The sequence below is a fragment of the Saimiri boliviensis genome, chromosome 4 (assembly GCF_048565385.1).
Source record: "Saimiri boliviensis isolate mSaiBol1 chromosome 4, mSaiBol1.pri, whole genome shotgun sequence".
In the NCBI taxonomy this organism is placed as follows: Eukaryota; Metazoa; Chordata; class Mammalia; order Primates; family Cebidae; genus Saimiri; species Saimiri boliviensis.
The window spans coordinates 39,742,795-40,319,510 of NC_133452.1; the positions used below are offsets into that span (position 1 = coordinate 39,742,795).

The following is a 576,716-nucleotide window of genomic DNA, read 5'->3' on the forward strand; positions in this document are numbered from 1 at the left end:
CAGATTTTTTAATGATCGTCATTCTAACTGGCATGAGATGGTATCTCAATGTAGTTTTAATTTGCATTTCTCTAATGACCAGTGATGATGAGCATTTTTTCATATGTTTGTTGGCCTCATTAACATCTTCTTTTGAAAAGTGTCTGTTCATATCCTTCTCCCACTTTTGAATGGGTTTGTTTTTTTCTTGTAAATCTGTTTTAGCTCTTTGTAGATTCTAGATATTAGCCCTTTGTCAGATGAGTAGACTGCAAAAATTTTTTCCCATTCTATTCGTTGCTGATTCACTGTATGATTGTTTCTTTTGCTGTACAGAAGCTCTGGAGTTTATTAGAACCCACTTGTATATTTTGGCTTTTGTTGTGAATGCTTTTGATGTTTTAGTCATGAAGTCCTTGCCTATGCCTATGTCCTGAATGGCATTGCCTAGGTTTTTTTCTAGGGTTTTTATGGTGTTAGGTCTTATGTTTAAGTCTTTAATCCATCTGGAGTTAATTTTAGTGTAAGGTTTCAAGAAGGGGTCCAGTTTCTGTTTTCTGCACATGGCTAGCCAGTTTTCCCAACACCATTTATTAAACAGGGAATCCTTTCCCCCATTGCTTGTTTTTGTCAGGTTTGTCAAGGATCAGAAGGTTGTAAATGTGTGGTGTTGCCTTCGAGGCCTCTGTTCTGTTCAATTGGTCTATATCTCTGTTTTGGTACCAGTACAATGCTGTTTTGATTACTGTAGTCTTGTAGTATAGTTTGAATTCAGGTAGCATGCTGCCTCCAGCTTTGTTCTTTTTGCTAGACTTGTCTTGACTATGCAGGCTATCTTTTGGTTCCATATGAAGTTTAAGGTGTTTTTTTCCAGTTCTGTGAAGAGGGTCATAGGTAGCTTGATGGGGATATTGTTGAATTTATATTACTTTGGGCAGTATGGCCATTTTCATGATGCTGATTCTTCCTAACCATGAGTATAGAATGTTTTTCCATCTGCTTCTGTCTTCTTATATTTACTTGGGCAGTGGTTTGTAGTTCTCCTTGAAGAGATCTTTTACATCCTTTGTTAATTGTATTCCTAGGTATTTTATTCTCTTTTTAGCAATTGTGAATGGCAATTCGTTCTTGATTTGGCTCTCTTTAGTCTGTTATTGGTGTATAGGAATGCTTGTGATTTCTGCACATTGATTTTCTATCCTGAGACTTTGCTGAAGTTGCTTATCAGTTTCAGGAGATTTGGGGCTGAGACGATGGGGTCTTCTAAATATACAATCATGTCATATGCAAATAGAGACAATTTGACTTCCTCCTTTCCTAACTGAATACCCTTTATTTCTTTTACTTGCCTGATTGCTCTGGCTAGAACTTCCAATACTATATTGAATAGGAGTGGTGAGAGAGGGCATCCTTGTCTAGTGCCAGATTTCAAAGGGAATGCTTCTAGTTTTTGCCCAATCAGTATGATATTGGTTGTGGGTTTGTTGTAAATAGCTTTTATTATTTTGAGATATGTTCTGTTGATACCGGGTTTATTGAGAGTTTTTAGCATAAAGGGCTGTTGAATTTTGTCAAAGGCCTTCTCTGCATCTATTGAGATAATCATGTGGTTTTTGTCTTTGGTTCTGTTTATGTGGTGAATTACATTTATAGACTTGCATATGTTGAACCAGCCTTGCATTCCTGAGATGAAGCCCACTTGATCATGACAGATAAGTTTTTTGATGTGCTGTTATAATCGATTTGCCAGTATTATGTTGAAGATTTTTGCATCTATGTTCATCATGGATATTAGCCTGAATTTTTCTTTTTTTGTTGAGTCTCTGCCAGTTTTGGTATCAGGATGATGTTGGCCTCATAAAATGATTTGGGAAGGATTCCATCTTTTTGGGTTTGGAACTGTTTCAGAAGGAGTGGTATCAGCTCCTCTCTGTGTGTCTGGTAGAAATTGGCTGTGAACCCATCTGGACCTGGGCTTTTTTTGGTTGGTGGGCTATTAATTGCTGCCTCAACTTCAGCTCTTGTTATTGGTCTATTCAGGGTTTCAAATTCTTCCTGGTTTAGGCTTGGGAGGATGCAAGTGTCCAGGAATTTATCCATTTCTTCCAGGCTTACTGGTTTATGTGCATAGAGTTATTTGTAGTAATCTCTGATGGTAGTTTGTATTTCTGCAGAATTGGTGGTGATATCCCCTTTATCATTTTTTATTGCATCTATGTGATTCTTCTGTCTTTTCTTTTTTATTAATCTGGCTAGCAGTCTGTTTATTTTGTTGATCTTTTCAAAAACCAGCTCTTGGATTTATTGATTTTTTGAAGGGTTTTCTGTGTCTCTGTCTCCTTGAGTTCTACTCTGATCTTAGTTATTTCTTGTCTTCTGCTAGGTTTTGAGTTTTTTTTTTTTTTTTTTTTTCTTGCTCCTCTAGCTCTTTCCATTTTGATGATAGGGTGTTGATTTTAGATCTTTCCTTGCTTCTCATATGGACATTTATTGCTATAAATTTTCCTCTAGACACTGCTTTAAATGTGTCCCAGAGATTCTGGTATGTTGTGTCTTCATTCTCATTGGTTTTGAAGAACATGTTTATTTCTGCCTTCATTTCATTGTTTGTCCAGTCAACATTCAAGAGTCAGTTGTTCAGTTTCCATGAAATTGTGAAAGTTAGTTTCTTAATCCTGAGTTCTAATTTGATTGCACTGTGGTCTGAGAGACTGTTTATTATGATTTCCATTCTTTTGCATTTGCTGAGGAATGATTTACTTCCAATTATGTGGTCAATTTTAGAGCAAGTGCGATGTGATGCTGAGAAGAATGTATATTTCCTGAATTTGAGGTGGAGAGTTCTATAGATGTCTATTAGGTTTGCTTGATCCTGGTCTGAGTTCAAGATCTGGATATCCTTGTTAATTTTCTGTCTCATTGATCTGTCTAATATTGACAGTAGAGTATTAAAAACTCCCACTATTATTGTGTGGGAGTCTAAGTCTCTTCGTAGGTCATTAAGAACTTGCTTTATGTATCTGGGTGCTCCTGTATTGGGTGCATATATATTTAAGATCTTTAGCTTTTCTTGTTGCATTGATCCTTTTATCATTATGTAATGTCCTCCTTTGCCTCTTTTGATCTTTATTGGTTTAAAGTCTATTTTATCAGAGACTAGGATTGCAACTCCTGCTTTTTTTTTTTTTTTTCTCTCCATTTGTTTTGTAAGTCTTCCTCCATCCCTTTATTTTGAGCCTATGTGTTCTTGCATGTGAGATGGGTTTCCTGGATATAGCACACCAATGGGTTTTGACTTTTTATCCAATTTTCCAATTTTGATGGGGCATTTAGCCCATTTACATTTAAAGTTAATATTGTTATGTATAAATTTGATCCTGCCATTTTGATACTAGCTGGTTGTTTTGCCCATTAGTTGATACAGTTTCTTCATTGTGTCGATGCTCTTTACCATTTGGTACATTTTTGGAGTGGCTGGTACTGGTTGTTCCTTTTTACGTTTAGTGCTTCTTTTAGGAGCTCTTGTAAGGTAGGCCTGGTGGTGATGAAATCTCTCAGCAATTGCTTGTTCATAAAGGATTTTATTTCTCCTTCACTTATGAAGCTTAATTCAGCTGGATATGAAATTCTACGTTGAAAGTTCTTTTTTTTTTAAAGATGTTCAATATTGGCCTCCACTCTCTTCTGGCTTGTAGGGTTTCTGCTGAGAGATCCGCTGTGAGTCTGATGGGTTTCCCTTTGTGGGTGACCCCACCTTTCTCTGTGGCTGCCCTTAGCATTTTTTTCCTCCATTTCAACCCTAGTGAATCTGATTCTTATGTGCCTTGAGGTTAAGGCACATAAAATATTGAGGAATTCCTCACTTTTTGAGGAATATCTTTGTGGTGTTCTCTATATATCCTGGACTTGAATGGTGGCCTGCCTTGCTAGGTTGAGGAAGTTCTCATGGATAATATCCTGAAGAGTGTTTTCCAGCTTGGATTCATTCTCTCCACCATATTCAGATACATCTATCAAATGTAGACTAGGTCTTTTCACATTATCCCATATTTCTTGGAGGCTTTGTTCATTTCTTTTTACTCTTTTATCTCTAATATTGCCTTCTTGTTTTATTTCATTGAGTTGATCTTCAATCTCTGATTTCCTATCTTCCACTTGGTCAATTTGGCTATTGAAACTTGTATATGCTTCACAAAGTTCTTGTGTTGTGTTTTCAGCTCCATCAGGTCATTTATATTCTTCTCTAAGCTGTTTATTCTCATTAGCATTTTATCAAACCTTTTTTCAAGGTTCTGAGTTTCTTTGCATTGGTTTAGAACATGTTCTTTTAGCTCAGAGAAATTTGTTATTACCCACCTTCTGAAGCTTGTTTCTGTCAATTCATCAGACTCATTCTTTGTTCCCTTGCTAGTGATGAGTTGTAATCCCTTGGAGGAGGAGAGGCGTTCTAGTTTTGGGTGTTTTCATCCTTTTTGTGCTGGTTTCTTCTCATCTTTGTGGTTTTATCTACCTGCGGTCTTTGTGCTTGGTGACTTTCAGATGGAGTCTCTAAGTGGACATCCTTTTTGTTGATGATGAAGTTATTTCTTTCTGTTTTTTAGTCTTCCTTCTAACAGTCAGGCCCCTCTGCTGTAGGACTGCTGGAGGTCCACTCCAGGCCTTGGTTGCCTGGGGATCACCTGTGGCAGCTGCAGAACAGTAAGTTTCCACCAGTTTCTTCTTCTGTTATCTTTGTCCCAGAAGAATACCCACCAGATGTCAGTCTGAGCTCTCCTTTGTGAGGTGTCTCTTTGGATATACGGGGGTCAGAGAGCTGATTGAGGACAGTCTGATCCTTATAGGACCTCAAGTGCTGAGCTGTGAGCTCCATTGTTTCATTCAGAGCTGCTGGGCAGGTACATTTAAGACTGATGCTGTGGAACTCATAACTGCCTTTTTTCCCAGGTGTTCTGTCCTGGGAAGTTGGGGCTTTATTTATAAGTTCCTGACATGCTGCTGCCTTTTTTACAGAGATGCCCTGCCCCACTACGAGGTAGCATAGTCACAGTCTGCCAGCAGAGGCATTCCTGAGCTGTCATGGGCTCTGCCCAGCTGCTGTGTGAACTTCCTTGTGGTTTTGTTTATAGAGGTATAGTTAGAACTGCCTCGGTAATGGCAGTCTGCCTCAGTAACGGCAGACTGCCTCAGTAATGGCGGACTGCCTCAGTAGTGGCAGACTGCCTCGGTAATGGAGAATGCCCTTCTCCCCACAGAGCTGGATCATCCCGGGTCCAGCTGCGCTTGCTGAGAAACTCTCAATCCAGAGCATTTCAGATTGCTGGTTTTTTGGGATTGGGACCCGCTGAGCCAGATCACCTGGCTCCCTGTTTCAGCCCCCTTTTTTTCAGTTGAATGGATGGCTCTGTCTCCCAGGCATTCCAGCTGCCAGTTGAAAGGGCTGCCCAGATTTGTGTGAGTTTTTGTGTGGAGACCTGCTGTGCTGGCTGAAACAGCCATGCTGGAAACTCGTGGCATTTTTCTGCCTGGGAATCTCCTGGTCTGTGAGCAGTAATAACTCATTTGGAAATGTGGTGATCACTTACCCTCTGCATTGTTCTCACTGGGAACCGCACTCCAGAGCTGTTCCTATTCAGCCATCTTGGATCCACCTCTAAAGTCAGTTTTGAGAAGTAAGCATTAAATAAGACACATAGCATCGTTCTCTTTAGGATGTAAAATGTAAAAAAAGCAAACAGTTAGAAGACATTCTTATATATCCTGTAGTAGAGAAAGTTACAGAGTTCTATGGGAATGTGAAGTAAGAAAGGTTGTTGCATATTAGGAATCAGGTGAGGTATTCTGGAGGAGATGGCATGTATGTTGATAAGTGTAGATAGAATAGGAGAGATGGGATTCCCTGCAGTGAGAAAAAAAATCAACAAGTTTGGAAAAAAGTGTGAGGTTTCCCGAAAAAAGTGTGAGGGAGCAGGAAGAGGTGAATTGAGGATTATCATTTTAAAAATTGTTTAAAAATATTAACATTCTTTTACAAATTCATTTCTGCACACAAAGGTGCTTCATGATGTTACTTACCAGCCCATATTTATGAGCCTGCAAGCACTTCCCTGAAACATCTAAGCAAGAACTCAAGAATTTGTTTTGCTTTTCCTTAGCAGTCTTTGCCTAGAATCCATCTCCACTGGCTCTGAAGTCTTGCCTAGGTAATAACTGCCACTGTGAACTCTGAATTTGAAAATGCTGGGAACTCTTGTTCATTAGTGCAGTCAGTGCTAGTGTTTCAACCATATACCAGGCAAATACCAAGAAACTATGACTTCTCTCAAATCACACTGATGATATAGGATAATCAACAATACATTTTATCTATAACAATGGACTTTCCAGTTTAATTCTCATTTCAATGTTTTCAAATTTTAATCAGTTAATATTTACTTTTGATTCCAAGCATATAAATTGTGTATGTCTATATAGACTCACCACTCAGCTCTGTTGTATTCCTATGAACACAGATTATGACATTGATAAGATATGTATAAAGCTGTAATACAAACCTTACTTTCTTAAAAAAAGTATAAGCTTATATTAATTGTACAACATATATCAAAATTATAAATGCTAATTTTTGACTAGCATTTCTACTTTTGTCCTACAGATCTTACTACATGTTAGAAATGATACAGATACAAAGTTATTCAATGTAACAGTGCCTGTATAAACAAAATAATTTTAACAAATCATCAGCATGACATTGATATAAAAAACTACATACATTCTTGCAAAGAGATAATATGTAGCGATAAAAAGAATAAGGAATCTCTGTATGTCCTGATATGGGTCAATTCTGAAGACACGTTGTTAAGTTAGGAAAGCAAAGTGGAGCAAGAGTAAATGCAGTGTGTTTTGTATAAGAAAAGAATACATAAAGGATATGGGCCTGGTGCGGTGGCTCATGCCTGTAATCCCAACACTTCGGGAGGCCTAGATGGGTGGATCACTTGAGGTCAGGAGTTTGAGACAAGCCTGGCCAACATGGCCGAAATCCCATCTCTACTAAAAATTCAAAAATTAGCCAGGCATGGTGGTGTATGCCTATAATCCCAGCTACTTAGGAGGCTGAGGCAAAAGAATCACTTATTCCCTGCAGGTGGAAGTTGCAGTGAGCTGAGATCACAACATTGCACTCAAACCTGGGTGACAGAGTGAGACTCCATCTCAAATATATATATATATATATATATATATATATATATATATACACATATATATATATATATATTTGTATGTATTTATATATATATACACACATATATATATTTGTATGTATTTGTATACACACACACACACACATATATACACATAAAGGATATGGATATAGCATGGATATGAAGAAAGTTAATACATGCGTAGACAAATGATTCTTGGTCTCAGGACCAGTTTACACCACAATGGGGAATTCAAGTAACTTTTGTTACTTGGGTTATATCTACCAATGTTTACCACATAAGAAGTTAAAACAGGCTGCATGTGGTGGCTCACACCTGTAATCCTAATACTTTGGGAGGCCAAAGTCGGAGGGTCACTTGAGCCCAGGAGTTTGAGACCAGCCTGGGCAACATAGGGAGACTCTGTCTCTAGAAATAATTTTAAAAAATTAGCCAGGCATGGTGGCATGTGCCTATGGTCCCAGTTACTCAGAAGGCTGAGGTGGAAGGACTGTTTCAACCCAGGAGGTTGAGGCTGCAGTGAGTCGTGGTCATGCCACTGCACTTCTTCAGCCTAGACAACAGAGTGAGACCCTGCCTCAAAAAAAAAAAAAAAAAAAAAAAAAAAAAAAAAAAAGAGACGTTAAAAGTGAGAAAAAAAATTAGATACTTATTTCAGAATGGCAATGATAAACCCATTACATGTTAACACAAATAATATGTTTTTATAAAAAAAAAACTGCGTTTTCCAAAATAAAAAGTTGAGTGTTATGTTGTTATATTTTTGCAAAGTACTTGAATGTCTGCCCTAATAGAATACATCTGGATGCTTATACCTGCTTCTGCATTCAAGTTCTTGTGCTATGTTGTCCTGGTTGAAGTATACAAAGTAAGACTCATGCAGATATGAGGCTGGGAAACAAAGAGGCATTTTGAAAGCCTTTTCAGATAATTGTAGATATTCTTTGATATTACACAAAACTTGATAACTAGTAGTTTCTCAAAGGTTAGTTATAGTATCTGAAATACTATCAAATACTTATTCATACTCTGTTACATTAAAATCTTTTGTTCCCTTTCATTTTGAGTGGTGCTTTTACCCATGCATGATTTTCCAAAGATCATGCAATAGTCATCTGGAAAACATTGATCCACTGAGTTATATGTCTTCCTTCCACCTCAGCCTTCTGAGCAGCTGGGACCATAGGCACATGTCACCATGCCTGGTTTATTTTTAAAAATCAATAAATTAATAATTTATTAATTAATAAAATATTAACACATTTTATTCTACAATATCAAAAAAATTGCATTTGTTTTTTCACCATCATTATGACAGAAAGTTTTTAAGTATTGAGAAGCTGTTGAGCTTAAGGTGGTAGATAAAAGCTTTCTAAAATTCTAATTTTTACTTAAAAGCTCATATTTTATCATTTGCAATTCACATTATCATTCATTTTTTTCTTCCAAGTAACAGGTTTATTTTATTCACTTTTGAAAAAATATTTGCCAAACAGTCTCTAACTAACCATGTTTGCTTGTCATTCTTTCAAGTAAACATGGCGCTCCATGAATTACTTGGCTATTTGAGTTTACAATTCAATCACACAGTGCTTTTCCTTAAGATGACCACAGTACCTTCGGTATGCAGCAGAAGCACTTCCTACGGACTTCACCTTGCATCAGACAGAATATTCAGAAGATAGAGACTCAAGAGTCAAGACTTAATAAAATTATTAGCTTTTCCTGTACCATCAAGGATATTCTTAAATGAAATTTGAATGTTTTCATCAGTTAAGTTACTGATACAAGAATAAAATTAGTTCTGGTACAGTTTCATGCCACTCTCTTGATAGATGTCAAGGTGCCAGTGGTTTTTTGTTTGTTTGTTTTCCAATAAGAAAGAAATCAGTGCATCACTTGTGCAAATGCCAACACTGACAATGGCAATGAGTGTCGTCTTATCATTGTGAAAATAGTTTTGATTTCATGAACCACTTCAAAGCATCTTAGGGACCCTAGAAGTTTACAGATCACACTTTGAGAACCATTCACATAAAACGTTTCTATAGCAATAAAATAGAAACTGGTAACATTATTTGCCTTCAATGAAGAGCCCTGGGTAATAGGAGGACAGGAGTGGAGAAAGATATTTCTCTATGCTTTTTACTTTTTGAATTCGAACCAAGGGAATGCATTAGTCATTTCAAAATTAATTTTTAAATGATTTTAAAGAGCATAAGAAACTTGAATGGTAGACCAAGAAAAGTGAAGAGGCAACATATATTTATACATGAATAACATTCAGCATGGCTGCAGAGTTACAAAGTGGCTGGCTGGTGCCATACTCCGATGACTTTGGAATCATGGCTCACAGGATGCTTGGCCTAGAGACATTCGTTAGGCTCACACACAAACTCCCTGTTAGCACAGTTCAGGCGTGGACAGTAAACAAGGGGCTTGCAATAAATCACACCACCATTTGATAATAATCAAACTCAGAGAGGAAAACCGGAAAACTCTATGTGACTGCGAACAATTAAGGACATCCAATAATCCCTGATTACCATTGACTTTTCTCCCTCAGTTAGTTCCATCTCCATTTCCAAGCAATAAATTTGCACAACAAAGGTAAGTACTTAGCCCCTAGAAGGAGCTGCCCTTTTCCATAAACTGTCATGCTTTCCTGCATCCTTATCTTGGTCTACCTGAACTCACCTTGCCCTTCTCTCATCTAAAGCACCATTCATAAACTCAGTTACTCACAGGTTCCCAGCAGATAATAGCAACGAATAAAGCAGGCCAAGAAAAAGAAGCGATTGGCCCTCCATGTGGCTTACATATTTCTGCTTATGCTAGGGGTAGACTGCAGAAAATATGTCACATTCCTCCTCATTCTCTCATAAGAAAAACAGAAAGTTCAGGTGTGATAAGAAATGGGACCTGACATCTGGCCTCTGAGTCGGAAGGATAAGAACACCTGGTGGGGATGCTGGCAAGCTGGAGAGCACAGGCCGGTGTCAAGAGGCCATCGCTGCTCGGCTCTCCTTAAAACCTCTGGATCTGGTGTTGCCATTGGAAATGTGCACTCAGTGTGATTGTTATAGCTTTCATTTTACAAGAAAAGATGGAAATCTGGATTTCTATGGGACATTTTCTAACTTTTAAAAATCAGCAACTAGGAAAAAAAATCTTCTAAAGACTATGAAGTCTTTGTCTGCAGGCAAACACACTCTTGGTCAAAGAAAATGTGCCTGGGGGCTGATTTCAGACCATAGGAATATAGCTTGACATCTCTGATCTATATTAACTTTCTAATATCTTGGTGAATACCAGCTGAGCCCAAAGAGAATTTCAAGGCAGCTGACCTGTTTCTCTCCACTAGGACAGCTTATTCCAGTCAAGGCTAGCTTCCCAGTGAGGGAAAAAGAGATATCGGCAAATAAAGGTTTCTTGGCTGTACACTGAATTAAAGACGCTCAGCTCACTGGGATAGGTGCACACTTGAAGGCTGCAGGCAAACTTGAAAACTGTTCACATCAGAGGAGGTGGGCTCTGTTTTGTTATCGGTCACTAGTAAGAGACAGGAACTCAGATAATCACACAGACACCCTGCTCTGTAAGGCACAATATCAGCCCAGCACAAATGATATTCCAGTGCCAAAACTTGGTGATCTTTCAGGCTCAGTCGGATTTAGGGAAGGTAATCCAAGGGAAGCCAACCAATGCCTATATGCATAGCCCGTGAGCTGTATTCAGGGCTGCCTTCTGGTGGCCCCCAGTGGAAGAAGGCTACCTAACCAACCCTGCCACATCTATTTCTTGGCATCAGCTGCATACCCACAAATGCTGTGTTTCTTCAAGCATGCTCGGCTATTGTGGTCCACTAAAAATATTTATGGCATGTGTAAACATACATAATAATCCTGCACAAACTGCACATGTACCCCAGAAGTTAAAGTATAATAGTTAAAAAAATTTGTAAATAAAAAATAAAGTTAAAACAAACAAACAGAAAAAAAATTTTAAATGGTCCTCGAGAATTTCTGGTGACTCTGCCTTTAGTTAACATCCAAAATGCAAACTCCTGTATCACATGCAGATAGGCCTGATACATCTGGGAAACAATTACTTCAAGCCCTCTTGAGCCCCAAGCCCTCTGAGATAACAACACCACATATTTTACCATTGGCTTCTCCCCTTTTTCTTTTGAAGATACAGCACCATTTTGGTGGAAGTAGATGCCCTTAGCAAAATGACTTGCATAATCTTTGTATGGGAGGTCCAAACGCTTCTTCATTCATCATAGAAATATTTTACTTCCATACACTACCAGCCACTTCATCTACTCTAAAAGGATTTTATTCAGTCCTTTCAATCCATTTATCTACCTATAGTAAATAAGCCAGATAGAAGAAATGCAAAACAAACAGCTCATTTTCCCAATAATACACCTGGTCCACCACACTTGCTATGTACAGAACTCATTACAAATCTCCACTAACAGCATTCTCCTCTATAGAAAAAAAAATCTGTTCATGTAACCTGTTTGCATTACCATCTTTTTAGAGACTATTGAGTGCATGGAATCCCTTCAAGCTACCCAAGAGGAGTTACAGAACTGGCTTGTTCATGACAAGGACGCAAAACCAAAAATATTGGACCTAGAAGACAAAGTCAGAATTGAAAGGACCATCTGTCATTCTTCTCCAGGCACATTTATTCTCTCTAGCTTTTCAAAGTTGTTAGAAGACTATTTCTCAGGACTGCCAAAGTTGTGAGAGCAATCGCTGAACTTCAAATGGTCGTGAAATAATTAGATGAGAACTGCTCAGCCCTAAGATACATCTGGTTTGCTTACTCAACTCGAAAGTATAAAAATAAAAATAAATTAGTCCAATATCTAGGCAGAAAAACAAATCTCCTACAGAAAAAAAAAAAAAAAGATTGGCCTGACACTTTTCTCCATAGCAATATTTAATGCCAGAAACGATGGTGAAATGCAAAAAGTATTATAAAGTAAAGAAAGTAGGAACAAAGAACATTTTCTCAGGCCTACTATATGTTAGTAAACATGAACATACTTAAGCGAGAAAGACCTCAGGGAATAGAACACACTGAGCTCTTCTCGCAAAGAAAAATAAATCTGATGACAAAATCCATTTGGTTAGAAAATGAATCAAAATTAGAAATTGAGGAATAAGTAAGTAGTGGCAGAGCAACACATGGTGAGCAATTAATCCATTTCCATATAAACAGCTACTAGAAAATACCCAGCTTACTGGGTATATAAATACAGTAAGTCTTGACAGCAGACAAATAAAACAACTTGAAAACATGGCCAAGTTGGGAGGCAGATGACAAGAAGCATGAGTGCGAAAGTTGTCATCTTTCATAGCAATGAATCAATTGATATGGTCTGGAAACAAAGCACTTAGTTGAAACAAGTAACAGCTTTGACCTCTTTTTCAAAAAAATAACTCTTTTAAGTTGTTTTAAATTTTTCGAATTTTAAAATATTTATTTATTTATGTATGTATTATTTTAGAGACAGGCTGTTTCTCCATTGCCCAGGCTACAGTACAGTGGCATAATCATGGCTTTCTGCAACCTCAAACTGCTAGACTCAAACTATCCTTCCGCCTCAGCCTCCCGAGCAGCTGGGACTGCAGGTGTGCACCACCATACCTGGATAATTTTTTTTTTAATTATTTTTTGAAGAGACTGGGTCTCACTGTGTTGCTCCAGATGGTCTCAAACGCCTGGCCTCAAGCCGTCCTCTCAGCTTGGCCTTCCAAAGTCGAGTAATTATGTGGGGTAAGCCTCTACACCCTACCGTTTAATTTTTAAAAAGAAGAAATTACATGTTTTGTGGTGAAAAAATGTATTTGAAGTCTAGCAATTCTTTTCATTTTTCTTCTATTAAATAAAATTAAAATTGTCATTTTTCAAATGAGATTATTTTACAAACGTTTATCCGGCCATCCAGGCATCCAGTTGTCTTTCTCATGTACTTTCCATGTGAATAACGGTGATTACCAGAGGGATTGTTTAGTGGCAGTTCAGATGCTTCCATTTGTACACATGCATGGAAAGAGGGTTAGAATAAACTTCTTATATAGTGTTGTCTATTTCTCGGTGGTAGGATTTGTAATTATTTAAACTTTCTTCACATTTTTCAATATTGCTTAAAAATTTCCAAGCATCCACTCTTTTAACAAAAATGATGCCTTTTATAAATAAAAGCAAATAAATCAAATTTAATTTATATTTTTCAAGTCTTTCTCACACAGCATTGAGGAAATAAAATATTTAAGTAAATGAATGACTTAACCTTGAACACTCTGCCATGTACAAGGTGTTCATCTAGAACCTATGCCTGCCTTCAGCCTTTTGCTTCAATTCCGTTTCCCCAGCTACACACTCGACTCTGCAATCCCAAACTTGAGCCCCATCCTTGTCCTCTCCCTCCCCAGTATTTGACACCTGATTTCCCGCTATGGACTCCACTCACTCTCCAAGTGTCCTGGAGGAATCCATGCTGCAGTTTTAGTTGCCTCAAGACAACAGTGCCTCCTCCCTTCTTTGAGTCTGAATTCATCCTATGTAGCAAGCGTTTATTCCACTCAGAGAACCCTAGGGTTTGTTCACAATTGTAGTCTGTGACCTACTAGAAATTATTTATTCTGATTTTCTGTTGGAGTATCAAGATTTTAATAAATTTTACCATTTTCATAATGCTATATGTAATACTGTATAAAATTAGAAACAACTTTTTTAAAATTGGCTATCCAGCATCCAAACCCCTGCCTTTGTTTGAGGGAATTCTCCAAGGTATGGACCTTTGTTTCACCTGTCCTTGGATACTGACAAGTTGAGAAGTCTGTAACACACACACACACACACACACACACACACACACACACACCCATCTCACATACATTCAGACCTAGACATGCCCAGTCACTTGAACCAGTTTAAGATTAGAATCTAGAGTGAGTGAGTGAGGCAGAGAAATAGGATGAGTGGAAAATTCATTTTGGTGGCAGCAGCCGTAGCAATAGTCACTAGATGCAGCGCCATCGGCACTGTGCGTGTCCTGCGCTGGTGGAGACAGGTGGGTGAGCTGTAGCCTCTATTGTTCAGCCGTGGCTATGATTCTAGCTGCTTAGCCTTCCTTTGTTCCTGCCTGTTTTCAAAGCCTCGCAATTTTAGTCTTCCTGGTATTTCTGTTGGCTACCGAATAACGTTTCAATAAATTCCTTTTCTGTTTCAAACTGCTTGCATTGGTGTCTATTGCTTACAATGAAAAACCTTGATTGATCCAGTGCTTGCACTCTGTGTATATATATTTTAAATTATTGGCTTAGGACCTCCAACCTTAAATTCAAATTCTGATATTTGTCTGTATTGCTAATTCTGCCTAATCTTTGGACAACCTATTTATCTGTTTTTCTGTTTGTTTCTTTAACTATGGATCTCATTTTTGTTTTCTAGTAATTCATTCATATTGCATTCAATGTTGTGCTGCTACATAAGGACAAAGAGAAAAATGGCCCTCTGTCTGCCATTGAAGAGTTCAAATTTGAGTTGGGGAGGATTGGCCGGGCACAGTGGCTCACACCCGTAATCCCAGGACTTTGGGAGGCCCAGGCGGGCATATCATTTGAGGTCAGGAGTTCGAGACCAGTCTGACCAATATAGTGAGACCACCCCCTCCACCCCCACTCCCCACCGACTCTACTAAAAATACAAAAATTAGCCCAGCGTGGTGGTGCACGTCTGTAGTCTCAGATACTCGGGAGGTTGAGGCAGGATAATTACTTGATCCTGGGAGGCAGAGGTTGCAGTGAGCCGAAATCACACTACTACACTCCAGCCTGGGCGACAGAGGCTCTGTCAAAAAAAAATTCTAGTTGGGGGAGGTGGGTGGTTTAAACAAGAAAATAACAAGGTGGTAATCTTGAAATCGGAGTGGGCCCCAGGCATTACAGAAGCAGAAAAGAAGAGTGCAGAGGAATGGTGCCTCAGGAGTCAGGAAACCCCATTCCGTGAGGGCACTTGGAGGGATGAGTAGAGATGAACACAGGGAATCCCTGGGGGAAACACTGAGGCAGTGCAGTGTGATTAGGAAGGCTCTCTGAAGTTGGCTTTCTGAAGTGACAAGTGCAACGGGCATGTTTGAAGCCTGAGTCCCCAATCTTGTGTGATCAGAAGAATCACTTGGGGCTTGTAAGGGTTTAGCTATCTAGCGCTCCTCCTCCAAGGTATCTGATTCAGTAGGACTGAACCGAGGCCCCAGGTGACACGCACAGAAAGGTAACTGTCTCAAGGAATGAGGCCAGAGGCAAAACTCATGAAGGGCTTTGCGTGCTAAGAAGTTTGAATTTTATCACAAAAGCAAGAACCTATTGAAGAATTTTAAGAAGAGTAGTGACAAAATCAGATCAGCATTTTAGAAAGTTCATTCAAGCAGCATTAAGAGTTAAAGAAGGAAATTGGCTATGGAAGACCAGTTAGTTATTTGAAGTACAATACTCTGGTTGAGAGGTAATACGTGCTTGAACTAAAGCTGTAATCTGTAAAACAGAATAGACAGATGGAATTACCACCAGATTTGGTAACTTTCTGTAGAGTTAAGAGGGGAAGAGTCTAAAATGACAGCTAGCTTTGGGGTTTGCATACTTTGTGGATGTTTGATGTTATCTGGATGAGAAAGAGAAGAGAAAAACAATACAAAAACAAAATGATGGTTTCAATTTGGGGTATGTTGAATTTTAGGTGTGTGTGGGAAGACCACCAGTCAAATGTCTTTTGAGATCTTATACACAGGAGTCTGGAGCTAAGAGCACGCATCTGCAGAGAAGCAACAGACTGATTGTTTTCCAGATATAGGTGAAAGTTGTGTCGGAGCCATTCAAAGAGCTGGAAAGAAGGCCACAGTGTCCCAGCCAGAAAGGTCCACTCCAAGTCGAATACATGGTGATCCATCCCAATATCCATTCACCCAGAGACTTATGAAAAGTGAAGATTCCTGGGCCATACTGACTGAGGTCTAAGGTAGGACCCAGATATCTGTATTTAAAGAAGCTTGAAACTCCCTAAGTGATTTTGTTGAGTAATTGGGTTTCAGAACTCTTGTAGAGGATGACAGTTCCTGACTATGCTGCAGATTGGAATCACCTGCTGCACATTGACTTTTAAAAAGCCCAATGTCTCAAGCCCTAAACCATACCAATTAAATCTGCATGTCTGGGGTGGTCAGGTGTTAGCTGCTCTTAATGAACCCCAAGTGATTCCACTGTGAAATAAAATTTGGGAACCACTGATGTCGATTACCGTTAGCTAGATTAGGCCAAGTGAAGTGTTTACACACAGCAGCTGAAGGTCATGTAGTCAAATGCCTAGGCGTGGTTATAGTCAAGGAGCAAGGCCAGATCAGAGCTAAAGAGGCAGCACCAAGCATCGGACCTACCGTGAAGAGGAGGTAAATAAAGCTGACCCATGCGACCTACATAAAAGTAATTTCGGAACCAACATTCTACGAGTACTATAAGATTAATGGTGTTCTGGATAGAAACAGGGAAATAAGTAAAAAGATCCAGGTTCTGTTATTTCTGTAAATGGATAGCTGAACAATGCTAAGTAAATTTATTTGCGATTGTACTGGAAGCAAATAGGGGGGAATTAAAGAATGCTGAGCAAACCCTGGGGTACAGGGTCTTTTAAGAGGCATTAAAGGAAGAGATACCATTATATTTAGGAGAAATGGAAAGGCACATTGGAGACGTCAGAGGAAAACAGAAAGGTAGATATTGCAGAAGTTAATGTCAGAGAGAATTTCAAGGATGGAATAATCAGTGGTGTCCAATGCTGCAGGGAGAAGTGATAGAACTAAAAGATGCTCATGGAACATATCCCTTCATTTATGTCAAACAAACAAACAAACAAAACAAAACGGGAGGATAGGATGCCTTTTCTCCTGCATCCTACCTGATAGCCACTATCTTAACCTCACAAAATTGGTGCATTACTGAGGGATGGAGAAGTACCATTGGAACTACATAGCCCATTAGCATCATCTTTTCTTAAAGCAATGTTGCACAGAAATGATCACCTTTCTAACAGAAACATCCCGAAGACAGGTCTCTAAAATAAAAGGAAAGAAATACTCCAAACACTGTGAAACCAAGAAAAACAAAAGAAAAGGAATAAAATGCTGGCTGGCTATGAGCTCTGATTAAAAGGAGTCAAACGCTTTAGTTTAGAGAGGTAGAGGCTGAGGGCTGTGATTGAAGCATCCAATTAGTCATCAAGTATTCTCTATTCTACCTCTGCAACGTAGCTCATTTCCATCCACTTTATGCCATTCTCGCTCGCACTGGCTTTGTCCGTTCTCTAGTGAACAACTCCGTTACGAGTCTCTGGGCTTTAGAAGCTGTTCCATCCTACCACGCCTCACACTGGCTGGGCTCCTGCAGCTCTTTCCTCTTAGAATGTACTTTCTGCATCCCATCCCCTGTGCAACAAATCAAGAAAGGACAGATGGGCCCTGAGTCAGATTTTCTGGGTTTGTGTTCCCTGCCCTGCCATCTGCCTGTCGTGTGACCACAAGCAAATAACATAAGCCCTCTGTGCATTATTTTTACCCCTGCAAAAAGGGCAATGACAGTGCTTACCTGATAGGCACGATATGAGAGTGAAACGAGCTATATGTGGAAGGTGTATGAAGAGCAGTGGGATATTAAGCAATTCATCTCACTTAGATTGTTTTCTCATTTATAAAATGCCTACAAAAATCATATCCACCTTACACTGTTATGGAGGTTAAATGAGAAAATGCACCTGAACGAAATCAGCCTCGTGCCTAGAACATAGTAAACATCAACAGATAGCGGCAGATGTAACTATTAGTTCCCAAGTAAAACAGCATCTATGAATGCTTTCCTATTCCCAATTTAAATAAATCACTTCTTACCCCATATTCTGCTCTTCGTTTTAGTTTTAGTATGGCCATTATTTCTGACTTTTTAGAAATTTTTAATTTTTTTTTTGAGATGGTGTTTTGCTCTTGTTGCCCAGGCTGGAGTGCAATGGCGTGATCTCAGCTCACTGCAACCTCTGCCTCCCTGGTTCAAACAATTCTCCTGCCTCAGCCTCCCAAGTAGCTGGGACTACAGGTGCCCAACACCACACCTGGCTAATATTTGTATTTTTAGTAGAGACAGGATTTTACTATGTTGGCCAGGCTGGACTCGAACTCCTGACCTCGTGATCTGCCCGCCTCAGCCTCCCAAAGCGCTGGGATTACAGGTGTGAGCTATCATGCCTGGCCTAATTTTTAATTTTTTTAGAGACAGGGTCTTACTCTGTCACTCAGGCTGGAGTGCAGTGATGAAATCACAGCTTACTGCAGCCTTGCACTCCTGGGCATAAGCAATCCACAGCCTCCTGAGTAGCTAGGACTACAGGTGCGAGCACATCATGCCCAGGTAATTGTTAAAAAACATTTCTAGAGACATGGTCTAGTAATGTTATCCAGGTTAGTCTCCAACTCATTGCCTCAAGCAATCCTCCTGCCTCCACCTCCTAAAGCTTTTTTTTTCTTTTTATTGTTAATTATTTACATCTGCATCCTCCCCTCTAGATCTCCAGATGATTAGACTGAGGACAGAGAACCATATTTTGTTAATAGATGCTTATACAGTATAAAACCATGCCATGACTTTATTTATTTATTTATTTATTTATTTATTTATTCATTTATTTATTTTGAGATGGAGTCTCACACTGTTGCCTGGGCTGGAGTGCAATGGTGCTATCTCAGCTTACTGCAACCTCTGCCTTCTGGATTCAAGCAATTCTCCTGCCTCAGCCTCCCAAGTAGTTGGGATTACCACAACACCCAGCTAAATTTCTGTATTTTTAGTAGAGATGGGGTTTCACAATTTTGACAGGCCGATCTCTAACTCCTGACCTCATGATCCACTCGCCTTGGCCTCCCAAAGTGCTGGGATTACAGGCATGAGCCACCACACCCGGCCTATATTGTTAATATTAATGATGCTCAGTATAGATGCAATGAGAATATGGGAAAACTCTGTAGGTTTCAGCGCAAACTGGAACAATCTTTTGGAAGAAAACATGGCAACCAGACTTTCCAAACAGGAGACTGGTTAAATACATTAGGGTGTATGGATATGATAGAATAGTATAGAATATTACCTATGCCAAACAATGGATATATGTATATATGGTAGTATTGAAAGATTTCTAAAGTGTATCATAAGAGTCATAAAAGATATATAACAATGTAAATTGCTTCCTTTTGTGTAAATTTAAAGATAGATATGATAGGTATAACTTTATGCATATTTTGCTTTTTTAAATTGGAAAGCAGGATAAGTAAGTGTGTACTTGGGTCGTAGCTCAAAGGAAGAAGAGAATGAGACCTTTCACTTTCTGTTTTGTAACTTTCTACACTGCCTACATTTTATCACTGTATTCATGCGTTATTACTCCTTTTTTACATGTTGACAAGAAAGGAGATTAGGGCAAATGCTTTTTTCGTTGTTTTATTCTTTGTACCTCAGTATATTTCTTTCAAGCATTGCAAACATTTCCCCATATTAAATGCTTTCCAAAAGCATATTTTAGTAATCCTGTAGCATTCTACCATGTAACACATATCATGATTTATTAATCCCTTTTGTTAAGTATTTACATTTGCGATGTTTTGGCAGTTACAATACTAAAATGAGTATTTGATGATATATTGAGATAAGTTCTGGAAGTGGAATTGCTGAGGCAGTAGTAAAATGTTGCCATTGATAACCCTTCTAAGAACAGCAGGTCTTAGGGTACTCTCCTGGGTACCTCTGAGGGCTTGGTATCAACTCTGGAATTAGAAGCTTGAAAGAGCTAAAATGCTCCGTGCAACACAGAAGAATTTTGAATCCCTAGAGGCAATGGTGGGGGAAAATAAGGCGGGGAGATAAGATGTAAGAATGTGCGGGTCAGGGAGGCAGGATGCTGTCCCCTCCCTGTGAGTGGATTTCTGTAGGAGGCTTGTGAAGAAGCTGAATTGCTATACAGAGAAACAAAAACAGCATACAGCCTGAGGCCAATTACACCAGGGAGCAGACACCTGGGAACTAACAGGAACCATGGGAAACCTGGGAACTAACAGGAACCATGGGGAGGACTTGAGAGTTCACCAATCAGGGAGCTGGGTGTGGAGCTGAGTGTAACTGACTTGCTTTTTCTCAGGCCAGACTTTCCACCTCTCTTTACCTCACATACTCCTCCTCTGAGGACCTCTGTGTTACTAGCTGATAAAATCTTGTGATCTGTATTACCAAATTGCCTTTCGGGAGACAGGATATGTACACGTTTATGCTTTCACCAGCAGTGGAGAAACAGGCGTGACGCACTCCACCATCACCAATAGCGGGTATTGAAGTTTTTAAGTCTTTAGCAATTTAATGGAAACAATTTTTTCTTGTGGTTTACTCATATATGATTTTATGTTTTAGAAAGGTTGACAATTTTTCATCTTTATCTCATTTCCTGGAGAAAATAGAAGCCATCAAACAGGACCCTATTTATCAAAACACACTTACATAGCAGACACCACCTGTATGGTACTTGGTATGTGCGGGACATGGTTTAAGTGCTCTTATAAATATTAACTCATTTGAAAATTAACGTAAGGAATCTATAACATAGGTAATACTTTCCCTTCATTTTATAGGTGAAGAACTTGAAGTCCAGAAAAGAGCGTAACTTATCCATACTCACGGTAAGTGGAAGGAGTTGGATTCCAGCCTGGTGCTAGCTCCTAAACTCTGACATGCTACCTCTTCTTTCTTTCTCCATCCTCAACAACTTACCTTCATCATGTCCCCATTGCTTTTAGGCCCTTTCAAATGTCAAAGGCCAATCCTTCTGTTCTCCTTTGATAGCCAGACGCTCCTGCCTTCGAAGAGCCCTCTCCATCCATTCTCTTCCACTCTCTTGTTCATCTTCAACCTCCCTTCAGCCCTAATATCACCCGCCTTAAGCAAAAAATAAAAATGAAACACTCGCAGTAAAAAGGAAACAACAGCAAGAACAAACTTGTCAAACCTATATTTCCTTCCCACGACTACAGCTTTCCTCTGTATTACTATCTGCGCAGAATCCAGGTTTTCACCCTCCATTCCTTCTCAACCTACTCCAACCTTGTCTCTGCTTCATCCAGCCCCCTAAATTTCATTTGCCAAGTGCATCGATTACTTTAGTATTTTCAAATCCAAGGGATTTTTAAAATTTAATTAGATACAGTGGACCATTCCCTCTTTTGATATGCTTGATAGGCTGCACTCTTAGGGTTTTTATTCTATGCTCCCTGTAGCATCTAGTGTTCTTTGTTAGCTCCTCTTCCTATGCCTAACCTCTAAACCTGAATTTTCATGAAAACTTAGTCCTTTGGTCTCTTTCCTTCTCCTTGTACTCTCTCAAGTTAACCATATTCAGTCTCATGGTTTTAGAAACTATTATCTAACTGGTGATGCCTCCCTAATTTATTTTACATGCCAGTTCCACTGGGATGTGTCTCAGGCATCTCAAATTTAACCTTCCAATGTGGAATTCTTTATTTTCCTACCAGATCAGGAATTTTCTTTCCTACTCCCTATACCTAATACATTCCATGATATCAGGGGTGAAGTCTGTGTTGATGCCTAGAACCCTGCATAGTGACTTATATAATACTGAAGTGGTGCTGATCGGTAAGAGTTTAATGAGTGAATGAATGAACTGAAACTTTTTATTTGAGAAGATAATTCACAATTATCTTTATAGATCTACATTATAAATCTATAAAGAATTATCTTTATAAATCTGCATTATTAACCAATTATAGACCTGTAGGTTTATAATTGGTTAATAATGCACACTCAAAATTGGTAAAAGAAAGAATATATGTAGTGAATGACTTTGAACGTTAGAAAGGGAATTCAACATTTTTTTAGTATATAAGGTTTTAGAATTGTAAGGAACCGTAGTTCAGCTCTCTTGTTTTATAGATACAGAAATTATTGTTAGGTAACTTACTTGTCCACTATGACATTAGTCTTGTTAGAGCTGGCATAGAACTCTGGTGTCTTGTTACAAGATAGTATATTATATATAGATTCATTATACTTATTTTGTGTGTGTGTATGTCTGTATATGTGTGTATTTATGTGTGTGTGTGTATATATATATATATATATATATATATATATATATATATATATGTTTATACAATGAATTCATACAAGGATTATCTGTATCACTAACTGAAAACATCTTAGTTATCTCCTACATACTCCCCAACAGTATCCCAGAGCCTAGAAAAGTACTTGAGGCAGTGGATGGTCAGTAAATATTGTTGACTGAGTGACCTGCATACTTTAAAAACTTAGTAACAACTAAAATAAACCCTAAGCATCTTTCTTTATTAAACATAGTCACCTATTTTCTAAACAACAACAGTGAAACCCAAGATGTATGGTATGAGAAGTATGAATGAGATAAGAGGGTCAATGAGACATTTGGAATTGAGCTTGTGTTTTAAAATCTGGGATCTGTAGTTCTTCTAAAAAGAGGGCCAACTATTTCTCCCAAATTTTCTTGCTATGCCAGGTATTTTATAAACTTTGTTTATAAAATACAATTATGTATATAATTATGTATATAATACAATTATGTATATTAGATACAGTGAATATGGTTAACTTGAGAGAGTACAATGAGAAGGAAAGAGACCAAAGGACTAAGTTTTCATGAAAATTCAGGTTTAGAGGTTAGGCATAGGAAGAGGAGCTAACAAAGAACACCAGATGCTACAGGGAGCATAGAATAAAAACCCTAAGAGTGTAGCCTATCAAGCATATCAAAAGAGGGAATGGTCCACTGTATCTAATGAAATTATATGTATATATGTATATGATTTATAAACTTTGTTTATAAAATACAATTATAAACTTTGTTTATAAAATACAATTCTTCTTCCAATATGGCCCAGGGAAGCCAAAAGACAATTCTTCTTCCCAATATGGCCAAGACAATTCTTGTTCCAAGACAATTCTTCCAATATGGCCCAGGGAAGCCAAAAGATTAGACACCCCAGCTCTGGCTTATTTTTTCATGTTTAAATCTACTTCACTGAGGATGATTTACATAAAACAAAATGCATCCATCTTAAGTTTATAGTTTAATGAATTTTGACAAATATACAAACCTGTGTAGTCACCATCCCAATCAAGAAACATAACATTTCTATCACACAAAAAGTTCCATCACCTCTTTCTGGCTCCAGGCAACCACTGATATGCTTTCTGTCACTTTAAATTAGTTTTGCTTATTCTAAAATTCCATATAAATGCAATCATGTGGCAATTTTTTGGTGCGTGTTTAGCTTTTTTATTTACTCAGCATAATGTTTTTGAGAATCATGTACCTGAAAATATCAGGAGTTCACTCCTTTTTATCATTTGGTAGTATTATAGTTAACATGCCGTATATGTTTTTATCCATTCACCTATTTTCAAACATTTGGGTTAGCTCAAGGTTTGGGGTAATATGAATAAAGCTGCTATGATCACGTTCATGTGTAATCTTTGTGTAGGCATTTGCTTTCATTTCTCGTATTTAAATATCTAAGGGTAGAACTGGTGTATCATATAGTAGCTATCTATTTAATTTTACAAAAAAAATTGTCAAATCATTATTCAGGGTGGTTTTCTTTTTTTTTTTTGGAGTTGGAATTTTGCTCTTGTTGCCCAGGCTGGAGTGCAATGGCATGATCTCAGCTCACTGCAACCTCTGCCTCCTGGGTTCAAGCAATTCTCCTGTCTCAATCTCCTGAGTAGCTGGGATTATACCCACCACCAAGCCCAGCTAATTTTTGTATTTTTAGTAAAGATGAATTTCACCATGTTGGTCAGGCTAGTCTCCAACTCCTGACCTCAAGTGATCTACCTCCTTGCCTCCCAAAGCGGTGGGATTATAGGCATGAGACACCACACCCAGCTGGTTGTATTATTTTTACAAGAGCATTCCAGTTGCTTGATATCTTTCTCAGTGTTTGATACTGAGACATCCTTGATAACTTTAGACATTCTAGTGTATGGATGTGTGATTGTACTTCATTGTAGTCTCAATTTGCATTTTCCTAGTGACTAATGACATTGAGCATTTTTATTTGTTTATTTGACATCTGCATATCTTTATTCCTAGTAGTCTTACATTACATGAAGATGCCATGAGTTTTGTATGTTGAAGTTCTGATTTTAGGCACATACCATCTATTTCTTCCTAACCAGTTATCCCTTTTTTCATTAGGAACTATCCTTCTTTATTTCTGGTAATAAACTTTGTCTTTTTTTTTTTTTTTTTTTTTTTGGAGATGGAGTCTCACTCTGTCACCCAGACTGGAGTGCAGTGGCGTGATTTTGGTTCACTGCAACCTCTGCCTCCTGGGTTCAAGCAAGTCTCCTGCCTCAGCCTTCTGAGGAGCTGGAAATACAGGCGCATGCTGCCATGCCTGGCTAATTTTTTGTATTTTAGTAAAGATGGAGTTTCACCATGTTGACCAGGCTGGTCTTGAATTCCTGAGCTCAGGCAATCTACTCACCTCAGCCTCTCAAAGTGCTAGGATTACAGGCATGAGCCACCATGCCTGGCCTAAACATTGTCTTAAAGACTACTTATCTGTTAATATAAGCATCTTGGCCTTCTTTTACTTACTCTTTGAACAGTATATTGTTTTCATCTATTTACTTTTATGCTAATTACATTTTTTACTTAAAATGTATCCCTGATAGGCAGTATATGTGAGGGGACTTCAGAAAGTTCATGGGAAAATGGAAGTAAAAGATAAACATAGAAATATAAATTTTATTTTTCAATATAAGCTCCGTCAAGTTCAAGACACGTCTGTAAGTAATGATACCAGCTATTTGCTCCGTTCTTATAAAGCTGAGAGTTCTGGGAATGTAACCATTATCAGTGCAGTATTAACTGAAAAAAATTGGTTCTTTTTACAAATTTTTTTAAGTTTAGGATACAAAAAGAAGTCAGAAAGAGCCCATTGGGACTATATGATGGATGCTTAATGATTTCCCATAGGAATTTTTTCAAAATTGGCCTTGCTTGATGAGAGGAATGATGAGAAGTATTGCTGTGGTGGAAAAGAACTCTCTAGTCAAGACTTTGAGTGTTTTTCTACTAAAACTTTGGCTAACTTTCTCAAAGCACTCTCATATAAGCTGATGTTATCATTCTTTGGCCCTCCAGAAAGCCAACAAGCAAAATGCCTTGAACTCCCCAAAACTGTTGCCATGACCTTTGCTCTTGACTGGCTCACTTTTGCTTTGACTGGACCATGTCCACCTCTTGGTAACCATTGCTCTGATTGTGCCTTGTCTTCAGGATCGTACTTGTCAAGCCACCTTTCATCTCCTGTTACAAATCTTCAAAGAAATGCTCAAGATCTTGGTCCCACTTGTTTAAAATTTTCATTGAAAGCTCTGTTCTTGTCTGCAACTGGTCTGGGCACAACAGTTTTGGCACCCAAAGAGTGGAAAGTTTTCTCAACTTCAATTTTTCAGTCAGAATTGTGTAAGCTGAACAAATTGCAATGTCTATGATATTGACTATTCCTTGTGCTGTTAACTGTTGGTTTGATTCAGTTAGGGCACAAACAGTATTAACTTCTTCCTTGCAAACTGATGTGAGTGGTCTGCCACTGAGGGCTTCATCTTTGATACTGTTATGTCCTTTCTTAAAATAAGTTATTCCTTTGTAAACTGTTGATTTATTTAGAGCATTGTCCCCATAAACTTTTCATAAAGCCTTACTGGTTTCACCATTCTTCTACCCAAGCTTCACCAAAAAGTTGAAGTTTGATCTTGCGTCAATTTTACAGAATTCATGTTGCTCTGTTAGGAGCTAATTTCAAACTGATGCCTTATCCTTCTTAGTGCCTCAAACTAGATATTATTCAGATTTTATAACAAATTAGTGAGTTTACTTTGGTGTAAAACATTTTTGAAATTTATGCATAGTTTTTTGATCATATGCATTTTACATGAATTTTTGAAAATCCTTGTAATTGGGGCTGTTCTGTCCAATTTGATAATTTCTGTCTTTTAATTGAGATGTTTAGGCCCCAGTTAACATTTAATACAATTATTGATATGGTTGAATTTAGTAAATCAGTTTATTACTTGTTTTTTGTTTTTCTATCCTCTTTTTTTTGTACTTCTCTTATCTCTTTCATATCTAATTTTGGATTATAGTATTTCAATATTTCTTAGTATTTCATTTTAATGTACCTACTATAGACTTCCAAGATATATTTTTTTGGTATATTTTTAGTGGTCGATCTAGGGATTTATACACACACATTCTTAAAGTATACTGTTCATTACACTTTAATTTAATATTGTAGTAGCTATTGCATGTACATTATAAAAAACCTTCCAAGAATATAGATGGCTTTCCTTCCCCCTGTCATCCTTTATTTTGTAGATGTCATATGTATTATATCTATATACATTGAAAACAACATGTAACAATATTGTAATTTTTACTTTAAAAAGTTAGATATATTTTAAAACACCCAGGAGGAAAAAATAGATGTTTATATTCATTCAGATATTTATCATTTCTGATGCTTACTATTTGATCCTGAAATCCCAGTTTCCCTCTAGAATCATTTGCTTCAGCCTGGAAGGCAATTTCCTTTAGCATGTTTTATAATGCTGGGCTGTTGGCAACATATTCTTTTAGTTTTCCTCTATATGAAAGTCTTTATCTTGTTTTAAATCCTGAAGCATATTTTGTCTGTCTATAGAATTCTGGATTGATTTTTTTTTTTCTTTCAGCACTTTAAAGATATTGCTCTATGTCGTCTGGCCTCCATGGTTTCTGATGATAAATCTGCAGTCATTAAAATCATTGCTACTCTGTGTGAATGTGCTGTTTTAAAAATGACTACTTTTAAGATCTTAAAAAAATCTTTGATCATTTAGCAGTTTGATTATAATGTGTCTAGGCATAGTTTTCTTTGAATTTATCCTATCTGGAGTTCTTTGAGCTTCTTGAAACTGCTAATTTATGTCTTTCAGAAAATTCAGGACTTTAAGAATTATTATTGCTTCAACTTTTTTCCTGTTTCCATCTTTTTCATACTTCTTGGAAATACTTTATAATTACATGTACATTAGACCTTTTGATATTTTCCCATGTCTCCCTGAGGTTCTAGCTTTTTATTTTTGTCCTCTCCATTTTTCAGATAGGAAAATTTCTACTGATGTAGTTTAAAGTTCATCAACATTTTTTTTTTTTGGCAGAATCTTGCTCTGTCACGCCAGCCTGCAGTGCAATGGCATGATCTTGGCTCACTGTAATCTCTGCCTACTGGGTTCAAGCAGTTCTCTGCCTCAGCCTCCTAAGTAGCTGGGATTATAGGCACCCCCCCCACACATGCAGCTAATTTTTATATTTTTAGTAGGGACGGGGTTTCACCATGTTGGCCAGGCTGGTCTTGAACTTCTGACCTTGTGATCCACCTGCCTCAGCCTCCCAAAGTGCTGGGATTACAGGCATGAGCTACCACACCTGGCCTTTACTAACTTTTTTCCCCTGTCATTTATATTCTGCTATTAAACCCATCCAGTGAAATCTTATTTCTGTTATTGTATGGTATAATTCTAAAACCTTCTATTTTTTAAATATAATATGTATTCTGATGAGATTTCCTTTACTTTGTTCATTTCAGGCATGTTTATCTTTACCTTCGTGAAAGTTATAATAGCTACTGTAAAGTCTTTGTCGAAAAACTCTACTTCTTATTAATCTCAGAATTAGCATCTGTTGATTGCCTTTTCCTCTTCAAATCAGTGATATTTTTCTAGCACTTTTTGTGACAAGCAATTTTGGATTGAATCCTGGACATTGACACTCTTATGATGTATAGAGTTTGGGTTCTGTTATAATCATCCAGAGAATTTGATGTTTTTGTTTTAGGGGGCAATTAACGTAGGCAGGTTCAGACGATGATCTCTTCTTGCCTTCTCTGAGTGGTGGTTCCAATCTCAATTTCTTTCTTTGAGCTTTTGTTATTTTGCGTCTCCATGCATATGTGGTTCCAGTGATTGGCAGAGTTTGCGTTCATCAACAGACGTAGGTGATGAAAATTTCTGTTGATCTAGCTTAAAGTTCGCTAACTTTTTACACAAGAAGGCAAGAAGAGGTTACCATCCCTTTGTCATTATGTTATCATTCTGTTCATCAACAGAAGTAGGTGATGAACACAAACTCTGCCAATGCCTAGAGCCGCATATGCATGGAACTCACTCAAAATAGGAGAAACTCTAGTAAGTTGAGATTGGACTACCACTCAAAGAAGGCAAGAAGAGGTTATCATCTGATGCTACCTAGGTTAACTGCCTACTAAAACAAAAATATCAATATTCTCCAGAGGATTATAACAGAACCCCAAATCGATACATCATAAAAGTCCAGTGTCCAGGATTCAATCCAAAATTGCTTGCCATAAAAAGCACTGGAAAAATATGATCAAAAGCACTGGAAAACTCAAAAATATGAGTTAATTTTTTATATGGTATGAGATAAGTATCTATTGAGTTTTACTTTTGCTTAGTTTTTAATTTCTAGAAACTCCATTTGGTCCTTTTTTGAATCTTCAGTATCACTTATTAGACTTTTCTCTTCTTTACAGATATCATCAAGCTTGCTTTATTTCTTTAAACACAGTGAGCACTGTTGTTTTGTATTTTGTGTCTGATATTTCTAATATCTGACATCTTCATGCATCTGTCTCTGTTATTTGTTGTGTCTGTTGGGTCACAGTTACAGTTTCATTTCCTCATTTGCCTCTTTATTATATATTGTGTGTCGGACATGGGTTTGTGAAATAATCTAAGACCTGTAATGAAGGTAACTTCTTCCAAAGATGATTTACATTTTCTTCTCTCAGACACATGGGGGCACTGCCCAACTAAGACTATATTAAAATAATTCAAGTAATTTGAACTTGGGCTTTAATTCTGCTTCAGTTTTGCTTTAACTTCTGTGTCACCCTCGCCTTCATGGTATAGCCCATTGGAGTTACCTAACTTATTGCAGGGAGCACTGCTGTGTTGAATGAGTTTACGATTTTTATTTCCTTTCCTCTCATCCTATGAGTTGTCAAAGGTTCTACCTTTCATAGGCCAGAAAATGTTCTATGAGTCAAGGCTCTTTTGTGTAAATGGCACTATCTGGGTTCGTATTTTCTTTCAGCTTGGGCCTAAAGTTGTTTTTCTCATTATCTTCTTTGCATTTAGGATGACTTTTTTTTTTTTTTTTTTTTTTTTTTTTTTTTTTTTTTGGTATTTTTCTTTGGGCTCTGTGGTTATTTCCTTCAGTAGTTGGTCTAAATTGATCTGAATAGCCCAGTCTGCAAAGCTATTGACAAGTTTGATTCTTCGTCCTCTACCCCTACCCATGGTGAATCACTTACCTAAAAACATTTGTTGAAAAACGTGTCACATGTATGTTTTACTCAATAAATGTATTGGTCTGTTCCTGGCCTATTTTTCTGTTCCATTCATTTCTCATTCACTATAATTAACGGTTAGATACCACCACAAGCAGGCTGCCTATCCTCATTTCCTTTGTTGGCCTCTGTAACTAATAGCCTTGACTTTCAAATGGTGGCCTAGAACATGCTCATGTATTGCTCATGAGGATGTAAAATAATGCAAGCTTTATGGCAAAAAAATTAGTGACATTTAAAAAAACCTACATATGCATTTATCCTCTAATATAGAAATACTGCCTGTAGAAATTTATCTTGAAGTTACGCCACAAAAAATAAATTTATACATAAGCGTTATTTATTACAGCATCTATAGTTGCAAACTATAGAAACAAACTAAATGCCTAGGAAATTGGTTAAATAAACTTTATGCATTTACAAAGTATTGTGAAGCTGTAAAAAAGAGTGAGGAAGATGTATATGAACCTATGAAGATTTCTGTGAAACGTAGTTAAATGAAAAATATAAAGTGCAAAAGTTTGTATAATATACTGTGTTTGTATAAGAAACAAGAATGCACATATGTATCTGCTTAATTTTGCAAAAAAAAAAAAAACACAGGAAGAATAAACCATAAACTTATAAAATTAGTTTCCTTTAGAGATTGGTGGGAACAGGGTAAACCATTTAGTATTTTATTTGGCACAAGGCTGGCCTGGAAGCCAGGAGAACCGTTCCAGGGTACACCTGGGGCCCCAACCTACTGTGCAAATCCCAGCAAACCCCATCCCCTCTCTGGCCTTCAGCTTCCTCTCTTGAATGGAGGCTGGGGAGGGGGAATGTACTGGGGGGACCAGTTGGCCTGTGAAGCTCTCTCCCTCCGGTTCCAGGCCTGTGGTGGTCCCCATTGTCTTAGGGGAAGACTTTTCCAAAAAAAAATTTAGTATTTTAAATATTCAAAATGTAAAATTAAATATAAAAAGACAAAAAGCAAACCATTAACATAAGTAAGCCAAATGTGTATTATTAAAACAATAAAATAATCACACAGAAATAACATAATTCAAGTAACTTTGAACACAGTACTCTGTATACCTTCAATAGGATATAGTCCAAGGAAAAAGAACTGTAAATAATTCTTGAATTTACTCAATATGTAGTTGTTGCTGTTAGTGGCAGTAGTGTGGTAATTCTAAAACTATATTGTTGGTATTTATAGGATAAAGAAAATGAGTAAATATCTTCATTTTATTGGGAACCAGGGCCCTTATTGTAGGAGAACAGAGGTATAAAATATGACACTGGGAAAGGAGAGGAACACACAGTCCCAAGATATTTTTTCCACCGATTACTTATTAATTACATAGGGGGAAATAATAACTTTATATAGAGAACCTGACTGAAACCACTTTAATTAAGGGTTCAAAGTCAACATCACCGGTATTAGGACAAACTGACATCATGTGCTTATAATACAAGGCACTGAAAAGAACACAAGATCATTTCTATAATATTTCTGCCAAAAATGCATGGCCTGCATCTAATAATAATGAAATATCAGACATACTGAAATTGAAGAATAGTGTACAAAATAACTGCCTCTATCCTTCAAAAATGTCAATGTCATGAAGTGCAAAGAAGCTGAGAAACTCTTCCAGATTAAAGGAAACTAAAGAGCCATGATAAGTGAATGCAAATTCATAATCTATCATAGATCCTAGATAAGGGGGAAATTGAGACAATTTAAATATTGATTGTATATTACATATTAAAACTTATTATTGTTAAATTTCCTCTACTTTATAAATGAACTGTACTATGATCATAGAAGTTCTTAAGTTATATACACTGAAATATTTGGGGGTAAAGGGGCAATAATGTCTGCATCTTATTCTTAAGTTGTTCTAAAAAGAATATATGTATGTATATATTCATATATGTCTACATGTATATATATTCATGTATGAAGAGAATGTATATGCTAAAGGAATTATGAAACAATGTTCACAATTGGTGAATCTGAGGTTTCTAAAATGTAGGCCATAGGAATCTGAAAGAGTCTAACATGATAATCAGATTTGGGCTTAGAATCTTTATGAAGAAAACACCTTCCTGCTTCAAGGCACTTTGTGCAGTCCACTTTCCAGATAGTGACCAGTTAAAGCCTAGAGAAGCCAGGCCTCTGGCTGGTATATCAGAGCACAATGCAGATAACGCCTGAGGAGACTGGTCAAAGGAGGCTCAGGATCAGGAAAAACCACATTAAAACTTCCAGGATATACAATTTCAAACTTATCGAACAGGTAACGTTAAAGATCTTCTAATTCAAAGGACTGATAAAATGAAAACTCTCATACACTGCTGGTATAAAAAATAGTAGGTTGGTATCATCATTTCAGAGATTAATTTGGTTACATCAGTCTGAGTCCAAACAGGATACAGAAACCATACCGTTTTTTTAACAGAGAAAGTTCAACAAAAAGAATGATTAATTCCAACAGAACACTATAGTAACAAGGGCTCAGTCATAAGAAAAGGCAGAAATAACAGATATAAGCAGTAGCCACTATCTTTATGGTTTAGATAGAAGCCCATGGAAGAGCTCCCTCTCTTCAAGGCTGCTGAGATCCACCATGTTGGAGAGGGCATGGCATGGCCAACCAGATAATTCACTGATGCCATATCAGTACAACTTGCTATAAATCTCCCAATGAGTGGAGGCTGCTGAGAAAACCTGTTCACAGGGAGATATCTCCCCAGAGGCACTTTGCAGCAAACTCACCTAAAGGGTATTTCAGGGGCAGCTGCCGGCTGCTGTGCACTGCATAAGCCTAATGCTGCAAAAGATGCACATGAGGCAGAAGCCAAATGCTGGAGGAGCTGTGCCTGCTTCAGGAGCTTTGTGCTGGGGAAGCTGTCACAGTGTAGGGGCTTTTTAGGCTGGCACACCAGCACCAGCAAGCAAAACCCTTTCCTTCTGCAGTACTTCTCCATTGCCCTCAACTGCAATAGCTTCACATTGTACCAGCCGACAAAGGAAAAATATTTAAAAGGCCCAGATGCATTTTCATTGAGCTGGCAAAAAGTACAAATTAAGACTTAAATTCTAATAAATAAACTGGCGTAGATTATACCTAGGAAGGTTTCAGATGTGTATGCCGTATTATTGGGAGACAATTTTCTACAAAGGAATGATCTTAATGCCTCCTGGGTCTAGGTAGCAAGAACTGTTGGACACTGTCTTTTGGGCACCACCTTGGGAGAAACTGGCATCATAAAACCTTACGTCACTTTATCTGAGAGCCAGATTCTTTGGAGAGTATATGTGATTGACCTAGCTCGGGTTATATGCCTACACTTTGGTCAGGATATCATAATTCATGGCCCCACTGTGACTTCAGGAAATGGTAACCATGGTAGTTTCCCTGCACCATCTCCCTCCAAAGTGAAGGTTTATTTATGGGACAGTGAAATTGATTTTGGGCATAGGAAACTAACAGATTCTTTCTGAAGCGGGGGCTGGCAAACTAGTGTCCCTGGGCCAAATCTGGCTTGACATGTTTTTCTGTGTGATTTGTGAGCTAAGAATGATTTCTACATTTTTATTTTATTTCATTTTTATTTTCATTTGAGACAGAGTCTTGCTCTGTTGCCCAGGCTGGAGTGCAGTGGCACGATCTTGGCTCACTGCAACCTCCACCTCCTGGAGGTGGGGCCTCTTGGAGGTGTTCAAACAATTCTCCTGCCTCAGCCTCCTGAGTAGCTGGGGTTGTTGGCACTCGCCACCATGCAGGGCTAATTTTTGTATTTTCAGTAGAGATGGGGTTTCGCTATGTTGGCCAGGCTGTTCTTGAACACCTGACCTCAAATGACCTGCCTGCCTCAGCCTTCCAAAGTGCTGAGAATACAGGCATGAACCACCACACCTGGCTGATTTTGACATTTTTAAATGACTGAGAAAAAATGAAATCGAAGTTTTATTTTGTGACATGTAAAAAATCATAGGAAATTCAAATTCTATTGCTCACAAATAAAAGTTGATTGAAGCATAAGTACACTTCTTTATTGTCTATGGCCTTGTGATTTCATACTACAATGGCAGTGGAGTAGAGTTATGACAGAGATTGTGTGGTCCCTGTGATGGTTAATATTAAGTGTCAACTTGATTGGATTGAAGGATGCTTGGATAACAGGAATAGTATTGTTTCTGGGTGTGTCTGTGAGGGAGTTGCCAGGGAGATTAACACTCGAGTCAGTGACTGGGAGAGGATGATCCACCCTCAATCTGGGTGGGCACCATCCAATCAACTGTCAGTGCTGCTAGAGCAAAGCAGGTGGAAGAAGGTGGAATAAGCTGGCTTGCCGAGTCTTCCGGCTTTCATCTTTCCCCCATGCTTGATGCTTTCTTCCCCTGAACATCAGACTCCAGGTTCCTTGGCCTTTGGACTCTTGAACTTAATACCAGTTATTTTCTGTCAGGCTTTTGACCACAGACTGAAGGCTGCACAATTGGCTTCCCTACTTTTGAGGGTTTTGGACTCAGACTAGATTCCCTGCTCCTCAGCTTGTCGAAGGCTTATCCTGGTACTTCACCCTGTGATCATGTGAGTTAATTGTCCCCAATAAACTCCTTTTCATATATGTAACTATCCTACCAGTTCTGTCCTTCTGGAGAACCCTGACTAATACAATCTCCAAAGTCTACAATATTTACAATCTGACCCTTTATAGCAGGGGTCCCCAACCATCAGGCCACAGACCAGTACCTGCTGGGAGCCCTGCTGCACAGCAGAAGGTGAGTGGTGAGCAAGTGAGCGAGGCTGAGCTCTGCCTCCTGTCAGATAAGCAGTGGCATTAGATTCTCATAGGAGCATGAACCCTGTGGTGAACTGTGCATGTGAAGGATCTAGGTTGGGGATACTCCTCATGAGAATCTAATGATAAATGAACATTCTCATAAGAAGTATGAATCATCCCGAAACCATCCCCCCCACAACTATCTGTAGAAAAACTGTCTTCCATGAGATAGGTCCCTGGTGCCAAAAAGACGGGGGAGCACTGCTTTACAGATTAATGTCCAGATTTCTCTCTCCTTGTTCTAGAGTCTTTCTATACCAGGTGTAGTGTGCAGGCGAGCAGGCAGGAAGCAGGGTCCCACTCCAGATCCACTGAATCTACACTTGCACAGCATTCCCAGGTGGTTCATTTGCACAGGGAAGTTAGAGAGGCACTGCTTTACAGGTGGTAGGTTTGAATCCTGGGAGCAGCCCATTTGGTTACTGTTTGTTACCATTTTTGACCTGGCAATAGTGTGAGGCAGGTCAAAATGTGTTACGATTTACTGCCATTGCTAATCAGGTCCTTTCTATTTTCAAAGTTCACACATAAGTTAAATCTCCCTTAGACGATAGAGGTTTGTTGTAAGAATATAAAGGAAGGGAAGAAGGAGAAAAGGCAGGAAGGAAGAAAGGGATGGAAGAACAGAGAGAGGAAGGTCAAGATACTATGTCATCTGGCCTCCTTCCTGAGGATTTTTGGAGGCATCGATTTCAGTTGAAGCTCCAGCAGTAGCCCTAGTGGTCCCAGAAGCTGTAGTGATTCAAAAGCTGCTGTAGATTGACATGATGCTTAAGCCTCAGCTACTCCATCACTCTCTCATCTCTGGGTTTCTGCTTACTTAAGGTTTCTACAATCTCCTACTCCTGACCACCAGTAGGGGTCCCACAGGTGTCCAGGTATTTTTGGCAATAAAACAGAATCAAATATCAAGATTCAGTGTATATTGCACACACACAAAAATAAGATACGTATAGTTTCTTGGATTTTTTGGTGTGTGTGTGTGTGCGCGCGCACGTGTGTGTGTGTGTGTGTGTGTGTGTGTATACGTATTCTGGGTTATAATATAAAATGTGTATACTTTTATATTATGACTATACAGGCTCGGTTCCAAGCCACTACAATAAAGTGAGTGACACAAATTTTTGTTTATTCAGTGCATATGAAAATTATATTTATAATAGTTTATTAAGTGTGCAATAGCATTATGGCTAAAAAAGTATATATCTTAATTTAAAAAAATAATTGCTAAAAAATGCTAACGATAATCTGAGCCTGTGGTGAGTCATAATCGTTTTGTGGTGGAGGGTCTTGCCTCCATGCTGATGGCTGCTGACTGATCAAGGTGGTGGTTGCTGAAAGTTGGGACACTGCAGCAATTTTGAAAAATAAGACATCAGTGAAGTTTGCTGCACTGACCGACTCTTCCTTTCGCAAAAGATTTCTGTGTAGCATCCCCCCACAAATGCCATTTAATAGCATTTTACCTACAGGAGAACTTCTTTCAAAATTAGAGTCAATTCAATTCCCTCAAATACTGCTTTATTCACTAAGTTTTTGCAATATTCTTTTTCTTTCTTTCTTTCTTTTTTTTTTTTTTTTTTTTTGAGACAGAGTTTTACTCTTGTCACCCAGGCTGGAGTACAATGGCACAATCTTGGCTCACTATAACCTCTGCCTCCTGGGTTCAAGCAATTCTCCTGCTTCAGCCGCCTGAATAGCTGGGATTATAAGTGCCTGCCACCATGACTGGCTAATTTTTATATTTTTAGTAGAGATGGGCTAAAAACATTTTGTATTATTAGTAGATACTAGCCATGTTGGCCAGGCTAGTCTCAAACTCCTAACCTCAGGTGATCTACCCGTCTCGGCCTCCCAAAGTGCTGGAATTACAGATGTGAGCCACTGCACCAAGCCAATTTTTGTAATATTCTTTGTTGTGATTTCAACATAGTTTATGTGTCTTCACCAGATTAGATTTCATCTCAAGAAATCAAATCTTTCTTTGTTCATCCATAAGAAGCAACTCCTCATCTTTTAAAGTTTTATCGGATTGCAGCAATTCATTCACATCTTCAGGCCTTACTTTTAATTCTGGTTCTCTTGCTATTTCCACTCCATCTGCAGTTACTTCCTGCACTGAAGTCTCAACCCCTTCAAAGTCATCTATGAGCATTGGAATCAACTTCCAAACTCTTGTTAAGGTTGATATTTTGACCTCTTCCTAAATCACGAACATTCTCAATGGCATCTAAAATGTGCGTTGACTTCTCTTCTCTAACTATGAAAGTCCTAGAAGGCATCTTCTTCCAATTTAAAGCTGAACTACATTGAAACAGTTTCGTGTAGCCATCTTCATCGACAATCTGAGCTTGATCATCTGGAGAACTTGCTGCAGCTTCTACATCAGTACTTGTGCCTTCATCTTATATTTTTATATTATAGACATGACTTTTTTCCTTAAACCTCATGAACTGACCTCTGCTAGCTTCCAACTTACCTTCTGCAGCTTCCTCACACCTCTCAGCCTTCACAGAATGGAAGAGAATGTGGCCTTTGCTGTGGATTAGGCTTTGGCTTAACGGAATGTTATGGCTGAGTTGATCTTCTATCCAGACTACTCAAATGTTCTCCATATCAACAATTGGGATGTTTTGCTTTTCTTTTTTTATTATTCATGTGTTCACTGGAGTAGCACTTTTAATTTCCTTCAAGAACTTTTTCTTTGCTTTCACTACTTAGCTGTTTGGTGCAAGAGGCCTAGCTTTCAGCCTGTCTTGGCTTTTGACATGCCTTCCTCACTAAGCTTAATCATTTTTAGCTTTTGATTTAATGTTAAAGATGTATGATTCTTCCTTTTAATCAAATACATCAAAGCCATGGTAGAGTTATTAATTGGCCTAATTTCAATATTATTGTTTCTGAAGGAATAGAGAGGATTGAAGAGAGGGAGAGAGACAGGGGAGCAGCTGGTCAGCAGAGCAGTCAAAACATGCATAATATTTATGAAGTTCATTGCCTTATACAGGGGTGGTTTGTGGCTCCTGAAAACAATGACAATAGAACATCAAAGATGACTGATCATAGATCATCATAAAAGACATAATAATAATGAACAAGTTCGAAATAGTATGAGAATTACCAAAATGTGACACAGAGACACACAGCAAGCACATGCTATTGGAAAAAATGATGACAATGGACTTGCTCAACACAGGGTTGCCACACATCTTCAATTTGTAAAGAGTGCAGTATCTGTGGAGTGCAATTAATGTAAAGGACAATATCTGTGAATAATAATAAAATAATGTATGCCTGTGGCCAGGCAGGGTGGTTTACTTCTGTAATCCTAGCATTTTGGGAGGCCGAGGCAGGCAGATCACCAGAGGTCCGGAGTTCGAGACCAGCCTGATCATCATGGAGAAACCCCATCTCTACCAAAAATACAAAATTAGCCAGGCTGGTGGTGCACGCCTGTTATCCTACCTACTTGGGAGGCTGAGGCAGGAGAATTGCTTGAACCCGGGAAGTGGAGGTTGAGGAGAGCTGAGATTGCACCTGTGCCATGGCACTCCAGCCTGGGCAACAAGGGCAAAACTCTGTCTCAAACAAACAGACAGACAAACAAAGTATGCCTATAGTTAGAATAATTTGAAAATGTTAAGAGACCATCAAGACTAAATCCATAATGCTCTGTCTTATCACACAGACTTTCTAGATTATCCCTCTTTATCTCTGGGATTCGTATCTGCATATGACTCTCTAATTTTGCCCGGTTTTCCACCCCTCCCAGCCCAGCTACTCATTTTGCCTGCTGACACTCATTGCCTGTCTCGGTAAAATACTCTGTGTCTTTGATTTCTTCTCTAAACCTTTTTTCTCTCAGTGTAGCTAGACTCTCCCTTGAGGGCTCTACTCCCCTCATGATCCTTGAAAGTGATGATTGCTATTCTCCTGCATCCTACAGACCATTTGGTCTTGGGATACAGAAGAATGACAGTCATCACTTGTAAGTTTTTATCCACTCTTCCCATTGCCATTCTTAGAAAAAACTCCTCTTCTTCCTTAAAATAACGAAAACATGGAAACATCGGCTGGGCGTGGTGACTCACACCTGTAATACCAGCACTTTGGGAGGCCAAGGTGGGTGTATCACTTGAGGTCAGAAGTTCGAGACAGACCAACATGGTGAAACCCCATCTCTACTAAAAATACAAAAAAATTAGCTGGGTGTGGGCACCTGTAATTCCAGCTGCTTAGGAGGCTGAGGCACGAGAATCACTTGAACCAGGGAGGCGGAGGTTGCAGTGAGCCGAGACCACACCACTGTACTCCAGCCTGGGTGACAGAGTGAGACTCTGTCTCAAAAAACAAACAAAGAAAAAATCAGAAATAGCTTATTTTGGGGTAAACAAATGTCATCCTCTTCAGGGCTACCATGCAGTGATATGGAGGCAGAGCAGAAGGCTGTGTGGATGCTGGCTGTGACCAGAAGAAGGATTCCATTTTCTGATTTGCACAGAGGCATAAACCATTTTCCAAGCCAAGTTTGAGCAAGGCTGCATTCATCCAGAGGGTGATTTTCTACTCTCTGTTAAGGTGCTCACTGTAGAAAGAAGGAATTAGCTTAATAAGAATATACCACCTTCTTATGGTAGCCATCTACAATACTCTCCTTATTCATGGGAGGTTTTATCTCCAACTTATTACCTTTCTCTCCACCACTACCTTGGTCTTAATTCTTGGTGGCATAGATATCAATATAGGGACCAATTACCCATAAAGTTACCACTTCCAAAATATCAATTTTGCTGTTATGATAAGATCACTGAGTGGTTAAGTTGACAAACTGCAAAATCTCAATTTCAGGCATCTTACTGCTAAATTCTTCCCTTCTACCTTGTCAGATCATATTCCTATTACAGCGATTTCAGTAATTCTTCAAGCCCACCATGATTTCCCTTCAGCATTCTCACCTTGGATGAAACCCAACCCCTAGGTATGTCTAATTTTCTGCCTCTTCTCTTTTTATACCCCTGTTGCCAAAAGTAGCTAGAGAAAAATGAATGACTATACAGACTTTTGGGACTCTATAATTATGTGCAAAAGTCCTCACATAAGCCCCCAGTATGACTTGGCACTGCTATGTCAAGGACTGAATGGTCTGAGATTTTCCCATATATGTAAGCTAACAAGTTACCTAACAGAGTTTCATGAATACTGGCAGAAGACACAAGACTCCTGGGTCAGAGACGAATAACTATATTATTCGTTGCACCGAAAGCAACATGAGCATCAGCATATTTACCATCCTTTCTCACTCTTCCATGTCCCTGACAAATGAGCCCCAATGGATCCTTGCTGATGTCATGAGCTGTGTTCAGAAGAAGAATCCTGAGCCTAGGGGCTCACATATTTTATGATGGGCAGAGAGCAAGCCTCCTCTTTGTTCCAGAGGGAGACAGGATCTCTATCTGCCAAGGCTGTTTGTTATACCAACATCTTTTAAGAGGTACTTGGAAATGAACACAGCTCACAAGATATGCAAAACCCTGAGAGGCCCGTGGAGAATTGTCTCCTAATATTACTTGAATCTGGACCATAATCACAAACGTTTTAAAGCTGCTATACAAGTTTTCCACTTGTCCATTGAATCTCCTTGCTTTTTGTCCACTCTTAGGTTTTTCTCTTTCCAATATTTTATCTCTATTGGGTTGCCCACATCATCATCAATCGACACTTAGATTCTGGAATAATTTTCATTATTAAAAAAATGCAGAAAGGAGAAAACTCTTCACATCTTCCCCCGAGCATCTGACCCGTTTCTCTTTCCCCATGAAAAAGTCACCTACACTATCTATTTCCTTAGTCTCATCATCTTCTCCTTCCATTTTCTTTTGAATCTACTCCGGTCTGGTTGTGTATCCACTTTTCTGCTAAAAAGGGTTCTTATCAATTCCATAAGTGACCTTTATGTTGCTTAGTCCAATGCTCAATGCCTAAGTCCCATCTTAATTGGCCTGTCAGCAACATTTGACACTGCATTAGCCTTACCTTCTTAAAACACTTTATTCATTTTGCTTCTTGATTTCTCCCCAGTTCACTGGCTGTTTCCATCTTTTCACTCTCCTTTACCCACTCCCATGATGATCTCATCCTGTCTGATAACTTTCAATACTATCCATATTCTGAAGACTACTAAATGTATTTCTACTGCCTCAGCTTCTGCCCTGACCAGAGTCTTATATTGACTGTGTAGTCACCTTTTCCTCTTAGGTGATTAAACTTAGTACTAATTCCCTTCCAGACACTCTCTTCAAGGCCTTATTTTTCCAGAGTCATACCTTTCTCAATGAAGAGCACCACCATTTAATAAGGTGTACAGACCAAAAACCTTGGAGCCATCTCTGATTCTTCCTTTTTCTCATATCTGCATATATGACCCATCCATAAATCCTATAGATTTTACCTCCAAAATGTATGCAAAATGCAATCATCACCTCCACCATTAATATTCTAGTACATGCTGCCATCAAGTCTTCCATGGAGTATTGCAGTAGCCTCCTACCTTGCTGCCTACTCTGTCCTTCTTGCAGTTTTTAGTGTTTAAAAGTCCCCAGTGACTTTCCATCAAACTGAGATTAAAATCCACGGTCCTTGCCATAGTCTCCCCGGTCTTCCATAACATGTATGTACCTCCACCACTACCTCTCGGACTACAACTAATATCAGTCTCCCCGTCGTTCACTGTGCTCCAGCCACAGGAAATTCTTTTCTCTTCCTCAGACATTTCATACATTCTCTCTCTCCAGAACGTCTGCCTTTGCAGTTCTATGTGAAAAAGCCCTCCCCTAGACATCTCTATCGTTCACTTTCTCACTTCTTTCAGATTCCTGCTTAAATCTCTTTTTAGTAGGAAGGTGTTTCTTGAACACCTTCAGCATAATCTGCCCATTACTCTCTATCTACTTACCTGCTTTATTTTCTTTATGGCACTTAGCATGGACATTACACAGCTACTGAATTTTATGAGTTCTGAGCTGCTATCAGTTGAAACATGTGTCATTATTTTATACATTGATCAAGAAAGAGAAACTTTGATGAAATTGACATCATCTTTCTTATCACTTTTTTATTTTATACTCATTGAAAGAACTCTTTTGGACTTATTTAGACGTGGTTTTTAAAAAATCATATATCTTTCCTTTAAAAAGGGAAATGTAAATAAAATAAATCAACTTAGTTATACCTAAAACATCTTTACATTCAGGTTAATCTTCTGATTCATTCTTCAACTCATACTTGTCAATGTTTGAGCTTTTCCACACAGTATCTCACTAATAAAATGCAATACAGCTTCATCCACTTGTGAGTATCTTTTTTTCTTAGTATTGATAAAGCAAGAAATATAGACTTGTAGTTATTCCTCAAATGGTAAGATTTGCTATTCTAATGTTAAATTTATGTTCCATTGCTCTAGTTCTGAGCCTGGCTAGTCTACATTTTCTTTTTCAGCCACATAAGAATACTATCATTTGAAGCCATTTTAAGCAGTATTTAAATTCCAGCAATGCACATAATTTAATTGTGTTTATAGTTATAAACAGTTATATGTAAGTTCACATAGGAAAATGACTGTATGCTTGTAAGATGCCAATGACTGTAAGATGCCATCCCTTTTCTGGAAATCTAAAAATATGAAAAGATGTGTGTCTTCGAATTAATTAAAAATAGTACGTGTTTATTGTTTTATCTCCCACAAGAATGTATGTAAGCACTAGGAGGGCAGAATATGAGTTTGTTTTCTGTATTAGCTATTTGTCATCTTCTAGAAGAGTATTTGGAAAATAGTTAAGACTTACGTTCGTTGAATAAATAAGTGGATGAATTTTGGCCTGCATTAATAATAGTTGACTCTCTAGTACTTCATACTTGAAATCCTATTCAAAGGATCTAGTTGGCTTAGTGGGTCACCATCCAGGATATCGTGCCCCTGCTGGGGAGAAATACAGCTCCAGGCACCTCACAGACTACTGACTAGATGCCTAGTTATTTACACAAAATGGCCATCTGCAACATTAGCACCTACTTCAGAACCTTGCCTGTGGTAACCATGGCTTCTGGAAAGCCTTGAAAAAGACAGACAAACTCAGCCCTCAGAAATCTGTGAGATTTTATTACAACCATGAAGCCTTTAAAGGGGACCATGGACAAGGCAAACACGCCAAGGTCTCAAAAAAAAAAAAAAGAGACAACAAATGCTGGAGAGGATGTGGAGAAATAGGAACACTTTTACACTGTTAGTGGGGGTGTAAATTAGTTCAACCATTGTGGAAGACAGTGTGGCGATTCCTCAAGGACCTAGAAATAGAAGTTTCATTTGACCCAGCAATCCCATTACTGGGGATATATCCAAAGGATTATAAATCGTTCAACTATAAGGACACATGCACATGAATGTTCATTGCAGCACAGTTTACAATAGCAAAGACCTGGAACCAACCCAAATGCCCATCGATGATGGCTGGACAGGGAAAATGTGGCACATATACACCATAGAATATTACACAGCCATCAAAAACGATGAGTTCATGTCCTTTATAGGAACACGGATGAACCTAGAAGCTATCATTCTCAGCAAACTGACACAGGAGCAGAAAATCAAACACTGCATGTTCTCACTCATAGGCAGGTGTTGAACAATGAGAACACATGGACATAGGGAGGGGAGCACTACACACTGGGGTCTGATGGGTGGAAATAGGGCAGGGACAGCTGGGGGTGGGGAGTTGGGGAGGGATGGCATGGGGAGAAATGCCAAATACAGGTGAGGGGGAGGAAGGCAGCAAACCACACTGCCACGTGTGTACCTATGCAACAATCTTGCATGTTCTTCACATGAACCCCAAAACCTAAAATGCAATAAAAAAAAGTCAAAAAAAAAAAAAAGGAAAATTTAGGAATAAGAGCTGTGGCTTATAAAGTCCTTACCTTTGAATAAAAACAACCTTCAGTTCCAAACACCAAAAACAAAACAAAACAAAACAAAACAAAACAAAAACCCTGAAAAACAAAAACAAAAACAAAAAAACATACAGAGGAACTGGAAGGAAACTTGCCTGGTCTGCCTAATAACCATTTGTGTTTTTCATTTAAACCCTATGACAACTTTCTGAGATTTAAAAAAAAATTCCTTTCAATATTTTAGAGATAAAAAAATTAAATCAAGAAAATCAACAGGTCTCTTATTCAATGCAACACAATGAAAGATTTTAATGGAGATGTGCATTTCCACTTCACTACGCACCTCCCAGGTGCTAAGTGCTGGACTCAGGGATTTAATGGTGAATAAACACAACCATAGGTCCTAAGCTCATTGAATTCGAAGACAAGGAATTTTATCCCACACACTCAGGGTGCAACAAATGTCATCATTCTTTGAATCTACTTAATTTTACTCCCACCATCGATCCTACTAGGCTTAGTCTCTGTGATGTATCTTTTTCCTGACTACACATATTCATGCCCTAATTAATATAAAGATTTCTGGGTCTTGGTGACACCAATGCACATGAAAATCCCTTTTAGTCATTAGGTCATATTGGTTTTTGTTCAAAATATTCATTATTCCTGTTTATATAGTTCCATTCTCTTTAAAAGTTCTACTCTTATCATGGATGAAGTAGGCATCTTTACCTAAACCAGAAACCCATGCCTGAAATCCCTCCTCCCAAGGCACACCCGGCAAACTGTGTCTCCAGACTTTTACCTGCTTTGAGAAAACTGCCAGGGTCCCATAGGCCCCTCGATCCTCCACAATTTATAGAATTCCCTGCCCTTACTGTTAGCCTCTCAAAATCACTCTCCTACTATGCTATAGCCTCACCATAAAATTTATTCAGTGGGTGTTACTCAAAAATTATTGACCTCAGGCATCTTTTGCCAAAATCTTTCATGGAGCAAGTAAAAAGCCTGGCTACCTGCATGAAATAGATTAAGAGAAGAATACAGAAGAACAAACAAATTATTACATCAGTATATAATTCTGCCAGTCTCCCCTGTCCAAGTATCTCTTAACAGAGTGGGGTCTAAGACAGTGTTTAAAATTGGGTTCTTCACATTCTCGTGCTCAAAGCAGCACCTGGCTGGAGACTAATGACTTGACTTGATTCCTAGCTGCTCAAATACGAGGGCTCGCTGCCCATTGCTTTACTTTCTTCTGGGACATGGGTATCCCCAGGCCCAGAGGTAAGAAAGTCAAAGGAGGAAGGCCAAGGGTACAAGGGCTACCTTCCATTTCCTATAATTCTCACATATTAAATCAAGTTTCCTACAATCTGTACTAAGGCAGAAAAGGAAATATATTTTAGTTTGAGTTTGTTTATATGTTGCCTAATTTCAAAAGGAATTTAAGGCAGCTAAGGAATTTAAGGAAGATATTTAATAACCAACAGTAAAACAAAAAGGGGTTTCTGCTTAACCTGAAAATTCAATTTAGCAGAGTAGTTTATTCAAAATTTTCCAATTAAGCAAGATTTAATTATGCTTTATGTTTGTATTTACTAATACAACATTGTGTTCTGACTCATACAGTGGAGTGAGTTCTTGAATGAGTTGTCTAACAAGGGAGAAGTTTCTGTTGTTCTGCTTTGCAGTGAGATGATTAGCATTCTCCTGTTACTTGCCTAAATTGATAGTCATTTACTAAGCCATAAAAACTATGGAGGAGTGGCGGGGGGCAGGCAATAATGGTCACCCATGATTTAAAATATATTACCTGGGTCAATCATTTTTAAAGCAAAATAAACAAAATATGTTTTACTTAACATGGTGAGAATTTGTGTTAACAAGTTAAAAGGATTTTTAAGTCCGAGTTTCAGTTGAGGTAACAAAGGCCAACAACAAAATAATGGTTTCCCAAAACTGATGTTTTAAGAAGTGCTTGATCACCACTACAAAAACAGGATACTTAAACCCCTACCCATTTCCCTTTCAAAGGCATAAATTTAATGAGGTTAAAGGTGCAGATTGAGAGAGGGGATTTCTTCGGAGTGTGTTGTTGGAATACTTCAGGGTTTTCCCATCACACCTTGTAAGGGGAGGCGTTGGTGATGGTCAGTTCTCCCTCACCTGAAGCCAAGCTAGAGGGGGGCTTCAAGGCAAATACTCGGAGAGCTTGACCTATGCTTTCTTAAGTTGGGGAGCATGAAGACTGGCGGAGAAGTTATAGCTAGAGCAGACCAAGATGGCAGAGCAAAGGAGTCGGAAAGGTCTGCTCTGTGAGTGCACTGCTTGTTCAGCAAGGGTGGCAGGGATGCGTAGTGGTTCTTGAACATAGACTTAAGCCACATGGGAAGAATCTGGCTTCGAGCCCTCTTGAATCAGGTTCAAGAGCACTGCCTTGAAGGGAATTCCAGTGGTGTGCAGGGACAAAGGGATAAAGTACATGTAGCCAGCTGATTAGAGGCATTGCTTATATCTAGAGGACTGCAGAGGCAGGTGTCCAGTGAGGAGCATCTTTACGGAATCCAGTAAATCATCCCATCAGAGGAAGAATCAGCACTGGGAATCCACCCCAAGCATGGGAACCAGGGCCTGATGACATCACTAGTGGTCCAGCAGGCTCCACTCTGTCCCTTACATCTTCTACTTCTCGTCATTCCCAGCATGCAACTTAGTAAGGGTAAAGGAAAGGCGAAGCAAGGCAGGAGATTGGAAGCCTCTGTAACCCGCTGGGCCCAGGCTGGGGCCGGGGAGAAGCTCTAACTTTAAATGAAGCTTGGAACGGTATTACATTGAACTGCATTTTGTTTACTAAAATGGGTTTCTCTGGTGACGAAAAATGACTGGAGCATTTTGATCCACGCATTTTGACAGCAAAAGCCAAGAACTAGTTTGAAGAGGAAGAGGAATAGCCTTGTTTTCTGCTCCCACCCAGTGGAGTTCTGCTTAGACAGATCGTAGAATTATCAATGTCTACTGCAGTCGAGACTTAATATGAATCATGCAGAGTCCTAATAGTCAAGACATACTGAGAGTGAACTTTGCAGGCTAGCAGGAAAATATGTTCTAATCCCACTCTTCTTTTCATTCATACCAGGAATCTGACATTATCTCCCTCAAACAATGTCCAGTAGCCTGGAAAGACAATGTAACTGCATAATTACTTTCCTTTGTTCTTTTTTCCAGTAAATTGTTTTAGGGTAGCTAGGCTTCTTCCTACATGTGTTTCAGTCCTTTGTGGTCCTCAGTTGCATATATTCTGCCAACAACAACCTAAAGTTTAGATAAATTTTCTTTTTTAAAAATAGACTTTATTTTTTAGAGAAATTTTAGGTTCATACCCAAATCAAAACAAAGTACAGAGAATTCTCATATACTCTATGTTAATTATATATGTAATATATGCCTGTAAAATAGAGGAAAATTTAGCATTTTAAGCATTTTAGGGGTGCAGTGTAGTGGCACTAATTACATTCACCCTGTTGTGCAACTATTATCATCATCCACTTCTAGAATTTCTTTATAATCCCAAGCTGAGACTGAACTCATTAAACAATAACTCCCATTCCTCTCTCCCCAGTCCCTGGTACTACTATTCTACTTCCTGTCCCTAGGAATTTAATTATTATAGGTACTTCATATAAGTGGGATCATACAATATTTGTACTTTTATGACTGGTTTGTTTCATTTAACATAGTATTTTCAAGGTTCATCCATGTTGTAATTGTTAGAATTTCCTTCTGTTTCAAGGCTGAATAATATTCCATTGGGTGTATATGCCCCATTTTGTTTATCTATTCATATGCTGGTGGACACTTGGGTTTTTTTACTTTTTGGCTACTGTAAAAATTTGTGTCAGTAGAATTGATAGTCTTCCACTGACTACTTCCCCTAAAATAAAACCTTCTATAGCACTTTCATTCCTCATTACCCCTATTACTGGCTTTGTTTCTCTTCATAATACTTATCCCACATGATACTTATTTGTTCTTTACTCAGAGTCTGTTTTCTTAGTTCATCCAGAGAACAAAATCTAAAGCTTTACTTTGTCTGAAAAATCCATGCATCAAAGGACCTAAAACCCAATTGTACATATGAATCATCGGAGGAGTTTTCAAAAAGATATCCATGACTGGACCTCACCCCAGACCAATTAAATGATCCTCTACCTAGGTGGAGCTCCAAGGGTGGAACTAATGTGTGCCAGGGTTGAGCATACCTTGCATTCTTGTTCTGTAGCTACTTCTCTATATGCAGCTACTTCTCTGCCCTCACCTTCACCACTTTCTGCCTTGCTTATCTGCTCTAACCCTCCTGGTTCCTTGCAGTTCCCTCTTCAGGGTCATGCAGTTTGCTGCTACCTCCATTTTAAAGTTTTGTCTTCAAAATCCATATCGCTCCCCACCCTCTCTTCTTCCAGGACCCTGCTAAAAGCAGCTCTCCCTGACTCTCCAAAATTAAGCAGCATGACAGATCCCACTTGCCTATTTCCCTTACCTTGCTTATCTGCCTTCATGGGACTTTTCATGCCTCCAAGTAGCCATTGTTTTATTTTCTGTTTCTCCCCTTTAGATGGCAAGTGTCAGTAGAGCAAGGTTTTTGTTCTTGGGGTTTTTCTAGTCACTAAAATAGTGCCTGGTAAAAAGCAGATGCTCAACAGATACGTGTTAAGTGAGGGACTGACTCTGGAATCTTCAGAAGGAGACCATTAAACACAATTGGAAGAAGTCTGGGATGGGAGATGTACAGAAATTAATGGCATAATACTGTACACAGTGGGACTTCAGAAAGAAGTCAATGATTCCAAAATGACAGACATCGAACGTTGCCCTTTATTCTTCATGGTGTGTAAAGGAGTCATTTGCTGCTTTTCCAGGACAGAAAGATTCTGCTCTGCCTCACACCACCTGATGCTCTCCAGATCCAACAGCCTGCTCTGCATGGGTGCTGAGGGAACCCAAAACCATGATCAGGCAAACAGCTCACCTAAGGCTACATTTACTGTTGAGAGGCAAATTAGTAGTGCAGAAATTCCATAGGGAAAGATGTCAGATCACAGAGCAAAATACCAAGAGGTAGAATTAATAAGGGAAAAGAGAAGAGCAGGATGGATCTAGGAGACCCAACGAGGGATTAATTCAACATGTGTAGCTCCTTCTGGAACTCCAGAGGAGGCAAATTGGAAGGAAAAAATTAAATCATAAGAGGAAATTCCCCTGAGTAGCAAGAGACTTGAGGATACAAATTAATAGAGCTCACCAAATTTTACAAAATGTTACTTTAAAAAGAGACACACAAACTTTCCCTTCTGGCAATGTTGGAATTAAAAGGACTAGATTTACCCTCCCACATTAAATAACTAGAAAATTTGTCAACGTGTGTGCAGCAATGATCAGTACTGAGAAAAATGAATCAGATTAGGTGAGTTCTGTGAATGTCCCCACTTACTGCCCAGCTAGACTTTGGGTATTACTGAAATTCTTTTTTTTTTTTTTTTTTTTTTTGAGATGGAGTTTTGCTTTTGTTGCCCAGGGTGGAGTGCCATGGTGCCATCTCAGCTCACTGCAACCTCCGCCTCCTGGGTTCAAGCAATTCTCCTGCCTCAGCCTCCTGAGTAGCTGGGATTACAGGCATGCACCACCACACTCTGCTAATTTTGCATTTTTAGTAGAGATAGGGTTTAGTAGAGACGGAGTTTTTCCATGTTGGTCAGGCTGGCCTAGAACTCCCGACTTCAGGTGATCTGCCTGCCTCGTTCTCCCAAAGTGCTGGGATTACAGGCGTGAGCCACCATACCCAGCCTGAAATTCTTGAAGTTTAAGAATCAAAACTACGACACAGAAAGAACAGAATATGCAGGAGAGTGAAGAAGCAAAAACATTGTTAATTCTCAGGTATGGGGAGGGGAGACATGAACAAATAAAATATACAGAATTCAATATAGTTGTTTTTATATTATGATATTATAATAGGTAAGAAAAGATTCAACTGCAGATTTAACCACAAGCAGAATTTAAAAGAGAGAAGAAATTTCAAATTACCAAATTTGAAAAAAGCAATCAAGAAAAAATTGCATAAACAGAAGAAATAATAATGGGAAAAAACACAGCAACAGGATAATAAAATATATAAAAAAAAACATATAACATAATGGAAGGAATAAGATAGAGTATATCAGTTCTCACTACATTTTTTTAGCGTGGCCACACTACAAAATGATTTTAAAATGACACTTATCTAAAACAAAGTAACAAAGAATCATTGAAAATGAGTACGTGAGTAAAGATATGTAGGTTGAGTATCCTCTATCCAAGATGCTTAGGACAAGAAGTGTTTTGGATTTCCTACTTTTTCAGATTTTAGAATATTTACATATATATAATGAGATATCTTGGGAACAATAATCAATTATAAACACAGAATTTGTTTATGTTTCATGTACACCTTATATACATAGCCTGAAGATAATTTATACAATATTTTAAGTAAGTCTGTGCAAACAAAGTTCAGGTACATTGAACCATCAGAAAGGGAAGATGTGACTATCTCAGCCATGCATGTGGATCATCTGTGGTCATCTGGCATCACCATCACTTCTGACTCTGAATGTATATGCTACCAATAAGCAATCGTTTTCTTACATTTATCCACAGACAAGTACTTAACACTAAAAAATATGACATACCATTAACATAGTGAAAAACTAAAGTGTTCAGGGTAACTAAGCAGCATGAAATAAATGTTTCAGCTGTTAAACAACAGTAACAACAAACTATGGCAGGCTCTCAGTCTCCAATTAAAATGCTGTGTTTTGATTAAAAGGTTGCTGTGCATTGTATTCTTCTTACTTTTTAGGTGAGAATAAACATCAGAGGCAGGTAAGAGCCCAGGAAGTGGGTCTTCTGGGCATGAGGAGGCATTTTGCAGGATGGCTTTATAAAATGTCTCCTCCAGAGTCATCTGCCTCATTAATAACAGTTTTTGTTTTGGAAGCCTCTTTGATTTTATGAACTGACATAATGTCCTGTTCCATATGAATGCATGCTTCTCCAGTCCTTCAGTAAGTTCACCACACATTTTCACCATGTCACCTATAGGCACTTTTTCTGCAGTGTTAACAATGTCATCTACATTGTTGTATGCCTGCATTTTGACTGCAGCTCATCACGTGAGATCAGGTGTGAAATTTTCCACTTTAGCGTCATGTTGGCATTCAGAAAGTTTCAGATGTTGGAGAATTTCGTATTTTGAATTCCCAGATTAGCGATGTTTAACCTGTGCCAGCAAAATAGACAAATAGAAAGCAGCTATGGGCTGGGCATGGTGGCTCACACCTGTAATCCCAGCACTTTGGGAGGCTGAGATGAGTGGATCACTCGAGGTCAAGAGTTGGAGACCAGATGGGCCAACATGGTGAAACCCCCAACTCTACTAAAAATACAAAGATTAGATGGGCACAGTGGTATGTGCCTGTAATCCCAGCTACTTAGGAGACTGAGGCAGGAGAATCACTTGAACCTGAGAGGTGGAGGTTGCAGTGAGCCAATATCACGCCACAGCACTCCAGTCTGGGTGATAGAGCAAGACCCTGTCTCAAGGAAAAAAAAAAAAATGCAGGTGTGAAAATACCAATGAGCAACAAGGCCAAAACTACTAAACAGAATTTAAAATATCAATGAGCAACAAGGCCAAAAACATCAAACAGAACCAAGAGAGGCATTGTTTAATGGTGAGAGACGCAGTTTACTTACACTCAAGAAAGTCTTCTTCCATAGATTATGCATAAAATTTTATGCACAAAATAGCATAGTCATCTAATATGTATAAAGTTTCTATAAATGCAGCTAGATTTTTTTTAATATGGTGAAAGAATTTAATATACTTTTTCTAGAATTTGATAGATCAAGCAGATAAATAAGAAGAACATAGATGATTTTAACAGTACAATCTACAAGGTGTATAAAACTATGTCTTTCATCAGAGAAAATATATTCTCTGTTTAAATCCATGGAACATTAGAAGAATCAATCATGTTCTTGGCCACAAAGAAAGCATTAAATCAATTTTAAAAAGTAGAGATTTTACAGGCCACGTTATCTGATAATAATTCAACATAAAAAGATATAATCATCAAAAAATTTAATTCCTTGGAAATGAAAATGGGAGGTTTTATTTTTAAAATCCCAAATCAAAGAGAAAATCATAACCAAAGGAAATAAGTGATCTAAAAAGGAAAGAAAATGGGAACGGTTAAGACCAAAACCAATGGAACACGTTAAAGCTGGAAGAAGTTTTGTAAACTTCGTAGCTTTTACTACAAATTTTAAAAAATTAAAAATAAGTTTGAAAGTCATTTGACTTATATAAGAAACAACAAAATAGACTGAACACAAGCAGGAGGATAAAAATTCCATGGAAGCAGGAACTTTCTTTTGCTTATCGACACAAATATTCACTTACTTGGAATAGTACAAAGACCAATAGACAAACGTTAGGTAAGCCAGATAAGGGTAAAAAAGAAAAATATACGAAATTAAGAATGACAAAGAAGATGTAATTTGAGATAGGGATACAATGAAAATGATTATGCATATATACAATTCTGTTATGGGATCTTGGGGTGTCACTCCGCCATCCAGAAAATGTGGCCAGTGCACCGTAGCCCGAGTTTTGCTCTGTCCTGGTGGGCTCATTCCGCCAACTCGGCCTGGTAGGCTGTGCTTGGCTGCTGCTACCGGCCTGGATCCCACACCTGCCAAGTGCGAGCCAGGCTCGGAGCGGTGAGGCAGTATGTGAGCGAGTGTGGGGTACCGCCACTGTGCACAGCCAGGCACGCCAGCTGCGCTGGGGTGGGCAGCTCCAGGTGCCGGCCTGGGCACCCGCTCCCTCGGAGCCTGCAGCTGGACCAGACATACCATAAAGCAGCTTCCACGGCTGACACTGGGGAATGTGATTGCGGCGCCCAGAAGCCTGGAGACACCAGGAACTGCAGAGCCCTAAAGAGGGCGTCCCAGTCCTAGCTTGGGGAGCTCCTAGGTCTGGGTTCCCCGAAGGGCCGCAGCTCTTCCCTCCTTCTGTCTTCTCTCCTTGACACCCGCAACGTGGCAGGCAAGGGGAGTGTCTCAGCCTTGCTTGTGTTACAGCTGTTTTAGCTCTGCGGAATGGATCCCAAATTCTTGCCCTGCATCCGGGAAGAATGAGGTACACAGACAGTCGGAGGGTAAGCAAGACAAAGAGGAACTTCACTGAGCAATAGAACAGCTCAGAGGATACCCGCTCCTCTCCATAGCCAAGGGGTCCCCACTAGTGTTCAGCTCTCAGCAGAGCGGGTAGCTCCTCTCTGCTAGGCAGGTCCCCCCAGTGAGTAACCAGCTCTCAGCAGAGAGGGTTCCTCTCTAAATCTGGTCGTTCTGTCAACTCCTCAGTCTCAGCAGAGAGGAGACTGGGGTGGGCAGCTCTTCTCTGCAGCTGGTCCTCCCCTTGCCTTCTCGAGTCTGGCTGAGTCTAGGACGTTCATAGGCCACAGAGGGGAGGAAGTGTGCACCGATTGGTCCAGGAGCATCCATGGGCCGGCCCAAAAAGGGCACCACAAGTTCCCACTCTGGTGCATGGGACCAGCAGCCCCGCCTCCAGCCTTCGGGTCCTCCTTTGTTTGAAGATAGGGCTTCACCCTTCTGCCCCGTCTGCTTCCTGCTGTTGCTCATGGTGCCCAGGCTGTTTGTGCCAAGGGGCGCCTGTAGAGCAGCGTCAAGTTGCCTTCAACACCCAGGTGGCCTCCCTCCTGTGTTCATTTGATGCCCGAAGTCTGGTGGGGGCCGAGGTGGCTGGGGGCTGTGATGTCAGTGCTGCTCCGAGTGTGCACACAGCCGACCAGGTTGTGACGGCACCTGGGCTTGGCCTCAGTTTTGCTCCATGATCTGAATGGCCAGTGACAGTGGGGAGAGGCCAGGCAGCAGGACCAGATACCTCTGAGCCTGCAGGGGCAACAGGGTACCTCCCCGGGCCCCCGAGAGTGCAGAGATGCCTGGGTCTGCAGCCACAACCTGAGTGGCTACAGCCGGGCCCGGAGGGGGCTCCTGCCTTCTCATGGCTCCCACCAGCTGCATGAAGTGTGGCACTGCCCTGGGCCCAGCTTAGCCTCAGGGCCCCTCTCTGCCCTCCCCTCTGTACCCGACCGCACTGCTCTGCTGCCGGTGGACGACTTGGCAGCTCCCAGGGTGGCAGCCCTGGCCAACCTTGCACAAACAAACCCGATTCTCCCGGGGTGGGCCCCTCGAGCCCAGCCTGCGTCTTCAGCCAGGTGCTTGCGGGCTCCTGGGAGGCAGTGAGGAGTGAAGTTGAAGCTGCAGCCGGAGGTTCTGGGCCTGGAAGCGGGTCCTGCCCAGCCATGTGAAGGTGAGGGTGGTGCAGTCGGCTGCCTTGGGGATGCGGGGCACAGGGGACCCACCGCCACCATGGCTGCTCCTGCAGTCATTCCTGCTGCCACCACTCTCGCCTTCTCCCTGCAGCTGGCATGATGGCAGCCGCTGGTCTGGGTGGCCCACCACTGTCATCAATTATATGGCAATGAATTTAAAATCTAGAGGAACCAGATAATTTCCCGGCAAAATATAAATGCTATGGTAGAGAGATGCTATTTCATTTCCTCACTGTTTCTTCTTATGGGCACCGAGATTTCTCAGTGTTTGGCTAAGACCATGAGAAAGGGATCTGGTCAAAGGCGTGAGAATACAAGTGATAATACAAGCCACTTCCAGGACCTGGGACCTAAACATAACCACCTGCTCATCCCTTTAGTCCTTTTTAATGATGATTTTGGAATATTCCAGATAGCACAGCTATAAGTTGAAGGATGGCTCTCTGACCCATCTCAGACTGTGATGTGACCAGAAATAAATTTGTATCATGTTAAGCTTCTGAGATTGTATGTTTTGTTACTTCAGCTTAGCATAACTCATCCGGACTTAGGCATCTACAGCATTTGACCACAAAGAAACAGAAATTTGACTAAAAACAAACAAACAAACAAAATCTGTGTAAGCATTTGGAAAAGTGACAAAACTCAGACATTTAAAAAGCATCAGGCTCATGTTGATTTTAAACTGATAGTAATGTTGGAAGAATAGATAATACTTATTTTAATGATGCCAACTCATAGGGCAGGGGGAAGGAAATATCCTCAGCTAATTTTGTAAAACAAATATAACCTTAATACCAACATCCAATACAGCTAGTAGAGCAAGAACAAAAGCTATATAGGCCACATTTACTCACAGATACAGATGCAAATTTTCTAAATAAATTATTAACAAATAGAACAGCAGTACATCAAAAGAATGCTACACAAGCAGGTAGGTGGTTCCAGGAATGTGTGAATGGTTCAAAACTAGGAAATCTTTCAGTCTAATGACTACCTCAATAAACCAAGGAGAAGAGCCATGAATATATCATAGATACCAAAACTGTTTCAATAAAAATTATCCTAATACTAAATGTAAAGTAGAAAACAAAGGAAATTACTGAAATATGATAAAGGCCATTCACCCAATCAAACATTATCATCATATTAATAATGAATTATGAATGCTGATGGAAAACAATGGGAACAATGTAGGAATAATCTTAATCAAAAGGCTGGTTCTTCCATAATCAACAGATATTCTAAAAGCTCAAAATCTTAACTAAAAACAATTTTTTTTAATGTGGTACTCCTCTAGACAAAGACTGTGAGTACTTTATATATGCTAAATATAGCACTTTGACAAGTTATTAGTATCCCTTTCAAATTGTCTTTGTCAAATTTTCTAACTCAGAATGTCCATCTTTCCCTTCTCCTCCCCTTGATACCTTAATGCGTTTACCATATATCCCATGAAACTACTATTGCATCAGACTTGGCTCCCTGATACAGGCAAATGCATCATTTTCATATTTCAACTTCACTGAGAAATACAAAACAATTTAATATGTTAATAGCTAAAATAAAGACAGAGCCACTTCCAGGTATGTGAGGGACTGAAAAGACTGGCATAAATAGAAATAATATAAGAAAATTCTTTTTTTTTATTGTTATTGATAGTTCCACCTGTTGGATCTCTTATATGAATATTTTACTTGTTATTATTTATTTAGTTTTTAGAGTCAGGGTCTCACTCTGTCACACAGGCTGGAGTGCAGTGGTGTAACCATAGCTCACTACAACCTCAAACTCTTGAGTTCAAGCAGACCTTCTTACTTGGCCCCCTAAATCCCTGGGATAATGAGCATGAACCACCATACCCAGTCCTTATGAATATATTTAAATCAGTGGTCTCCATGATCATTTTTTGTGAATTCTACTAAAAGATGAAGAAAATTTTGTGAGCCAAACACAGCTTGTGCAACAGAAGTTATTTATTATGCATTCATATTCCCAGATGAGTCAAAGATATTTAGTTATGGACCTATAAACATTTAGTTATGGACCTATAAACATTTTCACAGAATTATAAAATAGCATAGAATATTTGACCTAAAAGGGAATGGAGATAGCATATTCAATATTTTCCTAATAACAGTTGTAAGAAACATCAATTATGCTTTCTCATTCTTCAGAGTAAAATGTCTTAGAGTAATCCCCAGGACTTCACTCAGCCAGAAACCTGGGACTTTCACCATAGTGATCATAGAACATTCACCATAAGCTTCTTCAGGAATGCTCCATCAGATCTGGATCTCAGTGGTGGAGATATTTAATCTTAAACTGATACCATCACAACCCACACACAAATGAGAAAAATTCAAATCACCTATAATAAGAACAAATAATATTCTGATTTATTTTCTTTGGTCATTTTCTGGACAAATATACATATATGTGCAATCTGAGTTTTTTCAAGTCATCCTCATCTGGAGTTAAGCACAGGGTCACTTCGATAGTGTCACCTCTGTTTTACTGGCTTGTGAAAATGCAGGACCTGAGTCCCCTGGAAAATCTTGCCCTGCTCCCAACATGTTTCTGTGGTTTCTAGAGAGTCATGTACAGGTGCCCAGTCACTAGCCCAGGTGGATCCCACATGCAGGCCCCTGACTGTCTTTTGCAATCAAGAACGGCCCTGACATACTGAAGCGTTCAAGGTTCCAAGCTGGGTGCAGGCCAAGAGAAAGGCAGCAAAGAAAGCCCTCCTTCACATCTGTGTTACATTCCGCTATGGCACACTGAAGCACACTACTGCTCCGATGTGTTGCAAGGCTTTTGGTTAAGCAGCAATTCCTGCCTTTGCATACAGCCCTCTGTCCAAGACCAGCTCCTATCCTAGATCTGAGACGCTGAGCCTGGGCAGGCTCAGGATTCAGACACCTCTGGACTCAGAATTAGCGTAGTCTCTCATCCCAGGGCCTAGTCTTACAGTCACACTGTTTTCCACAACTCCCTTTTTACTTTGAATGAGTTATTTTCTAGGAGATCCCTTCATTCCCCCAAGCAAACTGAGAAAAGCCCGGAAGGCCACCTACCAGTTATTCAGGCCTGCCCAGACTTGCTTACGTCTCAGAAGGCAGGACACAGTCTCAAACTGAGACAGCCCCACCACCACACTCACACCCAGATGCTGTTTATTGTTTACAAAGATGGAATCATGCTATACGCAGTCTTTATCTTGCTTTTTGCAATTTAATAAAGTCAAGCATGTTTTCCATGTCATTAGAAACTTGACTTTTTAATTCCAACATAGAATTCTGTTTTATGAACATACCATCATACATTTAACTGCATTCTATTGTTAGACAGGGAAGTTTTCAATTTTCCTGCAAAACATAATTGCAATGAACAAACTTGAATACAAATCTTGTGTTTCTCTCTGGTTATTTCTACGGAATAACCATCTAGGAATGGAATTACTTTGCCTTGATTTGTACATCAAGTTGCCTTCCAGAATGTTAGAAAATAATTTTTATTTCCAGCAGTGTTATACACTATGTATCTAATTCACTATGCCTTAGCCAGCATTGATTATTATAACGTTTTAATCGTTTCCAATTTGCTGAAACAACAACAACAACAACAACAGGGAATCTTATCTAAATTTGTATTCCTTTTAGCTAAAACAAGTTTAAATATTTTTCCTAATAGCTAGGTTTATTTTTTCTTTTATTAAAAGAAGCATGTTTTTAGGCCAGGCACAGTGGCTCACGCCTGTAATCCCAGCACTTTGGGAGGTCAAGGCGGACCAATCCCTTGAGGTCAGGAGTTAGAGACCTGCCTGGCCAACAGGTGAAACCCCATCTCTATTAAAAACACAAAAAATTAGATGGGTGTGGTGGCACATTGTCTGTGATCCCAGCTGCTTGGGAAGCTGAGGCATGAGAATTGCTTGAACCCGGGAGGCTGAGGTTGCAGTGGGTCAAGATCGTGCCGTTGCACTGCAGCCTGGGTGACAGAGTGAGAGTCTGTCTCCAAGAAAAAAAAAAAACACTACAAATATGTTTTTCTATTTTCGAAAAACGTTTGGAGACAGAATAGCTTTTAAATATTATATAATATAAAGGAATAAAAAAGATGCACAAAATAAAACAAAAAATAATACAACAACCACCACTTAATGTTTTTCCCAGTGTAAGAAATAAAAAAATTGGCAGTAGACTTGATGTCCCTAAGGATCCCTCCTTGATCACATTCCTCTCCTCTCCCCCATGACAGGTGGGCTGTATACATACACACATACACACACACACACACACACACACACACACACACACACACTCACACAGAACACACTGCATGCATTCATGTATCTATGAAAACATATTGAATTGTTTATTCATCATTCTAAACAGTATCATGCTTTTCGTATTCTTCCTGTTATGGAATATTTTGAACACTACACAAAAGTTGACAGAATAAGGAGCCCATCATGCATTTTTTTTTTTTTTTTTTTTTTTGAGACGGAGTCTTGCTCTGTCACCAGGCTGGAGTGCTGTGGCATGATCTCGGCTCACTGCTACCTCTGCCTCATAGGTTCAAGCGATTATCCTGCCTTAGCCTCCTGAGTAGCTGGGATTAGGTGCATGCCACCATGCCCAGCTAATTTTTGTATTTTTGATAAAGATGAGGTTTCACCATATTGGTTAGGCTGGTCTCAAACTCCTGACCTTGTGATCCACTCGCCTCAGCCTCCCAAGTGCTGGGATCACAGGCGTGAGCCACCGTGCCTGGCCCGTCATGTATATTTAACAATTATCAACTCATGGCCAATCTTCCTTCAGTTTTACCTCTAACCCAACCCCATACGTGGAAACAAATCCCAGATATCATACCATTTCATCTGTAAATGTCTCCAAATGTATCTTTAAAAATTAAGGATACTTTTAAACACATCTACAGCACCATGATCATACTTAAAAAATTAACAATAATTCTTGTTGTCAGCAGGTAACATGTTAAAATTTCTAGTTGTCTTATACCTCTAATTTTTTTTTGGTAGTTTGTTTCTTGGGATCAATACCCAAACGAGGTCCACACATTGTGATTGGCTTCATATTTTTTATTTATATTTAGAATGGTATTTTCATCCTTTTTATTAGTTTAAGAATTGTTTGTATAGTATATATATATATATATATATATGTATTTATACATAATATTTATGTATTTATATATAATTTAATAAATATGTATTTATATATAATATGTATATACATATATATATTTCCCTGCTACAAGTTAAAAATAGTATTGTAGTATTTGCTCTTATATATATTTTTATTCATTTATTTATTTATTTATTTATTTTTATTGCATTTTAGGTTTTGGGGTACATGTGAAGAACATGCAAGATTGTTGCATAGGTACACACATGGCAGTGTGGTTTGCTGCCTTCCTTCCCCTCACCTGTATCTGTCATTTCTCCCCATGCTATCTCTTCCCATCTCCCCACCCCCCGTCCCTTCCCCATTTCCCCCCAACGGACCCCAGTGTGTAGTGCTTCCCCTCCCTGTGTCCATGTGTTCTTATTGTTCGACACCCGCCTATGAGTGAGAATATGCGGTGTTTGATTTTCTGCTTTTGTGTCAGTTTGCTGAGAATGATGGTTTCCAGGTTCATCCATGTCCCTACAAAGGACACGAACTCATCGTTTTTGATGGCTTCATAATATTACATGATGTATATGTACCACATTTTCCCTATCCAGTCTATCACTGATGGGCATTTGGGTTGGTTCCAGGTCTTTGCTATTGTAAACAGTGCTGCAATGAACATTCATGTGCATGTGTCCTTAGAGTAGAACGATTTATAATCCTTTGGATATATCCCCAGTAATGGGATTGTTGGATCAAATGGGATTTCTATTTTTAGGTCCTTGAGGAATTGCCACACTGTCTTCCACAATGGTTGAATTAATTTACACTCCCACCAACAGTGTAAAAGTGTTCCTATTTCTCCATATCCTCTCCAGTATCTGTTGTCTCCAGATTTTTTAATGATCACCATTCTAACTGGTGTGAGATGGTATCTCAATGTGGTTTTGATTTGCATTTCTCTAATGACCAGTGATGATGAGCATTTTTTCATATGTTTGCTGGCCTCCTGTATGTCTTCTTTTGTAAAGTGTCTGTTCATATCCTTTGTCCATTTTTGAATGGGCTTGTTTGTTTTTTTCTTGTAAATCTGTTTTAGTTCTTTGTGAATTCTGGATATCAGCCCCTTGTCAGATGGGTAGACTGCAAAAATTTTTTCCCATTCTGTTGGTTGCTGATTCACTCTATTGACTGTTTCTTTTGCCGTGCAGAAGCTGTGAAGTTTGATTAGGTCCCATTTGTCTATTTTGGCTTTTGTTGCCATTGTTTTTGGCGTTTTGGTCATGAAGTCCTTGCCTATGCCTATGTCCTGAATGGTTTTGCCTAGATTTTCTTCTAGGGTTTTTATGGTGTTAGGTCTTATGTTTAAGTCTTTAATCCATCTGGAGTTAATTATTTTAAAAATTTTGATAACTCAATTTTCCCTTTTGAGATGTTTCTTGAGATGTAAGAAATTAAAAAACTAAGTAGAGTTGATGTCCCCAAGAACTCCTGCTTGATCACATTACCCTCCGGTCCCCGATGAGAAGTAAGCTTTACACATTCACACACACACACACACACACACACACACACAAACACTTATTCATACATTAATGTATTTATTTAAACATATTGTTTTGAGTTGTGTATTCATTGCCCTAAATGGAAAGACCTTTCTTATCCCAATATCAGATATTCATCTATGCTTTATATTAATGCTTAGTTTTACTTTTGCATTTAACTCGTTAAATATCTAGAACTTAAAATCATGTGTTAGGAATTAGTGCTCCAACAGAATTGTTTCCTAAATCGCTTATTTGCAGGGACACCTTCAGTTTTCAGATGAGGAAACTAAGTCTCAGAGACATTCTTTTACACAGCCAAAGAAAGCCTAGAATTTAAATCTTCTACATCTTAAGCCAAGCTTATTACTTTTATCTCCTGTCTGTTTTCTTTCCAAACCATAAAGAAGTGTTTGTGAGTCTAGATGATCATCTGAAGAATTTTTGAAGCTGCAGTGATCTCAAAAACCACTTGTTGAGGGTGAATCTCAAATACTCCTGCCTGAAAGCAAAGACATTTTTAGAATAAGCATACAGTTTTCTATCCACAGGAAACCAAAGGAATATTACTATGTTCTAGATCAGTGTTCATAACAGAGCCAAATATAATACACACCCTTTTTTCTTATAAACTCTATTTTAGTCATCAGTAAAACAGAACAAAAGTCTCTCAAAAATCTGGTTAATAATAACTACAATAGACTCTGCTTCTTCACAGTTTCTCTTTCCATGTTTCAGTTACCCAAGGCCAACCATGATCTGAAAATAGGTGAGTACAGTACAATGAGATATTTTGAGATAGAGAGAGCCACCACATTCACGTAACTTTAATTACAGTTGTATTAGTCTCTTCTCAAGTGGCTCATAAAGACATACCTGAGACTGGGTAACTTATAAAGGAAACAGATTTAATTGACTCACAGATCCATATGGCTGGGGAGGCCTCACAATTATGGCAAAAGGCAAAGGAGGAGCAAAGGCATGTCTTACATGGCAGCAGGCAAGAGAGCTTGTGCAGGAGAACTCCCCTTTATAAACCCATCAGATCTTGTGAGACTTATCACAAGAACAACATGGGATGACATGCCGCCATGTTTCAATTACCTCCTACAGGGTCCTTCCCACAATGCATGGGAATTATGGGAGCTACAATTCAAGATGAGATTTGGGTGGGGACCCAGACAAACCATGTCAACAGTATATTGCTACAATTGTTTTATTTTACCATTATTGTTGTTAATCTCTTACTGTGCCTAATTTATAAATTAAACTTTATCACGGGTATGACTAGTAAAAATCATAGTATACATAGAGTTCAGTATTATCCACAGTTTCAGCATCCATTGGAACATTGGATCTTGGTATATTTCCCCCTGAATAAGCAGGGACTACCGTAACCCTAATTCAGTGCTTACAATGTGCCAAGTATCATTCTTCACACTTTACATGCATTCATTCACCAAAGCCTCTTAGCAACCCTGTGATGTAACTTTTTTTGTTTTAAATCTCCAATTTTATGCATGAGGACACTGAGGCCCAGAGGAAAAGTAACTTACAGTCTGTTTATAAATAGATTGCAATCAGTAGAGCTGGGATTTGAGTTTTGGTGGCCCGGTTTTAGTTTGTACAATGTACTTTTTATAATGCAATGTGTGGCCACAAGGCAATGGTCACAGGTGCTAATCTGGCAGAAATAGATTCTGGGGAAATCTTGAGACCTCGACTCCTAGAAGATGTATTTCATAGTACCTTGCCAAGGGGACATATTCTGATTTCAAACTCTATGTCCTCATGCCTGATGATCTAGACACATATGCCACTCTCTTAGAATTAAATATAAAAAGATTCAAGGACATCATATGACAATCTCTATAGAAAGAAGACCTCTAAAGAAACCAACCAGAATATAGAAACCGTTAGCTACAAAGTAGATGAATAATGAGAGCAAAAGTGAGGGAAAGGGAGAAGCCAGCGAGAGCTAGTGACACATAAAGCTGACAGTTTTATTATGACCCTAAGGGGCAAAGCTTATTATAGGCAATGAACTATATTGGTTTACGGTTTGAATTTTATTTCGATCAAAAGCAGATATTTTCTCAAGCAATCCTCAGCCACAGCCTTCTTGGCTGTAAAACCAAATGGCTGGCTACTCATATACTGTTGAATGGCTGAGTATGTTTAGACAACTGAGTACAACTGGAAAAAAGTCACAAGTCAGCCTTTTTTGCTCCTGTATCAGCAGAAGAAATAAGCTTATATAATGAGCCCATAAGATCGATAGGAAGAACCCAAGTTATAATACCGCAGCCAGAAGCCCCATTTTGCATCATTCCTCTACTGAACTGGTAAACTTAAGAAATGAAAACAAAAAAAGAGAGGATTACTTATCAAAAGAAGGGATAAAGCAGTTATACTTCGTGTAATATTTTTTAGAACCTTCTAATCATAGCTGCCAGGTGGTGCCCACTGAATTTCAAGCTTGGACTAAGTTGCATATTTCAAAAGGGTCCCTCTTCCCTCCAAAGCCTGTGGCTGAATAATGTGGGGAGGCTCTGGCTGCCAATAGCCACAGAAGCAGTGATCCATTTAAGCATCAGTTTCCAACCTGCCATTTCCTACGAAGTAGCAAAGCAGTTTCAACACTGGTTCCTCCATGAACTTGGAGAAATAGGCAGTCGCTTATAGACTAACGTAAGGTGAAGGGGTGGGCAATGGAAGGGACAGGGTATCAGATAGCATCTCATTCTTCTTAAGTGAGTGTTCCAGGAATCTTGAGGAAGCCACTTAACTCCTCTGGGTCTTCACTCCTTACATTCAAAGCAGGATAGTTTAATGAAAATTAGTTCATGTCTATTCTCACTGATGTAGAATAATCAAAGGAATAAAAGCAAATTTCCTAGCATATAACATCAAAATTTTGTGCTCTGGGTTTGTTGCCCAAAGAGAAATAAACAGATTTATGTGTATTTTAAAATCCTTCTGGTATATATCCCCACTCAGGTCTTTGTTGGGAGGTAGTTGGTTCTGCCTAAGATGTCAGAATTGAGGTGGGTGGAAAAGGATAGATTCTAATGCTTGAATATGAAGATGTTGGTTGGGGCAGGACTCAACCCTGAGGTACGACTGGATTCCCAGAGGCTGAGAAAGTAGAAGAGGAGTGAGACCCCAAAGTGACACAGACTAGTACTCTGCCATCACATGGCCTCAGGATGTAGCAGGACCTCTGACAAGGCAGCATGTGGAGTTCTGGGACTGAACTCTAAGGACTGCTGCTTTGAGGACCTAAGAAAGCATCACAGGGGCAAGGACTTACCAGCTAGGGTGAGGCTGTCTAGAGCAGCAGAATGGGTCCAACTTTGAATGCAACACATGGCCAACGAACGAACAGCTCTAAAGGGAATGTATTAATCAGGATTCTCCAAAGAAGCAGAACCAATGCAGATTTATTTATTTTAAAGAATTAGCTCATATGAATGTGGGGGTCTGTGTAAGGTTGAAATTTATAGAGCAGGCCCACTGCCTGGAAATGTATGCAAGAGATGGTATTGTAATCTTGAATCTGCAACCTGCAGGCTGGAAATTCAGTCAGGATTTCTATGTTGCAGTCTCAAAGCAAAATTGCTTCTTTTTTGGGAAACCTCAGCTTTTGCTCTAAGGGCTTCAATTAGATGAGGCCTCCCCATATTCTAGAGGGTAATCTGCTATATTCACTCTACTGATTTAAGTGCTAAAAATATCTTCCCAGCAACATCTAGACTGGTACTTGGTTGAACAACTGGACACCATAGCCTAGCCTAAGTGATAAATTAAACATCCCAGGGACATTGGTAGCGGGCCAGAAGACCATTCCCAGAGTTCTCTAGAGTGTGCATGACCCTGGATTTTTACAGGGCTCAAGGAAAGGCCCACCTTTCCAAATGAGGAAGAACAGATTTTCACCAATCATAAGAGGTGAAGGTCTAGCAAGATTTGATTTGACTCGGAAAAGTTCAGAAACCTTATTTTTTCTTATGTTCAAGGGTCATGGAGCAAATGCACACCACTGTACATATAAAATCAGACTAAAAGATCTTTGAAGTAATTTCAATGTGTAACGTTCCATGATTTCATGGTGCGATGCTGCTCTGACAAGCCTGATCTGCGATATTGTGGCAGGTTGCTCTGTTTTCTGTAGAAGTATTTTCCAGTTAAACTGGAATTACATATCCTATCTTTTAAAATAGTTGTTCATTTTTTTCATGTACAACCGTTCTAAATAGAAACTGGTGAATGCCAATTTAAAAATTTTATTGGCAACTCTTTACTTAATATAAGATATATTTAATTTGATCTGTACCTGCAACCTGAAAACATTCCAGATTCCATAGAAATTACCGTATATAACAATTAACCTTTTATTCGTAACATAAGGGTTTTCAGGAACAAGCTAGGGCCTTACTTATATTATAAGAAATGTTTTTATAAATAATTCTATGGTAATAATCACCTTCATATTAATCTGTAGAAGAAAAATTAAAGCACAAACTTCCAACACAAAATAATTATGTCCGGAGTTTACCAGAAAGTAAAAAACAAAAATTACAATAAAAGCAAACAAAAATATTTTTGCTAAGTCCAGCCAGCATTCACATTAGACATATAAGCAGCATAATCACTGGCAAGAAAAATACCATCTATTTACCTGTGGTAAGATGTTGGTGAACAAATGGACTATATCAAAGTGTATTTTAGAAAGGTCCTCTGAGATCACCGCAATTTAGCCATTAGGTTCACAGATCCATGATTATTATGTTGCTCTAACAAAATAGAAAAGGGCCATTTTACTCTTCTCTGGAAAGAAACAGTCTTATTCTAGGAAACCAGTGGCTTTCCAATTCACTGTTCTCCCTAACTCAGGGGTTAAATTTTTAAAACAACAAACAAATGAGCCTTATACACTCATAGTCTCATACCCACACCCACCCACCCACACACCCACACAGATTCTAACCACCATCTTTTCCTTTGCAAAGGCATTAAAGGCCAGAAATGCTAATAAAGTTTACAACATAATCAGAGAGGAGATATGAGCTTCAGTTTATTACTCTAGTAAGGGACACAATAGCAGAGGAAGAAGGGAAGGAACTAGTCAAGCTGATGTCCTGAAGTGCTAATGTAGGAGGTGATGTTTATGTTAGTTCTTCAGCATAATGATAATTTCTGCCATTGTCAGCTAAAGTCAAGATTCTTTTCACTTGTCTTTGCCTAAGTGATGATTGGAAGAAAGGAATTAATAAAGCAAATAGCCCAATGAAGTCAGTGGAAAGAGCACTTGAGGAGGAGTGAGTCCTGGCTCTTGTCCTGTCACTAGCTAAACTTGCACTAAACCCTCCAGAGACCGTGTCAGTAATTTTCTGCATTTTTTTTTTCCAGGAGTTACAAAGACTTTTATTTTTTAAAGGACCCTGTCTCAGGTACATCACAAATTAATGGAGGAAAACAGAAATGTTTCCTGGACTTGCCCCAGAAACACCAACCAACTATAACCAAGAAAACAAGTATGATAAGTTCTGAAACAACTTAGAAGCACAAAAGAAGTACATATATTGTGTGAGTAATCCTGGAGGCAAAAATATATAAATTCTTTTCTTATCTTTAAAAATAGTTTGGTTATTGTCATTGTCCATTTTTCTGCATTTTTGGTTTGTGCGTGAAATAATCGATCCACTTCTCTATGTAACCAATATTTATGGAATGCTTAGTGTGTTTGAGGCAATGTTGTGCACTGGAGATGCAACTGGCACACGAGAGGGAAACAGTCCTTGTTGTCACAGCGGCTTAACCATTACACAGGTTTAACTGCTAAGAAAGGAGGTACACAGTGAAATGAGAACACAACAAGGGTTCCTAATTCAGGCCTCATTTTGATCATCAAGTTATTTACTTACTTGGACTATCCTCTTTAGTTCTGTGTAAGCAAACTTTTAAAAAGACAGGCTAAAAGCGGTGGAAGAGTGCACATGTATACACCCTTCCTCACTTCCAAACCCCTAAGGAAATGGCAGAAATGGTTTTATTTATTTGTTTCTCAAGAATAAATCTATATCAGTCCTAGAAAATCAGAACGAATGCCCAGAAAATAACATTTTCTGGGAAGATAAATAAAAACCAAATGAAATCAGGTTGATGAAGAAACGAGGTTAGAGAAAACCTCAGGCTAAAACACGGGTAAGAGAAAATTTTACAGTGTTGAAGGAATTTCAGTGATTATCCAAGCTCAGAGTCAACACATTCTTGAAATAGCTAGGCCAGTTGGGCACCTTATTTCTTTCTCCCTTTCTACTTAGACTGAGTGGCAGGGATTAGCAGTGTTTGCTGCTGGATAAAATCAGAAAACCCTCTCCGGAGGGTGAATAATCTGCCATGGGGAGGCTGAAGTCCCCTCAGAGAATTATCCTGCCCTGGAGAAGCTGAGCAGAGCTGGGCATGACTCCCCTGGAATCCACCACAGATACAAAGAGAGAAAAAAGGGGAACATGTGATCAGTAATGGCAGTGGGCCACACCCCCGATTAAAGCCCTCTTGATTTTGGTGTCTGGATGGGGTAGGTCACCAGCCTTCCTGACTTCTTCCTGCTCAGAATGACACTTGGCAGTCAGCATGCCCTGCTGACTTCACATAGCACACAATTAGGTCTTGCTTTGGAGAAAGGACTGCATGGGGAAGAAAAGCAATGCATTTCAGAGGAGACCTTATCCAGGTGGATAAGGTCAGCAAATCTTTTGTCATGTCCAATTAAGAAAAAAGTAAAGAACAACAACAACAAAAAAAGTTAAAAGACAAAATTACCAGCATAAGAAATGAGTAAGGAAGACTATTGAAAAACTAGATAAAAGGGAAGGATTTCTAAAAAATACAAATGACTGTGTTAGACTGAAGCAGAAGTAGAAAACCTGAATAGATCAATAACCATGAAAGAGCCTGGAAGATAGCCAAAGATCAATCTCAGAAAGGCACCAATCCCAGATGGTTTTATAGGTGAGTGTTCCAAACTGTGGGATTTTTTGCCATAGGAAATTGAAAAGACATCCACAAAAGACACCCTGTGGAACTTAACTGGAAGATATTTAAGCTCATCCAGAAGAAAAACATGTAAGAATTTCAGGAAAAGTGAAAAAAAAAAAAAAAAAAAAAGAACAACCACATATTAAAACAAATATAAAGTTATGATAGCTAAAACAGTATAGCATTGTCATAAGAGTAGAGATGGATAAGTAGAAAATAAGATCTGGAAGCAGATCGTTTATAGATGAGAATTTAATTTATAAGAAAGGTATATTTTCAAATTGCTGGGTAAATATTAGTCACTTGAATAAATAAGACAATTGGCTATTTATTTAGAGTAAAATAGCTTCCGATTTACTATACAAACACAAATAATTCTATATGGTTTTAAAACTGGACATTTAGAAAATATATCAACTTATTTAAAAATTAGAGAATATATTATAAACTTGATGTGGTAAAAAATTTCCTAAACATTACAGAACATCTAGAAACCGTAGGAAAAATACTAACAGTGTTGACTGCTTAACCAATTAAAACTTCATATGATAAAACAACATAAACAAAGTTAAAGCTGGGAAATATTTGCAAAATATATGATAGATCAACAAATTATTCCTACAAATTGATTTTTAAAAAATAGAGTAAAAACTTCAAGGGAAAAAATGACATATTAATATATGAATAGACAATTCAAAGAAGAAAAAATATACATGACCAATGAATATATAAAGAAATGCCCATTCTCACTAATGATCAGGAAACACAAATTAGAAAGTTCAGCTATATATTTTTAACCCCTTAGACTGGCAAAAATTAAAAAGGATTGCTGATATATAAGGCTGGAAAAGTTGGGTGGAAATGTGCACTTTCATACACTATTGGCAGAAATGAAAGGTTTACAGCCTTTTCTGGAGTATCCTTTTGTAATATTTTTGTTTCTTTGATGTAGAAAAATATCCTCATATGGCCATGGGGAAACATGTACAAATAGTTTCATCATCACAATATTTTTAATAGTGAAAAATGGAAATGATAAATATCCACCAATGAAGGAATGGTTCAATTATGACACATCTATGACATGGACTGCTTTGCAGAACTTGATAAGCTGTTTACAGATACTGACATGAAACAATCTTCAACACAGATCTGTAAATTTCTAATAAGCAAAGTTCTACTTAATCTCTACACTGTGATCTCAATTAAGTCAAAAGAAAAAAAATACCCAATTGTGTATTTTTATATGGATGTATGTATTTAAATACATAGAAAAAATCCAAAATACATATCAAACTGTTAATGGCAATTTGGGAAAAGCAAGTTGAATTCTTGTAGAAGGAGGATGTTGAAAGAGGATTTTGCTTTTTCCTCTGGACATGTATTTTAAGTAATTTTTTAATGCAATGTATTGTTAAATAATGAATACATATCTATAAATTAATTCAAGTTCCAGAACAATATATATAAACCACAGTTCTAATAAGGTAAAAAATGATAGTCCAGGAGTTGTGTGAAAGAGAACTTTGACTTTTTCACCCCTTTTATCTGTATTACTAGATTTTAACAATTAAGTGCATTCAAGTGTTACTGTATACCTCTAGAAATTAATTCATTAAAAGGATATAACTCTAATATAGATAACGTTTTAAGCATCAAAACAAAAATTGCAGAACACACCTACCCTAAGATCCCCCAAAGAAAAATTTGGTCTGGACGTTTACACACAGGATACGAGGAAAATGTATTCATCTGCTATTAATATAACTCTAAAAAAGAAAAAAAATAGTAAAAGGAAAATCATACTTTGAATGAATTCAGAACCTACTGTTCAGCCACATGATCGCAGCAGACAAATTCAGGAGCGTCATATTGTCCCCTGCCCTCAGTCATCAGTGGGAAATCAGAGCACCGAGGCTTTTACAAGACGACTCAGCTCCCTGGTCACAACTGATGGGCACGAAATCGGGCACCTGAATCAAGCTGAGACAATTACCTGGTGAACCCGAGCAAGGGAGAATTCATTCGTGCATGTGCCGGGCCTGAATCTGCCCGCGGGTCTCAGCGCTGTGGGCCGCCGTCCTCCCTCGCCCTGAGGACCCGGGAGCAGAGAAGGCGCTCTCCAGGCAGTGGGGCAGCCACAACCTCAAGGGACAGAGAGCGGCTGCATGAGACTTCTGGGAGAAAAAAAGGGCCTCCCATGTGCCAAAATCTTTCCATTCCTCGTTTCCACAGTTCCTGGTCCCCAACTGCATTTCTCCTCATAGGCTGGGGCCTTCTTCAGCTTAGAATAAATTCATCTTCCTTGCTGCTAGTTGCAATCAAAAGGCAAAGTCAGCATCTCCATGGCTGACCATAAGGCTACATTCCAGCAAATTGGGTCTGTCAGATTTTACGGTCGCTGTGCCATTAAACGGACCGTGATAGGACAGTTATAATCTGTGTGTGTCTGCTGTTTGACACTATTACAAAGTTAAAATTATGGAAATTGGATGTATTTAATAACAAAAAATGTCTATGTGTTGGGCGTTTTCTCTCCCTAAATTCTCTTTCACAAGTTAGTTGTTTTAGGATTGTGTTCCTACAGCAGTTCTCAATTGCTCTATTTTAGACATAGGAAATGTGTACTGAGGGCTAGTCTAAAACATCCTTAGTCAATTTTGAATACTTATAGAGATCTCCTGATAAAATCATTTTTTAAAAAAAAGGACATAAAGAAATTGAACACTATTTTAGTCATTATTTTGGGGGGTCATGGATTATGACTTCCCAACTCCAAGTTTTAGATTTACTGTGGACAAGGCTAAAAACCAAAAAGGACTGAAGCAGGAAGTATACGGTTGCATTGCATAGACCATCACGAATCTACCATCTACAAAGCAAATTTTAAAATAATCGATATGGGAAGAAGTAACAAATGAAGGCAACAAAACTAAATTGATATTCTGCTCCAAATTTTGTTTTTAAAACTTATAAATAGAACAACATACAAAAATGATTAAAACAAAGATGAGTGGTTCTCATCTCAGGCTTAATTCTTCTTTTGCTATATTTTTACTATTTGTTTTACAGAAGACATTTGTACTTTTATAATCAGAGATTGGTTATAAAAAATTAATGCAAAATGTAAAAATATGATTTCTAAGGAGATTTCTGCATCCCTTATCAATAGAATTAATGTGTAACTTTCATACAACTACAAGCATGTTTTTATTTATGAGTTATGATTTAAATATTGAAAGTTATCTGTTTTATATTCTGTTAGATGTCTTGTTGCCATGGGAACATTCAGGTTAATAGTAATGTTACTGAAAAAGAATCTGTACTTAATCCACATGTAAGATTCATTTTTAAAGAAGATTGACATAGTATTTCAAATATTTCAGCACACTTTTCGATTCTTTAGAACACAAAGTATTATTATTAAAATTGAATAATTATTGGTATTTTATTTTCCAAAAGCTATAGCATGCCAAGTGAATGTTTAATGCTTAAGCGGTCAGCGATTTTTTGTGTGTTGCCATTTCCAGCGTAGCTGTGTGTTTCAAAATAAACCAAGTAGTTTCCCTGTATTTAATTCTGATTCAGGTGATTTCAAAAATAAAGAGAAAAAAATAATTTTTCTGAATTATTTAACTCAAATCAATGTGATTTGGAAATTAATTAGAAAACTATTTGAGGGAAAAGCATATTGTTTTAGGAAGCAGATGTATTTGGCTGTTGTTGAGTGGAAGGAAAAAAGATTGCACCGTGTGCTAGATTGACTATGCCCTCTTCTACACGATGGGGCAACATGTTAAGGCATACAGTAGGTGCTCAGTAAAGGTTGGATAGTGAGCAAACTGAAACGCCTGTAGGCTGTGGCCATCGTCCCATTCAGTTTCTCATTCCCATCTCTGTGTTCATTGTCCTTTCTGCCTGGAATACCTTCTTCCTCCCTGTTGTCCCTTCTTCAAGGCACCATCTATCCAATCCCCGGGCCATGTCCCCTCCCACAGGAGGAATTCTCCTGGTGTTTTCTTCCTGTTAAAGCTTCTGCTTACCTTTTCCCTGACACTCAGTTGGTGTGATCATTTTATTTTATTAATATTATTTTTAACTTTTAAGTTCAGGGGTACATATGCAGGATTGTGCAGGTTTGTTACATAGGTAAACATGTATCATGGGGGTTTGTTGTACAGGTTATTTTGTGATATGATAATTTTAAAACTGGTATTTTCAAGCCTCAAGAGACTGTGGATACATAGGAGAATCCATTATGAGATTCCTGTCCCATTATGCCCAGAGATGTCTACAGAGCATCTCACACGGGCTCCAGGTACCTGACATTTTGATGGAGCTGTTTTGACAGTCATTTTGATGCCACTATTTTGAGGCAGCCACTAAGATGCAGCTGTTTTGACTTCAGAGACTTTGAAACAGTCACTTTGGCACAGTATTTCTCAAGGCAGGGACGTTTTGATGAGACGTTTGAATACAGTCTTATCCCAATTTTTTAAAAATTTCTTTTAACAATTTGTATTACTAGATAACAGGGAAAATGAACTATTTTGCCCTACTTTTGGGAAAAACTCATATTGTATTTTGTACCTTGACTGATAGAGTGGTAGTCTAAGAGGGAAGTGGGTTAGAGAACTACGCTGGAGCCTTTGGCGGAAGCACAGTCACGGAATCAGCTTACCACACTCACTCATCTCTGAAAAGACCATCAATCATTCCAAGGACTACATCTGCTTATGTCTGAGGGTTCACTTGCATCTTCAATGAAACACCTCTAAGTTTTCTCATCTGTCCCTTAAAGACACTGAGAAGGAGACTATTCGGTTCACCTGATCCCTTGGTCTTAAATCTGGATTGCATAGTACGGCTCAACTAAATTTCTCTCTCCCCACAATAATATTCTTAAACTATGATTATGATTTTGAAACTTTATTTTTAAATAAAGCACTATTATTTTCTTAGAAGTTAACCAAATTCTATCAAATTATGAGGGATTTTTATTTTCAGTTTATGAAAGTAATACAAACTCACAAACATTTAAACCATGCTCAATGAAGTGAAAAACATAAATCTCTTATAATCATGATGTGCCTAGAAAGCAGAGAAAGGTTCAGGGATGTCATATGCACTGCTTGGGAAAACAAATCAACGACTAACAAAACAATGATTACACATTTTTGACAAGGCCACCAGAGCATCCCCTGCACTGGAATAACCTTTAAGCTGCATCAACACATCCAGCATCATGAACAGTTCCCATAGAGTATCTTCTAGGTTATACTTCTTTTCTTGATCCACTCCATCCATACCCTGATTCTTCCCAACATCTTTCCCTCTTTGTCATCATCCTCGGGCTTCTGAAGTTTCCAGAGAATGTCTCAGGGCCACCATTGTTCCAAGTGAGAATGGCATCCATGCTGAGATGTGTACATTTCAGGGCCTCTGTCCCCAACACTTGCAAGGAGGAAGGCTAGCTTCACTCTCCCAGACTCTAGGTCACTTATTGCCACTTGACAGATCTCAGAAGCCCTGTGTGCACCCCACACTTCCCTCTTCACTGATTCTACTTGTCTCATGAAGCCCTGTCTGCCTACTACTCCTCTCTCCTTAAAGCTTAAGTAGTGCAGATCGTTATTACAGCAGGAGGAAGTCTGTGGGACATGCTGCCCAGGTTTACATCCTGGCTGTGACACTTGAGGATGCATGGTCTTAGTGAAATTACATAAACTCTCTGTGCTTTTGTTTCCTTATCTGTAAAATGGAAATGAGAGTCCCATTGCCTACTCCAGGCAACACAGAATCTGTCTCAGTGCATCGAGTGTTGTGATGAGCTGTTGTGAAGAATGAACTGTTAATGAAGAACATACAAAGTCTTTAGATCAGCATCCAGATTTGGGCAAACGCTTGACAAATGTTAATTTTTATTTAAAAAGAGAAGAAAGAAAAAAAAAAAACACTAGTGCCCAGAGACAAGACTGCAGGTCATCTCAGTTCTTGCCTACTCCATTTGTTGGATGCTTGTGCACAATCCTTTATCCTTGCAGTTATCTCATAGAAACTTAAATAACCAGACTTCAGGTCATATCCAAGTCTCATGCTCTCTTTCACTCGGGTACGACCATCCTAGTACGTTATTCAGTTTCTTTTTCCTTCTTCCCTGTGAATTGCTGAGGTTGTTAATCTCTCTTTCCTACCCATGTTTTCTCAGGACCAGGACGGCAAAAGACACACAGATTTTTAATGAGTAGATGAATGAATGAACGGTGGGTGATGGTGGTGTTTATGTTGAAACCATGAGTGCTGTCTCAAAATACTTTCATTCAAGACGGCTTGGTTCCTGAATTATATTTAAATGAATTTCATTTTATGAAATTGTACTGAATCTAGAGTAAAATTAAAATAGAACATACAAGAGAATCTTCTTTTAAGTGGGAAATTGGAAGTAAAAATATAAGGAAGATAAAGAAGAAAACGGCACACGTTTTCCCCAGAAAGACTGAACACCAAATGAATAACTTCTCCTTCTAGTGTTTTGTTTCAGCATCATTATCCTACCATTTAGAGGATATGATGACTTATGGTCTTAAAATGAAGCGGTATATCATTAAAGCCTTATTTTCATGAAGATATTTTCTTCTAATTAAATTCAATACCATCCGGGGGAAGAATAGCTTATTCAACACAATACATAGAAACGCTTTTCCATGTCATAAGGAGCTCAGATAAAGGGTTCATGTTTTACTGTGAATCAAGGAAAAACACATTCTGGTTTTACAGGCTTCTTTTGGGCAAGCATTTTGTCTTAAATGAGCAGTTTGGGCTTTATTTCTCCAGTGAAGAAGACACCTAAAACTGTGATTAATTTACAATGGCTCAGATAAGAGAGTATCAGAGAGATGAAATCAGTTTCACCAAAAAAAGTGATAGTGACCACAATTTCTTTAACTACTGTCACTGAAGCCTTCTTAAGTAAAAAGGAGCAGATAAAGTATGACAAAACCTTATCAAAACAAAACCAATAACAAAAAACCTGAGATGCGTTTAAATGATTGATGGTGAACTTTACCATGTTCCAGGGAGCTCTGCAAATTATTCAGCAAACCTTTAGGAAACCTCTGGAATGTATCAAGCATTGCGCTAAGCTCTGGAAATGTAAAGATGAAGCCAACACACAGGTGCTGCTTTCAAGTGAATCAAAGTCTAATAATTTTGGCACATTTCTTCTAGAAATGTGCTCCAATAAGAAGCCTAAAGGGAAACACCTGTATGCATATGTACACACAGCTCTGTTTATTCACTTAGGGACACATATTTGCTGGCTGCTGATTTAGTGAAAAGGAATGTAGCTAGGAAAAGTGCGTAAATAATTTATATATTTTTCTCCAGAAAGCTTTCATCCTGGATTCATATTTGAGAGTGACAAACTTCACCATTAGTGGAGTAGTGGTGTTAGCAGTAGCAATAATCTAAAGAAGAGTTAACAAGAGTAAAAGAAGTCTTGTTGACTATTCTTAAAAATGTCAAAGTTCTATTTAAAACAAGCTCAGTTTTAGGACAATCAAGACATGGAAGGAAAACATTTATGTAAATACATACAGAGGAAGGATCCAAAGTCAACAAAAGTCACTCCTTGTGCCCACATCTTGGTTGGTTTCTAATACCATTCTCCAATGAAATGAACCAGAGCATGGATAAATGGCTGATTCTAAGGCTGGGGCAGGAAACACACAAGACAAGCATCTTATAGGATCAGGAAGTAAAGAAGTGCTTCAAAACCAAAACAATGGGAGTGTGTCAAAGGAAAAGGAGAAGGCAGCCTGAAGGAGCTCCCAGTGGCCAGAACTAGAGCAATTTGAGCATCAAGATAGTGTAGTAATGGATTGTAATCCAAAGTATAAAATAAATATTCATGAGTTCTTCTGATATAAATAACTGACTAAATAAACAAAGGTGGAAAAAAGAAATACACAGAATTCTAGGTAACTGATGTTCATAGTTTCTGCTTCAGGAAGTGAGGATAGCCCTCTGCCTACCTCTTAAGCGTGGGTTTTGCATAGTGACTTCCTTCCAAAGATTATTACATGCAAAGTGGGAAAAAGAATAACTTTCCAATGGAGAAACCCGGAAAACATGACGTTGGCCAGATGATCAAGGTTAACAGATGATCATGGTTATTAACAGTAACAGGTCATGTTGAGGAGGAACAGTCCACGAAACACCTGACTAATACTCTTCAAAACTGCCAAAGCCTTCGAAAATAAGGAAAATCAGAGAAATTGTCACAGCGAAGAGGAGCACAATGAGACATGATGTCTAAATGTACGATGGCATCCTGGAACAGAAAAATAACAGATGAAAATTAAGCAAATCTGAATAGAGTATAAATTCTAATTAATAATAATGTATCAATGTTTGTTATTTAGTTATGACAAATGAGCCGTGGTAATGTTATATGCTAACATAGAAAACTGGGCACAGGGTACATGGAAATTCATTTCTTTGCAAATTTTTTGTGAATATAAAACTCTACTAAAATTAAGAATTAACTCAAAAACTTATATCAAATATCTAAAAACAGTAAGAGTTGATAGTTATTTTCAATAAATGACAATAGGTACATAAATGTTAAAGAAATAAAATTGATACTCCACTTTGATTCTACTTACTAGCGCACTACTAGATTGTGTAATGTGCTACAGTTTAGTGTATTTCCCAAATATTTTGAAGCCTAAACAGTAATATAATACTAATGATAAAAGTTCTTGAGGTACTTCACCCATCTCTGTGCTTACTCCACTCACTTAAGTAATTTCAGGGATTTTAGACATTTTGAAAAGTTTTTTTTTAACCATATGGCTATTAAAAGATGTTGCTATTGTTGTTTAAAATATACTTTCTGGATATAAATAATTCTATTATAACATTTTCCCCATTTTTAAATGTGGTTGGTTGTTACTGTGTGGTACAGAAACAATATAAGATTTCAAAGCTTCCCAGTCTACAGTGTAGTCACATTTTATACAAAGTTCAAATAGTGAAAAGTAAACATATTAATAAAGTCTCAATGTCTACATCAAAGTTTAAATAATCTTAATTCCTCAGATTAAACATTGATGAATCATGTTTAAAAGCTGACGGATCCAATACATTTTAAACTGTTTACACTATTACCACGTGGTGGCGCCATATCAGCTGGTGAATGTAAAGCCTTGGCAAACCTTGGATTCCTCCTAAATTACCTTGAGGAAATCTTTGACCTCGTCAGAAAGGCAGTCTATGTTCTGACTCTGTCCTCCATTTCACAGGAGAGATAACTAAAGCCCACAGACTTAAATTATCCCCCCACTTCCACACAGTCTGTTACTGAGCCGGGAATAGAATGTACTTCCTATTACTTGGCTCTGTTCTCTCTTTCTGTCTCTGTCGCTATTTCTCTATGAGTGTGTATAGATACATACACCATATATATCATATAAATATTATAAATATATATTATATATACTTATATACTATACATTTCTGTAATATGTAAGTATATATTACCTCATAGATAAGATATGAATAATATAAATAAATATTATAAATATGTAATATATGATATATAGTTACCTCTAATATAAAAATATATTTATGTAATGATACACAAAATTATAAAATATACATAAATAAATATATACACAAAACTGTAATACACAATATGCATAAATATATAAACAGGTAAATATACACTTATATGTTTAATTTCCACAACAACAAATTTTATGCAGTAAAATGTACCCCTTAATGTCACTTTAAAGTTCATGCATACAAATATCCAAAGTATATTTATAAAATCGTGATTAAGTACAATTTTTCTTCTCTAGGTTTCGGTAAGTTTCTATGCTGTGATTTTTGCTTAGCAAAATTTTTGTTGATGCAACAAAATTTAGTTGGCGTTAGAAGAATGAATTAAAATTAAACAGATTAACTTGGAGACATTTTACCAAAGTATTGTTAAGTGAAAATATAAAAAGCAAAAAAAAAAAATTGTATTAGCATAATTGCATGTTTGTGAACCAAATAATGATAAAATTAAAATATCCTGTACAGTATGTACATAAATGTACAAGTCTGGATAGAAGCATCTGAATGCATGAAAGTACGGAATAATTGATGTAAAGTTTATAATTTGAGTTTTCTTTGTAGGTGGAACAGGGAACTCGCATGAGGGGAAAAGTAGGAGAGAATAAGGAGAAAACCACATAAAAAGTGGAAAAGCATTGCACACATACAAAATGCCTATATATGATCACATGTATATAAAGTTATATTTATGTAAATATATGTGTAAAATACGTAAATTCAAATAGTTGGTTTTAAAGGTACTATAAATAAGGACACAAGGAAAACAAAAATCTAGAAAACCTATTGATGGTAAAAAATGGTAGTTAAGGTAGCCGGTACCTAATCTCCTAAAATAAAAACGTTTCTATGAAGCAATTAAAAATAAGACAAAAAACAATAACCCAATAGAAAAAATGAGCTAACACCACAGCAGACAGTTCACATAAAAGAAAAACACAAATGGCTCTTACACCTCTGTGGCAAAGTTTATACTTTATCATAACCAAGCATATGAAAACTAAAAGCTGTATGAAATTTTGTTTCAAATGTATCCTACTGGCAAAAAATTAATATGTTCCAAAGCCAAGTTTGGCAAAACTATGAAGCAAGAGGACTCGTCTATACTGCTGATAAGAGCGTACGTTGGAACAATTACGTTTGAAAGCAACTTGGCAATACGTGGTAAAGCTGAAGGATCCAAACCCTGTGACCCGGCAGGTCCCAGCAGAGTCTGCTCATACGTCGATGAAGAGATGTTTGCAATGATGTTCATAGTAGCATTGTCAGAAAGAGCAAAAATTGGAAACAGTCTAAATGGATCATCAATAGTAGAATAAACAAATGGTTAAGTATTCATTCAATGGATTACTGGGCAGTAGAAAATGAATGAATCTGAGCTGCATACATATCATGAATGAATTATCACAAAGTAATGTAGAGGACACAACACACACTGCAGGATGGATGCTTGCAATATGACGCTATATGAAATTTGAAAACATGCCAAATACATGCACACACATATACACACATATATGTAATTTGGGAGTAAATAAATGTGTTGTATAATCTACATAAATACCTGAGAAAGGTAAATGTTAAATTCAAGGTAGCAAATACTTCTGAAATAAAAAAGATAGAGAAATATAACTAAGGAACGGTACACAGTGGTTTTCATCTGACTGGTAATGCAGATATTTTTGGCCAAATAGTACATCTTATGTTATTTATTTTATGTTTAAGATATATTTATTACACTTATAATTATAATGCTATATTAATTATACTCATATTTTTGTTACTATTATTTTATGGTATTTTTAAAAGATACTCAATTCCCTCATAAGAGTAGTCCTTCTGGAAATGACAACAAGGAACTATTTTTCACCAATCAGAATGCTAAAGATAAACATTGTAATAAGAAACTGTTCTGGTGAAAGTTCAGGGGCACAGGCCCTTTCAGTGCTCGTTGGGAGAGTACATTTGTAGGACTTTTAACTACGGGATGATTTGGCAATGTTTATCAAAATTAAATGCACATTTATACCATTTTACCTAACTCACTTAAAACATTTTTTTCTTTAGATAGACTCCAGCAAAAACACAAAGGTTCATATACAAAGCTGTTTATTACAATGTTGTCCGTGATAGCAAGTGATTAACAAACAACCTTTGGAAGGGGGAGGTGCATTAAATGTGCTTCATCCGTGCAGGGATGTTATACAAGACATTTAAAAAAATATGGTACCCACTCGATAAACTGATATGAAATAGTGCCTAGGGTAAATATTAAAAAAAAAAAAGAGTGAGGTGAACATATGCTGGGTAGTCTACTTTTCAGTAACGTGAGTTACTTGTGCAATTAGAACTGAGGCTTGAGTAGCAGAGGCCTCAGATAAATTTTTTAAGAAATATTTCCATTAATGTGTTTTCAATCTTGTTTCAATCTTGTATCTCATGTGTGCATTACCATTAGATAAAGTTCAAATGAAGCAAATAAATAAAAGAATAAATAAAAAGATTTAAAATGTTGTGTCCTTTGTAGGGATATGGATGAACCTGGAAACCATCATTCTCAGCAAACTGACACAAGAGCAGAAAATCAAACACCGCATGTTCTCACTCATAGGCGGGTGTTGAACAATGGGAACACATGGACACAGGGAGGGGAGCACTACACACTGGGGTCCGTTGGGGGGAAACAGGGGAGGGACAGTGCGGGTTGGGGAGTTGGGGAGAAATAGCATGGGGAGAAATGCCAGATATAGGTGAAGGGGAGGAAGGCAGCAAATCAAACTGCCACGTGTGTACCTATATAACAATCTTGCATGTTCTTCACATGTACCCCAAAACCTAAAATGCCAAAAAAAATGAAAAATGAAAATAAAAACAAGAGATGCTACTTCTACATTCAATTTCCAAGATAGCCGTGGCAGTTTAACCTTAGTATTTTAATGAAGTCACATTACTTGCTTTATATTCAAGGCCTAAGGCTTCAATTAATTTAAGGGTAATCTATTGAGCAAAGGAGGAAAGTCTCATTAAGAAGTAGCATTTGTTGGGAGGTCCTAGGCCCAGAGGAGGGGCTTTCTTACCAAGACAACACCCTTCCAGTGCCTTCTCAGAAGGGAATTCGGGACCGTGATGATAAACTTCTATAATTTAGGTGAGGTCTTACTATTAGAATTTTAAAATCAATTAATTAAGCTATATACCTGCTTGTCCTAAAAAGATTTCAAACCAACTAACAAATGAGAACAAAATACAACATAATTCAATGAATTAAAGACAAGTGAAAAAATGAGGCAAATATTCATTATTTTTTATTTCTCCTTGTAGCCCTTGTTAATGTTTGTTTTACATATTTTGAGGCCATGTAAATATTATAGGTACATACGAATTTAGAATTGTTAAACATTCCCAGTGAATTGAAGCTTTCTTGTTATTAATTCTACTACTGCCTTTTAGCTTAAAGTCTATTATCATTCCTAGTACAGTCTGAATATTCCTAATCTAAAATGCTCCAAAATCTTAAAGGTTTTGAGCACTGACATTGACACCACAAGCAGAAAATCCCACACCTGACCTCATGTGATGGGTCACAGTCAATGCAGTGAAAACTTGGTTTCGCACACACAGTTATTAACAACATTGTACAAAACCATCTTCAGGCTATGTGTTAAGGTGTGTATGAAATGTAAATAAATTCTGCCTTTAGCTTTGGGTCTCATCCCCATGATATCTCATTATGTGTATATAAATATTCCCAAATCTAAGAAAGTCTGAAATTTGAAACACTTCTGGTCGCAAGCATTTTAGATAAGGGATAATCAACCTGTAGTAGAGTTACACCAATTTTCTTTTTCTTTAATTTGTATGATTTTTCCCCATTCTTTCAACTTTTCTGTTTTGTTATGTCTAGTAAATGTCATGTGGTTGCTGCTTTTAAAAATATACATTGCATTTACATAGTATGTTGTTATTGTTTCTTAATCCATTCTGGAAGTCTGAATTTTTTTTAACATTCAGTATATCACCTTTATTTAATTATTTATATTTGTATTTACTTTTACCATCTTACTGTATGCATTTGATTTGCTCACCTGTTTTACATTTTTTTCTCTTGTTTATTGAACTCCTAGGATAAACCCCTCTCGGTTATAGATATTATCCTTTGCATATACTTTGATTTACTTACATTTTTTAAAGAATTTGTGTTTATGTCTGTGAAGAATATTGGTCTGTAATTTTTTCCATTCTCTTTAATATCCCCCATCCCTCCCTCTTTTCTTCCTCTTTCCCTCCGCCGTCCTTCTTCCCTTCCCTTCCCTCCCCTCCCCTTCCTCCCTCCTTTCTTTTTCCCTCTTTCTTTCTCTTTTTCCTTTCCCCCCTCCTTCCCCACGTCTCCCTTCTTCTTTCCCAGCCTCCCTTCCTTCCCTTCTTCCTCCCTCCCTCCCTCTCTTCCTTTCCTCTTCCTCCCTCTCTTCTTCCCTCCCTCCATCCTGTTTTCGTCCCTTCCTCCTTCCCTCCCTACCTCTCTTCCTTTTCTTCTCCATCCCTCCCTTCCTTCCTTCCTTCCTCCCTCTCTCCCTCCTTCCCTTCCCTCCCCTTTCCTTGCCCTCCTTCTTTCCTCTCTTTGTTTCCTTTCTTTCTCGCTTTCTTTTTTTTTAAAAAAAAAAAAAAGAAAGAAAAAAGAAACAGAGAAAGAAAGAAAAATAATAAAAAAAGAATGAAGGAGAAGAAAGAGGAAGAGGAAGAGGGAGAGAAAACGGAAGTGTTGCTTTATTGCCCAGGCTAGAATGCAGTCTAAAAATGGATATTGAAAACCTCTTTTATACCAATAATTATGGTTAATAATGGAGACAGGAAAAATGAGGGAAGAAAATAACAAACAAGCAGCCAACCAATATTTCATTTAAACCTGTAAATATGTGTGACGTGGTGCTAATAAGAGTGTATATTTTGTGTATTTAAAGTGGAGAGTTCTATAAATGTTTATTACATTTACTTGCTCCAGATCTGAGTTCAAGTCCTGGATATCCTTGTTAATTTTCTGTCTCATTGATCTGTCTAATATTGATGTTGAAGTCTGCCACTATTACTGTGTAGGAGTCTAAGTCTCTTTAAAGGTCTTATGTATCTGAGTGGTCCTGTGTTGGGTTTGTATATATTTAAGATCATTAGCTCTTCTTGTTGCATTGATCCTTTTACCGTTATGTAATGTCCTTCTTTGCCTCTTTTGATCTTTGTTGCTTTAAAGTCTATTTTATCAGAGGTGAGAATTGCAACTCCTGCTTTTTATATATTTATTTATTTTTGCTCCCCATTTGGTTGGTAAATTTTTCTTCATCCCTTTGTTTTGAGTCTTTGTGTATCCTTGCATGTGAGATGGGTCTGGATGCAGCATACTGATGGGTTTTGGCTGCGTCTTTTGATTGGGGGATTTAGTTGATTTAAATTTAGGATTAATAATAATATATGTGAGTTTAATACTGCCATTTGATGCTAGCTGGCTGTTTTGCCCATTAGTTGATGTAAATTCTCATTATGTTGATGCTCTTTACCTTTTGGTATACTTTTGGAAAGCCTGATACTGGTTGTTCCTTTCCATGTGTAGTACTTCTTTCAGAAGCTCTTGTAAAGCAGGCCTGGTGCTGATGAAACCTCTGAGTGCTTGCTTGTTCACAAAATATTTTATTTTTCCTTCACTTATGAAGCTTAGTTTGGCTGGATATGAAATTCTGGGTTGAAAGTTCTTTTCTTTAAGGATGTTGAATATTGGCCCCCACTCTCTTCTGGCTTGTAGGGTTTCTGCTGAGAGATCTGCTGTGAGTCTGATAGTCTTCCTTTTGTGGGTAACCTGACCTTTCTCTCTGGCTGCCCTTAGTATTTTCTCCTTCATTTCAACCCTAGTGAATCTGACGATTATGTGCCTTGAGGTTGGTCTTCTTGAGGAATATCTTTGTGGTGTTCTCTGTATTACCTGGAGTTGAATATTGTCCTGCCTTGCTAGGTTGGGAAAGTTTTCCTGAATAATATCATGAAGAGTATTTTCCAGCTTGGATTCATTCTCTTTGTCACATTCAGGTACACCTATCAAACGTAAATTAGGTCTTTTCACATAGTCCCATATTTCTTGGAGACTTTGTTCATTCCTTTTTATCCTTTTTTCTCTAATCTTGTCTTCTTGTTTTATTTCATTAAATTGGTCTTCAACCTCTGATATCCTTTCTTCTGCTTGATCAATTCAGTATTAAAACTTGTGTATACTTCACAAAGTTCTCGTGTTGTGTTTTTCAGCTCCATTAATTCACTTATATTCCTCTCTAAACTGTCTATTCTCGTTAGCATTTCATCAAACCTTTTTTCAAAGTTCTTAGTTTCTTTGCATTGGGTTAGAACAAGTTCTTTTAACTCACAGAAGTTTCTTATCCACCTTTTGAAGCCTGCTTCTGTTAATGGAACACACTCATTCTCCACCAGGCCTTGTTCCGTTGCTGATGAGGAACTGTGATCCTGTGTAGAGGGAAAGGCGTTCTGATTTTGGGTATTCTCAGCTTTTTTAGGCTGGTTTCTTCCCTTCGTTATAAATTTATCCATCTGTTGTCTTTGTAATTACCATCTTTCTAATTGGGTTTCTGAGTAGAAGTCCAACTTGTTGATTCCCAGCACCGGAATCTGAGCAACCCACTGCGCCAGCTAAAACAGCGGTATTAAGATCGATGGTGCTTTTCTGACTCTGCAGCAAGAACCACAGCACCAAGGTACTGGTAAAACCACCACGCTGGCACACAAGAGTTGCACTGGCAACCCTAGGGGCTCCTCTGCTGGGAATCTCCTGGTCTGTGAGCAACAAAAATTTGCCTGAGAGTGTGGCGTCCTCTCGTTCTCTGTGCTTTCACTGGGAGCTACAATCCCGAGCTGCTAGTGATCATCCATCGTGGATCTCTCTCCCGCTGATGTTCTTTGTTCTTTCTTTTTTTTAGACAAAGCCTTGCTCTGTCACTTAAGCAGGAGTGCAGTGACACTGTAGCCTCAACCTCTGGGGCTCAGGTGATCTTCCCACCTCAGCCTCAAAAGTAGCTGGGACTACAGGCTCATGCCATCATGTCTGTCCTATTTTTGTATTTTTTGTAGAGATGGATTTCACTATGTTGCCCAGGCTAGTCTGGGCTCAAGAGATCTACCCACCTCGGTCTCCCAAAATGCTAGGATTACAGGCATGAGCCACCAGGCCTGGCCTCTTTTTTCTCTTTTGAACATAATTGTCAGATTTTACTATCACTCTTTTGGTAGCCTTGTATAACAAGTTGGGAAGTATTCTCTCTTCCTCTGTTTTCTTAAATAGTTTATGTAAGAGTGTTGTTACTTCTTCTTTAAACATTTGATAGGATTTGCCAGTAAAACTACCTGGCCTTTGTGAGAAAATTTCTGATAAGTAATTAACTCAGATTTACGTTTATAATTATAATACTATATTTGTTACTGTATTCATGTTGTCTGTAACTATTATTTCAAAGTATTTTTGAAAGATTCTATTTCAAATGGTATCAGTTTGGGTAACCTTTTTATTTTCATCAAGAAATTTGTCAATTCCTTTTGAATTGTTGAATTTCTTGGTGTAATGTTGTTTATAATATTCCCTTATCACCCTTAATGTCTGTAGGATCTAGAGTAATGATATCACCTCTTTTACTCTCAATACTAACACTTTCTCTTTTTTTTTTCCTTCAACAGTTTGGCTACATGCAGATTTATCAATTTCATTTGTCTTTTTAAACAACCAAATTTTATTGGTATTAATTTTCTCTATTGTTTGTCTGTTTTCTGTTCCATTGATTTTGGCTTTCTATTATTTCCTTAAGAAAGTACTTTTAATCGATCTCTCTTTATACTTAAAGTACGTCTCTTTTGGCCTGAGGAAGCTAAAAAAAAATTACAGTAAAAATAAATGAATAAATAAATTACATCTCTTATAGGCCATATATAGTTGAGTCTTGCATTTTTAATTCATTCTTACAATTTTCATGCTTTATTAGGTATATTTAGTCCATTTAAGTTTAAAGTAGGCCAGATATGGTGACTCACACTTGTAATCCTAGCACTTTAGGAAGCCTAGGCAGGATGATCATCTGAGGCCAGGAATTCAAGACCAGCCTGGGCATTACAGTGAGAGCCCACCTCTACAAAAGTTTACAAATTAGCAGGCATGGTGGCACATGCCTGTAATCCCAGCTAAAAAAAACAAAACAAAACAAAACAAAAACCCTCAATGTGATTAATGCTTGGGAAAAATTCGCCATTTTATTATTATTTTTTATTCCTTCTTTTCTTTCTTCTTTGGGATAATTAAATGCTTTTCATCATTCAATTTTAAATTATTTATAGGCTTTTTAGCTCTCTTTGCTTTTAAATAAAAAATACATAGATTACCATTTATCTTCTAACACACCCTTGAAGTTTCTGTGTAGTTCTGGATACTGCGCTAGAGATCCGAGGTCATGACTGATGAAAGTATTGGGCTTGAGACTTGCCTGCTGAGGCAGGTGTATTGCTCAAGCAAAAGCTTCTAACCCATATTTTCTTCAGGGGCCAAGTTAAGAGACTCCTGGGTTCTAGAAGGAGGTGCTGAATGTAGAGAGTAGTTTGCTGCTGTCTCCTGAAGTGGCCCTTCAATTCCATGTGGTACTATATTACCTCTAAGCTCCCCAGGGGCACAATTTTCCTGGATGTGTTACCTTTGAAGACCCCAGATATTCATCCATATAGGATGATAAGACATCAACTTTGTGGTATTGACAGTCTAGCAGTTGGTGATTTGAAACCCATGTGGAAGAGTAGGCTGCTATATGCTCATTATGAATGAGTTGACATGAAGTGAAAAACTGCTATAGACTCTGCTGGTCCTAAGGTTGAGTGTCTACTCATTATCTTAATACAAAGGTAATTTTTTTTTCTGGCTCCTTTTCTGAAAAGACTTCTTAATACGTGGTACTCCCAGTTGGCATCCTGGGCACGTATAGCATGGTTTGAGAGACTCCCTATGTGGTATTTGGGCAACATTGATGATGGTAAACCAAAGTGAACTGACTTCCATGACATTCTCAAGGATGGATGTTGTGCTGAGCAGGGTTTAATATAAGATGAAAATGTGAAAAGCCATTTACTTATAGAAAAGGCAGTCCTGTATACTTTTCTATACCAGTTTTGAAGGGTATCGTCTTGTGTGATGATGTTTTCTAGTAGCAAGCACCAGTAGATCGTTTCTAAGATGATCATCAAGAGCTTGGAATAGCTTTGAAGTTGAGATTGTTAGATGAAGAATGTCCTTGGTGACCTGAAGTGTATCACAACTGGGTTTATCAGTAAATCAAATCATGAGCCCAACAGCTCAATAAGAAACCTACACATGTCTAGGCAAGAAGAAAAGTAGAAGGATAGATCAGGGTAATCCTCATTCTCTTCTCATTACTAGAGGTTAAGACATTGCTTGGCAGCAAGTTCTGGGCACCACTATATCTCAGCCTAAACATAACTTAAGAAAGGACCACCCCTTTGAACTTTGTCTCTTACCCAGTGATAGTCTGGTGAAATATGGAAGTTTGGGTATCAGGATCCTGCTCCACAGTCCCATATCCTCTTCTGGCTCCTAGAGCTAGCATGGAAATAAGAGTGATCTGAACTAAAGTGAATCAAGATTTGTACCTGGATCAACATATGATAGCCTAGTCAAGATAACAAAGCTGAATGCTAGCCAGAGAAATTGAACCCATCATGAAAACACAGTGATTAAACTCAGATGTGAAAAGAATGAAGTAAGGATAAAATTGGAGGATTAAGTGGCAAGATTGCTCTCCAACAATGTCACATGTGGAATGAGAAAAAGGATGAGTGCTGGGTTGAATATTAGCAGCTTAGAACCAAGACTTTGAATGACAAATGTTTGGGGGCTCCCTTCTTGTGTGGACTTTAGCACATTTGTAGCAAAGGAGGAGCAGTGAAGTGGGATGGGGCCACCAAACCGATTTACTGGAACCACACAGGAATGAGTAACTGCCCTTACCACATCACTGAAAATGGATTTCAAGGTAGCCAGTAATATCTTAATCCTTCTTTAAGAGTCAGCTTAAATTTCATCTTACTGAAGACACTTTGTTTTGTTTTCTTCCATTCAAGTGGCTTCTTCCCCTCTCTAGTAAAGAGTCTATTTGTGTCTCAATATCTATTCTCTTCTCTTTCTTACTATATTACGTTGAATTTTTCCCTTCGTCACCCTGGCACTAAGTTAAAGGGTTACATTACCTGATTGCCCAGTAGCTGTGTGTGGCCATGTTATTAAGTTTTGGCCTATGAGAATAATTAAGCAGAAGTAGAAGTTATCTCTTTAGAAGGAAGTGGCTCTCATTTCTTCTCACTTCCTCCTTCACGCTGTTTGGAAGGCAGGTGTATTAGCTAGAGTGCAGCACCCATCTCGGATCTTAAAATGACCCTGAAAATGGAACCCATGCATGGCAGAGATACCAGATAGGAGTCTGCATCCTTGACATCAGTGTTATGCCATAGTAGCTGGAGGGGCCCACCTTTTGACTTATTTTACATAAAATAGAAATAAAACTCCATCTTATGTAAGCTGGTATCTTTGAAGTATTTGACACAGCCCAGTTGATGCCTTTTATGTCTCCCTCTGAACTCCCGTAGGAAATTTGGTTGGCTTAGTGCATCAAGGTACAGTCGTCACCCTTTATCCATGGTTTCACTTTCTGTGGTTTCAGTTATCCGTGGTCAACCATGGTCAAAAATATTTAATGGAAAATTCTAGAAATAATTCATCGGTTTTAAGCTGCCTGGTTTTCTAAGTAGCATGATGAAATCTCGCCGAGTCCTGCCTCATCCCATCCGGCACATGAATCATCCTTTCGTACAGCATTCCATAGTGTAGATGCTGCCTGCCCATCAGTCACTTAGTAGCCGTCTGGATAGTCAAATCAACTGTTTTGCTATCACAGGGCTTGTGTTCAAGACACATTTATCTAACTTCATAATGGCCTCAAAGCATGAGAATAGTGATGCTGGCAATTGAGGTATGACAAAGAGAAGCCATCAAGGCCTTCCTTTAAGTAAAAAGATCAAAGTCCTTGACTTAATAAGGAAAGAAAAAAATATTGTATGCTAAGTTTGCATGCCACAGATTTGTCCTTACCATAAATTTGGATGTATGGTAAGGACAAATTCTCTATTTGTGAAATTGTGACGAAGGAAAAAGACGTTTGTTTTAGTTTCATTTTGCATCTAAGACTGCAAAAGTTGTGACCACAGTGTGTTATAAGTGTTTAATTATGATGGAAAAGGCATTAAATATGTGGGTGGAAGACATAATTGCAACATGTTCTGATTGACAGCAACGTGTTGTGCCAGAAAGCCCTGAGTCCGTAGAAAGACTTCAGCAAGGGATCTCCAGAAACGAGTGACTTCAGCCATTTAGTGCAAGTGAGGGATGATTAAACAGACTCCAAATATGTTTGGACTGAAAAATGTAAAAATTACTGGGAAGGCTGAGTCAGTTGGTGAGGAAACTATTGTCATGTGAATATAGTACGGTAAGATATTTTGGGAGAGACTGCCTTCACATAACTTTTATTACGGTATATAGTTATAAATATTCTATTTAGTATTAGTTATTGTTGTTAATCTCTTGCTGTGCCTGATTTGTAAATCAAACTTATCTGGGCACAGTGGTACATGCATGTGGTCCCAGTGACTCGGGAGGCTAAGACTGGAGGATCACTTGAACCCAGAGTTGGAGGCCAGCCTGGGCAACATAGGAATACTTTGTCTCTAAAATAAATAAACAAATAAACCTTATCATAAGTATGCATATATAGGAAAAAGCAGTATATAGAGGGTGCTGTACTATCTGTGTTTCAGGAATCCTCTGGGCGTCTTGGAAGGTAGCCCCTGCAGATAAGCAAGGACCACTGTACTTAACTCAACGCAGACATATTGTTTTTAGTATTCTCATCTCCCACTAGCTCGTGAGTTCCAAGGAAGGCAAAATTAGAAGTTATGCATTTTTATATTTATGGTGCATACATAACATAGTGGCTGGCAGATAGTGATATTTAGTAAATGTTTGTTTAATGACTGGATGAATGCTAATCTGGTAGCAGTATGCAACATAGGTGGGCAGAGACGCTGGCTGTGGCCAAGTATGCAGTTTTCACCAAAATATATTTCCTTTTCCTCTTGGGCACAAAACTAGCCTGCATTTCCCAGCCTCTTTTACAGTTAGGGGGAGCCACATGACTGAGATCCTGCCAATAGAGTGTGGCAGAATCTGTGCATGCCACCTCCAGGCTCTGGCCCTGAAAACCTCCTGCACAATTGTCCACATACTTTCTCATTTCTCACGTGTCAGTCAGAGGCAGAGGATACAGTGGGGGACTCTGAGGCTTCAGGAGGGTGGGGCCACAGATATATAATGTCTCTGACCTTGCAGGACTAGACAGACAATTTAGGACTTTGTCCTACCCCAGCTCAGACCTTGTATTTAACTAGGATGTAATTGTGAAATAAAGCTTTACCATGCTACGCTTCTAAGATTCAGGAGCTTTTTTCCAAAACAGCTAGCATATTCTGCCTCCAGCAGGATGATGGAAGACTACCACAGAAATCTGGATATGAAAAAAAAAAAAATTCTAGACTCAGAAGGAAACCCTGGAAATAAAAACATGAGAAAAAAGTCAGGAGTTTGAAACCAGCTTGGCCAACATGGTGAAACCCTGTGTCTACTAAAAATACAAAACATTAGCTGGGCGTGGTGGTACATGCCTGTAATCCCATCTACTTGGGAGGCTGAGACAGGAGAATCACTTTAACCTGGGAGGCAAAGGTTGCAGTGAGCGCAGATCAGGCCACTGCACTCCAGCCTGGGGGACAGAGCAAGACTGTCTCAAAAAAATAAAAAAGAAGTAGCAAGATGTGTTTGGTGGGATGTGAGAAGTTACACAAGAAGAGAAGTCTAATAAACAAGGTTGTTATTAGGATCAAATAAAAGTGCACAAAAGAATGAAATGCAAGATGGTGTTCAAATTTCAATTAGAAAAAGGAGAGCAGTACAGGGAGAAGGAAGACTCCATGACAGCCACGGCAGCCCTGACATCACAGTGTCACCCATCTGTTCTGCCTTTTCTGGTAGCACCTTTGGGTGACTAAATGCCTGAAGGGGAATTTTATTGGGTAGATATAAACTTTCCTATAAAGGTCTTTTCCTGGTTTTGTTTAATTTATATTATGGAAAAACAAAAAGTACCATGACTTACGTTTCGTAATTTATGTCACTGCATCCCATGTTTTTTATTTAAGCACTCTCCCAACACATACTAAGCTATTTGCTTCCCTGGAGCACCAAACCATTATGTGTCGATGTTACAGGGACACATTCTGATGAATGTGTGCAGAGAGGCTCTGTGACATGGGAAGCATGTATCTCCCCAGTCTCTCAACTCCATGATTATGCTTGTTGTCACCCCCAAACGCTTCTCTAGGACTCAAGTAATTGCTGGATTATTATGTCTCCTTTCCCTTTTCCAAAACCTAGGACCACAACAAGGTTTGGGACTCATCTATCCTAAGATAGAAATGATTATTAACAGTTTAAATATGTCTCTTTCTAAGAATATTTGTACATTAATAAGAATTATAGCTTTAGGATAACGAAGATGAAGATTTAGAAATACATGCATTAGGAAACAGAAAATATGGTAGAAATACTAAGTATATCTAAAAGCCGATTATTTGAAAACAAGGAAAGAAAACAATAAAATGGAGATGCATTCACGGATCCAACCATCATAAAAAGGGTGTGGTTTGCCAATTAGGAATGAAGATAGGAAAGTAACCTAAATACAGAATGAATTCAAATAATAATAAAGGATTATTTTAAACAATGATATGATAAATAATTTGGTAACCTCTGTGAGGTAGATAAAGCAAATCACAGAAGTAGAAAATATAAATAAAAATAGCAAAAATTCACAAAGAGCAAGTTTATCCCCACTGTCCTCCCTAAAAATGCACAGGGCCCAGGCATTTCACCGGTGATTTTCTGAAACGTAAAAGAACAGAGACTTACAATGCTAATTAAACTGTTCCAAAACATAAATGAATAGAAAAGTTATTTCCAAGAAACTAGAACAATACCAAGACTAAAACCTGAGAAAGATATTATAAAACCAGAAAACAACAAATCCATTTCACTATGAGAATTGACTTTTTAAATTACAGAAAATGAGCCAGTAAAATTGATCCTATCTTAAAAGAATAATATAATATATTTTGACTAGATAAGGCTCATATCAGAAATGCAAGAAAGTTTCATTACTAGGAAATCTAATAATGTATTTGACTACATTAATAAAACAAAGGAGAAAAATAGTATACTCTTATTTTCAGATGTTTAAAAGATAGTTGATAAAATGCCAAACATTTACTTGTGATAAAAGTTCTTAATAAAATCAGATTAGATACATTAAAACATATTTACTTGATAACATAATTTAGTGAAGTTACTGAGCTATATTCTTTCTATACACAAACAGTAGCCAGTTTAAAAATGTAATAGCAACAGAAAGATAGAATACCTGAAAATAAACTTCAGAAATGTGAAAATGCTACAAAGGCAGGTTTAAAATGCTACTAAAGGACAAAAAAGGCATTAACTAAGCACAAGGTATGTTACAAATATTCAATTATGCCAACAGTAATCTGTATTTTTTCACAATCTCAACAATATAACAGTAGAACTTTATAACTAAACACATTTGTAAACATCACATTAAAAAATAAGCATATGGCTGGGTATGATGGCTTATGCCTGTAATCCCAACACTTTCAGAGGCCCAAGTTGGCAGATCGCTTGAGCCCAGGAGTTTGAGACCAGCCTGGGCAACATGGCAAAATCCCATCTCTACAAAAAATACAAAAAATTAGCCAGGCATGTGGCATACACCTGTAATACCAGCTACGTGGGAGGCTGAAGCAGGAGGATCACCTGAGCCTGGGAGGTCAAGGCTGTAGTGAGCCAAGATCATGCTACTGCACTACAGCCTGGGTGATAGAGTGAGACCCTGTCTCAAAAACAAAACAAAAAATAGGCATATGAGAATATTCAGGAAGATTCTGTGAGAAAAATGCAGCCATGAGGGATGATTCACTCTATCATTTGTGATAATTAAAATAGTGTTGTAATGGTACATGTACATACAAATAGACTAGTGAGATACAAGAGTGGGCTTATACACAGAATCTCCAAATAAAGTTTCGTAAATAATACAGGTGAAATTTCACATCATTGGAGAAAAATAGAATGCTTAATAAATAATTCTTGAATAATTGCATAGTCGAAAAAAAGTTGAATTTTCACCTCATCTTTCACCAGAATAAATTCCAGATGGATCAAACATTTAAAGATTAAAACGAAACTATAATTATTATTAGAAGAAAATGGACAGCTTTTTTATGTATGCTCAGAGAAGGGAAAATGTTTCTTTCAATATATGTTAAAAATCGGCATGTCCAAAGTTCTTCAGCCAAATCCAAAGATATATACAATCTGGTGGTAATATTTATGTTTTGCTGTATACTGAATGTTAATAGCTTCAAATATAAAAATTGCTACAAACAAATGTTTATAAAGATCATTAATGCAGTAGAAAAAGGATACAAACAGTCCAAAAATAAAAAGGAAGTGCAACTATTAAGCATTTGAAAATATGTTCAATATCACTATAAGAAAAATGCCAGTTAAAATGAAAGTGATGTGGATCTCATCATATTTCACCTTTATTCTGTCAAATATCAACAGATTTGGCAAAAAATTGTTTTGGCAAGGGTATGGGGGAAACTGGCGCTCGCCCCTACCCCTTGGTGTACATTCACTGGAAGTTAATTGGCATCGACTAAAACAAAAAATGCGCATGCTCTTTGGCACATCATTTTCATTATGAGCGATTAATTTCATAAGTATAATATGCGCATGTGGACAGCAACATAGGTACAAAGACACACACTGCAGCACTGTTACCAACACTGCACATCTTGTTACCAACAAGATGAAAACAACCAAATAGTTTAAGAAGGTGAGCTGTTAAGTAAACTGTGATAGCACAGTAAAGTGGATATATTGCTACAATTTGTGTACAAAAAGCTTAATTCATGTATGCACATTGCATACATGATCACATATTCATAGAATGTCTCTGGAAGTAGAAGAGTTTTTTTTTTTTGTCATCCTATGTCAAATCACACACAGAAACCGTCACCTTTCCCTTAGTTCTGAGGAGTTAGAATTAGAAATAAGACTAGTAAGGCTTGTGCAAATAGGGATGGGGGAGAAATGGCAGCTAGGAAATGGCTTTGGGAACTTTGGAGATCTATACCTGAGTTAGTTGTCATTCTTATCGTGATTACTTTTTGATAAAACATCTAATGGCGATTTTTATACAAATTTTTAAAAGCCGGGTCCAGTCTTTCTCATGTAACTCTAGTCCATTGTGTTTGTAAGTGCTGCTTGAAGTTTCTTCTTCAGAACACATTAAGAAAGCAGCAAAACCAGTCAGCAGTATATTCAGAAAGGGAAGAAGATGTGAGGAATGTGAAATCATGTCAGGTGAGAAATGGTGGAAGAAACTGGCCCTTATTCTGTATGATTTCAGAGGGAACAACTCACATCAATGAGTGTAGTTACAGGAAGCAAAATTTGACTTACTTTAAGGAAGACATTTCCAGTGATGAGAACAATTTGGAAACTTACTGGGCTCTTTTATTGCGATTTTAGTGTTCCTTCTCTAGAATTGCTCAATCAGACCACATTACTGCAAGAAATAACCATGTACACTTGAAGTATCATCTGCCCACAGTATGTCTGTATCTTTTAAAAAGACTTTAAAAATAAAGTCTGCTTCCTGCCCAAAGTTTCTTATTCCATTACCTCGTCATCTAGATCAAGGTATCTAGAATTATAACAGTTCCACAATGAAGGAAATGTTTATCTCTTGTGAATTTAATTTACTCCTTTGACGTAAGAGATGCCTGGATAATGCTATTATGAAACACTATAAATTCAAGAATGGGATCAGCACTTTTGCCATTTTTGTGCTATAACCAAAAATTTAAAGTTAATGGGCATTATTTATCTGAAGTTATTTTAGCAGTGAGAGGGCTTCTGGTTAATCACATTTGAAATTTATTTAACAGGTAACATTTTCAGCAACTGTTTAGCTGCATTTGAAAAGCAAAGAATGAGCTGAAGATGCACATGTGTAATTTAATAATGTTTCAGGAACTTTCTGTATCCATTTATGAGAAAACCTAGAAGATCTCCACATGATTCTCTAAAAATCAATATCAGAATACACCATATCCCACAAAACTGGTTTTCCCATGTACTTTCGTCATTTTGGCTAATGTCATCACTTTGCTTCTAGATTCCTAGGCTCAGATTCTCAACTTCCTTCTAGCCAGTTGTCAAGCTGACAATGAACCACAATTGAAAGGATATATTTGGAGGCATCTGACCCTTCTCCCAACCCATCACAACCTCTGAAGAAAGGAGCAGACCTTGGCCACTATGTTGTGTATCTTGCAGCTTGCACTGTTCCCGTATTCCACCCTGTCACCGACCTCAGCTAATTAGAGAGATGTGGTCCACTCCATCAAGGAGAGCCCATCCACAGATTGGCTGGTGATCTGGGGATAAAAGACCGTCTGAACCAAGCGAGTGTTGCTTGAAGAAATCTTAGAACTAGAAACCTGAAAGACTATTGCCAAGTAGCCAAAGAAGTTGAAGCTGAGGTCTCGTATAATAGAGTTGGGATTGTTGATCGCTGGATCAAACAAAGCCACATGCAAATGGAAGAGATGGGCTGAAATTTTTTGAACAAACATAGGAAGATGGTCCAGAGGCTATGGAGAAGGGAGCCGACCTGCAGAGAGATGCAGAGATGAGCAATGAGGCATTTCCTCAGAGCCATGTGGGACATGTCCCAGTTTGGTTTTCAACTACAATATGAGTCTTAGTGGCATTTTTCCTAGTTAAAGAAGTTGATGTATCTATATCCCCAGAATTAAAATATACTACACAAGTAAAATGTGCGTACCAACTAATGTCAGTTACAGCACAGAGCTTTCTAAGTATGGCCAAATCTTCAAATGGTACTGAGAAATACTATTTGGCATATTGGTGCATGATAATCACATTTTTTTCAAACCATATGTAACTGTCAGTAAATAAGAGCAAAGTAGATTCCCAAGAATATGATCTAATCAACGAGCAAAAGATAAATTCCAGATCCCTCCTCAAAACTTTGCAGAGAAGTGCTTTCTTTTGCTGATTCCAGAACTTGCATTTTGCATTTTGCATGCCAACAGACCCCATTCTTTTGTGGCCAGCAGTCAGGATAGTGAGTTCTTTGACCATAAAAATATCTGCAAATTTGTATCATTTAATAGTTATTACTTAGATGCTCTTTACAAAGCATTGAGTTAAATTGTATCATTTAATAGTTATTACTTAGATACTCTACAAAACATTGGGTTAAATCCTGTGCATTATATGAAACATTGAAGACATCTGTGTGCCACAAAAATGTGGAATCTAACTGGGCAAACAAAATAGAGATATCTGAAAAGATTGCAATATAGTGTAACTGTATTGTTGTAGTTGTCTGTTGTTGTGTAATAAAACCATCTGTCATATAAATGAGCCCAAGGGTAACCCCTGTATCTTGGCCCACATGGCTATTAACTCAAAACCCATACGCTCTAAATCCAGACTTTTACACATCCAGTTGTTATAAATATAGTGCAAAGAAGCATACTTTAGGCCATTTAGACCCTGCCTACATTGCAGACTTCATAAACTGCACCCAATATCTGCTAAGCATGCGTAAGACAAACTTCGGGGCTATAAGTGGCTGCCATGGCCTTCTGAGGTCTCCGTCCCACAGTGCTGCTGAGTAGCAGCATTTAGACATGTTAGCCTGCTCTCTGATCCCCTTGCCCTCCAGAAGTTCTTGTGACCTCTTCCCCTTCTGGTGATGATGGCATCTCACTGCTGTCTCTGGGAGGTCTTCTGCTGTGAGGGACCTCCCTTCAGTTGCAGCCTGAGAGTAAAGTTGATTCCAAAGAATATCACCTAAACCACAGAGCAAAAGATATATTCCAGAACCCTTCTCAAAACTTTGCAGAGAAGTGCTTTCTTTGGCTGATCCAGAGTATTTGCATTTTGCCTGCCGACAGACCCCATTCCAAGGAAAGTTCGTTATGCTACTGCCCCTCATAGTCTTGTTTTTCCCACAATATGCCTGAAATCCCTTTATATTGGATACACCTGAATTTCTTGAACTCCCTGTAACACCTTAAAAGCTAATGGCTCAGAACAGCCACAGCACTATTTATTTGGGTCAGTTTGGAATTCAGACAGAGTGAGGTGGGGATGGCTGGTCTCCGTACTGCTTGGAAACCAAATGGAGAAGCTCGACCTGAGGTCCCGTCCAAGACGGCTTCCTCATTCACATCACATCACCTTGATGTCCTTCGCCTCTCTCTCTCTCCATAGGGTATTTCATCCTCCAAGGCCTTGCCATGTAACTTGTACACTTCTTAACTACACGACAGCCTGACGATTGTTGGCCTTGTTACACGGTGGAGCTTCTCTAAAGCAAGCATTCCAAGAAGTCGGAGAGGAAGCTATGAGGCTTCTTAGCAGCCTCAGAAGTCCCAGAATGATATTTACGCAGCTTTCTGTTGGCCAAGCAAGTCACAAAAGACAACTCCGACTCAGAAGAAGGGAACTTAGACTCTACCTCTCAGGGGAAAAAGTAGGAAAGAATTTGCAGGTATCTTTAACCTTACCGTAATGATGATTTATTTATTTATTTATGTACAGTGGGTAAGGAAAACAAGAATTATTTCTACTCCATCCCAGGGGTCAGCAGACCACAGCCTGTGGGCCAAATCTAGCCCACTGCCTGTTTTTGTAAATAAAGTTTTGTTGGAACATGGTCATGCCTGTTTGCTTACACATTGTCTGTGGCTGTATCTGTGTTGCAGCCACTGAGTTAAGTCGTCTCACTGTATGACTCGTACAGAATAAGATATTTACTATCTGGTCCTTTATAGGATATGATTGCTAACCCTTGTTAAACATGTGGTTATGTTCTGCTAATGCTTGATTTGAATTGCTTTCCTTAAAAAATTTAAATTGTCTTTTAAAAGTACATTCAGCTATAGAAACTCCTTAGAAAAATTCAGCTTACAGACCTGCAACTTACACACTGCCACAGACACACAACAAAGCTAACCTCTGGGGCAGTAGAGTGTCACTTCTTCCTGTCACCCACAGATGGCATCCACAGTTGTGCCATTTATTTATTTGTTTGTTTATTTATTTATTTCCAGACAAGATCTGGCACTTACAGCCAGGCAGGAATGCAGTGGCATGATCATAGCTCACTGCAGCCTTGAAATTCTGGGGCTTAAGTGATTTTTCCCACCTCGGCCTCCCCAGTAGCTAGGACTACAGGCACATGCCACCATGCCCAGCTAGTTTAATTTTTTTTTTTTTTTTTTTTTTTTTTTTTACCAGTCTCCCTGTGTTGCTCAGGCTGGTTTTGAACTCCTGGCCTGGAGTGTTCCTCCCTCCTTGTCCTCCCAAAGCACTGAGTGGTCAAGAATAAAATGAACAAGCCAGGTGTGGTGGCTAGTGCCTGTAATCTCAGTGTTTTCAAATAGTACTTACCTATCAAGACCAGTAAGTATAAAAAACGAATGTTAAAAGGTGTTAAGTAATAAAAGGCAGAGTATAATTATGACAAAAAGAAAAGATAATTCAAAAAGTGGAAATGGTATAACAGTGTGTTTTTTATTTGAGTATGTGGGGTAAATAATTAGAAGAATAGATTCTGAGGGACTAAAAGTGAATCATGCAAAAGTGAAATGGACAATAATCATCAGGAAAAATATCAAAATGACACAATGAAAACACACATATAAAGCCAAAAGGGCAATCTCAGAGCCTTGTACGCCTTAGATCCTGATGTTTACTTAAGAGATAATTTTCAGGGTTTGAAGACTTGAAGGCCAAATCCTCAGTAAATGGACAGTCTTGGAACTTTTGATGAAAAATGTATTTCCATAGGTTCAAGGCCCCACTGATCTGCACAAAATCAAAGTGAGAAGAGTGGGAATACAATAAAAATAAAAATAAATATACAAACCTACATTTGCAGAGATGAACAAGGAAGAATGTTTTCCACCTTAGCTGACTTTCAAAGGTAGACAAAACTGTTTTTTTGTTTTTTTTTGTTTTTTTTTTTTTTAAATAGAAAAATATGTTTGACAGTGTGCACAAGATTGAGGAAAAAAGAACGCCTAGTTTCAAACTGCAAAGAACCAACTGACTCTCGTTTGCCAAAAATCTTTCCACAACTAAAAAGCTTTTTAAAACCAACTTGATCTTAAATATTTTAAAAACGTATTCGCTGAACGTTAAGTTCTATAGTTAAAAGAAACAAGGAAATAAATAGAGAAGCAAATCAGCACCCACACTCAAATGCATGCTATATTACTTTTTAACACAGTGGCTTCTACGAACACATTAACTTTTGTTGCAAACATTGGGAAAACTTTTGATGTAATTTTTGATTCATTGTGATTGAAAGCTTAGCTATTAAAAAACCTTTTATTAACGGCATCTACTTATTTTTTATAAATGGATTTTTTTTCGGTTCTATGTAACCAGAATATAATATGGAAATATATTTGAAAGCTGTACTTTCAACCATAACACTCGATTCTCTTTCTTTTTGTGTGCATCAAAATAACCTCATGGTTTTTATTGACTGACTTTATCATAAGTTCTAATAAAACACTACTGTCATCTGTTTTATACATAGGGATTCCATGTAGGTATTCTTTGGGGGAAGAAAATGATCTACTGCCTAAAAGCTCAAAAATTATGACAATAAATAAGAGAAACTATCGGAGATTTCTAGGCAGGAAAGTTACATAATGAAAGTGGTGTTTTAGGAACATATTAATCTGGCTTTTTGTCAGATAGATTGCCCAGAGACCAGTTAGAAAGATACCGTGAACAGCGTCCTGTGAAAATAACCATTATAATACAATAGAAAATGGAACTAAGACCTATTATATCTGTTGGAAATCATGAGAGGCATAAAACAAAGTGGTTGAAAAATTATGTTTACATACAAAATAGATATATTGAAAGGCTTTTTAACCTTCAAGCTCTATGATTTTCTCTATTTTGTCTTCAAATAAAAAATGTAAAAAAGGAAGAAATGACACTGCAGAGAGTGTTGAAAGCGATCTCTAATATAGGAAAAAGCACCTAGAAAATTGTTACCCTACTTTATTTAAACTGCCTCTGGTTGGTTTAACAGCATTGACTAGATACAAGAATTCTTTCCACTGAACTTTTGGCAATGAAAGTCTCCCTCCAGTCCCATCTTTAACCTTGAAATATTTTTTCTTGAGTTTACAAAATTATTTTTCAAAGATTATAAATGTTCTTTTCTGGAAAATTATAGAAATATATATAAGCAAGCAAAAAATAAAGTTACTTGAAATTCTACAACCTAGATAGAATAGCTTGAAAGGCTATACATTTTTAATGTATAGTTCCAATATTATTCTATACAAACAGCTACCAATAAACAAACAAGGTTTCAAATGAAACAGGATTATACTATACATTCAGTTAGATGTTTTAGAAATGTGTCCATTACATATTATTAGTTAGATATTTAGTAACCATTGAATAATTATTTAATAAATATCAATGGCCAGCAGTCTAATGTACAATTTTAAGGATACTATCTTGAAATTTAAATCTAATTAAAATTACGGTTATGAGATATGCGTGACCTCCAAAACATAATAAATTTCATCTGTATCCAGTCATATGTTTTGAGGCAAAGTATTTACAAACACCAGCATTGGCTGGGCCCCATTATAACCAGAATTTAGTATCCCAAAGGTCCATCTGAACATTTTATCATATTGGGTCCATATGAACATCTCAACATGTTGGAACAAACCAGACTCCAGAGTACAACTATTTTATTCTATCCAGGTCATCACAAGTCCAATATTTCCAGTTGATGCTATCAGTAAGACACAATTTTGCTCCCTTAAATTGGTGTTTTCTCCCATCCTTCTCCCTCCTCAGCAAGAATCATTAAAACTTTCTCTCATTTTTCATTACTCTGCCTTCCTGATACTTTTACCACCCGAGGATATTGAACCCTTAGTGATTCAATGACTGGCTCAAAGGACATAATCAGTTACAGGAAGGTCTAGGGCTTGACTCCTTGCTACTTCATTTTTCTCCTGGCTTGAATACAAGGGCTCTTGCCACCATTCCTATTGCCTTATATCAAAAGGTCTGATATATACATCCTGGAAGCCATCATTGACACGGTTCCACTTACAGCAGTGACTTTGTGACACAAGACTTGAGGATAGTGTGTGGCAGACACAGATTGTGTGAAAAACCACAATCATAACCACAAAATGTCTTTCACTGTACTCAAAATTGCATGATATCTCTATGAATTGAAGTCAGACTTTTTAGCCAACACCGTTGTTTTTTTTTAAACATAAGATTGACAACAATGAAAAAGTTGAACAAAATTCTGTTTCTGAGGTTATGGGGTAATAGATACTCTCATACATTGCTGGTGATGGAACACAATGACACAACCACCATAAAGGACATTTTGGCAATATTTTTAATAGTTACAAATATATTTACCCTTTGACACAGCAGTCTCACTTCTGGGAATGCATCTTACGCATACATCTGCACACATCAAAATGATTTATGTCTAAGGTTATTCACTGTGGCATTGTGCATGAAGTCAAAAGATTGGAAACAACCCGAGTGTCTATCAGCAGAGAGGTTAATTGAATTATGGTGCATGCACACAGTGGAATATTAGGTAGCTGTAAAAAACAATGAGGAAGCATAAGATGTCCTGATAAAGAAAGACCTCAGGGAAATATTGTTAAAGGTAAAACTCAAGGTGTAAAGTATTTGATAATCTCCATTTTATACAAGAAGTAATATAAGCAATTAATACAAGCAGTTAACCATGGAGGGAGTAGGAACGAGACAGACGATGCAAGGTAGGAAGGAGCCTTCTCAGTGTCTACTTTGTTCAACTTTTTAGAAAAGTTTTTAAAAAATCATTAGAATGTTGCCTATTAAAACAAAACTAAATAAATGTTTAGAAGACATCTATTTAGTTTCATTGTTCTGGGTAAATAACAAGCCAGGAAACCAGGGCCCTAAATGCCTTCTGGTTTAATAATTTTGAATGAGAACATTAAGTTAACTTCTTAGATGAGCCCTCTTGCTGCAAGAAAAAGATTAAGAAAAATATTCAATCAATAATTTCACTTGATAGTCACCTCGTAGTTTGCTGCCTTATGGCATTAAGATATCTAGGAGTATCCTAAGTAACATTGGTTCTGTAGATTTTTCTCACTTTTCCAACTCTGCCTTTTCTGACGAGTGATAGGGCATCAGCACCTCCCTATTCCAGGTATATCTATGTTGTATATGAGAGGAAAATGGAAAAACTACACTCTGATATAGACAATCATTTGTTTTAATAAATAACACAAAAAAATAGCAGGAAAGTGACATGATTAATCTGAGTGCAGAGAATTGTCAAATAAGTTTTTATTTTTTTAAAAAAGCTTGTGTATGCAGCAGAGTCAAATAATAATTTGATTAGAATTGAGGGCCCAATTGAGTAAAACAGACATAATTCATTCACTTGATAGGATAATTTTCAAAGCTTCACTTTACATGTGATTACATAGGCACATTTTGCCCATCAAAAATCAGGCTTTCCTGGCCGGGTGCACTGGCTCAAGCCTGTAATCCCAGCACTTTGAGAGGCTGAGGTGGGTGGATCACTTAAGGACAGGAATTCAAGACCAGCCTGGCCAACATGGTGACACCTCACCTCTAGTAAAAATACAAAAATTAGCCAGGTGTGGTGGTGGGGACCTGCAATCCCAGCTACTTGGGAGGCTGAGGCAGGAGAATCACGTGATCTAGAGAGGTGGAGATTCAAGTGAGCCGAGATTGCATCACTGCACTCCAGCCTGAGCAACAGAGCAAAACTCCATCTCAAAAAAAAAAAAAAAAAAAAAAAAAATTGGGACTTTCTTAGTAGGATTATGAATTCTGCTTCAACATAAGATTATTATAATAAAGTTGAAGCAGGAGAACACAAAGCTCTAAGGCTGAAGAGAAATTTTGCATTAATGTTCTGTTATCAGAGTTGTATATCACTATTACACATATTATTATTTTTAAAAATGAAGTGAACACTGGCTATGTGATTTTAGAAAGGACATTTAACCACCTCTGAGCTCCAGTTTCTTTACCTGTTCATAGGGATGATAATAATATCTTGTTCCTAGGGTGCTGTAAGGAATAGATGAGTTAATGTATTTGAAAGCATGCTTAACACCATGCCTGATATCAAGTGCTCATTAAGTGGTGGCTAATATTTTGAACTTTTTGAATATCATCATTCTTAGAAGAATTTATTAGTTTTACTATACATAGTCATGTTCTGAGAAATGTGTCCTTAGGTAATTTTGCCATTGTGTGAACATCATGGAGTGCACTCTCATAAACCTAGATAGTGTAGCCTATTATACATCTAGTCTATATGGTAGATGTAGCCTATTTCCCCTAGGCAACAAACCGGTACATTATGTTACTGTACTAAATACTATAGGCAACTGTAACATAATGGTAAGTATTTGTGCATGTAAACATAGAAAAGATACAATAAAAATACAGTGTTATAATCTTATGAGACAACCATTGTATATACAGTCATTGACTAAAACATGATTTTGCAGTGCATGACTATACACACACACACACATCCCTATATAACATTTATGATATAAATTCTAATAACAAGAATGCTTATGATACGCTACTTGTAAAATTGGGATATGAAATCCAATGAATATTGTGATTTAACAACAAGAAATATGTAAGTTAAGATAATAGTGGAAGTATTGGAATAGTAAAACTATTAGTGATTATTCTTTTCTTTTTTTCTATCTTCCAAATGTTTTTGAAAAAATTTTCTAACTTTATAATAACAATAAGGATAATATAATAAACTTGGCAAGGGAGAATAAATGAAAATAAATTGTGAAAAAGAATAAACTACCTTGATTGAGGTTATATTTGAGGGTCCACCCCAAATTCAACTTCACTCCCAACTCACAAATGCTCTCTATATATTACTGCAGCCGAGAGTAAACTCTTCTGGCTTGGGTATGTAAAAAGTGCTTTGAGGGACAGAGAGAAAACTGCATCAGAAGAAGAAAGAAAATATATAATTGAGAGAAAGGGAGAAATGTTAATTTTTAGCACAGCTCAGACACGGCTAGTTGCCTTCGCAAGTTCTTCTTTTCTTCTGTAATAACGGAACCCCAATTTTGTCATGATCGTTATGAGCTCTGTTAAAAATACCTTCCCAGAGTCCCTTGCAACTAGGGCTGGCCATGGAACGCAGTTCTGACCAATGAATATAATCAGAAATCTCTGGGGAAACTCAGCCCTTTCGGCTTTCTGCCCCTTTCCCCTTCCTCTTGCCAGAAATGGAGGTAATTGCCTGGTCTGCGGCAGTCATGTTACAATTGTGCTTATGAACGTTACAAGGTAAGCTCGGCAGGACTTAAAGCGTGAGTCTGGGTTGGCTCATCAAGCAGCTGCACCTTCCTGGACCAGTCTTGTTAGGTGGGAAAACCGAGCTTTCCATGTGAAAGCTAGCATGAGAATATTTTGCTTTTTGCATGCAGTCAAATCCTAACTGATACATACCAAATTCTGGTTATGCCTAAAGCTAATTGGAGGGAAAGACACTGTCTTTGAACTTTGAATTGATATGGATAGGGTCGGAGTTCAGAAGAACTGAAACAGGCCATACAAACTCCATTTACTCATCATACATCCATATAGCTCTAGCCTGATTAAGCAGTGTGGGCTCTGTTCTGCCACCCAGAGCCTGTGTACTGGTGATTTTGTGTGTGTGTGTGTGTGTGTGTGTGTGTGTGTGTGTGTGTGTGTGTGTTTTAATGTGGAAAAGTAAACAGTAAAAAGTCTCATATGTGGCATGCCTTCTGATATTGTTTGAGTCTGTGTGCCCCCCCCAAATCTCATCTCAAATTATAATCCCCATGTATAAGGAAAGGGATCTGGTGGGAGGTTATTGGATCATGAGGGCAGTTTCTCCCATGCTCTTCTTGTGATAGTGAGTGAATTATCACAAGATCTGAGACCTAATGGTTTAAAAGCATGGCACGTCCCCCCTCGCTCTCTCCCTCTCCTGCCGCTATGGAAGACATGCCTTGCTTTCCATTCACTTCTGCTATGATTGTAAGTTTCCTGAGGCCTTCCAGCCATGCAGAACTGTGAGTCAATTAAACCTCTTTTATTTATAAGTGACCCAGTCTCAGGTAGTTCTTTAGAGCAGTGCAAAAACAGACTAATACACGTTCTTTCACACCCTGAGTCTGTGTCTAAATACAGTCCTTGAATTACGTGTACGAATGCTAATCAGCAGCAACTTGGATTGCTTTGGGCAGAGGATGTGGTACTACGGTGAAATACAGGAAGTAACCCAGCGTCAGTGATTTCTACCAAGAGAGGGAAGCAATTCCAAGGAGAATTCTACCTGGAAGGTGTCTTCTTTGCCCCTCAAAATTCAGCCTGGCCTATAAAACTCTGCCCATCACCACAGCAGAACAGATGCAGCACAAAGAAACCCCAGAAATGAGAAGTCATTTCTGAATATGAGGTAAGTATAATCTGCCTGTCACAGTGTGGGCATCGTTCTGTTTGAGCAGAGTTAGTGTTAGTGTTGGTGTGTACCTGTTGTTAGCACATCCATGGCAAGTGAGACAGTCAGGACGTAGACCCTGGTGTATCTGACTGCCATGATCTCACTGTTATACAGCACGGCCTTATTTTCAAATTGTTGACTGCCTTAAGGGTGAACTTCAAGCAGTTGTAGAGTAAGAGATTAAGAATTCTCAGCACTGAGGGGAAGGGAGGGATGAAGGGGGAAGAATAATATAAATGTATTTATTACCACTGAACTGTACACTTAAAAATGGTTAAGATGGGCTGGACCTGGTGGCTCATGTTTGTAATCCCAGCACTTTGGGAGGCCAAGGTTGGTGGATCACAAGTTCAGGAGATCATGACCATCCTGGCTAACATGATGAAACCCCATCTCGACTAAAAATGCAAAAAACTTAGCCAGGTGGTGTGGCACGCCCCTGTAGTCCCAGCTACTACTCGGGAGGCTTGAACCCAGGCTGCGGAGGTTGCAGTGAGCTGAGATCATGCCACTGCACTCCAGCCTGGGCAACAGAGTGAGACTTTGTCTCAAAAAAAACATGGTAAAGATGGTAAATTATATATGTACATTTTACTTCAATAAAAATAAATTTAATAAAAGAGAAAAAAATAATTCTCAGCATAACAAGAAATGGCTCCAACACAGATCTATGGTCTGTGCAACTCTTCCCTTCAGCGCAGCAGAGCAGATAGAGCAGGAGACTAGCCCAATGTGATGAACAGAAAGTTGAGTGGATCGTGGCGGACCAGAGCCTGCATTCGGAGACTCTCATGTAGGGCAGAGCTGCCCCATCTCCCCATTCTTTTCACAAGCACATGTTCTCCGAGTTTGGTCAAGTCACTATTGCTTAGAGAGAGAGAAAAGTATTGGGATGACAAGCACAATCCTTTGCATGGAAACAAACTAAAATGCACTGACAGCTCACTGGAGACGCATCTTCTGATATGGCAATGGTGGAGCCTCACCGCATTTGCCAGTCAGGGTCCTGGCAGGTAACATGTGACACAATCAAACTGAGTAATTTGTAGAGTTCAATGTAGGGACTGTATGCAAAGGTGTGTACACGGTTTGGGAAAAACAACATGTAATGGAACAACTAGCAGCGGGAGCTTTCCGTACCTCAGGTCTGAAGGGACAAGGGTCGAGAGGACAGTGTTGGTATAAGAATGAACTTCCTGACAGGAGCTAAGAAACAGGATAAAGGCATTTAGTTTGAGACAAGCTGGCAACTAAATAAGGAGAATAAATATCCTGAGTTGACTTTTCTTTCCCCCTCTAATTTCCTGCTGGCATTTCTTTTTAGCTGAAGTTTACTGAAAACCGTTGGCTAATTGACTTCATAGGTCAAGTCTAGATGGCTTAGCTTCCTGGTGCACAAAAGATGGTGAAGAAAGGTGGGGAGTGGATCTGGAAGGGCAGGCGGAAGACATCCACATATTCCAAATGGTTCCAATGGAGAGACATTTAATTAGAGGCCACTTTCGGAGGTTTGGTCAGAGCGAAGAGGCCTGAGAAAAATGTCAGAGCACACAGGAACTAGCAGCATCAGGAATTACCACCCCAAGAACTGAAGGAGCGAGTGGTAGTAATGCCGTTACTGGAACCTGGAGAATTGTAGTCATGGGGAAGGGGAGGGAGAGACGCTTATTTCAGGAAATTCAGCCTTGGTGAGGGAATTGGTCATGAAGCAACCAGGAAATAGGGAAGAATACTGTCATCTCTCCTGTTCTTCAGTCTTCTGGCCAGTTCCCCCTACTTAATCCAACCAGAAATCATCCAGGAAGGAACTGGAGTGTCGAAGTCTACAGGGACCAGCTTCCTAAGACAGCAATGCCAGGAGGGGTGGACGCTGCATCTGAGGGAGAAAAACTGCACAACAATTTAACGTGTAAATTATTACCTCTCTTATAGCTCTCTGTTTTCCTTTGGGAATTATTCATTCATTTGTTTTGGACAAATATTCACTGAGTACCTATTATGTGCCAGCCACTCTTCTTACTTTGGAGATAGAACATAAAAAGGACAGACAAGTTATTCGGTTTCAGAAAGTTTATTATATACTGAGATGGAGGAAGAAAATAAACAAATACTCTCCCATGTATATATGAAAGATAATTTTAGATGGCGGTAAGTGCAATAAAGGAAATAAAACACGATGGTTCAATTGAACGGGGAGGTGGGAGGACATAGCTCTAAAGAGGTGCCATTTGAGCTGAGACTAGATGAGAAGGGTGGAGCCAGCCATGCAAGGATCCAGCGGAGGCAAAGCATTCCAGGCAGAACAAAGGGCAAAGAGAGGGAAGTAAGTTTGATATGTTCAAGGATCAGAGTAAGGGGCACCTAAGCTGGAGCATAAAGGTAGAACATGGGGTTGGTGCAGGGCCCAGATCAAGGCATGCCCAGTAGGCCATGTATGTAAATGTAGGGAGGACTACTGGAAGGCTTACTGCAGTGTGGAGACCTGCTCTGACTCCCCTTCCAAAAGATCACTCTGACTGCTGTGTGGATACAGGGTCAGGCATTGGAGCAGGAGAAGAACTGCAGCAAGAATAGAAGCAAAGGGACACACACCAGGAGGCTTATTGCAGTGGTCAGGGGAAGAGTGATGGCAGCTGAGATGGTCGATGGAAGTGGTAGCATGTAACTGTATTTGGATGTAGTTTGCAAGGATGGACATCAGGACATACTGACAGACTGAACATGGAGCTCAAAGAAAGGTAGTACATTCGAATTATTCTTAAGCTTTCGGTTTCAGCAGATGGGTGTATGGTTTTACCATTTACTGAGCTGGGAGACGAATCAGTTCTCATTTAGAAACATCTACGCAGACACACAAAGACACACTATAACATCCATGGCCGGAAAGACATGAGTGGCCAAAGGATGTTATTTCACTCTTTGAAACTAACGGGTAACCTACTAGGGGATATTATAACCTACTGGGTGATATTATACTAGCCAGGCTGTGCCCCTCCCATCAAACCGTTAAAAATGTTTTCTACATCCACTCTTTTCATTTCCTTTGCCTATACTCACTTGATGCTTCCACCCATAACAATTGGCCAGTACTGTTCTTGCTAACATCTATATGTCATTAATGCAGAGAATACAAATTAATCTTAGGGTTTTGGATTACTGCGCCAGCTGAAGTGAGGATTGCTACTACATGACAGGGGTGAGGAGGAATATGTCTGGAATACAAAAGATTCTCTAGTGGTATTTTGTAGCACTCCCTTGTCCGGAGATTAAATCAATGGAAAACCATGTTAACACAATACAGGAAAGATTGCTAATGGCCCACACCCTTTATGAATGAAGGTTTGAGTCCCCCCACCCTGACCGTCAGAGGTTCTTGCTGAGGGTGAAGGGGATGGGGAACAGGTGCTGAAAGAAGGTAGTTATAAATACCAGCTTCAACTGTGTGACCAGTTACAAAAACAAGAACTATGATAATGTAAAGTGTTTCCTCCTTATTTAATTTTTTTCTTCCTTTCCACCATTCCTGCACTCTCTAAAATAATGTATAAATAGCATTAATCTTATGTCTCAGTATTAAATTATAGGATGTCAAAGGGAGAGTGTGACTAGAAGCAAAACGAATATCACTCAAAGATGGAGAAAGGGACTTGGCATTCTCTTTCGGGAAAAGAGTCTTTCTCAGTTAGTTCAGACTGCCACAACAATGTAATATAACTGCGTGGCTTGTGAGAAAAACAGAAATTTATTTCTCACAGTTCTTGAGTCTAGGTTAATGAGATCAGGGTGCAAGCCTGGTTGGGGTCTGGTGAGAACTGTCTTCTGGACTGCAGACTGTTGACTTCTTGAAGTGGAGAGAGGGCAAGACAGCTCTCTGGATTCTCTTTCATATGGGCTCTAATCCCATTCACAAGGCTTTCATCCTCATGACCTTCCAAAAACCCACCTCCTAATATCATTGAGAGTTAGAATTTTAATATATAAATTTTGAGGTGGCACAGACATTGTCAATTGCAGAGTCCACGTGTTTTGATGTTGCATGGGGAATATTTTCATCAGGTTAGGCCAAAGCATGATTTTGTTATTGTCTTTATTCAGAAGATAAGTACAATCAAAAGAGTCATGTATGGATGGAAAGCTGGCAAAGAGTACACTGTACTTGCTTTGTACATTTTTAAGCTTAGTTAAGATGGAGCTACATTTCTCAGAATTCTCGTTCCTGCATGGTTCTGAATTGACATTGCCCATAAGAGAAATTTGCATGAGATTGGGAAGGTAGAAGTGAAGCTACAGGCATCTTGTACCACTCTGAAGGTCTGTAGTGAGCACCTGGCACTGTAGCAGGTCACACACACTGTCACTGCTCTGCTAGCCCACCTTGTTGGTATGAGATAACACCTAGACCCTCCCGCTCCTGCTGAATCGCCTCCTTCAGTTTCCATAAGTCCTGGCCAAGTGCATGTGCAGCTCCATGGGGAAAGGGGATAGCTTCTCTTGCAGGTTTCCTACAGCAGTGAGGTTGCTGGCGGTGAGAACCAGACTCCTTTGCCCTCATCACGTGCACCCTTCTTTTCCTTACTGTTTGGCTGGCTGACCTAAAACAATTTTAGTCTTGTTACTAGAAACAGAGGCAACAGCCTTCATAGATTGCTCCACCAGCTTCTACAACTGCATTCCACCTGATCTCCACAATAAATCCCACATTCGGTTTTTCCTTATAGCAGTTCTGCTTGTCTGGTTAAACCCAAAGCCATACTTCCTAGATGTCCAGGCATTTGTTTTTAATCCAAAAACAATCTAAGATCATGCAATATATTTCGTTTTCACAGCATTTGTTTTCATCCAGAAACAATCTAAGGTCATGCAATATATTTAGTTTTCACATATTTTTCATTTCCTCAGACTAGAGAAGTTCTCCAGTCCCCTCTACAATCTTTTTTGTTTCTTTCATGACATTGACAATTTTTTTTTAAATCCTGGGCCATTGTTTTGTAAATCTTCAACTTGAATATGTTATTGTTTTCCCATGATCCAATATTGGTTAAGGGTTTTGGCAGGGGTTCTGTGAGAGCTTTCATTTCTCGTTCAGCGCTCACCTCCAGATAGTCTTGATTTCACTTTGTTTCATTATTGCTAATGTTAGATTTGATCTCTTTGTTAAGGTGATAGCTGAAAGATTTCACCTTTGAGAAGGTAATTTTTTTCTTTAAAATTAATGAGTAACCTACTGGGTGATATAAAATTGTATGCACATCCTGCTCCCCAGTAATCTCTTACCTAGTGATTTGAGCATTCATTGATGATCAATTACTACTATGGAAGTTGCAAAAGAGTGACTAAAAATTTCATCATACCTTTAACATTTATTAGTTGGCATTCTTTTGTAGAGGACTTTCCATTCTCCCTCTTTCCTTTTTAATGCTTTTGCTATCAGTGTGAACTCATAAATTTTGTTTTTTAATGCCATGCATATAATGCTGTTATCTCATTTTTCATTCTGATGCTCGCATTGTCAAAACTTCAACCAATGAGTGCTCCTTTAAAGCAGCAACTATATTCAATAACATTCTATGAAACTTTCCTAGGAATCTCTTAAATATATTTTAATATATTCCAAATACTCCTAATTTTATGTTATTAAAATGGTATCATTTAATTTTACTTTAATATGTTTATTGCTATATATAGTAATATAACACAAAATTTTGTGTATTTATTTGGTATTCAACTTTGCTACATTGTCTTATTAATTTTAATAATTTCTATTTAGATTATTTAAAAGTTTCTGTTTACTCAGCCATATCGTCAGCAATTATGGCAGTGGTGCTACTTTTTTCTCCAAAACTTATATGTTTCATTTTATTCTTGCCTAGGTGTACTGGCTTAGATCTCCAATTAAAAAAAAATGAATATAAGTGGTGCTAACAGGCATTCTTATATTATTCCCAAAATTAAATAGAAACATATTAACATTTCATCATTAAGAATGTTTGCTGTAGGCTTTGGCTGATAGCCTCTATTGGATTGATGGATTTCACTTTAATTATTAGCTTTTTGAGACAGTATTAAAAAAAATTGTAGATGCTGAATTTTTATTCTACTGAAATGACCATGTAATTTTTATCCTTCAATTGTTTTTTTGTGATAGGCTATATAAATGTTGACTTGTTTGTGAGCTGTTGTCCTTTTGAAGATTGTTGTAACTATATTCATGAGTGGAATTATCTTTAATTTTCCTTTCTGTTAGTGTACTTGTCAGGTTTTTGTATGAAGGTTAGGTTAACCTACTAAATTGATTTGAGAAATTCTCTCTTTTTCATATGTAAAAAAATATGTCCAGCCTGGTTGTTCATGCTTGTAATCCCATCACTTTGGGAAGCTGAAGTGTGAGGGTCCCTTGAGGTTAGGTGTCTGAGACATGCCTGGGCAACATAGTGAGACCCCATCTCTAAAAAAAAAAAAATTAGTCAGGCATAGTGGCACATGCCTGTAGTTCTATCAATTCAGGAGGCTGAGATGAGAGGATTGCTGGAGCCCCAGAATTCAAGGCTGTGTGAGCTGTGATTGCACCACTTCACTTCAGCCTGGATGACAGAGGGAGACTGTGTCTCTTAAAAACAAAAACAAAAGCAGAAACAAACCCCCAAAAAACTGTAACACTAGCACGATTTCTTTGTTGAGCATTGAATAGAACTCAAAGTTGAAGTCAACTGGATGTGGAGACTTTTTTTTTATTATTGTGGAAAGGTCTTTACTAATTCAAATTATTTAAATATTGAAGAATTAAGTTTTCTTCTCCAGTCAATTTTGGGAAAATGCATTTTCCCCCAGGAATTTGTCCAAAATTTCAAATATATTGGCATAAAATTGTTTCTATTTTATTAACTTGTTATTGCTTTTTGTAATGTCTCTTCATTCCTGATAATATCAATTACTTCTTAGTTCTCATTCTACCTTTTCACACACACACACACACACACACACACACGCACACACACATTTAGTAGTACTAAAATTCTGTCAATTTAATTAAACTTTTAGAAGAACAAAATTTTTGTTAAATTGTTCCTGTTCTTAATTATTGTTTTGAATAATAGACTTTGAGGCTGTAACATGTGCAGTAACTGTAATATGTGCAATATAACAATAAAATTGTTATACTGTCCTGGTAAGTGAAACCTCTTAATCAATATACAGCAATTCCTTTTTTTGTCTTAGTAATGCATTTTACCTAAGAATTTACAGTCTAAGTATTTTCATGTTTTTTTTTTTGCTTTCCCTCATTTTCAATCTTTTGTATACACATATTTGAGTTATGTTATTACAAATATCATGCAATTGTATTTTTTATTCTTTCTGACAATATTTGTTCTTTGGTTCATTTAGTCTTCTTATATTTAATGTAACTACAGCAGAAATATTTTGTGTAAATTTAGCAACATATCTAATACTTTCTCTTTTTCCCACCCATTCTATTTACTTTTTCTTTTTCACTGGTTGATTGTGTATGTGTGTCATTGTTTCTAATTACCTGTTTTGAAATTTATCTACTTTTTCCTCTTTTTTTAGTGGTTAACCTAGAAATTTTAAACTGTGTACTTAATATAAACAAAATTCCAAAGTAATCACTACTTTTACTTTTTACAAGATCCTTAGAGCATTTTTAACTCAACTTATCCCCCTGATTCATATATTATAGTTGTTATTTACTTTTTACTTTTATTTTTAAAAAATTTCTACTGTTATTACTGCTATTTTATACTGTTAATGTTCATGTGGATATACTCAAAATTTAACTTGTTCTTCACTCTTCATTCTTTTTACCTTCTAGTCCCATTTTCCTTCTGCCTGAAGTGCATTCTTTTAAATTTTCTTTAGTGAATATCTACTGGTTGCAAGCTTACTCTATAATTGTCTGAAAATAACCTTATCTTGAGTTTGTTTTAAAAATATGTTTTCACTAGGTTAGAAGTCACTTCCTCTCTCAGTATGTTGAAAATACCCTTCACTGTTTTTCAGCTTCTGTTATCGCTGCTGAAAACCAGTCTGCTGTTGCTCTTCTGCTCTATCTGTATTGGGTTCAGTGGTGTTCTCCCAAATTCATATCCATCCGGAGCCTCAAAATGTGACCCTATTTGGAAATAGCATCTTTTCAGATGTAGTTAATTAAAGATCTCAAGACAAAATCACCCTGGATTCGGGGTGAGTCTTGAACTAATGACTTTTTCCTTATAAGAAGGGGAGAGGACAGACAGAGATGCCTGGGGGAGGATGCCACATAAAGCAGGAGGCAGATATTTGAGAAATGCAGTTGTAAGCTACGGAATGCCCAGTATTGCCAGCAACCAATAGAAGCTAGGAGAGAGCATGACATAGAGTCCCCCTCATTGCCTCCAGAAAGAACAAACCCTGACAACTCCATGATTTCAGACTTCTGGCCTTTAGAAATGTAAGAAAAAAAATGTTTGTTATTTAAGCAACATAGTTTGTGGTAATTGTTACAGTAACCCCGGAAGCTAATACTGATTTTGTTACTGGGAAGCAAGGTGCTGCTATAACAGATACCTAAACACTTACTAAAATACTGTAAATAAGTATCTAAAAATAAAGAGTGGCTTTAGAATTGGTTAATGGGTGGAGACTGGAAGAATTTTAAGCTGCTTAATAGAAAAAATAAAGGTAGCCTGCTTTGAAGAGGCCATTGGTAGAAATATGAATGTTAGAGATGCTTCTGATGAGGTCTTAGAAGAAAACGAGGAAATGTTTCTGGAAACTAGAGGAAAAGTAGTGCTTTCTATAAAGTGCAGAAAACATGGCTGGATTGTGTTCTATGGCTAGGTAGAAAACAGAATTTATAAGTGATGAATTTGGATATTTAGCTGAGGAGTTTTCCCAGCAAAGTGTGGAAAGTGCAGCCTGAGTTTTTATTGTTGCTTACTGTAAAATGTGACAGGAAAGAGATAAATTGAGGAAAGAACTGTTAAGCCAAAAGGAACCAGAACATTGTTCTGGAACATTCTCAGTCTATCTATATTTCAAAAAATGCTGAAGCATGTGCTAAATAGAGCACCAAAGGTGTGGCTGGCAACCTTTTGCTGGAGAGATTAGGCTTATGTCTCATAGATCCAGCCAACCATTTCAACAGAAATCAGAAATAGAGATGAGGTTATCCAGGCAGGATCGGTGGAGAATGCTCATGTCTCAAGAAGATGTGGACCTCCTTGAGATATATAAGTGACCAACAGGGTTTTTGATAATGGTATAGCAGCAAAAACAATGCCAGCTTAGACTGAGAAAAACAGAGACTCAATAACATGAAGGAAAGCTGTTGGATTTCTGAGTCCGCACATACAAAATAAGCTGATAGAACTGCTGAGCTACAAACATCTGCTACTCTTTAAGAAAAAAAGAATGACTCCAAAAGCAGAGCTGTGGTTGCAGAGACAGACGAAAGAAGTGGGCCCTGAGACCTCTGCAGATCCAGAGAGTGGATTGATCCACAGAGGTTTACTTTTGGGCTTTGAAGACAAATTGTTTTCCCTCCTGGAAGCTTGCTCCAAACCAGTGACCCCATTTTTTTTTCACTTTCTCTCTTTTAGGATGGTAATCTTTATCCTATGCCTGTCTCATCATTGAATTTGGAAAGCAAATAATTTGTTTTCTAGTTTATAAATGCACAGACTGAGACGAATTTTGTCCCAGGATGGATCATACCCAGCAGAACACCATGTGAAGTCAAAAGCAGAAATTGGAAGGATGTATCTACAACCTATTTATCTCAGGATTTTTTTTTAATCTTAGACTTCTCACATCCATAACTATAAGAGAGTAAGTTTCTGTTGTTTCAGCACACCTGGTTTGTGGTCATTTGTTATAGCAGCTCTAGGAAATGAAAACGTTATCTTTTATTTTGCTGATTGCAAGTTCTTTGTTTTTCATGTTCCACAGCTTCACTCTGATATCTCTGACTGTGAACTTATTTTGATTTACCCTGCTTAGAATTCGTTTGGTTTCTTGGATCTCTTGGGGTTCCTATTTTCTATGTGGTTTTGGCCTGAAAGCTCCTATTCACTTTTAATTCTTCATTGCTTTAAATATATTTAAAAAATTATTTTCTAGAAGTTTTTATTTCTTTTAGGACTGCTGCAATTAACCCAGCCTACCTTTATTAGAGAAAGAAGTCTCTGCCAGAATTTCTTGTAATAACCAAATCAAATCATGGCAGTATTTGCTTAATACTCTCTATGGCTACTTATTATACTTCTGATCAAATCCAACTCATACACCCGACCCTGGTGATCATGCCTGGATAAAACTCTTCACTCACCTTCTCCTAGAGCTTCTCCCTTGAAAGCTCTGCTCCTTGTCAGGCTCCTGCAATGCCTGCAGTGTTGTTGCAAAGATTGTTCCCACTGTAGGGAGCAACTTCTCTCCTCTCTGTTATTATTTTTGCAGCTAAATCCCAGTCATATTTCATTTTTAATGTTAGGATTCTAAGAGATGCAAAAGACTCTTAAAGAAATTAAGAATGACTTTGAAAGTTAATATTTCAGGAAAAAAAAGAATTTTTCTCTCTAATCCTTCACAACACACTATGCAAACAATTGTTTCACTTTATTCAGTGTAGTTCATTTCTGTACCTATTTATTGAGCACCTCTATATATCAAGTATTGTGGAGGAACTGAGGGGAGTGGGGGTTCAAAAATGAGTATGACATGACCCTTTCACCTGAAGGACTTTGTAGTTTGGTGAAGAAGACAGATAGTAAGAACATAATTTTAATGTATTCTTGTTAGATAAAGGTCTGCAGAGAGAATTATGGATGCCCAGAAGAGGGAAACTTTGCCAAGCCTGAGATTTTATAAAATGCTTTCTGAGTACCTTTCGACCAGGTCCTGTACAGTTCAAAATCCCTAGAGTCTAGAAAAGAATTTTCTCTGATTAAACTGGGTACCAGGAAAGGCAATTTTAGAACTAAAGATGGTTCTGTCTTTTGACAAGAACATAATTATTTGTATTACTTAATTCAGCCAAGAGCTTTCTTTTTACATGTAATAACTAAGAAGAGTTGTCCAATTGTCTTAAAGAGTAACACGTAAGATAATATTATTAGGCCTATTGACTGGGAAGTGGATTGTGATAAACTTGTACAGCAAAAGCCCTTTCACACCAGAATAGAATTATTCTCCTGACAGTAGAGCAGTACCTTCAAATTGGGGTTTATGTACACCTGAGAGCACCTGGAACCTTTCCAAGGCCTACATAGGACCACGATTTTAAGGAAGTCGATTTCCAGATCTTCAACCGTCATATGTATACTCTGAGAAAACGGCTAGAATTGTCTTCTGTGCTTTCCTCATTTCCATATCTCCATTTACAATTCCTCTTCTCAAACTTTATAAAAGAAAAGTGAACGACTCACTTTTCCAGAAGTAAATTTTACTTTATCATATTCTTCTTGTTTGAAAAACTTCTGAGGCATCAATAAACGGGCGGTGGTGGAGGAGACGTTCCAAGTATTGGTCACAGTATTGAGAAAGTGAATAACGCAAATAATTGGTTCACACATTTTTTTGTTGTTGTTGAGAGTTTCACTTGGTTCACACATTTTTTTGTTGTTGTTGAGAGTTTCACTTATCAATTATTTTCATCAAAATCTGTTGAAGATCTAATAGAGTTCTTAACCAATAGATTATTAGAAACTAATTTTTGATGATAAATCACTATGTAATTTTTGTTATATGTCTCAAAAGAAGTTCAAACAATTCAGTAACAGAGCTACAGCAAACTTCATTCAGTTCTGTCTACTTATTTAGGTCAACTGTGTTTTTCAGGGCATATATTTGTAAAAACAAAAAATTAAAATGCCATTTTAAATTTTAGTAATGAGCAATAACCATACACAGATACAGCACCATTTATTTCATTAAAAATGCATTTCCAATAAATGTTATTTAACACATATTTATCAAAGTTTTAATAAATATTTTGATCAATTGTACACTAACAATAATGATAACTCATCCAGATTGATATTATTTAACACTTAGAGCCTTATGTTTACACAATTTTATAATTTCAAATACTATACTGAAAGCACTACAGATATAAAAGACTTTCAAGCATAAAAATATCTCATAAATATATAGGTAAAATTCTCATGAAGGACTGGATTAGAAGTATGTGTAGAAAGAGCCAAGGAAAAGCTTGTTTATATATTTGCCTTTCCATATATAGATAAGAATTGTTATGGTAACAAAATATTTGATTGGATATAATTTAAAAACTGAAGTTATTGCCTTATTTTTAAATGCTGGTGTTTTAAACATATGGATATGACATACTCTCCATTTTTACTTTTGCTATTTTATTTTATTTTTAGACAAGTCTCAGTCTGTTGCCCAGGCTAGAATGCAGTGGTGTGAACACAGAGCACTACAGCCTCAACCTCCTTGGCTCAAGCAATCCTCTCTTCTCAGCCTCCCAAGTAGCTGGGTCCACAGGTGCACATCCAGCTAATTTAAAAAAAAAAAATTTATAGATGTGGGAGTGTCTCCCTATATTGTCCACACTGATCTAGAACTCCCAGGCTCAAGTGATCCTCCAGTCTTGGCCTCCCAAAGTGCTGGGATTACAGGCATGAGCCACCATGTCTGACAAGAACCAAGGCACTTAAAACAATGGCCTGTTTCTAACTGTGAGTAAGGAACTAAGGTTTATATCTTTTGGTTCTACCCAAATTCCTCTGCCTGTGCTTACATGCTTACAGGCTGATCCCTAGACTCTGATAGTTGTCAAATTTTTTATGATAAAATCATCTTTTCTTTTCTCATACTGGAAATTAAGTTGTAAATTGAGCTTATTTAGACCAGGTAGCCAATAAATATTTGAATGCTGTAACCAAGGCAACTAACGAGCCAGCCAATTGACCAGTCAATCAATTATAGATGAATACAGATTTCCAGAAACATTTTATTTCTGTCATCAAAGTGCACACAATACAGCATGGCAACAGTATTTACAATTCAAAGAAGTGACGTCTAGAAGTCATTATTTGAGTTTGAAATGCAGACAGCAATATTTAGTACAATACACACTTCAACCAATAAGCATGTACAACATATATGTATGTATGATATATAAACATATGTATATGCACATATAACTCTGTGTGTGTGTGTGTGTGTGTGTGTGTGTGTGTGTGTGTGTACACACAGGTTTAAACTGCACAGGTCCACTTATATGCAAATTTTTGTCCTTGAAAGTAACATAAAGTGCGCCTGTCTCTCTTGCCTCCCCTCTCACCTCCTCCACCTCTTCCTCCTCTGCCGGACCTGAGACAGCAAGACTGACCCCTCCTTTTCCTCCTCCTTCTCAGCCTACTCAACATGAAGATCACAAAGACGAAGATCTTTATGATGATCCGCTTACAATTAATGAACAGCAAATATATTTCCTCTTCTTTACAATTTTCTTAATAACATTTCTCTAGCTCACTTTGCTGTATGAATATTGTATATAATACATATGATATGCAAAATATATGTTAATGGACTTTATCTTGTTGTTAAGGCTTCTGGTCAAGAGTAGGCTGCTTGTGGTTAAGTTTTTTGGAGAGTCAAAAGTTATATGAGGGTGTTCAACTGCAGGGACATCAGTGCTCCTTGCCTCCAAGTTGTTCAAGGGTCAACTATATATCTTTATTAAGCTAGTTATCCTCTCTAAGGCTGGCTTCAGGATATCGTTAGCCACTGGTCCTGTAACTCATATCTCAGATGATCTGCTTACTGGGTAACAATCTCCAATAGAGGAAGGACCTTACACAACGAAGGAGACCAGCCAGTCAAACCTGGTGTAGAAATCTGTTTCTAACACTTGCTTGCTGAAACATTCAACAAGGAGCAGTTAACTCATCTGAGTCAGCAGATATAGAGCAGTTTATGTGTTCTTGAAATCACATGATGAGTTTTACATGGACTCACACTACATGGACTCAAAGATGCCTACTAATTGTCTGCAGCAGAACCTTGTTACAACACAATGTCTTAAAGTTAGTTTGCCAATGATAATCCAAAAGTGCTGAATCTAGAATTTATTTCCTTCATTAAGAAATAATTTGAACCTCACTGTAATTTTACAGAGTGAATTATTGAATTTGCCTTCTGAAAATAGAAATTTTGAATATACAGCATCATTTGCTTCATTTTGGACAAAAATTTAAAATGAACATCCTGAGATTGCTAAAATTGCCTTAAAATCTTTTGTTTCATTCCCATTAACATAGCTTTGTGAGACTTGCTGCTTTCCTATCAGTTGTTAAAGTAGGCCTGACATGGTGGCTCATGCCTACAATTCTAGCATTTTGTGAAGTTGAGGATGGAACATCCGGTGAAGCCAGGAGTTCAAGACCAGCCGAGGCAGCAAAGTGAGAAAGTTAGACCCCTGTCTCTCCAAAACAAAAACAAACAAACAAACAAACAAAAAAACAGTGAGATATGGTGGCACACGCCTGTGGTCTCAGCCACAAGAGGCCAGAGGATAACTTGATCCCAGGAGTTTGAGACCAGCCTGGGCAACATAGTGAGACCTCCGAGAACCCCAATACTACAAAAAAAATAGAATATTACTGAGGCATGGTGGCGCATGACTGCAGTCCCAACCACCTGGGGACTGAGGTGGACCACTTGAGCCCAGGAGGTCAAAGCTGCAGTGAGCCATGATTACATCATAGCACTCCAGTCTGGGTTACAGAGTGGGACCCAGTCTCAAAAAAAAAAAGAAGAAATTAAAGCAGGTTAGATATGTTAACAAGTAAGAAGCAGGTTTTTTTGGTCACATTAAAAGCAATGTAGTTTAATGAACGTAAATCATGTTTAAGTTGGAAAGTTGCTTTTCATTCATATTTTTGTTTAGTTACAATTATGAAATGAAAAAAAGTTACTGGCAAAACAGTGATTTTCTTTTCTTTCTTTTTTTTTAATTTTATTTTATTTTATTGCATTTTAGGTTTTGGGGTACATGTGATGAACATGCAAGATTGTTGCATAGGTACACACTTGGCAGTGTGGTTTGCTGTCTTCCGTCCCCTCACCTGTATCTGTCATTTCTCCCCATGCTATCTCTTCCCACCTCCCCACCCCCCGTCCCTCCCCCATTTCCCCCCAACGGACCCCAGTGTGTAGTGCTCCCCTCCCTGTGTCTATGTGTTCTCATTGTTCAACACCCACTTATGAGTGAGAATATACGGTGTTTGATTTTCTGCTCTTGTGTCAGTTTGCTGAGAATGATGGTTTCCAGGTTCATCCATGTCCCTACAAAGGATATGAACTCATCGTTTTTGATGGCTGCATAATATTCCATGGTGTATATGTACCACATTTTTCCTATCCAGTCTATCATCGTTGGGCATTTGGGTTGGTTCCAGGTCTTTGCTATTGTAAACAGTGCTGCAATGAACATTCGTGTGCATGTGTCCTTGTAGTAGAATGATTTATAATCCTTTGGATATATACCCAGTAATGGGATTGCTGGGTCAAATGGGATTTCTATTTTTAGGTCCTTGAGGAATCGCCACACTGTCTTCCACAATGGTTGAATTAATTTACATTCCCACCAACAGTGTAAAAGTGTTCCTATTCCTCCACATCCTCTCCAGCATCTGCTGTTTCCCGATTTTTTAATGATCGCCATTCTAATTGGTGTGAGATGGTATCTCAATGTGGTTTTGATTTGCATTTCTCTGATGACCAGTGATGATGAGTATTTTTTCATATGTTTGTTGGCCTCCTGTATGTCTTCTTTTGTAAAGTATCTGTTCATATCCTTCGCCCATTTTTGAATAGGCTTGTTTGTTTTTTTCTTGTAGATCTGCTTTAGTTCTTTGTAAATTCTGGATATCAGCCCCTTGTCAGATGGATAGGCTGCAAAAATTTTTTCCCATTCTGTTGGTTGCCGATTCACTCTACTGACTGTTTCTTTTGCCGTGCAGAAGCTGTGGAGTTTGATTAGGTCCCATTTGTCTATTTTGGCTTTTGTTGCCATTGCTTTTGGCGATTTGGTCATGAAGTCCTTGCCTACACCTATGTCCTGAATGGTTGGCAAAACAGTGATTTTCTATATTAGCTGTCTACATGCATATTTTCACTGAATAGTGTAGACAGTTCTTGTAGTTTTTTTTTCATTGTTAATATTATGTTTGTTCCAATGGTATTAATTAAAATATAATTTTATGTCTATGGAATCTAATAATAAAAATATGGAATTATATCTTGTATGTCTTTTAAGATTTGTTCATTTAATTTATTTTTAATAACTTAATTTTATTTGCATTTTCCAAAACTATTAGTTCATGACTGATTCAGAGCAAAAAACATGCCCCAAAAACCTGAAAGTTAGCCACACTGAACCAGGCACTGAAAGTCTCACTGAACTAGGAAACCTTCTGAGTCTCTGTTTTCCGTTCTATGAAACAAGAATGTCAATATTTTATAAAGATATTATATATTTAAATAAAATCAGTGAGTAACACATTCCTGGTCTCTGTTAGTCATTCAATACATGTAATCTTTTATAGCATACACATTTAGGCCATTTTAATAATAACATCTAGCCTTTATAATGCTATGTTCTATTCTACATTCTTTCTGTGTTAACTCACTCAATCCTCCAAGTCTTGTGAGATGAATAATACTATTGGATTCATTTGACAGATGAATAAACTGAGGGCCATACTCAGTTTTCACTAAGTAATTCTGTGATAAGAAACAATTTCAAAATTCCAATAGCTTCTAACAATAAATACTTATTTTTCACACATATTATTTTGGTGACTGCACATCACTTTCCTTAGCTCTTCTCTGTGGATGGTCTCATTCCAGGCCCCAGGCTGAAGGAGTAGCCAGCTCCTCTAGGGGACACATCATTTTCTTGGAAGAGGGTAAAAGCAAGAGAGATGGTGGAAACCCACTGCAACTCTTGAAGCTGCTTGCTAGATATAGTATACATGTTTACTCATATACCACTGGCCAGAGCACACTCATGGCCAAGCCCAAGGTCAATGGAACAAAGATGTATCATCCCCTTACAAGAAGAGGAAATGATTATTTAGGAGCAATCATAGTCTGTCACAGTTACACTGTCTTTTTTGTTCCTTTTGTTCTGCTGTAACAGAATACTTGAGATGGGGTAATCTCTACAATACAGAGATTTATTTCTGAAAGTTCTGGAAATAGAAAGTTCAAGGTCAAGGGGCCCATATCTGGTGACAATTGTCTTGCTGAGTCATCCTATGACGGAAGGCAGAAGGGAAAGAGAGTATGTGCATGAGAGAAAACTGGAGGGTAGGGGAGAAGGGACTGAACTTATTATTTTAGCAGGATTCTACTCTTGCAACAATGGTGTTAATCCATTCATAACTGCAGAGTCCTTGTGATGTAATCACTTAATTTTTTTAAATTAAAAAAAATTTTTTTTGAGACAGAGTTTTACTGTCGCCCAGTCTGGAGTGCAGCGGCATGATATTGGCTCACTGCAACCTCCACCTCCCCAGTTGAAGCAATTCTCCTGCCTCAGCCTCCAGAGTAGCTGGGATTACAAACATGTGCCACCATGCCTGGCTAATTTTTTAATTTTTTAATTTTTGTAGAGATGAAGTTTCATCATGTTGCCGAGGCTAGTCTCGAGCTCCTAAAAGCAAATGATCCCACTTCCTCGGCCTCCCAAAGTGCTGGGATTACAGGTGTGAACCATCACACCCAGCCCTAATCACTTCTTAAAGGTCCCACCTCTCAAGGTTGTTGCTTCCAATACATAAACTTTGGGGGACATATTTAAACCATAGCACACAGCTTGTGAGAAATTATGCAAATATTCAAACCTGGCAGTCTAGCAGTGAAGTTGGCTCTATTCACATAGCATCATCTTCCCTATTCCCAAGGGGGATTTATCAAACAGAGAAAGAAAAATCCTAGCGGTGCTTTCTCTCTTCTACATCCAACATGGTATAAAAATTGATGACTACATAGAATCCATGAAGCCATTCAAGAAGCCCAAGGACAAGAAGTTCAAGGTCCGTCAGGGCTATAGAATTTCATCATCAGTGTATTTTCAACCATAAAGAGATACCTAACTTGGAGAGCATGGATGAGATAATTAATAAATGTCCATGTTCCAGTTCCAAATAATGACAAACGTTAGAATTTAAGGTCAATATCTGCTATTCTCATTTTGTCTTTTTTAAAAAAATGTGACTTAAGACAGAAGAAAGCTTAACTTTTCAAAAAGTGCATTCGTCGCTGTACTGGTTAGGCTTATTTCCAAGTGGTGATATTATTAACAATATGCAGAAGATACTGCATTAACCATCTATTTTGCACTGTCTAGTTTAATATGCATATATGATACAGTGTATTTATAATTTTCTCTTTTGTTTAAGTCTATGTGTAGATTGTTTGCCACCTAGTGGCAGTTGTTTTCAACTCAAACATTAATATTCATGACCAATTCTAATTAGTTTGACAATGTGCTTTTTTTTTTTAAGGAAAGATTCCAAAGTCATAAAATGTTTAAAAGTGTTGACAATGACATTATTCTGTTCTAGCAAACTTTAAAAGTACCTTGTAAATTTGGTTCGTATTTAATCCTTGACAATGACAAATGAGACAGTGTATTCAGAAGTCATTTCCTGTTGCAAGAAGAATGTAGAGAATGATAAAATGAACATTTCAATTTTTAGCAAATAATACTAGGATGTTCTTTGGATGTCGTAGCTTTTGGTTTCGCATTCGCCATTGCTTGGCAAAATAGACACACACAGCTACTAAATTCATTGACTTATCTCATGCATATTTTGACCTATGTAACTTAAAAGAGTTAGTTAGTAGTGATGTTTTAATTGTGAACATTTTATTAAAAGTTATCTAGTCAATCTCATAAGAGCCTGGGCAGCAGGGCTGAAATTAATTCCCACAAATAATGTAAAAACAATATTCCACAGTTTACAAAAACATAAAATCTGAAACTTCTTTAAGTATTTGAATATATTAGTAGGAGATTTGACTATAGGATAGGAGGAAGGAGACATGGAATCAGAACGTAGATATAAAAGGGAACAACTGAAGGAATGAATTAATGACTAAGCTAACAGGATGGGGCTTAGAGGCCTGGCACGGTGGCTCACACCTGTAACCCCAGCACTTTGGGAGGCAGAGGCAGGTGGGTCACCTGAGGTCACGAGTTCAGAAAGGGGCTTAGAAGCTACTGTGTTTTGAACTGAGATCTCACTGATAATGAAGATCAACTCAATCTCTAAATGTGAGGTCCAAATAATCATGAGGGTGTTTCACATGTAGGCATCACATTTACAGGTAGTTTTTCAAAAGCAAAATTTTCTCTTTTAAGCAAAAGAGATATTTCTCTCAAGTACAGGAGATACTTATTTTAGCTGGACGATTTTGGTTTTGAGATCACTATAAACAGCCTGAGGTTATTTATTATTTCGAGTTCACCAGGTCTTGAGATTTTGAATATACGGTTATTAAATGGACAAAGTTTTGAACTGGAAGGTAACTGTCTGATACAAACACTTGGTAGAAACACAATAAAAGAGAACAGAGATTTAACAACAACAAAAAAAACCCAGAAATATTTAAGGAGAGAAATAGCTGGCCCACTTGGTTTTTGGGTCAGCATTTCTCAAATTTTGTCCATTTCTCCTCTCACAAAAAACAAACAAACAAACAAACAAACAAAAAAACAATGCTGGGCCTTACTCCATAGAAAAAGATGGTGTTGTAAGAATGCCATCTACTCTCTCCATTTTGCAGACTCACAGAGAGCATGAGCACATTAAAGCCTCAGAGATAGCTTGCATTAAAGAAATAAACCTGCTTGACTTCACCAAACTTCGTGTTTCTTAGATGTATTAGATCAAGTGATCTTTGTTCCTGTAAAAGCCATTAACACCCTGAGTCTTGCAAACTCAGCCTTCCATGGCCATTTTGCAAAAGACTGGTTTAGGTAGAAGTCTTTGTGATGCCTGTAACTTACACAAATTTCCTTGAAAATACACATACACACACAAAATAGTAAAAATCACGTATTCTTGAGGAATGGAACCAGTAGGATATACCTTATAGAGAAAACGAGACAATAGAAAGCAATTTACTGTGAGAGATTGGCTCACGTGATAATGGAGGCTGAGAAATCCCAGAACCTGCGGTCTGCAGGCCAGCGGTATACTGCCAGTCCAAACCCAACAGCCCAAGAACCAGGCAAGCAGAGCCAGTGTCCCAGTCTGAGTCTAGAACTGGGGTTGGGATGTTGAGCAGGCGATGGTATAACTCCTGGTCTAAGTCGGAGGATCAGGAGCACAGATGTCTCAAATATGTATTCTTATAGAAAAATTTTAGACCATAGATATTTTTAAGTAACATGTTTTATTTGAGAAACGAGATCATAGCACACCTCCTAAGCTGTACCTCTTCTTTTTCATTCAATAATAGACTTTAGACTTCCCTCTTGGTCAGTATAGTCATATCATTTAACTTGTGCTTTTTTTTTTTTTTTTTTAACTAGTCACAGAACATTCCAAAGTATGGATGAACATGAGCTCTCATGGTAGGTTAAGAAGCAGGATTGAGGAACAGGACACAACCAGCCCACGCCGACAGCCCATTGGAGGAGGGACCCAGGAGAATGTGGCAACAGGTGAAGGAGCCTGTGGCCCTGGGCAGTGTGAGGGGGTCAAGAATCCCTTTTAAACATGAGAGGAATGAGGCTGAGGCAGGAGATAAAATGAGCAACCATGGAAGTTACGAATAGACCAGGCAGGAAAATGACATGTATCCAGGAGCAAAACAACATTCAGTACAATTTTTGAATGTTTGCCCTATACTGGGCACTAGAATAACTACTTTACTAAGTAGTTTTAAAAATTGTCACTTAAAAAAAAATCTTATGAGAGAGATATTATTATTTCCATTACACCCATGAGGAGATCAAGGATTAGGAAATTCAAGCACACTAGCAGAGATGAGAAGGCTAGCGAACATCAGGGCCACCTGTCTGATTTAAAAAGTCAAGCCTCACTTACCACTGCAGCTCACGGTTTGGGGTACACACTAGGTGAGAGAGCCTGTGCTGACTCGTATGTAGGGCTCTAGTGTTACCACATGACTCAGGACAAGCGGTTTACCCAAGATGACCAATATTTTTCATAGCACAGGAGGTAGGGAAGGTGTCAATGGCAAGGTGGGAAAAATGGCTCAATGCCCTGCTCTTTTCCTGAATTTAGATGTTTTCTCATTTCTTTCCTTCTAAAGCCAGCTGATGAATATCCCCAAATCACGTGGCTTGAAATCCTTTAAGCTTACATTCTCCTGGTGCCTTCCTTACGTTTTCTACCCAGCTTTCTCAGACAATCATCACTGGCTGTCTCTACTCACTAATTTCCCTCCTCCAGCCTCCTCCATGTCCAAGTCAGCCTCACTGGCTCCACCACCCAAACTGAGCTTCTCATTCCATCGTGAGCTCCCGGAGAGCAGAAATGTGATCTCCTATCTGCACGTGCAGTGCCTTGTGTTGCTCTGCCTGGCACAGTCACTGGCACCAGAACAGGAGCTGAGACACGTTTATTGAATGGAGGATGAGACATTTGGCCACAATTAAGAAAGAAGAGAAGACAGGTGTGTAAGATTCATTTTCTTGGTTTCCGTGGGAATGGCGTGAATTTTTTGTCTTTCTGTGAGAAAGACAAAATAATGTGAGTGGACATGATGTTAAGATGATTCACCAGGAAAGTAGCTAGAAGGTGTGTGGCTCACTTTACAAAGGGAAAGAAAAGGAATTGAATTTGCCTATTTCCAAATGTTTTACTCAATTTTCCCTGTCAATCATTCAGATATAAAGTAAGAGTCCAACCATCTCTTCTTTCGGTATACATACACACACATATATATCATCATATATATATATATATATATATATATACACACATATAATTTTTTGATATGTGTAATATCTGTATAAATATCTATATAGTGTATACACGTGTAAGAAGCTTAGTCATCTGTGCCTAAAAATCCAGCTATCATTGGGATATACACTTATAGGCGTTGACATATCATGCTTTTATTTTATGAAACACTTCATCATAAATTAGTTCCTTCCATTCTGAGGAAAGATTTGAAGAACAAAAAGTTCTCACAATAGAGATGTTGGTGAGTCACTCCCACTTCGGTGACTCATGCCATTTTGGTTTTATAACCAGTTAGTAATATGATAATAGTCATTCTTGCATTCCATGTGCCCCTACAGACCTCTAAAGATCACATAGACAGTGTGCAGCAGCAGATAGAGGTCTTAGAATTTTAGTTCCAGCTCCACTGCTTCTGAAGTGCGTGTACTGGGGTAAACGTTAAGCTTTCATCTCTCTCTGTGTAAAGTATCTACCTTAGACAGCTACTTTGAGGATTAAAGGAGGTAAGCAACCGAAAAAGCTAGCTCATATTATGTTCTCAGAAATGTTCAGTGTATTTTTATCCTCTGGCTTCTTCTCCCAATAGCAATAAAAGTGTCAGGCAATAGGCACAACAGACATGAACATTCACTTAAGTTATATTTATATATTTTAGCCTATTTTTATCGATTAGCAAAGGAAGCTAAGATTACTTGCCTGCCTAGATGATAAGTGTTTAAGGCAAGACTTGAATTCATGGGTTTTTGTTTTGTTTTGTTTTGTTTTGTTTTGTTTTGTTTTGTTTTGTTTTGTTTTGTTTGGTCAAAAGTGTTGTGTTCTATCTCCTGTAACTTTCAGCTTTCCCTTGCGGGGAGAGGCAAGGGAAGGATGAATGTGAGAAGCGTGGAACTGAATATTTTGAACACTCACTTCTCACCATCTTTCTAGGGCAGATCATATTGCGTAGGTGATAAACGTGAGGCACAGAAAAGTCAATTAAACTTGCCCAAGGTAATAGCAAAGCCAGAAACCAGGACTGGGCAAAACTGGAAAACCAGGATTTTATATTCCAGGGGTCTCTGTGGTCTGTTGTAATTATTGTGATTTGTTCGACAGGCTATGGCTTGCATGCTGCAGCGATTTGCAACAGTAAAAGGATGATATATTGAAGGCCTATTTGTGCCAGCATCCAAATATTTCAATTCAGCCAACATCTATCCAGTCTAATCTGCAAATGCTACATTTAAATGTTTCTTCCATCCTCAATGATTCCCTTGCTCATCTTACTAATAAGTGAAAATCTACTATTCAATCTTTGGATTAATGGTTTGCTTCTGGTTAAAATGCATAGTGTTTTTTTCCCAATCAGTATCAGTATCAATCTTCCCCTATATCAGTAATATGTATCTTAAAGTGAATTAGCTTGCCAGGTCCTTGCCTCCTACATTTTTATAACCATGAGGAGGAATGGCATGCAGCAGCAAAAAATTGTGCAGGCTGACCTCACAGGATACTGGCTTGCTTGTCTGCTCCACTTGGCCCATTTAGTTCTATTCAGAAAAGGCTGTAGTGTATGTGCATAGTAGAACATTATGCAGTTATTAAAATCATATTTTTGAAGAAAATTTAGTAGAATGGGAAAACACCCCCAATAAATTATTCACTAAAAATAATAGGGCTGGGCATTGTGGCATGCATCTGTAGTCCCAGGTACTTGAGTGAGGCAGGAGATCACTTGATTCCATGAGTCCAAGACCAACCTGGGCAATATAATGAGACTCCATCTCAAATAATAATAATAATAATAGAAATAAAAGTTATACTTACTACATGACTTTAATTTTTTTAATATGGATATGTTTGTGAGAGAGACAGACAGATACACACACACATACACACACACACACACACACACACACACACGAGACGGTATTTTGGTCAAGTCAGAGACGAGATGATGTAAGCCCAGCGACTTCCAGCATGAAACTTACCACACTGCAGAGGTCACCTGTGAGCTCAGGGTGAAACAGTCTCTCACACCTGCCATAAAATCTTCCAGGAGCTGTTGCTGCTGCTGCTGTGTCTCCTTCCATTTCCCAATGAAATAAAAATAAAAGAACTTCAAAAGATGCCAAAGGGTGTCTTTTGAATAAAAGGGCCCTAAGAACATCTAACTCCTAGCCATATCCTAGAGGTAAACTCAACATTTCTCACTGTGGCTTACAGAAATGTTTTATTTTTATGTAAGTATGTATCTCACCTCTATCATTTCTTTTCCGTATATGGATATACTCTTCTGCACTAGGTTACTTTCTACTTCATGTACTTTAAATGACTTTCCATATGAGTATTTATTATATTTCACCAAAACATATATAGAGCTTTCTATGTGCTAGGCCCTTGTCTAAGTACCTTGCAAATATCATATCATTTTATCTTCATAGCAGCTCATGAGTAGGTCCTATTCTTGTGTCCATTTCATAGACAAGCAAAATGAAACATATGGATATTATGGTACTTGCTATAAATGGTGGGGCAGAGTTTCAAACCCAGGTATCATTCCAGAGGCTGCACTGAGCCTTCAGAATCTACACATTAAGCTGAGCTGCTGGTTTGCATACATAGTATATATAAATCTTGGTGGATAAATAGATGTCATCTATCTTAACAGCTGAGTGATATTCCCTTGTATGAATGGCCACAGCCTATCAACCTAATCTCCTACTTATAAAACAGATTTTCATTTTTTTTTATAATTACAAAAATTATTACTATAGATCTTATTGCATCTATCTATCTCTGTGTAAATTTGCAGTATAGCTTCAGGATAAAGGCTTAGCGGTGGAGTTGCAAAATAAAAATCACATAAACATTTGGTAAATAATGCCAAATTATTTCACAAAAGTTTGCACCAATTTTTCTCTTATTAGCAGCCTATAAAAGTGCTTATTTCTTTCACACCCAAAAGCTTTTTGCTTGCCAACTTATCAACAGGGGAGGGAGAAAGCTGATATTAGTCTCTCATTATTTCTATTTTCATTTTTAAAATTAAGAGTGAGATTGGGCATACTTTTATATGTTTATATATTTATGTTTATATATATTATAAATTTATAAGACCAATTATATTTTGTCTTCTAAGAATGCCCTTTGATGCTTTTAATCCTTTGCCAATTTCTCCAGTAAGTTAAAAAATTGATTACCAAGTGCTTTTTGCTTTTTAGGGATATTAGCTTTTGTCTATCATATGTCATGCATATCCATTTTCCCAGCTGGAGGAAGTCTGTATCAGCCAAGTGAACATTGTGAGGTGGTATTTTCAGAAATGGCAATTCATGTAAGTATTTCTCTCCTCTGTCCCTTCCTCCTTTCCTCCCTCCTTCCCTCCATCTCTCCCTTCCTCTCTTCCTTTCTTCCTTTTTTTCTTTTCTTTCCTTCTTGTGATGAAGTCTCTGTCACCCAGGCTAGTGCAATCATAGGTCACTACAACCCTGAACTCCTGGGCTCAAGCTATCCTCCTATCAGCCTCCTGAGTAGCTGGGATTATGGGTACATGCCACCATGCCCATGTGGCCATTTATTAAAAGTTCTCTCAGTAAAAAACAAGGTAATAATAAACCCCAGTTAAGACAATTTCATGGGCCAATGAAACAACATGGCCCCAGTACATAGCTTTTGGATGATCACACATGATTAGAATCAGAACATATAGTGAAATGGAGACATTGTTTTCCTTTAGAGAAACCAGCTTAATTAACATTTTGCAACCCTTTCACAGTAATGCTTGCATCTTTCTACTCTTATTGAGATATTGGCTTAAACCATACATTTTACATACGGATATGGATTATCTTGAGAACAAAGATCATATTTTCTCATTTCTTTTCTATACTCACATGTGATGCATTTGGAAATTTAAATTGCACTAACTGGTTTGATCCAGTGCCACAAACATATTCCTTTTCATCTTTAGCTGTCAATACATGAATTTCAAATGCAATTTATTTTTATATTTAGTTTGGACAAAATTAGTTATATACTTCAAATTACAAAAGGCTTTATGAGAAAACATTAAAGTTAAGATCCTTTTATTGCATGGAATTCAGAAACGCTTTATGTCAAAAATTGGGGTTGAGATGCTCCTTTAACTTATGTCTTCCAATCACTTTGCATATTTGGAAAACACTTCAAATTGATGAGGTGCTATCTTCATCAGAATGTTTGATGTTAAAATCCAGTTATTGCTCTGATTTCCCTGCATTGTATGTTTTAAATTTGAAACTTAAAATGTATCCTAAGCTTACTTAGGTATGATGAAAAGGTAATTAAAGATACATAAAATAATGCCCCTTTTATATTAGTGCTAAATAAGGCAATAATAATAAATTTCAACTACTTCAGTAACGTGTCTCAAAAATGAGAATTTAAATATACATGTATATCTTAAATCTAGTCTTCCCTAACAAAGTTTGGTCTGGAAGGATTGATTTTTTTTCCCCCAAGAGTTGTCAGATTTCTTTTTCTTGTTTATTTAAATTCAGAAAAGACTATAACTTCCTAAAATATCACAAATTAGGGATATTGACAGATTTATCTTTTATCTCTGGTATAATCATATAGATCTCTTTTGCGTCTACTTTAGTGCTTGCCACTCTTTCATCAACTCAAATAAAGGAGTCTTTTTATCCCTTGTATTGTTTTAACATATTTCCTCTTGACATGAAAGACTATTTCATTGTCAAATTATCATAACCTGTGCAGGGCCATATCTGCATTTATGTTGATATCTTATTTAATTTTACTTTTGTCACATGGGAACTGAAGTAATTTAAGAGGTAATATTAAATTTTTGATACTAATAATTTTTTTACATTAATAAAAATTCTTTTTATACTAAAGCCTTGCTTATTATTCCAATTTCCCTCTGGAAACAGCTGAAGGACCTTCTTAGGGTGAATCATGTTGTACTGAGGATTTTCTGCTTTTCTGATAATTACCCTCCCTTGGCAGACCAAGACAGAGCCACACAATGCCAAATTTCAACACTGTCATTGATTGTGTAGTCAAAATTTTTATTTAACAGAATGACTGATGTGATTCAAAATAATTTTTTAAAAAGGAAATGTACAAATTTTAGGATCTCATAAAATTTGAAGCATATTTTGAAAGCCAATTGAATATAATCATAACAATATTAGCAACTCTGTCAGTGTTTTTGTGAAAGCAGGTCTGAAACAAGAAGATAAAGATAAAATTAAGGGCTTTCTAAGTACAAAAAAGTTCTTTAGAAAATTAAGCAAATTTCACCATGAGAATAAAACAAATCATTATTGCCAGTGAAGTTACTAAGCTAAATAGTGCTCAAATAGATTCAAGGAAAGCATTAATCCCACAGTTTCCTAGATTAGAGGAATTGAAGGATCCCATATAATACATTGCTATTGCACTTACAATGAGTGTTATACTATTGGCAGCTAACATTTAGTGGGTACTTAACATATGTCGGGCAAAAACTGAGTTATCACATGAACTCTCAGAGGTAGTTGCTATTATTATTCATGTTTTGCAGATGAGGGGACTGATACATACAGAGAGGTTAAGCAAATCTCCCAAAGTTATGTGATTATTAAGTGATAAGTAGTGTGATTTGAACCTATAATCAGGCTACAGAGTCAAATATCTTAACCACTATATCAACTCAACTGGGTCGTATTTATATTTTAATAGCAGCATTTGCTTATCATCAACATAAGTGATTACCTGACAAATGAAGTAACTGCAGATCAGAAAATTTAAAGAAATGATCTCAAATCATTCAGTTACTAGGAAAGCCAAGAATGAATCCTGGTTTCTCTGTCCAATGTGCCCCTCCAAACTGCTGCCTCCCAGCTATATGATATGTTAAGAAAACCAGAAAGTAAATTTGAAAATAGAATCTGTGGCAAAATGACCACAGAATAATGAAACACGACCAAAGTGATTTAATCATTTCAATTTACATTGCCTGTCTAGGTGCCCCTGCCTACTTCCACTTGAAGTTTTCTATTCATTGTGACATTTTAAGAAGCCTTAATAAATTGATCTGACTGAATTTCTTAGACCCATATAAACCTGCCAGTGTCCTGAGTTATGGCCGTGGAGATGACATAGTTTTAGCTCATTTGTAAATTATGTTGTTAAAAGCATGTTATTGTTTGGATTGTAGATTAAGAAGGTAGGAGCCTTCTGAGCTATTCATCTGACATCTTTTATTAATTTTAAATTAACCTAGAAATTAAACTGAATTACTTTTATGAGGATGAAAAATTGGTTTGGTAATTATCTGAAGAGTCACTAGCCTGCATTTTATTCTTAGGTCATGTCTTGAGTGGCTTATATAACCTTTAGAAAGTCAGTAAATCTCTCCAGTGATCCATGGAGAGGAAGGAAGAGCAGTGTGGGTCAGTGCCCATCTGAGAATCAAAGTAGGGCAGGGGAGCCCCCACCCCCAACCAAGGGAGGCAGCTGGTGTGCCTCGAGGTCAGAGATCCCAGAAGAAAGAGCAGACACCCATCTTTGTTGTTTTCCAGCCTCCTTGAGTGACTCCCACCCAGCAGTAGTCAATATTAGACAGATCGATGAGACAGTAAATTAACAAGCATATTCAACTTGAACTCAGCTCTAGATCAAGTGGACCTAATAGACATCTACAGAACTCTCCACCCCAAATCAACGGAATATACATTTTTCTCAGTGCCACGTGGCACTTATTGTAAAATCAACGAGTTGGATTTATTTAGTAATTTAAATTTATTTCCAATATTTGGAAGTAAAACATCCCTTAGCAAATGCAAAATAACTGAAATCATAACAAACTGTTTCTTAGACCACATTGCAATCAAATTAGAGCTCAGGATTAAGAAACTCACTCAAAACCACACAATTACATGGAAATTGAACAACTTGCTCCTGAATGACTCCTGGGTAAATGGGGAAATTAAGGCAGAAATCAGGAAATTCTTAGAAACCAATGAGAACAAGAGAAAATGTACCAGAATCTCTGAGACACAGCTAAAGCAATATTAAGAGGGAAATTTATAGCACTAAATGCTCACATCAGAAAGCAGGAAAGATCTAAAATCGACACCTTAACATCACAATTAAAAGAGTTAGAGAAGCAAAAGCAAACTAATCCAAAAGCTAGCAGAAGACAAGAAATAACTAAGATCAGAGCAGAACTGAAGGAGATAAAGACTTCAAAAACAAATAAATCCAGAAGCTGGTTTTGTGAAAACAATTAACAAAATAGATAGACCACTAGCTACTCTAATAAAGAATAAAAGAAAGAAGAATCAAATAGACGATAAGAAATGATAAAGTGGATGTCACCACTGACCCCACAGAAATACAAAATACCATCAGAGAATACTATAAACACCTCTACACACACACACACACACACACACACACACACACACACACAAACTAGAAAATCTAAAATAAATGAATAAATTCCTGGACACATACACGCACCCAAGACTAAACCAGGAAGAAATCAAATGCCTGAACAGACTAATAACAAGTTCTAAAATTGAGGCAGTAATTAATAGCCTACCAACCAAGAAAGGCACAGGGCTAAACAGATTCACAGTCAAGTTCTACCAGAGGTACAGAGAGGAGCTGGTATCATTCTTTCTGAAACTATTCTAAACAGTTGAAAAGAAGGGACTTTTCCCTAACTCATATTACGAAGCCAGCATCTTCCTGATACCAAAACCTGGTTGAGACACAACCACAACAAAAAAAGAAAACTTCAGGCCAATATCCCTGATGAACACCAATGCAAAAATCCTCAATAAAATACTGGCAAACCGAATCCAGCAGCACACCAGAAAACTTAGCCACTATGTGGATCACCTGAGGTCGGGAGTTCGAGAACAGCCTGACCAACATGGTAAAACCTATTTCTACTCAATATACAAAAATTTATATGCCGGTAATCCCAGCTACTCAGGAGTCTGAGGTAGGAGAATTGCTTGAACTCGGGAGGCAGAGGTTGCAGTGAGCCAAGATAGCGCTACTGCACTCCAGACTGGGCAACAAGTGTGAAACACTATCTCTAAAAACAACAACAACTTAGCTAGCATGATCAAGTCAGCTTCATTCCTGCGATGCAAGGCTGGTTCAACATATGCAAATCAATAAACGTTATCTGTCACACAAACAGAACCAAAGACAAAAATCACATGATTATCTCAATAGATGCAGAAAAGGCCTTTGACAAAATTCAACATCGCTACATGTTAAAAACTATCAATAAACTGTGTACTGATGGAACATATCTCAAAATAATAAGAGCTATTTATGACAAACCCACAGCCAATATCATATTGAATGGGCAAAAGCCGGAAGCATTCCCTTTGAAAACCAGTGCAAGATAAGAATGCCTTCTCTCACCACTCCTATTCAACACAGTATCGGAAATTCTGGCCAGGGCAATCGGGCATGAGAAAGAAATAAAGGGTATTCAGATAGGAAGAGAGGAAGTCAAATTGTCTCTGTTTGCAGGTGACATAATTCTATATTTAGAAAACCCCATTATCTCAGCCCCAAAACTCCATAAGCTGATAAGCAACTTCAGCGAAGACTTAGGACACAAAATCAATGTGCAAAAATTCAAGCATTCCTTTACACCAACAATAGTCAAGAAGAGAGCCAAATCATGAATGAATTCCATTCACGATTGCTACAAAGAGAATAAAATACATAGGAATGCAGCAAAAAGGAATGTGAAGGACCTCTTCAAGAACTACAAATCACTGCTCAAGGAAATAAGAGAGGATACAAACAAACGCAAAAATATTCCATCCTCATGGATAGGAAGAATCAATCAATAACATCAAAATGACCATACTGCCCAAAGTAATTTATAGATTCAATGCTATTCCCATCAAACTACCATTGACATTCTTCACAGAATTAGAAAAAAACTACTTTAAATTTCATATGGAATCAAAGAAGACCCCGTACAGCCAGGACAAGCCCAATCAAAAAGAACAAAGCTGGAGGCATCACACTACCTGACTTCAAACTATACTACAAGCCTACGGTAACCAAAACAGCATGGTGCTGGTACCACAACAGACATGTAGACCAATGGAACAGTATAGAGACCTCAGAAATAACACACACCTACAACCAGCTGATCTTTGACAAACCTGACAAAAACAAGCAATGGGGAAAGGCTCTCCTATTGAATAAATAGTGCTGGGAAAACTGACTAGCCATATGAAGAAAACTGAAACTGGACACCTTCCTTACACCTTAAACGAAAATCAAGATGGATTAAAGACTTAAATGTAAAACCCCAAACCATAAAAAAAAACCTAGAAAAGTTAGGCAACACCATTCAGGACATAGGCATGGGCGAAGACTTCATGACAAAAATACCAAAAGCAATTGCAACAAAAGCCAAAATTGACAAGTGGGATCTAATTAAACTAACAGGCTTCTGCACAGCAAAAGAAACTATCATCAGAGTGAACAGGAAACCTACAGAATGGGAGAAAATTTTTGCAACCTACCCATCTGACAAAGGTCTAATATCCAGAATTTACAAGGAACCTAAACATATGTACAAGAAAAAAAAAATCAAAAAATGAGCAAAGGGTATGAACAGACACTTCTCAAAAGATATTTACTCCACCAAAAAACATATGAAAAAAAGCTTAATATCACTGATCATTAGAGAAACACAAATCAAAACCACAATGAGATACTATCCCATGCCTGTCAGAATGGCAATTTAATTATAAAGTCAAGAAACAATAGATGCTAGTGAGGCTGTGGAGAAATAGGAACATTTTATACTGTTGATGGGAATGTAAATTAGTTCAACCACTGTGGAAGAGAGTATGGCAACTTCTCAAGCATCTAGAATCAGAAATGTCATTTGACCCAGCAATCCCATTACTGGGCATATACCCAAAGGAATATAAATCATTCTACTATAAAGATACATGCACACATGTATTTATTGCAGCACTATTTACAATTGCAAAGTCAGGGAAACAGTCCAAATGTCCATCAATGATAGACTGGGATAAAGAAAATGCGGTACATATACACCATGGAATACTATACAGCTGTACAGAGGAATGGTAACACGTCCTTTGCAGGGACATGGATGAAGCTGGAAGCCATCATTCTCAGCAAGTTAACACAGGAGCAGAAAACCAAACACTGCATATTCTCACACATAAGTGGGAGTTGAACAGTGAGAGCACATGGATACAAGGAGAGGAACAACACACTCCAGGGCCTGTTGGTGGATGGGAGGTGAGGGCAGGGAACTTAGAAGACAGGTCAATAGGTGCAGCAAACCACCATGGCACAGGTATATCTATGTAACAAACCTACACTTGTGCACATGTATCCCACAACTTAAAAATAAAAATAAAATATAAAATAAATCTCTCTTAAGATAAAAGTTATAAAGCTTAATTTTATCCTGCTTTCTGTCATTTAGCACTGGCCAACAACTCTCCTATGTATCATGTGTTCCACTTACAAGATTACAGGAATAAACAGATGAAGTCAAAGAAGTTGCACACGTGTTTAGCAGGGCTTTCCCGTCTCCCTTCCAAATTCTAGGCCTCAGGCACCATGCTTTGAAGACTTACTGAGACAAGATTGCAAGGGCTGAGACTGAAGCCTTGAAAAGAACCTCACCTTCCCTACATGGTTGGTCCTCAATCAGTATAGCCCTTCTGGGAGAGCATTTATCAACACACAACAAATTCCTAGAAAATGTGCAAATTACCTAGCCATTCTTCTTTTAGTAATTTATTCAAATATTTATTCGCAATCATAAAATAATTCACATCATCACATCATTTAAAATAGTAAAACAACAGCAACAATTACAACCAAGCCTGTATGTGGTAAAAGTCTGGCAATAAGAGATTTGTTAAAATAAAATGATATTTCCATACTGGGCAATATTCATTCTATAGCCATTTTAAATATAGAATAGTTATTGGCACATGGAAATGTCAATTAAAAGTTCATAAAATATGATATCTATTAAAAAACAAAAAATGTTATATTAATAGTCTGAAATTTAACAAGGATTATATCTGAGAAATGAAATTAGGTGTTATTTCTTATTCTTTGTGAGTTTCCATATTCCTCTGCTTTCCTTACACAAACTTGGCACATCTCCTGGTCTGATCACTTTGTAAGTACTGACTTTGGATTACCATTAAATTTGGTTTATTTCTTGTCTGAATGCCCACCTTAGCCAGGTGCAGCTTCCATTGTACTTATCCTCAGCAGTGGACACATGTCCATCTCTTTCCCAGCATCAGTTTGGGCTCTTTTGTTTTGGTTTCATTTGCCTTTGTTCCATCAATGTTCTGTTGGTAAGATCAAGTGGCAGGCCTGATAGGAATATATTTTTCCTTTCAGTAAACCTTGAGCATCTTACTCATCGCTGTGAGCTGAGTGATTAATTTATTCAAAGCAAAACTTTAGAGTAACTCACAAATAGGAGGAATCTTTCTCTAATTAATTTTATTAACACTATTTATGTTAGAATAAATAATGCCCTGGGGATAACTAGGCTGGCAAATGAACATTAACTTAAACATTGACAAAAGGAATGATGGACTTTCTCCAAAGTCTCTATCTTACCTAATAAATGTGCTTCCCAAAGTAACGGGGCATGAAGAAAAAAAATGTATGACCTTGCAGTTGAAAAGAGAAGGGACAAAGAGCTTCTTATAAGAAAAAATATTCATTCTTTAATTTTCTGATTGGTAAGTTAATGTGACATATAGTACTAAACAGTTAATGTCTTAAAGAAGGGCAAGGCAAAGCTTTCTTGGAGGAAACTTTGTTTATTGAAGTAGCTTCAGTTCCGCGTGGGTGTGGTTTCATGCAATTAGGTTTCACTTTCTGTAATAGATCATTATTTTTTTAACCCATGGTGAAGACAGTATGCCAGTTTATATAACAATATAAACTGGCTAGCAATTTGAGCAAGCTAGCATAATTTAATTAATGCATCAGGTCTTATCTCACATGAGCTTTTTCTGCAAAACTTCAAATTGTCCAAGAATGTCATTGCTATATGCAAACATAAATATTTTCTTTTGGCATGAAACTTTCTGTGTAAATTTGTCCATATTCAATTATGCTTAGCTGAATTGCCAGGCTCAAAACTCATTATGATTGAGTTTCACAAGAACACTGGGCTGGAAATGCAAATACAGAGCTTATGGACTTATTTTTGGAACACCTGTCTTCATTGTGGCGTCTGAAACAGTATTATTGAATGGTTCTTTTTATAAATTTTTCAATATGCTCAGTTCTGTAACAGTATCTTCTTTTTTGATTCAAAAAAACACTTATTTTAGTGTCTTAGATAACAACATAAAAAACAGATAGGCAGGGGAAGTCTAGATGCTTTGCGATTGAAGCAGTTCTATACAGAAACGCAGCCGGTACTATGCTGTGACTTCAAAGAAAACAACTAAAACAAAAATTCACAAATAAATATATTAATGCAGAAAATATCAAAAACACAAAGTCTGTTTTTTTCTCTATAGGTTTACGATAAACAAACAAACTTCTATTTAACACATTTACTTTTATAAACCTTCTCTTTTTAGAAGTATACACTATGCAAGTACGTATATGCTGGTATTTTACCATGAAAATTTTCGTTTTCAGCTCATACTAGTGACTTGCCTTTTTACCCTATATACATTTCACTTCCATTATAAGATATGTAATAACTTTCTAGTGGTACATTTTAATCAACATATATTTTTAAAATCTTGAATTTTTAGATGAACCATTTTAGTGCTGTGACATGATAGGTTTAGCAGTTGAAGCATAATATGGTAACTACATTGTACTGTTTAAGCTGATTCACAGCTGTAAGGAAACGTTTGGTTTTAAAAATATAACCAAGATGAGGCTGGACAGTAGCAAACACTGAGATACTAGAAAACAGGGAATGAATAAATAATATAGTTTTTCATCAGGGAGCATTGATTATTTTGTTTTTAGGAGCCTGGAAAAAGTTTTTTTGAGTTTTAAATGTTCTGGTAAATTTTAACAGTATCTTTATAAGTCCAGTGGTAGTTTAGACTCATTTATTTCCAGATACTTCTCAAATACTTCAGGTTTATTCAAATTCAAAAGACCTTCACCTAATATCTCCTTCCTACCATCCATTTGAAACTGTCCATGCCCTAGGGGTAACTGAATTCTAGAGAAACTTGCAAAGTTAACAATCAAGTATGATAACTTGATAGCTGTTGTTTTCTCTACCCTTTTTATTTTCTAAACGTTTCAGAAGTTATTTCACGAGCTGCTACTGCTCTTCCTCCTTCTTTTAAATTGCTGGAAAGATGCACTCCCTAGTGCTAGGCAAAGCAAAACCCAGAAAGAGCTGGAAAATTTAGTGTATTCTAAACTTAGATTCCATGAAACGTTGAGTGGGTCTAAATTTGGTAAAACCTGTTCTCTCATTCTTGCTGTCAGCTTGTTTTAGATCATCTGGACTTGATTTTCAGAGAGAAGAACCTGAGGATCAAAATTCAGCTGCATAACTTATTGGCACATCAATACTCGAAGGCAATGGGCATATGCATGTAGGATGTATGTTTTGCATGTGCACGTGCGTGTGTGCTCATATACACCTTTAAATAAAAGACAAGCTTTACATTGAAACTAATGGTTAACCAAATCAAGTTTTAAGGTTCCTACCCGCAACCCTGGTACTGACTGTGGGTTTGCATTGGAAGGAACAGTGGAAAACTATCAGGAAATGGGACTAAATTGTCCAAAATGTTTTGGAATTTTTGTAAAGCAGCAATCAATGTAGAGAGTTGTTTTTCTACAATTTATTGTCAAACAACCAATACCTTTATTGACCTATGTTACATTTGAAAAGAGGATATCAAAACTCATACTTTTTCACAGGACCATGTATATAGCAGTTATTCAATACATTGTAGTGAAATCAGTGTTTGGATAAATGAATCAGTGAATGATCCTGTCTACAAAGGTATATATAGCATTCAGTGATGAAAATAATTTTACATTTTTTATGAATATGCTACAATTACGCATTTTATTTAAAACTATACTCATGTTACTGATTGCTATAATCAATTAATTTCTCTTGACTTTTGTCATGGAAAAATCCTTGTTTGGTCTTCATGCATCCTCTAATCATACTCTCTACCAAAATGTTAATATTTAATGATATTTGTGTTAGCCTCCAAAAATGACCCCCAATGACTGACACCCTTATATAGTCACTTCTGGATTTAGTCAATGAATCAAGGCTGGCCTTGTGTAACTGAGAGAGTCCAAAAATGATTGTATATGAGTCTCAGGAATGTAAAAGGTATTGTATCTTTTGCCTTGATATCTTAGATTGCTGTCTCTGGGGGAAGACAGCCACCATAGAATGAAGGCTCTAAAGCGGCTCCTTGAAGAGGAAAACTGGAGCATCTGATCAACTTCCCACACCTGTAAGGGAGGCACCTTGGAAGAGGGTCCGTAAGCCCCAAAGCCTTCAGATGACAGTCGCTGCAATCAGCATCTGACTGCAACTACAAGAAAGCCCTAAGTGAGAACTGACCAACAGTGCCCTTCTTGAATTCCTGACCTAGAATTTATGGGCACAATAAATCATGACTTTATGCCATTAACTTTTTGGATAACTACAATAATATTTAAAGGTCTTCATAGTTAGCAAATTTATGAATTAATTCTCACTTTTAAGAGAATCGAAAATCAATAGTGATTCTAAGATCAAGCACATGCTTAGTTGTCCAGCAATCAACTATCAAATCTCTCTTAGAAAAATGTCTATGTTGAGTGTATTCAGTTCTGAGCCATTAAAGTTTCTTGTTGGTTTTGTTGCTATTTAACATTGCAAGGCTGCAAAGCAGCCAGTTCTAGGTCCAGCTTTTCTAGACTTGAATTGCTTTGGTGGATTTACTTCTTATTCCTCTCTGACAGCATGTAGAGAGGTGTAAGAAGTAAATTTATAATCGGTAACTGCAGCTCCTCTTGGGATTGATGAGCTAGACCTGGTGAGTGAAGACATTTCGGGATTAACAAATAATAAGTGATAAATATATAAACCAATAAACAGCTTTTGGTGCCTAATATGTGTTGGGGATTGTGTTAAGTGTTTTCACACGTTAGGCTCTGTGTTTCCACCCCCATTACCATTTTCTATGTGTGCAGGGATTTCTGTAGTACTTCATATGATTTTGATCTTTCCCATTAGCCTGTGTATTCAGAAAAAAAGCAATCTCACGGACAAAGGGAGTTTGTTAGCATTTGGTATCTTTCTGACATAATTTTCTTGTGAAGGTTGTCATCAGCTTTTGATTTATTTAAAAAAATAAGGAAACTACCCATTAACCAAGAACTTCAACATCCTCCAAGAGTCATAAGACTCCTACTCTCAAAGGGCTTCATTCTTTTAGGGGAAGTGACAATAAATAAAAAAGAAGAAAATTATTAAAGAGCAATAAGCTCTGTGCAGAGATGTAAAATAGAATGGTATGTTGGTGTCACTGGATGGCTGTTTTAGAGGACAGGCAACCTGAGATCTGAAAGAGGTGACGGAGACGAGAGGAACAGCATCAGACAGAAGGAACAGAGAGTAAAGGCCACACAAGGTGGAAAACAGTTTGCAGTACTTGGGACACAACAAAGGCCAGTGGGTGGAAGAAATGTATACAAAAGTGTGCAATGGGCAGGAGAACAGTGTACTTGTCAAATGAGGTTGGATAATTCAACCAGTCCAGGCAGGGAGATCTTTCTATGATAAAATAAAAAATTTGAATTTTTTTTTTAAAGCACTAAGAAGCCAATGAACATTTTAAACCGGTGATTTGACTTATATATGAAACTGCTTCTGGCTGCTTTGTGGTAAATGGTAACTATACGGTGGCAAAAGTAAAAGCAGAGAGTTGTTAGGAGACTGATAGAGTAGTGTAGGGAAGGATGATGGTGGCCTGACCATGGAGACAGTAATAGAAGATGAGAGAAGCTGATATATGCAAGGTACACTTTGGAGGAAGGGCCAGAGCAACTTGATGGATTGCATGTGGGGAAGCTGTCTGCCAAACCTCAGCTCTTTTTTGGCACTGTCGCCTTTCTGGCCTGCACAGCTCTGCTTATACACTCATTTTAGTCTTTACTGCCCTTTCTCTTCTTATGTTGTAAAACAATAAGAATTGGGAAAATGAAAATGTTGGTATTAATGATAAAAACTGTGGGTTTCATAAATGTGATATCTCAAGACAAAGATGGATATCATTAGGCATGCTGAAAAGAATAATTTTTAGCTTCAATTGGTTTGTCTGTTAAATAGATCTAAAGCAGTCAACAGTGTATTCAATGCTGAGGAATGAAAGAAAATTGAAGATTGTGTAAAATGAGGGAATGTATGGTTTCTTTAAGAAAAAGTACACTTAAAAATGTCTTTAAATCTCTCTGGTCTGGAAATCTATCATGTTTAAGTTTGCTGTTGAACTTTTGCACACTGTTGCTATTCTGCTATTCATGTTTTCACACCTTCAAATGTATATAGTCCTTAGTAGGTACCGTATTCCACTTAAAATAAAGGACTATATATATCTGAATGTAGCCCATGATCCATTTATTCATCTGTTAATATATGTATGGATGTGTGTGTCTACATATATATATGTGTGTGTGTGTGTGTGTGTGTGTGTGTGCATGTTTGCATGTGTGTATGCATGTGTCTTGGGCATTTTCTGTGTGCTTAGATTATAGAAATTAACAATCCAGGTTAGACACAATACCTGCCTTCATAGGTTTTATAGTCTGGTGGGTATAAAGATAAGAAAATAGGCAATCACAATGGAAAGTGACAAGAGCTATGATGGGCAATGTGCAAGGTGCCATAGAAACACACAGGTAGATGCACTAACTAAGGTGAATGAGTTGGGGTGGGAAAGAGTATTGGAAAACACCCTGAAGGAAGTGAGTCTCGGGCTGAGGCTTAAGTTCGAGTTCTATATGCCCTGGACTCATCCATAAGAACTGGTCACCTCACTAAGGTGAGAGGCATTCATTCATTCATTCATTCATTCATTCAATGGCCACACACTGGAGCAGTTTCTTTTCCCTCCATAATATGGCACATGCAGTAAATCTGGTAATGAGACAAAATTGCTCTTATTTAAAAAACAGGCCCTGGGAAGATAAACAATTGTTAAGGCCAAAGATGGAAGGGAAGACGAAGTGACTAGTATAAGAAATTAATGACTCTTGGCCATAAAAATAGAACTCTATGATCTATTGAATTGTTTTACAATGGCTCCACTCTATGAGACAACTGAGCTCCCTTGTGTGTTCTGTATGAAAATAAGTAAAAGCAGATTGAAAAATTGATACAGCAAATATCAGAGCTAGTACAAATGTACTTGCAGGTGAAAGAAATCAGTCACCATGTGTCTAAGGAGGTGCATGGATCTTCACTTGTGGTTTTGCTTTTGTTTTGTAAGAAAATAATGTTTAATGGTGGCATTCGAATTTGGAAATTCACAGAGGTCTCAGGACATCCTGTCTGCCAACATGAAGGCCTATCCCCTTCAGATAGATATGATATTTTCTCTAAAGAAAAACAAAGAAATCAAACATCCATATCTTGGATTTCTTACCATCTTCTGAGTAAACTCATCCACTTGTGCATGGCTGTTTACCTTCTCCAAGTTATCCTTCCCTGCATTGACAGGATATTGTCAGAGGTAAAAAGTCCAAGAGACTGACTTTCAAATATTTTAAATGTTATTTATACAGCTAATTTAGTTTGCCCAAGTAAAAATGTGCACGCCTAACAGTATCTATAAATGACTCCCCAGTTCAGCTCAGATTTCACTTAAAAACTGCTCCTATTATTAGCTTATTAGCTAGAAGTGCTTATGATAGATTTTCTGCTGAAATGATCCTTCCTTTTGAGAAGTAGAACCCAACTGCAAAGTAAAAAACAGTGCATTCACTTACCCAGGGTCAAGAGCAAATTCGGAGTAAGCTGAGCTTTCTGATATTCTTGCATATGTCCATTTTATGTTTAAATTTCAGATCCATGGGTTAATACTACAAAGATTATCATACTTATCCAACCCTATAAAAGCTCTCACCATGTATTCCATTCCTCTTCTCTACCTTCCTTTTCAACTAAACATGAAAAAGTGACTATTTAGAAAATCTCTTTATAGTTACTTTCTAAGCTATTACATGAATATAGTTGTTGAATAGGATCCCATGTGAATAGGATGCTAGTTTTTGATCCACCAAAAGAAAAAGAAGGCATGGGAAAAATGTTAAACTAAGAACTTTGCTAGTGCTGAACAATATTTAGTACAATAAAAACAATAGAACTGAAATTTTTAAAAAGTACATGTTTTCTTCATATATCATTTTGTTAATAACCTTGTACGTGCTTATAAAGCAATTTGAAGCTCATTTTTACTTGCTAAAGCACCAAAATTGGTATAAGCCTGGCTCTGTCTTACCTGATTCTAGAAGTCCCAGAAGGCTCCCCCATGGTCACACCACCAAATGTATCCTCTTGTAGACATGTTACATACTAAAACAAACAAAAACCCTAATAATGCATACACATAAGCATCACTGTGTGTTTTCTTTAGGTGATATTTTAGTTATTGTTGTTGTTTATTTTCGTTTCATTTAGGTTGAGGGAAAAAAATGGCCAGCAAATGAAACATTTTTTCCACAGCATCAGGTTGTACTCCTGCTATATCTTTGGGCATTGAGCATTTCTTTGTAGTTTTTGAAACGAATGCTCCTGTTTGATTTATCTTTGTTCTTAAACCCCTTCAGCCCTATCCCTTAGAAAACCCATGCTTATCCATGAAGCTTGGTAGTTGCTGTACAAGCAGTATTTCACATCTTCATTAAATTATAATTAGGTGACTTTATTTCTTTTTTTGATTTAGAACTGTTTGTAAAAATGAAAAAAAAAAATTGGAGCAGTTTTGCATCCACCCAAGAACCTCAGATAATTTCTCAAATGTTTTTGGTTCAGTAAAATCCCAAATGCGTCTTGCCAAATGCCCTTTTCTCCATGACTTCCAAATCCATGCAAATTTCAGGGAAAATTTAATCCATATGTTTCTGATTCATTCACTCTTAACTCATCATATTGTTGTTTTCAAAAAACAATTTTATTTCCAAGAAACCCTACGGGCATCATATATATATATATATATATATATATATATATATATATATATATATATAAAATCTGGCTTTAGTCAAATTTTTCCCAAGTTGGAGCCTGGAAGCTGCACATTTTCAAGTATTAAGGATTGCTTGAACTTTCCCCAACTTCATTTTAACTTCAGATCATTCTTGTAAGAGGTAAGTTAAAATCAGGATATAGAGAATGTGAAATGGCTGAACATTTCTGCCAGCAGCTGCCTTGCCAGAACCAACGCTGACACACTCAGCTTGAGCCTGCTAAACAAAGCCGAATTTGCCCCTTAATTACCCTCTGGGCTCTGGAGTCTCAAGCGAACTCCCCTCTACCGAATCATCCTTTAAAGAGTGAGGTGCGGGGATCTGAACCTGCCATTTTGTAAAAAGCGTAAGCTCAGACACGTCTGAGTCCTTTGGGAACAATGGAGTATCACTTTGTAACTGTTATTTCTGAAGGGGTTGGGGGAGCCTTTGTATAAATGGTATAGACCGCATCTACCACAATATTGTTTGCTTACTTTTCTAAATATCATTTTAGGGTCATCAAATCACATTACACAGGACTTCAGTTTTCATGAAAACAAAACAAAAACAAAAACAAAAACAAAAAAAACACAAAAAACAAAAAAAACACCGGAATACATCAAGATACTGAACACATTAACAAGTAAATAACAAATACATGTTTATGCATTGGCTTCTAGTTGAAGCAGTCTGGTTGGCATTTTCTCAAGGGAGTTATTTAAATTTTAAATGGAACAACATCTCATTTAGATTTCTACAAATATGCTAGGGCACAGAAGTAATTTATATGTACATGAAACTCTTCACTTAAGCACCTGGGTACTTGACAATAATTAAAATACAAAGTAGACTTATTAACTTTTCCTTTTAAATTTCCACCTTTTTGCATCTTTGCAGAGAGTGAGAAGAAATTTCTAGAGTAGATTGTCAAGTACCTAGAGTCTTTTTTCCCATTATCACATAATGTCTGATTGCAATTCCCTCCTGGTTCTCTTTCTGTTGCATCCTTCAAAAGCTACACTCTGATCTTCCCTTATACACTATTGTCTATTTTCAGAATGTTTTTATTTCTTAAACTTTCAGTCCCTTTTACTCCCAACTGCCAAGAATGAACATTCATTTCACTTCAATGTGAGCATATAATTAAGGAAACAGTTGATGGAAGGTATCAAAATGATAGAAAATGCTGTAAGTCAGAAATTTCCAGAACAAAATTTCAACAATAGCCTGGGTATAGAAAACTCTCATACTTATGTCTTTGGCTCAGACCTCCATCTCCACCTTCAACCATCATTAATTGTCTTAGAAGACATAATTTAAATAAGCGCTTCTCAAAATATGATACTCAGAAGTGCAAACAAATGAATCAGAAACTCTGGTTTCAGGCCCTTCCATCTGTGTTGCAGAAAGTCTCCAGGTAATTCCGATGCCCACTGAAGTATGGACTGACCCTGAAAGTTAATGCGTTGAATCCCACAGTTTGCTTCTCATTTCCTGTTTTCCTGACCTATTCTTATCAATAGCACTGTAATCCCCTTAATTTGTTGGTATCAAAATCTTGGTTTTTTTTTTTTTCTTCCTTATTCTCCCTTCTTCAGTTCCTCATCAAGAAGGCTGTCCTTTCCAAGGCATTCTTAAAAATCTAATTTTTCTCAGTTATTCTAGGCCCCGAAATCAAACTTCAAGCCTTTTCAATAAGGCAATATATATCCACTTCATAGTCTCCTATCCTATATTGCTGTTAAAATAATTTTTCACATATGCTGATTTTGTCTTCCATGCTGCTACTGAAGAACAGTGCTGTTTTGAACCAAAACACAATGCTCCTTTTGTCTTTTGAGGCCTTCACCAATCAACATTCCACCCGTGCATTAGTCTTATTCCTCTTTCTCTAGCAAAGTGGATCTCATTGCCTGTTCTCACTTCCTTTGCCCTTTGTAGTTCTCTTAACGGAATGACCTCTCTTTCCTTCTCTCCACTCTATTTTCTCTTTCTACTGAAGATACAATTCACATTCTTTGAATTAGGGCTCTAACTTTGTCTTTCAATATTTATTTTTTTCTGCGATCATTGTATTGGATTGCTCTAACTTGCATGTTTCTTTCCAAATATTAATTCAACTTGATACAATGTATATCACCAGATCTTTTCTATAACCTCTTAATGATCATCCTTTACTCTCTACTACCTATGATAATATGCAGCATATGGTCACCTTGCTTAAAAGTAGGTAAAATGAGATACTAAGACTCAAGGGTCCACATCTGCAGTCACTAGTAACCCTGGTTTAGGTTTATGGGAGAAAGTATGGAAACTACTATCTAATAATGGTTTGGATATTCATACCTAGTCATCCATGCCAACTGTTTTTTGATGCTGTGCCATTCGTTACCATATAGGGCACTTCTCCTTATTGTGCCTTTATCATTCAAGACACAATTTATTACTCAATATGAAGCAGTGAAATCAGCTTGTGCTCATGTGTGTATACATGTATCTTTGCTTTAACACAGACCTAAAGAGAGATCCAAGATGGCTGATCACTAGCAGCTCGGAATTGTAGCTCCCAGTGAAAGCGTAGAGAACGAGAGGATGCCACACTTTCAGATGAATTCTTGTTGCTCACACACCAGGAGATTCCCAGCAGAGGAGCCCCACGGGTCGCCAGCGTGACTCTTGTGACCGGTGAGGTGGTTTTGCCGGTGCCTAGGAGTGTCAGTTCTTGGTGCAGAGTCAGAAAAGCACCATCAATCTTAACGCTGCTGTTTTAGTCGGCGCAGTGGGTTGCTTAGATTCCCACGCTGAGAATCAATAAGTTGGACGTCCACTCAGAAGCCCAATTACAAAGATGGTAATTATAAAGACATCAGATGGATAAATCTACAATGAAGGGAAGAAAACAGCCAAAAAAGGCTGAGAATACCCAAGATCAGAATGCCTCTCCCTCAGCAGGGGATCACAGTTCCTCATCAGCAACGGAACAAGGCTTGATGGAGAACGACTGTGTTCCAATTGCAGAATCAGGCTTCAAAATGTGCATAATAAGAAACTTCTCTGAATTAAAAGAACTTGTTCTAACCCAATCCAAAGAAACTAAGAACTTTGAAAAAAGGTTTGACAAAATGTTAACAAGAATACACAATTTAGAGAGGAATATAAGTGAATTGATGGAGCTGAAAAACACAATACAAGAACTTTGTGAAGTGTGCACAAGTTTTAACAGCCAAATTGATCAAGCAGAAGAAAGGATATCAGAGGTTGAAGACCAACTTAATGAAATAAAATGAGAAGACAAGATTAGAGAAAAAAGGATAAAAAGGAATGAGCAAAGTCTCCAAGAAATATGGGACTATGTGAAAAGACCTAATCTACATTTGATAGGTGTACCTGAATGTGATGAAGAGAATGAATCCAAGCTGGAAAATATAGAAGACCAACCTCAAGGCACATAATCATCCGATTCACCAGGGTTGAAATGAAGGAGAAAATACTAAGAGCAGCCAGAGGGCAAGGTCAGGTTACCCACAAAGGGAAGCCCACCAGACTCACAGCAGATCTCTCAGCAGAAACCCTACAAGCCAGAAGAGAGTGGGGGCCAATTTTCAACATCCTTAAAGAAAAGAACTTTCAACCCAGAATTTCACATCCAGCCAAACTAAGCTTCAGAAGCAAAGGAAAAATAAAATTTTTTGTGAACAAGCAAGCACTCAGAGATTTCGTCACCACCGGGCCTGCTTTACAAGAGCTTCTGAAAGAACCACCACACATAGAAAGGAACAAACAGTATCAACCTTTCTAAAAAAAATACCAAAAAGTAAAGAGCATCAATATAATGAAGAATTTACATCAACTAATGGGCAAAACAGCCAGCTAACATTAAATGGCAGTATTAAATTCACATATATCATTATTAATTCTAAATTTAAATTGACCAAATCCCCCAATTCAAAGACAGACAGGCAAATTGGATAAAAAACTAAAACCCATCGGTATGCTGCATTCAGACCCATCTCACATTCAAGAATACACAAAGACTCAAAACAAAGGGATGGAGAAAGATTTGCCAACCAAACGGAGAGCAAAAATAAATAAATAAACAAAAAGCAGAAGTTACAATTTTTGCCTCTGATAAAATAGTCTTTAAAGCAACAAAGATCAAAAGAAGCAAAGAAGGACATTATATAATGACAAAAGGATCAATGCAACAACAAGAAGAGCTAAAGATCCTAAATATATACGCACCCAATACAGGAATACCCAGATATACAAGACTTATAAAGAGACTTAGACTCCCACATAATAATAGTAGAGACTTCAACATTAATATTAGACAGATCAATGAGACAGAAAATTAACAATGATATCCAGGACTTGAACTCAGTACACTTAATTAACAGTTATAGAACTCTCCACTTTAAGTACACAAAATATACACTCTTATCAGTACCACATCATATCAACTTACAAGTTTAAATGGAAATATTGGTTGGCTCCTTGTTTGTTATTTTCTTCCCTCCTTTTTTTTCATGTCTCCATTATTAAGCACAATTATAGGCATACCCATATTTAGACTGCATTCTAGCCCGGGCAATAAAGCAATACCCCCATCCTCTCTCCCTCTTCCTCATTCTCTTTTTTCGTCTTCTTTATTCTTTTTTTATTATTGTTTTTTTCTTTCTCTCTTTCTTTAAAAAAAAAAATTAGACCTAAACCTAAAGGAAATTCCATGAAAGCTGTAAACATTTAAAAAATTACCCCGACTTTGACCTTTATTTTCATGGGTCCCTGAAATAAAATAGAGTCCATTTGTTCTTAATATTTGTATGATTTAGTGATATCCCATAGAATAATTCAATTTCAAAAAGGCAGTGAACAATAGATGTGGTAGAAGGCCCTGAAGAAAAGAAATGGGTTAGAGAGAATCAGTAAAACTAAAATTATGCACCATCAGACTTCCAAAGCAAAGCCAGCTATAAGGGAGCAGAAAGCATCACAAGAAAACTCTTATTTCGTGCTAGCACTGGGGGCAAAGATTTTCCTTTTTAATTTCTTGGGGACAAATTGACTTTGTTAACACAGCATCTTTATTTTTACCACATCATTTTAAATTATATTTACAGTTTTAAAAGAAAATCTTTAGCTAAATTAAATTTAGCAGAGTTTATTTGAGGAAAGAATAATTCATGTATTGGGCAGCCCTCAGAACCAGGAGAATTTCAGAGAACTCCACCCAGCATCGGCAGGCACTATTACATGGGAAAAGGAAATGACATGCAGAAACAGTTTGATTGGTTACAGCTCAGCATTTGCCTGATATAGACATGGTCTGATTGTTTGGCAGTCTGTGATTGGCCAAAGCTCAGCTGCTGTGATTGGTTGAGGCTCAGCCACTTGTTGTAAGAATATATTCTTAAGTTAGTCTGAAATTTGTTCTGTACAGAGGCTACTTGAGGCCGAATTTAGTTTAATTTTGCAAGAGTTCTATTATCAATACCAATCTGTAGATTACTATAATTAATCTATATTTGTCCACTCCTCCTTTTGTGAATTGGAAAATCTAAAAATCTGTGGAAACTGATTTTATAATCCTAGGGTGACAGACATATTACCAGACCTTAATAAATTTGGTGATGAAACCAAATTGACAAAATTGTTTAGTTTTTATTTATCCCACTTGTGGCGAATATTTATGCATTTTGCTGCTCAAACAATGTTTGACTATAGAGGGAAACTCTAGATCACTTGGACATGTGATATAATGTACTATAAGGATACTATTATCTGACTAAAATTCAAAATTTTCTGAAGTTGGAAACCTATCTGGCCCTGATCATTTGGATTAGTAATTGTGGATCTGAGCTCATTTTCTCGTTCGATTTTATCAAGGAGAAATTTTAAATTATGTGCTACAATCTTGAAAATGTTTCTTTAGTATCTTGAAGTTTCTGAATGCCTCTATCATGAAGGAAGTAGCTGAGTCAGGTTTTAACAAACAAAGAAGAACTCTGGGTACAAATTATACAGGGGACTAAAAATAATTTAAAACATGATAAAATACCAAGGAGCACAATTCAGAACTCAAGAACACGAAGAGTTTTATGTATTTTGTTCTTTAACTACTTTAAGTATGTGCTGAATGAGTATATGTACATGCAATATCTATACACACATATAAATATAAAATTTACACATGTAAATATTGCATCAGTCTAATGACAGACTTAGAAAGCAGCATTGGAGTTGCTGAATGTGTATGCATACGCCTCATGCCTTATTCTCACAATAGATCACAGTAGTAGTTCAAAAGCTGATGCTTAAATCCAATGGGGTGCCTCTGATGAAAAAAAAGATGCTTATTATAGATGTAAATATACATACACACATAATCTCTACCCACTAGACTATTGGCTATCAAATATTTTTCCTATGTAATTGTAGAAAATTAGTATTTTTCAGTATTTTATCCATTAGAGTTGCTGGAATATTGGTTCTCTATGTATGGTGTCAACTTCCTGGGAGGATAGTTTTTGGGTGGTTACTGTTTACCTGAGTAATTCAGAAGGCATCTGAGTTGTGCATCTGTCGGGAGTAGAGTGAGTTAGGCACAAGTCCTCTGTTTATGCTATGCTCTGACTCTCAGGAAGCTCCACCCGCCCTCTTTATTTATTTATTTATTTATTTTTGAGACAGAGTCTTGCACTGTCACCTGGGGCTGGAGTGGAATAGTACGATATCGGCTCACTGCAACCTCTACCTCCCAGGCTCAAGCAATTCTCCTGACTAAGCCTCCTGAGTTGCTGGGATTACAGGTGCCTGCCACAATGCCCAGCTAATTTTTTGTATTTTTAGGAGAGATGGGGCTTCACTATGTTGGCCAGGCTGATCTCGAACTCCTGACCTCGTGACCTGCCCACCTCAGCCTCCCAAAGTGCTGGGATTACAGGCATGAGCCACTGCACTCAGCCTCCACCTGCCCTTCGCCAGATTTTAAGGCGAAAATCTGGCTTATCACTGTTACAAATAAGGCAGGGCATGGGATTTGGACAATCTGCATTTACTGAGGGTCCACCTGCCAAAATCTGAAGAAGACACTGAGAGCTGTTACAATGTTACTAGCAGGCAGAAAAGTCTTTCTCTGCAAGAACTCACAATATAAGCAGAAAACAGGGTAATCACATAATAAAGAAATTATCTAACATATATTAATAAAAGGGCATTGATACTGTTATTAATATGCATTATGAATGTCAAATTCAATAACATATTTAGATGAAAACTATGAAGGCCTGGACTTGCTGAAGGCATGGTTTTCACCTTGGCTTTTGGTATGCAGGTAGGTATTGCAGAATGTGCTCTTTATAGAGGTTAAGAAGATGCTGTAATGGAAAAAGGATTACAGTGCACAGCTAAGTTCCCATCTAAATTTGGTGCCACAGCAAAGGAATTAATCAACAAAGTGACGTCAACGATCTGCAGAATGGGAAAAAGATATTCACCAACTACCCATCTGACACGGGATTAATAACCAGAATATATAAGGAGCTCAAACAACTCTAGAGAAAAAATCTAAAAACATGATTTTAAAATGGTCAAAATCTCTGAATAGACATTTCTCAGAAGAAGACATACAAATGGCAAACAGGTATATGAGAAGGTGCTCAACATCATGATCATCAGAGAAATGCAAATCAAACTACAAAGAAATATCACCTCACCCAGTTAAAATGGTTTTTATCCAAAAACAGGCAATAACAAATGCTGGTTATTTGTTATTGGAGAAAAGTAAACCCTCATACACTGTTAGTGGGTATGTAAGTTAGTATAGCCACTATGGAGGACAGTTTGGAGGTTCCTCAAAGGAGCACAGATAGGACTGCCATATGCTCCAGCAACCCCACTGCTGGATATATACCCCAAAGAATGGAAATTGGTCTATTGAAGAGGTATCTGCATGCCCATGTATATTGCAGCATGTTTCACAAAATCCAAGATTAAGAAATAAGCTAAGTGTCCATCAACAGGCAAGTGGATAAAGAACTGTGGTACAGGTATAGCATAGAGTACTATTCAGCCAAAGGAAAGAATGAGATCCTGTCATTTGCAACAATATGGATGGAACTGGAAATCTTTCTGTTAAGTGAAATAAACCAGGCACAGAACGACAAACTTCGTATGTTCCCACCTATTTGTGGCCGCTAAAAATTAAAGCAATGGAACTGATGGAGGTGGAAGGTAGAAGAATGGTTACCAGAGGCTGAGAAGGGTAGTGCGAGGTAGGGGGAGAGTGGGGATGGTTAATGCATACAAGAAAGAGTTAGAAAGAATGTGTATGATCTAGCATTTGATAGCACAACAGAGTGACTATAGCCAATAACAATTTAATTTTACAATTAAAAATAATTAAAAGGATGTAATTGAATTGTTTGTAACACAAAGAATAAATGCTTGAAGTGATGGAAACCCCACTTACCTTGATGTGATCATTACATTATTATATGCCTGTATCAAAATATCTCATATACCCCATAAATATATACACCTATGTAATCACAGCAATTAAAAATTAAAATAAAAATAATAATAGAGTTGGTGCCAGTTAAAAGATGAGAGAATGAATTATAAATGGAGGATTAGTTCTGAAGCCTTGGGGCACAGAGAGACAGAGAGCTCCCATACTGCCTCCTGTCAGTTCTTGAAAACATTCCACCGGCTGTATTGTGGCCATTATTTTAGAGTATGGGAACCCTTTTGTTTCCTCACAAAAAGTCAGAATTTTTCCATTTCTTAGCCATGATGTGAAGGGAACTGATGATTTCTTTCTCCGAACTCTGTGGGCCTTGTGAGTGAAACAGAGAGGACAGACCATGCGTCAACATGAATGCAGCAGCACCTTTTGGAAACAATCTCAAGACCTAACTGAAAACCCATGTTTCTAATTTAAGCATGAGACAGTAATTACTCATACAGCCAGAGAGGATTCCAAGTCCCTGCCTATTTGCAGCACTATCTAAAAACAATCAACTCATCTTTCAAATCTGACCAAACTACAAATGGTATGAGAACTCAGTCGTTTAATAAGGATGTTCATTTTGGCACTCAGCAGCTTACGCATGGCTCACAGATGGCATCTGTCTCGTTTTGCGTAATCCAATCATCCTGCACTACTGCGTCTCACACTTAGTCTCCAGGAGTAATTGAAAAGCTCACAGTGACAATTGTGTCTTCTTCCAGATGTCATCACTATAAGAACTGGGGCTTTCATCACCTCCTTGACGTAGGATGTGTACATGGCTCTCCAGGTCAGAGTTGCTCCAAGCAAGGTAAAGAGAAATTACTTCTTTGCATTGCCTTTCAGTTGCTGCCTAGCACTGGTGTAAATGAATATGTTCTATAAATGGCCTCTCTGTCAGTGGGCAACTTGTTTCACTTTTGGCTGGGTACCATACTGAAAACATTCTGCTGCACGGCTTGCATCTTGTGGTAATTGGGCAATATAAAGGCACCCATGCCCAAGAAAGGATTCTAAAACATGTAAATAGTGGCTGTTTAGAAGGCACCATTTATTTAGAGGTAAGCTCTCTGGTATTAACACCTGCACGTCTGCTATCGTTTTCTGAAATCATGACAGTTTGTTCTTAATCTTTTTTTTTTTTCCGGGGGGTGGCTTTTATTTTCATAACTTCTGAAGGGTGAGCAAAATTTTAAAGGCAAAGTATTGAAACATTTCAAGCTGTAGGTTTGTTAGTTTCTTTTTCCCCTGAGGCTAGTGTTAATAGTTGTGTTTTACTTCAGTGTAAAAAATACCCCTTTAAAAAAAAAAATCAAAGATTCTGAAACAAGGAAATACGCAAAGCCTCAAAGCAGCTGTGTAAATTCACACAGGCTTTGGGCCTGTAATGAGCCAGCCTTAAGGGAATGATAGTGGAAAATCAGATTTTTACTTAAAAATTAAATTACAATTATAAATGAGTGCTACATTCATTTTAGTAAAATAGCACCGTGTGTATTTCCTCAAGCTTTTTCTGCATACTGCCATCATCACCACGTATGTCATCAGTAAGAAATGCTGAGCATGACAACAGCTAAGAAAAATTTTGAAGGTCAGTAAAAACAATATTTCAGGAAAAATATTTTTAAAAAACTTATTTTTAAGGGGTTTTTAAACTGTTCATAATTTATGTATAGATCTGGGATTAAACTAGCACGAATAACTTCCGCTGAAGAGATAAAAATTAAACGATAAAATCTTTTCTCTTAAGTAGCTTACACAAAGAATGAGGATTCTATATTTAGTCGGGGCTTATACACACACACACACACACACACACACACACACGCACATACACACACGCACACACACACACATTCATTGCAGGGAAAATATCCAGATAGTTGCTGCAGTTCCTATCTTAGAATCATCTGAGCTTCATGTGTAGAATTACAGCCTTAGAACTTTAGAAGAATAGTGAAAATGTTCAAAATAGGTTGTTGACTAGCTGAATTCTCATGATACATCCCTTTAAGTTGTGAGTTAACTTTTCTTTTAAGTGCTTGTTCACTTTCAATATTATCAGCACAAAAATTACTGATCTGCTCATAAATTAATAGTAATAGCAAAAGTGACCTTCATGTAGAGATAACTCAAATACTCAACAAACATTTACGGAGTGCATGCAGTGTGCCAGGCATTGGGCTAATTAAATCCCCTCTATCTCTACACTTTAAATGAGAGAAAAGCTGACTCACAGCAAAGAGTCATGGCCAAAGGCCATTTAATTAATTTGCTGTCTGGGAAAATAGCACAAGAACTGGGAAGAAAGCCCAAGTATGAGGACTGCTAAATTGTTCAGAATACAATGTGTTCTACACCAGTAGACTACATGTTTCCTAACTATGTTCAACTATTGTAAACTTTCCTCTGTAAAACAAATGTTGTAAAAATCTCAGAAGCACAGCACATTCCTGTGTATCTTCAGAGTTTTATCACCTGAACTGGAGAGTTTCATACATATAGGCAATTTCAAAGGGAACTGCTTATTAGTAGGATGGATCCTTTGCTGTGATTCTGCAGGTGAGAGAGTCATATCTCATGATTTCTCCAGGAATTGTCCAAAAATCTGCAATGCAGGCTTTCTCATGGGGAGAAGTAGGAGAGAAAGTATTATCTATTGAGCACACAGAGTACTTAATATTAAGAATTTTATACATGTTCAGAATTCAAATCCCTTATGAAACTTTATCTGTAGATGAGTAGAACCACACTCAGAAAGTAACCAGCCAATTTCACACACTTGCCAGTGATGAACTGGGGGAGAAACCCCAGTGTATCTGACCTACAGTCCATGTGCTTTATTAACAGACTATGGTTCTGGCTGGGCACGGTGGCTTATGTCTGTAATCCAAATGTTTTGGGAGGCCAAGGTGGACAGATCACTTTAGGTCAGGAGTTTGAGACCAGCCTGGTCAACATGGTGAAACCTCATCTCTGCTAAAAATATAAAAATTTGTCAAGTGTGGTGGTACACTCCTGTAGTTCCAGCTCCTCGGGAGGCTGAGGCAGGAGAACCCCTTGAAGCCAGAGATGGAGGTTGCAGTGGGCTGAGGTCATGTCACTGCACTCCAGCCTGAGTGATAGAAAAAGCCTCTGCCTCAAAAAAAAAAAAAAAAAAAAAAAAAAAAAGACTATTGTTCCTACTATAGTGGTCTTCCATTATTTCTTTCCTTCCTTCCATTATTATTATTCAAAATATATTTATTGAATACCTACCAAAGCCTGACCAATATTTTGGGGGCTGAAGAATTAAATGTGATCAAATCAGTGACTGGGTTTTAGAGGCTGGAGAAATGTATACCTCCCAAAATAAGTATGCTACAATACAAATGTGATCAGATCTATAAGTCACATATAATATTATGGAAGCAGTAAACTAAAACAGACGTTGATTCTGTCTTGTAGTGAGGGGTGGGATGAGAAGATGATAGTGAGCCAAACCTTGAGAATAAAGCTACTTGCTCTGTAAAGAAGGGTGAAGCTATTGTAGGCAATGGAAACATTCTGTTTGCAAAATCACCTAAGGGCTTTCAGTTTTCATAGAATAAATGGAGAAGGCTATTATAGAAGGACTAGGCCTAGATTTCACAGAGGAATTCTCCTAAATCTTCAAAGATCATATGCTCCCAGTGCTATGTAAATCATTTTGAGTATAGAAAAACAAGAAAAGCCACAAGAAAGTTTTGTGAAACAAAAAATATGTTGTCACCTAAGCCATATAAAGATAGTACAAAAAATAAACTATAGACCAATCTCACTTATGAATATGGAAGTGAACATCTAAACGTATTAGCAAACAGAGCCCAAAAACTGATCATAAAAATAAAACATCATGACCAAATAACATTTATTCCAAAATGTAAGGATGGTTCAATATTAGGTAACCTACTAACATAATTTAGATATTTATAAATCTAAGTAGAAAATCATATGATCATCTTCCCTCATCTTCAATTGTCTATGAAGATTGCCTTTGACAAAAATTGGCAACCATTTCTGAACCATTCTTGATTAAAACACTAAAAAAAAAACTGATTTTGTCTGATCAGATATATTACTGATAGATAGATAGATAGATAGATAGATAGATAGATATGAACCCATACATGCACACACACACATTGCAGTCCTAAAGCTGGTATATAACTTAGTGGAGAATACTAGGGGCATTTACAGAAAGGCCAAGAACAAGGCAAGAACGTCCACTAACTCCACTATGATCTAAACGTATGTTAGGGTTGGGCACCTTTAATCCCAACATTTTGGGAGGCTAAAGTGAGTGGATCACTTGAGGTCAGGAGTTCCAGACCAGCCTGTCCAACATGGCAAAACCCTGTCTCTACTAGAAATACAAAAAAATAGCTGAACTTGGTGGCATGTGCCTGTAATCCCAGCTACTTGGGAGGCTGAGGCAGGAGAGTCGCTTGAACCTGGGAGACAGAGGTTGTGGCGAGGCAAGATCTCACCATTGAACTCCAGCCTTGGTGGTAGAGCGAGAGTCCATCTCAAAAAAAAAAAAAAAAAAAAAAAATTAGAGGTACTTACTATATTCCATTCAATCAGATCAGAATATGTTAAAAAAAATGTTAGAGGTACTAATCCATTCAATCAGATTGGAATAAGTAAAAGAGCCATGAGAATTAAAATAGAAGTAAAACTATCTCTATTTACCATTGATATTGTAGTGTATCTGGAAAATCCAAGACAGTCAATGAAAACACTAACACAAACAATTTTAAAAATCAGTAAGGTAATAGACTATTAAAATACAAAAATCAGAAGCCTTTCTATGCACAAACAATAGCTAGTTAGATAATGTAACAGAAGATGACACTTCAGTTGCATTAGTAGCAAAAAGAGAATTTATTTAATCATAAGTTTAATAGGAAGTATGTAGAATTTATATGAGGAAAAATTAATATACTCCTGAAAGATACAAAACTGGACTTGAATAAGAGTGGAGATTTTTCTCGTTTTTGAATAGTACTCGTAAACAACACGAAGCTACAATTTATTCCCATCTTCATAAATTTAGCATAATCTCAAAATCAAAATAACAAAGTTGTTTTTATGGAGCTAGTCAAGTAGATTTTGAAATTTATCTGAAAAAATAAAAATAGCTACAAGAACCTCAAAGAAAAGAAAAATGAGAGGTGACTAGCCTTATGAGATATTTTTTAAGGAGTTTTATTGAGGAATAAATCAATATAAAAAACATGCACTTATTTAATATATACAAGTTTATACATTTGAACATTCACAAACACCTGTGAAACCATCACCATAATTAAGAAAATAGGCATATTCATCACCTCCACAAGGTTCCTTTTAAACATTATAAAGTTTCCTTGTGCTCCTTTGATGGTTTCGCATGTGTGCATGCAGGTGTGGTAAGAACTCTTAATGCAAGCTCTATCCTTTTATCAAATACCTTGCCAGATATTAAAACATACTATAAGGCTTCTATAATTAAAACAGTGTGGTATTGATTCATGAGTATATAGCTCAATGGAAGTGAATAGAAAGCTCACAAATAGCCAAAGTTATATGTAAATGTAGTAGTGAAAATGACATTATCCTATTGGAATGTCATAAAGCAAGAAAGCACAAAAAAAGTGGGTATATTTAAAAAGAACCCAGGTAGTATCTGGTAGGTGCTCAAATTGGTCAAAATTGGGATAATTTTAGCATCAACAGGAATTATGATGTTAATAGATTATGGTACATACAAAATAAAAAAGACCATAGGTTCTCAAAAATAAATGAATAAATAATAAATACATAAATTAATAAGTAAGTTCAAGGGCAAGAAAGGAAATGTCTTTATGGAAGAATATCTACTAAAATGTAGAAGAAAAAATAAAATAATAAAACCATCAGTTTACAATACCAACATAAATAACTGATTCAGATGAGATATGTTTATGGATGGCTAAAAAGTTTTGGGGGGACAGGATATTTATATAGTCTCAAGTATCACCCCACAGTTTACTTATTAATTACAAAAGATGAACAGTTCAGTGAAAATAGATCTAGTAGATATCACCTTTACCAAGTGATCAAACTGACCATCACTAATAATAAAAGTCATATTATGCTTCCTTTCATAAGATGCAATGAGAAATGCACAATAATTCCTTTGTAGAATCCTTCCCCAAAGAATCTAATCATGAGAAAACCATCAGACATATTCAAAGTAGGTTACTAAAGAAATATGACAACCAAATATTACATCTGAAAATATGATTGATTCTAGAATTCTCGGATTTTGAGAATAGAGGAAATCTGAATATAAACTTTATATAAATAATATTTTATATCCATGTAGGATTTATTGTGTGTGGTAATAGTTGTGAATTGTAGGAGAATGTCCTTGTTCCTTCCTGTGAGAATCTGGGAAAACATACTTAAGTTCTTTGGAAATTTTATCTTCCCTTTCTGTCATTGATAATCTGTATTATAATGTCACATTAGCTTGACACATACCCAGTCATCTTTAGCAAGGTTGTCTAGAACAGTGTGCATTTCATTTACCAGAACAAGTTATTCATTTTTTTAAAAAGAAAAATATCTTTGCTAACCTGATAGAACCATAGTGTCTACGAAGTTTTGGTGTGTGTTTCTTTATTGTTAGTGAAGTAAAAGATCATATTTGCTCATTATAATTGGAAATTTGTCTCTTGCCCATTTTGCTCAGGAACCCAGACCTGCGAATGTCTCACGTGGAAATCTTGCCTGAGGGAAAACACTAGGACCCGTTTGTCATCTAGACCAGTTCCTATATCCTAAGTAGATCTTAGCATTGTAATCACCTGAGAGGTTTGTGAAGATGCAGTTACCAGGGTTAACAATAATAACCTTTGTGAACCACTTAAAGGACATGTATTTGGGCAGATCTTGAATATGAAGAGTATGGACCATTATGATTGTTCCTAAGAGCCTAGATCTTTATGAAGCCTAGCTCATCTCTTTTCTGCGAGGTAGTTTTGCAATTACTTTTAGCAATTATGGATGTTCCTTGGCTTACAATGGGATTATGTCCCAATAAATCTGTTGTTGAGAAACTGTCAAATTGAACCATCGTAAGTCAGGCACTAGCTGTAATCAGAACCACAAAGCTTACTTTCTGACCAAGATTCAATAAATTTTACGTACAGTTGTAACTCTTCCAGTGACTAGCTTTGTGAAAATCACTTAATTTCTCTGGGGCTCTGTTTTCCCACTCATAAAGAGGTGACTATAATCCTAACCCATATGTTTATTTTGATGAGTGAGCTAATCCAGGCAAGTGTACATTAAAGAATCAAATAAATGTTGGGTATATTGGCTTGTTCTAATTATTTTCTGCATGATTATTTTGTCTCTTCTCACTTCTTCCTTTTTATTCCCAGGAAGTCTGAAACAGTTTTGGGCAGAATATCAACACTCGATAATTATCTCCTGATCGGTTACCGTCTCACTGCACAGCAAAGATCGTTTTTATCTGGGGTAGTGTTCAGTGTGGCCTTGACTCTGACCAATCATAACTGATTCTACTTAAATAACCAGAATGTCTTGTAGGTCCATGCTTCTAATTAATTCTAAAACTATAATGAATCATCCAACAACTTACATTCTTTAAATACCTACTGTGTGCCAGGAACCACACCAGACATTATACATACATTAGCGAGCCAAATGCACACATCTCTTCCTCCAAGTCTCTTCTTAAATAAAATGAGGTAAGTGGCGCAGAAAAGGTAGGCCTATCTTTTAGCAATTACTTGCAGAACCATAAAATAATATGTAGAAGACATCCCACTAGGGTGTTATTAAACTCAACAACAAGAAAAACTCGAGATCTAAATGAAGAGAGGTGGCTCTCAACTCCAGGAGAGTGGAAAGAATATGAGCTTTTCCTTTTTGAATTATGCCCCATCAAGCCAGTGTAGAAACTGGCAAGTCAGTCAAGTGAATTACACTGCTGAAGTACTCAGGCTCCACTTAAGCTCTGAATTCTTAGGGATGCCACCTGCACACACTCATATTCTGTCCAGCTTCCAGCCTAGCCCTAGAAAAGACAGTGTTCATGGTTTCAGGAGATTCTAGAAGCGCAAATTAATGATACTTTCCTCTATCCTTTTTTACGTAGGTATAGTCTTTTCTTAATTTTAACGTATTAAAAATGCGTTATTTTTTAGGGCAGTGGAAGAAAGGCTTGTATCGAAATGCTTGAGCAAAAAAGATGACAAAGATGTAAAGATCAGTTGTAGCAGACCGTTTTCTGAAAGCAACTTGTAAAAACATTCATTACATCATAAATGTGCACAATTTGCAGACTGGCGCACATTTATTTCACTTTCTGAATAGGATTGCAAAAAAAAGGCAGCAGCTTTTTAATAAAGTAATTGCTTTTATAATTATCTGTGTTCGAATATTATAAATCTTCAGACTAATGAGGGCTTTTTCGGGAGAGAAGAGTGTTCGGGAGCAAACAGTAGAGAATAAGAAGTCAGGGAAACTTCCTGAAGGAAGTGAGGTATCAGTTTAGACCCGAAAAGATGAGTGGGAATTAGTTTTCCAAAGAGAGGAGCTGTTAATGCTGGACAGGGGGAGCAGCATTGAACTTTTCCAGAAATAGGAAGTACTGAAGTATGGCTGGAGCACCAAAGAGGAGCGTGAACACAAAGGAAATAACAGAACTCAGGGCTGACCTTCACATATACACAAGATAATGTCGTGAAATGTCCTTGTGTTTTCCTTTTCTACCAGTTCTTCCGTTTGGAGGTGATGTTGTGCCGGAGAATTAGATTTGGTATAGCAGGAATGCAACCAAGGGGAACGTTCAATGCTGTGGGTGCTCATTTGTTTTTTCAGCTTCCAAAATGAGCTCCATCAATAGGCTGGCAAAGAATCCCAGAGAGAGCTAGAATAGACTCTGCAGGGATCTACCTGAGGAGAACCAGATCTTGAGGGAGAGAAGAGGGAGATGGTGAGGAGAGGGCGGTGGGGACAGGCTGAGACTGGATTGCAAGTTGTGAGGTGCTTATGGAGAAGAGCTGGAGAAGGCAGAAGAAGGCTACCTAGAACGGTTTGTGGCTGGCACCAGGGAGCTAAAAGAAAGGTGAGGCACTGGGTGCAGACACACCCCTCATAGAGCCCTATTAACCTGCTGCTAATAGGGGAAGGTGTGTTTCTCCTTGCCAGTAGGTGTAGCTACCTGCACATATGAGTGTGTGCAGGTGGCATCCCTAAGAATTCAGAGCTTAAGTGGAGCCTGAGTACTTCAGCAGAATAACATGTTCTATGGTCCCTGGGACTTTGCTGAGTCCATAGACTTGCTCAGTGATCCTCTTCTCTTCGTGCCAGCCCCATCTCAATGGGCCAGAATACTGTAACTCCCCTGACACTGTGTGTCCTTGACCCCAGAGGAACAAAGAAGGCGAGTGCCAGCTTCTGCATTCCAGTGATAAAGATGGATCATACTTCCTGTCTGGTCGTGTTGTTGTGAGTATTAAAGGAGATAAGGTTTGCAAAGTGGCTAGCTTGGCATCTTGCATGTACAGGTATTAAGCAAAGGTTACCCCTTACCATAACCCCGAGGGATGTTCCTCAACATTGTATTAATCACAGCATACTTTAAAAGTTTGCAAAGATGCTCAATGGTTGAATAAATTTATTGAAAAAATTTTAAATTATTACCAAAAATGTATACATATGCAAATTTAAATAACATGGTAATAATGAATCCCATTTATTCGTCATCTAGCTTCAAAATTATCAACTATTCAATCTTGTTTCATCTTCATTTCCAGCTATTCTCTTACCTTTTTATTTTGAAGTTAACCCAGACTTTACATTGGTTTCAATTGCAAATATGTCCTCATGCATCTTTAAAGATAAGAACTTAAAAAAAAACCCATACCATTATCTTACCTTAAAAACTTAATAATTTTTAAATATTTATTATATATCTAGTCAAGGTGAAATAGCCAAATGTCTCACAAATCTCACAATTTTTTTAAGTTTATTTGATTCAGGATCCAAATATATTTAAAAACATAATAAAAAGTTTGGCAGTAGCTAAATATCTAGACTGCTACAAATTCTGAGTCTCACATATTGGCTTTTCCTAGAGTGCAGCAAGAATATTGTATCATAATGAAATAATGCTCCCTCATTTGGATAGCATTACTAAGTGCCTTTACTTTGCTAATTCAATGCAATTATTTTCCTAATCTCAACTTGGCCACTAAATAAAGGTGTGTCCTCAGCTTTTCACTCAATTTGTCCAAGTTGCAGTTTTCATACTTTGAAAAAGAGAGTGTTGAACGAGAATTGATTATTCAGGCCTGGCGCAGTGACTCACTTATAATCCCAGCAATTTGGGAGGCTAACTCGGGCAGATGACTTTGAGGTCAGGAGTTCAAGACCAGCCTGACCAACATGGTAAAACCCCATCTCTACTAAAAATCCAAAAAAAATTGCTGGGCGTGGTGGTAGACGCCTGTAAATCCAGCTACTCGGGAGGCTGAGACAGGAGAATTGCTTGAGCCTGGGAGGCAGAGGTTGCAGTGAGCCAAGGTGACGAAGTAAGACTCCATCTCAAAATAAATAAATAAATAAGTAAAGCTTATTCAGCATGCTTTAATTGTGAACCTCCGGGCGGGAGGCAGAACAGCATGGAGTTGAGAGGAAACATCCAGCAGATCTGGCCTAGAGCCCTACCACATATAGGCCACAGGAGCTGGGATTATTTCCTTAATCTCTTTGTCTCAGTTTCCAAGTCTGTGAAATGCAAATGAAAGACAACCAAACCCAGAAGGTTTTTCCTGTATGCATATAGTGGTGGGGTACAGGGACGGGTGGATAAAATGAGAAAATACGGGTACAGTGATTGTCAGTAGGAATCCTTCAGTAAATAGTCAATATAGTTAGGCTATCAACTGGGGTAGGGGCTGAGGAGATGAGGCTGGAGGGCAGGCAGAGGTGAGAACTGTGTTGTCCACTGTGGTAGCCACTGGCCACACATGGCCATTTAGCACTTGACATGAAGCTAGTCTGAACTGAGATTACCTTGTAAATAAACTGCCCTTAGTACTTCTAAGACATAGTATGAACAAACAACATAAAATATCTCTATTTCTGATGAGTCCTTTATGTCAAAATCATAATTTGATGGATATATTGTATTAAATAAATATTAAAATTAATTTGACCCTTTCAAAATTTTTATAAATGTAGCTATTAAAAAACTTAAAATTACACATGTGGCTTGCATTGTATTTCTGCTGGACAGCACTGGGCTAGATCACTGGTTGCTATTCCAATCGTTTAGAACTGATCCTGCTCCTCTTACTGCCCATCTAGTCAAAAAATTGGGTTGGAAAATTGGGAGGTAGAGTCACCACCTCCCTGTCCCTTAACCCCCACAAGCTATCCACTCCTTTTTCTTAAGAGTTCACACACCCATCCTCCTCTCCATTTCCATTGCAAACCCGTTTAAATGCCTTACCAACCTAATGGCCCCTCTCTAGTCTGTACTTCAGTCTCCCCAGGGCCTTCAGAGACAGGCAACTTCCTCATTAAGGCATACATTTCCCTTCACGTCTGACTTCAACTCTTTAACTGCCTCCTACCAAAACCCCTCTCCATCAAGTTGCACTTCACCCAGGTCTCTGCAAGTGCCTCTTGTGCCAACCCCTGCCGCTGCCCTAGCTCATTGTAAGTAGCATAAGGGTTGAGTCTCAACTCCACAATTTATTGTCAAATGCTCAGAAAGTTACGAGATCTCTCTGAGCTTCATTTTTCTTCTAAAAACGGGTTCTACCTCTCGGAAGTTTTGTAAGGATTAAACGAGATAATGCATGTGATGCCTTAATACGAGAAAATCTACAATAAACGTTGTCAAAGATTTTCTGGGGAAATGTTCCTGCTCCCTTCACATGTGTGCATACACACACACACACACACACACACACACACACACAACCCACCTGTTAACTGCCTCACTTGGGCTTCCATAGACTCTCTGCCCTCTTCAATTATTCCTCTTCTCTTTGCATTGTGGCCATTTGTTCACTGTTCTTGCCTCTAGATCAGTAGTTCTCAAAGTGTGGTAATAGGTACAGCTGACCCAGCGTCACCTGAGAACTTGTTATAAACACAAATTCCTGAGGCCATCCCAGATTTACCAAATCAGAAATTCTGGGACTGGGGCCCTGCAATCTGTGTTTTAACAGGAACTTAATGTAAGTCTGATGCTTGTATTTTGAGAACAACAATTCAACTGCATCTCTATGGCTTGGAGCATATCCAGTTTACCTTGCACTGCCACCCTGCCCAGCCACTACTTGTCAAATGAAAAAATGTATGAATAAATCCTGATGACGATGTGATGCCATAAAAGGATATCAGCAGAGGAACTCATGGTCTGATTGTTTCTTAGAAAATTGTTAAATTCTTGGCTGGTCACCGTGGCTCACGTCTGTAATCCCAGCACTTTGGGAGGCCAAGACAGGTGAATCCCCTGAGGTCAGGAGTTTGAGACCAACGTGGCCAACATGGTGAAACCCTGTCTCTACTAAAAATACAAAAAAAAAAAAAAAAAAAATTAGCCGAGTGTGGTGGCGGGTGCCTATAATCCTAGCTACTAGGGAGGCTGAGGCAGGAGAATCGCTTGAACCTGGGAGTCAAAGGTTGCAGCGAGCTGACATGGTGCTACTGTACTCCAGCATGGGAAACAGAGTGAGACTCTGTCTCAAAAAAAAAAAAAAGAAAAAAAATAAAATTGTTAAGTTCCATAGGCTCTGTAATGTATACTTTTCACACAGATTTGAGGAAGAAAATATTAAAAGCAAGTGAATTTGCTTATGACGAAAGTATTATTTGAAAATCTAGATTTATAATTCAGATAGAAAAATTATTTACAAAAATTATGCCTTTTCAAAATACTTTTTACAAATTATTTTAGAATATATTATGTTGTTATTATATTTAGTGTTTTATAAATTTATCAGGAAAAGCAAGTGTATCTCTGTAAAATTTGTCAACAAATATGTTGTCTCACAAATTATAATTTAATTAAAGAATAGTTGCAAATGTCTTACACAGATTCAGTATTTGTAGGTTTTCTGGATCTGTAGTTCAATCCTCATGTTTGGATTATACAAGCAAAATTTTATAGTAAGTGAATGTACTAAAATATTAAAATGTCATTTAAATTTTAATATTAACAGAAATAAAAGTTTCATACATTTTTGAAATGTATGAAAATATACACTAATATAGAGACTATATTACTAATACAGAAACATACTAATACATACTTATATAGAGACATACTAATATAGAGACTATATATTATTTAACTTATTTTGAATAGAAATGAAATAAAGCAATCATCTAGAAATATCTAGAGGCTATTAATACTTAAATTAGAAGAAAAACTAATTGATTTAAATACATGGAAGAATAAAGCAAACCCAAAGACACATGACTCTTAAGAAAATTACAGTGCTGAAGGTGCTCCAAGATGCTCCCAATTACATACCCATCTCTCATCAGCAAATTCTCATCCCAAAAGCTGGGGAGGAATTGAGCCAGTTGATGTATGGGCACAACAACGTTTGGGCCTTCAACTCAGGCAATGACTCCACATTTTCTTTTGACCTTTGAAAACTCTTCTCTACAAAATGAGGGCTTTTATATTGATTCCTTCCAAGAGGAAGACATAGTTTCCTGCCCTGACTCCTTCCTCCCTGCTAATAGAACTGCAGGTTTTCTTTTTGTGTGTGATTCTTTTTTTTTAATTGCATTTTAGGTTTTGGGGTACATGTGAAGGACATGCAAGATTGTTGCATAGGTACACACATGGCAGTGTGGTTTGCTGCCTTCCTTCCCCTCACCTGTATCTGTCATTTCTACCCAAGCTATCTCTTCCCACCTCCCCACCCCCCAGTCCCTCCCCAATTTCCCCCCAACAGACTCCAGTGTGTAGTGCTCCCCTCCCTGTGTCCATGTGTTCTCATTGTTCAACACCCACCTATGAGTGAGAACATGCGGTGTTTCATCTTCTGCTCTTGTGTCAGTTATCGGAGAATGATGGTTTCCAGGTTCATCCATGTCCCTACAAAGGATACGAACTCATCATTTTTGATGGCTGCATAATATTCCATGGTGTATATGTACCACATTTTCCCTATCCAGTCTATTATTGATGGGCATTTGTGTTGGTTCCATGTCTTTGCTATTGTAAACAGTGCTGCAATGAACATTCATGTGCATGTGTCCTTATAGTAGAATGATTTATAATCCTTTGGATATATACCCAGTAATAGGATTGCTGGGTCAAATGAGAGTTCTATTTTTAGGTCATTGAGGAATCGCCACATTGTCTTCCACAATGGTTGAACTAATTGACACTCTCACCAACAGTGTAAAAGTGTTCCTATTTCTCCATATCCTCTCCAGCATCTGTTGTCTCCAGATTTTTTAATGATCGCCATTCTAACTGGTGTGAGATGGTATCTCAATGTGGTTTTGATTTGCATTTCTCTGATGACCAGTGATGATGAGCATTTTTTCATATGTTTGTTGGCCTCCTGTATGTCTTCTTTTTTAAAGTGTCTGTTCATATCCTTTGCCCATTTTTGAATGGGCCTGTTTGTTTTTTTCTTGTAAATCTGTTTTTGTTCTTTGTAAATTCTGGATATCAGCCCCTTGTCAGATGGGTAGATTGCAAAAATTTTTTCCCATTCTGTTGGTTGCTGATTCGCTCTACTGACTGTTTCTTTTGCCGTGCAGAAGCTGTGAAGTTTGATTAGGTCCCATTTGTCTATTTTGGCTTTTGTTGCCATTGTTTTTGGCGTTTTGGTCATGAAGTCCTTGCCTACACCTATGTCCTGAATGGTTTTGCCTAGATTTTCTTCTAGGGTTTTTATGGTGTTAGGTCTTATGTTTAAGTCTTTAATCCATCTGGAGTTAATTTTGGTGTAAGGTGTCAGGAAGGGGTCCAGTTTCTGCTTTCTGCACATGGCTAGCCAGTTTTCCCAACACCATTTATTAAACAGGGAATCCTTTCCCCATTGCTTGTTTTTGTCAGGTTTGTCAAAGATCAGATGGTTGTAGATATGTTGTATTTCCTCTGAGGCCTCTGTTCTGTTCCATTGGTCTATGTCTCTGTTTTGGTACCAGTACCATGCTCTTTTGATTACTGTAGCCTTATAGTATAGTTTGAAGTCTGGTAGTGTGATGCCTCCTGCTTTGTTCTTTTTGCTTAGAATTTACTTGGCTATGTGGGCTCTCTTTTGGTTCCATATGAAGTTTAAGGTATTTTTTTCCAGTTCTGTGAAGAAGGTCATTGGTAGCCTGATGGGAATAGCGCTGAATAAAATACCTAGGAATACAACTAACAAGGAACATAAAGGACCTCTTCAAGGAGAACTACAAGCCACTGCTCAATGAAATAAGAGAGGACACAAACAGATGGAGAAACATTCCATGTTCATGGTTAGGAAGAATCAACATAGTGAAAATGGCCATACTGCCCAAAGGTTTTCTTTTATTGAGGCAGTAGGTCCCTGTCCCTGGAAGCTCAGTCATGATGTTCTAAACCTGTCAGAGTAAACCCATTTACTCTTTGCCTGTGATTATTTGGTAAGTGAGCAGGCCGCCCTGTGGCGGACAATGAGACATAATGTGAAGTCTGTTTGCAGCTTTTAGGAAGGATTTTTATTCTCTGATAAAAGAAAGACAGCTATGAGAAAAAGGTCTCTTTGGCACATATCCTTTTACTCTTTTTTAAAAATCATGTTGTGTCAGCTATCACGGAACCACAGGCTATGCGGGTCCTAGGGAGGGAATGAAAAGCATGGATGGGAAGAGACAAAGGGTTAAGGAAAGAGAGACTGAGGATCATAAGGGAGAAGAGATTAAGAGACAGGGAATGTGAGAGCCTGAGGGTGAAGTGGGAATGAAAATAAGGGGCAGCTAGTCGAGACTTGGTGAGTGGGGCTGGGGGTGGACATAGGCAAAGAGTAGGGGGTGTTGAGGATGGTGTGAGAACAAGGGGTGGGGGAAGATCCTGAAGATCCCAGAACTTTGGAGTCCTGTTTTCTCATGGTCCACTTAGGCCTGTCATCCCACTCATTTAAAAATCGTTGGAAGAAGTAAGTTCCTGGTGGATCTGTACATCTGGTTCATTCAGCCAATTGGTTGTGGTATGCTTTGTGCTAACTACCTTCTCCTCTTGCCTCTGGCTGTGGGCTCCTTCCGTACTGAGGTCAGTGAAAATATGTGGTCAGTTTGGTGAACTGGTCATTCAAAGAAAATTAATAATCATCCTAACGTGTTGGAGTGTGGACTAAGCAAAAATGGCTTTAAGATGCTAACATGAAAGAATAAACTGAATAAATTGAGCATTTCTCATGTGAAATTCTGGAACCTTTATTATATTCATAAGGGTATCTTTGAAAAAATTCATAGTGAAGTTTGGCATATTTTTGACTGTTTATTGGCTTTTTAAGTGTTTCTTCATGTCTGGGAATTGCCTATTTATATACTTTGTTCATTTTCCTATTGGTTTATCTTTTTCTAACATTTGTGTGAGTTTATACATTACAGATATGAATCCTTTGTCTGTGATATATATTGCAAATATTTTCTCCCAACCTATTCCTTGGCATTTAAGCCTTTAATCCACTTGAAATTTATTGTGGTGTCTGGTACAAGACTGGAATCTAATGGGATTTTTCTGTTTAGAAGTTAGACTTTACACAGCACCATTTGTCGAATAATCCATCTGATTCTCATTAATCTGCAGGGTTTCTTTCTTAGGTCTCAGATGTAGAAGAGTCCATTTCAGGACCATCTATTGTGTTTTAGTAAATTGCTCTGTAAATTCTTGCAGAGGTTTAATTATTGTGTTATTATGTGGGTTTTTTTGTTAATATTATTTGGAATTTACCTGTTCTCATCTTTTTATAGGTTGGTGCAAGGTTGGTGCAAAAGTAACTGCGGTTCTTGCCATTATTATTGTAATTGGCAAGAATTATATTATCACAGGTTTATAACCGTTTTGTCAAGTTAAAATATAAATATTGGTATTTAGGAAGTTTGTTCCAGTGAATGAAGGGTAAGTAATATGGATTTGTATATTGCATTCATCCCTGTTGCAAATGTGTAAGATGCTAACTTCTTCAGGAGGCAACACTGTTTTTGTATGTGGTGTTTTATAAATTTGAGAAAAAGTAAGTGTGTCTCTGTGTAAAATTTGTCAACAAATATATTGTCTCACAGATTATAATTTCATTAAAAAATACTTCCAAATGTCTTACACAAATTTAGTATTTGTAGGTTTTCTGGGTATGTAGTACAATCCTCATGCTTATATTATACAAGCAAAATTTTATAGTAAGTGAATGTGTTAAAAAATTAAAATGTTATTTAAATTTTAGTATTAACAGAAATAAGAAAAGTTTCATGGTTGAAAATACATACTAATATAGAGACTGTATATTATTCATCTTATTTTGGATCAAAATGAAGTAAAGCAACCATGCAGAAATATCTAGAGGCTATTAATGCCCAAATTAAAAGAAAAACTGATTGATTTCAATACACGATATGAAGAATAAAGCAGACCCAAGACACATGAGTCTTAAGAAAATTACACTGCTGAAGAAGCTCCAAGATGTGCACTTTGAAGTCCTTCCCATCCTCTGGGTCTTTAAGCAATACAAGGCTACCCAACACTATCTACTAATCATTCATTATCTTTTGTCAAACTGGTTACCAAAGACCATGTGAAAAAGCTCAGGCTCTTGGACCTCACACCCGTTTTCTCCACAGGTTGTTTTGCAGAAGCTTCTTCTATGTGTCGTCCTGTTCTACACTGTGTACTATGTGTCCCTGAGCATGGGCTGCATAATGTTTCAGTAAGTAGCATATTGTCTTCAAACAGAATTAAAAAGCTAACATTGAATAGGAAAGGACTTTATGTTTAACATTTCACATGTCTTTATGGATTAGAGGACATGGATTTTTTAATGGCATATTTTCACTACTTTTATTTATTTATTATTTTTTGTAGAGACAAGGTCTCACTATGTTGCCTAGGCTGGTCTTGATCTCCTGGCCTCAAGTGATCCTCCTGCCTTGGTCTCCCAAAGTGCTGGGATTACAGGCATGAGCCACTGCATCCAGCCTACATTCATTACTTAAGTAAAAATAGGCAAACGTTCTATCTCTGAAAATGATAAAAGTAACAATCATGAAATGAAGTGGCTAGAACCAGTTAGGACTGTTTCTCCTACCTCTTTAAAGGATGTTCATGGAAAGAAAGTGAACCCATTACTCCCTGGTCTGGCATCAGAGCAGGCTTGAACAAGAAAGGAGCTTAAAGATCATCCCCATTCAATCTAAATAATTTTTTGTTGTATATTGGAAATCGCTTTTGGGAGTCAGTAGACTCACATTCTGACCCCAGTTCTTAATAACTTTCTGAATCATCTTAACCAAATCACAATATCTCCTATTTCAATGCTTTCATTTGTCGAATGGAGTAATCCAAAAAAAAGAGATATTATGAAAATAAAATGGGGTAATACATGTATTTTAATGGTATCATTTCTGTGTAAGTGTAAAACATTATTTTTTCAGGTGAGTTTTTGTCTTGCTATGATTGAATTTTGTCTCTACAGATTTAGGTTGCCAATATATTGGTTGCCTTGAGATACATTATGTGTATTTACAAATGATTTCCTAGAAATTGAGTGCTTATACAATTCTATTGTGCAAGCAAAGAATTCTATTTCAATATGCAAATTAATACCAATATGCAACTATCAAAATATAATGATGCCAATGTTTGCAATGGAAAGAATGTCATTCAGCATGCTCGGAGGCAAACCCACAGAGGAAGTATCTGGTACTCACATGCAGTCTTAGCCTCTTCCCTGAAAGTGGAGATGGTGAGGTTATGCCTGGGGTAAGGAGAAGGCAAGGCTTGTAGGATTCTCTGAGCATGGGATATCAAGGGTTTGTAGTTAACATGAGTCAGAGGTGAGGAATTTGAAGTAATTAGACCTTAAAGCTTCAGGAGGCAGCTAACTGGTTGGCCGGGTGCACACAACTACAAACTTGGGCCTAGTCTAAAGTCCAGGTGTATACTTTGTAGACTCAGATTTTAGAACAGGAAGGGAACTGAGAGATTAATCTCTTCGATTTACAGAGAGGAAACTGGAGCCTAGAGAGGTTAGGTGGCTTGTCCAAGTTCATGGTTGTAACATCAGGAGGATTAGAATCTGTATCTTGCTGTTTTTAAACCTCTGCTGTCTCCAGGACATTAAGTTCTCCTTCTGTGTTTGATGGCAGGAGCTACCAAGATTCTAGCTGAGACAGCAAATAAAATTAAGTCCACTTGATGAACAACATGGAACTTAATTGGACAAAGTAGGCAATGTGGACAAAATGTTATTTGGCTGTCATCCAAGTCAGCCAGTTTCAAATTTTTTTTTTCTTTTTAGTTCACTTCCTTTTTTTCTGCTTAGCACATTTTTTATATAAATGGTATCAAATAATAGGTGTCATTTTATAACTTTTTTCAATGTTACATTTCAAAAATATATCCATGATAGGATGTATTTGGAATTAATTATTCGATCTTAATTGCTCACTTAATAGTAGTTTACTTAATTTTAAAAAATATGTTACAGCACCATTTTGGTGGGACCTATTTTACATCTGAAGAACTACTGGCTTGGTCCTGAAGTGAGTTTACATTTCTTAACCAGATATTGCCTTGTTCCTTATTACCTTTTCTCCCTCTCACCTCATGATTGAGCGGAAATTTTGCTGAAAGTGTTACCACAACTTGTAATCTACCAAGAAGAGTAAAATGTTTGAGTCAGAAAAAGATTCTATAGAAATTACTGTCATCATTGCTGATTCCTTCCCATTTCGGCCAGTTTTTAAATGTGCCACAATGTGAGTAAATCGAATGACTCATCCTTGTATGTGAGTAGTAATGTGGAAAGCTTTGATGTGCAGTTATGAACTGCCTCAGCCAGAGTAAACTGTTCTCATTTACATCTTTAGGGTGCATGAGTTGGATGTCCTGGCACCATTCGATTTCAAAACAAATCCCTCATGGCGCAACATATATTACAAAGGTAATTGTTTTCATTTTAAATACTTATCAATTAGTGAACTAAATGCCACTAAAAGTAATTTTTAATTAAAAAAAATTTTAAATATCAGGCCTGTCTCACAGTCATCTGTGTATTTTATCTGACTTCAACAATTAATTAGGAAAAGTGCCATCAAAAGTTTTAAAGTTTTTATTTCTTGGACACTGAGTAAGATGGAATATGTGGATAAAAGGAAAAAGAATTCTTATATAAATTTTCATTTCATGGTACTGGGGGTAAGTTTTTGTTCATAAAATATTTTTAAAGAAAAGGAGGAATAGTGACAATGTGCTGATGTAGAAAAATATTTGTGAAACATAAAATAGAAAATTAAATACAACAAAAGATTTCATAGAGCATAATTTCATTTTTGTGGCATAAAGTAAAATACATGGTGTCAGTGATAAGAAATCTGGATAATTATGCAACAAACTGTTATCTTCCATCTGGGATGACAGAGAAGTTTCATTTTGTACTTTGTGCATTTCTGCTTGGTTTTTCTTCCCAAAATAGTATATAACTTGTTGCAGAAGAAAAACAATAAGACAGAATATACTAAGGCAAAGTTTCTCTCTCTTAAATTTGGCATTGTTATTGAATAGTTATTAATTAATATCTAGTATGTTTGTCAACCTTATGTATGTTAATAATCATACGTAGGTACCTTGAATATATGTAAAACATACATTTTGGGGGACTCTTCATGGTGGGTTTACCCCATTTTTGAAAAGTAAAATTTTAATGTTATTTTTCATTATAAAATAAAACATATTAATTAATGGAAGCTTAAAAAGTCTATAAGCAGAAAAATGAAAAATAAATTAATCACATACTTATATCCTGTATACAGTAATTACTTTTAATATTTTGTTAAGTTTTTCCCTATTATTGTTTTTTAATGTACTGTCAATTCCTTAAATTGACAGTACATTCTGGGGCATTCTGGGGATCTTCAGAGATCATTAGAAAACCACTGGACAATCTTTTGGGGGTACAATTCATTAGAAAACCATTGGACAATCTTTCAGTGGGACAAATACGCAAATATAGAAAAATTGCTAAAGGCCAATGAAACTTGATTTCTAATGTAATTTGTATAGGAAACTTGGTCAGTTAGAGTTACTAAATTCAAATAGAAAGCTTTAGAACAGTCTCCTCAAATGGGTATCCTTGTTTGGTATCATTATTGATTTAATTTGGGGTGAAAAATATGTGAGAACAAGACACTTTGATTCTGAGATACAAGAGGTCTAACACTTTACCTTAACTTTCTTTCAGGCACTTTCCTAGTTTTCACCAATACTATCCACCAGTGATTTAAAAAAATAGTCCCAGTAAAGAGATGAGTATGGGCCATGTGTGTGTTTTGGGTAGAGGAAGAGATTTAAAACTCAATAGTCATTATTTAATTCTAGCCTTTGGGTCAGTCACTAAAGAAAGGACAATATCATAGGCTTATTGAAGAAGGCTGTGTTTTTTCATAGCAGAGATTAGTGATGATCTTTTACATAGCAGGGATTAGTGAAGATCCCCAGAATGCCTGGCAGAGTTTACAGTCTTTCTTTCCTCTCATGAAACACAAACATTTGTACAAAGATATCAATAAACCCTTGGCCCATTAGAGCTTTAATTTTGGGCTTGGGGAGATACATGTCATAACTTTTCAAAGTTGTTTCTCTGAGAATCGATATTTATCTAATCTCAGAGATATTAATAAATTCTAAGAGTAGTCTCAGAGACTTTCGCATGTATTTATTATGGTCAGGTTTTGTGTAGGTTTCAATAACTTTGTCACCCACGAGATCAGTTTTAGCAAGGACAATGGAAAGTGTGAGTCCAGTTAACACATTTCAATTACTAATATCTGTCCTTTGCATTGCAGAGAATAGATTGCAAGTTTCTTTCATTTTTACATTAAAACTCCCAACAATTTTCTTGAGATAGATAATACTCCGGATTCCAATTTATGGAGAAGAAAACAGACTGATCTAGAAGTTAAAATCCTGCTCAAGTTCTTATAACGTTTTTTAAAAAGAGAGAGAGGGAAAGAGACAGAGATTCACTCTGGCACCCAGGCTGGAGTGCAGTGCAGTACAGTGACGTGATTATAGCTTGTTGTAACCTCAAACTCCTGCACTCAAAAGATCCTCCCACCTCAGCCTCCTGAGTAGCTAGGACTATGGGGCACACTATAATGCAAGGCTAAGTTTTAAAACATTCCTTTTAGAGACAGGATCTTGCTATGTTACCCAGGCTGGCCTTGAACTCCCAGCTTCAAGTGATCCTCCCACCTTGGCCTCTCAAAGTACTGGAATTACATGTATGAGCCACCGAGCCTAGCCAAGGTCTTATGACTCTTAAACTGTAAAGGCGAGGCTTAAAGCTGGTATATTGACTTCAAATTTTGTATTACTTCCTTTAAGTCGTGCCCTATCATAAACACAGCATAAGTATTCTCTATTAATAAACATGAATACAGCTTGTGCAAGATTAAAATCAGTACCTCCAAGCAGCTGCAAGTTAACCTATCAAATATCTAAATGCTGACAAAAGGGGCATCTCTCTTTTCCTACAATAATGTAGTGATTCTGTAAACCAGTGGGGGAGGGAAGAATGAAATGTGATGGAAAGAGATGGTGTCAATATGACACAATAGGACAGTTCTTTCCTTGATATTAGGTGGCAGGACAGGCTGAACTGATCTCCACTGGTCAAAGGGATTCCTATGCAATTGAAAAGCAGTTATTCTGAATTCTGTATTTAACTTTTGAAACCTGTTAGGTTAAATTAAATAGAATTGAAGAGGAATAAGTGTGAGGTCTTTAAAAAGATTGCACCTGGGGTTTGTTTCCTTGGTACCTCGCTTACCAGCTGCAATCATTGGCTTGCTGGATAATAAATTACTTCTGCACAGTAGGACATAAGGTGATTATTTTAGTTTTTGCTTTGAAAAAGATAGAGTTTGTCTACCTAGATGTATTTACTCCTGAATTATCTGAACATGCCACTTATTTCCTGTGCTTTAAAAAGAAAGAAAGGTAATTTTTATGGAAAGTGATATTATTTACAAAGGGACCTTGGTGGTTTATCACATATATCTATCTTTTTAAAGTTTGATGGATCTCTCTTTTGAAACCATGATAGTCTTAAAGATCCATATGAAAGATAAGAGAAAGAAGATGGACCCATCACGTGTTCAGAGATTTGTGGTTCTCACCTGTAAATATCCAGCTCTTTATACATGTTCAGGTAAACCACTCTGTCACAACAAGTGTATTTAGAACAGTGTCTCGATCCATACCTGTCATTTATGAGACTATCTTTCATCCATGGTTTTCAGTTATGTTTCCCAAGTGACGATCTGAATGGATCATTTTATTATAAAGATACAAAGGAACTCATTTGCAAGTTAGGCAGTGCTTGGTATCAAACAAATGTAGTTTGATAAACTCTTACATTTGTTTTTTTTTTTTTCATTTCTTAAAATTTGGAACTGTTTTTTTCATTAGTTTTAATGTATCTTGAAATGAGATTTGCAATCCCATTACAGATTTGCACATATTGGTTACATTACAACATTTATTATATTTCACCTTCTAAAATGTTAAGTACAAAGAATGTGAAACAGAAATTATATATATTATTGTTTTCTACAAATCTAAGAATTATTAAAAGATAAAATATATTAATCGTTTTATCCAGATTTGAGGATTGTTAGGAAATGGAACATTTTAAAAATTCTTACCAAAATTTCTTCTCAGAGTAAGCTTTCCTGGTCTTGTTACTAGTTGTATTTCAGAATGTGAGTTGCTCTAGTCCCCAATAATTATATTTTTCCTTTTATTTGCAGTTCTTTTAGTTTCAACAGAAGTCACCTACTTTGCTTGTGGACTGCTTTTTGTTCCAGTTGCAGAAGAATGGGTTTGGGATTATGCTATTTCAGTAACTATTCTTCATGTTGCCATCACTTCAACTGGTAAGCAAAATAAAATAACAGAAACAAGGAGAATGTATTAAATCAGATGTTGGAGCTAAACCACTTCCTGAGTAGAACTTTGTTGTCTGCATATTCTTGTATGATAGCTAAATGACAAAAACTGATGATGAAAGGTCTTCATTCCTCCTTCCAGCCTCATTTTTTTCTACCACTCTTCTCAGAGAGGTTTTTTTTTTTTAATGTTTTAAAAAATGTTTTATTTTGAAATAATTTTTAGAGTTACAGAAAAGCTACAAAAATATAACTGAGAGTTCCCATGTACCTTCACCCAGCTTCCCCTAATATTAACATTTTATGGGCACTGCTGGGAAGATGGCCAACTAAGAACAGCTCAGGACTTTGGCTCCCAGTGAAAGTGCAGAGGGTGAGTGGATGCCGCATTTCCAGATGAATTTTTATTTGCCGCAGACAAGGAGATTCCCAGGCAGAGGGGTCGCCAGCGCCACTGTTTCAGCCGGTGTGGCTATTTTGGCCCCTGTGGGGCTAATTTGGCCTTCGTGGCTGCTGTGACCACGCCCTGTTGTGGCAGTTCTCCATACAAAAGCCACTGGTCTGGGAGCCCTCTTAGCTGGCAATTGGAGCCCTGAGATGGCAGAGTTGCCCATTCAACTGAAATAGCGAGCCAGGCCAGGAGATTCCTAGGCAAAAAAACTGCCAGGAACATCAGCGCTGCTGTTTGAGCCAGCTCAGTGAGTCTCGGCACGGGAGATCCCGGCGCCTTTTCAACAGGTGACTGGAAAGCTGTGTCATTCAATTAAAAAAAAAAAACAACTCTGAGTCAGGGAGCCAGGTGATCAGGCTCAGTTGGTCCCACCCCTCTCCCCAACAACAACAACAACAATGACAACAAAAACAGTAATTGAAAACCCTCTGGGTTGACCGTTTCACAGCAAGAACAGCTGAACCCAGAATGGTCCGGCTCTGTGGGGGAGTGGCGTCCTCCATTACTGAGACTCTCCACCACTACGGAGGCAGCCCGCCATTGCTGAGGCAACCTGCCACTACAGAGAGAGTCCGTCATAACAGAGGCGGGCCCACCATTGCCGAGGCAATGTATGGGGTAACTCTACCCATATAAACAGGACTGCAGGGAAGATCACACAGTAGCTGGGCGGAGCCCACAGCAGCTCAGCAAAGCCTCCGCAGGCAAACAGGGACTAGGCAGACTCCTAACTGCAGGGCAGCCCTGAAAGAAAAAATAAAGGGGGCAGCAGCACAATGGAAACTCATAAAGCCCTAACTCCCCAGGACAGAGCACCTGGGAACAAAAAGCGGTTTATGAGTTCAACTGCAGCAGACCTAAACGTACCTGCCGAGCAGCTCTGAATGAGCAATGGAGCTCACAGCTCAGGACCTAAGCCCCAATAAAAGACACGCTGTCTCCTCAAGCAGCTCCCTGACCCCCCATAGATCCAAAGAGTCACCTCATAAAGGAGAGAACAGACTGACATTTGGCGAGCATCCTTCTGGGACAAAGACAGCAGAAGAGGAAACTGGTAGCAACCCTTACTGTTCTGCAGCTGCTGCAGATGATCCCCAGGCAAGCAGGGCCTGGAGTGGACATCAGCAGTCCTACAGCAGAGGGACCAGACTATTAGAAGGAAAGCTTAAAAAAAAAAAAAAAAAAAAGAAGTAACTTCAGCATCCACAAACTGGAAGCTCACTCAGAGACTCAATCTGAAAGACAGTAACTACAAAGACAACAGGTGGATAAACCCACAAAGATGGGAAGAAACCAGTGCAAAAAGGATGAAAACTCCCGAAACCAGAACACGTCTCCTCCTAAAAGGGATCACAACTCCTCACTAGCAAGGGAACAAGACCGGATGGAGAAAGAGTGTGACGAAATGACAGAATCAGACTTCAGAAGGTGGGTAGTAAGAAACTACAGTGAGCTAAAAGAACATGTTCTAACCCAATGCAAAGAAACTAAGAACATTGAAAAAAGATTGGACGAAAAGCTAACAAGAATGAACAACATAGAGAGGAATATAAGTGAATTGATGGAGCTGAAAAACACAACACGAGAACTTCACGAAGCATGCACAAGTTTCAACAGCCAAATTGACCAAGCAGAAGAAAGGATATCGGAGGTCAAAGATCAACTCAATGAAATAAAAGGAGAAGGCAAGAACAGAGAAAAAAGGGCAAAAAGGAATGAACAAAATCTTCAAGAAATGTGGGACTATGTGAAAAGACCTAATCTATGTTTGATAGGGGTTCCTGAATGTGACGAAGAGAATGAATCCAAGCTGGAAAATACTCTTCAGGATATTATCCAGGAAAACTTCCCCACCTAGCAAGGCAGGCAAATATTCAAGTCCAGGAAATACAGAGAACACCACAAAGATACTCCTCAAGAAGAGCAACCCCAAGGCACATAATCGTCAGATTCACCAGGGTTGAAATGAAAGAGAAAATGCCAAGAGCAGACAGAGAGAAAGGTTGGGTTACCCACAAAGGGAAGCCCATTAGACTCACAGGAGATCTCTCAGCAGAAAACCTACAAACCAGAAGAGATTGGGGGCCAATATTCAACATCCTTAAAGAAAAGAACTTTCAACCAAGAATTTCATATTCAGCCAAACTAAGCTTCACAAGTGAAGGAAAATTAAAATCCTTTGCGAACAAGCAAGTACTCAGAGATTTCATCACCACCAGGCCTCCTCTACAAGAAATCCTGAAAGAGGTTCTACACATATAAAGGAACAACCAGTACCAGCCACTCAAAAAACATACCAAATGGTAAAGAGCATCAACACAATCAAGAATCCGCATCAACTAACCAACAAAACAGCCAGCTAGCATCAAAATGACAGTATCAAATTCACACTTAACAATACAATCCCTAAATGTAAATGGACTAAATGCCCCAATCAAAAGACACAGACTGGCAAATTGGATAAAAAGCCAAAACCCATCAGTGTGCTGTATCCAGGAAACTCATCTTACATGCAAGGATACACAAAGGCTCAAAATAAAGGGATGGAGGAAGATCTACCATGCAAATGAAGAGCAAAAAAAAGCAGGAATTGCAAGTCTCATCTCTGATAAAATAGACTTTAAAGCAACAAAGATCAAAAGAGACAAAGAAGGACATTACATAATGGTAAAAGGATCAAGGAAACAAGAAGAGCTAATGATCCTAAATATATACGCACCCAATACAGGAGCACCCAGATACATAAGGCAAGTTCTTAATGACTTACAAAGAGACTTAGACTCCCACATAACAATAGTGGGAGACTTTAACACCCCATTGTCAATATTATACAGATCATCCAGACAGAAAATTAACAAGGATATCCAGGACCTGAACTCAGACCTGGAGCAAGCAAACCTAATAGACATTTACAGAACTCTCTACCCCAAATCCACAGAATATACATTCTTCTCAGCACCACATCACACCTACTCTAAAATTGACCACATAATTGGAAATAAATCCCTCCTCAGCAAATGCCAAAGAACAGAAATCCCAACAAACTGTCTCTCAGACCACAGTGCAATCAAATTAGAACTCAGAATGCAGAAACTAACTCAGAACCGCACAGCTTCATGGAAACTGAACAACTTGCTCTTGAATGTTGACTGGATAAACAATGAAATGAAAGCAGAAATAAAGATGTTCTTCGAAACTAATGAGAATGAAGACACAACATACCAGAATCTCTGGGACACATTTAAAGCAGTCTCTAGAGGAAAATATATAGCAATGAGTGCCCACATGAGAAGAAAGGAGAGATCTAAAATTGACACCCTATCATCAAAATTGAAAGAGCTAGAGGAGCAAGATAAAAAAAAAAAAAATTCAGGCCGGGCGCGGTGGCTCAAGCCTGTAATCCCAGCACTTTGGGAGGCCGAGGCGGGTGGATCACGAGGTCAAGAGATCGAGACCATCCTGGTCAACATGGTGAAACCCTGTATCTACTAAAAAAAATACAAAAAATTAGCTGGGCATGGTGGCGGGTGCCTGTAATCCCAGCTACTCAGGAGGCTGAGACAGGAGAATTGCCTGAACCCAGGAGGCGGAGGTTATGGTGAGCCAAGATCGCACCATTGAACTCCAGCCTGGGTAACAAGAGCGAAACTCCATCTCAAAAAAAAAAATAAAAAATAAAAAATAAAAAAAATATATTAAAAAATTCAAAACCTAGCAGAAGACAGAAAATAACCAAGATCAGAGCAGAACAGAAGGACATAGAGACACAAAAACTCTTCAAAAAAATCAATAAATCCAGGAGCTGATTTTTCAAAAAGATCAACAAAATAGACAGACCACTAGTCAGATTAGTAAAAAAGAAAAGAGAGAATAACCAAATTGATGTAATAAAAAATGATAAAGGGGATATCACCACAGATTCCACAGAAATCCAAACCATCATTAGATATTATTACAAACAACTCTATGCACATAAACTAGTAAACCTGGAACAAATGGATAAATTCCTGGACAACTGCATCCTCCCAAGCCTAAACCAGGAAGAAGTCGAAACCCTGAATAGACCAATAACAAGGTCTGAAGTTGAGGCAGCAATTAAGAGCCTACCACCCCCAAAAAAGTCCAGGTCCAGATGGGTTCACAGCTGAATTCTACCAGACATACAAAGAGGAGCTGGTACCATTCCTTCTGAAACTATTCCAGACAATCCAAAAAGAGGGAATCTTTCCCAAATCATTTTATGAGACCAACATCATCCTGATACCAAAACCCGGCAGAGACTCAACAAGAAAAGAAAACTTCAGGCCAATATCCATGATGAACATAGATGCAAAAATCTTCAATAAAATACTGGCAAGCCGATTGCAACAGCACATGGTGGATAAGCACAAAAAGCTTATCAACCAAGATCAAGTAGGATTCATCCCAGGGATGCAAGGCTGGTTCAACATACACAAGTCCATAAACGTAATTCACCACATAAACAGAACCAAAGACAAAAACCACATGATTATCTCAATTGATGCAGAGAAGGCCTTTGACAAAATTCAAAAGCCCTTTATGCTAAAAACCCTCAATAAACCAGGTATTGACGGAACGTATCTCAAAATAATAAAAGCTATTTATGACAAACCAACAGCCAATATCATACTGAATGGGCAAAACTGGATGCATTCCCTTTAAAATCTGGCACTAGACAAGGATGCCCTCTCTCACCACTCCTATTCAGTATAGTACTGGAAGTTCTAGCCAGAGCAATCAGGCAAGAAAAAGAAATAAAGGGTATTCAAATAGGAAAGGAGGAAACCAAACTGTCTCTATTTGCAGATGACATGATTGTATATCTAGAAGACCCCATCGTCTCAGCCCCAAATCTCCTGAAACTGATAAACAACTTCAGCAAAGTATCAGGATACAAAATCAACGTGCAAAAATCACAAGCATTCCTATACACCAGTAACAGACTTAAAGAGAGCCAAATCAAGAACGAACTGCCATTCACAATTGCTACAAAGAGAATAAAATACCTAGGAATACAACTAACAAGGAATGTAAAGGACCTCTTCAAGGAGAACTACAAGCCACTGCTCAACAAAATAAGAGAGGACACAAACAGATGGAGGAACATTCCATGTTCATGGTTAGGAAGAATCAGCATCGTGAAAATGGCCATACTGCCCAAAGTAATTTACAGATTCAATGCTATTCCCAACAAGCTACCAATGACCTTCTTCACAGAACTGGAAAAGAACACCTTAAACTTCATATGGAACCAAAAGAGAGCCCACATAGCCAAGTAAATTCTAAGCAAAAAGAACAAAGCAGGAGGCATCACACTACCGGACTTCAAACTATACTACAAGGCTACAGTAATCAAAACAGCATGGTACTGGTACCAAAACAGAGCTATAGACCAACGGAACAGAACAGAGGCCTCGGAGGAAACACAACATATCTACAACAATCTGATCTTTGACAAACCTTACAAAAACAAGCAATGGGGAAAGGATTCCCTGTTTAATAAATGGTGTTGGGAAAACTGGCTAGCCATGTGCAGAAAGCAGAAACTGGACCCCTTCCTGACACCTTGCACTAAAATTAACTCCAGATGGATTAAAGACTTAAACATAAGACCTAACACCATAAAAACCCTAGAAGAAAATCTAGGCAAAGCCATTCAGGATATAGGCATAGGCAAGGACTTCATGACCAAAACGCCAAAAGCATTGGCAACAAAAGCCAAAATAGACAAATGGGACCTAATCAAACTCCACAGCTTCTGCACGGCAAAAGAAACAGTCAGAGTGAATCGGCAACCAACAGAATGGGAAAAAATTTTTGCAGTCTACGCATCTGACAAGGGGCTGATATCCAGAATTTACAAAGAACAAAAACAGATTTACAAGAAAAAAACAAACAGGCCCATTCAGAAGTGGGCAAAGGATATGAACAGACACTTTACAAAAGAAGACATACAGGAGGCCAACAAACATATGAAAAAATGCTCATCATCACTGGTCATTAGAGAAATGCAAATCAAAACTACATTGAGATACCATCTCACACCAGTTAGAATGACGATCATTAAAAAATCTGGAGACAACAAATGCTGGAGAGGATGTGGAGAAATAGGAACACTTTTACATGTTGGTGAGAGTATAAATTAGCTCAACCATTGTGGAAGAGAGTGTGGCGATTCCTCAATGACCTAAAAATAGAAATCCCATTTGACCCAGCAATCCTATTACTGGGTATATATCCAAAGGATTATAAATCATTCTACTATAAGGACACATGCACACGAATGTTCATTGCAGCACAGTTTACAATAGCAAAGACCTGGAACCAACACAAATGCCCATTGATAATAGACTGGACAGGGAAAATGTGGTATATATACACCATGGAATATTACGCAGCCATCAAAAACGATGAGTTCGTGTCCTTTGTAGGGACATGGATGAACCTGGAAACCATCATTCTCAGCAAACTGACACAAGAGCAGAAAATGAAACCCCGTATGTTCTCACTCATAGGTGGATATTGAACAATGAGAACACATGGACACAGGGAGGGGAGCACTACAAACTGGGGTCCATTGGGGGTAAATGGGGGAGGGATGGAGGTGGGGAGAGATAGCATGGGGAGAAATGCCAGATATAGGTGAAGGGAAGGAAGGCAGCAAATCACACTGCCATGTGTGTACCTATGCAACAATCTTGCATGTTCTTCACATGTACCCCCAAACCTAAAATGCAATAAAAAAAATTTAAAAACAATAACATTTTATATAACCATAGTACAATTACCAAAACTAATAAAGTAACATTGGTATAATACCATGATTAACAAAACTATAGACTTTATGCTGGTTTTCTCTACATAATTTTTCTTTCTCAAGATCCAATCTAATCAGAACTGAACTGAAATAGAGATGTTTCCCTTTCATATTCAACTTGTCACCAACTGGACAAGGTTTGCCCTGTAAGACATGTTTTTCCTCCAAAACCCTTCCCTGAGGGCAGAAACTGATCAAAGACTTGGAACTGGGATCCACAGACACCTGTCCAACAATAGTTATTCTAACACAAATACCAATTCTTAGACTAAGTGGTTTTTATTTGTACCTGTGATTTTTTGGAGTCAGAAGAAAATAGATACAAATTCCAGTCATACCTCCTTCTAGGGGGGTTATCTTGGACAAGTCACATCTCTCACTTCAGTTTCCTTCTCTACAAAATGGAGGAACTGTCTGACATGTGTTTAGCATATAATAATTACTCAGTAAATGACTATTTCATCCATTTGTTCACCCATTCACTCAAAATTTACTCATCACCATATTTTATTTCTCCCTTACTATACTCCCTTACTTTTTAAAAGCATATCAGTCAAAATATAAGTGATTACCACCATGGGTTATAATTCAAAGTTTGTTATTTATGACCAACTTAATTCACCGTCATATTTTCAGTGCCCTGATCTCTGGATAGTATAATGTGTCTCCAACTGAAGAACACACAATTTCCAAATGAACTGCAACCTCCCAGCTTCACTGCTATTAGACAAAGCCAGTATATTCATCTTTTAGCGTTAATTTCCAGAGGCACAAACCCACCCTCGGTAACTCAAAGAATCACTGGATGCCCTGCCCCCATCACTCTGCTTCTGAAGTGCTGTATTTTACTTTAGGGCTTAGTGTTTTCTGCAAGACAGCCACTGATTTTTGTAAAAGGGCTTGGAGTATAGATGTTTCAATCCTCAGGGCTGAGATGAACTGTAGGTTTTAGACCTAGAAAAGTTATGAGTTAATGGTCTAACACATGGCACTTAGAAAATGTTAGCAAATGACTACAGGACAGAAGTGACTTCAGAGTGAAGTGGTTTGGAATCCCTGAGGGAAGCAGGCATTGAGGATTCAGGATGGCCTTAGGATCATCACTTAAAATCAACTTTGGGAGCTGACCTGAGACCCTCATGATTCATAGCATTATTTCTAGGAGGTGTTGTAAAGGTTTGGCTTAACAAATGACCTTTTAGACCAGGACTGAAGTACAATTTGGGGCTACTTGATTTAATGAATATGGATGAACCTTCTCTTTGATGGGTGAATATGATTTGACCAAACAGAAGTATTTATTCTTGAGTATAAAATAAAAGGGCAAATTTTGAAACTAAACATATTTTTTCTACTGCAGTTATGTTGGAATTCCCCTTGACATCACATTGGTGGGCTGCTTTAGGTATGTCGGAATTGTTTGTTTAGATTCTGTAATACACAGAAATAATGTTAAATAGAATAACTGTGGAAATAGATTTGATTTTCTCACAGATTTTATAATTATTATCTAAGATAATAATATCTAAGATAATTTTTTTAAAAATGTTTTACTGAAGATGGATGCCACTGGTTGTCTCTTTTGGCCCAAATATACTCTCAGGCCAACCCAGATACCATCCATGGGAGAGATGCTACCGTCATAACATGTATTGGAAACAAAAATACATTGGTAAATAGACATATAAGAAGTATAGTGGCCAAGTGTGATGGTTCATGCCTGTAATCCCAGGACTTTGGGAGGCTGAGGTGGGCAGATCACTTGAAGTCAGGAGTTTGAGACCAGCCTGGCCAACGTGGTGAAACCTGTCTCTATTAAAAATACAAAAATTTGCGATGGCATGGTGTAATTACAGGGCACCTATAATCTCAGCTACTCAGGAGGCTGAGCCAGGGGAATCCCTTGAACCTGGGAGGTGGAGGTTGCAGTGAGTCGAGATGGCACCACTGCACTCCAGCCTGGGAGAGACAGAGCAGACTCCATCTCAAATCTATTGGTAAAATTTGAATTTACGAAGCAATGACAGATGTTGAGCAATAATGAAGGAGCCGGAGTAAAAGCCAGAACGACTCTGTATTCTGGCAAAGTTTTCATGAAGCCATACATTTTCTTAGCTTGCTTCCAAGACTGATCTGCACCAGTTTTTTCTCCCTTTCTTCCCTTCTCATCTTTTCATTATAGTAGGAAATAAGACCTGAGTTTCCATGAGGAGGGAAACTACAGCAGATATACCTTTCTTTAAAAAGTGTTTTAGGGACAAATTGTGCACTTTTAGTGGAATCTACATCCATAGTTGATTATATGCCCGGGGGAGCATCAAACGTTCCACTGTAAAAACAGGTTTGACTGGGTAGATTCAGAAATAATGAGTTACGAGTACACACAGACCTGATGCCAAACAACACAGTTCCTCTTCTTTCCTTCTCTGACATCTCCTGAATCTATTCACAGAGCTTCATGCTGCTCTCACCTCTTACTATGGGACTATATTTCATTTATATTCCTATGTCCCAAGATAAAGTTTTGTCTAACTTCTTATTGTTCACAACTTATCTAAATAAACTCTCTAGTAACATTTACGGATCCTCAAAAGGTTGAATTCTTAGATGGACAAAGAGGTTGGAACCTGATTTATAGATCACGGGAGGGAACTGCCCTCTGTAGATGAATTCAAGTGAAATAGTCAAGGCTCAAGCTATACGTCAATGAAGATAAAATTATGATGCAGGAAACAGCAACAAAAATGAATGTGTATTGAAACTAGCAAAGTGTGAAAAGAGCTTCCAGGTCAGGAACTAGGAAAATAAGAATATATGAAGGTAAATTAGCCTCCATGCTTTTTTTCCCCGTGTTAAGACAAAGAACCTAGAAGTATATCTTAGAGCAGAATTTCTCAGATTGTAATGTACATAACGCATGCAGATCACCTAAAGATCTTGCAAAAAAGGTCATCAGTCTGGGTAAGGCCCAGGTTATGCTGGCACTGCTAGTCTCGAGACCATGCTTGGAGTGACAATAGCACGGACGTTGTTCTGAGCCTTTTTATTCTCTTACACAACCCCTAAATTCAAACAAAGTCAATAAATTTTATGCCTCTGTAGTATTTTCAAGCTCTTAATTAACAATTGAGAAGTTCTTCAAAGTATCTAACTTTAATCTCCCCTCTTGTTTTTTACAATCATCATTTTCTAGAATTGAAGTAGTCAACCATATTTAGCTCAGTCTTCGTTCTAAGAAATCCAATCTAAATTGGATTATGTTTTCCATGGAACATGGAAATAAAACATTCTATTTTATGAAACGAGAAAATCAAGATACGAAACAGCAAACATACAGAAAATGAGACTGTTACAATATCACTTTTACTTACTTTCTTCCTTAATCATATTGTGTAACGGTAACTAGAAATTTAGGAGAAAAATGCAACATTATAATATTAACATTTATTTGTGTTAGTAAACTGCCACACAAGCCTGGCATGGTGGCTCATGCCTGTAATCCAAGCTACTTGGGAGGCTGAGGTGTGAGGATCTCTTGAGACCAGGAGTTTGAAGCTACAGTGAGCTACGATGTCACCACTGCAATACAGCCAGGGCAACAGAGTGAGACTTCATCTCTAAAAAATAAAAAACAAAAAAAAAGTAAATACAAGTAAATGTAAAGCAAAGTTAGATGCTTCTAAACAGATTTCAATATTTGTCAAATATGAAAACCATTTATTTCTAAATCTGTTGCATCTGGCTTTCAAACATAAGGGTCATATAATCTTTTTCCAAATCACTCTTAATTGATTTGGCAATAATCTTGTCTAATATCTTCAATCTGTTCTGACAACAGGGTGCATACCCAAACATATTCTGGAATTGCCACTCAATTTTAATGGACTAAACAATATTAATAGTACTTACTACTTATTGATTTGCATAATATGAGTCAGGACATTGCATTTATCTCACTAACCTTTATTACAATCCTGTGAGATAAGTATTATATTCCACTTTAGCAAATATAAAAACCAAAGCTTATAGAATTGGATAATTTAGGAGCATTTTCACAGTCTCTAAGGTGTGTCCACTAACCAGCCTTTCCTTCAACATAGATGGCCACCCAGAGATACTTCTGCATAGAATCCTGAGGCTGCTACTGCACAGATGTGATGCTTGCTGCCTCTGTGGTGGGTATGCACTCTAAAATAAAGAATATACAGGCTTAAGAGCAGAGCTTACAGAAATTAAGAACACCATTTAGGCAATGTGACAAGTAAAAAGAAATTGAAAAGAAGATAGACTGGGCCGGGTATGGTGGCTCATGCCTGTAATCCCAGCACTTTGGGAGGCTGAGGCAGGCAGATGACCTGAGGTCGGGAGTTTGAGACCAGCCTGACCAACATGAAGAAACGCCATCTCTATTAAAAATACAAAATCAGCTGGGCGTGGTGGCACATACCTGTAATCTCAGCTACTCAGAAGGCTGAGGCAGGAGAACCGCTTGAACCTGGGAGATGGAGGTTGTGGTGAGCCACAAGAGCAAAACTTCATCTCAAAAAATAAATAAATAGAAGATAGACTGGTCAGTTAGTGTCACAAGATGTAGTAGGACTTCCCTGTTGCTTTCAAAGCACACAGAGGCAAACATACAAGACATGACTTGGGAAAGAACACACAAATGGTCAAAGGAATTGTTTCTAGACTCAACTGGAAAATAGCAAATGCCGCTTAGCCTTTTGAAAAGAAAATTATGGAGTGGTTTAATTTTCATTCAAGTTTCAAACAAAAATATTTTAAGAGCTAAAACATCCATAATAAAATATTCAGTCCCCACTGCAGTGCCTGGCACACAGTAGAGCATTAATAAATATTTATTGTGTAAGCATGGGGAGAATTAAATGAGATAAAATTAAGGAGCAGAGATTTTCCTGGCATGTAATGAGTATATTTGGGGTCCTGACAAAGAACACACTCCAGTGGACTATCAAGAAAAGCTATTCAGTCTTCACCATGGGAGGGTTCCAAAAGAACATAGACAATTGACTGTTGTAAATAATTATATATACATATATGTCATGTATAATTATATATAGCATTATAAATATATGCATATTACATATTAGTTATATAATTATGTATTTCTGTATAAAGATGGGAGAAACTATTTTTCTGTGGGTCAGGTAATTAAACCAAAATACTTCAAAAACTTTTTTACTCCAAAACTATGGAGAATAACACACTGGATATATTTGTGACACCTTCACTTTTCTTCATGTATGACATTACCAACTTTATAGTAGTAGTACCGGAAGAGTGAAATTATATTTTTTTCTCACAAAGTGAACTGAATTCATCAATCATATATCCAGTAAGGAAACTAACCAAGTGAAAGTAAACTTTTCTAAAGCTTTTTGTTTCACTTAAGCCAGATGTTGACCACAATGGTCACAATATCTAGTCGCATTACCTGTTTAGAATACTAGTATTATTTAGATTACTTATTGGCTTCGTCACTAGAGTTTAATTCTCCACTTATCTTGCATGTCTGTCAAGTCTTAGATGAGTAATTTTCTCCAGTACTATTTAGTATGTACAGAAAACACATGTAGAAAGTACTGAGGTTTTATTTTGCATGTCTTTGAATGATGTAAATTTTTGATACATCAGAAAAAGTACTGAAAGAAATCCTGTAAGCATAAGTGAAATGACTTTTTCTCTCCAAAAACAAGAACTTATAACTTTTGGATTTTATCTGTAATACCACAAAATTTACCGTGCCTTAGCCAGCTCAGACACATGGCATATGCCACCTTGATGCCAAGAAGAGTCAAGTTAAGCATAATGGAATGGTCAATTCAATTTGCTAAGAGTTGGATGACTATTTTGGTTCAATAACTGTAGTTGAATTACTTAGAAGACAGTTGCTGCAGCTGGGCATGGTGGCTCATACCAGTAATTCCAGCACTTTAGGAGGCCTAGGCACATGGATCACTTAAGGTCAGGAGTTCGAGACCAACCTGGCCAAGATGGTGAAAGCCGTTTCTACTAAAAATATAGAAATTAGTCAGGCATGGTGGTATGCATGTGTAATCTTAGCTACTCAGGAGGCTGAAGCAGGAGAATCACTTGAACCCAGGAGGTAGAGGTTAAAATGAGCTGAGATCATGCCACTGCACTCCAGCTTGGGTGACAGAGCAAGACTCCATCTAAAAAAAAAAAAAAAAAAAAAAAAAAGCTGCAGGGTGACATTTGAGCTAGCCTTCTTATTTTTTTTCTTTAAGTGAAAAAAATTTAAATGTAAGAGAACAGTGGCTACACGCTACACGCTTGGGAAATTCTATCTCATTGTCTCACACTGGACAAGTGTCTTTGTGTGAGGAAGTTGTGCAGACCTGTCTGAGTTCTTAACTCAGGAAAGTTTACCTTTTATGGGAATTATGTTATTACTGCCACACAGAGAACAGCAGATTTATGAAAATTGTGTAAGACCAGATCAATATTTTAAAACAAACAAGAATCACTTGGTCAATGAAATCAGAACCAAAGACATTTTCATAAAACCAAATAGCTTAGAATCTCAGGTAGGTGAGATTCTGGTTTTTAAAATATATTTTCTATACTTGAGTTAGTGGGCATGCTTTCCTTTTATAATTAGAGGGAAAGTATTTTAGAAAAACAATATATTTTGAACAACCACAAAACAAACAAATGGCAGATTGAAGAGCTAAAGAATTGAGAATCATGAATTCCTTGGCATGTGCTTTGACTCCATTGCCTTTGATTTTTGAGTCTTAAGAATTCCTTACTATCATTTGACAGAACTATGCACCTATTCCCCAAAGGAAGTCTTTAAATTGCAACAATTTACCATCCTCAGACTATATACCTACCCTCTCTTAGCTGAATCTATAAACTATTCTATTTCAAATGCTATGTCAGCTTCAGAAACATTATTTTAGTCATGACAATTGTTCTTATTCATAATCTCACCAATGAATTATTCATTATTGATAGTTAACCAACTATCCCTTTCATTTACTTGCAGGAACCGGCTTAATTTCAATGATATGTGGAGGCCAGACTTTAGCATACTGTTTGTTCAAAGACAACTTTATCTATCCAGATCTGGATAATTTTTAACAGAACAGTTGAATTAATTTGCCTTAGAATTTCTGTATTATTACATACATTGTGTCAGAGCTGAATTTTATTTTTGGTTCAAACTTATATTCAAGGTTGAATGTATTCAGTAAAAAAGAAATTAATGGATGCAGAACAACTCAAGTAAAAAACTTCATAAGAAAAATGTTGAAACTTTTAACATGCACTGTTTCCCAAAGTGTGTTCCATAAAATGCCGGTTCTAAAAGATGTAATATTGCTGTGCAAAGGAGAAACAATTTCATGTTTATATGTGGAATCCTGGGTTTAAGTAAAACAGACTTATTTATTTCAGGACTTCTCTGAATGTGTATTTATTTATTTTGAGACGGGATCTCACTTTGTTGCCCAGGCTAGAATGCAGTGGCAATAATCAAAGCTCACTGCAACCTTTAACTCCTGGGCTCAAGCAATCTTCCTGCCTCAGCCTCTTGAGTAACCAGGACAACAGGTACCTGCCACCACACTTGGCTAAAATCTTTAACATACTATAATGAACAAGCCATCTCTAAGCAATAGTGTACATTATGCACTGTTTCTTAAATGTATTTGACCAGGGACACACTTTGGAAGCTGCTGATACATCCTGAGGAAAGTATAATGTAGTAAGAGGGCAGATTCAAACCTAATGTGAATCCCTGCAACCAGAATTACAGTCTATGATTACCCTCTGGTATTTGTTCTCTGTTAGAACATTTCTTATGAAATTATTTCCTTTTTTTTAGACTGTGGTCTTCTAACACAGTGCTTTTCAAAATTTAATGTGCATTTGATTTATCTGAGGATCTTGTTAACAATGCAGATTTTGATTCAGAGGGCAGGAATGGGGCCTAAGATTCTGAATTTCCAGGGGCGTAGGATTCTGAACTTCTAGCCATTCCCAAGAAATGCCCGTGTTTGGACCATACTTTGAGTAGCAAGGGTCTAAGCAATTGGGATCATATTTTTTTAAGTTGGCATAGTTCTGTATCACCAGTCCTCTATTTTAAAAAAATATAATTATTATTCCGTAAATGCCTGTTGAATTGGACGTAAATTGAAGTGAGTTAAGTTTTTATAACTGTGTTAAATATTTACCACATTCTAATGTAGTTAAAGTATCTCCTGATATAAAATAAGTGTCTACTATAGTAACAACTAAAGTATAAGGATAAGAAAAGGGACAGGAAAGTAACACTCCCTCAAACACACACCTACACAAATGAGAAACTAAACTAAACCATTGCTGAGATTTTTCTCCTGAGTCTTTTTGCCCTAAAAATGCATTTCTTCCACAAAGGCATTCATTCTCCCAATAAAAAATGTCATGCTGATTTTCTGTATTTTATGTGTCCTTCCAAAAACTGTGATGTATTGATCAGTTGCTAGTTTAGAAAATGTAAACTTACGAGGTACATTTAAGCTTGAAAATATGACACTGCCCCTTTGCTTCTCACATTACTTATCACATGAACTTTTGTATCCCATCCATTATTCCCATTCTTCTAGTTAATTTCTTCCAAAATGTTTGGTCATGGAAGTAACAAAATCTGCAGTTCACCTAATCAGTGAAGGGAATATGAATTCCTATTACTAATGAAGATTTTTATATCTTTTAAGGAAGGCAGTATAGGATAGCTATGAAAGTGCCAGCAATATGAGCTTTAATTCTCCAATTAAAACCCCCATTGACAGCACGCAGGAAAAAGTGCCTTGCCAGAGAGACAATGAAACTCAATTCTGCTCTGTGCAAAGTGCAGACATTAAACAAACCATGAATACACTGATGAGGAAGTGTGCCCCTGTAAAACTCACACTCTTGGATGAAATTTGCAGAAACACTAAAACTGCCTAAATACATTTGTTAATTAAAAGAGATTTGGTTGATTAAGTACCTTTTAATATAACGAGAATTAAGTTCTACTAGCAAATTAGAATAACAATCTCTCCAGACTCAGAAGGCCTTAATATCTTGTCATTCTGTAGTGTAGTTTAATTAGCATGTTTATTTCTAGGATTAGAAATCCACCTGCTCAGGAAATTACTATTGTGTTACTCCTTCATTTTATTTCTTCCAATCATAGGAATAGCCTGTTCTTTTCCTCTTTTACTCATTAAGATGATTACCATTGTCTATTTGATGACATCTCTTGACACAAAAAAATTTAAAATTCAATTAGAACACATATTTTAGCACAAAAATATTGTATATCAAACATAACAACTAAATGTTCACTTTAGTTTTTATTGCTTTAAATGATAAATAAAACCTTCTCAAAGGCCAAGAGTTATGTTTATTTAACTAACTTTTCTAGTGTCCCATATAAAAGCGTAAGTTGGTAGAATCCTACCCAGTATTTTGATGCATATTTTTAGTATTAATATTTTCATATTTTTAAGAATAATGTTATGCATAACTTCTGCACAAATATGCTTTAAAGTTATTATACCATTGTGTTATGTTTAAATCCATTTACATACTGCTGTAATAATGTTTTACTTAAAAAAATTATGTCCCAAATGAATGAACAGTATCTTTTCTGTTGCTGATAATAATCCCAAATATATATATGAGCACTATTTTCACATTTGCAGTATAAAGATCAGATTCCTATCTAAAATTTTATGGTTTTTGTTCAACCAATTTACCTTAATAGCTGAACTGATAAATTCTAAAGCTGTTTAGTATCACTAAAGCTGCAGAGATTATCCTATAAAATTGTGAACATATATAAGATAGATAATTTTGTTTATGATAAATATCTTACATAAGAACAAAGGCACTTCCTAATGTTGTTGCTTTATACACTTTAGAAACATGAGTTGCTAGGTAAGTAAATGCATAACAAAGCATCCATAGATAGAGCTGTGGTAAAAATTGTTGCAAAAGGAAGAAAATGCAAAATGGTTTATATGAAGATAATGTAATTATTCTATAGAAAAATTCAACTTTATAAAAAGTTATAAAATATGTAACTATTTGGGAATATTTCACATTTTTAATAGAGGGCAATAAGATGACAACTTTTCCATGTATTTTTTCTTACTTAGCTGTCTCTTACATTTTCTTTTATTCTGTAAATGTTTTTGGTTGTTCAGTAACAAGAAGCTCAAATACATCCTAAAAAACAGTTACCACTTGACTTCCTTCTTAGTGAAGAATATTGGCCACCACCATTCCCACATACCCAGTAATTCAAACAAACCAGAAATATTATTTCAACTAATTATTTTAAATGACACCTTTGTAAAATATCAAATTGTTAATCTAACCAATATTTTAAAAGTTGGTATAACATTTTATTGTTTAAAACTGAGTTTTATTTCTTTACTATGCCTGTGTATTTCTTGTACATTAACACTCTAGAGAGTACCACAGTATTATATTCCTTATTGTTTAAAAACAAAAAAATACAAAAAGTGTGAAGAAGAAAACCAAGTTAACTCATAGTCTTACAACTTAGAGTTAAGATAATCTCAGTCAGCATTTGTGTATGTGTGTGTATATGTCTATGTGTGTGTGCATTATTTGAATACTTTGGATTATACTGTAGTATTAAATTCTACTCTAAAACTTAATGTTATATTCTAAACATGATATTAAAAATATTTCAAACAGCTGTACATTTTTCTGCGATATATTATTATTTAATACTTAATATGGATGCTTGAATTTTTTGTATTTTTTCTCACATTAAGTAGATACACCTTAGATAGGTCTTCATTTGCATTCCTGGATATTATTTAAAATGAATCAGTAGAAGTAGAATTATTAAGTCACGTGGTGTGACAATCTTTTATTATTGAAAAATATTTCCAAATTTCTTTTCAGAAAGGCTGTACTTATTTATTCTCCCCTCAGAAGTTTGAGCATGCACACTTTGCTATATCCTTCCAACATTAAGAATGATTCTTTTCCACAATTAATATGCATCTAACAATTATATTTTTATGAAAAAAATACCAACTCCAAAGTTGTTGCAAAAATCTGATTTGTGTAATTGAAACCTAAATTAAAGTGGTTAGTAAGCCAAATCTAATTCAGAAGAATTTAATTTCATTCTACTTCTGAAGCAGCCTTTAACAACAAATATGGATTAAATGCCACTCTGCACAGGATGCCAGTTACCCATCCATCTATGTAGCTATTCACGTAACTAGCCAACAAATATTTATTGAATACCTCCTACATGTCAGTCAATTTTGCTAGGTCTTATAAGATCACGCTAGTCACTATGGGAAATATAAAAGCAAAGGACACATCTGACTTTTTTCCCAGCTCCCATCTTTTGGTTTGCCTAAGCATATCATGTCTCAAGAGGTGGGGAAAGGAAGATAGAAAGGAGGAAGTTTGTGTTGGAACTCTACCCCTATCTCTTATTAACTGTGTGATCCAGATGAATCTTTTTACCTTAACTTACAAGTGAATGGTACTTGTTAAATTAAATAACATTTAGCATGGTCAAGTGTAATAGGTAAAGCAGTGTGTCTAGTAATTGTCATATCTGTAACTAACTGCTTTTGGGTAGATGATAGCGCATAAAAGGAGGAGAGATTAAAGTATTTGAAGGCAGGAATATGGTTTTGTTCATTGTTATATAACCAACTTCTAAAACAGTGTCTGGTACATATCAAGTGCACAATAAATATTTGTTAAATGAGGAGAAAAAACAAATTCATTTTTCCTTGCTTCAAAGCAGTCAGCTACAATCCATCAAATTAGTTGCAAACTGGAAGACTCCAGGGAAGTATCAAACACGGGCACACCTGGGAAGGGACAGATCATTGCACTGATTCAGCCAATCAAAGTCTTTAATGTCCTAAGGAAACGACATGCATAGATTGACTTGGAGAAAGAAGATATCAAGTAGCAAGGGAGTAAAACGTTTAAACTCAATGTAATTGGACACATTGTACATTTCCAGTATTCCTATTGAGAGCAGACTCAGCAAAACCAACACCTTTAATTCTAAACTCATTAGTGAGTAAAGCATATTTTACACAAGGTTTTTCGGGGGAGGTGGAAGAAGGGATTGCATTGCACTTGACAAAGCATACAGTTTTAGCCCTTCATTAGACATCCTGGCTCTCTCCTCTAGCTGCTCCTAATTGCCATATCTCTTTTCCCTTCCTTGCCTTCTCTCCACACAGCCTCTAAAAAACACCTGCATGTTCCAAGCCAAGCAGATCAGACCACAGCTAGCTTACACAGGCAATTGAACTAAAATCCTTAGCTGACCAAAGAACAACTATCCTTTGTTCTCCAATCTTGTTCCTTCAGAGTATCACTTTGTCCTAACCCAAAGGACCTTCCAAGACAGTCACCTTATCAAAAGATATCAAGTCTCTTCTCAGGGCCAAATTTTGCTGCTGGAATGGAAATATTCTATGTATGTTGTAGAACAGTTCTAGCCAATAGCACTTTCTGTAATGATAAAAGTGTTCTCTATCTATGCTGTGTTACACAGTAGCCACTAGCTACATATGGCTATTGAGCTCTTGAAATGTTGCTACTGTGATTGAGGAACTGAATTTTTAATTTAAGTTAATTCAAATTTAAACCAGTTCCTACTGCATTTGCCAGTGCTGATCTAGAGGATCTCCTTGTCATTTTACAAGGAAAAGATAGTAGCATCCGCAGATATTAGAATTCCCAATCAGGCTCAGCTCGAGGTTGAGTTTTTAAGGGCAGAAAGAGCCACCCTGGAGAAGAAGCATCAGCAGTAATCAACTTCCATAGTCAAAACTAGATGAATCTTCCTCTTCTCTGGGCACCTACTGTTTGCGATTGCAGTGGAAAATGAGAGGGAAAAGGATCCATCAGTTACACAGTGACAGAAAAAAATCCAGACGGAGACGCACAAACTGGACACTGTCTTGGTGTGGGGGCAGAGTCCATTCCATGGCCTGGGGTGGCACAGGCACACAAGCACTTGAGCAATCTCAAAGTGGCTTATAAAAAGTCATTGTCTGTCATGGATAACATTTACCAGAAGACAATCAAATGGGCCAAAGCCCAAGTGGGACTAGAAATGAATGCCATTCCAGCTTTCCAGAACTCAGGACATTCCAAAAGAAAAAGTGCACAAGTCCCAGAGACATGGTGCATAAAGGCTGTGTGTACATTGTGCAGTAATGTACAATGTGGTGCTGTCTTTATTTCCTTTCATATAAAAAAAAATGTGGCTGGGCAAGCTGGCTCATGCCTGTAATCCCAAAACTTTGGGATGCTGAGGTCAGCAGATCATTTGAGGTCAGGAGTTTGAGACCAGCCTGGCTGACATGGTGAAACCCCATCTCTACTAAAAATACAAAAATTAGCTGGGCATGATGGTATGCACCTGCAATCCCAGCTACTCGGGAGCCTGAGGCAGGAAAATCACTTGAATCTGGAAGATGGATGTTGCAGTGAGCCAAGATCGTGCCACTGATCTCCAACCTGGGTGACAGAGCAAGACTCTGTCTGAAAAAAAAAAATAGTATTAATAACAATTATTTTAAAAATTAACTTTTATTTTGGAGCTAGGACTGAAAGTTGATTTTTTTTCCCTCTTTCATGAATGTTTAGTATCTGGGTCTTAAATGTGAAAATGTGCTAGCCATGCTTTAGAAACAAACAACAAACAGTCTCAGAAATATACAATCTTGCAATCTAGCTCCTCTTTCCCTTTTCTTAATAGTACTCCTGGTTGTCTCCTGGAACTAACACCACATGTACAGTCTACATGGAGTATTAAATGGCAATGTGTTCCAAACTATCAGCATCCACTTGGGTTAATGGCATCAAGGAAAAAAGAATAAATGAAAATTGGATGTAATGATGCCTACTATGTTATATGACTATTTTTATAGTCACAGTGGCTTTCACCATTGAGCATCATTCTATATCGTGAATGGTTTGGGAACATGAAAATAACTTAGGATTCTCAGTAATTCTGAGAATGAATTATCTTTTAAGTGGTCATTTCCAGAAGATAATGTCAAATATATTTAATCCTATAATAGCTACCCCTTGCCCTTACCCTCAAAATGTTTCATAATCTTTTTAAAATTTGCTGTGCTTTTATTCTCTGAAGATTACAGATTTTCATTTTTATTCAATGCTGAAAAAAATTAGTAAGTTAAGATTTATATAGTAGTTACCGAGTTAGACTTAGTTAATTTTCTATCGAATTTAAAGGAGTCAGCAAGTCTCCTAATGAGTGTTATCAGTGGTACTTTGTTATGAATCAGCAGCAGCTCTTTCTAGGAAACTGCTGTCACAAAATGACCAGGATGCAGATAAAATTAGAGGTTGGCATTAGGCAGAAAAATTACTATTTGGTACCCTCTGAAAAACTTGGAAGTTTTTTTGGTAACCATAGTATGGGATAGTATAGTAAGCACTGAATAAGTATAGCATGCCACTGTACATTGTATGATACTCATTGTACAACTGAGTAATTGAGACATAAGTATTTGTTTACAGACAGGTACAAAGAACCACGGTGAGGTTTCTGCCCCTACTGTTAGCATCCTTTCACTATAGAATTGTTCTAATCCTTCAGCTACTGCCCTCACCTACTTTTCCTCTATCCTTGTGTGCCAAGTGTTCAGGCAAGATTCTTTCAGTCTTCCTTGGAAGGTAGCTGAATGCATGCTTTTGGTCTTGCCAAAGGCCAGGAAGCTTTGTGCTAAAGCTAGCAGCTGATCTCAGTCAGCTGGAAGCTATCACTCACACAAGAGAATATCACCACCAAGAGCAGAGCTGTAAGCAAACGCCCCTCAGACCAAAGGTCTCAGGCAAAGGTCACAGGAAGATTTCTATAAATCCAATTGCCTCTCATCTCCACAGCTTCACTTTAGAATATGGGATCATCCTAGGTGCCGCAGTGGGCAGAGCATCTCTGGATGGCCTAGACCTGCCTCCCTGTCTCAGTCCTGTGGAGGGGATGATCTAACTTCCTCTCATTCTCATCACCCCAGGTCCCAACTCTGGGTGTTATCTGGGATTTCCCTGAGGACCTAAAGTGTATAAAGAGCTTTGTATTTTCAAGGAGTCACATAGTTTGGAAGGAAATAAGAGTCTACAGGAAGTAGTGAGATCTCAGATGTGGCCTCCTGGGAAAGGAGTCCCTAAGGGGTGTCCCCTTGGCTCTCTCTGCTCCAATATCACCCCCATCCCACTTAACGGAGAAGAGCCATCTCAAAAAGCTCTAATGAAAGACTTGGTCTGAACTATATAACACAGAGATATGGTCCAAGGAAAACACAAACCCACAATTCAGAGCACAACAGGCACAATGTTTTTTTTCTTTTTATGCAACATAGTTCTTCCCAAAATGACAAATCAACTGAGCAAACATACCTCTATGGAAGATAGCATATTCAAGATATGGAAGAATTTCAACCACAGGGATAAAAAGAAGGCAGCAATTTTAAAACAAATATATATATATTTCATATTTTCCCTCAAACAAAATAGGAAACACCATTTCTTCAGTGAGAACAGTTGGTAATCATACAAAAGCAACAGATTTAGAAATCATGGAAATGAAAAATACAGTCATTGCTATAAAAAGCTAAGTAGACAAGATAATTAGTGGTCTAAATATGGCTAAAGAAAAAGATTAATGGCTTGAAAAAAGAATTGAGAAACTCAGAATTCACTACAGAAAAAGAGATGGAAAATATGGATAATAAGTTGAAACATGATTGAGAAGCTCCAACACCCATTTAATCAGCATCTACAAGCATATGCCAGTAAAAATAAAGAAGAGAAAATGTGGATATAACAGCTGAAGGGTTTCTGAAACTGCAGAGGCATATGTGTTTCCAGGGTAAAGGGTGTACCCAATGTCAAGTCAGATAAATGAAAGAACGCAAACCTCAACAAGACATACAGAAATTGAAGAATAATGATGATAAAGATAAACTCTTTATAAAAACAACCAGATATAAAAGGTATTTTTTTTAATAGTACATTTTCCTACCCAATGTAGGAAAAGTACCCAAGGTAGGAAAACATACTGTTCAGAAATCTGGTCAACTTGAAGCAAATATATCGACCAAAAATATCTGGGGACTGACTCTGCTTTCTCCTGACCCTCTGTGTCCCAACCTGTCCATGATCAGGTAAGAATTTGGCCTTGCTGATACTGAATTTCGTTAAGAGAACAGAAAGGCTGGTGTTTATAATCATTTCTTTAAAAGAAGCAAATAGACTGTTAGTGTGAAATTTATAGTGAACAACCCAAAATCTCTTAATCTAAAAGGGAAGTGGCATTAAAAGAAATTGACCGTCCCAGATCTGTCAAACCCCTAGTTTGTGTGGAAAGTGCTACTGCTAACTAAGAAAAAGAGAAAATGTAAATAAACTATGTTTGGAATGAAATAGCAGATGTAATTCAAATGAAGTAGAGGATTTTGGAGTCATATAAAAATCGAAATCTTGATAAAATAATTTGTTAACAAATAGAAGATATAGAAAGTTTAAGTCAATTAATAATTATCAGAGGAACTTCATATGGTAGTAAAAATGAAGCATCTTTTTCCTAAAGCACATCTGGTTCAGATTATAAATTGTATGAAATCATTAAAGACCAGCTAATCTCTATCATAATAGAAAAAGAGAAAAAGTTGTCTTGATTAGTTGTCACATTTGGCCTAACAGTGATACCAAAACTGAACAAATATAAGTGAGAATAAAATAATAGACCAATCTAACTTATAATGATAGATTAAAAAATATAAAAAATGAAATATTTCTAAATGAATCCAAACTGTGTACTTTAAAAAATATTAACTCATTATCATAAACTTTATCCTAAGAATATAAAAATAGTTTAGCATTTGACAACCTATCAATGCAAGTCAACATATATCAGATTAAAGGAGAAAACTGTGATCATTATAAAAATAAGAAAATAATAGACCCCTCAAGATTCATGTTTTTTTAAAAAAAATTTCATTCTAAACATAAAATAAAATCGATTTATCTGATATAAAATCCTAATGCAAACATATATTTAAAGGTCAGACACTGATTTGTAAATAATAGGGTCGATAACAAAACAAGTAAAGCTAAACATCCCTTGCTCATGAGTCAGTATTTGATTGTAAGCCTTAACCAACTGAATAAGAGATAAAATAACAAATAAAGGGCTAATAGGCTATTATTGAAAGATTATATGGTGACATGACATATAAAATAAAAATAAATAACTGTCTAATTAAAATCAATGAAAGAATATAAGAAAGTTGTGGGAAATAAGATAAACATACAAAATTTAATAGCTTCCCTTTTTAATAGCAAATTAGAAAATATCACACAAAAAAATCTTACTTAAAATGGCAACACAATATTAAATTACCGTGATAAAACTGAGCAATTTTATATAGAAAACTCATTAAACTGTGTTGAAATATGTTAAAAAGTCACTGAATAATTGCAGATGTCCATAAACTAGGAAATGCAATGTTGTAAAGAAGTCAATTCTTTGTGAATTAATTTCTAAAAAAAAAAATCAATATTTTTAAATGAAAAAGATCTACCAAACTAATTCCAAAATTGATATTTGAGTAGAAGTCCAACAATAGCCCAGGTAATTTTAAAAGGAGTTCAGGGAAAGGATTTTCTATACCTGATATAACGATTTAGCATTAAGCTATAGTAATTAAAATATTGTGAACTTGGTTTTGGAACAGATAAATAGATCAATGGAACAGCATAAAGTATGCACAAACCCAAAGAGGCCCTGGAACCTAATGTAAAGACAATGGTAACATTAAAAATTGGTAGAGAAAATATATATTATTCAATAAATGACTTTCCATAAGGAAAATATAAATTAGGGGTCTTTACATCATAAAAATATTACAAGTAGATTAGGAACATAAACTTTTTAAAAAATTAAGCAATATTTTATAAGAAGAAGAAAGTTTCAGACCAAAAAAGAACAAAGACGTCATAACCAAAGTCCAAAGACAAGCAATATAATGTGAATTTACTAGAAATTTATATAAACACACAAAAAATGATGTGAAATAATGGTATCCTGAATATAGAAAGTACTGTTGCACATGAATAAGGAAATAGAAACAGCTTAACAGAAAAATGAACAAAGGACACAAAATAGAAATTGTATTAAAAGAATTACAGAATGCTAATATGCCTGTGAAGAAAAGTTAATTTTCCATAATTATAAAATATTACTTTTTACCAGATGAATTTGGCTGAAATAAAAACTCAATACAACCAACATGTATTCTTCATTTTACTAGATGTGGTCAATGGTATGCCAAAGCTCATATAACAATCAATTTGTACTCCCATCAGAAATATGCAAAAGGGATTGTGTTCCCACATCCTGACCAATACTTATTTCTCTCCATTGTTCTGTTGATTGTGCTCCATGGAGAATGATTTTGGAGGGTCTACACAAAAGGTTGTACATGCCTAATTAAAGTTCTGTTGCGACTAGATTTATGATATTGGACTGAAATCATTTGTGAAAATTCTGTGATGGGATTCTGAGAGGAAGTTTAGCAGTTGAATATACAATGAGAATCCTTTTTTTCTTCTTTTTTCTTTTCTTTTTTTTTTTTTTTAAAGACTGGGTTTCACCACATTGGTCAGTCTGGTCTTGAACCCCCGACTTCAGGTGATCTGCCCGCCTTGGCCTCCAGAGTGCTTGGCTTACAGGCGTGAGCCAACACACCCGGTCACAATTAGAATCTTCAGTTCATTTCAAATTGACTGTGTGTCAGGAAGCTGTCTTGTAGCATAGAGTTTTAACAGAAATTAGCCAAACACTACTGAGGCACCTAGTGGCACACCAAGTTATATGGCAGATATTTTGGAGACTTGTCAAAGGTTGCTTGAGATTAGGAAATTTCAAGTTGAAATTGCAGATGAAACTACAAAATGTCAAGAATTGTGAAGAAAAGAGAATGTTCAAACACTGCCAAATTGGCATATCTTTGGAAAACAGTATCTAGTAAGTGGGCCTCTGTGAGATCCCATAACCAACAAGTCAACTTGTAGTGAATACCCCACAGAAACACATGCACAAGGACATGTGTACAAAAAATATACATTACAGCATTGTTTCTAACAGAGATAAATTAGAGCAACATAAATGTCCATTGATCTAAGTATGGATTTTAAAAACTTCTTAATAGGTAAAATACTATACAGCCCTTAAAAGAAATTAATAAGAAGTTGTATGTGAACATGATAATCTCAGAAATATGTTGGTGAAAAAAATCAAAACACATTTTTGTATCTTTATCGATATGTTTAACATGCACACAAATATTACTATATATTATATATGGGTCATAGATGAGTGGCAGGACTGACAGAGTGATGTGCATCAAATTCCTGATACCAGTGGCTTGGGGTGCAAGGTGAGAATGACTAGAAATAGAGGAGAAAATGATTAATTTAAGCACTGGGTATGTTGCTTTTAAGCTAACAGTAGGATTTTCAAATGGAAATATCTATTTATGACAGTGGAACATACAAATCCAGGTCTCAGGCAGCCTGTTTTTCATTTTATTTTACTTTGTTTTATTTTTCGAGAGGGTCTTGCTCTGTCACTCGGGCTGTAGTACAGTGGTGCAATCATGGTTCACTGCAGCCTCAATCTCCTGGGCTCATACAATAATCCCACTGTGGCTTCCCTGGTAGCTGGGACTGCAGGCATGCCACAATTCTTGGCTAATTTTTAAACATGTTTTTGTAAAGACAGAGTCTCACTATGATGCCCAGGCTGGTCTCAAACTCCTGGGCTCAACTGATCATTCCTCCTCAGCCTCCCAAAGTCCTGGATTCAGGCAGCCTATTTTAAAGAACATTCCTAATGTGGCTTGTGAACCTAAAGTTAATGACTGATCAAACTATAGTCATGAACTGATGTTTTTCCTACAAATAAGTCCTGCTAATCACAAGGGGAAGCATCTCTGAAATGCTCAAAATATTTTTGTTGAATTTAGCAATGAATGAATAAATTATCATTCATAGAAAGCTCTGAAAAACTTAAAACAGTAATGTCACATTTATTTTACATTAATAAAAATATTAATAGTAGTTCACATATATTTTTCTGTATGAAAAACTATCAGTGGCATTATAGATGCTTAGTGAGTGTGTATTGAATGAAGAAATGAATGGATACACTGTATTACATTTGTATTCTCACAAAAACTCAGTAAATGATTTTTTGCCTGCTTCCTTACTATCAATGAGATATATCAGATATCACTGTATTTTATTGTGTTAGTTAAGGCCTTTGGTTGAAAAATGGCAGAAACTGATTTTAAGAATAAAGGCATTTACTGGCTTCTGTGCTTGAAAAGTAAGTCTGCTGACTTCAGATGTAGCTTAAAATTGTGGCTCAAGATTTGGTTTATGTCTCTCTTTTTTTCAACTGCTCCCCTGTAGGAGCTCAATTTGGAGCGGTTTCACCTCTTGTATTTCTTAAACAGTTCCTCATTTTTCTTGTTAGATCCCAAAAAAGGGCAAGGATGTGTCCTTCCCCAAAAGTTCTGTTGCTATTGGTCCACACTGGATCTTCAACCAATAGTCCTCCCAGAGCAGTGGAATGTGTTGGTTAGTGTTTAGATAATCTGATCTCACCCTTGACTAGAGAGTGGAAGGGTGGAATACAGTGTCAGCTTCCCTTGAAACCCATGAGATATTTGAAGAAACGGAACACAAGAATAAAAATTTGGTCTCTGTCAACAAGGAGTTCAAGTAACAAATATCTACTTTACGTATCAAAAAGTATCAAAACTTTACCTATAGTTGTGAAGATAAAAGAAACATAAATGAAACAATGGATGGGCAGTATGCTATCATGAAAAACAACACTAAACATTGGTAATAAATGTTTAATTGCATAATACACAAAAATAAGAGAGGAACAGAAGGAAGGGTAAATGCAACAAAATCATCTGTGGTTTTGTATCAATAGAAAATGCTCAGGCGGGGCGCGGTGGCTCAAGCCTGTAATCCCAGCATTTTGGGAGGCCGAGGCGGGTGGATCACGAGGTCAAGAGATCAAGATCATCCTGGTCAACATGGTGAAACCCCGTCTCTACTAAAAATACAAAAAATTAGCTGGGCATGGTGGCGCGTGCCTCTAATCCCAGCTACTCAGGAGGCTGAGGCAGGAGAATTGCCTGAACCCAGGAGGCGGAGGTTGTGGTGAGCCAAGATCGCACCATTGCACTCCAGCCTGGGTAACAAGAGTGAAACTCCGTCTCAAAAAAAAAAAAAAAAAAAAAGAAAAGAAAAGAAAGAAAGAAAAGGAAAGAAAATGCTCCAAATACTTATCAAGCACCTACTCTCTGTGCCTGTGCTAGGCTCTGTTACTTACTCATGAAGTCATTGCCCTCTCTGACCTGAAGATGAGGATAGCTTCTATCCTACTGTGTTAGTCTATTTTCATGCTGTTGATAAAGACATACTGGATACTGGGCAATTTACAATAGAAAAAGGTTTAATGGACTTAGGGTCCATATGACTGGGGAGGCCTCAAAATCATCGTGGAAGGCAATGCGGAGCAAGTCACTTCTTACATGATGGCAGCAGGCAGAGAGAGCTTGTGCAGGGAAACTGAGACTCATTCACTATCACAAGAATAGCACATGAAAGACTCAGACCCATAATTCAATCACCTCCCACCGATTCCTCCCATGACAGGTGGGGCTTCTGGGAGTTACAATTGAAGATGAGATTCAGATGGGGACACAGCCAAATCATATCACCTACCATCCTCAAGGAATCAAAGAAATAAATTTATGTCAGTGACAACTGGACATCACTACATGCATATAGTAAATTTTATAATCATAAGCTTAAATATCTCCACTTATGCTCTTTCCTTTACCTAGAATATTTACTTCTTGGGTCATTAAAATCCTACTCCTCATTCTTAACTGAACTAAAAGATAATTTGTATGAAACCTTCTCAGTATCTATCTTTTTCCCAATTGAGAGTGATTTAATTACCCATTCTGCACTACACTTCATTCTTGCCTCTGTTGCAATAATCAACACATGACTAGAGATGTGCTGTTTGTAAAGCACTTCCAAGTCTATCAGTTCAATTGTTCTGACAACTCCCTAGAAGGAAATATTATAATTGTTCCCATTTTGTGCTAGAGAGACTGAAAATCACTACCAAATCTTCAGAGATCAGATAGTCCCAATGCTCTGTTATTACATGTTACAGACAATTGGAAACGGAGGAAAACATCCTCATTTTTCATGAAGCAAGTATAAAATTAACACTTAACCCTGGTATAGTCAGTACAAAAAGAGAATATTGCAACTTAATATCACGTATGAATAATTGTTGGAAAAATTCTAGATATTAGCAAAAAGAATTAAACTTCACATTATAAAAAATACAGCATGACCAAGTGGAATTTATCTCAGGAATGCAAGGTTGTTTCAAAAATAGAAAATTCACTAGGATAATATGCCATGTTGAGATTTTAAAGAAGAAAAACAGTATGATTATCTCCACAAATGCTGGGGGAAAAAAAGCCTTTGGAAAAATCAATACCCTCTTCTGATTAAAAAAAAAATGCTCAAGAAAATAAGAATTGTTACATACCTTTTTAACATGATAAAATATACGTATTCCTTAGTCTTAAAGCCAGAGCCTTACCTAATGAGAAAACACTGAGTAAGAGGCACAGTGCAAGGATGGCCCCGACTTTCACTATTCTCAACATTGTGCTGGCAATGTCAGCCAATGCAATCAGACAAAAGAAATCAGTGAGAGCCAGGATAATTGAAAAAATGAAATGAAAGTATTTCTATGTGCAGATGTTATTATCATATACCTGGAAAATCTTAGAGAATCAATGCAACCTCATTCAAAACACTTCGTAATAAATTCACACAGCAATCAATAGCAATTACTTTTTATTTTTAGAAATACTTTTTCTTTTATAAAACAATTTGGAGTTTTTCAAATCATCTTCCAATAGATACATAAAAACTTTTCTTATGCTACAGTATCAGTTGATTTTTAGAAAGAAAATTTGTGCAAACATTAAGAAATACATTGGTCCCAGGTGAAAGTGCCAGTCTAAGACTCTCCTGAAAGACCATAAATCTATTGCTAAACACTCGGATTATCATTTGCCTACTGTATTAGTCCATTTTCACACTGATGATAAAGAGACTGGGCAATTTACAAAAGAAAGATGCTTAATGGACTTACAGTTTCACATGGCTGAAGAAGCCTCACAATCATGGCAAAAGGCAAGGAGGAACAAGTAACATCTTACATGGATGGCAGCAGGGAAAGAAAGTGAGAGGTTGTGCAGGGAAACTCCTGTTGCTAAAACCATAACATCTTGTGAGACTTATTCACTATCACGAGAACAGCATGGGAAAGACTCAGCCCCATGATTCAATTACCTCCCACCATGTTCCTCCCATACATGTGGGAATTGTGGGAATTACAACTCAAGATGAGAGTTGGGTGAGGACACAGCCAAACCGTATCACTCTGCCCCTGGCCCTTCCAAAATCTCATCCTTTTCACATTTCAAACCCAGTGCTGTCTTCCCAACAGTCCCCCAAAATCTTAGCTCATTTCAGCATCAACTCAGCAGTCCACAGTCCAAAGTCTCATCTGAAAAAAGGCAAGTCCCTTCCACCTAAGGGCCTGTAAAATAAAAAATGAGTGAATTTCTTTTTAGATATAATGGGGTACAGGCATTGGGTAAATACAGCCATTCCAAATGGGAGAAATTGGCCAAAACAAAGGGGCTGCATTTCCCATGCAAGTCTGAAATCCAGTGGGCACAGTCAAATCTTAAAGCTCCAAAATGATCTCCTTTGACTCCATGTCTCACATCCAGGTCATGCTGATGCAAGAGGTGGGTTCCCATGGCTTTGGGCAGCTCCTCCCCCATGGTTTTGCAGGGTATAGCCCTTCTTCTGACTGCTTTCATGGGCTGGCGTTGAGTGTCTGCAGGTTTTCCAGGTTTATGATGCAAGCTGACAGTGGATCTACCATGCTGGGGTCTGGAGGATGGTGGCCCTCTTCTCACAGCTCCACTAGACAGTGTCCCAGTAGCAAATCTGTGTGGGGGATCTGACCCCGCATTTCCTTTCTGCACTGCCTTAGCAGAGGTTCTCCATGAGGGCCCTGTCAGTGCAGCAAACTTCTGCCTGGGCATTTCCATACATTTGAAATCTAGGTGGAGATGCCCAATCCTCAATTCTTAACTTCTGTTTACTTGCAGGCTCAACACCACATGGAATCTGCCAGGACTTAGGGCTTGCACCCTTGGAAGCCACAATTTGAGCCATATCTTGGCCCCTTGCTAGTTGGAGCAACTAGGATGGAGGGCACCGAGTCCCTAGACTGGACACAGCATGGGGACCCCGGGTTAAAAAAAAGCAATTTTTACCTCCTAAGCCTCCAGGCCTGTGATGGGAGGGGCTGCTATGAAGACCTCTGACATGCCCTGGAGACATTTTTCCCATTCTCTTAGGGATTAACATTCAGCTCCTTATTGTAGGGAATCCATGAGCCCCACACTTTGGTGCCAGAATGTAGGAAGCCAGCCTTACACCACCTGTGGGTACCCTGAGTTTGGTGGCAACGAAGGAATGAGAAAAAGATAGATTAAGAGAAAAAGTGGGACTGACGTCCATCGCTTCTTTACTCTGGAGGTGAGAGTGAAGGCCCTGAGCTCTGATTATCCACACCATTTATTGATTACAATCACTTTGATCTACAGGATAGGGCTGGAGTGATGGTGGGATGAATCCGTGAGCTGAAAGTCAATCAGTGAGCTGGAACTGGTGTGTCATCCTAAGGACTGATAACGGTGGTGGTTTGGGAGTTTTACAAACAAGAACACATGGTTATCTTTAACTTATTATCTAAGTACAGCTGATGGAATTTGGGCCTTACAAGGAGCCTACAAGTCTTGCTATGTCATAGTGCTATGAAGGTGTTTTACGTCCTTGAGCACAATTATGGTAACAGAGCCAAGGTCACCCTGCACCAGAACATGAGGCATAGAGAGGCCTTCCTCCTCAGAAGCCTTCTGCGGCCTTCCACAGTTTGTTGTTCCTTGTTTATATGTTACTCATAATCAAATTATGTAGGCACTCTGTAACTCCTTTCTCCTTTGCTGCTTTTCCCAACACCCTATTACTTATACAAATTTCTGCAGCTGGCCTGAATTTCTCCTCAGAAAACGGGATTTTCTTTTCTATCACATGGTCAGGCTGCAAATGTTTTGAACTTTTATGCTCTGCTTCCCTTATAAAACTGAATGCCTTTAACAGCATCCAAGTTACATCATGAATGCTTTGCTACTTAGAAATTGTTTCAACTAGATACCCTAAATCACCTCTGTCAAGTTCAAAGTTCCACAGATCTGTAGGCCAGGGACGAAATGCCACCAGTCTCTTTTCTAAAACCAAACAAGGGTCACCTTTGCCCCACCTAACAACAGCTTCCTCATCTCCATCCAAGACCACCTCAGCCTGGATTTCATTGTCCATATTATTATCAGCATGTTTGTCAAAGCATTCAGTAAGTCTCTAGGGAGTTCCACACATTCCTACATTTTCCTGTCTTCTTCTAAGCCCTCCAAACTCTTCCAACTTCTGCCTATTACCCAGTTCCAAAGTTGCTTCCACATTTTTGGGTATCTTTTCAACAGCACCCCATTCTGTTCATATCAACTTACTGTACTAGTCCTTTTTCACACTGCTGATAAAAACATACTGAAGACTGGGGAATTTGCAAAAGCAAGAGGTTTAATGGACTTATAGTTCGGCATGGCTGAACAAGACTCACAATCATGGTGGCAAGGAGGAGCAAGCCACATCTTACATGGATGGCAGCAGACAATGAGAGTGAGAGAACTTGTGCAGGGAACCTCCCATATTTAAAACCATCAGACTCTGTGAGACTTATTCACTGTCACGAGAATAGCAGGGGAAAGATCTGCCTCCATGATCTGACTACCTCCTACAAGGTTCCTCTCACGGCATGTGGGAATTGTGGGAGTTACAATTCAAGATTATATTTGGTTGGGGACACAGCCAAACCATATCATCTACCCTGAGTTTAGACACTGCTAATTCAAATCCCTGTTATCTTGCTTCAGATTGACAAGGATCACCACACAATTCCTTCAGTTTCCACAGTTCTGTCAGCTCCTGTCTGACAAGTCTTTGCACACAGCCACATGCTGTTGGGGGTATCTTTTAGGTCCTGTGGCTGCCATCCAAGTGCCCATGCTTATATCCTCACCCTGACAGGTCAGTAACCTCCTGGAGTTGCCAGCCAGCAACCCCATGCCCCTGGAGATCACATACCCTGACCCACACGCAAAGGCAGGGTAAGCATAACCAGGGTGCTCCAACTCCTGCCACTTCCTGGTTCTGTCACCTGCCCAATTCAGTCTGAAATATCCCCACCAATATCAGACCCATTCATATTCTTTTGAGAAATTCTCTTAAATACAGTTTCCAAGCCTATCTCACAGTCATCATCTGTCTTTAGTAACAAATCAAAATTGGTTGTTTCTACAGTCCATCTATAAAGTTCAATAATTTTGCAGGTATATTTCAATAAGTTTGGACAACATCCACAAAAACAGTATCATCATAGATGCTGTTTTCCTCCTTCAGTAGGCATCTTCTCCATGGAGATTACTTAGATAATCAGTAAGTCTTTGAGGGATGTGTAAGAGACCATCCCCTTCCTGGATACTGCTTATATAAAACCACTTCAACTCCCTCCACAGCTTCCAATAATTCATGAGGCAGTTCACCCTCCCCAGCTGTAATGACTCCAAGAATTCCCACTCCATATTCACTGACACTTTGTTAACACAAAACATCTTAACAAAATTAAGATTTCTTAACACAAATCTGTGGAGGTCTTGGCTCTCTCGTACGATTGTACATTTAAAGCTCTCTGGTATGGCCGGGTGCGGTGGCTCAAGCCTGTAATCCCTGCACTTTGGGAGGCCGAGGTGGGTGGATCACGAGGTCGAGAGATCGAGACCATCCTGGTCAACATGGTGAAACCCCGTCTCTACTAAAAATACAAAAAATTAGCTGGGCATGGTGGCACGTGCCTGTAATCCCAGCTACTCAGGAGGCTGAGGCAGGAGAATTGCCTGAACCCAGGAGGCGGAGGTTGCAGTGAGCCGAGATCGCGCCCTTGCACTCCAGCCTGGGTAACAAGAGCGAAACTCCGTTTCAAAAAAAAAAAAAAAAAAAAAAAAAAAAAGCTCTCTGGTAAAATGAATTGTTCCACGTGCTTGTATAAAGCTTGTTTGCCTGCATACCACAGCTTGGAGGATTCAAGCGAACAATGAAGAGGGCCTCCTCCTGTTCTGCCTGAGAAAGCTTGACAGTGACTTTGCTCTGGAAACCCACATCATTGGCACTGTAGAACACTCCAAGACTGGTAATAGTGATCAGGTAGAGAACTTGGAAACTCACACTGACAACTCGGTCTTCAGAGAGCCCTGAAGAAGTGTCTTCTTAAAGACCAAATGCTGCAATTTCCCGATTCAAAACTGGATTTGTGATGTTCAGTAGTAGGGATACTCCTGGTCTTCCACAGGCACTTAGCAGCTGTGAACACCTATTATGAACTTGACAAGCACACATTGACTTAATGCAGGATTCTGTATCCAATGCTTCAGCCTGGTGCTTCTTATCACATTTTGAGGTTCATGGTTATTGCAAGCTGACAACATGCCAACTACCACATCATAGTGACTAGGTTTCCACCGAAGAAATAAAGCCAACTGGTCCACAGGGCCAGCCCTGGAGGTTCAAGGCTACGATCATTTTCATAAATGATAATCAGTTGGAAAACACAAGGGCAGAGAAAGCCCCATTCAAATTAGCAATAAAAAAGATAAAGTACTTAGAAATAAATTTAACAATGTTCAAAATCTATAGTACAAAACTTTAAACACTCTTGAAAGATGTAAAAATAGACTTGGACAAACAGAAACGTGTTCTTATTTATGGATTGGAAGACCCAACATCATAAAAATGAGATTAAGTCATTTCCTTAAGCAAATTTATAAATTTAGTGCAATATCACTAACAAAATCCATAAACTTCATATGGAAAAATAAACATGCAAGAATATCCCCCAAAAAAACCATTTAAAAAAAGCTAGTTCTTTTTTTTAAAGGGAATACTAGTTCTACTAGATATTAAAACATATTTGCCTCATTTTAAAAAACCATTTTAAAAAAAGCAAGTTCTTTTTTTTTTGAGGGAACACTAGTTCTACTAGATATTAAAACATACTTGCCTCATTTTAGTCTTTAAAAAAAAAAAAACAAGAAAGAAAACATACTACAAATCCTCTATAATTAAAAAAGCACATTACTAGTAGAAGTAGACAGATAAGTTGAATAGACCAAAAGTCCAGAAAGAAATCCAAGCATATTTGCAACTTTAGTATATGTTAAAGGGAGCATCTTAAATCACAGAGGCAAAGAGTGAATTTTAATAAATGGTTCTGGGACAACTGGTAGCCATTTGAAAAAAAAGATAACATCAGATCCGTAACTCATGTAACATAAAAGAATAAACTCCAAAGAGATAAAGAACCCAATGATTAAAAAAAATTAAACCATCAAGCACAATAAGAAAATCTGAATGAATTACTCTTTAAGCTCAGAAAGGCCTAACAGATTCTCCAAATCCAGATGTAATTTTTAAAAATAGATGATTTTAACTATGTAAAAATGAAAAAGAAAATCTGCACAGCAAAAATCATCATAAACAAAGTCAAAACACCACTGACATATTGGATGAAAACAATTCTATCATACAGAAAAAGGGTAGATTTCTGTAATATGTAGAATATTCCTCAAAATTGAGAGTAAAAAGATTTTAAAAATCCAAATGAAAAATGTAAGGAAATACAGAAACAATTTGCAAAAGGGTATAAAAATAGATGAAAAAAGGTTTCACATCATCCATGACAAGATAAACGCAAATTAAAACTACACTGATATATCATTTATTATTAGATTAGGAAACATCTAAAAATATATAACACACTATTTTTTAGGCTATGGAAAAACAGAAACTCTCATATGTTACTAATAAGAATGCAGCCTTCTTGAGGGAAATTTCACAATATCTAATAAAATTACATACGTATTTAACTTTAGATCAAAGAATCCCACTTCTAGAAATCTACTGTAAAGATAAACCTTTGCCAATACAAAAATATAAATGCACAAGGTTATTCATTGCAGCACTGTTTGTATTGAAAAATAATTGAAAATGCCTAAATGCTCACACATAATAGAATAGTTGAAGAAACTATTCTTCAAAATGAACATGTCTTCACCCAAAATGGATTTCCCCACAATGTCCACACAAAAATGGCACATCTACAACTAGGCAGCTATACAAAAGAATGAATAAGATCTGTGTGAACTCATATAGAGTGAATTCCAGAGAAAATAAAAACATATACATTTAACAATTAGCTTCAGTGAAAAGAAACACGGGAAGAAAAAAAATAAGAGTCTAAGATAAAGATATTGGTCACCACTGGGCATGGTAGGAGTTGGGTAGAAAGTAAAGAAGAAAATGGGAGAGTCACTTCTCTGAATATACCTTCTTTTTATAGACCTGACTTTTAAAATTGTATGAATTGTGTTAGGTTTTTAGGGCTATCATAACAAAGTACCACAAACTAAGTGGTTTACACCCCAGAAATTTGTGATCTCACAGTTCTGGAGCCTAGAAGTCTGCATCCAGGTGCTGGCAGGCCTGTGCTTCCTCTGAGCACAATATTGAAGAATGTGTTCCAGGCCTCTCTCTCAGCTTCTGGTAGTTCCCTGGCCCATAGCAGCATATCTCCAGTTCACATGATGTTCTCCCTGTATAGCTGTCTTTGTGTCCAAATTATCCCTTTTTGTAAGAATACCAGTCATATTGGTGTCCCACCAGTCATACTGACATACCCACTCCAGTATGACTTCATCTTAACTTACCTGATTTCACCTGCAGCCACTCTATTTCCAAATAAGGGTGAGTTCTGAGGTACTGCAGCTTGGGAACTCAATAATGAATTAGGAGATGGGAGGTGGGAAACAATTTAACCCATAATGTGACTGTTTCCCACATTCAAATAAATAAATAAATGAAAATTAAAAAACCCACAGAGAACGGGGATAGCCTAAAACTGAATACAACTGGAAACAAATGAGCTGACCTACATAAATCAAATGAATAATATAATCACTCTCAAGAAGGGATAAAAAAATTAACTCAAGCAAATGTTGAACACAATATCTAGATTACTCGCCTTCACACTAAAGGCAAAAAGCCCACTAAACAAATATTGAACTCTAATTAGTGGACCTTTCTTTCCCCAAAAAAATACAGGTTACTAATTCTGGAGCTACTTGTATATTGCAGAATTGAACAAATAAGTCAATACATACATTGTTGATATGGTGATCCAGAGTTCTCACTGTTGGAGAAGACTGTGATAAATCTGAAAAGGGAAGTAGAATTGTAGCTACCAGTATGACTCATGGGGACATAGACAAATTGGTACAAACGGATATAGATACGTGTAGGTCTGTATATGTGGGTGTGTGTCTCTGTGCATGTAAATACACAGTATATATAGAGAAAGAATATATATAAACAGAGAGACAGAATATATGCATATATATGCATACTGTGTATACATATATACACAGTAGATAGAATATATACATACACATATATATACAGAATATATATACATATATATGTATATAGAGAGAATATATAAGTATACACATATGTGTACAGAATATATATATACACTGTGTATATACATACATAATCTTAAATACATAATTGTATATTAAATATATATAATACATTATGTATGCATATATTCCGTACATATATGTGTATGTGTGTATATATATTGCTTCTTTATATATATACTGTGAACAAAGACATCCACATACACAGATCTACATATGTATGTACATACATGTATATCTAGGTACATACGTATGTATGTCTGTATTCCGTCTCTCTCTCTCCCACCTCCATGACTCTCTCTTTCCCTTCCCACTTAATCTGTCCTCTGAGAATACCTAGAAAAGGTGAAATCCCACTAACAATGGGGTTCACCTCTTAGTACCAGATCTTGTTTTCTAAATACCATTCTTCACCAAGAAGAGCCAGGTTTCTCTGAGAAAACAAAATGGCCAAGCAAAGGTAGTTTACAGAAAGAATAAGATAAACCTGGGGCATTTCATCATACCAAAGGATGACTTGTGAAATTCAATTTACGAATTCAGTTTACCAAAAGGTAAAAGAGCCAGTTTGAAGGGGCTCCCATTGGCAAAACTAGGGACAATTTGAGTATCAAAATAAAGACAGCAAATTAAAGGATTTTACTCTATTAGTAAATTGAGTGTCACACGTCTCGAGTAAAACAAGCAAATTGGGAGAGAAAGTAAACTCTTCCTTACAAGAGACTGCCAACTCATAGATATAGAAAGAATGTTGGAATTACAAAAATCAATATTTGCCAGCCAGTATAATAATTGATTCTTCTTGTTTAAAGAGTAATGGACATCCCCACAAGATCTTTCTTACAATACAAAGGGTAAAATGTAGCAATTGAGAAAACTGCATCATGCCACATTAGAAATTGATCAAAGTTAACATTACTAGCAATGAGACTAACCAGCAGCATATACCTTGATATGGTTCGGTTCTGTGTCCCAACCTAAACCTCATCTTGAATTGTAATCCCCACAATCCCCACGTGTCGAGAGAGGGACCAGGTGGGAGGTGATTAGGTCATGGGGGTGGTTACTTCCATGCTATTCTCATGATAATAAGTGAGGTCTCATAAGACCTGATGGTTTTATAAGTGTTTGAAAGTTCCTCCTTTGCTCTTCTGTCTGGGGTGCCTTGTGAAGAGGGTGTTTGCTTCTCCTTCCTCCATGATGTAAGTTTACTTACGTCCCCCCAGAACTGTGAGTCAATTAAATCTCTTTCCTTTCTAAATTACCCAGTTTCAAGTATTTCTTTACAGCAGTGTGAAAACAAGCTAATACATACCTCTTATTTGATGCACTGAGAAGAGCTCAGCATCACTTCTGTGTCATTCTGCCAAAAGTGAATAATCTGAATCTATCCTTGAAGGTACACCAGACAAATCCAACCATAGAAGCGTTCTACAAAATCACTGTGCTATACTTTATAAAAATGTCAATATCATGAAATTCAAAGAAAGACTCAGAAAATGTTCCAGATTAATCTTTAAAAACATGAGAACTTTCTCTTTCAGCAGAAGAGCGAAAAAAAAGAAAAAGAAAAAAAGAACATGACAACTGAATGAAATGCATGATCTGGGATTTTCTTTTGCTATAAGGGACATTTCTGAAACACTGACAAAATCTTAACAAGATCTGCAGATTAAATGATAGTATTTATTTCAATGTTAATTTTCTATTTTGAAAACTTTACTCTAGTTACTTGAGGAATTCCTTGTTTTTAGAAATACACATTAAAGTATTTAGGGGAAAGAGGGTGTCTGCAACTGCTTAAGTGGTCCAGAAAACAACTGAGACGCAGCGTATATGTGCACAGAAGCACTCACAGATAGTGACTGAGGAAACGAAGCAATTGCAGAAATGTTTACCATTTTGGGAATCTGGATGAAGAATTTCTGGGAATTCTTTTTACTATTGTTGCAACTTTTCTGTACATCGGATATGTCAAAATAAGGAAATACAAAAAAGAAGGGAGAGAAAGGGAGCCAGAGAATTAAGGTGACTTGCCCAAAGTCATACAAAGGAGGCAAACAAGCTGTCTGTGTCACAAGCTCGTGCTCCTTCCACCACTTCCCTCTCTCTCTTTTTTTTTTTTTTTTTTTTTTTTTTTTTTTTTTTTTGAGACGGAGTTTCGCTCTTGTTGCCCAGGCTGGAATGCAATGGCGCGATCTCAGCTCACCACAACCTCTGCCTCCTGGGTTCGGGCAATTCTCCTGCCTCAGCATCCTGAGTAGCTGGGATTACAGGCACGCGCCACCATGCCCAGCTAATTTTTGTATTTTTTTTTTTTTTTAGTAGAGACGGGGTTTCACCATGTTGACCAGGATGGTCTCGATCTCTTTTTTTCTTTTCTTTTTTTTTTTTTTTTTTTTTTTTTTTTTTTTGAGACGAAGTTTCGCTCTTGTTGCCCAGGCTGGAGTGCAATGGCGTGATCTCGGCTCACCGCAACCTCCGCCTCCTGGGTTCAGGCAATTCTGCCTCAGCCTCCTGAGTGGCTGGGATTACAGGCACGAACCACCATGCCCAGCTAATTTTTGGTATTTTTAGTAGAGACGGGGTTTCCCCATGTTGACCAGGATGGTCTCGATCTCTTGACCTCGTGATCCACCCGCCTCAGCCTCCCAAAGTGCTGGGATTACAGGCTTGAGCCACCACGCCCGGCCCCCTTCTCTCTTTATGATGACACTTCGTTGTTCCTAGTAACATGTGCTGGAAAGCAAACGAGCTGAGCTGGCAGGTGGATTGTTAATTCCTAGAGACCTTGCTTGAACATCCTGTGAGTCATACTGGGATTCTAAGGCAGGCAACACAGGGGCAGGAGTGTGGCTGGTGCTAGAGGCATTCTCCTGGCAATGTGCCTTGCCCTCTAAGAGCTCAGCCAGCTGTCCAAGATACACTATTTAATAAGTTGCCATTGGGATTGGCATTCATCTCTCCGAAGACTCTGACCTGGTAGGTGTGATCTGACCTGGTAGGTGTGAGTGCCTACCTATGGTCAGGAGCAATACCCACTCTTGGTCATGACAGTGGCAGTGCCTTAATGGCAGAGGGGTGCCTTGTCTGAAGCTAGCAGTTTAGGGCAGAGTGACATGGTTCTGCTTTATGGGTAGAGAAGCATGGCAAAGGCTGGCAAGTCAGCAGGAAGATGTGGATTCAGGCTTGTGTTCCAATGCTAGTTGGGAACCAGAGTACCAAAAAATATTCGCAGGCTAAGGAAGATACTCCCCTTCTGTGCTTCCTATGAGACTCCATAAGAGTACTTGCCATATTATACTGCAGTTGTCAGTATATATGCTTGTCTTGTACGCTGGATTCAAGAAGGCAGTCTGTGGCATTCATTGAATAAATATTTATCAAGACCTGCATTGTACCAGGCACTGTTTTAGGTGCTAGGGATACATCAGTGAACTGCTTTTAGATAAAAATTTGTATCCGTATGGAATGTGCTTTCATCTTCATATATTTAGCACTTAGCACAGCATATGGAACATAGCAGGTACATGAGTGAGACAGTGCCACTTGTAATGAGCACTTGTGGTGATTTGGAGGAAAGCTACAGTGTTGTGGGCATCCAGGGAGTTCCAAGGCTCAATTCAAACACTCTGGAAACTAAGCATGGGTCAGAGGCCTAATCCCAGGCCCCATGGTGAAGATGATGCAGTTTTTAGGTCTGAAATATTTAGGATTGCTTCTGAATCTGAAGGCTGTGTCTGCAGCATGAAATGTTTACCACCAGCCAGAAGGAATCAAGAGGGATGGGACTCAACACAGAACATGCTTGCTGTAGTTTGCAGGGTTGAATGTCAAGGACGGGAAGGAACATTAGAAAGCCTGTGGTTAATCTTGTTTTCCAACCCCCAACCCTGCCATCCCCATTTTATTCTTTACTCTTTCTTGAAGAAACACTAACACAAGTATTCCATTTTTAGTAGCTATAATCATTAGCAAGTTCCTCCTTAGGTAAAGCCAAAATTAATCTATGTCGGTTCTGTCTCTGTCATATAAGACAACTCAAGAATTTGAATTGCTCCAGCCTGGGCAACATGGCAAAACCGTATTTCTACCAAAAATACAAAAAATTAGCCAGGCATGGTGGCATGCACCTGTCATCCCAGCTAATCGGGAGGCTGAGGTGGGAGGATCGCTTGAGCCTGGGAGGTGGAGGTTGCAGTGAACTGAGATCGCACCACTGTACTCCAGTCTGGGAGAGGGAGTGAGATCCCATTTCAACAAAATAAAAATAAAAAAGAATTCGAATTGCACTTTCTTACAATTTGGATATCACAGGGTCCTTCTCTAATATTTGAAGTCTTGCCGGAATCTTGCCTTAATAAAAATGTAAATGCGCTCATCTTTCCTCCGTTCCTTCTCTTACAGTGGCGTGTGTTTTTCCCTTCCCTCATTTGAGGTTAGTCCTTCCACCCGCACTCTGTATTGCATCCCTTCTCATCGGATCTCAGTTCCCAGTCACTTTCCGACCTCATGTGGTCACACTTTTGCCCCCATCACACGACTGGAAATATTAGAGTGAAGATCAAGACCTCCTTCAGTACTACATTCAAGAGACGTTTGCTGTGGTCATTGTCTTTAACCCTCGAGAGCACCACATCCGGCTCTGTTAACCACTTCCTCACGCTTGACTGCCTTTCCTCCTCCTCCCTGACAGCTGCATCTCTTCAGCCTCATGGTGGCTTCTCTTCCTTTATTCTGAGGTTTCCCCAGAATTCTGTCCTAAACTCTATTTCCATTCTACATCCTCTCCCTAGGTAATTTCATAAACTGTCTTTGCTTTTGTTGTTGTTTTGAGACAGGTTGTTGCTCTATTACCCAGGCTAGAGTACGGTGGCCTGATCATGGCTCATTGCAACCTCAACCTCCTGGGCCCAAGTGAGCCTCTTGGCTCAGCTTCCCCAGTAGCTGGGACCACAGGTGTGCACCACCCCAGTGGCTAACTTTTTGGTAGATATGGGGTCTCACTGTGTTGCCCAGAATGGTCTCAAACCCCTGGGCTCAGGTGATCTTCCTTCCTTGGCTTCCCAAAGTGCTGAGATTATAGGTGTGAGCCACCCTGCTTTGCTTAGCCCTTACAAGGTATAATTTATTACATTACGCTTATGCTTGCAGTAAGTATAACAGATATTCATTGTAATCCGTAAGTCTCTAGCTCTATCCCAAATTAATCTCTGAGGCTCCAGACCCATTTTCACATCAGATTACTAGACATCTCTGAGGGAATACTCTCCTCCAAGCCCTCAAACTCAACACTTCTAGGATAGAAGCTTCCTAGGTTTCCTGACAAGAATCTGGGCGTCTTTTTAGAATTTCTCTCTTCCTGCCACGTTCCCTAATAATCCACTCATCACCAGGCCCTGCCAAGTGTGTGACCTAAACATCTCTTCCGGTCATTCTCTCGGGTCTACGTCCACCGAGATGAGTTTGATTCCTGTAGTAGCCCGGACACTGCTTATCCCACCTCTGGCGCTGCTCCTTCTCATCTGTCCTCCTCATTCTGGCCACAGCCGTTCTTCAAAATACAAATGAGGTCCCACCCCAGACCTACAGGAGGGGCTCTGCCTGGACAAGATGATAAACCGCAAGTACCTTAATAGAAACAGCAAGGCCCTTCAGAAGCTTCAGCCGCTCTGTCTTCCATTTTACCATGGCATTCTATGCTTCAGCCATGCCAAACTACTTACGGTTTTCCAAATTTACCCGACTCTCACTTCTAGGTCTTTGGAAATGCTGTTCTTTCAATGGGACTGATTATCTACCTTCTACCCTCTTTCCCTTACCAATCCCTTCCTCTATGCCTGCACTGGTGCAAGCTAGTCTGGGTCACTCTGCTTGTTCTCAGCTTGGACATCTTCAAGAAGATCTCTGTTAACCTGCTCCTCATATAAGACCATGGGCAGTACCCCTTCTGTTCATCTGCACAGCTCCCTACTCTTTCCCTATCAAAACATTTGCCATTTTACATTGGAATTAGCTATATTCCTGATGGCACGTTAACCTGTGTGTGGGGTTGGGGGAAGGGAGAGTGTGTCTTGTATACTGCTGTGTCCCAGAGCCTGACACAGTAGCTTCCCTGAAAAAAGACTCAAAAAAAAAAAAAAAAAAAAAAAAAAAAAAAAAAAAAAAAAAAGCAGGGCTGGGCATGGTGGCTCATGCCTATAATCCCAGTACTTTGGGAGGCTAAGGCAAGAGAATTGCTTGAGCCTGGAAGTTTGAGACAACTCTGGGCAACATAGCAAGACCTCATCCCTACTAAATATAAATATATATAAATCACCCATATTTGCTTCTACTGGGGAGGCTAAGGTGGGAGGATGAGCTGAGCCCCGAAGATCCAGGCTGCAGTGAGCTATGATTTCGCTGCTGCACCCCAGCCTGGGTGACAGAATGAGACTACCTCAAAAAACAAACAAAAAAAAAACAGAAACAAACTTACCAAGTGAAAAGGCATGTTTGCTTTTTCTTTTAAGATCAGATTTACAAATATATGCTCAAACTTTAAAGGAAAGCTTGTTTCATTTACTAAAGGAATAGTTTTCAATTTGCTTCCTGAAACACTGAGCACGCCACAGAGACAGCTGGAGTTTAGGGCAGTGGAGGATGGGGAGGTGGAGTGGCCTGCACAACATTTTTTAAACCGTTTTATTGATGTGTGATTGGCATAACAAAATGTTGTCGATTTTTTTTCTTTTTGCTTTTGGAGACAGTCTTGCTTTGTTGCCCAGACTGGAGTGCCGTAGCACCGTCTAGCTTCCTGCAGCCTTGAACTCTGAGCTCAAGGGATCCTTCTGCCTCAACCTCCTCAGTAACTGGGACCACAGGCAAAAAGTTGTTGATTTTTAATGTATATAACTTGATGTGTTTGGAAATAAGTATATACCTATGAAACCATGAAACAAAAATGCAACAAACTTACTTGCTGTCTCCAAAATTTCCTCCTGTTCATTTTAGTTTCTGTTCAGTTGTTGTTTTGTGGAAGGAGGATTTAATATGAGATCTATCCTCCTAGAAGGTTTTTAAGCATACAATGCAATATTGTCAGTCATAGACCCTGTGATCTACAAAAGAGCTCCAGAACTTATCAATCTTGTATAGCTGAAACTTTGTACCCTTTGAGCAACACCTCCCCCCTTACCCCTTCTTACCTTCACCCCTGGGAACCACCAAGTCTCTGCTTCTATGGGTTTGACTATTTTATATTCTACATATAGGAGAGATCATACAGTATTTGTCTTTCCATGTCTGCATTATTCTTCTTAGCAACCTGACCTCCAGGTCCATCCTTATTGCTCAAAATGTTTATCTGCTTTGTGTACTAAAGATTTTTGGTTTTCCGGGTTTTTTGTTGTTGGTGGTGGTGGTGGTGGTGTTTGTTTGTTTTTTGAGATGGAGTCTAGGGGTCACCCAGGCTGGAGTGCAGTGGCACCATCTTGGCTTACTGCAACCTCCACCTCCTAGGTTCAAGTGATTCTCCTGCCACAGCTGCCTGAGTAGTGGGATTACAGGCATACATCTCCATGCCTGGCTAATTTTTGTATTTTTTGTAGAGTCAGGATTTCACTCTATTGGCCAGACTGGTCTCGAACTCCCGGCCTCAAGTGATTCTCCCGCCTCAACTTCCCAAAGTACTGGGATAACAGGCATGAGCCACTGTGCCCAGCCAGCTTTTGGTTTTGTAAAGCTGTGCTCTTAAACATTCTTACAGAGGGGCATGTGCCCACATAGCTGAATCCTTATCTGGGGATACATGGATGGTTTGTCTCCTACTGCTGCTCTAGCAATTTACCATAAACTTAGTGATTTAAAAAAACACACCTTTATAATCTTGCCTCTGGAGGTCAGAAGTCTGGTGCGAGTTTCACTGGGCTAAAATCAAAGGATTGGTGTGTGAACATTATTGGCTGGCCATTGTTCAGTCTCCCAAAGACATGCTTCCTCTAAAAGTGTGTTCACCTGAGCGCTTTCTTGAATGCACATCGTCAAAAAGATGAGAACCTACGTCTTTCAAAAATTATCACAAAGGATCATGAACTCTGCTAAAGCAAATCATATCCCTTGTGAATTTAATTTAAAAATCTATTTCAGGCAGAGCACCGTCGATCACACCTGTAATCCCAGGACTTTGGGAGGCCAAGGCAGGTGGATCACAAGATCAGGAGTTCAAAACCAGCCTGGCCAACATGGTGAAACTCCATCTCTACTAAAAATACAAAAATTAGCCAGGCAGATGTGGTGGCGCATGTCTGTAATTCCAGCTACTCGGGAGGCTGAGGCAGGAGAATCACTTGAACCCAGGAGGCGGAGGTTGCAGTGAGCTGAGATCACACTACTGCACTCCAGCCTGGGTGACAGAGCAAGACTCTGTCTCAGAAAAAAATCTATTTCAAACATATTATTTACATACATGTTTTCAGAGTCATACCCAAATGCATTAAATACCACTGAAGCAAATAAGTACAAACTTTTTGGGAGGGTAATTCAGCAAAATATGCCAAAGTAGAAAATACACATAATTTAATCCAGAAATTCGACGACACAAGGACATTTCCTGACAGCCATAATTGAAAAAAAAAAAAAGCTGCAAAAGAATGTTTCTATAAATTGTAGTAGATGTATGCAATGCAATATGATACAGTTATTATAAAGAATGGGAGTGATGTATATATGTGAATAGAGAAAGTCATTCAACATAAAACGTTAAGTGACAAAAGTACAAACAGAGGGCAAGGTCGGATTGCTCTGCATCAATCTTCAGAAAGGATCATATATAAGCTGGTTCCTAAAATAATTTGAGAGACGATACATAAGAAGCCATTAACAGAGAGGCGAGTAGTAGCAGTCAGGAAGAAGACTTTATTTTGTGCTTCTCTACAACCTACATTTTTCTATTATGAGCATTGTATTAGTCTGTTTTCACACTGCTGAGAAAGACATATCCAAGACTGTAATTTATAAAGAAAAAGAGGTTTTAAGGACTCAGTTCCACATGACTGGGGAGATCTCACAATGGTGGCAGAAGGCGAGGGGAAAAACAAAGGCACATCTTGCGTGGTGGCGGGCAAAGAGAGAATGAGAGCCAAGTGAAAAGGGAAATCCCTTATAAAATCATCAGATCTGATGAGACTTATTCACTACCACACACAGTATGGGGGAAACTGCTCTCATGATTCAATTGTCTCCCACTGGGTCCCTCCCACAACACATGGGAATTATGGGAGCTATAATTCAAGATGATATTTGGGTGGGGACACAGCCAAACCATATCAGGCATGTATTATTTTATTTTATAAAAGTAACTCAGAGTCAGTTAAAAATAATAACTAATAATAATAAAAACAGTGGGATCAATAGTAATGTCCACAAGCTTGTCTGTGTGCCTCATACAATTCCAAGGACGTCACACAGATTATTTTATTCTCTTATCTCTAGGAGATAGGAACTACTATTAAACCCACTTGGCAGATGAGGAAATTTAGATGAGTGAAGGTTAAGCCAGTTGTTTTATGACCCACAGCTGGCAAAGGGGGAGCTTAGGCTAAATTGAGGTCTGTTTGACCTAAGTCAGTGCTCTTCACTGTTGCTGTCATTTGCATTTTCTTGCTACATTTTCATGTTCAAATAAGAATCCTAATGAAGACTATGACATATGTTTTAATACAGGTAAAAACTTTCTCAAATGTCAAAACTAAAAACACCTTCTTTCCTAATATGTCACAAATCTAAACAATAATTATATCACAAAGGCCACATATTTTTGATGGTTCATATGTTCAAAAATGTGAAAATATCTTTAAATTTTAATGAGAAGCATTATTCGAAATGTCAATGTGGGGAATTCTTATAAGGGGGACAATTAAATAAATAAAGAGGAAGGGAGATATAGACAGGGAGAAGAATAAAATTGGAATAAAAAGGAAATTTACACAATTGTGCTAACACGTGATTTACAGCTTTAAGGGAAGGGTTTTCTACAAGTAGTGTAGGCTATTGTTTCTGACAACTGTAATTTGTTTTCACTATATGCACTAAAGAAATACTCTATTTCCATTGCAGATAAGATGAGGTCAGGGTATTTTTCAATGAGATGATACCACTAAGTTGTATCTAGAGTACTTTATTGCAATTGCTTCCACACATTAGAATCATTATTTTTTAAGAAAAAATAATAACAAAAGTAAACAAGCAACTCATTACCACCCCAGATTTGCAAATAGTCTGGAAACTATTTGGCCAAACCTTTTCTGGGTGAAAAATTTTATTAGCCCTGTCTACTCTATTCAATGTGTCATGAAGGTGATTCTGATGTGAGCCAGTGATTTAGAGACCATCTTCCTTTCATGCGTTCTTTCTCTCTGATTTCTTTCATCCTGGCTGAATCTCTTCAGACTCATTTGCTTGCATTATTGCTTGCCAAATGATCCCAATGAAGTATTAAAGGTGGTTATCAGGTCCACAGGATCCTCTGGTTAAGTTAATGAGTCCACACCTGGTTAAGTTAATGGGTTCTGATGTAACAACTGTTGACCAGTCTCTAGTCCATTGCTGACTACAGAGAGTACAAATGGAGGCCAAAATGCCATCTAATAACTAAACACTTAAAAATTTAAAAATACTACTTACATTAAAATTAGGATTTTCTGATGATTTGTATTCTATTAACCTTAATGTCAAATTGGGTCACTGTAGTTCTTAGACTATTTTTAATTAATTTACATTTGGTAAAGCTGTTAATTAAAGTTACAATGTGTGGCCAGGTGTAGTGGCTCATGCCTGTAATCCCAGCACTTTGGGAGGGTGAGGCTGGAGGATCACTTGAGTCCAGGAGTTCGAGACCAGCTTTGGCAACATTGTAAGCTCTGTCTCTACGAAAAATAAACTAAATTAGCTGGGCATAGTGGCATGTGCCTGTAGTTCCAGATAGTCGGTAGGCTGAGGTGGGAGGAGCACTTGAGCCTTGAGGGGTTGAGGCTGCAGTGAGCTGTGATCATGCCACTGTACTCCAGCATGGGCAGAGTAAGACCCTGTCTGAAAAAGAAAGAAAGAAAAGAAAAGAAAAAGCCGCTGTATGTATATTTGGGAGTGAACAATAATTGTTCAAAATGTAAAGATAGTTATAACATTTTATATTTTATTTTCAGCATATGTCTATCACTTATGTTGTGATTTTGACCATCTCTTACAGTAATATCTTCATTAAATCTTCATTTACACAAAACTGCAGGGATTTCATTTGGCTTAAGTTGTGGAATTGATAAAAATAATTTTTTCACTTTCATTATTTTGGCCATCATTAAATCTTTATTTATTATAGTAAAAAATATGTAATGTCTTGTTTACAATGTTGCCGGATCCCACTCTGTCATCCAGTCTGGAGTGCACTGGTATGATCACGACTCACTGCAGCCTCGACCTCTTGAGCCCAAGCGATCCTCCCACCTCAGCCTCCTGAGTCGCTGGGACCACAGGCTTGCATCATCATGCCTAGCTAATTTTTTTGAATTTTTTTTCTGGAGGCAGGGTCTCACTTTCTTGCCCAAGCTGGTCTGGAACTCCTAGGCTCAAGCAATTTTACTGCCTCAGCCTCCCAAAGTGCTGGGATTACAAGTGTGACTCACCATGCCGAGGCCCTGTTTACAATTTTTATGTGAGTCATGCTCAATACAAATCTTCTTTTTGTTGTTTCCAGTGTTTAATGGCATATGCAGGCTGCCCTTTGAACATTTCTTATTTCCTTATGCCCTTTAGGGTTTTTTCCCCTGATCTCTACTTTTATATTTTCTATTTTTCAATTTGAATTCATTCTTACTAAAGGATTAAGAAATAAAATGCAATTATATTCAAAGGGAGCTTAACTTTATGAGTATGAAATGACTGTATTTACATTAAATATGTAAATTAAAATTGTTTATATATTTAAGAAAGTTATATTCTAAAATATTCAAAATGACATAAAAATTAAAATGCAAAATAAAATTATAATTATTAATATAAATTTTAATATAACATTTAAAGAAATCTATTGGGGAAAATTAATAAAATCTCATTAAATAATTTCATAACAAAAGAAAATCATTTGCAATAACAGCGGTTGTGGAGCCTCTGATGTTAGTAATTTTAGGACTTTCCCCTGAGTCGAAAAGCTTCTTTAAAGGAGATCATGCTACATTGTTACTATGGGGCTGTTGGGCCCCACAGGGTCGTGGGGTGTCCCTTATGCTGTGCTGAGGTGCAGGATCTGAGAAGTAAAGAGATAGGACACTCAAGAACTGGTGAAGAGCCGCTGGACTCGGGGGAGCCATGCAACCCATGAGCAGAGATCAGTGAGAGCCCCAAATGCCCAGAAGCATCTGTATTTATTAGGTACAAGCAGGGGACAGGGTCATGAGTGAGGTCATCATCTATAGGCTTAGTAATAGGGCATACATAATCACGTGAGTCACAAGTGAGGGGGCCACCCCATTAAGTCACTTGGGCAGAGAGGTGGGCCATGCGCAGTAGGAGGCCACGCCATGCGCAGTAGTAGTATAGAGAAGGGGACCACCCCTATTAGGTCATTGAGGCAAGGAGGTGGGCTGTGTGCAACAGGTATCATGAGCAATACTTATTATCTGGGGGCTGGAGACTTCAAAGCATTTCTAACAGAAGGATACTGTAAGCCAATGCAGTGGGAGCTGACAGACTTATGCTCTTCTCTTAAGGTATTTATGGGAGGATGATTTGAGCAAGCACAGAAGCAAAAAAAGACTGACAGGGTGTACAGCCACTGGGACGGGTCACACCAGAGAGGTTCTTCTCCCTCGGTTACTTCCAGGATCTCAGGCCTGAGGCCTGCTTTCCACAGGAACTGGATGCAAGGTACTACAACTCCTTTATCAGGAGGAGAGGCTCTTGCTCCAAGCCTGCCATACAGTGTCTGCCCTTTCAGGCAGGGACGCCTCCGCCTGGGTCTTTGGTTCTTGTCCTGGTCTGACTGTTTTCCCATGTACTGCTGCTGTTCTATGATTGCTCTAGGCATTCCTCCTACTACAAACTACGATATGGTTATATGGAAGGATTATATAAATCAGCACTAAATGTGTCAGTACAGCTCCGATTACAATACCTATATGATTATGTAGAAAGATTATATAGAACTAAGTATGCTAGATATAAGTATTAAGTATGATTATATAAGCTAGATATATGTAAGCAGTAAGTTATACTTCAGGCACTAATTCTATAAACTAATATATGATTATATATGCAGAATTATATAAAGGAAATAGCTGAGTAATAACACTATAATCTAAGATATTCTTCAGGCACTAATTGTGCTTGGGGTCTGGACAGTTCTCCTTCCTCGGTGCCCATGGCGGGTGTTACCCACAGTTGCCTTATGAACAAGAGGTTGGCTTTTGGGTGTCTAGGAGTGGAGAGTTAAGTTGCCAGGAATCAGTACCAGTCTGTTGACATCTATCTTATTCCTTCTTCTCAGCCATGCCTGAGTGTCCTCCAGTCCAGAAACCTCCTTTCCAAAGAATAGGCCTTCAGTCTTTTCCCAGGGTGGGTGAGACACAGTGGCCCAGCTACATGGAATGAAGATTGCTCCTTAAACAGACGTTAGACCCACGCTCCTGGCTCTAGTGCTCTCCTTGGCTCCCGCCATGTCCACATTTAGAAGCGGCTGGAGGCACTAGCTGCTGGAGATTCTGTTGTATAAATCAGGCTGGTTCTCTGCTTTTCTACCATTAGTTTGGTTTTCTTGGGTCTCTTAAATCCTTTACCACTGGGCCATCTGCTTCCCAGCTTCCGAAATTTTATTGATGGTATCACTTTTACTCTTTCCTTATCATTTAGAGTTTCTGCTTTCTTGAAAAATAACTGTACTGTTATTTTAGAAAGGATTGGGGGGAGCGGTTAGAGTTATATACATGTTCCATCTGCCATATTTGAACAAAAGTCCCCTATTCTGCTTATTTTAGTCACTGTTAGGTTAAGAACGTAAATCTAATCATGTAACTCACCTGCTTAAAATCCTTTAAATATTCTCTTGTTTTTCAAGACAAATTAAATTCTTAACAAGACCCCAGAGTCTCCCAGTTCAGTATCAAGCTGACTTTTCCACCTGTTTGCCACCCCCTCTTTCCCCCACCGATTATCCCTGTTCCAGACCACCACCTCCATCCACCCTCAGTTCACCCAGTATTCCAAGCTCTTTCTCAATTCTGAGTCATTGTGAGTTTTATTTCCTCTGCCTGGAATCATCTTCCCTGACTCTTCACTAGGGTAACTGCCCTTCACTTCAACTAATAAGATTTTCATCACACACTAATTCAATGTCCATGTGCCTTACTAAAGTGTATGTGCCAGTAAGGCCTAGATCTTTTCTACTTTATTCACCACCATACTCCCATTCCCGGCTTCTGCCTAGATGCTCAATAAATATTTATAAAGTTAGAATTTAACCAAAGTGTGCATTCAGATCAGCTGTCACTGAAGTCATCTCCCTTACTTATGCTATTCTGCTGCATCTTTTCTTGCTTACTTAAGGTGAAGGAGTTAATTGAGCTCACTAATGGGCTTTGGCCAGAGGAGAAGCACTTGTTCTGAAATGTTATAAGCACTGCACTGTTCATAGACTTACTTTTCTCACTGCTGAGTTAGAATGCTGTGGGGGTGGAGTGGGGGGATTAATGGATGTTTATTGAATGAACAAATGCCTCTTGCAGTCAGAAAAAGTAAAATACAGCAAAGGGCTAGTCTGACCTGGGAAGGGCCATATTAAGGAGTATCTATGAATAAGTCAAGACAAAATGCTAACATCAAAATATAAAGATGTGCCGTACTTCTGGGTCAGGAGACATTAAACTGAGAAACATAGGGACAAAATCATAAAATGAACAGCAAGTCAGTTAGATGGGGAGAGAGAATAATAAGACTCTTGGTGCTGAAGGGATTATTTCCATTCTGCTGCAAGGAAAATCATAATATTGACTTTGTAGACTTGTTATAATTACAGATTGTGTATATGGCCTGTTTTACATTTTAGTTTTTTAACAAATAGTATTATATTTAGTTAAGGGGCTACCCAATTCTCATTTTTGTTTCAATTTTTAGAAATTGGCATGATTTTAGACTACAAGAGGAACATATCTGGAAAGGACCACTAAATGCTCCTGGGAAGAAGTGCCAGTAGTACATTTCAGTGGGAACTTGAGAACACCTAGATCTGAAATGACTCACTCTACTTCCTTTCCTACTGATTGCAACTCCACAGCAGATTCAAACACCCAGTGCAAAGAGATTCGTTAGCTTAGATTGGGTCTTGGTGCCCACCAAAAAAAGGGTATTTTCCTGACTGTGCTGTAAGGAAGAGAAGTGGATTTGTAAAACCTGGAGCAAGGTTCTCCCTATCTTAGGCTGCTACCTACTGTGCAGAGGACACCACTGGGTGAAGCCACCATCATCTTGTCTGACCAGAAGACAAATCCTTTAACCAAGGCATTGGGGAATAAGAAGGAAAGAGAATACATTGAAGTCAGATAGCTGTAAGAATCACTTCAAAGTGGAAATGGCAACACATCTCAAGAAACTCAGAGAAGCATACTGTCAACACTGGAAGTTCCGGTTCACTCAGATTTCTCTGAGAAGGACAGAGAACTGCTGATAATCATATCCCAAAAGACCTGAGAATGTGTGTTCACAAAAGATATGATTGAACTTTATCAAGAACAAATGGGGATTAGTTAACGGATATAAAAATACAGTTAGACAGAAGGATTAAGTTGTAGTTTTCTGTTCAATAGTACAGTAGAGTGACTATAGTTAATAATAATTCCTTTTATATTTCAAAATAGCTCAAAGAGAAGATTGGAAATGTTCCCAACACAAAGAAATGATCAATGTTTGAGGTGATGGATATTTCAATTACTCTGGTTTGATCATTACACATTGTATTCATGTATCAAACCATCACATGTACCCCATAAATACATACAACTATTATGAATCAAAAAAATGTTTAAGAGCAAATGAAAGCCTCAATAAATGGGTTGAGAATCTTTTTATTTTTCCCTCAATTACTTTTTGTTTCTAAAAATAGTTTATTTGTCATGTGTTGTTCAGAATGTAACAAAAACTGGTACCCCATCTCTGAATTCCTGGGCATATTATTCATCATTGTTTTCATTGTGCTGATTTTTGGGGCACATTTTAGCCTTCTTTGTGCTAATTATCCCCTTTCTATTGCCCTCTTTTTAATTTTTAATTTTTATTTCTGTAGAGACAGAGTCTTGCTTTATTGTCCAGACTGGTCTTGAAATCCTAACTTCAAATGATCCTCCTGCTTCAGCCTCACAAAGTGCCTTCTTTTTTTTTTTTTTTTTTTTTTGAGACGGAGTTTCGCTCTTGTTACCCAGGCTGGAGTGCAATGGCGCGATCTCGGCTCACCGCAACCTCCGCCTCCTGGGTTCAGGCAATTCTCCTGCCTCAGCCTCCTGAGTAGCTGGGATTACAGGCGTGTGCCACCATGCCCAGCTAATGTTTTGTATTTTTAGTAGAGACGGGGTTTCACCATGTTGACCAGGATGGTCTCGATCTCTCGACCTCGTGATCCACCTGCCTCGGCCTCCCAAAGTGCTGGGATTACAGGCTTGAGCCACCGCGCCCGGCACAAAGTGCCTTCTTTAAAAAAATTATATGTGTGCACGGGGAGACCACCTTTTCTACAACTGTGTTTTTTCAGGCTTGTGATAATAAATAAGATTAACTAATGCAAGTGTTCATACTGACTTTACACATGACTTTAAAGTTATGTTCATACCTAACTTTACACTTATATAAAGTTCATACTGATTTTACACTTTATACTGAAATCCTTGTTTGTGATGGCTATGCTCTTAGACTACAACTCGAATTGGGAGATGAAAGTTTTTCAGAGACCTGAACTGTGGAAGAATGACCTTCATTTTTGAGACCTATTTTCACTGAGTAAAGATTCTAGTTAGTAGTATAATTTTTCCTCTACATTTTAATTAAATTTTTGGTGATTTTTGTTTTTCTGTTTGCTTCCTGCTTACTGGGACTCTAATTATGTGTATGTTAGTGTGATTCATATTGTTCCACATGTCACTGTGCTCTGCTTACTATTTTCTGGGTTTTTTTTTTCTTTTTTTTTGTCTCTCTATACTTTATTTTGAATAGATTATGTTGCTAAGTTTTCAAGTTCACTAACCTTGTATTTTTGCAGTGTCTAATGTACTGTTCACCCCCTCTAGTATCTTTTTCATTTCATATTTTGTGTTTTTCATCTTTAGGGGCTACATTCCATTTTTTTTTTTTTTTACACTTTAAATTTCCTCATGATTCTACTATCTGTGACATATTTATAATAGATATTTTAACATCATTTTCTGCAAATTTCATCATCTGTCATTCCTTTTGTTTCTGATTTCTTTTGTAACTGATTTTTTCTTATGATTGTGAGTTGCATTTTCTTTCTTCATATCAAGTGAGCTTTGATGGGATGCTAAATGTTGTGAATTTTATGTTGTTGACTGCTGGATTTTGTATTTGAAAATACTCTGGTTATTTTCTGGAGAGCAATCAAGTTTCTTTTGGAGTAGCTTATTGCTTTTGAGATGTGTTTTTAAGCTCTTTTAAGTTGTGTCTAGAGTAGTCATTATTCTAAATTTGAAATGAAGGCCCTTCAAGCTTCGTATCTCCAATGAGATCTCGCTACTTGGATTGTGAGTATTTAATTCCTGGTTCTGTGAACTCTGGGAATTTTGTCTTACAAGTTGTAAGTAAGTATTCCTTTCTTGAAAGCTGTTTTTGTCTGGCCTTATGGAGTATTCATTCTATGTAAAAACACTTTGGAATTCAGGTAAAAATTCAAGTGTTCCATACTTAGATTTCTGGAGATTTTATCCATGTACCTACAATTTTTGGGTAATCTGCCCCATGAATTCTAGTTGGTTAATCTTTTTATGTCTTCAACCTTGGTCTACTCAACTCAGAATAATTGTTAGACTGGGTTTTTTTAATCTACACTATAAAGAATTGCCTCTGGACAGAAAATACAGGGGATGGTAGGTAACATCAATATTTTCACTTCAGAAATTCACAGTTCTGTGTGGCCAGTTCTCCAATATTAAAAAATAGTTTTTCCCCTGTTGTCCAACATGATGACTATAGTTAATAACAATGTATCATATTCTTCAAAATTACTAAGTGAGTAGTGTTTTCACCATTAAATAATGACAAGTTTGTTAGCTTGATTTAGCCATTTTACAAAGTACACATATTCAAAACATCATGTTATACTCAATTTTAATTTAAATATACATTTAAATTAAAAATAAATAATAAAAGATAGTTGTTCTTTATAGCTTTCCATTATTTAAATACCTATGGCTAGAGGTTAAGGCTAGAGGTTAATTGTGGACTGTATTACTCCCTCATAAAAGAAGTAGACTGACATATATTTACTTTTCATGTTACCATTATATATTTCTTTGTATTAATATTGAAGGAGCTTATGTGAAAAAAATTACCATGGCATATTATCAAATTTTAAAATATATTTGTAGATAATGCTTGTCTTTGGGGAACAGGGTGGGAGTGTGAAAGTAGGAAGGGAGATGAGTTACACAATTAGGTGTGTGGTTTCTTAAGGGAAAGAATAATCATAATGCTTGGCACACAATCAGCTTCCTAAATGCTGTTGGTCAATGAACAAAGGAAGGAAAAATTAGATGAATAAAAAGGAAAGCTGTATACATAAAAGTAGAATTCTTTTGTCAAATGATATAAAAATATTTTCAAGATCTCGTTACATACTGCCCTTCTGCTTTTTAGAAAAATGGCACCAATTTATATTACTATCAGTCATAAAAGCATTTCTGTGCAGGCCTGCCAACATTATGCTAAATTATCTTTATGTCTCTAAGAATTGATGAACTGCAAACATTCAAAACCATTAATTTGTACACTAGATGTTCAAAATTCTATGTCAATTTTCTAGCTAAAATTAGGAGCTATTAGTAAGAGATTTTGCCTGGGAAGAAAAGTTATTTACACAATTATCCCAAGAAAAGTTATTTATGCAATTAACCCATTAACCATTTCTGTATTCAGTGTTTTCTTCAAATCTGTTGTAAAATTCCAGATGACTACATTGTTTATTAACCTGTGATTAGGCTTTTGATCTTTTAACATGAACCATTTATTGGCCATGTTATATAATTTTGTCCTGATCTGAGGTCATTAAAATGCCTTCAGAAATAATATCAAAATATTTTATATGTTTATAAAAATGTAGGCAAATTAATAATTTTAAATATAATATAAAAAGAAAGTTGAAGGTTTTCTGAAAATAGGGCAGTCTACATAAACTAAAAATCTGTCATATAAAAATACATAGAAATGATGGATAAAAGAGAGTGTATATAATTTAAAAATATATAGCTATCTTAACAAACAAGTGAGGGAAATATCCAGAGGACAAAAATGTAAAGAGAACCGTATACAACAAGATTAAGTATGAGTTGATACTTCAGCCTTCTGAGAGGGGCATGTGAATCTTGATAAACTAGAGGCTTGGAAATTAACTGAGCATAATTTCATGCTGAGATAGCATGTAAGGAACTGGGTCTAAAGAAAGATAAGCAATTGAAGTTATATACATACATAGAGAAGAGTAGACTAAAAATTATATGTCCCTAGCACAGGTAGGTGATGGGGAAAACTTTTAGTCTTAGCCAGGGATTTAGTTGAAAAAAATCAAGAGACAAAAACATTTCTTATAAACTTATAATGATGAACCCAATCACACAGTTTTCAGGTTTGAATTTTCATCATCTCTGTAGTCTGGTAACTGCATCTCTGCAGTCTGGTAACTGCATAAATTAACACAAATTTTATTACTGGATTAATGATAATCCTGTGGTATATCAAATTAGATCACATAGTATTCTCACTATAAAATCCTGGGAAGATAAGTTTACAATCTAAAATTCTAAAATGCACAGAAACAATGCCCTGTAAAAAAGTCATCAGGGGGAAAAATGATAGGATTAAACCCCAAGAATAACTTAAAGAATAAGGCTATCAGCCACAAACTATAAAATGATTATGTTTAAATCATTAAAGTTGTATAAACTAAACAAACAAGAATATGAGAAAGGTATAAGTCACCATGAAAGTTACCAGGTAATTTTAAAAACAAACAAAAAAAAGAATTTGTAGAAAATAAATTCATAGTCACTAGATTTTTAAAAAATATTGAATAGATAAATGTAATTATATTTAGAAATGCAATTAGTGAATTTATAAATTATACTGAGAAGATCATCCAGAAAACAATACAATATAAAAAATAGATGATGTGGCTGGGCATGGTGGCATGTGCCTGTAGTCCCAGCTACTCAGGAGGCTGAGGCTGGAGGATCTCTTGAGTCCAGGAGTTCTGGGCTGTAGTGTGCTATGCTGATCGGATGTCCACACTAAGTTCGGCATCACTATGGTGACCTCCTGGGAGCAGGGGACCACCAGGTTGCCTAAGGAGGGGTAAACCAGCCCAGGTTGGAAACAGAGTAGGTCAAAACTCCCATGCTGATCAGTAGTGGGATTACACCTGTGAATAGCCTGCACTCCATGCTGATCAGTAGTGGGATTGCACCTGTACTCCAGCCTGGGTAACATAGTGAGACCCCATCTCTTTTGAATAACTATGTTAATTTTTTTAATATGAAAAAGTAAAAAATAATAAAAATAAATAAATAGATAATATGAAAGAAAAATGAAAGGACATGAAAGATAGAATGAGAAAGTTCAACATACAAATAACTGGTTTTTCATGAAAAGACATTAGAGAAAATAGAAGAGAGGCAAATTTTATAAATGCTGTAAAATAGTGGTTTCCAGAATTTAATGAAGATAGAACCCAAGATTCGTAAGTCAAATCAAGTAATCAACAGGCTAGAAATATTACAAATACACTTAGATAAATGACTGACTATCAAAGAGAAGACATTAAGCAATGAGGCAAAATAAAGACTTATAACAGCATCAACAGCAGTGAGAAGACAGTGATATAACACATTGGAAATATTTAGAGAAAATAACTAGATTTTATACCCAGATAAACTATCATTCAAATGTCAGGTTAAAATGAATGGCTATTAAGATAAATAAAACATGAGGGAAATTACAAATGGAGCTGAATGAATTATTAAGAAAGGTACTACAGGGAAGAGAACATTAGTTTCAGGAAGAAATGAGATGCAAGAAATAGGAAAGAACTTTTTACATGTTGATAAATCTTATAAACAAGAGATTAAGTGTATGAAATAATATACATGATGACTGAATTATAGCTATAAAAACAAAAGAATATTACAATGCTGCCAGAATATTAGTATGTAAGGTGGGAGGTGCATCAATAGAGTTCAATCATTCTACAGAACCCCAAAACAGAGTAATTTTAAAAAATATTTTTAAGTTTCTTTTTAAATTTACATAAAGCAAATTCAGTCTGTTATGAACTGTAAGTTATAAAAATTATTATTTTATTTCTTAAAGACAGAGTCTCATTCTGTCACCACAGGCACAGTGGTGTGATCATAGCTCACCACCATCTTGAACACTTGTGCTCAAGCAATTCTCCCATCTCAGCCTCCCGAGTATCAGGGACTACAAGCATGCACCACCACACCTGGTTTGTTGTACATTCTGAGTTTTGACAAATGTGTGTAGTCATGTAATTACACCACCATCAAGATACAGAACTTTTCATTGCCCCTAGATTCCATTGTAATTCTTATTGTAGCCTGTCCCTCCCCTCATTCCTAACCATAAACATCCACTGATTTAACAGATCAGCATTCCTGTAGTTTTGTCTTTTCTGGATTGCCATATAAGTGGAATCATACAGATTGTACCCTTCTTAGTCTAGCTTATTTCACTTAACATATGCAAATGAGATTTAGCCACTGTATTGATAACATCAATACTTCAGTAGATTTGATTCCTGAACAGTAATCTTTGTCGAGTTATTCCAGCATCTGGTCATCTCAGAGTTGGTATCTGTAGATGACCTGTTCCTTTACTTGGTTAGATTTTTGTTCATAATTTGCATTTTATCACAGGCATTTTGAATATTATATTGTGAATCTCTGGGTCCTGTTAAAATCCTGTGGAGAATGTTGACTGATGTCAGCAGTCAGTCAACATTCAGACTGAAAGTTCCATCTTAGGCTATAGTTTCACTGTCAGTTCATTTCTCAAAGCTGTGCTATGCTGTGAGTCCACCCTGTGCATGGACCAGTCTACGAATTTGTCACTGTTTTAGATCATAGTTACATCCTCAAAGCCTTTGCTGTGCTTCTTGGGTATGTTTTGTACATGCACAGATAAGCTATAAGTGGGGGCTTGTGTCAGAAATTTTGGTGTAACTAGAGAGTTCTCTTTCCCAGCTCTCTCATTTGAGGGATTTCCCCCACATTCTCTGACTCCTAAAGTTCTCTTTTCTCAATTCCTCTTACCAGAAAAATGGTTCTGCTAAGCTTCTGCTATCATAATTACATGTTCAATTTCCTTTTAATCTTTTAATTTATGTAGGAGTTTAAATATATTTCCTAACATTGACCTAAATCCAATGAACTCCACTTGGTCATAATATTTTATGCCAGTAATGCTTTGTTAAATTCTATATGTTAATATTTTCTTTACAATTTCTGCATGGTATGATTTTATTTTTATCCCTTCCCAAATCTCATATCTAACTGTAATTCCCAGTTTTCGAGGAGGGACCTGGTGTGAGGTAATTGCATCAAGGGAGTGGACTTCCCACTAGCTGTTCTTGTGACAGTGAGTTCTCATGAGAGCTCGGTGTTTAAAAGTGTGTAGCACCTCCAGCTTTGCTCTCTTCCTCCATCTTCAGACATGTAAGATGTGCTTTCTTCCCCTTTGCCTCCCACCATAATTGTAAGTTTCCTGAGACCTACCCCTAGTCATATTTCCGGTACAGCCTGCAGAACTGCGAGTCAGTTAAACCTCTTTTCTTTATAAATGATGTCTTCTGTAGTTCATTACAGCCATGAGAGAACAGACTAATACACTGCACTAATAGTTTCTCTCTCTCTCTCTCTCTCTCTCTCTCTGTCTTTCTCTGTCTCAGTTATCTTTGTCAGCTTTTGGTGTTATCATTGCTAAGGTGATTTTGTAGATGAAGTTAGACACTGTGATGATTAATTTTATGTGTCAACTAGGCTAGGTTATGGTGCCTAGACATTTGGTCAAATATCAATATAGATTTCTTTTTAGATATGATTAAAATTTAAACCAGTCATAGACTTTGAGTAAAGCATATTACCTTTCTATAATGTGTGTGGGTCTCATCCAATCAGCTGAAGGCCTTAATGAAAAAACACTGACTGTGCACAGTGGCTCATGCCTGTAATCACAGAGCTTTGGGAAGCCAAGGTAGAAGGGTCACTCAAGCCCAGGAGTTGGAGACCAGCCTGGGCAACCAACTGAGACCTTGTCTCTACAAAAAATAAGCAAAAGTAGCTGTGTGTAGTGATACACACCTGTGGTACCAGCTATTTGGGGGTGCTGAGGTGGGAGATTCTCTTGGGCCCAGGAGATTGAGGCTGCAGTGAGCCAAGATTGTGCCACTTCATGCCAGCCTGGACCACAGAGCAAGACTCTGTCTCAAAAAAGAAACAAAGAAAAACAACAACAACACTGAAGTCCCCCAAAAGAAAAAGAATTCTGCCTTCAGATTGAGATATTAGATATGCGTCTCTGGCCTGCAAACCTGCCCTGCAAAATTCAGACTTGTCATCCCCCACAACTGTGTGAGCCAATTCCTTAAAATAAATCTCTCTGCCTTTCTCTTTGATTATTTTTCTATCTACTGAGGCATTTATTTAATGTTTGACATTGACTAAATAATTTTCTCTCTCTATTCTTCCACTCCCAGACTCATTCGATTCAAATAATACCTTCAACATAAATTGAGTCCTTAAATCAAAATGTCGAAGAAGTGGATCTTGTTGATATATACTTAAGCACAATAAACTTTTGTTGTATATTTCAGTCATTTTTATTTTATTTCATTTTTTCATGTTATTAAAATGTGTGTGAAATGGACAGCTTACTAGTACAACTGCTTAATGTACTGCTTCTCAAAAAAAAGGAAGATTTTTCCTCTAGAGATTTTTGGAGGATTTCCAATTCCTAGTGACTTTAAAAATCCCACTTTTAGAAACTAGTTACTCTACAGGTGTGCTATATGTCAATTTCCTTCTCTTTGCAAACAATGAAAACAACAGCTTCTCTTTATGCTACCCAAATTTGTACAGGTCTAATGCTCTCAGACCAAGTGACTCTTTTAGCACAGGATACAATATTTATATATTCAGTATCACATTTTCACAGATGTTTGGTAAACACATAATATGTGCCAGGAGCTATGCTACACATGAAATATAAATATTATTCTTACTTTTGAAACACATAGCATCTACTAATGGGACAAGTAAGTAAAGAGAAGTGAGTAAAGAGAAAATTTCAATACAAAGTTGTGATTTTGACCAGTTATTAACTTATTACTTCTCAGCTCCAAACCCATTCTTTCATCGCCTGTTGATGAAAGAACACTGAAACTTTCTCTTGCCAGCAGGCATTGTCAGTAGAGGGCGCTAGAGGGACACTACAGGAGGAAGAGACGTCTTCCCGGTTCCGGTGTTTTATTTCCAGCATTCTTGCTCTTTCAGCACTGGACTGGCATTCAGGACACACAGTGGCGTTCAGTCAGGGAGTATCAGCAGCACCACTGTAGGAGTCTTGCAGTGGTTCCAAAAGTGCTTCAGGAGGCTTTCCGGTAGTGAGAAACTGCAGAACCTCCCAAGGCAGTTTCCAGGGGGAGTGCTGTAACCATCTTAGCAGGCTCTCCAGGGGAAATTCAGTGTCATCTCATTCTCTGAGCAGCAGCTTCTGGATGAGCTCTGCAGTTACCCCAGCTAGCTTCATATAAATATGTTCAATGGCACACTGCTGCAGGGAGATTCTGGTGAGTTCTGTGGGTGCCCAAAGAGTTCAACAAAACCTCTTACAGGTGACGCTGGTGGTTTTCTGGTGATTGCAGTCAGTTACCAGCCAGCTTCTTCCCAGCCAGTTCATCAGCAGCCCAGCAGGGAGTTCCCCAGAAAATCTCATCAGCATCCCAGAATGCCGTGTCCTGCCTACTAGCTGAGCCTATCAGCATCTCAGCAGGAGACTTAAAACTTTTGAGTATCAGCCTGCAGATTGTGGACCAACCCTGGCCTGGGAAACCCAGTAAACTTCTCCACCATTTGGAAGACAGCAACCACTCCAAACAACTCTGAGTCCCAGTGTTGGGGAGGGCCTCCTTCCTTGGGTAACCTAAAGTCTTGTGGCATTCTTTAAAATTTATTTTTATTCCCTTTTTGTAATTTTCTCTGTAGATAATGATTCTTTATAGTAAACATTCTCTTCTCAAATTACTGTGTGGTTTCTGTCTCCTTATTGGACCATAACTGATACAAGCACTATTTATTATATCTTAACCATAGATAAATGGATTTACCCTAAATTGATAGTACATAGAACATTACAAAGTATAACGAAGTGCCAAAATACCTGTATTTAGGTGCTTTTCCTCCTTGCTTAATAATGCGTATTACACCTTAAATAATCACAGGTTTTTCTAATCTCCTTGCTTCCTCAGTGACCACTATTAATCTTCCTTTTATCTGAAAAAAAATATATACCTGAGAGATTCATCTTTTATGTCGCCTAAAAATGAATGTTGAATAAATAGTAAGTGTATCATACCAGTCTGAAATAATTTTCTCCAGCCCAAACTGAAATGCATTATAAATTTAACTCCACATTTAATCATCCACTTGTCTTGGGAATTAAATTTGTGAAAAACTGGTATTAATCAGCAAATGCTCCACTTCACTACCTCATCAATGCCGAAATTTCAGAATCAAACTTCTTTGTGGAAACACATTGATCTGTAGAAGAAGCCAGGTGAGTATGACTGGATTAAACGTTTTAAAAATATTAATCATGGAACAGTATCTTACATTTTATGAAAGCAAGTTTTCATTGACTTTAGGGGGTGTATTATTCCTATTCCTTTTTTAAGGAGTTGCAAATAGAGTTCTGAGGCAATATATTCCAGAATGCAGTTCAGTAACCAGCAGCGGTCTACTGGGATCATACTATGGAAAACACACAATAGGAAAAGAAAGATGAATCCAGGTCCTTCCCTTAAGGAGTTTCTATCTAGCAGAGAAGAGATTCATGTAGATGACAAGCAGAATTTAGGACAGACTGAATGAGTAATAAATAAAGAGTATGGCAGCCATGAGCAAGTGCCTTCCTACACTCCAGCTGCAGGGAGTGTAACTGAACAAGGTTCCCTGATGACAGGCATCACATTTTTATACTGAAACCAAGCTTCCTGTAGACTGCTCCCAGCCAATGACTGAGAGTGGCAGCCATATCAGGGCAGCCTGTTTCTGGAAGAAGTCAGGCTCCTCTGATGAAAGGCTGGTTTGAGGATTTACCACCAGCCTTGCTGAACTTTCTTGATAACTACACTGCACTCAGCTTCCTTCCCTCTTCTCTCTTCTTCACTCAGGGTCGTACCTGCATCATAGTCTGATAGTTCCCCCAGCATCCCTTGGCTGTCTTCATTTTCTCTCCCACACATTTCCTCAGACATCATTGTTGCAGTTTAATTACATCCTAGCTGCTCTGCCTCCTAGAGGATCCAGATGTACACATATAGGTACAAGCAACATGTATGAAGATATAAAAAGAAATACTAATTTTGAATATCTATCTCAAAGGAAGTCTCTTTTACTCTGAATCTTGAAGAGTTGAAATTCAGTAGGAGAAAATGCAGGACAAAGGCAGGCTGGCCTGTAGGATAGCAAATGGCATGGTGAGAGCAAGCAGCCAAACATGTCCAGTGTCAAGTGCATGCCAGAATATAATGGGAGACAAAAGTTCCAAAACAGAAGGGGCCAGGAAGAAGCTCTCAAATGCTACACCACAAAATTTAGTTTATTCTTAATCATTTCAGCATTTTGAATGAGAAAGTAGAAAAAATGCATATCTCAGACAAGAGGCTTTTTGACTGTAAGTAGAAAACCCAATTCAAGTGGTTTCTAAGCAGATTTTATTGGCTCACAATCCAATAAATCAAGAGGTAATGTAGGCATTTAGGTGGGTAGATCAGTTTAATTATGTCATCCAAGAGCCCACTGTTTCTTATCTCTGCTCTTCACTTTGTACAATATTAACTTCTTTTCAAGGTGTAAATATGGTTCCTAGTAATGTTAGGTGCTGTATACTTCCTTGTTTAAGTATAAGACATAAGAGAAAATCTCAGACATGCACTAAAGAAAAAGCAAGCAGCTCTCTGAAGTCTGCCGCAAGCTTTCCTGGCCTTTTCATTTCTTAAAATTGGGTTACATACCCATTCCTTAACCAATGAATGGCAAGAATTTGGTGTTGCTATTAGATCAATGAGAATCAGACCAGCCAACTTTTCCTTGAGCCAATGGACTGTTTGGGGATATGAACAGATAAAGACTCAATTTGGGATCTATTAGAAGAAAGTTAGGCTGACTCTTTCAAGACAATCAACAGTGTTCACTGTGTCAGCTGAAGAATGATGAGGTTTGTAAATTTAGAAAGGAGAGCTTTAGTTCTCATAAAGGGCTGCAGCCCGCGGGTGGCCATTCTGACAGGCTGGGAAGTATAGCCTCTGGTCAAAAGCTGGAAACAGACATTTGAGAGGGGGCAAAGGGAACAGGAGTTTATGCTGTGTGGGGTAGGCACATATCTTCAATATAAGTATATTCAATAAACTATGAGAGGAGTCATGAATCCTTATGAACGAAGTGTGTGCATATGCAATTGAGCTTCACGCCTCTTCATGGGTCCCATCTACAAAAAAATGACAGCATTAGCGTGATCTGAGAGTAGAGCTTCTGGCTCTCTGATGTCAAAAGGTGAAACAGAGGACATCAAAACCCTCATCGCACATCTCTGTAGACTGGCCAGAACCACTGTATAGCTGGTGGTCTCTTATCAGGAAGATGTGTTGGTCAGTTGTTTTGTTGAAACTGCAAAGGGCATCAGTGATAGAGTCTTTTAAGAGGACTTGCTTCTGTTTCACCCTTAGTGATGCAAGCCTAACGGTAGTTAGTGAAGGAAGGGATATAACAAGGGGTCTAACCTCCCATCCCAGTGTGCCTGGGAACTCAGTTTTCAAAGTTTCTCTGGGGTCCTCTTGGCCAAGATGGGGGGTCCATTAAGTCAGTGGGTGACTTAGAATTTTATTTTTATTTCTCAATTGTAATGGTAGAGGACATTTTAGGAAGATACTTTGGGGTTTCTTTTGGAAGAAGGATTGAAGAGTAAAAAAACAAGGTGACTACTTACACAGAAATGCAGCAGTCACAAGAAGTGATAACTATTGTTACAAGTAGTGACAATGAGATGAATGAATGAACGAATGGGAAAGAAACCTTAACTTTTTTGGAAAAACAAGAAGGGCATAGAAGTAGAAAAATGTGATATCAAGGAATTCAAAAGAGGAAAGAATTTTGTAGAGGAGTGAGACAGGATAGCAGGGTTTAAGCCCAGGACTTGGCGTTGTAGGGGCCAAGAAAAAACAGCCCCTTTGCCCCTGAAGGTACACTAAAAAAGTCAACTCAAGGAAGGCAGATTAGTTGAAGAAGAGGCATCCAAAATTTATTAACGTGTATGCAGGAGAACCACAACATGATTACATATCAGTCTATAGGTTTCAAAGCTTATATACCACCCTGAAAAAACTGGTTACAGGAACAGGAAGAAGGGGAATTCTGTTAAGGGGCAATAGGATTACTAGGGCATATTAGGCAGTTCTCACACTGCTATAAAGGTACTACCTGAGACTGGGTAATTTATAATGAAAAGAGGTTTGACTCTCAGTGCCATATAGCTGGGACAGCCTCAGGAAACTTACAATCATGGTGGAAGGTGATGGAGAAACAGGGGCCTTCTTTACAAGGTGGCAGGAGAGAGAAATGCAAGCAGGGAAAACGCCAGATGCTTATAAAACCATCAGATCTTGTCAGAACTCACTATCGCGAGGAAGCATGGGGGAAACAGCCCTCATGATCCAATCGCCTCCCTCCCTCAACACGTGGGGATACTTACACCTGTAATCCTAGCCTTTTGGGAGGCCGAGGTGAGTGGATCACCTGAGGTCAGGAGTTCAAGACCAGCCTGACCATCATGGTGATACCCCACCTTTAAAAAAAGAAAAAACCACGTGGGGATAATTTGAGATGAGATTTGGATGAGGACACAGAGCCAAACCATATCAGACGGAAAATGAATGAATCTGGGAACAGAAATTAACCTGTAAATAGTTCACTTTGGAATCTGAATAATCTTGGGAGGCAGACATTATCTTGTGAAGGATCTGTTCAGGTGTGTTTACATTTTTGGTCCTACCAAGAGGGGAAGAAAACAAACCACTATTCTCCTTGATGGATCCGGATCTCAAACAGATAAAGGAGCTTCAGATTCATCCTGTGTTTTGGGAGAGATGATTAGAGGTTAGGTAGGGAAGGTCAGACCTTGAGGCTGCTTCGGTTCAGCATGTAGAAGTGCCATATTTTGGAATATTGTTTTCTGAGCCCCAGTGGCATCAAGTCAACTTGGAATTGGCTCCTGCCTTTAACTTCAGCTATATTTTCTTGGAAAAGGTACTCCTGTGGACTTAGGCTCTAATCTAGACTGGTTAAGCACTGTTGAACTTTGGCACCAAACAGGATGGAATTCACACATATTCCACCTATTAGCTATCTTACCCTGGGCTCCCAAAGCCTTGGTTTCATCAGGAGCTAAAGATCATATTCTCTGTACTTATCCATTACCAATTATTGTTTGTGTGCCTGTATGCTTTTGATACTAGCAAACACGTTATTATACACTGTAAAGTCAAAATATAAGATTGTGATACATGCTGCTAAAAAATGCTTCATATGGTAATTAAATGTGATATTTCTAAAGAATTTAGTGTTGCTTGACAGAGAATAAGGTACAAATAAGTGACAGTTATGATTTCTGTCATCAAAACTCAGAAATTCATGGCTTTGGTGGTTAGGACACCTTGAACAACCCTTGAGAACCAGGTTCATTGCAGTATAATAAATAGCAAGAAAAATGGTAGATGATAAATGAGGTAGATGGAATAAGAAATCTCTGCTATGAAATTGAGTCTGTGGGGCCCATGGCAGGAGCAGTTGTGTCTCCCCACTTCTGCTTCTATTTTTGTTCAGGACAGAGAAGTAGGGATTAAAAACTATAATAGCCCCACCTTAGTTATCAGGTCTGCATTTTCCTTTCCGGTTATGAAATCTTTCATTTGGTTATATTGAAAAGGTTCTTTCTCTTTCTGCAATCACTTCCTTTAAGAGATGTTCCTGGATTAACTCTGTCAACTTTTTAAGTGATCATTGCAATAGAAGAACTTCCTCCTGTGTCTCCATGTAATCTTGACCACATGTGAAAAGCAGTAATTGCATAGATGTATACAATTATACCATTGAAATTGTATGTATAAAATTATACATAGAGATGCAAAACACCAGCATTCTCTCTACCCGTAACCAGGCATCCCCAAACTTTTTACACAGGGGGGTAGTTCACTGTCCCTCAGACCGTTGGAGGGCTGCCACATACTGTGCTCCTCTCACTGACCACCAATGAAAGAGGTGCCCCTTCCTGAAGTGTAGTGGGGGGCCGGATAAATGGCCTCAGGGGGCTGCATGCAGCCCACGGGCTGTAGTTTGGGGACACCTGCTTAAGACATTCAAAGCTGCTGGTATGGTCGGATATGATTCAACTAAAGGCAATGAAGAAAGTAACACTGAAAAGGCACAGGGAAGGGGAGCCAGAGTGGGCATGCTCTGGAGTCAGGAGTTACTCAGATAGCTCTTGAGTCCTAAAAGCACAGAAAGAAGGCCAGGTGTAAGTGGCTCACACCTGTAATCTCAGTGCTTTGGGAGGTCGAGGAGAGAGGATCGCTTGAGCCCAAGAGTTTGAGACCAGCCTGGGCAATATGGTGAGACTCCGTCTTTACTAAAACAAACAAACAGACAAAAGAGCCCAGAGTAGTGGCGTGTGCCGGTAGTCCCAGCTACTTGGAAGGCTGAGGTGGGAAGACTGCTTGAGCCTGGGAGGTTAACACTGCACCAGCTAGCATTTGTCTCAGCTGTGTTAGTGCCACTGCACTATAGTCTGGGCAAGAAAGCAAGGCCCTATCTCAAACAAACAAACAAACAAAAGCCAGAGGATGGGCAGAGAAAGAAGGGAGAGAAAGAGGGGACTTTCCTGCCCCAAGGAACTGGATTCATGGGCCAGGCCAGAGAGACACCTGGAAGGGACTCAAGAAATACCTGACTTCCATCTCACCCATGTTCTGTGTGGCCTCTCACAGGCCCAGCTTTTAGACTCTCTTTCAGCTGTGAAAGCCTCTGGCTAAAATTTTTTTCAAAATGAAATAATTTTGTTATCTGCAAACCATGGAGAGTTAATGTTACTGGTTTCAGTAGTCACTGAGGCAGCATGCTGTGAATCAGGCTCAATTTGGAGAGTAGCATCTTAGAGGGCTGAAAAAAGAGAAGAAAAGGAGGCATAATAAAAATATTAAAATGTAAATAGTACCTAAAACCAATTGGTTAGTATTGTACACCTAATGTATAGTGCATTTCTATTTTCAAATAATTGACCAGCCCAAAATAGCTGAAAAGATCAAGAGTTAGTATAGGGGTCCATACCAAATTCAAGACCTTCAGCTTTCCTGTAAGCGCCACTAGCAGATGATCTAACAAACCCACCAATTCACCAATTCATCATCACAGGAACATTTATGGAGTACTGGCCATCCACCAAGCCTCTAAGAAAAGATTTGTGTTTACCATCATGAATCAGCCAGGCATTCTCTGCTTGCATTGAGCTTACCATCTGGAAGACTTAAATTTCAAGATGTATGATATAATACAGATTAACATTTAAATTTCAAAACTGGCATCATTACTTTATAAAATATTTGTTTTAAGAAAGTTGTTGTCTAGTGGGAGGCAGATTATGATTGTACAGAGATAATTAATTTGTGGCATATTGCCTAGATCTTCAAATACAAGGCAATTCTATGCTTAATCCTGGAGGAACAGTGATTTGTTAGGATTAAACCCTTTCGCAGTTTACACCACAAGCTTGATCCCAGAGGCAACATAATTGGGCAGGGAGAAAGGTGAAGACTAAACGCTGCGGGTAGATTTCAAACATCTCTATCATCCTATCAATAAAAATATTTCCTAAGTGGAAAGCAGTGTATCCTTAACTCTGTTTTTTAAATTTTATTTTTGCAGTGGAGAAGGGGCACGGGGATCCGGAAAACATCATTTCCAAATTCAAGGTATTACCTTCACCAAATCGCACCCTCGTGCCCACTCTTTCGTTCGCCCGTTTCAAATCAACAGAAGTCAACTGTTGAGGGGCTCTGATAACAGCAGCTGGGAAGAAGCCGAGCATGCTCAGTAGCTGGGGCCGCTTTCTGAGCACATAGCAAGCTTCGGTTTGCACCAACACCGGCGAGCACTTGTCTCGAGGAGCTGCCGGGCTCGTGCACAGCTGATGCCTGTTCCTGGAAAGCTGATCTTCTCTGCCCAGAAACATGCGGCTCTCGCACGGTCAGCTGCAGCGGCGCAGCAGCAGAGGCACCGGGAGTCCTCCGGCTGCGGCCGCTCTGCCCGCTCAGCGCTCGCACGCGCCTCCCGCTCCTCGTGCCCACGCTTCAGCCCGGTCCTTCCAGCAGCTGCTGGATGAATGAGCAGAAAGGACAGGATTGTGCTTAGTCGTGAAGGGCGCGTAGATGCCACAAAGTAGGTGTGTCACGGAAGAAAGTGCTTAGGGAAGATTCTTGCAGGAGCTCTCTATTTATCGCTTTGCATCACTTCTTGGGACCCTGGCGTTCCCTGCTCTCCACCTGCGGAAGATAGTTACGGTAGTAACAGAGCTGGTTCAATGCTTTCACCTCCGGTAAGCAGAGCATCTTTGCATGCTTTTCTTTTTGCAGTGCATATCCGCTTTGAAATGTACAGCTGGGAAAGGTCTTTAAACCAGCCTTGCTCTCACGCTACTAGTTTGTTCTTCAGACTGGAGAAGAGGACTTTTTGGGTGATTTTAAAAAATCTTTTCAGGTTGGGATTAAAGACAAGCAATAGTGCTCTTACTAAGCTGTCTGTCTTGACTCTAAAATTTACTTGGTAGAATTTTGCCTTGAGCCTAATATTTAAGTCTCAATTTGCAAGATGAAGTTAAGAGTACTTTGTTTTCTATTTTTAAAAATAATTACTGGGATATCCTTGAAAAAGGTACTTTATGCCTGTCGGTAAATTGATACCATAATTGATAGCCTTTTTGAGACTATTATAATTTCAGTTACAGCCAGGAGAGAAAAAGTAATAATACTGAAATTCACATCAACCTTGGTCAGCATCGAACTTAGGCTGACTAGAGGAAATAGTCACACTATGATTATCTGGTTATTTGTTAAGAAATCACAGCACAACCCCAAACGTGTTCAGGGTTTACTCTTGAAATAAATAGGAGACACAGATTTAAACAAAAATTTAAAATTAGCACTCTTCATCTTTGGGTGCTGAGCAGGATGACTTCTCCAATCAAGTATTGGTTTAAAAGTAAAGAAACATTTTCAAACATTTGCAAAATAACATTTCTGATGGAAATTGTGGAAAATCAACATCTTCATATGGCTCCTCATATAGAAGAAAAAAGTGTAGAGAGGGGTCTGTAAAACATGAATCCAAGAGCAGCTGCATAAACATATTTAACTCCATGCCACCAAAGAAAACCTGTCCAAAATGTCATCTAATCATAGCTACAATTTCCATTGCTATTTATTTGGCTAGTAGTGTTAAGAGAAAGCACTTTTCGAAGTAAATCTCCAGTTAATAATAGTAGGTCTATAAGTATTGTCTAACGTTTAGTAATTGTAATCAAATGGGACAGAAAAATGTCATCTTCCTAGGTTGATATTAGACTTGCTTCATGCTTAAATATACACTTATTTAAAACAACTCAATAATAATAACTGTATTCTTTCTGAGGCATCAAAGGATTTTTTCTTATCAAAACTAAAATAAAATGAGTACAAATCTTGCAGTGAGGCAGAGGAAGGAGAAAAACAAGGAAATATTTGTTGAGTGGTGACTATTTGAAAAAAGTTGTAATTTCTGGACAGTTGATTGCTTTTAAAGCCTTTTTGTAAACATAATTTAGCATTTGTGATGCATTCCCTGGCAGGCCCATTTAACCATGAATAAGTTACAGTATCTTTATAGGCAAACTGTAAGATATGTTCGAAATGTGCCTTATAACTGGTAGTCCAAGTCTTCACTGATGTACTTACTGTTTTCCATAGCTTTTCATGGGAGATCGTCACAGGTCTATGAAGGCAACCTGAAATTCAAGCAGGTGCATAAGGCAGGGGAGGTATGTTTCAGCCCTGAAAAGAGTTAATTAAAGATTATTGGAACCAGTCAGGAAATTCTAACAAAGCTAGAAGAAGGAGGCAAACCTGAGGACACATCCTCCAGTAAGAAAGGGTGGGTGGTCAAGCTTGTATAGGGCTAGAAATTCCTATTTCTAGTTTGTCCTGTAGGGACTAGAACACACATACATTCAGTCAACAAGCTTTTTTCTGCAAAGGGACAAAGTTCTCTGAAGTCTGATTACTTGCCCAGAATCTTGGAAAAACCCATTTCTTCCTTTTCTAAGTGTCAGCACCCCAGCGTGATTAGTAACACTCTACTTCCTGAGTCCTCAGTGGACTCAGGGAAAGACAAAAGCTGTCTGGGGTCTCTGATGTTCGTAGTTTGACGTCTGATCTTTGCCTGTTCATGCTGCTAGCGGCTCGGGTCCCACCCAGGTATCCCTCAGTGAAATTACGTAACAAGTGCCCTTCTCAGAAGCTCTCAAAGACCCAGGATTTTACTGAGGAAAAACTATCTTCCATTCCCTTGTCTGTGTCTCTGTGTCGGTCTCATTGTCTGGGATGGGAAGTCCCTGACCAGCAATGATCATTCCTATTCCAGTTAGACATAAAATGTGTTCTAATGCTGAGTTCCACACTCAGCAGTCACCTAGAGTAATGCCTTCATGATCAGTCAAATGAAGAAAACCAGAAAACGTGATTTCTGCGTGTGAATATCCGAAAGAGAGACTGTTCTGTTCCTTTCTCTTCTTGTTTCCTCTGTCACCCAATTATGATACAATGAGGAGTAAAACTATTTCAGGATAAGACTTTATGTTTACCATTTTAAGGGGTGAGAATCATGGTGAGGCCATCCCATCCTCTGTCCCAGACTCCTATCCACCCTTCATATCTCTTCCATATCAGATAGAAAACAACTGAGACTTTATAAGCTCCCTTAGAGGGAGTTAGTCTGTGAAGCACATGCTTGAAATATAATGAATTCCCTTTTAACAATTAAATAGTACTAGAATTTCAGTTCTAATGTGTTTTCCCTGCTTTTTGATTCATTAAGTAAGAACTGTTGGGTGCCTCTTTATATCTCTACTGCTATATGTATGTGTGTGTGTGTGTGTGTGTGTGTGTGTGTGTGTGTGTATTTTTTTTTTTTGAGACAGAGTCTCACTCTTGTCACCCATGCTGGAGTGCAATGGCACAGTCTCGGCTCACTGCAACCTTCACCTCCTAGGTTCAAGTGATTCCCCTGTCTCAGCCTCCTGAGTAGCTGGGACTGTAGGCATGTGCCACCACACCTGGCTAATTTTTGTATTTTTAGCAGAGACAGTGTTTCACTGTGTTGGCCAGGCTATTCTCAAACTCCTGACTTTGTGATTCGCCTGCCTCAGCCTCCCAAAGTGCTGAGATTACAGGCTTCTCTATTACTACTTTAGAGATAGACTCAACTAGTGCTTAGGATCTGAACATAGTTCAGCTATATAGCTTATTTATTCTCAAAACCTGGACTAGAATATATCCTAAGAACATTCAGTAGAGGGCTATATAATCAGAAGTGTTTTTATCTTCATATAAATATTAGTTATATATTATTTTTCCTATTATACCTAGTATAACAAAATAACATATAGATATTAAATATATTAACGAAATCTAGAGCAGGGTGGGATGGCTCATGCCTGTAGTCTCAACTACTTGGGAGGCCAAGCTGGGAGGATGGCTTGAGGCCAGGAGTTTGAGACCAGCCTGGGCAACATAGTGAGATCCTGTCTACCACACCTAGTGTGGTAGCACATGCCTGTAGTCCTAGCTACTTGGGAGGCTGAGGCAGGAGAAGCCTTTGAGCCCAGGAGTTCCAAGCTGCAGTGAGCTATCATCTTGCCACTGCGCTCCAGCCTGGGTGATAGAACAAGACCGTATCTCTAAAAAAAAAAAAAAAAAATCATCATCATCATCACAATCAAATAGAGAACTTTCTCAGTTATTCCCTCCTTAAAATTTTTCATAACAGTCTAAAAAGAGCTATTCAGCTGTATTTGTATAGTATGATAGGTTTCAGTCTTAGTGCTAGTCACTGATAGGTTTTGATTTAATAAAGAAATTTCCCATTACCTAAATGATTCCTAGCTTTGGTTGTAGCAATTTAATGAAAGGATAATTGTACCTACAGAGAACTGGAAATACTCAAACATTAACTGTGTATAGTCTAGGCAAGATGCCAGAAAAATGGAATTAGTTTTAGGATTGATATATTCATGCCCTAATTCCAGGGATTCTGTGTCATCTTCAATGGTATAGTTAGCTTTTAGCCCAGCCAGTGACTTTCAGATTGTCACTGCTAGGAATACAATTTGAGAACACAGACACATACTGAGGTTTGAGGCAAAGTCTGGTATTGTTTCTCAGTGATATTGTTTCTGCTAAGAAGCTCAGCAATGGAGGTTAAGTGAGGGCCATGGCAGACATCTTATCAAATTTGAAAGTCCAGTTGGAATCTGAATAGTTGCATTTCTTGGGGCTATGAAGAGCAGACAAAGAAACAGTATAGAGTGTGACTTCCGGTAGGGCACTGAAGGAAGTCTTCTCTGAGGAAATGACATGATTTCCAGTAGGGCACTGAGGGAGGAAGCCCTCTCTGAGGAAATGACGTGACTTCCGGTAGGGCACTGAAGGAAGCTTTCTCTGAGGATTTGAACCTGGAATGGATCTGAAGTCTGCGGACATGTTCCTGGTTGCTTGGTTTGCTCTAGCAATGGATATATAGCAGTGTGGTCACACTGGAGGGGGTGTGTGTGTGTGTGGTGGATTAATGGTAGGAATGGAGTATGGGGGTGGGAATGAAGTGGGGACTAGGGTGTGGGGGAGACAAGAGGAAGGAGATAAGTTTAGAGAGATAGGCAAGGGCTATAGAGACTGAATTTTTAAAGTGCAGTGGCACCCACTGGAGGATGCGTTTTAAAGGAGCACTATAGCTGCTATGTGGAGAATGTCAAGCGGGAAAGCTGGAGATCAGGGAAGACACCATTGCTGTAGACAGGAGATACCGGTAACTTGCACAAGGAGGTAGCAGTGGAGGTGGAAGCCGGCACATAGACTTTCTTCTCTAAATTATGTTTTATTTTTAATTACAAATGTCACGTATTTTCATTATAGAAAACCTAGAAAACACACAGACTTGTCCTCAAAGAAATTAAACCATAATCCCTCCACCCAAACTTAATTGCTATAATGTTTTTTGTATCCTATAGAAAACTTAGAAAATACAGGGACTTGTCTGCAAAAGGAATGAAGTATTTGACAGTCTTTGCACTCAAACTTACAGGTAATATTTTTGGTATCTGTCCTGTGAAGGCTTTTTGACACCAGTGTTGTTATTTTCAAAGAAAATGGTTTATTCTGATAAAACATCTCTTTGGGCTTAAATAAGCTGGAAAATGTCTACTCTGAGACTGAATAAGAAAGCTAATGTCCCACAGAGTCACTTCATTTATTTATTAAATATTTTACTGCACACCAGCTACTGGGGCTCTGTGATCTGTGGGGTCTGCTTTTCTCAATTAAATAACCCCTTTCAAAACCTAAATTGGCAGCACTAGATTCCTTGCAGTTAGGAAGGCTGAATTTTATACTTTGACCTTCTATATAAGTTGTACTTGTTCACTATCCTGCTTTAGCAGAGACATGGGTATAAGTACTCTCATGACATTGGAATCATTTCACTAGAGGTAGACGAGGAAGAGCCTGAACTTGGGAGGACCACTCTGACTTGGAGTAGACAGGAAGAGGTCAGAAGGCTGACAGGACCAAACTTTCCGGTTTTTTGCTCATAAGTCTTCGTCTTTCCAGAAGTACTTATGAGTAACGGAGGAAGTGTGCTTCCTCCAGACCCCCCAGACAGGGTCTACTTGAAACATAGAAGGGAGATATCCTGCAATAGTCTCCATATTGCTCTCTGAGAATGTATTCAACTCTTACTCTGGTTCCAAATACATTCCATTTTATAGGTGTGTCATGACATGATTATTAAAAATATTAGTACTGTTTGCATTCTATTTCCAAGCTTTTAGAGTGATTTCATGTAACTTACCTTATGAAATAAACATTTAAGACTACTTCTGTATCTTTCCCCAGACATCTGAAATTCAGGATACCCGTAACAGAATAGGGTTTATATTTGTCATCCAAGCTTGCTCCGCCTGCTGTATTTCCTGTCTCAGTTAAGTCTGACCTTTTCTAGTCTCTCAAATGATCAAGGAGAATCTTTTTAGCTCTTTCACTTCTATCCAGCAGGAAAGAATGTCTATGCAAGTTCAGAAAAGCCTTGTAAAACTTTTCCTCTCATCCATTCTACCAGTCACTACTTTGGTTCAATCAACTTCTATCTTTCACTGGGTCTGTTAAGCATTGCAGAAGGCTATGAAGGGAAGGTACTCATGCTTGTATGTCTGATTTAAAAAAAAAAAAAAGTTACAAAAGACCAAAGAAATCACCAGCTTGCACAAATGCCATTAAAAGCTTATCCAAAAAATTCTTCTGCAGTGACATCTGCCCAGCAACTGTGGGTTCAGTCTTCAACTGGCATTACCCTTGTTGTTGACTTTTGTAGCCAAGGATAATTATGTCAAAGCAATTATGCAGTCCTCTTTATTTTTTTCTTTTAAAACTTTGTCTTCCTTTACCTCCCCGAATATAAACATGGTTTACCATGGCAGGGTATTCATGTCACGATGCTCTATTCTCAAATATCTCCTTTTTTGGAGAGCCTCTCTGTTTTTTATTTACGTTGACCTATATTTAGTCAATTAATATTGTAGGAAGTTGCAGTACTCTCCTGTTTGGTCCTTTATGCTACAGTCAGGATATCTATTGGGGTTTTTTTCCCCCCTAAAGATTCCGATTATGACAGTTTCCAGCTTTTACAATACTTCATATCTGCATACACTTCAAACGTCTCAGACAGACGAGGTATATCCCAATTTGCCTATGTTCCAAGGCTGTCTCCCCTTTCTCTCCATTGTCCCTGCGGTCCAGCTGTGTCGATCTTCTCTTCGTTTCTTGAATGTATTAATCCTGAGCTTTGTGCCTCTGCACCTGCTGTCTCCCCATGGAGAGAATGTTTTTTCTCCCTTTTTTCCCCAAGTGGCTTCATCCTCTTCATCCCTGAAGATCCAAGCCTCATGTCACCTGTTTCCTGGCTGCTTCGGACCTTGTCCATCAACCCTACACTCTCAGAACCATTTGATCAGTATTAAAGCATGGTTTCTTTCTATTCCTTTCTAATCCATTTTTTTGCTTCTGTTAAACTTGGGTCTGTGAGGGTAGGGCTTTGGTGTTTCGTTCCAAACATTAGTGTACAGTTAATTAATGTTTCCTCTGTGGATAAGTGAATATAAGAACCACTTTCTCTTTCTCTCCTTTTCCTTATAGTCTGTACTTCATCTGGAAGGAAGTCTGTCCTTCCAGATTGGATGAGTTTTGTTCTCATAGGAGAGTGTGCCTTCGTGGGTGAGGAGAGGTGTGTTGTGTTCTGTTTTGCTTTCCCAAATAGTCTGTCATCATTTCTTAAACTTAGGAGTTTACAAGAACTACAGCCCTCAGGCCAAATCTGGCTTGACATTTGCTTTTGTAAATAAAGTTTTATTGGAACATAGCCACACCGATTCACATATGTGTTGTATATGACAGTCATTTGTGACAGAGACCATGTGGCCTGTAAAGCTGAAGACATTTCCTATCTAGCCCTAACAGGAAAAGTTTGCTGACCTCTGCTGTAACCCAGAGAAAGAGCTGGAGCCTAAGATCCTACAAGTGCCTGCCTGTAGAAACATTTCCAAAGTAGCACCTGTTAGGTCCTTACATGGAGTAGTAAATGTCTAAGATTGATGTCGATTTGAATGATGAATACAGAAACTATCAAAATCTGGTAAAAGGTCTGGTAGCTTTGTTTTAGTAATTCCAAGACAGACAATTTTGATATAGCTCATCTTTAGAATAAACAGCGATTCTCAAAGTTGAACCAGAATCCCACAGAGGGCCTGTTAAACTCCTCCTTCCTCCCAGTGGGTTTCTAATTTAGTACGTGTGGGAGGAACTGCAAAAGTTGCATTTGGACCCTGTTCCCAGATGTGTCTGGTCTAGGGACCACTTGAGAACCATTTGTCTGGAACAGTGGTTCTGAGCCCCAGCTGTGTTTCAGAATCACCCAGGGAGTTTTAAAATTATTTTCAGACCAGGCTTGGCCCTTACCCCAGGCTCACCAACTCAGAATTCCCAGGGCTGCAATGTATTTTTAAAGGAATGATTCTGAAGAATACTTACCTGTCCTGGTTTTTAGAACTGTCATGTAGGCTTTGCTGGTTAAAGTATGTATGAGATGTTTTGATAAGTTCAAAACAACAATTAGACATAGATTTTGTTATATTTCCAGTATTCAGAAAATCCGTAAACTGAAATTTTGTTATCAAATGGATATTACATTTGTCAGTGGACTGCAATAAAACTGTAGTCCAAAAGGCATAATGTTCAATTCAGCAAAACTGTTTTTCTTTAGTAAATTTGACAAGTAGTGTATTAGTTTGTAAACTGGTTTTCAATGTGTAAAATTGTGATTCTATACCTGATACGTCCCTTTTCTACTTTTCCTGGGAAGTCAGTGAGATTTTATTTTGGATGTGCATGAATGGCTCACATTTTGCTACCCCTGGACGGTGTCAGAGCAAGAAACTTAAATGTACACGTGCCTTCTAGAAATGGCTGCGGCGCTAGGGAGGTCATCTTTCCTGGCTCTTCCTATTCGATTTGCAAGGAGAAAACATCCCTTAACATCTGGGTAAGGTGCCTTTTAAACAATATCAAGCCCTTATTACTCTGTGCGTGCTTTTGTTTCCCCTCTACCACAGTTTCAACATACTGTATGCTGGCTGTGCTCATTTTAATTTTGTTGATTGCTATTTATAATGTTCTGAAGCCAAGTATTATGTCTGAATACAAATAAGGCAAAACAACAATGAAACAGTAAATGTAGAAGAACCAAGCCTTTGGCACTTTGGCAGCTAATATAGTAACCTTGACAATCATGATCCATACAAAAAACTGTTAAGCACTGTGTTTATGAAGAACAGGCATTTCTGTCATGCTTTTGGTCTGCACCCTTAATTTTTTTTTTAATTCTTTAATCTTAAAGGGATAGGAATAAATGCCAAGACTTGGGTTTATAGATCCCCAAATCCATACAACAAAATAGCTATCAGCTTCTTAAACTGCATAATTCTGTATTACAGAATCATGATGATTACTAACGTGAAATGTTGGAGTTTGAGCTTGACAAATGGCTTAACAAGAATAATGTTCTGTAGTATGAAAGAGCTCATTTATTAAGCGCCTTTGGATTAATTCAAGTTTCAACCTGGCTGTCTTGAGTGAAATTTTTCATACTTTTTTGCATATTATTAAGATTAGAAAGGATATTAGAAGCTATTGTGAGTTAAGTAGAAATGAAGAAGACCTGTTGTTCTTTCCTTTTTGTGGATATCACTTGCATAACCCTGGTCAGCTCAACAAAGAGAGAATTTTCTAAGGATTTATTTTTATAGCTTCTAGAAAGCTATAGTACCCAAGAAAACCCCAAAGTAACGGAGAATAATAATTTATTATTCTGTTGTTATTTTAAGCATACTCATTAGAAGGGCAAAGTCTAGTTATTCAACTAGAAGAGTTTATTGAGATGGAGACTGTTTCTTAATGATCACTAATATTTTTTTTAATTGGCTCATCACTTTTTGCCTGTTAGTGGAATTTTGTTTCTCAGGTGGGAATGTTCTAGATTTCTTCTTCCTACACAGGCTGGGCCAGCATTGTGGATACAGTTCTAAGGGATATCCTTGTTCTGAGAGCCAAATGAAGTACTTCTTGTCTTTCTTATTGCTCCAAGGAGTGTAGTTTAGATAAGTGGATTCTCAAAATGAACATGCTTTGCCCATGGTCAGATGGGCCCTATGCTTGGTTTAATGCTCCGCTGTTGCTTGAGATTCTTAATATTTCTTGAGTCCTATTTTACAGGGATAAAGGCATCTTAATTTCTCTGTGCACAGTGACTCACATGTGTAATCCCAGGATTTTGGGAGGCCAAGGTGGGAGGATCAACTGAGGTCAAGATTTCGAGGCAATCTTGGCCAAAACGGTGAAACCCTGTCTCTACTAAAAATACAAAAATTAGCTGGGTGTGGTGGCAAATGCCTGTAACTCCAGCTACTTGGGAGGTTGAGGCGGGAGAATCACTTGAACCCAGGAGGCAGAGGTTGCAGTGAACTGAGATCATGCCACTGCACTCCAGCCTGGACAACAGAGTGATACTCTGTCTCTTAAAATAAAATATATTGAACGAGGGGCCGCATATTTTTATTTTTCACTGTACTCCATAAATTATTTAGTCCTGCCCAAAGAAACTCTATTATTTATTTCCCTAAAGATTTTTAGCATGATGTCTGATGCACAAATGAATGAATGAATGAATGAATGAATGGGTCCTTCCTTATTGTGAGAGCAAGATGAAGCTTTTTGCATTGCTCATAGTTGTGCAGTTTAGGGCAGTGGGCTCCTAACCTGAATATACTTCAGACATAATGAGGTGAAGAGTTGAGTGATGGTTGGGTGGTGCCAGTAGTGAATGAACTTTTGAAGAATACAGATTCTCTCGCCCCAACTGAATCTTCCTGGATCAAAATTTGTTGAGACTGGAGCTCAGGAATCTGTATTTTAAAGACACCTTAGGTGCCACTGAGCCTGTGCATTAGTGACAGTCTTTTCCCATAGAGCTCTACAAGGCCTGCAGGTCTTTGCCTAGCCCTGGATATAGATTTCTTTGGGGGAAAGATGGAATTTGTCAAAGTTGTCAAGTAAAAAGTCTATTTCAAGTGATCTCAAGTGAAATGTAGGATATGGTGGGGGAATAACCAGGCTAGGAAGTGTAATACACACCCAAGTCTAGGGTGTTCCAGTGTGATAGCAGCAGGGCTACCATTTGTCTAATTGCTCATGCCCTGTCAAAGGGCTGTGATACTTCGTGTACCTTATGCTCAAACTCCCAGAGTATGAGGTCAAGTTGGTCTTAGAAACTATTCTACAGTGTAAAGCGTCAGCCTGTTGCCATCTGCTGCCCTCTTCACAGATTTCGCAAAATGAGATCTACCTCCAAATGGAGGGAAGCAGAGGGGTTGTAGTCTGGAAAAGCCTGATGGTCAGCCTAGTGTCTTCATGTGCAGTTTAGATGTGGGGAGCCTTGCCAGAACTACTGTAGGTTTGTGCAAGGGCAGGAGGGGTGTGGTGAAGGTGGCATCTGAAGCAAGTTGTGGATGTGGGTTTGTCTATCTTACAGTACCAAATGACACCCAGGTTTTCATTCAAAGTAAGGATTCAGGGCAGGAGTGCGTTGGACACATGTCATGGTGCAAATTCTATATACCTCCTAATGAAAAGTAAAGATGCTTATGAGACGTAAGTCTCTCAGTCCATAGGGAAATTTGTAACTCTAAGCATGATGAAGATGTGCACAGTTCATGTTGCCAAATGAGAGCATCTAGTCTACAAGAAGCCAGGAAGTTTCAGAAGGAGAGGTAGAACCACCCTGAAATGCCTCTTGTCCAGAAGGAAAGTTAGGTGCATGAGGGCAAACATCTACTCAGCTCAGGCATAGGATAGGTTGCTAACGGCTGGATACTAAGCAGTCACTGTCTGTCATTGTCTAGAAGAGTTTTCAGATTAAGATACACTTGTAAATGGAAGTAGGAGGAGATTCGTCTTAGTGGTAGAGAGGTAGAAAGGACAATAACTATCAATGAGGTGTTAGCAATAAAATGTATCCAGAGGCCGGTACGTGGCTCACGCTTGTAATCCCAATACTTTGGAAGGCTGAGGCAGGTGGGTCACCTGAGGTCAGGAGTTTGAGACCAGCCTGGCTAATATGGTGAAACCCCATTTTCTACTAAAAATACAAAAAATTAGCTGAGCATGGTGGCACATGCCTGTAATCCCAGCTACTCGGGAGACTGAGGCAGGAGAGTCGCTTGAACTCAGGAGGTGGAAGTTGCAGTAAGCTGAGATTGCACCCTTGCACTCCAGCTTGGACAACAAGAGTGAAAGTCTGTCTCAAAAAAAAAATTTTTTCCAGAGAGAGAAGGTAACTTATTTTTTAACCATTTGCATGATCTCATTCATTATTTGGTAAATGTATTCTACACAACTATACTGTGTTAGGTACTACTGTTCTAGGTACTAGGTCTACAGAGGATAGGAGACAGTTTAATTCCTCATGTCATGAAACCTGAATTTTGATAGAGAAACGATTGATAAACACATCATGGTTGGAGTGTAGATGAGTACAGTCATTATGAAAAACAGTTTGGCGGTTCCTCAAAAAATTTAAAATGTGGCTATGTTACCCAGCAATCCCACCACCAGGGATATAGTCAAAGGAAATGAAATCAGTATGTCCAAAAGATATCCATACTCCCATGTTTATTGCAGCATTTTTCACAAGCGCCAAATAGAATCAATCTTAGTGTCTACCAATGAATAAATGGATAAAGAAAATATGGTGTATATATATCCAGTGGAATGCTATTCAGCCTTAAAGCAGAAGAAATCCTGTCATTTGGGTCAACATGGATGAACCTAGAGGAGATTAGGTTATGTGAAGTAATCCAGGCATCGAAAGACAAATACTATGTGATGTCACTTTCATAAAGAACCCACAAAACTCAGACTCATAAGTAGAGGGTAGAATGGTAGTTACCAGGGACCTAGGAGTTGGTGGGAAGGACTGGGGAGATAGATATTGGTCAAAGGACACAACATTTCAGTTAGGAGGAATAAGTCAAAGAGATCAATTGTAAAACTTGGTGACTATAGTTAATAACAATTTATTGAGTTATTAAAAATTGCTAGAAGTAGATTTTAAGTGTCCTCACCCCAAAAATATGTGAGGTAATGTATATGTTAATTAGTTCAATGTAGCTATTCCATATGTATATGTATTTCAAAACAAGTACACAGTAAATATACACAATTCTGACTTATAAACTCAAAATTAAATTAGGTAATAAATATGTCAGAGTTATAAGTCCTATGAAGAGAATGAACATAGTGTATGTGAAGGATTATGAACCTTACAATGGATGGCCAGGGATGTGGGGTTATCTTCTCCCTTCTCTATTAAGAGTCATTACTAGGTTAGTTCTAAAAGAAAAATAATAATAAAAAAAAGAGTCATTACTACCCTGATGTGTTCATTTGTTAAGCGCTCAGTTCCCTTATCTTGGCTACCACTACCAAATTCGCATTCTTGGCCAGGCCATTCCAACCCTGGCTGGATAGAATGATTTATGGGGGCTGAGAGTGAATTCGGTTCTATTATGTTAGCATTATAGTAGCAAGTAATCCCTTTCAACTGTTGCATGTGTGTTAATGGAATGCTAAAGAATGTAAGACGGCACCAATATTACTGTCTTCCTGTTTCTTAATACCTGTTTGGCTGACTGGAGGAAAATAAAAACAAAATGCCAATGAGGTTGAATGTTGCTAATATCTAGGTTGACTGGTGGCAGATTTCCCCCTTTTTTATAGTCACTAAAATAAATTGAGACTGGCTAATAAGTAATTAAAGTGATAGTATTTTTAATATAAATTGCTTAAATATTACAAAATAAGAGAAAATTAACAAGCAAGTTGTCTCATTGCATATATTTTAATATAAATTTAATGCATTATATATTGTGATATTATTTACACAAGGATAAATATCCTATACTTTTCAAATTTTGAATTAGATACTATCACATCTAACAATTTCTTATACTGATATAAATGATTTATAATTGGGAGAAAGCTAATTAGAGAATCCAGTAGAGCAATCCTGTTATAGTCTGAATGTTTGCATCCCCCACAAAATTTTTATGTTAAAATCCCAACCCCCAAGGAGATGGTATTAGCAGGTGATATCTGAGAAGTGATTAGGTCATAGGGGCAGAGCCCTCATAATTGGGATTCACGCCCTTATAAAAGAGACCCCAGGGAGCTAGCTAGCCCTTCTACCATGTGAATATAAAGCAAGAGGGTACTATCTATGATCCAGAACGTGAGGCCTCACCAGATGCTGAATTTGCCTTGATCATGGACTTTCCACCCTCCAGAACTATGAGAAATCTTTTATAAGCCATTTAATTCATGATATATTTTTATGGCAGCTCAAATGAATTAAGACAAATTAAGACAATAGACTTATTTTTAAATTCCAAATAAGCAAAATCTTAGATTTACCAATCAGACTTACGAAGTTAAAATGTTTGCTTTAAATTCTAGGGTTTTCAGCATCTTGGACCATCTAATCCATTGAATCTCATTTTACATCTAAGGAAAATGGAGACTTAGAGAAATTAAGCTATTTGCTATAGGACCTAGGAATTATTTTATGTTTAAGCATTTGTAGGACACTACGTCAACCATTTATAAGTGGAGAAGACATTTAGTGTAGCAGTTATAAACATTCCTGGGTTTGGAGGCTATTTTGTGTGTTTCACCTGTACATACCACCTCTGAACTTGGTTAAGTTCCTTAATTTCTCTAAGGCTTCAGTTTCTCATCTATCCGGTCTGGCAAATGGTCATGCTCTCCTCCCTCAGAGTGAGGTCATAGGAATTAAGTCACATAATAACCAAAAGCATATAGCACAGTAGGGGGCACAGAGGAAGAAATGAGAAAGTTAGTACTATTATTTAAAATAAATATACTTCTGTTGAAAAGATCTTTCAAGGTGAAATTTTTAACTGTATTAGAAACACCAACCTATGTATTGTAGTAGCCTTTTTCTCAAAAAATTAGGTTTTGTTAAATATCACTTAGCTCTATAACAGTGTTATTAGAACAGGTACAAAGTAAATGATTTTTTTTTTCTTCCTTTCTTTTTTTTTCTTTTTTCAGAGAGACAGAGTCTTACTCTGGTGCCCAGGCTGGAGTGCAATGGCATGATTATAGCTGACTATAAACTCAAACTCCTGGGCTCACCCAAGCAATCCTCCTGCCTCAGGGCCCTCAACCCCTTGATTAGCTGGTGCTACAGATATGCAATACCATGCCTGGCTACTGTTTGCATTTTTTGTATCCAAATGTACATTGCCTAGGCTGGTCTTGAACTCCTGGCCTCAAGTGATCCTCCTGCCTCTGCCTCCCAAAGTGCTGGGATTATAGACATGAGCTACCACACCCAGCCTGTAAACAATTTTTATTTTGCTTTAAATTTTCCAGCGAATACTTAACAACTTAATCATGTAGCACTTGCTAGGTGCCAGGTACACATATCAGCACAATAATCCTCGCAAAAAATCGATGACATAAATATTAACATTATCCCTGTTTGATAGATATTGAAACTGCACTGTAGAGAAGTCAAGTGAAAGTCTGAGGTCAGGCCGGGTGCAGTGGCTCATGCCTATAACCCCAGCACTTTGAGAGGCCAAGGTGGATGGATCATCTGAGGTCAGGAGTTCAAGACCAGCCTGACCAACACAGAGAAATCCCATTTCTACTAAAAATACAAAATTAGCCAGACATTGGCACATGCCTGTAATCTCAGCTACTCAGAAGGCTGGGGTAGGAGAATTGCTTGAACCCAGGAGGCAGAGGTTGCAGTGAGCCAGATCATGCCACTGCACTCCAGCCTGGGCAACAAGAGTGAAACTCCATCTCAAAAAGAAAAAGAAAACAGACACACACACAAAAGTCTGAGGTCACTTGTTTGTAAATGGAGCTCTATCTGTGAGCACTAGAGCCACTGCTATCACCAATTCCACTGTACTGCACACAGCATGGGGAAGAACTGTTGGAAGAAAGAATAGTTATTGAACCAGACCATATCTGATTTGTCCTGATGGGTGCTGATCCAATGGAGTATTGGCTTCTGAGAATTCCATTTTATAGGGATACTTGTTCAGTATTAAAAATGGCCGTCATTAATTGCTTCTGTGGATCATAAACTCTACTAGGGGCTTTGAAAATTCTCCCTCCCCACCCCCCACATAATAACCCTCTGAGATAGATTATGGTGGTGATGATCTATATGGTGATGCCCGTTTTACAGGTGATTATTGTAGGTGTTATTGAGTCTGAACAAACTCATTCTGAGTCTGAATAAAGTATATAACTTTCACTGAATCAGTTATTTGTCTAATTTTGAAGTCACTGTAATATTTAATTTTCTTTAATGTGCATTGTGTATATATCTCAATTCTGTGCTGCTGAAACTCCTGGTAAATGATGATTATGAGCAATAAAGTGAGTCAGCAGGGTATAACAGAGACTGTTCCCAGTATCCTAGAATAAAATCTAATTTCAAAATGATCAGTAATTATCTGTTTCACCTCCAGAAAGCAGTGACTCGGCTTCCAGTGAAAAATGAAGGCAGGGTATTGGACTATTCGTTCTCCAGACTAAGGCCGCCTTTCCAGCCCAAACAGGGCTGAGAATTGTAGCTAAATATTCCCCTAAAGAACACTAGATGGCGCGCAAGAACAAAAGAGATAGAGGACATTTATAGGATACAAGCAACTCTCATTTCAATTTGTGATACAATGCATTTTCTGAAGTGAATAATTGATTTTAGGCTACTGATACCCAACGTAAGGAATACCCGACCTTATATTTTGCGAGTGTAAAATTTTGCCTTATCTCCCATTTGGAGTTGTTCTTTGAAAAGTCTGAGCAGAATGCCAATTCTTTATGTGTGGCAGAACATTCACGAAACAGACCTCCTGGCATCATTTCTACTAAAAAAACCTGGCCCTAATCACAGCAAAAATAAAGTAAATTGAGTATTTGAAAAACATGATAGAGTCAAAGGATATTTTTATGAGTTCTAGAAAAATGAATGTCTGTACTTTTTGGATTAAAATTTATTTTCAGAAACACAGGCTTGTGACATTATGCAAAGCACAAAAAAACATAACCAAAAAGCACATGGATGTATTCTCTATAGGTCTTTGTTTTTGAAGTCATGAAACGCCCGGACTTTGGGCTCTAACATAATTTATTTGTATTTTCAACTATTATTCATAATTTTTTTCACTTTTTATCACCTGAACCTCCTTTGAGGAGGAGAGCCCAGTGAGGCAGAGTAAGAGGCAACAAGCGAAGGTGGGACGCAAAAGAAGGACATTACCAGGTGGAGACAAAGAATGAATATTCAGATTGGAGGCTCTGATATGACCCAGGTCAATACAGTTTCACCTCATTTTCTGAATGTCTCTAGAGAAAAAAAAAAAAATATTGGTGATCACAAGGATTAGTTGAACACTTGTTCCTTCAAATAAACAAAAAATTCATTTTAGGCCAGGTATAGTGGCTCACACCTGTAATCCCAGCCCTTTGTGAGGCTGAGGTAGGAGGACTCTCCTGCTTGAGCCCAGGAGATCAAGACCAGCCTGGGCAACATAGGGAGACCTTGTCTTTAGAAAAAATTAAGAAATGAGCTCGGTATGGTGGCATGTACCTGTGGTCCCAACTCTTCAGGAGGCTGGGATGGGAGGATCTCTTGAGCCCAGGGAGATTGAGAGTGTAGTGAACCGTGATCATGACATTGTATTCCAGCCTGGGCAAAAGAGCAAGACCCTGTCTCTCTCACACACACAGATATATATATATATATATATATATATATATATATATATATATATATGTATATTCAAAACAGCTCTTTAGAAGAGAAGAAAAATAGCATCATGAAAAGAATGCTCCATGAGTATCTTTGTGCTTCACAACTATATAGACCATTAATGGCCCAACACCTGGAGTAAAGATGGGCTAATTGTCTCAAAGCAACTTTGAGTTTGTTTATTGAGTACTACATTTTCGTGTGTGTGTGATTGAGATGGAGTCTTGCTCTGTCACCCAGGCTGGAGTGCAATGGCATGATTTCGGCTTACCATAACCTTCGCCTTCCGAGTTCAAGGGATTCTTCTGCCTCAGCCTTCTGAGTAACTGGGATTACAGGCATGTGCCACCATGTAGGACTAATTTTTGTATTTTTAGTAGAGATGGAGTTTTACCATATTGGTCAGGCTGGTCTTGAACTCCTGATCTCATGATCCGCTAGCCTCAGACTCCCAAAGTGCTGGGATTACAGGAGTGAGCCATCATCACGCCCTACTTGAGTACTACTTTTTTATGACTAACATCACCACTGATTATATGTTATCACATTTATTTCTCCCAACAGTTCTGTGGTGGGGGCCAATTATCCCACTTTATGGATGAGAAAACTGAGGCTTAAGAAGGTGAAGTAATAAGCCCAGGGCTTCATGAGTGTCAAGTGGAGGAGCCAGCTCTGATTCTTAAGGCCCAACTTTGAACCACATCAGTATGGTCTTCCCTTGAGCTAAGTGTGACATTTGAAGGCTGGACCTCTGCCATATTGTTAATTAATAAAAATATGCTTTAGACACCCACTTCGTGGTCTCCTGTTTCTTTCTCACCCACAATCACTTTTTTTATGTCCTTCCCCTACTGCTCAGTGGCCCTAGAGATACTTGGTACTGTAGGTGACATTAAGAAAAGAAGCTATTTCACTTGTTTTTGCTATCCCTTGCAGAGAGCATGATGCTTGAACCGAGGTTTTAACATTACTAGGCAGATAAAATGGACGTTTTAATGTTTAGGGGTCGTTTCCTTGCATTTGAACACAGTTCATCTCCAGAATAACTTATGCAGCAATGATTAATCTTGATTACCCGAATTTTAGCTTATATCACAAATACTGAAAACCTCAGGAAGGGAAATACGTTTCATGTAAGTCCTCAGATCATCTTTAAATGGCAGCGGGAATTTGCACCGACATGCTGGCCTTGTGTCTAAGGAAGTTATCCATAAATTACTTTTTTAAAGTAACTTAGGAGGTGAGTGGTTACAAGACTATTATGAAATATGTTATTTTGGCACAAGCTCAAATGAGGCCTTGGAGAACAGGATGTGGTTTATTCTATGCTAAATCTGTCTCTTGATTAGCTGGGTTAAATAGGGCAAGTCTGGTAACCTCTCTAGTCTCAGAAACTACAAAATGCGAGGGTCGGTCTGGACATACTTCAACATCTTTCCAAACTCGAACCTTCTGAGATTCTTTAGGCTCCACACCTGAAGAGAATAACTGAAAGTAGGACACATGATTTTTAATCAAAGCCAAAAATTATTTCAAGACAGTGTTGTTATAATTAATACTCAGAAGTTCTTAAAGATACTTAGATGAAAGCTCAAAAGGAAAGATGATCGTGGCTTAGAAAATTCGGTGAGTAATTAATTGCAGATGACTAATATTCTTCCGCCTGCTCTCCCCTCCCTTCAGGAGCACAGGAATAAGAAAAGCAATAAAGGCGACTCAAGTTCTTCCTGGCATGCTTTAAAAAGCAGCCAAAAGACATTTCTGATGTGATTTACCATGTCGTTTTCTATCCCTGTTAATTATGATGAAATAGAACCTGCTTAATATCTAACACTACCTCCAACCTCATTTGCAATTCTGAATAGTGTAATAACGTCCTTTGTCAATGGCGTCAAATAACCACAAGTTTCGCTGCGCACAGAAGGTGGTGGTGCCCCGCTTCTGCTGCTTCTTCGGTTCTTTTTTGCAAGATTAGAGCAGGTGTTTGGTCAGTTCTGTAACCGAGTGATTGTTTTTTCTAATGGAGGTGCTGGGCAATGATCATGGATATTCACAGTTCAAGTGAAAGTTTAAAGTGGGGAAGCCTTGTCAAAGTGCTAGCATTGGGATCACAAGTCTCCAAAGTGGGGATTAGGCTGCAAGGCATCTTAGAAGCTCTCTGTTCATCTTTCTTCCTGTTTCTTATATCGAGAATCTAAGGCCAGAGAAGTGAAGGCCGTTGCCTGTAGCTGCACAACAGATTAGTGGGAGAGCCTGGACTAGACTCCAGGGCTCCAGATGGTCAAGTTCAGAATCCTTCTACCATGCCACATTGCCTGTTTTAACAGTAACTAGATATAGAGAAGAAAAATGGAAAGCAGGTAATTTGCAAACTATGCCATCCTGCTAATCAAATTAGTTGATTTTTCTGTGTTTGACTTCTGCTTTTGACATGAAACTTAAAGGTCTGGTTTTGTACATTACAGAGTGTACAGCATCTAAACAATCTAATTGTTACTTTTAGGAGAAAAGAAAAATGTGTGGAATTAACCATATTTTCTTTGCAGAGAAAAGTATTTGCATTTTTGGATGAACTCAGAGTACATGCTCTTGACATGAATATTAAGTATAGTAATAACTCCTAGTGATACATCGGTGTGGTGTGTGTGTTTGTGTGTAAGTGAAAGTAAAACCAAATGAATTATTAAGACAGGATGAGAAGAGCCAGGAAGCAAAACAGGTCGGATCAGTGTCTATCAGGACTCTTGCGTCAGCCAAAGGCAGCTGCACCAAGGTGCACTCTGATTCCTACCGCTGGGAGGGTTTTTTCCGAGAACCAGCTCCCCAATGCGTAGTCTGGTATGAAACTAAAGGCCACACCAGGAAGGCTGCTTCCTAGTTATGGTCCTTTTAACTCAGAGTGAATGGAAGTGTTTTTGCACGTGACCGATGCTAGCCTGCAGTAGCTCTAGAATAATCTTTTATTTTTTTCTCTCTTGCCTCTTCCTGGAGAAATAGGGAGATAAACAGTTCTGGAGCACAACCAAGGTGCTGAAATTCCTCCAAAGTAAACCTAATCTTTTAAAAAACTGTTAAAAATGTATTTATTTATTTATTTTCCAGGACTTTGCTTTATCAGTGGTTCTAGATTAGTACAGATTAATTCATTGCATAGTCTTCTTTTTTGAATTTATGTAAGCCCAATCTTATAAAATTACTCCTAAGGTAGATTTTGACCAATTGAGCTAACAGTAAAAGCGGAGACATTCATATACCCAGGTCCTGGGCACATTATAACTGCTCTCACACCTAATGCAGCGTGCAGTGTATCTGAATTCCAGTTTTATCACTTTCTATTTGCATAGAAACATAGGCAAGTTAGGTAATTTCTGTGCGCCTGAACATGTGAGTTAATATTATTAGGCTTGTACAAAAGTAATTGTGGTTTTTGCCATTGTAAGTAAATGGTACATACACCTAAATGGTAGCTGCTATTTTAGCTTGTCTAATAAATAATTGAATTCATAGGGAAGACGGAATACATTGAGGTATGTGGATTTTTCTAAGTAGTACTGAGTTTAAAGGTTGAAATTTATTGGAAAGGGAAACATTTTTTAAAGAGTTAAAAAATACATGTGTGTTTACTTCCTAAAATCTCCAAAGAATTGTTATGACACAGTAGGTAGAGCTGGATTCTTTTTTTGGAAAAAAATAAAAAGTAAAAAATAAAATATATATATATATATATATATATATATATATATATATATATGTATACACACAGATATTTAGAGAGAGGCAGTCTCATTATGTTGTCCAGGTTGGTCTCAAACTCCTGGCCTCAAGCAATTCTCCTGCCTTGGCCTCCCAAAGTGCTGGAATTGTAGGCATGAGCCACTGTGTCCAGCTTGGAGCTGGATTCTTATCTCCGGTCCCAGATGTTGTTGAGTTAGTAGTTTGTACTATACCAAAGTTGTTATTTTTCTTGTAGAATTTGTTCCCTTTCTCTTTCAAGTGAACTTCTAAAAGAATCGAAATTTCCTTAGAATTTGTTTTCCCTATATACATGAAAATGTATCATTAGAACTTCGTGTCAAAGGCCCCTATCCCTTGCAATGAACACAAAGCACCTTCCAATCTGATGCTCTGCAACTATTGGGAAGTTAAAGGATAATGAATGCATTGCTCTTTCAGTTAAATTCTAATGTGTGACAGGCATTACCTGAATGATGCACTGGCCTAGAGTTAAATATTGAAAATCTACCAGAAGACAAGTTGACTTGGAATTTAAGCCTATGAGCTCTAGTTATAAACAGGCAATGTTAATTTTCTACTAAAATACTGCTGGTAAACATGGACAAAAAATTTCCTGCCAAAAGCTGAGCATTTAAGAGGTTTGAAAGGACTGATCCCTTGACTCCCTGAAGAATGGAGCTTTAGATTCTGAAAATTAGATGATAGAGATTGTTCACCACAGTCTTTCCTCTCTAATATAAGGGTAGATAACTCTGTCAGCAAAGATCAAAAGCAATTTTCCTGCAAAATCTAGGCATTGATTCCCCGCTTTTCCACAGAAGTCAATCTCATGGTCTCTGTTCTCACTCTCTTTTTGCAATAAAAAATTTTGAAATGAAAATGAGCTTCCTTTTCTTATGATTACAAAAAGTAATGTTCATTGTCAAATATACAAATGATGAAATGTTTGAAATTAAAATTGTTCGACACTAATACTTCAATAATCATCCTTTCATGGTTATGATGTTATTTATTGTGTAACTTTTTTCTTATATGCAGTCTATTCCCCCCTCACCTTGTCCTCACAACCACTTTCAAAACAATAGTACAAAAATAGGAAATCCGTATTTACAACTTGGTGTATACCCCTGTGTGTCTTTCCCCATGCTCATATAACATATGGAAACATAAGGACATAAATGTATTTTGAGTTGTACTATTCTATAAATAATAAGTATCTTATAGTACTATAGTTTAAAACCTTTTTTGCCATAACAGTACAATTCTAGATTTTTATAAATTTCTCTCTAGTTTTTTTCATAGCCGTCTAGCTCTCTCCTAATTCAAGAGCAGCTTTTCTTAGCAACCTGCTTTTTAAAGGATTCACATGGCATTCAACTTTGTTTTTATAGAAGTCATTCTTTTTAAACTTATTTCATCAATTTGAATGATACAAAGTTTATCTGATTGGAATAATAGTCCAACTAGCTAACAACAGCTTACCAATTCTTGGTAAACATATATAGCGAGAGAAAAATTTCCCCAACCTAGACAGAAGCCTGCAAGTTTCATTCATTCTGCTTCTGTCCCTGGGTTTTACAGAGGGTTGGGAAGACTTTTATTATATACGTAATTGTTTCCTGCTATTTGTACCAGATGGAAGAGACTGCACACGCTCTTCTGTGCTCATCCATGATTATTATCTTGTAATATTATCCAGAGATTCTTTTACATTTGTGGTTATATGGGGGTGGGGGGGCGGGGGAAGCATTTGTTGAAAATGGCAAAACTTACTCTTACTAACTTTGCATATAATGTACTTTAAAGGACGTTCTGACGCCTTTCTCTTTACTGACATTTTGGTGTAAGCTGATTTGATGTGCCATGTATTACAGTTTTGTGAAACCTCTTGCATGTTTCATGCTATGCTGACAAGATGTAGTTTTTCCCTTGATGTATGTCTCTTTTTAGATCAGAGTTCTTATCAAGTCTTAGTCTGTGGCTGTGCAAATGTGTCCCTTTTTCCACCTTCCCAAATAGTTTGGGCATTATGCCAAGTATTAGATTGGTGCAAAAGTCATTGAGGTTTTTGCCATCAAAAGTAATGGGAAAAACCGCAATTATTTTTGCACCAACATAATAACTTCATACTCTTTATTGTATCGATTATGCAGTCTACAAATTACAGTGAAGTAGCAGGCCCAGAGTGCCAGTGTCTGGAATTTGGTCAGCTAGAAAGTAGGTTGTTTGATTTCCTAAGTCCAGCATCTCACAAGTCAAGTTTAGGGGATGTTAGCTAAGTTGTAAGGGATGGGCTGAGACCACAGCCAAAAAGGATAAAGTGTCACCTCCGAGGAAACCACAGAGGGATGAGGGAGAAATTTAAGTGTAGAATTCCGTAGAGAGAGAGGGTCGTGGGACTAGGTAGAGAAACCGCACAATGGGGAGAATGTAAATGTCAAGATCTAAACGCTAGGTCTTAGAAGTAGAACAAGTAGCAACAAAATAATGGTATTTGATACTGGAATCATTAGGGGGAAGTTATGTCCCCGTGATGGTGAAAGGGCATGGCAGGCCATGCAGAATTGATAAATCGCTTTTACTTTGTACTCCTCTCATAAGTTATTTAGGTGTCCTCAAAAATGTACCTACTTTGTCCAAACCTTTAAAGAGGTCAGAAGCAAAAAACAAGTGAGAGGTAGTGACGATGTTCATTTAGTGTCTGTACAGCTTGTCTGTTCAGTAATTGCTCAGTGAAGTGGAAGAGGAAGAGCTGATGGCCACTTGGCTACACTCGTTCTGTATGAACTGGTTTCTTCTATTTCATGGTCCTGGATTATCTGTCTACAAGAAGTAGTGGAAAAAATAAATCCATTAACTCCATGTGGCCCATAGCAGATCCTGGGGGTTGAAAAGTACAGGGATTCCTAGACTCCATCTCGGGAAAAGTGACAGAAAGTACTAACCTTATTGTTTGCCACTGGACCATCAAAGTAAAGGGAGAATACTTTTTTCCCTTATCTTTTCCATGTTTGGTTAAGAAAAATAACTATAAGAGGTGAACAGAAAATTCTAGAATTTGTTTTTGGAAAGTTATTACTGCTCTTTATCTGATAGGCTGTGACTATTTCTAGGAAAGTGTCATTTCTGGGGTTGGGTTGGCACATTTTAGATGATTAACTATTTCTTCACTGATCTTTTTTTTCCCTCAGAGTTGCATGTTACATAATAGAAAAAGGAAACCTGGAAAATCTTAGTTCAATCAATTTTAGAAGTGCTTCATTTTAAGAATGGCAAAAATAAAATAAGCAGAATGTGTTTGATCTGTAAGTCATGTGAATGATGGATTGAGTTGAATGTAGTTGCTTTTTCTGTATGTATTATAAAGACTAGAGCTTTTGATTAAAGTTCCAAAATAAAGAAGCAGTTTGCCTATAAAGTCACTGCTGATTAGTCTAAAAAAAAAGCAGAAACGTTATGCCCTTTGAAGAAAATTTATGAGTAAAGGGCTCAAGGATCTGTTATTACAACTTGTCCCTCAGATATCAAAGTACCCTAGGAACCCCTATGCCAGAATGCCTTTTGGAATAAGCTTATGAACCACATAAAAATCTCACTCATAGACAGTTCTTAGATTGTATTAGAATGTGTTTTTATTATAAAACCAGTTAACTTCATAGTCACATGTGAGCTGTAAGCTGTCCCTTGCAATTTAAGGAGTACTAACGGGGATATCATTTACAGTAATAGCTCTCTATTTTCTCTAATTAAGGGGCTCTTTGTGGTTTAATTTTATAATAAAAACATGCATCTGTGCTTTCATAACTTCTTTTCACTTGCTTTATTTTTATCCTTAGATTTGTTTGCAATTTCAGCTCAACACATTTAAAAATTGTTCAAAGAAATTGGTTAAAAAATTGTAGGTATTTTATTAGTCTACTATGTATGTTTCCCTCTCCCATAACAATCAGACAAATAATTATTGTTTCTATTTGCTTTTTTATTGTGGTAAAATATACATACATAATATACATTACATTTATAACTGTAGCCATTTTAAAACATATATGCAGTGGCATTTGTTCATTTTCTTTTTCTTTTTTCTTTCTTTTATTGTTTTAAGACAGAGTCTCACTCTGTTGCCTAGGCTGGAGTGCAGTGGCATGATCTTGGCTCACTGCAGCCTCTGCCTCCTGGGTTCAAGTGATTCTTCTGCCTCAGCCTCCCAAATAACTGGGATTACAGGCATGTGCCACCAGGCCCAGGTAGTTCTTGTATTTTAGTAGAGATGGGGTTTCACCACATTGGCCAGGCTGGTCTCGATCTCCTGAGCTCAGGTGGTTTGCCCACCTTGGCCTCCCAAAGTGCTGAGATTACAGTTGTGAGCCACCAGGCCTGGCCCGGCCTCCTTTTTTTTTTTTTAAAGCATAACCCATCACTGACAGGTGTTTTTTCATTGGATAATATATGGGGAGATCTGAGGTTACTCAGAAATACACTTTTAATAAGACTTTGAACACCGTATGTTAGTTGATGAAATAAGAATATAGACAGGCACCTTAATCTGCGATTTCCTTTTGCTTTCCCTCCCTGAAAGGAGCTTGTATCATAATTTACTATTCATTGATTCATTAATTTAGCCAATACTTAAGAATCTCTGATCTGACAGTCTACCTTAGCCAAAAAGGAAAACAACCTACCATCTAGGGGTCTTACCTTTAGACTTGTGTGTAGGGTGTTACACAAGAACACAATCAATTATAACATATTGTAGAAATGTCTAGAAGGGCGAAAGCTGAATGGAAAACGGAAGCCTAGGAAACTAGAGTGTAAAATGTCTAAGCCTCTCTGGCAGAGATGAGCAAGTTTTACCAGAACTTGGTGAAGGGTGAGAAGGCATTTACTGGCTGGGAGGCCTAAGTAGGAGCAGAGTAGTCACGCTGAGGAGATAGCCTGTCCCAAGGGGTAGCATTTGGAGCCACCAGGGTGTCGATGGTGAGTGGCAGTGAGTTTGCAGTGGTGTCGCTCTGGTGTGTGTAGACAATGGCAAGCAGGTGATAGGGCTGCTGGGAAAATCAGGATGGACCTGGTGCCTCTGACACACTGATGTTTCCAAAGTGTAGCCTTTGAGATGTTCCCAGCTGTCACTTAAGATGGGAGTAGGAGGCAAGAGAGCAGCTTGAACAGCCAAATAAGTTTGAGGGGATGCTCAATCAAAACGAGCTCGCTTTCTGTCCGTAGGACTTCTGAGAGGATCACTTTACTATGTATATTCTGATTTTCCTAGGGTCAGAAAAGGCATGAACTGTTTCCTAAATGCACTGACCCCAGAACAACTGACCACTCCCTCGACCCTCACTGAAAGTGTTGCAAGCCCTGAGGACCCATTAGAACATTTTATTTTTAAGACTCTGGATATACGTTCACCCCATTCTCTCTATAAGGTTATGGATGTTTTCAATGTAAAATCCAGATGATATCCAGTGGCTAAACTCAAGGATTCTTAAGCCCATATAATCTCAGACTTAGTTTCAGTCACATTAAAATGTGTACTAAGTGTACAAATGTCATGTAGATCCACACTTCCTTTACTGTGAAAAGCTGTAAATAAAACATCCCTAGTAGTTTCTTGTTTCAAGTTTTTTTTCCTCTTTTTATGACTGATGAATCAGAATAGAATTATTTTTAATTTAAAAAAGAGATAGGAGGGCCGGGCGCGGTGGCTCAAGCCTGTAATCCCAGCACTTTGGGAGGCCGAGGCGGGTGGATCACGAGGTCGAGAGATCGAGACCATCCTGGTCAACATGGTGAAACCCCGTCTCTACTAAAAATACAAAAATTAGCTGGGCATGGTGGCACGTGCCTATAATCCCAGCTACTCAGGAGGCTGAGGCAGGAGAATTGCCTGAACCCAGGAGGCGGAGGTTGCGGTGAGCCGAGATCGCGCCATTGCACTCCAGCCTGGGTAACAAGAGCGAAACTCCGTCTCAAAAAAAAAAAAAAAAAAAAGAGATAGGGTCTCACTATATTGCCCAGGCTGGTCTCAAGCTCCTGAGTTTAAGCAATCCTCCCACCCTGGCCTTCCAAAGTGCCAGGATTACAGGCAAAGAATGGAATATTTTCAATGTTGAAAGGATCTTGGAATTTATAGTTAAAACTCTTTGTTACTATTGGACATAGTCTAATAGTAGAACAAATAATTTATTTAGACAATGTAAAAAGAACATATCCTCTGTGGTGGGATTATGGAGAGTTAATTTTCTTCATGCTTATTTGGATTTTCTCTCTATATATTTTACAATGGACACTTAACTGCTTGTGTATTATAAAAATGTATTAATAAAAACATTAAACTGTAATAAAACTAGGAAACCAGCATGAAGGAGTGCTTCTGAAAGGGTGCAATTCAAATTATGTTTTGAATATATTTTGCTCTGGTCAAAAGAAGTTTACAGTCACAATATATTATTCATTATTTTTTCTCTACAATATCCCAGTGTTTTGTTTCATGCTATATCTTCAGTTCCTAGAATAGTGCCTAGTCATTGACTTCTTCTAAATGCTGCAGGTTTTTATCTTTTTGTCTGTTTTTGAGACAGGATCTCATTCTGTTGCCCAGACTAGAGTAGAGCGGCATGATCTCTGCTTGCTGCCACATGGACCTTCTGCGATCAAGCAATCCTCCCAGGTAGCTGGGACCATACACATGTGTTACCACACTTGGCTAATTTTTTCTTTTTCTTTTTGTAGAGACTAGGTCTCCCTATGTTGCCCAGGCTGGTCTTGAACTCCTGGGCTCAAGTGATCTTTCTGCGTTAGCCTCCCAAAGTGCTGGGATTACAGGCATGAGCCACTGTGGCTGACCAGCATTTTTCCTTTAGTGTTTAGCTTTGCTGAGGCATAATTCATCTGTGGTAAAACGGGGCCATCAGTGAATGTAAACAAATGTGTACACCTGCGTAACCACCAATCCTAGAAAAAAGTACATGTCCCTCATCGTAGGCCTAGACAGTCCTCCTGTGCCCTTTTCAGCTAAGTCCTGCTCCCATATCCCCCTATTCTGATTTCTATCACGACATACTGTTTTAGTCTATTATTGAACTTCATTTAAAATGAAATACATGTGCACTTTTGTGTCTGGCTTTTAAGTGTGTATGTCTGTTTTGTTTCTTATTGTGATGTTTTTGAGATTCACCTGTATTATTTCTTGTATCAAAAGCTAATTTTTTTTTATTGCTGATTGTAATACCAGTTTGTCAGTTTTTCTGTAAATGGGCATTTGGAAGTTTTCCAGAATTGAGTTACCATCTTATCTAGATTCAGATTTTTCTAAAGAAAGGAGATTAAAACAATAGGGGGGATTCTGCCAAGATGGCTGAGTAGGAATAGCTCCGGGGCGCAGTTCCCAGCAAGAGAGAAGCAGAAGGTGAGTGATCTCTGAAATGCCTGATGTAGGTGTTGGAGGGAGGTTATGGAGACAGCAGACCATGTAGGTGACAGGTGGGGGGTGGGGTATGGAGACAGCAGACCACCATGGCATGTGTGTACCTATACAACATTCCTGCAAGATCTGCACAGGTAACCCAGAACTTAAGGTACAATTAAAAAAAAAAAAAAACAGTTACTGTAACTAATGTAACTACACGATTAAAAAGAAACCAAGTCCAATATTTGATTCTGAAGTCAAGTCTACCACATACACACACACAAATAAATGAGAGCTACTGGAACAAATCTGAATGATGGAGTTTATACAAGCAAATTCAGAAACACAATATTTTAAAAGGTCCAAAATAAAACAGCCAAAAGAAGCACTTTTTCTATTTGTTATTTTGCCGATTTATATTATAACCTGATACATTTTAGTATTTTATACTGGCTCATTTTAAACTTCATAGTTGTTCATTTGAAAATAAAGCAACACACATTAGAACGTTGGTTAAAAAAATGGAAATGTCCATTTTTAAATGCATTAATTGATCTCTAAGGATGAATAAAATTAAAAGGTAAGAGTTTTTAGATACAAAATTACACAATTTCAACAGATGTTTATGGAACGCCTATTGCATTCATACTCACGAAATAGTTGAGCAAAGCTCTAAACAAATTTGCTATCTAATAATGTCAATATGACTGGTATACAAATACAATGCAAAGCACAGTATGATAAATGCAGTAAGAGGAACAGATTACTATTTGTATTCGGAGAAGGAAACAATCCTATTTCTAAGAAAATGATTATATCATTAACTAAAATAGCAGAGTTGGTAGAAAAAGATGCTTAAATAGAAAAAAGACTAGGAATTTGTTTTTATTATAAACTGAAGAATAAGAAATAGCAAGAATGAGGAAGGGGGAAGAAAATACCAAATGAGAATGGAATAAACCGGAGCTAGCAAATTAGTGGTGAGAGCACTGTTAGAGAACTTTACAAAAGGTTGATTTGGCCAAGTACAATGGCTCATGCCTATTATCCCAACATTTTTGGAGGCTGAGGCAGGAGAATCACTTGAGCCCAGGAGTTTGAAACCAGCCTAGGCAACATAGGGACTCTGTCTTTGCTTGGAGGCTGAGGTGGGAGGAATCCCTTGAGCGCAGGAGGTCAAGGCTGCAGTGAGCTGTGATTACGTGCCTGCCCTTCAGCCTGGGCAACAGAGCAAGATCCTGTCTCAGAAAAACAAACAAAACCCTAAACTTATAAAATCTAAAAAGTTTAGCTCTGATTTGACAACCTGAAGCAAAACTCCTTAGCCTATGGTCCATGAACATGAACCCCTTAATAGATAAAACTGACGATGCCTATGAACATGGACAGAAACAAAATGCACATTTATTTTCACTGTCCCAAATTGAACATTTCCTTTAAGAATATAGGCTATAAAGATCAGGTGTGGTGGGTCACACCTGTATTCCTGGCACTTCAGGAGCCCAGGGGTTGAAGACCAGCCTGGGCAACATTACAAAACCTCGTCTTTACAAAAAATACGAAAATTAGCCAGCGGTGATGGCATGTGCATATAATTCCTGCTAATTTGGAGGCTGAGGTGGGAGGATCGATCAAGCTGAGGAGGTGGAGGCTGCAGTGAGTTGTTGATCATGCCAGTACACTCCAGCATGGGCAAGAGAATGAGACCCTGTCCAAAACAAACAAACAAACAAAAAGTAGGCCATAAAACCACAGCAGAATCTGTTACATTGTCACCAATGGAGATCACAGATATATTCACATCACAGAGTAGCTGTTGCACATATCTTAAAGCTATTTGTGCTTATAAACAATTTGAAATTATAGAGGTCATGAGAACTACCATTTGATCTTGTTATTGAATGTAACAGTAAAGAAACCCATGCGTATGTTACAATGTCACAATTATTTTTAACATATTGATAACATGTAATTAACTCCTTTGAAATGGTTATCTTCATTATTTTTTGCATTTAAAAGCTTAGTGTCTACCAAGTTCCTCAGACTGATAAAGGGGGTTCAGGGCACAAAGTTTGAGAATCCTTGACCCAAAGACATTTGTGGGTATCCAGAGGCCGCCATGCCTTCAGAGTCTGACTCACTCTAAATTACACTCATGGAAGGCTGAAGTGAAGATCAAAATGTCAGTTCGTTAATTTGCAATAAGAAATAACTGCCACATGCTGGGCGCGGTGGCTCAAGCCTGTAATCCCAGCACTTTGGGAGGCCAAGGCGGGTGGATCACGAGGTCAAGAGATCGAGACCATCCCGGTCAACATGGTGAAACCCCGTCTCTACTAAAAATACAAAAAATTAGCTGGGCATGGTGGCGCGTGCCTGTAATCTCAGCTACTCAGGAGGCTGAGGCAGGAGAATTGCCTGAACCCAGGAGGCGGAGGTTGCGGTGAGCCGAGATCGTGCCATTGCACTCCAGCCTGGGTAACAAGAGCGAAACTCCGTCTCAAAAAAAAAAAAAAAAAAAAAAAAAAGAAAGAAAAGAAATAACTGCCACATAAAATTTATGGAATACAAGGAGAAATAAATCTTTATAGTGAGGGATTTTAATGTACCACTCTGAGGAACTCTGAGAATAAGCAAGTTGAAAGAAACTCTGCAAAGATGTGGAGAATTTGAACAGCATGATTAGCGTAATTTGAACATCAGTTAGTAAAACTGACTTGACAAGCACATAGAGCTTAACAACTGAGCATATACCTTCTTTTCAGCATATGCAAAACATGTATTAAAATATAGGCTATATATTGGGTCAAAAAAAATGTCTGAACAAACTTCAAAGAATTGAAATCCCACAGAATATCTTAGTGATCAAATTTCAGATAACCTACAAATCAACAAATGGATACTTAGATAAAACCCACGTGGTTGGAAATAAAGATGTAACTGGCATTCAGTAACCCGTCAACCTAATCTAGAAATCAAAAATATTTTGATATTTTTAGCATGTAATATTGATTACTATTTGCAGGATGAATTACCTAACCTAAAGACCTGTGTAGAAGGAAATACATGACTATGTGTTAGAACAGAAGAAAGTCTAAATATCAATGAGCTAAGCATCTAATGGGAAAAAGTATAAAGATTGGCAAATGTAGTTAAAAATATAGGGAAAAGAAGAAATAAATGACTTAAAAAATACAACAATCATATATTCTAAAAGCAAATTCTTTAAAAGAAAAAGTAACCTCTTGGTGAAACTAAGATTAAGAAAAAGAGAAGGCAAAAAAAAAAGGAAAGTCACAAAGATCTTCTTGATCTCAAAGAAGAAACATGACATCCCTGTAACTCTTAGATATTAGATAAGAGGATATCTTGAAAATGTCATACTGATATATTTGAAAATTTAGTTGAAATTAATGAATTCCTAGTAAATATAAACTAACAAAACTGATATAAGAAAAAATAGAACATTGAAATCATCCTGTGACTATTAAATAAGCTGTTTCTAATTAAAACCTTTACTTAGGAACGCGCTTGGTCTGAAGGCCTGCATTGATGAATTCTACAAAACACTAAAAAATGAATGTTTTTCAAACTCTTTAAACAGTCAAAAAAGAGGGACTGCTCAGCATTTTTTAAGGAAACCAGAATAATCTTGATATTGAACACTGAGAAGGTTATTACAAGAAATGGAGAATTCCTTACTTTTTTGGTGGAATTGTCACTTAAGCACATGTTATAGTTTTCTCTTGCAGCTGTGACAAATTCCAACAAACTTTATGACTTAAAAAATTATGAATGTAGGCCGGGCGCGGTGGCTCAAGCCTGTAATCCCAGCACTTTGGGAGGCCGAGGCGGGTGGATCACGAGGTCGACAGATCGGAGACCATCCTGGTCAACATGGTGAAACCCCGTCTCTACTAAAAATACAAAAAATTAGCTGGGCATGGTGGCACGTGCCTGTAATCCCAGCTACTCAGGAGGCTGAGGCAGGAGAATTGCCTGAACCCAGGAGGCGGAGGTTGCGGTGAGCCGAGATCGTGCCATTGCACTCCAGCCTGGGTAACAAGAGCGAAACTCTGTCTCAAAAAAAAAAAAAAAAAAAAAAAAAAAAAAAAAAAAAAATTATGAATGTATTATCTTATAATTCTATACGTTAGAAATCTACTCAAGTCTCACTACGCTAAAATCAGTGTGTCAGTAGGGCTGCATTACTTTCTGGGAGCTCTAGGAGAGAATTCTTGCCTTTTCCAGCTTCCGGAAGTTGCTAGCATTCACTAGGTTTGAAAACTCTTCATCTGTCTAAAAAGCCAACAGCAGCCTGGTCCTCATTAAATTGCATTGTTCTGGCCTCCTCTGCTTCCTCCTTCCAATTTTCAAGACTCTTCTGATTACCTTGGTCTGCTTGGCTAATCCGGGGCACTCCAGATTTCATGGTCAGCTGATTGGCAACCTTAACTTCCCTCTGTTGTAGAATATAATGTATTCACTGGATCTAAAGATTAGGATCTGGACATTTTTTGAGGGGAGAGCATTATTCTTCCTATCACAGCACACATTCCTCTCTTATTTATGAAGCTAGATGCAAAAGTCGCTAACAAAATACATTCCAACTCTGGCAACATATGAAAAAATAATGTGTAACAACCAAGTTGGGCTTACTCCAGAAATATAACATCGGTTTAACATTAAAAAATATATAACTTGCCCCTTTAACGGAACTAATTTAAAAAATCTTGATTGTCTAAATAGATGCATACAGTATTTGATAAAATGAACTCTATTTGTGATTTTAAAAGTTTTTCCACCCAATAGGTTGAATCTGTATTAGGGTTCTCTAGAGGAACAGAACTAATAAGATATATACATATATCCAATCAAATTGACACTCAGTATTAACTATCACATTGGCTGAAATTCCAAAGACTGACAATGCCAAGTGTTGACAATGGTATGGAACAGCGGGACCTCTTCTGTGCTGCTGAGATAATATATAGGTCCAATCCCTTTGGAGAACTTTTTGGCATTATCTGCTAAAGTTGCAGATATGCAGACCTTATGACATGGCAGTTCTTCTCCTGGGTATATACTCAGTTGAAATGTGTTCACAACTGAACCAAGAGACATACAAGAATATTCACAGCACATTATTTGTATGGATAAAAACTGCAAGGCCAGGCACGGTAGCTCATGCCTGTAATCCCAGCACTTTGGGAGGCCAAGGTCAGTGGATCACCTGAGGTCAGGAGTTCAAGACCAGCCTGGCCAACATGGTGAAACCCCATCTCTACTAAAAATACAAAAATTAGCTGGGTGTGGTGACAGGTACCTATAATCCCAGCTACTTGGGAGAATGAAACAAGAGAATCATCTGAAGCTGGGAGGCAGGGGTTAGAGTAAGCCAAGATCGTGCCATTGTACTCCAGCCGGGCAACAAGAGTAAAACTCCATCTCAAAAAAACAAAACAAAGCAAAACAAACTGCAAACAACCCTAGCTTCTGTTTGCAGTAGAGTACATAAATTGTGTTCTATCCATAGGGCACTATGAAGCAATAAGAATGAATAAACTCCCAGTTATCTGAACAGTATGGATGCATCTTGCGAGCATAATTAGGTGGAAAAAGAAAGCCAGGCAGTAAAGAATACTGTATCTTTACATTTACAGAAAACTTAAAGAACAGATAAAATTGAGTTTCAGTCTTAGGAGTGTATGCTTAGGTGGCAACTCTATAAAAAAAAAAAAAGGCAAAGAATTGGTTACCATGTTAAGTTCAGATAGTAGGGGTAGTCATAGAAAAGGAAATTGGGTGGGCGTGTAAGGTTTCTGGGCCTGGCAGTATCTTATTTCTTAATTGGGGAGATGTTTATTTGAGTTTGCATTGTGATAAATCGCAGAGCTCTATTTCTGTTTTATACATTTTTCTTCTTGTATTATATTTGACTTGTCAAGGACAGGAGTATTCAGGTGGTCATGGTCAATTCATCTTCTGTCAAGTAAGTTATTGATATGTTATCAGGGACTAATGACACAATAAGGTGAAATTCTTTTTTTTTTTTTTTTTTTGAGATGGAGTCTTGCTCTGTTGCCCAGACTGGAGTGCAATGGCATAATCTCGGCTTACTGCAACCTCTGCCTCCTGGGCTTGAGCAATTGCCCTGCCTCAGCCTCTCGAGTAGCTGGGATTACAAGTGTGCACCACCATGCCCAGCTAATTTTTGTATTTTTAGTAGAGATGGGGTTTCACCACGTTGGCCAGGCTGGTCTTGAACTTCTGACCTCAGGTGATTCATCCACCTCAGCCTCCTAAAGTGCTGGGATTACAGGTGTGAGCCACTGCACCTGCCCTGAAACTATTGAGTTTGGCTGATTGGTACAGTACTATGTCTACTTTTGGGCAGAACAACATGTGAAGCCATGTCATGAGAAAAAAAAAAAAAAAAAAAAAAGATTTGTAAGCAAAAACAAAGGATGCCAGATAGAACAGACTTGGGATGTTTCTCTCAATCATGAGGTTTAGTCAGTGTCCACGACAAATTGGTAACGCCCTTGGCCTCTCATTTAGAGAGATGCTGTCATTTCCCATGCATGTGTCTGCTTTTCCTGCCTTGGCTGTGCTTCTCTTCTGATCCCCATGATCTTTCCTTGGATATGTTAACCTAATGGGATTATAAACCAGTCTTACCAGCACGGTCCTGCTGCCCTGATAGTTGGTCTGTCCTTCAGGTTACTTTGGATCAGACACTGCAGACTACTCATTGCTGTCATTTCATAAAGTTCTTTATTTTATTTTTTTTTATTTTTAAAGACAGGGTTTCACCATGTTGGTCAGGCTGGTCTTGAACTCCCAACCTCAGGTGATCCACCCGCCTTGGCCTTCAAAGTGCTTGGATTACAGATGTGAGCCACTACACCTGGCCTATAAAGTTCTTTTAGGGATACCTTTCCGTAATTTCCACAGGCTGGCAAGATGTGCATTTAGAGTTGAGATGTTGAAGGGATGCCCAGCAGAGACATCCAGCAGGTAGCCAGAAATGCAAGAGAAATCACGAACAGAAATTAGGACTGCAGATCATCCCCACAGAAGTAATAAGTTAATTTTTAAAGTAGGACGGCAAGACAATATGGGTTTTCTCTCAATATCTTACATTTTATTTACTGTTGCCTTCATTTGATAGAAAAATAATTAAACCTCATCTAAAACATTTATATTTGAGAATGGATTGTTCTGATAAATATGTCAACATGTTTTTTTGCTGGATTACGGATGTTTTAAAACACTTTCATTAGCACTACCAAATTACATTTTAACTGCCTTAAATTGCTAAAACCATTTTAGCATTTAAGATATTCAGAACTTAATTTTTTTGAAAGTCACTGTCTCAAAGATAGGAAAATATAACAGAAGGCGCACAGAGTATAATTTTAGAATCTTGTTTTGTTAAATTTGAATTCAGGGTAAATTTTGTGTTCTACTATGCCATTATTAGGAAATATATCAAAATGCCACGAAAATGTAAATGTGTTTAACATTGAAAGAGTTTAGGACTTATTTTTTTATTCATTTACTCTCTTGTTCTATATATTTCTTTGCTTCATTTTATTCTAGAGAAGTGTCAGAAAAATCCATATGTTATAGACATTCAGTTTCTGTGTAAGCCCATTTCTTCTGATTCTGCCATCTAGAGCAACAAAAAGACTTCATTCCCTATTGAATACATTTTCAAATATTTTGAGTTATAGAATCTAAGGAATAAAAATCTTTAATGATCATCTAAACTTCTGCTTTGTAGGTGAGGGGAGAGCGATTCATTGAGATAATTTATCTAAAGTCATATTCCCAGGTGGTGGCAGCAGTGGTACCAGAACCCGTCTATCAACACGATCTCTACAATACAGGCTGGGCAATTTTTCTTACATTGCAGCCATACAGCAGATTGAACAAGATGCTAAGCTTTTATATAAGGCAGCCCTGTGGATAGGCTTTACCTTCCCCAGTTGTCAACTTACGATCTTGAGAGAGTAGTGAGTATTTCTAATCTTCTGGTCTTCATCTGTAAATTGTAATAATACTTACCTAATATGATTGTTGTAAGGAGCACCATGTCTGATATATAATACCCAGTCAGTAAATGTTAGCTCTTATTTTTAATTTTTTTCCTTCTCAAAGACAAGCATTCCCATTTCTTTCCATTTTTTCTCATATATAGTTTGAGAATTTTATACCATTCTGATCATCCTCTCTAGAAACACATTTTACTTGAAATATTACACTAGAGCTTAAAACAAATTCTGTTTATTTAGCTTGGGGCAGAGTGTGATATATGTATCTTCGAGCTATCGGCAATGATTGTAAAGTATTTTAGAACAATGAATATTATAACTCATAAAATTCTCTGTGGAATCACCTGTTTTCCATCATACTTTTTTCCTTTCCTTGTGTTTTTCTGCCTTCATCCGGTAGTCCTCATAAAGGAAAACACACATATTCCATGGTAGAAAAAATATTTAAAAACCGTAGTGCCATGCAAGCATTAGTGCCCTATGAAACTGAGTACAAGTAATCAAGGAAGAAACACTCATCAAATTCCTTTAGGTCTGCTCACTGGTGATCCTTAGTTTGTGATTTTGTGTCTTTAATTCTGGACAGGTTAAAGTCCTATCTATCTCATTAAACACTGCCTTTAGTGTCAATATTTTGATTGGTGGTAAATGCTAGTAACAACTGTATTCTCCAATTATAGTGGTCTTAGACAAAGTGAAAAATGATTGTTAAATGATAATTATTCCTCTGAAAGCTTCCAAGTAAAATCTCATCTAAGGATATATTTTGTGTGGGTGTTACTTTCAGAGTGGTGTTTGGAGTGGATTTTAATTCTCCTATCTTTCCAGTTGGCTCTGGAACATAAAGCTGACATTTGAATTTGCCCCAGAAGTTGATGATCATTCTAATTTGATAAACCATGTAAATAGGAGTTCACAGGCTTCCTCCAAGTACAAGGGCTATCTGAGATGTCTAATTAATCACTTCTCACTTACAGAATTGTTTCATCGTGCCAGGCCTTTCTGTGGAGTGGAGCTGGCTTCCAAGATAAAAGACGGGTTCTCAGCCTGCTGGGCTGGGAATAGAAGTAACTCCCAACCTCCAGCAGCCTTGCTGAAATAAGCCCACTCCACCATCATCACCACTGCAGGTTCTGTTTCCAACAGCCTGTCCTTGAACTTCCTTAGGGAGTGTGTATTCTGCTTGTTGTGTCATTATTCTTATTTTCAGAAGCAACATGATGGTAACAGTAGATAACTGGACTGACAAAGAATTGGAAAATTAGTTCCACTTCTGGCCCTACTGGGTTCTTAGTTGTACAACGTATGATAAATCACTTGACCTTTCTGTTCCTAGTCTTCCTCTGTGAAACCAAGGCAATCATGATTCTCTGAGAGGCCACATAAACTAGTTTTTAAATGTAGGAGTTGTGGAACAAAGTGCCTCAGAGAGCCTGAGTTTGAACACTGGTTCCATCACTTAAGAGACTGCATGATCTGAGGTAAGTTGCTTACCCTCCCATCTATAGAAGAGAGATTAATGATACCAGTTATCTCCTACCATTGTGTGAAGGTTAAGTTAATATATGTAAAGTACTTAGAACAGGGTTTGGCACAAAGTTACACAGTTATCACTCAAACACTAACCATTGTTTTTCAGTGGTAAAGCCTCTCAAAGACAAAAGGAGATAGTAGATGAGAAAAGGACTCTGAGCACTCCTAGTACGAAAGCCTTCCTTTATATTTGTGCCTGGCCAACAAGACAGTGAGCTCTTGGTGGCCAGACGCTGGGCTATGTGTGTGCTACATGGCACCAGTATCCCAGGACCCCAGGAGATGGGTGAGCAGGTAAGTCTTTACTAAATGGATGAAGAAAAATAACCCAGGCTGGGTGTGACGGCTCACGCCTGTAATCCCAGCACTTTGGGAGGCTAAGGCAGGCGGATCACAGGTCAGGAGATTGAGACCATCCTGGCTAACACGGTGAAACCCTGTCTCCACTAAAAATACCAAAAATTACCCGGAAGTGATGGCATGCACCTGTAGTTCCAGCTACTTGGGAGGCTGAGGTAAGAGAATTGCTTGAATCTGAGAGGCAGAGGTTGCAGTGAGCTGAGATCCTGCCACTGCACTCCAGCCTGGGTGACACAGTGAGACCCCCCCATCTCAAAAAAAAAAAAAAAAAAAAAAAAAAAAAAAAAAAAAAAAGACCCAACACTCTTATTTATTTTTTCTTTCTTTCTTTCCTTTCTTTCTTTCTTTTCTTCCTTCCTTCCTTCCTTTTCCTCTCTCTCTTTCTCTCTCTCTCTCTCTCTCTCTCTCTCTCTAAAGCACTGAACATTTGTAATTACTTAAGTCCTTTTTTAACCCCATCCTTTTATGTTGCTTCTATTGATGGCTCTCACAGTCTTCTCGTTCCTCCTTACTTTCACTAATTGTTGGTGGCGCTCCCTGCTAATGTTCTGCGGTATTTATCTGACCTGTCTCTGCCTCCCTGTGAAATATCAGAAGGCTCTGTGACTCTGCAATGAATTGTAGCTCTGCTTCTAAGCCTCAGCTCACCAATATTTTCTGGATATCATGAGATTACTAGGGCCTCCCATGGTAGGGTGGAGTCATGGAATGAAGATATGTCAGTGTTGAAGACCCGTTGTCTGGGTGAGACCTGGTTTTGGATTGTTGCTGCTTTTTGTTTGTGTGATCTGAAGCCAGTTGCTTGTTTTTTCTTATTCGAAATGGTGGAGTGTCACATGGTTTGGAGCTGATTACATGTACTAATATAGTAATCTGAAGCACCTAGCGAAGCGCCTGAAATATAATAGACACATTAAATGTGGGTTCCCTTCCTTTTAGAAGACAACCCGGTAGAAGAGAACGCTGGCTTTGCTCACAATACGAATTTCATTTGTTTGCATTTATCCTTCTGAGTTACCAAGCAGTTTTTGCCACGGAGGGAAGATTTTGTCTTTTAGCCAGCAGGTGGCAATCAAATTAAAGCTAAAAATTCACCTCATAATAACAGGTAAAAACATTGTCTTTTTTCATATTAATACTTGATGGAAATGACAGGTAAATGGCAGACATTTGGCACCGAGTGGAGTCACCTCTGACGAAGGCATTTTTAACACGAGGCCCTAGATACGGAGGATTAGTTTTCCTAAAGCTGCTTTTGATTTCAGGACCTGCGTATCATTGTCATACTCCTCCTTAGAGGCTTGTCAGAGGAATCATCCAGATTTATGCAACACCGTGTTTAAAATAATGAATCTATTCACTTGATTTGGCAGTTTAACAAGCAGAGTAAAAAGTGAAGTCATCAGTTGATAAAATAGAATGGCTAGAATAATACTATTTTATATTCGGTCTGGTTTTATGTGAATTTTTTGTTGTTGTCTCGCTAAATTTGTGTGTGATTTTTAAACAAAGAACACCCTTTGAATGAAAGGTATAAGCGGAGAAGAACTCCCTGTAAACTCTATTTTGGACTCTTAGTTTTTAATCTATAGAGTGAGGATAACATCATTTTCCTCTATTGTTGCAAGGATTAAAATAGATGATATATGAAAACCTCTTAGTATGGTGTGTGGCACACAGTAAGTGATCATAATAAATGATACCATTTAGATAACTTATATTATTACCAAAGAATCACTAAAGATAGAAGGGAGCTGAGAGCTCATATGGTCTAACTAGCCCTTTCATTGTTTGCTTAGGACATGGAGGCAGAGAAAAGTTAATTTGCACAGAGTTATAGAACTAATTAGTAGCCATATCAGTTCTGGAAACCAAAATTCCTCAAGTTGCTGGTCTTTTTTCACACTGCCACCCCTGGATTAATTATTAGTTCTGGCTGAAGGTGGATGGGATGAAGGTATGGTTATCAGGGACTAGAGCTACACTCTCTTTTTGGACGGTGGGCAAGGTAGTGGGAAGACCAGGTACTATGATGATTGCATTTAGATGAGGTGTCATGACTGGCCCACTGTCGCATGATATAGGCTGCTGACATCCTTTGAGATAATGTCAACTCGAAACAGTAAAGATAAACTCCTAATACTAGCTTCCGTTTCCAAAGCAAGTCCCTCCTAGGCTGCCTGTCTCTTAACTGGAAGACCGTACACATTAGCTGTTGTGCTTCCTGATGTTCAGTATCATGTGATTATCAGAAATGAGTAATCATCACCACCAGTGTGCATGTTCAAGAGAAAAGTGTTACTAACCTTCACTTGCTAAAGCTGCTACCCTGTAGTTTCAATTTCCTATGGAAAGCCTCTCAAGGGGTGGGAGGCCAAGGGAGCAAACATTTTCACCCCATTTGTTTTGCCACTCGTCCCTCCTGACTGTCCAGTATCTTCAGAGGTCAGGAGTTTTGGGACACTGTTCTTTGGATCTGTTGGCAACTGTCACCACCACACCTATATGACCTGCCAATGCACAAAGTGTGGTCCATCACACTGCCAGTGAAATTTGTGCCATAGATATACCATAGATTCATCATGTTTGGAAGCTTAAAGGTGTTCAGAGGTCCCCAGCAGCAGCATAGCCCCTCATTTTACAAATCAGAAAACTCAGATGTCACTGGGCCATCACATCTTGAGGGATCACAATGGTTTTTACGTCTGTTTTTTATGCCAGTAGTTATACTCAACAAAGATAATACTTTGGTTGTCCCAGTTCTAGTTGAAAATGTTGAACACCCACATAATTCATGGTAGTACAAGGCTACAAGCAAAAGACTTATGTTCTCCATGCATGTGTGTATATTCTGTGGCAAATTTGTCCCTTCCTTTCTGGGATTTCTTTTCCCATTTCAGAGGTCTCCTTGACCCAGATCTTTGTTACATTGATAAGGGCTTGAATTTACCACACTTCCTGGGACTGGGGGATGATTAAAATAAAGTCTGAAGCCCAAGGGGGTATTTCAGGTATAGGAGAAGAGAGACTTGGGTAGGTGGAACATAATCTCCTTCCCAAAGATATTCAACTCATACCAAGTAGATGGCTATTCTGACCCCTATAAACCTCAAGAACAGATCATGATTACAGGCCTGTTTCCAGACCAGATACATGCAGCAAGAAGGTACGAGGGATGTTTCCAGCACTGGAATAATTTCAAGGAGCTAAGTTAATAACGTCTCCAGTGTCTAGGATTTATAAAGCAAAGGTCTTCTAAAATTAGATACTTGTAATTTATAATTAGGCTAAATTATGGTTGTTGATTAGTGATTAAAGCAGTAGTTTAATGCTGTGCTGTAGAGAATCAAGGACTTCATGTTCTTCTCTTGATACAATTTTATCATGGATTCTGAAACTCAATAAGATAAAGACAGGTTGTGACTATTGACAAATTAGTCATTGCTAATGTGATAGTGGTTCTGGTTTCTTTAAGAGGGGAGAGGTAGAAGCATAGAGTGAAAATGATGCACATATGTATATTCTTCCTATTTCAGAGTGTATAGTTGATGTTACTTTTCCTTCACAGGTAATATAGAGTTGTATTAACAATGACTGATTCAGTACAACAGCTTATTTTTTCCACAGACTTCCAGCATTTATTTTATCAACCAGAGAACTATTCTAGCAAGGATTTAAAACTATCTTATTTCTCTATTATGCTGTTCTCGGGGTTGACACTGACCCATCCACCTCCTTTGTGGGGAAGCAGAGTTCTCGAGGCATTCACTTGTGTTCTTGGCCAGATCAGTGGCTTTTACTTTGGCACTCTGGTGTATTTGCTCAACAAATGCTAATGAATGACTGTGTGCCGGATGACATATTGAGAGTAGGGAGATGGGTGGAACTTCCTGCCCTCAGGAAACATAGAGTCCTATGGAGTCTGAGGACATGTGTGTATGTGTGTACACAAGAGAGGGAAGGGGGTTATCAGAAGTATAAATAACTAGAGTACTACCTGATAACAGAATAAAGGGCAAGACGCATTCCATGGGAACATGTTACAGGTGAAACTGTCATACCTTGAAGTGTTGTTCATAATTCGGTAATTGGACCTTTCTAGAGAGTGTCTAAGGGAGATCTAAATTAATAGCCAGTTCTTTCCCATGAGAAATGAAGGCTGTCACTTTTTAAAAATGTTAGGCTACTGTATGTGTTCTAGCAGTACATGTCCAACTAAAGATACCTGAAAGAACAGCCTCATACCCCTCTGACGATGGGACAGAGTATAGAGTACTCTGAAAGTAAGCAAGCAGGGAAGTGCTTTGCTACTCAGCGGACTCCAGTCCAGGGGAATTTAGTTACTGGAACCAAACGTTATTTTGATTTAAGACTGGGTCACGCCGGGTGCCGGGCGTGGTGGCTCATGCCTGTAATCCCAGCATTTTGGGAGGCTGAGGCGGGTGGATCACGAGGTCAAGAGATCGAGACCATCCTGGTCAACATGGTGAAACCCCGTCTCTACTAAAAATACAAAAAATTAGTTGGGCATGGTGGCTCGTGACTGTAATCCCAGCTACTCAGGAGGCTGAGGCAGGAGAATTGCCTGAACCCAGGAGGCGGAGGTTGTGGTGAGCCGAGATCGCACCATTGTACTCCAGCCTGGGTAACAAGCGAAAGTTTGTCTAAAAAAAAAAGTGGGTCACCTTTGGAACAATCCTTTGTTATGGACCTGGAATTCATTATAACGAGTTTCAGTGGATCTATGGAGAATCTATTACATGAATAAAATATAGAGCCATTATATTTCCTTTGTCAAATATAAACAAACATAAGGTATCTTGTCTGTTTAGTTGAAAGACTAGCATTTGAAATACTGTAGCTCTAGCTGCTAAGTTGTTCTCTAAGTTTTCATTAATGCACAGCAATGCTCAAACCAACACCACACAAATCTGCCGGAGCCTAGAACGTCTATCTATACCATAACACCCCCTCTTTTTTTTTTTTTTTAAGATGGAGTTTTGCTCTTGTTGCCCAGGCTGGAGTGCAGTGGCACGATCTTGGCTCACTACAACCTCCACCTCCCAGGTTCAAGCGATCCTCCTGCCTCAGCCTCCTGAGTAGCTGGGATTACAGACATGCACCACCATGCCTGGCTAATTTTGTATTTTTAGTAGAGACGGGGTTTCGCCATGTTGGACAGGCTGGTTTCGAACTCCTGACCTCAAATAATCCACCCGCCTCAGCTTCCCAAAGTGCTGGGATTACAGGTGTGTGAGCCACCACACCCTGCCAACACCTCTTTTTGAATAGATGTCATGAGCAGCATGTTTTAGTAAAAAGGTCAGACGATTGATGTTGAGTCAAGAGACCTGGGTTCAAATCTGAGCACTGTTGGCTTTATCTCTAACAAATTGCTTAATCTTTCTGACTAATCTTTCAGTTTCCTCATTTGTCAAACAGAGGCAATGGGGTAGAAACCATTTCAGAAAACAGAAATGAAAAATAGTACAGAATAGCATATAATTGACATCTTAATAAATGCATATTGTTTTCAACTCAGGGATTTAAAAATCTGAGCTCACTAGCTTTTAGCAAGTTCATTATTCCATCTTATTCATCAGTGTATTACCATCACTATCAGTATCATGGTGCCTTTCACTAGTGGTCCATGCCAGAAGTATTTGCTGAATGAATAAACTGTACAGGCAAGGAACACATTCTCATAAAACAATAAGCAAATGAATTGGCAGTACTTATGCCATGGGTGATATTTTAGAGCCAATTTGGTAACCCTCACATTCATCCAAGAAATAGAGTTAAGAGACAATCCACAACTATCAAAACATAGTTAGAGATTTTTTTCTTTTATTAATTAACTTGAAGTTTGCTGCATCAATAACAAGTAAGTGGCTTTGATATTCAGAAATGAATGACTGTGTTTCTAACACATGTCTGTCAGGCTACGATAAATTCATTGATTGGTGCAAAACAGAAATCTTTTTTTTTTTTTTTTTTGAAATGGAGTTTCGCTCTTGTTACCCAGGCTGGAGTGCAATGGCACAATCTTGGCTCACCGCAACCTCTGTCTCCTGGGTTCAAGCAATTCTCCTGCCTCAGCCTCCCAAGTAGCTGGGACTACAGGCGTGTGCCACCATGCCCAGCTAATTCTTTTTGTATTTTTAGTAGAGACGGGGTTTTACCATATTGACCAGGATGGTCTCGATCTCTTGACCTCGTGATCCACCTGCCTCAGCCTCCCAAAGTGCTGGGATTATAGGCGTGAGCCACCGTGCCCGGCCAAAACATAAATCTTAAAGGAAGGAAACTGAGTCATTGCCAAGTGATCCAGGGCATAGCAGGTGGTCTCTAGGGCCTGTGTAGAGCTTCACATGTACTCCTAGAAGAAACGGAAAACTCATCTCAGCAGGACTGTTTCAGTGAAAAGGCTAAGGTGCAGGTCAGCCAAGGGACAATACCAGAATCTGTCCAGGATCCCAAAAACCAAGCCAAGGAACGTGATGGGTACAGGTGGTGACATGCAAAGTCTGGAGGAATCCAGGCCTGGGCAGGTTCCAATAATCCATGTCCCATTATAAAGACTTCTGTGTCAGTCAGAAAGGCGACAAACCTTCTTCTTAAAGGTGGCAAAGGATAAACAGATGAATTCAAGGTAGGGGCTTTCATAATAAAATGGATGCTTTGCATTTGATGTCAGTTATTTGTGTGTAATAAAGATGAAGAGGAGGTAAGTGACTACCTGCAACTAACTTGACTTTCATATTTGCCATGAAAAAAAAAAAAATGGACAGCTTGTTCTGTCCCTGGGAGAATTAACTACACCATGCTTTGTGGACCCTCTTATCTTTGCAGTCTTGTATCATATCTAGAGCTATTTTTTGGTATACCTGCTGTCCTTGAAGGTCGATACAATGCTAAACAGAGAATAGGTATACGTTATTGACTGAATAAATGACTCTATCTCTGTCATTTGTTAAAGATTTGAAAGACCTGGTAAGCCTTAAAAGAACCAAGTTTGTAACTTTTTGATGACATTTAAAAATTGTTCTCTTTGGGCATTCTATATCTGTCTCCCGTTGATTCTAAGATGTATATTTATTTCATTCACTGCAAACTTCTCTGAAATTGGAGTGCAACTTATAATTGGTTCATAATATTACTGGTAGTGGGTTTTTCTTTTTTCTTTGCAAGCTGTTGACAAAATAATGAATGGTGGGTCTAACAAGTGACCGATTTCTTAGATTTGGTAATAACTAATAATAACAAAACTAAGCTCACCTTCACAATGCATATTCTGCTTTATATACAGGATAGGATAATGGGAAAAGCATGAATTTTTGAATCAAAGATGTTTTATTCTGAATCCTAGCTCTGCTTATTATTATTTTTAATCTAAGCAATTTGAGTAAAGAGGTTGTCCTGCTGTTAATCTTTGAGTTGCACTGTTCTTGTCTGTATGATGGGAATAAAGCATTCCATTTTAGGGCTTTGGCAGTATGCAGACATTCAATGAATAAAAATCAGTGAAAGCATGTTCTTCTTCTCTATCCCCTCAACAAGCTTATTTATACCTTAGTACAGCTGTGGTAGGCAGGAACGAGGCATTTCTATTTTTTGGGTGCAGAAACAGAAGTTTAGTGATATGAATGAGTTAAGAGAGAGACCTCCCCAGAGCCTCTGATTTTTCCAATATTCCCTAGTGTTCCATTAGGCCTCTCAAAGGTATCTGTCGACATAGGTGAGACCTTAGCTACTCTTGTGTTGAATAAATCTCCTTGGGCTGCCAATGTAGCAGTTTTACACAATAACTTAATAACAATGTCATACGCTACATCCTTTATGGAAAGGATTTTACCTCTTGCCCTCATCCTGTAAACAAGGATGGGCCTCTATTTAAAGAAGAGGAAAAGGAAGTGAGGGGAAGGATATTATTCACCTGGCCTAGCATTTTTCGGAGCAGATGTTTTCCTCCTTTCATTGTTCACAGAAAATTGGTTTGAGGTCATATAAACCAAATGTTCAAAAAAACTGTGATCCATAAATCAATTCATACTATTCTTTTGCTTGGATAGAGCAAAACTATGAGAATGGATTGAAAATTAAAGATCAATACTAAAACCTCAGAGCGTGGTGTCAACCTGAAAGCAAAATAAGTTATCAGTATTATACTGTGATAGAGCAATAGACAGTAGGTATTATACCTTCAGGCCTTAAACATCCAGGGTGGAAGCATTGGTATGTTCCTGTGGAAATTGCTTTTGTATTTTCAAAGTCTAGCCAGAAAATCTCCAATTATGATTTTTTTTTTTTAGCATTAGCATTTTGTTTTGTTTAGTAATCACATTTTATTTAGGCTACAAATGGATCAAGTAACAAAGAAATAAACTTATTTCAGTAATCTAAAATATCCTCAAACCAAAGTGAAGATGATATGGGTGCCTGTTACTGGAAGTTGCAGTTAGGCTTGTACATGAGCCTAGCCTCCTTCCAGCCTCTACAAAAGCTGGCTATACCATCTTGGGCAACCAAATGACTGATGCTTCTTAAAGTGTCATCATCCCTCTGTTATCAAATAGGGAATTAAGAGAAAAAAAAATCTTTTTTTTTTTTTTTTTTTTTTTTTGAGACAGAGTTTCGCTCTTGTTACCCAGGCTGGAGTGCAATGGCACGATCTCGGCTCACTGCAACCTCCGCCTCCTGCGTTCAAGCAATTTTCCTGCCTCAGCCTCCTGAGTAGCTTGGACTACAGGCACGTGCCACCATGCCCAGCTGATTTTTTGTATTTTTAGTAGAGACGGGGTTTCACCATGTTGACCAGGATGGTCTCGATCTCTTGACCTCATGATCTACCCGCCTCGGCCTCCCAAAGTGCTGGGATTACAGGCTTGAGCCACCGCGCCCAGCTGAGAAAAAAAAAATCTTGAAGAGCTCAAAAAATGTCTAAAACTTGATAGATGCTTAGCAAATTCACCTTTCTGATCTTTCTTCTCTGCCCTCCTTTGCTCTGTCCTTAACTCCGTATCCTTGATGAAAAACTTCCCTGAAGTTTTGAAGTTTAATGGACTCACGTGGACTCCCCGTATGGAAATTAAGCAACCCTGAGAAATGGGTAAATGCAGCACTCATCAATAAGGCAGACACAGGAAGAACCCTTTGGACAACTATTTCTCTTGGGGAAGGCTGCCTAGAGATCTAAAACTTCAATTATGAAAAGAGAGTTTTCAACACTTTCCCCACCTACTGTCTGCAGCCACACACTTCAAAACTATATGCCCGAGGCCTTCCTGTTGTGGGGACTATCAAGGGTCTGTCTTCTGACCATTTGTTAGACGTTTCCATTCATCTAGGGTAAAATCCATGGGATAGTTTTGGACTCCCTCTTTCATTCCCACTTCCACATATCTACGAGGTCCTGAAGATTCTATTGCTGCACTGTGTCTTTGCATTGCCCCTGCTGTGTGTAGCATGGGCCGGGGGAGACAGTGAAGCAGAGATGGATCTTCCCCTGCTGTCCTATCTTTGCAGTCTCCTAACTGATATGCTCACTGTAGCAACCTCCTACCCCTCTTTTCCGCCCGTTCATGGCTATTTATTCTCAGCCACCACTGTATTTTCTCTTTGTGTAGATCTGATTATGTTACTATCTTGCTGGGTCACCTTGGATTATTCCCCACTGCTATGGAATATAGATGAAATACTTGTAAGGCACTGGATGTCCCTAAACGCCTGGTAGAAATTTATATATTTCTGTGTTGGATCTCCCAAGCCTGCATCCCCTTCCCCATCCTGCGTCGTTCACAGCACTGTGTGAACATACCTTGACCTTGACTTCGTTTGTTCCCCCTCCTTATGAAAAGCCCTGCTCTAACCACCCTAATTCAAGATAGAGTGTATTAGTACCTGATGTATATTTATTAGCATTTTCTCTAGTTATAAGTGTTTAACACAGAAAGCCTATGGGAAAATCACATATGCCTACTATTTTAATTGTGAAACTTTAAGATTTTGGAAATATTTACAACTACATGTCCACTTAGCAATGGCGTATAATTATTTTTGCATTTATGATTTTATGCTTGATGGCATAAATAGGCACACATTTGTCCATCCTAACTGAATATAAACTCCTGGGGGCTGGATTTTTGTATCTGATTCATCTATTCCTTTTACCGCTATTTGATTGAAGTGGATCAGTGACTCTGCGTTATGACCCCACATGTGAGTTTGACGGCGGAACTGCAGATTGATAGGGAATTATTTTTTAGAGGCAGGTCTCCTTGTCCCCCTCAAAGCACCTGAGGAGACCGTTGCTGGTGCCTGGTACCTGCTCTTGGATGAGCCGAGGAGTCTCAGACAGGATCGTTTGGTGCTTCTTGTTCAGATTGAGATGGTAGAATTTTTACTCTGGACTGAAACTTTTGACCAAGTCTTTTTAAAAAAAATGTTTGATGGTAACTCTACAGAATTTCTTTTTATATTCCTCTAATACGTGAATGTTCCCAATAGACTACATAAAGTACTGTAAAGGTAGTCTCTCTTGAAAGAAATGAAATCACAAAGGGCTCTGCCTATTTCACTTTGTTTTCTCCAACTGATGTATTCAATTGCCCACCACAGTTTTATTTTGATGATCTTTGCAAGGTTAAGACAAGTATTCCTTTTGAGCCTGGCAGACATAGTGAGGAGAATTCTGATAGATGTCTCATTTTTGTGACCCCAAATGTGGCTCTCCTGCCTTGATTTGAATGCTTGATAATTTATAGTGATATAAATTTCCCAGAACATCACAGAGTATGATTTAAACTCAAACACTTGGAAGCTTATATTTACCTTCTGGAAAAAATTTTAAGACTACTTCAGTGATCTACCATTGTCACAACAAAGGCACTCTCTTCCCGCTTTTCTTTGCCCTCATGCCATTTGTGATTAAAGCTTTTTTAAATGAATATATCTAATCTACAGTGTTTAGAGGATTCTCTGTATGTATAAAATGTATTGTGACGTGCTTGGAAAGATGATAGCTAGATGGAATTTTATTATGTTTATTATTATGAATCCTTACTTGTAGTATAACCTATCTGGTATTAAAAATGTAATTTTATTATTGGAAAAGGAAAAGTATGTATCTTATAGACTTTTAAAGAAAAATACGAAGATGAAACATAGTTACTGAGAAGACAGGTTGATGGAAAATAATATATTTTTTACTCTTGTAGTAGAATTTGATTTTTTTTTTTCGCTGTTTGAATTATAGACAATCTTCTGAGTTGTTGTCGTTTCTGGTAGGGGTGTGTGGGGGTGGAATAGAAATTTTGAAGACATTATTTATGATTGAGTCTTAAAGCTTTGACATGGGTTCTTATAATAGTTATTTTGATAGAGCCAGGGAGTGTGTGTTGAGGCAATCTTTGAACTGGAGCAATTTATACTGTAAGAAGGCATTTTGGTGCCAGGATATGGAGGTTTCCTCAAATCTTACAGTCTTGGCTCAGTAACCATTTGCCTGACCAGCTGTTGCCTAACCCTGTTTCCTTCGCAGCTGTTTGTGTGAAAAAAGATATTTGGACTAGATAAATTCTGGACAACCTCAGCCCTATAATTTTAAGTCTCTGTTTTAAAATTTCAGAAGGCCAAGGTCCTTGTGATTATAGCTGTGTTCTTTGAGCCTTTGTAACAAACCAGCTAGCCAAATTATTAAATAGAATGAGGGAAATAGCCTTTCCAGCTATTTTCAGAGTGTATTTCAGGAGTACAAACCATTTTGGTGCTAGGATATTATATAAAGAGAACTTTCTCAATTAGAGTAAGGTATGAGGCACTTGGGTGAAAAGCCCTTGCAGTAACATCTACACAGTGATTCTTAATATTTTCTGAAGGCATGGAATCAGTTGAAACATGGATCTCAGTTCCAAATATATATATATATATATATATATATATATATATATATATATAGTCAATCATACTCAAAATTTTGGATGCAATTTCTTTTACTAGAAATTTATTTTTGCTTAGAGAAAGTTATATGCATTGCATATAACCAGTGAAGCAAATACATTATACCCAACGAGGTAGGTAAGTAAATTATACCAACATTTGGCAGAGACAGAGTACCTTATTTCTTAATTTTAGCTTTCTATTAATTGTAAGGTGAGTCAAGTTAATTGACTTTTGGGAAATAAATCTTGCTACCATATAAAATAATCTGAATGATTGTAAGGTATATACTAAATTTGAATATGTTAAAATCTCTTTCTTAAAATTGAGGGAATGCAGTACAAAATTTGTTTACCTATAACTCACTTATTTGAAAAAAAAATAATGATTATTGCCAGAAAACAAAAACCCCAATGATCATAATGGTCATATAAGAGACAAAGTAAATTCTTTCTCAATTAAATTTCAATAAAATTCCAATTTTCCACAGAATAATGTGTGTGAATACACCCCCCCACACACCCCCCCCCACACACACTTAGTTTTAGTTTTTGAGACAGGGTTTTGCTCTGTCACCCAGGCTGGAATGCAGTGGCTTGATCATGGTTCACTGCAGCCTTGACCTCCTGGACTCAAGGGATCTTTTCTCTTCAGTCTCCTGAATACGTGGGACTACATGTGCATGCCACCTTGTCTGGTGAAAAAAAATATATGTATACACACACACACACACACACACACACACACACATACATACATTTGTTTGAGACAAGGTCTTGCTATTTTGTCCAGGCTGGTCTTGAACTCCTGAGCTCAAACAATTCCTTCTCCTGCCTTGGCCTCCCAAAGTGCTGGGATTACAAGAGTGAGCCTCTACACCTGGTTATATTTTTAAAAATATTTTGCTTTCATTTTGCTAACAATAATTCCCGAAAACCTTGGTCCCCAGAAGTCTATAGTAGCAGAGGAGACTAGAATTCACATAACCTGCTGGGCATGGTGGCTTCTGCCTGAAATCCTAACTACTCAGTGAGGCTGAGGCAGGAGGATTGCTGGAGCCCAGAAGTTCAAGACCAGCCTGAGGAAAGTAGTGAAGCTCTGTCTTTAAAAAAAATAAAAATTTTTACTCTGGGCATGGTGGCACATGTCTGAAGTCCTAGCTATTCAGGAGGCTGAGTTGGGAGGATCACTTGAGTCCAGGAGTTCAAGGTTACAATCAGCTGTGATTGTGCCACTGTACTCCAGCTTGGTAACAAGAGTGAGATCCTGCGTCAAAAAACAGAGAAGAATGCGTATAACTTGCTCTGCTAGATACAGATAGATAGGCCTATGTCAAGGCTGACTCATCTAGAATCTTCCCAATGCCCTGAGTTGAAGTCATGTCAGGAAGCCAGGAATTGTTACTCTTGCATTTGTCTCAGTGAAAGCCAATTTGAAAAAAGTTATCTTCACCTTCTGGAGATTTTTGCTTACATATTTTTGCTTAAGAAGTCATCGTCCATTTCTGTGCCAGCATTCAACTGTGGCATTAAAAATTTTTTGTCTAGTATTTGTTTCCAATCTCCGCTGACACAGTGGCTGCTTGTGCAAAACAACTCTGCTTGTTCTGAGTCTTTAAAAATGAAAAGATTTAATCATTCAATTGACCAGAAATAATTACTATTAAATACGCTACCTCCCATGTCCATTAAATTTCCCTTTGAAATTACCTTGAAGGTGAGTTTTTCTTTTCTTTTAAAAACTAAACCTTTTCTGTAAAATACAGTCATATATATCTAGATACACTCTAGAAAATTAACGAAGCTTTGTCATAAAAGAGAATACTAATATTTTTCTATTGTTTCTTAATACTCCATTTTAAGACATTAGTAATTAAGGCCCAAGTTCTGATGATATTGATAACTTACATGGCCCTAAAATAGCTGTTTTTGCTATGAATTTGCACACTTGTGGAGAGCAATGATCCATGATGATATGTGAATCTAATCTCTTCACTAGAAAACCAAGTGTGCTGGAGAACATTTAAGATGCTCCATTTGTAAGCAGGGTACTGGGATTCCAGAAAAACTTGGCTCACTGTTTTTTCCTCTCTACCTTCAAGAAGAGAAGCAGAAAGCTTCACTATTTTTGATGACATTTCTAGCACTGAAAATACCCCAATGGGCTCAGAACATAGAAATTATTATTTGATGGCATTTGTACAGTTTTATCAAGTATTTTGGTTAAAAAAAAAAAAAGACTAGGAACTCCTTTAAAACATTAGAAAAATTGCCTTCATTTTAGACTGGATAACCATGATTTAAAAAGAAATGCTGGACGTGGTGGTTTACGCCTGTAATCCCAGCACTTTGGGAGGCCGAGGGTGGTAGATCATCGAGGTTAGGAGTTTAAGACCAGCCTGGCCAACATGGTGAAACCCCATCTCTACTAAAAATATAAAAATTAGGCGGGCATGGTGACATGTGTTTGTAGTTCCAGCTACTCAGGAGGCTGAGACAGGAGAAAAGCTTGAACCCGGGAGGGGGAGGTTGCAGTGAGCCGAGATCGCGGTACTGCACTCCAGCCTGGGTGACAGAGTGAGACTCCGACTCAAAAAAAAAAAAAAAAAAAAAAAGAGAGAGAGAAAGAAAGAAACATGGCTTCCATTTTTTCTTTTTCTCCTCCAAGCCGTGAATCAACTCATCCCTTTCCTTAGATCTGTAGCTTCACCATTCTTCCTCACAGTGGCTGCTTTTACATAACAAGGGGATAAGCATCCTTTGTAATCTACTCCAGGACAAGGACTTTCGTATTTGGTAAATCTAATACTGAGACAATTGTAGCCTTTTTATTTATTTTATTTATTTATTTATTTATTTATTTATTTATTTTTTTGAGATGGAGTTTCGCTCTTGTTACCCAGGCTGGAGTGCAATGGCGCGATTCGGCTCACCGCAACCTCCGCCTCCTGGGTTCAGGCAATTCTCCTGCCTCAGCCTCCTGAGTAGCTGGGATTACAGGCACACGCCACCATGCCCAGCTAATTTTTTTGTATTTTTAGTAGAGACGGGGTTTCACCATGTTGACCAGGATGGTCTCGATCTCTTGACCTCGTGATCCACCCACCTTGGCCTCCCAAAGTGCTGGGATTACAGGCTTGAGCCACCAGCCACCGAGCCCGGCCAGTTGTAGCCTTTTTAAATAGAACCTGATATTAATAAACAAAATTCTACTTTTCCAGTCTGTATTAGCTTCCAGAATATACTTCATCCTTCCAGTTGCAAGCATTTACAGCATGTGTCTCCATACTATTTGTCAATGAAGAACAAACCAAAAGAAAAGTTAGGGTCATGGCACTTTTTCTTGGATAATTTCCAGCTTAGGCTAGTTTTGATATGAAGGGCAGATTTCTCATGAAGTTAAATGAAGTTGAATCTTCAGAGTCTGGTTCTTGCATGAAGCCTCATCCAAGGCACCATAGCTAACAAATTCTGGAAGCTTTGGGTTCTATACATCTAATTTGCTTTTGTAAGAAAAAAAAATTATCATAATGATCAGAGTACTTTTTCTCACTTCTGTTAGTGGAAACAATTTTAGGTATAATGGCATAAGGATGATGACCTTTTATAGTGATATATATATTATGCCACACTACCTCTGTTATTTGACATAAAAAACAAATTTCAAAGTACCAGAAAAGAATTGAATATAAATCTCCATAGCATTGCATTTATATCAATATTCCATTTGATTAAGGACCTTAGGTTTTCTGTAGATTATTTTACTTTGTTATTCACATGATTCTTTTCAGAAATAAAATAATGTCAACACTAGGGCATCTGTAACCTTTATAATGCTTAAAGGTTCAGGCTCAAAGATCACATAAACCCAGGGTTACATGTCCTGGTTCTGCCACCTGCTAACTGGATGACCTCAAATTCCTCATCTCTAAAGTGAGTGTAAGTCTGATTTCTATCCCTTGTGGTTGTCGGGATGATTAAAGATAGACCATGTGTACCATGTCTAGCAAAGAGTAAACACTCAGTATTAGCTGTTGTAATTTATTGGTAATAAACTTTTTGTAAGAAACATCTTTTCTAAACTATTGCCGAAAAGCCTAAATTAGCCTCTGGCAATAGCAGTTACAAATTATCCCAAGCATGGCTAGTATTTTCTCCCAGGAGGAGCAGTTAAGAAAATAACTTTGAGAATAATGCAGACATTTTTAGAAGCAGTCTAGAGAAGGGGAAAAGGGTTATTTCTTGTTGTTCCAGGGGCAGAAATAATAACCATGAGTGTAATTTCCAAGAAAATAGTTTGAGATTCTGTATACGGAATAATTTTCGGTCACAGTACCCTAGCACATAGTACCCTAGTACCCTGTAATTTCCAAGGAAATAGTTTGGGATAATTTTCAGTCATAGTACCCTAGCACAGAAGTAGCTAACTTTGTAGGCTGACAAGAGTTATTCATAGGAGGTCCTGATAAAACATCAGGCGAGGGATGTTAAGAACACTTCCTCTTCATTAGTGAATGCTACTTTATACATCTAGGCTTTATCACCTATGTAAAACTTCAACTTCACCATCGATGATTAATGTATTCAAGTTTTTATTATGACATAATCTTGAAAATTGGGTTTAATTTTGCCATTTGAAAAGTCATTTTTCACATGGCTTTTGTACCTATATGGATTTTTGTCATAACATAGAGACTGTGTGTACATAACTCTCCTTCGTTAATTCTTTTTTAAAGAGACCTAGACCAATTGAGGAAAAATTTGACAAAGTATATGTTGGTTGCATTGCATGGCACCATTCAAATATGATTCCATATTTACTAATCAATATATGAAAACCAGCTGATAAACTCTTTCCTACCACTAGCACTGAACTGAAGAAAATTTTTTTCATTGTTTTTGAATATGGGTATCAAATTGTCAGAGGCTGCAGTACCATCTTCACCCCATTTTTAACAACATATTTGGGTACATAAATTACAGCTTCCTTTTCCCTCCTCTGTCTCCAGTACACCCCATTTAAAGAGAATGAATGAAATGAATGTTTAAACTGTCTTGATGTTGTTAATTACTTTGTAAGATGTTTCATAACAGGAAAGTGTTTGGCATGCACTCAATAGCTTGGAATATTAACATCTTCAAGGACATGAGGTTCTCAGTGTGTGTTTAAAATTGTTGCGGAAGGGAGTAAAAAGTGTTTTGTCTTTTTTCATAATATTTGTCTCTCTGCAAAAGAGCGATAATGGTATAAGGGATGGACATGAGCTAAACCTTAGTACAGCTTACAGTGTGAAATAAGAACAGCTTTTTTTTTTTTTTTTTTTTTTTTTTTTGAGGCAGAGTTTCGCTCTCGTTACCCAGGCTGGAGTGCAATGGCGCGATCTCGGCTCACCGCAACCTCCGCCTCCTGGGTTCAGGCAATTCTCCTGCCTCAGCCTCCTGAGTAGCTGGGATTACAGGCACGTGCCACCATGCCCAGCTAATTTTCTGTATTTTTAGTAGAGACGGGGTTTCACCATGTTGACCAGGATGGTCTCGATCTCTTGACCTCGCGATCCACCCACCTCGGCCTCCCAAAGTGCTCGGATTACAGGCGTGAGCCACCGCGCCCGGCCAAGAACAGCTTTTTTAAGGGACCATACTGGTAGTTAGATTTGCTTCCTTGATGGGATGGGAAAATTCTGAAAAAAATTTTAATCTACTTGAGCAGGTATCTGAGGCCATGCACACCAGGCCACAGTCCTACCAGCTCTCTGCCTGTGATAGGCAATAGGCTTAGACCAGCTTCAGCAGGGCGTGGCGGGAGGAAAGGAGAAAAAGCTCAGAGGATTTTCAAGTACTTGAGTGCTGAAGTAGGATTCAAATTTTATGTACTAAGCTATGTAAATCAGTTTGTATCACATTTGATTTTCTCCCTCATAAAAATTAAAAACTGTGGTTATTGCAAACCCAAATAGTATCTCGACCTTGTAAAATAATTACATTGCAACCTGTACATTGTGATTTTTTTATTAAACAAGTGAAAAGATCATAATTAGGCAAAAATATAACTAAATCATTGTGTTGGCTATAACTGGACAAAATCTTCATCACAAACTGTCACATAGGGGCACAGTGCCCATGGCTGCCAGGGGGTTGTGGTTGACATTGACAGGCTAAATAGACATAGCAAAGGCAGAAGGGAAAATTGAAAAAAGGAAGACAGTAAAAAGGAAGGTAGAGGGAAGTAAGTGGGGAAAAAGGGTTGGGTGGAGAGGCAAATGAAGAAGAAAAGAATTTCCAAAAGATAAGATAGTGATTCACATATGTTTACATTTCAGAGCAGCTACATAAAAAAAAAAAAAAAAAGGGATGGATGATCTGGGTATTAATATTTTTTTTTCCACCCAAGGATGTTGAAAAGACAAAACACATATACTCTAATTTACTTTAATTTTTGCATTACTCTCTCTAGAGTTTTAATTTTGCCTGAACTGGTGAACATTTCATCATAGGTTAGCACTGGTGTGTGCATGGGAACTGCTTATCTAACATGACCAATTTTCATATAAAATTTAGTAGAATTTTAAAGGATTCTTAAATTCTTTCAGTTTTTCCTCCCTTCGGTGTTTACTGAAGGCCCAAGTAGGTACAAAAATTAAGTTAGCTGTCAGAAGAGAAAGGAATGAGAGTCGGACCGGAAGGAACTATGTTTGGCAGATGAAAAGACTTACATGAATAAGGCAGCAGGAATGCCCAGTGATCTGTTCAAAAGCCTGGAATGGGCTCTGTTAGCAGTGAAGAGCCAATGAAGATTTTTAAGCAAGGAGAGGGTTCATGAGGGCTATGCTGGTGTGTGGTCATAATGTCAAAGCAATTTAAAGGAGGTGACAAGGAGATGAGCTAAAAGGGCTGTTGTAAGATTGGAGCTAAGGCTGGAGTATAGGATCCGGGCGTGGTTGAGGTCATGGGGATAAAAAGGAAACAGCAAGTGAATTCCTATGGATGTGGAAATGGGAAGGTTGCACAATTCATTGTGCAAGGAGAGGGGAGGAAGATAGAAATTTCTCTTAAGGAAGACTTTTGTAAATTAAAGAAGATTCAAGAATAAATTTCATGTGCTTCGAGAGTATGTGAGGATGAACAAATTATTTCCCATGACTGTTTTAAATAATGAAAAGGTATAAGCAACAAGTTTATGTATTGACGGAATTGAAAGCTTGTTCATGGGGAATTCTAGATAGTTGGATGAATCCTAAAAATCTAAAAAAACCCTTCAGACTACTGGGTATGTTGAAAAGAGTAGAAGCTGTGCGTGGTAGCTCTGCTTGTAATCTCAGCACTTTGGGAGGCTGAGGAAAGAGGACTGCTTGAGCCCAGGAGTTTGAGACCAGCCTGAGCAGCACAGTGAGACCTCCCTCTCCATAAAACATGAAAAAAAAAAAAAAAAAATAGCTGGGTATGGTGGTGCATGCCTGTAGTCCTAGCTACTGGGGAGGCTGAGGCTGGAGGATTTCTTGAGCCCAGGAGGTCAAGGCTGCAGTGAGTTATAATCACTACTGTGCTCCAACCTGGGTGACTGACAGAGTATGACCCTGTTTCAAAAACAAAGCAATTTTTTTTTTTTAAGTGGAAGAGGTAGGGGGAGAAAGAACAGAGCTGTCTTTTGTGTTTACGACCACTTTTGAAGTTGTTTCTTAATCTGCAAAACGAAGAACAGCATACTGGTGGGGAAAAAAAGGGAATTCAGCCTAGAATTCTGTTCAGATCCAGCTTCTGGCACTAGCAACCGTGTTATCTTAGTGAAGTTACTTAACTCATTCCCCAGCCTTACTTTCCTTGTGTTATGTATACCTTAGATGATAGTGATATCAATCTTGTAGGGTGTGTGTGTATTTGTGTGTGTGCGAGAGAACTGAATGGAATGAGATAATACGTGTGAAACAAGTGTCACAAGAGCCTGGTATACAGTAGGTGCTCAACAAATAGTAGGGACTGCTTCTGTTCTCAGCAATAACAGTTAACAGAGCTTTGGTAGATCTGTCCCTTTTTGGCACTTAAGAGTATTTTGATAAAACAAGATGTACATTTGACATTGGCTTTTGTGTGAAAGAAGACGACATCCCAGGACACACAATAATTTTCATGAGGGCATTTCTAACCAGAAGCAAGAGGTCAAGCCTTTCTCGTCGGCTGGATGGCACAGTTTTGCCGCGGAGTTCGTTGGTTTTTACCGTGGTGCGTTTTAAGGCTGAACGTGAAGGGGTTAAGAAATGCTCTTACTCATGTTACATGAAGTAGCAGAAATTATCAGACGGAAAGAGGAGTTGCGGAGGGAAGAAAAAGGCTCTGCAGTCACTCATGATTTCCTAAACAAGACGGTGGGGAGTGACAGAGAAGAGCTGAATATACGTACTGGCAGTTTAATCTATTAGATCGGACTAACTCGGGGGTGGCTGCAACCCGTCCCTTCCAGCCGTCACCTCCTTTAACCAAAGCCGCCCAGAGTGGAATTGCCCCGAGTTTGAACAATGCTGCGAGTGGCGGCTTCTAATTGGAGCGGCGGGAAGCCCTTCCCGGGACAGGCCCCGCCCCTCCCCGGGGCCGGCCCCGCCCCTCCCCGTGCGGATCTCCAGCCTGGGGGGAAGAGCCGGCCAATGCTAATGAGCGAGTTGCCGGGCGAGACAGGAACTTCTTTCCCGGTCTCTGTCTCAGGAGCGCAGAAATTATGCCCCTTCTCTCACCATGAGCTGGCTCTCCAGTTCCCAGGGAGTGGTGCTAACTGCCTACCACCCCAGCGGCAAGGACCAGGCCGTGGGGGGCAGCCATGCCAAGGGAGGGGAGGAAGCCACCTCGAGGTAAGCCTTTGGAAGCTGAAAACAAAACAAAACCCTCTGACCTGCTCCAGGAAAAAAGTGACAGGGAAGTTGGCGTGGGGAGAAGGGAATTCCATCCGTACGTCCAACCTGAGCTCATGCAGCAGCAGTAGCGACGTTTGGTGTGATTTTTATGTACTTTTCATCTCACCTAAGTCCAAGTCTGAAATAACCCATATGATGACTGGTGAAGACGGACAAGAGGGAACTGGGGAGACGGCTGTGTGGGCTGTCAGACTAGGTGTTTGGCAGGTGCATTTGCACATGCTGAAAGATCAAATGAGTAGATCTGAAACACTTCCTTTTCTATGAAATGGAATTCTTGAATGGGCTCGAGGCACTGCCACTGGAACTGTTAGTTGGGAACGTCTGCCAACAAGCAGGGAGGCTGTTCATTGTACTGTACAAGCTGTTGTTGTTAGAGTGTTTTTTTTTCCCCCTCTCTCCTTGCTGAAAGCAAACCTCTTAGGCAAAAAGCCCAAGACACTGGCCTGTGGCAATATGTCTCACATTCTTTTGTGTATGTGGATTTTTTTTTTCCTCCAGGCTTTCAAAAAGGAGTTTTTGTCAGGAGCTAGCACGCTGCTGCTGGAGTGAAATGTGGTTAATGGTAAATCACGTTATACAGGCAGAGAGGGCAAATGTTCTATAGACCACTGAGGCGCAGAGGGTGCCTTTCTCCCTATCTGTGTACTTTGTTCTGCTTTTTAAAAATTCCTTTCCCTCCTTGATGACCTTCTCACTAACTGAACATTTCTACCTCCATCAAGATCTAAATCGTAAATATTGGCCTAGAAGATTGCAGGAAGCAAATACTAACCTAATAGCCTAGAACACTAAATTAGTTATCAGTAAGCACATTTCCTCCTCAGTGCTTAATGTGATAATAAAACCTTCTTTGTTCTTATGTGACTTATGCCTGTGCCTTAAGCTGAAATAATGCCGCCTTTCATTTGTTTAAAAATCCCCAAATATGAGGGAGGGAGAAAAATCAAAGGAATGGCTGTAATACTCGGTGTTAGACTCCCAGCTGACCGGAACTGTTTCTCACATAGCATCCACAGTATGTATTTCATTGAAGGAATTCATTTCCAAAAATAAAAGAGATTTGCTGCTTGTGCCTAGCTGTGTTACCATTTTGTTTCCTGTCGTTTTAAATGACTTAATGCCAAATCCTTAAATCAAGAGATCTTGAAGTGGAAAAAACATTCATTTTTCTGTAATGTATTAGTAATCTTTAAGCAGTAAAGCAGCCTGCAACACCAACCCCATACCCAGCCATAACTTGGATTCCACACAGCAGTTAAAATTGCCAAAATTATACAAGCTGTGCACATTCTCCAATGACTTTAGGCTGGGATGTCCTGAGGATCTCAGCTGAATCTTGGATCTTAATTGTGAGAATGGAAATAGCCTTAAGAACTGTGAGTCCAGACCTCTCATTTTTACCTAGGGCTCAGACCAGACCCCAGGGATTAGTTGAGTTGTTGCAAGGTCTGCAGTCCTAGGCCTGTGTCTGGGGCTGCATCTCCAGTTCTGGAGACTCATTATTCTGTGTTTGCAGTGTTGCAGCTTGTGGTGGGTGGCCCATACTTGAATGGGTTGAAAGAACAAGAGAGGAACAGACCATTCTCAGCCTATGCTGAAGCAGAACCAAGAGGCACTAAGGTGGCAGGGTGGGCAGCTGCCCACACAGCCAGTGCCCTGTGTTGGGCCACAGCTCCAGGTCGGCTCCTCTGCTGGCTGCCATGTAGCCGGCCCATACCAGCCTCAGCTTCCAACCATTGACTTCGTTCTACTGGTCATTACTGATGTTGGCCTGAGAGGATGGGAGCCTGGTTTGAGGGTAGAGAGGAAGGAGAGAGTGGGGCAAGTCTTCACTGGCTTTTACCCTTAAGCAAAGGGTAGCTTATCCGATAAACTTCTTGTTTGGGAGACACCCTATTAACCTAGAAGGACTGAGATACTGGAATTGGCATGAGGGAGGGACTGGATAGAAGGAAGAAGGATTTGAATGTGGGATGGGATCAGTGGTGACCACCTAAGAATGGTGATGGCAGTTTGGAGGCTGAACTGGATTTGGGCTTTGGCTGGGCTGGTCAGGTGGTACCTACAGCACTGGGAAGCTGCTCCAAGGCACAAGGTTGATGGTTGACACCTCTTTAAAGAAGTTCTCCAAAGAGTAAAAACGAAACAAAACTCTTAAAAAGAGGCTACAGTAGGCTGGGTGCAGTGGCTCACACCTGTAATCCCAGCACTTTGGGAGGCTGAGGTGGGTAGATTGCTTGAGCTCAAGAGTTGGAGACCTGCCTGGGCAACACAGTGAGACCCCCTCCACCCCTTCTACCAACAAAATACAAAAACCACCAAACCAAAAACATGATAGTGTGCTCCTGTGGTTCCAGCTACTCAGGAGGCTGAGGTTAGAGGATCACTTGAGACTGTGGGTGGAGATTGCAGTGAGCTGAGATCGCAGTGAGCTGAGATCGCAGTGAGCTGAGATCGTGCCACTGCACTCCAGCTTGGGTGATGGAGTGAGACCCTGTCTCAAAAAAAAAAAAAAAAAATACAAATAAAAGCTAAATTAAATCTGCATTTCCTCCTACCTATTTAAAAGTTATAGGAGAGAGCACAGAAGAATAACTTTGCTTATCACAAGATTTTGTTTGTAAGTAATACGTTCCTTATGGAATCCAGTATTTAGTTCCAAGAGATGAATTCATGTATTTACAATGCCATTTATATGTATGTATATGACTTAGGATATTTCTTGAAAATGTTTGATTTTTAGCCTTACCAAGTCCCTTTTTATTACCATGTGGTCTTTTGAAAAGCTGGGGTAGTGGAAATTAATATTTTTGGAAGTACTTTGTTAGCTAAAATTTCCTCCATTCTGTGATCCCTCTTTATCAGAACGCATGCATTGAATGTCAGATTATTTACATTCACTGAATGTCCCACTCCTGGTTAGAGCCTCTGAAATATTTATAGAATCTTGTTTTTCTTTTGTAATGTTTCCTCCTCAAAATATGAGGATTTGAAGAACTATGTTAACATGACTTGTTATGGCTGACTTGTACACAGTTGAATGTTTCCAAAAGAAACCACTTTTTATGAGTAGCTATATTTATAAGACTTTGTTTACTTGTTTTTCAAGCAGGCTTCTTAATATTTACTTTTGAAAAGAATTTTTTCAAAGAATATTGCATTTTGTCTATTCTTACTGTTCTCTCTTGACTTTCATTTTAAGAAAAATGGTTGTTTGCTGCCGGGCGCGGTGGCTCAAGCCTGTAATCCCAGCACTTTGGGAGGCCGAGGTGGGTGGATCACGAGGTCAAGAGATCGAGACCATCATGGTCAACATGGTGAAACCCCGTCTCTACTAAAAATACAAAAAATTAGCTGGGCATGGTGGCGCGTGCCTATAATCCCAGCTACTCAGGAGGCTGAGGCAGGAGAATTGCCTGAACCCAGGAGGCGGAGGTTGCGGTGAGCCGAGATCGCGCCATTGCACTCCAGCCTGGGTAACAAGAGCGAAACTCCGTCTCAAAAAAAAAAAAAAAAAAGAAAAGAAAAAGAAAAATGGTTGTTTGCTCTGTATATTTTTTGCTAATCTTTTAATACGAATATCAGGTAATCTTTTTATTGGGCCTTTTAACTCCTTAACTACCTAAATGAATTGATGAATGAGCTATTTTTATGCCTTCTGTGAATAAATGTATGGCATTCATCATGTAAGGTCTTGTTGACCCAAGCTGGCATTGGTATTGGGTAGGCAGAACCAAGAGGCACTATACAGAGGTGACATAAACCTAGAAACCCTGGGTTCTGGGGCCAGCCTGCCTGGGGTCACATCTTAACTCTCTCACTCATTAGCAGTGTCACCTTGGAGGAGTTACTTCTCTACATATAAATTGAACTTCATAATCTCAACTCATTGAGACAGCTAAGTAGGATGAACCCTGTCAAGCCCATGAAGAGTGTCTGGTTCGTAGCTAGCGGCTACTTTCCTTAACACTAGGTAAAGAAAAGGAAAGAAAGGATTGAGTTTTGCAGCATATAGAATATTCTTTTTTCAGAAGCATTTTTCCGAATATATTTTGTCATGTGTTAAGAAACCTGGGCATGATCCACATGCTTAAAAATGACATATTTGAGAATGAACCATAATATAAAAGTTTAGGCCTTTGAAGTCTGAAAGACCTTAGAAATATCATTTTGATCCACAGCACCATTTATGATTTGAACTGGTAACAACTACCTCTGCCAGGCCTTTCTTGGGAGCACTGATGGACATTGAGGTCTGCAAACATTGACTCTACGGCAAGATGGAATGTGGGTGGATCCTCTTGTGGCAGCTGGACTCACTCCTGTCTCCATACTTCTTTCCTCTGCGTTAAGAACTCCTACTTTCCAGCATGCCAAATGGAAGAGGGCTGTCATCTTTATAAGCTTATCTCAGTGCTTGACTTGTTCATGTCTCACCCATTCCTTGGTTCTGCAAGCATAACCATTCAGTACTTCCACATATAAGAGCTGTTAACTGCATTATCAGGCAGTTGTTTAAATATTGGGGTTGTAATGGGGGAAATAAACCAGACAAACACCTGGGTGCAGGGAGGGTAGACTGGAGGAGAAAACAAAGACCTGAGCAGGTGACAGGTGAGCCCCAAGATATCTCGGGGCAAGAATTAGAAGAAGAGCTTTTAAGGCAGAGAGTGGGTAGGGCGTGTAGAAGGCATAAGCCTAGCGTAAGTCTGAAACCAAGTACCCAGAGAGCAAAGAGCCCTGCATGGCTGCAGCGATCAGGGTCAGGGAGAGGGAGGAAGAAGAAAGCAAGGTGGGAGTTGATAACCTTATAGAACATTTGAGAACTTGAGTTTTTGCTCAAAGTAAGATGGGAAGCCATTGAGAGAGTGGGTTTTGAGCAGTGAAGGAAGAGAGCTCATTTATTTTTTATTTTTTATTTTTCCCGGGGGGGCGCAGGTGTGAGCACATTTAAAAGGTCCCTCTGGCTGTTATATTGATTATAGAGTGTAGAAGCAGTGACATACTCAAGATGTTAAGATGGTAGTGGTTTTGGCCAGGTTTTCAGTTGTTTTGATAATGAGCAGGGTGAGCAGTTCAATCTTTTGATGTTTGAGCTTGTAGGAGAGGGACAAAGAAGAATACCTGAAGATTCTTGCAGGGTTTTGCCCTGAGAAACTTGTAAGGATAAAGAGATCATTAATTTAGATAGGGAAGACTTGCAGAGCTTTATAAGGGGGCTGGGGTAAGTTGAGCAAGACATGAAGCTCAGTTTTGTTTTGTTTTTTTCAAGACTGAGTCTCGCTGCACTGCCCAGGCTGCAGTGCAATGGTGTAATCTCGGCTCACTGCAACCTCCACCTCCCAGGTTCAAGTGACTCTCCTGCCTCAGCCTCCTAAGTAGCTGGGATTGCAGGTGCCTGCCACCACGACTGGCTAATTTTTGTATTTTTAGTGAAGATGGATTTTCACCATGTTGGCCAGGCTGGTCTTGAATTCCTGACTGTAAGTTATCTGCATACTTTAGCCTCCCCAAGTGCTGGGATTACAGGTGTGAGCCACTGCACCCGACCTGAAGCTCAGTTTTGAGAAACAGCTTTTTGAGATGAACATTAAAGAAAGACCATGGCTATCTGTCTTGGTTAGTTCAGTGTTTTTGTATGAATCTTCACAGTATTTTAAAAACCTACGTAGTATACCATTAATAAGGTTTCTTCCTTCTGAATTTGTGTATTACCTAAATGCATACACACACACACACACACACACACACACACACACACACACACATTTGAGAAAAGGGATGGTAATGAGTTTTTTTTTTTTTTTTTTTTTTTTTTTAATGGAGACGGAGTTTCTCCCTGTTGGTCAGGCTGGTCTCAAATTCCTGACCTCAGGTGATCCACCCACCTTGGCCTCCCAAAGTGGTGTGATTACAGGCGTGAGCCACTGTGCCTGTCCGGTAATGAATTTTTATAATGTAATTATATAATATGTAAATTCTATTTTTTCTGACCTTAGCTTTTAAAGCATATTTCCTTATTCTAATTTCATAGGATTTAGCGACTAAGTGCATTTAAACCTGTCCATGGAGATAATTGCTTTCCAGAACAATCTCTTCTTAAATTTCATGACATAAGGGTACTTTGTAAAGACATTTTCTTCACTGTGATTTAAAAGCCCTACCCATAGTTTCTTCTTGAATTTCTTTTTTTTTTTTTTTAAGACGGGGTTTCACCATGTTGGTCAGGCTGGTCTTGAACTCCTGACCTCAGGTGATCCGCTCGCCTTGGCCTCCAAAGTGCTTGGATTACAGGCGTGAGCCACTATGCCCGGCCTCTTAAATTGTTAAAGGTCGCACTCAGTGTCCAGCTGGGGAGGTCTTAACGTTCATTCATAGACGTGATATTTGCCTTTTGATTCCTCTTCTTGAGGAGACCTGTGATTTTTGTCGGCCTGTTAAAGTTATAATATCTTCATAGAACTTTTAAATAAGCTTATGCCTTTCAAATATAAGGATTTAGAAATTATCAGAACCATCCCCACCCACCCCTCCACAAGAAACTTGCTGAACATTTCCTTGTTGTTCATAGCACGTTTATTACTTCTCCATGATACGACTGTACTGTGCACCCTTGTCTCTTCTAGGTGGGGCTTGCTCTCATGTTTTATGAATTTTCTAATATTTTAAGTTCTTTTAGTTTTTATCATACTTCTAGAAGTGCTGAAGCAATAAAGACAACAATTGATGCATGTAATGATGCACGTGATTGCTACTGGACTGTATGGCTGTTAGGCTTAACTCGTTTTTAACAATTGGACCCATTACTGGGACCAATTATCTCTTTCACTCTTCTAATTCCCCGCTCACTACAAATATTTGTCTCATGCATAGAAAAAGAACCCAGCACCCTAGAGGCCAAGACTGCCCCTGGCTACAGGGGCAACAGGGGCAGTTCCCTCTGCTCCTTGCTCATGAATCTGTGAGGTCCACGCCCCGTGGCTGTCTTCTTTTTCTTTTTCTTTTTTTTTTGAGACAGAGTCTCACTCTGTCGCCCACACTGGAGTGCAGTGGCGTGGTGTGATCTTGGCTCACTGCAACCTCCGTATCCTGGGGTGAAGTGATTCTCCTGCCCCAGCCTCCCAAGTAGCTGGGATTACATGTGTGTGCCACCACACCCATCTAATTTTTATATTTTTAGTAGAGATGGGGTTTCACCATGTTGGCCAGGTTGGTTTCAAACTCCTCACCTCAGGTGATCCACTTGTCTCAGCCTCCCAAAGTGCTGGGATTACAGGTGTGAGCCACTGAGCCCAGCCTTCCTGCCTTTTCTTGATTCTGCTCTGTCCAGGAGCCCTGAGAAGGCTCTTTCATCATCCTAGCGGTGTCACTGTGAGAGGGCTCGGAACACGAGACCCGTAGGCTGTTGGTCTCAGTGGAAGTTGTTAATAGTGTGGATCACTCTGTAGGTTTGGGGTGGCTAGACCAGGTGTGAAAACAGTCCTCTCCTGAAGCCTCCTCCAGGTGCTGTCTGTCCTGTGCCCACCCTTTCATATGAATACTTTGAGATAGATGGTTGGTTCTTAAAGTTTTATTCAGTATGATATTTACTGGGCTTTTTCTTTTCTTTTGATAAAAAGGGGACAGAGAATAAGAAGTCTCATTCTTTGAGGAGAGTGGGGATGAGTCAAGGTATTGGCATGGATTAGGGCAGGAGGAACAGAGGGATGTCTGGATCTTTCTGAAGGCACATTCTTTTGACTTCCATGTTTGTTGCTATGAGCTGGCCAAGTTTAACCTTTTTCGCAAGAAATAAACAGAAACCATGGAGACCTGTGTGGCCAGTTACTACGTGTGGTTTTTTCCATACCCAACTCCACTAATTATCTGAATTTCTGTGTTGAAAGACAGTATGAAACCTCATCTCCCTTCCACATGTGTTTGGTAGTTGCCTTTTGGCTGCAAAGAACATGGAGGTTTCCTTATGAAAAATGAGGTTTATTACAGGGATCTGGGTCACAGGGAAAGGAGGCATCTCTTCTTCCCTCAGCAACTGGTCATGTGGTGACATTTGTGGCATTTCTGCTCTCTTGAAGACTCTCTTCTTTTCTACCCACTGGCTTTCTAATCTCATCATTTCAGCTTGAGTTTTTGGCTCCTGACGGATGCCCAGCTTGAGTCATCTTAGATTTCACAGCTAACTGACCTATCTCTTTATTACCTAATTTCACATTTTTAAAAGGAGATCAGATTTGTCCAGTTAATCTTTTCAAACAAGCCATAGTACATCCCTAGGGAGCTTATGATTTGGCTTATTCTGGATCCTTTTAGAAAAGCAGGGTCTATGGGTAGGGAGATTCCTGGACAAAGGATGTGGCATCTTTGCTAAGATATTTAGGATATAATACATTTATCTGTTTCCTCATTTATGAAATCGTATCGTGTAATGATGTCCTGCTGGCTTCACAAAGTTAATCATAAAGATCAAATGTGTAGCATTTGAGAATGTTAACAAATTATACAGATGAACATTATTACTAGATCCTTTTCCATACAGTATCTTAAAATTTCTCCAGATATTTCATTGAACCAGAGTTGTCTTACGACTTTTGAGTTTTTGTAATTCAAACTTTAATTTGAATTTTACTTTTTGTTATTTACTCGGATGTAAGTTCACTGACGGTGGAAACCTGGCCTTTTTTCTTTCTTTCTTTCTTTTTTTTTTTTTTTTTTCAAGGAAGGGGTATTCCTTTATACCTAAGCCTTGGCAAAGTGATTAGTCTACTTAAGGCAGTTACTGAAACATTGAATGAATGAATGAATTAATGAGTCTGAGCGGGAGGAGGTGAGTGATTGCACACACAGATTTTGGAGCTAGATTTCCTCAGTTAGAGAAAATATGTAATTTTCCTTCATGTAATGCAATAGTTTGTGACCCTGGACTAGTTATTTAATGTTTCAGGGCCCGAGTTTTTCGTTTCCTTCTGTGCACTGGGAATAATAATACCTAACTCAAGAGTTATTTTAAGGATTGACTGAGTCAACATATGTAACATACTTACATGAGTGCTTGACAGAAAGTACATGTTTCAATGTTGATAAAGGGCTGTCACCTGTTGGTGAATTAATTGAGAAATAATGTGGGAAAGCATTGTTTTGATTAATTTGTAAATCTAGTGCATATGCAGTATAATGCCTTTATTTAAAAAATAATAGTGGGATAAGTTATCTAAATAGCTCACATTATATTATTACTACATTTAATACCCCAAAAGTGCCTTAAGAAGGGTTTAAAAGTATTGAACTCTTGTTAGGCCCAGGTGACTGTTTTGAATAGCTTTTTTTTCTTTTTTTTTTTTGAAATGGAGTTTCACTTTTGCTGCCCAGGCTGGAGTGCAATGGTGTGATCTCGGCTCATTGCAAGATTTTGGCTCATTGCAACCTCCACTTTCTGGGTTCAAGCGATTCTCCTGCCTCATCCTCCTAAGTAGCTGGGATTACAGGCATGCGCCACCACGCCTTGCTAATTTTGTATTTTTTTTTTTTTTTTTTTTAGTAGAGATGGGGTTTCTCCATGTTGGTCAGGCTGGTCTTGAACTCCCGGCCTCAGGTGATCTGCCTGCTGTGGCCTCCCAAAGTGCTGTTATTACAGGCGTGAGCCACCGCCCAGCCTTGAATAGCTTTAATTCTTCAGTTTGTGTGGCTATAAAGTTGTAGAGTGTTTGTTACTCTTAATAAGATGGAAAATATCTAGTGTAGAGCAAGGAAAAGTGGTTTGCACATGTTTCTCTAAGAGCAAATTGACTTTAGGTTATTTGAATACTTGCAAGTAAAAGTACCAATGTGTCATTATAGCTAAAGTATTTGAGAAAAGAATAATTGTTATACTTTTGTGCCCTTCAAATTTATTTATATAGAACAGCTGATCTTGGTTAGGCTGTTCTCATAACTGAGAAGTGATGTTCTGTGGGGCAGAGTTAAGCTGAATGTATTATCTGTGGCACAGATCTAGGGGATGTGTTCCCTTCACCCAGTTTTTCTTGAGCCCTGTGCCCCATCTCCTTCCCGTCTAGTACAAAAATTTGAAAATTGTACTGTTAGTTTTCTCCTCATTTATAGAATACATAATAAACTTGCTTACATGCTCCAGGCTGTAGGCTGGGAAACTGGGTCCTCTGAGCCAGTTCTTGCCTACACCTCCATTTCAAGTTCTTATCAACGTGTTTGTTCTTGCTTATAAACGGCTCAGGAGAGCGGACTGCTTTGCTTCCACCTCTTAAGAGATTGGGGACATTTTTGGTCGACGTGAATGTAACTAGTGAAAGGATTTTCATAGGGGAAAAATAGCAAAAATGATATTTAAATTCCATAGAGCTATACATTCTATAATTCTACCACATGATGGATTGATTTCTTTTTACTAGCCAGAAAACTTAAAACGCCATTTAATTGTAGCACTGTTGCTGTAGGAAAATGGATTTCGAGTTCCCAGCCACAGGTTTCGAAATAAACTTTTCCAACCTGAATGCAAATACCCAAATACATTCTTGTGAATTTAGATGAATCAGATTATAGCTGTATAATGCAATTAATTTAGTAAAGTAAGAAGAAGTACTTTGGCCGGGTGCGGTGGCTCACGCCGGTAATCAGCACTTTGGGAGGCTGAGGTGGGCTGATCATAAGGTCAGGAGTTCAAGACAAGCCTGGCCAATATGGTGAAACCCCATCTCTACTAAAAATACAAAAATTAGCTGGGCTTGGTGGTGGGTGCCTGTAATCCCAGCTACTCAGGAGGCTGAGACAGGAGAATGGCTTGAACTTGGAAAGTGGAGTTGCAGCGAGCTGAGGTTGCACCACTGCACTCCAGCCTGGGTGACAGAGTGAGACTTTGTCTCAAAACAAAACAAAACAAAACAAAACAAAACAAAACAAAACAAAACAAAACAAAAGTGCTTTAACACCATGCTGCTATAAAACTAGAATTCTGCAGAAAAATCTTGCAGGTCACACTAACAGGATTTTTGAAATTTGGGTGGTTTGGCTGTAGAGGTCTGGCTTATTTCTGAATGCTAATGCCTTTCAGATACCGTCTATATTTGAGGAAAATAATAGGAATTATTGATGAACAGCAGAAAATTAAAATTATAGAGAGAATTGGGTCACTCAGAAAGGCTTTAAGGACATGTAAACATGGGGTATCTTAAATTTAAAATAACTTTTTGCAAATGAATACATGTTTTAACTAAATAACAGTGGAGGCCTCTACCGGGTACAAATTATAAGCCTAGAAAAAAATAAATGTACAAATGCTTGCTCTGAAGGAGTTTGCAGTACAACTCAATTGGGTTCTAAAATTACTTTTTTTAGTATCATATTTAGGAAGGCTTGCATGGTTCTTTCTTTTGAGGAATAAAGCCTCCAAATAATTTGTTGAGTAATTGAGATTAAGTTTGAGTAAGAAAAGGTAAGTCGTCAACTGAAAGTTGAAAGCAACTCAGGCTATTTATAGGTGGGCTAGAAACATGTAACTTGATCAAACTGTTCTATAATTAATGTTTTTACTAAGGTTACTAAGTGTGTGCCTGTTCATTTCTCATTCTCCGAATAATACAAAGTTATGGTATATCATCTATTAGAATATTTTTGGATGAAATTAGGAGTGAAGGTATATAGTGTATTTTTTAAAGGTAAATTATTGATTATTAATTTTTTATTATTGAAAATAGGGATATGTTTCATTGTTTCCAGACTGAATTTCTTTGGAATTACAGCATTTCTGACTTAGTCTCTCTTATAGTATAATCACACAGTGTCATCACAGTGGATATATTTTGGCAATTGTATAAGTACATTAATCCTTTGCTCCCTCTTTATTTCTTAGAACAATGTTTACATACAGAAGAATCAATAGAGACCTGGCAGGTAATAAAATAAATGAGTGAAGTGGATGACTAGCCAAATCACAGGCCTCAGAAAAATGTGGGTTTGGGTAGAAAATGTTAGCCAGGATTTCCAAAATACTGAGTAAGGAAAAAAAAATTCCATCTGCAGGATGGATCTGACCCAGGCCACCACCAGCATGTGATCTCTATCTTGAAGGACAAGGTGGTGGTTTCAGTTGTCTGTTGTTGTGAAACATATCGTTCTGAAACTTAGGGGCTAAAAACCCCAGTTTTCTATTCTGATTCTGGAGGGTCACAATCAAGTTCTTTGGGCTCCATCATGCAAGATGGGCCGGGGTGGGGTCATCAGAGGCTTCTTCATGTACACATTTGTTTGGGACTTGTGCTGCTTGGTTATCTCTTACATTTCTTCTCTTGCATTTTCTGGCTGACCTGGGCTCCCTGATAGTATGGCAGTAGCCAGGTAATCGGACTTCTGGCATTCTTGGGGGTTTACCCGAGAGCGAGGATTTCAAGAAGTCTAGGAGGAACCTACTAGGCTTCTCATGACCTCAGAAGTTACTCGTTGTCATTTGGCTATGTTCTATTGACCAATTAATCATAGGCCAGTTCAGATTCAAGGGGATGGAGGAATAGTATACACCTCTCAATGAGGGAATGGCTTGCACACAGAGAGAGGGGAAGGAGTGGATTGTGGCCATCTTTAGTGAAAAGCTACTCGGATGTTATTCCAGTCTCTTTGCATCTGGCCTTACCTGCCTTTCCTGATCTTCTTGCTTGGCGTCTCTTATACAGAAATCCCTATACCCTGGAGCTTGACTTTAAAATCTCCATCTATATTTAAACGCATATCCTATGTGCAATTATCTCTTAGCCTTGCTTTGTTTGGTAATTTTATATTGGATAATCTTTTGATTCATCACAAACAGAAATGCCTTAAGCAGGGACCTGGGTATTATTCTTTATCCTAAGCACTATGTAGACTCAGTTTCTCATACATAATATAACTCAATTATATTCATGAATTGACTGATATTTGATATTTTGGATTGGGTATATGTTGTTTGAAGGATTGGGTATATATTGTTTGCAGGACACTTTAGTATACAGCCTTTTCCCCACCCCTGCTAAAATTATGCTCGATTCTCAAAAATGTTGTCCAAAAAGGATGTAAATTTAGATTTTGGCACAAGTGCCAGTTTGAATTTGGGAAGAGTAGAGAACTGAGAAATGAGATACTCTTTTAAGGAGCGTGACAGGGTCTATAGGCAGTTCTTGTGAAATGTCAGCCAGCCATTATTCTGTGTAGTGTCATAAATTAAGCTGCTGCTTCATTTGTTGGCAGCCAAGTTGCCAAAGGCCCTTGTTTGTTTACGTCCTATGATATTTTATCTAAGGGACTATTGGACACAGATGTTGTATTTTAGAGTATGTAATTTTTTTTGAGATCACATGTTACATGTGAAAAAGATCCCAGAGGCTATATGAAAATTAATTGCCAGTATTTGATTTACTTGATTTTTCTACCCCCAGTACAGCAGTTACATTTAGCAGTCATCCAAAAACAGTTATCATTGAGACTTCACATCCCTAAATAGCATCAGTGTAGAATTTCCTTTCTTTCTTGTTTAGAAACTTCCACTTTACTGTACTGATTACTAAAGTCTATTTGCTGCTTGCCACACTTCCTTCAAAGAAAGGGAGAAGATAAATGACTCTGAAGTCCTGGGAGCTCTAGGAGGGAAACAATGTTTTTTCCTTTGAATGAGGGAACTTTCTTTTAACAGTACTTTAAGATAAGAAAATGTTTGTATTTCCTTAAAATACTTTGTATCTTCAGCTTAGGACTGCCACTGTTTTTGTAAGGGCTTAATGCATAAATTTAAATTATTTGTTTATAGAAACAATGGGATGCTTTGTCAGATCACTTAATTGCTAAGATTTTAGTGTACTTTAGAGACATAAACGTTCACTAATTTTCCCATCCCCTATGTTATAGATTAGAAATTGTGTCACCTCCATTTTGCAGGGAAAGGAAAAAGACTAATCCCTTTTTAAACTTAGCTTGAAGCTGAAGTTTGAAGGCAAAGTCCAAGGTAGCAGCTCTTAAAATGAAAGGCCCATTCTTATAGCTATTTACACATCTCAGGAGAGACTAATACTTTGTTAATCCGCTTAAAGCAAAATTTCTTCCATAAATTGGGTTTAGATTCCTGTTTCCAAAATGGTGTGTTGGACACTGTTAACAGGTGTTCCATTAAAAGAGTTTTGTGGTTCAATATTTTGGTGTAAACAAAGTTTACTGCAGTTAGCAAGAAGTGAGTTTCTGGGGGAAAAAAGTTTACTGCAAGACTTCTTGTAGCATATAATAGCCCGGTGAGTATTTCGAATGTCTAAAAGAGAGAGGCAGAGACTTTGTAGCAAGTAGCATATTCCAATTTTTTTTTTTTAAACCTAGGAGCCATTATTTTTTTTGCAGAACAGTTATTAGCAATGTTCCAGGGAGCACAATTTGCAAAAAAAAAAAAAAAAAAAAAAAAAAAAGGCTGTCTCTTTATATGTGGAAAAATGTTAAAAATTGTATACTTTGGAATTAGTGAGATAGGTTAGGCTCTTTTGTAATAGTCACAGTTGTTATGTTTTGAAGCTGTCTTTCTTCTGCTTGCCACCATATACTTTACAGAGACTGTCATGGTCTGCAGAATTTCCACCTTGGTGAATTTATTTCCATTGTAAGAATATGTGTTTTTAATACTCAAGCTTCATAGAATGCAAGTCTTTCAGTAAAACAGTTTTTACTTAGATCTTGTACAGAGAAAATTTGTATTTAGGCCTTCAAACCCAATAATACATGTTAACCTAAATGTGGGGGACATAGCTCAAGTAACATGTTGAAAACATACACAGTGTCAACTAAGAGGACATACGCCATTGTCACTGCCTAGAAAGAACTTACAATCTTACTAACTGGTCTTCAGTTAACAGCGCTTTAAGCATTTTGTATTCTAACATGATAGTTTCTTTATTCGACATGGAAGTTTTGTTGTGTATGTTTTAGAAACGGGTTTAGTGTCTTGGGTAAATGTGTTACATGATTTCCATTGAAAAGAATGGCACAGTCTCAGCATTTTCTTGCAGAACATTGATTTTCAGGTAAGGATCACTGCCAGTGGGTTGGAGAGGCTATTTTACTTCATTTAATCCTCATAGCTACCCATTCAGGCTGGTGGTATTATCTTTATTTTACTGCTGATAAAACAGAAGCACAGAGAGGTAAAGTAACCTGCCCAAGGTCACACCACTAGTGGCAGGGCCGAGATTTAGACCCAGGCAATTTGTTGTCAGCGTCTTTACCACTATGCCATTCAGAGAAATTACTTTGTTTCTATCTCTTGTAAACCGAATGCTATTTCTTCAAGTATACACAGAGCAAGTTAAAAGTACAGGGGAATGTTTGCCTGTCTGGTAGTTTGTGTTTGTTTTTGTAATAAAAGCTCTACTCCCTTTGGTATTTGAAGACGGTTATGCCAGTCTGGATTCTAGGCAATTCATTGGTAGTAAAATAGGTACTTCGGGAAATCACCTTAACTATTTTCAGGCGCCAAGATGCTATTTACTATAATGAAGTAGTAAATACTTTCACAAAATTCTGCCATTTAGTAAATAATTTTGTGTTGCCTAGACATCGACTGGCATTTCATGGTCAGATGTTCATATAACTGGGACAAATTGTATCATCACAGAAAAGAAAAATATATATTAAGCACTCTATATTCCACCTACTTTAAGATGGAATTTGTTTTTGTTGTTGTTTTGAGATGGAGTCTCGCTCTGTTGCCTAGGCTGGAGTGCAGTGGTGCCATCTCAGCTCACCACAACCTCTGCTTCCCGGCTTCAATGATTCTTCTGCCTCAGTCTCCTGAGTAGCTGGGACTGCAGGTGCATGCCACCATGCGTGGCTAATTTTTGTATTTTTAATAGAGGCAGGGTTTCACCGTATTGGCCAGGCTTATCTCGAACTCCTGACCTCATGATCCACCTGCCTTGGCCTCCCAAAGTGCTGGAATGACAGGCATGAGCTACTGTGCCTGCCTGGAATTTGTTTAATCCTCATAACATGAAAATTATTATCCTCATCTTAAAACTCAGATACGTGGAGTAACTGGTCCCAGATGATACCACTTATATGTAGATCAGCTCTGGTTTGAACCTCAGTCATTTTCATTGTACTGAGAGGTGTAGAGTTAGTGTCTGAGTGGCAGCGGGGCCTCAGTTCACAGGGAGGATATCTTCTATGGCAGGCTGTGGTCTGGATCTTCCTAGCAGCATTTGGGGTGGGCCATGGTTGTAGTGGGTCCACAGGACCCAAGGGGGAAATAAGAGTTCCTGTAGATAGAGCAGCAGAAGGAAAGCCCTAGGCTGGGGCCTTTTTCTTTCCCCATTAGTAATCATTTGCAAACTGGAAACTCCATAAGATGCACTGAAAATCTTCTGGAACCAATATGACACAGAAACAAGATATGCTTTGAGAACACCACTGCCACCACCACCATCACTGCTGGCATTAATGGTTGTGTTTTTCTTTTTGGTTTTTTTTTTTTTTTTTTTTTTTTGAGGCAGAGTTTCGCTGTTGTTGCCCAGTCTGGAGTACAATGGCATGATCTCTGCTCATTACAACCTCCGCCTCCTGGTTCAAGCGATTCTCCTGCCTCAGCCTCCCAAGTAGCTGGGATTACAGGCATGTGTCACCGTGCCTGGCTAATTTTGTATTTTTAGTAAAGATGGGTTTTCTCCATGTTCAGATCAGCCTGATCTCGAACTCCTGACCTCAGGTGATCTGCCCACCTTGTCCTCCCAAAGTGCCGGGATCATAGGCATGAGCCATCGTGCCTGGCCAATGGTGTGTTTTTCTTTAGAGGATGAAGAATCAGATTTTCTTAACCTGAGAAATAGTACAGTAAGGTGGCTCTGAGTCTCCTCATCTCCATGCTTTCCCCAACAGTCTAGATTGTGTCAGTTCCCTTGCTGTGGCACGAGCACTTTCCACTGAAATCCAAGTGACAGTTCTCTTTGGGTGTGAAACAGCTTGGAGTTCTCTCAGTTACTGATGAACAGCTCTTTTTCATGTAGTAAAGTCATTTAGATATTTCAGGGAGACACAAGGTCGTCAAAGTCTTGGCCAACCACAGACCCAAAGGTTCTAAAATAAAATGACCTATTTGGTGGTTCAAAAGCGCCTTTGATTAAATTACTGGATATTTGAGAAGATGATGAATGAGGGCTGGCTAGTGGGAGAGCATATACTTGTAATAATCTTTCAGTTACAGATCGTTTCCATTGCGTGTAGATTTTCTTAGTTTATAAATATTAGCCAAGTGATCAACTCACCACAGCTCTTTCAGGAGCTTCTCCATTTTTAGGTGAAATAATTTGAAATTTCTCAGGAAGCCAAAGATGGGATTGCCTTATTCTTGGTCCTAAACCTAGACCTGTTTTATAAATAGATGATTTCCAGGCCAAGGTGTCCCTGCATGACATGTTCCCATAAATGTCCTGCAGCCACAAATTACAAATCTTGGCCAAAATAGAATTCTGGGTCCACTCAAACTCTTCCTGCTTTCCTAGATGCCATCCCATGCTGCCTTTTCCCTGTAGAATTCTGTGAGTGATGTCTGTATGTTTTTGTCTGTGTGCTTTCATATTTATCCCCTGAAATTCTGTGCCTTTTTAACCTCCTTGACATGATAGCATTTCTCTGTACCCAGGCAAATGGTTTGTATGGAAGCGTCTTCCAAAGTCAGCCAACCCAGTGCAGGGAGGACAAGGAGAGGGAAGGAAAATATGAATGAACCATGTGTTACTGGGGACCCAGGCATGATGAAATATTTTCGAGGAAAGGGTCTGCTCAGGCAGGCTCAACTCCCTGGACAGCCTGCCTTTGAGGAGGGGAAAGCATGCATTTTATATAAAGAGTAAAACATTTCACAATGTACTGAAAACAAAATCCACAGAAATGCTCAGGCTGCCCAGCGCTCAACTTGGGCCAGTAGACCCAGAGGTTGTAGGTCAAAGAAAGAGAAAGAGGGAGTCTTTGGGTTTCAGGGCTAGGAACAGAAAAATGGGCAGGGACCTGGAAGAGGAGAACAGTTATGGAAGGAAAAGGCAGTTGCTCCTTCTCTGACACTTTACAGAGGTGCTGGCTGTGTCATTGCTGAGGAAGTCCCTGGCCAAGCCCAGCTGGCCCCTGAGTGGAGACTGCCTGAGGCACTCCTGGCAATGGAGGTGGCGTGCAAGAACAACCAAGGACTGGGGAAACCAGTGTGGGCTGACCATGAAGCGGGGTATCAGATGTACGGAGATAGCACTTCCTGGGGCACATGGCTGCAGGGAGGAGGAGGTGTTGCCCCTCAGAAGCCTTCTGGGAACCTGAAAACAGACTGGAAGGGGGTGAGTGAGGACTCTCATAATTATGTAAATGGAGTATAAGCCACAGACCTTTCGTTTGTTGCCATTGTGGGGTAGTTTACACCCCTGCAGTTATGCTTCCTGGTTAGGTGGCCTGATAAGCACCTGCTTAGATATACTTTTAAAAACTTTTCATTGATAGTGCTCAAATACAAAGTGTCACTTGTCAAACTTTGTTCTGTGAACCCTTGGCCAGTAAGTTTTAAGACTTAGAGGGAGCCACTCTTTAGATTTCTACCTGCAATCATAATAATCTAGGCATCTTGAAGAAATGATTGAAAGTGAATTTTATTAGAAAAAGCAGCTTACTGAGCAAAATGTTAAAATGCACAGAATTCTTTTTAGATTAAGGTTGATCTTTCCATGGAGATACTAAAGCATTTCTACATGGCCCAGTATTTTCCCACCCCAAGTTCTAGTTTTCTTGTTCTGTTAGTGGAGTTCTTCAGGCTTCTCAGGACCCCATGCTGGTAAGAGCTGGGGCCAAAGTCTGTGTAGTCTTTTATCAAGGGATGAGGTTAGGCAAAGTGTGTATTTATGTTGAAGGTGACTGTTTTGGGATCATTCACTTCCTTCCTTCCCCCCCCACACATACTACCTGCTTCCTCCCCATCTCATTTCTATCAGTGGACTAAATTAATGATTGAATAACAAGTAGGATTGTGAGGATTTTGTGCAATAATAGAACATGCATTGTATTACTCAAAGGATCAGCCTAAATTGAGCCCAATATAGAACTGATTGAGATGCAAAACAATTGTTATGGGGTGATTTTGCATAGAGTTGCATTTAAAAAAAATAAATCAAAAGTTGTTTGTATTGAATAAGTAATGATAGCATTGAAATGAATTTGCAGTTTCAAAGATTTTCAGCAAATCTTTGCTTTATTCAGATATTGTGAAATATTGTGAATATCTGAAATTGTGAAAGCACCTAAAATTTATTTGGTCTCACATGAATCTTCTAGATTGTGACATATGTTATTAAACTGGTGAAATTGCAGTATCATATGTTTTTCTTTTCAGAGGGAGAAATATGAAATAATAAATAACACATCTACACAATGCTGTGTTATTGATATGTATCCTCTATGCCTGCATAGCTTCAAAGTAAATATTTACACTATTTAATATTTTATTTGCATTACATATTGGGAAGAACTAAATAAGGAAGACATTATTTGTTTGAAAATCAACCTTATCTATAGATTCTAAAATTGTACTTGTGAGTAATGTAGACAATCAACTCTCTTTACTCTCTGCATTATCATGTTTTATTATATTTAGAACATGAATCATTTTGCATTTGGAGAAGTTATATGTTTTATGTAATAATAGATGACTTGAGATGAGGGTAACAATCTACCACTTTTGTTTAAGCTACATCAGATATTAATAGTCTCTATCTTAAGCATAGCATTTGTAGGTTTCTCTCTGATGAACCTGTTTTTAGTTCAGCAGTGATTTTATTCATTTTTGTGAACTGTAACACTTTAGGCACTGCATGTGTATGAACATAATATAAGTATTATGAATATACTGTTGGTGCATTTTTACTTATAGTTTCCATGCAAATCATTACACACATCACACACACGCACACACACGTGTACATGGGCAGAATATTTATGTTGATTTTGTAATGAATAAAACATTATAAATGGACTGGCCAAAGTGCTTGTATGTCTACTTATTAACATTAGACTCATAATTTAAATTTATGTAATTACTTAAAAATGAATCAGCCTCCTTTAGAAATTAGATGACAAGATTACTTACATGGCCAAACCTCTTTGTAGTTTTGGAATTCAGAATGGAAATTTGAAGGCTGGATGCCAGGAGTGTGGGAGGTACAGAAAGAATAGTTTTTTCCAGGAATGCTGTTTTCCAGGTTTCTGTGAAAAGCAAATGCATGCCATTTCTAAGTGATGAAAAGGAGGAACAGAAAGGTGTTAATATGTATGCATTCTGCCTACACACTCACAAGGATTTCTGCAATTATGTTGAAAGGGCATTTCAATACAAAAGTATAATGCTTAAATGGATTCTTATTCCTGTATTCTTGAAGAAAGTACTCTGTTGAAGTTTTCAAATTCAAAGCAATGTATGCCCATTTCTTCTTCTTGGGGTAGTTAAAATTTAAAAACAGTATATGCCCATTTCAGCACTTTGGGTGGCTGATGTGAGTGGGTCACTTGAGGCCAAGAGTTTGAAACCAGCCTGGCCAACATGGTGAAACCCAGTCTCTACTAAAAATACAAAAATTAGCCGAGCATGGAGGTGCATTCTTGTAATCCCAGCTACTCGGGAGGTTGAGGCAGGAGAATTGCTTGAACCTAGGAGGCAGAGGTTGCAGTGAGCCAAGATCGCACCACTGCACTCAAGCTTGGGTGAGAGAGTGAGACTCAAGTCTCAAAAAAACAAAAACAAAGCCATCCAAGCAACCAAAATAAAAAAAACAATAGGTGCCTGTTTCTTTTATCCTCCTGTGGGAGGGAAATCGGAGCCTCTTAGCTGTCATGTTTCCCCTTGCTGTCTTTCATGCTGGAGACTGATAATTTTGTTCCCAAACACCTGACAAGGCCTCAGAGATGATCCTTAGTGGCAGCACCCATTTATTCCTCTAGAAATTTAAGATTTGCTCCCTTGGTTCTACTTGCTTAATACATTCCAGACAAAGAAGAGTAATAGCACATACATTCTGCACGCTAAAAACTTAGTTAGAATTTGCCTCTTCTTGGGTCTGTGACATTGAGATTCTCAATGAGACAGGAAGAAAATAGAGGTTTTTATATTAGACATTAGTTAGATGGAGTGCTCTTAGCATCAGTCTATAGAATCTCCAAAATATGGAATCATTGTCACTGGTGGCAGCTTATTTGGTTTTCATTACCCTGAATAGTAGCTACCATACACACATAAGACATATGTGTGTGTGTGTCTATATATATGTATGTACATATATGTGTGTGTGTATATATATATATATTTTTTTTTGAGATGGAGTTTTATTCTTGTTGCCCAAACTGGAGTACAATGGCATGATCTTGGCTCATTGCAACCTTCGCCTCCTGGGTTCAAATGATTCTCCTACCCAAGCCTCTCAAGTCGCTGGGATTACAGGCATGCACCACCATGCCTGGCTAATTTTGTACTTTTAGTAGAGATGGGATTTCACCATGTTGGTCAGGCTGCTCTTGAACTTTTGACCTCAGGTGATCCATCCACCTTGGTCTCCCAGAGTGCTGAGATTACAGACATGAGTCACTACACCTGGCTGATAAGATATGTTTTTTAAAAACTGTGCTGTGGTAACTCCTTGGAGTTTGTTAACAGGTGCTTTGTATACTATCCCATGTTTTCTACTAAGGATGATAAGCTCTGTCATTTCTGTGTTACAGGACTGGAAGTTACAATCATTATGTTACATCATTTTTAAACAGCCTTGCTATGGGTGTTCACGGAAGAATAACATCTTACATCCAATTAAGAACATTAGAGAAAGTTTCAGGTTTCATATTGCTGTAACAGTTGGATAAGATTGGGTTTTAGGAGAAGAAGGTAAATACATTCCGAAGAGAGAAAAGTCTGGGAGGGAGTTGATACTGTAAGGATCAACTTACAGTATCCTCTATGGATACTGTATGGCTCTTGGGAGGAAGAAGAAAAGACTGGAATGAGAGGTTGAGACCAATTTGTGAGAGGTCTTAAAGGTCAATGTTAGCTGAAGAACTGGGATTTTTTTCCCTCCGTGTATGCTTGTGATCTGCCCATTCTTCAGAATACCCAATTGCTCCATCATAGATCTGGAGCTGTTCTAATGGACTGACATTGTAGTGGGAAGAGGGAGGTCTCCATGACAAGATGGCATGTTTTTTTGTCTCAGATCCACCCTCATTGGTTAACTGACCTTGGGTGAGTTACAAAACATCTCTGTGGCTCAGTGGTGTTGTGAAGATTTAAGTGTGCTAAAGCACACAGGCCCATTGGAAATAACTAAGAAAATGCTTGGTTACTATTGAACTTACGCTATCTGAGACGGTTTGCTCCTCTCTCCTGTTATGAACATAGTAGTTCAATAAGTATTTGGAAGAAGCTAGAGGTAATATGATGAGAGAGGGAGATGGCCAACACAGGTCAAGGTGTGGGTTGGAGGAAAGAATGGCACTTTGTATGAATTGTAAGTAGTTGCCACTTCCTTTGCTAAAGCCTGCCTTCGTAGAGCAAAGATGCTCTTTCATTTCCTTCCCTTGCTCTGGGAAGAGAATGAAGGTGCATTCTCAGTCCAGCCCAATAGGCTTTGAGCCTGAGCCCATGTGTCTGGATCAGTCCTGCTTGATGCCTGAAGAGAAGAAAAGGGTTGTGGTTTGCCAGCCCCAGACAGGCAGGAAACGCTTTCCTAATACTCTGTGGGTGAGGTTTCATCGCATACTGGGTCAGTAGATCCTCAGACTCTTGGCGTTTACAAACATTTGTAGTTTCTGCCATTTGCAGTAATTTGGAATGTTGGAAACTGGGAATTTACAACTTCTCTGAGACCCATGAACTGGAGTTGCAAGTCCTAAAGGTGGGGTACATAGAAGCTGGTCCCTGCATACCTATTCAACATCTGTAGCCAATTGTCATCTCGATAAGATGAAACTGTGCTTGTAAAGAATGGTTTTATGGCTGGGTGCAGTGGCTTATGCCTGTGATCCCAGCACTTTGGAAGGCTGAGTCAAGTGGATCACCTGAGGTCAGGAGTTTGAAACCAGCGTGACCAACATGGTGAAACCCCATCTCTACTAACAATACAAAAAAAAAAAAAAAAAAAAAAATTAGCCAGGTGTGGTAGCAAGTGCCTGTAATCCCAGCTATTCAGGAGGCTGAGGCAGGAGACTCTTGAACCTAGGAGGCAGAGGTTGCAATGAACCAAGGTCGTGCCATTGTACTCTGGCCTGGGCAACAAGAGCAAGACTCTGTCAAAAAAAAAAAAAAAAAAAAAGAATGATTTTATTAGGGAGGGAATTCAGTGAAAGATGCCAGGATGTGTCCCCTGACTCCTGAAAGAAATACCAATCTGGAAAAAGACAAAAGTCCATATAACTTAAAACAGTTAAACAAATAGTTGCAAATCTGAGGATTCTGGAAGCCCAGCTCATATTTCTCTGGAACATCCAGGTAGGTGGCTTTCTCAGTATCCTAGGGAAGAGACTGAGCTTTGAAGAAGTTGGTGCCTGGTGAGGAGCAAGGCAATTCTGGGTAAGCCTCTGGTCTTTGTCAGCTTATCTGCACAGGAAACTTATATCCTCATATCTCATTGGTGGAGTGGTAGGCTGAAGGCTTCTCTGATTGGTGAGGTTTGGAGGTGAGGTGGGCTTTCAGATGTTTCCTGAAAATCACTTATAGAATGTGCAGAGAGCCTTGTGGGAATGGCTGGGAAGGCAAGCTCATTAGGAGATGAGCAGCTCAGCCTGCAGAGGACACTGCAAAGGAGAAAGTGGCTGAGGAACACAGAGCAGCTGTGGTAGGTTTGGCAGCATGGGAGTTCGTGTTTTACACTGTTAGTACTTACCACACAAATGAATGGCCTTGCTGGGAAAAGAACCTTTATCCAGAGTGGGGATCCAGGGAAATAGTAAGAGTTGGGTTCTGAGGAGCTGCGCTGCACCATGGGAGAACTGGGTGTTAGAGCCTTTTGCAAAAACCCAAATTTATTTAATTTTTCTTTAGTACAGCCTTTTTCTTTCCTTTTCTGCTATTTTTTTCTGCCCCACCCCCCACCCCGCTTCACCTGATGTAAGGGCTCAAGGAGCCTTTTTCTTTTACAGTGGGGTCAACTTGCTTTTGATTTTGAAACTTGTTGCCAACATACAGGGTTGTTGAATAAAGACTTCTTCGTTTTCTAGAGGAGGGCTTGAGTAGGGAGAGAACCATTTGGACATCTCACTCCTGGAAATGCAAGTATTAACTGTATTTACTTTTGTGTATAGATCAGAGTAAAAAATATGAGGAAGAAGGAGAGGGAAAAAAAGCAACCTTTTATTTTTGAATATGGAAAAAACTATGAAGTGATCAGAAACATGATCAGCACATTTGATGGTTGCATTGAAGTATTAATAGAATTTTTTAAAAGACGGCTTTTTGACATCTCATTTTACTGAAAAACATATGATAACTAACCTTTATACAGTACCTTCAATTTGCCTGGTATTATGTGGTTTATAATATTCTATATTTGAATATTGACTCATTTATATTTCACTTTTCTTTTTTTAGACAGAATCTTGCTCTGTCAGCCCAGGATGGAGTGCAGTGGTGTGATCTCAGCTCACTGTAACCGCTGCCTCCTGGGTTCAAGGGATTCTCCTGCCTCAACCTCCTGAGTAGCTATGATTACAGGTGCCTGCCACCATGCCTGGCTACTTTTTGAATTTTTAGTAGAGATGGGTTTTCACCATGTTGGCCAGGCTGGTCTTGAACTCCTGACCTCAAGGGATCCACCCACCTTGGCCTCAGGCTTCCAAAGTACAGGGATATAGGACTGTGCCCAGCCCTATATTTCATGATTCATTGAGCGTAGATACAGTTATGATCTCTATTTTACAGTTGGGGAAAGCGAGGCACAAAAGTGAAGAGAACTTGCTCAAGGTGACGTGCTAGGAATGTGGTGCAGCTGCTTTCAGACCCTGGGAGTCTGGTTCCAGAGGCGGTCTTCGTAATTACTACCCGGTGCCCACTGTCCACCGCCGGAGTCTGAGGAAGCAGTAATGACTTTTATTCCAGTGACCTCGCATGCTGGATTTGCCCAGTTTACTTTGGAAGTACCCATTCCACTTTTCAAGGATCGTGAAATGCTGTATTTAATACTCAAATATCTTAGTGCTGATATCTTCTTGAATTCTAGAGGGCCTTTCACAGATCTTATTGAAAAATATCCTTGAGGTAGTATTAGGCTTTTGGGTAATTTATTTATCAGATGAATTTCTTGGCTTTCATGATTTGGCTAAAGTATGGTCAGTCTGTGTACTTCCGATTATATGCTAAACACGTGAAAGTCATCAGATGGCCAACTACAATGATTCATATTGACTCCTACGGGTGTATTAATGCCGTATTGGAGGACACTCTGTGTGCCGAAAGCTCCATAATACCTTATATTGGTGGATGCCTTCTGGTGTGTACGTGTTTCTGTGAAATTTACAAAGTAACACACAGCATTCTAACATGTTCACTTAGGAATTTTCAATAATTTGCCCTACAAGACAACATTCTCACTAGAGAAAATTTGGAAAAATAACAGCATAAAAGAGGAAGCAGAAGGCATTTCTCAATATAATGCTACTCTAGAGCTAGCCACAACTGAGTTTTATTTTGCCTCAGTATTTCTTTTCCCCATGCACATTCCCAGGCATGCTATATTAAAGTGATAGTTTGTGTAGTTAATCTGTTGCTCTCCCCACAGTTACATTTTAACTAGGGTATTGCATGCAGAATGTTTTGCACTTACATTTTTGCTGGAGAAACCACAGATCTGTAGCCATTTATAGTATTTCTTAGCTATCGCATGCATCGTTTCCTCTCCTACTTCCTCCTGCCACCGGCAGTCCTGCTGCTGGCCTGCCTCGCCACTCCTGACATCTGAGTCATCACTGACATCTCTCTCCCCCGGCCTGCTCAAGGAGCTGTCACTAAACTTTGTTGTTTTGTTCTGTCTCAGATTTTTCAGCTCTGTTCTTTATTTTTCAACTGCCCCAGCGCCCTAATCTGCACTTCAGTCAGCTCGTGCTGTCAATGTCAGTTTCTCGGCCTTGAGCTCCTTCTCTTTTCAATTCACACTTTAAAAAGTCATTTTCTCCCAAGTGTCTTCTCAGCATTCCTTTCTTAGCAGAACTCCCCCGCAGTTACACCTCCACATTACCTTCCAGGTATGCCTACATCATTTGATGATTCTTGATGATGTTCTCATTCACCATATCCACTCCATGCAAGGCAGAGATACACCTTGCTTCTTTGTTATTGCATTGTTAAAGGTTGGGCTGGTCCCAGAGAAAACTGTCAAGTTAGGAAAGTTTTTGCCATCTCCAACCTCTATTTTCTATTAGATTTTTGACTCATCAGGGCTTTTTTCTTCTCTTACTTGTTATCATTCCTGCTCTATAACTCATACTGCTAATCAAAATATGAAAGGATCTGATATTGGTCATTTATATGTAAATGAATTTGATCACAAATTCTTTTATTAATGTTTTAATGAAATGAAATGATTTCAAGTAGTATAGTTTTTCATTTCTAGGGGAAAAAATTCCTTCACTGGAAGATAAAAAGTCAACAGCCCTGTGCTGGTTCCATCCACTTCAAATTAAAAGAAAAAAAACAACAACTATTTTTCACATTTTTTTTCCTGACGTATATAAGTCTGGGAATAACCATGGTAGTAAAAACAGAAAGGAGAAACAGGAAGAGAAACAAGTAAACAATAAATTGAGTATAGTAAAATTATCAAGCTATGTCTTTTGATGAAAATGTAGTATATGGTTTACTTTGATTAAAATGTATTATGTATGCAATTTTCTACAAAAACTTTTCATTGTGTCTTATTATTCAGTCCCTTGATTAGTCTCAGCTATGTTTCCAGTTACTGTATTCATCTTAGACTAGAAACTCATAAAGGCATTGAACATGTTGTTTTCTTTATCCCTGAATGTCAACATCTAGTTAATGCCAGGCATGCTGTGGGCAGTCAATAAATGTTTGTCAATTATGTGATGATGGTTTGGGATGTAAGAATGTTACTTTGTATCTGCAGGGTTTTAGTTTATTTTTACTAGACCAAACTTTAAAATTCGACTAACACTAGTGGCGGAAATCTATGTTTCAATAACTATCTACAGATAATGGCACCCAGTTGTCCTCAAGGAGACGCATTTGCAACCTGTACAGGTAACAGCTATGCTTTGATTCCTCTTGGATCTATAGGACTAGTCAGCTCTAAGACCTCATGTATTGTCCTGGTGGGTCTGCCAGAGAGGGAAGCTAGCCTCAGGCCACAAGGAAATGAGGCACGGGGCTTCAGTGGTCCTGTCAGGATACTGACTTGGCAAAGAGAAAGGTGTGGGTTGTTTTATGTTCCAAAGCTGGAGTTATTTCTTCTTTGACCCTGACATACCTTACTACTTAACAGACATCAATATTGTCGTTTTCTTAGTTTAGCCAAAAACCGGGGATTGGTGGGTGGGAGGTGACGGAACTTTTCTTCAGAATGTATCAAGGAGATTGAGGCAATATCTGCTTTCATAAACTGGATCTCCAGCGAGCTTTCCTTTAAAAAATAATTGTATGTAAAAACCATGTAATGATTCTGTAATTACAGTGTGTTGGCACAGTTGTTAAATTATAAATTTAATAAGCTCAGATGAATTCAGTAAGAGGGTGTCGGCCTTTCACTGGAGTGAAAGGACATTACTTGATGAGCTATAGCGGAGAGGAAACAATAGACTTTTTATGTAGCTGCCTGAAACTTCTGCTAGTGAAGGCAAGCCAATAAATGAGGAAGCGGGATAATGGATTGCCTAACCTGTGAACTTGGTCACCATGTTCTTTGAAAACAAAGTGAAATACAACGTTTTAAGTCTTTGGACTGTCTCACAGTGCTTGCCCTACATAAGACAGCCCTTGTCTGGTATTCGACAGATTTTGATTTGCTGTTTACTTTGCATTTGCCTTCATGTTGCTGTGTTTTAAGCCATGAAATGAATTATTTATTCTGTTTATAAAAGCAAAAAAAAACTTAATAACTCAAATAAAATGGGAATATTTTGTAATGGCATCATAGTATATGAGGTGGTATATAGTATATTTTTATTCTTGCTTAAGAGGCTAATATAGTATATTTTTATTCTTGCTTAAGAGGCTAAGGATTGAATTTGAATACTAATTTAGAGCTAGAGTGAGAAGAAAGTAGATGGGGCTTATATACAAGCAATCATTGAATTGTTGATTTATATGTAGGTTTTCTACATCAGGGTGTTTTCTTTTTTGGAGGATACCCTTAAGTACTAATAATATTAAGAAATACTTCTGGCCGGGCATGGTGGCTCATGCCTGTAATCTCAGAATGTTAAGAGACTGAGGCAGGTGGATCACGAGGTCAGGAGTTCAAGACCGCCTGGTCAATATAGTGAAATCCTGTCTCTACTAAAAATATTAAAATTAGCCTGGCATGATGGTATGTGCCTGTAGTCCCAGCTACTTGGGAGGCTGAGCTGAGAGACTTGCTTGAACCTGGGAGGTAGAGAGGTTGTAGTGAGCCGAGATCGTGTCACTGCACTCCAGCATGAGCAACAGAGTGAGACTTAGTCTCAAACAAAAACAAAAACAAAAAACAAAATAAAAACGTTTGATTAAGGATTTTAGCAAGTGGATTCTACAATGTCAGCAATTCTCCATATCCAGGTAACTAGAGAGGGAGGCGAGTCAGGATTACAGTGGTCTGTATTACAGTTCTACTCAAAGGGTTTGATCAGGAACGCAAAGATTTGACCTATCCTCCACTGTTGTAATTGCTGAAGTACAAAAGGCATAATGGCTCCTCACTGTTTTCCTTGGAATCTTGAGGTTTATCCATACTCTCTGGCTTACCCATATCACTTTGTCCTTAGACTTTTATGCTCTCTAGCCAAGACTTGGTCTTTTAGTTAAGGAAAAGCAACTACAACTAGCATGTCCCCTGGATGAATGCCATGTTACTCTTCCAGTTCTGGAACGGATCTGGCTCCAGGGTACCACCAGACCAGGCTTCAGCCTTGCCCAGATTCACCTCTGATCCCGAAGGCTCCTGAGAACCGGCTCTGCACAGGGGGCTGCTTGCTGAACTTTGCTGGGTTCTTTCTCCCAGGATATAATACAGTGAAATGTCAAGCCAGAGTCTGAAATGGGTCAGTGAAAATTACAGGAGCTGCTCAAAAGGAAATTTGAGGTTATGACTGATGAGGAAGAAGAGGGAGAAAAAAGAGGTATAATATTTGCTTTAATTCATATGTCACTTCCCAATATCATTTTATTCAATCCTCACCATAAACACATTAAATAACTTAAGGCATAAAGAACCATGCTTTTTGGGGACCCATTCAGAAGCAGAAAAACTCTTCAGGTGCATTTGGAGCAGAACTGTAAATGCTCTGGCTTAGTCAAGTTGTATTTTTTCTTCTTATTATTCTTTTTCATTCTTAGGCTTTCCGTGTAGGTATGAGAGTCTGATAATGGCTTACAAAAAAAAAAAAAAAAAAAAAAAAAGCTCCTAATTCACAGAAGCTGTGAATGTGAACTTATTTGGTAAAAGGGTCTTTGCAGATGTGATTAAGTTAAGGGTCTTGAAATGGGAGATTATCCTGGATTATCCAGTTGGGTCCTAAATGCAATTACAAGTATCCTTTTAGATGGCAGAGGGAGAATTGATATGCAGAGGAGAGGCATGTAAAGATGGAGGCAGAGATTGAAGTCATGTGGCCATAGCAAGGAAATGCTGCTACCTCCCAGATCAATACTGGAAGAGGCAAGGACTGGATTCCCTAGAGGTTTTGGAGGGAGTGTGGCCTTGCTGACACCCAGATTTCAGCCCAGTGATTTCGCTTTTAAATTTCCAGTCTCCAGACTTTCAGAGAATAGATTTATTTTGTTTAAGCCACCAAACTTTGGTAATTTTTACAGTAGCCACGTGAAATCAATACAGGAGGGAAGAGAAAAACAGAATGAAAAGGAACTTGTTCAGGAGGACATTACCACCAAACTGAATTTTCATGAAAGAACACCCTTTTATTTACTTACGGGTAAGCTTTTACCACAAGCCAGGTTTAGTTTAATTCTTATCGTCAGATTAACTTTCCAAAAGCAGCCCTCTAATTGTGTCATGCATGTTTGTGTGTATTCCCAACATGACTGTAAATCTGGAATCTGGTTTGATTTGTGTATAATTGTATCCACATTACTTGGCATGTAGTAGGTTCTAAATAAATATTTTCCAAATGAGTACATGCCGAAGTATGAACATTTTCGAAATCAGGCCTCCAATCTGCTTTTCCAGCTATGTTTCTCACTATTCTTTAAATGTTCTTGCCAGGGAAAAATATCAAGTTGGTGAGATATAAATAATGAATAATAACTACAGTTTTCCTTATGAATAACAACTGTCCAGATGACAGATGGCACTAGTTTAGACTGATTGAAGAATCAATATTAATTGGAACATTTTTGTTGGAAATTAGGACAAATCAGATGAAGAGCATAAGGATTTATTTTAAAATGTACATAAAGTGTGTTTTTAGGGTCAGTAGAGATAAAACCCAGACGCATTCTATGCCTGCAGTATGCTACAAAGACAATATTCAGAATAATGTTAAGTAAGGCCCTGGACTACAACTTTTAAAAACATTTTAAAATAAGTATTGAAACCAAGTGAGTTTATTCTATTGTTTATTAAGCTTAGTCAGTTCGTAAACATAAGAATTAGTCAATTCTTATTGATTAGTTATGAATTGACTAATTCTTATGTTAGTCAATTCATAAACATTTTGTATCATCTGAAAGTAGCTTTCTGTTTGTGACATGCTGAATTTTGTACCCCAGATAGTATCTTCTCTAAGATGATCACATGAGCAAGACAGTTGATACTGTTTCCCCAACTTTTATTTAGAAAAATTTAAGCACTTAGAAAATTTTGTAATGGGTTATTGAATACACGTAAATCTTATATCTATATTCAAAGTTTTTAATTTAGAAAAATTTAATACTACAAAGCTCAGACCACACTCCAGATAAATTAATCTCAATTCCTGCATGAGTCACAGGCATTAGTATTTTTTGTTTGTTTTTGGTGAAGTTCCCGGGTGATTCTAATGTCCCAGCGAGTTTAAGAACCACTGCACTGTACCATTATCACACCAAAGATAATTATGGTCTAATATGCAGGCCATATTAAAATTTCCACAGTTTTCCCCCAGATACCTGTTATATGGTTTTGCTTCCAAATTCCATAGTTGCTATGTTTCCATAAGTACAGATGCCAATGGCTCCTGTGTTTTGCCAGGCATCTGTTGAGTGTGTTGTATATGTTTGAGCAATATCTTTGCCTGTACAGCTCTTCTTGAGTACAAATGTTATATCAGCGTGGATTTGGAAAAGAGATCAATAGAGAACTGCAACTTTTTAATCCATAATGCATTTAAGTTCAGATATGTGCGCAGGGATGTAAGGGGGAATTTGATTTCATGTTTTGTGTAAATATTGATCAGAGGCCCCCACAAGGGCCTACCTTACGGACCTCTGAGGTTCAATGGGGCATGGTTTGAAAGAACACACACTTGAAGTCTGCACCTTCCCTGGTGGTATAACTGTGTGCATATAATTATCTCCCTGTGTTTCTCAACAACAGGGGTAATTCTACTTTGGTAGAAATGTAAAGCAGACTTGATAAAGAAAATATGGATGATACTCATGAAATTTTTTTTTTTTTTACCTTTCAATTATTGCTAGCTTGCATTTCCTTTCCCCTTCCCACGTTAAAATTACTCATAGCTTTGTTATTAATATTATTGCTGTCTGGGAAGCTTAAATGCCAGCCAGAGGTGGGAGAGCTGAAGTTTGGGAGCAAAGGTTTCTGTGCAAGAACAAGGAGAACTGATGACAGGAAGAAGAGACTTGTGAACAGTGTTGCTTTAATAAAGGACAAGAGGGTTGAGGTGTGTGGGAAAGAGCCAACCAGCTTTTCAAGGTACTCTTAATGGTAACAGAATTCTGAGAAATAGTGTAGCTGTGGTTATTTTGAGTCTTTCACTGAATATTCTATAAACGTCAATGAGGACATTTCCAGGAGTTTATCAAATAGCACACAAATATAACAGTGTCTTAATTATTTTGGATTCAGAACTTTAAATTGGTGTACTTAGTAAAAATGAGAGTGCACCAAACTGGCTAAAATTGGCTGCCCATAATCATAAGTTAGTGTACTTATTACAAACAAACAAAGAAGGATACAAGGGGGTATATTAGTCAACAAAAGCAATGTTTTATTGAAACTTGACCTTGACACAGGTCTCTGAGAGTCTCTATAAATTTATGTTTTAGATCTGGCATTGCCATTTATCTTATCTAGGTTTAGTGCTACAAAAATTCAGCGGTATTACTGTCTCTGAATCTTCGATTTTCCTTCCTTTTTAAAAAAAGGGACAATACTTTTTCATCTGTGTTCAGATAAACCACTTACTCTTTGATAATTTTCAAGAATATTACTTTTACCTTGTAGTTATAGATTTTTGTGTTTAAGGGACTTTGTCATTTGGTATAGCTCTGTTTTTTCACACACACGGAAATGCAGTTTGGAGAGGTAAAGTGACTACTTAGGGACCTAATGTCTAATTGGTGATGGAAGGACCAGAATTTAGAATCCATGATGAGTGTTACGCAGTGAGTGCCTGCTGAATGCATCACACTTTCCAGGCGCTTTTAAGAGTATTATTATAACATTGAAAACGGAAGCTCAATAAGGTGTATAATATTAAGCTCCATGAGTAGAATGAGTCTTTCCATTCCATCTTCATCAGGATGGAAAAGGAATGTTTTCCATGTGAGCTCTAACTGTGGAGATGCCAGGGGTGTGAGGGCTCATAAACCATGTATGGTTGATTTTTGGATAGTCTGATGGTTTCATATACTATTGAATATTCAATTTCTGAGTACCTTAAATCCCATTGAATAGATTGACCCTGTGATGTAGGTTCTAATGGTGGTATTTGACCTGTTGCCCCTTCTGCAACTCACTGGAGTCATTTAACCTTTGTGGGTGGTTAGAAGGCAGAAATAACAGTCCTTACCACTTTCCCTTGTTAGAAGACATTGACTACTCTTGCTACAGATTACTACTTCCCCACGTATTCCAGGAACACTGACCAACCGCGTAAGATGTGAGAAGGCTTGGCCAGTCAGCGGCTCTCCTCATTCTCACCCACATTTCTTACCATTCAGTAGCCTCTTCTGGAACATAGCCAGGAAAGAATCAGAGTCTGACACTTGATAGAATGGATCAAGTACCTGACTTCAATGGCACCAACCAGGTTTTTTGGGTGGATCTGTTTTAAACATTGAGCAGAAATAAGAGCTGCCTCTAAAAATGGCCCGTTGCTCCTTATTGGTTAGTCCTTACATGTGATTAAATTGCTTCTCCAGTTGTGGACAAGCATGGAGCAGGGTTGAGTGGAGAACGGTGGAGTGAGGTGGCTCTTGGCTAAACTTGGCGCAGGAGTTGGTCTGAAAATGGTAGCTATTTGATTGACAGCACGAGTAGACATAGGGATATGTGGAGGGGAATTTATTACCTATATCTCTCGGAACAAGGAAAAACAATTAAGTCTCTATTTCTTGTTCCTTCTGAAGTACTCTCTCATAATGTCTTAGGGCTGGGATCCCAGCTGTTTCCTTGCTCTTAGGTCCATTTATATTAAGCAGGGAAAAGGCAGGTGGCTATGCTGTAAGAGATGTTCCAGAGAGAAATACCCATCTTTTTTAGATATCTGCGGTAAATGCTTTTGTGGGCTTTCCAGATTACATTGCCAGATAGTGAAATGTGAAAGCTTCTCCAACACCCGCCCACACCTTGCAGATGCGAAAAATGAGTTCCCGGGTTATGTAGCTCATCAGTGTGAGATTGAACTAACTTCCATATATTGCCACTCCGCCTCTTAATTAGAGACTTAATTAGAAGGGGTTAGCCACCTGACTGAACTGAGGGTGCATTGCCTGGGGTCCAAGTCCAGAACTCCCACTTACATTGTGACATTGGACATGTTATTTCGCCACTTGTCCTTCTGTTTCTCAACTGACAAACTGGAATAGTTAGACTGTAAGGAGTAAATGCAAGAATACCTGTGCAGATGTTTAAGAGTCCCTGGCAGATGGTAAGAGCTCAGAAAGTATAAGCTGCTGCTATCATTGCATTACTATTGTGTTCCCTCGTGGCTATTTTGCTCTTTAGCTAGCAATTTTGTCAAAATTTTAAAAATGAAGAATGGAAGTGACACCTTATAAAAATAAAATTTGTGAAATAATCATAGATTCAGTTGGTCACACTTAATATGTGACAACGAACTGATGTCACAAACATCAGGGGTTTATAGTTTAACTTTTAACTCTTGGGGAGGGCCTCTGCTGAAGGGTTAACTAAACAGAAACAGTCCTCGCTAGGTATCCCTGGGGGAGTGATTCTAGGAACCCCCGAGGACACCAAAATTCACGGATGCTCAAGTTCCCTATATAAATGGCGTAGTAAAACTTACATACACTCTCCTATATTGTTTAAATCATCCCTAGATTATTTATAATACCTAATATACTACCCATACATCACTTTACTTGCATACATTCAACATAGTACTCAGTGCACAGCAAATTTAAGTTTTGGTTTTTGAAACTTTGTGGGATATTTATTTTTCCTGAATATTTTCGGTCCATGGTTGGCTGAATCCACAGATGTGGAACTCATGGATATGGAGGGCTAACTGTGTATATAATCTCTTTAATCAGTCATGCCACAGAAAATAATTCAGTACATTTTTTGAAGTGTCCTAGAACCATAGAATGGTAAAGTCTAAACAGATACCATGTTCATATTCTCCTGTGGTTCACAAGGACGGAAGTAGGCCAGAAAGATTAAGTGACATTCAAGATTTCACAATTAAGTGATGGAACCAGGGAGGCAGCCTATAGTCTCTCTCTTTTTTAAAAAAATTGTAGCTGGGTATTACAATTCTTCCTGTGTGTCTCCTTCCTTGCTAACATCTTACACTTGTTTTCGTCAATACCATGTGATTGTGACGATAATTTCAATTAACACTTTTTATGTAGATTTTAAGACAGTTTATAAAATACTGTAATAAAATATATTTCCTTAGTGATGGAGAAATTAAAAGTTTGAGGCAGAGTTGGGAAGAAGCTTAAAACAAATCAGTGACTATCATCTTTTTCAGAGTAGTGGTGTGTGTATGTATGTGTGTTTGTATTACTCTGTGGACCTAGAGATTAAGGCCGTGAAATTTGAGCCAGTACTTTTGAAACTTTCTCTATTTTTTCATTGAGTTTAGCAGTTTTAGAACAATGTATCTACTTCTTTTTCTGCAGTGCAACTGTATTTAAAATAGAGTATAAGGTAACCTCAAAGAATAGAAATATCAGATTTTCAGGGCTGGGGAAATGAGATGTTACTTTGGATTTTGACTGTGGTCTTCTTTATGGATATTATTAAAAAGAGTTAACTAAGGTACATTAAGAAGCAAATGGTTAAAAAAAAGTGCATGAAAAGGATAGAAATAATTGAATCTGATCATTCAAGGCATTTACCATATAAATAGTTGCGAACTAAGAAGTTTCAATGAGACAGATATGAGCTTAAAAAATGTGTGAGTCATTGTTGACTGATGATGGTTAAGGCATGCAGGCACACTTTAGAAATGTTGTGATTTCCTTTTCTCTATCCTTCCTATAAAGAGAAAAAATACTTGTAAAATAACCTGGTTTGGAACCAAAATGCCGTACAACTTAACCTTCATTTGGGACATCGATTTGGCTACTCTATTTAAGAGTTTTTTTTTTTTAGGCATGACTATTTTGTCCTGGGAAGCAAACTGCAGATGGTTTTTGACTTGGCGGGGGTGGGGGTGGGGGTGGGGTGGGGGAATGAGAAATTAACAAGGGAAATAGGAACTGCATATTTGTATTAAATTTCCATGTAGTATGAAAATATGTCACAAACAAAAATGTTTCCATTTTTAAGTACTAGATGAAGGACATTATGAAGCATAATAGAATTATCTTTTTAAAATTGATATAGAAGCACATTTTTAAAGAAAAACAATTCTGATCTTTTGCAAGGTCCGTAAATGCTGTGAAATGAGTCACTGGTGTGTATTCGAGAGAAACTGGGCAGGAAGTGGAAAGACCTATGTTGCAGCCTTGTCTGCAGACAACTGGTTATGTCACTGGAGACTGCTTGCTCCCTTCTCTGAATTCCAGTTTCTTCATCTGTAAAATAAAATGGCTTGACTAGGTCATCTGTAGATTTCTTTCTTCTCTGGAAGTCTCCGAAGGTCATTGTTAATAAGTTGAGAATTCAGAGATCAATATATGCTAAGATCTTGAAAGCTTTATTGAGGATATTAATAGATACCAGATTTTGAAGGAGATATGGAACCTGTTTTTTGAGAAAGAGGGTCTTTCTCTTAGCCACAGAGCATGAACAAAGACATTATTGGAAGGAGCATCCTCATCATTTATTGGCTAATTATTGTAAAAGCAAAGTTGTTTCCTATAGGCTGATTTGAATTAGGCATTCGCTCAACAGATTGGGGACAGCACTTGAAAAAAATGTTAAAGCAGCTAGAAGTACACCGAACAGAACTGTACTGTGTTTGGTGACTAGGAAGTATTGCAAGCCTGTGTAGACATGAAACTTAATATACTTCACACTTCTGTGCAGTGAAGACAAAGGAAAAAGCAACAGTGGGTGTCAACCGAGACCCAGGTTACACATGATGGGTGATGCTGAGGGAGCAATGCTGAACTAGTTCTCTTGGGTGCTGAGTGAGTTGACAGTGGGAAGGAAGAAACTGAGATAAAGGGATGGTTGGGAACTGGAAGGTCCCAGAAACAGTCAGGAGGCTGGTGATGGCCCAAGGAGACTGCTAAGTTAGAGATCTTTGTGATTTGAGTTAACAAGGCTAAGGCTGTGGCCACATTAGTGAGATTCGATGGCGCCTTGATGGAGAGTAATGTTGGCACACGCAATTCAGGAAGAACCAGGTCAGAGGGACATAGATAGTTACATTTGAAGGGTGATGATTACAGACGGCATAGATGAAAAATCTGAGCCAGCAGTAGAAGAAAGGAGGGGAGAGGAAGCATGTGTGTGCACGTGTATGTGTGTGTGGTTATTATGAGACTTGTTTCTGAAACCCACTTTGTCATGGCATGTAATCTGTTCCTGCTTTGAGTATTGTAGTCACTTAACCTCTCAGAACTTCTGTGTTCTCAGAGGCAAAATGGGGTGAATTAGATCAGTACTTCTCTGTAACGCCTTCTAAAGGGTGTTCTGGGATTTTGTAGGGGTGTTTTATGATGCCCCATCACTTGTAGGGCAGGTTCCGGTTGTGTCAGACATTCTATAGTTTCAGGACAGACCTGCCAAATGAAGAATTGTCTGGCGTCTAGAGTGACCTGGTTGGCATTCCTGAAAGATGTCAAGTACAAGGCAGTCTCATCTCTACGTATTCTAACTCAAGTGTTTTATTTTTAGAGACAGAGTCTTATTCTGTTTACCCAGGCTGGAGTACAGGTGTATGATCATAGCTCACTGTAGCCTCGAGCTCCTGGGCTCAAGCGATCCTCCCACCTCAGCCTCCTGAGTAGCTGTTAATAGAACTACAGGCTCACATCACATCACTGCACCTGGATAATTTTTAATTATTTTTTTTGTAGAGATGAAGTCTTGCTTTGTTGCCCAGCCTGGTCTTGAACCCCCAGGCTCAAGCAGTCTTCCCACGTTGGCCTCCTAAAGCACTGAGGATATAGGCATAAACCAGTATCCCTGGCCCTAATTCACATTTTCATTTGTGAAGATGAACACATGTGTCCCTTTGCCCTTTTATTTTTTTTGTATTTCTCATGCAGAATGTTTTCTGATCTTATTATTTTTTTTTCCAAATGTGAACTCACTCATAAGTATAGGTAAATATAAACAGCTGACCACTTTATTTCATGTCTGTTAATGTCCAGGCACATATTGAAATACCTATTTTAAATTATTTTCTTTTATTTCTACTTATGATAAAGGGCATATGCATACACATAGGATTATGTGTAGATGAATTACTTGAATTTTACCTCTGAATCGTAAAGGTGACGGTTATAAAGTAGGTAATAGGTTAAATGCAAGTTAAGTCAGTTAAGGTTGAGGGCTACTCAATTAGAGGGTGCCCAAGGTTTCTAACTCCTGACATCGCTGAAATAATGCAACTCTGAAAATGTTATGATTTGGAGGGGTGGGTTTTCTATCTTGGGAAGTATTTAGTACCAGGAAATGTTAAAAACTGACATCAGATTGGGTAAAAGTCAGCCATTTCTTGGGACTCCAGGAAGGCCTGAGGAAGGTTGAGGGGAGGAGTCTGAGGGGGTCTTGGTGGGAGCTGGGTTCCTGCTGATGCCAGCAGGTGGGAATAAGGGAAGCAGAGCCCTGTGGTTCGGCAGTCCCCAGAGGAGGGGAGTTGGCAGGGGAAGGCTTGTTGGGGGGCAGGGGGCAGTTAAAAAAAATAGGAGTCATGACTTCACATACTTTTTAGGTGAATCTGAATGATTCTCCTTTTGATGTGAAGTAGGTGGTATAAGAGATTTTTCAAATAATTTAGCTGTCCGCCAACGTACCCTTCTCTTCTGGTAGTTTGTTTTGCTTTTATATTATGAGAGGGTGCCACCATCCATCCTTGGTGTGAATATTCTGTACCGGAATGCAGGAAAAGCATTACCTGTGATATGGATCTTCCTTTTTATATTTGTAGACACGTTGTTGCCACTTCAGTTTTGAAACAGAGAATTTCTCCATCTTCAACTTGCATTAGCTTTGCATAATATATTGAATATTTAAAATACTAAAACTGCAGGTGACTGTAGACACCTACCATATAAGAAAGTGGGAATGTCAAAATAATGAGCTATCCATGAAGTGATAATGTAAGCTCTCTTCGATTTATTTCCTTTTTTAAAAAAAGTTGAATTTAGACCAGAGAAGGTTTGAACTTGATAACCAAATTAGCACTCACTGTAGTCATAAATGAAATTCTGAGGAGGTATTTTGGAGTTGAATTTAAGGGGAATTTTAATGAAAACTATTCTTATTTCCGTCCAGCAAAGTTGCTTTATGCAAGCGTAAGTGCCTGAGGAGAAACATTAGACAGAATAGAAGAGATACATAGATATAAAGTCAATGTAATTTCTCCTTGCAATGTGTAATGGGAATTAGTGTGCCAAAATTATGGTGTTGTAGTGAATATATTTAGCACAACTTTTATAATATTTGTTCATGCTAGAAAATGAAGGCAATACTGAAAAGTACAAATAAAAAAACCCAACAAATTGCCTATAAAAGCATTGCTTGAATACAGTTTCATTAACATTTTGATGCATATTATTTTAGTTATTTTTCCTGACTTTAAAAAGTACTCGTTAGGTGCCAAGCGCAGTAGTTGGAATACGGAGTCCGCAGAGGAGAGTAGGGGCTGCCTTTGCTTTCATTGAGCACACAGCCTGTCCTACGGACCCCGCGTAATTGCTTTATTTCACTGGACTCTTTGGCCCTTTATGTGAATTATTTCCAGCCCTCTTAACAGCCATGCAAGTTGATAGGTACTGTTACTGCATTTTACAAATAAGGAAACAAATGTTCAAAGAGGTTAGATATTATACCCAGAGTTCTGTGTCTAGCCAGCAGCAAGGTTGTTGCACTTCAAAACCTGCAATTCCAGACTGTCACGAAAGGCATCTCATCATGATGGTGGAGTCCTTCAGTGAGTGTTGGAGAAGAGCAGTGCCCAGCATGGTAGATGTTTAGAGATCGGGTGGAGGACGCTGGCTGCAGTGTGGGCATTAGGGAAGTATGGAGGGTGTTAGAGGGAGGGGGACTGTGCAGGCAAGGGTTCTGGGGTAGGAAAAGTGCCTAGTGGGCTCCACTAGCTGAGTGTTTGACCATAGTGGGGACTTGAAGGGAGAAGTGGGAGAGGAACATGAGGAGGAATGGAGAAAAGCTGGGCAGAGCTCATAGTCTTGAACATCAGACTGAAGAATCTGGGGAGCAGATGAACCAGGCTGCCCTAGGCCTGACTTCCTCACGGTTTAGAAAGATTTAAAAGAGGCCAGGCGCAGTGGTGGCTCACGCCTGTAATCCCAGCACTTCGGGAGGCCGAGGTGGGTGGATCATGAGGTCAGGAGATTGAGACCATCCTGGCCAACGTGGTGAAACCCTGTCTCTACTAAGGATACAAAAATCAGCTGTGACTGGCTGTGCGTGCCTGTAAACCCCACTACTCAGGAGGCTCAGGCAGGAGAATCTCTTGAACCAGGGAGTTGGAGGTTGCAGTGAGCTGAGGTCGTGCCACTGTACTCCAGCTTGATGACAGAGTGAGACTTTGTCTCAAAAACAAACAAACAAAAAAAATTACAACTGAGAAAAAGAAAAAAAGAAAGATTTAAAAGAGATTTTTGGAAATGTTGAGATCTACTGAGTCCACTGACTGTTTTTAATGGTTGGTGTGTGTGTGTGTGTGTGTATGAGTATTTGGGTAAATGAATGCTTTGGGGACTAGCAGTTGAGAATGCTATATTTATATTGCACATGTGCTCTATCATGCAGTGATACCCTTCTTCAATGAAAAAGGTCATCCTGAAATAAATACGGCTAGAGTCTATATCATATCCTGGCTTGGGAGACATTATCTCTAGAAAAGAATTATTTGAATGAGGGAAATTAATGTAAACAAAACCAGATAAGCTTGTTACATGGAAATTCCAAATGGATGGCAGGAAGCTGACTAGGGAACTTTAAATTTCTATGATATCTTGAAGTTGCAAATTTATTTGCAGATTCAAGGGGCATTAGACATACAGAGGGAGAAAGAGTTGGAAACTGTTGTCAGCTTCTTCCGTCACTTTCATTTTACTCTCTTTTGATAGATGTGCATGTCTTTCCTTCCCTTTGATGAAAAGAATACCACTGATGCTTTCTTCCCTTGCTTTTCTATTGTTCCATTGTTTCGTAACCCTCCTCTCCCTTCTTGATTTTCAGTTCTTTTGTGCATGCATATTTCTAAATGCTCAATAACCTTTCTCCTCTTGGCCCAGAGCCCAGGCAGATATTATCAGCCTCCTGCCCTTGGCCAGGAGCCTGCTGGGAACCACTGAGTTTCTTGTCAGTTTCTCCTTGCCCTCCACTTATGTATTGCCTTCTCCTTGGCAGATCCTGACCTGACGGGAATAGCCAATGCCCTACTAGACACTTTGGATCTCAATAAATGTTTCCTGAATGAGTTTATTATTCATGTGAGTAGAGAATCCTTTCATGGGAGGATTTCTCTTTAGGTACCCATGAATCCAAATATATATATATACATATAAACCCATATATACAACACACATGCACACACGTGCACACACACACACACATATATATATATATATATTTTTTTTTCTTTTCATGTAGACGTGGTTGATGCCTGACTCATTATAGGTTTTGATTATTTTATATTTTTAAATGCTTTGTGCAGAAAGCGTTTATTAAAGATACTGGGAACTTTTAGCTTACGGGCCAGATAGGTGTTATAGTTCAATTCTGTCTATCCCTGAGAAGTATTAAGAGATGTCACTGTTCTAAAAATGTTGCTATGATTTTTGAAAACACTGAACAACAGTGCCCACAAGATGGGGATGTTATTCCATGGGAAAAAAAAATATTTTTTTTCTTGGCAAAACTGGGGCATTGTGGGTTTTCCCTCTTTCCAGGGTGAGAATATATTTTTACTCCTAACTTTAAGATTAAAAAAAAAAATGAGTTTATAAAATGATAATTTATTATCATTTGTAAGAGCTTCAAAATTATGAACCAATATTGACTAATTACTTTCCTCATTCCATGTAAGACTTTGAACTTATTTTTTAACAAAGGAATATTTGTAGATGAATTAGACATTTGACCCACTATATTAAAAAAAACTATGCTTCATTCCAGATTTAAAGGAAGTGCTATTAAGCATCAACAAAGAATAGGAAATAGGCTTTTAACAAGTACAGGAGAAAAGAATGGTGTTCTCAATCAACCAATACTTGGAACCTTATTTGTGGGATGAGAGATACATAGAAGTGATTAGTGAACCAGGATGTGTTATTTACAACCGTATACACATTTGCTTTTAACCTCTACTTCTAAAAAGGGTTGGTGTCTGTATGCACAGGTATAGTCAGAATGTAAATCAGTTTCTAATAGGGTGCCTTGTGAAAGAAGTAGCTGGGGAAGGGAGGAGGCAGGCCCTGGAGTCAGGTTGTAGGCATCCTAGTGTGGGAGCCTCCAGGATGTGGCTGAAGCGTGTGGAGAGAGCCAGGGGTATTCTTGTTGAGGGAAGTAGCATGAACAACTAGTAGGTACTCCAAAGATGGTTTGATGAGGATACTGTATACCATTGGCTCTGTGAGTAGGAACACACAGAAACAGAGGGCCAACTTGGTGACTTGAACATCCACAGGGTTTGCTATCCACAGGCGGCCCTGAAGCCAGTCCTCATGGAGGGAGGAGGATTGTATTGCACTAGTGGCATGGCTGGATACTTCTCATTCTTTTGGCTGCCTCGCATCTATCTGAGCGCTCATTCTGGTGTGGGGAGTTCTCGACTTTTGGAGCTTTGCTGGGATGTAGAGTCACCCTCTTGTCCACAGAAAAGGAGGGCAGTGTCTATTGCTACAGGCATTGCTGATGTGAGCATCATCATCTGCTGCTCCCTGTTGCTCCTGGATCAGCCCCTGGTGTGATCTGGGCATTATTCCTGGCTGGTGGACATTCTGGGAGCCACTCAGTAAGCTTTTAATAAAATTCTCTTCTGCTTGGCTCGATCAGAGTTAATTTTTTTCTCTTTTAATTTATATTTTTAATGTATTTATTTTGACAGTAGACTAGCAGCAGACAAAGATATCAGAGTTGATTTCTGTAACTTGTAATTAAAAGTCCTGATAGAACCAGATGCACATCGTTGAGCACTTTCCTCTGTGCCAAGAAAGTCGCATGTGTTTTATGCACATATCTCGTTCAAGTTTCTCCTGAACTCTGAGAAGAGGTAACATTGTTGATCTCTAATTCACAGGTGAAAAAACTGAGTTTCAGAGAGGTGAAGGAACTTAATCAAGGTCACAAAGGCAGCAAACAAAGCTGGAATGTGATCCAGGCTTTTCTGATAGGGAGACTGTGATCTTCACCTCTTCTGCTCTGCTCTATGTTGTTATTAACTACCGGTTTGTATTTTGGAGCATTTTATTACGAAAGAATTTTTTTCAGAGTACAATGGAGACAAGATTTGGCTCTCTTACTTGATTATTTTTTATTTATTTACTTTTCTTGGAGACAGGATCTGGCTCTGTTGCCCAGGCTGGAGTGCAATGGTACGATCTTGGTTCATTGCAACCTCTGCCTCCTGGCCTCAAGTCCTCCTCCCACCTCAGCCTCCTGAGAAGCTGTGACTACAGGCATGCACCACCACACACTGGCTAATTTTTTTTTTTTTTTTTTTGTATTTTTAGTAGAGACATGGTTTTGTCATGTTACCTGTGCTGGTCTCGAACTTGTGAGCTCAAAGCAATCTACCCGTCTCAGCCTCGCAAAGTGCAGGGATTACAGGTGTGAGCCACCCCACCAGCCATCTTTCTTGATTATTAAAAATAGGATTTGACAGACGTAGATTGTCATTGGTTAGAATGTAGAATTAAACCCTTGATCTACTTTGCTGTACTGTGTTTGGGGCTGATGTAAAGGCGGAAAGTAGATCCCAAAGACAAACAGGCATAAAAGAGGGAAAGTGGGGAACAAAGAGGTGGGAGGAAAGGAACTTATCACACTTCTAAAAAGTGCTAAAGGTGCTGTCAGAGTTCTGCTTCGCACATTGTTAAATTTTCATAGTAACTCTTCACCTAGAACAGTCTATACCCAGATGTCTGCATGGCTGAACCTCCCCAGCCCTGCCCCCTGCCCACCTTTCATTCAGGTCTCTGCTCAAGTGTCATCAGAGAGGTCTTCTCTTCCATCTATAATAACTGCTTCCTGCTATCCACCCATCCCCTTAACCCACCTAACTTATTTTCATAGCTCTTCTCACTACCTGGTTATACATCTTTCGATTTTTTTTTTCCTTGCCACTAGAATATAAGTTTCATCAGACCACAGACTGTTTTGTTCACTACGAAATCCCCGGCATTTAAAAGGTATCTGATGTGTAGCAGATGCTCAAATTCATTTACTTCAATCTTGAGTAAATGGATGAAGGTGAGGAAACTGAAGCTCTGAGTGTTTTAGATAACTTGCCTTTGATTTCATGGAAAATGATGAAACCAAGTTGCAAATTCTAGTCTAGGTGACTCCTAAGACACCACATTTCTCAGGTTTCATTCTTTACTAACATCTCGATTGCTGGGAAATTCCTGTATTCGTACAGAATTTGGGTAAGAAACATCTCACAGAATTTTGAAGTTGAAAAAAAAATCTTTGACTAGCCAGTCCATGTTTTCTATTTTCACAAATGAGGAAGTAACCATGATCCATTGAGGGTAGGTGACTTGATCAAAGTAATACTGCTATTTACTGATAGAGGAAGGACAGCAGTCAGCCTGTCCGTTCATCAGTTCAGTCCTATTCCCCATCCTCTGCTGTGTTCACTTTGTCTTGATAAAGCAAGCCCTGTTTTGATGAAGAATTCAGACGCCAGTCGTTGGTGATGGGTTCGAGATAATGCATCATGCTATTTTTTTTTTTTTTTTTTTTTTGACAGAGCTTTGCTCTGTCGCCAGGCTGGAGTGCAGTGGTACGATCTTGGCTCACTGCAGCCTCCACCTCCCAGGTTCAAGTGATTCTCCTACCTCAGCCTCTAGAGTAGCTGGGATTACAGACACGTGCCACCACACCCAGCTGATTTTTGTATTTTTAGTAGAGATGGGGTTTCTCCATGTTGTCCAGGATGGTCTCAACCTCTTGATCTTCTGAGCTGCCTGCCCCCAGAGTCATGTTATTTTAATTCCATGATATTAACACAGTAAAGCAGAGGCTGCAAACTCAGATGCTCACAGGGACCCATGGATAGCATAGCATTCCGATGGGAGTGGTGGAGGCTGTCCCAAACTGGGAGGCAGATCTCCTGTTCAAAGGGACCAGCCCCGCAGCACCTGCTGCCTCCTCAGAGAAACATGTTACAAGAAAAAAAAAACATGGTAAACCAATTTAAAAATGTTTGAAACACCCTGCTGGCCAAACAAAACATTTCTGGCTGCCAGATCACCCTGGTGGACTTCAGTTTGTGATTGTTAAAGTCCTAGTGTGAACAGCTCTTTTCTTTCCAAAGGAGATTTCACTACGTGGGGATATGGTGGAGAATATGTGAAGTGGTATCACTGTGGTCACTGTGGCTAACTGTTCTTTAGACCAGCCAAAAGATCAGTGGGTTGGGCTGTCAGAGTTCACAGAGTGAAAATAATTATCAATAAAACAGTATTTATTGCCTGTTTTTATTACCCTGGCGATAAAGTTGAAGAGTAATGTGTTTTCTGTATCCGAATACAATCTGTTCTAATGGAGGATACTTGGTTATGCTGTTTCCTGACTGAGAGTCAGGAGACCTTTTTAGATGTTTGGTGCAGCTATTAACTACCTGGATGTTACTGGGCAAAGCACCCAATTTTTCTGCTTTGCCATATTCATATTTGTGTATTTAAAGGACTGGATTTACTGGGGCCTAGGAAACAGGATGCAGAGGGTTTTATACAAGACTTGAACCTTGTTCTTTATCTTCATCTCTAGAAAAAAAAGAAAAAGCCTGTGTTGTCAGAGCAAAACAGAGACTGGATTGGTCGTATCTATCACGTATGTCTTTGAGCACATGGCTAATCACAGTGTATTTTCTGCTCTTCCTCTGACGAGCCAGCTGTGAAGCTTAGATAGGTTGAGAATAACTGGACTTAGTGATCTGTAGGGTCATGTCAGCCCTAAACCCCATCAGAGCTTGTATTACCCTTCCCGAGGACAGATTTCAAAGCCTTTTGTCATATAGAGGCTAGAGCATGGGTTTTGTGGCAACACAGCCTGGTCGCATCTGAATTTTCCTGGCCATGTTGATTTTCTCCAAGCCTCAGTTTCCTCATCCTTAAAATGGGGGTTATAATGACAACTGCCTCATAGTCTTGTTATTGTGATAATTGCCCCTAACAAATTATTAAATACTCCTTTTATTCTTATAATGGCACAACTGAGCAGCATAAATAATAAAATGTTAATTTAATTAACATTTTCATTTGAAATGCATGAAAATTGTCTTTTTCTGGAAGATTTTAGGCTTTTAAATTTCTTATTAGGAATTGAGATGTGTTGGAATTAAGAGTTGACAAGCTCAGTCAGTACCGTTCCTCACTTACGCATCCAGTTGAGCCTAACGTGCCTCTCTCTATTTGAGCAGTACCAATTGATTAAGGCACAGAGACCGGTGAATCTTGTATCAGATGGTGTGAGCTGTAGGTACCCTGATTTAACCAAACAGCTAACTTTGCCTATGGACACAGAGTCGTGCTTGTGAATCCTTGCACAGTGCAACAGAAGGAAGCCTTCACATGGGGATTTAGTGTCACTCGGAGGCCATCTGACTACAACTTTGCTGTAGAGAGAAGCATTCATTACACAGGAAGAACTGCTTTAGTAGCTTTCACGGGCTAATGTGAAGGACTTCTGCACTAGAAGAACAAAAACACCTCTCCAGATCCATATTGGAGCATAATTTAAGGCAAGAGGATGACAATAGACAAATTGCACCCACTTCAAAAGGAGAGTGTGGGTTTACACTGAGTATTTGTTCCAAAAAGCTGAGAAGCAGGCACCATGCCCTGGTGGGTCCTTCACACTGGCTTGCTATCACTGCTGAAAGAACAGCTTGTCCTTGTCTGCTGTACTTTCATCTTCTGCCATGTTTGTATTCATGTGCACTCTCCCCCCACATAAAAGAGCACAGCTTGCTATTCCTGCCTTTGCTTCCGTGACCTGCAGTAAAACCATGAAAAATATATTTTAAGGCTTTTTACGTGGAATGGTAATTATGCACAATGGTTTTTAATCATTTGGCATCTAGCAAGGAGCCTTCAGAGAGTGTTACCCCTCAGAGACCTGCAGCTTTCATGGATCCTGGGAGGGGCCCTTGGTTGCAGGGACTCTGTGTTCTCTCTCTGTGTGTGTATGTGTGTGTGTGTGTGTGTGTGTGTGTGTGTGTGTGTGTCTGTGTGTGGCAACACCAGGTAGTGACAACAGTGTCACCTGGGAAACAGAGGACACAGATGACTGCTTGGTGGACTTGAAACCAGCTCTAAATTGCTGTTGGGTTCTGAACAAAACTCCAGGAAAATTGTTCGCTGGGTGAGCTGGTGGGATGAAGAGACTGGGATGGGCTGAGGGTAGAGGGCAGAATGGAGACCGTGCACATTATTTGTGGTGTGGTCAAGGGAGACTTGAGAGGAAACATATGAATCTCACCTTGCTGCCAGTTTGGATCATACACAGTCACAGCTGGAAATTTTCTTAGAAGAGACCATCTAGTTCCAAGCCTCTCGTTAAACCACCGAGGAGACTGCGGCATGTGGAGGTGAAATGACTTGCCTGAAGTCAGTTAGCTGCTTGGTAAAACTAGCCAGGAATCCAGGCCTTCTGATTTCCCCACCTCAGCAGTCAGCGGCATTGTTTTTCCTATTTAAAGAAAAAAGGGATGCATATTTATTAAATAGGGGGAAAGAAACAGTAAAGTAGAATGAATAATCTATAATCCTACTATCAAGGCAAACCACTTAATATTTTTATATTCATCATCCCATATATTAACATTTTTTACAAGTTATTAAACAAATTATCCATATTTTATATCCCACATTTTTTTTTTTATATGAGGTTTTACTTTCTTGCCCAGGCTGGACTTGAACTCCTGGGCTCATGCAATCTTCTTGCCTCAGCCTCCCCAGTAGCTAGGACTATAGGTGTATAACACCACACCTGGCTGCTCCCACTTCTTTCATAAAGTTTCCATTTGTTTCTGCTTCCACACAAATCAAATTTTTGATGCCCAGCTTCCCTATTAAGGAACAGTAACATGAGTTTGTCTTAATTGTAAAAAGTTCTTTATAACTTTAATGTTAATGCACCATTGTGATTTTTTTTCCCAAGGTTTTGTTTTCTCTTTTTCTCCTCCTCCTCTTCCTTTTCTTCTTGGTTCAGTTTTTATTTAACATACTTAACAAGAGAGCCATTGTAGACCTTTATGATTATTCTTTATTTCAATTCCAAACATGCAGCCTCCGCCACACCACACACAGATTCTTTCATCCTAAATTTGTTTTTGGTAATCTCCCTTACACTCCCATCATTTTAACTCTCATGTATATGCTAATCATTCCAAAATTATCCTCCAGCCAGTAACTCTTTCATGGGCACAACCTAGACTTTGAAATGCCTGATCAGTTCTTGTCTAACTTGACTGTACACAGGCAAAACTTTGGAATCTTGTTAAAATGCGGATTTGGATTCCGCAGATCTGGAATGGGGTCTAAGATTCTGCCTTTTTGGCCAGCTTGATGCCCAGTGCTGCTGGTCAGTGGAGCATGCTAGGTAGCAAGGATCTCCCACACAGCTCTGCAGGTCCAAACTGAGGGTGTCACATTCTCTGCCAAACCTCCTTTTTTTTTTCCTGTCTTCCCTTTTTCAGTTAATGACTTTGCCGTCTACCCTCCAGTCCAAGAACAAACTGTGGAATTCTCTTTGTTTCTTCCCTTTCCTTCATCTACTTTATCTAATTGGTCAGCAAGGCATTCTGTTTGGGAAAAGCTTCTTGAACGTGTCCTTTCGCTTTTGTTTTTACCACTGCTCTTTGGATTCAGCACCTTATCATTGCTCAGCGATCTGTTTACTCCACAGCACCTTGGCCCCAGGCTGTCTCAGGATGTGCCTTCTCAGAATTATCTTTCTGAAACAGGAATTTGATAGTCATATTTGCTTGCTTGAAAACTTTCCATGGTCGCAGGGCGAGGTGGCTCAAGCCTGTAATCCCAGCACTTTGGGAGGCGGAGGCAGGTGGATCACGAGGTCAAGAGATCGAGACCATCCTGGTCAACATGGTGAAACCCCGTCTCTACTAAAAATACAAAACATTAGCTGGGCATGGTGGCACCTGCCTGTAATCCCAGCTACTCAGGAGGCTGAGGCAGGAGAATTGCCTGAACCCAGGAGGCGGAGGTTGCGGTGAGCCGAGATCGCGCCCTTGCACTCCAGCCTGGGTAACAAGAGCAAAATTCCGTCTCAAACAAAACAAACAAACAAAAAAACAAAAACAAAACAAAACAAAAAAACAACTTTCCATTGTCTCACTGCCTGCATTTCCAAGGTTCTCAATTTGACAAGCAAGGTCCTGCAGAATTTGGCTGCAGCCTCATTTCCCCCACCCCCAGCCCCATGCCTTCTGCCTCGTCCAAAGGGTTGTACCTCCCTGAAAATGAATGCAGTCTGTCTACATCATTGCACTCACGGTTCTCTGAATTCACCATCCATGCTTGCTTCTCTGTCTTTGCTTGGCGTGGTTGCCATGCCTTGAAGGCCGTTCTCATTATGTTCTAACTGGCAGAGTCCTACTCAACCTCCAGCTCATCTCATGTCATTCTGTGACGCCTTCAACGAATCCCTTCACTAGAGCTTGTGACTTCCCTAATATGTACTTCCATTGCAGTTACCACTTAGGATAGGTAGGATAGGTAGATCGCAGTTACCACATAGCCAGGCATGGTGGCTCACACCTGTGATCCCAGTGGGTGGAGGTGGGAGGATCAAGTGATCCCACCTACCTTTGGGAGGCCAAAGTGGGTTTATCATTTGAGGCCAGGAGTTCAAGACCAGCCTGGCCAACATACCAAAACCCCGTCTCTACTAAAAACATAAAAAATTAGCTAGGGTTTGGTGGTGAGTGCCTGTAATACCAGCTACTAGGGAAGCTGAGGTAGGAGAATCGCTTGAACCCCAGAGGCGGAGGTTGCAGTGAGCTGAGATTGCATCACTGCACTCAAGCCTGGGCGACAGTAAGACTCTGTGTCAAAATAAAAAAATAAAATAAAAAATAAATTCTAGCTCTATCTTGTCTGAAGTACACCTGCATTCCATAGTTTGGCATAGTGTGGAATAAAGTAGTTTTTCACTGAATATTTGCTGAGTCAATGAGAAACCAAATATTCTGTGGATAAACAGGCATTAACTTGTAAATGTTAGCAATGAGAAGGAATTATGGCAATTGTATCTGCCGGGCTCTACAAGGAGAACCTGCCTACTGCCTCATTCATTCTAAAGCTACTCTGTCAAGACAGTAGTCATCAGCAACCTGTGGTCATTGAACACTTGGACTGTCCGCTCCAAACTGAGTTATGATGGAAGTCAAATTACATGCAGGATTTTGAAGACTTACAATGGAATAAAAAGGATTTTATTAATTGCCACGTTTCTTACATGTTTCAGTGATAATATTTGGGGTATATTGGGTGGGTTAAAATTATTAACATTAATTTTGCCTACTTTTCACTTTTTAAAGTGTAGTTACTAAAAATATTAAATCACTTTCATCTCATTTTTTATTTCTATTGGCCAGCACTGTTCTAAAATATCAATTTACTTCTCATATTTGAAACACCAAAGGTGTTCTCGTATTTGAAACACCTTTGTGCTTTTAAAGATTTCATAAAGTGAGGTTTAGTTATTTTCGAATCTTATGAGTTACTGACTTTAAATTTGTTTCAGTGAAGATTCTACCAGTGAACTCAATTCTTCAAGTTGTATTTTTTGAGACGATTCTCTTGACTCTTACTGAATCACCAAACTAAAGAACTTTATCATGTTGGATATTACTGTGCCCTATAAATAGAAAACTCAAAATGTATTGTTTTTCTTTTCACCATGACCTAGGGAATTAGAAATGGAAGGTAAGAAATTTTAGTCTAAGATTTGTCCACATCCTCAGTCCTGCTGCCCACATACTTTCTCACTACTTTTTCTGATTTAAAATTATGTACATTGCATGCCATCATTGATACCTTCTGCTAAATCCGTTTTTCAGTGTTTAAAGCTTAAGGATTGTATCACTTTTAATTTTTTTTTTTTTTAATTTGAGGTGCCTAAGGCAGTTTTCTTTTCTTTTCTTTTCTTTTCTTTTTCTTTTTTTTTTTTTTTTTTTTTTGTAATCATAAAACTCTTTTCCGATGCATCCTTAAACAGATCTCCAAATAACAAAATCAAGACAAAGATTCTATAGTTGAGATGTAAGTTGGGACCCAGAGAGACCCTTGCCTGCCACTTCCAAGGTGAAGTGGCAGGTGAAATTATGGCTTTATAGGTGAAAAATCACTACTAACAGGTTAGTGCTATATGATTTCTAGGAGAAGAGACAATTTTTGTAGGATGTTTCTTGTAGGACGTATCGGCCATGCTCACATGGTGAACAGTAGACCTGCAGATAAGCCACTTCCTTCTGTCTTCCAGTAGTACTTCTTTCCCACACTGTACAGTGATAATGATGTAAGAAATATTTTTTCTGGAGATATTAGCATGGGCTAAGAATGATGACAACGCTTCAGGTGTGAATAAGAACCTATTGGAGATAAGATGAGTCACCATCTACTATGATTCCTGGAATAATAGCCCAAAGCAAGGATTAGGTAAATGCTTAGGAGGCAGCTAATAAATGTCAGTCTCTTTTCTGCCATGCATACCCCATCGCTTGTTGCAATTCACTGATTAGGGTTTAAAATGGCATGATGAATTATGCAAAAACTGTTTCTGCAGGAGGGGCTGTCTTGCAGCCTAATGCAGCACAGATGGAAAGATCCTCTTTTAATCATTGTTCTCACAATACTTGGAAGCTTTTTGAGGAATAAGCACTCAGAAGTGGAAGTGAATGGCCTTCCACAGTAAATGAATTCCTTCTGCAGAGAGGAACTGAAATGTATTTTGTGATGCAGATGGTTGCCCTGTGTGTGAATGCTCATCCTTGTCATTTGAGATTCATGCTTAGGAGCAAAATATCTCTTGAAATACATGAGTTTAGATGATTCCATTGGAGAAATTACTCCTGTCCAGTCTGGCCCAACATGTATTAAGTTTTTGGGTTTTTTTTTTTTCCCCAAAAATGGTGACAATGAGTGTATAAATGCCAGCTCACTCCAATTAGGAAAACATGCAAATTATGTCTCTCTGATCTGTAGTTACTACACTGAAGAGACTAAACTAGTTACCATCCCCTTTTATTAGCATAATATTAATGCAGATGATCAGCAAAGGCATTCTTAAAAAAAAAACGAGAACCATGGAAAGCAGTTAATAACAGTGCTAATTTCCTCAGTTAGGAAGCAAAAAAAAAAAAAAAAAAAAAACATGTATGATTAGGCTTTTAACTTTGGTATCTGTGCCAAAGACTTCCCACCTGGGTCTAAATATGTACCTGTTTCTAAAATTAATGTCAACTTGGGGCTTTCACTTGCAGAGAGGCAATCTGAAAAAGGCCCAATGGAAAAATTTCACAACAAAGATGATATGCTATTATCTGTAGGTATTTCATGATTTGGATGTCAATAAGAATATGTACTACAGGTTGTTTTTATAAGACATTGCTTTTTAAAATATAGGGAGCAAAAGTAAAGGAGTAATATTCATTGGCCAACTCAAGGTAAAATAAAGGACTGCCTTAAACTTTTCGCAGCAAGGCATTAATATAAAGAGGACACTGATTAATTCTTTATTTGCCCAGAGAAAATGGGCTGAAGTTAGAGGGAAATCAAGTTGAATCAAACAACAGGAAAACACCGTTGGCTCTGGGAAAGCTTTATTAGAAAGAGGCAGAGCAAAAGACTGGAATCTCCCTTCTCACCCCCTCTTACTGTGCTGTTGACACTTTTAAACGCTTTTTGGCATCTTGTCCTTGTCCATGTTTAACTGGCAGTGAGCACTGCAACACCTGCTTTTTTTCCCCACTACATAGCATGAAGCCAGGGCTGCCCTGTATTATTTTTTCCCTACGTATTTTATCTCCTTTATCAAAATGTAGATTCAGAGGTCAGTGGTGAAGCCCTGTGCTGCTTTGGATTTTAAACATCAGCATGTATAGTGCCTGGTAATTAATAGGGAGTCAGTAGTTGTTGAATGTGTGAACCACAACTTGAGTGGTCTGTTTATTATTAACAAGCAAGAACTCAAGTTCTATAGTATCACTCTACTAAAACATTGAAGTGTTGGCTTCATTCCAGTTTCACTGTTTTTTCAGTGTCTTTTTTATTACTTGAAATGGAAAGTATATATTATGTGGATGAAGTTCCTTTTCAAACTATAACTGCAGTGATTTTTATAATAACATCTAAGTACAGAATTCTGATTAATATCTGTAATGAGAGAAGACCAACGAATAAATATAGGCATTGTTGTTCAGTAAAAACTGTATTCATAAAACTATTGGATTAAGAAATGAGCATTTCTGTATTAGATTGGTTGGCATATGAAAGCATGCTTAGAGTTTCACAATATTTGTCTTATAAAAGTTGTGCATTTTACTTTACAGAACTGGCTTTTGCAAATAACTGAAGTCATTCATGAGGTAGGAGACTTTAACAATTGGTCCTCAAGTACTTGAGTTTAAAAAAAAAAAAAAAGAACAAGAACAAGTTCTGAGTCTTTGATCTTTACCTTAAGAGTATCTGGCAACTTAGATCTTTCTGTAGACGTATCCTGGCAAGATGGTAAAGGAAGTTCTATTTTTGATGCTATCATCTACACTGGCTTCCATGGCTCTGATACAGTGTAAATACTGATTTTTGCCCTGGAGGGCATTACGTGCTCTTAATCCTTTCATCTTCTCCTTGTATAACTTTCTGGTCTCTAGAGGCTTTTTTTCTTTTTTTTTTTTTTTTGAGACGGAATTTTGTTCTAGTGCACAGGCTGGAGTGCAATGCTACCATCTCGGCTCACTGCAACCTCCGCCTCCCAGGTTCAGGCAATTCTCCTGCCTCACCCTCCTGAGTAGCTGGGATTACAGGATGCACCACCATGCCTGGCTAATTTTGTATTTTTAGTGGAGATGGGGTTTTACCATGTTGATCAGGCTGGTCTCGAACTCCTGACCTCAGGTGATCCACCTGCCTTGGCCTCCCAAAGTGCTGGGATTACAGGTGTGAGCCACTGCACCTACCCTGAATAATTAAAAAAAAAAAAAAAGACTTAGAACTTGTTCTGTTTTGTTGTTGTTGTTGTTGTTGTTGCTGTTGTTGTTGTCGTTTGACTCAGGTGCTTGAGGGCCAGTTGTTAAAGGCTCCTACCTCATGAATGACTTTTTTTGTATTCATTTAATTATTAAAAAAATAGTATTCAATAGCTCATTAATCTCTTCTGAAGTGATGGATTTCTGACACTGCAGTTCTTTCTTCCACCTCTCATTCCTGACAAGGAGGGTTATGGGTAGCTCAGACGTCCGCTGAGATTCAAGGTCCTGAGCCTTGCCCGGTGCAGAACTAAGGGAGGGCTCAGGAAAGTGATGCAGCCGACAGCATTTTGTGGAGAAGCAGAAAGTAGTCAACTTTATAGGAATTGGGCAGAGAGAGGAGGATCCAGCTGTGTAGCGATGGGGAAAGCAGAGGAGAACCAGAGGGATGGAAATGGAAGACGAGAGGTGGACGTCCTTAAATGGGACAATCATACAGAATCAGCTTTCTATAGACTGCCAAGGCAGCCTTGGATACAGCTAATGGGGCAGCTCTTGGGGCCAGGAACTACCTATGCACTTCTTTAGCTGTGTCAGATCCCCACAGGGAATGACATGTTGGAGCCTGACACCATATTGCTTTTGGTTAAGTGGGAATTTTACTACCCCATGTGAAAAACAGGTACGCAGTAGGCTAGTGTAAGCCTGGTAATGAGCCTGAGACTAAGGATTGGGAGGTGGAGATGTTTCTTGAGGACGAGGACAGAAATTAAGCTAGGATAAGTTCATAAACTTCCAGCTGGTGGGGTTTAATCCGCCCAGAATTTGCTGTGTCTGTGGGTGGCATTTGCTGGAGCTCAGTATGCCCATATTGTGCTAGATGTGGCATTGCCCAAGAATAGCGTTAACTATGTTTCCTTGTTAAAAGTGTTTTTCTCTACCATCTACCTCTCCTCCCTTCACCTTTTCAGGTTCCCACAATCCCTTCCTGTAAAACGTTTGTCCATCCCTCATATTCATGTTGGGCCTCACTGTGCTATGAGCCCTGTTCCTATACTCTGAACAAAGCTCAGTGGCTTCTACTGAAAATGCTTATTTTTGTGAGGGCGTGTGTGTGTGTGTGTGGGGGGGGGGTGTCCCCGTCCAGACAGGATCTCACTCTGTCACCTAGGCTGAAGTACAGTGATATCATAGCTCACTGGAGCCTTGAACTTCTGGGCTCAAGGGATCCTCCCACCTCAGGCTCCTGAGGAGCTTGGACTACAGTCACATGCCACTGTGCCTGGCTAATTGTTTTGTTTTCTGTAGAGACAGGGTCTCACTATGTTGCCCAGGCTGATGAGTGGGATTTTTTTTTCTTCAAGTTAACTTTCTTCATGTTAAAGTTAAATTTCCTGCCCAACACACAAGTAGCATTTTGCATGTGAAATTGTCTTTAGTTCTTGTTTTATATTTCATGTATCTTTTAGGCTGCTTGTATTCACGTCTGTCTTGGGCTCGGTCTTTCAAACATGCAAAGGTAAAAGTAGCATTAGAGGCCGGGTGTGGTGGTTCACGCCTGTAATCCAAGCACTTTGGAGGCCAAGGCGGGCGGATCACCTGAGGTCGGGAGTTCTAGACCAGCCTGACCAACATGGTGAAACCCCATATTTAAAAAAAAAAAAAAAAAAAAAAAGTTGCTTTAGATAATCTCACTAAGGAAGATTGTTTTGTAGTATTCACATATTCTACTTTGTTACTGACTGCTAAGGACATTTAATAGAAAATATAAATGAATTGTTTCTAAGCTTGGCTAAATTATCTGATTGGCTAGAAGTGGCCTCCATCCTCTCTGTCCCCCCAGTAGAGTTGACTTTTAGCGCCTGGCCTTCCATACTTATCAGTGGGGCATTGCAATGTTTGAAGTTCATTTGAGCTACCCATAAAATTATACGTATAGCATAAGGGAAGCAGTTTTCTTTTTTCCTGTCTAGGTATTTACCACAGAAGTGCTGTGGCTTTTAATTGTTATATTACTATTCTACTATTACCAGCATTACTTAATGAATATCTTCTCCATTTATATTTTCTAACATAAACACAAATAGCCTTTCACTTTTAACCTTTTTGTCCAGTGTTTGTCTATGTTTTTGCTTTTGCTGGCTGGTAGAAGGTTGGTTTCATCCTCCCCTCCTCCCCCTGAGATATGAGATGATTTCTCTACCTTATTGCAATAGATAATCACAAAGAACCAGGAAGAGTTTAATAATAACACCCATGTCTCTTCCATAATATGCTGTGTATGTCGCTTTCGTTACTCTCAAAATGTTTTCTTTTTAAATTCACCATTGCCTTGTGTTGATGTTTTTGTTAGCACAAGAAAGTTGATGCTAATATGTATATAAAAGTCCCACTGAAGGACAATATACAAGCCATAAGGAAATAAGGAAAACCATGAGTATATTCAGTACTATTCTAACATTAAATTTCAAAATATTAGTGTTTATAATTTTGTGTTATGTCAACAAGTATTTTGTTAGTGCTTATACCATAACAGGCATTGTGAATCAACTGTTTATGAACTGGAGGGATATCAGAATATTATAATTTATAAATCTGTAGTCAGTCAGCAGCAGAATGAAATTCCTGGCTGATATTTAAATACTTCTCTTGAACCCTAGATCTTGAAGTATATTAAGTCTTATATGTGAGGGAATTTGCACCTTGGTGTAAATTTATCTGTGTTAATGCATGTTGAAGGTGTATTGGCAAACTGTAGTGATGCGATTCTCACCTAATAGAAATTACGATGGGGGAATTTTGAGTAACAGTTCAAGAACATAAGGGGAAGTGGAAAAACCTTTGATCTTCATGAGTGAATCTTTCTTCATTTCATCCTGAAAATGTCTTGATAACTTGATAGATTTCTCAGAAAAGAAACAGGAGCACAGCTTGGAAACTAAGAAGGCAAAAAAATTTGATTTGCCAAGAACAATAAAAATAAATGGATAAAGGTTGACAAAAGATTTAGGTGCTGATCACTACCTTTAAAGCTATATGACTGCTGTGAAACAAGAACTGGGTATGAGTTGTTCTGAGGAGGCTGGGCTCCATCTCAGGAAAGAACAACTTTAATAATGGACTGCAAATGGGCTTCAGACAAACCCGGGAGATCTTGAGAAACAGACCAGGGGAGGAGCAGGGTTGCCAGCAAGGGTGTTTCAGTCCGTTTGTACTGCTGTAACAAAATACCATAAACTAGGTGGCTCATAAACAATGGAAATGTATTTCTCACAGTTTCAGAAACTGGGAAGCTCAAGATCAAAGTGCTGGTAGATTGGGTGTCTGGAAGGGCTGGCTTTCTCATGGATGGCACCTTCTCACCACGTCCTCATACTGTGGAACAGGCGAGTCTGCCGTCTGGGGTCTACTTTGTAAGAGCACGAATACCCTCCCTAAGGTCTTCATTGTCTAATAGCATCTCCTTGAGAGTTAGGATTTCAACATGGGAATCTGGCCAGAAGTTAGTAGCATTTAGGCCATAGCAAGGGGTTATAGATGTTACCTTAAAGTATTGGTCTACATCCCAGGAACTGATTGAGCAGGGGATGAATTGAGAAAGAGTGGGTAACAGTGGCAGAAACTGCCAGAGGGGAGGTACAATTCTTACTGAAGAAGGAATGGTGAGCCACAGCAGGGCCTGAAGCGTGTTAAGGACAGTCCTGAGATAAAGACCGTGACCTGAAGGCCCATGTTGGAAAGAGTTGTCTCGGCCACTAGTTGAGTGAGGAACTGGAAAATTCCACCCATGACTGATGCTGGTGTCATTTGTCATCTACCTCACACTAACGTTTGAAGAACTTGGTTAAAGCAACATCTTTGATAAGACACCCAACCATAGAGTAAGGCATTCAGTGAATATTTGTTTTCTGTTTTTTTTTTTTTTTTTTTTTTTTTGAGATGAAGTCTCACTCTGTCACCCAGGCTAGAGTCCAGTGGCACAATCTTTGGCTCACTGCAACCTCTGCTTTCATGGTTCAAATGATTCTTCTGTCTCAGCCTCCTGTGTAGGTGGGACTACGGGCATGCGCCACCACGCTCAGCTATTTTTTGTTGTTGTTGTTATATTTCTAGTAGAGATGGTGTTTCAGCATATTGGCCAGGCTGGTCTGAAACTCCTGACCACGTGATCTGTCTGCCTCAGCCTCCCAAAGTGCTGTGATTACAGGTGTGAGCCACCACACCCAGCCTATAATTATTTGTTTTAAAGATTAAGATGAATAATGGAACTATGGAATGTGTGCTTAAAAACCTCTAAGCTGAAACTTGTTTATAAGTGAGTATTAGTTACAGTCTCATATGCAGCCAGCCCTCGCTTTTGTATGTTTCTGTTTCCTTTAGGAAACCTACTTTTAGTCTAAGCCTCTAAAAGTAGCTTCACAGAGACATAGAACATTTACTTTATTAATTTTAGAGTTTCCTGAAGACTGATTTCTTTGCTGTCTACTTTTCATCTCTCTCTCTCTTATTTCTTTGTAGTTTTGTGCAATTAAATAAAAAATGTCTTAGAAATTAAGTTATTTCAGAGGCAGTAGTACTTTAATAATTGAACAGTTCACCAACATCTGCTATGGCAATTTGCTTGAACCCAGGGATACTAAGAGGAAAAAAAAAGAGACATGGATTCTTGCCCCCAGGAACACATAATTTAATGGAGAGGACACACGCATGAGCAGAGCATCAAGGTACAAAATGTGGTAAAGGCTGTAGGGAGGCTGCAGAAGTGAGGTTATTCCAACCCCCACAGAGAAAGGTACTGAGATATGAAATTGAGTGATGACAGCTGGAAAACAGATCAAACTGGAGAACCCATGTTCTGAATGCAAAGTAGCTACTGGTGTTTAATTTCCAGGTGGCTCTACAGCTGGCCAGAAGAATAAAAAGATAAAGCGTCCTGGAGAAAGAATGGCATGTCCAGGGTATCAGGTGGATGCAAGTCATGGCGACAGCTAATTGAATGGAGTGGATAGCTTTGAACCGCTGCTCCAAGATCCTGAGATTTTTTATGTCAAAGTCCCACTCCAGATACCTTCATCCTCATCTTGGAAGATAATTTTGACTTTCCGATCCCAGGTTCCCATTTGGCTACTTGTCGAGTTGTGCCTCCAATTGAGGTGGAAAAACTGCTTCCTGAGAGATTTGGCAAGCTCAGGAACAAAGAGGATCTCACTTCTACCCAGAACCAGAGCTCTAAAACCAGAAACTGACCTCTGGCCAGTGATAGCAGCCTACCATTTTCCCTTATATGTTCCCTGTGTCTGTAACTAAATAGGAAGTGAATTTTTGAAACCTGCCTTGGCTGCCTCCTGCCTTTCCCATATGTTTTTCTTTCTATGCCTTCCCTCCCTTCTTTCTACCAGACCTGGCAGTAGCTGCTACGTCCCTATTCTTTTAGTGATGTCAAGAAGTATAGTGAAAGCAGCAATGATAAATAGCAAAACAAATGAAAAACCCAGAGCCTGTGAATTGGTTGTATCATATATTTCTCTAAAAGTGATAAAGCCAAGTTTTCAAAGCTAGCTCTTAATGGCGTCATTAATAGGCTTCTCTTCTCAGTTTTGCTTAGGTAATGTGGTATAAACAGAGGATAATTAGGTCATTTGCTTATTGTTCTCCTGAGTTTGTTTTGTTTTTTTCTACCCACTGTCAAAAGTGAGTAGCAAAAAGCAAAGCAGAAAGTGAGTGGAGACTGAAAAACTGTAAAGCACTACAAGATGTTAAGCTACTTTTTTTGTTTGTTTGTTTTTGAGACTCACTATGTCGAGAGGCTGGAGTGCAGTGGTGTGATCTTGGCTCATTGCAACCTCTGCCTCCTGCATTCAAGCGATTCTCTTGCCTCAGCCACTCAAGTGTCTGAGACCACAGACATGTGCCATCATGCCTAGCTAATTTTTGTATTTTTAGTAGAGATGGGGTTTCACCGTGTTGGCCAGGATGTTCTCGATCTTCTGACCTTGTGATCTGCCCAACTCTGGCTCCCAAAGTGCTGAGATTATAGGCGTGAGCCACCATGCCTGGCTGTGACTTTTATTTTTAAAGACAAAGCTGAAGGAAATAAGTAAATTTTATTTTTTTTCCTAAAGTGAAAAGGGTAATATATGCAAAGATGAATAGAAGTAAGTTTATGTGAAATTCAGTACATCATGAAGACTATAGCAATTGAGTCAGATAGAAGAGATTAGATTCGGCCAGGCGAGGTGGCTCATGCCTGTAATCCCAGCACTTTGGGAGGCCGAGGTGGGCAGATCACAAGATCAAGAGATCAAGACCATCCTGGCCAACATGGTGACATCCCATCTCTATAACAATGCAAAAATTAACCGGGCTTGTTGGTGTGTACCTTTAATCCTGGTTACTCCGGAGGCTGAGGCAGGAGAATTGCTTGAACCCAGGAGGCAGAGGTTGCAGTGAGCCAAGATCACACCACTGCACTCCAGCCTGGGCAACAGAGTGAGACTCTGTCTCAAAAAAAAAAAAAAAAAGAAAGAAAAAGTTAGAGATTAGACTCCTTTCTTTGGGTTCAGATGATTGCATGGGTGTGTGTGGGGGGGTGGGTGATGTGGTATTGCTTTCTTTTTTTTTTTTTTTTGAGACGGAGTTTCTCTCTTGTTACCCAGGCTGGAGTGCAATGGCACGATCTCGGCTCACCGTGACCTCTGCCTCCTGGGTTCAGTCAATTCTCCTGCCTCAGCCTCCTGAGTAGCTGGGATTACAGGCATGCACTACCATGCCCAGCTAATTTTTTGTATTTTTATTAGAGACGGAGTTTCACCATGTTGGACAGGGTGGTCTCGATCTCTTGACCTTGTGATCCACCCGCCTCGGCCTCCCAAAGTGCTGGGATTACAGGCGTGAGCCACCGTGCCCAGCGGTATTGCTTTCTAATTAGTTTCTTACTGCCTTTAGGCATTATCAGTGTTCTTTCTTCCTAGATGTCATAGCCACTTCTAATAATTACTACTTTCAGGTAAACAGCAGTAGGTATTCTCCTCGAAGGGGAAAAAAATGACATGGGTCATTCATAGGCTGTAGCTTTGTAGTTATTCAAATTCAGCATATTCTGATGGACAGGGCCATTACACAATATTAATAGCTTTACCATCTCACCGTGGTAGTGATTACAGTACTTCTTTAAGATCACTGCTGAAATGAAAGAGAAGTCTACACATGAGAAACACGGTTTTTTCTCCGCGTAGAGATTCTGTAGATAAAGAAACAGTATTAAATTAAAAAATTTTTAAATATACAAAATGAAGTTTTTTTAAAAAGCAGAGTATATTTGAAGTTATGCCCAGCATAACACAAACCTTTTTTTAAAAAAAGTAGAGATGGGGGTCTTATTTTGTTGCCCAGGCTGGTCTCAAAATTCTGGGCTCAACCACTCTTCCCACCTCAGCCTCCCAAAGTGGTGGGATTACAGGTGTGAGCCACTGTGCCTGGCCACAAACCACATTTTAGAAAGTGCATTGACAGGCACAGTGGCTTATACCTGTAATCCCGGAACTTTGGGAGGCTGAGGCAGGAGGATTGCCTGAGGCCAGGAGTTCCAGACCAGCCTCGGCAATGTAATGAGATTTTGTGCCTGGGCAATGTAACGAGACTCTGTCTCTATAAAAAATTAGCCAGGTGAAGTGGTCTGTGTGTTTAGTCCCACCTATTCAGAGGGGCTGAGTTAGGAGGATCACTTGAGCCCAGAAGCTTGAGCACTGCACTTTGGCCTAAATGACACAGTGGGACCCCATCTCAGAAATAACAAAATGGAAAAAGGCCGGGCGCCGTGGCTCACGCCTGTAATCCTAGCACTTTGGGAGTCTGAGGTGGGTGGATCACCTGAGGTCAGGAGTTCAAGACCAGCCTGGCCATCATGGTGAAACCCCATCTTAAAAAAAAAAAAAAAAAAAAAAAAAAAAAAAAAAAAAAAAAAAAATTGAAAAAAACCCCAAAACCAGGAAGTGCATTAGAAAAGATTTCCCATGCCTTTTAAAGAGATATGGTTTGATTTTAAAATGTATTTTTTTCTTGATAAGTGTAATGGTCATTTGGAAGTGCAAATTATAGACTATGTCAACCAAATTACTTTTGCCTTGTCTGTATGCAATGCAAACTCAGAAAGATTGATGTGTCTGAGGAAGGAGAAGTAAATCCTACCCTTTTAGTCTGTTTGACATATTAAAGTGACCACTGAAGAAGGAATGAGGACATTAATCCATTCTATCACCCCTTTGCTGGGTAAGATTGAGGGAGATTTAACCTTGAGGCCTCATTACCTCATCTAAAAATTGATGGGATAGGTTTAAATCTTTGAGGTGTAATAGCATTCTAATGTTTAAACTTCAATACATATGGCTTTTTCTAAATATTCTTAGTCATTATGGTTGATGATAAGTCACGATCTGAGTAAGAACCATCAGTCTTTTTTTTTTTTTTTTTAGACATTAAAACAGAAGAAAGCCAAAACAAAAATAAACTTTATTCTTCTGTCTTATACTGTGTATCCCAACGCAGGCACTACTTGCAAGTGAAATAGGGAACGTGAAATAAAGTATATCCTTTTTAGAAAGGATCTTGTAAGAAAACAAAACAAAACAGGTGCTAGAATCAGAGGACTTCAAGAAAGCCGACTTTAGGCCGCAAAAATGCTTCTAGAAGGGTCAGAATCAGGAGACAGACAGGATATAAAGTTTCACAGTAGGACTTTTAACAGGGTATGGAACACAAGGTAGAAATTGGACCAGAATAGTTAAATATATGAGCTCAGAAGAAACATCTTAGTTACAAATAAATCTGCCTTGAGGGTTTGTTATTGTTGTTGTTTTTGAGATGGAGTCTCCCTCTGTCACACAGGCTGGAATGCAGTGGTGTGATCTCAGCTCACTGTAACCTTCTCCTTCAGGGTTCAAGTGATTCTCCTGCCTCACCATCCCAAGGCAGGAGTCTACAGGCGCATGCCACCACACCTGGATAATTATTTATTTTTAGTAGAGTTGGGATTTTGCCACATTGGCCAGGCTGGTCTCGAACTCCTGACCTCAGGTGATCTGCCCACCTCGGCCTCCCAAATTGCTGGGATTACAGGCGTGAGCCACCGTGCTTGGCCGAGGGGGTTTTAGGTAGAGGATAGGGATGACAAAGGCACATTAAGGGAAATACACATTTTCAAATATTCTAGCCAAAAGGGAAGCCCAGAGAGAACTTCTGCCCTTTACTCATAATGGACACCAGTAAATGATTAACAATATTGGAAAGGGAGCGGTTTTTTTTTTAATGACGTTTTTATTCTTTGCCATTATAGTATAAATTAAATATGGATGTATTGGAAAAAATCCCAGTTTTTGTGAAAGGATACAGAACTAAACAAAAATAAAGAAATAGGTTGAGTCACTAGGAAAGCATGTCTGTTTCTTTCAGAGGGCTTTTTGGAGTATTGCCCACAGAGCTGAAATGTGCATTTTCAGACCCATTAGGTGTTATTTTTGAGAATTCTTAAAGCGGTGGTTTTCAAAGTGTGGTCTGGGAACACCTGAGGCTCTCCAGACCCTTTCCCGGGTCTAGGAGATTAAAACTGTTTTCATAATGACGCTAAGATGTTGTTTGCCTCTTTCACTCTCATTCTCTCATGAGAATACAGTGGAGTTTCCCAGAGATGACATGAACTGTAATATTGTAAAAGATTGAATGCAGAGCAGATATAAGAATCCAGATGTCTTCTATTAAGCTTGACATTAAAGGCAGTTTCAAAAATATAAAACAGTGCTACTCATCTCACCATTTTTATTTGAAAAAATGGCTTTTTTAATGTTATATATGTGAATATGTTTGTTCTTAAATGAATAGTATTTAAATTTTTTTTTGTTTCAGCATTTAACACTATAAATACCAATAGGCATCACCTACATAAGCAAAAACTCGTTGCGGGTCTTAGAACAATTTTAAGTGTGTAAAGGAGTCCTGGGGCCAAAAACCTTGAGAATATCCTAGAGGATATATGATTCCTCTGGACCCTATTAAACAGTGGTATCGGGGGGTGGAAGGCGCTTCTATGCAGTTAGCGCAGTACAAGTATACCTAGGACCTTTTTCATGGTTACCTATGAGGCTCTTCACTAAGAATTTTCACAGCAAACCAAACAAGCACGGCTATTGTTATTCTTCCCATTTTTTAGATAGGAAAAGTGAGGAGTAAAGAAAGTCAGTGATTTACCAAAGATTGCAGTTAAGTAGAGCTGGAATCATTTGGCACTTAGACTCCCAGTTCCATCTGTTTCCATTTCATTTTGCTGACTGAGCTGACTGCATGGATAGCAGAAGGAATCATCAAGCTTCCAGCTTACCTCAGTATAATCAATGATAACCCCCACCTCTTTGTGAAGAAAAAATGTCAGACCAGTTTAATACTTGCTATGAGAAAATAAATAAGAGGCATTATCACTCATACCCTGAACGATATCAATGCCTTTGAAATTCACTGACCAGGTAGAAAATGTATCACCAGAAAATGGGATAACATATAACTGGGGAAAACAAAACAAAGCCCTGATTTTTATAAACAGAGCATGGATGAGATGCTGGCAAGATGGAAAACACAGAGCATGGATGAGATGCTGGCAAGATGGAAAAGAAGATTCTGGAAAGGCCCGTCAGGGTCTGTAAAGTGAATATTTGCTTGTGATGTGAGTGTCTGTGGAAAAAAAAGGAAAAACGATGATACTCCGGTGTATTGGACACAGCATGACTCGTGCAGCAAGCTAGGAAGTGATTCTTTATAGAGCAACGCCGGCAGCTTCCTTTAGAGCATAGTGTCTAGTTCTGTCATCACAGTGGTAAAAGGTGAGAAATGTGGGAGCTTCTGAAGCATATCCGTGGCATGATTAGCACACAGCATTCTGGAGGGAGAGTGAGGAGGAAGGAACTTGGAATAATTGCTTGCCAGAAAGTCAGGTAGGGGTTACTGGTAGTTGCCTGTGGTATAAGCTGTATGTTTCTTTGATGTCAACACCATGTGTCAGCCTGGGTCTTTTGGAAATATAAAATATTTCTGCTCCCTAGCTCTCTACTTCATTACATCTAGCAGATGTTGCTTTATGTTTTTGAACCCAATTTGCAGAATGAGCATGGTATCATATAACATACTCCTAAAAACAGAAAAGAGGAAACCAGTGAACTGGCCGCTTAGCAGAACAGTTTTAAGGTGGTCCAGACTTTTAGCCATTTGCTCTCTGAAGTACAAAAGTAGAAAATATTCTATGAAGAAAAAAAGTCACACAACACGTTCATTGATGTATCCTGAAAGAATGTTCACTTACAATTTTAGACAAATTAAAAAATACATGGCAGGTTAACCAAGGAGGGTAGTCTATTATTGCATGGCTGCCTCTTGGCCACTCCTCATCCCCTCATATTTAAAAATGATAATGTGTTCTTGCAGTATTTACCAGTGATCAAAAGAAAAAAAATACAGAAGAAAAAGAAAATTCCTCCTTTCCATGACTCAGTATTTTTAGGTTGTCACAAACCTATTCAGCTTCCGAATCTTATTAAAGTCAAAATATTGAGTCAATTCATCAGCACTAAGCTTTTCGATTTTCGCTTTATGTGTGTTTAGAAAGCAAGGCTTGATATAGATGGTGTATTTATGTAACAATGGTGTTACTCAATGACCTAGCATTTTTCTGCACATGCTATCTTAATGGAAATTTACTGGAAAATTCTTGCCAGAATAAACACATTCCTTCAGGACTGAAAGACTTAATGTACTTCTAGTTCAACTGTACCTTTTTCCCATGAGCAGATAAACCAAATTACTTGGCATTAGTCATTATACGTCACACAGTTTACAGTACTTATTGTGGTCTCACAGGGGTAAGGTGGTCCGTTTTACACTATGAGAGAGAAAACAAAAGGATAAGGTGTTGGTATATTTTACATGCAATATGAAAAATGAATCTGGCAGGCATCTGTAAATTAACTTTAGCTATTGTGGTTAAGTTGAATTAAGGAATATGAACCATATAGATACATTGAGTTGCTGAACCGGAAGTTTAAAAATAAATATTATTTAAGAGAGGGATGACTTTCTCATTTACTCGTTAATTAAATAATCAGGAATGAAAACTCTACAAGAAAAATACTGGCTATTTAGTGACCATAGGCGCCGGATATGGGGACCCAGGTGGAATACAGAGATGTAAACAGGATGACTGAGGCCACGGAGGGAGGAAGTACCCCTTAAATTAAGGGATGAAGGAGGCAAACAATGAACAATGGAGATCTAAGGAAAGAGATTCACAAACATGTCTAGACTTTACGCTTGTTGGCCCCTGTCCTAATTCCCACCCATCACCACCCCAAGGTTGCTACTGGGGAGAGATTATAGTGATTGTTTATTCATGCATGCAATCAGCATTAATAAAGGCAGGAATCAAGGCAGGAAGAATCATCCTTAAAGGAATAAAACTGGCTTATTAGCAGATTAAAGCTAAGTGCTCAGTTACACAGCATTTATTTGCAGCAATAGGCAGGCAATTAAGTTCCTTGACTTTTCCTAACAAACCAGTTAGAATTAAGCTGTTGGATAGATTTGCCTAGAGTTTAGTGACCCTCTCCCTTACGTGCTATTAAAATCCTACTATTATTATTATTTTTGAGACAGAGTCTTGCTCTGTCGCCCAGGCTGGTGTGCAGTGGCATGATCTCGGCTCACTGCAACCTCCACCTCCTGGGTTCGAGTGATTCTTCTGCCTTAGCATCCCAAGTAGCTGGGATTACAGGCACCCACCACCACACCCAGCTAATTTTTTGTATTTTTAGTAAAGACGAGGTTTCACTATGTTGGCCAGGCTTGTCTTGAACTCCTGACTTCATGATCTACCAGCCTTGGCCTCCTAAAGTGCTGGGATTAGGGCCGTGAGCCATCGCACCTAAAATCTTACTTTAAACAGTTTTGAGAAAGGCTAGTTTAAATGTGAATGGTCACATGCTATTAAAGAATTTTGTTGTAATTTAAAAATTATTTTCAGTATGTACAGTAAGTACAACCAACCTGGCAAACAAAGAATTGGAAAAAAATTGGAAGTCCTTCTTGGGAGAAGCAATCTGGAAATTAGAATAGCAAAACAGTTGTTCAACTATTGTTCTCACTCAAATTGTATTCTTTTAAAAAAAATTATTGTTGTATTAGTCCATTCTCACGCTGCTAATAAAGACATACCCAAGCCTGGGTAATTTATAAAGCAAAGAGGTTTAATTGACTCACAGTTCAGCATGGCTGGGGAAGCCTCAGGAAACTTATAATCCTGACGGAAAGGGAAGCAAAAATACGTCCTTCTTCACATGTTGGCAACAAGGAGAAATAATGAGCGTAAAGGGGAAAAGCCCTTTATGAAATCATCAGATCCCCTAACAACTCACTATCATGAGAATAGCATGAAGGTAAATGCCCCATGATTTAATTACCCACCAATGTGTCCCTCCCAGGACACATGGGCTTATGTGTACTACAGTTCAAGATGAGATTTGGTGGGGACATAGCCAAACAGTATCAATTGTATATGAAGGAAAGGCATCAAAGCTGAAAAATTTCTTCTTTTAATTAATCGGTTGTGGTTTTCTCTATAAATAATAATAAAACAAAAATTTAATATTGGTTTTTTAGGTTTTTATTATAAGTTCCTTTAATTCAATTTTGGAAGTAGGTGAGATGTGAATTATAACAAAAAATACAGTTTACATGAAGTTACACAAATACTCTCATTTATTCAATTTATTCTTCATAAATAATATCTGAGAGAGAAATGTTTGAAGTAATTCTAAGCTATTCAGAATTGCTAATAAATGAGTTTTTACCACATTATGGAATTTTTAATACAGATAAATCATGGGCCCATTTATAAATAAAGATTAGAAATTGCTTTCTATGGTACAGTATAACAGCAAACTCAAATCATCCTATTTTGGTCTCAAAAATATAATGGAAATTCAAATACTACTTCATTGGTTGAAGATATTTGCTATATAACAGTTGACTAAGTTTGTGTTTATCATGTATGAATATAAATGATAAACACAAAAATTATATAAAGTTCATTCCCAATTAATAGTCTGTAATCAAGATTTAACATATTGTTTTGTAAAAGCGAAGTTTCAGGTTTAAGTGAGCCTTATGGCTGGGTGTGTTGGCTCATGCCGTTAATCTCAGTGCTTTGGGAGGTTGAGGTGGGAGGATCACTTAAGGCCAGGAGTTTCAGACCAACCTGGGCAACATGGAGGGACTACATCTCTGGAAAAAAAAAAAAAAGTTGACTGGGCAAGATAGTATACACCTGTAGTAGAGGCTACTCAGGAGACTGAGGTGGGAGGATCACTTGAGCCCAGCAGTTTGGGATTAGAATGAGCTATGGTCACACTGGTACACTACATCCTTGGGAGCAGAGTAAAACCTTGTCTCTAAAAATATATGAATGTCTTTGAAAAGTAAGTCTTCATTTAATATAAATGGAAAAAGATGTACCGTGTTGCTATTTGTACTTCACCACCCTTTTCTGTGGAGCCTGAAACTGTTTATTTTACAAGCATATTGTAATCAGTAGCACTCCAGAGTAAAGAGTTTCAAAATATATATCCCTTTGGTTTTATTAAGGAAAACTTAAGGAGTTAAAAAATTCTCCAGCTTTTTGCTGTGTTATTTTAGAAATTATACTACTTCCTTTTGTACTAAAATGAACCATGTGTTCTTTTGAATTTGCAGTGGCAAATATGGCCAATACACTATGAACCAGGAAAGTACCACCACCAAAGTTATGGAGAAGCCTCCATTTGATCGATCAAGTTCCCAGGATTCTTTGGATGAACTGTCTATGGAAGACTATTGGATAGAACTAGAAAACATCAAGAGATCTAGTGAAAACAGACAAGAAGCTCAAGAGGTGGTTGTCGTCAAAGAGCCTGATGGTAATAACTAACAAATAAAGCTTTTGTCGTTTGTATGTGTATTTATAGGAAATGAATGCATATAAAGGAAGAGAATAAGAAAAATTAAAGATAGGACCACCGAAAACAAATACTGCCTTTCAACTTGAAAATTACTTATTTGAGGCAGATTTATGGATGCAACTGCCAGATACAACGGGCATGAGTAAGTTAGACTAGTCATAGACATGGCTGTAATGTTGATGGCTAAGCTGACTGTATCATAGCTTTTAGAGTTAGACTTCATCTTTGAAACCATCTAACCTCCCTTTAAATTTCTTCTGTAATGTGGTAGCCACATTGTCATTTGGTCTCTAGTGAGTACAGATGGCGATAGAAAGAACACTACTTGGCAGTGATACTGTTTTTCCAGTGGTCAGTGAGCTTGAGTTCTTTTGGTCTTTATTTTATTGATTTACCATCTACAGTCCTCTAACTTTGACTCTCTTGCTGTAGTTATGCCTTTGGGAGAACAGAACAAGGCTCTTCTATTTTTACATGATAGCCTTTCATATATTTGAGGACACTTATTTTGTTCCTAGCCAGGACCTTTATGGAAAGAAAATTCACTTAAACCAATCCTTGTGGGTGGTTTTCAAAGACCTGTTGTGGGCCTGGCTATTTTGTCATTCAAAATATAGTTCTCCAGATTGGATGTGATGGCCCGGGTTTAGCCAACTAGTCTAAAAATATAGACTTGGACAGTAGATGGTGGCATTCTCATTTTTAGCTTCCATATTTACTTCTTTCTCATATTTGGTGCATAATTTCTGTAGAGTCACTTTCCCACCATATTTCCCATTCTCTGCTATGATACTTGATGTTCTGGGAGAAACATGTAAAACTTAAATTTTTTTTTTGTACTGTTTCTTTTAATTTCTGAAATTCAAGCAAGCAGTTACCAAGTTTTTCATGTCCATTTCTCTTGCCTGTTGTATTAGCTTTTTTTCTATGCCTCGTGCCATCTATAAATTTGTAAGTATGTTTGTATATGTTGATACATAAATGCCAGAATGTGAGGGCCCCAATCAGTGCCTTGTGATCCACTAATAGAGACTTCATTCTCAACACAATGACTTCTTAACTAAATGACTTGGGATCCAATTAAGTAGCAAAATCTATATAAATAAGATTTTTCTCCTTGGCTACAACATTGCTTGAAAAATCTACCAACACTAATTTGAAAAGAACTTGGAGATTTTTCTTAATTTGATTTCTTAGATCTAAAAGAACACTACAGTTAACTCATTCTTTAGCTTCTCATTTATTTTTCTCTCATTGTTTCCCAAATATGTTACCAGTAAAGTCAAGCTTATTTGTGGAAATTAATAGTTCATACATTTGAGGATACGTATCTTGTTCTTAGCCAGGACTTTCTAGAAAGAAAATTTACACAAACCAGTCCTTGTGGGTGGTTTCTTTTTTCTTTTTTCTTACCCTTTCTTTCTCCATGTTTCAAGATGGAAGTATCACACTCGTCTGCTGAATAAGGAGAAAATATGTTTGAGAAAGCAGCTTTTAAGCCTGATACCTAGAAGTATGTCATTATCTGTTTGATAATTCTCTGACGTTAAATTAGTTTCATTGATTTTTATGCACTATGTGATCATCAAGAAGACTGAGAATGTTTTTTACATGCCCACACCTTTTCTTAGACTTTAAATTGTTTAAGTTTTACCTCCACTTTTTAATGGAAAAAGTAACTCTACATAGTAATCTTGTTTATTTTCCTTATGTAACAATATCAACTTTTTACCTGCAGTTTGGTTTTATACACCAATACTGAGTTCTACCTTAACAGCATAAATAATAATGGTTGACTTACTTTTTTTTTTTTGAGACAGAGTCTTACTCTATTACCCAGGCTGGAATACCATGGTACAATCACCATTCACTGCAACCTCCACCTCCTGAGCTCAAGTGATTCTCTTGCTTAGCCTCCCTAGTAGCTGTGATTATAGACCTGCGGCACAACGCCCAGCTAATTTTTGTCTTTTTAGTAGAAATGGGATTTCACCATGTTGGCCAAGCTGGTCTCGAACTCCTGACCTCAAATGATCCACCCACCTTGGCCTCCCAGAGTGCTGGGATTAAAGGCTTGAGCTATCATGCCCAGCCTTGCTGACTTACTTTTTATGCTAGTAAACTGTTCTAGTTGTCTGGTGTACACAGTGCCTTGCACTGGCTTAGTTTCTTGAATCCAAAGTTATTAATACTTGATTTCTGCCCTCAACAAATTTATATAGTATAGAAAGATAGGCAAGACTAGGGGCTATACCATGTGATATAGTCTATCTTAGGGCTTCTCAAAGCTCCTCCCATGTAACATTCTCACCTGTAGTTATGGCATAGCTGGAAGAGGTGTGCTTTGGTATACAGATTAGAAAACAGAGTGAACTTGAGGCTAAGTGACTTGTCCAAAAAGACTTGGCTATCAAGTTGCAGAAATGGGGTACAGACTCAGGTCTTTTGTGCCCAATTCATTGCTCTTTTATTTTCCACTATAAACATGATGACTGGAAATACTCCATTCTAATTATCTCTGCTTTTTAAATAAAAGCTTTCGTTAGATCTTACACAATATTTACAGGCATATGAATATTTACTTTCTGCTTTCAGTGTTTTGAATTGATTGTTATTTAATTAGCTTCCTATATAAGCTTTTTATGCTGAATATATTGTGCTTTTAAAAAAATGTAAAATAACATAATCTGATGTGCTGACTTGGAAGATTAGAAAAATTAATTTGAAATTGATTAGTTCCCAATGTTCTGATGCTGTTAGCTTCTTTGCTGCACTCCCTGTCAGCTACAGTGAACAGAGAAAACAAAGCTTTCCATAAATTAGTGTTGGAGTCTGAGGTAGTAGTGAATTTAAGCCAAGAAACTGGGCTTAATGTACAGCCCCAGCATTGACTTCTTTCTGTAACTTGATGGAAGTAAGTTATCTTTTCATTCCTTGCTCATCTCTGGAAGGGGAACAGTATCATCCTCTGTGTTAATCTGCAGGGAAGTTATAGAGGTTAATTACATGTGAAGTCATTAAAAATTTTTAATTGAGTATATATGAAATTGATCTAAAATTTGATATCGTTGTGGCTGGAGTGTATGGCAGTTGTCCAAGTTTCAGATAATGATTCTTAGCACCGTGGTTTGGTCACAATAGAAGAGTTTTAGTAAGAATTTTAAAAAACTTAAAAAATGTAAAGGTTCTTATATTTTGTGATTTAAATACCACTTTTCTCTACTGTCTTAGAGGGAGAATTGGAAGAAGAGTGGCTTAAAGAGGCCGGTTTGTCCAATCTCTTCGGAGAGTCTGCTGGAGACCCACAGGAAAGCATGGTGTTTTTATCAACACTGACCCGGACCCAGGCAGCAGCAGTTCAGAAACGAGTAGAGATGGTCTCCCAGACCTTGAGGAAAAGAAACAAACAACACCAGATTCCTGACGTCAGAGACATATTTGCTCAACAGAGAGAATCAAAAGAAACAGTAGGTTTTCTTTTTTGATGTTAAGGCAAAGGAATAATTGCTTACAATCAATTGGATCAATCTGGTTTGATTCAAATTATTAAAAACATGTGAATACTTATTCTATGCCAGGCACCAAAGCTCTATGCTTGCAGGGAACAAGAGAGACTTGTTTCCTGCCTTTCTGGAAATTATACTCATGGGGCAGAAAACCAAGCTAGTTAAAATTCAGCTTGATAATCCATGCATTAGGGGAAGAGGGTGTCCTTGGAGCATTAGAAGTGACCCTAACTCCACTAGGGGTGACAGAGACAACGTGACTACCAATTGTTATTTAGAGAAAAGTAGGAGCAGGATATTCTTCCCTATCTATTAATGCTTGTAGGAATATTTGATTTTTCCCTAGACTCATTTGGGGATGGATGACGTAGAGTGTGAGGGAGCTAATTGCAGCTGAATTACACAGTAGGAACCTTGAGATACGAAGTAACTTCTCCTTTGTGGTGTTAAAGAAAGATCTTAGACAAATTTAATTTAATAGAGTTTAATTGAGCAAAGAATAATTTGCAAAGCAGGCAGCCCCCCAGCCCCCTGTCACAGCAGATTCAGAGACTCCAGTGCTACCGTGTGGTCGAAGAAGATTTATGGACAGGAAAAGGAAAGTGATCTACAGAAAATGGAAGTGAGGTACAGAAACAGCTGGATTGGTTACAGCTTTGTGTTACTTGAATATGGTTTGAATAGTTGGTCACCTTTGATTGCCCAAAATTTGGTGATTGACACAAGAGTAGATTACAGTCTATTCACACATCCAATTAGGTTAGAGTTCACTAAAGACAAAGAAATCCTTTAGGATGAACGTAAGATATGTAAGGAGGCAGCTTTAGGTTAAACTTTAAGGTGTCTAGCCTTAGCACAAGTGACAGCACACAAAAGGTGGAGTAAATATTTGTCTAGATGATTAACTTATTAATGAAAGCTGTGGGATCTGGTAGAGTACGGGACTGATGAATGAAGAGAGGTATCAGGGAAGGCATGATGAAAGTTTGAGAGGTTAGGTGGGGTGGCTCACAGCTGTTACCCCAGCAATTTGGGAGGCTGAGGCTGGAGAGTTTGAGATCAGCCTGGACAACATAGCGAAACCCAGTCTCTATAAAAAGCACAGGAATTAGCTGGGTGTGGTGGTGTGTGCCTGTAGACTCAGCTGTTTTGGGGGGGCTGAGGCCAGAGGATTGCTTGAGCCCAGAAGGTTGAGGCTGCAGTGAGCTGTGTTTGTGCCACTGCACTCCAGGCTAGGTGACAAAGCGAGACCCCATCTCAAACAGCAACAAACAGTACAAGAACTGTGTGGTTTACATCAGTGCTACTCAAATAAGCCAGATGGTGGATTACCTGTTATTCATCTGTAAGGGCATAAGGAGCTTGCACAGAATATAAATGATCCTTCTTTCTTTCATGGAAAAAGTCTTGCTGCCAGAAAGAAAGAAGAAAATCAGCTGATCTAGAGGATGCTCTTGAGGTCAAAGTTGATTTACATTCTGGCCTGAGTGGCTCTGGCCTAGAAGACCCAGTGAGGTGGTTGGACTGGGAATGAACATGGAATGGCACTCTTGAACAATGATTGTAATAATAATAATAATATGAGTTGCTGCCACCATTGGTGAACACTTACTGTGCTAACCACTTTATGCACTTTATCTCTTAATCCTTACAGCTGTCCTGTGAGTGAGGTATTAGCATTTCCATTTGATGACTGAGGCTCATCAATTTTATTTTTTATTTTTGGAGATGCAGTCTCTCTCTGTCACCCAGGCTGGAGTGCAGTGACACAATCTCAACTCATTGCAACCTCAGCCTCCCAAGTTCAAGCGATTCTCCTGCCTCACTCCGCCTTCCAAGTAGCTGGGACTACAGGCTCATGCCACCATGCCTGGCTAATTTTTTGTACTTTTAGTAGAATGGGGTCTTAGCATTTTGACCAGGCTGGTCTCGAACTCCTGACCTCAGGTGATCGGCCTGCCTCAGCCTCCCAAAGCGCTGGGATTACAGGTGTGAGCCACCGCACCTGGCCAGATTTTAAGTAACTTATTCAGTGTCCTGTAGATAGTAAACTCAAATTTGTTTGACTTTGAAGTACATGCTTTTAACCACTCTCTATCCTGGTATATTTGCATTTTGTACATGATTCTGAAATTAAGCATCCTAAATCTGAGATTCTATTTACACTATAAATAAAAGATAAGAAAAATTGTATGATTATTTATTTAGAAAGAGGACTAGAAGGGTTTGTATTTAAGGTATCTTCCTGTCATGAAGATACTTTTTTTGTCTTTTGTAGACATTTTATTCTTGCAAGAAATCCCTTCTAGCTACAGATTCCTACTCTATTTGCATGACCAATTTCAGATCAAGTCCAGTCCATTTTATAGGAGTTTTGGGGTCCTTAAATTGCTCCAGGCACTTGCTGAAGTTAAGCACTTGCTTACCAGCCCGTGGTTATTTGGGATAGCCACACTCGTGTTAAAGGACTGGACTAGGTTTCCAGCTGAAGAAAAATGATTGGTAAGGAAATTTAGTATTATGACATTTTCCTCCCAATTAGAGAACCCTCACTAAGGGAGTTAAGAGGAAGTGAAAACGGGGAGGAAACAGAGAGCTGAGGCTAAGCAAAATATAAACTGCAGGATTTCTGCCAGTCTCCAAGAGGATGTTGCTACACCGTGCTAGAAACAACATTTTCCAGCAAGTTTCTGGCAGTGTCTGAACCACATGGTTTGAGTCCAAGGTAATTGGTGGATTGTATCATCTGATGGAGTCCTTAAGAGAGAACTAGCAAAAGGAAATTAAAATAATGTTAACTTGCTTCCACTGTGTGCCTTTAATTGAAACACTGCCACCCATCAGAAAAGTGCTTTATCTCCCCCATCCCTCACGCAGACTTGGGCCAGCCATCTTCACTTGCAGTTCTTCTGTTTTTGAGTGAGTATATATTCAGCTCTTCCATGTTAAATGCTTCCTCATGAAGGCCTTGCTGACACTAGGAAATATAATACAGAAATGAACACCATCTGTACTGCCATCTTCAATTGCTAAGGAAAATAATTCCGACCACATGCTCCAAAATATGTGTTCTTTTGTGAGATTGGAATCACTCACTGTGTTCATTGTGCCATGGAGGGCCAGCCTCTGCAGGCTTGTGGGAGGAGGGACGGAGGATGGGCCTGCTCTGTCCTTCAGGGGATTAAAGTGATGCTGGGCACTCACATACCATTTCTGTGACTTGGTAGTCACTGTAACAGCCCTGGGCCTTCCCTGTCTCTAAGTGGTGCATTAATGGCTTAGATGTCCCTAGCCAAGCGCTTTTCTAGGCTCTTTTTAGACTTCAGGTGTACCAAGTACCAGCTCAGCCAGGGAGACCCCCACCCAGGTGGCCTGAAGGCAATGAGAGGCGGACACCCAGATAGAACAGCAAAGTGGGTCTATCCAGGGGGCCAACAGCCTCCTGAGCTGAGAATCTCAGGGGCTGACAGCATTCCAGGCTGGAGTCCCTGAGCAGATTCTGATCCATGTATTTATTCTCTCTGAACAGGTGACTATTATTAACAAACAGGTGTTCTGTGCTTTCCCATAACTCAAAAATATACCCAGTAGGCAGCTATTACCTGCTCACCACCGAATACAGAACAACTAAAGTATTCTCCACCAGGGAGTCATGGGGTCAGGGTAAACTTAATATTTCTCAACACAGGAGGATGAAGTCCTTCTTGGACAACAGCTTGAGGTGAAATGTGTGGTGAGACTATAATGGCCACTTTCTGTCTGTTGAGATAAAATCCAGTAGAATTATCAATATTATTTTTAAAATAATTCGAATAGACCTCTTTCTGTGGTTGATCCACACTCTCCTTCTTGATCTCTGAATTTCTTCTGAAGCCTTACCTAGAAAGGAGGAAGTACTGTCTGGCCACTTTAAATGCTAAGTGGAATCAGCTGTGGCTTACTATGTCCATAAGCCTTTGGAAGGCTCCATTCCTTGGGGGTCACTGCCCTGACCCCTTGAAAACAGGAGTTCCTTCTGATGTTTTAGCTCTTAGTGCTGGTTTGGTAATTTAGTTATTTATCTCACATTTCTTTCTTTTTTTTTTTTAACTTGAAGACTTTATTTTATTAGAGACAAGTACTGTAATAGTTTTGTAACAGCATGATTGAGATATAATTCACATACTATGCAATTCACCCATTTAAAGTATACAGTTCAATGTTTTTTTTTTTAGCATATTCACAGTCGTGCAGCTATCACCACCATCCATTTTAGCATATTTTTATTATCTCCAAAAGAAAGCCTGTATCCATTAGCAGTCATTCTCCATATTTCCCTTCCTACTCTTAGGTAACCACAAGTCCACTTTGTGTCTCTATGGTTTGCATGTTATGGTCATTTGCTATCAATGAAATCATATAATATGTGGCTCTTTGTGACTGGTTTCTTTCACTTAGTGCAATGCTTTCAAGGTTTATTGATGTTGCAGCATGTATCAATACTTCATTTCTTTTCATAGCCAAATAACATTCCATTGTACAGATAGACCAAATTTTGCTTATCCATTCATCAACTAATAGATACTACTAATTTTTTAACATGTTTGTCTTTTCTCCTCCACTAAACAGTGGCATTCTTGATGACAGGAACACACTCATATCTTTTTTCATGTTTCCCACTGGGTCTACTATGGCCTCTTACAAGTTGTATGTAATCAAATATTTTTTGGATGACTGCTTGTTGATTATTACCTTAGCATCTTTTTTTCCACTGTGATTATATAATTCTGAGTACGTTTCTTGTACTCTAAAGATTAGTAACAGAATTATTTACAATACCATTTTCTCTGGTTTTGGGTTGGAGATGACTAAATGGCCTGTTTTCTGTTTAGGCTCCAGATGGCACTGAATTGCAGTCACTTAGAACAAATGAAAACAAATACCAAGGAAGAGATGGTATGTTGAACCTGTTCTCTTGTTTTTTTTTTTTTTTCTTTTTCCTCCCTTTAATTAGTATAACAAACAGTTACAGTCTTATACTCACCTTCAATTCTAGTAAGCAAATTATATTAAAATGCTAATGTAGGGTCCCAAGTGGATCATTACGTGAGGCTGAGCTTATAGTTGACCTTCCATTTTTTAAAATGTGTATCCCTATCTTCTGATTCAAAATGCATGTATGTATCTTCCTGAATGCTTATCATGTGCCAGATGCTATCAGTAGATGTTTACTTCTTTTAATACACTCAAAAACGATGAATGGTTATTGTTCTTATTAACCCATTTTACAGATGCGTGAACTGAGGCTGAGAGATGTGAAGCCACTTTCCAATGTCACACAGCTAGTTACTGAGGCAGCAAACTTGCAGCATTTTTCTTAAATCACAAGCTCCTAATTCGTAAATGGGGTAACCTTTTAGATATTATAGAAAAACTTTTAAAAATAGTTAAGATTGTTATGGGCAATTAATTATAATTTTCCTTTTCCTTTTCTTTCTCTGCCAATGTTCGGTATTCCAGAAATGAATTAGAAACTCGAGGTATGGAGGAAAATTAACTTTTTTTTTTTTGAGGTGGAGTCTTGCTTTGTTGCCCAGGCTGGAGTGCAGTGGCGTGGTCTTGGCTCACTGCAACCTCTGCCTCCCTGGTTCAAGTGATTCTTCTCCCTCAGCCTCCCCAGTAGCTGGGATTACAGGCACGTGCCACCATGCCCGGCTTTTTTTTTTTTTTTTTTTTTTTTAATCTCTAGTAAGACAGCGTTTTGCCATGTTGGCCAGGCTGATCTCGAACTCCTGACCTCAAATGATCCGCCTGCCTCAGCCTCCCAAAGTGTGATTACAGGTGTGAGCCACCATGCCCTGCTAAAAGTAACTATTAAGACTTTGTTAATACTAAGAAAGAATTTATGGCTATTTTGTTTGTTTACAAAAAGGAAAAATATTCTAAATGAAGTTAATAGATTTAAGCTTAAAAATGTAGTCCTTAATTGCTATTTAACAAACAAAAACAAAGGTGAACCTATGTTTATGTTCCTAAAATTTAGCAACTGGTGTGTTCCTGTCATTAATAGTGTTGCATTGGGTTTGGAAGTAGTAGGGGGAGGGGTATTAGGTAAACTGTGGAGGACTGAGGAGTGTTCCCAACGTTCCTATAAAAATCCTACATTATTCAAGATCAGATGGGACATTTTCCTTCCACACTTTTCTCAGGACTTCTCTCTTGCACCCCTGCCTTAAAGATAATAGGCACGCACGTGTATATACACATATATATTTTTAAAAGCACTTGCTTTTTACTGTTCTGTGGCTATTTCTCCAGTTGTGTATATCTGAATGAAATCACTAGGTGTTTTCTCAAATCTATGTGCCCGCAGATGTTGACGTGGCAAGCAAGCTGGCATAGCTACCCTGCCTGCTAGAGAGCTGGGTCGTCAGGAGAGACAGACGGGTTTTTTGTGCCAATGGCAATATGCTTTGGCCTCTGGGGAAGAGTGACTGGCAGTTGGTGAACGGATACTGAGGAAACATTGTCCTTTTCTTGGTATTTTCCTCCCTTGCCAGGGATCATGATGTAGGCTATAGCAACAAACTTTCTGGGAGACAAGTTCACGGTGTGCACTTTCCTGCCTAGTTTGCAGCAGCCAAGTGAAATGTGACAAACTTGCTGCTTGATTTACATCTGCTTTTGCTGGAATGCTACAGAGTGGGAATTAGAGCCTCCAATCAGAATAACAAGAGAATGTGTGATGCCATCCAAGTCACTGAGTAGTCCCGGTTGCACCTGTTCCGGGCAATGCCTTGCTGTTTCGATAGCCAGTGAATTAACTAGTGTAAGCCAAACATTGGAAAGTTGAGGATGAAATGCATGGAAACATTGTCTCAGGTTCAAAAGTGGGGCTGTTTCTGATTAAAATTTGAAGGCATGGATGACACAGTCTCTTTTGAATGTTTTCCCCACACTTGGGTTTTTAAACATATTCCGCCAATGATACTTATGTTAAATGAAAAAGTTGCTAAGTTGTATAGTTGCAAGGGTTGTCACATTTCAAATTCATTAATCCACTGTAATGTGTTCATTTTTCGTTAAATCGTAAATTCTATGAAATATATTTAGAAATATTAATAATGTCCTAATAATTTTTAAAACTTTTATATTGATATGTGAAGTTTCTTATTTTCTTTGGGGTTTCCACAGAGGAATGAAAAAATCTTTTTTTTAAATAAAAGCAATTGAATCTTAAAGTCAGGTGGTTAAAAAAATTTTTTTAAAGGCACTTCAGGATATTTTGGACAATTGAAAAACTTGAGGAGTTTTGCAAACTGTTTGTCACTCAGTGCTATTGTGCGCTTAAAAAGAGACTAGATAACAGAAATGTTACTTATTTTAGGACCTTAAGAGCCAAAAGGTCGATTTAAACATTCTGTTCTTGTTAAGAGTGGATAATTCAATCATCATTTATTAACCAAGTAATCATCCATTTCTTGTAGCAGCGCCCCCCTTTAGCCCCAAAACTGTTTTTTTTTTCCTGTACTCTGCCTTAACTTGATTTTCTATTTTAGCCAGAACTTTTATGTGCAGTATTTTTTTTTTGCCATGCTTTTGAAGGAAATTTATGTGTTGAATGTATACTACCTTAATTATAATTACTCAGCTTTACATTCCGCAGAGTCTGTTGGTGTGGGTGTGAGTGTGAGGGTATTTATTACAACCCTGACGTGGAGGTGCTGAGAAGAAAGAGTAGTTTCTAAATTCTTGCCCACAACTACTCAGCTGCTGGAAAGGTAGCTTCTAATTTAAGAAAATGGCTAATCATTTTTTTTCCTCTTAGAATGGTTTCCTAGGAAACCAATGTACATAGTCACAGTAAAACATAAAAGAGTATAAACCAGAGGGAAAATAAAATTAATATTGTGCTTTCACATTCATGTTGATACTTTAAAAAGTTAACCATCAAATGTATAAGTATTCTAATTTTAAAAAATAGGCTGTTGAGAAACATAAATATACAAGGCAGCAGATGAATGCTAATAATTTCAATGGTCTTTAAATGCATTCTTAGTTTTGGAATTAGCACAGGTCAATTCTTACTTTCTTAACTATGAGATGCCACCGGGACCAGCTATGTAATTTGCAAGGTCAGGGACAAACTGAAAATATAGGGCCTCTTACTTACATTTCATGATGTAACAGCAGAGCATTAAACTAAGTGTGGGACCCTCCTGAGCTTGGAGCCCTGTGTGGCTGCACGGGTCTCATGACCACAAAGTTTACCCTGCTTATTGAATGGGTCTGAATGAGACTAGATTCATATTTACTTCTAAACTTGTTTTGATTAAAACAGTCGATCCTCACACCTCGGCCTCCCAAAGGGATTACAGGGATGATCCCTTTCTCTCTCCCTCTCTTTCTTTCCCGCTACTTTCTCCCTTTCCTTCTATCCCTTCCTCTCTCACTGTTTTTCCTTCCTCCCTCCCCATTAATTTATTGAAGAAAACTGGTAATTAAGTTGTGGCGAGTTTTCCCCTTTGACTATTCCCCTGGTGTAGTTTAACACGTTCTTTTGTTTCTTATAAATTAGTTGACTTGAAATTGATGATCAGATTCAGTTTCACTTTATTTTTGGTGGTAAGGCGGTCAAGACTGATATGTGATTGTGTGTTTTCTCTTGAGACTGATTAATACCTAGATCTAGATCCGTTAGTTTATTAACGGTTACAAAATTTTAATGGCTTAAATTCATTTTGAATTTAAATGAATATAAAAATTATTTTTCTGAACTGCAGACTTTCAATTATATATGTAGTTATGACATTTATCTATTAAATTTTTAATTGACTTTAGCTTCCATGACTTCGTTGTGTTCACATGTGAGCCTGTTAGTACGTAAGCATGTGTATACACTGCATTTTGTAATTCATAGCTTTTTACTGTGATTCAAAGGTCTACAGTGAGAAAATATCAATTATCTTGGTTATTGGCTCTAGGTTTTTTCTAATGTCACGTTGCATTAAGACCAAAAGTTTACCAAATAGTCAAATTTAGAAGAATTTTCTCCAAAGCTTAAATCAGATGTTTTCAGCAAAGAGGTTTTTAAATGTTAATTCCTTTCTGGAAGATTAACAAGAAACCATAAATGCCAAAAAAAGTTAAACTGACTGTATCCTTGAAATCTTGATGTAAATATGTGAAAATGATTTGACTAGTATTTATAGTTGTAGGAACTGTTATACTCTTTGACATAATCAGGCACAAACCCAACCATTCCCGTGACAGGTACGTCCAGACCCGACTCGCATAGTGATAATTTTTTGGCACTAACTCTTGTTTTGGAATTTTTACTATGATAGATAGGTAATATTCCAGAAAGGAAATGTAGGGTGTGGAAGAAGTTTATTCCAAGAATCTGATCCACTCTGGGTAAATTAATTAAATGGTAAATTACTAGCTTTACAAGAGTTTACTGCTCATCACCTCCCTCTTCTTTTGCTTTTAGTTTCTCTGTGTAGATTAAAACAACAATGAAGACTTCAAAAGCTTTTGAGGTTTTTCTTTCTTTGTTTTTTTTTAAATTGCATTTTAGGTTTTTTTTTTAAATTGCATTTTAGGTTTTGGTTGAGGTTTTTCATTAGAAGTTTGTTATCTTTCAGCAGTGTTTTGGAATTGGAATCCGGTTTAAGGATTGTGATCTCAAAGACTGCACAGTTGAACTATAGATTGCTAGCCACCACCATCTCCCTGCCCACTTCCCATTCACCATCCATAGGATTTTTTAGTACACTCCTTATTATTAAAGTAACAGCTAAGTATTGCCTAGAGAACATAGTATTCTCCCCAAATGTTTTTATGTAGTGAATGCATTCGAATTTTTTTTTTTTAAAGAAATAAAGAAGTAAAGCATATGAATTGGGTTCTTATCTCCCTGCCCCCCAGACCAGGCATCTAACCTTGTTGTTGATGAAAAGAAGCTGAACCTACCTGAGAAGACACCTGCCTCTGAAACAGACATCAACCTGGAGGTATCATTTGCCGAGCAAGCACTCAATCAGAAAGAGAGCTCCAAGGAGAAAATCCAGAAGAGCAAAGGCAATGATGCCACGTCACCTGTACGTCATACACTGTTTATAAATATTCATATATGTACACATATACATATATATCTACACACACAGAGAGAGAGAGAGAGAGAGAGAGAGAGAGAGAGAGAGAGAGAGAGAGACGAGGTCTCACTATGTTGCCCAGGCATAACTCAAACTCCTGGGCTCCAGCAATCCTCTCACCTCAGCCTCCCAAAGTCTTGGGATTACAGGGATGATCCACCACACCTGGCCCAGAATATATTTTTCATCAACTTTTTGTTTTAAAAATGTAGAACCCACAGAAAAGTTGAAAGAATAGTATGGCAAACACTATATGGCTTTCATAGATCTATTCAACAGTTACTTAGATTTTACAACCTCTTTTTCTTTTCTATATCTGTCTACATGTATGCTCTAACTTTTGTTTTTAGTTTAACAAGGACATAGAAAACAACACAATTATAATACTTAAGAAAGTTAAACTGAAGTGATCATTATGTTTAATATATGGTTGTATCAAAATTTCTCCAGTTGTCACAATATTATTCTTTATAGCTTCTCCCTTTTCCACTCCCATTTGGGTTTCAAACAAGGGTCATATACTGTATTTGTTGTCATGTTTATTTGGTTTTCTTGAACCTATGTCAGTCTCCTGCTTTTTTTCAATATTAATGAAGAGTCCAAGTCAGTTTTCTGATCGTTCCTTCAGGACTGGATTCAAGTTAAACATTTTTGGCCACATTTTATACCTTTGATTGCATCATCAGAAGAGGTGCATGGTATCAGATGGTCCCTTTATTGGTGATAGAAATTTGATCACTAACTTGTCTAAGGAGAGATGTTCACTAGCTCTCCCTCTTGTAAAAATGTACCTTTCCTGTGTGCAGTTAATAATAATTTGCCATCCTTGAGACTTGGGCAAATTTCCTATATGTCAATAAAGCCTATTGCTCCGTGGTTTCACCATCCATTTTTAACTTTGCCTGAAACAATAACTAGACTGGTGCTTGAGAAATGGTTATTTTAAAATTCTATTATTCCTTCTACACTTATTGGCTGACAGTCTTCCATAATTGCTTCTTCACTTTCTAGCACAAGATGTTCCAGGCTCTCTTTGTCATTTTCTTCCTGCAGACTTGAAAGCATCCATGTCTTCAAGAAGCTCTGGTACTTTTTAGCAGTGATTTGTATTTAGAAACCAAGCTCTGTGCAGTGAATGTTCTCACGGCTACTGAATGTCTTGTATTTTCTAAAGTATGCATTTGTTTATGCAGAATTTCACACAGGCAAAAGTTAAAAAGAATGGTATTCTGAACCCCCAAATACTCGGCACTCAGCCCCAACATTCATTAACCCGTGGCCAATCCTGGCCTATCCATACCCCCACCCACTTCCGTATTCTGTGTTATTTTGAAATACATCTCTGAATTCTATTTTATCATCTCTATTCCTAAAAGGCAAAGAGGGAATTTTAAAACTCATAACCATGTAACTATTATTGTACCAAAAATGCTAACAATTTTTAATTTCAAACATCTAATCGGTGTTCAGATTTCAAATGGGATCACATAATTTTATCATCTTTTTGTACAGTTTGAGCCAGGATCCAAATAAGGCTCTTTTACTGCAATTAATAGATATATCTTTTAAGAATTTTAAAATATCCTCTATTTCTTTCTCTCTCCCTCTCTCTCTTTGCCGCTACTTTCTCCCTTTTCCTCGATCCCTTCCACTCTCTCACTATTTTTCCTTCCTCCCTCCCCATTAATTTATTGAAGAAACCCGGTTATTAAGTTGTGGAGAGTTTCCCCCTCTGACTATTCCCTGATGTTGTTTAACATGTTCTTTTGTTTCTTATAAATTAGTTGACTTGAAATTGATGATCAGATTCAGTTTCACTTTTTTTTTTTGGTGGGGCTTAGGTCAAGACTACGTCTGATACATGTGATTATGTGTTTTCTGTTGAGAAGCTCATATATCTGTTTGTCTTTCTTTTTTTGTCAGCATAGTAGCTGCTGCTGATTAATACCTGAATCCATTAGTTTATTAACAGTTACAAAATTATGATCTAATATGTTCTTCTTTTTATTTGACTATTTCTTTGAGAACAACTTTTTCAAAGCGGTCATTTTTACCTTTTATTGATTTTCAGAAATTGTTGGCTTACTGGCATTTTTCACCTGTGACCAATTATTGTTTTAATTTGTTTTGTAAAAAGTAGTCTTGACTCATGGACTTATATATATTTATAAAAAATAGTCTTACCTCATGGATTTACCTGTATTTGACATGACCCTGGACTAGATTTTACAGGCTTGTCTGGTGTATTTTCTCTTCCAGACCTAGATTGATTTGTTTCTGAAGGAAACCCTAATTCCATTTAACAGAAATAGACTTTTGTGACTATGCTCAGGGCACTAGGAGTGTTCATTTCTTTGAGTTGGCCATTACTTTTGAGCCTTTTCAGCGGACAGAGGTACATCACTATCTTCTGTCTTTCATGCTGAGAATTGCAGATCTCAGGAAATGGCAGATGATAGATTTAGAATATCACATAATTACATGTTTGCTTTATCCTACATAATGCACAGCATTCTCAGAATATGCTAATACTACCATCAACAATATGACTAATAGAAATGGTTTAAACTTGTTTTTCTTTCTTTTTTTTTTCTTCTTTTTTTGCATGTGTATGTGTGTTGGGGGTACATTGTAAAAGGGACTTTATACAGTAAAATTACTGTGTTTTAGGTTGCATAGGATTGTTATTCTTTGTATGGTTAAGCCATCAACTGCATACCTACTTTGGTTAATTTACTTTATTTTCAATTTTTAGAGATTGCTTTTTTTTGAAATTGAATTTTGGTTTATAAGTATGTAAAATAGACAATCCAACAGTGAAGTTGAAAAACAACGTGTATTAATAGTCTAGCTTTTCTCCTTCAACTACCAATGTATTAAATCCCGTCTCTTAGAGGCAGACTTTCTTTCCTTTTAATATCATGGTTTATCCTTTTGTTCATAGGTAAATGGTAGCTTGCTGTTCAGTTTTTTCCACCTTGATTTTTGTTTTGTTGACTTAGTGGTATATTCTGGAAATCATACCAAAGTAGTATAGAGGAATATTTCTCACTTCTTTTTTATTAGATACATTCTACTCCATTGTATGGATGTATTATAATTTATTGAACCAGTTGTGGACATCTGAATTATTTGTAGGGGTGTGTGTGTGTGCGTGTGTTTATTTTATTTTTGAGATTGAGTTTCAATCTTGTCACCTAGGCTGGAGTGCAATGGCATGATCTCACTCACTGCAACCTCCACCTCCTGGGTACAAGCTATTATCGTGCCCCAGCCTCCCAAGTAGCTGGGATTATAGGTGCCCACCACTGTGCCTGGCTAATTTTGTATTTTTGGTAGAGATGGAGTTTTACCATGTTGGCCAGGCTTGTCTCAAACCCCTGTCCTCAGGTGATCCACCTGCTTTGGCCTCCCAAAGTGCTAGGGTTACAGGTGTGAGCCACTGTGCCTGGCTTTCTTGTATATTTTTAAAAATCTGTGCTTATACCTAATGGGAAAAGTAAAGAGTATGCAAATGTGGCCTGCCAGACTATTCTTAGGAAAAGTATGTTTTTCTTCCTTGTATTTTTTCTAGAGACGGCATCTTGTTCTGTCACCCAGGCTGGAGTGCAGTGGTGTAATCTCGGCTCACTGCAACCTCCGCTTCCTGGTTTCAAGTGCTTCTCCTGCCTTAGCCTCCCGAGTAGCTGGGGTTACAGATGCATGCCACCACACTGGCTAATTCTTTGTATTTTTAGTAGAGATGGGGTTTCACCATGTGGTCCAGGCTGGTCTTGAATTCCTGACCTTGTGATCTGCTAGCTTCAGCCTCCTGAAGTGCTGGGATTACAGGCGTAAGCCACTGAGCTTGGCTGAAGAGTATGATTTTAGAATGACGGTTTTCATCTTAAAATGTGGAAAGGTTTTAAATTGAAGAACAGTAGAATCTAAACAAAATGAAGACATTGTTAGCTTTTAAGCTATTGACTCAAACAATGGAATGAAATATAACTAATCTCCACTTGGGAGCTTTCAAATCAAAACTCCCTCTGCCATTTTCTTCTCTGTTTAGCTAATTTACGCTCACCTACCTTCTTGATTTTAATCATGTTGTGCCCCAAGTTTAAAGTGACCTCTCCCTTTCTACCCCTCTGTTGTTCTATATTTGTCAAGGAAACCTTTATCTATTCCTCAGAGACTAGCTCAAGATCAGTTTTCCTGTTAAGTCTTTCCTGATTGTGAACTTATATTAGATCAAATAAATATGTGAAATCACCTTTGATTTAGGCTGCATGCTGTAGACATTATGGTTAATCTGTCCATTTATTTGTTTATGCAAATATGCATATACTCATCGGTACAAACTTTTTTTTAGTTCATTTGTCTTCTAGAAGGTATGGACTCATTGCAAAGTTTCTACAAGTCTTTCCCATGGTTGAAGAAGTAAAGATTTGTATTCAGTACTCTGAGGCAGGTGTCTAAACAGATAAAACCTTAAGTCCCATTTCCGTTCCATGCGCCCCTCCTTCTGTAAATAAGCAGTAGGCTTTATGTAATACATTGTTCTCTGTTGACCTCATTTCATATTCACTTCCTTTTCCTCACAGCATCGAGTAGTCTTTGTTAACTCTTTATGATCTCTCACAGTGGATTCAAATTTCTCTTCTTAAATTTGGAGATCAGATTTATAACCTTTAATTTGCTTTAGTTTGAAAATGTAGCTACTTAGTGTATACACATTATATCTCAGAAATTATGCTCTGTAATTATTTTATTCATTAGATGACCTCGAGGAGGTAGAGATCCCTGTTTTTCATTCATGGAAACAGCTTAGAGAGGTAACTTGACATGCTGAGGCTTGACATTAATGACTATGCGTTTGAAGCCTTTCTCTTGCTTTCCAAGTCAAAGCTAGAGTGATTTGATGAGTAAAAAATCAGGTTTATTATTAGTGACGCAGTGCCTAAGGGCCCCTCATACAAAACCTGCAAAAGAGCGACACAGCCAGGAAAAACTACCTAGCTAATTTGTGGAAATACCTGGGAACCAATGACCTTATAATTTTTTTTTGAAAATTTTTATTTTATTATTTTCTTTTCTTTTTTATTTTTTTTTTTGAGATGGAGTTGCATTTTTGTTACCCAGGCTGGAGTGCAATGGCTCTCCGCAACCTCCACCTCCTAGGTTCAAGTGACTTTTCTGCCTCAGTCTCCGGAGTAACTAGAATTACAGGCACCCGCCACCACACTTGGCTAGTTTTTGTATTTTTAGTAGAGACAGGGTTTTACCATGTTGGTCAGGCTGCTCTCAAACTCCTGACCTTAGGCCATCTACCCGCCTTGGCCTTCCAAAGTGCTGGGCTTACAGGCATGAGCCACTGTGCCTGTCCTTATTCTTTTCTTTAAACATATTTTTCAAGAAGTAGAGATCTTTAATCTTGCTGAAATTTCACTGCTTTCTCTTAGCCAACAAACTGAACCATTCAGTCTATTAGAAAAAAACGATGGAAACTTCATAAATATTTAAAGCTGCTGCTATGAATTAAACATTGGGATAAAGAACTAACTCCTTCATTAGGCACAATGTTTAAATAAATAAATAAATAAATAAGCTCATGACATATATCGCTAGGTAAATCAAATGTTTGAATTAATCATATTTCAGGATTCTCTAAACATTTACCTTGGGTAATGCTTTGAATGACTGTATTACATGTGTCTGGCTTATTAGACCCAAAGCAACTGATTTTAATGTAAACATTTAGGACATTTTTCTTTTTAAAAAAAGGTAAATATGGTTGATTCAACATTCAGAAAACGAAACAATTAGCAGAAATGTAGGGCCGAGCAGGGGAAAAACGTGACGAGTTTTGCGTGATTGTTAAAAGGAAAACTCAGTACAAATCACAGAAAATCAGGGGAACACGAAGCCAGTGGCCCTTCACCTCTCTGAGTTTGATTCTGTGCTCTCTTCCCTGTAGGATGTATGTCTTTATTCATTTAGCGGACTGTGACAAAGCACGCATCGTGTGCCAGGTCTACGGTCTAACAGGGTTATGGAAGTGATTAGGAAGTAGCTCCTCTCCTTGAGGCACTCCCAGTACCACATCAACACCTATCAACCTAGATGTCTCCTGCCTACTCCGGTGGATGGGGAAAATGGAGTAGAACAGAATGGTTACAAAACTTAGGAATTAGGAGAACTGAATTTGCATCCTATTACATCACTGGCTTTGTGGCCATGTTTAAGGCACTTAACTGAGTCTCCATTTCTTCACCTAGAAGATGCTGTAGTCATTCTTATCTTACTGGGACTTTTGCAGAATTAAATGAGGAACTGTTTTGCAGATAGGAGAATTATTATTGTCATTTTTTTCTTACCTTGCCATGACACATAAGAATAAAGACAGACCGGGCCGGGCACGGTGGCTCAAGCCTGTAATCCCAGCACTTTGGGAGGCCGAGGCGGGTGGATCACGAGGTCAAGAGATCGAGACCATCCGGGTCAACATGGTGAAACCCCGTCTCTACTAAAAATACAAGAAATTAGCTGGGCATGGTGGCGCGTGCCTGTAATCCCAGCTACTCAGGAGGCTGAGGCAGGAGAATTGCCTGAACCCAGGAGGCGGAGGTTGCGGTGAGCCGAGATCGCGCCATTGCACTCCAGCCTGGGTAACAAGAGCGAAACTCTGTCTCAAAAAAAAAAAAAAAAAAAAAAAAAAAAGGAATAAAGAAAGACCGTGAAATGTTGCTATTATTTTAAAAACTCCATTAAAAATATAATATGTAATACCTTTTGAGTGCTATTTATAATTTGATCATCACCACAACTTATAGGTCAGGTTCAGTTGTTATTCTCATTTTACAGATGAGGAGGCTAAGGCACAGAAGGGGACATCATTTGCCACAGGTCACATAGTAATTGATGAAAACAGTAAGGGCTACACTTTCTCGAACCCTGTGCAGTGCCCCATTGAGGCCGTCCCGCCCACTGCTGGAAATTTCCTTAGGCTCTGTCTTCAGTGATGTTCATTGCTGTTTATTTGAGGTTCTCCTAGGAAAACAAAATACATAACAAACACTTAAGAAAGACACCTCTCCTCTTACAGTGAACTTGAAGGCTCTCTCTTGGAATCGAGTTTGCTTAAAGGGAATTAGCTTCTCATTTACTAAAAGTCACAGGTTTTACGAATTGCTCTAGGAGAGTGACTGCAGCATTTTCATCTCACAACTCCTTTATACTCTGAAAAATTATTAAGGGCCCCAGAAAGCTTCTGTTTATGTGGCTTATACCTATGGACACTTACCATATCTGAAAACAAAATTGAGAAATTGAAAAACTATAAATCCATTTAATATAACAATATTACAGTTAACACAAATACCTTTTTCAAAATGGAAAATAGCCATATTTTCTGAAAAAAAATTAAGTGTATCATGGTTTTAATTTTAGCTAGTCTCTAGGTCTGGGTTTAGCTGAAGTCAGCTGGATTCTCGTATTTCTGTTTGCATTCAGTCTGCTGCGATAGCACTCATTTACATCTGGAAAACTCCACTGTATACTCATGAGAGAATGAGAATGTGAAAGGCAAAATAATGTCTCACTAATTATTAAAATAGTTTTGGACTTTTTGGAAGGGTATTGGATACCCCAGTGGTCCCTGGACTACACTTAGAGAATTACTGATTTAGGACATGTCTTTTGCCCTAGTATTTAGACAATGAAGTGTTAATGATATTTTGCAAAAAATAAAGCAAAGAGAATAAAATAGATGCAGTTAAATTAGCTAATCAGCAATTGACTTAAATGAAAAATTCAAAGGTAAACCCAAACTGTAAGAGAATGATCAGTTTTAGTAATGGGTAAACACAATGGGACTATAATTTGTATTAAATGCACACACTTGTGAAATTTGTCTTTTTATCTCGTGGTTTGTTTTCTTATGTTTAATGTGTTTAATATTAAAAGATGATATTTGAGAAAGGCAAAACCCACATCTCTACGTACTTGTGATCATGAAGTAACATCTTAGTCCCAGCTTATTCAGCAGTGAAAGTAATACACAAGTTGAATATTCCTAATCCAAAAATCCAAAATCCTAAATATTCCAAAATCCGAACCCTTTTGAGCACTGGCATGGTGCCACAAGTGAAAAATCCTACACATAAGTACTTAACACAAACTGAGTTTCATGCAAATTAGTTAAAATATTTTATAAAATTGCCTTCAGGCTATGTGTGTATAAAACATACATAAATTTTGTGTTTAGACTTGGGACCCATCCCCAAGATGTCTCATTGTGTATCTAAAAATATTTCAAAATCTGAAAGCCAAAGCTCTCTAGTCTCAAGCATTTTGGATGAGGGATACTCAACCTGAGTAGCAACCACATAAAAGTCCTTGGGAAGTGCTGGGCACTGAACCTCACCGCAGCCCTCTGAATTCAGTGGCCCGTCCTCCTCCTCCTCCTCCTTTTCGTTGCCCTTTTCCTCCTTCCTCCCCCACCCTCTCCCATTTTGCAGAAAGAAAGGTTAAGCAGTTGCCCAGGGCACACAGCTAGTAAGTAGCTAGATGACTGGTGAGCTCTGAAGTCCATGATCTTCAATTCCCTGTGTCCTCTGCTCTTACCCCAATGTACTATAGACTTTCTGGACCAATCTTAGTTGGTTTTTGTGACAATTAAAAAATACATAAGTGTATGGGAAGGGTACTTGGCACATTCTAAGCATGTACTCATGGCTACTGTTCTTTCTCTTCCCCCTACTTGGCTTCCTCATGTCGTCTTCCTCTGGTTTCCTCTTCTCCCCTCCCCTTCTCCCCCTCCCTTTTCCCTTCCCCCCTTCCCCTTCTTCCCTTGCTTTCTCCCCTCCTCTTCCTCTCTCCCCCCCTCCTGCCCCTCCCCTCCCTTTTCCCCCTTCCCTTCTCCCTTCCCATTTTCCCCTCCCCGCCCCCTCCTCCCTCTCCCTCTTCCTTTCCCCTCCCCCTTCCCCTCCCCCTTTCTCTTCCCCTTCCCCTCTCCCTTTGTCTTCCCCCTCCCCCCTCGCTTTCCCTCTCACCTTCTTTCTCCTCCCTCTCCTCCCCATCTCCTTTCTTCTCCTCTTTCGCTTTCCCCCTCCTCTTTTCCTTCCCCCTTCCCCTCCCCTCCTCCTCCCCTCTTCCTCCCCTTTCCCCCTCTTTTTCCCCTTCCTCCTTCTCCCGCTCCTTCTTCCCTTCCCACCTTCCCCCCTTTCCCCTCTTTCTTTACCTCCTCCTCTTTCCTTTTCCTCTCCTCTTTCTTTCCCCCCTCCCTGCTCTCTTTCCCCTTCCCTGTTCCCCTCCCCTTTCCCTTTCCCTTCATAGATTATGCTTGACTTCTAGCCTTCCTTGGTTTCTGAAGGTCACTTAACTACAAGTCTTTTTCTCCTTTGGGCTCACTGTCTCTTTTGCCCTCTGAGCCACTGGGATTAACATTCCAAATACATGGTCTGGTCTCATTGTCTGTCAGACTTTGAATGTTGACCCTCAACACTCCGCAGCTTTAGGAGTCATTGTCATGAAGAATCACTCTTCATTCTGACTGGAGAAATTCTATTGTGGCTTTTCTTATCACTTAGTCTGAGCATAACTTCTTTCTAGAGTTGGTTTTTTCTTCTTGCATTTCAATGGGGGTTAGGTGCTATAAACTTTTGCTGTATTAATTAATGATATCTATTTTAGAATTTCAGAGTGCCAAAAGACAAAACGGGTACCACAAGGATTGGTGACCTCGCATCCCAGGACATGAAGAAAGTTTGCCCTTTAGCCCTAATTGAGCTGACGGCCCTCTATGATGTATTGGGTATTGAGTTGAAACAACAAAAAGCTGTGAAAATCAAAACAAAAGGTAATCATGAAATGACAGACAGTTGGATTTATTTCTAAAATAGCAAGAGGGACTTGGCTTTTTAGCAGGATTTCTGGCAGGCAAAGGAAACACCTACAAAATAAACCAACACCTGAATACATCTACAGTTTATATTCTAAGATGTTGTCTTCAAAAGTTTTATAACTTGATGGAAATACACTGAGTCCTAGACTATAGAAAATGAAGGCATAATCAAATAATTCTCATAGAAGGAAATTGTGAAGCAAGGGTTCTTAACCCATGTGCTTTCTCCTTTGAAAACTATATATTTCAAAAGGTAACTCCTTGGTACATATTTATTTCCAGAATCAGATCTTGAAAAATGACTTTAGGATGATTGATTCTAAATGATAACTTTGGTTATTCATTGGATAGGAAATAAATAGGCCAGTTAGTAGTCTGCCCCTTTGTTCCTGGACATTCGAATTTTACCTATTTTGCAGACAGTCTTTCCCCTACTATTAAGAAAATAACACCATTGTGGCACAGCAATGCCACTAGATTGTACTCGTCATGGAAATGTGGCATGATTTTTTTTTTTTTTTTTTTTGAGACGGAGTTTCGCTCTTGTTACCTAGGCTGGAGTGCAATGGGGAGATCTCAGCTCACCGCAACCTCCGCCTCCTGGGTTCAGGTCATTCTCCTGCCTCAGCCTCCTGAGTAGCTGGGATTACAGGCACGCGCCACCATGCCCAGCTAATTTTTTGTATTTTTAGTAGAGACGGGGTTTCACCATGTTCACCAGGATGGTCTCGATCTCTCGACCTCGTGATCCACCCGCCTCGGCCTCCCAAAGTGCTGGGATTACAGGCTTGAGCCACCGTGCCCGGCCGCGATTTTTGTTTTTTTTTTAATTAGTACCTTGTTTTACCCATTAAAGAAACAATTTCTTTTTTATAATATAATAGAAAACAGACACTTCCTCAGTTTTTGTTTCTCCAGTAATTTATTGGTCATGAAATCCACATAACTCTCTGTTGACGAAGCTTTACTGTTTAGGAATCTTTGTCCTCTTGTTTAACCTTAGAGGTATCTCCTAAAGAGAAACCAAGAATGAGGATTATTGAATTCCTATGGTAACATTCACAAAGACAAGTATTCACCTGATTTAGGTTTTAGAGTCAATTACTCTGTAGGACTGAAGTGTACCTTCCCTTCTGGCCCTCTGTCATGCTGGGCCCCAGAAGACCTCATTCTGTGCCTAGTTCCTTTGAGTGCTTTAGCTTAAAGCTTAGGATGGTGAATTTCTGAGTTAAATGGTGCTCTGATTTTTTATAAGCCCATTATGGATAATGAAGACTTCAGATGCTTTCTGAGAAGCTCATCACAAAGCCTTCTCCAAACATAAAATAGAAATACAATTTACATAGTTGTGGGTCAGTGCCCAGGATTTTTAAAGTGGCTCAGAGAGGTTTTTTTTTTTGGTTAATGCTATGTTTTAGAATTGTATCCTGGCAAAGAAATATTAAGTTGTTTATATCAAGGCTATCACTGTTAATAGAATTTCTTCCCATCTTTATTTAATACCTGTTTGTCTTATCCAAGATACTGATTTTATGTAATACCCTATACCCTTGGCGTTCTTCAGATTGCATCTATTCTGAATTCCCAAACCAAAAAGTTATTTGCTGGGTTACCGGCATTCTTTTGAATGGCATCTCCATTAAGTGTCACAGTCTCCAATGTCTGTTCTCATGCCACAAGATAATCCCGTTTTTCATGTTCACAGATGATTTTCATTTCCATGCTGATGTATGTCATAAAGGAAAAAGTTATCACTTTGGTGCTAACGGTCCACTCAGTGATGGAGGCAGGGTGGAGGTTCTGGAAGAAGCCATGTTCATAGCAGACTCAAGGCATATGATTTTAATTTAGAAAAATTATAAATTATTAGCTGTCATTTATTTCTGGAGCTATTTCTAAGTATATACAACTACACATTTAAATTTAAGAATATCAAGTATCTATTGTCTAACGAGAAACATTTGTAGAACAAGATTATAATCTTGTCTGATTTTTCAGAAAGCATGTAAATTTTGTTGTATTGTAAAATGCTCCATGTCTATTTAATATGTAAAAGATGAATGATATTTTCTTTTTTTTAGTGATGTAAAAAAAAGAAAGATGATAGGTCTGTCACTGAGGCTAGAGTGCAGTGGTGCACTCATGGTTCACTGCAGCCTCAACTTCCCAGGTTCAAGCTCTCCTCCAGTCTCAGCCTCCCAAGTAGCTGAGACTATAGGAGCCTGCCTAATTTTTTTTTTTTTTTTTGATTTTTCATAAAGATAGAGTCTCACTATGTTGCCTAGGCTTAGGCTGGTCTTGAACTCCTGGGTGCAAGCAATCCTCCCACCTTGGCTTCCCCAAAGTGCTGGGATTACAGACATAAGCTACTGCACCTGGCCAATATTTGCTTTTAAGTAAGAATTTTTAATTTGATTACATTGAGTAAATGATTTGGATATTTTGCATGTTCTCACAGCACTCTGTCTCTCTTTGCGGCAGTTTGCACTTTTCTAATTATGTTGGTAATTATTTGCAATCATTTGTTTAGTTGTCTTTCCTTGCTGCATTGCTCTAAAAGGCAGGACCAGGATTTTACTATTGGCCAGCATATCTCTAATGTTGAGATGCTGTCATTCACTTAGTAGGTGCTCAATAAATAGTTGTCTGATTGACAGTGTCAGAAATCTTATGCTTTAACATTTTTATATTAATGTTTTATAGATTGACAAAAGTGAGGAAATTTCATTTTTTTCTTGCAGATTCTGGTCTTTTTTGTGTTCCACTGACAGTGTTGTTAGAACAAGATCAGCGGAAAGTACCAGGAACTCGAATACCCTTGATCTTTCAAAAAGTAAGTAGGCTTGGATTGGCCAGCATAGAGAGAGCATACTTAAGCTAATAGTGGTTTTTTTTTTTTTTTTGTATTCATATTATTATAACATAGTTTTCCAATTGATACACTGTCATGTTTTGTACTTTGATTTTCTATTCAGAAAGCAAATTTGTTTCAAGGGCTCATAAGTTTTATGTTCATGGTGATGCTTTCTGTGTTATTACTATAACTGTGATTACCTGGCATCTTTTCCTGTCTTATATTAGCTGGCTTTGTATAATTGAGATTTCAATTCTATAATACATAGGAGTGGGAACTGCTTATAAATTTCTAGGGAATTGCATCCTCATGAATATTTCATGCCTGTATGTATTTCCTAAGCTTTTCTATTTACAGTGAGGATGTCCAATTTAATTTACCAGTGCCTATTTCCAAAGTAGGCAAAGAAACCATAAAGTAGAATTAGAAAATGATTGCTAAACTATTAAGTCACTTGTGTAGTCAACACTCAATTATTCATAAGGGGATTATCTGTGGCAGTATAAAAATTTCCATCCAACCTTTGAGCCATCATTGTTCAGCAACACAGATTACATTTGAGAAAAGCTGGGGAATGCACAGTGAGGAAGACAGGTCAACTCAGTTCTGCACTACCTAAACTAGATTCTTTGCAGCCTGGGCATATCACTGTTTCTGAAATTTCGTGGAACGGTAGAAATTGATTTGCAGTTAATTGGCTCAGCAAATTCATCCAGTACTAAGGCTCAATGTAGTTGGCGCTTATTCTTCCCCTCTTCCAAACCAGTCAATTCCCTGTCTTCCCTACTAATGTTTGGTGCTTTTTCCGCTCATGTCTACCACTACATTCAAACCCGCATCTCATTATTTCTCCCGACAAACTTTGTTCTACACAGTTTATCTCACCCATTAGCCTTTGCTAACCACAGTGCAGACCACGTATCTATGGAGAGCTGTCAGCAGTACCTGTGATTAACAAGAGGAGGCTGACAAATACAGGCTACATATTCAAATTCTTCTGTCAGTAAGAGTTGCAATTTACATACACCAAAGCCTATACAAAGCAGGGATCTCAGCAGCAGCCTTTCCTGTGGTATTAGTCAAAGTTCTGCAGAGAAACAGAACCAATAGGATATATTTAGATTGAGATGCAATTTATTTCTTAAAGTTGGCTTACGCAATTGTGGGGCTCACGAGTCTGAAATACGAAGATCAGGCTATCGGACCGGAAGTGCAGGCAAGAGTTGATGCTACCATCTTGAGTCCAACATTTGCAGGCTGGAAACTTAGGCAGTGTTTCTTTGTTGCAATCTTGAGCGGAACTGCTGCTTCTTTGGGAAACCCAAATCTTTTAGGCCTTCAACTGATTGGATGAGGCCCACCATGTGATAGAGAGTATTAAATAACTGTCATTACTCAAAGTCTACTGTTACAACCAAAAAAAAAAAAAAAAAAAAAAAAAATCTCACTGCAACATGTAGACTGGCACTTGACTGAACACATAGGCACTATAGCCTAGACAAATTGACACAGAAAATTCACCATCATCCCACAGAAATACAGTAAGCTTCAGTTTTCATGGAGGTTCAATGACGCCATGTGATCATGCTGAGGATTGCATTCAGTCTATTAAGAAAAATCTCCCTTTGTCATTTTCTCTTGAAAATTTATTTATTTATTTAGTTAGTTAGTTAGTTGGTTATTTTTTGCTTTTGGTCCCTTAACATTCTATAGACTAGCTGTCTGTTTGAAGGATTGGACAATGGCCCTAAAGGATTTTTGTTTCTATAAAAAATAAAGGAGCATATAAAAAGTTTGCTTGTAGATAACACTCATCTGTTTGCATTCCCTGTGAATCATAAGCAAAATAATCACGGTGATCTATCACAAAAAAAGTTTTGATTTATCAGCTGACAATGAGGTCTGATCTCAATTTTGTAAAATGGAAAAATTAAAAAATGACTGATTTGCAAGAAGATTCATTACCAGTCTTTAGAGGACTGTAATTTAATTTTTGAGCTTATATAACCAAAAAGGGCACTAACAAAGCTTGTCTAATATCTATGAACCTGTATCTGTTATTTCATTATTTTGCTCAGAGGTACATTGTTACACCTTGTATTCTCAGAAGGGTGGGGGAAATAGAAATATTGTTGATTTTAATTTATGAAATAAGTCTGCCTTATAACCTAATTATCAAATCTAGTGTTTTCACTGTCAAATGAATCGACCAACTCAGCCATACTTTGTGTCAGAGTCTGTATTTTCATTTCATTTTTCAGTTCACATAAGTACGTAATGTATATTTTGAGAAATGTGATGAAAATTATTGATAAATTACAGAACATAGATAAATTAGTAAAAACAGCATTATTAAAATATATGTATCGATTTAGTTATTTTTCATCTCTATTTTTAATCCTGATAATAAAAGGAAAGCTATAAAGTATTATTTATATTTTAATAATACAATACAATGTGGTAGCTAAAAATATTATTTTCACAGTCAGACATATAAGAAAACACATGGCATTCCTTCTGAAGATATATGTACGTAACTCTATTGGGTGCTGTGGTTTTCAGCCTTAGAGAATAACAAAAAGGAGTCAAATACTAAAATGCAGAAATGATGCTCATTCAGTTATTTAGAAGTCACAATCACTTTTTCCTGTGTTTTTGATGAACGTGAAAGGCATATATTGCTGAAAACTAACTTGCTCCAGCAGCTAGCATACAATTTTATTTTTTGTTAATAGGACGTAGAAGTGTTTCAAACCTTTAATAAGATGAAATGAAATGAAAATTGGCTATACATTGAATATTGGTTAAATTTGGTTTTAAGTGCTTTGTTCTGAGTAATACCCATCTGATCTAAAATAATTTGCCTAAAATTTTTGCTATGGGTATTTATCCAGTGTTACTTGAAAAATGTGGTTTTAGAAAATATTACAGTAGAATTTAAAAAAATCCTGTACCGCTTTGACTGATCAAAGATACTTCTCTTTTCCTAATAATAAATCCTCAGGAGAATTTTGAGACTACCATGTTTAGTTGTTATCAAACTTCCTCAATATCAGTGCATTCTTTGGCCACAATATAACCCAGGAATAGAAGAGGCGAAGTCTTTAAAGAAAAGTTGACATCTCTTCCAATGTCCACATACTACTATATATCTCACTTCAGACTATCAAGACAAAGGTCAAAAGACCTCATTTATGATGCCAGGCTGTGCTCCTAACAGACACTTTTATGTGCAAGGGAAAAACAGTAAGCTCTAGGTATTTTATAGAGCCTTGTTTAATCATTAAAGGAGGCTTCCCTGAAAAACATTTTTTTATATTCTTTTGATACCCTAGAAGATGTCATACCTTAGGGCACACAGAGAATAATATAGTAAGATTGTGGATGAGTGAAGAATAGGTCTGTCTTTCATAAAGTAGAGAAGGCAATTGTGAAATGAGAGTGGGAGCTATGGAGGAAAACCTATACGATGCTAGGAAATGCCTTATATTTAAAGTGAGGACATGAAAACAGATTTTCTTAAAGTAGCAGAATATGTTCTGTAAAGCCTTTGTGTACTGCTGCTCAGGCAGTGCCTCCTCCAAGATCACTTTGCCAAGAATCTGACCACTCTTTTTTCTTCTCCTTAGCCGCCAGTACTTATTGTACTTTCTCCATTAGCCTTATTTTTAAGGGTTTTTTTTTTTTTTTTTTTTCTTTTTTAAATAAAACCTTTCTTGTGGGAATCTGGAGTTAGATCAGTGTATTCCCTGGGCATCAGGTATGACTTAGAGGCCATATGCAAGGACATTTTCCTTTGTTTAACACCAGAGGCTTAGAAATGAATATTTGCAAACAGTTTTTTTTCTGCATGTCATAAATAATTCTTTCTTGGAACAAGCTAAAAATGAGATGTAAATATGCAAATGCTAGAATTTCATAAGATTTATTTGATTGCAGAATGTAGGTTTCTGGAAAAGCAAAATAAATAGATGTTCTTAGTTGCTTTTAAACAATGAACATCTGTATTTTCTGTTTGGAGTACCATAGCTGTTGTGCGAAATTACACACTTTTGTTACAAAGTAGAATAAGGCCCAACTTTTTCTAAATTATAAGTAAAGTTTCTGGACTTAATTGTTTTGAAAGATGGTGGTAGTACAATAGCATTCAAAACCTCATAACATTCAGTTTACGTGTCATTGTAATCAGTTTGATTTATATGTGAGACATATGTTAAATTTGGAATTGTACCTGTTACAAATAAGCAGAATCAGAATGTTTCTCTTGTTTATACACAGCTGATTTCTCGAATTGAAGAGGGAGGTTTGGAAACTGAAGGCCTCTTACGAATCCCTGGAGCTGCCACTAGAATCAAGGTAATCTCTGCATTCTACTATTGTAAACATTTTATTGTTTATTTATACTTCTGCAGAGCTAACATGTCCTCTCAACTCCTTTTTTCCATTTTTAGCAAAGTAGATAAAACGGTAAAACCTTTTACCATTCTGTTTAGTGTTTCTACAGTCCCTTCTGGTTTTTGCTAAGTTTGGTTTTTTTCAAAATCGCCATATGACCTATAATAATGCTATGACAAGAGAATATGATGAGCTAAAATATTAATAGGGTGGGGGTAGTTGTGATAGATTTAGTCAGGATCAGTAGTAGCCATTGAGTTTACAAAAGTCAGGGCCAGGCGTGGTGGCTCATGCCTGTAATCCCAGCATTTCAGGAGGCCAAGGTGGGATGATTGGTTGAGGTCAGGAATTCAAGACCAGCCTGGGGAACAAAGTGAGACTGTGTCTCTACAAAAAATTATTTTTAAAAAATTAGCCAGACATTGTGGCACACACCTGGAGTCCTAGCTACTCTGGAAGCTGAGCAGGAAGGATTGCCTGAACCCAGGAGTTCCATGTGGCAGTGAGCCGTCCTTGCCCCACTGCACTCCAGCCTGGATGACAGAGCAGTAAGACCCTGTTTCTTAAAAAGAAAAAAAATAAAAAAGACCAGTGTCATAGACTTCAGCAGATGGGGGGCCTTGACATCCTATGCATAATTAGTCTTAATGAGCCAGCCAGATGAGACACTCTCATCTACCTTCCTGATTCACACAGTTGCCTGTCTTACTGCATCCAGGGTATCCTGAGTCTGGCTGGAAGAATAATTTCCAGACTTCCTCATTTGAGCCCTCCCTTCTCCTTCCCTGGATGGCATTTCCTTTCTACTATCCCAGGGTACCATGTATACTGCTGTCATCTTTGTGCCTCATTTTTGGCTCTGGGGGACAAAGTTTCCAATGAATGCGTGATAAAGATGGAATTAACCCACAGGGGATGCATAGTACATATCTGCTCAGGAGGATTTGAAATGTAAAGGAGACTCATACTTGGAATTGTAGCTGTATCTGGAAAGCAGTCATTAACTATCACTTTTACCCTATCTCCCAAATTTAACTTTGGCTCTGCACTGAGATAGCACAAGTAACCACTGCCCGCATCCAACACATTGTCTTCCTGAATTTGAAAATCTAAGTGAAAATAGGGGAGAAGAGAGATAATCTCTCTTCATTTTCATAAGCCCATTCTTTATGAACTCTTTAGAGCTGGATCAGACCAAGTGTTTCTTGGGGAGTGCACACTGTCCTGGCCTGTGACTAATGGGCTGTGGTGTTGCCAGGATTGGAATTACTCTTTATACATCCTACCGTTTGCATCACCTGCTTATTTTGATAAGTTGCCTCGATTTAGGACACCAGTTTCAGCCTCCTTGGCTCTTACTACACAGTGATCTCGTTTTAATAGGATTCGAGTAGCCTGATACATCCTGATCATAATTTTCCTCTTGTGTCCCCTGGGTTTGGTGTCTGGTACTTAGCGGATCCTGAAACTGTGGTGGTGTGTGTAAGTTTGATAACTTGTCATCATCCCACTTCATTTACTAACACCTACGGCATGTTCACCACTTGTCAGTCATGGACATTGTGTGATTCTGAGACGAGTTCTGTTAAGTCCGTTCTCTAACGTAGATATAATTCCTCGGAAACAGGTAACATAAACTCATATTACCCATATTGGCAAGATAGTCCTTCCCAATTCACCATTCAAAGCACTCGGGTCCTCACTAGCAGACTGTGATGGCCAACTCACAGGAGGCAAAAATACGTCGACTTTGGTACAGACTAGCGAATATAATGCAGATTTTACTTTGCAAGGAGAAGGCTGGCAGAAGGACAAGTTTAACTAAGTGTAATTTCTAAGAAGACCAATTAAGTGGATTCAGCTGGCTCAACTCTTCAACCCAGCCTGTTGTCATATGCCAAATTATGCAGCAGCTGGTCCATTATAAATAATTTAAAGGATAATATGCAAAAATTTTGGTTGTCTCTTTTCTTCCTAGCCCCACCAAATCTCCCTGTACTATTCTCCCTCCCTCTTCCTCTGTTCTTTCCACCTCTCTCTTCTGGCTCTTCCTCTGCTGACCTTTACTCTCTCATTCTTTCCCTCCTGTCCCCCTCCTCTCCCTTCCCTCCCTCTCATTCCCTTTTTCCATCTTTTCCTCCCTCCCTCTTTTTTTAATCTTCCTTCTCCCTGTTTCTTTCCCTGTCTTTGCCCACTCCCCTTCACATATTTCATCAATTACAAAAATAACCGGGAGTAGAGGGTGGTCCTTGTGTTAGGAAGAGAACATGGAATTTGCCTTACAAGAAAACAAAGAACATGCTTTGGGATAATGGTTTCATGTAATAGAAGAAAGCGGCAGAAAGTTGGGATGGTTTCTAACATGATCAGATTTATGTGGGTTGTAGTAAAGAAGCATACAGAAAATAGCAATTACAAAACTCGATGAATTTATTAGTGATAATTTACCTGACAAACTTCGTAGAGTGCTGAGTAAGTGAACCAGGTATTTCTCATTCTGTATGGATTCAGACTGTTTTCCGCAGCTGGTAGCAGGATGGCTGTGCGTTAAAGACAGGTATATTGATGTATTTTCATGCCTCGTTTGCTGTAGAATTGAGTTTTCCATTTCCCAGAGGTGACTAATCAGAGGTAGCCTTCAGTTTTAGGTCCAGAGATTGATTATGTATTTTGTTACGTAATATACTTCTAAATAATTTATAACATAGACTTCTTTTTTAGTATTTTTTTCTTGATTGAATGAAGATTTATAATATGTGGGTGAAGCCCCCAAACGGAATGATTATTTTCACCAATCTCTTAATTAAAACTTTATTACTTGTAGTTTGTGGAATGTCCAGGAAAAACGATAAATTTGGGGGTTTTTTTGGCCTTCACAGTTAAAAAGTATAAACTGTTTTTTGGCCTAAGGTACAGTTTTTTATTGGTAAAGTACATTTGGATTAGAAGAGAGTAGTAATTTTTCTGAGTAAAAGAAGTATTGACTTTCGCTAGTTTGATTTGTCTAAAGAGTAGAATCTCTTGAAAGTAGAAAATGTATCACATTCTCAGCAAGAAAAAAATGCACTTATAGCTTCTTCTTCCTCTTCTTCTTTTTCTTCTTCTTTTTTCTCTGTGCCTATCAGAATCTTTGCCAAGAACTAGAAGCAAAGTTTTATGAAGGGACTTTTAATTGGGACAGTGTCAAACAGCATGATGCCGCCAGCCTGCTGAAGCTCTTCATTCGGGAGTTGCCCCAGCCATTGCTCAGTGTGCAATATCTCAAAGCCTTTCAGGCTGTCCAGAGTAAGTGCTATCCCTCTTTGAAGCAGTCCTTCTGCTGGTGCCATCTATGTTCATTGTTTTAATGACATTTGGCATCACAGAGAATGTAACCAGACATATTTGGGTGGACACATTGACTCACGGATGTCAGTGGGTGCTCAGATGCCATGCATTGTTTTCATTTTCTCTTATGCATTTCTGAATAAACAGATAACAGAATGTTCTCTCTGGGTACAGATTAATTGCATGACATTTAAGCAGTACAATATATTTCAGTGTTAAAACCTGGAAACTTCACGTTTCTCTTATAATAGAATGAGTCACATAAGATCTCTGATACAGTTTTCTTGCCAAGTGTTAAAAGCAACCCTTACTAGGGAAACTGTGGATTAACAGTTATCATAAAAGCACAAGGAGAAGTGGTAGGGTCTGTGAGCATTTCTTGAAAAATTAAATTCTGAGGTTGTCATGCAGAAACGTGGAGCAAAGCATTTTGCTGCCTCATTGGTGGAAAGTCACAAGCTGCTTCTTATGTACTTACTGTCACTTGTCGTCTCGAGCAAGCTACACATTAATGTCTCTCTACTAGCTCTCGATTTTTTTTTCCAGTGAGCCTAGATCTGATAAGGTTTAGCTACTGGCCTAATTATCGATTTTACGCTTAGAGGCCACGAAACAAGTAAAAATGCCATCACTGCATTCAAGTAACCATATCTTTATCTTTTAAACGGGGACGCTTATAAGAGTGAAAGAGGGGCACTATTAATAATTATGGTGAGCTCCTAGAACTTTGGGAGGCTGAGGTGGGTGAATCACTTGAGGTCAGACGTTTGAGACCAGCTTGGCCAACATGGTGAAACCCCATCTCTACTGAAAATACAAAAATTAGCCAGGCGTAGTGGTGTGCACCTGTGATTCCCACTACCAGGGAGGCTGACGCAGAGAATTGCTTGAACCCCGGAGGTGGAGGTTGCAGTGGGCTCAGATCGCACCACCGCACTCCAGCCTGGGAGACAGAGTGAGACTCAGACTAAAAAAAAAAAAAAAAATATGGTGAGCTACACTTTCAACCAGAACTGTGCCAGGCTATTCTTAAAGCATACAATATTGAGATGGTTTCATGAGTCATCTTGTATCATGACATTTCTTCAGAATTTCTAGGAGAGATGGAACTGAAATCATCTTCTGTTTTAAGTATTTTTTCTTACATATTTCTTCTTTAAACAGAATAAATCACCTTCTGTTGGAAATACTTCTTAATGTTTAAATTGTGCTATGTTGCATACATTTCTTGGATATGGATTAAAGGACCAAATTTATTGCTGAAAAAGAAATGCTGGAATGATTCTAACTATCCATGAGTATTACTTAAATGGGGTAAGGGCTGCTGAAAATTATAGCATCAATGATAATCACCTCTTAGACTGTTTAATTGCTGCTTGGTTTTCTAATTTATTCCACAGGCATGTATAAGCACCTATTGTGTTCCAGGCCCTATTTTACATAGTCCTGTTGGAATTAAGGTACTCTTAGCGTGCATTTGTTCACTCGCCATTAAAAGAAACAAACTTCACTGTTACAGATGCACCCTGATACCATATCATGGAAGGTCCAATCCTGTATGTCTTTTCATTGGGGAATAATTATCATGCAGAAGTTAAAATTATTTCCAAAGCACTGTTGTGTGTCTGCAAACATAAGGCCGCACGTCATATGATCACAGTTGGAAGTGAGCATTCTGAGAGAGAGGAAGCTCCTAACAGCAGCTGCTTCTGCTGATCTCCCACAAACACACTCTCAACAAGGCTTGCTGCTCAGTCGTTGTGTCTTACATTTTACAGTGATGTTTATGCCAAATAACTTTTTTCTTCAAAAGTGAAAAAAGAAAGTAAAGGAAAATGTTCAGTAAAGAAAAGAGTTCAGATTTATTTAATCTGTCTGCAGATCTTCCAACCAAGAATCAGCAACTACAGGCCTTGAACCTTCTTGTCATCCTCCTACCTGATGCAAACAGGGACACGCTGAAGGTCAGCTCCATTAATTTACTTTAAATATCCCTTAGAACTAAGCACAGTAATTTTTCATTAATTGTGGCAAAACAGTATGATGTATATCTTGGATATGTTCATAAAAGTCTATAAAGAAAAAGCCCACTTTTAAGGACAGAAGGTAAAAGTCTTTAATTCTTTATATATGAGGTTGTTTTGTTACTAATGTTATTAAGCTTTTTTTAAAAAAAATTTTTCACTATAATTTTTTTTTCCAAACCAGATGATTGAGGTTTGTTGGTTAATGGAAACATGGGTTCTTTTTAGTTTTTTCCTTCTTATTTTATTTTTTGCATGTTTTGAGTTGTATTTAATAAGCATGTAGTAGTAGGGTAAAATATAAATGTTTAAAACAAAAATGTTAATCCGCATCAGATATAACCCACTACTACCTAAAGATCTTACAGTTTGTAGTTCAAAATGGTGGATTTTGGAATAAGTCATAATGGTGATTTGATACATTTGTTAGCCAAAAGATAGACCAACTCAAACAAATTCTATTTATTTCTCTAAGGGTTATCCTGAGTTTCTGTTTTATATTATCATTTTGAAGTGATTTGGTCTAATGTTTATATGATTTAATACCATCTATTATAAGTGTTGTTAGAAGCTTTTATAATCAGGGGATTATTCCATACTGATTTGTTTTCCTTAACAGCAGAAGTTTATAGAGTAGTTGTAAAAGGTTTAATTATAAACTCTTATAGAAGAAAAAGGAAAAAAAAATAAACTTAGTAAAAGTATTATCTAAAGTTTTGCCCTTGCCTTCAAGTATTTCTTCTTCCAAATCAGACAATTGAGGGTGGTCGTTGGTTAGTGGAAGAAACGTGGTTGCTTTTCAGTTTTTTTTCTCCTTATTTTTATTTTTTGCATGTTTTGAGTTGTATTTAATAACCATATAGTAGTAATTCATTTTTCTGGTTTTAAAATAAAATCTCACGACAAGAACTTACAAGTTAAGAAAACAAATTCACTAGTAGGTACACCTTGGAATTCTTTCCCTGTAATTCATTACAACTCCTTGAATTGTAACTGCATGAGTGATAGTTCTTTAATGCCCATGGAATGAATGTTAATACTCAGCTGTTCTTGATGAAGCAGCTTAGGGGGATTACTGGAGGTAAAATGCTACATCCGCTACAGGAGAACTTCCAAAGGGTTATTCCCTTTCCTAAGTCAGAAAAAAAGCCTTTCCTTTCAAATGAATAACCCAGGAGGCAGCATTAGGTTTTGTTTCAATTTGCTTTTGAGACAGAGGTCAACTCAGAAAGGCTTACATTCGGACAATATGTGCCTGGGGCGCTGTGTAAGTGTGTGGAGATGTGGCTGAGACGGGGACATAGGGCTCAGGACGAAGTGGGGCTGATGATCCAACATGTCCTCTGCTTGCCAGCAATGCTCCTGACACAGGGCTTGAACTACTCAGAAATAGGGAGGAACATCTTTTTCTTACTCTTTGACTTTTTCTTGCCCCATCTCTGGGTGACAGCCCTATCAGTGACCAGTGTGCAATGGGTATTGGAAAACATACGATTTACTTAAGGTATCCCTACGTTCAAATGAGTTCAAGTAGTTGTGGGAGGAAGCTCTCAATTCAATATGGCTGCTTTGGGTGTGGCTAATCTAGAACTCTTCTTTGGACTTTGCCCTCAAAGTCCCAGGCATGCTCTTTTAAAAATTGCTAAAAAATATTTTTAAAATTATAGGCTAGTTCTAACTTTTTGTGTTTGAGGCTATTGGAAACATAATTTTATAATTAAGTGGGTTGGAAGTACTTTTTTTTAGTGAAAAACTGGAGATGCAAACAAGTAATTTGACATGTTTATTTAAGCGTTAGTGACTTAATTAGCCTGCTCTGCTGAAGGTTTCAAACTAGAACTTCAATAATAGAACATTGGAGCAAGAATGCCATATGTGCAAAGAATGAGCCATAAATTCAGTTCTGTAAAAGGGAAGGGAAACTCCACTGCAATATAATTTTGGGAATCCTAACGCAAAATTCTCCAACTTGTCCAGTGCTAGCAACATGCCTTTAATTGTCATTTGAAGGACAGAATCATGTGCATGACTTGTGTGGAATACTGCTCCAGCAAGTCTAAGATTAAGAGGCACCATGGTCAATACCTCGTCTTGACATGATGGTAAAGCGACGTGTGTATTTGGGCAAGTTGTTTAACCACAGGTTTTTTTATTTTTTATTTTATTTTATTTTTTTTTTACTTTGAATTATAGTGCATTTGCACCAATGATCACACCTACCTTTGACTTGGAGGGATAGTGAAGACTAATTTTCAGATAGCAAGAGGGGGTCCATGTTAATATGATTATGGACATTTATCTTTTTTATAGTTTTAAGAAGCTCATTATATACATTGTCTTGCCTTTCAGGCTGAGACATAAGTATTCCCATTTTACAAATAAGAAAACTTTAAAGAGCAGAGGTATAGAAAGATTTATTCTAAGATCAAACCTGGGTTTTCAGAGAGTGAGTCCAGTGATACATTGATAGCACCAGGCCGGTGTTAAATACTTTTTGAAACAGCATTAAGTTGTCAATGAGTGTATAAAGAAAACATGATACACACACACACACACACACACACACACACACACACACACACACCATGTAATACTACTCAGCCTTAAAATAGAATGAAATAATGGCCTTTGCAACAACTTGGATGGAATCAAAAGCCATCATTCTAAGTGAAGTAATGCAGGAACGGGAAACCAAATATTGCAGGTTCTCACTTGTAAGTAGGAGCTGAGCTGTGAGGATACAAAGGCATGAGAATGATACACTGGACTTTGGGACCTGAGGGGAAGGGTAGGCGAAGGGTGAGAGAGAAAAGACTGCATATTGAGTACATTGTACACTCCTCAGGTGACAAGTGCACCAAAATCTTAGAAATTACCACAAAAGAACTTCCCCATGTCACCAAAAACACCTGTGTCCCCAAAACTATTGAAATAAAAATATATATAAAAAGGGGAAATTCTTAAGGTTCAGACAGAAGATAGTGCAGTTCCTTCAGCAAGTGCTAGGCTAGCATCTCGTTAATTTTATGTTAACTCTCTCTCTCTTATTCTCTAGTATTCTGATAGTAATATTTTGAATAACGTTATTGCCTATGCACACCACAATTAAAATGGTTTATTGCCTAATCTTTGTAATTTATGCTCATAAAGAAGGAGATATACTGGCCCCTGAACAATTATTCTGGTCTCTGTGGAACAAAATTAAATATTTTTTCAAAAATTCACCAATTAATCTTTTTGTCCTCATTTGAGAACATGTTGTTTTATATAACTTTATGCTTGGATTACAATTTAACTTCCTGAGCACTGTACTAGAAATTAGATACATAAATCTCATTGTTAGATATTAAAGCTCTGTCCTTAATTTGTTTCAAATTTTCAAGGTCTGTAGCAGCTAAACTTGATTCAAGAGCAACCTGTTAGCACTTAGAGGAATTTCTTTTCCTCAAATTCTTTGAAAGATAGATACCTTTTTTTCTTTTTCCATTTTAATATAGCGTATTTGGCCTTTTTAGGGTGGGGATTTTAGGCTAACTATGAAAAAATGGGTCTTTCAGTAAGTAGTTAAGAATTTAGAAACAAAAACCAGATAGCCCTGTAATTAAATTCTTTCTCAGTGATCTGCTAGCTGTATGACCACCAGGAGGTTACATTCTCCAAACATTGTTTTCTCATCTGTAAAATGGGGTAATCACAGTGTCCGTCTCCAAGTTAGGATTAAGCAATCTCTATAATGTGCTTCATAAACTGCCTCATTCATAGAGAACTTTGAATAACTGTGCAGTTATGCTTGCTGTTGTTCTAGAACAAATTAAGAAGGCAAGAGAAAAATCTGAAGCCGTAAGCCCTGTTAGAGTAGGGTGACCTCAGCTCCCTTTGGCTTTTAGGGAAGATAGGTTCAGAGGACAATGAGTGTCTGCAATAGGGGTGGACATACGTGGCATCAAGCTGAGCATAACTTAACCTGTCCTGATGTAAAGTTCCTTTTCATTCATTTTTAAAAAATTCTTAGCTGGGTGTAGTGGCTTACGCCTGTAATCCTAGCACTTTGGGAGGATGAGGTGGAAGTATTTCTTGAACTCAAGAGTTCAAGACCAGCCTGGGCAACATAGCAAGACTTTGTCTCTATTAAAAAATCAAAGAAGTTAGCCAGGTGTGGTGGCGTGCACCTGTAGTCCCAGCTGCTCTGGAGGCTGAGGCAGGAGGATCGCTTGAGCCCAGGAGTTTGAGGCTGTAGTGAGCTACGATCTACCACTGCATGCTGGCCTAGGCAACAGAGTGAGACCCAGTCTCAAAAAAAAAAAAAGAAGATTGTCTTTGGTCTCTCCTCATTTCTCCCCGCATTGTTCTGTTCTGCCCTGCCCTGCCCCTCTCTTTCTCTCTCTCTTTTTTTTTTCTTTCCCTTTCTTTCTCTCTTTTCTTTTCTTTCTCTGGGTTTCTCTCTGTTGCCTAGGCTGGACTCAGACTCCTAGGCTTGGATGATCCTCCCACTTCAGCATCCTAGGGATCTGGGGCTGCAGGTGTGCACCACCATGCCCAGTGCCTGGCTCCTTCTTTGTAGGTTCCACATCAGCCAGATATTAATTGCCTTAAAGCAAATGAAACTGAAGTGGAATGAGGGAATTTTTAAAAATCTCAACATAGGAAAGTGTAGTTTGTATGATGTTTTAACTTTTCAGCTCTTCATGGCTCCCATAGGCCAGAGGTCTGACGCTTCCCCACTCCTCTCCCCGCTCCCTCGTTCAGCTATGTGCCATCTCTGCTTCATTCGCCAGTGTCATGGTCCTCCGTAGAAGCAAACTTCCATCTCAGGGAGCATCAGCCAACTGGAGAAGCTTTGGTAACAGGGCCTGTTGGATGTGATTAGCTGAACTGTACTTCTACACGACGTGTTTCTTTAATGAGATACAAATTTTATATGCCACAGTGCTTTCATCTTTTATCTTCATATGTGACACAAATCTCAAAGAGTTATTTCTGTTTCAGGCCCTTCTTGAATTTCTCCAAAGAGTAATAGATAATAAAGAAAAAAATAAAATGACGGTCATGAATGTAGCAATGGTCATGGCCCCGAATCTCTTTATGTGTCATGCATTGGGGTTGAAGTCCAGTGAACAGCGAGAGTTTGCAATGGCAGCTGGGACAGCACATACCATGCACTTACTGATTAGTTATCAAAAACTTCTGTGGACGGTACGTATATATTATATACTTCGTTCTTAGTGGTTTAAAAAACACATTGCATTTTGGTTATTAGCTTTATTAAATTACATTTAAAATTTGTGAGTGCAGAAAATAGTAAAGACAATTTATTCCTATAGGTGAGGAGGGCCCTGAGAATTTCTATTTTTAAATTATGTCAAAATGTACCTTGTAAGAAGTACTTTTATTTCTGCCTGTTTTCCCATGTCTCAGGGTTTAGACCTGTGGTTGTTTTTTGTTTCTTTTTTGTTTTGTTTTGTTTTGTTTTTGGAGACAGAGTCTTACTCTGTCTCCCAGGCTAGAGTGCAATGGCATGATTTCGGCTCACTGTAGCCTCTGCCTCCCAGGTTCAAACTATTCTCCTGCCTCAGCCTCTTGAGTAGCTGGGATTACAGGTGCCTGCCACTATACCTGGCTAATTTTTGTGGTTTTCTTTCTTTCTTTCTTTTTAAGTAGAGATGGGGTTTCACAGTGTTGGTCAGGCTGATCTTGAACTCCCGACCTCAGGTGATCAACCCGCCTCAGCCTCCCAAGGTGCTGGGATTACAGGCATGAGTCACTGCACCCAGCTTTGGCCTGTTGTATTTTCAAAAGCCCATGCCATCTTGGTTTCAGATATTTCAGTTACTTTTCATAGACCCTTTATTTAAAGGGGTACGTGCTTATTGCTGAGAACATCTTTAAAAATGGTTCCCTCTGTTTCACACTTATTTTGAGCTTGTTTTGACAGCTTATCAGAGCATGGTAGTGGATGAGAGGCTTCATTGATTAGGTGCTCATTTTCCAGAGAAATTTATAATTTTTCAGAAAGGCATCTTATAAGCATTTAGAAAAAATGACCTAAAGGAATTCCAAGCAAAATTATGATACTGAATATTTCAATCTCTTGTTTGAGGAATCTCCGAACATTAATTTTTTTAAAAGACAGAGTAATGATATTTAGATCCTGAAGTCTTTATTTGTATATTGCTTTATTTTTATAAAAAGACAACTGGTATTTCAGATTTTTTTAAATAAAAATTTAATGTCCATTTATTAAATATCAATGTTTGAAATGCTCACATTATTTCATGGTTACATTTCGATACTTGAAAATATTTTGTGTTTGCTAATGTGATTTCTTAGGATAAATTTGTCCTGGATTTTTGCTAGCTACCTATCGGCTCTTGTTTCTTGGGGAGTAGTTCTTTCTCTCATGACAGCAGCAGCTAGCTGGTTATTAGGAGGGGACTTTGGGTTAGCTAGCAGGACTGTAGGTGGGAGGCTGCAAAAGGAAAGACCCGAGGAGGTGGTGGCTTCTATTGCTCATCACCTCAGGGGGTCTCCAGTCTGGCATGGAAGACGGCCACTACGTCCTTGAACTTCACAAAGCCTCTTTTAGAACCTTCCACAGTGGGTGGTAAATTGCACCACGTGGATGCTCTGTACACCTGGTAAGTGAATAATATGAAGCATTTTCTTTTCATAGATTTAATGAAGAGTGCATGTAAAATGGCAGTCTTATCAAAAAAAACTCTTGACTCCTTTTGAAATTTAAGAAATACAGTTTTTTTTTTTTCTGTCGTTTAAAATGGTGCTGTTTCTTTTCCCTCTCTAAGCTTAATTCCTTCTCTCTATAGATTCCCAAGTTTATTGTAAACCAAGTGAGGGAGCAAAACTCGGGAAATCACAAAAAGGATAAAAGAGCCATGAAGAAATTGCTGAAGAAAATGGCTTATGACCGAGAAAAATATGAAAAGCAAGATAAGAGTGCAAATGATGTAAGACAACAGGGGAGATATGTATTTATTCAGATTTTAAGCATTATTTTAATACCAACGTTTTTTATTTAATGTTTTCATAGTATGACTTTCTACCATTTACTAGGCTGTGGTGCTACTTGTAAGTGAAAGACATTAGTAACAGTATGTTCCTACTACTGCTGCTAATGATCAGTATTGACAATTGGTCAGGTGTTGGTGACTCAGCATGTGAGTTGTTAGTGGGAAACAAAGGAAGATATCAAGACAAGACTGCACACACACACACACACACACACACACACACACACACCTCTCCCTCTCCTGCAGTGACTCTAGTCGCCTACTGAATATATAATCTATAGTGAGTAAATAATCCCATGTGAACCATTGACCTTTATTCTAATTTTTAAAATCTGTACAATGGGGAAAAATAATCCAAATAGACAAATAGGTTAATGTTTGTATTGTGCTGAGGATTATTCCTGGGCTTTAATAAGTATTTGAAGGTTCTTAATTTGATCAGAAGAATTTTGAGAGCTAAATTGGAAAGGAAAAAATTAAGGCGTTTCAAAAAAGAAATACCTAAATATCTGTATTTACAAACTACTGTAAGAATATATTAAGAACTGGGTTTACAATAATAAAATATACATGGCTATGTATACATTTATGAAGTGAGTTACCAAAGCTGTAGTGTAAGATCATGAAATAAAAGGGTTTCTATTGTTCTGTTTGAGTGAACCCACCTCCTCCCTACTACAACCACTATTGAAGTTGTCCAGTTACATGCTGACATCTTGTGGAATAATGTGAAAATGCAGCTATCAGCCTTTGAATTTTTGGTTTTGGCCTGCTTATGAATCCAGTAACCATAAAAACAAAGTTTTTCTTTTGCATTTACTTATAGCTCTCACTCTTAAAAAAAAAAAAACACCTTCTTGGCATTGTAAAAAATTTTAAATCAAGTTTTAAATGTTTTTAAAAACATAAAAAGAAATTGTAAATAATGCTTATTTTTTGGAGAAAAGCCTTGATATTATCCTAAAGGCTTTTAAAAGGCATTTAGGTTATCATTTTCGGTTAACTTTAGAATGTTCCGTTACCTCTAAGGCCATTGTAAATATGTGAATAAAATCTGTTTTGCAGCCCTTCTCATTTATATTAACTTAAGTAACTTTATAGCCTTGTCTTTTCATAGAGCATTTAGTCGTGATACTCTGAGGCTTAGGATCTACTTAAGGAAATATTTGTGGTGTACCTTATTAATAATAAATATTTAGAAAAAAATGAAATGTTTACTTTTTGGAGATAGACTAGTTCAGCAATTTTGTCATTTACGTAAAGAAAACCATGCACTTCCTTAGTTTGCACTGTGGCAGAGTTAGACATGATCTGGTCTGAGAATGATTTCTGTACTATTTAAAGACTCAATGTCATTTTGGGATTTAAACACAAGTTTCATCACGTATTAGCTGTAACTTCGTGTCTTTGAGTTTTGTTTTCTTTTTCTTATGTGAAATTCAGTTCCTGATATAACAAAATGCTACTGCCACCTTGCTGCTAGTCCTCCACTTTATGTTAGGTGTTCCCAGGGAGTCAGGGACTTGGGTGCTCACCCTCAAGGAGCCAGGAGAAGAGATGTAGAGAGTGTGCAGTCCGGAGGTATGTGATTGAAGCCTAACCAGGACACCGTCATCTACAAAACTGGAAGTAAGCATTAGAGAGGCTTCCCTGGGGAGTCAAGCTGAGATGTGAAAACCAAATCAGTGTAGTTCAGTTATCACTAGAGAAGAGCCATCTAACCTGCAGTGGAAGCTTTCTGACATCACAGCCCATGGCGGAGGCCCATTTGGCCTGTCATTTAGGTAGAAAAATTCTAATCTCCAGCCTGGCCAAGACAGTGAAACCTTGTCTCTAGTAAATATATAAAAATTAGTTGGGTATGGTGGTACGCACCTGTAGTCCAGCTACTTGGGAAGCTAAGGCAGGAGAATTGCTTGAATTGGGAAGGCAGAGGTTGCAGTGAGCTGAGATTGTGCCACTGTCCTCCAGTTTGGGTGACAGAGTGAGACTTCATCTCAAAAAAAAAAAAAAAAAAAAATTCTAATCAATATCTAAAATTTAAATAAAATTTATGTCGTTTTATTAGGGAGAGTAAATATACACAGAAAACAATTCCAGAACAAGTAAAAGTGCAAGCTAAGATCAAATACTGTGGATATGTGGTTAGTCACTGTGTAATAAGAGTTTTTTGTATGTTGCTTCCAACTGACAACTGCCAGAATTCTAAAACTAAGAGATTTAATGTGAAAGTTTGAACCATCATCTTAATGACAAATGGGTGTCGGGGCATCCCTCATCTTCTGGTAGTAAGGGGCCTGCTTTCCAGCAGGGTAGCAATCGATTGGATTTGAGTAGCAGCTGTTTCCTTTGGATAGAACACGGACCTTCTGCTTTGCTATAAGCCACACCCCCACCTTCATTCTGTCTAGTTGCTGTACTTTCTTGACCTGCCTCCAAATCATTTAAATATGCAGTATGAAACTATAGGGCATGAATTTGCCTGGGGGTGTTTTTTTCATTTGTTAAACAGTTACTTGATATATATTTACTGCGTGCCTACTGTTGGGCACTTGAAATTTAAATTATTGGACAAAACATACAGATCACTGCAGATCTTCTAGAGATTAAATTCTATAAATAAAAGTAAATCGAGGAAGTAAATCATATAATTTGTGAGTATGTGGTTTATCCCCCAAAATTAATACGGCAGACAAAAGGGAATTGGGAAGGAGATCCCCTTGCACTATTAAGTTGAGATAGTCTGGATATTTATTCATTTAAGCAAAGGCATGAAGAAGGGCAAGGATTTGAGCTGCGTGTATATCTTAGGAAACTCATTCCAGGCAGAAAGAGTCGTCCGCAAAAGCCTTAAGACAGGAACTTACCTTAAGATTTGAATGTAGCTGAAGTGAAGCGAACAGAGGGAACGATAATATGAAATGAGGTCAGAGGGGCAATGGGACAAGATCGCATAGGGCCTTGTAGTCAGACCATCATTAGAAATTTGGATTTACTCTGAGTGAAATGGGGGTTTGAAGCAAAGACTTGAAAATCTATGCTTTGTTTTAAAATGATCCTTTAGGCTGTTGTGTTGAGAATAGACGTAAGGGAGCAAAGGGAAATAGGGAGATCATTTGGTGGATTCTTGTAATCCAGGTAAGAGATTATGGTGGTTCAGACCATGCTATTCACACTGGAAAGTGGAGAAATGGTTTGATTCTAGATTTTTTTTTTTTTTTTTTTTGAAATTAGAGCCATTGAGATTTCCTGATGGAAATAATGTAGGAGAACAAACAAGGTCAAAAATGACTCTGGTTTTTGGCCTGAGAAATTGGAAGGATGGTATTGCTTTCAATGTCATCATTTCAATTTAGGACCTGTTGAGTGTGATGTGTATTAGACATTTAAGTGGGGATATCTGAAATGTTTGGAGAGAAAATCAGGTCATACTAACTGGCCACTCAGTTGCATAGAGAGACAGGAGCAGAGGGGAAGCAGGAGTAGGCAGAGAGAGAGAGAGAGAGAGAGAGGGAGAGAGAGAGAGGAGAGCGAGTGTGCGCGTGCGTGCAGAGTTTCTATTCTGTGCATGGCGGAATTGCTGAAAGGTGAGGGAAAGATTTAGGGAGTGTAAGACTGGAGGGTAGGTAGGTAGGAGATGGTAGGTAATGTCCTTCTTGATGGGAGTATGTAAGTTGGTAGAATCCTTCCAGAGAACAGTGGCATGTGGCAAAGTCCTGAAAACCATGCACTTCACTGGACTCAGAAGTTCCTCCAAAGAGAATAATAGCATAAGCATGCAAATATTTAGAGTTACGTTCATTGCCATTTTCTTACATTGACCAAAATTAGAGATAATTGAAAAGAATAGAGGTGGCTAGTTAAATATGTTATGGCATATCTATACAGCGAAATACCATGAAAACGTACAGATGCGTATCTTCACATTGAAGAGATTCGTAATATGTTACTATGGGAAAAAAGAAGTTACAAATCAGTGAATGGTATAGTGCTATAATTTTAGGGGGTAATAACAACTGTGATTTTAATACTAAGGTTATCTAGATAGGAAGTGGTACAGCTAGAATTTGAAACCAAATCATAAATGACTTTAAATCCATGGACTCTTCACCTTCATCCTCTGTTTCTTCATAGATCACACAAGTACTCTGAGAAGGATACATGCCAAAACCCTGGGCTTATGGGTGGTCATACAATGCACATGGATTACTGCTGTTATAAAACGTGTTTTACATGTAGTTCTTAAAATGGTCCTGGGCTAGAGCCAAGGCCCAGTTGAGAATGGAAAGAAGTTTAGAATGTGAGCCAACAGGAACCCTGCAAGATGTGGATACTGACTGGATGTGAAGGATGTGGAAGAAGAAGGGAATTTAGAATGACTTGCCAAATTTTGGCCATGGGTGACTTTAGCATCAAGCGAAAGGAGGACAGACTAAAAGTCAATTTCTGACACTTTGGGTTAACATGCGTGTGTGAGAGTCGGCTCTATGGGCCTGAATTTCAAGGAACATCCTTCATTGGTGGCACACCTTTGAGATTAGCCTAGAGACTGTCATTGAAAGCACAGAGTGGTTCCTATTACACAAGGTGGGTGTATGGAGCAAGAAAGAGGGAAGGATATCTCTAGGGATTCCAATGTTTAAGTATGGGCCATTGAAGAAGAGCTGCTAAAGGAGGCTAGGAAATAATAGCAGGTAAGAGAAAGTGGAAGGACGTCTAGTTTCTCTGAAGCCCAGGCAGGACGAGTATAGTAAGTAGAAGTTTGGTTAGTAGTGCCAAATGCCTTAGAGAGGCTGAGGAAGGTTAACACTGGACAAAGGTTTCTGAATTTGAAGGTTAATTATGACTTTCTCCAAAACGTTGTCAATGAAAATTTATGGAAGAAGCTAGATTGCCAGGGATTGGAGAGTGAAAGAGATTATAGATGATATAAATTCATCAAAGTAATATTTTTGAGTGGGCTGTGACTTGATGCAGTGGCATGCATCTGTAGTGGCAGCTACTTGGCAGGCTGAATAGGAGGATCGCTTGAGCCCAGAGTTAGACGCCAGCGTGGGTAACACAGTGACACCCCTCTTAAAAAAAATTTTCAGTGACACCCCTCTTAAAAAAAATTTTCGTATGCCATTAAAGCTAAGTTTATAATCAAGCATTCATATTATTAAGACATACTTGACTAGATAATAATTTGATCCAGATGTATTCAATTTATCTCATAAGGCAAATGTTTTTAGTGACTACAGCATACAAACTGTTTGGTTCAAATGTGGATGTTTTTAACACTAATATGCTTGTCTATAAATTATACTAGGAAAAACAGTTGGAGGAAAAATAAGAAAATTATATGCCATTAATAACAATCATTTTCGGATAGCCTTTAACTTGTTGGGATTGTAACACACATACCTACACATACACCCCAGAAGTCACATGGCCTGAGGATATAGCCCTAGCTCTGCCATGAGTGAGTGTGACAAGTCATTTGATCTCTGTGGGCTTCAGTTTCTTTTATAAAATGATAGGGTAGGACTGGGTTAATGGTGTTTAACCAGAAGTTCACAATGGAGGCATCTGTGATATTTAATTTTTTTTAAGTTTTTTTTTTTTTTAGAGATAAGGGTTTGCTTTGTCACCCAGGCCGAAGTGCAATGGTGCATTCATGGCTCATTGCAACCTCACAGTTGCAGGCTCAAGGAATTCTCCCACCTCAACCTCATGAGTAGATGGGACTACAGGCATGCACCACCACACCTGGTCAGTTTTTAAACTTTTTTGTAGAGACAGGGTCTTGCTATGTTGCGCAGGCTGGTCTCGAACACTGGCCTCAAGTGATCTTTCCTCCTCAGCCTCTCACACCTGGGATTGCAGGTGTGAGCCACTGCACCTGGCCTGGTAATATTATTTTTGAACAAAACAAAAAGCAAACCGTGATTGGGTGACTCTCTAGACCCACTGAGTCAGAATCTCCCAGGGCAGGATTTGGGTGTGTGTATTATCTAAAAACTGGGAGGGTAATTCCGTCTTCCTATTGGTGTGTTTGTGTGAGTGCATGCACATGTATATTTAATTTTATCATGAAACTTTAACACACACAAGAGTAGAAAGAATAGTACATGAGCCCCCCCAAAACCTTTATTATCAACAATCAAACGCATTTTTCTGATCTTGTTGCATCCTGTCTCCCACATATTTTTTCCTTTTAGAATTTTTAAGGAAATCCCAGTATCTTATAACTACCTCAGATTGCATTTCTGCCTACTAAGAATGTGGGGAGCAGCTTTGATGAGCAATTGGTTATGAATGGCTGAATCATCCAGGCCTCAGGGTTGTTGTGACTTAGGTTTGTATGATCTTACTTCTGCCGTTCAAGCTCACCTCTCAAAGGGAGGCTGTTCATTTATGAGAATGTGAGGGCACAGAGTGGATCTGTGGGATTCTGTGAAAGATGGCATTCTGCTCACCACATCTGACCTTGCAGGTCAAGGTCACAAAGAGTTTTCTCCATATGGTTAATCTCAGTGTTGACTAGGCAAATCCTAGTGTCACACCCTCAATTTACCAGGGAGGAAAACTCAAGTTTTAGAGGGCTTACATGACTTGCCGAAAGTTCCAGGATAATCTTGTCACATTTTAAAGTGTAGGGCTATGGATAGGAAAAAGAAGTCTGTTGCTGCCACGGGAAGAACCCTGGCATTGGCAGCAATGCGGTGTAGATGCTGAGTTGTTTGTAGCCGGGATTGCATGGCTTTATGCACAATTCTGTTTAGAATTGCATCTCTGATTTCACCGAACAGTTCTCACTGCAAACATTGTCGCAGGTATTGTTTCCAGCATCTGTTTTAGGTCTGGGAACAGTGTCTGGATTTACTTGGGAACCCAAGTGGAAAATCAGATTACAAGATCAAGCACAAAATCTTATTTCTTTTTATGACGTTCCCTGATTTTTAATAGTGCATAAAAATACCATATTAAAAGAAAAAATATTAGAACTTATTTCACTGGAAATTAAATGCTTATTAACTATGGAAGTTATTTTAAACCCTTCTTGAAAATCCTCTGAATCTGTGAGTTGGATAAAAGTTTAAGGCATTTGGATAACAAAGATCCAATTATAATTAGCACATAGTTCAAGATAGTAGAGAATTCCTTTTGTATCACCACTTCCCAGTATTGTCAGTTCAGACTACGGTGATGAATATGCCATTTTAGTTTAAGATACCTTGCTAAAATGTCCCTGTTTAATTTTCTAAAATATGTGTTATATCTGGCTTTCTTTTTGAAAAGCCTGTATTTCCAGTTTGCCCTTTGGAAGATAAAGAAGGATTTCTGTAGCATTAAAAAATGTCAGCTTTACATTTAAATTAGCTTTTAATGAAAAAGGAAAAGAAATTAATGTCTCTTCTACAGGTCTGAAATTAAATTTCTAATCTCTAGAGTCCAACAGTATGAGCAATGCAGTGTTTATACCTTTTGAAAAATGCTAAAATTGCTATTTAACCAGATAATAATAAAATCAGATTTAGAAATACAAACTTTAGTTCAATATGTAAAACATGTGAAGACCATATGAGATCATTTTCCCATATGAGATCATTTTCTCAATTATAATAATCTTTGCATGCATAAGAAATTAACAGTCTTGAAGTTGTGAAATCCCTTGTGAGTTTTCTTTGATGGTGTGTTAGTCACATACTGCTCTCTTCCAGTCCTACAATACATCACATAATTACAGTTCACAAGTGCACTTACCCCTATCCCAGTGGAAAAAAATTCAGGGGACAGAGTCCCAGCTTTAGATTAAAACATGAAATAGAAAGGTTACAAAGATCATACTGTGTACAGATTCCATTATTATTATGGCTCAAGTTAAGAACAGACTGTTTGGCTTAATGATCAGGCATGTTGTGTCTTTTCAAAGCTTGGCAGCTCAGTGCAATTAGTATACTAATAGCTTCAGTATTCAATACAGCAGGATTCTAGTATGTAATAGTGGTTGCCATACACCATTTAAATAACAGCTTTGGCATGATTTATTGCTTGTTATCTTCGTAAATATCATTTGGCCTTCCTTGTCAAGACATCCAGCAAAAACTTCCCAGAAACAACTTTAACTCTTCATCTTTACCATTACATATACTGGTTAAACCCATTTCTTCTACAGAGATAAAGAGCTTTGTAGATCCGTGTTGAATCAAACTGTCAATCTCTGTATTGTAAGAATTTGGATGGGATGAATTACTACAGAAATAAAGAAGCTGAGGAACGTTCATATTCCATAGACACACAAACCACACACACTTTCTCTCCCTCTGCTATAGAATACAGGTTCTCTAGTGGTCAGGGAATGTCAGCCTAGGAAGGTTTAATGAAAACCATGTACCATTGTTGGTTTAATGGAATGCTTTTCAAGTACATTGATATTCCAGCTCTATGTGAAATGAGTCAAAATGATTACAGCTTGTAGTTTGGGAAGGGTTCTTGCTGATCCACAGGTGGCTTAGCCTTATCTCATGATCATTGAGGGAAAGGGATGTGGGAAATGCTTTATTTCATAGGCAGATAGAATCTATGAGAGAGTACTCATGCTGCTTCCCGTCTTGGCAAAAACCAGCTTGTGTACCCCATAATATGTCAATTACCTAACATTACACATATATGTGAAAACTCCCAATTGCCCCCAGAAGCTAGTACCTTGGGACTCTTCTATTAAAACGCTTAACTATTGGAAAGATCCTAGATTCCTGTGTCAGATGTAGTGCTTTCTGTGCAAGTCCTGATACCACCCTGAACTCAATGCCTCATTTCTTAAGGAAGCATGGGCATACCCCCCAAAGCTATGGTACCTGAGCTCATTTAGAAAGCATGGGCTTATGGTCATATTATTAGAGGCCTTCCTCGTGTGATGGTCAATATTGAGTGTCAACTTGATTGGATTGAAGGACGTAAAGTATTGTTCCTGGGCGTGTTTATGAGGGGATTGCCAGAGGAGATTAATATTTGGGTGAGTGGACTGGGAAAGGCAGACCCACCCTCTATCTTGGTGGGCACCATCTAATCAGCTGCGAGAATGGCTAGAATAAAAGCGGGCAGAAGAAAGTGGAAAGGGCAGACTTGCTGAGTCTTCTGGCTTTTCGTCTTTCTCCTGTGCTGGATGCTTCCTGCTCTTGAATATTGGACTCCAAGTTCTTCAGTGTTTGGACTCTTAGATTTACACCAGTGGTTTGCCAGGTACTCTCTGGCTTTTCGCCACAGACTAAAGCCTTCACTGTCAATTTCCCTACATTTGAGGTTTTGGTACTTGGACTGGCTTCCTTGGTCCTCAGCTCGCAGATCCTATTGTGGGATTTCACTTTGGGATTATGTAAGTCAATACTCCTTAATAAACTCCCCTTCATGTGTACATCTGTGGTATTGGTTCTGTCCCTTTAGAGAACCCCGACTAATACAGATGTTGGTGCTGGTAGAGGGGAATGCTGCTATAAAGATCCCTGAAAATGTGGAAGTGACTTTGTAACTGTGTAACAGGCATAGGTCAGAACAGTTTGGAGGGCTCAGAAGAAGACAGGACAATGTGAAAGAGTTTGGAACTTCCTAGAGACTTAGAGGGTTCAGAAGACAGGAAGATGTGGGAAAGTTTGGAACTTCCTAGAGATTTGTTGAATAGCTTTGACCAAAATGCTGATAGTGATATGGACAATGATGTCCAGGCTGAGGTGGTCACAAATAGAGATGAGGAACTTGTTGGCAACTGGAAAAAGGGTGATTCTTGCTACGCTTTAGCAAAGAAACTGGTGGCAGTTTGCCCCAGCCCTAGAGATCTGTGGAACTTTGAACTTGAGAGAGATGATTTAGGGTATCTGGTGGAAGAAATTTCTAAGTGGCAAAGCATTCAAGGGGAAGCAGAGCATAAAGGTTTAGAAAATTTGCAGCCTAACAATGCCATAGTAAAGAAGAACTCGTTTTCTTGGGAGGAGTTCAATCCCACTGCAGAAATTTGGCGAAGTAATGAGGAGCCGAATGTTAATCACCGAGACAATGGGAAAAATGTCTCCAAGGCATGTCAGAGACCTTCAAGGCAGCCCTTCCCATCACAGTCGTGGAGGCCTAGGAGGGAAAACTGGTTTCCTGGCCCAGGCCCAGGCCCCCTCTACTCTACGCAGCCGTGGGGACATGGAGCCCTGCATCCCAGCTGCTTCAGCTCCAGCCGTGGCTAAAAGGGGCCAAGGTACAGCTCGGGCCATAACTTCAGAGGGTGCAAGCCCCACGCCTTGGGAGCTTACATGTGGTGTTGAGTCTGTGGGTACACAGAAGTCAAGAATTCACATTTGGGAACCTCCACCTAGATTCAGAGGATGTATGGAAATGCCTGGATGTCCAGGCAAAAGTTTGCTGCAGGGGCAGAACCCTCGTGGAGAACTGCTGCCAAGGCAGTGCAGAAGGGAGATGTTGGTTTGGAGTCCCTACGGGGACACTGCCTAGTGGAGCTATGAAAAGAGGGCCATTGTCCTTCAGACCCTAGAATGGTAGATCCACTGACAGCTGGCACTGTGTGTCTGGAAAGGCTGCAGACAATCAACACCAGCCTCTGAAAGCAGCCAGGAGGGGGACTGAACCTGCAAAGCCACAGGGGCAGAGCTACCCAAGGCTGTGGGAGCTCACCTCTTTTATCAGCATGACCTGGTTGTGAGACTTGGAGTCAAAGAAGATCATTTTAGAACTTTAAGATTTGGTTAGATCAGGTGCAGTGGCTCATGTCTATAATCCCAGCACTCTGGGAGGCTGAGGCAGGTGGATCACTTGAGGTCAGGAGTTCGAGACCAGTGGCCAACATGGTGAAACCCCGTCTCTACTAAAAGTATAAAAATTAGTTGGGCATGGTGGCATTGACCTGTAATCCCAGCTACTCGGGAGGCTGAGGCAGGAGAATTGCTTAAACCCAGGAGGTGGAGACTGTAGTGAGCTGAGATCGTACCACTGCACTCCAGCCTGGGTGACAAAGTGAGACTCCATTGCAAAAAAAAAAAAAAAAAATAGCGACTTCTCTGTTGGATTTCGGACTTGCATGGGGCCTGTAGCCACCCCTCGTTTTGGCAAATTTCTCCCATTTGGGATGGGAGCATTTGCCCAATGCCTGTACCCCAACTGTTTCTGGGAAGTAACTAACTTGCTTTTGATTTTGCAGGCTCATAGGCTGGAGAGACTTGCCTTGTCTCAGATGAGGCCTTGGACTTGGACTTTTGGGTAAACATTGGAATGAGTTAAGACTTTGGGGGACTGTCGGAAAGGCATGATTGTGTTTTGAAATGTGAGGACATGAGACTTGGGAGGAGCTGGGGATTGAATGATATGGTTTGACTGGGTCCCCACCCAAATCTCATCTTGAATTGTAGTTCCCATAATCCTCATGTGTTGTGGGAGGCACCTGTCGGGAAGTAATTGAATCATGGGAGTGGCAACCCCTAGGCTGCTGTTCTTGTGATAGTGAGTGAGTTCTCATGAGATCCGATGGTTTTATAAGGAACTTAACCCCTTTGCTTGACATTTCTCTCTCCTGCTGCCCTGTGAAGATATGCCTTCTGCCATGATCGTAAGTTTCCTGAGGCCTCCCTAGCCATGCAGAACTGTGAATCAATTAGACCTCTTTTCTTTATAAATTACCCAGTCTTGGATATTTCTTCATAGCAACATGAGAAGAGACTAATACATTTAGCTCTTCCTGAGATGTGTTGGAGGGGAAAATAGGCTACATCCTCAAGCAGGTGCATGCTAATGTTGGTAACTCTGGCTTTCCTCTTTGGCTCTCTACAGAAGTAAGTGACTGAATTATCTCTTGTAGCATACTTAATTCCTTTTCTCTGCTTCCCTTCCCTTCCTGTTTTTTCTTGGTAGTGGAGGGAATGCCATGTGGTGGATAGAGGCACCTTAACTTGTTTCTTTTAGACAATGTTTCTAAGATTTTTTTTTTCCATGAAAGAAATAAATACCCCTTGACATGCTTTCTTTTATACTAGAGAAATTTTCTTTGTTTATGTTATCATTGTTAGTAAAAACAAGTTTTTTTAAATGATTCATTCAATCAATTAATATTGATGGGTGGCTACGGATATGAGTCAGATACATGGCATACAACCAAAATACAGGTGTCGTATAGTAGGGCCCTTATGAAGGAGAGTCAGCGGAATAAAGAGGTTATTTTTTTGACCCTGTGGAGCATGGAAGGTTCCACTAATGTTGAGGTGTTTGAACTGAGCCTTGAAAAATGGTTAGCAGAGAGAGATTTGGGAAGGGGAGTAGAACATACACAAAGATAGGAAAGCTTGGAGTGCTGATGGGCCTTTTTTATTTTTTTATTTTTTTTAATCCAAACAGTAGAAGAAGCTACAAGACAAAAGTGGGGAAAAGGGCAAGGAGCCAAGATTGCCATATCCCTGAACTCTCTATGGGAATATATTTTCTGAATCTTTTTGGTTTTGCAACTCATGTATTGTGGATTCTCTCTATATAAAATCTTAATCCAATCATCTTCACTTTAAGTGTCAGGGTAGATTTGGCTACCTTTTTGATATTCTAGGGCTGGGTAAGAGGTGATCGTTGGAGCAATTTCTGTCCCTGATACTTCTATCAAACAGAACCTGTATATGTTTGACACTGTGACTTAACCAGGATGACCTAGCTTTTAACCTCAATATAAAGCACATGGCTATCTGAAAACCCTAGCCTGCCAGCTCCCTCTACAAAACAATAGTCATAATAGTAATTATAAACTTACAGACTCCAGAATACCAATATTGTTGTGCTTACTGAGTAGACAAGGTGGATTGGGGTTTTGTGAGTACAGTCTCAATGCTTCAGATGTTGCTCTTACAATTTTCAGTCTAACGTTCAAAGTGTCTATGCCATTTATTATTTTCTACCTCCTATGAGGCGACAGATAAGTCAAGCCATGCTAACAGGTTAAATGGACACAGTGGAAAATAACCTAGAGTTTAAACCCAAGGGAGAAGTTCATGGAGTCTTGAGTTGTATGTTACACCATTGATTTAATAACTGTTTTATACCACCTGAAATGCCCCATCTATTGCAAGAAACAGCACGTACCAAAGTGTTACAAATGAAAATAAAGCCTGTCACAGAATCAAGGACAAAGGGGAATTATACTTGTATCCTAGGGATGAGATCAAGGCCATAGACTAGACTAAAATATCAAGAAGTCAAAAAACCAAGCCAAGGATTTAGGCTGGATAGAAAGATGAAGCAGGGATTGAGGTGTTTGGGTACAGGTGGGAATTGGGGGCTTGGAATTGGAAGGTTGGAATTAGGTTGTCCTTCACGGATTGAATTGAGCGTAATGCATCCTGCAAGACAAGTTAGATGAGGATGCTATGACCAAGGTTCGTCCAGCAAAATCATGAGTGTGAGGTCCTGAAAAGCTTTGTCTATCTTTGTTCAGGTTTGGAGTAGTGTCTCTGTGGCCCTTCACTGATTGGTCAGAGGAAGGAGGCAGGTGGGGCACCACCCACTCTGCGGCGGGATTTCTGAGGTTGGTGGTCAGGTCCTTTGGGATGCTTTTGCAGGTCCAGCTATTGTTTACAGTTCATGGCCTTACACAGTTTCAGGCTCACTGTACAGTCTTATATAGTGTCGCTTCTTTCCCTTGTTATTCCCACACTAAATCTCTGATATTACTGAGGAACAATATTACATCTTTTAAGGCACCTACATTTTTATAGAGCCTGATTCTAAAGGTATATTATTTTTGTTGAACTTTGAAATAAATTATTGGCATCTGTTGTATATCTCTGCTTGATGTGTATTTATTTATTTATTTATTTATTTATTTATTTATTTATTTATTTTTTGAGTTGGAGTCTCTGTCTCCCAGACTGGAGCGCAGTGGCGCAGTTTTAGCTCACTGCAACCTTCACCTCCAGTGTTCAAGCAATTCTCCTAACTTAGCCTCCTTAGTAGCTGGGATTATAGATGGACACCACCATACCCAGCTAATTTTTGTATTTTTAGTAGATACAGGTTTCACCATGTTGGCCAGGCTAGTCTCAAACTCCTGAGATGTTTATTTTTTAAAATCATGTAAATTTTTTTAAAAAGACCATGTAAATAAAAAAAAGACATAATACTGTGGGCACAAAATAATATTATGCAAAAAATGACTAATTTTTAATGTATTACTAGGTAAGTAAACCCAGCACAATATCTGGTACTCAGTAGATGCTCAATAAATTTTGGTTCAATTGAACAGGGTATTTGTATTATTTAAAGCATTATCTTTTAAACATGATTTTTATGTATGCTGTTTGTCTAAGTCACAGTGGTTATAAATAATAGTATTTATTTTAGCAAAACCATTTTGGAATTAAGCCTAATATTTCTAATACTATAGCTGACATTTTGGTATTACAAACCTCATAAACTTTCATTGGTATCCTTGAATCCATAAAATGTTTTTCTCATCCGTGGGCAAAATATTTAGAAGTGGTCATTGTAAGTTCAAAGTGTATAGCTAAAAACATGAGCTCACTAAACAAATGGGGAACAGACATAATATAAATAGATACTTGTGTTTCTTTTTTATAAAACATTCAGAGACAAAATTTTTTTGTGAAATTTTGTGAATGTCCAGGAAGAGTTTTAAAATGCACATACTGCAATAGCACACAAAGTAACTTCTTTCTGATTCAATTTCATAAATTGCTACATGAAAAAGTACCCTCTAGTAGATAATACTCAGAAATCAGCACTTAATATGGCAGTAATGGTTATTGCTGTCATTCTTTACATCTTTAAAAATAATTAAGCATTACTGCACAGGCATTATAAAGTTCCCCTATCACCATTAAGAGGATATTTGAGGTTTGATGTAATTTAGCAAATTACATTATACAGTAGTTAAGGTTTTTATGTAGTGAAGTGAAATGCGTAGTAGTTAAGCACACTTACTATATAATGCATTGTAGAGTTACACGTCCCAGCTGCTGCCAGCTTTGTTCCAGTGTCATTATTGCTTTGCAGGCTGACGTTCCTCAGGGAGTGATTCGAGTACAAGCTCCCCATCTTTCGAAAGTTTCCATGGCAATACAGCTAACTGAAGAACTAAGAGCCAGTGATGTACTTGCCAGGTTTCTCAGCCAAGAAAGGTAGAGGCCTGTTTTGTGTTAATTATTCCATGCCATAACTCACTCGCTCGCTCTCTCCCCTTCGCTGCTGCTTTTTTTTTTAATTGTGGGGTAGTATGAAATGCTTAAAAATATTGTCTTCCCAGCAGAAGAGAACAGCAGACTTAGCCATTAGACTGTTGGAATGAGTTTAGTTCATTTGATGTGGTATGTGTTCAGATGGAGCCTCATGCAAGCAGGATTTCTGAGCTTTCCTTCACTGGGCCTATGATGGGATTGCCAAGTGAGACCCCTCAATATTCTTTCCAGGATCTGTTGACTGGGGGCTCATTACTGTTTGTAGACTGTAAGGAAAATTACTAATTAGGATGCAGTGGCATTTTAAAATAAAGACGCAACTTTTTCTATGAAATATAATGAATTTTTAAATGCTTAAAAGCAAAAAAAACATAAAGAATTGAAAGAGGACAGCCAGGCCTTTGAGTGCTGAAGTCTCAGGGGGAGAGCATACCTTCCTCGTTAGGGACAACAGTCCCTTCATCTATATTTTAGGGGTGACTGGGCAGGAAGAGTTGTCTGAAAGCTGCTAGCATCTCTCTCACTGTATTAGGGTATGCCCTTTCCAAAATATTTTGCAGTGTCTTCTCTTAAATTTTAGAGATTCTAACAAGTATATTGAATTTTCAGATTTTGCCCTTTGAATTCTTTCTTTTAGCTGAAGTCATGTTTTTATGCCTCCTCTACCCTCATTTTCATTTATTGAAATAAACTAAATGTTTAAAAACAGAGGGGCATTGGCCAGGTGAGATGGCTTACGCCTGTAATCCAGTACTTTGGGAGGCCAAGGAGGGCAGATCACCTGAGGTCATAAGTTTGAGACCTGACCAACATGGAGAAACCCTGTCTCCACTAAAGAAACAAAAAATTAGCTGGGTGTGGTGGCGCATGCCTATAATCCCAGTTACTCGGGAGACTGAAGCAGGAGAATCGCTTGAACCTGGGAGGCGGAGGTTGCGGTGAGCCAAGATCACACCATTGCACTCCAGCCTGGGCATCAAGAGCAAAACACCATCTCAAAAAACAAACAAAAAAACAGACCAAAAAAAAAAAAAAAAAAAAAAAAAAAAAAAAAAAAAAAAAAAAAAAACCACCAGAGGGACATCCAGGTCATTGTCATTTTAGTTTGTGAATACTCTGTCTTGTCTTAACCTCCTCATTCTAACATTTGGGGTCTTCAGTCAAGCTTTCTGCCAAAGCCTCTCCAATTTTAATATATGGTACTAGAAATACTTAATATGCTTCTGTTTTAGCACAGGGCCTTAAACAGAACAGAAACATATTAAATACTTTTAGTACCATAATTGGAAGGGGAGATATAAACATACATTTTGAAGCACCTTCCCTCAGTGTTTATAAATTGGGAGAAAGGATGAATCCATGTAGCTAACAGATGGTGATGAAATGAGAGAGAGGCTCATTGGTAATATCCAGGCTTCAATAAACCAGCGTAAACTTCCCTCAGAACAGCACTCTGAAGTAAGTGCTATTGTTACGTCTGTTTCACTGGTAAGAAAAGGGAGATTTGCAAGGTCACACGTTTTTCACAGGTGGTAGAGCTGGAATTCTAAGTCTGTGGTCTCACTCCAAAGGCAGTCCCTAAATTGTTCTCCACACTGGCTGGAGGATCTCAGAGCGTCATAGATCTGGGAAGCACTAGTGCACAGTCCGAGAGTAGACGGGTTTGGGGGGATTATTTCCTGGGGGCAGTTGGAAGATCTCAGATGTCTCTGCCCCCTGCGGTGTCTCACAGCTTCTGCAAAGTCAGTCCACTTCCTCTCTGCTTCCAACCTTAACTTAGTAGATACCAGCCTTTGCCATTCATCCCACCAGTCATGCTCTCATTCTTTTAATGATGAACTTGTTGATTAACATTACACAAAAGTCTGTGCATACTAGGAAATCCAGTTCCTGTTTCTTTAAAATGGAACACAGATACTTGAGAATCAATCTGAGAGCAATATCTAACCAGACTTTTTTCTTTAAATCAAGTCTCCTGAAACATTCAATTTGGCTTTTACAGAAACAGGGACTCTCTTTAGACCCATGGTTGGTTGTGTTATGTACTAGATTAAAAACAAAAATAATAATTATTAAATTATTTAATTTAAAAGATAAACCTACACCCTGGTTGGAAAAAAAAGTGGATCAGATGCAGCGTAGCAGATGGAGCCTAGCGTGAGGGCCCAGACAGCCCTGAATGTCCAGTTCCAGACACACAGGGTGGGGAGAGATAGGAGGAGAACCAGATTTGCCGTTCCGTGGCTGGTGAGGAATGCTGCTGTCATACCATGTCCTTCCTCATGGCTTGAATACAAGTCAGACCTGATTTTCTCTTCTCAATTCCAGAGAGTGTGTCTTCAGGCCCTTATCTCATTGGTCCACTAACCTTGCCATGCTTCAGTATCCACTCTAGATAATTTAAAAAGCAATTTCTTGGGCTTCATCCTAGACAAGTTACATCTGAGTTTCTAGAGCTCTCAATGTGAATTTTCAGCAGGTTTCTCAGGTTTCTTTTGCAGAAAGATTTGAAAGCCACTGAATTTTACCAATTTTTAAGTTTGAACCTAATGTTCTTGAACAGTTTATTCTTTGAAGAGTGTAAATCTTTAAACGTGACCTGCTTGGTAAAAGTTCAGTCTTTGTAATGACATAATTTACTTCTACTCTGAGGGTCTGTGCCACCCTCATTTGCACAGCCAACAGAGTAGCGTGCTTATTCTTTTTTATTTTTTTCTTTTTGAAGACAGAGTCTCATTTTGTCACCCAGGCTGGAATGCAGTGGTGCAATCTCAGCTCACTGCAACGCCCATCTCCTGGGCTCAAGCAGTCCTCCCACCTCAGCCTCCAGAGTATCGAGGATCACAGGCACACACTACCATACCCAGCTTAATTTTCTGTATTTTGGGTAGAGATGCATGTTACACAGGCTGGTCCCAAACTCCTGGGCTCAAGCGATCCACCTGCCTTGGTCCCCCGAAGTGTTGGGATTACAAGCATGAGCCACCACATCCAGCCAGAAGCATGTCTTATTCTTTATCTGCATCTTGCTCACTATTGGAGTTGTCAGCACAGCAAACTCATGATAAATACTTACTGAATAAGCACGTGAAAACTAAGGTGGAAACATTTCTTTTAATAGTTTTATGAGGACCATTTTGGCTTGTATACAAAGTGGATAATCATACTAATAATTTGATTGGCAGCTGAAATGTTACATTAAATTTTCCTTTGAATTGTACAGATTTGGATGCTGATTTACTGTTTTGCCTTCAGTTGTATAATTCCATTTGCTTATTTTAATTTACAGGTGTGACACTTTTGTTACCTATTGGGTACATTTAACAGATGGGAAAATACAAATGTATAGATAATGACACTGTGTCTAAGTTATGAATTTTCCATACCAGCCAGAATTCCCTGAGCACATTAAAATGATTTACTTGCAAGCTGTTCGATGATACAACTAATCGGTTTGTTTTGTCCTCATAGTGGGGTTGCCCAGACTCTCAAGATAGGAGAAGTTTTTCTGTATGAAATTGGAGGAAATATTGGTAAGCACATTTTTTTCTCTTTGCATTCTATATGCTGATTTAACATTGCCAGCAGTTATTATTTTTGTCTTTAGAGGAAGAATAGGAAATTAGAAGTAAAGTGTATCATGCTTTAGTTAGTTGCTAAATATTGTGAATTTGTTTAATAGTTTGGCTTTTCTCTTCAGGCTCTGTTTGAGCTCCTTCTGTACATATGCCCATCAATGTTCAATTTCAGCAAAGGCAAGTTTCCTGTACCATAAGAATAACTACTGGAATGGTTAACGATACAAGTTTTTCAAAATTTTCTTCTTTTTAATATACTTGTGTCACATAGTAAAGGAAGTACTTGAGCCTATGTAAGGCTGACATTATACTTTATTATAGTATAGTATTAGATAACTTTAGTAAAAGCAGTTTTACATTTACCAGAGTTGATTTCCTGCTAAATTTTATGCACATGCGCATACACTCAAAATTCACATCAGTAATTTAAAAAATGGGATGAATGTTGACCATGTTTTATATTTTACCCTTTTGTAATTATCAGGGAGTCTTACTCATCTCTTTTCAAAAATTTAAAATAAACTTTCTCTCTTTTTTGACTCTTGGAAATGGTAAAGGTAAAATTGTTAAGAAATAAATAAGATAATGTTAAGTTCAAAATAGTAATTAAAATAAGTTTACAATAAATTTTATAGAATTTTTGGGGGGACTTAACAATGTTAGTAAATATTGAAAGTTAAATATAGTAATGTAAAGGTTCATTCTTAAATAGGCCACAACACTAGAAACCCGGACTTGTTAGCTCTATTAGTAAAGGGCATTTAAATACTAATGTATTAGATTTTTAATTTTACTTTGGATCTTAGGAATTAAGTGTACTCTTAGGTGAATTCAAAACCATTGCCCCTCCTAATGAGGTGAATAAGCTTTTAAGGAATCATTTAAAAGCCAATCATACGAAGTATTTTCAGCTTCCTAAATTAATTTGAAACCTATTCATTTAGAGAAAGACTACCAGATTCACTTTTCCAATTGTTGGCCAATTCTTATAAATTGTGGGAAACAGGAAAGAATAAGAAGTGTGTGTTTGTTTTTTTTGGCAACAGTTTCTTTCTCTGTCACCCAGGCTGGAGTACAGTGGCGCAATCTTGGCTCACTACAACCTCCACCTCCTGAGCTCAAGATACCCTCTTACCTCAGCCTCCTGAGTAGCTGGGACTACAGGTGTAAGCCACCATGCCCAGCTAATTTTTGTATTTTTTGTAGAGACAGGGTCTCATTATGTTGCCCAGGCTGGTCTCAAACTCCTGATCTCAAGCATTCTGCCTACCTCAGCCTCCCAAAGTAGAATGAGAAGTATTTTTAAGTCCAAGACTTAAGGCATAAATAATTAAGCTTCAGTTTAAAATTGCATGCCAGTCTTCCTGATGTATTAAACTGACACAACATCTCTCTTAATAGGGGAACGCTGCCTCGATGATGATACTTACATGAAGGATTTATATCAGCTTAACCCAAATGCTGAGTGGGTTATAAAGTCAAAGCCATTGTAGAGGATGTAACAAGCTGCAGATAACCATGTGGACTTCTGTAATAATTCTTGCTGAGTCAAAAGTGTAGATAAAAGAAATGGCAGGACTCTTATGATGCAGCTGTACCCACCTATTTAAGAGTGACTCTCTGAAGCCTTAAAAAGTCATAGATTTGTGCTGCTGCCAGAATGATATTAATTATTATTAATGTTATTAGAAAAAAAACTTCTGGAGTGAGAGTAATGAGGCTTAATTAGCTTATGAACAGTTGTCATATGCTCTGTGGAATGTGTCCAGATGTGATGTTGTTTTTTAAAATATGTGAAAATATATTCTCTTCCCATTTGCTAAAATCATATATACTGTAATATATGCTCTCTCACCTCTATTACCTCTTCACATCTGCCCTTTGCCAGTTAGGTTTGCTTTTTGACCAAAGAGATAACAAATACAAGATATGGCAAATTGTGAAAACAGCACATTAAAACATACCTAATTTCACAGTATTCCTGTCATGACAGAATGTTAGTATTCATCTCTGAATCATTTGCTCAAATAATAACATTCCACCTTCTCCTGCTGTATCACGGGAGGTGATTTGCATTTTTTTTTTCAGTTCATCTGACTTATGTGCACCGAACTGTATCAGCGATCAAGAAAATAGGAGTCAGAAGCTGCCGGTTATTACTGAACCGTTAAATACTTATATACTAAGGATAAATAAAATATACCTATGTGAAATAATAACTGGATTATGGATAACAACAGTGAAAGCCAAAGAACTTTCTGTCTACTGTATTCTTCTAAATGGAATTTTAAAAGTCATAGCTGGCTTTACGTGTTGTCATATTAGCATTATAAATATGCATGAGAGTATAATCCAGTAATGGCTGAAGAATGTATTTTACTAAAGAGGGATTTAAAAAAAAAAAAAAAAAACTCCTGAATAAGTCTACTGGAAGAGTTATTCTTCTGAGTGAATAAGCTTTTGTTTGTGTTCTTATTTTAAATAATTGAAGTCAATTTATTAAAATGTTGTGGAAAGTACTATTCCCAGGGATTTTAATGCACAAACCATAGTGTGACAAGAGATGAGCCTCTGTACTGTAAATAAAAGAAATGAAATAGAGAAATGTTAAATATTTTATGAGTTTAGAATGTAGTAAATAAAAGGTGATGTTAATGAATGCTGCACAAATGGTGTTTATACGATACTTTGAGTAGTACTTTAGGAAAATCACACGTTCTCAGAAGCTCTTGATATCTCTAATTGGGTGGGGGAATGCTGTTAATGAGAACAGTCATAAATTTTTAGCATATAATTACAAGAACAGCCTGTGGATATGATCACTTAAATAATTTTGTGGTGATTCGTGCCATTGATTTTTTATTTAAAAGAAAATTTTGTAATTAAATGCCTTTTTCTAAATTATCTTCTCTTGGAATCATTACTTTGAATCCTATGTGTTTATGAGTCTATTTTTGCTTTTTCTTTATGAATATTATTTAAAATGGACTATTTTTGTTATTAAAAGTCACCTCTACTCATATTTCTCCTATTTTCTTTTTAATTTTTAAAATAGGAAGATGTGGGAGATATAAATGTGTTTCCATCTTTAGTTTTTTTTCTTATACAAATTTCTATTCTTTAGGACTTTCAAAATAGTTTAATTTGTTTCTGATTTTGACAATTAGTATTGTATTAATTTCCCAGTTAGCAAAATGGTACTGATTTGTGGGCTGAAAACAACAACATAAAAGAAAAATTAAGTACTTGGAACATTTTAGAACTATACAACTTAAAAAAAAAAGGATAGCAGTGAGGATAATGATTTAAGTAAAAGGTTTTCTGAAGCTTATGCCAAGTAATTTTCACTATGTTTGCTATCTACCTAAAAAGGAGGGTCAGGAGGGAGGCACAACATGTTTTGACCATGGAAAAGTATCAGATCTTAATTTTAAAAAGTGAAAATGCCATTATAAGTCCCGTTTAGAACTTATGACCCAAATTCATTTATATTGAATAATATCACATTTAAATAACCCCAAAATATGCACTTTAAAAAATCTTTATATTTTTAGAGACAGCGTCTTGCTCTGTTGCCCAGGCTGGAGTACAGTAGTGCATTCATGTTAACTGCAGCCTCAAGCACTGGGCTTAAGCAAACCTCCTGCCTCAGCTTCCCGGGTAGCTAGGACCATAGCTGCATGCCACTGTGCCTGGCTCGTAAGAGAAAAAAAGCTTGATACTATAAAGCCTTAAATATAAATGTCCTGATACTAACCTAATGCTTTTGCTGTAATTTTTTTTCCATGGTGACTTTTAAATCTCAGGCTAGGGGTGTGTATGTGTGTGTGTGTCAAAAACATTTGCCTTGAGTTTGAAACATTTGAGCTCTTAAAGGAGGACTGATTGCCCTGTTGATGTTGGTGATGCTCTTTTCTGAAAGAGGGTTTATTAATCTGTTCTCACACTAATATGAAGAAATACTTGAGACTGGCTAATTTATAAAGGAAAGAGGTTTAATTGACTCACATAGTTGGGGAGCCATCAGGAAACTTACAATCAAGGCAGAAGGGGAAGCAAATATGTTCTTCACATGGCATCAGGAAGGAGAAAAATGAGAAGTGCAGAGTGAACGGAGTCGGGGGGAAGCCCCTCAAAACCATCAGATCTTGTGAGAACTCACTGACAATCACAAGAACGGCATGGGGAACTGCCCCCATGTTTCAGTCACCTCCCACCAGGGTTCCCCCCCTAACATTTGGGGATTACAATTCAGATTACAATTCAAGATGAGATTTGTGTGGGGACACAGAGTCAGAGCATATCAGACAGAGGTCATTGTAATTCTTTCCACTTACACAATCTTTGCTTAATGCTGCTGTAGAATTCGATGTAAATTCCTTACTAGTACTCTTTGGGAAAGGCAGTTTATTTTACCGACTTCATGGGATTTTTCACCATTGTTTCCTTGTTTTCATTAAACTGGTTTGCGTTTTCCATCTCATTGTCCTGGTTTTCACCTACTCATCAGTAGGTGGCAGTATTGGTCAGGGATTCTTTTCAATCTACAGGACGTTTTAAAAGTGAACCTGAGTTCATAGGGAAGTTGCTAACCAGTGCCAGGCATCTGAGAGGCAGTTGGGTGAGAACACTGGGGAGCTCTTGTTTTTATTGCTGATTCTGAAATTGTAAATAATGATTTCATAGTTTCTATATTTAATATTTGTCTGCTTTTATTCTTAATCCATTTAATGGGAAGGACGGGAGAAGAGATTTTTCTAAGCTGAAATTAGGCTTTTGACATCTATTTCAAGCAGAAGGATTATGACAAGAGGGAAGGCAGTGAACTGGAAAAGTAGGTGAAGGGATGTCTAAGAGGGCATAATGAACTCTGACTTCTTATTATTTTACTTTAAGTTCTGGGATACATGTGCAGAACGTGCAGGTTCATTACACAGGTATACCTCTGCCATGGTGATTTGCTGCACCCATCACCCTGTCATCACCATTAGGTATTTCTCTTAACGCTATGCCTCCCGTAGTCTCCCCAACCCCCAACAGGCCCTGGTGTGTGATGTTCCTCTCCCAGTGTTTATATATTCTCATTGCTCAACACCCACTTATGAGTGAGAACGTGCAGTATTTGGTTTTCTGTTCTTGTGGTTAGCTTGCTGAAAATGATAGTTTCCAGCTTCATCCATGTCCCTGCAAAGGACATGAACTCAACCCTTTTTAAGACTATATACTATTCCATGGTGTATATGTGCCACATTTTCTTTATCCAGTCTTATTGATGGGCATTCAGGTTGGTTCTAAGTCTTCACTGTTTTGAACAGTGCTGCAATAAACATACATGTGCATGTGTCTTTATAGTAGAATGATGTATAATCCTTTGGATAAATATCCAGTAATGGAATTTCTGGGTCAAATGGTATTTCTGGTTCTAGATTCTTGAGGAATTGCCACACTGTCTTCCACAGTGGTTGAAATAATTTACACTCCCACCAACAGTGTAAAAGCATTCCTATTTCTCCACATCCTTTCCAGCATCTCTTGTTTCTTGATTTTTAATGATCGCCATTCTAACTGGCATGAGATGGTATCTCATTGTGGTTTTGATTTGCATTTCTCTAATGACCAGTGACGATGAGCTTTTTTTCATGTTTGTTGGCTGCATAAATATGTCTGTTCATATTCTTTGCCCACTTTTTGAGGTTTGTTTTTTCTTGTAAATTTGTTTATGTTCCTTGCAGATTCTGGATATTAGTCCTTTGTCAGATGGGTAGATTGCAAAAATTTTCTCCCATTCTGTAGGTTGCTTGTCCATTCTGAAGATAGTTTCTTTTGCTTTGCAGAAGCTCTTTAGTTTAATTAGATGCCGTTTGTCAATTTTGGCTTTTGTTGCAATTGCTTTTGGTGTTTTAGTCATGAAGTCTTTGCCCATGTCTATGTCCTGAATGGTATTGCCTCAGTTTTCTTCCAGGGTTTTTATGGTTTTAGGTCTTACATTTAAGTCTTTAATCCATATTGACTTAATTTTTGTAAAAGGTGTAAGGAATGGGTCCAGTTTCAGTTTTCTGCATATGGCTAGCCAGTTTTCCCAACACCATTTATTAAATGGGGAAATCCTTCCCCAATTGCTTGTTTTTGTCAGGTTTGCCAAAGATCAGATTGTTGTAGATGTGTGGTGTTCTGTTCTGTTCCAATGTATATATCTGTTTTGGCACCAGTACCATGCTGTTTTTGTTACTGTAGCCTTGTAGTATAGTTTGAAGTCAGGTAGTATGATGCCTCCAGCTTTGTTCTTTTTGCTTAGGATTGTCTTAGCTATTCGGGCTGTTTTTTGGTTCCAAATGAAATTTAAAGTAGTTTTTTTCTTATTTTGTGAATAAAGTCAATGGTAGCTTGATAGGGGTAGAATTAAATCTATAAATTACTTTGGGCAGTATGGCCATTTTCATGATATTGATTCTTCCTATCCTTGAGCATGGAATATTTTTCCATTTGTTTATGTCCTCTCTTATTTCCTTGAGCGGTGGTTTGTAGTTCCCCTTGAAAAGGTCCTTCACATCCCTTGTAAGTTGTATTCCTAGGCATTTTATTCCCTTTGTAGCAATTGTGATTGGGAGTTAACTCATAATTTGACTCTCTATTACTGGTATATAGGAATGATTGTGATTTTTCAACATTGATTTTGTATCCTGAGACTTTGCTGAAGTTGCTTATCAGCTTAAAGAGATTTTGGTCTCAGATGATGGGGTTTTCTAAATATACAATCATGTCATCTGGAAACAGAGAAAATTTGACTTCCTCCCTTTCTATCTGAATCTCCTTTATTTCTTTCTCTTGCCTGATTGCCCTGGACAGAACTTCCAATTTCATGTTGAATAGGAGTGGTGACAGAGGGCATCCTTGTCTTGTGCCGGTTTTCAAAGGGAATGCTTCCAGCTTTTGCCCATTCAGTATGATATTGGCTGTGGTTTTGTCATCAATAGCCCTTATTATTTTGAGATATGTTCCATGAATACCTAGTTTATTGAGAATTTTTATCACGAAGGGATGTTGAATGTTTGCAACGACTTTTCCTACATCTAATGAGATAATCATGTGGTTTTTGTCATTGGTTCTGTTTATGTGATGGATTATGTTTATTGTTTTGCATATGTTGAACCAGCCTTGCATCCCAGGGATGAAGCCAACTGGTCATGGTGGATAAGCTTTTTGATGTACTGCTGGATTTGGTTTGCCAGTATTTTATTGAGGATTTTGATGTTCATCAGGGATATTGGCATGAAATTTTTTTTTGTTGTGTCTGCCAGGCTTTGGTATCAGGATGATGCTGGCCTCATAAAATGAGTTAGGGAGGAGTCCCTCTTTTTCCATTGTTTGGAATAGTTTCAGAAGCAATGTCACCAGCTCCTCTTTGTACCTCTGGTAGAATTTGTCTGTGAATCCGTGTGGTCCTGGGCTTTTTTTGGTTGATAGGCTATTAATTACTGCCTCAATTTCAGAGCTTTTTAGTGTCTATTCAGGGATTCTACTTCCTCCTGGCTTAGTGTTGGGAGGGTGTATGTGTTTAGGAATTTGTCAATTTCTTCTAGATTTTCTAGTTTATTTGCATAGAGGGGTTTATATTATTCTCCGATGGTAGTTTGTATTTCTGTGGGATCATTGGTGATATCCCCTTTATAATTTTTTATTTTCTCTATCTGATTCTTCTCTCTTTTCTTCTTTGTTAGTCTAGCTAGTGGTCTATGTTGTTAATCTTTTAAAAAAACCAGGTCCTGGAGTCATTAATTTTTTGAAGGGTTCCTTTGTGTCTCTATCTCCTTCAGTTCTGCTGTGATCTTAGTTATTTATTGTCTTCTGTTAGCTTTTGAATTTGTTTGCTCTTACTTCTCTAGTTCTTTTAATTGTGATGTTAGAGTGTCAATTTTAGATCTTTTCTGCTTTCTCCTTTTGGCATTTAGTGCTAGGAATTTCTCTCTAAACACTGCTTTAGCTGTGTTTCAGAGATTCTGGTACATTGTTTCTCTGTTCTCATTGGTTTCAAAGAACTTATTTTTTTGTTATTTACCCAGTAGTCGTTCAGGAGCAGGTTGTTCAGTTTCCATGTAGTTGTGCGATTTTGAGTGAATTTCTTAATCCTGAGTTCTAATTTGCGCTGTGGTCTGAGAGACTGTTATGATTTCCGTTCTTTTGCATTTGCTGAGGAGTGTTTTACTTTCAATTATGTGGTAAATTTTAGAACAAGTGCTATATGGTGTTGACAAGAATATTTATTCTGTTGATTTGGGGTGGAGAGTTCTGTAGATGTCTATTAGGTCTGCTTGGTCTAGAGCTGAGTTCAAATCCTGAATATCCTTGTTAATTTTCTGTCTCATTTATCTGTCTAATATTGACAGTGAGGTGTTAAAGTCTCCCACTATTGTTATGTGGGAGTCTAGGTTTCTTTATAGGTCTCTAAGAACTTGCTTTATGAATCTGGGTGTCCCTGTATTGGGTGCATATATATGTAGAATAGTTAGCTCTTCTTGTTGCATTGAGCCCTTCACCATTTTGTCATGGTCTTCTTTGTCTTTTTTGATCTTTGTTGGTTTAAAGTCTGTTTTAACAGAGACTTGGACTGCAACCCCTGCTTTTTTTTTTTTTTTTTTTTTTTTTTTTTTTGCTTCCATTTGCTTGGTAAGTATTCCTCCATTCTTTTATTTTGAGCCTATGTGTGTCTTTGCATGCATAGGCTCAAAGGGATGGAGGAAATAATTGGGTAAAGAGTCAAGACCCTTTGGTGTGAGATAGATCTTGACTCTTCTTTTTTTTTTAATTGCATTTTAGGTTTTGGGGTACATGCGAAGAACATGCAGGATTGTTGCATAGGTACATACATGGCAATGTAATTTGCTGCCTTTCTTCTCATCACCTACATCTGGTATTTCTCCCCATGTATCCCTCCCCAAATCCCTATCCCCCACTGTCCCTCCCTGGATCTTGACTCTTTGCTCAATGTGCCAGTCTGTGTCTTTTAATTGGGGCATTTAGCCCATTTACCTTTATGATTAATATTGTTATGTGTGAGTTTGATCCTGTCATTATGATGCTCACTGATTTTTTTTGATGTTTCTTCACCGTGTAGACAGTCTTTACAATTTGGTATGTTTTTGCAGTGGCTGGTACTGGTTTTTCCTTTCCATATTTAGTGCTTCCTTCAGTAGCTCTTGTAAGGCAGGCCTAGTGGTGACAGAATCTCTCAGCATTTGCTTGTCTGCAAAGGATATTATTTCTTCTTTGCTTATGAAACTTAGTTTGGCTGGATATGAAATTCTGGGTTGAAAATTCTTTTCTTTAAAAACGTTAAATATTTCTCCCCCCTTTCTTCTGGCTACTAGGGTTTCTGTCAAGAGCTCCGCTGTGAGTCTGATGGGCTTTCTTTTGTGGGTAATCCGACCTTTCTCTCTGGCTGTCCTTAACATTTTTTCCTTCATTTCAACCTGGTGAATCTGATGATTATGTGTCTTGGGGTTGCTCTTTTCAATGAATATCTTTGTGGTGTTCTGTATTTCCTGAGTTTGAATGTTGGCCTGTTTTGCTGGGTTGGGGAAGTTCTCCTGGATAATATCCTGATGAGTATTTTCAACTTGGTTCCATTCTCCCTGTCAGTTTCAGGTACACCAATCAAATGTAGGTTTGGTCTTTTCACATAGTCCCATATTTCTTGGAGGCTTTGTTTATTTCTTTTCTTTTTTCTCTAATCTTGTCTTCATGCTTTATTTCATTAAGTTGATCTTCAATCTCTGAGATCCTTTCTTCCACTTGATTGATTCGGCTATTGATACTTGTGCATGCTTCACGAAGTTCTCGTGCTATATTTTTCAGCCCCAGCAGGTTACTTATGTTGTTCTCTAAACTGATTATTCTAGTTAACAGTTCCTCTAACCTTCTTTCAAGTTTCTTAGCTTGCTTGCATTGGGTTAGAACATGCTCCTTTAGCTCAGAGGAGTTTGTTCTTACCCACCTGCTGAAGCCTACTTCTGTCAGTTTCTCAAACTCATTCTCTGTCCAGTTTTGTTCCCTTGCTGGTAAGGAGTTGTGCTCTTTTGGAGAAGAGGTGTTCTGATTTTTGGACTTTTAAGCCTTTTGCACAAAGGTGAGGTTTTTCCTCATCTTTGTGGATTTATCTACCTTTGGTTTTTGATGTTGGTGGCCTTTGGTTGGGATTTTTGTGTGAACATCCTTTTTGTTGATGGAGATGCCATTGGTTTCTGTTTGTTAGTTTTCCTTCTACCAGTCAGGCCCCTCTGCTGCAGGTCCACTGGAGTTTGCTGGAGGTCCACTCCAGACCCTGTTTGCCTGGGTATCACTAGCGGAGGCTACAGAACAGCAAAAATTGCTGCCTGTTCCTTCCTCTGGAAGCTTAATTCCAGAGGGGCACTTGCCACATGCCAGCCAGAGCTCTGCTGGATGACGTTTCTGTCAAACCCTGCTGGGAGGTGTCTCCCAGTCAGGAGGCATGCAAGTCAGGGATCCAGTTGAGGAGGCAGTCTGTCCCTTAGCAGAGCTCCAGCGCTGTGCTGGGAAATCTGCTGCTCTCTTCAGAGCAGTTTCAGTATGCTGAAGCTATGCCCACAGCTGCCCCTTCCCCCAGATGCTCTGTCCCAGGGAGATGGGAGTTTTATCTATAAGCCTCTGACTGGGGCTGCTGCCTTTCTTTCAGAGATGCTCTTCCCAGAGAGGAGGAATCTAGAGAGGCCATCTGCCTACAGGACTTTGCGATTCCACCCAGTCCAAACTTCCCAGCAGCTTTGTTTACACTGTGAGGGGAAAACCACCTACTCAAGCCTCAATAATGGAGACACCCTTTCCCTTGCCAAGCTCTAGTACCCCAGGTCAACTTCAAAGTGCTCCATTGGCAGTGATAATCTCAAGCCAGTGGATCTTAGCTTGCTGGGCTTTCTTGCTGGGGGTGGGATCCGCTGAGCTAGACCTCTTGGCTCTCTGGCTTCAGCCCCCTTTCTAGGGAAGTGAACGATTCTGTCTTGCTGGTGTTCCAGGAGCCGCTGGTGTTCCAGGAGCCACTGGTGTATGAAAAAAACTCCTGCAGCTAGCTCAGTGTCTGCCCAAACAGCCACCCAGTTCTGTGCTGGAAACCCAGTGCCTGGTGGTGCCGGCACCTGAGAGAATCTCCTGGTCTGCCAGTTGTGAAGACCATGGGAGAAGTATAGTGTCTGGTCTGGAATACACCTTTCCTCACAGCACAGTCCCTCATGGCTTCCCTTGGCTAGGGGAGGGAGTTCCCTGACCCCTTGCACTTCCCACGTGAGGTGACTGACGCCCCACCCTGCTTCAGCTCACCCTTCATGGGCTGCACTCACTGTCTAACCAGTCCCAATGAGATGAGCAGTGTACTTCATTTGAAAATGCAGAAATCGTCCACCTTCTGCATTGATCTCGCTGGGAGCTGCAGACCGGAGCTCTTCCTGTTCATCCATCTTGCCAGCCACTGTGAACTGACTTTTTAGTGTATATGTGTTTATTCATTTAACAAATATTTATTGAGCCCCTACATATGTGCCAGACATGTTCTACCCTTGAGATGCATCAGTGAACAAAGTAACAAGCCCTCATTTCATAGAGCATACATTCTAGTGGAAGGAGACTGATAATGAATGAATGAGCAAATAAAATTCTATAGTGTATTAAAAGGTAGTAAGTACAATGGAGGCAAAAAAGGCGAGCAGACCAAATAGGACAAGGTGTGGAGGGTTAGGGTCATTACAGCATTAAACAAGAAGTCTCATTGAATAGTTAATAACTAAGCAAAGACTTGAAGGAAGTGAGGAACTTGCCTTGTAGATATCTGGAAGAACATTATATGCAAAGCAAACAACTAGAGCAAAGGTCCAAAGCAGAAATGTGCCTTGTTGCTAAAGGTTGGCAAGGGTACCAGTGTGGCTGGAGTGGACTCAGGGCTGGTGATAGTCACAGGGCAGGGCAGAGAAGTAACACCGTGATACGGAATGAGATCATGGAGGACTTTGTGTTAGGGTGATTATTGTTCAAATCAGGACATTTCTGAGAGTGAAGCAGGGCATGCTGGTGACGGCAGTAACTGGAGTGATAAGTAACATATTCTAGATATATTTTTGAGGGCAGACCCTATAGGATTTTTTTCTGATAAGAGAAAAGGATTTTTAATCAAACCACAAGATTTTTGATTTGAGTCATGGCAAGGATGGATTTTCCAACAACAGAAACAGGGAAGTGGAGGTAAATCAGCTACTGTGAGCAGGGATATATGGATATATCAATCATGGATATATGGAATTTGAAGTGCCAGTTAGATATCCAAGTGGCAATATTTTGTAGGCAGTTACACAAGCAGACAAGGAGAGAATTCTGGGCTGGGTTCATCAGCATGCATATGGACGTTTAACTTAAACCATGACTTTGAATGAGATCAGCAAGGGAGTAACTGTGGATATAATCAATAAAATTACCAGGAACTCAGCCCTGGAGCTATCCAACATTAGTGGTTACAAAAGAAGGAACTAGCAAAGAGGTTGAAAATCAGTAACCTTAATAGATAACCAAGAGACGGTGGTATCCCAGAAGCCAACTGAAGGGGGAGCGATTATAGTATCAGATGCTACCTGTAGTTCAAACGAGTTAAAGGGCAGAAGTTAACCACTGGATTTATCTATGTGGAGGTCTTAGTAGACCTTGCTGAGCAGTTTTGGTAAAGTGATAAGGATGCTTATACTGGGGTTGAGAGAATCGGTTACTGTGCGCATGGACAACGCTTATAAGGAACTCTCCTGCTACACAAGGCAGCAAATAAGCACCAGCAAAAGAGTCAGAGGAACTTTACAGAGGGCCTTCAGTGCTGGGCAAAACAGTGTTTTAAATTTTAAGCATTTTTTTTTTTTCAAATTTAAGTTATATTTTGAGAAGAGATGATATGAATACTGGAACCAGACTACCTGGGTTAACGAATGTGATCTTGGACAATTTACTTCCCTGTGCCTCATTTTATACTTTCTATAAAGATAACAATAGGAATATTTACTTCTTAGCAGCTTACTAGAATAAAATAATCCATATAAAGGGCTCAGCAGCATACTTGCTTGACAGTATTTTTGATAAATGTGTTTTTATTATTATGTTCAGTATTATCAAAGCTATACCTTAATGATTTTAAAATATTCTACTGCCATTTTCTATTTTTCCTATCAATACAGAGAAAAGATGTAACAGACCTGTCAGTAATAGATCCCAGTGAACAGATGAAAACATGGTGAAAGTGTGGGCAGCACCTATGTTTAGAATAACCAGCCCCTCTCCTGAGCGTAATTCTGATAGCATCTCCCATGAACATTCCTTTCCCCAAGTTAGGAGTCATTTATTGGATATTTATGGAATGTCCCTCTTCATATTATTTGGAGTTATTGGTTCCAATGCCACGCTATCTCACCTGGAAATCAGTGGTAGTAACTCTTCCTTGGAGTATCGGTGGCACCATAGGGCATAGAAATAATTTAGTGAGAACACCTTTTTTCTACTTATGTGTGCTCAGCTCAACTTTATATATTATTTGTTTCATTTAAGTTAAACAAACCAGCATAAGGACAGAGTTCTCTCCCTGCATTTCAGACCAGAAGGTCTAGGAAGAAAAACTCTTATCCAGTTCATTTTCTGTCTTAATATCTTGTTCACTCCTGGGACAATCCGGGGCTCTTTCAGTCAGCGTTAGCCGCTCCTGCTGGCAGAAGTTCCAATTCCTTGTCCTGATTTTTCTGGTTCTGTGATGTCTCAGATGTTATATTTAGTACATATTAAATAGCGATAATAATTTTCCTTCCGTTTCAATTGGCCTCACATCTTGGAATCTGGACTTGGCATCCAGCTTCTCTTTTTCACTTGTGTCCTAAAGTCTTGTATGCAGTCAGTTGGCTCCAGTGGAAAGGATTCCAAATGAAACATTAGAACCCCCTCCTTCCATATAAGCATTTCTTCAAATCCTTAAGGTTTCTTTGAAGAGTTTTATGAGTTATTTTCACATGTAGCTGCAAATAACATGTAGTTGTTTTCACATGTATACAAGAAATAGATTAGTTGCAAGAAAAACTGCTTCTACGGTACTTCCAACTTAGCCGAGAAACACTGGCTTTGTTCACAAGCAAGCTTTTTATCTTGAGATTGTAAGTCTTGGTTTCTCAACTGAAGGAGCTCAGATAAGCTTCAGAGAAAGCAGCTCTGCTCTCTGCTGTCTTTACTCCTCTTTTGATGTTCTCCTCTCACTTCACCTGGGTAGCTCAGCGCTGCCACTGTTGCATCTCCTGTAACCTTTACAAAATAACAGCTTTCATGTAATCTCTGCTGCAAGTCACCTTCCCCTCCAGCAAGGGCCACAGAGAACAAGGAATTTCCCCTGGAGGGGAAGTTTATAAGGAGAGTCACCGACAGTGGCCAAAATCTGAGTAGTCCATCAGTTAAATTTTTCTTTCACCTGACTGTAGCTTTGTTATAATTACAAAAAGGGAGTGATTTAATCATTACGGGTGCCTTCCCAACTCTCATTTCAATGGGGAAAATCTTGGGGCATGTTAGCTTTGATTGCTTGTATTATCCAGTTTGTATTGTTGACCAAAGAAATGCTAGATGTTTAAAGAATTAAAGTTTTAGAGTCTTATTGAGGATTATATTTTGGAAAAATTATATATTGGAAAAAAATGTCTAGAGATACATTTTGTTAGACTGTTTCAATGTAGTTTAAATCATAGCTTTTATATAGGGAGTGAAGATTCAGTATGTGTAAAACTATATTAAAATTTGGGCCTAAGAGTATATTTGGTTACAGTTTGTGGGGGCATGATCGTTGATTTTGGTAGGCATGATTTTATGTCTAAGAACATGTAAGAACAAAATTCATTTATTTTTTAAGAAATGTAGTGTCTTAGGCAAGAGATGTGGGGAGCTGTGTGCCCCTATCTAGTTTATGTCTTTAAGGCATTATTTTGAAAATCCATACTTAGTAACAGAATCAGGGAGATGAAAATTATGTTGGCAAGAAAGCACTACTTCTTATATTTGTTACCTTTTTGTCAAGTATTTGGCAAAAAAAAAAAAAGTTTTACTGAGAACATGAAGAATTAAATGAGAAATTGTGCATCTCCATTTGTCTAAGAATCCTGAAACATGTTCTAGGACATGCTTCATTCATCCTCATGCTAGTTGTGATATTAAGAAGAGGGAACAAATTAAGATTTTTTATTCTTAATAAACTATGAGGCATACCTAGATAACATATCAAAGTATACCGAGTTCATTAGACAATGTTATTTTGATAAGGAAAACTCTAAAATTTCTGAAGGAAAAATGGCTATCCATTTGTTTTACTGAGCATTTTAGTGCTTGCTATGTGCTATGCCATAAGTTAAGTTGCTATGATGTAAAAATCAATTGTATGTGCATTTCCACAAGGAGATCGGATTTAGATTTGCCAAAAGGATTGATGGGGAATGTACTCCCAGCAAATGGGCTCTGATCTGAGGGAAGCAGATATGGATACAAGTAACTGTATGGATAAAATGTAATGGGAGCATAGAGAAAGGACTCATTTAGTTGGGTAATTGTTAACAGAGATAGTGGTACTTAAACTGGAAGCCCAGTTTAGAATATTGAAGACTAGGGTAGGTCAGAAATGATGGGGCTCAGATTCAGGATTGTGGCAGTGAAAAGTGAGAATGGGATAGACTGATGTCGCGAGTGGGGTCAAAAGGACTTGATGATTCCACTGGATGCAGAGAAGTGAGAGTGGGGCTGGCTACAGATCTTTAGGAGAAGATGATGGTGCTTTTCCCTGAGTCCCAGAACAGAGGGAAATACTGGTTTGAAATGAAGGGATTGGGGCAAGAGAGGGGGGAAGTATTATGGGTATGAAAGGAGGGAACATGAGGATAGGTTGAGCTTACAGTGTTGAAGAGGCTGAACAGTTAGAACTGAGACATCTTTTAGGTAAGATTTCTTTGAAAGTATATAGTTAGAAAACGCTTGCAGGGAGGTGATAGTTAAAGCCATAGAAGTGAAATGGATGGTCCATTGAGAGTGAAGGGCCAATGGAGGGCTAAGATCAACTTTGAGGAATGCCTTTCTCCACTTACAGGATGCATTAAGGGTGAGATGCCGTAGAAAGAGCAGTTCAAACCATAGTAGTCGTGTCAGAAGAGTAAAAATCACAGATGTCAGGGCTGAAAACAGGTTTAATAAGAAGGAAATGCTCAACTATGTCAAATAATTGAGAAGTGAACCAGATGAAAGTTAAGCAGAAACCACTGGAGCTGAAGTCCACAAGTTCACGGCTGACCTAGAGAGCAGGTCCAGAGTATTTTGGAGTGATGGGGACAGATGCCTATTGCCATAAGCCAAGATGTAAATAGTAATTGGGAACTATGAATGCAGTGGGATTGTTGGGGGGAAAGGCAGAGGAATAAGGTTTATTAATACTTTTTCCCCCCACTTGGCTATTTTGCAGAGGGGAAACTTAATCATAAAATAGTTTCGCATATAATTTGTAAAATCTGGATTATCTGTATTTCTATTTTTAGTTAATTCAAGAGCTTCTTGGTTCCTCTTATCTAAAATACTACTCACAATAATTAACTTTTGAAGGAAATTGACTGTGCTAAAGTATCTAAAAGATCACGCAGAGTAACTTTCAAAGAAAATTAGGTGAAAAAGTCTCCTTCTCCAAGAATTTTGCCGATCCTTAAGGGAGTCCATTAACTTAAATTTTCTTTTTATGATTTTTACATTTAAGAAACTTTACCATGTTTAAATAAAATAATTTTAAATTAAATTTATTTGGGAGCTGGTGTTAAAGAAGGACTGCTAACGGAGACACTAAAGCTGGTTCCATGTTAGCAGCTCTTTTGAAAGTAACCTCGTTCAGGAGCTACTACCACGATTCTCACTCCTTTCCTGCATTGCTGCATATAGTAAGAGTTTTGTTCTGCCTACTATAATTTATAGAGCAAAACCCGAGGAACATATACTGGATGCACTGGAAATTATGATGCCCTGTAAAACAAGACTTAGGGCAAGTGTTACAGAAGGCTTTGATTCCAAATCCTAATTATTGGATGGTAAACAATATATGAGTACACTTTAATAATGTTCTTCAAAATCTTTCACTTACCCCCTAAAATGATTATTACAAGGATGTATTGTCTTGCTTATCTTTTTCATTAAAATCTATCAGTTTCTCATCCTAAGTTTAAATAATCGCAAAGGACATTTTAATACTTTAAATTATTTGAAGAAGAATATCAATACCATAGTGATTTGATACCCTGTTGTCTGTTTTACAAAAATCTATGGAAGCTAATCATTCATAACAAGAACTTCTACATTTTTTCCCCCCTTGAACTCCTGTTTTTATTGGACTTTCTTCCTCAGAGGTTTATCCTAATCTATTCAATGATGACAAAGCAATTCTACAGCAAAAATAAGTATATATGTTGTAATTACTGTTGATGGGACAAAAGTATATCACACATTTTGATAAAGTTAATAAAACATTTAAGTTTTATTGAAAATTGGGTTTTGAGAAAGGGTTTTGGTTTTTAAAAAATTTAGTTATCTATGGATAGATATTATTTCTAATACAGCATCAATTTTGTCCTTTTTTTATGTGTGTAAACACTAAAAAACTTTTTCACAATCAAACATAAATTGCAATTATTTTACTGATACTCACAGATACCCAGGTTTTTGAACTTTTAAAAAGTTCATTATGTGTCAAAAAATCACAGATCTCTGTCTCAAAATTATTAGGTCCTTCTTTGTATTTTTTGAAACAGTCTAACTTATATGAGATTTACTAGCCAGCTGTTATGATGATTCATTTTTCAATTTCTGAGAAACATGCTGGAAAATGACGACTGGCTCGATGAGGAGAAAAATCTGTAAAGCTTTTGTCGCATATATTATCAAATTGCTTTTTAGGAAAGTCATACTAATTTATACTTCCATCAGTGGCAGTTGAGTGATAATCTCAATGTCTTCTCGCCACCAGTTTTTTTAATATTCATTAATTTCATGGGTGAAGAAATGACATTTTGCGTGTTTTAATTTGCATTTCATGGATAACTAATGAGGCTAATAATGTCTTATATGTTTGGTACTGAATTCATAAAACCAGGAGAGGTACCTTTTTATATTTTTTCTTTCTCTGTTACAGTACTACTTACATATACTCTATATACTCCATAACAAATATATAAACCGTATAGTTAGAATCCTTAGATTTCTTGTATTTGCACATTGAGTGAGTATATGTAATAGAGAATATAAATGCTATAGGAGAGCACCTGGTCCACAGTAAATAATGTATAAGTCAATCAACCTCAGCAGTATTATTATTACAAAGATAAATATTTCTTCTAATTTGACTTTTAATATTTTTGTTTTAACATAATGCTATAATGCTGCTTTTTTTTTTTTTTTTGCCTTGGTTTTCCAGAGTTATTCTGAGCTGAGAGATCATTATTCAACAAAGAAGTTGTTATGGACTATTTTTATTTCCCCAATTTTCATCTGTTAATTTGGAGATGAGGGCTTTGGGAGATAATTAGGGTTAGGTGAAGTTATAAGGGTAGGTCTCTTAGGACTAGTGGCTTCTTATTTGTAACATGGCAAGATTTCATCATGAATTAGGGGCCCTGTAACAGGAAGAAAGAGAGATCTCCTTTATTCTTCATGTGTAGGCATTAAGGGGGAAAGGTGAAGTAAGAAGGCGGCTGTCTGTAAGCCAGGGAAAGAGTCCTCACCAGGAACTGAATTGTCTAGCACAGATGTCCCCAAACTTTTTACACAGGGGGCCAGTTCACTGTCCCTCAGACCGTTGGAAGGCCACCACATGCTGTGCTCCTCTCACTGACCACCAATGAAAGAGGTGCCCCTTCCTGAAGTGCGGTGGGGGCCGGATAAATGGCCTCAGGGGGGCCGCATGTGGCCCGCAGGCTGTAGTTTGGGGACGCCTGGTCTAGCACCTTTATCTTGGGCTTCCTAGTCTCCACAACTGTAAGGAGCAATTTCTGTTGTTTCAGTTATCCATTTGGCATTCTGTTGTGGTAGCCTGAGATGATTGCTACAGAAGGCTTCCTTAGAAATTATTAACTATTTGTCCTTGGAAAGTTGGTGTAATAACAAATAATATTGATCCTCATCCTCTCCTTGAAGAGGTTGATTTATGCATAGGAATTACTAGGTGAATAGAATTTTCTTTTAGCCATTTTCCTTTCAACTTGAGATTTTGTATCAGTTTTTCTTTCCTAAGAAGCTAAATGATACTAAAAACTGGTCTATTTATCTCAAAATATATACACATAGACTTGTGGATGAGTGATAGTCAACTTTCAGTCATTGGTGTGACATGAGCACTGACCCACCAGAATGGCTGTAGTAATTCACCACAGAGCAGTATTGCATCATCCTGGGTGAGAGTAAGGAAGCATTTAGGTAAAGGGAAACTGATAGATGTGTGTGAGATTTTAAAATTATTTCTCAAACTTTTACACCAAAATATATCCTAGTACAAATGCAACTTCTAGGGTTCTGTCAGAGTCATTTAGTTCGGAAACTACCTACAGAAGAAAATAAGGAAAATGAATTCTCTAGGTAGAAAAATGCAATGACTAAGAATTTAAAGGTTATGATTAAGATACATATATTGCAGATACAAATTAATAAAAATAGGCCAGGCATGGTGGCTCACACCTGTAATCCCAGCACTTTGGGAGGCTGAGGTGGGTGGATCACCTGAGTTTGGGAGTTTGAGACCAGCCTGACCAACATGGAGAAACCCCATCTCTACTAAAAATACAAAAATTAGCAGGTCATGGTAGGGCATGCCTATAATCTCAGCTACTCGGGAGGCTGAGGTAGGAGAATTGCTTGAACTTGGGAGGTGGAGGTTGTTGTGAGCTGAGATGGTGTCATTGCACTGCAGCCTGGGCAACAAGAGCAAAACTCCATCTCCAAATAATAATAATAATAATAATAATAATAATAATAATAATAAATTAAGAAACTTTCCATCTCAGGACAGCATAAGATCATTTCAGAATAAAGGTGGTTTGGGATCTGACTTTGGACTGTAAGAATGATCGAATGTCTGAATGGGTGTAAAGGTAACAGATGACCTTTAAAGGATGGTAAGTACAAAACCATGGATTTGAGAGAAACACAAAATTTCAAACACAAAATGTTTTACCCTGAGTCTGAACCTAGAATAGTAGCTTGGTAGATAACATATAACTTGCTACATAAAGACAAAGACTCAGTGACCTGGTGTGGACAAAAGGAAAACTGAGCATCAAGGCTTATTTAAAAAGATGCTAAAAACCAGCAGAGACTGTGCTGGATAGAACTGTAGTAAATCAACCCATATGTATCCCATCTGGATACAATACATGAGATAATTTACACAACGTACTTTATAAATTGTACCCATCATTTGTGAATGTTAGTTATATGACAGCAGTGGCCCTGATGCTGTTGTAACAGAACCAGAGCCAGAGTCGGGCTAACAGTGATGGCCTGAGGGACGCTGTCAGCTGGAAAAGATGCTGCTGCTTCAGCTGGAAAATCTGAAATCATTGCAAACCATGAAGTAGTGTAAATTTTTGGATTGGTGAACACGAAGTGAACATTAAGAGTTAAAGAAGACTGGGCGTGGTGGCTCACGCCTGTAATCCCAGCACTTTGGGAGGCTGAGGTGGGCGGATCACCTGAGGTCAGGGGTTTGAGACCAGTCTGACCAACATGGAGAAACCCCATCTCTACTAAACATAAAATTAGTTGGGTGTGGTGGGCCATGCCTGTAGTCCCAGCTACTCAGGAGGCGGAGGCAGGAAGGAGAGTCACTTGAACCCAGGAGGCAGAGGTTACGGTGAGCCGAGATCACACCATTGCGCTACTGCCTGGGTGACAAGAGTGAAACTCCATCTCTAAAAAAAGAAAACAAAAAACTTTAAGTAGATAATGCATTCAGGAATGAGACTGAGATGTTCACAGCTTGAAAACGGGGTCTTTTTTTTCTCATCAGGTGTCTCCAATGTTTAAGAGCTGGTAATTCGCACATGATAGGTGCTCAGTGGATATTTGTGGCTAATACACTCCTAGAACTTACCCATTTGTGGTAGGATTCTAAAGGGATTCAAAGAAGACAGGCAGGTCTAGCAACCTGTCAATGCTGTGTCTTCATATTAGGCATTTGGCAAGTCTGTGTCAGATTGCCGGAGGCATCGTCCTGGAGTGGCCATTTTTCTATTTAATTAATTAATTAATTTTTTAAACTTAGATATAATCACTGCATGCAAATAGCAGTAAGATACTGACTGTTTTCGCAAAAAATAATAATGATGTTATTTGCCTTTATTGGGCAATTCCTTTGTACCAGGCCGCATGTTTTGTGCTTTGTATGTGCTTTTAATTTTCACAGCGCACCTAAGACGGTGATACTTTCATCTCCTTTTTCCCGGTTGGGAACTCTGTCTCTCAGGTCACAGGGTTAAGTGGCTGAAACAGGATTCAAACTGACAGCAAAGCAGTGCTGTGGTGTTTACAGCCTAATCCAGAAGACAAAAGCACAGTGCTCTAGTGGTGGGAAAGAGGGAGGTATTGCGCCACTTGGAAGGATAAGGAAGAGGTTTCCTCCAGAGGGGACACTGAGTGGGACCTGTGTGGGGACCTGTGTGGGGACCTCCGGAGGGGGCACTGAGTGGGACCTGTGTGGCAGGCCATGGCCGAGCCTGTCATGCTCAGTACCTCCTAAGCCCTGTGGCTCTGCAGATGAATGATCACTCATCCATGCCAACGAGGTGCCATTCTGTAGTTACAGGCATGAGACTTAGGCGATAATCAGCTGAAACTAATTCAGCCATATGGCACTGTTGATCTTTTTAAGATAATAACACTATTCATTTCAAAGAGACTTAGCTAGATTTAAAAGAGACTCGAAATACCCCAGTGCCAGGCTTCCACGACTTGCACACTGGCTTCTACACAGGTTCCCTGGTAAGGAACCAGCACGTACCAGAGAAGTTGCACTCTGAATAGCCCCACCTTGATGTGATTTTGTCACTTTTACTAAGACCCATGCCCCTTAAATTTAGGAAGGTAAAATGTAATTTAAGATTTGTGAGCCACAGCACCTATACTGACCATTTTCCAAACCTTGGCCTTGAGGTCCTGTGTAATTTCTTTTCTAGTAGGTCTAATGGGATTGAATGTAGCATTCAGGAGACAAAGAGAGGGAGAAGCAGTCTGGACACAGTTTAGGGCTCTAACAAATCCACAGTTTCCTTCCCCCATTGCACATGTTCTGGGAGCCATGCTTGCGGTGTGGGGCTCACCATGTGTAATTGGACCAAGGGTGGATGCTTGCCTGGAGATGGACAGTCCTTTTTTCTTGGGAATTTAGAATTTGGACTGGGCATCCTTTAGTTAGTCTTCATACACAGGTGGAATGGCACTTGGGACACTTCCTTATCCTACCATGGGGACTGAACAGAGAAAGGGAAGGTTTTTCAAAACCAGGGGGAGGATCTTGTAATCAGTGGACAATGGGCAGCCATTTTAATCTTTTTTTGTATGGTTATAACTTGTAACCAATCATATCTAGTTTGCTGAAGACGCTTTATGGTTCTGGAAATTTCTAAATTCATCTTATAGCTGTTCCAAGTGCCTGTTCTAAGCAGTTTGCTGAGACAAAAATCCAAATTCTTCCTTCCGATAGCATGAAATGTACTCTTCTCAGCCTGAGTTCATGAGACGACAAAAGGGAAGAATGTTGATTAGGTAACGCTCCCATTTCCCTCCTTCCTGAGGGAGCTTAGTTACGTAAACCTTCTTTTCTCATCTTTGACTCGCGTTTATTCCCTTGGCTTTTGGAAAATTAGATAATCTATTTTATTTTCCTAGCCATATGCAACTTACAAATCTTGGCAGTCCAAATCTATTGGAAAGCTCAGAAGTACTAGTCTCTCTTAGTCTTGATAGTATCTAATGAGATTTGTCTTCATAATTTTATTTGTTGACAGCAGCGATCTTGTTTTTTAAGTGGTTCTTTTTTTGCACTCCAATAGGAGGCACTCAGACCTCCCTGGAATAGACTGCAAACAAATAGCTTCTTTTCTTTTTTCATCTAAGGAGAGTTAATGTGCCTGACTCTTCAGAGAAGGCAGCTGCAGTTCAAGAGTATGCCCAGTGTTCTCGTTTATCCTTCTTTTCCCGTGGGCTTTCGGACTCCTGGCGACGGTGAGCCGGGCCTTCCAGGAGATGACCTCTTCCTGGCGATACTGTCATTCTGTCTTCCCCTTGCCTCCAGCCTACATCTTCCCTTGTCACTTAGTCCACTCTTGGCTGACACACTTCGACTGCAACACAATCCCATCCTTGCTTGAGTCCTAGGGGAGCGTGTTTTGTGTTTGGTAAAGATGACTTGGTATTGACCCTAGCATTCTCTCTGTTGCTTCCTTACTGGTCTCTTTTCTGCCTCCCTTAACTTTCAGGATGCTATTTCACAATTCCTTGACAGGCCTTGGACATAAAAGAAAAGAGAAAGGCTACAGCATAAATAATATAGTAACAACTATTTGAATACTTTGTGTCATGTACTGTGTTAGCACTTTGCAAGCATTTTCTGATTAAATTCTGATGGAAAGACATATGTGATATATTTCTATTCTTATCTTGATTTTCAGAAGTGGTAACTGAAGCTCAGAGTTTACGTTACTTTCCCAATGGTAAGCCTAGTAAATGTTGGAGCCATAACTTGAACCCACTTGCCATGACCAAGCCTATTCCTATGCCCAATACTGTTCTAGCTCATTGCTTGGAGACAAAAGGAAAAGCACTTCTGAGACCCGCAACATTGTTCATTTTCATAACATTGCATCTTGGGCAACCAAATATCCCTGTGGTGATTTTGTGTTTCCTTGTTTCCCTGTTATTAACATCCAGGGCCCAGAGTTCTCTCTGAGCGCCCTGTCATCTTACTTCCTTTAGCAAGAGGTGTGTAAAGACCTATCTTCCCATCCTAATCAGGCAGTGCAGAGGGCAATTCTTTATCCCACTGTGCTTAGGTCAATGTTTTATTGGTTTCTAAATACCTTGTTTTAGATATAATCAATACCTTTTCCCTTTTAAGCAGTAGCTCCGTAATTTTGTATTAGGAATAGGTAACACAGAGTTACAATGCCAGAAGTCAGCACAGTTTATGTACCCACTATGGTGATTTCTGTGTATTGCGATGGAATCATTGCAAAAGCCAGGTGAGGTTGATAATAATATGATCTTCATTTGGCAGATAGGAAACCAACACTCAATACAATAGCAAGCCACTCTCACCTTGACTGCTCCATCATTCTCCCAAGTGATCTTTTCACATATTCCCTTGCTCTTCACTCTTTTCCCACATTATTGCAAGAGTGATATGTTTCTTTCCTTCTTTTTTTTTTAAGAGAGAAAGAAAAAAAGAATAATAAGAAAAAGAATAAAGAGGAGGAAGAAAGAGAAAGAGGAAGAGGGAGAGAGAATGGGGGTATTGCTTTATTGCCCAGGCTAGAATGCAGTCTAAATATGGGTATGCCTATAATTGTCCTTAATAATGGAGACATGAAAGAAAATGAGGGAAGAGAATAACAAACAAGGAGCCAACCAATATTTCGTTTAAACTTCTAAGTTGATATGATATGGTACTGATAAGAGTGTACATTTTGTGTATTTAAAGTGGAGAGTTCTATAAATGTTAATTAAGTTTACTTGTTCCAGATCTGAGTTCAAGTCCTGGATATTGTTGTTAATTTTCTGTCTCATTGATCTGTCTAATGTTAATGTTGAAGTCTCCCACTATTATTGTGTGGGAGTCTAAGTCTCTTTATAAGTCTTGTATGTCTGGGTATTCCTGTATTGGGTGCGTATGTATTTAGGATCTTTAGCTCTTCTTGTTGCATTGATCCTTTTATCATTATATAATGTCCATCTTTGCTTCTTTTGATCTTTGTTGCTTTAACGACTATTTCATCAGAGGCAAAAATTGTAGCTTCTGCTTTTTATTTATTTATATTTGCTCTCCGTTTGGCTGGTAAATCTTTCTCCATCCCTTTGTTTTGAGTCTTTGTGTATCCTTGAATGTGAGATGGGTCTGGATGCAGCATACCGATGGGTTTTAGTTTTTTATCCAAATTGCCTGTCTGTCTTTGGATTGGGGGATTTAGTAAATTTAAATTTAAAATTAATAATGATATATGTGAGTTTAATACTGCCATTTAATATTAGCTGGCTGTTTTGCCTATTAGTTGATGTAAATTCTTCGTTATATTGATACTCTTTACTTTTTGGTATTTTTTAGAAAGGCTGATACTGTTTGTTCCTTTCTATGTGTAGTGGTTCTTTCAGAAGCTCTTGTAAAGCAGGCCTGGTGGTGATGAAATCTCTGAGTGCTTGCTTGTTCACAAAAAACTTTATTTTTCCTTCATTTATGAAGCTTAGTTTGGCTGGATGTGAAGTTCTTGGTTGAAAGATCTTTTCTTTAAGGATGTTGAATATTGGCCCCCCATTCTCTTCTGGCTTGTAAGGTTTCTGCTGAGAGATCCTGCTGTAAGTCTGATAAGCTTCCCTTTGTAGGTAACCTGACCTTTCTTTCTGGCTGCCCTCAGTATTTTCTCCTTCATTTCAACCCTGGTGAATCTGATGATTATGTGCCTTGGAGTTGCTCTTCTTGAGGAATATCTTTGTGGTGTTCTCTGTATTACCTGGAGTTGAATATTATCCTGCCTTACTAGGTTGGGAAAATTTTTCTGAATAATATCCTGAAGCGTATTTTCCAGTTTGGATTCATTCTCTTCGTCACATTCAGGTACACCTATCAAGCGTAGATTAGGTCTTTTCACATAGTCCCATATTTCTTGGAGACTTTGCTCGTTCCTTTTTATCCTTTTTTCTCTAATCTTGTCTTCTCATTTTATTTCATTAAGTTTGTCTTCGACCTCTGATATCCTTTCTTCTGCTTGATCAATTCGGCTGTTAAAACTTGTGCATACTTCACGAAGTTCTCGTATTGTGTTTTTCAGCTCCATCAATTCACTTATATTCCTCTCTAAATTGTGTATTCTTGTTAACATTTCGTCAAACCTTTTTTTCAAAGTCCTTAGTTTCTTTGGATTGGGTTAGAACAAGTTCTTTTAATTCACAGAAGTTTCTTATTATCCACATTTTGAAGCCTGCTTCTGTAATTGGAACACACTCGTTCTCCATCAAGCCTTGTTCCGTTGCTGATGAGGAACTGGGATCCCCTGCTGAGGGAGAGGCGTTCTGATCTTGGGTATTCTCGGCCTTTTTTGGCTGTTTTCTTCCCTTCGTTGTAGATTTATCCATCTGTGGTCTTTATAGTTACCGTCTTTGTAATTGAGTTTCTGAGTGGACGTCCAACTTATTGATTCTCAGCGCCGGAATCTGAGCAACCCACTGTGCCGACTAAATCAGCGGTGTTAAGGTTGATGGTGCTTTTCTGACTCTGCACCAAGAACCGATGCTCCGAGGCGCCGGCAAAACCGCCTCGCCGGTCACAAGAGTCGTGCTGGTGACCTGTGGAGCTCCTCTGCTGGGAATCTCCTGGTGTGTGAGCAACAAGAATTCATCTGAAAGTGTGGCATACTCTCCTTCTCTGCGCTTTCACTGGGAGCTACAATTCCGAGCTGCTAGTGATCAGCCATCTTGGATCTCATCTCCAAGAGTGGTATGTTTCAAAATGTACATCTTATTTGGCCACTTTCCTATGTCAGTGGTTTCTAATTTCTCTTAGAACCAAGTCCAAAATCCTTTATGTGGCTTAGGAGAACTGCCGTGTTTAGTTGGATAAACATGGGAGTGTTTTTAGTTGGATAACTTGGAAGACAGATAATACAATTTATATTTAGGCATCTACTGAGCGTAGAAAGAAAACTCCTAGATTTGGGTTAGAGAAGTTTTGATCAGAGAAGAACTTGACCAAGTTCTCACTCTTATCTCTTAGCTCTTTGATCAAAACTTCTCTAACTCAAATCTACAGGTTTTCTTTCTGTGGCCAGTAGGTGCCTAAATACAAATTGTATTACCTGTCTCCCAAGCTGTCCAATTCAAGTTTGGCGTCCCATTTGGCTACCCCTTGGTGTGCCTCCTCCACCAGCAAACAGGGTTTTGCCGTCGTTTCACTGGCATCTGCTCAGCTGTTGTAGTTCTAGCGGCTTCTCATATTCAACCTGTAAACGTGGTAGGTCGAATATTGTCCTTCCACCCCAAAGACGTTCAAGTCCTAAGTCCTGGGACTTGTGAATGTGACTTTATATGGCAAAAGGGATTTTTCAGGTGTGAACAAATTAAGGATCTTGAGAGGAGAAAGTTATTCTGGATTATCTGTGTGGGCCTGATGTAATCACAAGTCTAATGGCCCTACTAATGGCCTGATTACCTCAGCCTTTTACTGCTCCTTTAGGGTACTTTAAGAAGGAGGCAGATCAGAGCAAGAGTAGTAGGAAATGTGATAACAGGAGCAAGAAGGTGGAGTGATAAGAAGGGAGTATGAGCCAAGGAGTACAGGGAATCTCTAGGTCTGTAAAAGACAAACAGAGACCTGAAGCCCCCAGAAGGAACACAGCGGTGCTGACAACTTAATTTTACACTTCCAATCTTCAGAACTGGAGGAGGATACAATTGTCCTGTCTTATGACACAAAATTAGATGTTATTTGTTAGAATAGCAATAGGAAACAAATACATTCCCTGACCCCACTTTCAAGATTCTAGAACACCGAGCGACTGCAGTCATTTTTTGAACAAATCTTTTGAGTGCCAGGCACCCTGCCTGAGACATTGCCCTTGTGTTTTTTTCTCATACAGAAAGACATTTTCTAATACAGAAAGACAGAACAAAAAAAACCCAATAAAGATCATATTGGAGTTATTAGTGCTATGCATTTAGATAAGATAAAAATATATATAAGAAGAAGAAAAAGATAAGATGGGTTACCAGGGAGGCGAATTGGCATTTTAAATAGCATGGTCAGTGCAGGCCTCTTTGAGAAAGTGAGCAATGTGAAGGACTTAGGTATATGGATCTCTTAGGGCATGTACCAGGCAGATTTTAAAAAAAACTACTACAGAGGTCATAAGAAGGGAATGTGCCTGGATATTCATGGAACGGATAAAAGGCCAGTGTGGCTGAGGCAGGGTGGGCTGGGGTAGAGGAATAGGATAATGAGGTCTTAAAGTAACAATGGAGCCAGCTCGTCAGGCTCTCCCTGGAGTACAATGGGTTACCATTGGAAGGTTTTGAGCTGAGCCATGGCTTATACTGATGTAAGTTTCAAAAAGTTATTTTGTATCCTAGGCAAGATGTTGTTGTTGGCTCTGACTAAAATGGTAGCTGTAGCATCAGTGAGAAGTGGTTAGATTAGTATTTGTTTTGGAGAATAGGGCTAGTAAGATTTCCTGATAGAATGATGTGGAAATGTGACTCTAAAGTGTTTGGTCTAACTAACCAGAAAATGGAGTACCCATAAACTAAGATGGAGAAAACTACGGGTACATAGAGAGAGAGAGAGAGAGAGAGAGAGAGAGCGAGCACAGATCAGGAGTTCAATTTGAGACGTGTTAGACATTTAAGTAGAGGCATTGAGTGGCAGTCAGATATTAAAGTCTGTCCATCAAGAGAGAGGTTTGGGCTGGAGATATATACATGGGGTTTGACAGCAAATAGATGGTATTGTAATTGATGAGGCAAACGAATGGACAGGGATGGGCAAAGGCTTTCCCATAGGATTAGAGCAGAGGAGGTGAGGGGTGATTGGAAAATATGATATAAATGATTGCAAAATAAGTAGGAAAACATAGTTTACCTTAGAAAATTATTTCTCTACATAAGGGAAGATATTAATTCTCTATGAGAGATTAAATCACATTTACATCAAATATTTTTGTTCTTATTTCTCCAGTCAATGCTAACAAAATGGCACATGATGAGCTTATTTTAAGATCAATATTTGTATTTCTTTTCTTATGCTCCCAGGGGTAATAATTCCATTTTCCAGAGCCCCAGAAATCTCTACACATTGTATTTGAAAATATACATTCCATAAGATGTGAGAGACCAGTATGGTGACATGAAGCAGGGATGATAATTTTGTGGTTTGGGGAATGAAATTCATGTGCTGATCCAAATTGCACATTTTGTAGCTTCCCCCTCATCAGACGGGTGGCTCTACTCTGTTATTTTGCTGGAATTGGATGATAGCACTTACCATATGTTTGGCACTTTATATTTTATGAAATCTTTTCAAATATACTCTCATTTATTCCTCATAATAGTTTTAGGAAACAGATAATGTCATTCTCATTTATAGATGAAGAAACAGACTCAAAGAGGCAAAGCAATTTACCCAAGGTCATTAAGCAAATTTTGAGTTTGACTCAAACACAAGGCTCCCAGTTCTTTTTCCATTTCTTTAAGGTACTCGAGGGTCTTTAAATTTATTACTTGTTTTTTTAAAATGTCAGCTCAAGGTAAGAAAGGAGGTAGAGAACATTTTTGGGGCTTGTTAGACATTCTAGCCATTACAAAGCTCTGTAAGATTGCACAAAATGCAACATAAAGAAAATTAATAATTGTAAATAGTATACTCCTTGACAATTTCTCTTTCTTATTTCTTGTGTACTTGCCTCCCACAGATCAGTTGGGACCTAGGGCGTAACTGTCCCTTGATTGTTCCAAAGCTGACTTGAGTTTGATTGAACCTGGAAAGTCATGCCATGGCCAGTGAAGAAGACAAGTTGGGTGCCCTGGCTGGCTGAAATGGCATGGGGCTTGCTAATGGCCCTGATTACCCCGACTTTTCTTATTAGGGTTCCTGCTACTCTTCTTTTTTATGTTTGCTAAAATTGCTCATTGAGAATTGAAAAAATATACATCTTATTCTAGAAGTCTTGGGTAGATTTTCTGTGCATTGCTGATGTAAAGAGAAAATATGACCAAGGTGGGAAATACCATTATTGCTACAATCAGGTTGACGTGGGAGTAGGTTTCTAGCTTGGTTATTTGTTGCCATGGATGAGACTTTGGCTTTGGGAGCATGAAATGCAGGACCATCTGAGAGTACCGAAATAATAGGAGGAGATTTTGGGGAGCAAAAGATCCAGGAGAGAATAAGCTGGTCCTGATTGCTGAGCCCCCACTGTGTGGAAGGCATCAGAAGATGACTGCAGGTGGTAGCTGGAAAATAAAATGTTTTAAAAATGAGGAACACATATTGGTGGAGATGAAACAATATCCCCTGAATGGCAGCAAGGGGTAGCAGATTTAACCAAATGCTGCCATGTGAAAAAATGGCGATGTCAGGACATTTACTAATGTATGACAGGATTAACCTATTAAAGAGTAGTTTGGGAGAAATGGCCCAGTGGAGAGGGGAGCATTCGGAAAACCGACTTTCCACCCCTAAATGTGGAGAGTTTTGTGCAAAGTCTATGTGTTTTAAAAGAATACTGTTTATGCCGGGCGTGGTGGCTCACACTTGTAATCCCAGCACTTTGGGAGGCTGAGGCAGGTGGATCACGAGGTCAAGAGATCGAAACCATCCTGATCAACATGATGAAACCCCGTCTTTACTAAAAATACAAAAAATTAGCTGGGCATGGTGGCGTGTGCCTGTAATTCCAGCTACTCAGGAGGCTGAGGCAGGAGAATTGCCTGAACCCAGGAGGCGGAGGTTGCAGTGAGCCGAGATTGCTCCATTGCACTCCAGCCTGAGTAACAAGAGTGAAACTCTGCCTCAAAAAAAAAAAAAAAAAAAAAAAAAAAAAAAAAAAAAAAAAAGAATTCTGTTTATTTAATATAATCACATATACTCAATCTAAATAAAATAGGATATTATACTCAATCTAAATAAAATAGGATATTCTCAAAAGCATTAGTATGAGCACTTCACTACTCTTTTAGTAACTGGGGAACATATACCTATGTTACTAATTTTTCCTAGGTTTATATGTGCCTGAAAATAATTGGAAACTAGTATTCACTTAGGGTAAGCTGGAAGATATTGAAAGGAGGTAATGGTGGCCACCAGTATGTTTTATTCAATATGTTTTATAAAAGTTTTGTTCTGTTACATGGAATAGGAAACTAAATCTTAAGAAGGAAAATTGTGTAAGAAACTTTAGATTAATATTTAGAAGAGGATGAGAAGGGGATTTTACCTTTATAAAATTCTTGCATATTCATTGCTTTACATTTTAATTTAATTCTTGCAATCAAATTGTAAGCTATTATGCTCTCATTGACACAGAGAAATTGAAAATTCAAGACGTTCAGATCATGTAGCCATCTAGCTGTAGGTTGAAACCAGTTCTGACAAATGCCGAAATTCATCTTGCTTTTCATTCTGAGAGAAGATGTGAAACTCTGTTTAAAAGTTTTACATTGCTCTCCTTGTTTATTTATTAAACTACTTAAGGAACATATTTCAAACAGGAAAAACAAAACAATATACACAAAAAAAGTGCTGTGATTCTCTGTCAAGGGGCGTGTCCACCTGTTTGTAGCTGCAATAGCTATAAATCTGTAAGCACGTGTATGAGGTACTAAAATAGGTTCACAAAGAAGAATGCATGCCAAATAAATCTCATTTTCTTCTCTCTCTTTTTAAACTAAGATTAGTGGATTAAGAGACTGTCCTAGAAATAGCATTAAATTAGGCAAATATTTGACTACACCTTTCTTGTTTACACTACAAAACTGTAAAATGTGGGCCAGGCATGGTGGCACATGTCTGTAATACTAGCTACTTGGGAGGCTGAGGCAGGAGAATCGCTTGAAGCTGGGAGGCGGAGGTTGTGGAGAGCTGAGATTGTGCCATTGCACTCCGGCCTGGGTAACAAGAGCAAAACTCTATCTCAAAAAAAAAAAAAAAAATTATAAAATGTAAATTCAATTAGAGTATGCTTAAGTAACCTTACTTCAACAGTTTTAATTGGTGATTGTTTTAACAACTAGAGGGAAACCTCATGCAGGCTGACATAGCTCAAGTCAACATTTTTTTTCTCTTTCTCTTCTTGCACTAGAAAAGATCAAGCAACATTTTTTGTTGATGTTGTTCACAAATTGAGTGAAGAAAAAAATAAGCTTATCAAATCACTATAAACTGTAGACAGCTGTTTATGAAGGACAAAGTCAAATGAAAGATTATTACAGGAGTTTTAGCAGGCTTGGTTTTGGACTGAGGCTTGCTGAAATCATAGATGTACACAGGCAGATTAGGAGAAATGGAGGCTAGAACTCGGGATGAAACCAGGACTTACGGGACTGATCCAGCTGTAAGGCTACTCTTAGAAAAGGGGGACCTGCAGTCTAGATGCCTGTGCAAAAGGATACTGTGAAGCCCAGCTTGATTGAGGAGCTATTAATATTTATGGTAGTCCAATCTGGTGGGTAGAACAGACCCACTACAATTTTCATAGAGCAGGTGGCAGAATGAAGTTGGTGACATGCCAAATATTTTACCCAGTTAGAACATGACCCTGGTCAATATTTAAATGTAAAGGAAAGCGGGCCAAGCCCTTATACAGAGGTGGCTAGCAATCAGAAAACTAAGGTAAAACCCAGTAGTGCAAATACTGATTTCAGGAGGGCTTGGGGGAAAGATCTTCTGCTTTGTGTCTAATGGGTCCTATTTATGGGACTAGGGCAAACCCTGTGGGAGGTGAATTTTCAAGGATGGGCTGAGTAATGCGTAGTTTACCAAGAGCTGCTGAGGGTAGAATAGCCCAAGCCTAGGACTTTACCTGTGGTTGAGGAGGAAAGCAGAAAGAAAAGATACTGTGTCAGATACAAGGAGAGGAGAGGCACCGCGCGAGGGCAAAAAAATCACCCTGTTGGAACTGACAGAGCAGGAAGGGTAGTGCGAGATGGATGAGAACGGTGGCTCAATACCAAGGACCTAAACATCATGAAGGTGTGAGGGTCTGCAGGTGGAAACTTAAGTCTCATTTCAACCTGCAGAGGGGAAGAGAACTCACATATTATTGTCTAATTACTGTCTAGGTAAAATTGGCTTGCAAACTCAAGTGTGCATTTAGACTTCAGTGTCAAAAGCTATACAGAAACAATGAAGATGAACTTCAAGAAAATTAAGTTGTTTATTAGAATCTTTAAAAATGTGTGAGTGCATGGGCTTGGTGCAGCTGTCTGGGCAAAAGTGTCTGTGAATTTAAAAAGTGGTTCTTTTGTTGATCACATATTCAGTATACTCTACATGAAGCAATATATTTGGGAGGAAAAAAGGCAATAATTTTAAACACTGTCAACTAAAGTTAGGGAGAACCAAGCACAAAGAAGACCCTGCCTCAAAATCTCATATTTTCAAATTATCCTGAGGAATTACATTAAGTTCTGCCAAGTACATTTTAAGAAGACTCGTGATAGTCTAATTTTTATTCAGAGCAGGAGGACCAGGATGATGAGAAATATGGACATGACATCACATGAAACATTGTTGAAAATAACCCTAGAAGGAAGGAATGGGGCTACTTAAAGTAGGTATGATAACAGTCATCAAAGATTTAAAAAGGTAGGTGGAGTGGGGTGGGGAGGCAGATAAAGATTAAACATATGGAGTAGAAAACTCCCAATGACTGATAGTAGTTAGAGCGATGGCCGCTCTTGGGGGCCTGCTACTCTCTCAACTGCCAAGTATGGAAATAAAGACAATCTTGAGTTTCTTCAAGGGAAGTTCCAGGCACCTGCCTAACTTTGAGAAAGAAATAGGCAACCTGGTACACAAGCAGGTAACTTAATAGCCAAGGAAGTTAGAGTCACAAGATGTTTGTTTCTCTATAGAAACTAAAGATAACATTTTAACATATGTCCTTGAGTTGTTTTATGGAAACCTAGACCCCACCAAATAGAAAATGCCATCTGCTGGCACATAGACCTCACAGAAGGGCGAACTGAGGACTGAACTCTGACGGCTGTTCTATTTTCTAAATTCCTTACTGAGAGGCATAGAGAAAGTGATGCCTGCAGGCCAGACCTTAACGTTCATTTCTGCTGACCCCAAGTTTTTAGACAAAGTTTTCCTTCTTTAACCAATGGCAAATCAGAGGCTCTTTGAATCTACCTATGACCTGTAAGCCCCCACTTCAAGATTTTCTGCCTTCTTAGGCCAAATCAATATGTAACCTCCATGTACGGATTCATGACTTTTGCCTTTAACTTTTGCTTTTCTGAATTGTACCCCTGCCTTATAAAAACCCTTGCTTGTAAACCACAAGGGAGGTTGGGTCTTAAGTGTGAGCTCTCTGATTCTCCTTTCTTGGTATTCTGCAAGTAAACACCCTCCTTTCTCTTGCTGTGAAACCTCCCTGTGGATGGTTGGCTGTATTGCACTGAATGAGTAGACCCAAGTTTGGTTCAGTAACATTAGAAATTCAGTAGTTGTTTGTTATATTAAACAAGAAATATCTTTCTAATAATAAAGTATTCCAACTTTGAGTAGGTTGTCCTGGGGCAGGATTCAAATAAAGGTGAATCCACCAGCTTTCTGGAGGCCCCATACCATTTTCTTTTATGGGACTCTGTTGCAAAAGCAAATAACTAAGATCTCTGCCAAAATATTGCCCCAACATTTAGTTTTGCTTTTGTAGTACAGATCTGCATGAAAACTTCTTTAGCAATTATACTGTGTTAGATTATTACTCTAATGTGTTAAATCCCACTTTATAAAGATGCCATAACTCATTCTGAAGTAGTCATATCTAGTGATTAATGTGGAGAATATTCACTTGTGAATTAGAAGATGGCTTACTCTTAGTTATTAGCTGGGCCATATTGAACAAGTCATTCTATTTCTGAGTCTTTTTTTTTTGAGACAGAGTCTCACTGTCACCAGGCTGGAGTGCAGTGGCGCATCTCGGCTCGCTGCAACCTCCACCTCCCAGGTTCAAGTGATTCTCCTGCTTCAGCTTCCTGAGTAGCTGGAATTGCAGGTATGCAGCACCATGTTCAACTAATTTTTTTTGTATTTTTAGTAGAGACGGGGTTTCACCATGTTAGCCAGGATGGTCTGGATCTCCCAACTTTGTGATGCCCCCACCTCAGCCTCCTAAAGTGCTGGGATTACAGGTGTGAGCCACTGAGCCCGGCCTTAAGTCTTATTTTATCAGCTGTAAAATGAGGATAATAAGCCTGTATTAGTGAGTCAACCCCTTCAACAAACACTTCCTAGACAATCGCTGAGCGCCAGGCCATTTACTAGACTTCAGGGATGCAAAGCAGTCTCTGCCCTCAAGGACTTCAGTGTATGGTAGGATCGCTGTAAAGAATAAGTGGGTTGAATGAGATGAATGTCACAACACTGTACACAGAGAAAGATACTATATAAATGTAATATAGTATTATTTGTGTCGGTGAGCAGTCATTAAGCACTGGATGTGATAGACCCTGTACAGAACATGTTAAACCATTGTACCAGAGCTATAGTCTTTCTTTACTTCTCAACTTTCTTAAGGTATGTGTATGTGTTTCTAAGCATAACTTCCTTGAAAAGAGAAATTCTTAGAAGCAATTAGAGTATCACACCCATGCTATGCCCTTTTATTCATTAACTTTCTCTGTTTTTCTGTTACTTTGAAATTACCCAAGCTGAAGGAGGAAAACTGCCGGGAAAATGTCACAGCCACCACCTACTGAACAGCAGAAACACCAGCAAAACAGCAACTGCAGCACAGTGTGTTTTGAAGATAGACCAAATAGCATTTTCTGATAATTTGGATACAAACTGTGAAAGCAATATATAAGACTCAAAGATGGTTCCAAAGATTGTGGCTTGAGAAACTGAAAATATACATTTACCATCATTTATAATAGGGAAGCCTTTAGGGAGAAAAAGCTGGGAATGAGATAGTAAAGAACGAAGTGTCAGTTTTGGGTTATATTTGAGATGTCTATTTAACTTCCAAGTGGAGATGCTAGTTAGGCAACTAAAATGTATGAATCTGAAATTCAGGAGAGAGGTTTGGGTTGAGACATAAATTTGAGGGCAGTTAGTATCTTTAGAGGCAGGAAGCTGAGTGTGATCACCCAAAGAATGAGTATGAATTTAATAATGCCTAAGCATAGGTAACGAAAGCAAAAACAGACAAATGGGATTACATCAAATTAAAAATTCTTCTTCACAACAAAGGAAACAATCGACAAAGTGAAAAGACAAACCTATGGAATGGGAGAAAATATCTGCAAACCGTATGTCTGATATGGGATTAATATACTAAATATATAAAGAACTCAAACAATACAATAGCAAGAAAACAAATAACTCCACTTAAAAATGGGCAAAAATTCATGAATTGTAAAGGAAAATAAATATCTTTTCCATAATCATCACAAGGTACATGATTGCGGCTTCTATAAAAAAAGACAGATTAATATAAAAAATTACAAATTTATTTAAAATAAGTTTTATGTAACTTGGGATCCTGTGAAAATAAAGTCCCAAAGAAACAAAGAATGTATTTTTATGCTAAGTTTGATGAAAAAGCAGAAGTATAACTGGATAAAACAGGCATGATCTAATGGTAATAAGCTGGGAGAAACTTAGCAAGGCCTGTTTGTTCAGATTCTTCTCTGTTTCTGTACGTCTTCAGAGATAAGGACATTCCTTTTCTCTGTGTATAGGATGGGTGCCTCTGGAATGAGGGTCTTATTCAGGGCAGGAGGATGGGAGACAGTCAGAGAGGCATTCCTGCTTCTGCTGTTTTCTCACATTGTAACTGTAACAGGTTCATTGCTTAATGCACAGAGAGTAAATATACTGAGACACCAGGGGCTGCAGCAGAAAAAAAGTTTAATAATTGTAGTGCAGCTGAACAGGAAGAAACCTCAAATCTGCCATCCTTAGAAGTTTGATGGTAGGGTTTTTAAGGGGTCTGGATGGGGAATGGGCTGAAGTGTGGGGACTGCCATTTAGTCAAGAAGTGAGATGTGAAGTCATCGGACAGGGTGATGTAAAGACTGCATTCTTGTGCTGAGTCAGTTCCCTTCTAAGGGGAGTCTTCAGACTGGTCAGCATGAGCCATTCTGCTGGAATTAAGGATTTAAAAAATACCATAAGCAATTCTTGGCTGAGCACACTGGCTCATGCCTGTAATACCAGCACTCTGGGAGGCTGAGACTGGCAAATCACTTCAGGTCAGAAGTTTGAGACCAACATGGCGAAACCCCATCTCTACTAAACAATACAAAAATTAGCCGACTGTAGGTGGCATGTGCCTGTAATCCCAGCTACTTGGAAGGCTGATGCAAGAGAATGGCTTGAACCCAGGAGGTGGAGGTTGCAGTGAGCTGAGATTGTGCCACTGCACTCCAGCTTGGGCAGCAGAGCAAGACTTGGTCTCAAAAACAAACAAACAAACAAACAAACAAACAAATAAAAACCAACTATAAAATCATAAAATAAAAATAAAAATAAAAATATCTTAAGCAATTCTTGAGTACAAAAAGTTTTATAATTTTATTATCACAAATCTTATCTACAGGAACAATGTAGGAGCCAAGTCAGCATGCTCTACGTAGACTCTTAGTCAGCAGCTGTAAGAAACTGGTCTAAGTACACCAGTGCACCCTGATTAATGCCTAACTATGATTCTGCCAAAATCTTGGCTTATAATTCTCATCAGCCTTGTGAGGGTAGTTTCAAAACGCCAATGTACCATATTTTGAGGTAGCATGTCCTGAAACCCATCAATAGACATGTTTCAAAAGAAGACATACAAACGGCCAACAGATATAGAGGAAATGTTCAACACGACCAGTCATCAGAGTGACACAAATTAAAACCACCATGAGCTATCACCTTACAGCTGTTAGAATGACTGTTATCAGAAAGACAAAAGATAACAAGCATGGGTGAGGATGTGGAGGAGAGGGAACCCTTGTGCACTGGTGGTGGGAATGTTAATTAGTACAGTCATTATGGAAAATGGTATTGAGGTTTCTCAAAAAATTAAACATAGGACTACCATGTGATCCAGCAATCCCACTACTGGACATACATCCAAAGGAAGTGAGGTCAGTATGTTGAAGAGTCACCTGCACTCACATGTTCACTGCAGCACTATTCACAATAGCCAAGATGAAGATACAGAATCACCTGAAGTGTCCATCCGTGGATATGTGGGTACAGAAAGTGTGGGATGTATACACAGTGGAATACTATACAGCTTTACAAAAGAAAATCCTGCCATCTGTGAAAACATAGATGAACCCACAGAACATTATTTTAAGTGAAGTAAGCCAGGAATAAAATAATAAATACAACATAATCTCACATATATATAGAAATTAGAAAAGTTAAAATATTTAACTCATAGAAGCAGAGGGTAGAATGGTGGTTACCAGGGGTTGGCAGGGAAGGGACTGGGGAGATGTTCCTCACAGCTTACAAAATTTCCGTTAGACAGAAGGAACAAGTTCAAGAAATCTATTGTACAAAAATAACAATGTATTACATTCTTGAAAATTGATAAGATTTTATCATCACAAATATGTGAGATAATACATATGTTAATTAGCTTGAGTTAGTCATTCTACTGCATACATTTGTATGTTTTCAAGCATCATGTACACCATAAATATCTTCAGGTTTTTTTGTTTTGTTTTGTTTTTTGAGATGGAGTCTTGTTTTGTCACTCAGGCTGTAGTGTAGCGGCGTGATCTTGGCTCACTGCAACCTCTGCCTCCTGAGTAGCTGAGCCTACAGGTGCAGGCCACCACACCCGGTTAATTTTTTGTATTTTTAGTAGAGATGGGGTTTCACAGCATTAGCCAGAATGGCCTCCATCTCTGACCTTGAGTTTCACCGGCCTCAGCCTCCCAAAGTACTCGGATTACAGGCATGAGCCACCTTTCCCAGCCAAATATCTACAGCTTTTTTCAATTTTTTTAAAATTAAAAACTTTTTCTTAAAAAAAAAAAAGTATGACTCTTAAAGAGCTACAGGCCAAAAACAGAAACAGAGCACTCCAGATTTTCAGAAGTCAAGAAAGAGAAGAAAAGGAAATGAGACAGGAGGATGGCCCAGCAATGTTGTGTCCTGAAGCCAAGCAAAAGAAATGTATTAGATCACAGGGACTGATCAAGTGTATCAGCCTATCAGATGTAAGTCATCTAACTTATCAAATGTTATTAACAATTAAGAGGAGGACTGATAATCGATTATTGAATTTAGCAACATGAAGACCATTGGTGATTTTGACAAGAGAAACTTTAATTCTAAGATAGGGAACAAAAAGCTAGATTCAAGAAGGTTTAAGAGAGACTGAGAGGAGGAGAATTGGAGAAAATATGTGAAAACACTTTCAGAGAGTTTTGCTTATAAAGAAGATTAGAGACATGGTCTAACAATTGACAGGGGAAATGGGGTTGAAAGAAGGTTGTTTTTCTTTCTTTTTTTTTCTTAAATCACAGAAGTAGTAACAGAATATTTTACTGTTTTTGGAAAGAATTCATTAAAGGAGAAATTGCTGTTTAAAATGAGGGGATAATTGCTAGAGTTTCTTCAAGAGATGAGAAGGAATGGGATGTAGTTCACAAAACAAGGAAGTGGCTTTAGGGAGGAACATGGAGAGTTTCTCTCCAGGTAAATGGATAGTTTGCAGATAGGTACAAAGATTATGGGTGGAAACCATGGCAAGTGGGTAGATAGTGGAGGAATCTGGAAAGTTAATTTCTGGATGCATCAGTTTAATCACTGGAGTAAGAATCAAGATAATCAGTTGAGAGTGAAGATAAGGAGGATGTGTTGGAGGCTTAAGGAGTGAGTAGAAGGTGTGAAGTAGCCATTCAGGGGAGTAGGAAAATAAAAGGCCTAGGAAAGTACAATGTGATTGCAAAGTACGATTAAAGGTCTGTTTCAGGTTTCTGGTAGGATGACACACTGTCCCAGTTTGCTTGGAGTTCATGAATTTTCTGGGATGTTCCCCTCCCTGAGCCCACATGTTCTCATTGTTCAACATCCGCCTATGAGTGAGAATATGCTATGTTTGGTTTTCTGTTCTTGTGTCAGTTTGCTGAGAATGATGGTTTCCAGATTCATCCATGTCCCTACAAAGGACACAAACTCGTGTTTTATGGCTGCATAGTACTCCATGGTGTATATGTGCCACATTTACATTTAGACTTTCAGTGCTAAAAATGGAATAATAAAAATGGATTATTATTGTAAATAATACATCTGTAAACACAAGTGTACAAATATCTGTTTGAGACTCTTCTTTTAATTTTTCTTGGCTATGTACCCAGAAGTGAAATGGCTGGATCAAATTGTTTGGTGTATTCTTTGGCAAAACAACAACCCTGGTCAAATCTTTCTTTCTCTCTCTGCACCTAAATCCTCTCTGTCCCCACCACTGTCCCTGCCCCCCAATTTAACCCTGCACTTCTGCAGCTGTTCATGGCAGCGGAAAAAACAAAACATTAAATTCTCTCTATCTACGACTAAAACCTAGTATGACCAACCACCCCAGTGTGCCAGGAGGTCTGGGTTTTAGATAAACATCTGATATGTAACAAGCACTGTAACTCATAGTTGCAGGGTCTTAGGTTTTCAGAGACGTCGGCAGGATTTGGGAAATCTTCACTGGATCTTTATCTGTGGCTCAAAATTAGTTTTTAAAATTATTATCAAAATAATACTGTTCAGACCATTTTACTTTTTTAAAAAATAAATGGCTTAAAAAAATAGCAGTGTTCGGCACCACCCATCCCACTCTCCACATTTATCTTTGTTTAGCTCTTTTTCCAGCATTTTCTGTGTTTTGACTTCTCTACTCCTCAGTACCCGAAGCCTTGTTTCTGCTATCTGACTAAGGTCGACCAGGATTAATATCATGGTGTCCTTCATCTCAATCTATGCTGATTACCTCCAGAGGCCCCAGACCCCAAGGCCATCCTCATCTTTAGCACTCTAATCCCCATGACACTCTGCACATCCAGTATATGAGCCCCACCCAGCTCTCGCCTTTTTCCACTCTCCCAAACCCTTCTGCTACTATACCCTCTGAGATTCGTAGTGCTTCAAGAGAAAAATTCTCTATGTCTTCCACCTCTGAGACTAGCTGAAGAGGTGAACAGACCATAATGTATATCAGAATGAAACTTGCAAGGCCAAGCACTACCTAGGCGGAGCCTCAGTAGAATATTCATGCAGGTTTCGGGAACTGGGTTTTATGTCATACTCTTAAATGAATAAATTCCAGATATAAAATGAATAGCTCTGTACCCTTTGCAGCGTGCTTGTGAAACGGAATCTGGTCATGTATTTCTGCTGTTGGACAAAAGTCCATTGTTTGTTTCATATTTTATGCTCAGATTCTAATTTTTCAAATGAATCATTCTTTTTTAGGTGAGATTAATGTTACCCACACCTAGAGGAATAATTGGAGCACATGACTATTAGGGACAAGAGGGTAAAGGCCAGCAGAGGAATCAGATCAAAGAAATAACTGTAGTGTATATTTCAGCATCTCTAACTTTCACTTACAGTGCATTTCTTTTATTTATAATCATCATGGGAAGTAAATTTGTCACTACCCCGGTCATGCAATGGAAAACTATATAATGAACACCGATTTTCTGTGTACCATGGTTGAGACAGAGTATTGTGTCAAACCAGGCCATCATGGCTCTGATCCTGTCCATTGCAATTCTGCTGTTTCTCAGCATGATTTTCTGGAACTTTCACAAACTTGGCGGTTTGCAATATTGATCAAGTCAGAGTTCTATTCAAGTATCTGTTACAGAATATGACGCTGGGAATTTTCTTAAAGGTTAAGGTGCAGGTTTTACATCAGTACATTTCATGGAGAAATTAAAGTGATTCTTCTTAATTACACCTCCAAGATTTTGTGTAAGACAGGCACAGATTTGGGGAAACTGGGAGTGAGGGAAGTAGGAGACTTTATGGGAAGAATATTCAGTGGGGTTAAGCCATTGATGGCCTAGCACAGACAGCAGGGAAGTTGTTGTTATGGGTAAATGGAACAGAAATACTCAGGGGAAAAGTACCATTTCTTTGTGTGAAGCACTGAGAACACTTCTCTCTTCTTTGTCACTGAGGGGTTCTATCAGTCACACTCCTACAGGAGACAGAAATCACACAAAAATAGGGAAAGTTTAACATAAAGAGCTAATATGGGATTTCAGTAACGAGGAATTGGCTAAGACCAGCATGGAGGACAGTAACAAGTAAAGCATAGTAAACACAAGGAGAGCCACAGTCCTGGGGCTGGTATAGAGCAGCCAAGAAAAAGGCCACCCCTCCAGGGGCAGAGATGCTGACTGTGAAGGGACATGGAGCAGTTCACTGTGGCGCTGCTCTGGTGGGACTTGCTGGAAGTCTTCCCCCTAGAGTTCTGGGGAAGCTGCTGCCTACAGACTGTGGGGAGCTGGGGAAACTATTTTAGGGGAGAAACCATGCTCACTAGCACTCTGCTATGAAGCCTCCTCGGAAGTGTGCAGAGACCTGGAGTCGATCTTCCCCTAGGAAGCTGCCCAAGAGGAGAGTGCTGGAAAGCTGGTCACAGTGAGGGGCTTTATATCCCAAGGGTATTCCGGGGAAGCTGCCACAGTGGGGGCACTTGCTGCTAGCCCCTAGGCACTGGTGAAAGAACTGGACCCTCTGCAGGAGCCCAACAAGGCAAGCACAGCAGAACAAGAGAAAACGCTCTTTCCTCCAGTGCTCCTCCACTGATAGAGCTGAACATTTGGGCCATCTAGGGATGGGAAGGTATTTACGGAAATCAGGTCCATGAAAGGGAAGGAGGATATGGAGCTGAGAGGCAATAAATCATAACTTACTCTGTGCTCTAAATGCCTCCTCACCACCTCTCATTTCCCAGATGCCTGTGACCTTGTGCTTCTTGCTTTCTGGGGAAATACTACTTAAACTAAAACATTTGCCGTATGGTGCCCTCTTTTGTTCTTAAAGCCTACTATGAGACTCTAAGTCTCTTAATGAAGCAAAAGACCTAGTGCACAGCATAACATGCCCTGCACATGAAACAATTACAGCTCTGTGCTGGGTGTCGTTACATTGGACAAGTTCTCGCAACAGTACCTAGAGATTGATCTGAGGCTCTGGTAGAGAACAGCAAGAAAGCAATTTAGAAAAGCAATAATAAAATAGATTGTGGCAACCCAAGTCTATTCACAGAGAATTACCTTCAATATATTTGCCATTTTAGTTTTCTGGAGTGTTTCCTTTGTAATCACATGAAACCCTAAGGAACCTTATTTTCTTTATCCATGCTTTCAAATTACATCTGCAGAAGACAAAGCAAATAGTTATTTAGGTCAGCATAGTTTTCGTCTGTGTTTATTTTCTGTGTATATTACTTAACAAACAACATAAATGAAAAGGCACTTAGTCTTAACACAGAAAAAGTGAAATATATCTTTTTAAATATAATTCTAGTTAATTAAAATCAAACCAGAATTTATACTTCTTTGCTATCTTGGGGAAGACACTGAGACTTTGGTAGATTTGCTGATTTGTTGTTTGCTGAGCTAAAGATCTTTCCTCCAACATACTCACATATTCACAAAACACAACTACCCTGTACAAGAAATCACCACCCTGGGCCATCATTACCCTGACAAGAAATCTGCACATGCAGACGTTTGCTACCGAGGGAGGGCCTCACAGCTCAGCCATTGCTCAGCTAAGCCCCCTAGGAAAGACATTGCAGAGGCTTTATCAGGGCTGCAGCTGACAGCTACATGAGAATTGGTATTCACTGAATTGCCCAGCCTCCTTTCTTTCTCTATTCCTGAAGAGGATGAAGAAGACAATCCAGAATCAATGCAGAAGAAGCAATTTCCTCTTTGCTTAAGAAGGATTTTGGCTAGCATCTTTCAAACGTGAAATAGGACCCACGAGGGAGCTTTTCAAAACAATCAGCATGTAGTGAATCACAGATGATTCACTAGCATTTTGAAGTAAGGTGCATTGTATGTTACATGTATTTTTCAAAACAAAACAAAACAAAACAAAGGTAGGTAAAAACAACAGCAAAAAAGGATTATGGTGATTGCCAAGTAGTTAATTATGTTATTTTTTCTGGACATTATGATGTTTGTGATGTTGTCAGCATTTTAAAATCTATAATAATTTCTCATTGTAAATATTCACTTTATTAAAAATAATATGGATTAAGCACTACCAGAAAACCAAGAAACAGATTTTCCTTGTATGAATAAGTCAATATAAAATGAGAATAAAATGGAATGTGGGAGGGAGCTTTTGGAGACCTGGCAGAGACATTAATACGAGTGAAGACCCCTGAAAGAGAACTCTGATAGGTTTAAAGACTTTTTTTCTTTAGGGGAGTTATATAAGGGAAATACAATCAATTCTAGGGTTTAAATGTACACACAGAACACTTTATAGTTTTGAGGAAAAAAATCATTGAATAAAAGAATCAAGTCTTTTATACCTGTTAGACTCATCTCTAGGGAGATCATTCATTTAACCAAGACTATAGTCAGAGATATCCAATGGGATAACATGACATCCCTCAAGAGCTTTTGAGAGATTAGTAATATGATGCCATACCCCTTATCAAATAGTATTTTGCTAGGAATTAGAGTGTGCTGGGTTTTTAAAAGCTCATTGTAAGACTCTGAAATTATTATGATGGTGATTACTATTATTATTTAGCATAGAATGACAGAATGGCCTCAGGGACTAATAATCAGCCAAATTACTCTTACAATTGCTTGTTACTAACATTCCTGGGCAGATAGTGGCCAAAACCCATTTCTATTGGACAGTGGTACAATAGACTACTGTATTTATGTTTCATGAAACATAAATACAAGCCTGAAACAGAAAGAATTTTCTGCCTTAGGAGCCACCTCTCCCCATCCTTTCATCTTCTCTTCCTTAATTGTTTGCTTTCCCTAGCTACTTCTTAATTTTTGTTGTTTACTGAAGTCCTGCTGTGCTATCATTATATGTGCCATGAAACTTGATCACTTAGCAGAGTTGATGATAGCATACCCAATACTAGGAGGGGGTACAGAATCAGAAATGTGTTGCATCAGCTTCTTGTACTGTATAAACTCCTCCTCCAAAGGGAGTTAGGCTCATTGGGAGCCTTTAATAATCCAGGCCACTGGGGTACCACTTCATAAATTACTATTTCTTCATGATAAGCTTTTCTCTTCAGTTGCAATTTCCTTGGCTGCTAGTGGTGACTGCTTGCAATATCCAAAAAAAAGTGAGAAAGTGGGGCAATGATAGGGAAATAATAGAAGCAAGATCCAGAGCTTGAAATAGTTTTAGAACAGCACTGCTGACTGTAAAACAGTCAGCTCTACTGAGTGGAGTAATGTTAGATGTTTTATCCATCCATCCATCTGTTCACCCAGATGGTAGAATAAATATTCTAAAAAAAAAAAAACCTTGGATATTTTGTGGGGAAAGTTGTAAGATTAAATGTAAAAGGGATACATATAATCCCTGAATTTAGGTGTAAAAAATTAATCATACAATTACAGAATGGAGAATTCCTATGTGAAGTACTTGTGTGTATATATGAAAAATAACAGGTGAATAAAAACATCAGCTAATAGCTGCAAGAAAACTCTGCAAACATATAAACAGAATTAGAATGTCGATCTCAGCGGTATGAGTTGTTATTTTTTTAAATGCTTTTTGACTCACATCAGGCCATTTGGTTCTGAACACCACATTGAAGAGGAACATTGTACACTGGAATTTGCAAACTGAAACTGGAAGATAAAAGTTTATTTTTCTCTCTGGTCATGAAGCTGTTGGAAAGTGATACTGGGAGCTGCTAGTGACTGTCTTTACAGTTCTATGGGTGTCTGTGTTGGTGAGTGGTATCAACTTCTGTCTACCTTTATCCACAGAAAAATAACAATATTTATCCTCCTAAATCTGTTATTTGCTGAACGAGCAAATTACCTTACATCTGTTTTCAACAAGGGGATGGGATTTTAATACTAGTGCAGAGATGGGGTCGAAACTGCAGGCGCTGTATATGAGAGTACCAGATCTGAGCTTTATTCATAAAGATAAATAAGAAAGTGCTCCATGGAGATGCCTTCATAAGCCAGGGCACATGTAAGACTGTCATCATAATTAGCACCCAAACAAAAATTACAAAACACACAAGGCAGTGTGTTTTGCCCTGTGATTGTTTGCCCTTACAATGATTGGAAGCATTCCGCTGACTGGGATTATAGATAATAGAGAAATCTAGAATAAATTAAAATATCAGTATCTTTAAAATGTTTAGATACACAAAGAAGAAACTGAATAGTAGATATTATTTTTTGAAAACTATAAGAAGGCATGAAAAAGAAAGAAAAAGCTGAGATTTCAGAGATAAAAAAATTGTCATTGAAATGAAAAAGTCAATAGATGAGCTAAATGGTAGACTAATTTCATTGAAAAGAGAATTAATGAAACACAAAATAAAAGTGAAGAAATAAGAAAGAAAGAAAGAAAGAAAGAAAATAAAGCAGAAAGAAATAAAGAAACAGGAAATATATAGAGACTGATTTACCATATTTATAATGATATAATGATGCTTAAGCCCTAAGCCCCTTAATTGCATAGACCCCTTCAGCATATGCTCCTCCTTAGCAATGTGTTTATATTGTTATATGTTGCTAAAAAATTTGCAAAGTGAGGTTTTTAACTGCAACTGATGAAGACTGCAAAATTTTTCCATTCTACTTGACTTCTGTCATACTTTTTTACGTTAGATAGCATTGAAGAGTCCACATACAGTTTTTGAAAAATTGACTTGGGATCATTTTGGTTTGTGTTTGGTGGGATGTATTTGTGTAGTCTATAGTAACTTCCCTGTACAGCTAGTTACTGTGGGCATCCTAGTAGTGTCCAGAAATACTTCTACTACTATGCTAATATGCCTGGCATGATATCGCAGAAAGCCAGGACCAGAGGTCATATCATGATAAAAAAAAAAATGTCCTACGGCACGTGGCACTGAGAAAGTAATGAAGAAGAAACAAGATTTGATATATATGGAGTCAGAAAGTGGTATTATAGTTTGTATACAGAAGAAACTTGCTAGAGGTTTTCCCTATATTTGACAACAATCCTGTAGACTTGTAGATATAACCAGTGATGAGTTGTGGCACTAACAAAAGTTGTCAATAATAACCAAGCCAGAGAAAAGATGAAATATTTTTCATTCCCTCAATTGAAAAATATATTACATAATTATTGTCACAGGAAAATATGTACCAAAGATGAAGAAGAATAAAAGTATTGTGGATGTATTCCAGTAGCTAATATACATATTACAATATTTTTCTGGAGTTTATTATGTTTGTAGAATTTGTTTGTTTTGTTTATTTGTAATTTATGTGATTCACTTTTCTCATTCTAAAGAAACATGTACTTCATATCTAATTTTCTGTTCGTACTTTTGTATTCTTTCCCAGAATTTTTTCTGGGAGTCTAAGTTTAAAAACTCCCAGATTGTCTAAACCGTAGGTCCCAAAAAATCTGGATCTGTCTCTGCAAGTATGAAAGACAGGTTGACACATGGAAGATAAAATGAGAAGCTCCAATTTAAGTTAACTAAGATTCAAATGAGAATAAAAAAATTTGGAAGAGACAATATTTAAAAAGATATGTTAGAAATTTTTCTCAAATTGCAAGACTTAAATCTTAAATTGGAAAAAGTACATTAATTTCTGAATAGTGAAAAACCAAAATCTTCATCTAAATACATTGTAATGATACTACAGATTATCATAAACAAAGAAAAACTCTTAAAAACTACCAGAGAAAAGAAAGAAAATCTATAAAGGTAATAATCAAAATAAAAGTAATTTCTTTTTTCTTTCTTTCTTTCTTTTTTCTTCTTTTTTTTTTTTTTTTTTTTTGAGATGGAGTCTCACTCTGCCACCCAGGTTAGAGTGCAGCAGCATGATCTTGGCTCACTGCAACCTCTGCCTCCCAGGTTCTAGCAATTCTCCTGTCTCAGCCTCCTGAGTAGCTGGGACTACAGGTGCATGCAGCCATGCCTGGCTACTTTTTTTTTTTTTCTTGTATTTTAGTAGAGATGGGGTTTCCTTGTGTTGCTCAGGCTGGTCTCAACCTCTTGAGCTCAGGCAATCTGCCTGCCTTGGCTTCCCAAGGTGCTAGGATTACAGGAGTGAGCCATCACACCCAGCTAAGTAGATTTCTTATTAGTGTTAATTGATGTAGAAAGACAATGTAATTGTATCATCAAATACTTAGGGAAAATGTCCACCTAGAATATTATACCCAAAACAATTATTCAAGATTAAGAGCTGAACAAACACATTTCCTGACACTTACAAACCAAGATGTTTACCCTCACTAAATGATTTATTTGTCTAATTCCTGAGCAAGAAAAACAAACAAAATAAGCCAGATGAAATAAGCATGTAATTCAAGAAAGTACAGTAAGCAAAAAAAGATGTTAAACCAAAATAAGTATTGTCCAGAAAAACAAGCAAGCACACAAACAAAACCCCAAAACAAAACTAAACAAAAAAAACTCATCAACAACCAATTATGGTGAATTTAACAAAACAAAAACATTAAACAGAATAACATAAGATTTGACACTCCCAGCGTCTTGAAACAGTCTCTTCTCTTAGCTTCCTTGACATCACATATTTCTAAAATCTCATTGTCTGCTCCTTTTCATTCTTCTTTGACATCACCTTCAAGTTCAACTTCTGAATGTGCTAGTTCTGTTATTGGTGGAGGGTGTCTAGGTTCTTGATGTTTTGAACAAAGAATTGGACAAAACACACAAAGCAACGAAAGAAAAGCACAGATTTATTAAAATGAAAGTACACTCCACAGAGTGGGAGTGGGCTGTAGCAAGCAGCTCAAGAGAGTTGGTTACAGAATTTTCTGGGGTTTAAATACACTCTAGAGGTTTCCCATTGGTTACTTGGTTCACACCCTATGTAAATGAAGTAGTGGCCTACAACCATCTGGGTGCAGAAGGTGACCAATCAGAGGCTGAATTGAAGTTACAAAGTTACACATGAAGACTTGGCCTTTGACCAGTCTGATTGATTACAGGAAGGAACCAATCAGAGGTACTTTCATTTTTCATCTGCAAGGGAGAAAAAAGGTGGGAGGGTTGCAAAAGGAGTAAACTCTGATTCTTTTGTTACTTGGGTGTGCAGAGGTGGGGTTTTCCTTTTGATCCAGTTCTAGGTAGTCAACATGAATCAGTCTGGAATCCCTGCCTCCAGACCCTATTCTCCTGCCACAGTTCCTTAAACTTGCCCTGGAAACTTCTGTTTTTCTCCCTCTCCCTAGAAGGCTAAAGAGGTTTGGCTCTGTGTCCCCACCCAAATCTCACCTTGAGTTGTGATAATCCCCATGTGTCATGGGTGGGACAAGGTAGAGGTAATTGGATCATGTGGGCAGTTTTGCCCATGTCAGGGGAAATGCCAGACCCTTATAAAACCATCAGATCTCATCAGATTAGTTTCATGAGATCTGATGGTTTTATAAGGGTCTGGCTTTCCCCTGCTTGCACGACTTCTCTCTCCTGCCACCATGTGAAGAGATACCTTCTGCCGTGATTATAAGTTTCCTAAGGCCTCCCCAGCCGTGAGAAACTGTGAGTCAATAAACCTCTTTCATGTATAAATTAGTCTCAGATATTTCTTCATAGCAGCATGAGAATGTACTAATACAGAGGTTTTACTAATTCCCATTTATTTTTGAACACTCACCTACAAAATTTATATCTCTTGCCCAGGTCTATCCTTTGAATGTCAGATTTACACATCTAACTGCCCACCTGCCACATTCAACATGATACTTCACATCTCAAAAGATGTTTTAAAAGAAACTAGTTATTTTCCTCACCCATTGTAGACAGCGTTAGTCATCTATGCAACTCTGTTTATACTGTATTTCTTGCTGGTAGAGTCCTGATTTTATTTTAATAGACAATTTTATAAAAGTAATTGCAGGGGCTGGGCATGGTGGTTCACACCTGTAATGCCAGCAGCATTACAGCACTTTGGGAGGCCAAGGCGGGTGGATCACTTGAGACCAGGAGTTTGAGAACAGCCTGACCAACATGTGAGAACTCTGTCTCTACAAGAAGTACAAAAATTAGTCAAGTGTGGTGGTACACACCTGTAGTCCCAACCACTAGAAAGGCTGAGGCACAAGAATCACTTGAACCTGGGAGGCAGAGGTTTCAGTGAGCCAAGATTGCATCACTGCACATCAGCATGGGTGACAGAGTGAGACTGTGTCTCAAAAAAGAAAAAAATTGTAGGTTTACAAACAAATTGAGCAGAAACCACAAACTCCTTTCCACTGCCAATTCCTACATAGTTTCCTCTATTACAGTATTAACTTACATTAGTCTGGTACATTTGTAACAACTGAAGAACTAGTATTTATAAATTATGATTTACTAAGGTTCATAGTTTACATTAAGTTTCACTGTATTGTACAGAGCGGGTTTTGACCCATGCATGATGTCAGGTATCTACCATGACAGTATCATGCAGAATAATTTCACTGCCCTAAAAATCCTCTGTACTCTGCCTACTCATTTCTCCCCCTTCCTCCCCACTGGCCACTTGGAAACCACTGTTCCTTTTACTGCCTTTATAGCTTTGCCCTTTTTCAGAATGTCATCTGGTTAAAATCATACAGTATGTTCTTTTCAAAATGGCTTCTTTTACTTAGAAAGATGCATGTATCACATTTTAAGCTAGATAGTTAAAACAAGGAGAAATGTATGTTTAGGTTTTCTCTGTGTATTCTCATTGCTTGATAGCTTATTTCTTTTTATCATTGAATAATATTCCATTGCATGGTTAGACCACCTTTTGTTTTCCATTCACCTATTGAAGGATATCTTGAATGCTCACAATTTTTGGCAATTATTAATAAAGCAGCTATAAACATCTGCATGCAGGTTTTTGAGTGGACATATATCTTTAATACATTTGGGTAAATACCTAAATCCTGAGTTTATTATTTGAAATTTCTTAAAATGTTTTGGGAAGAGAATTCTTTCTTTAGTTTAGGAAAAATATCCTGATTGATACGAGAAAATATGATGATCTCTTTTTTTCCCACACACAGTTGGTTGGGGATAGTTATATTTTGCCAATAAGAACTGAGTAGACTCTGCAAAACTTGTAGAAAATTTTTCTTCACTTGTAGGAAGGAGAGCGTGGTCAAGATGGCCACTTTTGTCTAAAAATGTATCAATACTTGAAACTGTTGCAGCTATTGTGCCTGAGGATAGACCCCTATTGGACAGAACAGAGTTAAGAGAACCACAGAGCAATGGACTTGGAGCCCTGAAGTCCAGCGCTTGGATCCTGCCCTGCTGTGCACCTCTTGGTTGTTAGATAACACATTTTCATAAAATTTGAAGCACGTTAAGCCTGGACTTTGTAAAGCCCAAAGCATCCTAGTCTCTCCTCTCACCTCCCTAGTTTTCCTTAGTCTTATATATAACATCATCATCATCTACATGATCATTCAAGTCGCAAATCTAAAAGTTGTCCTTGAAATCTCCCTCCTTGACTGTTCTTCAGATACCTCCCCTGCACCAAATCCATCGTAAGTCTAGCTCCATTTTCAAAATATTCTCTAACTTATCTCTATATTTCTGTAAACACACTGTAGTCCAGGCCACTGCCATCTTTTTGCCAAAATTACTTAGGGCGGGGCGGGGGGTCTTTCTGCTTTTGCTCTCCTACTCTTCCAATTCTGTGTTCAGGTAGCAGCAACAGGAACTGAATCTGACCCTATGATTAAAGCTTTTCAGTGGCTTCTCACTGCTCTTAAAAGCAATACCCAAATTCATCCCCAAAACTCGTAATACCCTGGGTGATGTATGTAGCCCTGACTCTCTGTCCAACTCAGTTCATGCCATCCTTCCACTGGCTTGTTAACCTCTGGCTACACTGATCTTTTTCTTCCTGAAAGAAATCTGTCCTGTCCCAGCTCAGAGTCTCCTTGTTCTAGTTCTACTCCAATTTGTCTTCTGAGGGATGACACCCCGCCTTTTCTGCATGCATGCACATCCTTTTCACATAATTGACTTCTCATTTTAGGTGTCACCCAAATGATGTCTAAAATGAGATACCACTTAGGTATTACCTAAAATGAGAAAAGGTTTTCCTGAACACACATTCTAAAGTTGTCTTCCTCATTTCTGTCTGTTTTAGTTCCTTATTTCATTTACAGCACTCCCAACAGAGTTTTATTTTATTTACTACTTTACTTACCTGCTTATATCCCACAGGAAGAGAAGAGACAAAAGATTCTGACTTAATTATTCAACATTGTGTCTCCAGCACCTAATCAGTGCATTACATATAGAAGACTCGGAAACTTAGGTGCCAGATAAAAGATGAGTGATAACTTGTTCTCATTTTTCATAGCTATGTCTGTTGATCTCAATCAGACACTCACCCCGATTAGATTTTTTTTTTTAAACAAGAGAGTGACATAATAGAAAGGCAAAGAAGGGAAAAGATGGAGGAAGAGAAAGAGGCATTTTATAATTTATCAAATTGCTAATATTAATAACCTTGTTTTAGAATTAATTGAAAAATGATTTCTGACAATCATGTTTGATCTAGAAAGCATAAAGAAAGGTCATTATTTGAGTTTTACATTTTTTATTCCACTTGAGTAGGAAAGCAATCTAGGTTAGTGCCAATACCCAAATTCATCCCCAAAACTCATAACACCCTGGGTGATGTGGCCAGGAGAGATGACTGTGGATTCAACCATCATATACCACATGTATGTATTTATAAAGTGCTTGCCAATCATGAGAAGGAGGTCACTGGGATTACCATTCACTCCTGAGAGAAGTTTTTGTTTAATGTTTGTCTTATTGTCATGAGGAAAAGTAGATTTATTAATCTTTCAGAAATATAATAGATTAAATCAATTATAGACTTTCCATCAAGAAAATTAGATTTTTTTTTCATATTTGCACTACGTGGACTGCAATAGACACACAAACCAAACACTTTGAGTAAACAGTAGGCCTTTGCATTATGGAGCAATTTAGATTGATTTATCAGGCAGATGGAGTTGCTCAGAAGCAGGGGGAGAAAGAAGAAAGAGTTTAAAAACTCATTATCATTTAATCAATGACTAATATTTTTTAGTTGTGGTGATAAAGCTTTCACTTCAAAACCAGCACTTAGTCAAGAAATTCATTTATCATCTGTCTTTTTGGAAGAATTCGAAGAGACACTACATAATTCTTACTAACTCTTTGGGAATATCAAAAAAGCTCTACTTTCATTTTTTTTTTCAATGCCTGTTTCTGTTGTTACATATTTTATTTTTAAAATGATACTTTCATTCATTCATCAGATCACATTCTGTAGTTCAGGTTCGATTTTCTTATTTGGATTACCTTCCCCTCTTCTTTCTAAAGCTCTTATGACCAAGTTCAAGTTTCCCTGGGGATGCAATCCCTCACCTGACAACCCCACGGAATTCCTTCTCCACTGAGCTTCTCTGCATCCTGAATTTAGGTCTGACTTTGTCATGGTTTGTTTTACTGCTAATGCTCTAGTCACACAGCTTTCTGGATTTCTGTGTAGCCAATCTCCTCTCTAGGATCACCTCACCTCTCAGCCTCTTGAGAGTGGTTATTTGTACCACCTGATCCTGCAGTATTGATTGGCTCACAAGAGGTCCGCACTTGATTCATGTCCAGCCAATCATGCTTTCTTCTTAGGGAATTTAAAATCTGAATAAAGAGCAGCTGGTTCTTCTCCATAGGCTTCTTGAAAATAACTGTTATAATTAGAGGTTGTCTATTTCCATGCAGCCAAAGCCAGGCATCCCATCTGGAGAGAGAGAAGACTAAAGCAGAAACACAGTGGAAAGGAAGCAAAGATGAAGGCCGAATAGCTGCCACAAACCCTGATAGTTTTCAGTCCTTGATTACACGTCCTGAGGATCTCAGACTTCTCTGTTTTCACTTTGGGTTCCATGAAAAACCCTGATATTTTGATAATAAACACCCTTGTGTTTCTTTGCCTAGTTTGAATATTTTACTTACAAACTAAAGAATTGTGGATAAGATATACTTCTTGTCTCAAGAGTGCATGTCTATTTTAGGATTTTAACTAAATGTATGTGGAAAGAAAGGTCAGGAATGTTGGCTTTACCTCTCTTAGTGAGAACAGCACTGGGCTCCCAATCACTACCTAATCTTTATCCTGCAAGTTATAGTTTTTAAAATTATTGAAATGTTAGAAAAGCAATCTAGGATTTTACTTAAGGAAAGTATGGAACCTAATGAAAATGTTTGAAATTTAAAATGTATGGTTTCAGGTCATCCTGACAAGTCACTTAATTGTTTTAAGCCTCTGTTTTTTCATGTCTAAAATGGGGATGATAACAGTGCTGTCACAAAGGACTGTTGAGGGCATTTACTAGGAAACTGTGTCTGCCAGGCACAGTGCAGTGTCTGGCACATGGCTTGCAGATCTATCAGTTAGAATCGAATATTACAAGTGAGAGCAAACTCCAGTATTGGCTTTAGCAACACAATAACTATTCTGGTGCCTGTAGTTAAAAAAGCCAGAGTTATGACAGGCTTCAGATGAAGATTTACCAGAAGATGTGGTTTCTCCATTCTGTCTTTTGCAGTGTCGTCTTCATCCTCAGGATGCATCCTGCGGTCCCTTGGAAGATCCGGGCTGTCCCTACTTAATAGAAAATCAAATACAACAGTTCCAGCTATGACATCGTTACGGACACTATGCTCAGGAGAGGGGCACATCATTTCAAGTAAGCCTTGCCAAAACCTCATTGGCTCTGATTAGATTCCTTATCATCCCAAGCATTGTAGGCAGGGGGTGGAATGGAAGTCATTTATTGAATTACTAGCACCCAGTTCTGGTATAGGGATGGTGGGAGAAATAAGTTCCTAAGAAAATGTAGGGAACTCTTTAGAGAAGTAAGGAGAATAGATTTGAGGCAGTTGTCTTCTGAAGTGCAATGCATTCAAAAAATGTACCTTTATCTTAAAAAGGTTTTTTTTAAAAACCCATACAAAATCGTATATGATTTTAACCAGTATTATAATTATGCATGAGCTACTCCAATTGTTGCATACATTTTTTTGTTATTTTATGTCTGAATGTGATTTTTACAAATAGATCTTAAGAAATTTCTTATCCTTAACCCAAACGTTGATTTGAACAAATTTTTCTTTGTATTTTATTTGCTTTAAAAAAATTCTTTTACAGGGGCTCTACTTTAAAGAGTCTGCTAAGGAAATGAGATTTTGGCAATGTTTTAATTCAAAATGAGAACTCCTAGTTTTACTGTGCTGAATTTGGTTGTCTTTAGTTTCTATTATATTCCTGTTTAATTTTTCCTTCAATAGCTTGGTTCTCCCACATCTCTTTATTGTTACCACATTTTTCCTGTTATTTTCAGAGATGAGTTTCTGGACTCAGTTGAAGCCCTTGCTATTCTGGTAGCATCAGAGTCATCATAACTGGGGAGACTTCATTAAGCTCCAGTTTTTAATGGAGTGAGGTTTGAGAGTACAGCTTGGTGGTCTGTATTACATTGCTAAGCCAGTCTTGTTGGGTTAGTATATACATTTTATAAACTTGTTCTCCCTGAAGAAATAATTTTCTTATTGATCCCTTTTCTTCCCATTTTATTTTCCGATATTCTCTACTTCTCCTTTTAAAAATTGTAACCCACAGAAATAAATACATTTTACATTGTGACCCAGGGTGTATACTCACAGAAACATACTCATACAGAAAACAAGTTTCACAAAACAGTATTTCCTCTGTACCGTGCTGTTTGATGCTGTTATTGTTTTCTATTCATTTCCTTCCATTCTACTATATTATAAAAGTTGCTTTTTTACAAATCCATAATTTGATCTTATGACCCACTGACATGTCTCAACATACCATCTGAAAATTACTGTTACATTGTACTTTCTCACTAGTGATATTGTACATCTAGGGTTTATGATTCTGTTCAACAGAATTCTTGTCTTCATAAGGCAAAAACGGCAAATACCACAATTTCCATTTAAAAGAACACTATACAAAATAAAATCATTATTAAAAGTTTCCACTTAATAGCTGCACTGTTTAGAGCCCACGAGAGCACATCAAGTGAGTATGCATGCCAATTAATGCAAACCAGATAAATTTTATGATTCAGTTAACTCATTTTGTTAAATATCCAACACAGGAATGCTGAACACCTTGACTGTTTTGACTATTATGAAGTAATTTCTGCACATCTGCCTCCCCAGATCCATAATTTACATTAATCTGATAAAAAAATTTATATGAGGCATCATGATTACCACAAATACATTAAAAACCCATTTATAAAAGAAAACAAATTTTAAGTTATATTCCATGTACATTTTATTTACTAGGACTAAACTATTCATGGCAAAAATGTGTTATTTTTGAGAAGTGCCTATACATAGTAGTGTAAAAATTTATTTCAGTTATTATTGAGAATCAAAAAATGAAGAGTATCTAAATAACACAATTGATATTTTAAGGTATAAACATGTAAGAACTGCAAACATCAGATCGTAAAGTTAGTTTTGCTCCATTTTTGATTCCACAACACATCATTAAAATGTCAATGAAAATATTAATATGCATTTGGTATAAGACCAAACAAAAGAAATTCATGCAGACATTTTGCTTTTATTTGCATGTTTACATGAAAGGGAATATCACCTTTAAAACGGGAAAAGTTTAAACCTCTCTTTCTGTCTGCCCCTCCCTCCCGTTCCTCCACCCTTCCGTTCTCTCTCTCCATCTGCTTATGTTCAAAGAAGTTAACTGTCCTGTTCCACACCTCTTGAAAGATGTATGAACCATCATTTATTTATTTAAATAAGTCTTGATGCTTCTAACCCTGGAACATACTCTATAGAGTTGCCAGTGCAAAATATAGCAGAATGACTCATCACAACTAAAATTTGTAGCATCTGCATGGTGAATTTTGATTTGGAACTCATACTCTATATTGTGTTTCTTTTCTGTTCACCATGTGTTAATATGTATGGTATATTTTCCTTCATAAGCAGTCAACAGTCTCTAATGCGGATATTTCAGTTTCAGGAATGATTGCCCACCTCCCTGAGGTGCCCCTCAGGGTGCCCCAGTGAATTCTGTTATGTTGCATAGCTTGCATAATAAGTCAGCCAATACAAAACAGGTTCTCCAAATTCAGTGAAAGTGTGTTCAGATATTTCTTTTGAGATTTTAAAGTCAATATGTTCATTTAAGTTACATGTAAGACAATAGATTTTAAATATTATATACATTAATTACATAAAATTATCTTAAATAATGTGCTGACCTAATTTTTTCACTTAAAACTATTGTTTTGTCCTATGTAATTCAAAAGTAACAAAATGATTTTAAAACTCTATGTTTTTTCAATTCTTTATTATCATTTAAGAGTTTGAGTGTCAAAAGTTCAGTCTACACTTCTGTAAAGAAATATAAAAGTCAGTGTTTTATTTGACTACAGATAATCTGTTCTTGGCTGTAACATTGCTTAAATAACAGGTAAGACTGGATGTGTGTGTGTGTGTGTGTGTGTGTGTGTGTAGAAGCTGAGGCTAACAGGAGACGGTAATTGCCCATAAAAGTGAAATAAAAAGCCAAAAATCTTCTCTTAAGCTTTTTTCCCCTCCTTAGCATTAAGTAACATTCTAAAGTACTGTTTACTTCATAAGAAATGTAGCAGTGGAAACATAAGGTTGGGGTGTTGAGAAAATTCAGTCATAAATAAACACATTGTGTGAACTGGTTTTTTGTGTTGAATTAACCTGGGCAAATTCAGCTCGTTACTCCTTTTCCCTTTTTCCTAGTTTTCAAAGTTAAAAAATTTATGACTCTCAGGCAAAGATAGTGTGAACTCATGTCAAAGATTTTATTTAACTTAAACCATGAGGGAACCAATAAAATGTTAAAACTGGTATAAGAATTTGAGAAGCTACGCACACACATACACACACACACATATACACACACGCTCTCTCTCTTTCACACTTTTCATAAAAGAATATTAGGATCAGATTTCCCAGATACAAAACTGTTACTTTTGGGGATATCTCTCCACCCGGCAGAACTTCTTTGCATCCCTACAAGACAAAAACCTCCAAGTTAACCTTTGTCCGTATGGAGCTGTAAAATAGACCAGTTGATAGAAAGCCAAGCCCAGCAAGTACTGCACCGAAAGAATATCCAGAAATTTATTTCACCTATTTCTAAGTTCTGAATAATGTTTCTGATACTCGGACTCTTAATACTCATAATGTGGGAGTATGTCCGTAGTCCTCCCTCTGACTCACTCCCGTAGTGATCTCGCTCAGTCTTGTGGTTATAAATAACATCAATGTTCTCATGATTCCCATATTTATATCTGTAGTTCAGATCTTTTTCCTGAACTCCAGACCCTTACGTTCAACTGTCTGTGGCATGATGCACTTAGATACCTACTAGTATTTTAAATTAAACATGTCTAAAACTAAATTCTGTGTTATGTTTTCCACAAAAAACCTACTACACTCACATCCCTCAAGAATATCTACTCTATCCTTCCAGATGATCACAAGTTAGTACATAATTTTCTCACACTCCTTAGGTGATTCGTCAGGAAGCACTAGCCCACCTTTGATATAGTTTGGACGTTTATCCCATTCCAATCTCGTGTTGAAATGTGATTTGCAGTGTTGAAGGAGGGCCTCGTGGGAGGTGATTGGATCATAGTGGCAGATCCGTCATGAATGGTTTAGCACCATCTTGTTGGTGATTAGTGAGCTCTTCCTCAATTAGTTCATGAAGATCTGGTTGTTTAAGAGTCTAGACCCCCGCCCCCCTCTCTCTTGCTTCCCATTCTCGCCATGTGATGGGCTGACTTTTTGTCATCTTATGTCCTGATTGTAAGCTTCCTGAGGCCGTCACCAGAAGCCAAGCAGTTGTTGGCATCATACTTCTTGTACAACCTGCAGAACTGTGAGCCAATTAAACCTCTTTCCTTTACAAATTACCCAGCTTCATAGATTTCTTTATAGTGATGCAAAAATAGCCTGACACAACCTTCAAAATAAATCAGTGTCTACTTACTTCTCACTTTTCCCACTGCTACCACATTTTCTATCTCTAGGTGCATTCCTGCAGAAATGTAGGGCTTCAGGGAGACAACTTTTCTAAATAAAACAGGCCCTTGATTTGTCCAAGGGTGAATGAGCAGTTCTTCAAACCTGAATATACAAAACTAGCTCTTAAGAGAGCCCATTCTACCAAAACATTCAAAAAGTGATAGTATTAGTTCTTCGATTTATAACTGCTATGTAGTTATTTCTAATATCCTCAAGAATATATAAAACAACTTTCATGGCTTAAGTATATGATGAATGTGCTTTAATTTTTTTATTCTCAACCTTCTTCTAATCATTACATAAGTGATAATAGTAACTGTTCAAAATAATGAATTTCTATGATAGATATGTCATCCTTCAGAGAATCTGAAATGTGCTGATACTTTAAATGTTTAAAATATTATTATTCGTATTTTTTTAGTGCAGAAACACTCCATATTAGTTTTCTAGCGCTACCATAACTAAGTAACACAAACAGGGTGGCATAAACAATGGGAATATATTTTTTCACAATTCTGGAGGCTAGAAATTTGAGATCAAAGTGTTGGGAAGGTCCATTTTTTCTGGAGGCATCCCTCCTTGGCTTGTGAGTGGCTGTCTTCTCTCTTCATCTTCACATGGTTTTCTCTCTAAGCCTAGCTATGCCTTAATCTCTTCTCAAATTCATACATCAGTCATATTGAACCAGGGCCCACCCATGTGACTTCTTTTCTCCTTAATTACCTCTTTAAAAGTCCCGTCTCCATATAGAGTCACTTGTTGAAGTACTGGGGTTTAGAACTTTGACACATATATTTTTTGGAGACACAGCTCAGCCCATAACACCATCATGTCAATAATGGGGACAAACATCATTCTGACTTAGGTCATCGGCACAAAGGCCAAAGAATGAGCCACCATCCTGCAGGCCAAGATTCCGAAATCATGTTGGAATCTGGGGTCCAGCCTGGGGCATCACTTCCCTCCAGGTACACTTTAGATGTGAGGTGTGTATTAATCTCAGTTGAGCAGGGCAATAAAGTGCGAATGTTCCTATATCTCTCTTAATTGAACAGAGTAAAAGACATTAAAAATGAGATAAAAAGTGGCATCAGCAGTTAAGTAGTATCCTTTGCAAGTGGTAGTAAAAAAGACTACTATACTCAGGGCTTGCAAAAATTGATGACGATATTGTGTTTTGTTTTCGCGTTAATAACAGATTATATCATACACAAAATAAGCAAATAATTCATATGAAATCAAGAAATTTTCAATTTGTCAAAGTCCCCCTTTCCTCTGTCATTAAGTAGGATCGCTAGAAGAGTTCCGTAGTTGGGGACAGTAGGTTAAATCAAAGTAGCAGAAAATAGTGATTTTTTTTTTTTATTTTACAGCTTTATTGAGATGTAATTCACACACCATGAAATTCACCCACTCTACCTTCCTTACTTCCTCTCTCCCTCCCTCCCTCCCTCCCTCCCTCCTTCCCTTCCTCCTTCCTCTCTTTCTTTTTTATATTTATTTATTTATTTTTTAATTGCATTTTAGTTTTGAGGTACATGTGAAGAACATACAAGATTGTTGCATAGGTACACACATGGCAGTGTGATGTGCTGCCTTCCTCCCCTTCACCTATATCTGGAATAGTGATGATTTTTTAAAGCGCTAATTGAAGCCTTAAGTGTCTGTCAATGTTCTGCTTGCTTCGGGGCTGAAATCCACTCTGTTCTTGAGTCTGTGCTGTTCACCATGGTAACTTCAATAAAAGTCCCCTCACAAATGTTTTTCTTCTAGAGTGCAAAGCACCTTTTTAAAGAAGAAGGCTGACAACCTGGTAGGAGTGGGTGTTTGGAAAATAAATGAAAAGTCTTCTGCTTTCTTCATAATTGCTGTGGGTGGCAGGAGGAGAGGAAATCACTGAGGGGACAAGATTGGGTAGAGAAAATGTTTTATCTTGTTTTGGGATAAGAATTAATTTGATTTTTGAGGCCAGAAATTAATAAAAAAAAAACTAGAGAAGAAACTTTTCCCTTTCATAAAATATTCTTATTTATTATTTATTCATTTATTTTGAGATGGAGTCTCATTGTTTCCCAGGCTGGAGTGCAGTGGATGATCATGGCTCCCTGCAACCACCACCTCCTGGGTTCAAGTAATTCTCTTGCCTCAGCCTCCCAAGTAGCTGGGATTACAGGTGCGTGCCACCATGCCCTGCTAATTTTTGGTAGAGATGGGGTTTCACCATGTTGGTCAGGCTAGTCTCAAAATCCTGACCTCAGGTGATCCACCCACCTCGGCCTCCCAAAGTGCTGGTATTACAAGCATGAGCCACTGCACCTGGCCAAAATGTCCTTATTTCTGATCTTAAAATTTGGACAATTTTTGATTATCCAAATTCATGGGTCACTCTGGAGTATGAATTTTGTATGGGACAAGTTTTGCCAAAACCTGATTCAGTGAATTCTGCTTGGGTCCAGATGTAACTGTCTTGGGGTCTACATTGGGAAACTTTACTAAGGTGGGACTTCGAGCACAGAATCAAAATATCCTTGGTTTCCTTCTAGCTCCTCCCCATAAAATGTGGAGGTGACAGGAGCCCAGGGTTTTTCAGTCCTGGTTTCATATTTAAATCAGTGGGGAGCTTTAGAAAATGATAATGCCTCCATCCTACCCATAGATTATAGTTTAATTGAGCTGGGGTGACACCAGATGTAGAGTTTTTTTTTTTTTTTTTTGAGACAGGATCATGCTTTGTTGCCCAGGCTGCAGTACAGTGGCATGATCACTGGCTAACTACAGCTTCAACCTTTCTTGCTCAGGTGAACCTCCCACCTCAGCTTCCCGAGTAGCTGGAACCACAGGCATGCACCACCACATCCAGCTAATTTTTCTTTTTCTTTCTTTCTTTTTTTTTTTTTTGTAGAGATAGGCTTTCACTAGGTGGCTCAGACTGGTCTCAAGCTCCTGGACTTAAGCGATCCTCCTGCCTTGGCCTCCTAAAGTCAACACTTTGGATTATAGTTGTGAGCCACTGTGCCCAGCTCAAATGTAGATTTTTTTTAAGCACCCAAGGCAATTTTAATATCTAGCTAGACTTGAGAATCACTGTATTCGCTGATCTCAATTCACTTCCAGTTCTATCATTCCATCATTCTAAGGCATCTACCTACAAACTGACTGAAGCAAGACTTTATTCTGATAGGTGTGCCAATTTAAGTACCTTTCCTCTCCATGTTTTTACGTATCTTTCTTTGCAGGACTCAAGAAAGCAAGCCTTTAGCTTTTAATCTAAGGAACTCAACATTGTTATTCCTGGCTATCCCACTCAGTGTCCAGAGTAAGCCCAAAAAGTCACGTCAGTGTTTAGTGCGGATGTATGTTTCCACTTTTAAAACACATGGGTTTTCAAAAAGTTTTATTGTGTAAATTTTGGTCAAAAGATATTCACTAGATTCAATGTTTCATGTATTAAATTCACTAGATCCAATATTTGATATAAAAAGCTATCTCTCTTATTTGAGACAGGGTCTTGCTCTGCTGCCCAGGCTGGAGGGCAGTGGCAAAATCACCAGCTCACTGCAGCTTTGACCTCCCAGGCTCAAGCCATCCTCCTGCATCAGCCTCCTGCAGTAGCTAGGACTATAGGTGCATGCCACTATGCCTGGCTAATTTTTAAATTTTTAGTAGAGACAGAGTAGCCCTATGTTGCCCAGGCTGGTCTCAAACTCCTGGGTTCCAGTGATCTTCCTGCCCCAGCCTCCCAAAGTGCTGGGATTACATGTGTGAGCTACTGCATCTGGCCTATAATATTATTTTTTTAATGGACTAAGACAAAGCTAATAGTAGGATTCTCAAATGACTATAAAACTTTTTGTTGGCAGAGAGGGTAATGTTTCTTTTTAGAATAGTGGTTCTCACCCTTGACATCACATTAGAATTGCCTGGAAATGTTTTTTAAAATCTTCATGATTGGGCACAGTGGTTCATGCCAGTAATCCCAGCACTTTGAGGGGATGAGGCGGACAGATTGCTTGAGCTCAGGAGTTTGAGACCAGCCTGGGCAACATGGTGAAACTCCGTCTCTACTAAAAATATAAAAATTAGCCTGGCATGGTGGTGTGCACCTGTAGTCCCAGTTACTTGGGGAGTGAGGCAGGAGGATCACTTGAACTGGGGAGGCTGAGGCTGCAGTGAGCCAAGATGATGTCACTGCACTCCAGCCTGGGTGACAACGTGAGACCCTGTTTCAAAAAAAAAAAATCCTTATGCTTTGGCTATGTCCTAGACTAAATCAGAATCACTGGACCAGGTACCAGATTTTTTTAAAACTCCCTAATAGGCACTTTTTACTAAAACACTCAGCCAAGGTTGAGAATTGCTTCTCTAGAATGAAGTTATGTGTACAAATTGGAATAAGCACATAGATGACAATGAAATAGTTAGATGTCAGGCATCACCTAGATTGCAAATAGCACCTTCCTTTCCCTAGTGGATAACATTGTCAGGATTATTCTTTTTTGCTAAAATTTCCATAGGAGAAGGAAGTGTCCCGTTCTTTTAAATGTTCTCAATTATTAGACTGCAACCATTGTCTACTAGATGGCAAATGAAACGTTTCCTTTTTAAGCTGGTGAATAAAATCAAGGCCAGTCTTCTCACAGAGCTCTTTGAAGAAAACTGAAATCATGGGTAAAAGGAGAACAAAACACAGACTGTTTTTAGAAAATGAATTTGTTGGGTCAAATTACAACTCCAAAAGACTCAGTGAAGTATGCCTTTTAAGTTTCTGGTTTATTGTTTCCTGATAAGTAAAAATGCATTTCAGCATTATTCCTATCCACCTAGGTGTAAACTCTGATAGTCACTGTAGGCTTAGAGGGCTGCAAATCTCAGCACTGTAGTATCAAATGTGTGCTTAGTTGTCATTCATAAGCTTGGTTCTGGTATCTCCCCAAAGCCCATAAATCATTATCAAATAAGAAAATCAAGTAATTAAACTCTCTGGCCTGAATCTGATCTAGACTCTCTACCCTCAGCATAGAAAGCTATTCACTCATACGGCTAGTTAAACTCTCTAATAATGAACTTGGATCAGGAAAATGATTTTGCTAATTCTTTCACAAACAGAGACAGTAAGGGAGCTGATTTCCTCCCAATTACACATGTCAAATTCCCTTGCTGTCAGTGGCTTGGACAGAAGGCCAAAGCTGTCATACGTAGTAAAGGATGATAAAAGTATTAATAGGAGTAAGTTAAAAAAAAATTGCCTTCATAAATTACATGTGAACTCTTTCCTTGAGATGACTGGAGGGCATGTTGCAAATTCAACAGTTTATGGCCAGTTACGTTCTATCCTTAAAATCACACAAAACAAGCAATTATTTAGAATGAAATAATCACTTTAATATTTATAGACTTGAGAAAGAACTTGAATTAAAATTCAGTCTGGAATCTAAATTGGCACCATGTGAATACAGAAAGATTTCTATATACATGCACAAATTAGTTTAATTAGCATATATAGGTAAAATATATTTGTTTTACTTGATATACTTGTTTTGACAGAACTTTCCTGGGGTTACACTTATGTTTATTAGTTGGCTGGGCATGATACAGGTTGAACACCCCTCAGTTCCAGGGCCTTGGCAAAATTAACCTCCAGAGGCTTGCCTGTGCCTTTGGTGAGCTTCAGGGATTTGATGCAACCTCGGAACCGAATGCTGGTTGTCAGGCCAAACTGCTTGAGGTCCTCTGAAAAATGTAATGCAAGAGGGCTTAGCTTTGAAATGCTCCTGCAGCAAATATTAAGAGCATGTTTCAAAGTCAACTGTTAGCTTGAGATTAAATTGGAATGCTGGACGCTGGGTGCGGGTGACTCATGCCTGTAATCCCAGCACTTTGGGAGGCCGAGGCAGGCAGATGACCTGAGGTTGGGAGTTCGAGACCAGCCTGACTAACATGGAGAAACACTGTCTCTACTAAAAATACAAAATTAGCTGGGCATGGTGGTGCATGCCTGTAATACTAGCTTCTCGGAAGGCTGAGGCAGGAGAATCACTTGAACCTGGGAGGTGGAGGTTGCAGTTGGCCAAGATCATGCCACTGCACTCCAGCCTGGGCAACAAAAGCAAAATTTTGTCTCAAATAAAATAAAATAAAATAAAATAAATTGGAATGCTGTTTTATGCAAAGTTAGTGGCTTTGTGTTTAGCTTGACTTACAGAATTGCAGAAAAAGATCGACTATTTAAAAAAATTTTTTTGTTGAGACAGGGTCTTGCTGTGTTGCCTAGGCTGGAGTGCAGTGGTACAATCAAGCTTCACTGCAGCCTCCACCTCCTAGGCTCAAGCAATCTTCCCTTCGCCAAGCTGCTCTCCAACTCCTGGGCTCAAGAGATCTGCCCATTCCAACCCAAAGTGTGATTCCAAAGTGTTAGGATTACAGGCATGAGCCACTGTGCCCGGCCTCAACTTTTTAATAGTTATGTAGTATAAAATATGAAAATATCCAGAATTACATATCTTAAGACATGGAATAACTTGGTTTTGGATGAACAAATTTACAGTTGTGACTTAAAATTGTAACATTTATTTCGTGAAACAAAGCAATTAATCAAATATTTTCGAGTACTGACTTAGAACTTTTTGAAGGTGACTTTCTTACATTGTAAAAATAAATCCCTAAAGGTTAAGTAGGTTAGAAATTCATATAGACTCTTCCTCTTATCATGGAGGTGCTTGTTTCAGCAGGCCTACTAGTTGCTAATGAGGATCTCATTTAATAGACCAAATGAAGAAGTACATTACCTCTTTCATACTATCTTGGAATTTATCCTGATCAAAGCAAAAGGTCTTTTTAAAACCGAGAAGCCACTTTGGAAAGAGGAGCTGTCTTTGGGCCTCCATTGCTTCTCTGTCAACATTGGTCTGTCAACAATCGCTGAATATTCATTTTGCTTGTTTAGTTAAGCAAAGGAGCCTTATATAAACGGGGACTAAAGTTCCTCTTGACAAAAATGGTGAAAGACCATTCCAGGAGCCTATGTTATTACAGGACTTATTAAAAGGCACTTGGCTTATTTCTCATCAAGTTGGCCACTCTTGTTTATGGACACTTTAGGTAAATCTCTGCAGTTCACATGCTATATTGAATGTGCTGAAGAAGGATTTTGAATGAGGATTTATTGCTTGGGTTTCTTTGTAATATAAATATAAACTCTCTAATAACATAAGGGGGAAATTAGCTACGTTTAACCCAATGATTTCCAGAACTTGAGGAAATAAGTTCCATAACATTTTATGATTCCTCTGGTATATTAATTTTTTAAAAAATAAAAGAATCAGAAAGAACACAAAGTTTGGCTTGAATTGCTGTTAAATGCCTCATATCTTTTATAAGCCAAATTCATTTCCTCTAGCCTCAATCTCTTCACGAATGAAACTTAGGGGGCTCTCATGAAAAGTTGAGTCCCATGTGGTTTATATAAGTAATAAGCTCATTTTACACACTGGAAATTTTAGGTAAGGTGCTATTTATAGGAGTAGACTCTAAAGCTAGGAAGCAAGTACACATAAGCAAACATTCTTAGACATACGTCAATATAAATGTTTTCAAAACCACTAACATAAGAAAGCAAAGAAATTCTTGCTGGGTTAGCCAACACTCACCTGGGAAGCCTCCAACAAACACAGGATCATTTGTGTCAGCTGATGTAGATGCCGGGTTTGGGCTCTGGGCTTCCACCTGGTTCCCATCGACCGTGAGCACAAGGCGGTGTTTGATCTTGTTGGCGGTGACTTTATGCCATTGCCCGTCACACAAATGCCCCGGAATCCCAGCATCATAGACAGCAGTGAATCTGCCAGCACCATTGTCCACATGAAACATCAGCTGGAAAGTAGGAAATAGAACAGTCACAGATGGTTTCATTAAAGGAGTATCATGATAGTTCACGTATAAAAATTATCAGGTCTCTAGGAAAGACATCGGCCAGAATCATTTGAAATGGACATAACTGGGCATATTGAAAAAATTTTAAAACTTGACAGAAATTAAAGTATAAATCTAATCACCATGAGTCACAAATTACGCTCTTTGCTTTGGGGCATTGTTGGGAGTTAATAGACAAGGTATGTGAAGCTGGAAATAATTCTGCTTTCAGGAAAATTTGAGGCCAGGTGACAAGAAAAGGGCCTAGTATACACAAGGAAAAATTCTACCTCAGGTCTTTTCAGAATGTGCGAGTTCTTACTGAACCTTATAAAATTTTCTTAAAAGATGTATTTAAAGTGACTCATAAATTTGGTCTACAAATTCAAAGTAAAGGATTTTTCAAATTTTAAACTTTTGATGTTTTAATTGTATTTTTTTTCCTTCATGGATTTCATTTTATATGCAAGATTGAGAGTTACATAAATTACATTTTGGGGACCGTTTCATGTCACAGGTGCCAAAGACCTGAGCCAGAAGGCCAGTTAAATTCCGAACAATGAGGAACTTAGATTAGAGGTTCTGGTCTAAATGAGAAAAATCTGTTTTTAGTAATGTGGAAAGGCCCCCTGAAATTTGAGATGACAGAATTCTTTTGAAGCTGATGAAGAAAAGAAACATATTGAAACATTAAAAACATTAATCAGTTTGGCAACACATTTGACAGGGTAAAATAAAAGAAATGGGATTTTTAAAAAGAAGATTAAAAATGCAAGTAAATAGGTGAAAAGTTTGCAAACTCTAAATGAGTAAATACGACTGAAATATTTACTATAATAGGTGGAATTTGCATAAGAGGGTTTTGCACGTAAAAGGAGATTAGTGAGAAGTGCACACGACAGTGACCTAGATGGTAACCGCTCTTAATGGCAGGTGATGAAATGAAGCTTACTTGAAAAAGATGTAGTAAAAGTGTGTTTGGAAAATTTGGTAAAACTATTAAGTGTTGTCTATTTGTTCACCCTTATTTTACCTCTAAGTGTGTGGATCTTTTTTCTTTTGAGGACGGTTTGAAAATTGAGCAGAAGGAGAAAGAAAGCAAGAAAATAATATTTTAGGACAACTATGTGATTTTTCTTCTTGGGAAGCAACACTAAGGGTGGAAATGTGAACCAAGTTGAAATACAATTCCTATTTAATAACCAAATAGAAAATTTGTGAAATTTCTTGCTTTGCCTCCTCCTTTTACCTGTTGCCTATAGTGCAAAGTATATATAAACAGGTTGTCTCACTGCAGGGATTAAAGAGGTGTTTAGAATTTGATTATCAATTATTATCAGTCTGACACATTACTTTTATAAATCTGCTCTCTTTTGAAATAGCATCTGGATGCTTGTAAATAAAAATTGAGAAAATGCTCTGTCTGTTGGCTACCTTGACTTCTAAGAGATATCCATCCTGTTAAAAGAGGCAGACTCATTTTAGATGACCCACACCTCCACCTTCTCTCCCACTGGAGTCAATAGTTTCACAGATGGTGTGTTCTTTAAGAGGAGTAGAGTGTGTACTTACAGCAACACAGTAAGAGCTTGAGATCTCAAACTATTTGGTTCATGATTAGTCAACATAATTTGCTTGCTGTAGAATTAATGCATTTAAAGTTTATATTGGCCCACACAATAGTTATGCCAAAAACGTACACAAATTGAAATAATCCAGAAGGATGAAAACATACAGTTTAGTTTTCTCCCAACAAAATATAAAGCCAGGCTTTGATATAGAGTTCCCCACACATGAATGATAACCTCACATGAACAATATCAAGAAGAAATCAGAAATGTTTGGCTTGCTGACACTCACCTTTTCATCAATCATTTCAATACCCATTCCATCCATTTTTTGACTACTGATTCCCAGAAGAACTCCCGTTGTTCTAGTTGTGCGGAATTCAAACTCTACAAGAAGGTCCAATCCCACTTTGAATCCACCAACTGTAAAACAAAGATTTTAAAATATTGTGGATTAGAGTTAATTCCAATGTATACAATGCAAGACTTACTAGATTTCAATTCAAATGCTAGCTAATTCTAATGAGGGCTGCAAGTTTCAGATCCTGCCTGGCCCATACTTCCACTACTGTGTCATGTAACACACTCCATAGTTATTGTTTATTGTATGGGCTACCTTCCTTGCTAGAATGTAAGTTCTGTGACATCAGAGGCATTGTCTATATTTCTCAGCATCTTATCCCTGTGCTTACCAAAGTATTTCATACATCACGGAGGTTTAACATGTATTAGTTGAATAAATGAATACACTCTGAGATTGACTCAAAGAATCTCACTGTCAGGTATTATTATCTCAGAAGTCTCTATTGGGTTAAGAAAAAACATTTCCGTGATTTTTCAGTAAAATTTTAGTGGGGCACACTAAATGGTACCACAATCATTGGAAAAGGTTCAAAAGTTGCCAAAGATTTTATTAATAAAGAGAGAAACTGCAAGTATAATGTCGATGGGTAGCTTCTGGGACATTAAGTAGCCTTATCTTGTTCATCCAGTTAATTTTTTTCTCTATGATTTTCCATATTATTGCTTGGGTTTCTTTGTAATATAAATATAAACTCTCTAATAACATAAGGGGGAAATTAGCTACGTTTAACCCAATGATTTCCAGAACTTGAGGAAATAAGTTCCATAACATTTTATGATTTTAAAAAATCTTTGAGCAAGTATTTAAGACATCCCTCTTAGGAACGAAGTGGTCTGTTAAGATCTATCTAGATCACATCAACTGAACTGAGTATCAGGGAAATACTGAGGGGCATTTTCTCCAAGTCTTCTATTTATTAGGCAAGAAATAAATGCTACGTGTAGCCATGGCTGTCTCCAATGAAGGGTGGTAGCTGTTATGTGAAAGACTTTTTGTTCTACTGAGAACCTTGATGGGTTTGGATTGGCAAAGGTGGGTTTATAGCAGATTTTAAGAATAAAAGCCAGCTAGTTGTGCCTGGGCAACATAGTGACGCCCCTTCTGTAAATAAATAATAAAGTAAAGGGCAGAAGAAGCTGAATTGTTCTACAAAATAAAAAGTGAGAAGGAAAAGAGAGGAATGAGAAGAGGAAGTTCAGCTGAGCACGGAAGGAATGAAGAGGCCAAAGAAAACCCTGGTGATTGGGTGGATGGAAACTTTTAAGAGCAAAGATGTCAAAGGTTAAGAAGAGTTGTATGTTTTCCAGTGAAGTCATCTCTTCTGGCCACCCAAGTCTTATGTAAGCTGTATTACTCTGTGTGCTCAGGGGATGGTAAGATTCATTAAAAACTGAGGAAGTGGGTAATTTTCTGGTTTGGTTTGATCCAGAATTGTAAGAGCCAAGGCAGGATGGCAAGTCAATCCATTAACTGCAAAAGTTGAAGCTGAAACTTGTCATAAAATTTAAGAGAACGCTAGCCATCTGTGAATTTGCAGAAATCTTGGGGAAACTTTTATACTTTCATGGCACATGGAATTTGGGGTCCAGCATAACCCGTAACGTTTCAATATTTAACATATCCTTTGTTTTTCTGTTTTATGCTTCTGTGTAGGTGAGGTTTCCTTGTTTCCTACCGATATTTTGCTGGAGGGTCCTGTTCTTTTATCACCCATTACTTTGTATGGGAGTGTTAAAATCATATGAATCCTTGCTCAAATGCGAATTCCTCCATGAAACGTTTCCTGATTTTCCCAAACAAAATTAATATTTTTTTCTAAGTATCTAAAGAACTGTGCTTTTATGTCTTTTGGAGTTTTTAATAATTTTTACTGGCCTTCTTTTAATTTCTGAGCAAACAGAATCTTACCAGTTAATAATATATTCTTGATAGAAATAACTACATTACTTATTTCTCTGTTTCTCATCATAATCTCCACATATTATGTGCTTATTAGCTTCTTTCTAATGAATATACACATTTCTGTGATGCCACAGGACTGAATATTCTATCTTAAAGTATATTAATGGCAGATTTAAAAAATTATTATGCAGTTTTCACTGTAGACATCTTTCACTTCTTCAGTTAATTCCTAAGTGTTTTATTTCTACAAAGCTATTGTAAATGGGATTACTTTCTTGATTTCTTTTTCTGATTGTTTGCTGTTGGCATATAGAAATGTTACTGATTTCTGTATGTTTACTTTGCATCCTGCAGCTTTATTGGATTTATCAGTTCTAATGGTTTTTTAGTTGAGTCTTTAGGCTTTTCCAAATATAAAATCATATCATTTGCAAACAAGGGTAATTTGACTTCTTCCTTGGATGACCTTTACTTTTTTCTCTTGTCTGATTGCTCTAGCTGGGACTTTCAATAGCATGTTGAATTACAGTGGTGAAAGTGGGTATCCTTGCTTGTGTTCCAGATCTCAGAGAAAAATACAATAAAAACCATAAAACATTGATGCAAGAAATTGAAGAGGGCACAAAAAAGGAAAGCTATTCCATGTTAATGGATTGGAAGGATCAATATTGTTAAAATGTCCATACTACCCACAGCCACCTGCAGATCTAATACAATCCCTATCAAAATACCAATGAGATTCTTCACAGAAATCAAAAAAAAATTCTAAAATTCATATAAAACTACCAAAGTCCCAGAACAGCCACAGCTATCCTAAGCAAAAAGAACAAAATTGGAAGAATTACATTGCTGGACTTCAAGTTATACTACAGAACTATAGTCACCCAAATGGAATAGTACTGGCATACAAACAGGCACACAGACCAGTGGAACAGAATAGAGAAGCCGGAAATAAATACATACATTTACAGTGAACTCATTTACCATAAAGGTTCTAAGAACATACATTAGGGAAAGACCAGTCTCTTCAATAAATGATGCTGGGACAACTGGATATTCATATGTGGAAGAATGAAACCAGACGCCTATCTCTCGCCATATCCAAAAATCAAATCAACGTGAATTAGAGACTTGAATGTAAGACATCCAACTATGAAACGATTACAATAAAACATTGGGGAAATTCTCTAGGACATTGCAGTGGGCAAAGACTTTTTCAGTTATACTCCACAAGCACAGGCCACCAAAGCAGAAATAGACAGATGGGATCACATCAAGTTAAAAAGCTCCTGCACAGCAAAGGCAACAGTCAACGAAGTGAAGAGACAATCTACAAAATGGGAGACCATTTGCAAACTACCCCTCTGAGAAGGGATTAATAACCAGAATATAAAAGGAGCTCAAACAATTCTATAGGAAAAAAATCTAATAATCCTATTTAAAAATGAGTACAAGATTTGGATAGACATTTCCGAAAATAAGATATTCAGATGGCAAACAGGTATATAAAAAGGTGCTCAACATCATTGATAATCAGAAAAGTGCAAATCAAAACTACAATGAGCTATCATCTCACCCCAGTTAAAATGGCTTTTATCCAAAAGACAGGCAATAACAAATGCTGACGAGGATGTGGAGAAAAGGGAACCCTTGTGCACTGTTGGTGGGAATGTCAACTAGTGCAACTGCTATGGAGAACAGTTTGGCGGTTCCTCAAAATACCAAAAATAGAGCTACCGTAGGATCCATCAATTCCACTGTTCGATATATAACCAAAGGAATATTGAAGACATGTCTGCATTCCCATGTTTATTGCAGCACAGTAGCCAAGATTTGGGGGCCACCTGAGTGCCCACCAGCAGATGAATGGATAAAGAAAATGTGGCACATATACACAATGGAGTACCGTTCAAGCCATAAAAAAGAATGAGATCCTGCCATTGGCAACAACATGGGTGTTCTCAAGGTCATTATGTTAAGTGAAATAAGCCAGGCACACAAAGGCAGACATCACATGTTCTCACTTACCTGTGGGAGCTAAAAATTAAAGCAATTGAACTCATGGAAGTAGAAAGTAGAAGCATAGTTGCCAGAGGTTGGGAAGGTTAGTGGTAGGGAGGAGTAGGGATGGTTAATAATATAAAAATAGTTTGAATAGATAAGATTTAGTATGTGCTAGCACAGGGGTAACTACAGCAAAAAAAATTTAATTGTGTATTTAAAAATAACTAAAAGAGTACAATCAGATTATTTGAAACATAAAGGATGAGTGTTTGAGGTGATAGATACCCCATTTATCCTGGTATGATTATTATACACTGCATGCCTGTATCAAAATATCTCATGTAACCCATAAATATAATATATAGACTCGCTATGTACCCCACAAAAATAAAAAATTAAAGAATTAAAAAATTATTATGTAGAAGATATTTCCTATTTTTTTTTTAACTGTACCTTCATGACCAGTGATATAGACCCACACTGGAAATGTTCATTGGAAATGAAGTAGAGGACATACTTAGAGAAAGCCAGGAAAAATGCCAGTCATTGTCAGCATAAACAAGAAATGGACACCAGTGTGCATTGTGTGTATGGGTGTGTATTGAAGGGGAGGAGATTATGAAACACAGCCTTGCAGGGAATTGAAAAGAAGAAAAAAGTCATGTCTCATCTCCAGAAAATCAGGGAAAATCAGAAGATAGAAAAACAACATAATATAAACATATTATTGTTCTTACAAAATTATTTATTTTGCTGTTCTTAATCTCCAGTGAAGGAGATGGAATAAATTCTCTAAATAGGCCTTTTCTTTATTTCTCCTATTAATTCTTACCAGGATCAGATACATGAATTTTTAAGAGGCACTTTTGAAATTACTTCCATAACTTTCTGTTTGGCTTAAACAAAGGATACTACTAGTTCCGGACTCTGTGAACTTTCATTATTTGGTACTAGCAAGAAGTTAGTATTTGTATCTAGTTAATAATCAACAGGAAGGAAATGAAAGAGCCTTACCTGCTTTGGCAAAACCTGTTCCATCAAAATATGTTCCCCTCTGAGCATTTGCAAAACATGTCCCAACATGGAAGCTGGAGGTGGGTTGTTCCAGATCAGCAGGGGCCTCTGCCATGTGGAGATTCCTGATGCAGCCATCAATGCTATAAGTCACCTAAATATCCAGATCAGAAGAAACAAATGTTGGGTTTCAGCAGAACTTTGCCTTTATGTAGAATACAGTCATTTGTGGGGTACTTTATGTGTGTAGATATGGGCCGGTTGTCTTAGGATAGGACATTCCCCCAAAGCTGCCTGGATTCTCTATTACCACCAGGCTTCCTGGCATGGGTGCAGAAAATCCTAGGTTGTGCTTCTGAACTTTAATGTATCGATCCTGGAATATGACTGGTCTGTTAGTCTGAATACTGCACACTATATCTCCATTGGTTTGACAGAGCTACGGGACTCATGTGGGTATCATAAGTTTTAACTGGTCTCCTATGCTCCTGATTTTATGTTTCTACTAATAGTTTATTAACTTTACTATATACACATTTTGTCACAGCCTATGTTCAATTTCCATTTGGAAGGTAATTAGGTTTGGTTCAGTGCTTCTTCCTTTTCAATATCTAATGAAAGGAGCAGACCCCTAAGAAAATGCAAATATGCATAAAACTCGAAAGTTTACAAGAAACATTGGGGGTCCAAGGAATTTAGAAGTAACTCAATCATACTCTGTTTTTAGAAATTCAAGTTAATTGCTTTTACCACTGTCACTTCAGAGATTCTTGTTTTTGATAGATCTAAAAAGCAAACCCAATAGCTATGAAAGGAAAGTAATACTGATGATCCACAAATGCTGAGAATTACAACTATAATGGGTGACTGTCTTTGATAAATGAACAAATCTCCATTATCACGCGTTCTAATTTGAGTATAGAGATGTATCACATTTGTATCTAGTGTGTTCTCTAAAAGCACCAATCAATCTCCCATACTTCTCTCAGCAGCACTTTCCAAAGCAAACTAGGATACGTGGTCTTATAAAAAATTATTTTGTGTATATCAACTTACAAAACTGTAAGGCCTTTAAATTCAGAATCCAAAATTGGATAACTGTGCTCTGACTACTGCATCTCTCGATATTTGCTAAATCTCTTCGCCTGAAACACCATGAATACTATCATTTTCATCTTTCAGTGCTTTTTATATGTCTGCTAACCTTCCAATCACTTTATTTTTATTTATTTATTTATTTTTTTGAGACAGGGTCTCACTCTGTTGCCCAAGCTGGAATGCAGTGGTGCTATCACAGCTCACTGCAAACTCTTCTCCTTGAGTTCAAGTGATTCTCATGCCTCAGCCCCTGTAGTAGCTGGGACTACAAGCACACATCACACCAGGCTAATTTTTTGTATTTTTTGTAGAGATGGGGTTTCACTATGTTGACCAGGCTGGTCTCGAACTCCTGGCCTCAAGTGATCTTCCTGTTTTGGCCTCCCAGAGTGCTGGGATTACAGCTGTGAGCCACCTCGCCCAACCCAATCACTTTAAATATCTTTATGCAATCCTCTTTGTTGAGTATTATCATTACCTTATTTTGCAAAAGAGAAATCGTTGTTGAAAAAGATTAATTTGCTCCAAAATACACAGCTAGTCAATAGTTTAATAGGTATTCAAACCATGGGAGTCTGATGCCAGGGCCCCACTCAATGTTCTGTGGTATTGTCTCTTATAATCTAATCTCCTTCTGTCACTTATCAGAAAAGATGACTTCCTATTCACCTAACCATTTTCACAGGCCTGTATGACCTAATAATTCGAAATATATCAATAAATGGATCAGCCAGATATTTAGGTAACAAAGAAGAAATTAGATATTTACTGGACCAATTCTTCGGGTAGTGTAGTTGATGGGTAACCCGCCAACATACAGCATTCCCACAACATCCAGGATGTCAGCTTTTTTGGGACTGATGGTTCTGTTGGAGGCCCCATCCACATAAAGAATTCCTTCTTGTTTACTTCTCATTATCTTAATCTACAAAAAAAGAAAGGTGTCATTAATGCCAATCCTGAACAAACTTCAAATATGCAGAGTATAAGACACAAGGATTTCAAAGATGTTACCAAGAAAAATTGAAACAATTTACACAGTGCTTATTATGTGCTAAGCCCATTATATATGAGAAAGTTAAAGCCATCTTATAGCATAGCTCTAACTCTATCTTTTCCAGGACTACTATCACCAAAAGAATACAAAATTTTCCTGGATCGGTTGTAGGTTGAAGTCTCCTCTGTAGGTTGCCAAGAGTAGATATGTGTCAGGAGGGAGGAATATTTTAAGGAAGCCCGCAGACTAATAGCACGCTCATGAATTAAGTGAGCAGCAAAATTCATGCACAGTTTGAAAAGTGCATTAGTTTGATTGAACAAAGAGCCTGGGCTCCCAACACAATTTCAGAATTTCAGATATGCTACATCCCTCTGCCTAACAGGCCCTTCTTGTGCAGAATTAAAGGAATAATGGCACAAATAGGCTGTGCTGCTTTCTGCAGAACCTGATTAGTGCAAAGCTGGAAGCCAAAGAACTGACTGAGGCTGAAATTAGGGCAGCGGAGTGAATTATATTCTGAGACAGTATGAAATAAGGGGTTAGAGACTGGCAGAGACTAGTGTAGAGTGTAAAAACCTTGAGTCTGAATTTATGGAAAGGAGCATGTAAGCCTGTGAAATGCTAATAAAATACAATGATGGTTTAAAAATGAGTCTGGGTTAGGATTAGAGTAATTTAATACTTCATTTTACACATATATATTCTGGTTTAGGAAGTAAGTTTAAAAAAACATCAGAAATAAAATCCGCTTTTAATTTCACTAATTACAGTATTTAAGTTCCCTTTCTTAATCTCAGACTCACTGTGGTTCAACAATATGTCTTTTTCTCAAGTGTCATATTTATTATTCTATTAGCTAGAGATAGAAGAAACCTTAAGGAGAGCTCCTTCATTTGGATTTGGATTTGCTAGTCATAAGCTCCCAGCAAAAATGAAGATTCCTTTTCTTATTTCCATAATAACAAATTGGTTGGCTTTGCGTTTTTTAAGGTTCTTTGGCTTTCTAGAATATGACAAGTCAAAGTATGTTAACATTAACGAAATCTAACATCTAATAATATCGTACTCTGAAAATTAAAAATTTTATTGGTCTACCTAGGGAAGCTTTACTTTAACAGGCTATCGCAGGTGCAGAGACAAATGTTGAGATGGTGTTTTAATCAGGCAGTATATTATCCATTTGCAGTCATGCCAAAGAGGAGAGTAAGTTGGCAAATGAGCCTCTGTGCCCATAATAGTACCAGTTTCTGGGTGTAAGGCCAACGTTTTTAAAGTTGTTCCAAATAACTGTCAGTGGAAATGATACCTTAGAGCCCTTTCAACACCATAAAGCAGAGATTCCCAGATTCCTGGTTTTCAGAGACCGGTATGTGGTTAGGTGGGGAGTGTTGGGAGCCATTTTAGCGTTGTCAACTTTTGCTTTTGCCAAATACTATTTCATAATAGAAAGGCCCTTTAGACACCATAAAAATGCTAAAATAGAATCTCAGAATAAATATTATTCCTTGAAATTGAATACACAGAGCTTTATGATGAACACATTCTGTTGTTCTGTGTTTCTCACTGTCAGTAGTGGAAATGTCTTCAGCCATCTTGCCTCAGTTTATGGATAGATGTTTGGGAACCACAGCCATATAGCTGAGATGGAACCAGGAAGAGGCATGTCAGTGATCAAATGTAAACCTACTCAAGTCTGATCACATTTTGCAAAATGGTGGTAGTCGTATATGGCACCCATTTTATTTTTAGCTTCTGCCAGAGTCAGTGTCTGCACTGGCAAAATTCACTGGCACCAGGAGAATGCTGATGGCTGCCACTCAGTAATTCCCTTAGGGTACTGCCAATATCCAGGGGACTCTTACCTTGTGCCACTGGCCATCATTGATTCTGGTGGGGATCATGGTGTTGGTGTCCCCACTCCCCAAGTCATAACTGAAGTAGGGCAATCCATTTCTCAGCTGCACTGTTGCAAAATCGGCATGATTGATGCGAGCCATGTAAAAAAGCAAGCCGGATTCAGCTTCGGTCCTTACTTCCAACTCAATTGTGAGACTGAAACAAAAGCATGCAACGTCAAACAGAAAAATAAGAGCATTCTCATGCTAAAATAGAGCGGTATCAGATCGTGGGTCCATTTTCAGACAGGATAGTAAAACTTACTCAGAGATGCATTTCCTGGGCTACTGATTTCCTAAATTCGGCTCCTCTGGCTCAGAAAAATATAATTCTATTCTCTACTGTTTTCAGTGATTTTAAAAAGCTAACTTCATTAATTAATAAGGGTAGTAGATTAAATGTGATTAAACACAAATACCCGGTTCTTCATTTATCAATTCTTTCCCAGTGTCTCAGAATGATACATACCGGTTTTTAACTTTGGTGTCATCAAATGCAATTGCAATGTGACTGTTTTTTGAAAGCCCAAACTGCTTGCTCCCTATCAAAAGAGCTGGTTCTAATTCTGCAGCACAAGGACCCTGTAAAATACCAAGGAGAAAAAGACAGGGGATTATGGGTTGTTCTTTAAAAAGGTAATGATGCTAATTGTTTCTTACATATCAGCGTAATTCTTTAAGAATAAAAACTATACCTTATTCATTGGTGTAATCTACTGCATAATAAGTACCTATTACCAAGTGCTCAGTGACTATGAATCAGTTTTCTCATATCACACCCTTGAATTGCTAAATGAATGTGCCCAAACATATTTATTGATTAATTCATAGTTTCATTATCCTCTACAATTTTATTTATATTTCTGAGAAAACTGGAATTTCCCTTTCATTTTTCCTTCACATATGAAGAGTTTCATTCTTAGAAGATTGAACAGGGAAAATAACAAGCTAGCCAGCTGGGTTTTAGGAGTAGAAAAATGTGTTTTTTCTTGCCCTCCCCATTTCCATCTCCCACTATATTACTTTTTCTTGAAAATTATCAGTCCACTAGAAGGTTTTCATGAATTTAGACTTTCAAGATGGTGTATCTAAACCTGCAAGTCAGCCCATTCAGGCCCTTGCCAGTTGCTAGGCAACCCCGTACATTTAAAAAATGTAACCCACCATACACCATTTCAACTGCCACTGTTCAAAAATCAGCTTCCTAGGGTGCTGAAGAGGGAGAGCTAGGTGCGCGGTTGTGCAGTGCAGTCACGTGGTTTAATGCTCTGCTCTCACCATCTTGAAATTCTTAAAAATTTTTGAATGAGGGGCCCCGCATTTTCATTTTGCACTGGGGCTTGCAAAGTATACAGCAGTCCTGGCTGTGGAGATCACATTTGGCTACCATAACACACAGCTCCATAAATAAGCGAAGCTCCTTAAATTATCGAAGCCACAATTCCTTTTCCTGTTCTCTATTTTCACAAGATAGCTTGATATACAGGCTGCTTAGGAAGTCTCTTAGAACACACAGTACATAAGAAAATAACCTGCACACTCTCTCCGACACATCTGTTTTTAAGATCTGTACTTAATAGCTCTGGCCACTGCCCCAGTGAGCGCTGACTCAGCAGAGGTTCTCAAGCAGCCCAAGGCAGGCTTTTGATGCACCGTGTTCTTCCCAAAGAGTGTTCCTCAGCGATGACTCATCAGCACACAGGACATTTTTACTTGATGAGGAAAAGCCTTGTTCTCTTTTCCCTTGATCTTAGTCAAACGAAGCACTCTGCCACAGCAGGTAAAAGGCTTAAAGTGTTTTGAAATGCTATAAAATTGGTCTTCATGGAAGTATTTCCCTTCTTGCTTCCCAGGAGATGGTCAGTTATAAAGAGCAGACTGTGGCCCAAATTCACATAGCTATGCAAAACCCCGTGGGTAGGACAGGAAAATGCTATTCATTCTCAGAGCTGAATGGCCTCTTTTAGAATCAGCATGTGGTACCTTTCTTGCTACGCTGCCTGCAAAAAGAACTCGAATGGAGAGGCTTTTCGGTAGCTTAAGATCTCTGTCATGAATGCTTCTATTAATAGAATTGGGATCTTTTATCAGCCTCTCACGATATTTCCCGGACAGAGGACCATCTCGACAAACATGCGCAGCCTGCAGTCTGCCTCCGAAATCTCTTAAGAGAATCCTATCTGCTGTGAGTCCACTGGGGGCAGAATTTCACTGAAACATCTTTTACACCCTCAGCTCTGAAAATTGAGGGATTAAAAAATGTCCACGGATGCTGAGATGCTGAGGAATTAGGAAACAATTATGTGTAACTGAAAAGAGAACCACCACTGAGTGGGTTATGTCCATATTATTGCTATTGGTCACTTGTCTAATTACCATATGTAAATGTGAATATAACTTCTCTATTAAAATTTAAAACATTTTCAAGGTGGCAGCTGTACACTCCTGGTAGCAGCTGTACATGGTGGGGAATGTTTTGATTGCTGGCAGACTGGACATGTGTATCCAAAACTGGTCCCGAGCTAAGCAGCAGTTTCTAGTTTAGTTTATTTTTGTTGTTGTTGTTTTGTTGTATACTATCAGATTTTCTAGATGGACATGGCACTGGTCAAGCCATTTTAGAAAACACCTTTGACCAGAAAAGGACAGGGATTTTGTCAAAGTTCTTTTAAGAATCTTTACAGGACACGCCCACTTGAAATGTAGGAAGAAGAGCCCCTCCTGGATTAGACCCTCCTTCATTTCTGCAATGGCCCTCAAGAAGCAGGCAGAAGCAGTGGTTAATAAAACGGTGTTCTCAAACGAGCCAATGTTACAGAAAAGAGTTGTACCAAACTGATCACTCTAGCATGTAACGGTATACAGTCCTTTGTTTTTAAGGACATCCAAGACAATGCTTACTATCGTTGAATTGCAACAGGATGGATATTGTTTTAATAAAACTTCTATCACTTTCCTTTATTAAACTGGCAGTTGGAAAAGGACTGAGAAGTGCTGGTGTAAGAGAGTTTGTTTGTTTGTTTTTTGAGGTGGAATCTCACTCTGCTTCCAGGCTGGAGTGCAGTGGCGTGATCTCGGCTCACTGCAACCTCCACCTCTCAGGTTCAAGTGATTCTCTAGCCTCGGCCTCTGGAGCAGCTGAGATTACAGGCACACGCCACCATGCCCAGCTAATTTTTGTATTTTTAGTAAAGATGGGTTTCACCGTGTTAGCCAGGATGGTCTCCGTCTCTTGACCTTGTGATCTGCCTACCTCGGCCTTCCAAAGTGCTGGGATTACAGGCGTGAGCCACTGCAACCAGTCAAGAGGCCTGAAGTGGGACAAAAATTCCCAATCCTCTAATTTGGTAATGTTTTATACAAATCTAGATCTCCCCCTTGCTTGGTTATACAAATCTAGATCTCCCCCTTGCTTGGTTAAAGGATGTCTTCCTTGCATCAGTTTTCCTTGGGTGAACTGAAACCAAGTCTGATGAGTGTAAGGGATGGGCATGGTGGCTCATGTTTATAATCCTAGCATTTGCAAAGCCGAGACAGGAAGACTGCTTGAGGCCAGTAGTTCGAGACTAGCCTGGGCAACCAAAGTGAGGACCCCTGCCCTTTTCTGTCTCTCCAAAAGTACAACAACAACAAATTAAAAAAATAAAAAATTAGCCAGGCATGTAGGTGCATGCCAAAAGTCCTAGCTACTCAGGAGGCTAAGGCCAGGAGAATCGTTTGAGCCAAGGAGTTCAAGGTTAGAGTGAGCTATAATTGCACCACTGCATTCCAACCTGGACAACAGAGCAAGAGCCTGTTTCAAAAAGAAAAAAACACGGTGGGTGCAGGGCAGCACCAGTGTATTGGTTTGCTTGGCGTTGCTTCCTCTTCTCTTCCTTCTGCCTCACGGCCCACAGTGGGTGGAGCTGCTCATCCAGCTGCTCAAGCTTCTTTTTTCCTTCTAGCATTTTAAAGGGGGAACATGTGAGATGGAATAGAAACTGCCTCATGCTTTGCACAGAAATAAAATGATCTTCTCACTTAGGATGTTTTCAACTCCGCTTGCCCTTGAAATCTAAGCTAAGAAAAAAGGGTAAGAGAAAATATCTCCTAATGAGATAATTTTAAGGAAACTTGAAAGAATGCTCATTGCAAGATGAATCATCCTTCTCTAAGCTAGAGTATACTTGAAGGAGTCCTCATCTCTACGGGCGTGATGCTTTACCTGCATTGTTTTGGACACACTGATCTCTAAAATATGTTAAAACAACAATAAAAAAAAATTCACGGTCTCAGCGGAGGCTCATCAATCTCAACGTGTTACAATTCTGCCACCTTGTGGGGACTTTTTAAAGTACTAGAAATAGTTAACGGGGAAAATGGGGTATGAAAGGAGGACAGACATGCTTGTTTTTCATTTGCCTTTGCTTGGCAGGTTACAAGCTGTCGGCAGACAGGACTTGGTGGGGAGTCTAGCGTGGTGGTGCACCTGTTGATTCGAGCAATGATGTGGAGGGAATAATTATCAAGGAAGCCGTGCAGGTAGATAGCGCACCAAGCTGGTAATGGGGACAAAACGTTTTCATCTTCCCACTGTCACTCCTTTAACTTGAGGAGAGAATAAAGCAATGGTTGTTTCTAACTGCAGGTTGGTGGCTGACATTTGGAAATGGGTTATTAAATTCAGGAGTGGATATGATTCGTTGATAACCATCCCTTGAATTTCCTAGGTCCTGGGCAGAGATTCATATTGCATTTATTAAAATTGGCATCTTTATTCTTGAAAGCACCAAACAATGAATCATCATAGAAATTGCATAATTTTCTTCTTTCATGAGTCAATAATTCCCTTAATAAATGTGGGCTAAAATCACATCTGATGTTTATTTGTCATGATTTTCTTTATGGATGAATAAGTGGAAGATTTTTTTATAGCAATGATTTTAATCTTCTAAAATATAAACGTCCTCCTGCTCAAGATATTTATTGAAAAACTGAATTATTGTTAACACTGCATCTAAGCTCTTTTGGTGGGTCTTGGACATTTACAGTAATATTTAGACATTAATGTCTAAATAGGGACTCTTTGAAATGTGGAACATGTATGTTTTCTCTTTAAATACATATCAGTATCCAATCAGGTTATCCTTTGGCCTTGACTGTACTTAGCTCTTAAAGTTGTAGCGCTAAAGCTGCTAGAGAAATCACTTTCTTTTTCTCTATTCTTTCTTTCTCTCCTGCTTCTTTTTCCCAAATCCCAAAGAGACCTTATCAGTACAGGAACTCTCCATGGCTACTCGTATTACTCTTCTCAGTTTTCACATTTTAAACTTTGAGGTTTACAGCTGAACTCTTCAATAAAATTCAAGTATGAATGCAGCCAGCTCACGATCTACAAATCCACACAGGCTATCCTGGTTATAAAGACTTGGTCTAAACAGCGCACACACTTGCAGAGGACTTGCCACGTTTCCACAAGTCAACAAATTTCTGTCATACTTGAAGTTCAGCCTCTCATCTACCTCCACCCCCTGCCATCCTCCATGAGAAATATTCACAAATATAACATGCAGAATTGTTTTCTCTAGCTCTGAATGGGCTAAAGATAAAGAGAGAAGTATAAAGAGAAGACAAGCTACCACACTATCAAATGAGATAATATGCATGAAATGCTCTTTAATCTAGCATGTTCAACATGAATTAATCATAAGATTGACATAATCCATTTCACAGGGCAGGGCTTTCTGAAGACGCTCTTACACTGCCCTGTAGTATAGTGAATGTTGTCCTCATGCTGTAAATTGCTGGCAGGGTTGGGTGTGATGGGTGTAAAAGAGAAAAAGAAGGACACTGAGAATAGGAGATCATTTCTGTCAACTGTGCTAGCACAAATATGGAGCTCATAAATAGGCAGTTCTCACTTCAAGAGTTAACTTGTAAGTCTTAGTTTTTAAATAACTCTTAAAAATCTAAATTCTGGGCTGGGCACAGTGGCTCATGCCTGTTATCTCAACACTTTGGCAGGCCGAGGCTGGTGGATCACTTCCCAAGAGTTTGAGACCAGCCTGGCCAACATGGCAAAATCCCATCTCTATTAAAAATACAAAAATTAGCCTGGCACAGTGGCATGCACCTGCAGTCCCAGCTACTCAGGAGGCTGAGGTGTGAGGATCACTTGAGCCTGGGAGGTTGAGGCTACAGTGAGCCATGATTGTGCCACTGTACTCCACCCTGGGCGACAGAGCAAAGAAAATTTTAAAAAATCTAAATTCTGATACAAAAAAAGAAAATAGTGAGAACTGAAAATTATGGAGGACTTAAGATTTAATAACCATATCATTAAACTGTATGAATCGTTACATATCAAACCAATAAAAGATTGTAATTGCTTAAAAATTGAATACTCACCACACCTCTTTTTTCTCAGCACCTGCTCCCCACCCTAAAAATGTTAAAACTTAAACTCACTAGAATAATCAAGTTAAAGAAACACAGAAGTTAAAGTTAAACTAACACAGAAGAGTTAATAGAGAAATGGAATATTACTTTGAGTCAGGCATGGTACTGGGTGCTTTGCATACAATGTATAACTTATTACCTCGTGATGGTAATCCTAGAAGGAAGATATTATTATCTTTATTTGTCCCTTAATTATTTTACATTTAGAAGACAAGTAACCTGCCGGAATTCATTGAATAATAATGAGAAGGCTATGGCAGGAAAAGCAGCTCTCTCTCTTTTTCCCTGGCTAGCAAGGATGAATACATCTTTGCACTTAGTAGGCTCTTAGTATTTGTTATAAAATAAATTGTAAAACTTTTAACTTTTAGTAACTTTTACAAAGATGACACCCCTTTCCCCTACACACACACAAGGAACATAAGAATAAAATTAAAACAGAAGATATAATCTGAACTCTAAAATATAATACAATTAATAAAGATAGAAAGTTCTAAAAAATTTAATTCTGACCACACAATCATAAATAATTATGATGTGCAAAAGAAGGAGAAATAGGCCTGGTGCAGTGGCTCACACCTGTAATCCCAGTACTTTGGGATGCCAAGGAAGGTGGATCACTTGAGGTCAGGAGTTCGAGACCAGCCTGACCAACATGGAGAAACCTCATCTCTACTAAAAATACAAAATTAGCTGGGCATGGTGGCGCATGCCTGTAATCTCAGCTACTCAGGAGGCTGAGGCAGGAGAATCACTTGAACCTAGGAGGCGGAAGTTGCAGTGAGCCAAGATAGCGCCATTGCACTCCAGGCTGGGTAACAAGAGTCAAACTCCATCTAAAAAAAAAAAAAAAAAAAAAAAAAAAAAAAAAAAAAAAAGAAGGGGAAATAGCAGTTGGAATTTAGAATTTAGATATCTGGGTTTTAGTGCCAACCATCACTAACGTGTGTAACCCTGGGCCATGCTGTAAGTTTGAGGGCTTTCTTTCCTCATGTCCAAGTTAAGAATTGGAATCTTTATGGTGTCTTCTAGCTCTAATGTTCTGTGATTCTTTCTAAACCAACCAATTTGGTGTGCTACTCAACTTTTTGCTTCTGTCTCATCTACTAAGTGGAATGCTCTGTTTTCGGGAAAGTTAAAACATACACTGCTGAGAGGAAATGGAAATCGAAATTAGAACAGAAGGTTATATAAAAAAAAACGAACCTTAAATGAGTAAAACTCTCCATTCCCAGATGGGCAAGTATCTTTATTTTGGGAAAAAAGGGAAAAAGTGTGATCTCTAAATACCACAGAAAAATGTGCTGGAGAGGCCCTATAAAATGAAGTTTGTGTAAGTACTTAGAAAAGTAAGGTGATCAATGGACGCCAGCAGGGCTATTCCTAAAAAACCAAACCAGCACAGGTGGGGAGACCTGACTGTAGATGTTTAGTGATAGATGAGAAGGTCAATGAGGTTCTTCTTGATTGGATAAGGTACCCAATTAAGAATCAGTAGCCTGACTTATCTATTAAAAACATTAAAACATTTTTAGGTGCATTAATAGAAATGATAACAATTAAGGGAGTGAGGGGTACCACTGTCCCCTGAAATGATGACTTTCTTTTGAGTAGCAGGTGCCATACTTTGAAAAGAATGTTTCACATTTGAGAATACTGATCCTGGAGGGGATAACAATCAGAAATAAGGTAATACAAAGAATACCTGAGCTAGTGAAATGTTTAGGCTAGGGAAAAAGAAGACTTCACTATTTTCAAAGTCTTGAAGGGATGTTAGACAGAGAACACACAAATGTAGTATGTTTGCCTATAGAAACATAATCATTACATAGAAGTTTTAGGAACTCAGTTTTACTTCAATATAACCAATGACTTTCTAACAACTAGAGCCTGCCTCATCATAACAGTGGAAAATACTGTCAACGAAGTGTTCAAGCAAAGGCTGTAAGTATCATATACAAGGAATTCATGCATTAAGATGGTGAGTAGACCAGATGATCTTTAGGGCTCTTGCCAATTCTTGTTTATAATTTTAAGTTAGTCAGTTAGAAATTAGGCTCTGTTTTCTTCTAGAAACATTTTTAGAAGAGGACATTAGGATCCAAAATCAAAAAAGTTTATTCGACTCATGATATTTCTTAATTCTTCAGTTGAAAACACATTCTTGAGTCTGGGAAACACATGATTTTAAGGTATAAAATCATGAGGAAGAAGAGGAGGATCATTAACCTTACCTTTGCTAAGCAAAGATTCTAGCCTGTGGTCGAATTATGAAAGAGCTGAGGAAAGATTCTGAAATTCATGTGACTGATCTCAGGAATGCCTTAGGATGAAATCAACTTCTGGAACGAATCCCCACCTGACTGATGGCTTTCCACGTGCTAGCTGTGTGATTTTAGGTTTTTTTTTTGTGTATATATGAAATATAGTACTTCCAGTAATATAAATAAACGTAAATAAAACAATTAATAGTGTGGGGATCAAATGAAATAACAGATATGAAATGCCTGGCAGAGTACTGGACACCTACTAGTTATTCACTAAATGCAGGGATTCCTTAGAGTGTCTATGTGGGGATGATTTTTCCAGTTTTCAAAGAACTTCCACATACATTATCCTGTTTGATTTTTCATAATAACAGTATATGGTAGGCAAGGGAGGTGAAATATCCATATTTTACAAAGGATGAAAGGATGCTTGGAGTAAATAACCAGTTTTCTTGAATGATGGTTATTTGGCCTCTCATTTAATACTATTTCTAGTGCAAGGAGCACATTGCTCAACTAATTCCATCATAAATCTAAGGAAGAGAAGGAGATATTCAAGAGTTTTCAAGATCTGCACTCAAGACAACATGTTCTACCCATTACTGGCATGGATTAACTACAACACACGAGCTCTAAAGAGAGTAGTGAGAGTGACCATCTTTGTCGTATTGGTGGGAAGAATGTAAATTGGCATGGCCTGTGGAAGAAGCAATTCACATATGTGTATTGAAAACCTTATACATCATATTCATCTTTTGGCTTATAATTCCCTATCTACTTATCTATTTTAAGAATAACTGGAAATAATGAAAAAGTTTGATGCATAGAGGTACCCATCAGAGTACAGTTTCTGATAGTGAAAAACTGGAAACACTCTCAATAGCTTACCATGATCTATTAAAAGTAGAATAAATTGGAAAGGCTGAGTGTTCCAGAGATAAGGAGGCAGACTTTGGAGTCAGACTTACCAGAGTAAAATTCTTACTCTGCCTTTTATTAGTGGTGTGAGTGGGTTGGTTACTTAAGATAACTAATTCTTATTAACTCAACTAAAAATAAAATGACAATTTACATTTTACAGAGCTACTACGAGAATTACATATAATATCGAATGAAAATTGTTTAGCCCTGGGCTGGTACATAATAAGCCCTTCAAAGTACTAACTATTATCATTACCATATAGTAGATATGCCATTTATTAAATGTTCAGTATATGTGAGTCATTGAACAAACATTATTTTTTAAAACTCTGATATTAAGTATTTGATGTCTGTGCTGTTAATATCGTCATTTGACAGATGAGGAAACAGAAATAGTCTATGGCCATACCCACCCTGAAAGCGTCTGATCTTTTCTGATCCTGGGAGCTAAGCAGGGTTAGGCCTGGTTAGTACTTGGATGGGAAACTGAGAAACAGATTGGCTAGGACGCTTTCCCAAATTCACACAGATGGTCAGTTACAGTGCTGGGATTTGAACACCAGAAGTCTGACTTGAGCCCGTGCTGTAATCAAGGCTAAATGACCTTCAATACTATAAAATAGTGGTGTGTCTCTGTGTGTATATATACTTAACGTAAACTCATATTAGACATCCACATTTATATGATGTTTAGAAACAGTTTAGGTGTATTACTAGTTTCTAAAACAGGGCACCAAATTGTATATGAGGTAGGACATCTACTATGCAGATAAAAGGGACTGAAAATCAGCCTGGTTGCCTCTGTAGTGGTATTATAGGTGGCTTTTGTTCTCGATTGTGGATGTTTCTGTGTTTTCCAACATTTTAACTGAAAATGTACTATTTTGTAAACAAAATTAAAGGAAGAAATATAGGTAAGTTATCCAATGAAGATGTGAGAATAGATTTTGATAGATAGGGCATATGTTCTTCAATGGGAATAGCAGAGTATACTAGATTTCCTGAATAATCTTCCTGCTGAAATGACTCAGAATGCTAAGTAAAAATTAGAAAGCAATGGGGATAATATAAACACTTACACGTGCCAGAACAGGGGTGGGCGTAGGAAAGGCTGGAGTGGGCACTGGCTCAGGCTGGATAACCATTTCAGCTGGAGCTGCTCCATCTTCATCTTCACGGAGTTTCTGATGGGCACAGCGACCAATGTCAGCATTTTTGAAGGATACAGGCTGTGCAAAGTCCATGGGGCTGATAGATAGAATATAATAAAATAAGATTTTTTTCATTTTCATTTTTTTTTTGCTTCCTTACAATTAAGCCCGATCCCCACCGTCCTTTTCAAGTCCATCAGTGTGCTTTGCTCAATCTCAGTCGAAGATCCTCATTGTTTTCCTCCTCCCCTGCATGGCTGTAGACAGTGCGATGCCAATAATGATAAAAATAAATGATTAGTAGTAGTAAAAAGGAGATCCACTTACACAGAGTTAATAACAAGATTCCACACACAGCCTTCAAAAGGAGGAATATTTCTGAGTGGGGAAGGTTGAAATTCAGGCGGAGCACCCCCAACAAAAAGCTTTTTGACTTCAATAGGCTGTTCAACTGTCAGGTTTTGCATGTATCTTTTGTTTTCATCGACTTGAACTGTAAAGATGCTGGTAAAATATTAAAAGTCAACAAGCATAAATCACATCTCATTCAACACAGTTGGAAATCAAACTCTTTCCTGCCACCCTTCACCCCTCTCTCTCATAGATTTTAAGGGAGCCAAAATTGGATGGTCGGGAATTCTACACTAAGCCAATGTTGTTGTTTCTTAAGATCTTGTCCCATGACTCCCTCATTCGCTCTTCCTGAAAGTTTACTGAAACCAGGTCATGGCGCGCTGCAACATGAGCCTCTGGTAGAGATGACAACAGCACTGTGCAGCCCAACACGTGAGCCTGTGAGAACTGAGGCTTCTGTACCGTGCAGTAATGTCTAATTGTACAAGGATCGGCAGCGTTAGCATTGCATGGGGTCTTTCTTGGGTTGTGCTGGCTATTTTCTTCTTGCTAGGGAACAAACGGTTCTCCTGAGAGCTTAAATTGTTGAAATCAACAGCAAGCACTTAAAACACATTTTATAAAGAATGTAGCTGATGGCTTTTGAATAGAAGAGGCAGGCAAGAACACTCTGCTAATTGTTCCTTGCAATGATGTTCCTTAGTGGCTGTTTCATTAATTTCCCTAATTTGCTTACGAGAGATAACTCACACACCACTAATTGAGAAGCTCATGCTACTTATTTACAGTAATCCTTGGATCCCTGGGCCAAGAATCAGAAGGAGACAAAGAGTTCTGATGAAAATGACCAAAGGCATTTTCTCTTTTGTTCCAGAAGCAAGTTTTGAGTTTCAGTCTGGACAGCCATCGTGGTGCTGTTAGTAATAAGCGTTAGTCACTAACCTGAGGATCATGGATGAATTACTGAAAACTTACTTCATATCTGGAGAGAAAACCAAAGTACTTGGAGGGGGAAACCTCAGTCCTAAAGCACCCTCTTGCTTTGTTTTATAAAGAAGAAAAACCACATGTGAAACTGGAAAAAAACAATAAGCCCGGGTAAAGATGCTCTGAATTGGCACTTTACAAGTAAGAGAATTCAAAAGTGAAAGAAAGAGACAAAAAATGGATTTTGCTTTGGCGCAAAATTTCGCTGCTAGTGGAGTGAAGAAAGGACCGGTAAAATTTAGTTTCAAAGAGAAAATAGGGGGCAATGACATACGTTGAGGTTTCTTTCTTTACCAAAGGGTGGAAAAATGTGTTGGCAAAACACAGAGGTTCAGCTTCCTTGCTGAGTGTCAGTAGTTTTATGAGACGAGAATTTCAGAAAACCACTCACTTCCGGGTATATGTGACTCACGGAGAAGCCCCTCTCTTACACTTTTTCCCCCTTTGGCTGAAAGTAGCCTCTTAGCAACATGATAGCACAGTCCTCCTAAGGGTTTTAATGGGGGGTGTAAGCCTCTGTTAAAGATTGTCCAAGGAGAGTTAAGTCTCTGCTCTTGATTACAATTTGTAAAAGCTAGAGGCCTTCCTCTTTCTGGTGCAGCCTCTTTCTGTTGTCTGGTTCTACCACAAGGGCCATCATAGAGGGCCCCCAAACTTCTGTAAAACTAGTTCACAGGGTGGTGATGGAGAATGAGCATGGGGTTTCAGGAGGAACATACTGGAATTAAGTACCAGTGTGAAAGCTTACTAGCTGTGTGACCTTGGGCAAGCTATTTGATCATGCTCAGGTTCATTTCATTCATTTATAAGACGGAGATAAAAATACCTACTTCAAACAGTGGAAAATATTAATTAAGGGATTGCCCTGAGGTGGTATTACTTAATAAAGCCATTCCTAGAAAACGATAGCTAAATCCTGCTCATCTTTAACTTTTAGGAACATCAAATCTAGATCATTTATTTAGTTTTTATTTAGGAGGACATTACCAACATGTCCATTATGATTCTGGTGTGTTTTCCATTTTTTAAAAAAGTATTTATTTAAGAGCTTTTTACTGAGGCCTACTATGTGCAAACGTTACATTAAACTTTGTATTACTTTAGTGTTGTAATAGGCCAGTTTTATTTATTTACTTTTTTACAGTGTCAATGGCTGATTCTTAGAGTTTCATAATTACTTGATTACTTACACCCTATTTCTTATTTGTTTGGAATATGGGTTTAAGATTTTTTTCAAGCCATATCAATTGGATTGCATATGTGGAAGAAGATATTACTAGAAATAAGTGCCCTAACATTTGTAGTTTACCTGATAAATAAAATCTAATCTTTTTTTCTGTTTGAACATACTTTGGATGTTAAGAAAGAAAATATTTAGATTGCAGTGTTCCAATCATGATCTCATTCAGGAAACCCCAAATGACTCCTAAAATATCTCAACCTACTTCATTATCTTTAGCCTATTTCTGTACTTGTGTGAAGAAAGCTTTCCCAGAAGAAAAACTCAGCTCAGTTGCTTGTCCTGTTTGTCTACATAACTACTTCAGGCTGTCTTAGAGTTTGATGCTTTTGTCCAGTTAGAAGTGCTGGCCACCAAGGTGGACTCCAGGAGAAGGGTCAGAGGACACAGCAGTTACAGAAGGCAGAGATCACTGTAGTGCCAAGAAATTAGACGCCAAAGTGACTGAAGGTAGATTTCCCCAGATGAAGGGGTGGAAAGCAGAGAGAATGAGGGAGGAGAAATAAAGAGAGGCAGAGGGTGAGGAAGAAGCAGCTTCTTGAGAAGTTTGGCCCACCAATTTGGTAAAAATCCAATTATTTTATGAGGCAGTATTAAAGCTATCATTTTGTCCAGGGTTTTAGGAAAAGAAATGATGATTGACATGCATGATCTGAAAAGTGTTGGGATAAAGCAGTTATCTCCAAATTAATAATCACATATCATAATCAACATTAAGTAATATAAATCTTTAGGGTCACACAAAAAACATAAGAATAATCTATTGGCTGTGCATAGACAGAGGTTTTTAAGTCAAATATAACTCATTTAATACCTGGCCCTGTTACTCGTAGTGTATGATTTTGGGCAAGTTAGTTAATATTTTCTCATCTGTGATGAAAGGATATTATCACAGATCTCACATACATTTAGAACAATTAAAACAAACCACCTTTGTTTAGTATATGACACAAATCATGCCATAGAATAGGCATATAAAGCATTAAAAATGTTTCTGGGTGAAGTTCTGATGGTCATGCATGATCTCCGGTTAATCAGTTAAATGTGGCACTAGCTTATAGAGTAGATTGCATTTTAACCTTAGAGTGCCGAGTGAACCATTATGGCTGCAAATGTGTTCTTGTTTTGGCACAGAGTTCAGTGACTACACACTAATATGTCTAATACATTATCCTTTAATTAACAATGAATGGCAAAACTGTTTGTTTATATGGCCAATTAACTGAATGATCAGTTTCCAGTGATATACTATACACGGAGCTTAATCAAATCAAGGTTGGACTGATGGTCAACAGCTGTGAAGTTGGCATAACAAAGTGCCCTTCTTGAAGAAGCATGTGTTAAAAGGACACCTTGGTATAACAGGGTAATGTATTTCGAATTTCAGAATTCTTTCTCAACAAAATGACACATTTTGAGTGATTTTTGGTCAACGAATTTCTCAAATCTGCAGTTACTTATTGAAATTCTTTAAAGTTAAAGTTGTTTTTCTTTTTTCTGAGACAGGGTCTTGCCCTGTCGCCCAGGCTGGAGTGCAGTGGTATGATCTTGGCTCACTGCAACCTCCGCCCTACTGGGTTTAAGCAATTCTCCTGCCTCAGTCTCCAGAGTAGTTGTGATTACAAGACCTTGCCACCACGTCTGGCTAATTTTTTTGTATTTTTCATAGAGATGGGGTTTCACCATGTTGGCCAGGCTGTTCTCGAACTCCTGAACTTGTGATCCACCTGGCTTGGCCTCTCAAAGTGCTGGGATTACAGGCACGAGCCACCATGCCTGGCTAAAATCTAAATCTTTAAAAAAGTCCTTTCCACAATGAAAAGGATTAAAGTTTGTCAAAGGGCCTAACATGTAATCCAGAAGACATGTAAAACCAGTATTTTAAAGCATTCTAAGATTCAAATGAGAGCATTCAGTTTTTATTTCTCCTCAGAGACCAGACTACAATATCTGGCTACTAGATTAGTAAACGTTTTTAGGTTGTCCAAATACTGATCCCTCATTTGTCTTAATAATGATCTCTAAACATCTCAGTAGCCATTCTGCATGAATGTTTGGTATCAGTTCAGCCTACAGCCTAATCCTCTAAATAATAATAATAAAAATCTAAGGAAAGCTTTGTTATTTACTTAGAAGGTAAGAAATCTTTATTATTTATCTAAATGTTTTCCACGAGAGGATAATTAGTAAATGTAGGTCTTTCACTAGAGGATAGTATCTGCTTGCTTGAACTACTGCTACATATTCATACTTGTTGCATTTAAAAGTATTCTCTGTGTTTTGAGGTCTCATCAAATTGAATTTCCAGTTCTTTCTATGCCTTCAGTCTGATAAATGGCTTGCTGGCTTGGAGGTCTAAAGCCCCTGAAGTCTCTGGGCTTCTGTTTCCTTTTTCTCTAATTGTCATTCTAAACTAATTATCTCTCTGAGTTGTCATACAATATTTTGATGAAAAATACAGATGACTTTCCTAATACAGTAAGCATTAAGTATTGCAGTATTCTAAAGAAAGTCATCAGTTTGTGCATGAGTAAAGCCAATTCCCTGGCCCCTAGTGCTGGCTGGGGGCAAGCATTCTGGGAGATTTGTAGAAAGGTGGCCAGTCTCAGGGATGCAGTCATTTTCCTCCCTTCCCTTGATTCTGTTCCCTCAGGAAGCCAGTCTGTGGGTCCCCTGGAAACCTTGGGAAGGGGGACAGGGACAAGATGTGCACTTAATAGGCTCAGTAGGTCCTGTGGCTGCTGCCACACTCTGTGTCTGTGACAGCTAAGCAGCTGCCATAACGGCTTTGGAACCCGAATGAGATAGCAGCCACCAAAGACTGCTGGCTCCAGTTGAGCTGTTTGTGCATTTTGCTGTGTGCATACCTTATTTGAGGAGGTCCTGTTTGATAGGGGCAGGAGGGATTTTTCTTATCTACAGCTTCAGAAGATGCATTTGGTTTTTTTAAAGGTAGAGATAATGGCACAGGATAAAAATGCTAAGGGTAGAACTCTTGAGGGATCAGGCAAATGAGGTTCCCGAAGTATGAAGAGTAAAGAGGGAATTAAGCTACTGTGTCCTTTTGCAATGCATAGTAGGTCCACACACAGAGGTTCAGGCAGATACTGATGGATACTGATGCTAGCAAAGGCAGTTCACCTGAGTTACAATAATAAATATTCTAATGCTGTTGTTACCCTCTAGTTCGCTCTACATGAACGGAATGTTCTCTTCCATCATGAAACAGATTCGGCTCTGGTCTGATGACAATTTTCCTCATTGTTCGTGCCCCTGTGGAGAGATGCACTTCCAGACGGCCCTTGTTGAGGAATATCGCATAATAGGCCTGCAAACAGCAAGTGGTTATTGAAGATTAAACAGAAGCCTCATTTATGACTTAGCTTTAGAGATTCCCTGGCAGAACCACAGGTTCATCTGCTCTGATATCTTACCTGACAAATTAAGACTTTATTTTCTTAAACGGTTTTGAAAACAGCTAGAAATATCTTTCTAGCCATTTACCATTTTTGCTTGTGAGATGATCTGGAAAGTGGTATATTAACATAGCAGTTCTCTGCAAAGCAGATCTGTGATGCTGAAAGTAACAGCTGTGCTCGTATTGGTCCTCTCACTTACAAAACGCATCAGGAGACAAAGGGTGTCGACAAAATCCCTCTCCCTTATATTCACAAGTGGACAGCTAGCTTCTGAGAATCAGGCCTGACTCTCAACCTCATGGCATTTTGGGTATTTAGACTTCAGTTTGTTCTCTGAGCTGGTGGAATAGATTGTTATCACAAACATGTAACCTGCCTCCCACGTTTGGAAAGAAGGAAGATAATTTTTCATCCACAAACATGCCTGCTTTCTTCTTGCTACTGTTACTATAGCAACCAGAACGGTTTTGCTATCCCATCATGAACCCCAGGGAGCCTGAATGCAGTCCTTGTCCCCAGAGCTGATGCCACGTGCTCTCCCTTTCTTATGGAGTAGGGCGCACGTGCCACACCGTGATGGCTCAGCTCTCCATGAGTCATCTACGGTGGTAGAAACAATTTCCATCAAGCATCATCATGTTCCAATAATTTACTAAATCGTGTATGTAGTTACGTGTCCACCACAAAACGTTTTGAGGATCTGGATAAGGGCTCGCCATCTGTCAAAGGGAAATCACAAACTACTCACTCAATTAAAAATTCCTTAGCTCATGGATTGTTTGAGATTTTATACCCATTTAGTTGAACAGAATCACAAATAACTCTAAGGGTATCAAAACTGTTATCAAAACATGTCAATTTAACCAGCACTGAATCTAAATCTATGTCTGTCTAACAGGCATACACTATTTAACATTGTTACCTCCTTCAGATACCATTTAACTATGATGTTTTATAAATTAGATATGAGTATTAAGATGTTAAAACATTAAAATGCCATTTTAACTTACTTTATACTATAGTACTTAGTGTTTTCTTATTGTAATTGTTTTAATAGGAATCTGTTTTATTTTAAGCACTATCCTGAAAGCTGGTGATTCACATTCATTTCTTTTGTCTTGAGGAGGAGAAACCTGGAGCCAGTAGGTAGTGTTTAAATATCTGTCAATGTTGAAGGAATTAAATATCTTTTAGTGGAAATCTATTTCAGAATATTAGATCTGGTCTTCTTATTATAACTAGCTTATCATTTTAAATAGTGAGAAAAAGGTTTATTTTTCAAGATAAAGGCAAAAAATTAAGTGGGCATTTGTATATTATATTTATTTTGTGCTTATTATGTGTAGGATGAAATGAAATAACACTCCTCTCACTCTACTCTTCAAAAATATTTTTATTATGACTATTTGATATATTCTTCACAATATAAGTGATATGTAAACAATGAAGCTGTGTTAACACTGTACCATAAAATGAATACCTGTAAATCTACCACCAAATTTCAGAAACAATACCATTGCATCTCTTATGAATTTCTTTCTAATACTATCTTCCTGTTTCTCCATCTTGAGGTAACCACAAATGTGAATTTTATTATTAACTTAGTTTTAAAAAATATTTTTGAAATTCATGTATCTGTAAACAATATGTGGTTTAGTGCTACCTGTAAAAGAAATCTACAAAAATGGTATCATATCTCATTTTTCATTTTTTATTTATTTTCTATTTATTAAGTTGTTATGTTTAGTTATAATTTATTCCTTTTTATTATTGCTTGATCTCATTACTCAAAAGTGCCACAGTTTGCCTCTCTGTTCTTCAGCTGACGAACATTTGGGTTGTTTCCAGTTTCTCTGCTATTACAAAGAATATTCTATAAACATTCTTGTACATGTCTTATTATGCACATGTGCAAAAATTTGGGTCTATACCCAGGAGTGGAATTGCTAGCTTATAGAGATTATGCACATGTTCAGTTTTACAAGTTAGTGCCAAATAGTTTTCCAAAGTGGCTTTTGAAATTTACTTTTTCTACCAGCAGTGATCAAGAGCACGCTTTGATTTATATCTTTCCAATAAGTTTTCTTTCTAATACTGTATCAACCAGTATGATTTTGGTATCCCACTGTAAACTGCAGTGAGCTTTTCCCCTTTTGGGGACAAGGACCATATTCCTTGTAGATTATATGTACTGTACATTTCCAGACTGAGGCTTGTGTTTTGTGCTGTTTGGTGGCCAAAGAGTTTAATTTTAAAGAAGTTCCACCTATAATCTTGTTTTGTTCAATCAAGCCTTCCTTTCTTTCCCTAAAGTCAAAAGTTATCCTTGCACATTTTCTTCTAAGAATTTTAATGGTTTTTGCCCTTCCATATTTAAGACTTTTAATTCATTGTGAATTAATTTTTTTGGTTTGATATGAAAAAGAAATTTAGTTTCATCTTTTCCATATGAATACCAATGGCCCTGAAATCATTCACTGAACAGTTCACTGTTTTTTTTTTTTTTTTTTAAATAAAATACAATGGCACTTATTGTCAAATGTTGTTTCCATCTATGCTTGTGTATTTTCAGGGTTCTCAATTATTTCCTATTTGCACAGTCATACATAAATCAACATGATAGTTCCACAATACAAAACTCTAGCTTCTAATGTGCTGATATCTGGTGGAATAGACCCACTACAATATTCTTTTAGGAATTTCATCTTTGATATAAATTTTAGAATAAGCTTGTCAGGATTCACAGAAAGATAAAGTGGTAATTAATTAATTAATTGATTAATTAATTTGGAGATGGAGTCTTGCTCTGTTGCCCAGGTTGGAGTGCAGTGGCATGATCTCAGTTCCCTGCAGCCTCTGTCTCCCAGGTTTCAGTGATTCTCCTGTCTCAGCCTCCCGAGTAGCTAGGATTACAGGTATACACCACCATGGCCAGCTCATTTTTGTATCTTTAGTGGAGATGGGATTTCACCATGTTTGCCAGGCTGGTCTCGTACTCCTGACCTCAGGTGATCCACGTGCCTTGGCCTCCCAAAGTGCTGGGATTACAGGCATGAACCACCATGCCCAGCCAAATGATATGTTTATTAAAATTGAATCTACATACCACTTTGGGGAAAAGTGACATTTTAAATATTGAGTCTTTAATATCTTCATTAACATGTTGACTATAACAATTTATTGACTATAATTATTGAGAAATACTTTGATATCTTTCAATGAAATCTTATAATTTTCTCCATATGGGCTTTATGTCTATTTTTTTATAATACTTCTTAAATCATATATTTGGTTTTATTCTTGTTCTTGTGCTATATTTACTTGTTCTTTTCTTACTATGCTAGCTAAGATCAGTGCAGTTAAAATAGTCATCCTTTTCTTGGGCTTGGTTTTATAGCAAATGCTTATAATTTTTTAAATCAGGAATACTTGTTATAGTTTTTTTATAGATGGCTAATGAAGTTTTCTCCTCTTAGTTTACTTAAGTATTTTTTTTAATAATGAGTGACTGTTAAATTTTACCAAATGTTTTTATCATCTACTGAAAAGATTATACGATTTTTAGTTTTTCTAATATTAAACCACTTCTGCATTCCTGAAATAGTCCAAGTTACTTCTGGTTATATATCTTTGGGCTCCATTTGCAAATATTTTGTGTGGGCTTTTTATTTTGTAGAAAAATAAATAAGATTTGTTACATGATATTATTGATCACTACATGTTACATGCTAAAATGGATTTTAAAAACATATAATCACAAATACCATGACCTGGTTTACAAGGGTATGTGCATATTTAACAACATATTTGTAATTCTATTCTTTTGATTATGGCAGACTAAGTAATTTCTATGAACGCTTTCACTGAGAAAAACTAAATTAAACAGAAAATTACATTTTAAAAAATGTGATTGAAGATATTAAAGAATACCAAGGCAATAAGAGGTATGATGCTTAAATCTGGGCAGTTGAAGGATTGCTTTTAATGGAATCAAATGGGGATATAAATACTAAAGTTTATATCCTTGCAAAATTGATACTGTTTTTTAAAAAAATTTTTTTGAGACAGGGTCTCACTCTGTCATCCAGGCTAGAGTGTGATGGGGTGAATAGTTGAATAGCAGTCATCAATAGCTGGGACCACAGTCATGTGCCACCATGCCCAGTTAATTAAAAAATATATTTTTTAGAGACAGGATCTTGTCATGTTGCTCAGTCTAGTTTCACACTCCTGGGCTCAGGTGATCCTCCTGCCTTGGCCTCCAAAAGTGCTGGGTTTACAGACATGGGCCACTGTACCTGGCTGGTTGATATTCTTTAGGCCTTAACATCCTTGAATGCTATTGGGCTATAGTTGTCCATGTCTGTGTTGGTTGTGATCTACTTGCTCTCTCCCAGCTCCATTCTCTGCCCTTCTTTGTGTCCAGTGAGGACGGGATGGGTCAGGCCCAACAGACTGTGTCACTTCAGCTAATGCAACTGGGAAAATGATCTTAGAGGAATTATTTAAATTTAAGGGACCGTAGCTGAATATCTACAGATCTGATAAGGAATTGGACTTGGAGACAATAGAAATTAAAATAATGTGAATATATTTTCAGCTGTCCTCTTTACATATGCATATGTTAAACCCATATGAAACATAGGTGCAAATATGAGTGTGACTTTGCACCTGCAATTGACCAACAGGAACATCCTAGAGAGGACAATTGTCCTGGGGAGATGATTCGAGAGAAATAGGAGGCCAGCATGGAAAAATGGAATGTTCAGTCCCTGCTAGCTGAGGTGACAGCAGAAATAAAGGAAAGCAAGTTAACTGTTTTATATAAGCACGAGGGAAGATGCGTCATGAACTAGGTGTGAGGGTACCTGTCCCGTCTGCCTTCGTTTTCTCCTGCGTGGTGCTGGTGTCCCTCCACTTCCTAAAAGAATGATGCCGGACTCATTCTTGGTGCTGAAGGACAGGTTAATTTCTGTTCCTACATCAATTGGCACAGGAGAGAGCTCCACAAAACCAGGCTTAGGAAAGCTGACTGTGTAAACGTTCTGCGAGCAAAGGAAGAGTAGAAACCATTAGAAATGAAAATTTAAATAAATTCTCCACCTCATTCACCCTTCTCAACGCGTTTAATGTGATTATGAAATATATCGTAGTTTTAGAAAGCAGGAAAACCCACAGTTACCTGGAGAGCTTAAAAGCAGTTGAAGAAATATTACTTATAGTTATATAATAACTTCAAATCTTCTGAGCAGTTTGGGTTAAAATCACAATTATAGCCTCTACTTTTATTCTAGAACTTTTGGTTTTAAATATGAAAGATTATCACTGTTAGATATGTTTTTCTGTCTGTTTAAACCAAAGATTTAAGCCAAACTGACACAGGCAGATATATATGTCTATCAATCTCCCTAAGTTTCCCTTGTAAACACTATAACTAATATCTCTTGAACAAACCCTATCAATTAATTGTTTATGTCTTACAGATGGGTATGACCATTATCTGTCTGCATTTTCTTTTCTCAGTGATAAGACAGAAGCCTTAAAAATTAATAAACCAAACACCGTATAGTCTAGTTTTTTTCTCAGAATTAAAGTAATACCATTGTCGTTGCTGAGTATAAAATTAAAACAGTTACATTTCAAGTAGAACTCTAAAAAAGGTGCAAAAGGGAGAAAATTAGCTCCCCATCCCAATCTCAATGCTGTGCAGAAGCATTCTACATTCCTTTCTTTCTTTCTTTCTTTCTTTCTTTCTTTCTTTCTTTCTTTCTTTCTTTCTTTCTTTCTTTCTTTCTTTCTTTCTTTCTTTTTCTTTTTCTTTCTTTCTTTTCCTTCTGTCCTTCTTTCCTTCCCTTCTCTCTCTCTTCTTTCTCTCCTTCCTTCCTTCCTTCCCTTCTTTCTCAGCCTTGCCCCCATCCTCTCTCCTCCTCTCTATATTTAAAATAAATCTGATAGACATGTTTATTTCTAATGTGTTTTTTTTCTTATATATGTGGAGGATATCACTCTGTCAGTAAATGTAGATCATCACTTTTTTTTTTAATTTTGAAAGCATTCTTTATAGGTCTATTTAATTATGTATTTCACATCATGGATGTTTATGGATATTTGCATTGTACATAGTATGTTTTCCTGAGATTCATTTAGGTCCAGAAATGGAATATACAGAATAAAACAATGAAAAGGATAACAAGCAGATAAATTATAACATTCTAAAATTTAAGTTTAACATTATAAAATTTATTACTTTACTTTGTAATCATCTTTATCCTCTGCTTTCTTTATAACTTTTTTTAGAGTTGATGCTTCTTTTTTTATTGCATTTTAGGTTTAGGGGTACATATGAAGAACATGTAAGACTGTTGCATAGGTACACACATGGCAGTGTGATTTGCTGCCTTCATCCCCTTCACCTATATCAGGCATTTCTCCCCATGCTATCTTTCCCCACCTCCCCAACCCCCATCCCTCCCCCATTTCTCCCCAACAGACCCCAGCGTGTGGTGCTCCCCTCCCTGTGTCCATATGTTCTCATTGTTCAACACACGCCTATGAGTGAGAACATGCAGTGTTTGATTTTCTGCTCTTGTGTCAGTTTGCTGAGAACGATGGCTTTCAGGTTCATCCATGTCCCTACAAAGGACACAAACTCATCGTTTTTGATGGCTGCATAATATTCCATAGTGTATATGTACCACATTTTCCCTGTCCAGTCTATCATCGATGGGCATTTGGGTTCGTTCCAGGTCTTTGCTATTGTAAACAGTGCTGCAATGAACATTCGTGTACATGTGTCCTTATAGTAGAACGATTTATAATCCTTTGGATATATACCCAGTAATGGGATTGCTGGGTCAAATGGAATTTCTATTTCTAGGTCCATCACTTTTAACGGCAGGAGGACTTTCTACTCTATGAATGTCCTAGCATTTATTTAAGCAAGCCCACATAGTTAGGAATTGAAAGTGCTTAAAGTATTCATTTTTAAAGTCCTAGATTTTGTTGGAGTAAAAGCAAGGACTTCTTTAATGTAGGCAATTTTCCTCCCACAGTATTTCAAGATCAGTTAAATGACACAAGAGTTGGTAAAATATATAATCTGTTTTCTATTCCAATTTTCAAACCTTGGAGTTTTAGATAGTTCATACAAAACTACTGTGCAGACTTTTCAGTATCTATCCACATCAAATTTCTGCCTCATATCTTAGTTGCAAAATAACTTCTGGTTACTGAAAAGTGCCTTTATGGAATCATAATTTCCACGTGCAGAGGCTATTCATTTTCTGGACAGTTTCCGTCTTTGTGTATATATCTTTTGAATGTGAATGAGAGTTAGGCTTTGAAAATTAAAACTCGCAGTAAAACTTTCTTTAAGAAGCCAGTATGGGTCCTTAAGAGTTTTCATTCTTAATGTATTTTCTTTTTATTATTCCCAGACTTCTCAGAGTGGGTGTCTATGGCCTATTCCAAACTGGGACCTGTAGGTATGAGCAATGAAGACCCTGAAAGTTCTGTTCCAGTCTTTAAACCTCATCATTCAAGTGCTGGACTCACTTTTTCCTTCACTCACATTTTCCCTTCATTTCCCTGAATTCTATTGGAGTGGTTTAAGATAATTTTAATTAGAAGCAGCAGCCAAAATGAATACTTATATTACAGTAGGATAATTAAAAATGTATGAGAATGATATATTTAATATTTTCATTTTAAAAACAAGTTCATCACTATTGAGTTTCTATAAAATTCTGGCTAATATTTGTTGTTGACTATTGACTCTTGGTTATAGATATTTTAAGAGCAGAGCTATGACCTGGATCCTTCTCACATATGGGTCGGTGTCAACTGAAGAAATAGTGCAAAATAGTTAAATGAAAATAGGGGAATGCTAGGATGCTTTAGCATCAAATAAGAGATGCTGAGGATATCCGCTAACAAAGGACTTCGCAGCATGTCAAACACAAGTCTTTGCAGAGTTGGATGTCACAGGTCCCAGTCTATGTTATTTCACAGACAAGGGAGCTAGACTTCGAGGTTGTGGACAACATGCTCTGTGCTAATGGTTACCGTGTAAATTACCACTTGCTGTAAACTTGAATGGTTCCAGGAAAAAATGTTAGGTTGCTAATAAAGTTATATGCAACACAATAAAGGTAAAATAAATCTAAAATGGATGCCAAAAATGAGGAAAAAGGAAAAGTAGAGTTGGAAATAAAGAGAGAAACAGAAAAGAGATTAATATTAATGATACGGGCTATGAAGAGTATACATTTGGAAAATTGGATCACAATTCTGAGACGTCATAATACCATTTCTATCATTGTAATTTAGAGAATACGTTAATCTTGCTTTATCGTTTAAGAGTAGGATGAGTAGAAATCTAAAATATATCAACAAAAGACTGATCCTTGTAGAAGCAGCCATACTAAGTAAGTGAAATCTGACATAAATGTATTTAGAGAATCATCAAAAACAGACCAACCTCCAGAGTACATCCTTTGGTAACACCAACATAATCGGGACTACTGAGTATATTGTACGGAGTTCTTGAAATTTCAATATCTTTGAGGCAGCCGGAATATTTCTTCAAATTTACTTCTGGCCTATTGAATAGTCAAATAGAAAGCAAAAACAATATCATTAGGGTGATGGTAGTGTAGTCTCTGACTACTGGAAGGAAGCCTTATGGGGCAGACACATGCAGGCACATGTCTATCAAGCTGTGCACACGTATACACAGCAAACTCTGGTTTCCATTATCTACTGGTTGATCTAATTGGATGTTAATACTAGCTTGTAGAAGGAGTCTTTTTGTAGTTCTTCTTCTCCGTTTAACAATAATCTCACCCACGGCGTTTAAACATGAGGTACAGGAATTAACTGACTTCTTATTAATGCTTTTTATGTGTAATGAATTAAGTTTTCTTTTTTTTTCACCAAAGAGAACATAACTGCATAGGCGGCATAAATAAACTATATGCCAAAAAATTTATATTGCTCAAAAGTTAGAAAAAAATCTGAAAATGTTTATTTTGAAAAATATTTTTTAAACTGAGGCTTTTTTCCTGGGAGATAGCTGAAAAATAATATTACATATTTCTTTAAGGCTTTTAAGTAAAATAAAGTCTAAGAAACACTGTTTTGGATTAAATAATCTAAAAGCAGATGTTTAAAAATTAAGTTTAGTGATCGGACATAGTGGTTCATGCCTGTAATCCCTGCATTTTGGGAGGCTGAAGAGGGAGGATCACTTGAGGCCAGGAGTTCAAGACCAGCCTGAGCAACACACTGAGACCCTGTCTTTGTCCCCCACCCCAAAAATAAATTAACTGGGCATGTTGGTATGTGTCTAGACTCCCAGCTACTTGGAGATGCTGAGGAGGGAGGATCTTATGAGCCCAGGAGGCTGAGGCTGCAGTGAGTTATGACCATGCCACTGCACCCCAGCCTGGGTAACAGAGTGAGGTCCCTGTCTCAAAATTTAAAAAAAGATTTTTTTTATAGATTAGTTTATTTTATGAATTGACACCAAATCTGTAATCTATATTAGAACAATAACAAAATAAAGCAACCAAATGCAAAAACCCATACATTTCATTTTTCAATCAAATTGAAAAGTGACTTTTATACTCAAAATACACTTGAACGTTTACCTTTGCACACTACTTCATAAAATGGGGCAAATGTGCCAGCAGATTAGAAAATCAAGTCCTTGCCCTTGAGTCCAGATGTTGTAAGTGATCTGAGTTCTCCAGGACTCAGTGTTGTATGTGAAATGGGCATGATAATAATCATCATAGTGTCTACATGATCAAGATGTGCAGGTTTACTAAATTAAGGAACAGCCTTGCACACAGTAATTGTTCAAAGAACAAAGGTTAGCAGAATGTCAGTGATGTTGATACTTCCTTAATTATAACAGCACTGTCCCACAGAACTTTCTGTGATGATGATTGATTGTCTATTCTGCACTGTCCAAATCAGTAGTTACTAGTCACATGTGGCTATTGGGACTTGAAATGTAGCTTGTCCCAATGAGAAACTGAATATTTATTGCTATTTAATTGTATTTAATTTATAGTTAAATAGCTACTGTGACTTGTGGCTACTATACTGAACAGTGAAAGTATATAGGAGTAAAAAAGATAATTCTTTATGTGGCGTTAATCAGCATTGGCATCAATATGTTATACTTGATAGGGTGATGATTAATTCTCTCCTCATTGTCCCATGATGCCAAGTTCCCTTTTTTATCTTAATGAAAAACACGTGGCATGAGGAAAAACAGGTTGAGAAACAAATTAGACCTTGGCAGTGTATATCAGGTGACTTACTTCATGTCAGGTATCTGTCTGTTTCCACCCCCTACTCCTTTCTGGAACTTCTTTATTTTCATTGACAATTTTTTCTTGTTCCCAGGGTTTTGTTTTTGTTCAGTCAGTATGTTATTATAAAGAACTTGCCCAACTGGAAGGCGAGAATCTCATTTATATTTTTCTTGTATAATGCAAAGGAAATGGTGAACTTCCTTAACAGTGTTCACTTGCTTCTATATTTTCCTTTATGGAAAGACTGACTTATCACAATTTTTTTTTCAGAGGTCTTGTTAATAAAGTAAATCATACCTACAAGTTATGTAGTTAATTGTTTCGTGGAAATACAAAGAACCATTCCACAATATGATTTAGTAACCTCAATATTAGGACAATCACAGGGGATAGTCACGTAAGGTGACTGGACTCATTGGTAACCACCAGTCTGTTTCTTGAGGGTCACCACTCAAAGGCAAAATGACAAAGCTATGGAGTGCTCTCCAACATATATTTCCATGAAAGCCAGCCTTTGCTTTTTAGCCATCTCAGCAAACGTAGCACAACTGGTGGTCTGAAAACAGTATCATGATAAAACACATGGTTTGTTTTTTTCCCTACTTTCATTTCTGTATATTCTATTCCTTCTATTAAAAATCTAGTCTTGGTTTTAAAAATATCTTGGATCAGTTCGGCTTTATTATCTTCTTTCCAGAAATTTGGCACAGCTGGGCTCTGACATGCCAAAACACCAGGCTTTAGCTCCAGCCAGAGCATACCAGCCCTGCATGTCTCTGGGATTTGGTTAGCCATTTATGGAGGTTTGCTGCTCACAGCTTTTATGCTAATGCAAGTAAGAATTAAAATATTCCTGAGAAGCTAAGAGAACTATCTCATACTTCTTTACTATTCATGCAAATACTTATTTTAAATATAGTATTTCCAGAGATTCCTTCATCTGGCACTGTAGCTAGTTTTAAATAAACATGTCAATAGATAAACAACTTTGACAAGAGGTGCAAAGGCTGTGTAAATGTTTGCATATCTGCAGGCCTGCAAAAAGCAAGAAGGCAGTGGTAAGCATGTGAGAGCACAGTTTAATTCTTCAGCAGACAGCATGGTACTAGGGAGGCCAGAGCCCAGGGTTCAACCCAAGAGACCACTTTACTGTGCTCCCCAGAACTAGACTGTGTACCAGAAATGGACCAGCTGCCTTTTGAGTGTGTGCTGCTAGTCACCAGGGGCACTGTGCGCAGATGGTGGAACAAGTGAGCAGAGCAAATCTATCATCTTTGCTGGTGAGACAACTTAACTTGCAGCCCAGTTGGTGGTGGATAAGCAGCAGAATGTTGGCCAGCAAGGGGCAGCATGAGAACTCTCACAGAATGCATGGCTTGCTCATGAAACATACTGCGAACAAAGCTGCACTGGTGTTGCTCTGCTTCTGCACGACTGCTTTATCTAAGAAGCCACATTTACCCAACCCATGCACTGGAAGAAGGCATGCATAAATTTAAATTTTACCTTGCTTTCATACTAGGTAACGGGAAAGAGAAAAAAAAATAAAACGATTTACTTTTAATTACATTTTCGTTTAATAAAACAATAAGCTTTAATCATAAATCTTTTAAAAAATCATTTCACAGGGATCTACAAAGGAAAGAAATGCAGAAGCCCCAACAGAACTAAAAATAGACACATGCCCTTGACTGCAGTGAAATTAGAACCGAAATATGACCACAGCTCACACTATTATCTTGGAAAATTTTTATTTTGAAATATGAATTTAAAGTACTTGTTCTTATCAATCTAATAAGTGGGGAAAATGTGCAATGTCAGTCTTCTGTACTATTCATGAATGGCTTATAAACATTGCCTCTCAAAGAGCTTGAGCTTAACAATGCATATAAAAATAATTTATGTTTGCCACATCTTTTGCACTTTGTCGTATTGAGAACCTGTCTGCAGGCAAAATAACAGGTAACTATGAATGTTTGATTTCTTTATCAATCACAAATATACCTCTAAAGGTTGTTTTGAAATAATATGCCACAGTATAGAAATATACTGTAATTATGTAATGCTGTACCATGAAAGTAAAAACATTTTGGTGCTATTCATTTAACACACACAGATTTTACAGATTTTAACAGATTTTCCAGACTTTAACAGATACATCCTTATAGATAATTCCTAAAAATCACTTTATGATAATTAAAATCTTCACTAGAATAAATGAAGCTAGATTTGAATAATCTTAGTTTGGCTGTATTTAATTCACTCAATAATATATAGTTAATGATCTTGTAAAGTAAATCTTGGATTTGAACAACCACTGGATTCCTAGTGTTTAGTATGGAGCCTGTCACACAGTAGATACTCAAGAAACATTTGCTTAATGACTAGTCATCTGGTAAATGAATTTCTAGGTAATAACTGTGGTACTATTCAAATCTGATTTGTAATGTTTTTCTGACTTGACACTTTAAATCTATTCCTTTTCTAATAGAAACACATTACAATGAATGAAGATCAATTTATTTACACTATGAAGCTCATGAGATAATTAGACAGTTGCTTCATCTATGAGTTCATCTATGAGTTTAGATTTGGGGAGCAGAAATTTTAGCCTGCACACTAGCTGTCATAGAATGAGACAACTTTCACTGCTCATTTGGGAAATATGAAAATAACTGATCAACATACTTTTCAGATACTCTGGGGTTTTGCAAAACATAATCTGTCTTTTTGGAGTAGAAACACCTAGACAGAACTTTCATATCCTTTAAAAAGTACCAAACTAATTAAGCAAAATGAGAAATTAAAAACATGGTAGTCTGTAGTAAACTCTTATAGTTTAACCAAATCAATTAATCCCATTATAATTAGAGTTTAGTTAACATTTATTGAGCACTAAGTACCATCCATATAGACGATCTTCTGTTTTATAATGAGCAGTAAATTAGCTAAGTGGCATGTGAGATTTTTCTGACATTTTTTGTTACTTTATTTTTTTGAACTAAATTAGGAAGCAAATGTGTCTCCCTGTACTGCTAGCTAAAATGCATATGTGAAATTAAGAAAAAAATGTTGGCATGGGCATGAGAACAGCCAATATAGTTCTTGTATTAGGCATATGGGAAAGCTCCAATATGCCATTATGATGCTAATGCTAGGCAATAAAATAGGTTATACTCATAGTATCCTGGAATACTGACTAATTTTCAGAACACTAAGCAATGTCAGAGTGCCATTATCTCCGGTGAATGTATAAGGAGAACAGCGATTACAAGATCCACATTCAACTCTGGCCTCTACCTTTTCAGCAGGTGCATATAAAGGAAAGAGCAACTCCAATCCATTTCTTCAACATAGATGTCAAATTAGTCCTTTAGTTTCTAAATCCTGGTGTTCTAACATGCAACATGATTTTTTTTTTAATCAGGCCTTTCTGTAACCAGGGGTTATATGACATTTCTATTGTAATCAAACTTCAGAACTCTAGTGAACACAGTGGTCATTTAATTAAAACTTAATCCTTAGCTTTACATATAAACTAAATTACCTCAAGTTTCTCAGCGTTGGCAGGCCACCAAAATATATTTTGTCATCTGCTTTCAAGTCAAGACCAAAGTTGTTTCCAGAAGATGAGGTTGCTATGTTCTCCTCCTGATTGGTATCTATATCTACAATTGATATATTGGCTGTAAAGGAGATAGAAAGTTTAACATTTTATTTGAGTGGTATCAACCACAACTATATCATCACTAATACTTCAAGACAAATTTGGTTTAATTCTAGAATTCACATTAACTTTCTCAAGCATTTGTACTATATTTAGCAATTTGATAATTACAGAAACAAAAACATCAATAAAATACACGATTAAACTATCCCACAAAGAGCATGAAAATAATAGCTTGAACACCAATGAAGGCAAACCAATGAAGATAAAAGAGATAAATTTAAATGGACATCAAAGATCCATTTGATGTAGTTTTCTATAATCTACATAAGTAGCTAGAAAATAAAGGAAGATTAAAACATGCTAAATAAGAGATATCTAATTAGGAATCAGATAATTAATTAGAAACACGCTGGCTCTTTCTGTAAGTTTCACTATCCACAGCAACTACTGGGATTTAGACTCATCTGCAAAGTGTTACTGTTGTAAAATATGGTTGTACATGGAAGTGGAAGGGGATGTTGTACAGGGAAGTGGTGGGATCCAGGCCCACTGTAAATTACATTTTAGACTGGGATGCTAAGCGTTGTGACAGAGGTACACTCCTCATGCCTTATGGCTTTTCTCTTGGGTCTCTCAAAGTATTTTTAATGTGATGGAGATAAGAATCTGGAAATAGAAAGAAATAAGGAAAGAAGAGGCACATCTCTGTTCAAACTGCATTGTTCAGAATGCAGGGGATCTCGTTGATCCCTCTCACTATTGCCCCCTTCTTAGGGGTCAAGCTAGGTTATTTCTGAATTACATACTTTTCCATATTTCCTTAGACTCAGCCTTTAACTACTTCATATGCACCTTTGATGCATATTGACATCAGTTCCTTAAGATGATAGATTTGGCCTCTAAATCTTTGCTTGATGTAGGATCTGAATTAGCAAGCATTTGAAAATGGGCATTTGAATCAATGGGTTATAAGGGAATTTCCAAGTATTTATTCTTTAGGATGCTAGTTCTTGTAAGTTCCTGGCTCAAATAAATATGACAAATACTGGGTTATAAAAAGGTAAACGTTTATCTCCTTAATTTTGTGGCTGACCAGATCTTTCAGCATGCTAACATGCAATGCAATGCTCCAAGAGAAGGACAGAGAGCAAAAAGTATCTCTCAAATTCATTTGACCATGAAATATTATTATTTTCATTCAACCCATCATCTTTTAGAATCAGCATTCTTCGAAAAACACAGAGAAACATCAAATTCCAAAATTCTCTTGAAGTTTATAGCCCTTTTATTTCAAAAAAATATATCTTCAATAAAGTCAAATACAATGCCTTATTTAAAAAGGACCAAAATCAAATACACAAACCAATAAACACCTCAAACTAGACTTTTGTGAAAACAAGAAAAACACCTAAAAGAATAATTGTCCTATTAAATATAGTTAGCAAGTTAAGATTTTAGAATGGGATTAGTTTCACACACATATTTTATTATTTTTGTATACATAATTAGTTTCATATACATATATCTCCTTGACTGGACTGGTGGCTAAAAGAAAATAGATTTATAAAACTGTTTTCAAGACTTTTTCATGCATATTTCTTTTTATCTAGATCAGCAAAGACATTTTCATATGGGGCTGTTGACTGGAAGATGAAAATAGTCTCTTTCTGCAGACCTGGTTGGTATTTTAATGGTGTCTGAAAATGAGATTCTGCCTCTCTATCACAGGCAAGCCAGTGACTGAAGGTAGTTTTCCTCCTTATCCAAGAATGAATGTATGCATTTTTAGAAATCATTCTAAGAAAAAATGATTAAAGAGCATAAACACAATTGAATTGAAATTCACTGGCCCAAGTGGTAACTTTGGCAGAGAGACAGGTTGGCATATTTCTACTGACTTAAAGGAAGGGCTTTACCGTGTCCTTCATGAGTGATAGCAATGAAATGGGTTCTACCAGGAAATGCTAATACTTGCTCTTATTTCTTGTCCTATTTCTTTTCTTTACAGAATAGAAAAGTAGGCTATTAACACAAAATTTTAGTTGATGAGTTCAGATGTGATTTATAAGTAGGTAGGGAAATAAGGGTTTTATTAAATAATAGACACAGAGTAGGGGCTTAACAAATAATTTATAATCAATTCTGAGTTGTTGTAAGCTAACGTTTTTTAACTTTGGTTATTCGTTTTTCCTCTTTCTTGATCCACTGGAAATCTAACTGAGTGTTCTCAACTTTGATTCCATATCAATGCATTTGGGGGATAGGGCACACTTCTATCAGTGACTGTGGTTCTACAACTAACTCAAGAAACACAGGGAACACCCTCCTGAAGGACTGTACTTGAATTTCAAGGGACAGTGCTTTTACCAACTAGCTGAGAATAATTCATGTAAAACAAGCTATCTGGTCAGTGAAAATGAGCAACGACCCACATTGCTGGAGCCTTATTTCAATTCCTCTCCCACTACTACTCTGTGACTCTGGTCTTGCTAAAAGTCCATAGAGACCTCCCTATATCCAAACTCAGTGGACTCCTTTGAATCTTTATCTTCATCCATGTTTATGCAGTATTTAATGCTGTTATCATTTCCTTCCTTACAGGAAATTTCTTCTGGCTTCCAAAACATCAAGCTCCTTGGCTTCTTTGAGCTTTCATTCTCAATCTCCTACCCTGAGATCTATTTTTGAACACTTTTAAAACGTTGATGTTTTCCAATGCCTCTTCCTTTGCCCACATCTCAGGCTTTAGCCATCTGGGCAAACTCAAGTTTATATCTATTTTCCATGTAATTTTATACAAATGTACTCTTTTTTTGCCTGCCTATTTGGATATTCATCCGATTTGTACATATATTAATATTTTCTTATTTTTTTACTGCTGAGTAGTATTCCATTGTATGGGTATACCACTATTTATGTGTATCTATTTACCTGCTAATGGATATTTGAGTTGTTTTTAGTTTTTGAGTAACACAGATAAAAGTAATGTGAGCATTCTAGTACAAATCTTTGTATAGAAATATGCTTTCATGTGTCTTGGGTGAATAATTAGGAGTGAAATGACTGGTTTGTATGGTAGATGTATATTTAGCCTTTTAAGAAATGGCCAACCTCTTTCCGCATTATGCCACTTTATATCCTCAGCAGCAGGGTATGAGTTCCAGTGACTCCACCTTCTGGCAACACTGGGTGTGGTCAGTCTTTTTAATTTTAGACATTCTAATAACTGTGCAGTGATATCACATGGTGGATTTATTTTGCATTTCTTTGATGTCAACTCCCAATGCAACTCTTACTTCAATCATCATTTACCTCCTGCCTAGACTATTATCGAAGCTAATTGTTCACTTTGTCTTCAGTTTGGTCTTCTGAAAATACATCTTCCACACTGACACTAATATACTTAAATTGAAATTACCCTATCACATCTCTACTTAAAATCAAGTTCATCAAGATGAGCTGCAAACTCTTCGACATAGTTTAAATAGCTTCCTGTGATCTGGCCCTCTTGCCAACATGCCCAGCACTGTCTATTATCACTCCTTTTGAAATTTAAACTCCAATAATTCAAACTAATTACAACGTCAGCCCACATAATCCGTATTTTTATACATTTTCTTTTCATATGACGCTTTTTGGCCTGGATCATCCTGCAACTGCTTCCACCCCTCCTATCTACACCCCCTCAACCAAAAAATGCCTTAGGGCTCAGTTAGTGCCTTATTTCTCTCCCTCCATACTGTCTCTCTTGGTGTTTACTGTATCCTACAGAATTTGCTTACTTGTGCAGCAGGTAAGTTATTCAAGGGTAGGAACTGTATGCATCTTCATTGATCCAGCACAGCATCTGATGCATAGTTGGTATTTAATAAGTGTGTCCTAGAAGAGCGAATCTTATCAAAGCAGGTAGTAAGGTTATTTTGCCAAGCCTTTCTTCTTTTCCTTTTAAATTTATATTTCACTGCTTTAAGTGTGATCTTTGGATATTGCTACTGCAGGTCAAGGACCAGATGCTTGTAATCTATTGAGATTGAATTTTTCAACTTTCTATAAGAAGTCTTCCTTTTTCTTTTGTGAATTATTTGTTTATAACACTTGCTTTTTCCATTGTGGCTTCCCAAATGGTTTTCTTTTTATAAGGAAAAATTAATACATATATAACTGACCTGCTATAATCACAAAATGCTTTAAAAGTATCAGAGAAAATATATTGGCTATATGAGAATACAAGTGAAAAAACAGCTATAGTTTCATTACATGCATTTTTGAGAAGTTTCTTCTCTGGTGATAATCTCTCTCTTACACCAGAGATGACAGGGAATGGGGAACAACTATGGGCAGGAGGAGGCAGAAGTTCCTCGTCTAATTTGAGATTCAAAATTCTGAACAACTGAACCTCATAAAGCTTGATTTCTTTTTAATGGTGATACCATAGAGATATATTAGAGAAGAAAGGAGAATGGTTCATGTCATTAATACCCAAAAGAAAAGTGAGAATAACTGCTTGGTGCATTTGACAGGAATATTCAGGAAGGCAAAAAGCAATGTGAGTCTAGAGTCAATTTGAAGGCCAAGGAGAAGATTTATAAGTGAGAAGATACCAGCCAACTGTGTCAAAGGGATTGAACTAGAAACCAGAAATGGAACAGAAGATCTTTCTGATTTCTGGACTGCAGAGTAGTAACAGTAACGGTAACAGTTAGTAGCTCTAGTAAAATTTGGAAAAATTAGACCTATTGGGGGAAGAACTTTCTGAATTGATGGAATGTTGGAGTTACAATAAACCTGAAACCTGTTTTTACCTATTTTCAAACTTACATGATTCTGTAACTTGACCATTGACTAACATTGATTCAGAGCACAGATCTTTTGGTTATTTGTTTTAATAGGCAGAATAAAAGTTGAGATAGCAGACTGATTATGGAAATTAGCATTTCCAAGGTGACCATTTATAAAAGTTGTTCTCCTAAGTTGTTGAATCATTTTATCCGTTTGTTACTCTGTACATTTACCAAGCATATTATTATCTTTAGAGTTTGTAGCATTAGCCAATTCAGCCTAGAGTTCTCAATGTCTTTATTTTTGCTTTTATTATTTTAAAATCCTAGATTTGGAGGTGCATATGCAGGTTTATTACATGAATATATTGCGTAAGAGTGAAGTATGGGCTTTTAGTGAACCCACTACCCAACAGGCAATTTTTAAACCTTCACCCCTCCTCCCCCCTCCCTGCTTTTGGAGTCTGCAGTGTCTATTGTTTCCATCTTCATGTCTATGTGTATCCATTGTTTAGCTTCTTGCCTTGTAAGTGAGAACAAGTGGTATTTGATTTTCTGTTTCTGGGTTATTTCACTTAGGATAATTACCTCCAACTCCACTCAGATTGCTGCAAAAAACATGATTTCCTTCTTTTTTATAGCTTCAGAGTATGCCATGGTGTATATATACCACATTTTCTTTTCTCAGTTATCTGTTGATGAATATTTGGGTTGTCTTTTTTTTTTCTTTTATAATGCATATCCATCTTTTCCTTCTTTCTCCAAATCTGTTATTCTATTACTGAAGAGAACTTAGTGGGGAGACGCTAGACTCATCAGACTCAGTAGCATCCTAAATTGTTACAAATCTCAAAACTGCTGCTAAAGAAACTTTACCAAAGCACAAGTCTTAGGATACCACATCCTTTCTTAAAACTCTTAGAGTTCTCTGTATCCCTATAGTTTTCAGGATAAAGTTGAAAGTCACTCGCTTAGCTCATATGCCCCCTTATACACTGGTTCTGTTATCTCTCAGCCCCTACTGATAATTTTCTGCCAACATTTATCCATGTAGGCTATGGATTCACTTGCAGTTACTAAAGCATTCCCAAAGTGTGTTCAGCAGAATGCTAGTATTACAGGAATGGAAGGATTTCTCTGATTAAAGAAATCTGGGAAATTCTGGGTTAAACAGTTAAACATTCTTCTTACTGAACAACTATACAGAGCTTCTAATATGCAAATGTGCATTGTGCCTCTTACACAGGAAAAACGTATGCAGCAGCACTCCAGTATAAAAAATTGCACAGCCAGTTTTTATCCCACATGAGGAATTTCTCTAGAGTTTCATGTTGGAAATGCAGTTGGAAAAGGATGTTATGCTCTCTGATGACTCCAGGCTTTCACACAATGATCACTACTCCAAAATGTCCATACATACTTTTCATCCAGCTAATTCCTCAACCAGTTTATACCTCAGGGCACTCCAGTGGAAACTCACCTCCCTGTTTGACTTAAGTGTCCCTCTTCTGAGATTGCTAGCCAGGTACACACATCCAGCAATTAGCTCTCTACCCTCTAAGCATTGACACTTGTCTTTCTCCCCATTTTGATACAAGTTCCTTCAAGGTAAGAACTTAGAACTTCATTTAGATCTTACACGGTACTTAGAAGTTGCTTGGCAGATATTTATTAAATGCAGAAATGAAAGACAGTACAAAGTTAAATTTAAATTTTCATGAAATGTCACATTGGCATTGGCAACATTAGTTAGGCCTATTTATATTAGCAGAAGTAACAAAGTTTCATTTCCAGATGTTGGTAATGCTGTAGTACACAGAGTTAGTGGAATTACATACTTAAATAGCAATAGCACTACACTCGGAACGAATAGATTTGGATTTCTGACTTGGTTGTGACATCTTTTATAAATATGTCTGTGACCACATAAAAGTTTGAGTATATATTTCACTTTCTCTAACATTGCAACAAAATACCTGCTATGTGATCAGACAAAACAATGTTTGTGAAAGTGTTTTAAAATGTCCCAGAACCATTAACATGCCATGTTACTATTGACCAATTATTTACTTGCATGCATACAAATGTTTGGCAATTTAAATGAGCAAAAAACTGATAACTATGTCCTACCACCCCTACAGATTTTACTGTGGGCAGCTTTAAAGGAAGCATCTTGGCAAAATAGGAAGAAAAGCACCCAACATTTTTCAAACACATTACAGGATATAATTTTGCAAGTTGTAAGACAGTTTTATGCTTTCAGATTAAGCTCTCAGTTTCAAAAGAAAATGACAGAGAACCATTTGGCTTTTCAATCAGTCATGTCTAACCCAAATCACCTACAATCTAGGCCAAAAAAATAACTATATCAATTTTTCACTGAACTTATGAGTAGCTAAAATTATAGACAGAATCTTCCTCTTGATCAGGTTCGTGTGTACTTTGGATTGCATGATTAAGCCCCATATTGCATTATTACTGTAAAAACTCACCTTGTTTTTGAATTCTTGACAGGGTGAATGATTTCCATTTCCCATCATTATAGTTTTGATTGCTGACAACAGAAGCCATTCCCGAACCCAGATCATAACTGACTTTTATGTGCCCATCAGTGAGCTCCACACTCATGAAGTCTCTCTGTTAACAGAGTAAACATACACCAGTGATTAGATACACAGAGAAATATATGAGTGTTCGCTTTTTTTGGCGGGGTTTATATTAGGATCTTGTGGCTAAATTGCTGAATATGTCGCTCTGTTACAGAACCCATTTTGAAAATAGAATTGGTATTCCTATTTTCTGAAATTTTGTGGCTGTGATACTATGATCCAAATGGTCACAAACACATTTCTAAGACATACTCTTTTATTACAGTAGTAAAATGTGAGTTCCTTTGAAAACATATTAAGTGAACCAAAAGGTACGTTCCCTGAAAGAATTCACTAAGAAATACTGACCAGAAAAAAACGAGGCCAAGGAATATTTAGAATCACCTTTTCAACTTATGTCTCTGAAAGAAGATAAAGGAAGCATTTTGATGCTGCATGGCTCCATGCTGGGAACAATTATTACTGGATGCATTGCTTAAAGGATTATGTGGAGAGTTGTACCAAAAATAAATAGTAATTAAATTGAATCTGTGATTACAGTTATTAATGAAAATATATAAGCACTATCTGTATCACCTATTCTTGGTTGTCAGATAGCCACCCCAGACTTCTAAAAAAATAATTGATAATTTTACCAATAACGGATAAAAGAAGCAAACACATTTTCAGTCACAGAAGATCTGCTATGCATATGATCTTTACCAGGTCTCGTGTGGCAAGATACATCAGGAGAGCACTCGACGAAAATGTCCTGAACTTGAACATGACAGTGGAGATGTTGGGGTACCAGCGAATAGGACGACTGACCAATGCATAACCTTCTCCATCAAATTGAATAGTCCCCTCACTATCTTCCACCTGAGGACTGAGAAGAGAGGCATTTCACATGAATCAGATCATGTCTCTTTGGTCTGTCGTTATTCAATGCACCATTGAATAGTGATGAGTTTGCAGGCTGTGGTAGGGCAGCAAGTATCCTAAATACATCTTCATTCCTTCCACATATCTCCACCTCTACTGCCACTGTGCTAGACTAAGTAAAAACCATCTTTCACCTTTCATTAGGAGTGCAATAACTAAGTCATTATTGTTTTTAGTGCTTTATATTTTGTAGAAGTACTTGGTAGTAGATAATTACATTGATGCTTAAGGGTGTCTTAGAGGTATTTGGGCAAAGTGGTGGGGTTTCTGGATGGGCTGAGAAGACATTATTACACTTCTCATATATAGAATCCTACTCTGAATTCTTGCCTTCTAACAAGTATTTCTGGAACAAATTAGATTCAGACAATGAAGGAGGCTTGTATTTTTTTTTGTACTTTTTTTTTATCTGTCTCCTTCACTAGAATGTAAATTTCATGAGATGATCTAAGAGATTATGGGCCAGGTCCTAGTCAGGCCCAAACTCAGCATTTAGCACATATAGTACAGTACTTGGATCCTAGAATCCAGTTGATGTTTGTGTGATGAAAAAGATTTTAGTATAGCAAATTGCCTCACAGAGAATACATGTTTAATCAATATTGGATGCATAATTAATGAATATCTAAGATAAGTCTTGTGAATACAACATTTAAAATACTTTTTCCAAACATGAGGCTATTTTTATGTATCTCTCTATCTACCTGTCTATCTGATGCTATAGCAGTTGTGGAGATATCTGCGGGAAAGAGTTATGGGTTGGGAGTGGCTAAACACAGAGCTGTAGATCAGTCGATTTCACTTAATTCATTAGCTATCACCTGGAGAAACAAAGTAAGTCTGGCTTTGGATTGGAGACTATGGGATGAGAAAAAATATGAGTCCTTCCAGGTATATTCTATAATGTTTTGACATAGAATAGAATAGAGTTATCCTATTCATTCTGAATATATTTACCAAAAGACCCCTACTCTTTTACAATTAATAAATGCTAAGCTTCTTAACTTGCCTTTTGTTTCTCTTTTGAAACTTGATGTCTGGTAAAGTTAGTACAAATTAATTATGCTATTTTGGAGCAACTATGTTCTTCTACATGTAACTCTAGTCAACAAGACCCAGGCGAATATTGGGTCTTAGTCTATTTAAAATATCATCATTTCAATGTTTAGCTAACTACATTTTACTTATAGCAACTTTTTTCCCTTGCTTTAATCTTAATGTGAATTTAGAAGTGTGAGAAAAGTAAGATACACTTTTAAAAATATCTTTGACAGATTACTCTTTCTAAAGCATAACAACAATTTTATCTCTTCTACTGACTATTGAATAAATGCAAATTTCTAAAATTGACATTCTAAGGTCTTCACAACATTTTCTCAGTCTACCTCTTTTAGCCTCCTCTTTTACATATTCTCCATAAAACCACTCTTGCTCTTTAGTAGGAATGATTGCTCTTTATGTTCAAATGTGATAAGTGTTTTCCTGAAAACAACAAATAAACAAACACCAGGAGTTCTATAAAAACTATTCTTACAAGTAACAGGGCTTCTGAGAAAATAGGATTGGGGCCAACCACTAAAAACTTATACAACTGGCATGGCGTGGTGGCTCATGCCTGTAACCCCAACACTTTGGGGGGTCGAAGTGTGTGGATCACAGGGTCAGAAGTTTGAGACCAGCCTGGCCAATATGGTGAAACCCTGTCTCTACTAAAAATAAAAAAAAAAACTAGCTTTTCTTCCCCTCCTGGTGATGTCTTTTCATGGCTGGGACTAGACTGTATTCATTCTAGTATCGGGAGGTTGGAAGTATCAATCTCTGCAACCTACAAAACACCCTATGAATATATAGGAGTACTATTATAATCATAAATTAGCATAATTCTTTATATGTTGAAAGCGCAAAATCTTTGCAGAATTGGTAATTAGTGATGTTATAGTCTCACATGACATGCACTGCTAAATGGATATTTAAATGCCTTAGATGTTTTTTTGATAATAAGCTTTTGAAAATCCTACTTAGAAATTTACCGAAGAAATGCTTAGGGAAAAGTTGGTGTTTGTTTGTGAGTAGCAGAATATTAATGTGGGTGTCAATGTCTTTCATGTATTGAAAGAATTTTACAGACAACCTTCCATGTTAGATGCTGTTGAAGATTATTGACAAAACCATTTTAAACAGTGAGTGGGTCGGGCTCACAAACTATCCTCAATTTCACGTTGACAAGTCCATGATGTCAAAAAGAAACAAAGAGTTAGAAGTTAAAACTTCTAGAGAGATAACATTTTGGGGCTACTTTCTTCTATGAAACTCTAGAGAGGTAGAGAAGGAAATGTAAAGTGTACTCTTTAGCAGGGAATTGGGTCCTAGAAGAAACATATGTATGTCCTTTATATTGAAAATAACACAAACTCCTTAGCACTTAATGGTTTTTGAGTTGCTGTTATGACATGTTAAATTTGCAGGTATTTAAAGTATGTTTTGTAGTTTTAATGTAATATAATAAAATTTCTTTAGGCTTGGGTGAAAAGAGGGCTCTAAGATTTTCATGCTGATAAATCCTCTACTTCTAGCTAAATGTTTTATATTCTCTGTTCATTTTTATATAAAAATGTTTATCCTTTACATATGCTTAATATGATAGGATGTTAAATACTTTCAAATTCCTATTTGTTCTACCCTCTATCTTATAATTGAGGACATGTATTAGGCACTTTCTTCCTGGACTATCTTGGCCCCTTGTTCTCCTCTCTTGAAGCAGAATCTTTAAATCCCATAGGTTTCCACCTGAAGCACTTGTAGGATCCTATGTGTCAACTGAAAAAATCCTGTAAGAGATAAAACCTGGGATAGGATCCTAATTTTTTTAAAAAACATAAATGGAGTGAATTCATGCTCAGCAAGGCCTGAAATTTAATCAGTTTTGGGAAAACTCTCTTTAAGAAAAAAGAAATTATAACAATAAGATACTCACAGACACAAAAAACCCCTTGGACATAAAGGGACATTGGAGTAGAAAGAGAATAATCTCTTAACTGATCATAGTCAAAATATCTTACCTTTGCAAATTTTATAAAAACATATGACTATGAAAATATACTGCTAGTATATCTCACAGGACCTTGGAAAATGCCTGCACAAATGCAGGCAGGGACTGGAAGATTCATTAGTTTTGTGGTAATTTCACCTCTGAGCATAATCATTTCAAACCTGCTCAATATCATGCACATGATAACAGAATATTATGCAATAAAATCGAAGTTTTTATTATGCACAGAACAGACCCTGGGGAGAGATCCCATCTCAACTAACCTGACAGTACATCCTTTGCAGTCACCTTCTTTTTCTCGGAAATTCCACAAACCTATAGGTTTGTTGTCAAAGTATGTTTCTCCCATGCAGCCGGTGAATGTAATCACACGTACGGCATCAGCCTTCTGCAGAAAGAAATACCGTATTTGTTAGAATTTGGAGTTTCACAAGTAATCTTGGTTTATCCATGGGAGTTATTATCAGCAGAAGCTAAATTGATCATTATCCATTCTTCCTGATATGTTGGCATTTGCACATATTCATCTTTCCATCGTATTATATCAATATCCTTAGCGCTACTCCAGGATGAGTCAACAACAGAAGAAAAGCTCAGCTATTTTATCAATGAATGTTGATTACTCTTTGCTCCAGCAGTTTTCCTCATTGGTAAATAAACACTTCCCAGCTTCTTACTTTAGGTGAGCTGCTGACCTCCACAATTTTATTCTTTTGTCTGTAATGTGGAATTGTTGTGAGAATACAATTAGATTATTTATGGCACCAATCTCAGTGCCTGAGATACAGAAGGAGTTTAATAAACACTAGTGCTCCTACATCATTTTTTGGGGGGGCAAATTTGGGCCACACATACACAATGATTTTCCCCCTGAAATCAGAAGAAAGAGTACATGCTGATGACATAGAAGAGATTTTTTAAAAGCACTTGTATAAATCACTCTATGATAGTGCTGCTCTAAATTTTTTAATTTCTCTTCACAGCCAAGAAGATTTTAAATTCAAGAGAATGAAGAAAAAGAAAGCAACTTTGTATGAAAAGAAATCATGTTGGCGTCATTTGTTGGTATATACAGCACCGGGCCTGGAGTCAAATAAAGAATCAATAAATAATCTGTTCAAATTCAATCCTGGTGTCATTTTCACAGGAAAGGTCTTAGGCTTGATGCATACAACAATCATGAAGAAAGGGAATGACCTGCTTCCTCCTAGAGAAGTTGGTTGTACATTTAAACAACCTTTTTTGGCATTGACATATTATAAACATTTTGGTAAGTGACAGGTCACATATATGATGGTGCTTTCATAAAATTATAATACTGTATTTTTACTGTATGTTGTTTATGTTTAGATACACACATACTAACCATTGAATTACAATTACCTACAGTAGTATTCAGTGGAGTAACATGCCGTAGCCTTGGAGCAGTAGGCTATACCATAGAGCCTAGGTGTATAGTAGGCTATACTATCTAGATTTGTGCGAGTACCGTATGCTCTACGATGTTTGAACATTGAGGAAATTGCCAAATTCCATCTTTCTCAGAACGTATTACTGTTATTGAGTGACACTGTCATGTTATATTCTGGTGCTTATAACTTTAAAAACTGTGCCAAAGTAAACCCATATTTACTCGAATTATCTGGAAAAAACAGTGCATTGACTCGTCTGGTTTTGAGAACACACATAAGAAGACACTTACTGAATAGTTAACATTTTGTAGCTATAGTTGTAGCTTAAATCCATCAACATGTACATCTTCCCACTGCTGTGACCACATGTTGCACAGCCACATAGAGAGACTGTTGGTCAGAGCCCCTGACTTGCATATCGGAGTGGTCCTTGCCATGCTCTACCATCATTCTGAACCTCTTAATTTTCTAGAGATTGATTTTCCTACTTACGAATTCTACTTGCTTTTTGCTTCTTCTTGAATCCTGAAAAGCTATATTTGAGAGATTTTCCTGCTTATTTGAATGCTCATCAGCAAGTTCATTTAGTTGTTTTCAGCTTTAGGTTCATATTCTGGTGTGGCAGGAGCCTTATAATTCTTGGCCAAAATGATTTCTTAAGGTTTTCTATAGATTTCATTTGTTCATGTTTTCTTTCTTTTTTCTGAGACTGACAGAATGCTGCTTTTGTGCCAATGATATTTGCATAATAATTATTAAGGTACAATTTAGGTGTGACTACCACATCTTAGCTATTTGCCATATGTTTTATACACATCATCTCACTATTCACTGCGGCACTGAAGCAAAATGTTGAGAATGAAGACTGTTGTGCCTATTAACCTGTGTTTAAAGCCCAGCTCTGCTAACTACTGTGTGACCACAGTCAAGACACTTAACACATCTCTTCTTCAGATTTCTTAACTATAGAATGAGGAGAATATTAGTATCCACCTTGCTATGCTGTGAATGTTTGTGTCCCTCCCAAAATTCATATGTTAAAATCCTACCCACCAAAGTGATGGTATTAGGAGACAGGGCATTTGAGAAGTGAGTTTTAGATGGGGCAGGGCCTTCATGAATTGAATTAGTCCCTTAAAAAATAGGTCCAAAGGAGCTTGTTCACTGCTTCTACTATGTGAGAACACAGCAAGAAGTCTCCTTCTATGAAAAACTGGCCCTCACTAAACACCAAATCTGCAAGTACCTTGATCTCAGACTTCTTAGCTTCAATAACTGAGAAATAAATGTTTGTTTATTTATGAACTACCCAGTTTCATGGTATTTTTCTTATAGCAATCTTAACAAACTAAGACCTACCTTTTAGGGTTGTTGTAAAAATTAAACAAGTTAATTCATGTAGATTACTTAGAACATTACCTAGCATATAGGAAGGGTTATAAGAATGTTAAAAAAGGTATTATTGCATCCTACAATACGCAAGCAAGGTAGGTATTTTTATCATTCTTTTCTAGTTGAGAAAACCAAAGTCCAAGGGTTTAAGTGGCTTGCCTAAGGTCATATTTTAGCAAGTGGGAGAGGAGAGGACTCAAATCCTGGATTTGATTTCGAAATTCATGGCTTTTTGTACTACTGTGTGCTATCCCTATAGTTATCTATCTGTGAAGGAGAGAAAGTCGATAATATGACTATATATTACTATGTACTATATACATTTATATAAAGCTCTAAGCAATGAGGATAACTTTAGCATGTGGTTTTGGCATCAATTCTCATACTTTAGAGTCACATCTCGTACTTAAAGCAAATAAAATAACCTCATTCTGTATGAAGGTTGAGTCCTCATAAATTTGAGGTCATCCTTGCTTTTCATATTTTCTGACTAATCTCATCCCAGGGTGATTCTGACAAGCCCAGGATTATCCATCATATTTGTTGTGCTCCTGCATCTCACCCACAGTGGTTTCCCAACACCTAATTCCATTTAATCAACACAAGCTTCTTTAAAAGACAGGCATTTTGCAATTTGAAATGAGCAAGGACTGTCATGAAGCAATTATGAATATTAAATGCATCACCCTATAAGAATAAAAGCAATCTGAAAACTTTAAAAACCAGATCATGTTTTGAAAGCTTATAGCTCCTGTGATATTTCCCAAACTGTTCATAAATCTTTTAATTAGATGTGAGTAGGAACTTTATAGCACTTCATATCTATAAATCATAAATTGATTCAGAAGATGAGGTATACTTAAAAAACACTTTGCTCTTGAGGCAACCAAAACAAGAATATACAAAAAACTGATGCCACAGATAAAGACAAAACAACAGCTGTTTAAGTAAATACACAGAGGCTTAAAAATATTGTGTTTCCAGGTTGAATATTCAAAGAAGAAAATTCTTACTCAAAATAAATTCATGTTTTCATAAACGCAAGTTAAGTAAAACATGGTCAAGTTTTACAGAGCTTTTTCATGCCTTCTCCTGAAGCAATCATGTCAGGAGTTGTCAAAAGATGAAATAGAATGGGAGGAGGATGAACACATTACCTTTAATTTCCCAGTCAGGCCACCAACAAACAGCATTGCATTTGCATCCACATCTAGAATAGTGTACCCTGGAGGAGACGTCGAATGGTATGTGCTGGGCATAATGCTGGCTTTGGGTCCATCCAGGGCTCTCACAGAAATAGTTCCATTTCTCCCAGTTCTTCAAGAGTACATGTTGAAATGAAGGGGAGGAACATACAGAAAATGAAATATGTGTCACATTTCTGGTAATTCCAGATTTAAAAGGTATATAAAATGCAGAGACTTGTTCTTAAGAATTTAGGAGAAAACTGGCTGTTTAGTTTCTAGCATTCCAAATTAATTATATGTCAAATCAATACTCAGAGTCTGATTTTGGCTGAACACTTATATCAGTTTCAACCAGAACCAGTGTGCACCATATCCTGATTCTGTGTGTGTGTGTGCATTGACATGAAATGACACAGCAGCAGTTAACTGATGGAATTGCTGTTGGTTAAGTGGAAAGACTTTTTTTCTATGGCTTATATAATAATTTACTATTTACCAACACATACAATTTACACAAGTTTATATTGCTTTATTCAGCATTTTGTCTAACTTAATTTAGCAATGGACCCCAAATGAGCCACCTTCTATATCATAAGCTTTACAATTTTTCCTAAAATTCTTTTTAATATGTTAGATCGCCGTTTGTTGAAGTAGTCTTCCTGAAATGGCATAAATTTTATTGTTTGGCACAGCATCTTAACGTATGTAGTACAATATCCACCTTTCAGATTTCAGTGTACAAATTGCATAGAAATTCACTTTTAAATTCAATTAACAGGATTTTAAAGTTATTACCATTTTATTTCATTTTATTTTTAAAGTGATTGATTTCCATGAGCTGTTAAATATGAAAATCTGGTCTCTCTTTTGAGACGAGCAGTCATAACAAAACTTCCGTGTCATATTTCTCTCCCTGCTGTCTCATTTTGGTAATCTTTTTATCTTTGAGGATTCAGTGTTAAGTAAAATACATGATAACAAAAGAATGAATTTATCAAATAAGGTTCACCTTCTTTAACAGAATGTATATTTTCTGAAGGAAGAACTGTACTTGATGAGTATAAATGTCCTTAAACCCGATTAAGTACTTAATTCCCTTAACACCACCAAACGTGAAAACACTCTGCCACTCTCTCTCTCACATGCACACACACTTTTGCTGAAAAACTTGCTTAAAAAGAACTAAAAATATTGCTTCTCATTTTTTTTTTCTACTTTTATTTTTTTCTAAGAGATGAAGTCTTGCTATGCTGCCCAGGCTGCACTGCAGTGGTAATTCACAAGCACAATCATCATGCACCACAGTCTCTAATTCCTGGGCTGAAGCGATCCTCCTGTCTCGGTCTCCCAAGTAGCTGAGACTATGGGCACATGGCATTGCACATGGCTCCTTCTTCCAAGCTTTTTATTATGGAAAAATTTAAGTATATATAAACAGAATAAAACTCTATGTTTTCATCACCCAGATTCAACAATTACCAGTTAAGTCTTCTCTATCTCTAATCAGCTTCATGTCTAGCCCTAGGCCCTTCACCATACCTCTCAACTGTTAGCTGCTTTGGGCTTAACAGGGAGTTGAGAATTGGGAGAACCAGAAGAGAAAATGAGAGAGAAGTGCTAAAGACAGGGATAGTTCTGTATGTAATCTACATGCTGCTAGACGTTGATAATTGCATTAAACCTCCAAAGATACAATAACGGAATCAATTCTTGATTACTTCCCATTTTAAGTAGGGTGGACCCTGATATGCTACATACGAATTTCAGCATTTGATACTATTTGTACCTATGGTGGCTATGTAGACTGAAAGAGAAGTTGTGTACACCAAAGACAGGCAATAATGGCAGCTCTTATGCTCTGGCTTCTACTTCCTAAGAATGAGTGGCAGTACTTTTCTCAAGCGAGATAGGAAGACTAAAACAGGTATACTCCCAAATTCCTACCAGACATAAGATGAAGGGGTCAGAAATGGAATGATTCCTCTGGCCAATACCAGGATCTGTCAGTTCCTAACAAGTAGGACAAAGATACCCACTCCTAGACATGTATACATATAATATGTAAAATTCATATACATGTGTCTACATACATACACAGCTGCCTTATTGAAATGGAAATAGAAGTTTTCTTATAAACTGGGAAACTATTTCAAAATTCTGTCATTTAATTATCTTAATCTTTATTAAGTTGGTTACCTTGATGCTACGATACGGTACCAATAGGAGTCATCAATAGTCAAATCTGGGTACTCTACGCGTCCAACTCCAGATCCAACATCCCAGAGGAAACTGACTTTGCCTTTACGCATTTCTATAGCCAGAAAGTCAATCTAGTTCAGAGAAATACAAAAACAAGAGATATCAGCTATAAAGCACTTTTAAAGAGGAGACCAGCAGAGTGTTTTTCAATAAGTGCCATTTGCAGACATGTGAAATATTTAGAAGCTTCATGATAGTATTTGTCAAATAGTATTATTTATTATTATATATTACTAAAATAATATTTTATTTTTGTAACCTTAAGGCAAAAAACAATTCATAATGCTCAGGCATGTTTGTTAATTTTACCAATTCTAGTTAGGTCTAATTTTGAGACAAAAGCCTTTCTCACTCTGGTACTTGTGGTAAAGATGAAAGCAAATATTTAAATTTAGACTTCATTGTTATTTTCACCAAGGATATTGTCATTTTTCAGAGGGCAATTATGATTTTATTTCCCAAATTGACCCAGAATTCCTTACCCAAATGGCAAATATTGACTTATGCCATGACAGATTTTTTTAAGAAGTCTTATTCATTTTGGAAGATCCCCATGCATGCAAAGTCAAATAGTTCAAATGGAAGAAATTAGAACTTTATAGATGGGCTTTTATAGACATAATCTGTGTTATTTCAATTTGGGTCATAAATTCAACACGAGTTTGAAGAGTTTTCTCTGGTAAAAAAAATAGTACACACTTTGCTATTTTCATTGCATTAACAGGAGAGTTTGTTGTAATTTAGTTTGAACAGTAAATAAGAGAAATAAATAAAAAGTAAATAAAATAGCTTTATTTTTATTAGCCTTTCTTCTTAAATCACTGAACCTAAAAATATAATTTAAAAGAAATGCTGATATATTGACAAATGAAAGTAAATGTGAATAAATACTGTAGTTTTCTTCCTCTCATTTGACTTATAACTTAATTTGACAATTCACAATTTTGTGAGGTAAGATGCTGAAGTTTTCAAATCTGAAAGCCTACATTAGACAATTTGGGGACCATGTTATTGGATTCTATACATTTTCCCTGATATCAGGATTAACCTCCAGCTATACACATACAGCAGCCTAATGAAAAGTTCAATATTAGACTTACAAATTTGGCACTTCCAAGATAAAAAAGGAGGTTGTCAGCAACAGCTGTCTTTACGTTGACAACAATATTATTATAACTTCCTTTCTTGATTTCTGGCCTGTATGTTCGAATGCAGTCACCTCCTGAAGACACAGATACTTTGATCTTTAAGAAAAACAAGGTACGAAGAACTAAGAGTAAATATCTCAGAAAGTTGGAAGTAGCTTCTGAACAATCACAAAGCCATCATCGTTTTTTTCTTTGAAGTTATTTTCCTATCATCAAATAGCATCATTAAACACCCATATGCAGACACCATTATACTCATTAATGAGGGCACAGAAGAGCAGTTTTCCAGTAGAATTTTGACAATGAGTTGTACACAGTTCCAAGTCAGGTAAGCATACTATTTTTTGAAGCATGCAACTAACAAATTTCTACTGTTATACCTTTCTCCATTGTGAATATGGGAACATTTTAGAAAGGTGATTTTACATGGAGCTAATGAGAATGATCTTTATTAAGGCTGTTTAATAAAATTTTACCATTGAAATTTCAGTGGTTTTGGTATCACTTAAACTAAGAAACTATTTTTCTTTCAGTTTTCAAGAGGAAATTACTTACTCTCCCATGCTCTTACAGTTGAAAGAGGACAAATAGATTTTGTTCTAGATGTTCTAACAATAAGAAGAATATTAATCCTTCCACTCAGAATGTACATTTCAGAATAAATTATACCTTTTTATGAAGTTGCCAGAAAATGAAATAGAAATAATTTCCAATGGCTATCACTACTAATGTATTTAATAGCTCCCTTTTCTTTTGAATAACACCTTAAAAATTACTATAAATTGCTAAAAAAGGAATTCCTATATGAATAGAGTAACACTGTTCACACCAATTTTTACTTACATGTAGAAAGCCTTCCTTCAATTGTATATAACACTGGTTGATTATTTGATTTAATTTCCATTGGGTCAGATGGAAAATCACCATCCAAGGGTTACTTTCAGGATAGCAAAATAGTGGGTTGGACTCAAAGGGAATCTGTAACTTTGCTCATTGATAGCATTCCGGAAGGAGGCAGGGAGAGGGGAAGATGTAAAACCTCTCTTTGCCATTTGTTCAAATGCCCTCTTGGCCTCCACTAGCAGTGAATTTCCATTTTTTCATTCTTCTAGCATTTTGTGCTACTCATGTAATTTGCACATTTGGAAGAAAACCAACCAGCGTTATTATTACCCCCATGGAAGGGCTGTGCCGGCTCCCAACAACATAGCTTAGAAACCAAAACAGCCTCCATATGATCATGACATCGGGAGGTGTCTCCAAGAGTCTCATTTGTGTTTGAGTATGGGCAGAACTGTGGCCCTTCTCCAAGGGTCATGAAAGTATACTGCAATTGGTTGTATTCAAAAGAAAAGGCTAAGGAGGGATTTTTGCAATAGGCAAATTCATACAGATTTGAGAACTTCTGGGGATACAGAAGATCTGTTACATCTCCTACAGACCTGCATAAGTCATTTATTTGTTTATTGTTGTTGCCTCATTTGATCTACTAATCAGATTGTATCTCCACAAAGAGGAAACTGTGTTCTGCAGAGAAACAAGGGCTGTTTCCTCCACCACCTGGAGGAGGGTGACTTCTGGGGGCCTGAGTGTGGTGCCCTGGGGCTGGACATTTCAGGAAGCGTACTGCTTAAACCACTTTCTTGTTCTTCCCTTCCCCAAAAAGTGGGGCCAGCTGGCCAACTGATCGGTGTAGGACTCGGGGCTGACTATGGTCCTCAGAGTGTTTGCCCTGTGTCCTAGGGAGATAGCCTTCTGGATAGGGTGGTTTTCAGTTGGGAAGTTAGTTTTTTGCTTCGCAAATCATGGAGTTCCCCTCCTACCTACAGTGTTGAGAGTAGGTGAGTCAAAATGAATTGCAATATGATGGAGGTAGGAAGTGTACAATTTTTACCTGGATGTTAATATGGTAAAGTAGATGAGCAATGGGCGTTGGCAAAGGGTGTCCTGTGCTAGAATAGCAGCTATACCAAAGGGTACCCAAGGAATTACAGATAAAAAGAATAAAGCAAAGCAAGAGAAAGACAACACAGTAGAGGGCAGGTGGGAAAAATATGCACTTCAGATATTTTTAACATTCAGGAAAGGGTGTTAGATATAGTAACTTTTTTAGCAATTTGCAGAAAGTGAACCAAAATCATTATCAGGGAAGACTTTGGCATTGAGAAAATTTAATATCTGAGGCAGGTTACAAGTGCCATTGACATCATAAGAGGATCAAAGAGAACAAAAAATCAAGATCTGACTGGAATTCATGAGTGGAACTGAATAGCATACTGCGTTATGCCTGGCAGACAATCATTCAAATTCTGAATAGGGCTGAATCAGTAGTAAAAAGTGACTGTATGTAGTTTACTTCATTTTTGTTTTATAAACACTTTATAGCTTGGTCCTATGGATGTATTATGGCTAGTTTAATTCCTAATAAATCAGTTTTGTTTAAAAAACACAATTGAATAATATCCCTCTGTTATTATTTAGAGTAGAAATGACTGAATATAAATGAAACGTGGGATCATTTGGTCACAGAATGAATCTCAGTCCTTGCTTAGGTAAACCTGGCAAAAATAATAGGGGATGACATGATTGGTGTGTTGAAAAGGGGATTGTCAAAGTATAGCAGACAGAGAGGGGCGCAGTGGCTCACGCCTATAACCCCAGCACTTTGGGAGGCTGAGGCAGGTGGATCACGAGGTCAAGAGATAGAGACCATCCTGGCCAACATGGTGAAACCGTGTCTCTACTAAATATATTTTAAAAAACTAGCTGAGTGTGGTGACATGTGTCTATAGTCCCAGCTACTCAGGAGGCTAAGGCAGGAGAATCACTTGAACCTGGGAGGCGGAGGTTGCAGTGATCCAGGATCATGCCACTGCATTCCAGCTTGGTCACAGAGCTAGACTGTCTCAAAAAAAAAAAAAAAAAAAAAAGTGTAGCAGACAGAGCAGCAGCGCTGAACTCTAATTGACCTGGTAACACTCCATCTGAGAATTCCAAGTCTAACTGAGCATCTAATGCCACTAGAGGTTACAACCGATCTACTGTATGAAGACATATGTGATAAATGTGATTCTTAGAACAAAACAGAGGTGTTATACTTAATATGCTACCAATTAATTCTGTAGAGTAAGTGCTATGACTTCAATATGTCCACCAAAATTTATGTGTTTGAAATTTAATCCTCAGTGCAATAGTGTTGGGAGGTGGGCCTTTTGGGAAGTGTTTCAGTCATGAGGGCTCTCTCCTCATGAATGAATTGATGCCACTATTAAAAAGGCTTACAGGGGTGAGATATCTCTCTCTCTCTCTCTCTCTCTCTCTCTCTCTCTCTCTCTCTCTCTGTCGCTATTCTGCCATATGAGGACAAAATTTTCCTCCTCTCCTGAGGATGCAGCATGCAAAGTGCCATCTTGGAAGCAGAAAAACTGGTCCCTAATCTGCCAGTGTCTTGCTCTTGGACTTCCCAGTCTCCAGAACTGTGAGAATAAATTTCTTTTCTTTACAAATTACCCAGTCTGTGACATTCTGTCACAGCAGCACAGAGTGGACTAGACAGTAACCTCCTGCTCAGTTCTCACACATTCATAAAGAAAATCCTCTTGAATTGTCTGCTGTCTGTTCTCTGGTTTTGGATATACTCTCAGAACCTGAAAATTTTACTTAGCCCAGACTATTGACAGCCAGTACATAACTGGTAATCTCTTCCTTTTGAATACTTTGTGTTTTGATTTTCAATTATAGGTATTTCTTTTAAACAAGTTAAAACAGGAAAATCAAAATACTATGTCTCCAGAAGAAATCTTTAGGACATATCTCTCTTGCAAGAGGAGAGAAATTTCAGAAATTCAAGCATCCTTTTAGGATGTTTGACCCTATCAATTATTGTTTATTCTAATGCAGATCCTTAGTAAGACATCTAAACAAAAATCACTAAGCATTAAGTATCTTTAAGGCATTTCAACAACACAACATTATTTACCAGTTAATCATCATGAACTCAGACATTATTGAATATCCCATTATTATATCTATTGGATTTTCACTGTATTTTTCATCCTGTAAGTAGGTCATTCATTTAAAGGAGTATCAGCCACTCAATTTCAGAATCAACAAACCCAGAGAATGCTACTTTAAAATAAATGTCTTTAATGTTTTGGTCTTGTCAAGTATGTGCTAAGGTCATATCCAGATATCCATATTTACAAATCAGAAAATGTAATGTTCACTTAGTATAAAACTAATTTGAAAAAAAATTGGCTGCTTGCATATTTCTAACATCTTACAAAAAAATAAGGCCTGTGTTGTAATTCCATTTCCAAAAGTGATTGGGAATTTCTTTGAAATGCCTGGACAATGATTACTTTTGCTAGCATTACTGTTGTACCTTTCTTTCTTTTGAGACAGGGTTTCTATTTGTCATCCAGGCTGGAGTGCCATGGTGCAAATATGGCTCACTGCAGCCTCATCCTTTGGAGCAAGTGATCCTTCCACCTCAGCTCTCCAAGTAGCTGGGACTATAGGCATGCCCCACCATACTCACCTAATTTTTCAATTGTTTGTAGAGATGTGGTTTTGTAACATTGCCCAGGCTGGTCTCAAACTCCTAAGTTCATGCAATCTGCCCACCTCGACCTCCCAAAGTGTTGGGATTACAGGTGTGAGCCACCATGCCCAGCCTATACCTTTCTTTTATTTTGTACTTTAACACAGGTTTTATATGCTTACATGTTTGAATTTCACCCTTTTGTGAGTAGGGGAAAAGCACTCACAACTGATGAATATATGGGCATAGTTCTAGAAATCTTTACAGTGAAGAAATAGCAAAAATGTGTAGATTTCTCCACTTGATGACTAAGTCAAAAAATGTGGCTAAATGTGAGATTCACAAAGGAATATTTACTATTATTGCTTCTTCCTAGTCAACACTGCAAAATATAGGAGTGGTACATCACGGTTTTCTTTTCTCTTGCCACGGCTATAGTTGGGTCCTTCATTCTTTCTTTCATCTCCCTCACAAACTGCTTCTGGGTTTATATTAAAAAAGCACAGCTTCGATTATACTGTGTTCCATGCTCAAAGCTTTCAGCTTATCCTTTCCAGTTAGGCTTATCCCAAGTCCAAGTGTTGCTAAATGAAACTGCTTAACATATTATTGAAGGCCTGACAAGACCTGTCCTCTATTGATCTTTCTAGTTAAGTGTTTCCTTTACCAATTACTCTGGGAAAACTGAACCTTTTTTTTTCCCTAAATGGACCTTAAACTTCCTTCTCCCTCTGCCTTGGCTCAAGCCATTCCCCCTTCTCAGAATACTCTTCCTGTCCCCTGACGCCACCCTCAACTCCCCAGCACTATCCCTCCTCAATGCCCAGCTCCAATCCTTCCCTTCAGGAAATCTTCTGGCCCTACTAAAGGTGATGCTTCCTTCTAAAACATGTCACTGCTTGCAGCTCCTGTAATGTGGCACAGTGTTCTGCATTATGTGATAAGATATGTGTACATAGCTTTTTTTTCTTACTATTTTATAAACTTTGTGAGTAAAAGAACTTCTTTATTCATCTTTGTGTACCTTATAGAAAGTAACCCTGAACATAGTAGAGGCTTTTTCCATGTGGCCAAATCTTAGATAAAATTTCAAACCTTGAAGTAACGTCTGGTGTCTTTTAATCTTGTGCTTTACATACATAATGATCACCTGTTGATGATACCGCCTGGCTTTCATATTCTAGCTGAATATATGACTTCTCAGATCCTTTCACTGATGTATTACTGTGATCTTATGTAATATCATCTTCACTAATCTCTTTGTTGTTTTTCAAGTTTTTTTGTCAGTCAGTCGCAAATTCCTTTCCATGTTCACCTTGAACTTACTGCCTTGGCCTTGTTTAGAAGTGTTAGATGTACATAGGGAGAAAAAAGAATATGCTGTTACTGGAGCATCATATTCTTTTTTTTTTATTTTTTTTTATTTTTTTTTTTTATTGAGATGGGGTTTCGCTCTTGTTACCCAGGCTGGAGTGCAATGGCGCGATCTCGGCTCACCGCAACCTCCACCTCCTGGGTTCAGGCAGTTCTCCTGCCTCAGCCTCCTGAGTAGCTGGGATTACAGGCACGCGCCACCATGCCCGGCTAATTTTTTGTATTTTTAGTAGAGACGGGGTTTCACCATGTTGACCAGGATGGTCTCGATCTCTCGACCTCGTGATCCACCCACCTCGGCCTCCCAAAGTGCTGGGATTAACAGGCTTGAGCCACCGGGCCCGGCCATATTCTTACATACTACTAAAATGTATCTACGAAAGGGCTTTTCTGATCATCCTGGCTCCAACGTTGTTCAAAACACGGAATATTTCACACGAAAGACTGAGGTATCTAACAAGGTTTGAGTTCAAGTCTGACCATATGAAAACTGTCTCTTTCTTTCCTTCTTTCTTTCCTTCTTTCCTTCCTTCCTTCCTTTTCTTCCTTCCTTCTCTTTCTTTTCTTTCTTTCTTTTTTCTTCCTTTCCTTTCAAGTTTCATGTTGGCACTTAACAACTTTGTCCTGGTTCATTAGCATGTTGTCTTCTAGAAAGTTCCATTACTATCCTAGTAAACTTCAAATTAGGCAAATAAAGAGCAAAATTTTGAGACAAATCAGTTATTTCCTATCTACTCCAAAATAAAAAAGAAATGTAAAAATTATAACCAAATCCATTTTTATCATTGCTTACACCAGGCAAAAGAACATATATAAAATGTTTCTCTTTGCTCTCATCCCATGTATTGTTCCTTCATTCCTGCCTTAATCCCACGAGTTGGCATTTTTTTTTTTTTTGGTTTATTTTTAGCAAGAGGAAGGCACTCTCATCCATACCTTTTTAGTATACATTAATGTTTTCTTTCTTGCTATTTGTATTACTCTATTCAAACAGTAGTAAAGTATACTAGAATTCCTAATACTAAACTATTCCTGATTCTAAAGACATTTCATGAGAACAGTAAGTGGTGATTATTGTTCTCATGAAATGTCTTTTGAAACTTAGAAACAAAACAAAACTAACCTTTCCCCCATTCCAACCCCTCCTACCTCAAATTGCTTCAAGTTAAAGGAAAAGAATCTGAGATCATTCAACAGGGAATTCTGGGGAAAGGCATTCCCTCTAGGAATAATCCAATTGCACTCAGTTACTGATACTGATGATAAAAAGAACTTACAGAATTGGCCTGCTTTCGAGCTTGGTTTATCAATTCCTTTATCTCAGAGATGTTTTTCTTCAGGTTATCCTCAAGTTCCTTGATGGGTTTGAGTTTATCTATTAGCCGGTCAGCTTCCTGTTGTAGATTTTTCACAGTAGCATCTGCATCTGCAACTGCATAGAACAGAATCAATGTGCACGTATACACATGCACACACGTGCACACACAGAATTAGAATAGCAGTATGCTTAACCAAACAATTTCATCTTATTAACGTGACAAAGCATGACCATAACTGCTAAAGCAAAATGTGTGATGGCTAATGTGAATATTTTAGTCGTGACTCAAGCAGGCCAGAGGAGTAGATGTTAGGACAGAGGGCCATCACTTTTGCTTTGTGATTAAGGTAAAAATTAGCATTGAAGATAGAGCATATGAACTTAATTCAATGCTTAATTTCTAACTTCAGCCAAAAAGTTAACCTTTATAGAATAGAACTTTAGTCTCAGAAGCAAGGAAATGAAAGCATCTTTAAAATGTCACCTAGTCTGTCTGAGCCAGAACTGTATTTAAATTAGGGTTTTTACACAAAATTGGTTTTCTTTCTTTTTCTCACTGTCTTTTTTTTGCACCTCTTAAAGAGAGAAGCTATCAAAATGTCTTTTGAAGAACATTTTGATGTTGAAAAACCCTTAGACTAAAGCCCTATATCCCTTAATTAAATCTTTCATGGTGCAGTTCAATTTCATTTTGAAGAATAGTTGATTACCCTATATTATATATTAGACAGACCCATATTAAACAGCTGTTTTTGTAGGTTAAATAAAAATAAA

At 38.2% G+C, this 576,716-nt stretch overlaps 3 protein-coding genes and 1 pseudogene across 21 annotated transcripts in view; 2 read left to right on the top strand and 2 right to left on the bottom strand.

Moving 5' to 3' along the window:
• The first annotated feature begins 155,507 nt into the window (after window positions 1-155,507).
• TMEM244 (transmembrane protein 244) lies at window positions 155,508-197,294 on the top strand. 5 transcript variants are annotated; one of them, XM_074397479.1, is made up of 9 exons: window positions 155,508-155,610; window positions 155,789-155,877; window positions 156,574-156,657; window positions 172,938-173,023; window positions 175,185-175,258; window positions 179,127-179,252; window positions 187,914-187,958; window positions 190,654-190,728; window positions 193,587-197,294. In XM_074397479.1, the coding sequence occupies exons 4-9, from the start codon at window positions 173,004-173,006 to the stop codon at window positions 193,679-193,681; spliced, it is 435 nt and encodes a 144-aa protein (XP_074253580.1). In that variant the 5' UTR covers window positions 155,508-155,610; window positions 155,789-155,877; window positions 156,574-156,657; window positions 172,938-173,003; the 3' UTR covers window positions 193,682-197,294. The 5 variants fall into 5 exon arrangements, with proteins under 5 accessions (XP_074253580.1, XP_010341290.1, XP_074253578.1 ...); XM_010342988.3 differs by lacking the exons at window positions 155,508-155,610; window positions 155,789-155,877 and adding an exon at window positions 155,894-156,127; XM_074397477.1 differs by lacking the exons at window positions 155,508-155,610; window positions 155,789-155,877; window positions 156,574-156,657; window positions 172,938-173,023 and adding an exon at window positions 173,041-175,073.
• Window positions 197,295-212,809: 15,515 nt separating this feature from the next.
• Window positions 212,810-250,287, bottom strand: LOC101029048 (UDP-GalNAc:beta-1,3-N-acetylgalactosaminyltransferase 2-like; annotated as a pseudogene).
• A 220-nt stretch (window positions 250,288-250,507) lies between these two features.
• Window positions 250,508-481,452, top strand: ARHGAP18 (Rho GTPase activating protein 18). 9 transcript variants are annotated; one of them, XM_074397482.1, is made up of 15 exons: window positions 250,508-250,650; window positions 378,931-379,133; window positions 382,407-382,642; window positions 387,553-387,616; window positions 392,591-392,763; window positions 402,493-402,658; window positions 405,445-405,536; window positions 409,836-409,913; window positions 413,078-413,237; window positions 415,161-415,243; window positions 420,290-420,496; window positions 422,125-422,265; window positions 437,356-437,480; window positions 441,009-441,070; window positions 476,822-481,452. In XM_074397482.1, exons 2-15 carry the CDS (start codon window positions 378,953-378,955, stop codon window positions 476,974-476,976), a joined length of 1,923 nt encoding a protein of 640 aa, XP_074253583.1. In that variant the 5' UTR covers window positions 250,508-250,650; window positions 378,931-378,952; the 3' UTR covers window positions 476,977-481,452. The 9 variants fall into 9 exon arrangements, with proteins under 9 accessions (XP_074253583.1, XP_074253584.1, XP_074253582.1 ...); XM_074397483.1 differs by lacking the exon at window positions 250,508-250,650 and adding an exon at window positions 269,223-269,444; XM_074397481.1 differs by lacking the exon at window positions 250,508-250,650 and adding an exon at window positions 309,437-309,684 and having other exon boundaries at window positions 476,822-481,446.
• A 24,332-nt stretch (window positions 481,453-505,784) lies between these two features.
• Window positions 505,785-576,716, bottom strand: part of LAMA2 (laminin subunit alpha 2) — a 625,652-nt gene continuing 554,720 nt past the window's right edge. For 5 of the 7 annotated variants that reach the window (XM_074397493.1, XM_074397490.1, XM_074397492.1 and 2 more), the window contains 21 exons: window positions 575,902-576,056; window positions 568,660-568,803; window positions 567,497-567,630; window positions 565,271-565,430; window positions 561,573-561,697; window positions 558,042-558,204; window positions 557,223-557,367; window positions 549,830-549,968; window positions 547,789-547,800; window positions 544,437-544,557; window positions 540,826-541,002; window positions 535,718-535,866; window positions 530,285-530,461; window positions 529,886-530,054; window positions 519,650-519,762; window positions 519,148-519,337; window positions 517,055-517,210; window positions 515,188-515,341; window positions 510,196-510,326; window positions 508,074-508,296; window positions 505,785-506,157 (listed from right to left, as the gene is read on the bottom strand). In XM_074397493.1, coding sequence (XP_074253594.1) covers window positions 506,000-506,157; window positions 508,074-508,296; window positions 510,196-510,326; window positions 515,188-515,341; window positions 517,055-517,210; window positions 519,148-519,337; window positions 519,650-519,762; window positions 529,886-530,054; window positions 530,285-530,461; window positions 535,718-535,866; window positions 540,826-541,002; window positions 544,437-544,557; window positions 547,789-547,800; window positions 549,830-549,968; window positions 557,223-557,367; window positions 558,042-558,204; window positions 561,573-561,697; window positions 565,271-565,430; window positions 567,497-567,630; window positions 568,660-568,803; window positions 575,902-576,056 — 3,095 coding nt within the window. In that variant the 3' untranslated portion in view covers window positions 505,785-505,999. The remainder of the gene's footprint in view (window positions 506,158-508,073; window positions 508,297-510,195; window positions 510,327-515,187; window positions 515,342-517,054; window positions 517,211-519,147; window positions 519,338-519,649; window positions 519,763-529,885; window positions 530,055-530,284; window positions 530,462-535,717; window positions 535,867-540,825; window positions 541,003-544,436; window positions 544,558-547,788; window positions 547,801-549,829; window positions 549,969-557,222; window positions 557,368-558,041; window positions 558,205-561,572; window positions 561,698-565,270; window positions 565,431-567,496; window positions 567,631-568,659; window positions 568,804-575,901; window positions 576,057-576,716) is intronic. The other 2 variants (XM_074397494.1, XM_074397489.1) reach the window with 1 other exon arrangement.

What these genes read in the sequence shown, in the direction of transcription:
- TMEM244 (XM_074397477.1), top strand. Translation starts at nt 174,985, where the DNA reads ATGTTTGAGTCAGAAAAAGATTCTATAGAAATTACTGTCATCATTGCT. An exon ending in ACATTGGTGGGCTGCTTTAG is followed by an intron (nt 187,959 to 190,653) that starts GTATGTCGGAAT and finishes CCTTCAACATAG; the next exon opens with ATGGCCACCCAGAGATACTT. An exon ending in TGATGCTTGCTGCCTCTGTG is followed by an intron (nt 190,729 to 193,586) that starts GTGGGTATGCAC and finishes ATTTACTTGCAG; the next exon opens with GAACCGGCTTAATTTCAATG.
- ARHGAP18 (XM_074397481.1), top strand. Translation starts at nt 309,572, where the DNA reads ATGAGCTGGCTCTCCAGTTCCCAGGGAGTGGTGCTAACTGCCTACCAC. An exon ending in CAAATACCAAGGAAGAGATG is followed by an intron (nt 387,617 to 392,590) that starts GTATGTTGAACC and finishes CCTGCCCCCCAG; the next exon opens with ACCAGGCATCTAACCTTGTT. An exon ending in TGTGAAAATCAAAACAAAAG is followed by an intron (nt 402,659 to 405,444) that starts GTAATCATGAAA and finishes TTTTTCTTGCAG; the next exon opens with ATTCTGGTCTTTTTTGTGTT.